Below are 455,779 nucleotides of genomic sequence, written 5' to 3' on the forward strand. Positions count from 1 at the left end.
GGATCTTCCCGGACCGGGGCACAAACACGTGTCCCCTGCATCGGCAGACTCGGACTCTCAACCACTGCGCCACCAGGGAAGCCCTATGACTGCGTATTAACCACAGTGTTTCAGAAACAAGTAGCACACAGGCAGATAATGAGCGCAAATCAGAGGATGGGTTAAAGAATGGGCAGAGCTAAAGAGAAAAGGAAAGGGGCTCAGGGTTGAGGACTTCCTACCAGTATGTCACAGGCTGAGGAAAGGGTTTGAAATACTAGCTTAAGGTAAGTACACACATTACAGCAAATACACAGGTTACCTGCAGGAAGAAGGGCAAGGCAAGAGGAGAAGGTGCAAAACCAAAAGAAGAAAAGACATTTTATACTTTTAACTAGCTGTTAGGTTTCGTTTTTTTAAGGCTCTGAGCATATGGCTCTTTCATAGGTAATCCAACCTATTTTAGCGCCAAATAAGATCACTTCTAGACATCCTCACACAAACAAAACATCTGTCTTATTTATGAAGGCCTGTAGAAGAGAAGACTCCACAAACTCATTCTTGTAGGCAACTTCCATCTCCATATCATGAATCTCCAATGATACAGATAAGGATTTCCAGACTTAGGTTAGTACAAAGGTAGCATTGAGACAGTATGTCAAAGACTACATATTTACCCAAATAAAAGGCAACCAGATTACAGTGATAAGGGCCAGATTTAGATTTAAATTTAAGATAGCCAAGTGAAAGAATCTTTTTGCCACTTCCTAGTCTCTACATCCAGTTTATTCTTTCATAAACTGAGTATCCCGCAGCTTAACCCAGCAGCCCAGTGCTCCTTCCTCTCCCTTTGTCTCATTTCCATTCCCAGGACATCTCTGGAATGCGCAGGGTTCTGCCTGCACAGGAGGTGGTAACACAGCACCATGTCTAGAAGAGACAACTGCTCCCATTGCCTTCTGTAATTCTACCTAATAGATAAGCTGGAGAAGGGAAAGGAAAAGGGGAAAAAAGGACACGTTCCAAACTTAACCGGGTACTGAAGGAGGGCTCTAACTTAACCACATTGTTATATTCTCAGTGAAGTAACCCAAGTTCTAAAGGTTACTAAACATAAGGGGATGCCAAATACTGAGTTTCAAAAATTAATGCCAAAAACATTAAACTGAAAGACAAATATATATATATATATATGAAATGTGTCACGTAAATGTCCAGGTATTCCACTCATTAAAGTAAAAGATTAAAAGGCTTATAAAGGCCATTGATCATAGTATGACCTGTGTTAAATCTCTCCTCTAGGCTTTCTTTACATTCTCTATTAAGAGTTAGACATGACTGTATAAGAATCTACTGTTTTGGCAAACTGATGACCCAGAACAAACTATTTCACTTTCCACAGCTGTCAATCACGAACCCAAGAATCATCTTTTAAAAGTTAAATATAAGCATTTCTAAATGAAGCTGCCAGGCTTCCCTGGTGGCACAGTGGTTAAGAATCTGCCAGCCAATGCAGGGGACATGGGTTCGAGCCCTGGTCCGGGACGATCCCACATGCCGCGGAGCAGCTAAGCCCGTGCGCCACAACTACTGAAGCCCGCGTGCCTAGAACCCATGCTCCACAACAAGAGAAGCCACTGCAACGAGAAGCCCGCACACCGCAACGAAGAGTAGCCCCCGCTCACTGCAACTAGAGAAAGCCCGCGCACAGCAACGAAGACCCAATGCAGCCAAAAATAAATAAATAAAATAATTTTTTAAAAAATAAAAAATAAATGAAGCTGCCTCCAGCACCTGCCACTCTGCTCCTCAGTCGCTGTGCCACATGTCCAGCCCTCAGGTCCTCCAACATACCCGGCCATTTCCAACTTCAAGACAACAGCCTCTTCTTTGACCCTTTTACTCTCTAATTCCTATTTGCTTTTCAGGGGTCAGATTAGACATCACTTCCTTAAAGCACCCTTCTCAGAAAGGCCCCCTTTCCTATGCATTCTTTCTCATAGTACCAGGTGTTTTTTCTCATCAGCATCTATTGAAACACGTTAAATAAATAAGTGCATGAGCAAGCAAGTAAATAAATATAGTTGTACTGTTTTCTCTTTGTAGAGGATTTTCTATTTATTTTATTTCATTTTTTTATTATTCACTGGCAAGCAGTATCACCGAACAGGGCAAGGATTCCGCCCAAAGTTAATGCATCTTCTTCCTTACTCTCACAATAAGGGCACACTTTGGAATAACCTTACTGTGACAGGGTCATTACCAGTAGAAAAGTGTGTGTGTGTGTGTGTGTGTGTACATGTGCGTGCATGTGTATGTATACACACACATGTGATTTTTTTTGAGAGCTTCTTAATTAAAAAAAAAACTCAGATAAGATTGCATTAAAAGCAGAGTATTACAAAACTCAAGTTGTTTATAAGGGATCATTTAAGGACTTAAAAAATATTAGATGCACTATATACTTTTACATGTAAAAAACAATACATGTTTTATAGGTCATCCCTGAAGAGGGGCACATGGCTGACTTCTGCAAAATGGCTTCTGCGTTCTCCTGTGGAACTGGGGGAAACAGATGCATTGCTGCGGAGGGTGGGGAGGGGAAACAGGATAACATGTGGCTGAAGCCTCTCGAGTTTCAGCTCCTGCCTTCCTTTCCCAGGTCTCCTGCCTGCCCTGGACCTCCAGGGAATTATTATAGCCAGAGAGGTAATATGCAAAAGGAAGATCCAGCCTCTCCAAAACAAAATGGAGGACAACCCCTCTATGAAGAGGCTCCAAATACTGAATAAAAAAGAAAGTACAGAACAGGGCAGGAAACCAGCTGAGTTTCTTTCAAGCAAACAAATGAAACACAGAACTACAATCTGTGATAAAATTATTCTTGCAGTCAAGGGACTGCAATTAATGTCACATAATTTTTCATAATTAAAAAAACTTAAACAAGACAGAGCATTTGCTTTCTCTATCCCTTCAATAACTCTGAGCAAGTATTAATTAAAGAGGTTAAACCTGTAGGTGCCCATATTCCAAAGGTCTTTTTACCGAAGTATACAACTGCATTAAAACAGAGTACTTATTCAGCTACCTATTTTTAAGTAACACCTGAAAAACGAACACCATCAAGCTTTCTAAAAATAGAGCAAATCAGCTTTGTTTCACTTGTGGGGGCATGCATCCACCCACTGCTTGCTTCTTTTTTTCTTACATCTTTATTGGAGTATAATTGCTTTACAATGCTGTGTTAGTTTCTGCTTTATAACAAAGTGAATCAGTTATACATATACATATGTCCCCATATCTCTTCCCTCTTGCATCTCCCTCCCTCCCACCCTCCCTATCCCACCTCCATAGGTGGTCACAAAGCACCGAGCTGATCTCCCTATGCTATGTGCCTGCTTCCCACTATCTATCTATTATACATTTGGTAGTGTATATATGTCCATGCCACTCTCTCACTTTGTCACAGCTTACCCTTCCCCCTTCCCATATCCTCAAGTCCATTCTCTAGTAGGTCTGTGTCTTTATTCCTGTCTTACCCCTAGGTTCTTCATGACATTTTTTTTCTTAGATTCCATATATATGTGTTAGCATACGGTATTTGTCTTTCTCTTTCTGACTTACTTCACTCTGTATGACAGACTCTAGGTCCATCCACCTCACTACAAATAACTCAATTTCGTTTCTTTTTATGGCTGAGTAATATTCTATTGTATATATGTACCACATCTTCTTTATCCATTCATCCGATGATGGACACTTAGGTTGCTTCCATCTCCTAGCTATTGTAAATAGAGCTGCAATGAACATTTTGGTACATGACTCTTTTTTTTTTTTTTCTTTTTTGCGGTACGCAGGCCTCTCACTGTTGTGGCCTCTTCCGTTGTGGAGCACAGGCTCCAGACGCGCAGGCCCAGCGGCCATGGCTCACGGGCCCAGCAGCTCCGCGACATGTGGGATCCTCCCGGACCGGGGCACAAACCCGTGTCCCCTACATCGGCAGGTGGACTCCCAACCACTGCACCACCAGGGAAGCCCTACATGACTCTTTTTGAATTATGGTTTTCCCAGGGTATATGCCCAGTAGTGGGACTGCTGGGTCATGTGGTAGTTCTATTTTTCGTCTTTTAAGGAACCTCCATACTGTTCTCCATAGTGGCTGTACCAATTCACATTCCCACCAGCATTGCAAGAGGGTTCCCTTTTCTCCACACCCTCTCCAGCACTTATTGTTTCTAGATTTTTTGATGATGGCCATTCTGACCAGTGTGAGATGATATCTCATTGTAGTTTTGATTTGCATTTCTCTAATGATTAATGATGTTGAGCATTCTTTCATATGTTTGTTGGCAGTCTGTATATCTTCTTTGGAGAAATGTCTATTTAGGTCTTCTACCCATTTTTGGATTGGGTTGTTTGTTTTTTTTGTCATTGAGCTGCATGAGCTGCTTGTAAATTTTGGAGATCAATCCTTTGTCAGTTGTTTCATTTGCAAATATTTTCTCCCATTCTGAGGGTTGTCTTTTGGTCTTGTTTATGGTTTCCTTTGCTGTGCAAAAGCTTTGAAGTTTCATTAGGTCCCATTTGTTTATTTTTGTTTTTATTTCCATTTCTCTAGAAGGTGGGTCAAAAAGGATCTTGCTGTGATTTATGTAATAGAGTGTTCTGCCTATGTTTTCCTCTAAGAGTTTGATAGTGTCTGGCCTTACATTTAGGTCTTTAATCCATTTTGAGCTTATTTTTGTGTATGGTGTTAGGGAGTGTTCTAATCTACAGATTCAATGCAATCCCTACCAGACTACCACTGGCATTTTTCACAGAACTAGAACAAAAAATTTCACAATTTGTATGGAAACACAAAAGACCCCAGATAGCCAAAGCAATCTTGAGAATGAAAAATGGAGCTGGAGGAATTAGGCTCCCTGACTTCAGACTATACTACAAAGCTACAATAATCAAGACAGTATGGTACTGGCACAAAAAGAGAAAGATAGATCAATGGAACAGGATAGAAAGCCCAGAGATAAACCCATGCACATATGGTCACCTTATCTTTGATAAAGGAGGCAGGAATGTACAGTGGAGAAAGGAAAGCCTCTTCAATAAGTGGTGCTGGGAAAACTGGACAGGTACATGTAAAAGTATGAGATTAGAACACTGCTTGCTTCTTTTATCTAACTGCTAGAGTGGTAGAGATGTAGAAATACACAGCGAAAACAGATAAACTTTGTCTCACATGCACAATATAAACAGCAATGGCTTCTACCCTGCTAATTAAGTAATTTTCCATTATCTGCTCTTGCCCATCATGTGCTAATATTTAAGAGAATGCAAGAAAAATATGGGGGCGTATGACCCATATTCCCAAGAAGCGTATCATCTAGTCGGAGAAATAAAGACTAATGGCTGTAGAACAAAAATCAAGGCACAAATAGCACTATGTAACTAAGGGCTAGGCGGTATTGTAATTTTTTTAAACCAAGACCATTGTGATTTTGAAATTTTAAAAAAAAAAAAAACCTTTTAAAAAGGCAGCACAATCTGAGCTGAATCTTGAAAATGGATAGGATTTAGACTGGCATAAAAGAGGAGATGCACAGTCCCTGTCTGAACGTAAAGAGGAGAAATATAAGCAAATAAAGAGTGGTTGGGTGAGATGCTGAGGGGTTCTCTGGCAGACATGAGGCTAATGAGGAGACCAGCCTGCCTAAATGAGAGGTTCAATTTGGAGCACAGTGGGAAACAATGGGGTAGAACTCGACTATGAAGAATCTGGAAATCCAGGCCATGTATTGCAAACAGCGTCAGTAGATTCCTCCACACAGAAAGCAGCAACATTAGGAAGGCAGCACTGGAAAGGAACTAGAGTAACAGGTACACATACTGCAAAGCACCATCTCAAGCATGCAGGAAATTGGAGTTTATTTCTGTATAGCTGAATTTCATTTCTGTTTGGGGGCTACCATTCCACTGAATGGTAAAAAACTGAATTTCAGTCAATTCAGGGTAATCTCAATCAATTTCTGGTTTCTCAAAGGTTATATCTAAATGCCAAAGGTTTACAATACGCTAGATTTGGGGGATCTGGGGACAGGATGGGTGAAGACCATCATTTGCCTTTATCCCTGCAAATACCTGAAGCTCTTCCACCAACAGGTCTATCCAGATCCTTCCCTCATCCTCCTCATCCCTCCCACAAGCCTTCTCCAAGTCTGGCTCTCTCCTGGCCACATTTATACCCCCCTGTGCACACACAGGCACCTCCTGTTGCCACCTAAATTATCCTGGCCATGGGAATTGGCATAGCTACCTCAGCTCCATCCACCATGCTGGGCATGGGGATCTCTGTGCCACCACGTCAAGCTCTACTTTTCTGAGGACAGGAAGAGCAGATTTGGAATCTTCCACACCAATTCCCTTTCTCCCTCGAACCTGACTTCTAAAATTGAAAAGCCAAAAACTTGACTTTTTTATACTACAGAATATGCTGTGTTTAATCTTTTCATTAAAAAATAAGTCAGAATGCCAAATGAAAAGAAGGGTAAGTATAAGAAAAATCATAGGGAGGGGATGGCCACTGGTTAATACTGCAAACATTATCACATCAAACTAAGCGGGAAATAAAGAGGACCTGAACCAGGGGATCTTTGGAAATGGACAGTAAATAGGTAAGGTGAGAGATATTAAAAGGAAAAATTGATGGGAATGTTTAACAGAAGTAAAGGATACTGAATAAGAGAGAAAATAAAATCATTCCATGGTTTTTCTAGCCTTTGAGATTAGGAAAATAATGGCATTATCAAAACAGACACCAGTTTAGAGTGAAAAGGTTCTGAATTTGGTTTTGAATTACATTCACATAGGTTTTTTCTGGTTCAAGATGATGACTTAAAATGCCAGCAGAAAAAGGATTCCAGACTTATTCTAGAAATTACTACTATTGAGTTGTTTCTCAGTAATACGTTCATTACTATGGTTTTCAAATACTATCAGACTTCAAATAGATACACAGTTTTATGAAAGAGACAGCACAACTGCTCTTTTAAAAAAGTTTTTAAAACCTTCAAACCCTAAAATCTGCCTTTCCATTCACACTTCTCTATTAAACAGTCTCTTCATTTATAGGAATAGGTACATAGGTTACTTATTCTTTGGAAAAAAAAATATTTAGCTGAAAAAGAAACCAAGAATAATGCTGTGCTACCTTCACACACACAGAGCTGGGCAGCTAAAACAGAACAGGCAACAATAGGCTGACAAAAACGAGCCTGGCCCAGCTCTCCACACCCCACCAAAGCCGGGAGGTGAATCCTGGAGAGCCCTGGAACTGACAGATGTTCCTACTGCTATCTCACTAACTAAATCTCTGAGCAGAGAACAACCTGAAGAAATATATAACTAGAGTCAATTATAGTGTTTGAGAGTAAAAAGCACTGAATGACTGAAGCACACAACGGGCATGCATGGCATGGACACAGACGGGGCAGAGAACAGAGAAGGACTTTCAAGTTATAAATTACTAGGTCAGCTCCAGTCAAATTAGCAAACTTTAGGGAGTGAAAATCAGGTAACAGAAAATAAATACCTAAGGGAAAACATTTTATGCCTGAGCATGAAAAACAGAACATCAAAAACTGAGGATTATGCCAGGACATGTGGTTTGATCTTGATTCCGAGATACAGTTCCTCAGTTCAGTAACACTGATTATCCTAAAGAGAAGTGACAAGAAGAAAAAGGGAGAATAAAAGATTGAAAGTATAGTAGGTAGACAAAGGAGATGCATCCTTTCTCCACTCACCTTTTTAAACCCTTCCTTGAACCTTAATATTTTAGCATGTAAATTAAGAATGAAGAATGGCATATTCAAGATAACATATTCCTAAACTCATATTTAAATCTATTCAGTAAAAAGGTATTTAATCAAAAATACCTAAAACTCCAATGATTACTGCCGTACACTGAAGACAAATATTAGAACAAGACACATTTCTATCTTTAAGGAGCAACTCCCAAGTCCATGAGAACAGAAAGGGGGCATTCAATGTCTTCTTTGCTTTGGAGCTTCTTCTCACTAAATTTTGATCTACAGACTTGAGGTTTGGGGGTTTATTCCTGTCCTTCTCTCCAGTCCCAAACGGACAGGACTAAACAACCAATTATTCCTGTAGGGTCCAGACACCAGGATCTGAATGCCCAACTCCTCATGGTCCTAAAAACCCATGAAAAGGTACAATCTCTTCAAATTACATATTTTTTTTAAATATAAGGTTTGGGGAATTCCCTGGAGTCCAGTGGTTAGGACTCTGGACGCTTTCACTGCTGGGGCCCGGGGTTCAATCCCTGGTTGGGGAACTAAGATCCAGAAAGCTGCGCAGCACGGCCAAAAAAAAAAAAGGTTTAAATTTATCCAAATTGAAAATATTAAGCTATATTTAGTCTCATTCACATATTTTCAAGTCACCTCCTTACTATTCTGTACTTTTTCTGTCTCCCAATGCACTTACCACCTCCTAATGTAGTATACATTATCCTTATTTTTCTTACTGTTTATTGTCTATTTCTCCTTGCAGTAAAATGGAGGCTCTGTGAGGGCAAGGATCTTCACATTTTTCATATCAGAGAATACTTGCTCAATAAATAGCTGTTGAGTGGATGCATGTGCATAGTCTGTGCAATTCCTGACACCCTATAAATTTGCCATTTTGAAGCAACAAAATCCATGTGACTGAAACATAAAGTATGGTTACAGGGCTGGACAGCTGTATCCTGGACACTTTGGACAGACTCCATGGCTGAATCTGTAAAAACTAGAGCTCCATGCTTTGGAGACATAATTCAAGGATAAATGGAACAGTTTCAGATATGCAGACCAGGATCTCACTGGCATAACTAAAATAAAGAGTTAAGTAGCCTTGGAGAACTAAAATATGGACACCTTTCATGAAGAATTAACACCTTCTTAAAGTAGAGTTGGGATAAGGCATAGATCACACTATAAATGAATGAGGAGTTGGAGTCAGTTACCTTCAAGTGATGCTAGGACCCAGATAAAGATGCAAGACACTGAGAAAGACATCACAGCCATGCTCTCCCTGGCTGTTTCCACTAGGAATGTGGATACCAATCCCCTCCATTTTTAATATCTCCTTTTCTTTCTGCTCTTAGCACTCACTCCCAGTCTCTCCCTCCCAGTGTTTTGCCCCTCTGCTGCTCTCTCACCCGGGCATATGCCCCGCCCAGCAGGAGCAGAACTTGTCATATGCACAGAGACCAGCAGGCCTCTCCTGCCCACCACCATGTGCCAAGCTCAGCAGTGGCCTGGCACACATAAATAAGTTCTGATCTGAATAGAGTGGAGCACGGACAGCCCCTAGAATTAAGTGTTCCATGCACACAGCCCTGGGCACGCACCCAGACGCTAAACACACTCAGTGCATCCAGGATAAATCCCCTTAAAACGGGAGAAAATGGTTGCCTCTGTCAACCGTTCAATGACACCAGGGCTCTGACAGAAGATTAAACAAAGAAATGCAGTAAAGACCCAACTCATTTCTTTAAGCTGATAGACCCGGTGCCACAACTGCTTGAAATTAAGAACAAGATGGGCCATCTTGATCTCTAAAGTTCTTCCACATCTAAAGGCCTATGGTTCAATCACCACCAACTTTTCAGCATCTATCATGTTATAAACAACTATTCTGAGCACTGTAAGGACTATTCAATAAAAATGTAAGAGACAATAGTGGTAGAAAATAATTAGGATAGTTAAGTACTGAGGTAGACCTTGAAGGATTTAGAACTTAGAGAAATAAAGAGGTTTTCAGAAAACAGCAATAGCGTGTGCAGAGATGCAGCAGTGGACGTGAACATGAAACATTCTTAAGACAGGGAAGACACTAGACTAGCTGGAAATAGTAGGGTTCATGTAGAAGAGCTATGGTTGATAATTGGGGCAGTAACCTTTCAGGGGACCTTGAATGCCAGGGTAAGAAGTGTGGCATTGCGGGCAATGCGGAAAACACGTGAATTAAAAGAGAGATGAAAATGAAGTGATGTTTCATAAAAATGCATTTGGTGGCCTCAGGTAGGTTGAATTGGAGTAGATAATGACTTGATAAAGATCAGTTGGAAAATAATGCAACAGTTCAGTTATTGGTGATGAGAATCACCACTAGTGTATTGGCAACTGAAATGAAGATGAAAGGGCAAAGAGGGAGACAGAGCAGGAAGGAAGAGCTGTCAGCCCTCACGAGAAGTCCCTTCCAGGATGTGGAATGGCACACTAATCCTAGCTGGTTGTGCAGAGTGGCACTGCGGTCCTATCCGAGGGATCCCACAATAGTTTAGCACATCTTTGTTACAGTACCTAACTCCCTTGCCCTTCTTCAGTACACAAACCAAATTCAGGTGACTGGCTCCCCAAAAGAGAGTTCTGTACATCTCTAATCAACGCTGTCTCCTTTCAATTCTCCTTCTCCTTTTCTCCGTTCCTGCCTTCCAAGCAGCTCAGTGTCAAAATTTTGGAGAGAGGTTTCCACCACAATCACCACTCCACAGAGCCCTTCTCCTCTCTTTCTTCTACAACCTTTCTTCTCTATTACCTTTTGAGTTCATCTCATTAAAAACATATTTGTCAAGATACCTAGTCACCATGGTGATAGGAAAGCAACATTACAGAGAAGAGAAAAAACTGCCCTTCTTCTTTTAGTAGCTTAAACACTTCTCGGTTTCCATCAGTTTACCTAAAAGATTAGGCCGTTAATCTCCAGTCTCTCAAAATAAGCCTGCAAACAGCTCAACCCTCTTTCCAAGACCAATATATAGTGCAAGCCTCAGCCTAATTGCTCTAATTACGTGAAGAACATAATGAGATACAGCAGCAGATGGCTACAGATTAAATTTGACAGAGAAGAAATTCTCCTCTCTCATCCTTTTATTGAAGAAACTTTGCCTTGAAAAAGAAAAATTAAACAAAAAAAAAATCAAAAAATCATTTTGTTCACAGAGTCAAATGTATATTTTTAAGTGCCATTCCACTTTTCTATTTTCTTCAGTAGTACCTGTCCTTAAAAAAATAATTCACTCATTTCATGTAGGTTTCTGTTACTTCATATAACAGATAAGTTTGTACCCCCAATGAACAAAAGTGCGCTCATAGAAAGTCTGTCCGAAGTTTATATAACAAATCGTATACTTCCACAAACCTGTTCTAAAATCTCAAAGATGTGCTCTATCAAATATAAAATTGGGGGACTGGGGTTATTTGAGCCTAACAACAGAAAGTCTCTATCTAAACCACTGTTAGCCCAGCTTTTCACAAGAGATGGAGTGTCAAACTTCCAACCACCATGTTAATACTCTTTAAACTCAATGTCCAAAAGTGAAGTCACCATCTTCTCCTTAAAAATAAGTTTGCTTTCCCAATTTTTTTTCTAGCTAACGGTAACAACCGGCTCTAACCTTGGAGCTATCTTTTCAAACTCCTTTCATGCTGTTGTCAATGCTATCAAATGGTATCTGATAAACTCATTCACTAATAAAATTATCAATTACCACTCCAGAACACAAGTTTAACAAGATACAAGTTTGAAGTTCAACAAGATACAAGAAGCTTTAAAACAAGTAGATTTCTATTATAGGATATGGGGCAAGAAAAAGAAGGGCAAAGAATTCTATCACCCAGTCATAAACTTACATTAAACCTCTTTCAAAAAGAAAAATTAATGTCCCTGTCTCAACCCTGTCTGTTTCCTTAAAAAAATCCCTTCCTCTCTCCTTAATATCTTCACTGAAAAGGCCTCTGCTAAAATTGACTTAACAGTTTCTTTCATTTGGTATTCAACTAGTCAACAATCATAACAGCCATATTACATTAATCCTCGTAGGCTACATTGTGCCTCAGTAACAAATTAACTCTGAAATCTCAGCAGCTTTAAACAAAGTTTATTTCTTGCTCACACAGTGTCCTCTAGGGATCCAGAAGCTCTCTACTAAATGGTGACTCAGGGACTCAGTCCAGTATGACCTTGCGAAACCATCATATGAAGGTCTCTACAATCCACATGAGGGTCTCTACAATCCATGTGGCAAAGTGCTTTGGCTCATAAATGACACCTGTCGCCTCCACTTATAATTTACTGTTTAGAATAAATACATGGTCCCAAGCTAACCCACGAGGAAGGAAAGAAAAAGCAGCCAGGACCTGGCTCTAAAGAGGAAAATAAAACAGGACTAGGTGATCACGTAGCATTGTCTCTATCACCATGAGGCACTTACTCTATGCCTGATGAACTACCGTGTGTCTGGAAGTCTTTATATGTGTTAACATCTTTAATATCCACAACTACCTCGAGATAGGTATTATTATTATTACCCCATTTTACAAACAAGGAAATTGAGGTCCAAAGAAAGTTAAGTAACTTACCCAAGCTAGTAAGAGGCCTAGCTGGGATTCAAATCCAAGCAACGGGCTCCAGGATACATTATGTCACACTGCTTCTCAAATACGCAAGACACAGCGCTAGGCACTGTTGAGGATATTGGTCTTCAAATATTTATAAGCCTATCATATGAAAGAAGTATTTAGATATATTCTATTAAGTCTTAAGAGGACAAAATAAGAAGCAGTACTGAGACAAAAAATTAAGTGAGAGAGTTATTTCTGAGTGCCTATTATAAGCCAGCCACCATTCTAGAGACTGTATGTACCTCTCATCTAAGCATCAAAACACTCCCACAAAGTGGGTATTATTATTCCAGTTACACAAATGAAAAACAAAAAACCAGACTCAGGGAGATTAAGTAACTTGACTAGGATATTATGCAGAGCTAAGATTTAAACCCAAATTAATCTGGCTTCCAAGCCTGTGCAATTTTCCACTACGTCTCACTGGTTTTCAATATAGAAATAACACAGACAAATCTCAGCCTACAAATCAGATGGGCAAGAAATGTAACTTCATTCTCTTCATTTCTTCAGTAACTAAGCTTAATTTTCATTGTGAGCCCCCACTGAGCTGAGAGGCAGAAACTTAATCTTTGCAGTTTTGCTGTGAGGTTTACGGAGAAGTTCACTCTCCTCTAGAATTCATCAAACCTTCCTAGAGGTTCTCTCAAGCACAAGGCCGATATCTGGGCTCTCTCAACTCCCTATCTGACTCTCCCTCAACTTGTCTACAACATCTTTTTTCCTGACTTTTCCAAATTTAGTTTTATAGTCAGACCCAGGCTTTGTAATTTCTGAAATTCAAAAACCAGACACTTGCCTCTTCTCTGCATTCTGCTGAGGTGTCTCTTCCCCCACTGCTAACCAGAAAAAGTAAAACTGACAGAGGGCAGCAGAAAATACCAGAAACAGAAAGTACATTGTTTAACATATCACAGTAGCACGTGTTTATATCATAAAGAAAGCCTTTTGACAACTGAAGCTGCTGAAAATGAAATAAGTCATACGAGACAGCAAACTTCCCAGTATAAGAAGTATTTAAGGCAAGCGTGGTTGGTCATGTCGCTAGAGCAATACAGAGGTTTAACAGGTATATTTGGAGCGTGGGTGTGGGAGAGGTGGCAATGATTGAACCTAGAATATTTGTCATCTCAATGGATAGTAGGAGAGAGAGAAAGAAAAATAAAAAACAGGCAAAGCTATAATTTTAAGGATGCCAGAAGAGCACGGCTGATTTTCTATGCATATTCAAGTGGAAGAAGATAGAAAAGGACAGGTTATCATAAACCTCAATACTGACAAGAGGAAAATTAAGGAAAACACGTATAGCCCACAAAGGAATAGAATGAGAACATCCAAGAATATGATTTCCTAAGGTCCGCTGAAATAAGAAAAAAAGAAGAGAGAATGGTAGGAGGAAAGGTGAGGATGTGGAAGATTATCCAAAAAATTCTGACCTGTAAGAACTCTGTCACTGAACGCTGCCACTCAGTGACAACTTGATGCTGATCTAAAACTGCAGAGCCCCCAGGAGACAGAAGCCAGGGTGTGCCGAGTGAGAAGACAAAAAGCCACTGTAGCTGAGACCTTACACTTATCTCTGTCACAGCCTAGGGAATACATCCTGATTGTTCTAATAATTTTCTCTCAACTTCTGTCTAAGAGCTAATGATAAAATAATAATAATAATAAATTACTAAGAAGCACTCCCAGAGGCATCAGAAGTTATGCTAAGCCCCATTAAAATGCAGCTTAGAGTTATGGAAAGTATCATATTAAAATTTAAGACCCTTCAAAATTCAACCTTATTTAATTTCAAAGCAGTATTTCAAACCAAAAGGCCCTATGGGGGTTGAGAGAGAAAGGGGAAATAGCAATATCCTATCTCTACTAAGGAGAGAACTGAGGTAGGAGGGGAGGGGGATCTATTGGACATTTTTAATGACAGCTTCATTTGTGATGTATTATAAATGTCTGTCCTTCTGTCACAGTGCAAGGACAAAGCGACCATTTTACTTATTGTTTCCTATGTCGTTATTATCGATCAAGGTGAAAAGCTACATTTCTGGCTCTGACCTCCCTTAAGCCCTAGACCCATGTATCAAATTGCTTCCTGGTTTTCCCTTCCCTTGGATCACATTCCACAAGCAGCACCCGTTCGATTTATCCGAAACTGAATTTATCATCTTCTTCCAAAACCTGACCTTCCTCCTCTATTATTCTCCATTCCTATGCAGCCAAGACAAGAACCTAGGAGATTCCCCCAGATGCTTTTTCATTCAAGATGAAGGAGTCGCAGATTCTTACCTCCTCAGTTACTCTCAGTTGGTGTCCTCCTCTTCATCCCTTCTGCCATCTTCATCTCTCCTCTGAACCCCTGCACCAGCCTCTTAGCATATGTCCCCCCTTCTCCTCACCTTGTCTCCCACCAACAGATTCCATGCCCTCGCACCAGATGGATGCTTCTAAAATGCAAATTTGATCATGCCACACCTCAGAAGAGAGCCTTGCGATGACGAGCCCGTTCTCCCCAAGAGACAAACCAAGTTTCTCAGCATGACAGAAAGGCCTTCCATGGGCCGGTCATCAGCAGCTCCACCGTCCAGCACTGGCCGTGTCACACATCGCTACAATGAAGCCAGCCTGAACGACTTGCGCTGCACGCCCCACGCTACTTTACACTTTTTGGTCTTTTGCGTGTAGTTCCCTCAGCCTGGAACCTCCTTCCTCTCTTCAACAAGCCACAGTTCAAAACCCCATTCCTCCAGGAACTCTCCCCTGACTTTCTGCCATCCCTTCTGCTCCTCTCGCCTTAGAAGCGAGTGGCCTGCTTCCACAGTTGCAGAGCACACCAGCCACACCGCCACAGCACCCATCACACCCTCTGCAAACACCGCTTGCTTCCCTGTATTACCCGTGAGACTGCCAACAGCTCAGGGAAGCTGTCTTCTCCTCCACTCACAGTGCCTGGTGCCCAAGAAACGTTCACTAAACTTTTTTCATTACGTGCCTCGATTTCTACTTGATGCCATTTGTAACATTTTCACTACAGGTACAAATGAGGGATTTATAGTAAGAAACATTGTGTATGCTCAAAGTAACAGGAAAATGGCAAGGATCCTTTATCACCCTTCCGTAGGTCAGCCGGGTACCACACCAGGTACACACCTTCACATGATGCTTAATGTTTAAAATAGTAGTGGCAGTATCTTGTTTTTACTAGGAAGGAAACTATAGCTCAGAGAGGATAATAAATTCTCCCAAGGCTAAACAACTGGAAAGCAGATGGGTCAACATTAAAATACAGGTTTTACATGAATTCGTTAGTGCCTCTCACATAAGAGAGAGAACACAGAAATTAAATGGAAAGAAAAGGCCACACAAAGAAGAAGAAAAGAAAATTTTCTAAGTTCTCCAGACTCACAGTCTCTTCTCCATATTTCTCAGCAGAATAGGTGACTCACGGTAATGGGATCATCCTAAAACCACGGCTGTTACTTAGAACACCACGTTAAGGAAAGTTAAGGCTAGTGGTGCAATAAACTTAATTAGTTTCATTCCACTAGATATCCATCTACTAAACTTCTAAACTTGTGAACCATTTCACAAACCCGTAGCCTAGGAAAACGTGTGTAGGGGCTCAGTTTTAATCCGTCACCACCACTGCAATACAACTCCAAGTACTAACCTTCCTCGTGGCGTCTGAGCACTTTGGTGTATAAAAGATCTTACAAAGAGGCTCAGGGCTCAGCTCTGCAAATGGAATGAGCAATGGAATACCTACCTAGAGAAGCGGGTGAGGACAAGCTACAGCTCACACCACAGCCCTGCACACCCCGGCATGGGGATATTCAGGGGCACGCTGTGGGGACTGAGGACTGTGGGCTCAGTGTACGGGTCACAGCTGCAAGTCTTGCCTGGTGATATCATAAAAACACGCTTGGTCTACTCGGTGGAGGTAATCCAGCCCCAATAAAGATTGCACCGGCTGCTCAACGATGTTTGGAGTTCACCACCCAGAGAATTAAAAGAGCTACAATTCAGGGACACCAGGCACAGAGCCCAACAACAGCAGCCTTGAAAAAGACAAGGAAGAAAAAATGTAGCAGCAACTCCCTGGGCATGTGACTTGAGACTCTTGGCAGGCTGCCCCACAGGGCTGGACAGTCTGTGGGCAGAGAACTCATATCTTTCTCTCAGCTGCCCGAGGCCAAGAAGGCCCAGACAGAGGACTACCAACTCAGATCCTCCATCAAGCTAATAATCAATGAGACCCTCCAGAGGAGAACAGTGAATGAATAACCACAACTCTCACCTGCTTTACACAGTCGTGGGACTGATCAGCATCTCTCCAACTGGGCTTCATGACGTCCACAACCTGAAACAGTTCTGTAATATATTAGTTGGATATCAAATATGCAACTGATGCAAGGTTTGTTCCCCGGTAGGCAGAGTGCTAAACAAAGCTCTGTAGCAAAAACAAAGGACAGAGTTCAGCTTAACAAGTCAACCAACATTAATAGGGCGAGAATGTCAATATAATATGGTAACTGCTGGCACACGATGTACATGACAGTATATGAAGATCACCAGCCAGAGTTAAATGACCAAAATCAAAGCAGGCAAACGTCGACTCCCACAGGGACCAAAGGGGAGAGTTAAAAAACAACCCTATAAATCATCTAGTCTGGATTTTCCAATGAGGACTCAAGTTATAAGGGGAGTATGACTTGCCCAGAGTCATGCAGTCAACTATCAGAAAAGCCTGGGCTGGAACTCAGATTTCCACTGCTTTCCACCATAGCAGAACACTGTTCCAAGATCACAGATATGGGACAAGTTCTAAGCTTCTGAAGCTGGATAACTACAACTTTCAAAAATGCAGATTCTAAACTGAGTAATGAACTGTGAATGGGGATGGAAGGAGGGGTGTGAGGGCTGGATGTCCCCAAGGGTGGGAGACCTGGCATCTGCGTGTAGTGTGTCAGTAAAACCAGAAAAATTAAAAGCATTTCATTTGTAACTGGCAACAAACATTCTCCTCAAAACAAGTATTTGCTAAAAAGTTGCTTCAGTGGTGTTACTAGTTCTCTGCTCCTCCCCTACAGCAGAGAGCTATTTTATCACTTGTGCTAAGAATGTGGACGTGTGTTGCATGCAAGATTTCTCAGAGACTACCGAAATTAGGCAGAGTACAACACAAGTGAATCTACTTCAGACTGAGTCAGCAAGCCCCTTCCCCAACAGTACTTCACTATGGCATCATGAAGTTCAAAGCAATACCCGTATGAACTAACACAAAGCTCTACCCATGTGACTTTGCGAACTGAAATGCAAGTCAGTTGTGATTATACGGTAATGAGACCACTGCTATACTTAAATCCTTCAATGAACATTCACTGATTAACTCTGTCACGTACTATTTTAAGACCTGGTTTTGGGGGGGAGGGGATGACCGGGGTGTCGGGGGGGAGATTAGGGGACAAAGGATGAGAAGCCAGATAAAGGAAAACACAAGATAAAAAAGACACAACCCCAGTCTAGTCAGGAAAGCAAATATGCATGCAAATAACTGTAAAACTGTTTGATAAATGTTATAAAACAGTGCTACTCAAACTGTGACCTGTGGACCAGTGACGACCTGTGAATTGTTTGCTGTTGGTCCATAAAAACATAGTTAAGTTCAAAACTGAGCATAAACATTTAGAAACCTAGTAATTTTAGGGCTGCTGAATCTAATAATTTTAAAATGAGGTTTCTATTTTCTATGTCTTCTTTACACCTCATTTTTCTATTTCATTTTTATTACATTTTACAAAAGTATTGGTACACAAAGCAATAAAGTGATATAACAGAAGTACTATATATAATACAATACTGTATGAGCACAGACGAAGACAAATGGCGTGTTCAGAGAGGCTCCAGAGAGGAGATAACCTTTGAGCTGCAAAGGATACATCAGACATAGTGAGACGTGAAAGGCATCTCAGGCAGAGGAAGAGCATCTGCAAAAGCCTGGGGGTCATAAAAGTAGATGGTATGTTTACAGCACAGACTTTGAGGCAAAGTAATAAACAGTAAAAGTGCAGAAAGTTAAGCTACAAAGATTCAAAGGAACTTGTATGACTTTATAGTTTAGGCTTTGGGCTCTACCCAAAACGCAAGAGGGAATCACTGACCATTTTTATAACCAGGAGAAGGACGTGTTTATATTTTCATAAAGGTATTCTTTCAGAAGTACAGTAGGCAGATTTGAAGGGAGAGAGAACAGGGAGAGATAGAGACCAGTTATGAACATACTGGAAAATAATCTAGGTGGAAAGTGAAGAAACCTGCATATGTCAAGGAAAACAGGCAAGAGAGAATGACTTAGAGAAATGTTTCATTTTTTTATTTTATTTTTTTTAAGAAGAGACAATATGGAGTTTTTATTCAGCATAATTCACCTAGAATATGTTGACCTGTTGCAATCAGAACAAACTATTTTCAAGAAAAAAAAATCACTTGTCTTATATCACAGATCCTACTCAAATGAATAAATAATTATCAACTATTACATATAAGTTTAGATCAGAATTAAAACAGAGAAATCAAGGAATTTAGAGTCACATCCTATTTCTCTGTGGGAAGAGTTGTTTTTAAGCCAAGTCTTCATCTGTTTGTGGGCTACCTAGAGAGATAATGTGGACAACCTAAAACTTATGAAAATTACATAACCTTGAGGTTCATAATTGTCATCCTGGAGCACACCTGTATCATTAGAGAAAATTTTTTAAAGGTATAATATGCATAATATTCCTTGCTTATCAATATGGGTCAGAATCTGTAATCAGACAGTTGTTCACTTAGTAAGTGATTAAACTAGGGAGAAATCAGTAAGTATAAGAATGAGGAGTGAGTGTGTTACTGAGAGACAGGAGAGATACTGGGATAAAATGGGAAATTCTGGAATGAAAATGTGAAAGTTCAGTAAACACAAGAACAGTGCGTGTGTTGCCAAGAAACAGGGGAGGTATCTGGGGTGAAATGTGAAATTCTAGAATGATATTGGGCTTAAATAATCTAAATAGATTCACATGTATCAGTGGAGAAGAAGTTGTAGCTGAGGCTTCCTTGGTGGTGCAGTGGTTGAGAATCTGCCTGCCAACGCAGGGGACACGGGTTCGAGCCCCGGTCTGGGAAGACCCCAAATGCCGCGGAGCGACTAGGCCCGTGGGCCACAACTACTGAGCCTGTGCGTCTGGAGCCTGTGCTACGCAACAAGAGAGGCCGCGATAGTGAGAGGGCCGCGATAGTGAGAGGGCCGCGATAGTGAGAGGCCCGCGCACCGCGATGAAGAGTGGCTCCCGCTCGCCGCAACTAGAGAAAGCCCTCGCGCAGAAACGAAGACCCAACACAGCCAAAAATAAAATAAAGAAAGAAAGAAGCTTTCATAAAAAAAAAAAAAAGAAGAGTTGTAGCCAACACATTTATTTTGCACATTCTATGAACAGAGCAGTATTGTAGATACTACAGGAGCTACAAAGGGGAATAAGAGGAGGTACCTCACTGTTAGTCCCAGGGCAATTCTAGGGTCTCCTGAGACTCCCCAGAAGTTAGTTCTGGACCACAGAAGGTCTGAGGTGCTTACCTCAGTAAGTAACAAACCAAGACTCACTTTCAATCAAGAGAATTCTATGGGTTCAAGGAATCTCTAAAGGGTATGGGGTGTGTGTGTGGTGGTAAGTGGGGAGGGAGGGTCCCTTGGCTGGAAGAAATTCGTATTTCCTGAAATGTCCCCAGGGCAAGTCTGAGTCCCTGAAATGAAAATTGTTGAGCCAGCCAGCTCCTCTGGAAGGACCCAGTCTTCAGGGAAAGTGCAGCCCTCCCACACACAGTGTAAACTCCACTGAGATCCAGAGCTAGGCTTTTTCTTAGAATAGAGGTCACAGGCTTAGTGAGTCCCTGAAACTCAGTGACTCCTGAGAGAAAGCAACAGGAGTGCGGAATGTAGAGCAAGCATATACCATTTTCATGAAATATTGTGAAAAAAAAATAAGCTTGTGTTAGATGTAGTCAAAAACAATTCAAATATTATTCTATCATGGATATTTATACCCCCAATGGCCATAACTAACACACACAGGGAACACTGCTTATCATAACAGTACTGTTGTGAAACAGGCTGAAGAGCCATGATATGGTGGTCTGACGGTGTCTGACCAGGCTCTCATAATAAGTGCCTGCTGTGTTTCAGGGCACATGATTTTACCAAAGTATATAATAGGCTTAGTTTTATAACAACTTTGACTGCCTTCTAGTCATGAACTGGAACAAATAACCACTGTTGTATCTCTACAGCTCTACCTATATAAATGAAATTCAGCAATTAACCTGTAAACTTAATCTAATTATTCAACAAGTATACAAGATTAAATATTAAAAAGTTTAATTTACCTAAAGAGTAATAAGCCTTGAATCTAACATCATCAACAGCCATTTCATTTTATTTTATTTTACAAAAACATAATATCGCCTATGCCTGTGTAAAATGACATTGGATCGAAGATAAATTGTTCATGTATAGGAGAAGAAAACAAAAAACTTTCTCCTAAGAGCATTAATTGCCATTCCGTTCTTAGAAAAAGAACAAGTTCTCAATCAGCGCCTGTCATCTGCAAGACACTATTGGGAATCAACGGAAAACAAAAAGATCTAATTATCCACAAGGTCTGGAAAAGATCAAGAACAGAATCCCTTAATACCGACAGTGTATGGAGGTAAGCAGAGGAGAAGCTCTCCATTCAAAGTCCCCAGGATCCTCAGCAAGGCCCGTATAATGCACCAGCACGGAAAGTGATGAATAAGCTTCATTGAGAATAGTGGCCACGTCATGGCTGGCTGAACATTCAGTCCACAAACAGAAGGCTTCTTGTATTTGCTCGAATCAACCACAGGAAAGTTTCAGCAAAAAGACTGTTATATTCAAATGGAAATCAGTACTTTCCAGCAAGAATGGACAATTAGCAATTTCTTAAACTGGCACTAAGAGGAAGAGCAGGGAATTGTACCAGAATCATCACAAACAACCCATATTTCAAAATGTCAAATAAAAAATAAAGACTACTAGGGTTATTCGCATGTTGAAAAATTTCACATAGCAGGCCTGAGTCTGGATGTTATGCGTCTCCCAGTGGTCAACCTACACTGGGAGGTTTCACCCAAATACTCCCCTTTTGTAAATCTCTTACTACATACGTACAAGTGTAAACCACAATCTAAGATTCCAGCACGTAGTTAACTTAGATGGTATTCCTCAAACATTTAGTAAAAGAGCGCAAAGCCTGTTTATACACTATTTGGATCTACATTTAAAAAGCTTTTATTCACCATTAACAGATTCTAGCAAATACCTCTTCCAGACTGGCAAGACAAACAGTTACCATCCTCACCACCACCTCCAAGCACGCATGCAATTTTGGCCTATCTGATTTATGCACCTGGCTTTGTGAAACTGATCCTGGGGCTGTAACAAGTCACAGGCTCTCAGATAAATGACAAGGATTCCATAGCCACTTTGGGATTGAAGAAAAAAGTTCAGTGGAAAAAGAGAAGTTGAAGAAATTGCACCAGAGTTAAGCCATGATTTCTTAGATATGTACTAAAAGCACAAGCAAAAAAGGGAAGACTTGCTAACTAAACTTGATCAAAATTTAAAATGTCTGTGCTTCAAATGACACCACCAATAAAGTGAAAAGGCAACCAACAGAAGGAGAGAAAATATTTATAAATCATATGTCTGATAAGGGACTTGCATCCAGCATCTACAAAGAAACTTAAAATTTAATAATAAAAAGACAAAAAAAAAAAAAACCCAATTAAAGAATGACAGGGCTTCCCTGGTGGCGCAGTGGTTGAGAGTGCACCTGCCAATGCAGAGGACACGGGTTCGTGCTCCGGTCCGGGAAGATCCCACATGCAGCGGAGCGGCTGGGCCCATGAGCCATGGCCGCTGAGCCTGCGCGTCCGGAGCCTGTGCTCCGCAACGGGAGAGACCACAACAGGGAGAGGCCCACGTACCACAAAAAAAAAAAAAAAAAAAAAAAAGAATGACAAAGGGTTTGAATAACACATTTCTCCAAAGAAAACATAGAAATGGCCAATAAGCACATGAAAATATTCCTAGCATTATTAGTTATTAGGAAAATGAGAAACCACTTCAAACCCACTAGAATGGCTACAATAAAAAGACAGTAACAAGTATTGGTGAGGAGGCGAAGCTAAAACCCTCACACACTGCTGGGGAGAACGTAAAATGGTGCAACCACTTTGGAAAATAGTTTGGCAGTTAAACAGAGACGTGCCACAAGGTCCAGCAATTTTTACTTCTGGGTATATATGCAAGAAAAATGAAAACGTTATGTCCACACAAAACCTGTCCATAAATTTTCACAGCAGTATTTTATGAAAGCCAAAAAGTAGAAACAATCCAAATGTCCACCAAATGATGAATGGATAAATAGAAATTTGTCCACCCACACATATAACATTATTCAGCATTAAACAAAAGGAATGAAGTACTGATACATGCTAAAACATGAATGAACCTCAAAAACACTATGCTAAGTGAAAGAATCTAGTCATAAAAGACCATATAGGCAACTCTACAAAGGCAGAAAATAGTCTACAGGGTGCCCAGTACTAGGAGGGGGTGGGAGAGAGCAGAGAGTGACCATTAATGCGCACAAGCTTTCCTTCTGGAGGGCTGAAAATGTTCTAAAATTACATTACAGTGATGGATGCACAAATCTGCATACTGAAAACTGCTGTATAGATGGGTGGGTGTTATGGTATGTAAATTATATCTCAATAAAGCTTTTTTTAAATTGTGCCAAACCGCACATCTTTATGCACTCCTAAAAGCCATCCTGCAAGCTACTTGATATCAGATGGGGCCAGACATATTTGAAGTAGAACAATTATTCTCATATCAACATGCATTCATATCCCAAGCATTGGTCTAGAATTGGACTGGCTCTGGGGGCACCAAAGGACGCAATATTTATATTCCAAACACCTTGAATCTCTAAGAATTAACAAAACCTAGCAGCACTTGCTGCCAATTTTGGCTCCATTTGCTTCAACAAACACTGACTGAAGTCCACCATAGGCCAGGACTAGGTTTACAACACACAGACAAAAGATACAGTGGGCCCAACGCCCAAGGAGTTCATGGCCTCTTAAGTCTAAGACAGACATGTAAGCACATGATTCAAGTTCAGTGCTCTGTATGCAAACTAGTATAAGTATGGGGGCAGGGAAATGGTACAGAGAAGAGAGTAATTAACTTTGTCTAGAGATGACCCACAAATGTCTCATAGGAATGACAACACCTGAGCAGGGCTTCAAAGAACTGGTAAAAGGGAATGGTGTGGCAAAGGGGATGGAGGAAGGGAAGCAAACCAGAATCAAGGCAAATAGGCTTGGGGGACTGAAAGAAACTGGGGAACAAATAAGGGTGAGACTAGAATGTTAGAAGATGAGTTGGGGAAATTAAGCCAGATCACGAAAGATCTTGTGGATATGCTACAAATTTTAAACCTCACCCTAAAGGTAATAGTGAGGCATTGAAAGGTTTTAAGCAGTGAATGAAACGATCGGATTCATTTTAGAAATATCATCCACGTAACTGTTTGCAGGATGAAGATTCACTAGGGAAAGAGGTTTTCCAGTTTTTATTGACCTATGTTATTTTTAATGCGTCTTCAAATGAAATTTTACACAGAAACCCAAGATGTAAAAAAAGCAAAGCTCGGGCTTCCCTGGTGGCGCAGTGGTTGAGAGTCCGCCTGCCGATGCAAGGGACACGGGTTCGTGCCCGGTCCGGGAGGATCCCACGTGCCGTGGAGCGGCTGGGCCCGTGAGCCATGGCCGCTGAGCCTGCGCGTCCGGAGCCTGTGCTCCGCAACGGGAGAAGCCATAACAGCCAGAGGCCCGCGTACCAAAAAAAAAAAAAAAAAAAAAAAAGCAAAGCTCTTCTGGTTGAAACAGTGGTGGAAGAGCCTGGACAATGTCCCTCTACCCCCCACCACAGAAGAGCCCTTTGTGCTCTGGCAGAAGAAGGTGTGGAAAACTTTGGACTGAAGAGAGGATAACAGGAGATGGAGATTATTAGGAAGCTAGCGCAATAGTCCAGGGGAAAATGACCAATGCTTAAAATAATCACTAATGATGGAGAAAGGGGAGAAAAGAGTCCAGAAAACTCTAAAGAAGTACAGAATTGACAAGAGTTCACGACTTACTGAATGTAGAGAGTGAGGAAAAAGAATCATGGATAACTTCTGGGCTTCTAGCCTGCATGAAGAGAATTAATGTCATTGATAAGAGGAAACGTACAAGAGACAGTTGACTCTCCTAAAGATACTTCAAGTCTAATAATTCTCAAAATTGAACTCTTGCTGCTGCTCCCCAACCTGTTCTCCAGTGTAGGGTTTCGTATCTCAGTATGTGGCACCAGGCTGATGCTACTGTTTGAGCCAGAAACCTGGGAATCACCTTTGACATGGGATCTCCAGAGCACGCCCCCACCATTCAGTCCATCACCAAGTGCCACTGATTCTAATTCCAAAATTTGGTTCATCTATCCACCACTTCTATCGCCACTGCCGCCACTCTGGTGCATGCCACCATGACCTCACTCCTCGATTTCTCCAATGGCCTCAATCACTCTCCTCACCACTCTCCTCGACTCACTCCAATCCAGTCTACAAACAAGGATAAACTTTTTTTTTTAATCTTTATTGGAGTATAATTGCCTTACAATGTTGTGTTAGTTTCTGTTGTACAATAAAGTGAATCAGCTATAAGTATACATATGTCCCCATATCTCTCCCACCCTCCCTATCCCACCCCTCTAGGTCATCACAAAGCATTGAGCTGATCTCCCTGTGCTATGTGGCTGCTTCCCACTAGCCATCCATTTTACATTTGGTAGTGTATATATGTCAATGCTACTCTCTCACTTCGTCCCAGCTTCCTCTCCCCCGCTGTGTCCTCCAGTCCGTTCTCTATGTCTGCATCTTTATTCCTGCTCTGCCACTAGGTTCGTCAGTACCATTCTTTTAGATTCCATATATGTGCATTAGCATCCGGTATTTTTCTCTTTCTGACTTACTTCACTCTGTATGACAGACTCTAGGTCCATTCACCACATTACAAATAACTCAATTTTGTTCCTTCTTGTGGCTGAGTAATATTCCATTGTATATATGTGCCACATCTTCTTTATCCATTCATCCGATGATGGACACTTAGGTTGCTTCCATGTCCTGGCAATTGTAAACAGTGCTGCAATGAACATTGTGGTACATGACTCTTTTTGAATTATGGCTTTCCCAGGGTATATGCCCAGTAGTGGGATTGCTGGGTCATATGGCAGTTCTATTTTTAGTTTTTTAAGGTGTTAAAAAAAAACTGTTTTTTGAAGTTTAGGCCTTCCATGAATTCCCATTGCACTTAATGTCCAAGACAGAGAACATGTCCGGTTTTATTCATCTTGGGATACTCAGTGCCTAGTACATTGAAAGAATGAAAGAGAGAGGATCAGGTCTGGGACAAGACGACGAATTCAGTTACAGGCCGGCTGGGTTTGAGGTGCCTATGGTACATCTAAGTAGAGTTACCCTACTGGCAACTGGCAGTATGGGCCTGGATCCCAATGACATTTGGCTTTACTGTTTCAGAACAGAAGTAGAGTTATCTATGGTAAACAGGACTAAGACTATTTTAGATAATCATGAACTAAGTTAATAAAGCTTGAAGCAAGCTCAGCTTCTTAGAAGAGATTAAAGTGTCTCTCTAATCTGAAATTCGGCAGCTCCAGGTCAGGTCTAGGTTAGCATTTCAAGGACAAGAGAAAACACTGAGATAGCACTAGATTTGTGGTGGGATCTTTACAAGGGGTGACTTGGTCGCAAAGCCTATGATTTGGGCACTTCCTTCAAACTGCTTTTGCAATACCTCTGTTATCTGATGTCCTCACCAATTTCCAAGTGCCTTCTCTATTAGTTAATCATAAATCATTCCTGACTCTCAGACAGTACATCTGGGGCCGTGCTTGGAAGTCCGCATCCTGACCACTACACCAGGCAATTTCTCAGTCTGGGCACGTGACTAAGTTAACAGTTTAGGCGACAGATACAAAAGTTATATCCCTTCCTCTCTCCCACTGACGCTAGAGAGCTGCCTTAGAATGTGCTGCTACAAGGATTTTTAGACAATAATAATTAAATTATGACTTACAGCGGGCTTCCTATAGTACTGTGCAAAGCATTTAATATAAAATACTGTACACGACAAATAAACATGAAGAGATTCCAGAGAGTTTCTTTAAGTAATGATTACTTTTCCAAACGCAGATGTAGGGGACACTGATTACAACCTCCTAATTCTTTTTCCTCCTTAACTTTCCTCAATATCAGTGTTTCTTAACTACTGAATACAAACCCTTCAAGTTCAATAAGATAATATTCAATTTTTAAGTCAATAATAAAATAATTATTCAAATATTTTAACTTTTAAAACAAAACTTTCGAGAACCTCTTTCTGCATATCCAGGGAACACGTATGACTACAGTGTAAGAGGGGTCGGCTTATGACCTAGTCAGCTGGTTAACTATTCAGGTGACCACAGACAGCAGCCTGGTGACTTTGCCAGTACTAAGGTTTTAAACTGATTTATATTTAGTCATATATCATTTATTTGATATCTATAAAGAACCATTGGTTAAATACAGAAAACATGAGAATTACTGAAATATAAGTCAATAAAATAACACAAATGTTAAATCCTGCAACTTCAACTCAAGATGATATTTACCAGCTGTGTATATCGCATTATCTAGTCAAATTTCTTATGCCTTGCAAAATGTCTCCAGTATTTCCAAATCCAATGGAAAAAAAGGAAAGATACAGAAAATATAACATCAAAAGTGGCTTTTCATCTATGGGGAATAAAGACTGCCCCCACAATGTGCTATCTGCCAGAAAAGTACTTACAAATAGCAGCTTGAAATATTTTGTCTATTATTGTATTCAAAAAGAAGCCTCAAAAATAGTTTTTAAAAAATAAGACAAAATACCAGACAGGATAACAAAGTAAGGTTTTTATTTATTTTCAATGCCTCAACACAACCTTAAATTTCAATCTGCACTTTCTATATTCATGTCCAAAAGCCTGTTGCCTTAAAATGTGACAGGTGATGCTTTCTTTGATGTGATTAATTTAAAGTAAATTCAGCAATCCTGTTACACATGCAAAATAATGTATATACAATATGTTTATTCACCTTAGCATTGTTTACAATAGTAAAAGTTTGGAAACTACCTAAATATTCATCAACAGGGAAGACAAGTTATGGTACACCAATACAATGAAATGTTGTGCAGATATTAAAAAAAGAATAAGGAAGCATACAGGTACAGTGTGCTACTACTTGTGTAGGAAAAAGGGGAGGGTTATACATGTATTTGAATATGCTTAAAATAACTCTAAAATGATATTTCTTAACAACAAAAAAAAAAACTAACAACATTGGTTGCCCTGTGAAGGAGACATATTGGAGGAATGTGGTCAAGGGAAACTTTTCAATGAAGTATTCTTTTATATATTTTTTGACGTTCGAGCCATGTGAATGTATAACCTTTTTCCAAGATAGAAATGTTTACAATAGATGACATTTTCAAAAAGTAAACCATGTCTAAGATTATTTTAAAAGAAATGAACACTTTCAAAAACATTGTATTCAATAACTAGGTTATATATAACCACAATGATAAAACCATTTTGTAAAAAAGGAACTATCACAATTATGTCTGTAATCTTAAAACTGCTCAATACACACCCGCTTGAATCACACAGAACACAGCAATCTTAGAGTTAATTTCATCCCAAATCCTTTCTATATTCCATCAATGGTTGAAATAGCACCTACAATGGGTTCCTTCATTTCATTACAACGGGTTTCCTTCAGGGCTACAAGGAAACGGCAGTAAAAACATGAGTTTCTTGAAAAATCCTCATAAGAAATGATTGAGCAAAAAAGTTTTGAAAATATTTGATTTTTCTAATCACACTGCACATCACTTATTAAGTAAAAAAGTCAAAATGTTTCTTCATTTATAATGCTAAATTAAAGCATATATTATATATAAACTTTATAGCAATAGTACTTAATAACAGAATGTCCATTTAAGGTCACTTTTATTTTAACCACATTAGCTAGTATTGCCCCAAAATGACAGAATGCTTTGTAAAAATTAATTCATAGGGAGGTTCTTGAGAAACAGGGTCTCAGGTCAAAAAAACAGTGAGAACAAAGCAAGCTGCCTACAGTACTAGTGACCAACTGACACCCAGAGTTGTTGGGGAACAAAAATCACAAATCTAAAAATATAAAACAAAATGAACAAAAAAGGTTGGCTTTTTGATTCACCATCCAACTTCCAACAGATATTCCCATTAATCATCTCTCACTGAGTTCACAGCAGACAGACTTTAAAAGCTCTTCCAAAGATGCATCTTTCTTAACTCCTTTTCCCATCCTACCCTTCCAACTCCTGGCAAACACCTCACTTTTCACCTTTTCTAGAAGAAATTCAAGGAATTCTCTCTACCACACTGTAGTGTCCATCTTTTTACCTATCCTTTTGCCCTTCTCTTCCATCCCACAGGAGGTAGGGTAGCTCCTTCCTTTACTTAAAGCATCTCTCAACCTCCAACAGGATCTTGTTTGTTTCATCACCCAACCACTTCACATTTCAGGTGCTCCCTTTTCTTTGGCCGCTTCCTTTGTGCCTTCAAAAAAGCAGAAAATTTTGTTATCTTGAAAATTTTCTTTTGACCCTGCTCTCTCCTCTAACTGTTGTCAAATTTCTCTCCTTCTTCTAGTCAAGCTGCCCAAATATAATCCACATTCGTTACCTCCTCCATTTTCCTTCCGGATGCTTCCGTTTCAAATCCTCTACTAAAATAGCCTTATCAAAGTTCCCTAATGTCCTCCTAATCACTGAGTCAAAACTGAAAGAGACCTTTAAGCTTATCTACTCCATTTAGCTCATTATATGGATAAGGAAGTTGACACTCATGAGGGATTAATTTGACCAACATTATACAGTGAATCACTGTGGGCTGGAATCTTGACAGCCTTCCATCCAGAAGAATACACATTTCTTGATTAAAAAAAAAAAAAGATAACTAACTAAAGCAAGATGACCCCTACTCAAGATTATTTCAGGTATCTCCACAAAAGAAAAAGGACAAGCCACATTTATAACCTGAAATGAAGGTCAATACAAATACAGCAACAGACAGTCCAAAGCTCATTTCAGTTGGCTTTGGAATGTGTCCTTGAACTTTATCAATTCCTAAACATCTAAACCAAATAGTAAAGTTCCACTGTGAAATCTTTTCAGGAAAGTCAACTTTCCTCCTCATTTTCTCTATCCCTCCCTCTGCCATGCACTTGTCTGCAATACACAGTCTAAATCTGAGTGTTGAAAGATCCTGCATAGAAACTGAAGTCAGAGAAGTAGAAAGAGAAACAGGGGAATAAGAAGCAAGGAGTTTCTAGGAGGAGGAAGCAGGCAGCAGTGCTGAATGCTAACTGTGCACATCTTCCCCTACAGACCTCTTTCAGATATTGTTGGTCATTTTAAGTAAGTCCCTGGAGTTTTCCTGAATTAGAGCTTAGCCTCTTTTACAAATAAACATGCCCATGAGCATGAAGAGCGTACATTCCTTAACCTACTTGTAATCTACTTGTGCTCAGTCTCTCAGACTGTAAATTCTAAAGACCAAGCTGTAATAGTGTTAGACTAAGATATTTGAAATTCTGCTACCAAAGCTTTCTCTCCATCCAACACCGTCTTCCATAACACACTCCTCGAGACATCCATAATACTACCAAAATAATAACCATCACAGTAACAATAATAACTTAGGACTTTAACAGAGAACTGATAGGACAGATAAAAAGATTATTTTGTTTACACTCAGCCTCTCCAGGTATTTCTATTCCCACATAATTGGGAGTTCATGGACTTTCTTGCTTCACTCTCTACTGTTCTGTCACACTATTTTCAGCTACCCTACAAATTGAGGAAGGGAAGGATCTATAAAATACCTAACATCTACCTTAAAACATACAATGCCTAAATTTCAAATGAAACAGACAATTTAAAAAGTAAGGTAATGGGGCTTCCCTGGTGGCGCAGTGGTTGAGAGTCCGCCTGCCGATGCGGGGGACACGGGTTCGTGCACCGGTCCGGGAGGATCCCACATGCCGCGGAGCGGCTGGGCCCGTGAGCCATGGCCGCTGAGCCTGCGTGTCCAGAGCCTGTACTCCTCAACGGGAGAGGCCACAACAGTGAGAGGCCCGCGTACCGCAAAAAAATAAATAAATAAATAAAATAAGGTAATGTTTTATTGGCTAGGAAACATAAGATACTATTTTGATATGATTTTGAATATTAATCTAATAATTTAATTAGCACAATGAGGGAAGGAGGGAGAATAGGAATGAGCAAACAAGGGGAAAGACAAAAATGGAGGAATCAGGGATGAAGGGAAAGTAGAGGACGTTAGGAAGAGAAGAGTCATCCCAGAGGCTGCCCTCTGGGGCTCTGTGTGTTGTCAGCTAGTTTTACCTCTCAGACCCCTGTTTCAGAGCCAGCTAGACTTAGAGTCAGGTGACATCACTGCACAGAGTGTACCAAGAATAGGGCTTCCTCTGGCGAAGCAGTATGCATGAGGTCACAGAGGTTCAACCGGGATTCCCAACAGCCTTGTTTAAAAGGAATAAAGATAATGAACACAACAAGAAAGGGAAAGGCAGGGAAAGGCAAGAAAGATGGGAGGAATTCCTACATTAGCAAACACCAAGATGCTTCTCTTAATACCTCAATACTCAAGAACAGTAGCAAAGAATAGGCCATCTGGTCACCTTAAGTAAATATAATTTTGAACTCGAGGAATGATACTAGTTAAAAATGAGCTAAGGAGCTTCCCTGGTGGTGCAGTGGTTAAGAATCTGCCTGCCAACGCAGGGGACACGGGTTTGAGCCCTAGTCCAGGAAGATCCCACATGCCACGGAGCAACTAAGCCCGTGCACTACAACTACTGAGCCTGCGCTCTAGAGCCCACAAGCCACAACTACTGAGCCCGTGTGCCACAACTACTGAAGCCTGCGCACCTAGAGCCCATGCTCCGCAACAAGAGAAGCCACCACAATGAGAAGCCCTTGCACCACAACAAAGAGCAGGCTCCGCTCGCCGCAACTAGAGAAAGCCTGTGCACAGCAAGGAAGACCCAACACAGCCAAAAATAAATAAATAAATAAATATGAACATCTACTCTCACCTAACCTTGAATTACAAAAAGTAATTCCAAACGGATCATAGACATTTATGTAAAAGCTAAAACTATAAATCTCACTGATGAAAACATAGGAGAAAATATCTGTAACTTTTGGTAGACATTTCTTATGACACTAAAAGCACAAAACATAAAAGAAAAAAATTATAATGGACTTTTCAAAATTAAAATCTTTTGCTCTTCAAAAGACACCACTAATAAAGTAAAAAGGCAACCCACAAAAAGGCAGAAAATATTTACAATACATATATTTGATGAAAAATGGTATCCAGAATATATAAATAACTCTTACAACTCAATAATAAGACAAACACCCCATTTTTAAAAAATTGGCAATAGAGTCTGAACAAACACTTCCCTAAAGAAATGATACAAATGGCCATTAAGCAAGTGAAGAGATGCTCAACATCACTAGTCATCATGGCAATACAGACTAAAACCACAAGAAACCACTACACATCCATTAGAATGGCCAGAATTTTAAAAGATTGACCACACCACGTCTTGGCAATGATGTGAAACAACTGAAACTTTTACACACTGGTAGTGGGGTAAAAAAAAACAAATGAGGTAACTGCTTTGGAAAACAGTTTGGCAAGTTTCCTTAGAAAGTTAAACATCAACCATTCCATGTAAAATTATTTACCCCAAAAGACTGAAAACGTGTTCACACAAAGACTCATACAAGATTAGTCCCCAAACTGGAAATAACTCAAATTTTCCTCAATAGGAGAATGGAAAAACAAGTTGTAGTATATCCATGCAAAAGGGTTCCATTCAACAATAAAAAAGCAACAAATCAATGCATACAACAACATGGCAAAATCTTCATGCTGAGTGAAAGAATCTAGACACAGAAGAGTACATACTGTTTGATTCCATTCACAAAAATTCCATAAAATGCAAACCTACACACAGTAGCAGCAAGGAGATCAGTGGTTTCCTGAGGCTAGAGGCAGAAGAAGGGAGGGAGGGATGCAAAATGAGACAGATAACCTTTAGGCAGTAAAAATGTTCCATACCTTGACAGCAGTGGTGGGTCCATGGATGTCTATACAACTGTCATCGAACTGTGTACTTTAAAATGGATGCAGAGTTTTGTACTCAAACTGTACCTTATCAAAGTGGATTTTTAAAAAAATCATCGATGCCCACTTCGGGGGCCTTTTTTCTGTAGTAAGACGAGTGACCTAGTCATAGGCAACTCACCATCTTACCACCTTCCATGAAATCATGGTTCAATAAAGGCTGTAATTACATCAACCAAACTAAAAAAATAAATCATGTTTCATTTCCATACCAAAAATACCCTAAGTAAAAGGGACGTAATTTTTTAAAAACCATTTCCCCGTGGGGTGTGGGAAGGAAGCTACAGTTAATAAGGGCTAACTTAGCTTAATGTACTTCTACTGGGGAGTCTAAGGTAAAGGGAAAGAGGAGGGAGAGGATGATGGGAGAGGATCCATTCCAGGAAGTGGAAGATGCAACTTAATTAGAATCTTTGAAAAGACCCTTGAGGCCAAGAGATTGTCAGAGATTCTTGGGGACCTCTGAGAAATACAGAGAACCTGGCAAACCATCAGTGGTTAGTGACTCAAGGCAAATTTGAGAAAAGAAAAACCACAAAGACCTCCCATTTTCAGGATTATTCATTATGACATTTCCCAAACCTTACGAAATTCCCAAATAAGGGCTACACTATGATTCTACATGCTTTATTTGATGTATTCACAATTGTATACCCCCTGTAAAAAAGTGGTTTGTTTTAGTTTGTGCTCAGATGGACACTGTTTTACTGAAACTGAATTTGTCTATCATGCTATCTAGACTTCTAAGGTCTGGCCTGGTCACCAACCACAGAACTAGAACATAGACACAAATGCCTAGATTTCAGGCTCAATACAACACTAATAACCTTTCAATTATTCACATTTATCCATATATTAATGAAACTCCCACAAACTTAACACTTTTTCCTTCTTACATTTCCCCCATTCTGAGAAGAAAATATTCTCTTTACAAGTCTTCACTTTGTGGGGAGGGAAGCTTTGAGTTTTTTTAAGATTTACTGAGAGTATGTCTCTCTTCTTGGACTTAATTTATCAACATTTATGATGAACCTCACATGATTTTGAGCTTCCACAACAGCCTCTTAGCTGACCTCGCCATCTCCCTCCTGGTCCACTTCCAATCCATCCTCCACTCTGCTGCTAAAGCCAAATTGCTAAAAGAGCAAAGCTGAGCAAGTTATTCCTCCTGAAAACCCTGGGATGGCTTCCCACTGTTCACCAGGTAGTCCAGATCCCTGTGCTGGCCTATCCTGCTGGCCCATCTCTGGCCTCTGCTCCCGGGGAACCCTACCCTCCAGGCATGCAGAACTACTCGTCGCTCTCAGACGACTTTATGCCTCTGTTACTCTGCTCATCTACTCTCTCTGCCAGAGGGCTGGCCCTCTCAGGCCCCCTCCCTTCAACATTTCCCCTTACTTCCTGAACTCCTACTCATCACCTAAGATGAAGCTTCTGGACTCATTTCTGACCTCATCTTGCAAACTTGATCATTCCACTTCCCTTGGTTGATGGACTTACAGGTTGTTGTCTGCTTTCCCGCCTGTAACTTTGGAATAAAGGAGATTCTATCGACATATTCATTTGCATAAAATGTGATTCCCCATACAACTCACATTCCAATGCAGGTGATGTGCATATTCACAAACCTCCTCACTTATTTGGATATTGCTTTTTATGTCCTTGGATGACTGTTATCTCCTCAACTTAACTATAAGACACAGGAGAGAAATATACATAGTTATTCTAATAGGGACAGGGTGGCTATAAAACACTTAGTTCTAAAACAATTTGCCCAATGAATTTTGTAAAACTGAAAATATAAGGCTGTATTGATGCTTTTGACAATGTTTATTAAACACCTGCTATGTGCCAGGCACTGAGCTAGATTTTAAGGCCACAACACTGCACAAAATAATTTATAGATACAGATAATTTTCAGAAACAAAGAACTTTACAACTGAACGGTACGTTAGAGACCACTGAGTCCAGTCCACCCATTTGATGGTAGAGTAAGTATCTTGTCCAGATTCACCCAGCTAGTTAGCTGCAAAGGTAAGATACAAGAAACTGCTCATCTAATGTCTCTTTCCTATCCTCTTCCACCAATTAGAAGGAACTTTGAGTAATAAGACAGATTAAACACTATTTTGGTTTAAGACACTATATAAATCGCACCAATGTTAAATAATATTAACCTATATGTGAAAAGAGGCGTAACACTACATTTTCAGAAAGGAAAGCAGTGACATAAAACAAATCTAAAGGGAAAGAAATAACAGAGACACAAAAGTGGGAGCTGAGATTCATCTAAGTCAGCAGATGACATCTATTTGCACTGGTTAGCACTGCCTGGCATGTGCTACACCACCCCCTGGGGTAATTTACATTTTTTTAAAGCATGTATTTCTAAATTTAGGAAGTTAGGATAATCAGGGTGGAAAAGCCCATCTGTTTGAGTTCACTCCAGCTGCTACAGATTCTGAAATGAAATTTGCGTATTTTCTTGTCTGTTTTGTCTTACCCAGTCTGGAATAGGAGGACATGACAGAAGCATAATTGTAGTAAGCGCAGGGTATCATATATATATATATATATATATATGCACACACACACACACACACATATATATACACATATATATATGTGTGTGTGTATATATATATATATATGTGCACACATCTCCACTGTGTTTAAATAATCCTACCACAATTATACAAACACATGCGCTATTTATACACACCTGTGTACACTCATGGTATATGTACAATTTTCTTGTATAATATTTTTTTTCTTTTTTTTTTTGGTATGTGGGCCTCTCACCGTTGTGGCCTCTCCCGCTGCGGAGCACAGGCTCCGGACGTGCAGACTCAGCGGCCATGGCTCACGGGCCCAGCCGCTCCGCGGCATGTGGGATCTTTCCGGACCGGGGCACGAACCCGTGTCCCCTGCATCGGCAGGCGGACTCTCAACCACTACGCCACCAGGGAAGCCCTCTTGTATAATATTTTGTTGAGGTGGTGGTGTGACAGAGACAGAAAGACCCTAGGAAGAGATGATGTTTGACCCTAAAGCGGTTAAAATTAATGTGAACAAGACAGAAAAAGTAACTGAAACATTGCTTAGCTGTATTATTTGCCTTTATTGGAAAGAGCATTAACCTGGATTCCGGTCCAAACTTTACCACTTAACATTTTACCTCTCTGGGTTTCTTATTATACAACCAGAATATGCCAGAATAGAGGCAAGAGGGGAAGGAAGAAAGAGGTCAGCAACGAAGAGAAACCAGAGACTAAAGGTGTTTTCCGGATATACAGTTCTGGAACTGTACGACAGCTGCAGAAATGTTCACAAAAAGCCACCGTAAGCGTAAGAAGTTTTCCCCTTCTAGTCTGAAATTTGCAACATTAAACCCAGAAGCAAATGGATCAATATTTATTTATATACCTTTTTATTACCCCTAAAACGTATGAGTATATACATTGGAAGTTAAACAAATATTTAGTAAGTACTAAAACAACCTAGAAGTATTTTTAAAATAAACACAATTCAAATGGGACAATTTTACATTTCTAAAGTACAAAAATAAGGTAAAAGGAAAATGAAAAACAAGCATTATCGAGGATGATGTTTATTACCGGTGATAAACATCAGATGCAATTCTTAATAAAGCCCTCAAAAAAGAAGTTTATTTCTCAGTTAGCGAAATAAACATTTCCTGGGTCCATAAACCTTTCCTGAACACCTTCCCACTGTAAGGTACTGTGGTATAAGTAATACTAAGCAATGACTGTCTCAGATGAAATTTTTAAAGTTTTTATTACTGTTCTTAGTAACAGGGAGTCACTTAATTAGAAATAAAAACCATACAACTAACGGGAGTCCGTTTCAAATTCTTGTGTAAGATCCAGCTTATCTAACACAACTAACCGCAAGTGTTACGGAGACAGAAACCCAGCACAGGTTGTAACTTCACTAAAGAAACTGATCTATCTGGAGAACATAAACATAAATCCAAAGGTTGTAAAAGCTTTAAAAAGCACTTTTACCATGACTTAAGGAAAATTAAGTTCTTAACATAATTTCTTTCTGTGTCAGTTACATGATTCTTAACCTACCACTACATTATAAGTGAACAAGCATTTCAAGACGACACAAGGACTTAGAGTTACAGACTCTTCCTATGTACCACATGTGTTAGGGCCATCTCTTCATCACTCAGTGGGGTAGGTGTCATGTGCCTCACTTTCCAATGAAGAAAAAGATTCAAAGCCTAAACAATACTCTGACCAAAGAAGAGGAGAAAACATGGAACCACCTGACCATCTAGTCTACCTAGATGGGCTGGGGTGCAGGTGCAAAATTCCTCCAAGAAGCAGGACATAAAAGACAACCAGGAAAAAAGGCTGAGCTGGGAAGGCTAGCAACAGGATGAGCAGCACACGGGAAGAACAGGTACAAACAGTGTAACCGGCTGGACCACAGAGCCAGGCAGGAGGCACAAAAGGTGTCCCGCTGGGCTGCTGGAGCCCGACAGGGAGGGTGGGAGGTGTAGGACCCTCAGGGGTGAGGGTGTAGGGGTCCTTGGAACCAGGGGAATCAGGGAAACCAGGGTGGTGTGCGTCATGTGTTCAAAGCTCTCAAAGTAAAAACAGTCTAGAAATATGTCAGTATAAGCAAATAATGGCGTGAATGTTAGTGACAAAGACGATGGTCATTTATGGTAAATCATTAGTCAAGCTGTCAAACCTAATTCTTTTTTAGAAATCTAAAGCGAAAAGCCAATTTTCACCAGAAGGAAGAGAACATTGTAAATATAGAATTATTGACTATGCAGGAAAATGCTTAGAATGCTGAAGCAAATAGTTCAATGTGTACAGATTACAAGCATAATAGAGCTTCAAATGAGTTGCCATAGCTACAAAAAGATAATTAATTTTGAGGAAACAAAAGAAAAGAGATATCATTGGGGCAGTTTTCAAAGAGCTGAAATAATAAACGTGGCATCCAAATTTAACTCACATTACTTCCTAACAGGAGCTAGCAATGCTCCTTTCCATGTGACCACTTCTGATGTTGTCGCCACACTCAGCCTCCCCCAGTCTGCTGTGTCTCGCCTCCCTAGTGCTCGGCTAAATCCTATTCAGATACTGCGAGACTCTGCTAGTTCCCTGCTGTTCCATAAAGTCTCTTTGAAGTCCAGTTGCTCTTACAGCTTGAGCTATGCAATTATCACTTATGATTTATGAAACAAATATCTATTAAGCACTGGCTGTGTACCAGGCACAGTGCCTAAAGGTAAGGAAGGAAGAGGGGGGTTAAACAAAGCAGAGTGTGTAGACTACAGAAAACAGGACGGGCTAACGTCTGAACAACGTTCTATGGAGATAGGGAGGGGAAAAGCCAACTCAGGGAGACCACATGGAAGGTGACATCCAACCTCGGTCTAGAAGCATAAGCCTTATTTTCCAGGCCCAGAAGAAAGAGGAAGAAAGGGGATTTCAAGTTGAAATGACAGTGCTTTCTTTCTCTCCTTTTCCTGAAGCAAGAAGAGGGTAGGTTTTGGATACCAAAAGGAACTAGAGGTGTGACCTTATTTAACTCTTCCTTGTTTATAAAATGGAAATAATGCAACGGTGTGATGAAGATTAATTACATAATGTACATTTGAAGGGCTAGTATCTAGTAGGCATTCAAAAAAATGCTTCCTCCCTTCCCTCCTTGAAAATTGTCAACTCAGTGAAGGCTGGAAAGGAGCTGTGCACTTCTATCCTACCACCTGCAGTGTCTAACACAAAGGCCAAGCACAATTTCTTCTTGGTATAATTATTTTTCAGTCATTCCCCTTTGAATGTGAGAACTTATAATTTACCATGCCAACTTATTTGAAATAAATGAAAACAAAGTTCTCAACTCTTTTATGGCTCATGCTGTATTATCCCACAGGCACACCAAACAAATACGTAAGGCACCAACAAGGCAGGAGGGAGAGAGAGGGTGTTTTAAGGTTGATATTTGATATTTCAGAACAAAGATTAAAGCAGTCCTCCTGAAGGAAAAATCACAACTGTGCTCGACTTGATGACTCTTGCTTTACAGTTTAGGATTTACTTTGAGCTTCACAGGAAGGGCACCGTAATCTTTGCACGCTTAGGGTTCTAAAGGTCTTTATAAGCCCTGCTCACGCAGCTCATATAAAAGTTCCCCAAATTCTTCTCCAGTTAGGCCCTAGAATGGGGACAAAATCACCAAAAAGTCAGAGCTTAAAACAGAGAATGTGGGCTTCCCTGGTGGCGCAGTGGTTGAGAGTCCGCCTGACGATGCAGGGAACACGGGTTCGTGCCCCGGTCCCGGAAGATCCCACATGCCGCGGAGCGGCTGGGCCCGTGAGCCATGGCCGCTGAGCCTGTGTATCCAGAGCCTGTGCTCCGCAACGGGAGAGGCCACAACAGTGAGAGGCCCGCGTATCGCAAAAAAATAAAAATAGAGAAAATGTAATCCAGTCACTGACTGTCTGAGCCTGACACAGCACTAGGCACTTTACATATTATCTTACTCTTCCAGGCACTTAACTCCAGGTACTGAAATTCACGCTACTCTCCAACCACACAGTCAACTTTCTCGCTTGGAAACAGGGCTAATATTCATCTAGCTCACAGGCTTGTCTTAAGGATCTTCAAGTAAATGTACCTAAAATGCCTGGGTGATGCATGGCACATGGTGGGTACCAAATAATGGCAGTTATGACCTTAATGGAAATTTGTCATCTAGACTGGAAACTTGGGACACTAAAAGCAGGAGAAATGTGTTGACTTAGAGAGGCATCTAGAAGCGGTGGAGCAGCAGAGCTGGAGCCTGTCAGAGCTGGCACTGGAGGCAGGACGGCTTGGCTTGCCAACCCTTTGGCACATGTGCCCAGAGTCTACTCAACTCCAGTGTTCCAAGCTGTTTAACCACATTCGGTTCGCTGTGGGCACCTCAGTATCGAAGAAGCCTGCCAGATCCAAGTATTTTTTAAAAGCACTCCAAGTGATCAAGCAAATAAAGAGGCTTTTCTGAAAAGATCATTTATTGAGATTCAATAAACCACTGTCATACGGTTCTTGCAACTGTTTACACATTTGCTGCCATGTTGGTACGTCAGCTTCAGTTAAAAACCAGGACAAAGCTCAAGGTGGGTGCATCTGGCTAGAGGAGGACCCTAGATTCTGTGGGATTGGCCATGCATCTAAACCACATGTTACCAAGAGGACAGCAATAAGTAAGTCTGCATTTCTTTGTTAATAAATAAGCATGTGCAAAGAAACAGTCTATTTTCTCTCAAACTGATAGGATCTTCTTACCACTTCTCACCTCCCAACAACCCACCCCAAAACCAGATGTGTAGTGGGGGGTGAGGGGGATAACTCAATTCAGCCCAATCTGGTCATCTAAGGCTGCTCCAATAATTTGAACACCTTCTTTAAGTAATCTCATAGATGTCTCTTTTGGATGGCTCAGATAAATGCTCCATCTTTCAGATTTCTTTCCCCTCGTCCTGCTTTTCTTCAAGATGGTATCTGACGGCATGAAGGACAGAGTCCTCAAACTACCCCAAGGCAGAGAAGAAAGCTGGCCCTCATATCCACACAAAGTCCTCCGGGTCTTTACTGGCCTCTGCTGTGGAGTATCTTAACTCGCTACTCCCAGACTAATAACCAGTAAGTTAAGACTGGTGCTCTGTGGGGATGTTCCTTCCAGTGGTGGTGGTGGTGTTGAATGGGGAACAGTGGTGGCTACGTGCTGGTTCCCATCCTTATTCAGGGGTCCCGGCCATTTGCCTCTGATCTTGAAATCCCTACACACATGGATTTCTTCATTCTAACCTCAGACCTCTATCACCCGGACACACAAGCACTACTAGGTCTCTTACACACTTCATGCAGGCCCTAGGGAACCGGGAGCGCTGCCTCAGACTCCACCTGCCTTCTGCCACTACCTCCACCACATCACTCCAGCACATGCTGAAAGTGACCAGCTGCAGAGCTGGAAGACCCCAAGAACCATACCACCTAGGGAAATGACATGGCTTGGTCAAAACAAGAATGAGGATTGAGCAGGAGACAACACTGCATTCATATCAGTGTGACAAATTAAATGATAATGAGCTGAACCATGTTTGTCTTTTAGACTAAACTCATGGAGTCCTGAAGACGGAATCCTACACTTATTCATCTTTCTATCCCCAAATGCCTGGAGCATAATAAGCCCTCCTTTTTTTTGTTTTATTTTTTCCTTAAAAACTGCTGAATAAAGAAAAAACAAAGGTGTTCTGCCTCATCAACTGGGATGAAGACCAGACAGGCAGTGCACAAGGCCATTAACTATCTGGCTCTACCTTCTTGCGCCTGACACTTCAACTACCACATATCTGCACTTCAACTTCCACACATGATTCTGACAACAAGGGTTCCACAATTACTCCTTTTCTGATTCACATAAATCTCCAAGTTGTAACTGCGCTTACAGTTTTACCTATAGTTACATGTGTGTTAAGTTCTTTAAGACCAGGTACCATACTGAATACTCTGTATGACCCACAATGCCTCGTACAGTGGTGTACATAGAGTAGGTTTCTCAACAGTTCATTGGAAAATGAAAAAATATACTTTTAAAAGTTGAAATGTTCTCACCAAGAAAAATACCAAATGTGTACAACACAAAAATTTCTGTGACATCTCTGAAAACCATTTTTGGACCATGGGTTAAAATTCCTGGTACAAAACAAATGTAAGGTGGTGGTGTTATGATGCGAGGTACTCAGCAATATAAAATACTATTATAAGACTAAAATTATTATTTTTAAAGGAGAGTACTATATAATGGTAAAATTAAGATCATGAGAGTCAGAATCTAACCTCAGTTCCAGACGATGAGGATGATATTAATGAAGGAGACGGAGACAATGATGGCAAAGATGGCAGTGGCAACAGAGGAGGAAGAGGGAGATAACGAAAAAGGAGAGAAGAGGGCTTCCCTGGTGGTGCAGTGGTTGAGAGTCCGCCTGCCGATGCAGGGGACACGGGTTCGTGTCCCGGTCCGGGAGGGTCCCACATGCCGTGGAGTGGCTGGGCCCGTGAGCCACGGCCGCTGAGCCTGCGTGTCCAGAGCCTGTGCTCCGCAACGGGAGAGGCCACAACAGTGAGAGGTCCGCGTACCGCAAAAAAAAAAAAAAAAGTGGTTACCTTTGGGGAGCAGGGAATGGTAGGATGATTGAGACGGTCTTTTGGGGCTATTGGGTGTGGGCAATGCATGCCACTGCATCTAGATGATGGTTACCTAAGTATATGACTTACGATAATTCACTAAGTAGTACTCAATATTTCTACACTATTTTTGTGTATATTACACTGTCCTGTCACTATTCTCTTTTCTAATAAGTTTAACAAGTTTGAAATATAATCCAAAAAATAACTCTGTATGTCATCGTTCTTCAGTGGACTGAACAACGTATAAATTCTAGAAAGGCAGCAGGAACATGTCAGAAGAAAGTGGGAAGCTACTGTAAACTTAGTTCCATAAAGGAAAAGGCTGAGTAACTACTAAAGATTTTCAGAGTCTGCGGTTGTTATTGCTGTTGATGGAAGGGAGAAATATAATGAAAACAGTGTTTGACAGAAAAGCAACCTGGCAGAGACAAAAGCATGGATCAAAGAGAAGAAAGGTGAAATAAAGACCCGCTAGAAAACTGTCAGAATACTGTAAACTTAAAATGATAAGGATCTAAATTAAGGAAGGTGGTGAGGAAAGAAAGGAGAGCAAGAAATTAAGAACGCTGAGAAGAAACAGTTTAGAGTCGGTGGTGTCAGATGGGATCATGCACTGGTACAGCATGACTGCCACAGTCTCCAAAGTCTGGACAACACCAGAAGCTTGGGCCACACATAAAATCAGTCTGCCTGAGGTTTAATTATAAATATATGCATGTGTATGTGTGTGTGTACACATATACACACACATCACACACGTATATATACAAACTGCCGCATATAAAATTAGATAACTATGTGTGTGTTTACATATTAGCAAGCATATATGAAGTAGAAAGGCAAGTAAAGGTTTTGTGAAGTTTAATCTGAATGTGGAAAAGCTGAAGAAGTGCACTCACTGTACCTGGGATAACTACACCACAAGGAGTTAGGGAAAGGGCTCCACTACCCTCTTTCTCAAGTCAAACAGAAAGCTGGCAGGCCAACTTCCACTAGGTCAAGAGAATCTGAGATGAGAATTCAAGAGGAAGTGCTCAAGATTGCAAATTATTTTCGTGTTCATGGTCATCATCATCAGTTTATAGAATATTCGTTAGACGTTGACGGAATAAGCAGATTTGATTTATTTCAATGCAGGCAGATGGCTTGGTGGTGGAAATTGTGAAGAGATTTACTGAGCGGCTTCATCAGATCAAGGACATTATGGAATTAAAGGGCTCTAAGAGACCTTACTGGTCCAGCTCCCAGTGGCTCACAACATTGCACTTTCTTATTAATGAGAAAGACAACTCAACCCCCTGGATTCGAAGTAACCAGGGAGGGAGGAGGGAAGAGCACAATTCATTTGTCCAAAGAAGTGCAAATGTTAACACTGAAACTGGAGATATCAAAGGGCAACTGAAACATGTCTTGCTCTGAGGACAGTGAAATCACGAATTAGGAAGAATTAAAAGTCACATTTTCAGGGGCTTCCCTGGTGGCGCAGTGGTTGAGAGTCCACCTGCCGATGCAGGGGACACGGGTTCGTGCCCCGGTCCGGGAAGATCCCACATGCCGTGGAGCGGCTGGGCCCGTGAGCCATGGCCGCTGAGCCTGCGCGTCCGGAGCCTGTGCTCCGCAACGGGAGAGGCCACAACAGTGAGAGGCCCACGTAAAAAAGTCACATTTTCAGAAAATATTTTCATGAAAATGAATCATATTTAAGTTTCTATAACTATTTTGGAGTACAAACCTCAAGAACCTTCTCTACTAGTGTGTTTTAGTTTCAGGAAAAATTTAATGATCTGAAGACAAACCATACTTACCAAGAAAACACAGTAGGCAGTGAGTTTATGAATCTCAGAATTCTCAATACTTGGAAGCCAAGTTAAAGAATCATGAGATCACAGAGCTGGAAAAGAAGAGATTACCCTACCTAATCCCTCATTTTGCAGATGAAAGCAGGCCTGTAGAGCTGTATCATGCGTCCCAGGTCACACCTCCATTGACAACCCTGGATAGAATTCTTGCCTCCTGACTCAAGTTGGGGCTTAGCAATACTTATAACAGTAACTATTACTAACCAAGCATTTTCTATATGCCAGGCACTATGCTAGGCAGTTGAGAGATGTGTCATTTCATTTAATTTAGTACTTCTCAACGCACTGATACAAGATAATCAGACTCAAGCTCAGGACATCATAACACTCCCAAAGTCATAGAACAAATAAATAAGTCAGGAACTCAAACCCAACCTGTCTGATTATACAAACCCATGAACTTTTACACAATGCTCGTCTCCCCCCAAATGCTAAATGTGTACATCCAAAAAATTCCATTTTGGGCAACCCAGACTACAAAAATACCTACACAAATTTATAGGTTATATGTACAAAGATGTTTACTACATCATTAATATCAAGAAATCAGAAACAACATAAATATCCAATAATGGGGAAACAGCTAAATAAATTACAGTATATACATGCTGTGAAATACTAAATGGTCACTAAAAAGAATGAGGTAGATCCATGTAACAGATGTGGTAAGATACCCATATTAAATTGTTATTTTTTTTTGTTTTTTTGTGTGTTTTTTTGCGGTACGCGGACCTCTCACTGTTGTGGCCTCTCCCGTTGTGGAGCACAGGCTCCGGACGCGCAGGCTCAGCGGCCATGGCTCATGGGCCCAGCCGCTCCGCCGCATGCGGGATCTTCCCGGACCGGGGCACGAACCCGTGTCCCCTGCATCGGCAGGCGGACTCTCAACCACTGCGCCACCAGGGAAGCCCTAAATTGTTACGTTTTAAAAATAAGTTGCAGAACAGTATTTATGGCATTATTTATTTTTTAAAAAAAATTACATGTGCATGCAGGCTTTGTTTGTGGTTACAGAAAGGTCCAGAACAATGCACAGTAAAAGCAGAGAATTCGGTGGGTGGAGATGGGTTTGAGTCAATTCTTAAACACTTCTGCATTGTCTGAATTTTTAGGATATGTTACTTTTATAATTTAAAAAATTATCATACAAAAATAAAGAATTTTAAATGTTTATTTTTTTTTTTAATGCATGCATTCTCCATTTAATGCCATCCCCCATAACATAGAATAATTGTGTGGCTATTTGTCTCTAAAACACTTTTTTAAAAAAAGAAACTAACATCCCATCACAGTACACCAGCATTTCAAGTCTAGTCCACAGACCCACGGGGGTCTCCCAGATCCTGACAGAAAGTCCATGAGGTAAAAGCTTTTTTCTTAATAATGGTAAAGTGTTATCTGCCTCTTTGCCTGAGTTAACATTTGCACGGATGGTGCAGAAGCAGTGGTGGGTAAAACTGCTGGTGCCTTGGCACAAGTCAAGCCACTGTCACGAAACCGTGGGAGAAGTTATTGTAGTCATCACCATCACGCACTCACAGTTAAGAAAGGAAAACCAGTTTTAAAAAAATGTCTTTGTGAAGCAACAACAGCAGTTTCATTACATCTTGACCTTTTCTAATATTCTGTGTGACCGAATGGGCAGAATGAAACATGAATCTCATATGTGGCTACCAGAGCCAAATGGTGTCCCAAGGAGAAGCGCTGGGGCAGCTGCTGGAGCTCAAGGCTAACTCAACTATTCGCTTTTTCCACGGATCAGGACTTGTACTTGAAAGAACAACTGACAGACTAATCATCCAGACTTAGGTACCTGGATGACATTTTCTCAAAATTGAACAAAGTAAGACTCTCACTTCAAGGGAAATAACTGATAACTGTTTGTTGCCAAAGATAAAATTTGAGTAAATAGTAAAATTTGGAAAGCTTGAATCTGCCATTGTGAGCTTAATGGCTTCCCAATACTTAAAGGCTGTTCTGGTGAGATCAATGGTGATATTAACATGTGATTATTTTTTTACATTTTATAAAATGTAATACATGTCAACATTTGTATGGTCTGCATAAGTGAACCAATATTTTCTGAATATTATTATTCAACCGAATAATTATTCAACTGAATAATCAATGAATAATGTTACCAAAAAATCACACATGAGTAAAAGATCCATTTAAAGTACAATATTTAATATTTATTAAAGTGGACTTTAATATAACGGAGTAAGAAATGTTTATTGATATGGTTTCTGATTCTTCATTGCAACCAGTCTTTAAGTTACTACCACTTAAAGTGTTTTGGCAGAATATCAAAGAAGAATAACCAAAATTATCTAAAAATGCTATCAAAATACTCCTTCCTTTTCCAAATACATAGTTGTGTGAGGCTAGATATTCTTCATATAGTTCAACCAAACGAAGACAACACTTCATAATAAACTGCATACAGAAGCAGATAGGAGAATCCAGCTGTCTTCTAATGAGCCAGACATTTAAGAGTTTTCCAAAAATGTAAAACAATGCCACTCTTCTTGCTCATATTTTTTGGTTTTGGAAAAATTCTTACTTGTCATAGAAATATACTATGTCAACATATAATGGATATATTATTGTTGTTTTTAAATTGATTAATACATATTTTTAAATTTTCTCATTTTTAGTTTCCAATATGGTAAATATTGATAGACATACCCACATAAACAAAAGCTCTTCTGGTCCTCTATAATCATTAAGGTCTCAATAATCTTTAACGCCAAAAAGTTTGAGAATCTTTGCAGTGTACTGTTAACACATTTTTCATGTGTTTTTCTTACTGCCTTAAGTCTTGGCCAACAAGTGCAAGTACAGCAATCTGTACTTATACGTGGGCAATACGCATAAGTGAAATGTACTACAAACTTTCTCAACCAATGAAAGCATAAAATGTTAGCCTGATTTGAATATGTTCTGCAACAAGCGATGTTCACTACACTTCAGCCTCTCTTTTTGCCATGTATTTTGTGTTCTGGCAAATGAACTTGACCAACAGGGGCTGTTAAAAGTTGTATAACTGATAGTGATGAGCATGGTCCAAAGAAACAAAGATTAGTATAATGATACTTACAATTGATGATACTTAAATGATGATGCGAAAGACCCCGAATAGCCAAAGCAATCTTGAGAAAGAAAAATGGAACTGCAGGAATCAGGCTCCTGGACTTGACTTCAGACTATACTACAAAGCTACAGTAATCAAGACAGTATGGTACTGGCACAAAAACAGAAACATAGATCAATGGAACAGGATAGAAAGCCCAGAGGAAAACCCACGCACATACGGCCATCTTATTTTTGATAAAGGAGGCAAGAATATACAATGGAGAAAAGAAAGCCTCTTCAATAAGTGGTGCTGGGAAAACTGGACAGCTACATGTAAAAGAATGAAATTAGAACACTCCCTAACACCATACACAAAAATAAACTCAAAACGGATTAAAGACCTTAATGTAAGGCCAAACATGATCTTAGGGGAAAACATAGGCAGAACACTCTATGACATAAATCACAGCAAGATCCTTTTTGACCCGTCTCCTAGAGAAATGGAAATAAAAACAAAAATAAACAAATAGGACCTAATGAAACTTCAAAGCTTTTGCACAGCAAAGGAAAATATAAACAAGACAAAAAGACAACTCTCAGAATGGGAGAAAATATTTGCAAATGAAGCAACTGACAAAGGATTAATCTCCAAAATTTACAAGCAGCTCATGCACCTCAATATCAAGAAAACAAACAACCCAATCCAAAAATGGGTAGAAGACCTAAATAGACATTTCTCCAAAGAAGATATATGATTGCCAACAAACACATGAAAGGATGCTCAACATCACTAATCATTAGAGAAATGCAAATCAAAACTACAATGAGGTTATCACCTCACACCAGTCAGAATGGCCATCATCCAAAAATCTACAAACAATAAATGCTGAAGAGGGTGTGGAGAAAAGGGAACCCTCTTGTACTGTTGGTGGGAATGTAAATTGATACAGCCACTATGGAGAACAGTATGGAGGTTCCTTAAAAAACTAAAAATAGAACTACCATACGACCCAGCAATCCCACTACTGGGCATATACCCTGAGAAAACCATCATTCAAAAAGAGTCATGTACCACAATGTTCATTGCAGCACTATTTACAATAGCCAGGACATGGAAGCAACCTAAGTGTCCAGCGACAGATGAATGGATAAAGAACATGTGGCACATATATACAATGGAATATTACTCAGCCATAAAAAGAAACGAAGTTGAGTTATTTTTAGTGAGGTGAGTGGACCTAGAGTCTGTCATACAGAGTGAAGTAAGTCAGAAAGAGAAAAACAAATACTGTATGCTAACACACATATATGGAATCTAAAAAAAAAAATGGTTCTGAAGAACCTAGGGGCAGGACAGGAGTAAAGACACAAGATGTAGAGAATGGACTTGAGGACACGGTGAGAGGGAAAGGTAAGCTGGGACGAAGTAAGAGAGTGGCATGGACATATATACACTACCAAATGTAAAACAGATAGCTAGTGGGAAGCAGCCGCATAGCACAGGGAGATCAGCTCGGTGCTTTGTGACCACCTAGAGGGGTGGGATAGGGAGGATGGGAGGGAGATGCAAGAGGGAGAAGACATGGGAATATATGTATATGTATAGCTGATTCACGTTGTTATAAAGCAGAAACTAATACACCATTGTAAAGCAATTATACCCCAATAAAGATGTTAAAAAAAGTAGAAATAAATGATGATGATACTTAAGGCATCTGCAAACACACTGTTGAGGATGCAGTTATGATTAGTAGAAGACTTTGGACATTTTGAGAGCTATAAAACATCACTGCAGACTGAGAGCATGGTCCATAAAGGAATGAATCACAGCTGGAAGAAACTATGGCTGGAAATACATAGCCTTCAAAGGACGGAAAGGGAATGGGCGGGGAAGACAACTAGCAATCTCCACCAGGAGGAGGTTATAACGCCTCCCACATGAGGCTGACTGAGTTAATGCTCCTTTTTCTAAAAAAAGCTTCTCTAGTACTTTATACACATGATGTGGGGAAGGGGAGAGAGGGCTTAGACCACATGAGGAGTAATTTTAATTAATTATCTCCATTCTTGGGAGACTAGTTCTAACACACAGGCCCTCAGGACAAAGAATACCAGTGACGTAAATGGGAAACTTCGAGGTTCTAAATGGATTCCTAAAAGTCTAACATCATTCTTCACTACGTGGAGCAAAACCTTCAGAAATTCCTTAAGAAAAAACTGTCTCAAATTGGACAACTTCAAAGTTTTAGGATTAAAGATAAGCTAAGAATCAATTTTAAAAGATATGTGAATACAGCATTTCTAAATAAACTTCTAAAATCATAGAATTTGAAAAGACTATGAAAATAGAACTCTAGCACCTCTATTCCACAAAACATACAGCAAGGTTTAAAGATTAGTTGAAGCTGATAGCCAAACCAAATCCTTAAGGAAAATTTTAATGAAATTCTCTTTTCCTTTAAAAGAAAAAGAAAGCATTCTTTTCAGGTACTCCAAGCACACGGGAGTACCACCTGCTTTTGTAACCACTCACTCATTCAGTCACAATTATCTACTGAGCATTTATTCTGTGCCAGGCATGGTACTGTCTTTTAGGGAAAATGTACACACATACATATATACACACCCATAATTATATCATAAAATTAACCTCATGGAACAAGGGAAAACTGTTAGCATAGAACTATGTCCACACTCTCATACACCCCCACCAATTCTAGCTTCTAAGGGGATTTCTGGTTCTGTCTGGTTGGCTGCAGGGTTTGTTTTTTTTAATGTCAATCCTGGAATAGGTAGAGCTGAATAACTGAAAGGAGCTATGACTGGCTAGATTTATTTACCTAGGAAGAATCTGATGCTACTAAAAGAACATAACATTCTCCAAAACGGAAGGGGAGGATGAGGAGAGAAAAGAATCAACATTAATGAGAAAACAGGAGTGAGAGAACAGATTTTACATGAGCTACTGCTGCGAACAGGGACACTTTGGGCAAAGGTGGATAAAGCTCAAACTCTACATTTGAACATTTCTTAAGTTTCCACTGGTGTGATCTTCAACAGACTTTGATGGAATTTTAAATTTCTTTTCATTTTTAAAAAAAATTTGGATTAATGAGTCTTTTAAGAATGGCCCAGAAGTAGGCCCATTACATTAGAGTGACATTCACAATGTCAAATTGTGTTATTACATAGTTGTGACCCTCCATGAAAAAACAATATTGAATTTCCAATCCCACAAACCTATTATACTTTAACCATCTATCCCAACCCTAAATCCTGATCCACTATCGTTATTAGCCATTAATGCTAACCTAATTCTCTGAAGATTCTTCCAAAAAATGTTCTGTGGTACAAGAATTTCCTGAACTCAGCGCTTCTGGGATCTCTTTACCCACAATGCTTTTCTAAATAAAAGTATGCATCTAACCTTGTCAGTTTGTTACCTCTCCCAAGATGAAAATGATAACTGAAGAGAAACCAGTAAGTAGACAACTTCTAAGAATTTTTTATTGAATAGACTACTTGTTCACATTGGCAAATTGCGTTGGTTTAATACTGTTCTATAAAAATAAAAAATTAATGATATTTATGAAAATGTGACCTTCCTATAACACGAGTGAGGCAGAGCCACACCATATAGCACCTATGTAGTACCCAATAACGGTAATGATGAACTGGTATCAGATCAATGACTGAGCCTATCATTTGTAAAATTAGGAAACACTGACTGACTTCACATTTCTGAAATTTTAAAACCATCACAGAGGCAAACTACCACTACAGTCTCTTTCTTACGTGGTAGGAAACCAGGTACAGAGGAAATCAATTACCCAAAGTTTAACAGGAAGAAATCCTTCCAGTTTAGTAAGATCAGCTTAATAAGTAAACTAATTAACTTTCCATTTTTAAGACCAAAATCAGCTCAAATCAGATGGCGTTTTGAATATCACCCAAGAACAGACAGCGTCTCTTAAACTAGCTTCTCTCAAAGTACGATCAAGGGAGGATTTCAGAGCCTCCAGATGGTCTAAGGCTGCCCTCAAAACACAGGGTTTAGATGTGTAAGTGCCAGGGAGTCCTCATCAAACAAAGGAGGAAGAAATTGAGGGGACAGGGTTCACTTGAGGTCATCAGACTACTAGAAAGTCAGCAATCCTACCTCAAACTGCCTAACATGTAAACTGGTACCACTGGTGTAGATAACAATAGATTCAGAATCCCTATTCTAAATAGTCCAGCTCTAGATGAGAAATTAGGGGAACGCCACAATTTTCCCAACTTTCAATCCCACACCAGTGTTCTGTATAACTCAGAGCAACTAAAGAATCTTGTGTACCAGCACGTCACCTTGTTTGACACTAAATCACATGGCTTAAGTATAAAGATTCAAATGAGAATTTTCAATATAAATGCTTCCACTATCGAAGTATGAAAACACATGTGAAAATGTGCCACATACTGTTACTGTGGGGAGAAGTCTTTACCCACTGCATCATTACCTTGGGTCTGACAACAGTTCTAAGCATAACATTTTTAAAGCGCTTGGTGATTTAATATTTAAATTGCTTCCTGAGTAGTCCATGTTGAATACTGAACTTAATTTCTCTAAAATTTTCATCCAGTGGCTGTCACCTTTCATGTAGGTCAAACTACAAATTTTTATAAGAAGTGACTCCTTCCAAAGCAGTTCCATAATTCAAGTTAGATGTAAGAAATGGGAGTTTACAATAAATTTTTCATAATGCTAACAATCGGAGCTCATAATTCTTTTCATTTTATGTCATCTTTTATATATTTTTCTCAGATTCTGGAAGGTTACCTGCTATTTCAAGGAATCAGAAGTAATACAAGAAATGCTTTAGATATATCTAACCCACTGGTAGAACTATACAGAAGTCAACTTTTCAATTCAAATTCCCCTTGAAGTTACTCCACAGAGATTTAAACAGAAATAAAAACAGAAATTTCTTGACAACCATTTTCTCAAAACTGTAAGAGCCTATTTCTACCTTTGGTGCATTCTCCCATTGTACTGGCCACTACTATAATGGTTATTTACCTAGCATCCATTTCCCTTTTCTCCCTTCATAATGGACCCAGCTTTGTTCCACCCGATATCCACTCTTCCCCTCATTCCACATTGCAAGTCCTAGGAATGGGCCTTAGTTCATTCACTCCAACTTTACCATTGACTGGTTCAAGAACTTAACACAGTCAGGACATGGTACCCTCCTGGAAACTGTTATGCTGGGCACTCAACAGCTGTTCATCCTCATCCCCTCCCCATCTTATGGAAACAGTGTCAGTGGCCTACCCATGGCCCACTGAATAAAGCCCAAAGTCAGTATTCAACGTTCTCTACCATCCTTTTACTACCTTTTTAGCCCTTTCTGCCTCGCATATACATCTCCTGCTCCAGCAGCTACAAGCCTGGCCTTTCCAGAATATGCCCCTGCACTTTCCACTTCATATCCTACAGCCAGGCTGTTCCTTTGGCTAGGAAAGCCAAACACTCTCATCTCAGCCAATTCAAATTCTACTCATTCAAAGTCCAGATCAAAAGGAAACTTTTCCACGAACTCTCCCTTGATACCACCAACAAAAAATGGCACTCATCATATACTCCTTGTATCATAAATCACTTGTGCATGCTTACAGTTTGTTTTAAAACTGCGAACTCCTTACAGGCTGTGGACAAACTCTCGTGCATCTTTGTCTTCCACCACCATCCTGCCCCACCAGACACCCAAGTGCCCAGAGTGGGAGCTCAGTAAACACTTGCTGAACAAATGAACACATTTTTTGAGGGTGAAAAGTGCCTCTACAGAATAGATTACCACGAAGGCTGAAATGTCCTTGGAAGTCTTTAAAAACATCCTAGTATGGTTTAGGAATAGTTCTGCTGAAGGAAAAGAAACACATCAGATGACCTTGTAAGGCTGATTCTGCAAATTTCATCAACTCTTTAAAAGTATTGCCTAACAATTCAAAAACAAACCATACACAAATGCTATTTACAAGAAGAGGGTGGCATTTATTGTAATATACAAAGGTTAACAACCCAATTTTTTACCAAAAATTTCAGTTGTTCTTATAGTAATATTTATAATAATTTCAGTTATGTCCAAGGGATTATTTAAAAGCCCATTTACTCTATCTTATTTCATACCTAAAGGAAGGACGGAGAAAAATGTTGGCCCTCTCAAAGCAGTAACCAGACAAAATTAATTTAGAAGCACAAGTTTACATAATGCACATACTGATGTCACTTTATTATCTACACATCATCACTAAATATATACCTAATGAAGTCCAGAGAAGTTATCTGTAATTTTGATTATTTCCTTCTATTACTCCTATGGATCCCTTAAATTGAATTTGTACAATTTAAGTCGGCTAAAATTAGGTTACTTCAAGATCTATGGGTACACTATCAGTGAAACTAAAATTATGGGAAACATACTGATCTCCAGAAAGAAACTGTATTAACCACAATACTCCATAAATCAGTTAACCTGTTTTTTAAATAAAAGCCTTCAGAATGAATCTCAGTAAATCTCAACAATCAATTAAATGGAACAGAAAACTTGATTCCATAGGACAGGACACACAAAAAGAAAGGGCAGTGTATAAAATGAAAATCAGGATCTAAATATGACGACTATTCATAGAAAATAAAATATAAGAAAGATTAAGTAGAAATTAGAAAATTAAACTTAAATAGATTTTTTTAAAGACAGTTAATAAGAAAATTAAACATGTTTATTTCTTTTGTTCTTATGTTGCTATGTTCTATGTATTTTTGTAAGTCGATTTAAATCCCTTGGGTAAGAAACTAGACTATTAAAAAAATAATAAATTCTTGTTTTCTAATCTAGTGTAGCACACCGTTGTTATTTTTTAAAATAAAGACCACATTTTCCGTCATAACCTACATATGCTCGTTAAAGATTTGGGGAAAGCTACAATTTAAAGTTTTCCAAATTATTTTAAAAGCATCTCCAGTTTTCCTGCAGCCGCCTGACATTGGAAACGATTCTAAATCCCGTTTCTCCCTGGACCCAGTAAGTAAGGGAGTTCGTTGTCTAAAAGGGGCAAAGAGCGGGGTCGGAGTCAGAGCCGTGTTCAGGACCGGCGGTAACCGGGTGGCGGGTGTAGTTACCTCTGGATCGGAACACCTGAGCAGTGCGGGGACCGCGGACCGAGGCAGGGGGCGCCGCCTGGGCAGCAGCCGCCGCGTGGGCGCGGGAGCCTCGGCCGACAGCAACGAATATGGCCCCCGAGAAAGTTGGGCTCCAAGACCGGCCCTGGCGAGAAAGCTGTCTGCGTCGCGGAAAGCCTCCCCCGGCCCACCGGCCCCGCCAGGCCCCACCGGGAGGGGAGGGGAGGGCTACTCACCGTGCAGAGAGAGGAGCAGCAAAGGCGCCAGAGGGGAGCCCCGACAAGTCATTCCGGGGCCGCGGGGAGCGCGCCCGCCGCCCGCCCGGCTCCTCGTCGCGGCAGCGGAGGAGCGGGCCGGGCTCTCTGAGCTCTCGGGGCAGTCCGGACCTCCCAGACCCGCCGCCCGGCCGCAGTCCGCCCGGCGGGGCTGGGACGGTGGGAGCCGCAAACGAGGCAAGTGCGGCACCCGCGCCCTCCGGCTCCGCGGAGGCTGAGCTGCGACCAGGTGCGTCCCGGGCTCGCCGGCCTTGCCCCGCGGCTCCACGGCCACCTCGCGCTGCCCCAGGACCCGCCGGCCCCTCGCGCCGCCCGGGGATCCACTCCCCGCAACTCTCGCCCGGCTACTTGGGCGGCAGCCCGGCTGCGGCTCGGCTCCGCGCCGCCCACTCGCCCCGCTTGGTCTCCCCGGCAACCGCGGCTCCAGCGCGACGCCTAGCGGCCCACCAGCTGAGCGAGCGCGGCGCGCAGCTGGCGCGGCCCTGGCCACCTGTGCGCGGGGCCGCCCGCTCCCAGCACACCTCCACGAGCGCTGGGAACCGAAGGCGGGCATCCTCCTCGTCCGCAGCCAGGGCCCTCCCCTGCCCTGAACCACTCCCCAGACCGGCGGTGACAGTCCTGAGCGCCAGAGATCTCCACAAGGCAGTTCACCACAGCTTGCGTCCGAACAGGCAAGATTCTTTTCTATCGCAGTTTTCAGATGATTTCTATTTGGCCGTTTCACTTTCTCTCAATCCTTTCTTCTGGACCCTAAGTAACCCAGAAGAACCTGACTCTAGCAAAATTGAGAATCGATGAGGTTTGTCCTATACCTTTTATTTTTCCGACTACCGTTTCTTCCTTGAAAAGAGCGTAGGGGCTGTAGCATGCCCCTAACTCCCAATTCCTATCAAAGACCACCCTCTCTTGCCCCTTTAGTAAAACTTACAACAACTTACAATATTTAAAATTTTTTCTTTTAAACCTTATCCCTTTCTTAAACTAATTTCAAGTATTTGTTAACTAGTAATGCTTTTATTTTAATGTTAACTAGAGATGCTTTTATTGTGGTGATTGATTACTTTGGTTGGGTTTCTATTTTTTGTTTCTTGCTTGTTTTGGTTGGATGGGAAGAGAGACCTTCATGGCATCTGAAATTATTTTACTTAAATACCTACCTACATCTTTCCTTATAAAACCTAATCTTCATTCCTTTTCCCATGAGGTTGCTGCTCCCTTTCTTTTTTTTTTTTTTTTTTTTTTTTTTGCGGTACACGGGCCTCTCACTGCCGTGGCCTCTCCCGTTGCGGAGCACAGGCTCCGGACGCGCAGGCTCAGCGGCCATGGCTCACGGGCCCAGCCGCTCCGCGGCATGTTGGATCCTCCCGGACCGGGGCACGAACCCGTGTCCGCTGCATCGGCAGGCGGACTCTCAACCACTGCACCACCAGGGAAGCCCCCTGCTCCCTTTCTTAAAGCCCATAGTCCCATTCTACTTCAGCCTCCCACCCAGTCCTTCTAGATTTGAGGACATATCTCCCCCGGTAATGTCAGACCATTCTGGTCAATTTCTACAGCAGCATAGATTAGAATTCTTGGAGCCATTCAGAAATTCTGAGCCCCCATCTGGCAGATACAATCCTCCCAGGGCAACTCAGAAATGAAAATGGCACGCACAGGAGAAAGACAAATATATAAAACATCTATACATTTGGACAAAGATTGGGAGACATAGGTAAAAATTAAATTAGTATCAGGATGATGGAATTATGGATGCACTTTTTCTTTTTTGAAAATGTTGCTGTTATAATTTGAAGTTAAAAAAGAAACCACATTAAGAAACATCAACCACCTTTAACAACAATACCCTGAAAAGATAGTTTGATTATGAATTTAAATGCTTCAACTTTGCTGACTACTTCCAATTTGCTAGAATCCCTTACCAGATCTCTAATGGCAAGAAAAGAGTGATATGACAGTATAGAATTTTTGATATTAACAAAAGTTTAATATTTCAAGTATTTCATCACTGGGATCATTCTCATTCTTTTAAATTCCAGAGTAAGGACTAAATATTCTTTTTCTCCAACCAATTCAGTTCCTTCCTTTGTCTTGTACATATTCCTGCTTTCTAACCCAGCCACAAGCAGGGTATAAAAGCAAGTAATATAAGGAGAAAAGCAAGGTGTTACTCCAAGCAGGACTTTGCTTCACTATAATCCCAGATTTAAATAGATAGAATATTGGTTCTATAATTAAATAAATAACCTAATAATCTAGGCTTAAAAGCCTTCATAAAGCAAGTTACCTGATATACTTCTTAGCAAATCAATTCAGCAAATATTTACTGAGTATCTACACTGTGTAAGGCACTGGGTTGAAGGTTAAACATAAAACATCAGTGTATGATCCTCACCCTTAAATAGCTTCCAATTACACTTGGGATATATCTACAATGTTATGAATCAGCAGAGAAAGAGAGCTGTCCTGCCTCTTTGTCACCATAGTGTACTTCTGCCTTGCCGGACAGGAGCTAGTGAGTTATTAAGAGGACAGAGTGCTCACAGTTTGGTGGAGCAGTCCTTCTAATTGAAAAAGAAGTGTGGCTTCTGAAGGGAGACTGGGGATGATCAGATTTCAGGAGGCAATCTGGCTGCCCAGAAGCATGCGGGCAGATGGTAGATGGCTGACTCAAAGGAAGCAGATCGGAGTACTGGAAACTCCAAGCGCTGTACACAGAGGCACCCAAAAGGACGCTCTCACAGGAAACAGAGAAAAACTGTGCTATTTAATTCACAGAGCTAATACCTCAGGCATGTACTCTGAGTACAATTTTTATTAGTAATGAGTTTTACCAACTCTTTTATCCTAATCTGCCTTCTGACCACAGTAGGCTTTCTTTAAATCTCAATTATTCTGAGTGCTAAAGCAACAGACAACATCTTTCATTTGTATAATACTTTATAAATGTCAAAGTGCTTTCACATATATTGTCTGATTTGATCTTCACAGCAACCCTAGGGGGTAAGTAAGGCAAATAGTATTACCCCCTCCTCACTCACTAAGACACTGAGTCTCAAAAAGATCAATGAACATCTCAGGGATTGCAAATACCCATGGGCAGAACTGGAACCAACCCAACAGTTTTTTCAACCACACCACAAAGTCTTTCTTTTATCTCTTTATAGACCAACATCTAAAGAAATTTATATCCACCATAGTGTCTTAAAGCTATCTGTGGGGAACACTGCAATTGCCTCCCCAACATTAATCCCACCTCCACCCCATCAGCATCCCACCACCACCACATCCCACCAGCACATGAGTAGCTGTAAAAAAATTTTTTTTTTAGAAGATGTTGGCGGTAGGAGTTTATTAATTAATTTATTTATTTTTGCTGTGTTGGGTCTTGTTTCTGTGCGAGGGCTTTCTCTAGTTGTGGCAAGCGGGGGCCACTCTTCATCGCGGTGCGTGAGCCTCTCACTATTACGGCCTCTCTTGTTGCGGAGCACAGGCTCCAGAAGTGCAGGCTTAGTAGTTGTGGCGCATGCCTAGTTGCTCCACGGCATGTGGGATCTTCCCAGACCAGGGCTCGAACCCGTGTCCACTGCATTAGCAGGCAGATTCTCAACCACTGCGCCACCAGGGAAGCCCGTAGCTGTATAATTTGAATGAGACGAGCCCCACTCTCGCCTCTGAGGAGGCTATAGTTGTCTTACCTGACCAAGGAAGAAATGGAGCGGGGAAGGACTGGGACAAGGGACTCTGTTATAGTGAATAATAATTTTGGATCAAAAACACTGATGACCTGACAATACAGTCAACTTCTCAATATTTAAATAGGAATTATCCAAATTCAAATTTTAGTCCTAGACCAGCTTCTCTCCTCCACCCATCAAAATGCTGGACCCATCTCTTTCCACAGTCAGTTACTCTGCATTCAAGAATGGAAAATTAAATTCATGATTAGCTCAGGAGAAACATAATTAGGAAAGAAAAACTGTGGATGGAATCATAAGGCTTTCCAAAGCTAAATATAAATTATTTTAATTAGCTATTTTAAATTATTAATACCACCTATCCCTCTCCATTCGTGTATATAATTAAAGGTTAATTTATGTTTTTGAGAATGTTTGTCTATGGAATGTTTTATAAGAACATCATTCATAAAGTTAGAAAATATCTTTTTGATCCTTGTTTGAGCCAGTAACTCATTCTGTAACTATTTTAACCTCGCTGCTTAGAACCATATATAGTCTAGAGCAGAGCCTGGTCCTTTTTCTTTTTGATTTAAAATAAAAATTTTACTGGAGTGTAGATGATTTACAATGTTGTGTTAGTTTCTGCTATATAGTAAAGTGAATCAGTTATACATATACATATATCCAGTCTTTTTAAAATTTTTTTCCCATATAGGCCATTACAGAGTACTGAGAAGAGTTCCTTGTGCTATACAGTAGGTCCTTATCTATTTTATATATAGTGGTGTGTATATGTCAGTTCCAATATCCCAATTTATCCCCCCCACCACTTTCCCCTCTGATAACCATAAGTTTGTTTCTACATCTGTGATTCTATTTCTGTTTTGTAAATAAGAAATAAATATTTATTTCTTTAATATGTAAATATTTGTACTCTTTTTTTAGATACCACATATAAGCAATATCATATGATATTTGTCTTTCTCTGACTTACTTCACTCAGTATGAGAATATCTAGATCAATCCATGTTGCTGCAAATGGCATTATTTTTTTTTTTTTTTTATGAGCCTGATCCTTTTAAAAGTAGAACTTGAGAGGAATTCTTCCCTCTTCCGCTTTGTGCAGAGGCAATAAGGTCTCTAAAATAATAATAAAGGAGTAGAAAAGATAATAGTGGAATCATTAGAATAAAGCAACAAGCAAACTAATAAGTGTATATTGTATGTTAAGACATAAATAGATCATTTAATATTTTAAAACATCCTTCTCAAATTTTGGATCAATTTGTAACCTAGATATATCGACAGCTTAGTCTTTCTTATATCTGTTTCTGCCTATTCCTCTGGTAACTCTTGCTAGACAAGATTTATGCAAAGGTAAACAGCATCTCCATCCCCTTCACCATAGCCCAGTCCCTGTCACCATTGTGAATATTGCTGAAGTGAAGTTTCACATCTTCATTCATTTGGGGAGAAGTTAGCTCTTTTCCTTGAAACCATGTCATTATGAACACATTTAGTTTTAGGCAAGGTTATTCTCTGAGCAGGGCCCAGTGTAACTAAGTGCTTTTGAATTTATTCTAATGGAAAATGTAAAATGGCACCCCTTTGTTTTTTAGGACTTGAAAAGAGCAACAGCATAAGAAGCATTTCATGTCACCTGAAATTTTTTTGTATTCTCTTTATTATAAGGAAAATAATTTTAAAGTATTCTTCAAAGTCTCTTTACCAGTTTTCACTAATCTAAATTAATCTGCTTCAAACTCTGTTACTTGATTCTATATATTGGGGTATTGGCAATCAATTATCTTATTTTTCTCAAATTTGATGAGCTTTTCATAGAAGTTTAAAGTATACATCAGACTTTTATTTCTGACAACAAAATAAATGAGAGACCTTGACTTACAAAAATTGTGAAATTATTTTTTCAATCTTAAATGAATTGATGAGCTCTCAACAAAATATGGAAAAGTCAAGCTAAAATCTAGAAGGAAGGAATCCTTCTTGTCTGTTCTATTCTCAACACAGCATCCAGAATGATCCTATTAGGTCAGATCAGGTCACTCCTCAGCCCAAGTCCTTACAATGGCTTCCCATCTCAGAGTGAAGTCCTTGCTATAAACTAAAGGGCTTGTATTAGATTCCGATTGCTGCTGTAACAAGTCACTACAAACGTAATGGCATAAAATGAAACAGATTTATTATCTTATAGCTCTGAGGTCAAAAGTCCAAAGTGTCATTAGGTAATCATCTCATCTCAAGAGGGCGACGGGGCTGTGTTCCTTTCCTTCTTAGCTTCTAGAGCCCACCTATTTTCCTTGGCTCACAGCCCCCTTCCTCCATCTTCAGAGCCATCAGCGTAGATCTTCTCCCACTGTCATCTCTCTGACTCTCTCTCCTGCCTCCTTCCACACTGAAGGACCCTTGTGATTACAGTGGGCCTGCTTGGATAATCCAGGATAATCTCCTCATCTCCAAGTCAGTTGAAGAATGACCTTAACCCCATCTGCAACCATAATTCCCCTTTGCCATGTAAGGTAACATATCCACGGGTTCTAGGGATTAGGAGGTGGCCATCTTTGGTGGAGGAGGGGGCGTTATTCTGTTTACCACAAGGCCCTACATGATCTAATCCCCCATTTTCTCTCTGATCGCTGCTTCTGTTTTCCCCTCACTCATTCTGCTCTCACTACAATGATCTCCTCCATGTTCACTGAATAAGCAGGAATGTGTTTACCTCAGGGCCACTGAAATTGTTCCTTCTCTAGGTTTTTGCATAGCTCCCCTTTCACTTCCTTTAAGTCTTACATGTCACCTAAAGTTAGGCCTTAGCTAACCCTTCTATATAAAATAAAAAGTTTAAACACATTTTAAAATACCTTTCCCTATTGTATTTTTTTTATTGATTGATTTATTGATTTATTTGGCTGCGTTGGGTCTTCGTTGCTGCACGCAGGCTTTCTCTAGTTGCAGCAAACGGGGGCTACTCTTGGTTGCAGTGCACGGGCTACTCATTGAGGTGGCTTCTCTTGTTGCAGAGCACGGGCTCTAGGCATGCGAGCTTCAGTAGTTATGGCACGTGGGCTTCAGTAGTTGTGGCTCTCGGGCTCTAGGGTGCAGGCTCAGTAGTTGTGGCGCATGGGCTTAGTTGCTCCGCAGCATGTGGGATCTTCCCGGACCAGGGCTCGAACCCACGTCCCCTGCATTGGCAGGCAGATTCTTAACCAATGCACCACCAGGGAAGTCCCGTCCCTATTGTATTTTTTCTTAGCACTCCATCACTAATACACTATATTTTACTTAATAATCATGTTTGTTTATTGTCTGCATCACCCAATAGAACTAATGAGGACAGGGATTTTGATCTGTTTTATTCATTGCTGAATTCTTGGTATCTTTAACAGTGCTTGGCACATAGTAGACACTGAATAAACATTTTGAATAGATGAATCAGTGACTGAAGCAAAATTTCACAGGATTGAAACCAATCGGAATGCACTCTCTGGCCACAATTATATTAAGCTAGATATCAATAACAAGATGAATTTACACACACACATTTGGGTGTTAAGAAAGGCACCACTAGGGGCTTCCCTGGTGGCGCAGTGGTTGAGAGTCCGCCTGCCGATGCAGGGGACACGGGTTCGTGCCCTGGTCTGGGAAGATCCCACATGCCGCGGAGCTCTAGGCCTGAGAGCCATGGCCGCTGAGCCTGCGCATCTGGAGCCTGTGCTCCGCAACGGGAGAGGCCCGCATACCAAAAAAAAAAAAAAAAAAAAAAAAAAGGAAAGGCACCACTAAATAATTCAAAACCTAAAATTAAATCATAAAGGAAGCTAAAAGTATTTAGAAGAAAACAATAATAAAAATATTTCATAGCAAAGCCTGTGAAATGCAACTAGAATATATACTTGGAAGGAAACTTAGAGCCTTAAATGTTTACATTAAAAAAGACGAAAGCCTAAAAACATTCTGAAATAAATCGTAGCAATATTTTCTTAGATCTGTCTCCCAAGGCAAAAGATATAAAAGCAAAAATAAGCAAATGGGACCTAATCAAACTTAAAAGCCTTTGCACAGCAAAGGAAACCATTAAAAAAATGAAAAAACAGCCTATGGATTGGGAGAAAATATTTGCAAATGATGCGCCCAACATGGGGTTAATTTCCAAAATATAGAAACAGCTCATACAACTCAATATCAAAAAACAAACATCCCAATCAAAAAATGCGCAGAAGACCTAAATAGACATTTCTCCAAAGAAAACATACAGTTGGCCAACAGGCACATGAAAAGATGCTCAACATCACTAAATATTAGAGAAATGCAAAGCAAAACTATAATGCACCACACACAGGTCAGAATGTCTATCGTCAAAAAGTCTACAAATAATAAACGCTAGAGAAAAGGGAACCCTCCTACACTGTTGGTGGGAATGTAAATTGGTACAGCCACTATGGAGAACAGTATGGAGGTTCCTAAAAAGACTAAAAATAGAGCTACCATATGATCCAGCAATCCCACTCCTGGGCATATATTCAGAAAAGACAAAAACTCTAAATCAAAAAGATACATGCACCCCAGTGTTTATAGCAGCACTATTTACAATAGCCAAGACATGGAAGCAACCTAAATGCCCATCAACAGGTAAATGGATAAAGAAGTGGTATATATACACAATGGACTATTACTCAGTCATTAAAAAAAAAGACATAATGCCATTTGCAGCAACATGCATGGACCTAGAGATTATCATACTAAGCAAAATAAGTTGGACAGAGAAAGACAAATATTGATATTATATGATATCACTTATATGTGGAAGCTAAAAAATAATACAAATGAATCTATTTACAGAACAGAAACAAACTCACAGACAGAAAACAAACTTAGGGTTACCAAAAGGGAAAGGGAGGGAGGGGTATAATTTGGGGGTATGGAATTAACAGGTACACACTACCATATATAAAATAAATAAACAACAAGGATTTACTATATAACACAGGGAATAGTATTCAATATCTTGTAATAACTTATAATAAAAAGTAATCTGAAAAAATAATATATGTAACAGAATCATTTTGCTCTACACCTGAAACTAACACAATATTGTAAATCAACTATACTTCAATTTTTTAAAAAAGATAAAAGCCTAAACACTAATTAATTAAGATATAGCTTAAGAAGTTTGGCAAAGAAAATAAAATAGGTCCAAAGAAAATAGAAGCAGGGGACTTCCCTGGCGGTCCAGTGGTTAAAACTGCATGCTTCCAATTCAGGGGGCGCGGGTTCTATCCCTGGTCGGAGAATTAAGATCCCACAAGCCAGGTGGCATGGCCAAAAAATAAAATAAAAAATAGAAGGGGAGCTACACATATTAAAAAAAGAAAAAGAAAGTAGAAGGAATAAGATAATAAAGAGGTAAAATTAATAAAATATTAAACGAACATGTAATAGAGAAGATAAACACAGCCAAAAGTTGGTACCTTGAAAAGCTTAATTAAATTAACTAAAATGATGAGACTAATCAAAAATTAAAATGAGGGAGGGAGAGCTCTCAAATACTATCAGAATAAAAAAGATGGGACATCACTATAGATGCTGCTAAAAAGATAAGGAGAATAATGAACAATTTTATGCCAATAAATTTGAAAACTTGGAAGACATGAACAAATTCCTAGAAAAATATAACTTATCAACACTTGCTCGAAAATAAACAGAAAACCTGAATAGTCTCATATGGATAAAGTAATTAAAGTAATAGTTTAAAATCTTCCTACAAATGAAACTTCAGATCCAGACAATTTTAACAGCAATTTTTACCAAATATTCAGGAAATTAAAAATTCCAGTCTTTTGCAAACTATCTGAGAATACAGAAAAAATAGCAAACACTCCTCAACTCATTTTATGATGCTAGTATTATATTGAATACCAAATATCAGCAAAAATAATGGGAGAAAGGGAAAGGGGCCAATTTTCATCATCTAGAGAGATGCAAATGAATATTAGCAAACCAAGTCCAGTGAAAAATGAAAAGGATAATGCATCACACCACTTGGATTTATTTCAGGAATGTAAGATCGGGTTAACATCTGAAAAATAATGCTATTCGCTACATTAAGAGATGAAAGGAGAAAAATCATATGATCATTTCATTAAGTGTCCATGAAAGCAAGGCTTTGAGAAATCTGGTTTCCGCTCTTGGAGAACAGAAAATCAGCATGAAGAACTGTGGGGTAGGTGACTACTTTTAATGGCACTAGACTGCTTCAAGAAAGAAGGTAACATGCTTAAATTCCTAAATTCTGGGCTCAAGGCCTGGAATGAAAGTCAGATGCTTTCTAAGAGTGTATGAAAATAATGTTTCCTCAAAGATTTAGGGTTGAAATAGATTCAGGGCCTCAGAATCAGTTTCAGAAATAAGGTCTGTAGCCTCTATAATCTCATTCCTTGCTGGGTCATTTATATATTTACAAGTTTAACTGGCTTTCTGTTTCTTTCCTTTTCCTTTACCCTGCTATTTTATTTAGGATGTAAAGGTAACTTTACAGTTAGTCCACAGACTGAATAATATCAAGACAGAAGAACAGCCCACTGGACTTAAATCTGGAAAATGTAACTAATATTAGACTTTGGGCTGTCTTCTAAAATGGAAGAATTGAGTGATTTTTCAGTCGTAAGAAAGATACATGCATTATGTATTTTTTTAAGCATAAATATAAGGAAAAATGTATTGGTGGATGTTGGATATCAGAAGGGCTGGACTCTGGGGAATTTTTTGATTGCTAAACATTTTTTTGACTGCTAAGCATCAAGACCCTCTTCCAGTGTTCAGAGAATTCCCCAAGGTTTGATTCTCAATGGGAAGCAGAGTATACTCTCCACTACAGAAGCCAAAAGTGCGTCCCCGCCTCCTAGCAACCAGAGTGCAGTCAGGGCAACCAGGTATGGTATCCAGTACGTGGTGCTGGCAGCGGCGGTGGTGCCAGGAGAACTCACTGGATTGTTCCTACACTGTCATTTTGGCTACCTAGCTTCCTTGGGTTGCTGCTTGTTTTCTGATCCTCTAGACTCCCCATCTTTTCTACGAGCTACCCAACATCCTAGACTTTTTCTTCTTTAATTAATCACCATCCATTTCTGTTGCTTGCCACAAAGAACACTGTCTTTAGGATTAAAGAGTTCTGAGGTTCTTTCTTTTCTAGAAGGAGGTTAGAGATACTCATTAACTCATACTTCAAATGGGGAAGGTCGTACTTGATGAGAGCCATCAGAGAAGATTTTTCTAGGCTAGTACTCAAAAGATATGAAGAAACAAGCCATGAAAAGAACCAGGAATTTCAAAAAGATGGCCTCTAGTCTGGTAACATCCACACATTGCTATCAGTGTGTGGATCAGAGCCAGTTGGTGTACATTTCAGATTTAAATTCAATCCATATTTATGGCATACTTACTATGTGCCAGGCACCATGCTATGTGTTTTAGTGTACATAGTCTCATATAAATCCTCACAAAACCCCTGTGAGATATGTGGTTTTATTCCATGTTTTCAACTGAAGAAAACTCAGATTCAGAGAAGCTTTGAAATGCTTGGTCAAGATCACTCAACTCTTTATGTAGTAAAACCCAATCTTTCTGACTCTAAGGCCAGTTTTCTTTCCACTAGACCCTGAAATCTCTATTTGAATTAGCAACCTGGTTAACATTCAGAACTGATAATACTTCGGCTACTTTTTAGTATTAAATGATTGTTGGTTTAGATGTTAGCCCATCTTCTGAATCTGTTCATGAATATTCTTCCTTAAAAGATATAGACTTACACAATTAAATGGATACCATCCCCCTTAAAAATTATTCTAAAATCTTATATTTAATGAGCTTGAAGGACTAAATAATACCTGGATTTTGTGTGCCATCAATAATAAAATCAGAAATAACCCATAAAAATGGAATTCAAATTAAAAAACAGTGAGCCAAACTAATGTTTCTATAGTAACACAATGAGGTAAAAGTTAGATGCCCTAAAAGATATTTTAATTCCAATAAATGGGTTTATAGATTTAATACCATTTTAGAAAAATCCATATGTATCTACTCATTATTACCAAAATCCACATATTAATACTCTGTAATCCTAAAGGAAGGGTACCACAGTATGAGACCCTTCTTGTACACTGTTTCAGACCTTCTCAGCCCTACCTCTTCTTCCATCCTTTGCTGCAGGCTTAGCTCATCTTCTCACTGTATAACCTGACAGTGACTTGCTTCATGGTGGCCTATACCAAGTACCTCTCCCTGCTCAGTAGCTTCTCTGACACAGCTGCCTGGGACACCAGCAGGAATCTGGTGGTAGTGACTTGTGCAACCTGGTAGCACAGGGATGTCAACACTTACAGGGCCACTCTTGACTAATGTGGGATGGGCACCAGTGGATAATCCTTCCCCTTGCATTCTCCAAGTAGACAGTTCTTAGTTCATCAAGCTCCTCAGAAGGTCCTGGCGTGATCAAGAGTAACCAACTGACAATGAGCACAGCCTTGACTGCTCTTCTGTCTTCCCTTTTCACTCCCCCATCAATCAACCCTCCCCTCTGAAATTACTTTTTTTTTTTTTTTTTGGTACGCGGCCTCTCACTGTTGTGGCCTCTCCCGTTGTGGAGCACAGGCTCCGGACGTGCAGGCTCAGTGGCCATGGCTCACGGGCCCAGCCACTGTGCAGCATGTGGGATCTTCCCGGACCGGGGCACGAATCCGCGTCCCCTGCATCGGCAGGCGGACTCTCAACCACTGCGCCGCCAGGGAAGCCCTGAAATTACTTTTTAAATAAACTAACTCTACATAAGCCTTTGACTTGACACAAGTTTTCAGGGGAACCCAGGTTAAGAGACCTACTCTTAAGTAAGTTTTATGTATCTGTTATACAGTTCTTACTAAGATTCTACTATAGTTTCTTTTTAATAGCCAGATCTTTTCATATTGCACATTAGATTTCTGGGAATAGTACATTTCTTCTTGTCCTATAGGTCTTGGCAGGTTTCTATCATGTGTCTTTCTTGATATTTAGAATCAGATAAGGCAAACACAAAATGTAGCTTTTGCATTTGAAGTTCTAAATGATGAAAGGTTTGCTCAGTTTCAACTCTGCTTTATTTTTTAATAACCTTTGGAAAGTCACTTAACCCTCTATGCCTCAACTATCTCCTTTATAAAAATTATTTTATTTCCTACTTCATGGTTGTTATAAGGATTCAATGAGGTAATATATGTGAAAATGCCTGTTACACGTCCTGGCAGATAATCAGCCTGGAAAGTAATGTTAGCTGTCTTTATTATTATCATTAGTGTAGATTATTGACTCTATTTGGAACTCTGCCATCATGGGGATAAAATATCCATTTTGTGGATTTGGTATTTTCACCAAAAACCCTTTATTAATTGTATTTTGCAGCCATAAGCAAATATTTGAATTCATTTAGTGTTTGGAATCAAGATATATCCATAGAATAAACTGAGCAAACCTGTGTCTGGATCTTTGAAATGAGAGACTTCAAGGCATTATTGCTTTAACAAATACCTTTGTCTCACAACCAGTCCTACCCTGTCGTTCCCCCATTACTGAAAGTTCACAGCTTCCATGCAGTCCCTCATCAATTTAACAGGTATAGAAAAACCCAGGTATGATTGTTGAGTGGAAAATAAACAGTTTTATCATGTAAAATGCACAGCCACAGTATTGTGAGGTTAAAAAAATAGCTGGGTTAATAAATTGGCTAGCTGGCCAGGAATTCCAGAGGTCCTGTTGCTGGATTCCTATCCTAGCTGTGGTTTAGCGCCACCTGGTGGCACCTCAAACTAAAGCTCAGCTATTGGGAATGTTTCTGGGTCCTGTATTGATTGGTACTTCCCACGGCAGCCTTGGTGATTCCAGGAACAGTGAGTTGGCACTTGTTTCATCAGTTTGATGCAAGAATGCTGGGCCATAACATATGGGGACACACCCTCTGCTTCCTAAGACAGAAGTACTTGCCATTTAACCTTCTAAACTCACTCACCCCACCAAATCCTCCCTTAGAAAGTAAACACTTTAGCCTCCACTCCCTTCATCCCCCGCCCCACGTGAAAAAAGGGCTGAACACAGAACAGGAATTGTAAATTGCATTATATACTAATTGTCATTATTGATGGGGCATATTATAATAGGGTTGGTTCTACAGTATTTGTTAAGAGTATACCGTCTCCCAGGCTCTGTCTCCATTTTAAGTGGAAAGGGCAGAAATTCATCACATAATCCTACAAATAAATGTGACAGTGATATGAAGGAGAGAAATTGGATGTTAAGTGGGATTGAAACAGAATTTAATGTAATTAAAGAGATCTGGGAAATTTCCCTAAAAATATGATTCCTTTACAAAGATTGAAAGGTTGACCAGGCAAAGGGGAAATTGGTAATTTGTGGCACAGGCAATAGAATGTGTAATGGGGTATTTTGAAACAATTAAAACTATGCATTTTAATTCCCCTTTGTAAATCATATTTTCCTGCAATCCCCCCTCTCCCAGGTTAAGCCATAAGTTTTGTTGTGCACAGAGAAGGACAGAAAAGGCCCCTAGGGGCAGAAAATGTCATTCTTCTGCTTTGAGAATGACAGTTACTTGTTTGAGTTTATGGCAGAGCTACTTTCTTGTAGCCAAGCTTCAAGATAGGGGAAATTTCTACCTACTTTTATTGTTGTTCTTGTCATTATTGTTTGTAGTTTTGTTTGTTTTTAATTCTAATAGCTCCTTTTTTAAGTATCAAGAGATAAGTCAGATGGATTCAAACAAAAAGATTTCACTGTTAAGTCACCCTTAAGACAGGTCAGAGGATATTATATAAGTGAGGTTCCAACCCTAGGAAAAAGGTAAGGGAAACTTTTCAAAGATGAACCAAGGGAGAGAGAGAGAGAGAGAAGGCCAGGAAGCCAAGTTGGAGTGTCCTCACTTTCCCTGTAGTGGTTAGCAGTTCAGGGAGGTACTACTGCAGCTAGGTAAGTGGATGGTGGAAGAACAATGGCTGTGGCAAAGTCTTGACACTTAGGCCAGAAGATGACCTCACAGAGCTGCACGCACTCCATTATGGTGGTGCCTAAGGACAGGTTAGGGTTCTCATGTTCTTGGTTCAGGGAAGGGAAGGGAGGGCACTCTGAGATGCCAAGAAAACTGGTGTGCCAGAGGGCCCTGCAGTTGGAATGAAATGACCACAGATGAAAGACTACACCAATGTCAGAAAGATGTTCTCCTACATTTTCTTCTAAAAGCTTCATTGTTTTACCTTTCACATTTATATCTGCAGTCCATATGGGTTTGATATTTGTGTATGGTGTGAAGTAGGGATAGCCAGTTAATCCAGTACCATTTACTCAAAGTAAGAAAAATCCTCTCCTTACTGAACTACAGTGTCGCCCGCATAAATGAGATAATCGAGTATGCGTGGGGTTTCTGCCTCTATTCTGTTCTTGTTGATCAATTTCTCTATCCTAGCTAAAATAATACACTGTCTTAATTACTATAGGTATATAATAGTCTTGATAGCTGATATCAGCTTTGTTCTCTTTCTTAAGAGCGCCTTGGCTACTCTTGGTGCTTTACATTTCCCTGTGAATTTTAGAATCACACCTCAATTTCCACAGTGAAATCTCCTGGAATTTTGATTGGGATTGTGTTGAAACTATAAATTAATTTAGGAAAAATATCTTTACTATTTTAGGTTTCCCAATCCAAGAACAGGTCACATCAATCAATGTATTTATGGTTCTTTCATTTCTCACAATAATATTTAGTAGCTTCTCGTCCATTTTTAGTTAAGTTTATTCCTAGGTATGTGATATTCTTTGATGCTGTTGTAAATGGTTTCATTTTTCAAATTTCATTTTTTATTTGGTTATTGCTAGTGTCTAGAAAAAATTAACTCTTGTACGTCTAACTTGTTTCTCACAATCTCATTAAATTCATTTACTGACTCCAATAGTTTATCTATAGATTCTTCTGAATTGTCTACATACACAATCATATCATCTGAAGATAAGTTTATTTCTTCCTTTTCAATTCTTATTTACTTATTTTTCTTACCTATTATACATCCTAAGACCTCCAAAATATGTTGAATGGAAGTGCTGGTAGCAGGCCTCCTTGTCTCTAGTCAATATCAGAGGAAAAAAATTTCAATATTTCATTGTTTATTGTGATGTCTCCTATAGATTTTTATCTACTGTTTTATCAAATTAAGAAAAATCCATTTTATTCCAAGCTTACCAAGATTTTTTAAAATCATTAATGTGTCTTAAATTTTCTCAAATGCTTTCTTTTTGTTGGTTGCAATGATCATGGATTTTCTCTTTTTTTTTCTTGGCCATGTGTAAATTACCTTAATTGATTTTTGAATACTTAACTACCATTTTGTCTGTGAAATAAATCCCAATAGTCATGATGTATTATCTTTTTTACATATAAATGGATTTTTTATGCTTTATTAAGAATTTTTGAATCTACTTTCAGGAGAGAAATTGATCTGTAATTTTATTTTCTTACAATTTCCTTGTCACGTTTTAAAGTCAAGGTTATGCTGATCTCATAAAAAGTAAGGAAGTATTCCTTTTTTTCTATTTTACAAAAGAATTTGTGAAAGATTTGTTTTATCTCACCATAAATGTTTGTAAGAATTCATTTTCTTTTCTTTTTTTTTTTTTTGCAGTATGCGGGCCTCTCACTGTTGTGGTCTCTCCCGTTGCGGAGCATAGGCTCCGGACGCGCAGGCTCAGCGGCCATGGCTCACGGGCCCAGCCGCTCCGCAGCATGTGGGATCTTCCCAGACTGGGGCACAAACCCGTGTCCCCTGCATTGGCAGGTGGACTCTCAACCACTGCGCCACCAGGGAAGCCCAGAATTCACTTATGTATCCATCAAACCTGGGATTTTCATTATGGAAAATTATTTTTAATGGACAACCTTTTTTTTTTTTTTTTTTTTTTTGCGGTATGTGGGCCTCTCACTGCTGTGGTCTCTCCCACTGTGGAGCACAGGACCAGCAGCTCTGCGGCATGTGGGATCCTCCCAGACCGGGGCACGAACCCACGTCCCCTGCATCAGCAGGCAGACTCCCAACCACTGAGCCACCAGGGAAGCCCTAATGGACAACCTTTTAAATAAATATAACACTATTCAGGTTTTCTATTTCTTCTTCTGTCAGCTTTGGTTACTTGTATTTTTCAAAAATTTATCCATTTCATCCAAATTTACTGGTATAAAATTGTTCATAATAGTCTCTTCGTGTATTTTTGATGTCTGTAAAATCCATGGTAATGTCACCTTTTTTATAACTTATGTAGGTAATTTGTATTTTTTTTTTACAATGGTGGGACAGGAATAGGATAAGAGAGTCCACCTGAATTAATCATCATTTCAAAATCCTAATTTAATTACATCTGCAAAGACCTTTTTTCCAAACAAGGTAACATTCACAGGTTCCATGGATTAGGGCGTGGACATGTCTTTTGGGGCATTACCATCCAGCCCTTTACACTTGGTTTGCAACAGTCTTACAATGATGTGCCCAGATGTAGTATTCTTTGTATTTATGATGCTTACAGTTGGCTGAGTTCTTTAATCTATGGCTTGATTTACTTTAAAAGTTTTGGAATATTCTCAGTTATACACTTTTCAAATGTTGCTTCTGCCCCATTCTCATCTCTCTCTTTCTCGGGTCTCTAACTAACATATTTAAGACCGTCTGCATATGATTCATATGAAGGGTGTGCTGGAGTCAGCTTGTACCAGTTGCCAGAGTGAATTGTTAAATATTCAGGAATTCTGTGAGGTATCTGTTAAATCATCAGTAGCTTGAAATCGCTATGGTAATAGTGTTTACACCATGGCAATCAGTTGTATCACTAAAAATCAAGACTTTCTTTTTCAGAGAACTAGATTTAGCTGGAAACTGTTACAAGATTGAGGTCTGGGTTGAGGCACCTGTGATTCTTATGGTTTTCCCTCATCTTTACAAGATAAATCACCCCTATCCATTATGTCTTTCATGTTTCATGGAGGAAAAAGGAACAAGTCCATACAACAGAAAAGGCATACCAGCCATGGATCACTCACTTTTTTTTTTTTTTTTTACGGTGTGCGGGCCTCTCACTGTTGTGACCTCTCCCGTTGCGGAGCACAGGCTCCGGACGCGCAGGCTCAGCGCCCATGGCTCACGGGCCAAGCCGCTCCGCGGCATGTGGGATCTTCCCGGACCGGGGCACGAACCCTTGTCCCCTGCATCGGCAGGCGGACTCTCAACCACTGCGCCACCAGGGAAGCCCGATCACTCACTTTTAAGTAGTCCCAGAAGTTCTAAATAACGTTCCATTTGTACATCATTGACCCAAACTGTATCACTTGTCCACAAGGGAGTCTGGAAAATGTAATATTTGTTAACCTGAATACAATGTTGCCCCTAAGAAAACTGGACTTCCCTTACTAAGGAAAAAGGAAAGAATGGATGTTGGGTGGGCAGCTAGCAATCTCTGCTACAGTTCCATTCTTAGCCCTTCTTTTATCTTCTTTCTTATCTAACTAATAAACTCTATAATTGGACAAGAGGAAACTTTTCTGTTCCAAATACCTTATCAAAAGCCCAAAGAGAGTCCTATAATTTCATCTTTGCATGGAAGAAGCATGACTTCCCTATCTGTAGTGATCTTTTACCAATGAGAAGGAAATAATTTTACTGGCAACATGTTTCTACCTCACTCAGTTCTTCCCTCAAATAAGAAATTTTCAGTAAATGACTTCTTTACTGATCTCTGAAGCCTGACCTCGGTCACAGATTTCTGCCAAACTGCTTTCAAGGAATCAGGCTTTCAGAGCAACTTTTTAAAAATATGTTTTAAGTGGAATATATTATTTTAAAATAGCTTTGTACTATGTAATGTAATAAAAGGACAACAGTTTATCTTAAAGAAGAGATTGTAATTGCAGTATTTCTTAATAGAGCATATAAAGATATGTTAGTGATGATGATCTATATCTACATCATTGGTAAGAGAGAGAAGAGGCTTAAGTTTTAGTAGGTTGGGTTCCTAATTAAGACTATAAAAGCTATGAGGGAGTGAAATATATTACCATGGAAATTAACTGAGTCAACTTTAGGCACGACAAATCAAAAAGGAGAAAAATTCCTCTTGGAAATGATCCTGTAGAGGGTAAAAGAAAGACTAGACGACCACTGTAACTTTTTGAGATTACAGAGTATAATTTAAATACATCTGAAAAAGGCAGATATTGATTTTGAAAAGGTCTAATTTCAGATAATAATAAAACCCCAGGTACCTTCCATGATATTCTGCAAGCAGCAGTTAGGAGGTAGGTGGTATAAATGTATTAGATATCATTGTTAACATTTACCTAGTAATCAGAAAATCAATCTCCAACCTCTCCTCTTGGTCCTTTCAGAGTAAACAAATAGGATTAGGGACACTAGTTAAATAAAGCAGAGGGAAAAGGGAAAGAAATCACATACTTGCCATCAATTAAAAAGGTGCTATACTTTGTTAACAGTTCCTCACTGCTTTGAGAGGAAATTTTTCACTTCTCTGATTCTGTTGTCATGGCAATGGAAATGGAGACCTCTATCTTTCCAGCTCTGAAATTCCATTTAGCAATGATTCACTAAAGTATGAGACAACTCTGGAAGAAAAGGCATTGGGTAGGAGGAGTAATGATTGTTGAGCCCCTGCTAGGTGCAGGGCACTTTGCATTATCTCATTTAACCATGACAGCAATACTGGGAAGTATCTTCAATTTACAAAGGAGGAAACTGAGGTCCATTAAAGCTCCTTAACCAAGAATACATACGTAAGCAGTGAAGTTGGAATTCAGATATTCTGACTTTAGAGCACATGCTATATCCCCTATATCACAGTTCTTCCAGACCAAAGAAGAAAATAGTATAGCTTTTCACCCCAGGTCCTCAGCAAGAGGATGTGCAGGATGGTTCTACACAATTTACTCCTCACCACAACTTAGGAAGAAGAATTATGTCCATTGTGCAAAGGTGAAGTAACATATACAAGGAAGGCAATTCCTACCTGTAGAAATAATGGGGAATTGATACAAGCCTATCTGACTATAAATTCAGTCCTCTTTCCACTCTCCCATTCTACCTATTATAACATGAAGTGGTTACAACATGTAGTCTGAAAGCAGCCTATTAAAAATAAACCATGCATACAACAGATGCAGAAGTACTGGCAGTACTGCCCTATATTTATCTACTGCATAAGTGTTTAATATCATCCGGAACCTGGCTCTCAGAGCTGCTAAGCAATTTTGTATATTCTGAGAGATTATGTGGGCTACAGAGATACTTCTGGCCCTGTCAAAGCAACTGGTGCCAATGCATTCTGTTCTCTATCACCAATGGAGCCAAGCAAAAGTACATAACTATAATAAGATCTGATCTACTTTAATCTAGTTAACATGATCCAGGGATATAAGGAAACTGATATCAAAATAAATGTCCAGGGCTTCCCTGGTGGCGCAGTGGTTGAGAGTCCGCCTGCCGATGCAGGGGACACGGGTTCGTGCCCCAGTCCAGGAAGATCCCACATGCCGCGGAGCGGCTGGGCCTGTGAGCCATGGCCACTGAGCCTGTGCGTCCGGAGCCTGTGCTCCGCAACGGGAGAGGCCACAACAGTGAGAGGCCCACATACTGCAAAAATAAAAAATAAAAAAAATAAATGTCCATACTTCTGAGAAAGGCTTAGTTTACATAATCAGAAGTCCCTGAGGTGACCACGCAGGAGCTGCTACCTGCTCATGGCTACTCTCTCGAAGGAAACACACAAGAAAACATGACTGATGTTCATGACCAGAACAATGCCCTAGTCAGACGAGAGATCTGGTTAAGACTTGAGGCCACAGACCAACGCTTATCTGAAAAATCACACTCATGCAGTAGAAGTTTTTTTAGAAATGAGTATCAAATTTAACTACGTAAACTCAATCGTTCACCCCCTATCAAAAGTTCAAAACTAAAAGTACAGAATTTGTAAACCACTTGCCATAGGCTAACTTGCCATAGATTTGGCTTGTCTGACCTTACTGGGCAACCGTGCCACAAAGAATTATATCTAATAATGGTGGTTTCAATCTGTCAAGAAGTGAAAGCTAAATTTAGGCACTTTTCTTGGTGCTTCTCATGTCTCATTGAATCCTCCCAATTTTGAGGTATATAGAATATTTTTGTATTGGCAAATAACCATCAGTTGCTCTCACATTCCATTTTTGAGAAGCTATGACCCAGTTTGGGAGACTTAGGTATTACATTAAATCCCTCCCTCATGTCCCCCAGTAAGCAAGCTAGAGTCACTACAAGTCAGAAGATATGATTTTTTTTAAAAAAAAAACAGCTTTATTGAGACATAATCCACCTATCACATAATTCACCCATTTAAAGTACACAACTCAATGGTATTTAGTATAGTCACAGAGTTGTACAACCATTGCCACAATAAATTTTCATCACCCCAAAAGAAAATCCATATTCATTAGCAGTCACTCCCCCTTTCCCATCCCCCAACGCCTTCCCATCCCTAGGCAACCACTTATCTACTTTCTGTCTCTATCTATTTTCCTACTCTGGACATTTCATATATATGGAATCATATAATCTGTGGTTTTCTGTGACAGTTTTCTTTCAGTTAATATAGTTTTTTTCAAGGTTCCTCCATATTGTAATATGTATCAGAACTTTATTCCTTTTATGAAATCATCGTATGGATATACCATATTTTGTTTATCCATTCCTCAATTGATGGGTATGTAAACTATTTCCTCTTCTGGCTATTACTAATAATGCTACTATGGCCATTCATGTACAAGTCTTTGTGTGAACATATATTGTCATTTCTTTTTGGTATATACCAAAGTACAGTTTGGTAGTAGAATTGCCAGGTCATATAGCAACTCTATGTTTAACTTTCTGAGGAACTGCCAGACTGCTTCTAAAGTGGCTATACCATTTTACATTCTCCCAACAGTGTCTCAAGTTTCCAGTTTCTCTACATCTTAACCAACATTTATGGTTTTCTCTTTTGAAGTGGTATTTCGTTGTGGTTTTGACATGCGTTTTCCTGATTCCTGATGATGCTGAGCATCTTTTCATGTGCTTATTGGTTATTTGTATATCTTCTTTGGAGAAATGTTTATTCAAGTCCTTTGCCTACTTTTAAATTGTGCTGTTTGTCTTTTTGAGACTTTTTCTCTTGCTGAGTTGCAGGGGTCCTTTGTATATTCCGGATATTAGACCCTTATCAGATGAATTATTTGCAAATATAGTCTCCCATTCTGTGGGTTGTGTTTTCACTCTTTTGATAGTATCCTTCGATGTACAAATATTTTTTTGTTTTGATGTAGTCCAGTTTATTTGCTTTTTCTTTTGTTGCCTGTGCTTTTGGAGTCATATTTAAGAAACCATTCCCTAATCCAAGGTTATGAAGATATAGACCTATTTTTCTTTCTGAGAGTTTTATAGTTTTAGCTTTAGGTCTTTGATCCATTTTGAGTTAATTTTTGTAAGTGTTGTAAGGTAAGGGTCCAACTTCATTCTTTGGCACATGAATATCCAGTTGCTCCAGTGTCCCTTATTGAGAAGACTATTCTTTTACCATTGAATGTTCTGGCATCTTTGTCAAAAATAAACTGACCTTATATGTATGGATTTATTTCTGGACTCTCAGTTATATTGCACTTAATATATAGGTCTATTTTCACACCAGAACCACACTGTCTTGATTCCTGTAGCTTTGTATTAAGTTTTGAAATCAGGAAGTTTAAGTCTTCCAACTTTATTTTCAAAATCATTCAAGCTATCCTGGGTCTCTGGGATTTCTATGTGAATTTTAGAATCAACTTGACAATTTATGCAAGAAAAGAAAAGAGCTGGAATTTTGATAGGTATTGTGTGAATCTCTAGATCAATTTAAGGATTCCTCCTGTGAGTCCTTGGATTTAACAATTTGCCAATGTACCTTTAAGAGTTAGGCCAAGGGCTTCCCTGGTGGCGCAGTGGTTGAGAGTCCGCCTGCCGATGCAGGGGACACAGGTTCGTGCCCCGGTCCGGGAAGATCCCACATGCTGCGGAGTGGCTGGGCCCGTGAGCCATGGCCGCAGGGCCTGCGCGTCTGGAGCCTGTGCTCCGCAACGGGAGAGGCCACAACAGTGAGAGGCCCACGTACCGCAAAAAATAAATAAATAGGCCAAATTGTAGACCTACTAAGTAACTTGTCAAATTGTACATCTGCCTTCTTGAGTAATTTTTCTTAAGTGGCATTTCTAATTTTACATTTGGCTGTTTAACTATACTTATTCTTGTCCTTAGCTGTAACCCCTAGAAGTTTCCTTTTTTATGATTTTTCTATATGCTTAGTGGTTGAAGCTTTGATTCTTCACACTCTGAGGATTATAGAAGAAATTGCTGCTTTATTCTTAAATACTATGCTTCTGTTAATATATACCAACATCATGTTGGCTTTTAATAATAGCATGATTCTATGGTACCTCTTACCTTGATCCAAAAAAATTATGGACATTTGCAAACCACAGCTTTATACCAATCAGTATGACAGTGTGGAAGAAAGTAAACACTATCCACACAATTTCAGCAGACAGATTTTCTTCTCTTCTTTCTTAATAACAGCGGGAAGTCTTCTCCAGTAACAAATAACACTGAAGAAACAAAGCCCAGAGAGGAGGGGCAGAAGCTGGAGATGGTGTATTTTTAGTCATTTTGATTCAATTATGGAGATGTGAAGTTGATAATTTATTGAAGGGGAACAGGCAAGTCTATGTAAATGTTTGCAGATGAATAATTAATGTGAATTTCCGACATCAGTAGGCCTTTAATTAAAGCCACAGTGAAATAAAGCAAGAACCAAAGAGCAGATAATTGTAACTTTCCTATCCTAAGTAACATTTGAGAGTCCATGCTTAATCTGCATCTTTAAAGGAAGATAGACCCTACCTAGGGTGACAGTTGTTTTTAATAGCCCAGTGTAACTACTTTCCTGCAGAGTAAAAATCTATTAATATATTAATGAATTTCCTCCTTCTAAAATTTTACCCAGAAAGTTTTGGGTTTTATTTGTTGGTTTTGCTTTTTTAAATGTTGAATTGGTTTTCATTTTCGGGCAATATATTGGTGCCTCTCAACAACTTAGAAAGTCAAATGAATACCCAGTTTCTTTTCATATTAAGCATTTAATGTGCTGTTCCATCTGCTATTTACAACATCTGGTTGAACATCTGACTGCCATGGGGGGCATTCCTCATCTCTTTTATGTCTTATTCTTTACTACGTCTTTCTTACTCACTTTTCATTCTCATAGTCCCAGTTTTTGGTCTGTTTTCATTTTGCTCATTTTTATTCTCCTTTTTCTGTCTCTTTCACTTCTATTTTTGTCTCTGTCTTTCCCACCTGCCTCTGCTTCTCCTCATAGTCTTTTTCTTTACTCCTTTTCCCTCTGCTGTTTATTGCTACTTGTTCTCACGTATTCTTTTTCCCAGTCTCTTTCAGGCTCTACTGGATCTCTATTCTCATTTTCATGACCGTAATACCTAGATGAATACTGAATCCACAAGTGCTGGGTGGTTCCCCTCCAGGTCCAAAGGTGACGCTTCTTCAGTAGAGTATTTTTATATGCTAAGTATATATTAAATATATATAAAGCACTATACCATGCCATACGGTTCTTTTAAAAATCTATTTTCTGACACATACACTGGGTTTTGAGTTAGGAATTCCAGTCCTGGTTTTTAACATTTATAAACTGTACACCCGTGGGCAAATCACTTTACATCAGGGAGCCTCAATTTCCTCATTTATAAAAGAAGAGTTGGGACTTCCCTGATGGCTCAGTGGTTAAGAATCGGCCTACCAATGCAGGGGACACGGGTTCGAACACGGGAATATCCCACATGCCACAGAGCAACTAAGTCCATGGGCCACAACTACTGAGCCTGCGCTCTAAAGCCCTCGAGCCACAACTACGGAGCCTGCATGCCACAACTACTGAAGCCCACACGCCTAGACCATGCTCCGCAACAAGAGAAGACACCACAATGAGAAGCCCATGCACCGCAACAAAGAGTAGCCCCCACTCGCCACAGCTAGAGAAGGCCCGCACACAGCAACGAAGACCCAACTCAGCCAAATATTAATTAATTAATTAATTTCAAAAAGAAGAGTTGTTTGGGCTCCCTAAAATTCTTTTCAGTTTCATAACACTGTTACTTACCCACACCTATTTGTGGAAGGAAGTATGAAGATCCAATTCCTAGTCCTTCCATAGGCATTTGCTGTTGTCCAAATAAATCTATGTCCAGTGGAATTTTAGGCAATAAGGAAGATATTTGGAGGCAAGAAATCTCCCCTTGTAATACACTTCTTGTATCTATACTGCTAAGGCAAGCACTGAACATGGAGATGAGGGGGGAAAAAAGGAGAGAGTTTGATGTCACAGTCCTTAGAACACCTGAGATGTGGGACGCTGCAACGAGAGAAATTGTTAAACCTGATTTCCTGTTTCCTCCTACATTATGCGTCCTGAGCTCGTCATATAGAACTCAGAGCAACTTCCTGCTTCATCCAGTTTGCCCATGTTCAGTACCAACCCAGCACAATTGAGTTTGACTATGTAAATACCTATCACCTGTAATTACTTACATGAGCTGCTCACTTTGTTTATTCAAACCTCTTAATTAAAATTTAGAGGCTCATCCAAAAATTAAAACAATGTAATAGGAACTTCCCTGGTGGCACAGTGGTTAAGAATCCGCCTGCCGATGCAGGGGACATGGGTTCGATCCCTGGTCCAGGAAGATCCCACATGCTGCAGAGCAACTAAGCCTGTGCACCACAGCTACTGAAACCCGTGTACCTAGAGCCCGTGCTCCACAAGAGAAGCCACCGCTATGAGAAGCCTGCACACTTCAGTGAAGACTAGCCCCCTCTCACCACAACTAAAGAAAGCCCACACAGCAACAAAGATCCAATGCAGCCAAATAAATAAATAAATAAAACAATATAATATGTTATAACAAAAATTAATAGGTAAGAAATAATGGCAGGGGGAGATCAGCTCAGTGCTTTGTGACCACCTGGAGGGGTGGGATAGGGAGGGTGGGAGGGAAGGAGATGCAAGAGGGAAGAGATATGGGAACATATGTATATGTGTAACTGATTCACTTTGTTATAAAGCAGAAACTAACACACCACTGTAAGGCAATTATACTCTAATAAAGACGTAAAAAAAAAAAAAAAAGAAAGAATGGCAGGGTGAAAGTAAGATGAAGTGTGAGGTTAGGACAGATAATGTATGCCATAATAGCCCCCAAACTTACTACGGGTCAGCCATAAATTTGACTCTGAGCTTCCTGGCAGGCAGTGCAAAGAGGAACATGATCAGTTATAAGGTACAGTGTCCTTAAAAAGTAAACAAAACAGTAGTTTAGGAGCAGCATAACTATTCCAGGTACCAAGAACAGAGAGAAATTTCTTCCAGGAGTACTAATACAGAAAATAGTGTATAATGTATTAAATCATAACCTCGACATCATCCTGACAGTTAATGCAATAATGTTTTATGGATTATGTCTGTACTGTCCTTAAACAGATAAATACTTTAATGCCAAATTTCAGTGCTTACCATGTGTCCTTAAATTTCATGAAGCACAGTAGTAATCATGCTAATCATTAAATATTTCAGATTAATTGATGTCATTTTAAGTTTCATTGATTACAACATAAAATTCTGTTCATCTATGTTTAGTCTTCAGAGTTTGTATGTTCAAATACTTATAACGATGAAAAACTAATTTTACTGAAATCCTAAGAGAAGGATCTGGAAGACATGATAAACTTTCTCTGAAAATGTCAACTTAGCATGCTTCTGTGACGAAAACTACAAAGCAAAGCAGGGTTCTCAAAGACAAACAACCAAAACTGTCCTTTCTCAAGGGGGTATAAAAAGAATAGTACCAGGTAAGATAATACAGCTTCAATATCAATTGTTAGGATTATGTTTTAAGATAAAACTATAGTTAAGAAGCCTAGGGACTTTCCCTGGTGGTGCAGTGGTTAAGAATCCGCCTGCCAGTGCAGGGGACATGGGTTTAAGCCCTGGTCCGGGAAGATCCCACACGCCGTGGAGCAACTAAGCCCGTGCACCACAACTACTGATGCCCGCGTGCCTAGAGCTGTGTTCTGCAGCAAGAGAAGCCACTGCAATGAGAAGCCCACGCACGGCAGTGAAGAGTAGCCCCTGCTCGCCGCAACTAGAGAAAGCCCAAGCAAAGCAACGAAGACCCAACGCAGCCAAAAATTATTTATTTATTTATTTATTTTAAACTATTTTTTAAAAAAAGAAGCCTAAATTGACAATTGAAATATAAATGTAGCACTATAAATTGTGGATTCTTTTACCAATTGCCCCCAGTTAGCTTCATGGACTATTTCTCTATCATATATTCCCAGTTCCTCTCCTAGCCTTCCTGGGAATAAGTGATCTAACTGATCTATAGGGCAAGCACCCTTACCACAAAGATTTTATATATATAGTCTTAGTCTGTTTGGGAGGCTGGGTGGATTATACAAACGCCATAGGCTGCGTGGCTTATACACAACAGAAATTTATTTCTCCCAGGTCTGGAGGCTGGGAAGTCTGAGGTCAAAGTGTCAGCAGATTCAGTGTCTGGTGAGAGCTCCCTTCCTCACAGACTGCCATCTCCTCACTGTGTGGCCTCACATGGTAGATGAGGCAAGGGGTCTTTTCTAGGGTCTCTCTTATAAGGGCACTAATCCCATTCACGAGGGCTTCACCTTCATTACCTTACTATCTCCCAAAGGTCACACCTCCTAATACCATCACCTTGGGGGTTAGGGTTTTAACATATGAATTTTGGAGGGACATAAACATTTAATCCATTTTATATATATATATATATATATGTATATATATATACATATATATATAATATCACAAAGATATAATAAAATGTAAATAATGAGGGGTGAAAATGCTGGATCATACAATCCACACACTAATTGTCTTAATGTTATGTAGGAAACTGAAGATTGATAAGCTACCTCTGCCTGCAAAGCTCATCTATTTCACCTTCAGTCATTAGTACTGCACTTTTTGGAATGCTTCCCAGGGATTCCACGGCATCAGCTCCATGTTAATGGAGTGAGCTCAGACAGACGCAAACACTGTGGATCGCTCCCTGCAGAAACTGTTGGCCATTCATGTATTTAGGCTTCTGCAGCCTTTTCTCACCAGACCGTTAAAAATTACTCTGGTTAACCCTACCTCTTAGGAAAGCTTGGGTCATTAAATGACATTATCCAACTAACAAACACCAGGAATTTTTAATATCAATACTCAGAGTCTTGTCCTCCACATCAATTTGAGGTTCAGTAACAGTTTGTTTCCTTCTACCTCCCAGAAATTTTACTAGTTATTTTTATAAGGCTTTAATAGTCAGAGTGTCCAAATTCCTTCTCCACATCAGAGGTTGTTCTTAGGGGTCTGACATCATCTGAGGTAAGGATAGATCCCTAATGCCAGCAAACAAATGTACCTGTGAGCCCCTTAAGTGTAGGGTCTATGGTTTATTCAACTCTGTGTCTCTGGTGCCTAGCTCATAGTGCCTGGTACAAACAATGGGACCAAAATAAGGGTTAACCTGAATTGAATATGTAAATAATTTATCAAGATAATAGAACAACCAAGGGTATTTATTCATCTCAGCTAATCAACAATATTTCTTCCAAGGGAGAAATGAAATTAAGGTCAGAAGATAGACTAGATACAATACGGAAAATGATCCTAAGACATTTTAAAGGGTACCTTCATAAAGCTGAAGTACCCTTGTAAAATGCCTCAGGTATATGCGTCAGGGTCAGCATTTGGCAGGTTTATAGTGGCTCAGCTAATACTATCAATAGTTATACTTGATAATAATTTTAACATGGATCCCAGGAAGAGGGGGCAGTGGCAGCATAATTTTTTCATTTTTTCAAATCCTCACATAAAAACAGGAAGGGCAACTAGATAGCAAAGTCAAAAACCCATGAACAACATTTATTTAAAAGGTGAATGACAAGATACGCTTACAAACCATGAAACACAAATGGGTGTGCAGGGAAACCATTAATAGCCACAAAACTTGTATTGTTTCGTAGGGAAAACAAAGCAGAAGTTAGGCATCTTCTGATGGATTTGACAACAGAACCCCTTTATCAGTTCAGGTCCCTCAGGAAATAGATGCTGATATAGAGTCAGGAGTGCTAGGAAAGGGCAGAACAATGAGGAGAAACAGATGTGAGTGCAATCAAAATTGAGCAGAATAGGGGAAAAGGAATAAGAATATCTGGATCAAAATAGTATCGGTGAACAAAGCCAGAAAGCCACCATATTTTTAACACCACACAAAAGACAAAGCTCTGTGAAATTAAACAGATGAACAAACAAACAACCTTTCCTGAAACCCACTTCATTCTAAAGGTTCAGGAAATTTTCACATTAAAATAAGCTAAGGAAAAGTATCAAAGTCAAAACCCAAACAAAATTATTATTTAAAAACAACAGTAGGAACTGAATCAATCCCTCTCTCTCTCTCTCTCTCTCTCTCTGTCTCTCTATCTCTCACCCCCCCCACACACACACACACTCACACACTTCAGATTATGGTTCAAGTCTAGGTTGGAGAATGTGTAATCTTTCTTTTTGTTGAAAGAACAAAGAACCATGAACTATTAAAGATCTATTGCAAAGAGAATATGCACATAATGTTTCCAAGAATAAAACCAATGAACCAAGTAGATCTATGTAGGTCGGAATTAATGAGAGCTAAAGCCTTCAGAGGGCAGCTTTGCCTGACTCAGTGTTATCTGACCTTCTTGTCAGCCTAGAAAATCCATATTCCTTCTTCAAGTCTCAGGTTACTTACCCAAGGCAGAGTACAGTCAGAAATTGTGAAGGACCTACTTATAAGGTAACAAGCTACCTTATTACTGTTTCATGGTGCTGGCAGAAGACTTGAGATTCCTAGATCAGAGACAAAGGACTTCATTATGACTAAAGTAGTAGCCAAAGCTTCATGTGTGTGCCAGTTCCTTGGGTCTTCCCAGTCTCACAGGGATGACACAGGTGGGTCTAGATAGTTGTCTACACATGCAGTGGCTTGCATCACAGGAGAGAAACACCACACTTGGAGATTCACCACTTTTACAGCGAGTAATACGCAATTCTTTGTCCCGGGGAGACATCACCTTACCCTCAAGATTGCTTGCTGCTGCCCAGCTCTGAGGAGTGGTCCAGGTAAAGGGAACTCAGGCCTGGCATTCTTGTAATTTCCAGCACACACAGGGGTGCTCAGGGCCCATGGAAGATTGCCTCATAAACATCTTCATTCTTTACTCATGTTGTGTTCTAACTACTCATTTACATGTCTTTTTTCCAAGTACACTTTGAGCTCCTTAAGGACAGGGACTATCTGTTTATATTTTTTATCTCTAGCAACTACCTTGTGCAATGTTTAGCACTTTATAGGGGGTCACCAAATAAGTAAGGGATGTATTGAATAAAATCTACCATGGTTATAGTGACATCTCCTAAGCACTCTTCTTGGTGGGAAAGCACCTCTTAGTGGGCATGCTTGTCCCCAACGCTTTCTTAACTGGCTACTCCTCACAGCCTAGACTCTTGGGCATACATGTGGAAGTAGGACAAATGGACATAGAGATGGCTTTCATTTTCTAAAAGGAAATGCAATCTTTATTGATTATAATAAAGTCCAGACACTCCAAGGACTCTTCAAATGGCGAAAGCAACTAGATTACAGTTCCTGACCCTATATGAAATTCTTCCTTCCCCTTGTCTCCTTGCAGATGACTAATGCCATAATCATTTTTGCCTCTAGGCTGGAAAGTTGCACTACTTTCCATTTAACTGTCTACCCCAAGCTGCGCAAATGTGTCTTTTCTTTATGTCGAGCAGCATAGATGGGAAAGACTAGACATTCATGCCTTTATTAAATGCTAAGGCATATCACAAGGGAAACAGAGAGAGTAACATCGACCTTGATTGGCTATAACTTTGTGTCATACAGGCCCCATTTCATCTCCTGGGGCCTTAGGTAGGCAGCCAGCCGTGGAGTTCCGGCTTTTAAATCCACTGAGCTTTACTCCTTCTGATCCATACTATACCCTCTTTGGGACCAGAAGTCCAACATTTATCAAATACTATTTTGTCACAAGGTCTGTTTTCTCACAATTTCGGGGCCCAGTCTTTATCACATTGCCATCTGTGTGACTCTTCCACCTTTAAGGGTGATTGTACCCACCTTGTCTTAGTCAGCTTGGGTTGCTATAACAAAATACCACAGGGAATTCCCTGGCGGTCCAGTGGTTAGTATTCTGCACTTCCACTTCAGAGAGCATGAACACACAGTTCAATCCCTGGTTGGGAAGCTAAGATCCTGCAAGCTGCGCAGCGCGGCCTGTGTGTGTGTGTGTGTGTGTGTGTATCCCCCACAGACTGTGTGACTCAAACAAAAGAAATTTATTTGCTCCCAGTTCTGGAGGCTGGAAGCCTAAAATCAGGTGCCTCGGGTGAGCTCCTGTGAGACTCTCTTCCTGGCTTACAGATGGCTGCCTTCGTTACGCTTTATGCTCACAGGGCCTTTCTTCCATGGGTGCTCATAGAGAGAGAGATTCCTCTTCTTCTTAAGGCATTAATCCCATCACGAGAGCCTCACCTTCATGGCCTAATCCAAAACCAATTACCTCCTAAAGGCCCCACTTCCAAATACCATCACGTTAGTGGTTAAAGCTTCAACATAGGAATTGTGGAGGAACATATTTAGTCTATTCCATACCCGGTTAATCCAGGATAATCTCTCATAGCAAACTTAATTCCATCTGCATCTTTATTCCCCTTTGACATGTCACCTAACATTCACAGGTTCGGGGATTGGGATGTAGACATGTTTGGGGGACCATTATTCTGTCTACCCCAACGGCTTTCTCAAAAATAGTAACTAGGGGGCTTCCCTGGTGGCGCAGTGGTTGGGAGTCTGTCTGCCAATGCGGGGGACGTGGGTTCATGCCCCGGTCCGGGAGGATTCCGCATCCCACATACCGCGGGGCGGCTGGGCCCGTGGGCCATGGCCGCTGGGTCTGTGCGTCCGGAGCCTGTGCTCTGCGGTGGGAGAGGCCGCAGCAGTGAGAGGCCCGCATACCGCAAAAAACAAAACAAAACAAAACAAAACAAATAGTAACTAGGAAGTAGCTGACAAGAGCTAGACAATGATAGGGAGGTATGCATCACCACTACTTCTGGTATTTACTTCCCAGAGAAACTCACTCACTGTAATTACTGGCTTCTCTCTGCTCCAAAAAGACGGAGAGATTTATCTGATAGGTAATTTGGGAAGAATAAATTAGGCATGCTTGGCTCAGAGCCTGCCTTCCTTTTGGGGGGTATGAGGTATTTATAGGGAGCACTCATTTCACTGCTCATCCAGGGACTCTGCCCCTGCTGGGAGTAAAAGGCTTACCTGAGCCTGGCTTCCCTTCATGAAGGGTGAAGGAGAAACCTGCTAATTCTGCAGCTCAGTATCAGCAAGCCCATTTGCATAATAGATCTAAAGCCAAATCCTCCAATTTGGCTTTTATCTGTAATAAAGGTGATATTTTGGCCCCATCTCCCAACTCTTTTTCTTATTCCTTAAACTGTTCAGAATCCAGGTGAGAAAGAGGAGTACATTTACTGACAGTCTATCATAGACCTCAAGAGGAAGCACTTAATTCATATGATGCTGTTTATTTCCCCAGGATGTCTCATTTCCGCATCAGTGATCATTTTCTGAGAACAGAGCTTATTGCGGGAAACACGATAGTAGCACAATGATAAAGAGTCCAGGTGTCATATTAATACTGCCTAAGTTCAAATGCTGTCTCCACCATTTAAATACCCTGTGATACTTACCAAGGTGCTTAACCTCTTTGTGCCTCCATTTACACCTGTACAACAGGAATACTAATGCCTAATACTTCTTAGAGTTGTGAGCAGTGACATAATAGAAGTAAAGCACATAGAATAGTGCCTCGCCCATTGTAAACATTCAATGCATTCTCTATATTATTATGTCGTACACATATTTGTATCCCCTATTGTATTTAGTATAGGACTACTAAAACAATTTTTAATAAAACAAGGTTCTCTGAAGCTAGGATATGTCTTATGCAACTTTATATTCCCAGGAAAAGCACAGTGCCTGCCACAGAACAGAGCTTAATACATGAATATGTGAAATGAGAAATGAAATTGAAAACTAAGGTGAGAAAATTGGTCTAACACAAAACGCAATTTGTCTACTAAACTTAACAGCTAATACTAGGGCTTAATTTCCACCTAGACAGAAAGTCAATTATGTTTTTTAAGTTAATGGCAAATGCATTTTGTCCAGTTTTGCATTGGAAACTATAATCCAAGGATAATCCCAAAGCATTTTACTACTGCCTGGTGCAATCATGAGTCACTGCTACCCTCTAGTGGAAGACACAGTGTAGTGCACATAAAGGTCATCCTTATCAGCTAAGCAACTCATCTTCTGAAGAAATAAAACAATTTTTCTACTCAAATATTTTTCCAAATACTCATATACATTTTTGAATGCTTACAATTTTGTATTAGTATCTCCAGTAACAAATTTATTTGTATTCATAACTTATTCCCTTTGGGAAGTCAGTCATATTAAGTGCAGTGTTTCACTTTTTAAAAATTTGCACCAATTGTAATAAATTGCAAAATAAATAGACATGCGAAAATTGCAACAAAATAGTCACAAGTGAAGAATGCCATTTAGAAATATAACAAGTCACTCGAGAGTACTTCTATTCTGTTATTACTTAAATATTCATGACTGATCCCTCCATTTTCTAACCTCAGTTTTCAAACCAGGTCCAGATCACTGAAGTTCTGCAGAGGAGACACAAAGAGCCCTCAATTCAATCCCAACTTTTTTTTCTGAGCATCTAGAATGTGCAAATTTGGGAAAGAGAAAAGGTTGATGGAGTATACCGAAATGAAAAAGATACAGTCTCTGCATGAAAAGAGAAAAGTACATGGACACATATACCACTAAAATGGAAAGTAAACTGTCAGAATACTATTCTATTAGTGGTACAAAGCCAAAGACATGCAAGTAAGGTAAATGTTTGCCCTAGGAAATCTTCCTAAAGTAGGTAGTAAATTAACAGGCTCTTGAAGGATGGATAAATTTTCAACAAAAATAAACAAGGGAAAAGTTACCTCAGATGAAAGAAAAAAGCGAACTAATAACGTTAGTGGAAAGATACAGACTGAATTTTGGAAAAGATGACTAGTCAAGTATCGCTGCAATGGCAGGTATATTCAGAAATGAAATCAGAAATAAGAGTTAGCTACAAATCATGGAAACCGTGAATGCCCTCCAAGAAATTTGTACTTTTATTTATCTGCCAAGAACAGTTAGTGAAAAGAGGTCACAATAAGACCCACATTTTTAGAAAGAAACATTTTACAGTAATCCAGAAGATTAATTTAAAAAGAGAAAGCCTAACACTAAGGAGATCAGTTTAAAGGCCACTGCTATAGTCCAGGCAAAAGAATCTGAACTCCAGCTGGAATAATGGCAAGAGACACTGACATAAGATGCTTCAGGAAAGAAGAGATCAAGATGGCAAGTACAAGGACATGGAGCTCACCTCCCCCAATGAACACATCAAAAATACATCTACATGTGGAACAATTCTCACTACAAACTAACTGGAAACTGTCAGAAGAACTCCTATACAACCAAGGCTGTAAGAAAGATACACATGTAATTGGGTCGGACAGGAATTAAAGCGATTGGGTCAGGACCTGTGCCCCTAGGAGGGGTCTCAGAGGAAAAGGGAGATTGGATGGGCAGACACTCACCCCGGGGAGTGAGTGGGTCAAGCCACAGACTGGGCATGCCAAGCCAAGGGTCCTATGTGAAGGAGACAAGCCCCCTTGGCTGGCCAGAGAACCACTGGGACAGAGAGAAAGGCTGGAGGAGCGTAGACGCTATGAGTGTGCACAGGCTGGCTTGGTGAGAAAGGTCTAGCAGTTGATGGGTCTCCCACCTCCGTCTCAAGCCCCAGCCTGAGCCGAATGAACGTTCCTGCCCTGCTCACTTCACATCACAGTGCAGCCCTGGATCTGAGGCAACAAGGACCAGGGAGAAAACTCAACCTTGGGACTCAGAGGCAACTCAGTTCTGGGGCGGACCCTGAGTGGGGCAGCAGTGGCCCCTGTTGGTGCTTACTCAAGCAGTGCCCCAGAAGCAGCCCAGACTTCTGACAGCAGCTGCTCTGCCACAGCTCACCCCCTAATACATGCAAAGAAACCACACAGACCTCGCCTGCCCTGTAGAGCAGTTCCATGACAGGTCAGGAATGGCAGAGGCTGGGAACAATGATCAGCTGTGAGACACAAAGGGGTCTTGCCCCCCAGGCAGGGCAGAGAGAGACCTGCCCTTGTGGCTGCTGAATTTCCTGCCCCAGCCCAAGCCCAGTGAACATTCCAGCCCTACGGCACTGGATCTGGGGCAGCCAGGACTGGGAAAGAGACTCCAAATAAGCTGTGTCTAAGTGGAACCCCAGGCAGTGCCATGGACCCCTGTATGCCCACAAGCCCCATTTGCTTTAGCACTCCCCTCCCTCCTCTGGGGCAAAGGCCCCAGTGCAGGGAGAGGGAAAAATACACACTTAAAGGGAATAGAGCTAGCTTAAACCTGACCCTCAGGGCTTCTGCTCCAGCAAATTGAGATCAGACCCTGTCCCTGACAGGGTGGTGGCAGCCACTGTGAAGGGAGGAAGTCCCGCCTCACATCCAGTGCCAGTTCTAGCCTCTCCATCTCCAACCCCACTTCCTACCAAGGTGATAGCTGCCAGCACACACTGAGGAAAGACATGACTGATGTCCACATCAAATCCAGCCCTCCCACTGAAGACACTGGGCACACAGTCTGTATAGCGCCACTCCCATATAAGAACACCTCTTTAAGACCACAATAGCTAACAGTTTCACCTATATTCATAGAAGCAGAGAAAGCTAAGTAAAATGAAAAGGCAGAGGAACTACTCTCAATTGAAAGAGCAAAATAAAATCCCTGAAAAGATAGATAATGAAACAGAAATAAACAATTTGCCAGATAAAGAATTCAAAACATTGGTAATAAAAATGTTAACTGATACAGGGAAAAGAATTGATCTAAACACTGATCATTTGAACAAGGATCTAGAAAATATAAAAATGACCCAATCAAAAATAAATGATTCAACATCAGAAATTTAAAAAAACACACTAGTAAGAATGAATAGCAGACTAAATAATACAGAAGAATGCATAAGTGATCTGGAAGACAGAATAATGGAAATCACCCAAACAGAAGAGCAAAAACGAAAAACTAATTAAGAAAAATGAAAGCAATTTAAAGATCTCTAGGATAACATCAAGTGTTCCAACATTCACTTTATAGGGGTTCCAGAAAGAGAAAACAGAGAAAAGGGAATTGAAAATTTGAAGAAATTATGGCCCAAAGCATCCCAAACCTGAAGAAAGAAACAGATATCCAGATACAGGAAGCACAGAGGATCCCAAGAAAGATGAACCCAAATAGACCCACATCAAGACATATAATTAAAATGGCAAAGTTAAAGAGAGAATTCTAAAGGCAGCAAGAGAAAAACAAAAAGTCATATACAAGGGAACCCCCATAAGGCTATCAGCTCATTTCTCTGCAGAAAACCTGCAGGCCAGAAGGGAGTAGCGTGATATATTCAAAGAGCTAAAAGGGAAAACCCTGCAACCTAGGATATTCTATCCAGCAAGATTATCATTTAGAATTGAAGGAGAGAGAAAGAACTTCTCAGGCAAGCAAAAACTAAAAGAGTTCATCAATATCAAACTGACTCTGAAAACTATAAGACATTGAGGAAAGAACTTGAAGACAACAGAAATGAATGGGAAGATATACAATGCTCATGGATTGGAAAAAATAATATTGCTAAAATGTCCATACTACCTAAAGTAATCCACAGATTAAGTGCAAACGCTATCAAAAACCAATGGCATTTTTCCACAGAACTGGAACAAATAATTCTAAAATTTGTATGGAAACACAAAGACCCCAAATTGCCAAAGCAATCTTAAGAAAGAAGAAAGTTGAAGGTATCATGCTTCCTGATTTCAAACTATACTACAAAGCTATAGGAGTCAAAATTGTACAGTACTGGCACAAAAACAGACACATAGATCAATGGAACTATGATGGAAAAAGAGAGTCAAGAAATAAACCCACACTTATATGGGAAATTAGTTTACAACAAAGGAGCCAAAAATAAACAGTGAGGAAAAGATAGTCTCTTCAATAAATTGGGTTGGGAAAACTATATCCAAAAGAATGAAACTGGGCCACTTTCTTACACTATATACAAAAATAGACTCAAAATGGATTAAAGACTTAAATGTAAGACCTGAAACCATAAAACTCCTAGAAGAAAACACGCAGTATGCTCTTTAACATCAGTCTTAGCAATGGATCTGTCCATTGGATCTGTCTCTTCAGGCAAGGGAAACAAAGCAAAAATAAGCAAACTGGACTATATCAAACTAAAAAGCTTTTGCACAGCAAAGAAAACCATTAACAATTAACATATCAACGCTATTATATATAAAATAGATAACCAACAAGGATCTACTGTGTAGCACAGGGAACTATACTCTATATTTTGTAATAAGCTATAAGGGAAAAGAATCTGAAAAAGAATATATACACTTAAAATATATATATTATATATATATATATATATGAACCACTGAATTACTGCACTGTACATCTGAAACTAACACAACATTGTAAGTCAACTATACTTCAATTAAATAAATAAATATATATATATATATATATATATATATATATATATATATATATGGGGTGTGGGGGCCACAAAAAAGAAAAAGAAAACCATCAACAAAACAAAAAACAAATTAATAAGAGAAGATATTTTCAAATGATATATCCAATAAGGAGTAAATAGCCAAAATATAAAAAGAACTCACACAACTCAACATCAAAAAACCAAACAGTCCAATTAAAAATTGGGCAGAGGACCTGAACAGGCATTTTCCAGAGAAGACATACATATAGCTAGCAGACACATGAAAAGATACTCAGCATCACTAATTATCAGGGAAATGCAAATCAAAACCACACTGAGTTATCGCCTCACACTTGTCAGAATGACTATTATCAAAAAGACAACAAAAAACAAGTGTTGGTTAGGATGTGAAGAAAAGGGAGCCCTTGTACACTGTTAGTGGGAATGTAAATTGGTGTAGCCACTATGGAAAGCAGTATGGAGGTTCCTCATAAAACTAAAAAATAGAACTACCATACAATCCAGCAATTCTACTTCTGGGTATTTATACAAAGAAAATGAAAATGCTAATTGGAAAAGACACATACACCCCAATGTTCATAGCAGTATTATTTACAATGGCCAAGATATGGAAGCAACCTAAATGTTCATTAATAAATGAATGGATAAAGAAGATGTGGTACATACACAATGGAATATAACCATTAAAAAAAGGATGAAATCTTGGCATTTGTGACATGGATGGACATAGAAGGTATTACTCTAAGAAAAATATGTTTGAGGAAGACAAATACTGTATGATTTCACTTATATATGGGATCTAAAAACCAAACCAAAACAAACAGATTCATAGAGAACCAACTTGTGGTTGCCAGAGGGGAAGGGGGTGAGGGGTTCGGCAAAATAGGTGATAGAGATTAAGAGGTACAAACTTGCAATTATAAAATAAGTAAGTCACAGGGATATAATGTACAGCATAGGGAATACAGTCAATAATATTGCAATATATTTGTATGGTGACAGGTAGTTATAGACTTACGGTGATCAAATTGTATAAAAATGTTGAATCACTATGTTGTACACCTGCACTAATACAATATTGTACGTCAACTGTACTACAGTAAAATAAAAAAAGAAAGATACAGGAAGAGAAGAGAGATCAAAAATATGTAAATTCATGCTCCAACTTATATAGATTTTTAACAAAAATCTAAGTCACATATTGCCTCTGTGCCTTAGGGTTTTCATTAGTAAAACAAAATGATAAGACCATGATAAATTTCAAAGGTCCATTTTAGATCTAAATTTTACGATTCTTTAGTACAAAAATTAGTTAAGGGTATGTATTTGAATTAACGTCTAGCTGGCGCCTGATGATCCAGGTAAGGTAGAGTTTGTAAAAGATATAAATGAGAGGTGTTTCACCTCTGAAGTGATGGAAAGGTAGAAAGGTGTGAAATAACTGAAGTGGTGGAAAGGTAGAAAGGTGTGAAATAACAGAATTCTACAGATAAAGGATGAAGCCTGTGCACAGATCTTTAGGGAATCTGAGTATCTCATCTTGTGGAATGACACACCTATCCAGTTACCCAAGCTAGTAGAAACCTAGGTGCCATCTTTGACCCCTTCTTCCTCCCTACCCATCATTCTAACTGATAATACCTCCAATCCATCTACTTCTCTCCATCCCCACTGCCATTTCGCTACCGTCCTCTCTTACATACGTGACTTAAATACCCTCTTTTTAAGAAAAATAAGTTATTTTTTAAAGTAATGTTACAAAATTCAAAAATTTCCAAAAGGTATACAATAAACATTTCCCTCCCACCCCAGTTCCCCAGGGACACAATTCCCTTAATAAGAGGAAACCAAGCTAACCAAAGTTTTGTGTTCCTTTCAGAGATATTTTATACATACACAAGCATGTATGTATATATGTTGGTTTTCTTTCCTGATTCTGTTCACTCTGTTCTGTATCTTGTCTTCCCCATTAATAATACATCTTGGAGATCATTGCATGTAAGTATACATAGAGCTCATTCTTTACAATAGCTGTACTCTACAGATATATGTTACATTTATACTATTCCCAATCGTTTGCTTTTTACAAATGATGTTGCAATGAATATCTCTTCACAAATTGTATTTTTCACATTCACAAGTATATCTGTGGGATAACTATAAACTTATATTAATCATTATTTTATTGGACAGTATCTATTACTCCATAATAAGAGCAACATTAAAATTATATATTTCTATTTCCTTTTCACTTTGCTCTTCACTCCAATAATGGCACATTCCCATTATCCCGAATAAGGAAATGTAGGGGGGTTTCCCCTTAGGGTATAGTGTCTTTTCTGGAAGACTTTTCTCTGCCAATTTTGCCTGAAATATGTAGATGCAACATCCTTCTGTATCTATTCATATTCTTATTTAACCACAGCTGCTCTCAGTAGCTTTTCCTCGTATATTATTGTTCAGGGCTATAGATTTCATCTAATTTTTTTTCAAAGATTGCATTTGCATTTCTGTCTTTTGTTCTTCTTACCTTGCACTGATTTCTGAGAGAAGAGTTTAGTGCCATCTTTACATGGCCATTTAAAAAACAGAAGCCTCTGTAACAGAATTTTATTAGTCTCCCTACCTCCAATCTTATCCTTCAATCCATTTTTTTCAGTTACAACAAGAACGACCTAAAATGCAAATCTGATCATGTCAGTACCCTGCAAGTAACCCTTTCATGACTCTGTACGCTCTTGAGATAAAGTCCAAACATCTCTGTCATCTGGCCCCTGCCCACCTCTCCTGCCTCATCTATTTTTCTGCAACCCCCTCATATACAGTACTGGAGCCTAATGAATTTCTTTATTCAAACTCTCCGTGATCCGTTCTTCTTCCAGGCATGCCATGTGCTCTTCTCTGTGCCTGCAATATTCTTCTCCTGACACCAACCACTCAGTTACTTCTTAACTCCTGATAACCCTTCAGCTCTCAGAATAATGATGAGTTACCATTTTTTTATTGTTTACCTAAATACTGTGCTAAGCAATTTATATGTATTGACTGCTTTATTTTCATAGAAAACCAATGAGATGACTACTGTTATTATCCCCATTTCAAGTATGAAGAAACTGGAGGCAGTAAAGATTAAGAAATGTGTCCAAGGTGACAAGCTAGTAGATGTTGGAGCTGCAGCTAGATTGCAGCTCTGCAAAGGTCCTACAACAACCAACTGGCTAGACGTTATGCCACTCTTAGTCACTGCTCCTCGCCCCTCAGCTTTGGGTTAATTGCCTCATCTCGATGCACCAACAGCTGCTTGTACTTCTCCCTTCATAGCTCTTAGCACAGTATTACAATTTGTTGTTTTCTTACCAGAGATGCCTTCTAGAATATGAGATTCTTGAGGTTAAAAACTGTATCTGTCTTGTTTCCTATTGTATCCACCTTCCCTGACACACAGCAAGTGCTCAATACATTTTTTTTGAAATGAAAATTTTTTCCCAGGATTGAAAAATGGGAGACTCTTTTTTAATATGTAGGAGAATGTGACAAGAGGTCAGAATCATAAAAAGCCCTTCCCTCAGCTAGGTCATCAGAGATAATAACTGCTAAGACTATTAAAACCTTATCAATGCCAAGTTACTCACCAGTACTAGAAAAGTAATCCCACCAGAGCAAAAGTCCCACCAGGGACATGTCCTCTTCTTACCTGAGAGAGGTGAGGAAAAGGAGAAAGGAAGATTAGAGTAAATAAATCTCATATCTTAAAATTGAAAAAGTAGTTACTTTTAGAAAGTCCTCTTTGGATACATGATTCCAGTACAAATATTAGGATGGGACCCACTCTATTAGACCACACAAACCTTTAAAAAAGAATGGATTACTTAAAGCTAACTCAATTTAGATTTGTATGGGATCATCTGTAGTTGTCCCAACATAAATCAGGGTAGTAGGATGGATGCTACTTCTCTGTCAAAGCTGCCACCATCCAGGAGCTCTGACCTTCCTCTGTCCTGTATCACTCCTTGTAGTAAGTCATCTACATGAATTTCAACAAGCTATCATCAGAACAGTAATATACTCATCCAATCTTCCTTAGTAAATTCTGGCTCCTCTGCATAATCAGAAAAGAGTTAAAGGTTACAAGTACTTTACAAGCAGATTAGGCAATCACAGGTACATTTAGTCTCTTCACTTGGAAGACAGCATTTACTGCTTTTCTTCAACAGGTCTAAATCTTTGTGATCTCGGATTAGATAGTGGTTTCTTAAATGTGACACCAAAAGCACAGGCTGCAAAAGAAAAAATACATTGGACTTCATTAAAATTTAAAACTTTTGTATTTCTTTTTTTTTTTTTTTTTGGGGGGCTGCATTGAGTCTTCGTTGCTGCGCACGGGCTTTCTCTGGTTGCAGCGAGCAGGGGCTACTCTTCATTGCGGTGCGTGGGCTTCTCATTGCGGTGGCTTCTCTTGTTGTGGAGCACAGGCTCTAGGCATGTGGGCTTCAGGAGTTGTGGCATGTGGGCTCAGTAGTCGTGGCTCGTGGGCTCTAGAGCGCAGGCTCAGTAGTTGTGGCGCACAGGCTTAGTTGCTCCGTGGCATGTGAGATCTTCCCAGACCAGGGCTCAAACCTGTGTCCCCTGCATTGGCAGGCGGATTCTTAACCACTGCACCACCAGGGAAGTCCAAAACTTTTGTATTTCAAAGGATACCATCAAGAAAGTGAAAAGGCAACACACAGCATGGGAGAAAATATTTGCAAATCATATATTTTATAAGGGATTTATATCTAGAATATATAAAGAATTCTTACAACTCAATAGTAAATGCAAGTAATTTTTAATTCTTTATTAAATTAAAAATGGGCAAAGTCTCTGAATAGACATTTCTCCAAAGAAGATATACAAATGGCCAATAAGCACATAAAAAGATGCTCAACATCATCAGCCATCAGGGAAATGCAAATCAAAACCACAAAGATATGCCACTTCACAGCTATTAATATGGCTAAAATAATAAAGACATAATAACAAGAGCTGACAAGGATGTGGATCAATTGGAACCCACATACACTACTAGTAGGAATGTGCAGCCATTTTGGAAAACAGTCTGATGGTTCCTCAAAATATTACAGAGAGGGCTTCCCTGGTGGCGCAGTGGTTGAGAGTCTGCCTGCCGATGCAGGGGACACGGGTTCGTGCCCCGGTCTGGGAGGATCCCACATGCCGCAGAGCGGTTGGGTCCGTGGGCCACGGCTGCTGGGCCTGCGCGTCCGGAGCCTGTGCTCCGCAGCGGGAGAGGCTGCAGCAGTGAGAGGCCTGCGTACCACAAAAAAAAAAAAAAAAAAAAATTACAGAGAGAGTTATCATATGATCCAGCAATTCCACTCCTAGGTATATACCAAAGAGAAATTAAAATATATATCCACACAAAAACTTATACACAGATGTTCATAATAGCATTATTCATAATAGCCAAAAAGTAGAAATAACTTAAATTCCATCAACTGACAAATGGATTAACAAAATGTGTTATATCCAAATAATGGAAATTATTTGGCACTAAAAAGAAAATGATGTATTGATATAGGCTACATTGTTGCTAAACCTTGAAAACATTATGCTAAGTGAAAGAATCCAGATATAGATCATATGATTCCACTCCTGTGAAATGTCCAGAATAGGCAAATCCATAGACCCAGAAAATAGATTAGTGGTTGCCTGGGGTTGGGATGAAGTGAGGGAGGAGCAGGGTAAGGAATGGGGAATGACTACTAATGTGTATGGAATTTCTTTTTAGAGTGTTAAAGATATTCTAAAATTAGATTGTGGTGACAGTTGCAAAACTCTGTGAATATATAAAAAGCACTGAATTCCACACATTAAATGAGTGAATTTTATGGTATGTGAAATATATATTAATAAAACTATTTTTAGAAATACATAATTATGTTAAAAACTCAGCCTCATGCTTAAAGAACAATAACTTCCCAGACACCAACCAAAAAGAACAAAACAAGCAAAACCAAGAGAAAACCGTCTTCCCTAGTCCAAACCACAGATTCTTAACTGGTTTTAGGGATAGGCAAGAATGACAGCTTGAACTAGGTTTAGAGTTGCTTTCACTTTCGTTTTCTCACAAAGTAATACATAAATAGGGTAAAGAATATAAATGAGAAAGGATGCAAGAGGGTCGACTTGGCTCCCTACTGACCCCTTTGTATGTCATGGAGGCACACCCAAAATTTAGTGGCCTTGGCAGTCCACACAGAGTTAGATATTACAAGTCAGAGGAGCACAAAACTGTACACTGTTTATTTTTTTACAGCCTTACCACCCCGAAACAACTCACAATAGAATAAACAAAAGAGGTGTTTCTCTTAAAAGGCTGTTTAAAGAAATATTGAAAAAAAATATTAGAGTATAACTGAGTAACCAAGAAAGAAAGAGGACTCAGTATTGGAAATTAAAAAGGAAATATAAGTGTATATAGAGAAGATTGAAATAATATTGTAAGAAAATACTTTATGCTCAATAAATCTTAAATTTGAGAGGAAATGAAATATTTTTCTAGTAAAGTCGAATTGTCAAAATTTTTTCAAGTAGAGGGAGAAAATCTAAGTAGACCAATAACCATAGAAAAAATTGGAAACTCTATAAAAGATGTCTACACACCACAACCATAACCCCTGCACCCTACTAGGACCAGACCATGAGATTTTATAGGTGAGTTTTAACAAAGCTTAAAGAACAGATAGTTCATATAAAAACTATTACAATGTACAGAAAAAGACAGTAAGTTTCTTAAATTATTTTATAAAGCTAGCCTAATCCTGACACCAAAACTTAACAAATATAAAACAAGAAAAGGTAACAATAGACCAATCTTACTGATTAATAAAGTACAAACACCTTAAATAAAATATTAGCAACTTACTCCAGAAGTGCATTTTAAAGGAAAATATAGGATGACCAAGTAAGGTTTATCCAGGAATGGATAACCGATTTAACATTTAAAAATCTCTTGATATAAACACATGAATAAATTAATGGAGAAAATCATATGATTATTTCAACAGATGCTACAAATTATTTGATAAACTTCAAAAGCCAATTAAAATCTCTTGTAAAATAGAAAGAAACATATATATATATATATATATATATATTCTTATAACTATCAGAAACCAAAATTAAGCTTTGCATTTCATGGGACATTCTCATTATATTCAGGAATAAAATGAAGACATCTATAATCTTCATAATTATTAAACATTGTTTGACAGTCTTATTCAATATTAGAAAAGAAACAAATGAGGTAAAAATATTATAAAGGAAGAGGAAAAGCTATCATTACCACTGTCTATTATGAAAAATCAAACTAATCTGAAAATCTGTTCAATCTAATAAGAAAATAAAAAAGATGACAGTATAAAAGAAACAGAAATTACCTTTCCTACATATTAGCCACTTGGAAAATATATTAGAAAAAAATCCAATTCACAGCAATAATAAAACTCATAAACTACATAAGAATAACTTTTTAAACAAATACAGTCAACATATAAGAAAAATAAAGTCCAAACATTACCAAAGAACATAAAAGATGGCCTTAAGAAATTTACATTAAAACACATAAATACTATTATTTACTTGCTGAATGTTAGGCACTGGCCTAAATTCTTTATCAATATTATGTCATTTACTCATCTCAACAATCCCATTGAGTAGTTGTGTTTATTTTCATTTTACAAGTGAAGATGCCACAGATCACAGAGGGCACACCACCTACCTAAGGACACACAGTACTTAAATGGTGAAGACAACATTCAAATCCAGTTTTGTCTGGCTCGAGGCCTGAGCTCTTAGTCACTATGTAATACTACAGAGATTGAAAATTAAAATGGATGGAGGAACAAATCAGGTAACTTAAATGATTAAGGGGCAGAACGGAAAGTGTGGGACAACTGAAGAATGTAGGTCCTCCCTGAACTGGTAAACTACTACTCACTAGGCAATTGTTGATATGTGGAACTGTGAGCCCAGTATTGGCAGATTTTCCCATTCTTAAAAAGAAACTGGAAATCTGATGTGAATATACAATGTTCCATTTTCAAACCTTTAAGCTGGGAGGGGTGGGGAGTGATGAAAATGGCAGAGTAGGTAGCTCTGGGGGCCTGTCCTTCCACTGAAACAATGAAAAAATAAGCAGAAACTGTCAGTCAACTTTGTCAGGACCCTAGAAAGGTTTTCAGCAACCTAATGAATGCTGAGTCAAGAAAGAGGCACTTAACAAAGAGTAGGAAAGTACTGCAGCATTTTTACTTGTCCTTGCTCCCAGCTTCTCAACTCGGCAACAGTTTTGAAGATAGCAGCCCATGTTCACAGTGTGGGACCATAGCCGCTGGTTCCAGAGGGAGCAGAACACACCTTGCTCTCAAAGAATTATGTTTGTCTTTTTTTTACTTGTCTGAGGGCTTTTACCTGAAGGACTGACACAAGATGCCTAATGGATAGAATATCAAGACAAAAGATCAGTATGAAAATACAGGACTTGAACAACACTATAAACCAACTAGACCTAACAGATATATAAAGAACATTCCTCCCAAAAGAGCAGATACACATTCTTCTCATGGAACATTCTCCAAGATAGACCCTATGTTAGGCCACAGGTCTTAATAAATTTAAAAGATTGAAATCCCAAAAAGTATTTTCTTTGATACACCCCATAGAATGAAGCTAGATATCAGAAAGAAGACTGGAAAATTCACAAATATTTGGAAATTAAACTACAGTTTTAAATAACCAATGGATGAATAAAAGTATTACAAGGGAAATGTATACCTTGAGATGGATGAAAATACCTTGAAATGGATGGAAATAAAAGCACAACATACCAAAACTTATGGGATACAGGGAACGCAAAACTCCAGAGGACATTCATAGCTGTAAATGCCTACCTTAAAAAAGGGGCTTCCCTGGTGGCGCAGTGGTTGAGAGTCCACCTGCCGATGCAGGGGACACGGGTTCGTGCCCCGGTCCGGGAGGATCCCACATGCCGCGGAGCAGCTGGGCCGGTGAGCCATGGCCACTGAGCCTGCACATCTGGAGCCTGTGCTCCACAACAGGAGAGGCCACAACAGTGAGAGGCCCGTGAACCGCAAAAAAAAAAAAAGAAGATCTCAACTGATAACCTAACGTTATACCGTAAAGAACTATAAGGAGAAGAGAAAACTAAACCCAAGCTAGAAGATGAAAAGAAATTCTATTCTAAAGAATTGATCAGAGATAAATGAAATAGAAAAACAGAATCAACAAAACAAAAAGTTGGTTTGTTGGTTGGTTCCTTGAAAAGATCAACAAAATTGACAAACCTTCAGCTAGACTTACAAAAAATAGAGAACTAGTAAATAACTTAAGTCATAAATGAAAGTGGGGACATTTCTACCAACTTTATGGAAGTAAAAAGGATTGTAAGAGAATACTATGAACAACTGTGTAGCAAAAAAATTAGATAACACAGATGAAATGGACAAATTCCTAGAAACACACATACTATCAAAACTGACTCAAAAAAAAAAAAAACATGGAAAATCTCTATTTTTTTATGTGACCTGTAACACATAAAGAGACTGAGTCGACAAAAGTAAAACCAACAACTGAACAAACCCAGAAATAGATTACTTCACTGATGAATTCTACCAATCATTTACAGAAAAATTAACACCAATCCTTCTCACACTCTTCCAAAGAATAAGAGAAGAGAACACTTTCTAACTCAGTCTATACACCAGCATTACCCTGATACCAAAGCCAGACAAAGACAAGAAAAAAAAAAAAACTACAGACTAATATCTCTTATGAATATAGATGCAAAAATCCTCAAGAAAATATTAGTAACTAAATCCAGAAGTATATTAAAAGCATCACACTCTACACCCTACTATATACAAAATGGATAAACAGCAATGAACTATAGCACACGGAACTATATTCAATATCTTGTAATAACCTATAATGGAAAAGAATCTGAAAAAGAATAGATAGATGTATATGTATACCTGAAACATTGTAAATCAGCTATACTTCAATTAAAAAATAAAAATAAAAGAAGCATCACAGTCCATGACCAAGTAGGATTTATCCCAGGATTGTTAGGGTGGTTCACCATATAAAACTTAATCAATGCTATGCACTACATTAATAGAATAAGAGAAAAAAACACATAATCATCTCAATTGCTGCATAAAAGGCAATTTTAAAAATCCAACACCCTTTCTTGATAAAAACAAGCATAATCTGATAAAGGTCTTTGATGAAAACCCCATATCATACTCAGTAATGAAAGCCTTCCCCTTATGATCAGGAATATGACAAGGATGTTCATTTTCACCACTTCTACTCACCATTGTCCTGGAAATTCTAGTAAGAGTATTAGGCAAGAAAAATAAAATGCATTCAAATTGGAAAAAAAGAATAAAACCATCCCTATTCACAGATGACATGATCTTATACATAGAAAATCCTTTAAAACTCACAAAAAACTATTAGAAATAATAAGCAAATTCAGCAAAGTTGCAAGATTCAAGATCAACCCACAAAAATCAGCTGTATTTCTATACACTACCAATGAACAACCCCAAAAATGAAATTTCATTTACAATATCATATGTATATAAAAAAATAAAATAGCTAGGAATAAATTAAACCAAGCAGAGGGTGAAAGACTTGTACACTGAAAACTACAAAAGATTGCTAAAAGAAATTAAAGAAGACATAAATAAATGGACAAACATCTCATGTTGATGTATTAGAAGACTTAGTATTCTTAAAACAGCAATACCAACCCAATGCAATCTACAAATTCAATGCATTCTCTATCAAAATTCCAATAAGCTCTTTGTAGAAAAGGAAAAGCCAATCTAAAAATTCATATACAACTTCAAGGGGCCCTAGCAATTCAAAACAATATTGAAAAAGAACAAAGTTGGATAACTCATACTTCCTGATTTCAGAATTTACTATAAAACAATAGGAATCAAAACAGTGTGTGACTGGCATAAGGACAGATAGATAGACTAATGGAATAGAATTGAGAATCTAGAAATAAGCCCTCACATCTATGACTGTAATGGACTAAATAATTATGTCCTCCTCAAATTCACATGTCAAGGCTCTAACAAATACACCCGAAGCCAACAGTAAGAGGCAAGATGTGGTGCAACTTGAATTCTTTTATATATAACTGGTGAGAGTGCAAATTGGTACTACCATTTTGGAAATCTGTCTGGCAGTATTTACTAAAGCCAAACATGAGCCTATCCTATGATCCAGGAATCCCACACTGGTCTATCCCAAGAGAAATGAGCACTTAGGTCCACCAAAAGACATGTACAAGAAAGTTCTAAATAGTTCCAAGCTACAAACAGTCCAGTGTCAATCAACATCAGAGTTGATAGTTTGTGGTATAATCATACAATGGAATATACCAGAGCAATGAAAAATAACTGTATACTGCTATGTGTAAGAATATGGTTTAATCTCAGACATAATGTAGACCAAAAGAGGCCAGAATAAGAATCATATTGTGTGATGTTCCAAAACCAGAAAAACTAAGCTATGGAAACAGAGATCAGGACAGCAATACTTAACTTTGGGAGGGGTAGTCACTAGGGAGGAACATGAGGGAACCTGCTGGAAAGTTGGAAATATTCTATATTTTGATGTGGGCAATGTGTACATAGATGTATATGTGTGTGTAAAGATTCATCAAGCTGCACACTTAACCTTGTGCACTTAACTCTATGTAAGAAAAAAAGAAATACACACATACTGAAAAGTACTGAAAGAAAATGTAAGTGGGGAATATTTGTATAATCATAAGTGATAACAAAGGTCTTCTTAAACATGACCCCAAAGAAAAAAACTAGAAAGGGAAAAATAAACTTAACTTCATAAGCCAAAAAATATAAAACTACATGGCAAACAAGCCAGAAAACTTTATTTGCAAAGTTTTATGTAGTCTTTATATAGCAAAGAATTAAGTATTTTAATATGTAAGAAGCTCTTACAAATCAATAAGGAAAAGACAAAGGCAAGACTAGGAAATTTACAAAAAAAGAAATCCGAAGTCATTAAACATATTTTAAAAAATACAAATTAAAACAAAATACTACTTTTCACTTATCAGATAGGCGACAATGAAAAATATATACAGAATTGGACTTGGTATAGGGAAATAGCATTCTCATATATTACTGGTGGAGCTAGAGATTGGCCCAACTTTTCTGGAAGGCATTTTTAAATATAGTACTTTCAAAACACCAAAATGAGCACACTTCCTTAACCAAGCAATTCCACAACAGAAAATTTATCTTAAGGAAAAAATATGACAAACTTATAAAATGTTTGTACAATGATGGTCAATGCAGCACTGTTAAAAGCAACAAAATAAATTCATATAATAAATTATATATTTTTTTAAATAGCTACTCTTTATGAAGCACATATGAGCTAATTATATTTGTTATCTCATTTAGTTTTCACAAGAATTCTGAGAACTATTATATTATTCCCATTTTCATCTGCAGATGAGAAAATTGAAGCTCAGAAAAATAATGAGATTTGCTCAAACTCAACAATCTAATAAGTGGCAGATACAGAATTAAAACAAATTGGTCTAACTCCAAAAGCCAATGCTCTTTAATTTAGATTACATTTCTTGACATGAAAGAACATTTAAACCATAGCATTAAATGAAAATGTAGTTTATAGAACAGTTACATGGTTTGATTCCATTTTGTAAAATATACACATACCTATAGATATTAGATGTATAGATTTGCATGGGAAAAATTTTAGAAGGGTATACATGAAAATGTTAATAAAGGTTATCCCTGGGGTGTTTGGGGGACTTTTTTCAAATTTATGCTTGTTTTTCTTACTTTTCTACAATAATTACATTTAATTTATAAATGGAAAAACAAATCTACAAAACCAATGCCCCTTTGAAGTTGCAAACCATAGACCTCACCTATTTTACTTCAAACGTAGCATCCATTTGCTTCACACATTTTTAGATAAATAAATAAGGCAAATCTTTAATATATTTATATCCGACAAACTCGTCTTGAGCACCAAATATGTTCTAGGTACTGTTAGGTAAATGATTTTATTTCAGTGCATCTAAAGTCTCCTTCCGCTCCTAAGTATGGCACCAAAGGTACGCACTCTCCCTCTCACTCCTTAATTACTACTATTTGCATTTGGATTTTAAGTCTTATCTCTAATTATTGAATGCAATTAAACCCATATTAAAAGAATATCTGGCATCACACTACCAAACCTTGGCCTGCCTCACCACCTCTGTACTACCCCGCTCCTGAGAGTAGAGGGCGTGCTGGCCTGAAGTGGATTCTTAAGGTTTATTTCAAAAAGGGAGGGGCAAATCTCAAAACATGTACCCCACTGGCCACCACCATCAAGTGCAAATTCCCCACCTGTTAAGTATTCCTTCTCCTATCTCTCCCCCACCTTCCTGACTCCTTTTCTTTCTGGAACTCTGGCTCCTAACCCTAACCCTCTCTTCTGCTATAAGACCATTGGATGGGGTGATTTTAGAACCCATTCTCACTGGATCTCCTCTCCTCTCTCCAGCCCTCCAACCATATATGACTAATTCAGCAAGAAAACACTTGGAGCTTGGGTTTACACCGTCAGGACAGCTCTTCCCAGAGAAGATGGAAAGCAGCTTCTCCCCTGTCCTGGAGACAGAGAAGAGGATGCTCCTGCAGCAATGAACTGCCAAGGGGTGTGTCGGGATGAGAGTGAGAAGGAAGTAAAAGCCTTCTCTCTACACTCTTACTATGAAGAAAGAAAGATACGTTTGACTCTGGTAATGTGAGTGTTAGAAGGACTAAAGCCTTCCTGGTACCACTGAAAACAGTACGGGCACTCTTTGGAAAGGCTGGCTTTTAAAAGTTTTTGTTTTGTTTTTTTAATTAAAAGAAAAACCACAGAATTTGGCCACATCACCCCAATACCGATAAGAGTCTAAAGAAAAATAACATTTAGCAGGACCATTTACTAGCACATGCCCAGCAGTAATCATACTCTGCAACACAACTGTGGTTATACAAAAGTCAGTAGCCAATGAAACGTGGAATTTGGTTGATGGCAACAGTAACCTCTGTTCAGGTCTGCCGCCCTCATGTGGTTGGACGCGTGTTCATAGCTAACATTTTGTTGGTTCGAGTGATAACCTGCTGGATCCTATTTCACACACACAGCTGTGGACCTCCGTAAGAAAACGGGGAGGGGACCGCTCTAAGGCACCGATTCACAGAGCCCTGAGGCCCGGTCACTGGGCGGTGGCGACGCCAGGCTGTGGGCATCACCATTTCTTGGGAGAGGGTGTCCGCCCCTGCACTCGCATCCTCGCTGGGCACCCGGAAGCATCCCTCCCCAGGCAGCGGCGGGGCTCTCCCGCTCACCTCCCGGCATCCACCGGCATCCGCCCGCGCGCCCGGAAGAGCTGGAGCTCGGCGGTCCAAACAAAGCCCGCGGGTATTGTTGTCTAGTGCGCTCCGAAGGTCGCCTAGACTACCCGGCCCGGCCCCACCCACAGCGTCTGGCAATCTAGACCAGTCCGGTACCAGGCAGAAAATGGAAAAGCCTCCAGAAGAGGCTCCGGCGGAATCATCGGAAAACCAAAGTACAGCCAAGTCCCCAAATGACAGCCACACAGACAGCCCGGAAGACAACAGACAGAACCAGGATGAAGTGGAAGCAGATGACCAGACTGATCACGGAGCAGCTGACCAGGCTGCCCAGATAGTGTCTGCCCTGGCTGAACCCAACGTAGTTAATCAAGCTGACCACAAAGCATGTGAATCCATGGGAGAAAGAACATCTGATCGGGCTGACCTCAGAGCATCCAACCATGCTCATCATGTTGCCGATCGTAGAGCATCTGATCAGGTTAACCGAAGCATGTCAGAACAGATGGACGACAAGGCATCTAGCCAAGCTGGTGGCGTGGAGGAGTCTGAACAGACTGACAGCCAGATGTCTGCTCTGCCTGAACGAGGTACTTCTGAACAGACTGAACAAAGGGCTTCTGAGCAGATTGATCACAGAATGTCCAGCCTAGCTGAGAGAAGAGCTTCTGAAGAGATTGACTGTAAACCATCTGTCCCATCTTTACAAAGAGCCTCTGAGCAGAGCGATCACAGAATGTCCCTCCCGGCTGACCAAAGAGCTTCTCAACAGATTGAAAGTAGATTGTCTGGCCTGGTTGAGCGAAAAACTTCTGAACAGATTGATCATAGATTGTCTGACCAAGTTGACCACCGAACATCTGTAAAGACGCACCACGAAGTGTATGACCAAGCTACTAAACCATCTGAACACCAGGCTGCTGACCCTGACAAGGCTGGCAGTGAATCTGACCAGGCTGACGATTTAGTGGAAGAAGAGGATGATTACACAGAAGACAACCTGTTTGACTATGGAGCATGTAGCCGGTCTGATGATAGATTATTCCACCAGCTTGGCTGCAGCAAGGAAGACAAAGAGGCTGACTTCAGAGTACAACCCTGCAAATTTGAGCCTGGCCAGACAGATGGCAGCATAACCAAGGCTTCCCTTGAAACTGAAACGGAAAGTGTAGCTGATCTGCAAGCATTCATCCCATTTGATCACGGATTGACCAGTACTTCCCAAACAAAAGACCAAGCCTACTCCCCAAGATTTCCCTCCATCTCATCCAAATTGGACTATATCATCAGTCAAGAAAAAACTCAACCCGTGGAAACCAAGCCTGTAGGTTAAAGGGGCATTTGATACCCACCTGGGAGGTTGGAGGTTAAGCCAGGGGTCTGGCAGAATGTAGGAAGAGGGCACATGTTGTGGTATGTGTGACCCATAGGATTCAGGAAGGGCAGGAGAAGGGTGGGAAATAAAAAGATGGATTGCCTTCTCTGCTACACTAAGTAAGGCCATTCAGGAAGGATCAACGTACCAGGATTCAAGAGACCTGGGTTTCAAGTCCTGGTTCTGCTGCTAACACTGGGACACTAAGTCATTCCCCCTCTGGGCTTCTACCAAAGGAAAGGAATTTGGAGTCAGTTGGAAATCTCTGTGAAGGGAAAAGTATTTGAAGTAGATTGGAGATGTCTAAGGTACCTCCCAGGACTCAAGGTGCATTACATTGCCTGGAGAATCAGCCAGATCTCTCATAATAATGTCTTTGCTCTTAATTCCTGGTGTTCAGATCCCATCAATACCAGATTCCACTGATAACAGCAGCAATAGCAACAAAACTTCCTGGGGATTTTCAATTCATTAAAGACTCTCTTGGGGGATATTTCCATTTTAGGTTGATATTTCAGAATACCAGGAAAGAAGGAGTTTTCAGGCATACAATCAACCTTATAAGAAGCAGTTACCTCCTATAGTACATGAAGATCCTTATCAAGTTTCACTTCGATACGTGGAGAAACACCACATTCTGCAAATATTCCAGGTAAACCGCTCAACCTCTTTTTTAATTGTGAGTTTTAAAGTAATTATAATGTAAACGACAAACTTTGACTTGGCTTATAAGAGGTACAAGAAAGGGCGTTTGCTATAAAAGGGATATAATCTTAATGAGAAGTCAGTAAGTGCATTAAGACGTATTAACCAAAAGTAGTAAATGATAAACACCAAATGAATGATTTTTATCATGATGTGAAGCCCTTCAGAGGAATTAGAGATCTGATAGGTTGGTTGCTAGGGAAAAAATTTGGCCCAGGGTTAAAGTTTGAGCCAGACTAGGAAGGAATGACAAAATAATGGCAATTGAAAAGGAGAGAAAAAGACTTTCCAGGCAGGAATATAATACTTTCAAAAGATGACCAACCTGTGACCATCTAAGAACCCACAGTCTTTAGGAGAAAAATGACATAGTTAAAAGTTGCTTCCAATTCTTGAAACTACAAATTTTATAGACCTCAGGATATGGGGCTGGAACCTTCTTTAAAGTATGACATTCCTTGGCCAATACAGAATTATAAAATGTTATCACATTTATAAAGTTTTTGCTGTTTTGTTGTTTTTGTTTCTGTTCTCCTGACATGTGTATTTTTATGTTAATATTATGATGCAGCAAGGTGTATATACATATATAATGACATATATACATGAAATAACTTTGTGGTTAGAAAGTTGTAAGTACGAGTGGCCCACCCCAAATGAAAGCATTTAAACTGGAAGAATTGAAGTTTAAAGAAGTAGGAAATAGAGGAAAGTGCACAAATTTTAAAATCTGTTAGCCCAGGGCTCCAAGCTAACTTTGTCCCTTCTCATCTTTGTGATTTGGAGGAAATTACCTAACTTCTGTGAATCTCAGTTTCCTCATATAAAATAGAGATAAGTGATGTTTGCTTTATTAACACTGCTGTATGCCTTTTCTTTCTTTAAAATGTCATTTTGTGGGAGAATGCTAATGGCTGGATTTTCTGGCTTTAACCAAAGAAATACTAATTATTAAACTCAAGGATGAAAGCCGTAGAAAGTAGAATTCTAATCGTTCTGTAAGTAATTTTCTTTATCTGTCAAGAAAAAACAATGCTTATGCATTGAACGTTGTTATCAGAAAAATTAGTTATAAATACGTGTTCAGTAGACACATATATGAAATAATTAATTAGCGTGGATGCATTAAACAGACCAGAATATTTTATACCAAAAAATTTGCCCTATTGTTATTCCCTGCAAGTGAGAATTTTGCTTGCTTTATTCTAATTTTTTGAGTTATTCAACAACAGTAAAACATATGGAAGGGGGTCTCTGAAGTTTTTTATGTTCTTCCTCATTTATTATTACAAACGCTGAACATCATTTTCACCTTTTAGAATCAAATGCCTTAGGAGGAAGTTTCTATGTAAAAATCATACAGTGTTTTAAAATTTTTATTCCAAACTTTTTCTTTGACTATTCTTCAAAGCAAATAATTTATTGATTTCTCAGTCTAGCAAAATCACTATTCTCAAAACCTTTCCCCAAAACTCTTTGATCTTAGAAACTAGAAAAATATACATTATTATTTATTCCTAAATTTTTAATCCCTCCACATTTTACCTTAATTTGCCCAAATTTATCAGCAGTAAGAAAGTAATTTGTCACTATGTAGAGATATACGAATTTCTTTAAAATGCTATGGTACATGTTAGGTTAATGTAAAAGATTGCTTCAGGTATAACCTGACCATAGAGCTTTAGCTCAGAACCATAATGTGATGCCTTTCTCTCTCTCTCCCTCAGCAGATCACTGAAAAGCTAGTCTATGAAAAGCCAGAAGACCCTGTGAGTTTTATGCTGTGCCAGGTATGGAATAGGAAAAAAAGAACAAGCTTGTTATTCTGTTCATTATAAAATATAGCACCCATACAAGTGTACAAAACATATACAACTCAGTGAATTATCATGAAGTGAGCACACCTGTAACTACCATTCAAGTTCAAAAAAAATTAAAACATTACCAGCATCCAAGAAGCCCCCTTTCTTTTCTTCATGGTTATCACTTCCCACAAAGGGACTATTATTCTGAATTTTACAATAATGACATTCTCACTTTTCTTTATAATTCTACCATGAAACATGAATCATGAAACACTTTGGTTTAGACTTGTCAGCCTTTTTTTTTAATTTATTTTTAAATTTCTTTTTTTTTTTTTTTTTTTTTTTGGTGGTTAAGAGCACAACTTCTAGAGCCAAAAGCTTTACCTTTGAGACTTTAAAAATGTTGTTTTAATTTTTCATGCAATTTTAAAAGGCTACTTTCCATCTACACTTATTACAAAATATTGGCTCTGCTTCCCATGTTGTATAATACATCCCTGAGCCTATCTTACACCCAGTAGTTTGCCCCCCACCACTGGTAACCACTAGCTTGTTCTCTATATCTGTGTAGGCTTGTCAACCTTTTAAACTTTATGTAAAGGGAACCATGTAGTAGGGACTCATTGGTTCATTCTTCTTCTCAAAATATGTCTGTGAGATTAATCCGTGCTGTTGTGTGTGGCTGTAGTTCATTCATTTTCATTGCTGTATAGTACTCATTGTATGAAATGCCACAATTTATACTTTCTGTGATAGATGTGGACCTTCAGGTTATTTCCAGCTTGGAGCTATTACAAAAAATTTTCCTAGGAACTTTCATGTGCGTGTCTCTTGGTTCACATATACACACATTTCTCTTGGGTGTATATCCACAAGAGAGAATGCTGGATTGTCAGGTATGTGTTCGATCAGCTCTAGTAGAGTATTTCAAACAATTTTCCAAAGCAATTGTACCAATTTACACTCCCAATAGCAGTGTATTTTAGAGATCCAGTTGTCTTACATCCTTATCACTTACACCCAACACTTAGTATTATCAGTATTTTCAGCATTAGCCTTTTTTTTTTTTTTTTTTTTTTTTTTTGGTTTGCAGGCCTCTCACTGTTGTGGCCTCTCCCATTGCAGAGCACAAGCTCTGGACGCGCAGGCTCAGCGGCCATGGCTCACGGGCCTAGCCGCTCCGCGGCATGTGGGATCTTCCCGGACCGGGGCACGAACCCATGTCCCCTGCATCGGCAGGCGGACTCTCAACCACTGTGCCACCAGGGAAGCCCCAAATAAATTTTTTTAAATAAAAAATAAGAGGCTTCCAAATCAGAAAGGAAGAAGTTAAAGTTATCTTTTCCATTTAAAATGTGTAGCATTCTCTTGGTTTTCTATAACTAGGATAATTTCAATTGTATCCTTAACATTGTGAATATTATGCTGTGTAGACTTGAGTTCTGTCATACTCCTGTGACAAGTGTTGTTTTTGTTTTAGCTGGCAGTTAACATGGTTAGATTTGAATTGTAAGCTCTCTCTCTTGCCTTCTGTGGTCATAGCTCAGGTCAGTTCCTTAAGCCTACTACTACTTTGAATCTGTCCTATGAATGCATGATTCAGAAGTCAACCTGAGGCTTGTGCAGAGTTCATGCACAGAATTAAGGAATCTCCTCCCCTCTTCTAGGATTTCCCCTCACTCTTCAGCATCTAGCCATATTTGACCAGTCTACTTCCTGTAATTCTTCCATCCAGAAAGACAGGGGGCTTTCTGTCACAGTTTGAGGCATTCTTGTGCAGCCATAGCTATGTCTGTGAGTCACGACTGTCATTGGGTCAAAATTACAAAAAATGAGAAATTCGCTCCATTTGGTCACTTGCTCTAAGTTTAGACTCCTCTCCAAAATCTGCCTGTCTTTGCTTAGTCACCGGAACCTTCAGGTAGCTGTGAGGTTTTTTGTTTTGTTTTGGTTTGTGGGGTTTTTCTTTTGTGGGCAGGGTTGTATTTTATCCATGAATACATAGCTGTATTTTATCCATGAATGTATAGCTGTTATCCATGAATACATAGCTGTTATTTGCATCGTGTGGAATGTGTAGCCAGTTGAACTGGTATTTAAAAGCAAAAAGCCTCAACGTGATCTACCTGGTATGAGAGTATCTGCCCAGCAATCATAACTGAGATGATCATCTGATTCTTATTTGCAGAATTCATTTTTTTTTATTGCTTACTCTTGCATATAGGAAGCAGATCTTCCTTTTTAATATATAATATATACATATGGGTTTTATCACATAAATTTAAGTGTGTGGTGTTTTTAGTTTATTTAGTTCAAAATAGTCTCTAATTTTCATTATGATTTCTTCTTCAACTTATGGATTTTTTGACATTAGATTATTTATATAAATTATCTAATATTAGATATCTAGTTGCCCTTTGGTTTATGATTTCTAAGTCAATTGCATTTTACTCAGAGATCAAGATTTCAAATCTTTGAAATGTGTTGACTTGCTTTATGATGCAGCATATGGCTAATTGCCGTGAATGAATTAATTGGAGTTGAAAAAATATTTATTCTGCAATTATTGGGAAGTGTCTAAATATATCCACTAGATCAGGTTTGCTAAACATGTTGTTCAAGTCGTCCAATATTATTGTGAATTTGCCTATCTCCTATAGTTCTGTCAATTTACGCTGTGTATATGTAATTGAGGCTATGTTATTCGGTGCATATGAATTTAGAGTTCTTATATTTTTCTGGTAAATTGAATTTTTATCATTAAGAGGTATAACATGAACTCTACTCCTTTCAATATTGTTATAGCTGTACCAGATTTATTTTAGTCAATATTTAAATGGTATATATTTATTATTTTTAACTTTACTCTGTCCTTGTCTTTTAGATATCTTTCTTATATATAGCATGTATTATAATTTTTATAATTATTCAAATCTGATAAGCTTTTAATTGGAGCATTTAGTCCCTTTATATTTGATGTTATTAAAGATACATTTGGGTTTAAATCTATTGTCCTACCATATGCTATTTGTCCTGCCTGTTTTGTTTCTTTTCCTCTACTTTTTATCTTCTTTTATTGTTCCATTTTTCTCTCTATTTAGAAGTTATACTCTCTTAATCTTTTTTTTTTTTTTGGTTTCACATTGGGGTGATTTTTAAAAATTAATATACTTTATTTTTTAGAATGGTTTTAGGCTTCCAGAAAATTTGAGCAGAAAGTACAGTGAGTTCCCATTTACTCCCTCTCCTTCCCCCATTTCCCCTATTATTAACATCTTGCATTAGTGTGGTAGATTTGTTGCAGTTGATCAGCTGGTTTGATATATTATTGTTAACTAAAGTCTATGGTTTACATAAAGTCTCTTTGTGTTGTACATTCTATAGGTTTTGACAAATGTATATGATATGTATCTATAATTACAGTATCATACAGAATAAGGTCACTGCCCTGATAACCTTCTTAATATTTTAAATGGTGTCCCTAGATACTACAACACGTATTCGTGACTTATCAAAGTCTAAATTATTTGTACCAAGTCAGTACAAGGACTTCTGTATTTTATTTTATTTTTATTTATTTATTATTTATTTATTTATTATTTATTTATTTTTTACATGACAATTTCTTGAGCATCTTTAACAGTCAGGAAACCTGCAAATTAAATTTACAGTAAGATAATATGTAAAACCACAAGATAGCAAAAATTTAAAAGGACTTCAGTATTTTAAATGTCTATATATTTTAACCCTACAAGATAAGGTAACTCAAAGTAGACCAAAACTGCAAGTGAAAAAAATTCTTTTTCATTCTCCTCAGGTACAGGAAATGATACAAAACAGAAAGAAAAGTGAAACCTACGAAGAATGAATCTCTCCTCAACATTGTTTACAGCCGTCAGTGTCAACACTATGTTCTGTTTCCCACTCTGAAAAATCATTTTTGAATGGTCATTTGTAGTGACTCTGCCTAAATGTGTTCTTATTTTTTAAGTAAAAATCTACTGGGTAGCTTCGTAAAATTCACATAACAGTTACAGATACCTCTGACTCATCATACAAAAAACATAGGCACATATACTTATCCATGCATTGATATTTCTGTACTCATTCCTCCAAAGCACTGAACAGAAACACGTTCACAAATCCCAGAGAGGATCAAGAAAAGAATATTAGCAATTTATACACATTCCCAAAAGCATACAAACCCATCATGTCTCGAAACTGTTTATAAAATTTTCAATCGGAAAATGTGCGGAAAATAATTCGTAACAGCACTTTTTTCTCTCTTAAGGGAAGGTAACTGTTGTAAGATCTCTTTTCTTGTTTCTTAATACCTCCAACAAATTTTTACTGTTTTCCTCTTTGACCCCGCCTGTTATATTCTGACATTAATGGAAGTGATTTAATCTATTCCAAGGGATAATCTTCTTCTGATTTTTAACCTAAAGCAAAACTCAGACATGTTATACTACTCTGTATACACCTATGGGAGAGGCAGAATGTCACTTATTACCTTTAACCTCTGAAGAGTGTCTGCATCGTGTGGAACGTGTAGCCAGTTGAACTGGTATTTAAAAGCAAAAAGCCTCAACGTGCTCTACCTGGTATGAGAGTATCTGCCCAGCAATCATAACTGAGATGATCATCTGATACTACTTTTGTGAGCTGAACCTTTCATTTAATTTCTGTTTGAACATTATAGCAGACTTGATTCTTCATATTGTTTCCCTGGCGATTTGGTATAATTATGTGGTGTATTGCAATGAATTAAGCCTCTGTTTGAACAATCATGCATAAATCCCCTTTTTTATACCTGAATTTCATGTCTAATAATTATAGTTTTTAAATCTCTACTTAAAACTTCAAAGCTTCTTTAGCTTTTTCTTCAATTGTCCACAAAATGTGCCAGTGCCCAGACTCCAGGCGGATAAGCAGCCTTTCTGTTGATTGTGGGCTGGCAAAACTAGGTAAAAGCTGATAAACTTACAGTGAACCTGTGAGAAAACTTTGAGTGACATGACTAAGGTTATAATTAATCAGTTGCTAGAACAAAATAACCCAAATATTGAAGGGTCCACAATATCATTAGTGATCAAAAACTTGGATGTTATCAATAACATCTGAAATTAAATACTGAATTTAGTTCACTGGTTTTCAGCCCTAACACTTTACTATGTTTCTTAAAGCAGAACACCTCAAACTAGTCCACCTCAGCCACTTCAGCCCTTCTCATTGACATTCTGTGATGCATTTCAGAGCTGTCATTTTGACCTTTCACAGTGAGGCAGTGGACCAGAGGGGATGGGCTCGGTATGGTCCAGTGATCCTGTCTGAACATGTTTGACTGAAAGGAGAAGGGAGAAAATGGAGATCAGGCCTCACTCTCAGTGACTCAGGCTCTCTACTAAAAGATCTGTATAGTGCACAAGATCAGTCAGCGAAAAGTATATTCAGTTCTTAGTCCCTAAGTGGTAGGAAGTAGTCCCAGACCAGGAGTAAAGGTGAGTCTCCAGGTGGAGCTGGCTGTCAACTAGAAGAGGAATAGGAGTCCCAGCCTTTTCAGAGTAAAACTGACAGAGGACATGGAATGACACATGGAATATAAAGGTAATGGGAATAAAAGTTTCAATGTCAGAACAAGCAGAGATCAGAAGATATGATCTCCCTTGAAGGAATCCCCCAAGGATGCTTCTAAAAAAAGGAGTTATTCCTATAGATATGAGGTGTGAGTGTCTCAAGTATTGATGTTAGATTTTACCTGAGCAATCCTAGTGACGCTCCCTCACTGCGTTCCCCAGCCACCCCAATCTCCTCACAGTAATAGAGAATGAAGCTACTAGAACAGTTTTCCTGGGCATATCCCTTCCTCTCTTCCATTTAAAGAATAAACATGACATCATTTGTCATTAGGGAAATGTAAACCAAAACCACAATGAGATGCTACTTCACATCCACTAGGATGGCTCTAATCAAAAAGACAGACACTAACAAGTGTTGACAAGGCTGTGGAGAAATTAGAATACTTATACTGGTAGTGGAAATGTAAAATAGTGCAGCTGTTTTGGAAAACAGTTTGGCAATTCTTCAAAAAGTTAAAATTATCATATCACTCAACAATTCCAAACCTAGGTATATACTTAAGACAACTGAAAATATATAGCCATATATAAACTTGTACAAGAGTGTTCATAGCAGTGTTCATAATAACCCCAAAGTGGAAACAACAAAAATGCCCATCAAGTGATGAATGGATTTTTTAAATGTGATGTTTGACAGATGAATGGATAAACAAAATGTGGTTTATATATACAATTGAATATTACTCAGCCTTAGAAAGGAATGAAATTCTGACACATGCTACACCATGGATGAACCTTGAGGACATTATGCTAAGTGAAATAAGCTAGTCACAAAAGGACAAATACTGTGTGATTCTACTTATATGAGGTGTCTAAAGTAGTCAAATTTAGGGACTTCCCTGGCAGTCCAGTGGTTAAGACTTTGCCTTCCAGTGCAGGGGGTGTAGGTTCGATCCCTGGTCGGGGAGCAAAGATCCCACATGCTTCGCGGCTAGAGTAGTCAAATGCATAGAGACAAAGTAGAATGGTGGTTATCGGACTGGGGGAAGGGGAAAATGGGGAGTTGTTTAATAGGTATAGAATTTCATCTCTGCAGAACGGAAAAGATCTGTTGCACGGCAATGCGAATGTACTTTACTGAACCATACACTTACAAATGGTTAAGATGGTAAATGGCATGTGTTTTCTACCACAATTTTAAAAAGTTAAAAATGAAAAAAGTTATATATCCATACAATGGAATATTGTTTGGTTATTAATAAAAAGGAATGAAGTACCAATATATGACTATGGCTTGGGTGACCTTAAAAGCATTCTGTGAAGTGAAAGAAGCCAGTCACCAAAGGCCACATAGTATATGATCCCATTTATGTGAAATATCCAGAAGAGGCAAACCCATAGAGACAGAGAGTAGATTAGTGGTTGCTAGGGGTAGGGGAGGGGGAGGAGTGGGGAGCGAATGCAATGAGAATGAGGTTTCTTTCGTGGGTGATGAAAATGTTCTAGAATTAGATAGTGGTAATGGTTGCACAACTCTGACTGTCCTAAAAGGCACTGAATTGTACATTTCAAAAGGGTGAAGTTTATGGTATATGAACTAGATATCAATAAAGCTGTTTTTAAAAGATTAATGTGGAGATAAATATTTTAAGTCCACTTTATGACAGAGGAAAGTGAAGGAGAATAGCTATGAAACTCAGAAACAATAGAAACAGGAATACCCCAGCCTTCCAGAATTATCCTTCTACTTCCCCCGTTCTTTACAAATCCCCTTGTTTTACTCTTCAGTCTCTTGCATACACTTTATTTTCTTTTAAATTGGCCTCCTGTTATTTCATGTTTGTGTGTATATGTATGTGAGTGTGTTTCCAGCTCACTGAGATATAATTGACATATAACATTGTGTGAGGTTAATGTGTACAATGTAGTGATTTGATATATGTATATATTGGGAGATGCTTTCCATGATAAAGCGTCCTATTATTTCTTGACCTACTTATTCTCAGTTTCACTCACCCTCTCTCCTCCACTTACCTTCTTTTGCTCTTATGTCATCAGCCTTTATGTCAACACTCTGCAAACCACCTATTCTCTTTTTCTTTTCTCTTTTTTTTTTTTTTGTCTGCACCACGTGGCATGCAGGATCTTAGTTCCCCGACCAGGGATCGAACCCATGCCCCCTGCATTGGGATCACAGAATCTTAACCACTGGACCACCAGGGAAGTCCCATGCAAACCGCCTATTCTTGTGAATAAGAAGTTGTGAGTATATAATTATAATTATGTCTGCTGGTGTTTTTGTACTCACATTTGTCCAGATATGTTTTTGTATAAGAGGGGTGTGGACAGGTATGGTTCCAGATGGCTGTGTACCTATGCTTGAATCTTTATGCCAATAATTTGATTGGAAACATTGTAAGGCTAAAACTCAGATAAAGAGAATTGTGTTGTTATGGCACACAAACAATGTTAGTGTGCCAATGCCTTATTAGGCTTTCAAAAGGCTATTTTTTTACCTGCAGTGTTGGCAGAATTTGCAACAAGTTGACACCAGATAGACAGTGGTAGTGTGGCTTATTCTTATGAACAGATAGGATTCCAATGGGTAGAGTTAAGTTGTCTGCCTAATTCTGTGTTTTAATTTTTTTAAGAAAGCCAAAGCAGTCCTCCTCAAACTCCATTAAAATTACAGTAAATATTTACAAAAAGAAGTAAATCCATTTTAATACTCAAAGCAAAAGGGAGAGAAGCCAGAGATTTCTATGATTTCTGTAAACGGAAAGCAGATGGGGCAACAATAATGGATAAATTAGGGCAGACAACCCACCTAAGAACCCACAGAAGCAGCTAAGTGCAGGATGTTTTCCAGGCAGACCTCAGACAGCTCCACAGTCAGCGTGGGCAGGTACAGGGGAGAGGAGTGAGCGGTGAGTAACAAAGGACTCCTCCTTTCTTACGACCTTTATACTCTATTTTAGTCATCCACCACTGGAGCCACACCTTGTCATCACCAAAACTGTCCCACAATGAAATCACGCATATAGTCAAATTAGGCTTCCAGAAATGACACTGAACCTGGAGAATTTTATAGAGAAGATTTGTTTCACATTTTTATAATGAGGGAAAAGTGGGGATAATTGTCCAACCTCAAAATTGACCAACCACAGATTGATCAAATAAATTGTGGCATATCCATGCAATGAAATTCTATTCATCCAATTAACGTTGCTGTAATTATTGTTTAATTATTTGGATGAGTATAGTTGGATCTACCCCGTATCATATAACAACATACACATACATACACAACAATATACATATTTACATATAAAGAGTTAAACAGAAAGAGACAGACAGACTGAAGAGAGAAAAGAATAGGAAAATATGAAATCTTGACGTGGTAAGCTCTTTTTAAATGTAATGCCAAAGGCAGAAATTATTAAGGACAATATTTATATAACTGACATGAAATATTTTTAAATGTATGAGAAAAAGTTAGCAAAAAGGCAAACGATTAATTGAGAGTAATAGATGCAATGAATATGTCAGGTCAATATCCTAAATATGTAACAAATTCCCAGAAATCAGTTTTTAAAACTGTAAATACCCCCAGTCAAAGAAGAGGGCCAAGAATATGAGTGGGAAACTTACTGAAGATAACATATAAATAGCCAAAGAAATATAAATTAAAACAAAAATTAGATACCAATTAAATATTTTTTATAAACAAACAAAAAAAAACTTTCATAGATGATACCTAATCTGGCTTAAAGTGCAGAGAAATGGGCACTTTCTTATACTCCTGTGGGGAGTATATATTTTACAACCTCTCTGGAATGCAGTTTGATCCCATGAATCCAAAAACTTTAAAATGAATATACCCTTTAGCCAGAAATTCTAATTCTAGGAATTTGTATGAAGAAAATAATGAAATGTGGTTAAAATTTTCCATAGCATTATTTATAATATTGAAAAATTGAAAATCTGAATTTTCAACCTGAGAGATTCAGTAAGTACATAATAGCATATTCATATGGTGAGATACAATACATCCACTAAAATTATGTTGTAGAATAAACTCATAGGGAAATGTCTGCACTGTATTGTAAGTAAAAATAACTGGTTTAGAAGACTGTAAATAAGTATGATCCCAATTATTTTGTGAGAAAATGTAAAGAAGAAAGGTTGAACGTGCCATGAAGGTAAATGCCATGGTTTATTCCAGCTAGTACTGTACCTGACACGTAATAGTACCTCAAATAGTTCCTAAATGGATGGTTCCACACCAAAATGTTCATCGTGTTTATCACTGAGTAAGGAAGTATAGTGATTTTTATTTTCTACAATGAACATTCATTCATTTTGTTATCAGAATAGAATAATGAATGTTGTTTTTAAAGCAGAGAATAATTTAGGGCAATACTTAAAGAAATGCAGATACCAAAAAAAAAAAAGAAATGTAGATACCTCCATATAATTGGCACTTTGGTCCTGTGCTTGTGGCTCTACTCAAACACTATTTAATAAAATGAATTTTTTTTCCCCAGGACTGAGTAGACCTAACTCACCCTAAACCTCCCAGATCAGAAATTCATTCATTCATTTGAAACTTACTCTAGTTTTGGTGAAGCAACAAGGGCAGAGGAAAAAAGACAACAAATAAATTAATAAGATAATAATCGACTGTGATTATTTTTTGAAGGAAAAAAAACATGATTATATGAGAAAAAGTCACTGGCATGGAGAAGGCAGGGTACTTTAGGTAGGGAGATAAGGAAAGGCTTCTCAGAGGAAGTGAGAGCTGAGCTGCATTTCAAGGTTGATAGGAACCACTGGGAGAAATGGATTTCCGCTAATGGGAATAGCAAGTGCAAAAACCCTGTGGCTGGAACATACATAGGGTGAAAGTAGTACCTAATGAAGCTGCAGAAGAGTACATGGGCAACTTGTAAGCCATGGTAAGGAGTTTGGATCTTATGCTGAGGGCAGAGAGAACTACTGGACTTTTTAAACAAAGGAATGACAAAATCTGATTTATTGTCTTAAAAGTTCTCAGAACCAGTTCTTCTGCCCCCAAAATCTAATAAAATAAACAAAAACTTTTAAAAATCAGAAGTATATATACTTAGTAAATACCAAATCGAGAGGCCACAACCTATTCACTGTTCTTCAAAAGCTGGTGGCCAGGGAAAGAAAAAGAAATTTCTGGGGGGAAAGCAGAGAAACACAGCTGTATTTGTAAGAAGACAAAGGTCTACAATTCTTACTCTTACCCTTACATCCAGACAGCGTTGCTTCATCTTTATTTGGACTTCTAACCAGGAAGTAGTGGGCATGAGTGAGGGGGCCGGCTGACTCCTGACGGAGGTGCCATTTCAGAGCTAGATTCCCAAATGAGACTTGGACCCAAGCCCTGGAGTCTTCTAACATAATTGGTCAGGCCAAGAAGGAGACAGCTATGGGGACTGAGAAGGAACAACCAGAGAGATGGAAGCACAAGGAGAATATGGTATGAGGAAGCCAGAAGAGAAAAGCAGTATGAGAAAGATGGTGTCATCAGCTGTACCATCAACTGCTGAGCGACTGAGTAAAATGAAGACAAACGAGAGTCCACTGTTGTTTATAAAACAGAAGCAGACTCACAGACATAGAAAACAAACTTATGGATACCAAAGAGGAAAGGGGGCTTAGGGGTAAATTGGAAATTTGGGTTCGCGGATTCACACTGCTATATATAAATAAACAACAAGGGCCTACTGTGTAGCACAGGGAACAATACTCAATATCTTGTAGTAACCTATAATGGAACAGAATCTGAAAAAGTATATGCATATAACTGCGTCACTTTGCTGTACACCTGAAACACTGTAAATAAACTGTATTTCAATAAAAATAAATAATAAATAAAAATAAATTTTATATGAAAAAAAAAAAGACGAGTCCTCTGAATTTGACAAAATAGAGGTTGTTCGGAACTTGCTAAGTAGTTTCAATGGCGTGGTAAGAACAGAGGCAAGATTGAATTTGGTTGAAGATTAACAGTGTCCAATAGGTCAAAACAAACCAATTGATTAGGAAAAGTATACTCATTCCACATACTGAGACCAGAGATAATGTTTTCCCTTGGGACCTCTCAGACCCAAGGTGTAAGACTGTACACAACATCCTCAATACCTCTGCAATAAACACAAGTTCCATAGACTTGCCTCCTAGTATCAGACATCAGAGATAATATAGAGGCTTTTCTTCATTGGGTAAAAATCTGGACTAACTGGTTATTTTATCGGAATATGATTATTCCATATAATTGTTCCTTATAATAACAATAAATGGTTATTGAAATGGGCTAAAGTCCCTTCCAGTTGTAAGAGTCTATTAATACTGGTATGTGCTTTTCCAGGGAAAGGGTTAGACTTGCTTTTCGAAGTCATTTTTTGGTGACCATCATCTGAAAAATATGAACAAAGTGAAGCGTTCATCGTCTATGGGCGCCGAAGAGAAAATGAGAACGTCAATTAACTTGAACAAAAGGGTTGCTGAGTTAGAGAGAGGACCCATGAGAGGTCAGAAAGCCTGAATTTAAATATTTCAGTAAAATTTGCAAAGACAGTCAAGACTTGCTGGAGAAAAAGCCATTTTTAGCAGCACTAGAGAATTGTGCAAACCTGGGCCCTGCGGCTCACTGTTCTAAGGTTTGGCTCAGTTGTTTTTTAATATAGAAGCGGAGCTTTAATAACATTTAAAAAGTTACACTGATTGTCTAACTACACTCAAACAGTATATCCTAGTAGTTAAGAGTACAGGCTGTGAGGACAGACCAACCAGAGTCTTTCCCTCTAAACAGCTCTGTAACCATGGGCAAGTTATTCTCCCCTAACCTCCAGCTCCCTCATCTTTAAAGCGGGGCTTAGTGATAGTATGTACTTCACAGTGAAGAGGAAATATGACAATGCCTGGGACTTTTAGTAAGTACTGAAAACATGGTAGACAGCATCATGGTTTGGAGAAGTCTTTCTTTCCCCTGAAATTGGTGATTAGAGCAAAAGGCTTTATATAACCCACATTCTTATTTCAAAGAACTTCCAGATATGGGGCCAGTCTCTTTCCCACCCAGTTTACACTACAGCTCCCTCCCTCCCCCATTAAAAGGTGGATTTTTGGCTTCCCTGGTGGCGCAGTGGTTGAGAGTCCGCCTGCTGATGCAGGGGACGCAGGTTCGTGCCCTGGTCCGGGAAGATCCCACATGCTGGCAGAGCGGCTGGGCCCGTGAGCCATGGCCACTGAGCCTGCACGTCCGGAGCCTGTGCTCCGCAACGGGAGAGGCCACAACAGTGAAAGACCCGCGTACCACAAAAAAAAAAAAAAAAAAAAAAAAGTGGATTTTAAGTGAGGGGTCTGTTTAAGGAGTGCAGTGTTTGTGAATAGAAACATTCCAAAGAATAGAACATTCTTTGTTCCAAAGATGAGAGAGAAGCCCCATGAGGGTTGGAAAATTTGAGGGTGTGTATAGGACCAACATCTGGTAGTCCAGTTAGAAATCACATTAGTCACCAGACTTGTTAAATTGCCTTGGAACTACCACAGAGAAGGAATAGCAATGCAGGGTGATGGGGCAGTGGTATGGCCAGGCAGAGACTGGGCACACATACCTCCCTTTAATTCCGGGTTACTGAGGTGCACTGAAGATGGATTCAGTTTGAGAACTGGGGTACTGGAGTGTGGGTGAGACTGGCAACTGGCTGCAAACCAGTGAAGGGGGCAGAGCATCCTCTGGTGCTTAGGGGAGCTGTTTAGGGTTGGGCGAGCGTCGTTATCAGCTAGACCTGTACAGCTCCCCCTGTCTACACTGTGGCTGCTGGCAGTGAGCCAGATGGTGGATGGTGGTAAGGACCAAGAGGAAGGGACCGCAGCCTCTCCCAGTCCAGTCACTTAAGACAACATCACTTCACTCTCAGAGGAGTGTATACGGGGAATCTGAAGGGGGATTACCTGGGAGATACCCCCCCATCTCCTCCCCATATCCTCCCAAACCACTGGAGTCTCAAGTCTAAATTGTAATGATAGGAAGAAAATATCTAAGTCTTTCTAACTGAACTGAGATTTTTAGTAATGAGAATTTACTGATGAGCTTTGGAATGGGGTTAAAAATAGTTAAGGGAGCCACCGAACCAGAGGGAAGGAGAGATTAGCAGAACAGTTAGAAAGCACTTACAGTATTGGAAAAATAAACCAGTCATACTTACACATTCAGGACCTGAAATGCCTCATCTAATCACTTACAGATATTGTCTGAAAATTAATCTTCCTTTTCCTAGCTAGTCTCTGGTTTCTTGTTATGGGTTTTGTGTTCACATTATCTATTTTGAAAAGATTCATGTTTATTTTCTCCCCACATAATCCTAGTAATAGAACATAAAATGCCTAAGATATGAATGGAAACATACATCCTTGTCTGCATCCTTGCTACTTTACCATAAAGATTTCCAAAAGAACATGTTTTTAATAATTTACCTATTTCTCTGTAACATAGATCGTTTGTAAACATATGAACTACAAAAAAGAGTCATCCACATCACATCATCCAGATATAACCCTGTTGATATTTAATTTCTTCCTAACTTTTTAATTCATATATACATATATACACTTTTTAAAAAAATAAAAGCGTGACAAATTGTACACACTATTTTGTAACCTGCTTTTTTCACTTGTAGCACTTAGAAGAGTGTCTGGAACATCATAAGTTCTAGATAAATAGTTATATAAATAAATACTGAAGGAGGGAGGGAGATGCAAGAGGGAAGGGGTATGGGAGCATATGTATATGTATAACTGATTCACTTTGTTATAAAGCAGAAACTAACACACCATTGTAAAGCAATTATACCCCAATAAAGATGTTAAAAATAAATAAATGAATAAATAAATACTGAATATAATAACTGAACATATTTCCATGTCATGAAGTATTTTTCTTTTTTCTAAACATTTTTATTGGAGTATAATTGCTTTACAGTGTTCTGTTAGTTTCTGTTGTACAACAAAGTGAATCAGCTATACATATACATATATCCCCATATCCCCTCCCTCTTGCGTCTCCCTCCCACCCTCCCTATCCCACCCCTCTAGGTGGTCACAAAGCACCGAGCTGATATCCCCAGGGGATGCAGCTGCTCATGAAGTATTTTTCTGTGGCTTCATTTTTTTCATCACAATTGCATAGGATTCCACTGTGTGAATCTTGCTATCTCTAACCATGCCCTGCAGAGCTGAGGAGGAATAAGGCATGTGATGGACTCAGAGATGCCCCGTGCAGGCCCCCTCAAGGGGGAACATGCTGCCCAGCTGCTGGGAGTACTGGCATCTCCAGCCTCCACTACCAGCCCCCTTCAGGGATTGCTTTAGCTACAAGCACCTTCCCAGGGCAACCCACATCTAAGGACTGATTATAGAGGGGCCCAAGGCAGAGCGACTGTGATAGGGCATCCTCCTCTAGAGTTTCCTGGGGCTGTCCACCCTGCATGGCAGCTCAACTTCTCTCTCTGCCCCGTCCTATTTCTTCCCTCTTCCTTCCATGGGTGTTTACTCGCTAATAAATACACTACACACTGTACTCTGTCTCAGAGTCGGTTCCTGAAAAACCTAACCTGACCCATGAGAACTCCCAAAGTCTATTGATTAAGGCACTCAGTAAATCCTGACATTACTGCCAGGACCCATGGCTCATGCCGGGCTAAATAAACTGTGATGCACGTATCCGTGATGTGTTATGCAGCCTTTGAAAGAAATGTTTGTTTTGTTTAGACGTTGTTAGTGCTGTTATGACACATGGCGGCTCCAGAGGGAAGAAGGAAAGAAAAAGGAAGGGAAGAGAGAGAGGGGAGAAATTAATTGAATAACATCAGATGAGTACTTGAGCCCTCTCTCTATCTCGCAATCTTTGTTTCCAGATCTCTTGCCCCTTATTAGGCTTTGGACCAACTCAGTGGGAGCATTTACTTGGGCAAGTACTATCCCCATAAATGTAGAGTCTGCAAGATATAGAAACTGAAATTAGACATGACCCTGGACACATAAATGTGTACCAGCCTGACTGTGAAGAATTGGGACAGTGGATAGGACTTTTAATGCATAAGAGCAGAATTAAGCATTAAATCACGCTAATAGAAACAAATCAAATCAAAATCAGAACAAAAGCCCTGAGTGTGTGTTCGAGGAAGCCCAGACCTCTGAGGAATCCAGAAGGTGCTTGCATCTGTCAGAGTCACACATTCCAAAGTAGCAGAAATCTACTGGCTGAAAGTTTCCTGTTACTTCCGGCCTCAGAGAGGCAGGCTCAGGCAGCATCGGGCTCAGCCCATGTGAGATGCCTTCTCCCAATCACAGACCACCCTCCCCTGGTCCCAGAGGTTCAAAGGATTGGTACAGGGTAGAAAAGCACCTCAGGCCAGAGCAGTGTGCACAGTGGGCCGGCACAGTACCAGGAGGTGGAAGAGGGGGAGAGGGCAGGTGAGTAGACCCATTCCACTGGGCAGGGAAGATAACTGCACTCTTAGGGGTTGGGGAAGAAGTTCATTTCCTGATGAACAGAGTCTATCATTTTTTGTAATTTAGGATATTGTGACTATTCTGTTCTCTTTAAACTGTACAAACTGCTTTCTTAACCCCTTTGATATTGTCCAGTGCTCAGAACTGAGATAAAGTTCTTCCAGGGGGTGTTATTCATCCATCCTGATTTCCATCTCACATTTCCACCTCTTTACAGAAAGACCAAGAAAAATCCAAGAACCCTGGGAAAACCTCTATCTCCTGATTAAATCTCAGATAGACAGACACTTTTGAGGACCTCCAGTTTCTATGTAGAGTTAAAAAAGCAAAAGGAAAATTAGCCTAGCAGAGAGAAAGTTTCCTAATCTTCTTGTCAGAAATCATTTGGTCCTGTCTACTCGTAATGGGATTTGTGAGGCAATTTACTCATGTTTCTTCTCGGCAAACAGTTCTGCTTAATAAATGTTGAAATAGGTCAACAAATTAGCTTTTATCTACACAATGTTATTTTTACATAACTTATTTTTACTCTTCACCAGTTGGTGTTTCCACCAGGATTTGCAGGTTGTATTTTTTTGTTCTAACAACATTTCTACACGTAATACAGATTAAGTTTCAAATAATAACAGTATCATTTTATGTTTATGAGCTTAAAACCCCACTTATAACTAGCTTTAAAGATATTTATGACATTTAGAATTTTTATGAATTTTAATGTCTTTTTTTAAACTAAAGATAATGTTTATTGATCACTTTTGCCTGAATAGAATCGCCAAGCATAAGAAGAACTCACTTAGATTTTATATATATATATATATATTTAAGTTATATATATAACTTGGGTCGTATCGTTTTCAAACCTCATAAAAAATGTTTGGCTTTTTTTTTTCTTTCGCAATGAGGAGAAAATTTCCTTATTTTTCTTTCTACTACAACAGACTATTTTTGCTTTCTGCAACAATGGGCTTATAAATCAACTCACCTATATATTTTTTAACTATCTGGAAAGAATCATAGACTTGTAAGTACACAGGGGATCTTAGGCATCATCTAGTCAAGAAAAACAAATGAACACTCGGAATTTCTTTTGACCTCTCCTGCTTACATTCTTACGAAGAGCAAACACTGATCAGCCCTAGAATATGCTTCCCCTTGACGCTGAAATCTGAGCCTCATGGCCATGAAGGCTACCCACACCCCTGGTGCGTCACTGTTCCCTAACCAGGGCAGAGACCAAATTCATGAGGAGGTGTCTTAATTTCACCTGCCCCAAGGAATCTCCATGGTACTCCTGCCCTGGGGCTGGGCATCCCACTGGCATTGCCCACACCCGAGGTCCTCACTTGGCTGAGAATGCCTGAGCCATTGCTTACATCTTACTCCATGACTTCAGGTGAGTGAGTGACTCAGCTCAGCACAGCAAGCATCAGGGACCTAAAGCAGTGCTGTCTCATAGAACTCTGCAAAGACGGAAATGTTCTACATTTGCCTATTGAGCACTTGAAATGTGGCTAGTGCAACTCAAGGATTGAATTTTTAATTTATTTAATTGAATTAATTTGAATTTAAATAGCTACAAGCCTCTACTAGTCACCACACTGGTCAGAGCAGGTTTAGAGCTAAAGCAAGAAAAACGAATGGATGCTGTGGGCCATGGGGGTCATGGCCATGGGAAAAAGCTCCTCCTTTCATCATTCCCACGACCTCGTCATACCCTAAGTGTAAGCAGACCAGCAATTGCCCTGATCTAATCTCCACAGCCATCTTTATCCCCATCTCTGAGTCATACAAGTGTCTAATCTTGTTCTGGGTTTCAGAATCTGGGCTAAGGCAATAGCCTATTATCTGTTTCATCCTCTCCTATTTCTCCTTTTTTTTCTTTTGTCAATCCAAATTTCACTAATAGGAGCTAAAGTGTGAGGTGTGGTTTGTGTGTTCTCTGGTCCAACAAACTTGGGTGAGGAAAAGAGGTAATGAGCTTGAAAAACTGATCTCATGCCTGATGGGTGAGTCTCACTTCTTTTTCCTCCTGCTTTGAAAATTGGTTTGTTTAGTAAGCAATGGCGTTTAGACCTAGTCAATGTGTCTGGAAACATCAACACTGTAGGGATGAATAATTTTTAGAAGAAAACAAACTGAATGAAGACACAAGAAAAATACATAAAGAAAACTCCAGCCTTTCAAAACTCTGTACTCCTCAGAGCAAAGGAGTTTCCTGGAGGTTGTGCAATTTGAATAAATCATCATGGTGCCAGGCCACTGGGCAGTCTTCCACAGGGTGGGGCTCACAGGGGCTATTCCTGTGTGTGGAAAAATTTTGAGGTGAACTGTGCACTTTCAGGCAGGGGCAATGTCGTCTCTGAAGGGGGACAGCTGCTATTCCATCCTCTGCCTGCTACCAACCCCATTTTTTAAAATTCACCCCATCCCATCCACTTCCTTACTAGCTCTCCCAAATAACAAAAAAAGAAAGAAAGAAAGAAAGAAAGAAATCAAATATATATGAAGGAAGCACTGCTTTGGAATAACACAGGAAAGTTTCAGTAAACCCCATATTTGAAAATTTCATCCATACTGGGAGCTAAAATGGAAGGGGGGAAGGGCAGATACACCATATTATCAGGAGTCAGTCTCTACTCACAGCCCGAAGCCCCCAAATCATGGGTTAGGAAGTTCATCTGTTCGTCTGTTCTCTCTCCTCAGGCCTCTTTCCCTGTCAGGGTGTCTTCCCTCTCCCTTTGGAAATACAAGAACGGTTTCTACTAAAATCATTCACAATGAGGCATTGACATCGATGGCTCATGAGGCTCACGGTGCCTCTTTTATATGTATTTGCATTTTAACCAGGAGCAAAGGAGTATTCTTGAGTTATGGGAATTTGGAAATTAGAGTGAAGAGTGAGGAACACTTTGAATGGAGGTTGAGGGTAGAAGGTTCTCACCTTGTCAACTTTGTTTATGTGACTCCCCTTCTGGCTAAACTTGTAAGGAAAAAGGGCAGGGGAGTATCTCTTAATTTTAAAGAAACATAAAGGGAGGTGGTATCTCCCTACGTTAAAAAGAAGAAAGATCAGCAACAAATTCAATACAAAGGCCTGGTTTAAGAGTCAGGAGATCAGGACTGAAATCTTGACCCTGAAAATGACACATCGTTGATCTTGAACAAGTCACTTTCCCTCCCAGAGCTTTGGTTTCCTTGTCTGCACCATGACGGAGCTGACTATGAAGCCTCTCGGTTTGCAGCCAGAGCTGATATTCAATCATGCTATGAAAGGGCACATGGTCAATAATGGCCCTGAGATAAATGACATCTTAATTTCTCCCTAATCACATACCTTCTCAGTAAGACGAAACTACTAGGAGTGTAGTCACTGACTTTAAAGTGTGTCACTCATCAAGTAATTTGAAGTGTATAATTTTTGTTTCTTTACTGCAATTATTTGTCAAATGAGTTTTTAAAATGTACAGCAATCTATTCCTTTGTGGGTTCAGAATTAACTTATTAACAAACTTGGGTAAAGAAAAGAAGTAACAAAAAAAGAAAGAAAAAGAAAAACGGTAATGAGGTGCCAGGTTAGATTGCCATAGCAGAGGCCAGTAGGGAAGAAAAGCCACACACGCACACACACACACACACACACACACACACACACACACACACACACATCCACCAAACAGGACCCAGTGTGGGCTCGCTTGGAGAGCTGTTTGCTTGGGGCAAGAGAGGTAGGTAGAGAAGGAAGGATAATTCTGGGCAAAGGTAGTTGGGGAAAGAAAACGTTTTCTAGCTGAGCTTCAGAAGGTGGTAGAGTTCAAGAAGAAGAAATGAGAGACCACTCAGAGGAGCGGAGGAAGGTAAGTAGCTGGCCTTTTGGAGCCTGGTTGGTACTGATTGAATATAAGCCGAGGAGTTTGTACTTTATCTCTTTGGTTGTCCAGCCTCCCCTCCATGGGCCAGAAAGAGAATAAAATGATTGGGTCTGGACAAATACTGTAGATACAGGGAAAGGGAAGTCATTAGTCTGTCTCTAAGAGCTAAAAAGCCAAAAAGTTCTCAAATTTAAGCGCAACAGAGTAGGAGAGGAGAAATTTGGATTTGGAGAGATTGGTTAGCAGGAGAGAATGGGTGGACAAAGCCATCTGGCACCAGGAAGCAAAAAGGAGCCTATGGCTGAGCCTGTGGTGGAGCAGGGGCTCTGGAGGGCTCTCCTTTGAACTGAGGCTGTAGGGAGCACCTGGGTCTTTGTTGTGGTGCACGGGCTTCTCATTGCGGTGGCTTCTCTTGTTGCGGAGCACAGGCTCTAGGCATGGCTTCAGTAGTTGTGGCGCGTGGGCTCATTAGTTGTGGCTCGCGGGCTCTAGAGCGCAGGCTCAGTAGTTGTGGCACACGGGCTTACTTGCTCCGCAGCATGTGGGATCTTCCTGAACCAGGGCTCGAACCCGTGTCGCCTGCATTGGCAGCGGATTCTTAACCACTGCACCACCAGGGAAGTCCCATCATACAGTATTTGTCTTTCTCTGTTTGACTTATTTCACTTAGCATAATACCCTCCAAGTCTACCCATGTCATTGCAAATGGCAAAATTCTATCCTTTTTTATGGCTGAGTAGTATTCTATTGTATATATATACCACATCTTTATCCGTTTATCTGTTGATGGACACTTAGGTTGCTTCCATATCTCGGCGATTGTAAATAATGCTGCTGTGAACAATGAGGTGCATTTACCCTTTTGAATTAGTGGGGCTTTTTTTTCAGATATATACCCAGGAGTGAAATTGCTGTGTCGTATGGTAGTTCTATTTTCAGTTTTTTGAGAAACCTTTCCACAGTGGCTGTACCAATTTACATTCCCTATGTGGCTCTGTTTTAAAACAAAATTAAATCACAAGTTTTAGATGCCTTCATCATTCACTGTTTGTTCTGGTCTGTCTGCTTCAAGAAACTGAGGCAAAGGTAAAGAAAATGAATATTGGTTGGGTAACTAATATTGTGTTAGAACTTCACACATATTCTCATGTAATTTTCATAGTACCCCTTTTAGTTAAGTATTATAATACCCATTTAGAGATAAAGCTCTACAAGATTAAGTAATTACCAAAGGCCACAAAACTTCTAAGTGGTGGAGCTAAGATTCAAAGCTAGATTTGTCCAAAGCCCATGCTCTTTCTACTTCATCATACTCTAACCTGTTCTGCAATAAAGTTCTAGGCAAATAATTCACTCATATATTCTTCTCACTCAAATATACATTTTTAAAATTTATTTCACCTGCCTTTTTACTGAGTAAAATAATTTATTGAGTGCCTACCACATGTAAAACGCTGTGCCGCTTTGGACTGAAAAAGACAAATAAAACAGGGTCCCAGGGCCTTCTGCTGCCTTGGAGACTCTTGCAGTAAAGTGCAGGAAGCCCTTCATAGGTTGATACCAGGAGGAAATAATGCACAAGGGGAGCAGAACAGAGTCCTCCCTGAGTAATTTCTGTGTCAGGGGGGAAGCAGCCCCAGTACAGAGGAGGAACCTCAAGGGTCATCGCTGCATCACCTCATAATCTGGACCAGAGGCTCCAGAGTTGGCCAAAGCCTAGGGATGAGGCCCAATGGCGGTGTTAACTGTTCAGGAATGCTGGTGCAATGTGCAGAGGGCCCCTGCCATAGGGACGTGCTGTTTAGTACCTGACTCTGGCCATACCCCAAGCACACCTGGGAAGCTTTTTTCCCTCTCCCAAAGAGCTTCCCCCCTCTCCCCTAGCCAATGAATCCTTCCATGGAAAATAAAAAGGGGCACAGATGGGAGATGGGTAAGGCTTTTAGCACCCTCCAACAGAGCAGCCCTTGAGTAGGGAACCGGAGGAAGGTGAAAGAGGCTGCTTCACCTCAACCTAGATGCCTTTGGCTGTGGTATCAGTAACCATTAAAACCTCCCTCCTAGGCCCCAGGGGTCACTGGTACATGAAGCAAAGCCACAGCCCAATAGCCTGCCCTTCCTAAATATTCCTCTAGTTATTATTCATACTTTCTCATGCTTGTAAATGATCTTGGTGTTTACCAATCACTTCGACATCTTTTATCTCAGTGATCACAACAATCCCATCAACAAGTTGTGTTTTACCCATTTTGTAAGTGAGGAAATAGACACTGAGTGGCATTACCCAAGGTTACACCGTAAGGACTGGGCAGGACTGCGTTTGAACCTTGGCTTTCTAACACCAAGTGCGGTGTGCTCACTGTTAGACCACAGCCAGTAGACCACCCTGCGAGCTGCCAGAAGCCTACACTTGGCTGTCTAACTGCCACCCCTCTTGACATTTGTGGCTGTTTGGGGGATGCAATAAATATTTTACGTCTTCTAGACAACAACCTAGTCAACTACAAGTGGCCGAGGAGAGGCTATGAAATGCTGGCTCTCACACTGACCTGCACATTTGTACCTCTTCTAAGCATTTTGTTCCCAAGGGGTGCATGAGAAAGGTGCAGGTCTGGAATACATCTAGACAGATTTTCTGGAACAACGTGTGGGTGCAGCTCTGGGTTTGGGACAAATGTGCAAATATGAGTGCAGTGTTGAGGGGCTAAGGAGGCAAGAACTTAGAAAAGTGAGCGAAGAGAGGCCCAGTGATTCTGACCTTTGCAAAGGCAGGATCACCTGATCAGGGAAAAGTGGTACCTACTCTCTCTGCTCCAGATTTGGCGAGGAAACAAGCCAGGTGTTTCTTCTTCTACTGAAAGTATTAGCCATATGGCAGGTCTTTACAAACTGCAGTGTTAACTTAAATGATCTGGGTTTGAGTCTCCGCTTTTGCATTTTCTAGCCACGTGCCTTGGGCAAAGCAATTAATCCCTTTAAGCCTCATTTTCTGCATCTGCAAAATGGCAAGAAAGCAGATTCTCCCCTAGATCCTCCAGTAGGAGGACAGCTCTGCTGACACCTGGATTTTAGCCCCATGGGACTCATTTCATGCTTCTGACCACCAGAACTGTAAGATAATTCCCTGTGTGTTGTTTGAAGTCACTAAGTTTGTGGTAATCTGTTATAACAGCAATAAGAAACCAGGAAAGATTTTGGTAAAAATACCCATCTCTCAGGTCTGTTGAGAGGATGAACACAGAGTGCCAGCATGTGCTGAGGACATTAAATGACAGCTTTCACCATCACTTTATTTTGTGCCATTATCTAAGTTATGACGCACAGCTGAAGGAGGAGAAGGAACGCGTAGCGGAAAGGGAGAACCATCTAGCGAGCAGCCACTTCAGCATTCTGTGCCCATCCACACAGTCCTGCCTTCCTAAATCACATGCCCCTCCCTGGCATCTCCTACCTCATGCTTGTCTAGATTTCTTCACTTTACTCTCCTTTTTCCTCACACCAAGTTCCCACCTGTCTCCTTCCTTCTTTTTTCCCACTCTGGTCTGCGTTTCCCCACCCTAATTCTGACTTGCAATTCTTCCACGGAGTATTCATAGGTCTCTTCCCCTTTTTAAAAACTCTTGTGTGGCAGAGTCATCTTTGGGAAAGTATGCATCGTTACAGGATATATTTGGGTCACTGGGGCCAGCTCTCTTGTTCAGCAGCTCCTCCTGGACCAATAAAGCCCTCTTTCTTAGGTGACCTACCTGTCTTCTTCCTTTTTCTCCGTAGTCCTACTTTCCTCCTTTATTCTACAGTGTACAGTCATTTTTGCTGTGCAGCCATGTTGCTACAATCACACTTTAAATTCCTTGAAAGAACAAATTGTCTTCCTTCTGTTCTTTAAGCCCAGCTGATGACCATAAATAGGCTGCTATCTGCAAATGGGTCCTAATTGGTACTGGGTGATAATGGGGCTGCTTTGGGCCTCTTTTGCCCTTTACTCTCTCTATGTACTTGTGTTGTCTGAACTTCTACCTTTCATGGTCTATTTATCTGTGTCTCTAGTTTCGACAGTAACCCAACTGGTCAGGAGCAATATCTGTGCATTCCAGTGAGGAACTTTATAATGTGGCTGATCCAGCTATGTGAGTAAGGCTCCCCTTTGGGGGAGGTTGTGCATTAACTCCTTCGCGGCGCTCAGGCTCCGCTCCGTCTAGTGTGCCACAATCTCGGGAAAGAATGAATGACATTTCTAAGCCTGAAATGACATTTCCAAGAGGAAAGAAATGAATGGCATTTCTTAGCGGAAGCTACGCAGAGGGATCTTGTAACTATGGCCCCATTTCTTCTATTCACTTGGCAAACACTGATGGAGTACACCATGTGCCCAGTTCCGGGCCAGAAAACACTCATAAATTTCAACTCCAGTTCCCACCACTGCCCAGGTGAACAGGTAAGGGAAAATATTTAGAGATGTTTAGGATTACTTGGAAGGTTGTGAATACTTACTTTAGAGTGTAACAATGAAGTTACAATTTAGCAAGGTCTGAGTCGAATAGAAGGCTTCCCTCCCACGCACGCCGGAACTTCAGCCAAACTGGCTAGTGTGTTATCTCCTGGGCTCCTTACTCTTCTAAGCCTCTACTCCCTGACCTTTCCTTTCCTTCTACCTGGAATGTCACCCCCATCTTCCTCCCACTCCCACCCACCTCTTCTTGACCCATCAAAACCATATATACTCTGCACGCCGTACCTCTTCCCTCCTCAGAACTCCCACGATACTTAAGGTCTTATTAGACACATTATAATGACTTGGGAACACAGCTTCCCTCCTAAAGCCTGAAATTCTGGAACACAACAATCTCTCTTACATATCTTTGTATCCCTCAAAATGCAAGTTGTGTCATATAACCCATTTTGATTTCGAGCCTGAGTGGATGAAGTGGATAGTTAATTTAATTAACAAAACACTGAGAGATGTGGATGGCTTATCTCAAGGTAATTCAAGTGCAGAGGCCAAAATAATTCACCCAAACACTTACCGTGTATTCCTTCCAGAGGATCCTCAGGGAGGGAGAGACCCGCTTTTTAAAGTGCCAGACACAGCACTAAGCCTTGTAGATAATTTCTGGGAGCCAGCATGGGCTGGGGAGAAGCGCTGGGGCTCTGGAGCCATGCAGACCAAGGCCTCCAGCCCAGCTCTTCCACTTACCGGTTGTATGACCCCAGGGAACTTAATTTACCAATTTAAGCTTTAGTTGCCTCATCTGCAAACTGGAGCCTCCCCACCCTTTTTCTTCTTCTACCTAATTAGGTTATGAGAATGACATGTGTGGATGTACATTACCTAGTAGAGTGGCATAGAGAAGGAACTAATGTTAGCCCCTCTTTCTCTCCTCGCCCTCCCTTATGTGACGGGGTATTTTTAATTTGCCAACTATATTTGAAGATAACAATACATTCTGAAAATGATGGGTTTTAACCGCTGCCCGGAGTCCGTATGGGAACCAGTCGCCCACCCTGCCCATAGGTTTATCCTTTGGGCTTCCGTTTGCCATGACCAAGGGCAGGAAGAGCCATACCAGGGACCTTCAGTTGTGCTTCATCACCACCTCCGGTCTGCCCTCGGTGACTATGGGGCCTCAGTTCATCACTCAGAAGGATGCAGTCTGTATGTTCCATACCCTAAAGAACTGCTGAAAGTTGGTGATGAGACTCAGGCTGGCTTTACTTTTTTTTTTCTCCTTTATAAAATTACTGTGATCACTGAACTGAATAACCAAACTTCTTCCATGGCTAAATGATCACATGGCTTGGTTTGGGTGCTCTGGAACACGAGAAGGCGGGGCACGGTGGTGTGACTTAGCTCTGCTGTGGAACTTGCAGCAGCAGTCTTCATCCCCTGCTCCTAACGAGTTGTGATGTTCTCAGGTGTGTCCTCAGCCTGTGGGAAACCGTGAAGATGGCCAAAGATGACTCCACTGTTCGTTGCTTCCAGGGCCTGCTGATTTTTGAAAATGTGATTATTGGTGTAAGTAATGAGTATTTTCCAGGAAATTCTGCTCTTCCTGTAACTATGATTTTAGATCAATCGAAAGTGAGAGTTTAAAGGGAAATAATGATATAATGACTGGTTCCCTACATCTTTTCTTCCTTTTAAGAAGTGTGTTAGTAAAACATGCTAACTAGAAGTTAACTATATAAATAATCCTATATAACTATGTAATATATCAAAAGACCATGTGGGAAAAAAAAGAGAGATTTCCCTCCCAACTTTACAACACAAGAATCTAAAAGCAACCACGCTAACCACAGTCAGTGTCCAAGCACTCTCAACACACACGCTTTGGTGTGTCTTTCCTACCCCTCCTTGGTTTGATTTCCACAGCCTCCACTGTTAAGGTTGTTGGGGACAAATGTTTGCATCTTCCTGTGCTGGTCACACGGGGCGGGGGCGGGTGGCAGTACTGGGATGTAAGAGTAACTCAGAGGCCAGGCTGCGTGGGCGCAGTGTGGTGAGAGCACTTAGGAGCCAGGATCACTGGCTCTGGGCCCAGCCCTGACTATGACTCTGCGTGACTCCGGACAGGTCATTGCCTTTCAGGGCCAAGATCCTTCATCTATGAAATCCAGGGGGCAGGAAAGATAACCACCAAGGTTCCTCCCAGCTCTAATGTTCCATGGCTCTCTGGCACAGAGAACATGACCAGGACCAGTTTAAATATTACAATCCAGGAATATGGACAGTGGGCAGTGGGAATGGGAGTGAGAGATTATCTTCGTACAAGAAGTCATTGTTTGAGCGGTTCATGCCCCAGGGGTTTTATAGATGGTCTGAAATTGTCTGGGTCTCCTGACAAAGAGCGAGAAGATAGAGCGAAACGTGGAAGGAGGCATGAAACCAATACGTAGGATGGAAGGAGCTGTTTGACTTCCTGGCAACGAGGAGTTTAAGTCAGTTGCTTAAAGCCTATGCAGGGGACAGAGTTAGTCTCTCTTAGCACCATGCCCCTACTCCTCTACCCCTTTCCCAGTGCCGCTCTCATGGCCGCCAGCCTGACAGAATCCCCTCTGCCCCCAGATGTGCGGCATCGCCCTGACTGCAGAGTGCATCTTCTTTGTGTCCGACCAACACAGCCTCTACCCGCTGCTTGAAGCCACTGACAATGATGACATCTATGGGGCAGCCTGGATTGGCATGTTTGTCGGCATCTGCTTCTTCTGCCTGTCTGTCCTGGGCATTGCAGGCATCATGAAGTCCAACAGGAAACTTCTTCTGGTGGTAAGACCTTAAAACTCTCTACATTTCTCTCCTGGACCAATTTAGATGGATTGTTTCTTCTTCCCTGAGCACAGTGCTTTGGTTTTCAGTGGGGTAGGAGGGAGCACAGAGTGCCAGGTGAGGAGGGAGTAGAGGGGAAGACCCTCCCTGCAGTGAAGATTATCCAAGTGGGGTCAAAGATGCTCTCCTCTATGGGAAGTCCAGAAGAGTCCAGCACAAGAGAAGCTGAAGGGGAGACACCTGGAGGTCACCTGTTGAGTATTTTCCAGATCTTCGCTTCTCTGACTGGTGTCTGCATGGGCCCAACAGATACAGCCAGGAGCTACACAGGCCAAAGGAGAGACAGTGAGAACTCGATAATTAGACTTTTTCTCTTGAGAGTAAGTAGTTTAAAATATTGTTTTAATAGTAATCAAGTGTTGATATAGTAGGATATAAATCACAAAATATGCACGAATTTTTAAGAGAAAGCATGAGCTTTTGTAGGCATTTTTGAGCTCAAGGCTGATGATGTTGTGGGATGGCCTACACTTCCCATTTCACGCATTCACTCTGCTTTTCAGGGACCCTAGAAACCCATGCTGGGTGACATGTAGAGAACAGCTGCTGCTCCCACCTGCCTGTGGAGGCTCTAACTCTGTGCACCCATAGGGAGGCTTCTGCCCCAAACCTCAGACAATAGGTTGTGCCCTGCCTTTGCAGATGGGAGCAAATTTGCAGCCAGCCGGGCTAAGAACCCTCGGTGTTGGGTCTAAACTTCTACTCCCTTCCCCCATGCTCAGGACAGCAGTTTCTTGCCCTGTGATGAGGCCCCATCCTCACTCCCTACCTGAAATAACTCTCCTAGCCAAAGGCTGCAGGACCTGAGTTCCACCTTCATGGAACGAGTCCAGCAAGCTAAGGTGCTTGTTGGTTGGAACGAGTTCAGCAAGCTAAGGTGCTTGTTGGTTGGCTTTTCCTGTGAACTAACATCATCCTGGTACCTAGGGAATGCAGAATGTTTACATTCTCTGGGTCTTTAGTGTGAGTTAGTTCCAGGGCAAAAGAACCCACTTTTTCAGGGTGGGGTTAAGGAATGCAGGGAAAGGTAAAGAAGGGGCAGGTGTCCTTAGAGACGAGCTTCAGCTGCATCCCAGCCTCACTCTGGGCCAGTCACGTGTGTCTCGCACAGCCGGGAACATCCTTCACCACGCCTGGCAAAGAGATGGAGCAGCGCGCCCTCCACACGGCTGGAGGAGAGAACACCTGCACCCTGTGCCTCCTTTCTGGAGCGTCTCTAAGGGGCTTCTGAGCCTCTTTAAAGGGAGCCAGCAAAGCTCTCAACAAAGAGCGATGCAGCCACTAATACAGAGGGAGGCAATGTTATGAGGCCTCTGAAGGGGTTCCTCCTGTTAACTGAGAGAGAGAGAGTTAACAGTAGCCAAAGCCTTTTTCTGGGCGGAATGGTTAGGGCAGCAGAGGGTGCCGCTCTGAGAACCGCCCCTGCCCAGGGAGGGAGAACCGTTTGCCCTGCGCTCCTCCGCTAACACTGTCACAGCGCCCCTTCTGAAGAAGAACCCAAGCACCATAAGCCTATGTGGAAGGCTGAGGACAGCAAAGACAGGACTCTTGCAAACATTCCCCGTCCCAGTTTCGGAGAACATTTGTCCTTCAGATATTTGCCAGACATAAACAGGGGCAGTGTGTTGTGGAGCCATCACATGTGCATGCGCACTCTACCACACACACACGCACACACACACAGCAACAAAACACACAATGCGCTGTTTCACTCAACTGACCTGATGCAACTGGAGTGGGAGTGAGTGAGAGAAGATGCTGGTGAAGAGCTGTGTACCTGGAAGCTGCCTGCTCCTCTCTCATAAGACTGGACGTTGCCAAGAGGGAAGATGGATATTAAACGCAGCCCTATTCATCTTTGACCTCGGTAATCCTCAATTCTCAGTAAACCATAAAGAAAGTGTCTCCCAATGAGAGGTGAGTTATGAGTCTCTACATAGTGTGTGATACGCTGATTCTCTTGCCAGCCATTGGACGAACACACACACACATACACACACACACCAGTTCATTCTCTTGTATGTTTTTCCCAGTTAAAATGGAAATGCAGGGTACTGAACTGAGAAAGCTTTGTATTCAATAGTTGTTTGTTCTCTGGGGAAAGGAGAAGAGTTGATCTGATTAGCACCTAGCACCAAGTCTGGCTCTAAGCAGCTGATCAACGAGGGTTTGTTGAATAATTATGTAAATGATCAGATAATTATATTTAGGTGAATGGGCTGCAGAAAACATAACAGTTATTTGTAAAAACAAAACAAAACAAAAAACTCTCTTCGGAGGTAGATGTAATTCTTGTATTCCATTTGTTTCCCTTCCAGTATTTCATTCTGATGTTTATTGTATATGGCTTTGAAGTGGCATCTTGTATCACAGCAGCAACACAACGAGACTTCGTGAGTACAACCTCAAAAGAAGAGCAGAAATGACCATATGAATCATCATTACCATCATAACACTACAATAACTGACACATATTAAGCCCTTACCCTATACCAGGCATTGTAATATGCACATTAATAATAAATATATAATTTTTCTCCTCATAGTAACCCTATGAACTAGGTATTCATTTTATAAATAAAAATAAAATGAGACTTAAAAAATAAAGTAACTTGTCCAAGGTTACTCAGCTGGTAAGTGAAAGTGGGATCCTGAATCCAGGCCGTGTGATTCCCGGGGCCCGAGCTTGCACCGCCGTGCTCTTCGCTACTCTGCCACAGTCACTGGCCTTCCACTGGGATGAGCAGTAATCCACCACATCTGAGACATCCTCCCATCCAGCACCCTGCTTTCTCTCCTTTTTTCCATTCCCTGGCCTAGGCCACCCCACAATGCCTGTCTACCCTTATCTCATTGGAATTTCTTTGGAGATGGGGGTCTTCTCCCTACAAGGGGGACTTCCGCCACCCGGAGCAGCCCTACTCCCACCCCCAGCCCTACTCAGTGACTCTGAGCTCAGTTTTACTCCAGGAGACAATGTTCAGGGACCCCAGCAACATGCCGAGCAAATCACTTCGCCTCCTTGAGGATTACTGTGCTAACTCTTCCTCTTGTGTTGCCTCCTCCCATAATAGTTCACACCCAACCTCTTCCTGAAGCAGATGCTGGAGAGGTACCAAAACAACAGTCCTCCAAACAATGACGACCAGTGGAAAAACAACGGAGTCACCAAGACCTGGGACAGGCTCATGCTCCAGGTAATGCCTGCAGCCCTGGGGAGATGCCATTTGGTACCTAAACCAGTATCCAAGGGCACATGGATGATTAGGAATGAAGTTAAAGTGTGGGGACCACTGCCTCCAATGGGGCTTCCTTCACAAAGAGACTTGACATAGGCAAGTTCCTCTATTCCTCTCATTTACTGGCAGGGACTAGGCGGTGTACACATGACTCAGTGGGACCCCTAGATCTATATTTTATTTTAAGCCATGATGTTGATTAGCTTCCATTCATAGGAGTAATGACATTGGTAAGAAATTTAGATTAATCACACACTCTGCCTCTTAGAACTCAAGCATCACTTACATTAAAAAAATGTTGCCTCCAGGCTTCCCTGGTGGCGCAGTGGTTGAGAGTCCGCCTGCCGATGCAGGGGACGCGGGTTTGTGCCCCGGTCCGGGAAGATCCCACATGCCGCGGAGCGGCTGGGCCCGTGAGCCATGGCCGCTGAGCCTGCGCGTCCGGAGCCTGTGCTCCGCAACGGGAGAGGCCACAGCAGTGAGAGGCCCGCGTACCACACACACACACACACACACACACACAAAAAAGTTGCCTCCACCCCACAATGAACTCAAGTGGCAACTATTGTCTGCTTTGCTTGTTTAGTACCTTTTCACACCTGTGGGCTAGTCCTGTTAGGAACCAGAGGCTATGATTTGATTTGATCACCTGTTTTCCTCTAACTGGCAATCGTAACCTTATATCCACATTTACCTCAAATACCATCAAAAGTACAAGTCTTTCAGAATACCCACTCTCACCCCTACGCTGCTGTATGTGAATTCTCATCCCTGCATAATGAGGGGACACAACTCATTGTGTCGTGTGACACAACTCTCCCATGGCTCCCCCCCCGACCCCCTCCCCACCCAACCACCTATGTTTCCCAGTCCATCATCAGCAAACCCCCTTATAGCCTCCACCCCTTCTTTGAACTCTCTCTTTACCCTCTATCTTCTAAAATTTCCTTCATTTAGTCTAATATTCCTGTTCTATAGTTTTTTTAGCCCATCAGGACCTCCAATCTGTTGGCCACTTTTTCACTTCCTATCACTCTTCTAAGTCAAGTTTTTTTTTCCCACTATGTTAGCAAAGAACTAAGCTTTTCAAATGAAAATGTGAATGCTCACATATGAAAATCCACTTACCAACCTTATAAAGCCCAGTCTGAAATAAGTCTGTTTCAAACTTAACCATTTGCCCCCAAAATGCTCAGGTCAAATTACAGAATGATTATTTTCTTTGGTGAGATATTTTCCATAATCCAGTGGCAAAACAGGACATGCTTTTAAGATAGTCACTTTATCACCAAGTTTGCTGAATATATTTATCTTAAAAGTTGAGAGATGCAGTAGTATTTATTTCTTCCCTTGAAACATTTTAGCAGAATTTATAAAATGGAAGGAAAGTGATGTGAATTGTGTTTTATCCCCTCTCCTCAATTCTATCTAGAGTAATATGAGCTATGTGTTAAGTGATCTTCCTTTCCTATGTAGAGGCAGAACCATGTGCCACTAGGTTTTGGTTATTTTTTCCACTTTATTTTCCCCCATTATAAAAATAATACACAATTGCTCCAGAAAATGTTAAAAATACAGAAAAGTAAAACAAGAAGAATTACTCACGATTTCTTCACCACAAAAATTTTAATTTTATGATTCTCAATTTGCTCATATGTAACATGAGAATAATTATAACTCTCTCACATTATTGTAGCAAGATATTCGTACTAATAATGATTAACATTTTTTAAGGGTTTACTATGGGCCAGGCATTGTGCTAAACGTGTTAAATGTATTGACTAATTTATTCCTCACACAGCTCTGTGAGGTAGGTACTATATTTGTCCCAATTCAGTTAAGGAAAACGAGGCTTAGAAAGTTTAACTCGTCAAAGGCTACAGAGCTCATTAATGGCTAGTAAGGTGATAAATGTAAAAGTATTTTGCAAGCTCTACAATGTAATACCTTAAAAACACCTTCAGCTCTCATTAGGGGATTTTTAGTAAATGTAAGATACAGTATAATTTCCATATCTTCTTTCTCCATAAAGTCTCAGTTGCCACCTTGGTGGCTCTAGCAAGGATTATGGAAGAGAATTTTGTTTCTCTCACGTGCTGACAGGACAATTGCTGTGGTGTAAATGGACCATCAGACTGGCAGAAATACACCTCTGCCTTCCGGACTGAGAACAACGATGCCGACTACCCCTGGCCTCGTCAGTGCTGTGTTATGAACAACCTTAAAGAACCTCTCAACCTGGAGGCCTGCAAACTAGGGGTACCTGGATACTATCACAATCAGGTGAGTCCTTGCTTCTCCCAAGACCTGCCAGGAGGTTTTTCTGCTGTTTATGAAGAAAATACTGGTTAACTGTAGGTAATAGTCTCTCACTAAGGAATTCTGCATCCTTTTTCCTAAACCTCATGTTAACTATTTCGTTCTCTGTTAATAAAATGTAAGTGCTAATCTAGGGCTGATCTGGGAAACTTTACATTTTAATAAATGAACAGAACGCGAGAATTGCAATAGCAGAATCCAATTTTGTTTAAATGAACACGATTTGTATAATGTATAGAATTAGTATTTTGAAAAGTATTTATATCAAAGATTTGCTCTATTTTTGCAAAATGTAAATTGAAAGGGATGATATACAAAAGGAATGTTTTGCCAGTTCCAAAACAAAGGCAATTGCTGAGGGTAGATGCAGTAATGGTACACCCACCTGCCTCATTCAGTGGTAATGTAGGATCGTCTTAATAAAATAATTAGATTGGTGATTTGGGTAGAAGCTAATTCACATACAAGTGGTTTTTGAAAAAGTGTTTCCAGCCTGATGAGAATGATATGATGATCATGAAAACAAACATCAATTGAGTACTTACCAAATGCCAGACACTGCTCCAAGTACAATACAGATATTAATTCATTTAAGGCTCCGTGGGTAGTGTCACTTTGATCCTTATTTTACAGAAAAGGAACTGAGATACAGAGATGCTAATAATTGCCTTGCCCAAGGTCATGCAGCTGGTAAATGGAAGAGTCAGGATTCAAATGCTAGCAGCCTGGCTCCAGAGCCCAGACTCTAAACCAAGAAAGAACTTGGTAATAATCCCAAAAAGCCCTGAAGAGAATCCTCATACACTTGAAGTCAGCCTCTGAGATGCTTACACTGCTGTGCATTACCACTTTGAGGAAAGCTAGTTGTGTGCCAGTACATTAAATAATTGAGAAATGCCAGACTCTTTGGTCTTGCAGGAAATAATACAAAATGCCTTTTCAGAATGAACGACATGGCACTGCTGGTCATCATGCCACCCCTGGAAGGGTGCCTGGACTAGGATTGGTTGCATTAATCTGGAAAATGACATGGGAGTGATAGAGATTATTTTGCAGAGTTGTTCAGAGCAACCCTCATTTAGCCTTTTAGCAACATTGTTTTGGTATCATTTTAATTAGTTATATTCAGACTGCTAAAAAAATTAAATTTATTGCCTATAATCACAATATGCAATATAACGATCACTCTGAGGAATAATAAACTGCTTTTAACATTTCAGCCTTGGAACTAGTCCATGCAGACATATCTTGATTGGATTGTAATTCCATACAAACTGTATCATATCTTTGAAAGAGACCAAAAAGGATTTTTGCCATCAGATGATTGGTTTATTTCACAGCCACACTATTTTCCCTCACACATAGAACATTCTAGTAATAAGGGACACTTTTGTCACACCCTCCCTAACAGTCCTTGGACTCACCACGTCCTCTACCCACTAGCTATACCACAACTACAAAGTCATGTCACTGAGCAGTACTCCCACACCAAATTCCTGCATCTTGAAATTCCTCTCTGTCCCTGACTCCCTGTGCTCCTACTTTCTCAATCTCACTCATTCTTCACCCCTGACATAATCTCTTATCTACTCATCCTTCCTGCTTCTCCCTACCCTGGTCTCCCAGATTCCCACATGCCACCATTCTCTCCGAGTTACAGGTCCTGCTAATTCTCCTATAACAATCCTTTTCCACAAAGCAAAGTACGCCACCTCAGTACCTCATATACTTTACTTCTATTATTGCAGTTGATACCTTGAAATATAATTATTTGTTTGCAAGCCTATTTTTTCTATGAGTCTCCTTGAGGACCATGCATCCTTCAATTCTGTATCTTCAGTACTCAGCATAATGCCTGGCACAGAGAAGGCATCAATAAATGTTTGGTGGGTGGGCAAATGAAGAGATGAATGACCCTTTTTCACATCCAAATTGTAGCTTTGCGAGATCTGCAATGCACAAAGAAAGGCTAACAAAACTAGGGAAGTTGTCACAAGTGTAGTAATAATAGAAACCCACCAAATGTCACATAGCATGTCAGACGCAAATATATATGTTCTTACATCATGGTTCATCTGCCCCCAAAATGCTGTGTGCAAATTCTAATCACTACACCTCAAGAGCATTATGATGGAACTAAAGAAGATCAAGGTAGGCGCCACTACAATGAGAAAAAAGCATCATGAAAGGCACTAAATGAGAAGAGGTGAAAAACTGGGGCTTCTGTCTGTGAGCTTCATGAGAGCAACACCCATTTCTGCCTTGTCACAGCTGAATGCCCAGTCCAGTGCCTGGCACCTGGCATAAGTGGGTTTTTATACATATTATTGGACAAATGACCACTTCCCAGGATTGTCAGGGGGATCAAATGAGTGATGGATATAGGAGTGTTTGTGAAACATCAAGTGTGTCACAAATAATATCCTTGTAATTATTACTTCTTAATTCCATTCATCCTAATCAGGGGCCTGCTTTGTGCCAGACACTTGTTCTAAGTTCTAGAGATTCAACAATGAACAAGATACAATCCCTGCCCTCGTAGAGCTTGCGCTGTAGTATGGGAGACAGACCACAAACAAGTTACCAAACCAATACACAGTAAATTCCAGGTAGTAATAAGTGCCATGAGCAGAAATAAAGCAGGATATAGAAAATGATGGGGGGAAAGGTATTTTTCTCTATGGTTGTCAGGAAAGGCTTTATTAAGATGATATTTGCACAGGGTTCTGAATTAAGTGAGGAAAGGAGACCCTCCCTTAAAAAAGATTGAAGAAGAGAGTTCTGTAAAAAGGAAGCAGCAAGTGCAAAGGCCCTGAGGTGGAGGCCCTTAGCTTTTTGGAGGAACATCCGTATGGCAAGGCTGGAACAAGTGAAGGAAGAGTAGGAGGCAAGCATGCATCTAGATTTTGTAGGGCCTGAAGCTTATCAGATTTGTGGGGAGGGGTTCTCCTCAGGAAAAACAGTTTAAACTACACATGCAAAACTAGGTACAGGACTTTGAAATGGTCTTGCGAGGAAGCAGCCCTGAGCCCAAGCTCATTAGCTTTGCAGTGAAACAACCTCCGCTGGTGGCAGCTGGGGTCACAGAGAGAGGCAGGGCCATATCATACAGCACCTCGTAGCCATTGTGAAGACTTAGAATTTCATATTAAGGGTGGTGGGAAACTTTCAGAGGGTCTTGAGAAGGAAGGTGAAGTGATCTGACATGTTTTACAAGGATCCCTCTGGCACTGTACAAAGACTAGTAGGGCACCGTGGGTGGACTCGGGCCTCAGGGAAACCAGCCAGGAGGTGATTGTAGGAATCCTGAAGTGAGGCCGTGGTGGACCAAGGTGGTAGCAGGAAGTAATAAGTGTTTGGATTTGAGATATATTTTAAACCCAAAAGTGTTTGCTTAAGAGAAAAACAGTTAAGGATAATTCCAAGATTTTTCATTTGAGCATCTAGGTGAGTGGGGGAGTCAGGTAGATGGAGAGGTGTAAATGGGGGAGAAATCAAGGCGTATATAGCAAAGGCAGGACATGCAAGTGGATGAACCAGGGACTGGGGCAGGGTTAGAAAGGATAGAACTTCAAGTGGCTACCTGGAGACCCTGGGCGGGGCCTAAACTTCAAGGTCAGCCTTTCTAAGACATTTCTCTCTGGATCTCAGTGTTCATAAAACCAGCCTGGTCATGGCATCTCCTAGGCATTCCTGTGATTCCAAGGGCTTTAGTGGAGGTCGCTCAGATGGCAGGTCTAGACCCATACGTGTGTATCACTCCAGTACTTTGCATAGAGACTAGAACAGAATGTGCTACATATAAAACTTACCAGATTATGGCATGCATGAATGAATGACTCGATGAATAAAGAATGATTCACTCTCTCGCACGCACCCCGTGGCTCTTCTACAATACTATAAAGATATGTTGAAATATGATGTCAAATGAGAATTTACGAAGCATGGTATAGGAGTTCCTTTAATGACTAAAAAATAAAGCCTCTAATTTTCACTAACTGGAAGAACTTTTATTGAAAAACAAATCAAAAAGTGACCCTGCCCTCAAACACCAAAATCACCAATAAAATCTTTGGGGAGAGGAAAAAACTCAAATTTTATTAAGAATACTTTACATTGCCACATATTCAATATGAGAAAAATGTTATGCTAAAATAGCAGCACCTCGGTTAGATTGAATGCAAAAACAAATAAATATGATATAGAATAGTTCTTCATAAGGATTATTCCTATAGATTATTCCTATTTCTTCAGTACAGCACAACAACCTAGTTGTCTACAGGAATGTAGAAATAGCCTGGTTATGTTAAACTGGATGTTGGGGTGACATTGATTCAAATCAGCTTCCCACCCATCTCTTACATCTCTTTTCTGGTCCCTTTCATGTGGATATGGAATCGCCCACTCCTCTAGGGCTGCTATGAACTGATCTCTGGACCAATGAACCGACACGCCTGGGGGGTTGCGTGGTTTGGATTTGCCATTCTCTGTTGGACTGTGAGTATTTCCCATCACATGTTTCATTTCTGGGAGGATAGTGATAAGGAGAGACCTTGAGATTGCCCCTGGTTAACCCAAGCACGCTAGACTGACTAGAAAAAAAGCTTAGACCTGAAGGCTAGTCAGGAAGCTGCTGGCACCAGGGCAAGGACAGTGGATTCCCTCGGGAGGTAGGGCGTGAACTTCCCCTACCAACCAGATCCTTCTCTGGCTGACTGGGATGCACTTGTGTGCTCCTCCATCTCTCCAGATCTCATAAATTCATTTCAAGTAGATATCAAAGACTGTCATCTCTCTAGATGCCTCCTCTAACCTGCCTCCCTCCTTCCAAAGAGCTGCCTTCACCAGTCTCACCTTGACCACTTTATGTGATGCACATGCAGCAAGAGGGTAGAATGGTAGGTCTCAGCCCTGAACGCACATTTAAACCTCATGGGGGATCTTGGGGGACAAAAGCATACCTGAACCCCAGCCTCTGAGATTCAGATTTCAGTTGATCTAGGTGCAGGACCCAGGTCTTTTTTTTTTTTTTAATTTTCCAGGTGATTGTAACTTGTTGTCAGGATTAAGAGCCATTGCATTCAGGAAGCAGTCCCAAACTTTTGGTTTCAGAACTCTTTTACACTCTCTCAAATATTACTGAGGACTCCCAAAAGCTTTTGTCTATGGAGGGCTGTATCTATTGATATTTACCCTGTTGGAAATTAACACAGAAATTTTTAAAAACACGTGTTAATTCATATAAAATAACAATAACAAACTAATTACGTTACTATTAACAATATATTTCTGTGGGAAAAAAGTGACTATTTTCCCAAACAAAAAGATATGAGAAAAGGGGCAGTATTTTTTTTTTTTTACATTTTTGAAAATCTCTTCAATGTCTGGCTTTAATAGAAGACAGCTGGTTTCTCATATTTCATCTTCATATAATCTGTTATAATATGTTGCTTACGTTGAAGGATTTGAAAGAAATCCATCCTACACGCTGATATGTAGTTGAGAAAACAAAAGTGTTTTGGTAGCCTTATCTAAAAATAATTGTGAATATTTTCCTTTGGTACTACACAAAACTTGCTAAGTAGTAGTTTCTTAAAGGTTAGTTGCAATATGAAATCTGAAACTTCATCAAAGAACTTTTAGGACTCTGTTACATTAAAATACATTACATTGGTTTGTCTTGCAGTTTGCATAAATATTTACCCATTCGTGATTCTAGAACATCATGCATTGGTCATTTGGGAAAATATTGGTTCACTGTGTGACAGGATGGACTCAGAGTCACCTCTGCCCCTGTGATGATGCTTAAGGCAAGATCATTCTTAAAAATCCAGTGTCACCTGAGCCTGAACGAACCTCATATCATTTTTCTGCAAGTACCAGATGTTTCTAAAACAATTCCTTATTTATTTTTCTTTTCCTTTGTATTCTAGTTTTGGGTTCTCCTGGGTACCATGTTCTACTGGAGCAGAATTGAATATTAAGAATAAGTGTAACCACCATACCACTCCCCACAGTGACTCGGGATTTGGTGCTGGAACTCCTAATATTCCACCTCTGTGCTCCCCGGGAAATTATGCATTCTTCCTCAAATTGCCAAGTCAGTTGGTGTGGAATTTCTTTAGGTTCTTTAGGCTCTCAGACTCCTGAAATTCCTACTACTAATGATTTCACCCTGATCTAGGATTCTGCAACATTGTTATAGACCATAGGAAAGGGAGAGTTTAGGATAGTAGATAATAACTATTGCCATCTCTGTTTATTTTTAATTTGGGGGCACAAAGACATTCACAGGAGCCTGTCTTATCACAGCAAGCCAAGTCTGTATTTGGACAGCAAATCTGCCTGTATTTCTCTCTGCTTTCTAAAAGAAACCTTCAAAGGCTTTCATTCATCTCAGTATTGTCCGCGTGAGAGAACTAAGGAAAAGACTCTGCTGAAATATATCTTTTGCCTTTGTTCTATGGTGGCTCCCATCTACAGAGACTCAAGTGATTCTCTTAATGCCACCTTGGGATCCTCTTATTCTCCAGGACAATGCCCGATCTTGAGCTAACAATGGTTGTAGTTTCCTCTCAGACATTGCAGAGTGATAGGTGTTAGTAACCTCAATTCTCCCGCTAATTAAAAGTATGTGGACTCTGGGGGACAAAGGAGGGACCTGTTATATATTTACCAATCTCATCCCATCCGAAAGCCCCTTTCAAATAAGGGAGAAGCAAGCCCGCTGTTAGATAGGTGATTTATGGTGATTTTTTTTTTACTGTCAAAATATTTCTCTTCTGATCTATGTTTCCTTTTGCAATCCTGAAGGAAGTTCTTATAACAACATTTGTCTAGTCTTATAAATAAAGAAGGCTTTTAAATATGTTCACTTTCTTTTCTTTTTACCAGTGTCATAATTGGTCATATATGAGGCTAGCAAAATGGGCCTTCCAACAGAAGAGCTTAGTAGGCTCACGGGAATTAAAATTTAGGAGATGGAAAATGCAGTCAGGTGTGGCTTCCCTCTGGATACCGGGTAACCCTGCTGTACAGTTGAATGATTGGAACTTCCACGTTTACTTTTTGCTCCTGCTGCCCTTTGCCCAGAAGCGGGGATGCAGTTGCTGCTCCTCAGATCCTTTCCCCCTGCATCTCTGACTCCAACTGCTCAACTGTGTCCCCTAGGAAGGAAATGTACCTGTCACTTCAGGGTCCCACTCGCAGCTGACTCAGTCACATGGAGTAGCCCACTCCCAGGCCTCCACCCAGGTTCCTGTGCCTCAGTCTGAGCCCCGGGGCAGGGAGGGACAAGGAGGGGGAGGGCGCTATAGCCTGCACCTGGGCGGTAAAGCTGGGGGCAGCAGCCGGATCGCTGATTCCCAGGACAGGGAGCCAAAGGCTCCTGCTCTGACACACGACCAGCTTGCCCCTCCCCTGCCTCGCTTGCCTCTCCAGGACAGGGTTTGGGGTGTCAAGATAAATGACACCTGCACTTGACTGAGGAGGTTCTCTCTGTGGTCTTTTTGAAGAGAGGAGAAGAAGGAAATTCGAGCTTACTCTGGGCAAAGCTTTGAAGCGCCTCTCTCCCTTCTCTCTGTCCATCCTCTCTCATGTGTTCTGGTGCCTTTTTCTTCTGCTGCTAACTGGATTTTCCAGTGCCCTCATGCGTGAGCAAATCCTGTCCCAGACCCACTTCTGCCTTCCCCCTCCAAGGCTTTGGAGCTTCAAAATTCTCTCCCTACAAGATTCCATTCTCCTTGTGACTTGATCTCAGCTAGGTTAAGGGAAAGCCTTTTTGCAAGCTAATTCGTACTAAAGGGTGAGTGACAGCTAGTCCCCACTCTCAATCTTCTCTGCAGATTTTTCCTTAATAACTGAAATTGATCTCAGTTGGCGGAATCCAGTGCAGCAGTGGGAGCAGGAAAAAGCTATTGTGGAGGAAGATGGCCCACCTGCTGCTCGTTAAATCTTACCACCTGCCTTCTCTACCAGAAGTAACTAGAAAGACAAGGGGCCTTCAATTGGTCATTACCGTCCGCCCCCTCTCCAGCTAGCTTCCTACAAAGTAAGACCCTGAACCCAGGTACTCACTGTCCAGCCCCCAGCAGTTGGGGAGGACACACCTTTCAGCTGAGACAGACCCGGGCCTGAGGACTTCCCTATGGAGAGTCCAGCCGTTCAGGACTCCTGCACTTCCTGCTACGGGGGTCTTCAGTTTAATCTCAGGGCAGCTCGTGCTCTGCCCAGTTTCTGCTCCACCCCCTCCACCTTCCCTGGAAGCCCAGCCTTGTCCCTCTTCCATCTGGCTTCTGGGACAGAAGTGGGGCTCACGGCAAGACCCAAGCCACACTGTTCAGGGTGAGGCCCTCACCAGCCCCACCAGGCCGGAGGGCAGCGGCGGGGCGGGGGTGAGAAGAGCAGTAGGACCTGGCTCTGGGTTGCTGGCAGGTTGCTGGGCTTGAGACACACCCAGAAAAACCATCTCGAGAAACCTCCCAATCCTGCAACAGGCCTGCTTATCAGGTGGGCAAAGAACAGTTACCACCTAACACCGAAAAATGGGTCAGGCTGACTCTGGGGTAGGTTTTACCTGATTGCAATACCAGACGGGTCATCACGCTCCTCGGTTGGCTTTTTCCTCCCCAGATTGTTACTCAGGTTCCTGGCAGGCTGTTCACCCTGAACGTTAGGAAGCCCTCTGCTCATTTTTTGGGGCCCTATAACTTTTTTCCCACATCAGCTGTAATAAACGGGAACTGCTCCCATTCTAAGCAGCAGACCAGGTAGTTTCTGACCACCCATGAAGGAAAGAAGGAATAGTGAGTCATGCGAGTTTGAAAATCGTATCTCCTCTAAAACCCCACCCCCATCCACGTGACTGACAAGCCGGGCTGTGGTTGAGGAACTGGAAACTAAGCTGCTTTCTCATTTCTTGTTGTTGTTGGGTTTTTTTAAAATAAATTTATTTATTTTTGGCTATGTTGGGTCTCTGTTGCTGTATGCAGGCTTTCTCTGGTTGCGGCGAGCGGGGGCTACTCTTCATTGCAGTGTGCGGGCTTCTCATTGCGGTGGCTTCTCGTTGAGGAGCACGGGCTCTAGGCACCTGGGCTTCAGTAGTTGTGGCTTGTGGGCTCAGTAGTTGTGGCTCGCGGGCTCTAGAGCACAGGCTCAGTAGTTGTGGCACACGGACTCAGTTGCTCCGTGGCATGTGGGATCTTCCCGGACTAGGGCCCGAACACACGTCTCCTGCACTGGCAGGCGGATTCTTAACCACTGCACCACCAGGGAAGCCCCTGCTTTCTCATTTCTATAGAATGAACAACCTCCTTTGTCCTGTGTCATTTCCCTTTCCTGTTTCACCTCACGCAGATCCTTATCATCTCCTATATGTGAGACTGAATCAAAGAAGAAACCCAGAGGAGACTAGTTGTAAGCTATTGAGTTTGCTTTCACACGTGACGTTTTTTATCACAAGGCTGGAATGGCCACATCCAACGAGGAGATCCAAAAACATCTTGGGAAAAGGCGCATTGCTGAGAAATGTATAGTTCCCAGACCCTTCTCTAACCCACCCTCCCCCTCGCTCCCAATCAACTCCCAAAGCGCACACACACACACACACACACACACACACACACATACACACACACACACCCCTCCTTTGAAAAAGACAGATAGCCAAATCCTGGAGTTAAGTGGTACCATCATGCCCTACTTTCTAGTGGCCTCCACCCTGAGTTCCTGAGCAGCCCCTGACATCCAGAAGCTAGCCTGGCACTCACAACTAAGCCATGCTATCCTCCTGCTAGACGTAAACAATTCATAGAACGCCAGCCTCAGGTAAGGTCACGTAAAATGAGGCAAAGTGAAGCCACTTCATAATTCTGTCCAAGCACAAAAGCAAGGTCACCGTGCCACCCTCTGAATACCAAACACACCCTTTTTTTTTTTTGCTAAAATAAGTGACTGCTACGTGCTCACAATTACAGCTCTGTTCTTCCTCTAGGACTCCCTGTGGGTAAATCAGAACTGTCTTGGCTTTCTGACAACGTCCAATACAGAACACATCCTGCTGGCTTAGAACCTCCCCAAATGACCCACCCCAAACCCAAATGCTCTCATAGACTTTGTCTGACTTCTTTTCCTGAGACACCTCGAGCTTCCCCATGGTGTGTTCTCAACAGCTTTTTTTTTTTTACATAAGAAGTGGATTTATTTAGAGAGAAACACACTCCACAGACAGCGTGGGCCGCTTTATTCGATACCATGAAGTTGTTAAGAACATGAGCTTTGGAGTCAAAAACCCGGCTCCAAATCCCAGCTCTTTGGCAAGTCAACCTCTTGGAGCCTGCTTCAGGAAGACAGATCTCACTGCGAGGATTCCGTAAGATATGTAAAGAGTGCATTAGAACAGCTAACAGCCTGTAAGAAATACCAACAGGAAGTTATACCATAAATCTGGTCGAAGATCTCTGCTCGGCCTGTATTCCTGGGAACATGCCAACTAATATCATGTTACTTCAATTTACTGCAACAAGCTTAATGACCAAATATACTGGTCCAAATTCACTGGCCCTCAAACAGTAGTTGAGTAATAGCAAAACTCCTATTCAATAGTGGAAGAATGTACTAGGGTATGAAGATAAGGCATTTTAATGGATATATCTCAAGTTCTGTACATTATTTCCAGAATCCTAGCTACAAATGAGATCTCTGCCCTTACTGCCTTCACAAAGAAATCTCATAATCTCCTGACAATGTGATATTCTGGGGGGAAAAAACAAGACACTAGAGTCAAGAGACTTGGGTTCAAATCTTATCTCTTCCTCTTACCAACTTTGGGAAGTTACTTAACTTGAATCTGTTTTTTCTTTGCAGTACTACATACACACTTACAGGAATATTGGAAAGTTAAAATTTAAAAAGCAAGGAAAATTCAAATACAGAGCAAGCATTCAATTAGTGTGCCTCACCCTTCACCAACCTCTCCACCAAGGCCCCAGATCTCACACACACACACACACACACACACACACACACACCCTCATACACATCACACACTCTCCTCTGTGAATATCTTTGAGAGACTGGTCTGGCCCTCTCAGCAGGTATAAGACGGTCTTCAGTGGACTTAAAACTAATGAAGGTGGCAATAGCTTAAACATTTAAAGTACTAAGGAATAGACTTAAAAAATTTTTTTGGGAAGTGATGGGCAAAAAAGAACCTATGAAATGTTCCTGAATATGCTCCATTTTGTGGGACATACTAATGGCTTTTGAGAGAGACTATATATGTATAGGACTTGGGGAAAGTGGAGGTTTTTAGTCCAGCAGAATATGTCTTTCCTCTCTCCCAAGAGTCCATTCACAGAGCAGTTGGGGCTCCAGGAAACCCCCAGGGGCTTGAGTGGAAGTGAGGGGGCAAAGGGCAGAAAAACCAGGGAGGGAGTCTGGAAAAAAGTTTAGAGACTAGATGAGAATGGAATGCACTTTTGGCTGCGTTGGGTTGCTGTATACGCGCTTTCTCTAGTTGCAATGAGCAGGGGCTACTCTTCGTTGCGGTGCGCAGGCTTCTCACTGCGGTGGCTTCTCTTGTTGCTGAGCATGGGCTCTAGGCGCGCGGGCTTCAGCAGTTGTGGCTCGCAGGCTCTAGAGCGCAGGCTCAGTAGTTGTGGTGCACGGGCTTAGTTGCTCCACAGCATGTAGGATCTTCCCGGACCAGGGATCAAACCCGTGTCCCTTACATTGGCAGGCGGATTCTTAACCACTGCACCACCAGGGAAGTCCCTAGAATGGAATGCACTTTCAAGTCCAGAATATACCAAACTTCTCTAGGAGCTAGGACAGGGATGTAGAGTCAGGAAACCTTCCTTAAAGAAAGTGAGAAGCCCAGGGAATTCCCTGGTGGTCCAGTGGTTAGGACTCGGCGCTTTCACTGCTGGAGCCAGGGTTCAATCCCTGGCTGGGGAACTGAGATCCCACAAGCCGCATAATACGGCCAAAAAAAAAGAGTGAGAGAAGCCCAGATGGAGGCAATATGGTGTAATGGAACCTCCACTTCCTCTTCTACCCTACTTAACTCTAATCAATAAAGTGTGTATAAAAATGTCATAAACCATAAAGCACTATAAAAAGGAGTGGTACTATAAGTGAGAAAAAGCCATAAAAACTTTTAAAGTAGTACACTCCTCATGTTAAGTATTTGTGGTGTTCAAACAGACCTGCGTCCATGTAATCCTCAGCAAGTATAGTAGGCTTATCTACAAAACTCAGAAAGCTTGGCCTCTTTGTGGCCAATGACAGCAAGAGACACACAGGGCGGGAAATTGGGAAAGCTCGGTTCCTCTGAGGCCAAACTGCCCAGCAGAGCAAGCAGGCAGCCATATGCCTCCTGCCAGTCAGGGGCTTCGAATCCCGTTGCAGGTACAGTGGCAGAGAAGGAAAATAAAGGTCTTAAAAAACTATCTTCCAGGGTTCCCTGGTGGCGCAGTGGTTGAGAGTCCACCTGCCTATGCAGGGGACGCGGGTTCGTGCCCGGGTCTGGGAAGATCCCACATGCCGCGGAGCGGCTGGGCCCATGAGCCATGGGCACTGAGCCTGCGCGTCCGGAGCCTGTGCTCCACAACGGGATAGGCCACAACAGTGAGAGGCCCGCGTACCGCAAAAAAAAAAAAAAACCATCTTCCACCTCCAGAAGTTTCATAGTGAGTCATTTAAATGACATATACTTTATCTTGGTTGAAAGAATTACCTGAAGAATATCAATAGGCAAAGGACAGTGGTTTTGAACATTTAAAAAAATGCAGATGCCTTGTTAATAGCTGAAAATACATAGGGAGTTCCCACATGGTACTAATTGTATTTTGTTTCCATTGAATGAGAAATTGTTCTCAGTATGGATCCTCAAATTCCTTGCACACACTATTCTCTTCCTTTACGCTCCCCAGCCATGACCAGGGACCCACAGCCTCCAAATTGGAGGCTCCTGGCACAGGCTGTTGGCAATTACAATAGTTCAGTCTGCATTAGATTATAATTAAGAAAATTGGGATCGTTAACAGATACAAACTACTATACATAAAATAGATAAACAAAGATTTACGGTATAACATAGGGAATTATACCCAATATCTTATAATAACCTATAATGAACATAATCTGCAAAAAAACCCTGACTCACTATGCTGTACACCTGAAACTAACACAATATTGTAAATCAACCATACCTCAGTTAAAACATTGGGATGGAAAGCTACAGGAAGATTCTGCAGAGGAGACAAGAGGGTGGGGGAAAAGGAAGAAAACCATTATTATTTCTTTTCTAAATAAAGAAAAAACACAGCATTTACTTGTCCCTACTGGGTTAAAGGTAAACCAGGCCAGCCCTAGGTAAACCTGTCACGTCCACAAAATGCACTTTTCTTTCTTCTCCTTCCCCACGTGGGTGGTGACTGCTGTCTTTTTGGAAGCCCCAAATCCTCCTATTCCCTCCCTCTCCCTGTTTGGGAAGGATATTATTTACACTAACTGGCTGGCAGGCACTCATGTTGAATTTTAAAAATTAAGTGTCACGTAATAATGATGGATTGAGAAACCCTGGGGCACAGTTGCATAATACACGCTCAAGAACATCCACATCTACATTATTTGTGTCCATTCCCCTAGGCGAACAAAATATTCTTATTTCTGCTCTGAGCCAGCATCCATCCCCGATTACCTTCCTTAGATTATCCTCCCACATTTCCCGCCCCTCTCCCAGGAAGCTCAGCAGTACCAAATCAGTGCCACGGCCCCGCCCTTCCTTCCAAATCAAAGGCCTCAGGAGCCCTGGCTCCACCCCTTCCTATCCTCTCACCAACGAGGTGTGCCCCTGAGGCAGCCCTGCTGCGCCCATTACTGATCAAAATCAAGCACAGGAGGATGAAGAGAACACAACGCGGCCCAGGAGCCGAGACTCAGAGGCACCTGCCACAGGCCTGGAGCTGTCTCACAAGCAGGCTGCGCAGAGAAGGATGAACACGGGAGAGCGGGGGAAGGCTTAGTCTCATCTGTTTTGTTTTTAAGCAGTAGGGTTACTGACATGAATACATCTGGAAGCTAGAACCGAGCAGGACCCTGCGGGGCCTTCCTGGAAAAGACCCACCCCCATGTCCTCCCCCATGTCTTGTTTGTAGAGAAACTTTAGCCTCCTAGGCCTTCCCTGAGTGCCAAAGAGTAAATTTAATCAGAGAAGTGAGAAAATGCAGAAAGAAAGGAAAACAGTCAAACAAGACAAAATAATAATAGTTTAGCCATTAGACAAAGTCAAGGACCTTTAGTTCCTTCTCAAGGGCTACAGATAATATTCTGAGCCACATCCTTTGAGCTGTCTGGCAGATACTGAAACCCCCATCAGGTGGAAGCAGTTAACTGTACGCTGCCCACAAGCAAGCAGACCCCAGACCAGTTGGAACCAGAAGGTTGATGATGTTGACTCCTGGTTACATCACCACTAGCCAATCAGAAGACTGTCCATGAGCTGATCACACATCCCACAAGCCCTCTTTCACCCTGTCTTTTAAAACTTTTCCCTGAAAGCCTTCAGGGAGTTTGGGCTTTTAAGCACTAGCTGCCCGGACTCCTTGCTTGGCACCTGCAGTAAACGCTGCACTTTCCTTCACCACAACCCAGTGTCTGCAGATTGGCTTCACTGCATGTGGGCAAGCGGACCCAAGTTTGGTTTGGTAACGAAACAATAGTAAAAAACAAGATTGACCACCCAAAGCTTTTTCATATTTTACTACAGAGGTACTTCTGATGTATTATTAATTAATAGGTAATTTGTAAACTGCTACTTCATATCCTACACGTACAAAATCATTTTACAAAAATGTTCTAAAAACTAGTAGATAAAATGTTACTGGAAGGCGTATCTGGGCAGGTGACACCTGCCACAGGGCAGCAGCCATAGCAACAGTACAACCACCGCAGCTGCTCTCCGCCTGATGCGGTCCTTCTGCCACCTCTTCGGTCCCAAGTTCGCGGCACCTTTATTCTTCACCTTTCTCCCCTCTTCTTCGGCCTTCATCTCACCGGGGACCCGCCTCTTCCCAGATGACCATGCAGGATAAATGAGTAACAGAAACATATCTTCAACCCTTTCCTGGTTCTCTGGGACATTCAGCAATCTTATCTCCTGTGGCATTTTTTATCCCAGAAAATATGTGTCACTTCAAACTTAAATAAATCTCCTTCAATCAGAGTTCTCAAATAGCCTTCATGGCATCTTCTGAGTGGTCCTTTTATACTTAGTCCTTCAAGTATCTACATTACAATATTTAACCCTCATGATCAAAACAATTGTTTTACATTCCATATCACCAGGAGTTCTGCTAAGAAAATATGAAAGAGGGAGAATCAGCTCAGTAATTGGCTGCAACAAGTTCTTAATGTGTGCTACTAGGGGAAGTCTCTAGGCCAAAATTATTGCAATCAAATATTCAGTTCCTCCAAATGTCAGCAGAAGAGCCAGGGTCATGGGCCAGACCAGAAATCCACGGTGATGTTGACATATAAAGGATTGTAATCCACAGAGAGTAATTTATAATCACAACTGCTCAACCCATCTGTTCTCCAGACACGTGACACCTGATGTAAGAGCTTCATCCTAAAGATAAAGAACAAATGTGAAAGATAAGAATTTAACATCTATTTCCACTGCTTTTTGCCTTGTCACAAAGTTTGGCAAACGCATCTTTGTAAATTATTGCACTTGTTGGGTTTCCTACTGCAAAAGAAGTTTATTTTCTCCATCTAAGGTAACAGATACTAACGACAGCCATGTGTTCATATGGCAAACCCCATGGAAGACCCTGAGGACCAATGATCAGAAGAGTCCTTCATGCAGTGAGCCCCCAGTCTGCAGGACAGAAGGATGTACAGTGATACAGCTCATCCACTGCTGACAGGTCCTTGGATAAGCTTCAGGGGATCTATGAATGCTCCAATGTTGCTGGGAGAACTCTGTGTCTGCAGGCAGGGCGGGGACTCATAGGAACCTCAAACCAAGCTAAACTGTATGCAGAGGAGGTTGAATGAAGTGGCACCTAACTTCATGAGGGTCACAGAGAAGGTAAATTTGACCAAGGTTTGAAAAAGAAGAAATTCACAGCAGAGAAGATGAGGGAAAGGACACCCCGGAAAAGAGACCACCCTGTGCAAGACACAGAGACGTGTCAAAGAGCAAGATGTGTTTGAAGAAGAGGAAGTAATTGTGTGGCCGGAGCTCGAGGATGCAGGGAGAGGGGTGGTGTTGAACCAAATTGGTCTCTAGGAGCTGAGCAGTGAAAAGCATGCATTTCGGTTACAGTAACAACGTGGATGGAGACTAGAAGCATAAAGTTGAGCTAAATAAAGTCAGAGAAAAATAATACAGCATGATTTCATTTATATAAAATTGAAAAGCATGCAAAACTAAACAATTTTTTGTATATGAATACAAACACATGGGAAAATAAGAAAACCAAGACACAGCAAAAATAACTTTAATTATCATCAAAATTCAGGAAAGTATTTCCTCTTGGGGTAGGGGGAAGATATGGGATAAGGAAGGGCCACACAGGGAAAGGGCGTAAACTGGCTAGAGGACACGACCAGTGGTCATGGTATCAAGAATCTTCAGATTTTTCATACAGTTGATAAGTATTCTTTTGTATCTATTCATTAATTATTATTATTTTAATTTACAGAGAAAAATGCACACCTATGGGCAAAGGCTCAAAAGACACATGGAAAATAGAAACAGCTGTTTTGTTAAAGTGGTAAGTTCTAACAAAAGGGCTAAAAGTCTTTTAATATTGTTTTAAAATGTAGACTCTAGCAAAAAGGCTAAAGGCCCTTTAATACAGTTTCAAACATTAGGGAAAAAACACCACCAGAACAAAGAAATGGAGATTTTTCAGACATAGCCCCCAAAAGAATGGGTTTATCTGCCAGGATTCCTTGGTGAAAGGGTTAATTCCTGGGGCAGGAGCACAAGATGAGCCTAGAACAGCTCATCACACCAGAGCAAAGGGAAAAATGCTCGCAAAACGACTGCAGTTATGTCAAAGGATTCGGGAGCCCACTGGAAAAAGATAACATTTGCCAAAGACAATCTGAGCATCGAAAAGAATATTAACTACATCCAGAAGGCTGTAGGAAGCATCAACTCATCACTTTGAAATAAAAAATCAATGCTGATTCTTTCCCTTTATCCTGCCTTTTCTATAAGAACCGTACCCCAGTGTACTCAGACAGCTGAAGAAGGCACATCATTCTTTGTAGAAAAATCTATCTAATAAATGCAGAAGGACTGACAGAATATCACAATTTTGCAATCCCTAATTGAATAATGAATTTAGGCAATGATCACCAATGGCTGCTAAAATAATTAGGTGAAGACTAATGGGGACCCTCACAATGACTGCATGAGGCTGACAACACGTGAACCCACAGAACAATCCTGACATCACCAAAACATGACCAGACATCATGTCCCCTTGCTGGGATACAAAAGGAGATACATGGCACTATAGAGGAAGTGTTCTTGCCCCCAAATAGTACCAGAATCTGTTTAAGCTTCCAGATCGAAGACCTAGCTTATAAGGAAATGCAGAGGCACAAATTAAGTTATAGCACAGGGATGTGACTGGCAAAACCCACAATGTAGGAAATTCCATCAGACAAATGACCTGGTTTGTTCAACAAATAAATTACAAGAGAAAAAAAAAAAAGGAGGGAAGGGGGAACCTACAGATTAAAAGGGATTTCAGAGAAATCATTCAAATGCAATGTGTGGACCTTGTCTACAATCTGAATCTGAGTAAACCAACTGTTTAAAAAAATTTATTAAAGCATTTATGAGATAATTGGGGAAATCTGAACACTGACTGGACCTTTGATGACAATAAGCAAGTATTGATAATTTTATATTAGGTATGATAATAGTATTGCAGTATTTTTTTTCTTAAATTAGGAAGTTGAATATTTTATTAGTAAACTGTTTCTTATTTTCCTGCAAGGCTGTTGCTTCACTGTATAAAAATAGCACCAGCAAACACAGTATATTGCAAAATTAAGAGAGTAACGTTCTTCACTGGACACTATACAACTAACAAACTTTTCTCCACTGCCATTTATTTCCAGTGGGAAGTTAATTGAGTATTTTGACCCAAATCCAGGGATGGCTGTAGGCAAGTTACAATATTATATACGGTTAAGATAATAATGTTATCCTTGAATTACATAACTTTCATAACTAGTTTTACCACAGATAATTTCAGGAATTCTGAATATTATAACTGGAGACTAGCCTAAAAATCACAGGCTGTTGTGAAAAAGATGCATAGCGTTTATCTGAAGTCATTAGGAAGTTAAGGGGTATTTTCTTCAGGCAACACCGTTGCAAGTAGTTTCTTTTGCTAAAAGTTGCTTTTTAAAAATCTATCCACCACTAATTTAAGACAACTATTCTAGATTAAGTTGTTTCAAACTAGTTTATTTAGGGGTTCCATTTTCACTCCTCAATAGATTTTATGTATTTCTCATATGCTTCTTCACTCATTAGTTCATCTAGTTCTGAAGGGTTACTGAGTGTCATCTTGATCAGCCAACCATCTTCATAACAAGATCTGTTGACAAGTCCTGGATTTTCTGCTAGAGCTTCATTAATTTCAGTTACTTCTCCTGATAGAGGAGAAGAGAGTTCACTAGCAGCTTTCCCACTTTCCAAAGCAACAAATTCCTCTTGTTTGTTCAATTTTGTCCCAACTTCAGGCAGACTACAGTAAACAACATCTCCCAAAGCTTCCTGTGCAAAATTGCTGATTCCCACTGTTCCAACACCGTTTTCTGTTGTTACCCATTCACGTTTGTCTGAATTTACGACCTGACAGCAGAGCGGGTCCGGTGTGCAGCGCCCGGACGGCGCCTGCCTGCAGTCCCCAGGGCAGCGGTGGGCAGGGCGCGCTGGGCGCAGAGATGGCCCGCACGCTCTGCGCCACTCGCAGCGTCGTGTTCACAGGGGTGCAGCGGGTCTCCGCGCAGCACCTCTGCAGTTCTTTTTCTAAGACTTCTTTTAAGGATACTATTGAAATATTTACACAGGAAATGCTGTGATATCTCATTTGCTTCTAAAGAATCCAGTGGGGGAGGAGAAGAAGGTGGGAGAAAGAAGAGAAGCCATGAGTTGTTAACTGCTGAAACTGGGAATGTGGTACATGTACATGTGAATTCAATAGATGTTCCCTCTGCTTTTGGGTCTGTCCGAAAATTACCTCAATAAAAAGCTTTGAACAAAATAAACTGGTTTATCTGATCAAATCTGGCATAGGACTAGTGACAGAAGAGACTACGCAGGTAGCCTGCCAGGCGCATGGATCCAGGACTTACCGTTCTATATTCACCTCATTGCCTTGGTCTCTCTTGTGGAAGATCATAGTATATTTACCCACTTCAGGCAGTGGCCGGGTTATTTTCATTCTATGAAGCTCAACCCTGCAAAAATAACAGAGGTGTTAAAAAAAAAATTCTATCCCAATTATCTACCACTAGGCACTTAAAAAAGAATCATTTGCAAAAATTTACATATATGTGCATACACATATCTTGATTATTTAGGTATTAAAAGAAAAAGAATTTTCTTATGTTGGGCCTCAGGCAATAAGTCCATAGAAGAATCACCCTTAACATTTACTACTGAGGTACAAAGAAGATGTGTCAATTTACACTTTGTCATTTTCCAGAAACAACTGAGAAAATACACCTTGAAAAAATCAAGTCTCTTAGGATCCCTAATTTACTTAGTGTTGCCTTCTTTTAACAGGGAAAATAATGACTGTTAAATGTCACAAACCTAGGTTCAAATCTAGACTTTGTTATTTACAACCTTGGTAAGTCAATTCATTATTCCAGGCCTGGGTTTCCCGAACCGTAAAATGGCAATGGTGTTACAGAGTTGATCTGACAGGCTCAAATGAGACCGTCCACATGGAACATTCTTTGCAAACTGTAATGTACTATATAAGCAGAAAGAGGGTGGTGCCTGTTGCACAGGTGAGTAAATAAGTATTTAGTAAAGAAATTTCAGCAAATGTTTATGCTCAAATCAGTTGGTTTATCCATAGCGTTAGTCAAGAACCACTCTGGAGGCCATGATGTTCTTACCAAATGAAAGCAAAACTTGGGGCTCCCCTTTACCTTGAAACCGAGGAGCAACAGGAAAAAAGAGAGTGAAGATACATCAGTGTAAAATTCTACTAGCCGTCCCATCTGGGCAGTGAAATGGATTTGGGGAACATGATGGATACGGTTGACTCCGAGCCCTTGCTATTCCTGCCCTGAAATCTAGCAGGTACCCTCTCTGTCCACTTCATAAGCCACGGCCACACAGGCTGCTGATGGGCTGGGCCATGAAGTGCCGCTGCCCATCACTACGGCCATTTCTATGCAGCCTTTGGTCAGGGAGATCCGTTCCCTCCTGCCAGAAACATTCCAGAGACTCTCAGCCTAGACCTGGAAATGAGACCAGCATGGAGCCCGGCTTCTTCATGCTGAAGCAATGGAAAACATCTGGCAGCCACACGTATATTAATTCAGAACGCCAGCTGAGAAATTTTCTTTCTAAGAGGCAACAACAGGAGGAAAGGGGGTCTCCTAATAGACCTTGTTACAAGTCTGAAGATACTGGCCCCAGGCTCTTGAATAATTACTTATTTCTGGGAGTTAGGGATACCCATAACTATCTGGCCATGAAACCCAAGTTCAGGGAAGGGGGCTGAGAGGGGAGACCAGGCATATCCCCTTTGAACCCCCCAGAGCAGAAAAGAATCCAAGAGAATCTGAGGGTCATGCCAGCAGCCCCGAGTCAGGCCAGGGAGTCAGGCCAGCAGCTGCTCCCACGGAGTGCGGGGCTGGCTCGTGTATAAGGAGAGAACATCTTGGCCTGCTTCGGGGTGTGCAACTCCTCACAGGCTGCTGGCACTCCCTGCTCTGCACGCTGGGAACCACCAGGGTTGCCTGGGGTCTGAGAGAACGCAGAGGCTTAGAACAGGCCTCTGGCCACTTTCCTCAGGTGGCAGTTTTGCAAACGCTGTGGTCTGGGACTTGCCATTCACGGGTGAGACTCTATCTCAGTAGGTAATACCTGCTGACAAGTCCACAGAGACCTCCACCAACACTCCCGGACCCCGGACACCCATTAGCCAGGACTAGACCACCCTCCATCATTTCTGAACTGCCAGTGGCAAAGAGCGATTTGGGCCGCCTTGCTCACCCCCCACCCCCTGCCACCCTTCAAGCCCAAGTCGGAGCCTCATGACCTGCTGGCCTGGCCTCCACAGGAACCACACACAACCACTGCTAGCAGAGCCCCGTGAAGGGGACCTGTCTCTGTTGTTCACCTGAGTCTGAGGTCATCGTCTTCGCCTCCCCATCCCCAGTAGTTGTTAGAGAATCCATTCACCTTGAAAAACTGCTCTCGGCTTAGGGCGGTAACACCCCCAAAATACCCGCTGTAACGTAACCTGGAGCGAAAGAGAGGAGAGAAATGGTTAGAACGTTAGTGCCAAGTCCTTTTGTTCTCCACAGATGCTTCAGAAGTCTCTGACTGCAGGGCGGGCATTCTAGGAACACTTTGAAGACCATGTACTTCCACCCACCCACTCCTGCTTGACATCCACCTCCCCACGTTCTTGGCCTTCCTTGTCTGGCCTTCTGTCCTCTGTCTAGACAAGCTCTCACATCTGCTCACTAAGCAAGGTGCCACCCACCTTTTATTGTTAGTGTTTGTGTGCAGAGGTCTACAGAGGTACCTGTCAATGTGCACTGTAACATCAGATCTGGATGAGAGATTTCACCTCGTGTGCCAATCCAATGAATAGTTGTGGCTGCCAAGGGCTGTGGGTTAAGAGCATTCTGAGGCTGCACCCAGGTTCAGCGTGAACGAGTGGCTTTTTTACTTTTACTTTCTTTTAGGGAGTGGGGTGGAGAGCAGGAGAGAGCTCCTATACACACTTTTTATGCAGACCTCCACTTATATGCATACAAATCTCCGTCTCAGAGTCTGTTTCCTGGAGAACCCAACATACCTTAATAACCCTGAGGTTTCCAGCTTGGGCAACTAGGTAGATGACAGTGCCTCTCACAAAAACAGGGTATACAAACTGATAATTAGGTTTTGAGAAGAAGACAAATTACGGTTTGGATAAACTGAATATGAGGTACCCTTGGGGCTTCTGCCAGTGGGAAAAAGGTTACAAGGTCCAAGTTCAGTACAGAGGAGTGGCTACAGAGATAGCTTTGGAAATAAGCTGTCAAGAGGTGGTACCTGAAGGCACAAGGGTAGGGAGAGCTGCCCGAAGACAATGTAGTAAGTGAAAAGAGGAGAGTAAAAAGGGTGGAGCTGTGGGTATACCAACAAGGAAAAGGGGAAAGAAAAGAGGTCAATCATTTAGGACTCATGGATTATTGGTAGGCAAATTAACAAATCTGAGAAATAAAGATGTCCCTTGAATAGAACACGGTAACAATTCAGAAATGCAAATGAAGGCAGCTTAATAACTTGGATGTTACTGAATAAGAGGATGTGAATATATATGGAGGATCTCTAACTTTAATTAATGTCAGTTCAAAGTATTCCAGGACCAATAAAATATGTCTGCTTTTCTAGATAATAAGAAAAACCAAAAGGAAAGATCAATAATCATGTAGACACTTGCCATCTAATAGGTGGAGTCCCCAAAGTTAATTTGTAGCTCAGCTGCTTGTTTCTATGTTCTGAGTACAGATGGGGAGGACCCTGCTTAACCCACAATGGAAATAGATTTACTTACATACCCCCAAGCTAAAATTCTGGAAAACAACCACCTAAAACAAACAAAAAGAACAAAGTGCTCAGAAGGCAGCTATTACTGACCAAGACACTGACTGCAGTGACTTGTTGCCATGGTTAATGGACTCTGTTTGGCTGGGAAGGGGTTCCTAAACTACCTGAAAACTAGCAGCTTCATCAGAACACTGAGTGGAACCACTGCCCAGGCATAACCTGCCACGCCCCAAAAAGGGGTCACCAGGAGGGACCCAGCACTGATGACTTGGTAGTGACCCATTAAGTAACGACTATCCACTGTGTGCAAAGCAGCTGGCTAAACGCTAGAATAAGTGGGCCCTGCGCTCACACACAGCTGATAGTCCAGCAAGAGAGGTGAACATTACCAGGGTTCTGAGGAAGGAGAAGCCACACATCAGGGCAGGTGGGCCTGGGAGGATTCAGACAGGTAGAAAACTGGGGGAACTCCTGGTGATCAGAACTCTGTGACGAAAGGCCGAGAGGGAGAAAAGTGCAGGCTGTGTGAGGAGCACCGGGAGACCAGTTTGGCTGCAGTGGGAGGTGCAGGAGGAGACCAGTTGGAAAGAAAGGTTAAAGAAGTATCAGTTCCTCAGTTGCCTCTTAGGTGCCAAATATCTACATGTTTATTGATCTTTCCTTCTGGTTTTTCTTCTTAGCTAGAAAAGCATAAATAGTTGATTGGCCCTGAAACAGTTTTACTTATTTTTAAAGGACTGTAAGGCCCAAGGGTGGGGAAAATGGAGTCATCAAATAAGAGTAAAGTCCTTGTAAAAGCAGGCAGGTACTAAAGGAATTCTTGGCAATAAAATTTCCCACAGGCTAGTACAGATGTTTATCACTGACCCATAATCACTGGGATAAACAAGATTTATTTCTGTCTTCATCAGAGTCTGAGATAGCTGAGACAAGTTGCTTTAACTTCTTCCCTCTGCATGTGTGTAAAGTGAAAACACTTCTTGCGCTTCCTTCATACTCATGGGGCAGTTGTGACAATGAATAGTGGGCTGATTTAAGCTCTGTGGCACAGGGACACACAGTTACCAGCAGAAGGCAGACACTTAGCCACCTGCAACTGCACCTGCCAGCAACTAGAGGGATTTTGCCCAAAGGAGGAAAGGCAATAACTAAGGAGGAGGAAGACAACTCCTACACTACCTATGCAAACCTCCCCCAAACCACAGAAAATGAGGCAGTTTACATGATACATACAGTAAAGTAGAAAAACATAAATGACAAACCAGGACGAGAGGAAAACTTCCCTCAGATAGAAGATTAGAATAGGAAATATATTAGAACTCTGATCTGCAAATAAGATTCTTTTCAGCTTCTAAAAGAAGGTCATGGATTTGACTCTGAGCTTCTTGCATCCAGATCAAAAGAGGAGAGAGACACATTCAATCACCTGGTTTACATTAGGAAAACTGTCAGTTACTCAAGGAAGACAAAGGCTTCCTGAGTTCTAGTTATAAAAGAAACTTCTGGCCAATTACAATAGCAAGTTAAACCAGCAACATTCGTACAGGGGCTGTTTTTAGAGTGAGTGGCATCTGATAAAACCCACGATCATCACACCAAAGTTTTACTCAAGATCAGTTCCCAGCAGGAATGCCCAAGAACTCATTTTCTTATGGTCCAGCTTAACGCAAAGATAAAATCTAGAATCCTAACAAAAGGCCTGTCCTTGATACAATCCTGTGTATCCATACTCCAAAAACAAACAAATGAGAAAACAATCCTGTGTGATTGTAATTTCTCACCACAGATGTCTAGAAAGACTGGGCAATGGGAAGTTATCACCCACGTCAAGGGTCTGAAGTACAGGTACTCTGTGTCGTAGAGAGTGACATCTTAATACCAATAAGTGAGCAGATGGCTAACATGCTTCTGAAAATACCAAGGTACCTGGCCATGATATGCTACTTTCTTCAGTGCAGAGGTGGCTCACAGACCAGAAAGCAAAATCTCCAGATAATGATCAAGTTCCCCAAAAGAAAAAGTCCTGGGATTCTCTTCCAGACCCTTCTCCTGCCCTCTGGCCCCACTGCCCCTGGAGCATGGAGGCAGGAGTGGGCATCTGCCCCTCATCTTCTCCCCTCCTGCCTTGCTCCATCCCATACACTAAAGGCCAGCTGAACTGACTTTTCTCCTGTCATTCCTGGCTGTAACCATGTGTCAGCAGCACTCTAATTCCTTCCACAGGCACTCCAAACTCCTTACCAGACTGAACAACACCTGCCTAACCTGGCCCCTGCCTATCCTCATCTCTAGTGTCTCCTCCCTCCACCATCCCAGACATTCATTCTCCAGCACTAATGAACTACCAGCCTTTCCTCAAAACCTGTGCCATGTTCTCTCTTGCTTCCACATCTTGGAACTCTGCTGGGAAGCTCCCACTGATTCCACAAGATGAAGATGCCACATTTCCTGGACAACACCTTTAAACCCTTCCCTAGGTGTTTCTTAAAGAGAGTGTGCTCTCACCCATTGTGGCTTATTCTAGGTATTTGTTTATATCCCACACTTTACACAGGGACTAGGTTTAAAGTCTACCTGAAGCAAAGATCGCCGCAGTCAGTGTTACTCTTGGAAATCTCTTGAACAGTCCGAAGTGAGAAACCTACACAGTAAGAGCAACATGGAAACCAAGAGCAAGGGAGGCATCAAGAGATTCATGGTTTGCAAAAACTTCTTGAGCACTATTCTGTACCCAGTTTTGTACAGATCACTGGGCTCTCTGCTTAAGACAGCACTAACCAACAAAACCTTGCTGTCATCTTCAACTTCTCCCTCTCTCCCAGCTCTCACTTCCTCCCAGCAACCAAGGCCTGCTGAGCCAACCTCCCAAAAGACTCCTAACTGATGTTACAGCTCTCCCCTCCATCCTCACCCTCGCTGTCCAATCCAGGCTCTCTTCCATGGATGGATCCGACCTGGGATCTCTGAAAGCCTTGGTAGTCGAGGTGTGATTCACAGATCAAACCCTGCTGCCAAAATATCACCTGGGAGCTGGTTAGATACACAGAATCTCACAACAGAATCTGCATTTCAACAGAATCCCCAGATGATTCATATGCACATTTGAATTCCAGACTCACTGGCTGAAAATGCAAATCTGATCCTGTCATCCCAGTTGACATGCTATTATAGGGACCAACAAATTATAGCCCGCAGGCCTCATCCGGCTTACCACCTGTTTTTGTATGGTTTGTGAAGTAAAGATGGTTTTTACTTTTCTAAATGACTGAGAAAAAATAAAAAGAAGAATATTTCACACACACACAAAAAGAGATTCATGGTTTGCATCTCATGATCACTTCCCAGAGTAGACACTAGTAGAACCTCCCATTTTATTTTATAGTGTTATAGCTCTCTCTCCCTCGGCCTCACCCCCACCCCAAACTCTCCCCCTTATTAGCACGTGCTCCTAGTTGAATTTGCAGAAGTGAAGTGCAAAGCTGACACAGCTCCACTGCAGCTGCCTGTCTCCCCACAGCAGTACACACCAGGGAGTGCTGTGGGGATGGGCACTCAGCCTCATTCAGATCAGTCTCAGGGTCCCTAGTGCAGTAGCACCCCACATGTGAGCACACACGAAGGGCAGGGCTTGGTGGAGGCTGACAGGTACGTGTGCACACATGTAAGTGAACATAGAGTTTCCCTTGTGGAGAACTTTCTTGGTTGCTATTTCCCCTCAGTTGTTTTCAAATAGGAACTGGTACAAAATAAGGTTGAAAAGCAGCTATGCCTCTCCGTGTGTGTGTGGGGGGGGGGGGGGGGGGGGGGGGGGGGGGGGGGGGGGGGCATGAAAGCAGAAATGACGATGCCTGGCTCTTCCCACAGTGACTTTGAGAGAAGGGACCTTGTCCTGTGTGTCCTGGCTCCTGAGCAGACCACTTGATGGACATGCCCCTTCCCAGTCTCCCTCCGGACTTGGTCTGGAAAGAGACATCACGGTCTCACAAAAGAGGCCTAGAAGCTGACCTGGAGGCACACTCTTGTTGCCTCTTAGAGGCAGAAGGCAGGGAGAGATAGCTAAGTTACTTGAGTTCTCCTCAGCGTGGGAGCCCTTGCAAAATTTCCAGCAGGCGGGCCCTGCAGGCGAGGCTGGCCGCCATGTGCAAAGCTTGGACTTCCCTCCCCTCTTCTCTCCCTTTTTATCTTTGTGATCCTCTGCCAAGGCTGCTGGCGGATGTTTTCCTAATAAGAAAAAAAATTGAATTTCTCTAATTCCTGTTGTGAACTTTAAGTGATATATCATGGACCATTTTTCCTATTTCTCATTTTCTGCAGACACCCTGGACACAGTGTCTGCACAGCCTTGATGATAACAGGCCAGGCTTCTGACCTAAGGCAGCTGTGAGCAGAGCCGCCTTACCTGTACCCAGTGCTGTTCCTGCCAACCACCAGATGCCTGGGCTGATCCTCACACTTGTAAAGGTTCAAATCGTTCTCGGGCACCAGGTCCACATCATGGAATATGAAGCAGTCCCAAATTTCATCCTTGAGAGCTTCTATATAGCCCACATTCAGGAGTTTGGCACGATTAAACTTGTTACTTCCAGCCTATAGATATGGAAATTAAAACTTGAAAAGCTCCTGAGACAAGATTTCACACTGTTCCCCTGTTCAGTTCACATGCAGGAGCTGGTATTATTCTTGCTAACGCACAAGAGTATACATATGACATGAAAATCTGACACAGTAGATGCAATAACAATAACAGGTCTTTTGTGTTTTTCTTTATGCTTCATACATACTTGTATTCCATAACTAAAAACACCTTGAAATGAGGAGCTGTTGTTTAATAGGTTTGGAGTTTCAGTTTTGCAAGATGAAAGATTAGTTGAGATTATTTACACAATAATGTGAACAAACTTAACCCTACTGAACTCTACAATAAAAATGGTTAAGATAGGGCTTCCCTGGTGGCGCAGTGGTTGAGAGTCCGCCTGCCGATGCAGGGGACACGGGTTCGTGTCCCGGTCCGGGAAGATCCCACATGCCGCGGAGCGGCTGGGCCCGTGAGCCATGGCCGCTGAGCCTGCGCGTCCGGAGCCTGTGCTCCGCAACGGGAGAGGCCGCAACAGTGGGAGGCCCGCGTACCGCAAAACCAAAACGAAAACCAAAAAAAAAAAAAAAATGGTTAAGATAGTAAATTTTATGTTATGTGTATTTTACAACAATTTTTTTAAAAACCATAGTTTTAAAATACTAATAAAGATAACTCTAAAAAAATTTTAAACATACCTTTATTTTTTCCATGTAAAACCACAAAACCTTTCTTACATACCAGTCATGCCAAGTAGAATCACTGCTTCGCTGTTCAGCTCTTAGCTAATCCCCATCTTACCCCATGTAACAAACTTACACTAAGCTCCCCAAAAAATATAGCTTGCCAGAAAGGATCAGGAAATCCTGACCTATAAACAGAGAAGGTTACTGCTCATATACCTAAGCTACTTAAAAGTCTCGTGGAATCACTGTAAGAGAACCCGGATTTAACACTTCATGGCAGACACTAATCCTCATAGTGGCCTTACAGAGGAGATTCGTTACTGGGTAAGGAAAGAACACAGTAAACCAGTAATATAATCAAAGCTACAATATGAAACATTTTTTTACAGTAGTAATTTTTTCATGGCTATTTGGATCAAATTCCTTAAGAATAAATTCCAGTTCAATCAACAGTTTATCATAACAAAAGTATAGGCAGTTCTCAAAACTCACCACAGTACTTTCCTGAAAAGAATAACATAAAGCAGACATATTTTTCTATTCATAAAATTATATACTGGGGGTTGCTGTCCTGAGTAAGTCCTCTGAATGACTAACAATGTTAAAAACAAAAATAATGATAAACCAATATAACAGTTAAATTTTGTTTCAAATCCTCACAAAATGGGGATAGATGTAATATATATATGCACATTAACTTTTAAGACCCCCAGTTTATTGTAAAGTATACATTGCAGAACAGCATCCTCTGATCTATCAAAAGTTTTCCCAAAACAAATATTACCAGTTATAACCAATATTAGGTATACAGTTAATGATTTTCCTTGCATTCGGAGCATTTGTAAGGATTTGAGGGGGAATTATTTGGATGGCCCAGGACAATTCTGAAAAGATAGCCATGTATAGTTGTTCATGTCTTATTTTTCTTTCAATAAATGTTAATACCAGATAGAGGCACCTTAAATCACCCACTCCACTTAGAGCTAAACTCTTCAAAGCAGGCTACACTAATACTTACCGTGTTCCTACTAAATCATGCTTTTGGAAGCCAAAAAAGTGAATCATAAAAGTGAAAACTAGGGGCGTCCCTGGTGGCACAGTGGTTAAGAATACGCCTGCCAATGCAGGGGACACGGGTTTGATCCCTGGTCCGGGAAGATCCCACATGCCGCGGAGCGGCTGGGCCCATGCGCCACAACTCCTGAGCCTGTGCTCTAGAGCCTGTGAGCCACAACTACTGAGCCCGCGTGCTGCAACTACTGAAGCCCTCACGCTTAGAGCCCGTGCTCCACAATGAGAAGCCACCGCAAAGAGAAGCCACCGCAACGAGAAGCCCGCGCACCGCAACGGAAGAGTAGCCCCCGCTCGCTGCAACCAGGGAAAGCCCGCGCACAGCAACGAAGACCCAACACAGCCAAAAATAAATAAATAAATAAAATTAATTTTTTTTTTTTAAAAAAGTGAAAAGTAAACATAATGTTCTCCATAATAGATAGTGGCAAACTTAAAGGCAGAAAGGTGGAGACAGTCATAGAATTCCATGGCGATTAACACACAGTAGTCAACTCCTCTATCTAGATCCCCATTGAATAGCCAGGCTCAATAATAAAGCACAGTTCCAACATCTCATTGTGTAGTGTATAGCAAATGCAGAAGGCAATGTAAGGTCAGTCCCAGGGAAATATCTTTGGGCTTCATTGTCTGCAATGGAAGGGCTCACAAAAGCAAACAGGCTTTCTCCAGAGGATCACTTAAGAGCCAGTAAAATTTCCCAGCACTTATCCCATTATTCCACACTCTGGGACACGAAGTGCCTTTACTACTTTCAAGGATAAATGAGATAAGAGACCTCACCTTTGATGATAGTTTGATGCCCTTTTACCCAAGACAGACGAAGCGCCTCACAGAGAGGAGCGTGTGGCGGGCAGAGGCCTGGTCTGCCCACACACTCACCTGGTGGATGACATAGATGCCATACTCCAGCTGCTGCCTCTGCAAGAAGGGGTGAAGGTGTTCTAGCAGGTACAGCAGGTGCTTCTCTCTGTGCCGGTGAGGGATGAGGATGGCGACGCGCTGCAAAGCCCTGCATTCCTCAGGGTGATACCGGCCTCTGTGCACCTTGGGGTTTTCTGCCTGTACTTCTTCCAGAGTGAGATCTGGTTTGAAAACGAGCTTGTTCTGGCCTTCTACAATAGAAACAGGACACAGGAACTAACATGAACGAGCTCATCAAAGGCTGACAGGCTTACAGGAGCTGGTACGTGTCACACACTTTGTGCTAGTTGTCTGGCACACAACAAGCACTACTGTAAAGCCTCATTTGGTCACAAACTATAACCACAGAATCTATGACTCAGGTTATTGGCTGCAAAAACAAGCAAATGACATATAAGACCATTCTCTTGTGCTGGGTTACCAGTCCTGGCTCTATGATTCATCCATAAGCAGAAAATACACTCTGTTCTGAGAACCCTGGTGAAGAGCAGAGGTCAGGGGTAGACTGAGCAACTTCAAATTTGCTCTAACCTCTCTTCCTTCTCAAAATTCCAAAGGGGGCAAAAAAAAAAAAAAACACGGAAGCCTCACCCAAGGAATGAATGAAGCAATCAATCCAACTTTCTTTGTTGTCATAAAAAAAAAAAATCCAAAGGAGGGTGAAGTTTCTTAAAGATCAAGAGCATTCCACGGAATCAAGCTCACAGACAAGGCCCTTTTCCCCAAGGTCCTTCCCTAAGCTCTTGAGAGCTATTCTAACTCCCTGAAACTAAAGCAGCGAAAGGAAATAGAAACTAGCCTCCCTCCCTAACTCAGCAGTAACAGGTATGGGCAACACCGCAAGAATCCTCCCATTGTTCCACGTGGCGAAATCCCCAATGGGGCATTGCTCAGTGAGTCTGGACACAGCCTGACTGGATGAAACGCAAGACCATCCATGGTAACCAATCTCGTGCAAGGCTTTAAAGATAAGGCTGAAGCCACTGACCCTCGCCTCAGACCCGAATGAACGGGGAATACTGACTGGTAGGAGAGGAGGCAGAGCTCTGGTTAGGGAACACACTTTTTACAGCTCGGGACCTCCCTGGCGTCCAGTGGTTAGGACTCCACGCTTCCACTGCAGCGGGCACGGGTTCCATCCCTGGTGGGGGAACGAAGACCCCACATGCCACGCAGCGTGGCCGGAAAAAAACCAAAACAAGAAAAACTCCACATATACTGTTCAAGGTACTTGCAACTGAGCTATCTTCTTCTGGAGCAAAGCAGTCACCCACCTTTCCGATGTATGTCCCTGTGCCTTGCTTCATGTGACCATCTCCTACCCTGGCCATGGCTGCTTAGACCAGGCTCTACTGTCCACAGCATGGCTGACAGACTCTGCCCAACAGCACCAAGAGCAAATAACTGACCTACAAGAGCCTTTCCACAAGGGTCTACACACAAGACATAGAGTCAGCAGGCAGTAATCCCTACAAACAAACAGTAAGGAAAGGAGTTACAAGGAAAGGCAAGCTACCAGAGCTGCTGGGAGATGATGGGATGGCTGTAGAGATGTCTTCCTGTGTAGCCTGTCCATAAACCCCATCATCTGAATTAACCTGACCGTGTCTCTGCTCTCGGCCCCGGAAAGAGCCCCATGCAACAGGTCTGATGTAAATCAGTCCCCCTGCTCACTCCCTCACTGTAGTAGCTTATTATGTGCCCAATCTTCGGGTGCCTGCTTCCACTCACTCTAGCAGTCTCCCTTACCGCCCCCGTCATATTTTCTCAAGTTTTATTCCTCCTTGGGTCACTAATGGCCCATCTTAATTTGTCACTACTTATGTCGCCCCCTGGATCCATAGTCAGTACCGTGTCACTGCCCATCTGTTTCCATGAATGCATCTGTTGCTTAAGTATGTTGAGAGAATTCTGAACAAGGGGGATGATACAGTCAGATCTGCATTTCAGTAACTCATTTTGCTATCTCAACTTGTGTAATCTGTGAGCAGAACGATTTCCCTTGAACAATCCGGAATAATGTTTTGGCTTTTCCGTGACTGAGTAAAGAGAAGCAGCATGCCAGTATGATCACACTACAAGTCTGTGATGTAATCAGGAAAAAGGATCTGCAGGTTTTGTGCCGCTAACAGCAAGAAGCCTCTGAAGAGCCCTAGACTGCCCCCCAGAGAGCTAATTAAGTGTATGCAGAGAGCCACCTCTGTAGGACCAGGGAGGAGCTCTGGACTTCATAGAGCTGGAAAGGATCACCGTGCCCTCATCCCGCCTGCATACTGTCTCCAGGGGAAGAAGAGCAAATGTGTAAACAATACACTGACCAGCACAACCACAGAAACAAAGGTGGAGGAGCACCCAGGGAGCCTAAGATTAACTCTGGGGCAGTCCCAGAAACCTTGCTGGGAGAGAAGTGATCTAAACTAGATTTCTGATGACTAGACAGGAATCCGCCAGACACACATGGGCTGAGGAAAGGTATTCTGGAAAGACACTCCAAGGATTATCTGGAGAACTCTAAGCACTTCGATGTTCTGGAGAATCAGAGGTCTGACAGAACCTTTGTGGGTTACATAGAATATCGCTGTGGAGTTTTTCCTAATTAACGTGCTCCCAAAGACCAACTTCTTATTCATTTAAATTGAAAGGCAAGATGTCAAAGGAGAATCAAAACATACAACATATTTAAGAAATAAACACAGAAATAAACTAAGACAACACTGAAAACATACTATCCTGTCCCTCGACTCCATACGGTGGGCCAGGGGGATGTTAATAGATATGACATGAATGGAAGCTTGGATGTGCTGTCATTTCCCTGCAGATGCCAGGAGAACATGCCCAGGTTAGCCCGCTGGTCCCAGGAGGATGAGAAACACTTGGAGCAGAGCCACCGGCCTGGGTCAATCGACCCCCAGCTCATCACACATGCCTACTGACATGCCTGCTGAGACTTCTGCAGCTGGAGGATCAAATTGGGCATGTTCACGTAATAAATACTACCTGTCAGCAATACAAATACAGCTCACAAACATAATGTTGAGCAACAGAAGCCAGACACAGTAGAGTACATAGTGTATGTTTCCAATTACGTACAGTTCAAAAAAATCTAATGGATGGAATATAAGCTTGGAGTAAGGGTCGTGACTCAAAGAAGCATCTCTGGGGTTCTGGGAAGATTCCATTTCTTAATTTACATACTGGTTCCACTGGTATGTTCATTTTGTGAAACTTAAGTGAGCTGCACACTTCTGATTTTTGTACTTTTCTGTACATTTGTTATATTCAAATAAAAAGTGTACGTACTACTTGTTAAAAAGAAAAAATAAATACTTACTGAGGTGTGGAGACACAGAAGAGCAGTTGTTAAGGTCTGCTTTTTTCACAGAGGCTTCCTCTGTCACAGTTCCTTTCTTCCCCAAAACTACACCCTTGTTCAAACTAGCCATGAGATCCTTTGCTTTAGAAATCTCTTGAATAGCACCCACAAAGTAGTTACTGGTGGCCCACCCAACCACCGTCAGGCATAAAGTAAAGAGCAACAGTAATCGGAATTTATAGGAAAGGTGGAGAGTCACGTTGAAGCTCATGTCTTTTATTATGCGAGCAGTAGGTCTCTCTCGGCCTCACTGCAGGCAGGAAGCTTCAAGTTCAGCTTTTCCAATCTGATTGCAAACCTGATGACAACTGACAGTGCAATGCCCGCTTCTGCTTGGTAGTTCCGCTCCAGCAATCCCTAAAATGCAATCACAAAGACATGCCGTTTCAGATGGAAATCCTATCCTGAAATTATTCACATCAGCACAAACTGAAAACCTATCCCCAACTGATTAACAGTAGTGGGAGTTCTCCAACAAGAGTTTAGAGATCAGAAAACCAGAGATTTTGGATGTAGAAGGATCCAACCATCTATATACCACAGGAGTTCTCTCTGGGTTCTCACCCCAGCTGTCATTCACCCCAGAGGAAAAGCCATTTCCAGATGCTGCACCGGTGGAGAAAGCAAAGAAGAGACGGTCAGTGCCTCCTCAGTTCTGAGCTGGCACAGCCCAAAATACAGCCCTAATGGTTCCCTTTCTTAGTTGCCCCTTCCTGGCACAGCTTTAAGAGAAGGTGAACTCTTGTTCTAGGGCATATTTTGATCCAAAGAGAAAATGAGGGAAAAGACAAAAGCTCTTCTCCCTCTGTAAGAGCTGGAAAAACATGTTCCTTGAAACAGAGGATGAAAAATCAAGGATTTTTCAGTTATCAATGTTATCGTCACAAAGAGACAATGGCACAGGGCACGTCCCAGGAGGTTGGGGAGACGGCAAGGAACACAAAAGGATGCCAACACAGGAGGCCAAATATCTGTAAGAATAACAGAACTACAGCACAGTGTTTAAGATCGGGGGTTTGGGTTTAGACAGAAACTATGAAACCTCGAGCCCATCACTTCACTGAGCCTTGGTCTCCTTACCTGTAAAATGGGGATAAAAATAGTACCTTCCTAGAGAAGTTATTGAGGGACTGGATGACCTAATACATTAATACATAAAGTGTTAGCCCACCTCCTGATGCACAGCAAGCACCCACTAAGTGGGGACCATCACTGTTGTGATCGTTATATTATTTTACTTTACATTAAATGACTCTAGACTAGGGATGACCTACAGGCAGACACACTGGTGGCTGCCGGAATCACCACTCTACTGTACTGTATTTCTGTCAGTTGATGGGTTGTTATTTTGACTTCATACTTCAATTGCATGTAGTAGGATAGTATGAATTCACCTGTGAGAGGTGGCTATGCTCTTAGTTCCTGAAAAATCCAGTTTCTGAGGCCACATAGCTGAGGGCCCTCCCTGGACCATGGTAAATGCACTAAGATGATGAAGGCTACTTCGCAAGGCCCCACATCCTCTCTGCATTACCAAAACCACGTCTCTCCTCAAATTCTAAACGTGTTATCAGAAGAGTGCGGAAAATGCTAAAGCCAGGACACAGAATCTCCGCAGCAAACGTATCCTCAATTAAATGGACAGAATGGAGACCAAAATACATTCTGTGCCAAAATAACACAAAACACGTATGACTAAATCTTAAGTAACAAAAAGAAAAACAGAAAATAAATTCTTGCATATGATTACCACTAAAATTAGAGAGTTAAGAAAACTCTAGAAAGAAATATTACCAAAAGCTAGCAATAATTCTGTTAGGAGTATGGGATTAGCCAGGGGTGCTTTTTACCCTTTTCTTTCATTTTTGTAAAAGTATGACACACTTTTGTCCTTTTGTAATGAAAACAAAGTTGATTTTTTACATGAGATGTGAGGGACTTCCCTGGTGGTCCAGTGGATAAGCCTCCGTGCTCCCATTGCAGGGGGCCCGGGTTCCATCCCTGGTCAGGGAACTAGATCCTGTATGCTGCAACTAAGGATCCCACAGGCTGCAACGAAGATCCCACGTGCCTCAACAAAGAGCCCGCACTGCATGCAGCAATAAGACCTGGCACAGCCAAATAAATAAATATTAAATAAATAAATGAGGCGTGGGGATGTGGCAATTTACTGTGAAAAACAAAACACTCGCACTTCCCTGGTGGCGCAGTGGTTAAGAATCCGCCTGCCAATACAGGGGACACAGGTTCAAGCCCTGGTCCGGGAAGATCCCACATGCCGTGGAGCAACTAAGCCCGTGAGCCACAACTACTGACCCCAGACGCCTAGAGCCCGTGCTCCACATCAAGAGAAGCCACCATAATGAGAAGCCCGCCACCACAACAATGAGTAGCCCCCCCCCTTCAAAGCCTGCGGCAGTGAAGACCCAACACAACCAAAAATTAATTAATTAATTAATTAATTTTTTTTAAACACCCTTAGCAACTCTCAAGATAGCCTCTTACTTACTTAAGGGTAGTATTCCAAAATTTTAGCTCTACATGAGTTTGAGGGAAACCTAGAACGTATTTCTCTCTAGACACCATGTTACAAACGTAGGTTAGGTTCCTGGATCAAACCACAAGAGAGAAGATTTGGCCCAGGAAGCAATTAAACAGTATGGCCTGTGTTTAGGGTCTTGTTTAGGGTCTTTAGGCCTTGCTTAGGGGCTTGCTGAAGGCAGTAATAACTAATTAGAAGATTAATCGCTAATAAGAAGAGTGATCCATTTGTGCATTTACTCTGTGCCATGCACTGGGGCTAAACCACTTGTATTAACTTACTTAATTCTCATCTCAACTTTGTGAGGTAAGAATTTTATAGAGGAGAAAATGAAGGTTGAGAGATTACGGAACTTGCCTGAGCTCACACAACTACTAAGTGGTAGAGCTGGGGTCTGAGCCCACGTGCTCAGCTCCAAAGCCTGGGCTTCTGCCACATCCTTCACATGGACGTTTCAGTCTCTTTCCTCCCCTTGGTACCTGGGTGTGCCCGGCACAAACCCTTGAAACATGCAGCCTTCTACCTGTCTCTTCCTGTCCCTTTCCTTGAGACTGTCTCTAAAATGGTTTCCTGGAGGTCTGTTTTCTTCCCTCCAGGTAACAGTAAGCCTGCAGTTTTCTGGAGCCAGACTACCTCTTGCAGACTTAATTGCAGGAGGCTTAAATGCTAGGATTGGCAACAGTTTTTGATAAAATCTCAGTCTTGGAAAAGTTAGACAGGGAACATTGTTTTTCTAAGAGCTGCTTATAGAGGGATAATGTTTCAAGAGAGATCTGCGCAGCCTGCTTATCAGATTGAAGGCAAACACTCTCCCCATGTTTCCATTTCCCCAGCTATAAAATGATTTTTAAAAATTAGCTTAATTTACAACATGGCTGTAAGAATTTAATGAGATGACACAGCAAACACACCTAGTACATTCCCAAGGATATAATAAATATCTGTTGACTCTGATTACCAATATGATTCATGCTCAAATTTTATCACCATGCTAACCAAGATGTTATCTCTGGAATTACATATTGAATAATTTTATTTTCTATTTCTCTGTAATTTCCTGTTTTTCTTTCAATGAGTATATACCACTCTTATAATTAAAAAAAAAATAAAGATTTTTTAAAGAGACCTCTTTTTAGGGCAGGTCACTCCTGGTTGGTGTTTGGGAAAACATCATCAGATTGGACTTCTTTGTAAAAACATTTAAATAAATGAGAGACCCTGAACTCTTCCTAAAAAGAATTTTCTCTTTCAGTCAAGGCTGTCTTAAGGTGACAGGGGAATCATGGTTATAGAGAACAAATTCAGGTAATATGAAAGAAGTTATTTTAGGGCAAGACTCACCACCCTTTTTCCTTTCTAGGTCTGCCCTAGGGTTAGTTCAAAATGATGATGTTCTCATAATTTTGTTTTTCCTCCTCTCAATTCAACCAGTCTTTTCTGAGCACCTGCTATTTTCAGGCATAGTGCTAGGCACCAAGGGAATTAAGGTATAGTCCTTGCACTCAGAGTTTATTTCAGTCCTTCCTTAGCTTGTAATGTCTGCAATTTGTTTTCAAATACGCCAGCTCCAACCCTGAAAATGGGGGAAATAGTTGAAATAAAATTGGCAAAATATTGAAAAGTACTGAGCAAGGTGATAGGTATCTGAGAGTTCATTTTCTTTTTCACTCTACTTTTTTGTATGCTTGAAATTTTCCATAAACAAAAATCTAGCACGGAAGACAAGTTATAACAAAGGGTATATCAGCATGAATGCCAAGTATCATTCTCATTCTCAGAGAATCTCTATATGCACACATTTTTACATGTGGAGGTCAGGGGAGGACACCAGATGTCACTCCATAAATATTCACTAAGCACCTAGTACCAAGGAGAAAGAATGTGGTCTTCATTCAGCAGCCAAGAGCACTAAAATCAGCATTTCAATGTCTCTAAATCCATCTGGTAATCCTGCAGACACTGGATGTCTCATAGTGGGCAAGATGTGGCCCCAGGCACACGGTCCTATTCCCTTGGGCCTCTCTGGGGTAGCACCAATAAAAAGGCTGATATTTTGCTACTCCTTTTACTCCTGCAGAGCTCCTGAGAGCTGACTATTTGCAAACACGTTGTCCTACCTTCCGTGGACCTCTGGTATTCATTCTCCCAATTATAGTTCCTTCACCTGGCTTCTGAGTGATCACTGCCCAGACCCTAAAGAAGCAATGGTTCTGTGAAAATTAATGAAGGGAAACCTCACTGAGGTGGAACTGGGAGGCCAGAAGGGGAGATACAGATCACATCAATATAGATCCCAATAGGAAGAGACCCACCTTGCATCTTTGGCAGGAAGTGACCCCACTTTACTACCACCAGCAGGAGGAAGAAGCTCTTCTCTTTGCCCGGCAACACCTCAGCCAATGACAGACTGTCACAACTCAGTCAATGAAAAGCCACTATATTTCGATCTCCTAGTTTCCTCCAATGGACTTTTTGTTTATGACAGAGCCTCCCAATTTCCCCTTCTCCTCTATAAAAAAGTTTCTTTTCCTTTGCTTTACTGGACTTGCAATGTGGTTTGCCATAGTTGCATGCCCCAAATTGCAATTCTTTGCTGCTCCAGAATAAACCCATTTTGCTTGTAAAATAACTGGCTGTTTTATTGTTTTAGGTTAACAGTTCCCTGGGCAGGGGGCAAGGGTGGGATAGAAATGATGACAGCCATTTACGTGTACAGGTCATTTAAACTCAGACTGAGTTCCTAATGACCAAAACTGGAAGCATTTGAGCAAGAAAATAATGATGGCATTGTATTTTAACCCACAGAATAAATAGCCATGAGTCCATACTGATATAAATGATCAAATAAATAAATGGCAAAGGGCAGCTCTTTCTTACACTAAACTTCCAACCAATAAGGAAGCAGGAAATGGGGGGTAAAATCACCATTAGGCAAACACCACTGTAAATAATTGTTGCAGACGAGATCCACCAATGGGTGCTAACATTAGTAGGTAAAAATCTGAGTTTAAACAGCTTGCATAGTCTCAAAGCATCTCCCCTCAAATAATTATTAGATACAAAGGGAAAGTCAGTAACTTTATAGTGAAGAAACCTAGCAGATATCACCTTAACCAAGTGATGAAGGTTAGTATCACCGGTGATGAGACCTATCAACCTCATGAATCAGTGATGTATTGCTCTCTACAAAATAACTAATCAGTACTTTTCTACAGAATAACTTCATTCTACAAAATAACTAACTGGGACTCTTCAAAAGGGTCAAAATAATGAAAAACAAGGCAAAACTGAGGAACTATCTCAGATTGGAGGAGACTAAGGAGAAATAACTAAATGCAAGGTAAGATCCTTGACAGCCAGTGGAAACAGAAAAAGATTCATTAGCAGGAAAGCTGATGAAATTCAAATAAAGTCTATAGTTTAGTTAATAGTATTGATAACTGAACAATGGTTATATAAGGGGCTAATATTAGGGGAAGTTGAGTGAATTCTCTGTACAATATTTGCAACTTTTCCCTAAGTCTAAAATTAATTAAAATTAAAAGTTAAGGGCTTCCCTGGTGGCGCAGTGGTTGAGAGTCTGCCTGCCGATGCGGGGGACACGGGTTCATGACCCGGTCCGGGAAGATCCCACATGCCGCGGAGCAGCTGGGCCCGTGAGCCATGGCCGCTGAGCCTGCGCGTCCGGAGGCTGTGCTCCGCAACGGGAGAGGCCACAACAGGGAGAGGCCACAACAGTGAGAGGCCCGCGTACCGCAAAAAAAAAAAATTAAAAGTTAAAAAAAAAAAGTCGAAGACTGTGTATAATCCAAGTCAACAAACAGCAGTAAAATTAACTTACTTCTCAAAGAGAATCACTGCTTTTTGTATTCCTAGTGCTTCAAGCTGACCTGACACATAGTAGGTGCTAAATTTGGTAAATAATGAATGACTTTCTAGGATATACTAGTTTAAACACACAAGGACACACAGTAATCCCAGGTTACTACTAAAATAAATGTGACATGGTATAAAAGGAGAAAAAATAAAGACTAATAAAGAAGGGGAAAAATTAACTGGTATAAAATTCCATTTGGGGAAGATTTTTAAAATTGAAAAAGGCTCATATACACTACCAAATGTAAAATCCGAGAGCTAGTGGGAAGCAGCCGCATAGCACAGGGAGATCAGCTGGTGCTTTGTGACCACCCAGAGGGGTGGGACAGGGAGGGTGGGAGGGAGAGGCAAGAGGGAGGAGATATGGGGATATATGTGTATGTATAGCTGATTCACTTTGTTATACAGCAGAAACTAACACACCATTGTAAAGCAATTATACTCCAATAAAGATGTTTAAAAAGAAAAAGCCTCACCCCCATGCTAGTTCCCTTCGGTACGCTCTCCTAAGGACACAGGGCCCCATCTCTAATAAATGGTCCTTTCCCTTAGTCATGCCCACCACCTTTTGCTTCTCTGTCATTGAGTTTCCAAAAGCAGTACTCCTCTCTTCTGACTCTGGGAGGAGTTGCTGTTTAGTCTGCCACTTCCTCCCTGAACCCACAGAGCACACCAGAGCAGTGTCCCTGCCTCTGGGCAAGAGCTGCCTGCAGGTCCTACATCAACTGTTTTACAACAAGGGCTGGCATGAAACAGTCAGGAAACATGAAATCAATTTAACAAGCAAGGGACTGAAATTGTTTTATTTAGTCTTTGTTATGCAGCATGAAAGAATTCCTAAGAATTTCCAATGGGGGATTTTAATGGAGGCTCCTTGTGTACTTATGTGCCATTCTCAGCTATCCCAGAGAATCCTGTAGTGGGGTCACTTGCAGTTCCCTTTCTGCAGTTATTAGAGGCACATCAATGAGAAGGCTTGAGAAGGTCTGAAGGTCTGAGGTAATGGAGAAAACAAGGGCTTTGAAGTCACAAAGAGCTGAGTACAAATCTGGTTACCAGATGCATGAACGGCTTTGGGGAAGTGACCTAAATTTGATTCCGTTTTGCCATTTATTTTAAAAACATTTTTCAAAGTGTGGTTCCAAGAGAGCCTATATCAAAGACAGAGGGAAATTTGTTAAAATTGTAGATTCCTGGGCCCTACTCCAGAGCTAATGGGTCAGAACAACTGGGCCTGGGACTCAGGAAAATGAATTTTTAACAAGCTCCCCAGTTGAGTCTTATACGCATTAAAGTTTGAGAACCACTGAAATAAGAGATCGGACCTGTAATGCAACAGATCCCTCAGAAACGTTCATTTTCCTTTGGGTGAGGAAAAGAAGTAAGAAGATATGTGAAAAGGAGATTTTAAAAATGCATTTGAATAGCTTTCAACTCCATCATTTAAAAACTTATTCTAAGAAATAATCAGAGAGGTAGACGACGATATTCAAACCAACATTACTAAAATAACCAAAAATTCAAAAGATTCAAAATGTTAACAATAGGGTACTGATTTAATTAATTACAATACCTACATATAATGGAGCACATGCTTTCCTTAAAAATGGTGCTTAAAAACTACATGGGGGGGGCTTCCCTGGTGGCACAGTGGTTGAGAGTCCACCTGCCAATGCAGGGGACACGGGTTTGTGCCCCGGTTGGGGAAGATCCCACATGCCGCAGATCGGCTGGGCCCGTGAGCCATGGCCGCTGAGCCTATGCGTCCGGAGCCTGTGCTCCACAATGGGAGAGGCCACAACAGTGAGAGGCCCGCGTACCGCAAAAAAAAAAAAAAAAAAAAGAGAAGAACACCACCACTAACTTGCTTTGAATGTTTCCACTTTGAATTAAAGATCTTCAAAGAAATGGTTAGTTCTCAAGTCTTGCAAGCATCTCTGGAAAAAACACACATTATTATTAGCTCATTTTAAAGTAGATACTAAATACTTATCCTATAAAGTGGCCCATAGAATATACTAAGTGGCCCATAAAATATACTAAGAGAGTTAGTTTTATTGCCCCCTCCAAGACCGTGTAGTCAAACAGTTCAGTACTTCTCTTTAACCGACATTTTTAATCAGATTAAAAATGCACACTGAAGGGAAGCAAAATATGCCACACCAAAATATGCCACTTTGGCATACTGATTACTTCGAATTAAAGTTACTTAAGAAACAGCCAGTGCAAGGACACTTTCACCCTCTTTTCTCCCCCTGAAAGCAGGAAATAAAGCTCCCATGTGAAAGGTACCTTTTCTATACCAGGAGGGAACCAGGATCAGGCATCCTTATTATCAGAGATAAGAATTCAAGGCAGAGGGACTTCCCTGGTGGCACAGTGATTAAGAATCCGCCTGCCAAGGCAGGGACATGGGTTGGATCCCTGGTCTGGGAAGATCCCACATGCCACGGAGCAACTAAGCCCGTGCACCACAACTACTGACCCCGTGTGCCACAACTACTGAAGCCCACATGCTTAGAGGTGGTGCTCCGCAACAAGAGAAGCCATCACAATGAGAAGCCTACGCACGGCAACGAAGAGTAGCCTCCGTGGGCCACAACTAAGAGAAAGCCTGCGCGCAGCGACGAAGACCCAATGCAGCCAAAATATAAATTAAAAAAAAAAGAATTCAAGGTGGAAAGCACTGTATCAACTAGAGAAAGCCCGCACACGGCAACGAAGTTGTCTTGCCAGTTCTTCACATATGTATTGTTTCTTTGTCTAAAAAATATAAAAGCTGCCTACTTTGGTTACTTCCTGAGCCTCATATTTTTATGGGATCCCAATGGTATGAAATTTAATGTTTCTCTCCTGTTAATCTGTTTTATGTCAATTCAATTTAATTATTAGACCAGCCAAGGAACCTAGAAGGGGCAAGAAGAAAAATTTTTCCCCCCTACAACACAAACAGGCACATGAACACTTTGCAATTTCATGGAGTTTAAAGGTCAACCCTGCTCTAGAAGATAAAATTCCAAAAAGATAAACTATGGTCCTATTAAGCATTATCTCCTCCCCCAGAGACACAGTAAAGCACTCTGGCCCACCAGCCCAGCCCAGGTGCCTAGGTTAGCCCTGGGCCCCTCTTTTTAAGCCCACTTTCTCAGCCTGGACCCTGAATCTTATTTATCTCTAACCAAGACTCCTTGACTTTCTTGAATCCTCAATGTTATTGTCCTTTCTTAACAGAAATTTAGAAATTATAAAAAAACAAACAAACAGCAGCCTCAACCCTCAAATTTCTGTCTTCTTCCTCCTCCCTTTCGTCACCAAACGGCTGGAGAGGTCTCCCTGTGCTCCGGCCGCCTCCACACCCTCATCCCTCACCCACTCTTGAACACTCTGCAACCCCGGCACACGCCCACCCTGTTGATAACTGCTCTCCTGCGCCTACCAACCCAAAGGCCTTTTCTCAGTCCCAATACTCATGGACTTTTCTGTTTTCTTCAGACCTAGAGTTAGCCCTTATCTAATGGAAGACCGAACACCAACAGATACGGATTGACAGGCACCGGATGGACGCAGAGCCAGACTAAGGGCAGGTATCTCAGGTACTTTAAAATCCTGTCGACCCTCACCACTCGTCGGCCCCTGAAGGTCCCAGGCGGAGATCAGCAATGGGTTTCCCAGTAGAAACGCTGGGGAAAGAGGGCTCCAAGGAGGAAGGGGCTTCTTCACGCTGATTCTCCCGGCAGGGAGAGGTGCTGGTGGCGACTTCAGAAACGCGACGCGGGGCCTCGGAGGCTGACCCCTGAATTCCCACCTGGCAGCATTTCGCCTGGGAGCGCCGCGGTGCCGCCCTCACCTGAGCCAGTGCCTCCCGCCGAGCTCGGCCTCCGCAGGCCCCCTGCCCGGCCCCGCCGCCTGGGCGGAGGCAGAACGGCCCTCCGAGGCCCGGCCCGCGCCCGGCTTCGGCGCGGGGGACTGACCCTGCCCGCCTCCCGGGGATGCCCACACGGCGTCCGCAGCCCTCCGCGCGGAATTGCGCTTCCCGGGCGCCGGCGGAGCGGAGGCCCCACTAACTCACCCCTCACGCGGCCTCGACGAGCACCTCCCGGAGAAAGGGAAGGCGGTGAGAAGCGGCCGCAGGGACCGCCCCCGCCGCCCGGGAGGAGGCTCCGGCGCGCCGGCTCCGCCCCCCCCCCCCCCCCCCCCCCCCCCGGGGTCGCTTCGGCCGGTCCTCCACTAGACCCGCCCGACGGATTCCCCGCTCCCCGCTCCGCCACCGCCCCCGCGCCCGGCCACCCTCCCCGGGCGATGGAAGGAGCACCTGGAGGGAGAAGGACAGCTTGTCCTTTGGGTGATCTTAATAAATCCTTGTGCCAATACTGCGCTAGGGTCTGGGCGCTTCCCAAATTCCATCCTCGTAAATACAAAGCTTTGGGAAGGAGATAGGAACTTTCCCATTTTACGGAGTAGGAAACGGAGGCTTTAGAAGTTAATAAATTTACCTTACATTACCCTGACAGCTTTCAACTTTGTCAGCTGCACAATGTACCGAATTAACTGACTCCCATTTCACAGGACTACTGAGAATATTAACTGAACCAGTTGTGAGATGAGACATCCAAATTTCTTCAAAGATATTATTACAGAAAGCCAAGCAGAATCATATTTATACTAAAGATTAGAGTGAAAAATCAGAGTGGGTTCTGCTTAGGCAGGCAGGATAGAAGACTAGATTCTCCAAGACACCCTTCCACTCAATGGGGAAGTAAGAGAGTCTCCAAGAACCATCCCTACCCCAAAAGGAACAAACCATGGGAAGAACCAGTGCTGGGATGCTTAGACTCTAAGCAGGAGACCTGGGCTGAGGGCATACGGAAAGTCTCCGCAGACACTGATTTGGGACCGACATGAGAAGAGCCAAACCTGCACCTTCCTCGTCAAGCCAAGGCTGAGGAAGAGCACTAAGGAGTTCCCAAGTCTCTTGTGCTCTGAGCAATGGAAACACACTTTAGAGGATGTATCCTCAATACACACTCCATAGGACTCAAACAAATTCAATTTTAAAAAACAATTTAAACAATTTTTTAAAAAATCACCAAGCACTGGAGGCCCACACGTAAGGACGGCCGGCAGAACTAATACCCAAGAGATTTAGACCCCCAAGGACATCAGATACTGGAATTGTCTGACACAGGATACAGGAAAGCTCTTTTTGAAATTTTTAAAGAAAAAACAATATCCTAGAGGTTACTTACCAGTTACAAAGAGGATATACTACGCATTGGAGAAATCTGGCAGATAACACCTTAACCAAGTACTCAAAGTTAATTTCACCAATAGTTCAAACTGACATCACACATGAGGTGATGCTCTGAGGACATAACATCACCATTCTTGTATTCCTGCCAAAAATACATGACTAGAATTTAATCATGAGGAAACAGTCAGACAAGCCCAAATTAAAGGATATTCTACAAAACAATTGACCTGTACACTTCAAAACTGTCAGTGTCATGAAAGACAAGGAAAGATGAGGAATGTTTCAGATTAAATGAGACTGAGGAGATTTGACATCAAAACTCCTGGACTGGGACTTCCCTGGTAGTCCAGTGGTAAAGAATCTGCCTTCCAATTTGGGGGATGCCGGTTCGATCCCTGGTCAGGCAACTAAGATCCCATGTGCTGTGGGGCAACTAAGCCTGCATGCCACAACTACTGAGCTTGTGTGCCTCAACTAGAGAGAAGCCCACGAGCCACAAACTACAGAGCCCACACGCCCTGGAGCCCGCGCCACAGCTAGAGAAGAGAAAACCTGCATGCCACAACTAGAAACAAGCCCACGCACCACAACGAAGAGCCCGCACCGCAACTAAGACCCGATGCAGCCAAAAATAAATAACATAAATAAATAAACAATAAATAAATCTTTTAAAGAAACAAACTCTTGGGGGCTTCCCTGGTGGTGCAGTGGTTGAGAGTCCACCTGCCGATGCAGCGGACACGGGTTCGTGCCCTGGTCTGGGAAGATCCCACATGCCGCGGACCGGCTGGGCCCGTGAGCCACGGCCGCTGAAAAACTCCTGGGTTGGAAAAACTTTTGTTACAAGATATATTATTGAGACAATTGGAAATGAGTATGTACAACATGGTAGATTTAAAAAAGGAGAGTGGAAGTGAAGCTATACCAGTTCTGAGCCCAGCCTTTTTTTTTTTTTTTGCGGTACGCGGGCCTCTCACCGTCGTGGCCTGCTCCCGTCGCAGAGCACAGGCTCTGGACGCGCAGGCCCAGCGGCCATGGCTCACGGGCCCAGCTGCTCCGCGGCACGTGGGATCTTCCCAGACCGGGGCACGAACCCGCGTCCCCTGCATCGGCAGGCGGACTCTCAACCACTGCCCCACCAGGGAAGCCCAAGCCCAGCCTTTTAAAGGCAGTTTCTGCTTCCACTTTCACTCTCTCCCATGTGACAAAGCAGTCATAGACAAGCCCAGATTTAAAGGGAGGGGCAATATAGCCTCATTTCTCAGTGAGAGGACTGTCAAAGAATTTGAGGCTATTTTTAATCTACCATGCTGTACATACTCATTTCCAATTGTCTCAATAATATACCTCAAAACAACTTTTTTCCAATCTAAGACCACATGTAAAGAAATCTCCTTAGTCTCTGTTATGGGCTGAATTGAATCTCCTCCAAATTCAGATGTTGAAGCCCTAACTCTCAGTACCTCAGAACATGACTATATTTGGAAATTTGGCCTTCAGAGAGGTCATTAAGTTAAAATAGGGTTTTTATGGTAGGCCATAATCCAACATGACCAGTGTCTTTATAAAGAAGAGGAGATTAGGACAGAGACAGCACAGACTGGGGATGACCATGGGAGAACACAGGAAGAAGGTGGCAACCCGCAAGCCAAAGAGAGAATCTTCAGAAGACACCAACCTGTCAACACCTTCATCTTAGACTTCCAGCCTCCAGAATTGTGAGAAAATACATTTCGGTTGTTTAATCCACCTAGTCTGTGGTATTTGTTATGGCAGCTCAAGCTAACTAAAACAGTCTCCATTAATCTGAAATAGTTTCTCATCTGTCCTTTTCTTTCATGACATTGACATTTTTGAAGTTTACAGAACAGTTGTTTTGTAGAATATTCCTTAATTTGGGCTTATCTGATTGTTTCCTCATGATTGGATTCAAATTGTGCATTTTGGGCAGAAATATGATAAAGATGATATTATATCCGCAAACATTGCCTTATGTGTGATACCTATTTTTATTATTGGTGATCTCTAGAATCACTTTTTATTGGAACCCTGAGCCACCATGTAAGTAGCCCAGCTACCCTGATGCGACCATGCTATGAGGCAGCCCACACTGGCCATGTGAAGAAGCCAACAACCACTCAGATCCACCTCCAGCTGAGGCTTAGACATCGTAAAGCAGAGATGAGCCCTCCCCACTGTGCCATATCTGAATTCCTGACCCACAGACTCATGAGATACAATAGTACTACATTGCTGTTTTCAGCCTCTAAATTTTGGGGTCATTTGTTACATAGCAATAGATAATCAAAGCTGACCATATATTATATGATAATATTCTATCAATGTTAAATTCCTTGCATGTGATCCTTGTATTGTGGTTATATAGGAGAGTGACTTTATTCTTTTTTAAATTTATTTTATTGAAGTATAGTCGATTTACAATGTTGTGTTAATTTCTGCTGTACAGCAAAGTGATTGTTATACATATATACATTCTTTTTCATATTCTTTCCATTATGGTTTATCACAGGATATTGAATATAGTTCCCTGTGCTACACAGTAGGACCTGTTGTTTATCAGTTCTATATATAATAGTTTGCATCTGCTAATCCTGAACTCCCAATCCATCACTCCCCTCCCCCCCTCCCCCTTGGTAACCACAAATCTGTTCTCTATGTCTGTGAGTCTGTTTCTGTTTCATAGGTAAGTTCATTTGTGTCATGTTTTTGATTCCACATATAAGTGATATCATATGGTATTTGTCCTTCTTTGAGATAAACAAAATGGATTAAGCTCTAGCTGGACTAGTCAGGAAAAAGAAAAAAGACTCAAATTCTCAATATCAGGAATTAGGGAGGTGACATCACCACGTATACTATAGGTATTAAAAGGATAAAAATAGATTTTTATGAATAACTTTATGCCAATAAATTTCACAACTTAAATAAAATGGACAAATCCCTTGAAAGACATAAATTACCACAGCTCCCACAGGAAGAAATAGATGAACTAAACACTTCTTTATCTGTTAAAGAAATTGAAACTGTACTTAAAAGCCTTCCCACATAGACATCTCAAGGCCCAGATAGCTAGTAAATTATAGAATTATAGAATTCACTAGCTAGAAGAAATAATATTAATTCTACACAAGATTAGAAATAATACACAAATTCTACACAAATTAGTATTTGTACTAATACCAATTTTACACAAAGAAGAAATGATACTAATTCTACACAAGATTGTCCAAAAATTTGAAGAGCAGGGAATACTTCTTAACTCATTTCATGAGGCCAACATTACCCTCATATCAAACCCAGACAAAAATATTACAACAAATGAAACAACAGATGAATATCTCAAATATACATAGAAGCAAAAATTCTAAACAAAATTTTAGCATATTGAATCCAACAGTATGAAAAGGATAATGCAACATGACCAAGAGGGGTGAGTTTATCCCAAGAATGCAGGATTGCTTTATGTTAAAAAATCAAACAGTAATTCACCATATTAGCAAACCAAAGGAGAAAAACCACATAATCATCTCAATAGATGCAAAAACTGCACTTGACAAAATCCCATAGCCATTACTGACAAAAAATTCTTAGCAAACTAGGAATATGAAGGAACATCCTCAACCTGATAAAAGACATTTACAAAAATCTATAGCTAGCAACATGTTCAATGATGAAAGACAATGCTTTCTCACTAAAATCAGGAAAAAGACAGGGATGTCTTCTGTCACTTCTTACATTCAACATTGTATGTAGATACAAAAACCCTAAACATAATTTTAACGATCAAATTCAACAACATATAGAAAGGATACTACATCATAACTGAATGGGATTCACAAATCAATCAACGTAATTCATTCAATCAATGTAATTCAAAAATCACTGTAATTCATCATATGAGCAAACTAAAAAGAAAAATCAGATGAAATAATATTTCTAAAAAAGTAATAAAATGAATCCAGATTGGAAAGAAGAAAAACACTGTCTTTTTCGTAGATGATATGATTGTTTCTATAAAAATTCCAATGGAACATACAAAAATGCTACAAAAACTAATGAGTTCAGTGAGTTTGCAAGAAAAAGATGAATATTCAAAAATGAATTTCTATATATTAGCAATGAACAATTGGAACTTGAAATATTAAAATACCACTTATAATAGCATAAAAATATGAAAAATTTAGGGGCTAAATGTGACAAAAGATGTAAAAGGTCTTATACTGAAAATAACAAAGTATTGTTGAGAGAAATTCAAGAGAACTAAATGAATAGAGATATATACTTTGCTTATGGGTCAGAAGACTCAATATTGTCAAGATGTCATTTCTCCCCAAATTGATCTGTACAGTCAATGCCTTTCCAATCAAAATCCCAGCAGATTGTTTTCCTTCAGGAGTTGAAAAGCTAATTCTAGAAATCATATGAAAATGCAAAGGACCTAGGACTCTGAAAAACAATTTTGAAAAAGAACAATTACAAACTCTAAGTAAAACCAAAAAAAGAAAGTTTTTAAAAATGGAGCATGGGGGACTTCCCTCATGGTCCAGTGGTTAAGAATCTACCTTCTAGTACAGGGGACGCGGGTTTGATCCCTGGTGGGGGAACTAAGATCCCACATGTCTCGGGGCAACTAAGCCCCCACGCTGTAGAGCCCGCCCACCACAACTAGAGAAAAGCCTGGTGCACAGCAATGAGGAGCCCACGCACCGCAACAAAGGGTCCAGCAAGCCGCAATTAAGATCCCACGGGCCGCAACTAAGAGCCGATGCAGCCAAGTCAATGAATAAATAAATGAATATTTTTAAAAAATAAAATTAAAAAATGGAGCATGAAATATGATACGAACTGAGCAAGTTATGTAGTATAAGAAAGAAGAATCTACTTGGCCTTGATGCTTGTTTCATTCTCCTTTGAATTGCTCAAATTTGGAGATATTGAATGTTAATCTTCTGAGCCAACCACTCAAAATTCTATAGTAAATTATATTTGCATAAGCACAAACTATGCTACAGAGTAACTTATTGATTTCAACTTTTAAGCTCAATCAACAGACAAAATACAGAAAAATTAATAATACTTATAGAACAAAATGCAAATGCTATAAACCCTAACATTTAAAATGTAAAGGTAGAGAAGACAGAAGTTGAGAGGTACAGAGATTGGGTGGAAGTGAGGGGAAGGGGAGAGGTGAAGAGTAATGTGAGGGGGCTATTTCTCTCTTATTACCTAGTAGGGAATCAAGAGTCACTACCTATTCTTGATGGAGCAAGAATTTAAAGGTTAAGCATGGTATTTAAATTCATAATGATAACCAAAAGATACATGGTAAATAATATCATTAACAGAGCGCATGAAGGGGAAAAGAAATGGAGAGATAGTTTCAATGAACTAGATTTATTATCATTCATAGCTTGGGGGTTAACAGACCTTGGATAAAGTATATAAATTAAGAAATAGTGATATAAGCATAGAGTTTATAATTATAGTGCTAACCATCAAATAATTAAAAACAAATTCTTCAAAGCGGTTACCTTTGGGTGGTGAGACATGGGGGTGGGGGAGAGGTTTAAGGAATGAAGCAAGAAGCATTTTTCTTTTTCCATTGAATACCATTCCATACCTTTTGAATTTTTTAACCAAGTGCATATATTACTTTTATCATAGACAGTTCTTATACAATTTTATCATTTTAGTTTTGTTTAATTTTAGGTTTAAGGCACATGAGGAAATTATAATGTACCTATTTTTAAAGTTTTATGGTCTGAACACTTACGTTTTCCAGATAAACCTAAGACACTTCACAGCCTGTCTCCTCATGGTCTGATTTTAAAAAAACAAAACAAAACAGAAAAACGCTAACCCAATCCAAAAATAACAGAAAGACAAGTTAAATCTTTACTACAGTGTCATGAAAACATCAAAGGGGGACTCCACTCACAATACATTATAAAACCTTTTCAAATCTTCTTTCCCTGCCCCTCTCTCAATGTCTCACATCATATGGTAACTGCTCCCAAATCTCTCTCCTCTTCAAACTTCAACAAAACACCTCCCACGCTGACTTTAGTCTCCTTTACTCCCCTTTCTTTCTGGGCCTATTCTAAGTCTCTACTCGTTCAAATAGAAATCAACGTTCCCCTGATGTTCATTTCATCTTTTACCACAAGGGTCCTTCTTCTTAGTCAGGAGAAACTGGCATTATTATGATGCTATTTCTAAAAGAAAACCAAATTCTAATTTCCCCAAAATCTACCCCAAACAAATATTTGAGACATATCCTGCTGGAATTTAGTTACAAGCTAGAAGTTTCTCTACTGTAAGCATCTTAAAGATAGAAGTGGAGTTTCATTCATCTTTGTATTTGAGGAGACAACAACATGCTTCACACAGAGTAATGCTTTACACCAAATGCACATTTTACTGTTGAATTATACTTTGGAATAGCTTTTATGGAAAGTATAGGGAAAAGAAGAGGAAGAAAGCTAATGTTTACTGAGTATCTACTATGAGGCAGGCACACTATACCTTTATGGTGGTGATATATATTTCTACTTTCTCTTCTGGATCAGTAATTCTCAAACAGAAGCAAGAAAAGCAGATGTGGAGGAGTGCATGTGGACTCTTGCTTTTTTTTTTTTTGAAGGTTTTTTTTTTTAATTGAAGTATACTTGGTTTACAATATTGTGTTAGTTTCAGGTATACAGCAAAGTGATTTGGTTATACATGTGTATATATGTATATACCTATATAAGTACATGTAATTTGAAATGAACCTCCATGTGAGACTATTATTCCCCACTGTGTGTGCAAGCACACACGTAATAAAACATTCTCGTAACCCTGATTCATATAAACGAAGACACTTTTACAAATACTGATGTGTCCGAAATACCTTTTGACCTTTAAGTGTCGAGGGGAGGGGAGGAAGATTATGAACCATGGATGGAAACTCTGTGTGTGTGTACGTGTGCTGTATGTGTATCTACAATGCATGCACACTCACAAATGCCCACTAGAGGGCAAACCCACATCTCAGACGTTAACGATTACTGGGATGCCCCTTGTGGGCATTTTAATAATTCAAGCCAAATTCCTCTAAGGACAAGGTATGATATACAGTTTAAGGCGTGTGCAAATTAACTTTGTGATGATGTTCTTACAAATAATTCCCAGGGAGAGAAGCTAAACTTACAGCTCCACAGTTTCTAGAATCTATTGTGACTTATTTTTCGTGCAAAATGTAGTATTAATACAGATAAATTCCCTTAATAGACCATCTGATTTCATATTTAGGCTTCAGAATGAACTAGTTGCAGGACTAAAGCAAGTGACAAGGCCAGGATTTGACCCCAAGTAGTTCAACTTCAGAAACTAGGCATCAACCAGGATGCATCTCCACCTCTCAGTAAGGTGAGAGAGTAGGCAAGGAGGGATGCTGGTGCCCTTCCCCCTGGTTTGCCGCCTCCCTCTGTCCCTGTCCTGACCCCCACATCTCTGCCAGGCTTGGCCGACATTGCCTTGCTCCAAGTTCTTTAATGAATTCCCACTGCAGGATCAACTCCGGACTGGCACAAGCCAGCCATACCACCAATCTCTCCCACACCCAACCACGCTGACGCTTTCCACTCCCTGCACAAGTCCTGGTCTCACACACATCTGTGTCCCTAGAAATGCTGTCCTTGTTTTTCTGAAAATCCTCTCCCCTATTATTTGCAGGAGAAATCGTCACACTTCAAGCCTCCACCAGAGTCACCTCCTCTAGGATATCCCCTCGACTCAGCCAGGCAATCAGTCACTCCGACTCCAGGGCTCCCATCTGTCTCCTGATATTGCAGTTGCCAGTGTGCTTGGCTCTCTTGCCACTAGGGTGAGGGCTCCCGAGGGCATGGATGGAGTCTTTTCTGCTTTGTGCCCTCAGCATCAAACCCGGTATCGGGCATGTAGAGAACGCTCAGGAAATTTGACTGGCTGAATAAATGAGTAAATGCTGAGTGTAAACAGACTTCGCAGACTCTTGAAAATTCCAGGCTTCAGGAAGGTAATTCCTTCCTGGATCCCTTGCAGAGGTGTGAGAAGGGACAGAAGAGCAAGTGGCCGGAGCCAGAGTGGCCCACGCAAGAGGCCACAGAGCCATCACACAGGCCCCGCAGAACTTCCTTTCTCTGGTACCCCAAACATGCTTCAAAACATTAAGGTATGTGGGAAGGAGCCCACCCCCCACCTCTGCCAATCTCCCTATCCCACGCATCCTGTACAATCAGGTGAAACCCTGTATACTTCTGTAACTCTTCTCCTTGACCTCCATTGGAGCTCCTTGCTGAAGTGAGCATTCTCTGTATAAAAGTGCTTAACTGTTAGCATCAGCTAAAGATACAGATATTTCCACCAAGAGACTTCTGAGTTTACTTAGACTCTTACCAATCTGATCATTAGAGTAACAGTTTCCAACGCGGGACTGGGGGCTAGCTCTGCTTCTTTACTATGCTAGCTACATTAGTTTACTAGAGCTGCTGTAACAAAGTACCACAAATTGGGTGGCTTCTACAACAGAAATTTACTATCTCACAGTCATGGAGGCTAGAAGTCAAGATCAAGGTGTTGGCAGGGTTGGTTTCTTCTAAGCGCTGTGAAGAAGAACCTGTTCCATGCCTCTCACCTAGCTTCTGGTGGTTTCCTGCCAATACTTGGCGTTCCTTGGCATGCAGAAGCATCACTCCAATCTCTGCCTTTATCTTGGCATTTGTCCTGTGTGCATGAATGTGTTCAAATTTCCCCCTTTTCTAAGAACACCTTTTGTATTGGGTGAGGAACCCATTCTACTCCAGTTTGATCACATCTTAATTCATTACATCACAACCACCCTCTTTCCAAAGGAAGTTCAGATTCTGAGGTACTGGAGTTAAAACTTCAACATGTGAATTTGGTGGGGGACACAATTCATCTTATAATATTGGTCGTATTTTCTAAAGCAAAAATCAGTACACATCCTTTGGCATGTGGTTTGACAATGGGGCAGAATATTTGAAATCAGGACTGTCTGGGAAATGTAGGGGTTTAGGTAGGATATTTTAGGAGTAAATCCAGGCATGTGCATGTTAATCTGAAAGGTTTTAACACACCACAAGGTAGATATCCAACTGAAGAGGTTCTTCTAAATAGAAGAATTAGAGAGGAAACCTGAAGCTGCTTTAAATAATCAGTTCCCACGAAATCTGTGAGGACTTCCCATGAAATTAAATTAATGTGTGATAAGCTGGTGTTAGATAGATATACACACACAATCTTACTTTGAAAAAGTGCACCAGTAAATGATATTTGTGTACATCTGACTAGGTTCTTTTAGGATCCGCATGGAGAATTAAATACTTGTGTACTGAGGATTGAAAAAAGCAGAATGTTCCCTGAAATAGATGTAAGATTTTTCAAGTATAATCCTTTTTACAAACTGGTACCATTTTCCCACCACTGCCAACCCCCATGACCTTGAAACATATCCAAAAGGTATAATGAAAAACAATAGGAATATATTGTCCAACTTCCAAATGTTTACAATTTGGGGGATATAATTATATATTGAGGTAACTTATATCTGTAACCTCTGATAATTCCTGTCCTCAAACTAATTTCTGCATATTGTGCTTTCAAGATAGGAGTAAAAACAGGTCTGGGGACACCAGAGATGTAAGAAAAGTGTGAGCCACAATCAGAACTGCTTCCCAAATTGCCCACAAAAGGCAACATATCTTCAGTGTTAGAAAACTGTTTAACAAGAAGCAATCTTACCTTTTCTGAAAATGTTTCCTGATTCTAAACAGTTAAATGTAAAGTAAATCCTCTCAAACCATGTTGGAACTGGTTGAGATATAAATAAATAAATGAAAATAAAATAAAGTCTTATAAATGTGTTTTATATGGGAAATGGGACCAGGATGGGGAAATGGGAAAAATAATCCCAAGGAACTGGATCATGATGGAGGAAACAGAAATATTGCTCAGTGAGAAGATAATAAAAATCATTCTCTACAATGGAATATTACTCAGCCGTTAAAAAGAATGAAATAATGCCATCTGTAGCAACATAGATGGACCTAGAGATTACCATACTAAGTGAAGTAAGCCAGACAGAGAAAGACAAATATCATATGATATCACTTATATGTGGAATCTAAAAAAAAAAAAAAAAAAGGTACAAATGAACTTATTTACAAAACAGAAAGGAGATTCACAGGCGTAAAAAACAAACTTATGGTTAACAAAGAGGCAAGCAGGGGAGGGATAAATTAGGACGTTGGGATTAACCTACACAGACTACTATATATAAAATAGATAACCAACAAGGACCTACTATATAACACAGGGAGCCACACTCGTTATTTTGTAATAACCTATATGGGAAAAGTATCTGAATCACTTTGCTGTATACCTGAAACTAGCACAACATTGTAAATCAACTATATTTCAATTAAAAAAAAAATCACTCTCCTTTGTGTACTGAGCACTGGCCTAAATACAGGCCAAGTGCTAGGCTATTTCCTTATCTTATTTAATCCTCACAACAACTCTACCAGGTAGTTATTATAACCTTGATTTATCAGGTGGAGGAACTAAGGCTCAAAGAGGTTAAGAAATTTGTTCAACCCAGGTCAGCCCCAGACCACAGCCCATGCACCCAGAGCTGGTGAGGGGCCTATGGGGGATCTGAAGCTTCTATCCTGTGCCTCTAGAACATCTTCATCCAGAGAGGACTGAGTAAGAACACCAGGCATGTTGAGGAAGGTTGGAATGTATGAGGAGGAGGGTGCAGAGGTAGATCATGGGGGGGGGGCATGGAGGCCTAAAAACAACTGTGTACTGGGAAAACAATTTTGTTCAAGAGGGCTATTTATAGGGATGTTTTTCCTCAGTACTCCCTTCCCCCATCTCCTCCCTTTTGTGTTAAAAGGCTCCTGGCAGATTGGTAAAGGGTTACAGGCAATGCACAGGAAACTCTGGAACACAATGAGCGGGGTGGAGACAGATCCCCACCCACCTAAGAAAATCACTTGTTTCAGTATTCGGAGACCCTGGGGGAGACAGATGGAGCTGGAACCACATCTCTGCTCCTTTTATTGGCTTTCTCCGAGCCAGAAAGAAGGCAACATTCCCAAAGGGATGCAGAACAGAGTAAAACGGGAAACAGAGGCAAAATAAGAGGCAACAAAACAAAACAAAACAAACAAGACACTAAGATAAATGGAATCAGCCAGATAGCTAAGTTATCCCCTCTCCCAGGGACTCCTGAATTCTATGAGGAATCTAGTTTTTTCTTCCCGGAGTCTCTGTTCAGATTAGGAACTCCCAAGATACAGAGCAGGGAGTGAGAGAAGTGATTCCAAGCCCAGCTGCTGAGAGGGACCCCAGAACCTATTGCTAGGTCCCCAGGACAGACCCAGCCAGGCCTCCGGGGGCTGCCGGTTCCAGCAACGCCCCACACCCCCCAACCCAGACATCTTTCCCTCTGGGCCACCGAACAGACACCTCCACCCAAAGGGATACAAATTCAGACTTAGAAACTAAGGCCACTACTATGTATAAAATAGATAATCAACAAGGACCTACTGTGTAGCACAGGGAACTCTACTCAATACTCTGTAGTAACCTAAATGGGACAAGAAGTTGAAAAAGAATACATGTAATATGTATAAACGAATCACTTTGCTATACACCTGAAACTAACACAACATTGCAAATCAACTCTCTATTCTCCAATATAAAATAAAATTTTAGGGCTTCCCTGGTGGCGCAGTGGTTAAGAGTCTGCCTGCCGATGCAGGGGACACGGGTTCGTGCCCCGGTCCGGGAGGATCCCACATGCCGCGGAGCAGCTGGACCCGTGAGCCATGGCCGCTGAGCCTGCGCGTCCGGAGCCTGTGCTCCGCAACGGGAGAGGCCACAACAGTGAGAGGCCCGTGTACCGCAAAAAAAAAAAAAAAAAAAAAAAAAATTTAAAAAGACCCTGCCCAGATTCCCATGTCGGTATAATAGTGATTCTACCCAGGGCACTTGGCTCTCCCCCCGGCCTTGTGAAGTCTCTTCTCTGCATGTGACTCTAGGAAGGAAGTTTCCCACTGCTGTTTGGCTGAGTCCAGCGCCCACGTGGAGTGGGACAAGAGGGTCTTGTGCTGCCTGGTTTGTTCATCGTTTCTGAAATACTGAAGATTCATTTAGTGCTACACTGTGCATTATGGGTCAAATGTGGCTACGGTTTTTAAAACACTCTGCAGGACACAAAAGATCTCTAAACCTCTTGTTTTTGAACAACATTCAATGCAAAGAAATTAGAATGTAACTTAAATATTGGAGGGGGAAAACTTATTTCTCAAATAATTTCAAATACTGTGTGCAGGTGTCTCATCTAATCTCTAGTCCTAACCTCTCAATTTCTACCCAGTCCTGCATTTTACACTATCAAAGGACTTTTCCTCCTGACAGCTCTGACATGGCCCTTGACAGGTATGTTTTATCCTTCTCCAAAAAATAGTATTTACCCTTACCAGCCCCCAATCCGATAAACTTGGGGTCATCTTGGACTCTACCCCCTCCTACATCTCGTCTTTTAAATAAAAGTCTGAGGTTCTGAATTAGTGGGTAGGGGCATTGATCGATGCAATTTTATTATAAAAAGTTAGTAAGACTTTCTTTTTTGAAACCAAGTCTTTTTCTTTCTCATTATTCCCTCACCTTCTGCCCTTTCTACTCCAAAATGCCTAGTTGATGGGGAAGAAACTGAATCACATTCTCAGCTAGGGAACTGAGGCTGTAAAGCTGTGTTTCCCAATGTGTTTTCATTTATTTATTTATTTTTTGTCCTGAGCAATACAGTTTTGCAACTCTAGGAACTGAAAAGGAACTTAAATACAGAATGCTTCAGAAACAAAGAGAGAGAAAGAGAGAGAGAGAGAGAGAGAATATCATTTATAATAATAATGTCTCTCTTTCACCTTTTAAGCTGGGAGTGGGACCATTTAAAGCCTTCCTCCTTCTTCGTTATCACCACACCTGCTTGCTCTTAGAACCCCATTTAGAAACAAAACTGGCTTTCATGGTTGCAGAGTTGGTGGAGCAATGGGAGGTTAGCTGCCATGTTTCAGGATGTACCACCTGCAGGCTAAAGGTTATTCCTGCTTCTAGGATGGGGAGACTGATTCTGGTTCTCGTTCCTTCTCTCCCGTTGAGTTGACCTCTCCTCCACTCTGTTCTGTTTGATTAGAGATTGGTAATGTGAACCTCCCTCAACCCCACTAAGGATGCTTATCCAATCTCATTTGGACACTTAGAAGCAACAGTTTGCATTATAACCTACACTGGGAACCCATAGCACAGGGTAATGCAATAATGAGTTTGGCATACATAACTTTCTAGAAGCCCTTTTGCTCTGGCCATCCTTATCTTCTACTGGCTTCAGACCCTCAGAGTAGTGGTGGCTGGGCTCAGAAGGGGCACAAGACCTCTCTCATGGAAGAACCTCACCCAATATATCAGTCTGCTAGGGCTGCCATAACAAAATAGCATAGAGAAGGTGGCTTAAATAACAGAAATTTATTTTCTCACAGCTCTGGAGGCTGGAAGTCCAAGACCAAGGTGTCGGCAGGTTTGATTTCTCCTGAGGCCTCTCTCCTTGCCTTGCAGATGGCCACCTTCTCACCATCTTCTCATAAGGCCATGTCCTCACATGGTTTCTTCTCTGTGGTACACATCCCTGGTGTCTCTCTGTGTCCTAATCTCTTCTTGCAAGGACACCAGTCAGATTGAATTATGGCCAAATCTAATAGCCTCATTTTAACTTAATCACGTCTTTAAAGGCCCTATCTCCAAATACAGTCAGACTCTGAGGGATTGGGGATTGGAGCTTCAACATATGAACATGGAGGGGGGCACAATTCAGCCCATCACACCCAACAATCAGTGACAACACTAGCATCTTTATTTTTTTTTAAACAGAGAACTATTGGTTTTTTTGTTTGTTTTTATTTTTATTTTTAATTTTGGCAGCATTGGGTCTTTGTTGCTGCATGCGGGCTTTCTCTAGTTGTGGCGAGTGGGGGCTACTCTTCATTGTGGTGTGCAAGCTTCTCATTGCGGTGACTTCTCTTGTTGCAGAGCATGGGCTCTAGCTGCGTGGGCTTCAGTAGTTGTGGCACGTAGGTTCAGTAGTCGTGGCACACGGGCTTAGTTGCTCTGCGGCATGAGGGATCCTCCTGGATCAGGGCTTGAACCCATGTCCCCTTCATTGGCAAGCAGATTCTTAACCACTGCGCCACCAGGGAAGTCCCAACACTAGCAACTTTAAACTGGAAAGGGGGAGAAGAAAGGGGGAGAGAAAATGTACGTAGCAGAAGGATGTACCCCAGAACAAAGAATTCAGAGCATATTAACCACAGTCCATGAACAAGGAGTTATATGAATACTTAATTGGCTGGGCATGAGGAGAGAAGGGAGAACTCTAAAACTGCTGATTTCTACTCTAGCTTTATGGGCCCATTGGGTAAAAGAAAAGGCTAAATCACAGGTGACATTAAAATCTCCCAACACTGAGTGGGGGGTGAGGGAGGGATGGATTGGGAGTTGGAGTTAGCAGATGCAAACTATTACATAAGACATGGATAAATAACAAGGTCCTGTATAACAACTGTATAGCACAGGGAACTATATTCAATATCCTATGAGAAGGATATTTTTATCCATAATAGAGAAGAATATAAAAAAGAATGTATATATATATATATATATATATATGTATATATATACACAAACTGAATCACTTTGCTGTACAGCAGAAATTAACACAACATCGTAAATCAACTATGCTTCAATTTAAAAAACAATCTCCCAGTATTCACTCTTGGTCTTCTGCATCTGTTTATTTACAGCAGAGAAGATTGCTACCAACGTTGGTGAGTGAAAGAAGCAGATGGCACATTTTGATAAGCACAAGTCTTAACCAATTGCAGATAAGATAAATCATAGGAAAGGACAGAACTCTTCTGTGGGAGTTCCATGTGAGCTAAGTGCTTTTTGCACCATGATAATCTGCTACAGGCATAATTTATATTATCACCAAATAGCTTAATTAGTCCTCCTGTTAACATTCCTACACTATTTCCATTTAACCTGCTTCCTGGGAAATCCTCAGCCCTGCGAAAAAACCCATCGGAACCCAAATCTGACTTCCTTCCACAGACCCAGAGAAAGGTACACATCTTAGAGTAAGCAAAGAGAAAAAGAAAAATGGGAAGAGAAAGAAAAATAGAAGGAGAGTGTCCAGAACAAGGGCTAGATTTATATTCGGCAATTATCACAGGGCTTACTCAGCAATGAGAGGGGGCGGGGAGCAAACCGGGAGAGGGCAACCTTCCAGCTCCCTGGGTCAGGCTGTCACCATGTAGCTTCATTATCCAGCCTGATAAATTGTGAGTTCTTCCCACCATAAGGTGTAGATAGTTGAGAGCTATCAGGTAGAGACAAAGAACCACCATGTACACATTTCAAATAAAGTTTGTTCAGTCGGTCCAGACGTAATGGACACCTTGTCCATTGTTCAGTATTACCTCAACCCTGAACCCTAAACAACCGGAAACCAGCTTATCACGAAGCAGGGGCTTAAAGGTCTCAGGCTGTTCCAGAATGAAAATTCTGTGATTGTGGGGTCCCTTTGGGGAATCCTCAGTAAAGCATAGAAGAATCTCTGGGCTGAGTCAGTCATTAGCTTTATGGTTCATCTAGGCAGCCCTGTTTTGTGACAACCTACACCTGCTGGGTTTGATGGTGCTTAAGGGGATCTCCTACATAGCTAATGTTATAAAGTGAAGTGTTTTGAGAATTACTTGTAAATTACTGTTTATTTAACTGGTGAACTTTATTGTCAGAAAGACCATATTTAATAAAAATTTTATATAATTAAAATTAATTAATACTTGAAAAAGGTCTGCTGATTAGTTAATATTATTGCATCAATATAAATTTCCTAACTTTGATAATTGTACTCTGGTTATATAAGACATTAATATTTGGGAAAGCTCGATGAAGGGTATATGGGAATTCTTTGACTATTGTAAAAATTTTTATAAGCTGAAATTACTTCAACATAAAAAGTTAGAAGAATGTTTTTAAAGCTTTAGAAAGGTGATTCACAGGGCTTGACAACTTATCCATAATTTGTGCTTAGGGGTCTGGACCCAGGAAAAGAGCAACCCTTTAGCCTCTCTCCTTTGCTACCAAAATGATGAAATGCACTGTAGCTCAAATATGAAAGTCTTTGGTACAGTAAATTCCTAAATAAATAGTAATAATTATTAAAAAATAGTAATAATTACAATCTCATGTGGAGATGCTTCTCTATAAATAAAGGAACAAGTCATTATACTAAATACCCTATCAAATATTCTCCAAGTAGCTTACAAGATGCTTAGAAATTGCTGTCGTGGGAGTAGGAAACAGGGAGTCATTGACAGGTTCTGAGCAAAGCAGGCAAACAACAACAGCAATACTTCAGAAGACTCAACAGGCCCTTAGTGCACAGGATGAAATGGGAAGAGACCGGACTCAGCAAACCCCACTAGGAGTTATTCTAATAATTTAGGAGTGAATGGTCCTCACTGAATGGGACTGCACGGAAGAAGCACAGAGGAGAGGCATTTTGAAGGACTCATCTGTCTGGGCGGGACTAGACTGGAGGTGGCGGCGGAGAGAAATGAGTCAGTGGTTACTTGAAGATGTCTTGCCAAGATGACTGGGGCAATGCTGGTGTCACTGAGAGACCGATGGAAAATAGAAGGAAGGAGAGACCATACACAGAGCTTGGGCCGCAAACTCCAGTGGGGAAGACGGGCACTGGGGGCTTCGAAACTGGAGGGCTCACTCTCTAAAGAAGGTGGTGCCGCCATGCGGGCTGCTACAACTTGGCATCAGCGGTCCTTGCCATAAGGAAATGCCCTTTCGGTGTGACCAGATCTTCCATTTTTGCAAGAGAAGCCAGAAATCCCGATCTCTTATGTGAAAAATGTTAACTCTTTAATGTTGGCAATTAATTTTAAAAAAATTTAAAGCATGGCATGTACTAAACCAAACACATCTGTGAGCCAGATTTGGCAGGCACGCTATCACTTGTAAGCTCTGACAAAGAGAGAAGGTCAAGGGTCAAAGTTCATAAACTGTCTTGGTGATACATAGGGAGATGAGAGACTGTAAAGGGATTCAGTGACTAAAATACTATACCTAAAGCTTTTTCCAGCATTCTGAGCTGTATGAATGTCCTTACCCTTCAAGCCTATACATGGATTTGAATTTACCCAGGAAGTTTAATCTAATCCTAAAATGGTTAAATAACAAGAATTTGAGTGCTTATTGTGTGCTGAGTACACAGAAGTCAAATTAACTGGAGAAGAAAAAACATGCCCTCCTGAACACTTGAGACAAATTATGAAATAACCTGGGAGGCTGCTTTCTCCACATTAGGTCAGAATATCAGAGTCACCTTAAATCTGAGACTTCCCCCCCAGATCACTTCCATTTAGCAAACTTTGCAATAACGTCTGTGTGTGCGTTTGTGTGTGTGTGTGTGTGTGTGTGTGTGTGTGTGTGTGTGCGCGCGCGCGCGCGCTTGAATCTCTAACCAGAAATCTAATTTCCTGAGCAGTGGTTACAAAGCGGCAGCCTCCATCTCTCCCTCAGCTTGGGAGGGGACCTGGCTGGGTTGGGGGTACCTGGGCGCCGGAAAGAAGGGTGGAAGGTTGGGAGTGGCCGGCTGAAAACCGCTCCCCGTCAGGTTTCTCCGCTGGAATCCCTGTTTTTGTTTCCGTCATTACTCTTTAAGTGTCTGTGTAGGAGCAGACAGGCACCGAAATAGAAAGTGTCAAAGAGATGATGACAATGACGATAAAAACAAGGCAGGCCACTTTTTTTCAGTCCCACCTAGCCCCCTCCATCCAGAAAGCCAGCGCGCCTCCTCCTGCTGTCTTCAAAGAGCCGTCGGTGGGGCAGGAAGCGGGCGGCTCGGGCTGCGGGTGCTCCTAGGAGAGCGGCGATTTCCTCCCGAGCTGCCCAGTTATCTCCAGAGTCGCAGAACAGCTCTCCGAAGAGCGCGTTCTCTCCCCCACCCCGTCCTCCTCAACCCACCCACCTACTTCCTCCGGCTCCATACACACACCAGCACGGAGCTGCCAAAAATTTCCACCCTCCACCCCCCTCCCTAGCTAACTTCCTTCCAGCATTTCCTGAGCTGGATGATCCTAGGATTTGTAAGACAGGAAAAAAAGGAAGGCGTGAGGGCGGGCGAGAGAGACAGGATGCTTGTTTTTCGTTCTACCAAAGCCGTCTGAAGGCAGGACAGCGCGCGCCGGGCAGAGGACCTACGGCAGCCCCCGGGCTGTCCCCGCGCCCCTGGCCGCCGCCGGCTTCCCCGCGCTCTCGGCCACTCCCGGGCTTCTAGAAGACGGACCGGAGAGCTCGCCCTCCCTCCGAACCGGAGGAGAACACCCGAAGACACCGCGGGAGCCCGTGAAAGTCCCTGGGACTCCAAGTGAGGAAGTGACACTCCCAGCGCGCCGGCCCGCCGCTGCCAGCTCCACACGGCCTGCGGTACCGCGGCCCTGGAGGAGAGCGCCGTGGATTTCAGGCTCCGCGCCCGCGCCGGGCTCCGCGCCCCGCGGGCTCCATGCGCGCTGCCCCGGGCCCAGGCTCTTCCCCACGCCCATGCGGCCCCCCAGCGCCGCGCCGCAACCACTGATCTAACCTCCCCCGGAGACCATCGCAGGCGCGGTGCCAAGCAGCGGGGAGGGGAAGACGGAGGGGCAACCTCTTTGGGACTAACTCATGAAGAACAAGGGTGCCAAGCAGAAGCTGAAACGAAAGGGAGCCGCCAGCGCCTTTGGCTGTGACCTGACGGAGTATCTGGAAAGCTCAGGACAGGATGGTAAAGTGCCTTCGCCTCCCCCCCCGCCCCACCACCAACGCCCCACCCCGCTTCTTTTTGTTTGAGAGAGAGAGAGAGAGGGACTCTCGTAGGGCGTGTTGCCTTCAATTCCCAAGTTAATGTGTTCCAGGCCTGAGCGCTCACTGTGCTTTTTTTTTTTTTAAACATACATGATTCTTAAGGTGCGTAACGCTGCCACCCCGACGTGCAGAGGTTGTGTCAGCCCTTCCGTTTGTGTCACCCAAGCCATTAATGGGCGGTGCGCCGGTGCTGCTACACGTTTAACCGGCCACCTCTGGGGCTTGGGGGTGGGGGGCTTGAGAGGTCCTGTTCCCAAACTTTGGATGTCGGAGGGAAGGGAGGAGGCCTCGATCTGTGGTGTGGTGTTCAGTGGGATTCTCTGGGTACGTAATTATGACCGCCTTAGGTGTCCCTCCCGGGCTCTCCGATTTCATCCGCTCACATCTTTTTTTATTAATGTGCTGGAAGGCGGGGGTGCGGTGGATCCTGGCCGGGGGAGTGGTTGCACAAACATTTTCTGAATTTCTGAACTGATGCCAAATATATAGTAGCTCCCTCCCTCCCCTTCCCAACCCCTCAGACCCTCTACCTCCTCTTGGTTTTCAGATTAGCGTTTGGTGTGTCTGACAAGAAGAGTGTTGTAAAAAGGTCAGAGGGCCTTGATTTTAAAATAGTTTAGGGTCTGTACATGAAAAGGAGAGCCTCTATGTTTTCAAGGTCGGATTGGGAAAAAAAAAGGGAATCCTCCAGGGTAGAGACAACTTATTAAACGTTTGTTAGCGGGGGGAGGGCGAAAGAAAACAATCTATAATACAGTACCAGCATTTGAAGTGAGAAGTTTTTAATCAAAGGAAAGTTGAGGAAATTGAGCATTAAATGACTGCTTTTGTTAAGGTTGACTGGCCCTGCACTTACCCGTGACAAAAAGGCCTTGTCTTCAGAAATTTCAGTGAGGGAGAAAAAAGTCCACTATATGGGCCTTGTGTTTATACATAGATAGATACAACAAAGGGGGGAAACTGAAGGGCTAACTGCAGAATAACTCTGCCTCCAGGAAAATAATCTCAAAAACTATTTAATTAGCTCATATCAAATGTGCATCTCAAAAACAGAGCAGTGCTTTTGTTTCTATTTCATTTTTTTAGGGACTTAGCACCACCTAGTAATTTGCAGTGGTGTGATATTCCTGTGGTGTCCTTGAGTTCAGGGGCTGCCATGTCATTAGGACAGATGGCTTAGTATTTTACAGCTTGGGGGACCACAGGTTTCAAAACTGCCTCTTTTGAAACTGGGACACAACTGAGTCAATTCATGTAATCCTCTCCAACAATCTGGAGAGGTAGATTTGAAATAACATCCTTAGGTTGAGTTTTTTTGAGTGTGAGAGAACTCCAACTATGCATCTTAATCACTACCCTCAGAAGTTCAGAATGAAATGGTTCTCCTCCACCTGTTTTTGCAGGGGGCCTTCAGGTTCATGTCCATGTTCACTTATGAATGCTCGTGGATACCACCTTTCACCAAGTGGGTGCTCTTCTGGGCCCTCACTCCAAAGCTGAGAGTTGCATGGAGGTGCTTATCAGTCCTGACCCATTCTTACAATGTCACAGATCCTAGGATGAGCAAGGAATCCTAGGGTTCTGTGAATACTCCTCAGAGGCAGCTTTAAACGGTTCCTCTTTCACCTGATTTATATTTTGGGTTTTTATATATGTTTCGTTCAGGAAAAAAAAGAAAAGGGGCTACTCTTAAAGAAAAAAAAAATTGAAACCAGTACCCCGTGCTCTTCCTGCCCTGGGGAGAGGGAGGGAAGCCGGGAGAGGTAAAGTGACCGGCCTAAGGTCATACAGTCAATCATGAGGGACGCAGAGGGCTCTGGCCCACTAGCCTCCTCTCCCCTCCCTGGCATCCTTGTCTAGGCCAACATTCTCCTCTAATGATTTTTTTTCCCGTTAATTGAAAGCAGACAGTCCTGCCCCAGAATCAGCAAACTTTCAAGACTGACATACCTGAATAAAGTTCCTTTGAAACAAGGAAATTGACCCACTTAATGATCCAGACACCATTATGGTGCCACGTAGGAATTAGGCAGGCATAATAAGCAGCTTATATAAATGAGAATAATTAGGATTTCTTTTTTCCCACATCTAAAACTAGTTAAGCAGTTGTCTCTTATTTTTCTTTTAGTGTAGCATCAATAAATAGAGTCAGTGCTAATGTTTTCTCTAAAACAATGTGTCCTCCTCATGGACTTTCTGAAACATGTATTGGTTAATAGACAAGGCCTGGACTCTGCCCCCAGGGAGGAAAAACTGACCTGGGTAGTGCCCCTTTGCTCACCACCTTGGAAGTTCAGCCCAGAATCCTGAGGGTGACAAGTCAGCATGGTAACTAGGATCTAGAAGGCTGGGGAGGGCCTCACAAGACTGACATCCCAGTTACTCAGCTTTGGAGGTCAAGGATAAAATGAGGCAGAAAAGTAGATTCAGGTCTGGGAACACAAGGGCAGAAGGAAAGAACAGAGGAATCCAAGAGAACCCATGTGTTTGGGGAGGGAGGGAAATCTCTGAGCTGGGGTACAAGGCAAAGCTGGTGACAATTAGCTGTGCTCAGACCACCTGAACATGAGGAATTTATACCCCCGGACTGAGCACAGAGGAAAAATGTCATCCACTTCTGCCAATTGCTGTAACCCAGTCCTGCTACCTTCAACTGGACAAATCTAATGAGGCAGGGTGACAAATAGGTGTTTAACTTAGCGCAGACGTTGCTCGGGGCCAGTGTTGTCCTTAATCTTTAGGAAGCTGATGAAAAGCAGAAACCTTTCCTTAGAAACACACACACACACAAATCGTGTATACAGTTTCTTCAGGCAGCCACACAGATGCCATGTTCAGGCTCTGCTGTTGGTCGTCCCAAGCTGCACATAGGATTGATACGAATGGCCAATTTCCCGCTTTTGCTTCTTTGGCCACTTTTCTCCAGGCTGGTGAGATCACCCAAGAATGGCATGAAGTTGCTCCTGGCCAACTTAGCCAGTGTTTCTTTCCCTTCCCCTCCAGCATGGTGGCTGCTGCCCCAACCCCTAGCTCTCCCCTGGGAACCAGAGAACTTTCTCTTCCTGTCTGGAATAGAGGGAGAAGATCATCACTTCCTCACTGCTGATGCTGAAAATAGTACAGCTTTCTTTTTCTTCTTTTTGACCCCTGAATACGAAGACCCTTGCTTGCAGCTGTGTGACGAAAACCACATCATTGTGTCACCTGCAGTTGGGAGGCTGTGGGTGAAGGCCCGTGAGGCCAGAGTGCATCCCAGAGCATTTCCTACCTCTCCCCTCTGAATCAAGTGCTCTGGGTCTTCCCACAGTGCTTGAAAATGCTGGGGCCAGGAGTCAAGGGACCAGTAAGAGAGCATTACAGGAAAGCTATCTTCTGCCTCCGTGCTTGTCCCACTCTAAGGGCTGAGGACTTCCTCACCCTTCCCAACAATCTCTGCCATTTGACTCACTCCCTGGTAAAAAGGGATAATTGTCCATGCAATGGTTTGCCATGATGGTAGCACGATAGAATCACTTGGGGAGCATGAAAAAAAAGTTCATGTCCAGGCCCCCTCTCAGAACAATTAAATCAGAATCTCTTGGTGCCCAGGCATGGGTATGTTTTAAAAGCTCCCTAGAGGGCTTCCCTGGTGGCGCAGTGGTTGAGAGTCCACCTGCCGATGCAGGGGATGCAGGTTCGTGCCCCGGTCCGGGAAGATCCCACATGCCGCGGAGCAGCTGGGCCCGTGAGCCATGGCCACTGAGCCTGCGTGTCCGGAGCCTGTGCTCCGCAACAGGAGAGGCCACAACAGTGAGAGGCCCGCATACCGCAAAAAAAAAAAAAAAAAAAAAAAAAAAAAAAAAAAAAAAAAAAAAAAGCTTCCTAGATGATTCTGGAATGCAGGAAGAGTTGAGAACCACTGCTTATAGTGCAGGGGTTTACAGATCATTTTCTCCCTGGATAAGCAGCCTTGACTATTCAGAATGTACCCTCTGAATGTTTGATAAGAACCTTATTCCTGAAGGTTTTTTTCTAGTTCTTATCAGGTTGAAAAGAAAAAATATATATGTATTTGAATCGAGGGATTACGAAAGGTTCATAACGAATAAACACCCATTACAAAATATAATTTTAAGCTTGATGAGAGTAAGATGGCCCCAGCATTTCAAAGAACAAGGATAGGGCAATGGGAACTTTGAGGCATAGTTATTCTACATTTCTGAAGCTAAGTCATTCTCTCACTTTGTTTATTCGCTTATTTAAGAAACCAGTATAAGGCGCTGTGGAGGTACAGTGGGAGAGAAAGAAACAGGCACTCCAGACTCAAGAAATTTACAGTCTAAGGGATGTGAACAAACTTTCAGAAACCAATGGCTCAATTAAGCTTTGAAGTTAGCTGTCATGACTGAAGGAGAAAATGCAAAAAAGCTTTTATCTTCAATTAAATAGACAAAAAATCCAGACATAAACAGGAGCAAACTGTTAGCAAGGAAGGTGAATATTTTTCTGTTCACGAGAAGATTTAACATTGAATGGCAGGGGCATCCTCTTTGGGTTAGTGGTCTCCTTCCCAGCGTCTTGCCTGGCATCGTTTGCACACCTTTCCTAGCTAATTCTTCATCCTTTGGGTCTCAGCTGCTTCTGGAAACCTTCCCTGATCCTCCCAAGTCAGGTGCCCCCTGCTGGGGGCTCCCGTTAAGAGTTGTGGAAGCCTACAGCCTGGGGTAGAATCCTCACTTTGCCTGTTCCCAGCTGAGTGACCCTGGAGCAAGTTACTTACCCCCTCTGGGTCTCACTTTCCTCATTTGTGAACTGAGGATAAGAGGACTGGTGTGAAGAGAAATGAGTTACTATGGGCAAAGCACTTAGCAGAGGGTATGCGTAAGGTAAACTCTAAATGTAGCTGTTGTTATCATAACACCCTGGACTTGCCCTAGCATAACCACACGCTATCCATGACTGAATGCATGAGGGCTCCGATGAAGCGAGTAAATGATATGGTCAGATGGGTTAATTAAGCACCAAGAGGGACAGGAAGCAGATTAGTTGTCCCGCTGAATGGAGAGTTCACGGAGGGATTTCCCAGAGCCTCTGGGGAGTGGACCATCCATATACAGTGGTGGGAGAGCAAAATGTCAACCTGAAACTCAAGGGCCCTCAGAAAGATCTGAGAAAGGTACCCAGCCACTCCCGGACCTTCAGGGAACTGAAAGAGAAGTCAGGTCCTGGAGGCGGAGTTTGTGCAGACAGAACAGCCACCTCATGGGCTTGAGTTCAGAGGGGCAGCCCCAGATCTGGGCTCCCACAGTGAAACAGGAAGAACTAAAAGAGGAGAATTAAGGCTTTTAAACCTGGAGCAAGCTGACTGATTGCATGAAGCCAAACTGTGACTGACTCTGCATGGTCTGGATATGGTAAACAACACACCCAGAGGATGGAAACAGCCATTCCGCCTACCCACATCCCTCCCTCCTGCCCAGTCTCCAGACCTCTGCCAGGAGCCCCTTGAGGACAGGCATAGCCTCGCCCTTCTTCCGCCCCTACCACCCCCACTGGCAGCTGCCCAGATGCCTTCCAGCCGCTGGAGGCCCAGGCCTTGGGACTGCTAAGGTAGCCCCAGACCTGCCCTAGAGCCCAGTGGACCATCTGCTGGGGCAGAGGGAAACAAGTTGGAACTGGGAACACATTTTCCCATAGATGATGCTGTACGTGGTGGATAAGCTCCCCAATGCCATCAGAGCTGTAGTTTTTGATACATTCTTTTTATTTCCCCCCTTAATCCATTAGGCATCTGTGGGCTAGCCTGGAAACCTTTTCCTGTGGGAGTGGGGATGAGGGGAGAACACGTTGTAAATTCCAGAAGCTGACTGACCAAGGCAGTTCTGAAGCACTTGCTAGGGACCGATTGTTCCTGGGGGTCACCTCCCTGCAGAAAGTTTCCTGGGATTCCGTGGCAGAGGGTGGGAGAGGGAGGACAGGGCTGAGAGGTCCAGGACTCAGTCTGGGGATAAGAAGTGCCCCCCAACTCCTCTTCCATTAGATATTGGAACAAAGTAGTGATAGACCCTCTGGTTGGGACCACCCAGTGCTTATTTCCTCCAGAACAGGCTAGTCAGTGTGAGCTGCCGGGCACCTCCCCCGCTCGCCCCCCACAACCCGCACCTTCTGGGTCTCAGGTCTCCACTTTCCTTGGTCTGGTTCCTTCACCCCAGTCTTGAGGCCCAGGAACATGGCGCTACTAGCTCTTTCGATTTTCTATTTTGTTTTCTTTTTCACTCATTGCTTGCCCTGTATTGAAGCCAAAGTGGCATTTACCCACTTGTCACGCTTCAGATTTAATTTTCTTTTTGCTTGCAGGTGCATTCCCACCTGATTTTCTGTTTCTCTCTATGCCCCAACACAAATGTCACCCTTCAGTTTACTAGGTTTTGGTGTTCCTCCCTCAGAGGACTGTCCTTGAGTCCTGATTGAGGTGGAGCCACAGCCTGATGGAACTTTAGGTGTCTAGATAGCAGCCCCCCACCGTCCCGCTAATCTTCCCCCCAGTATGCAATTTTAGGTAAGCCTTAAAATAAGGGACCCCTGAGAAAGCATGATGACTTCAAATCAGAAGAGACAGATACTGGTGCTAGATTTTTTTAAGAGCAGCTTTTGATAGAGAAAGCTGAGAACATTAGGCTGCTAAAGGAAGGGGGAGGAAGGGGGGGGGTGTCTTGGAAGGAGAGAAGGGACCCAGAAATGAAAGCTGAGCCCCAAACCACACCTGCTTGTTATTTTTAATTGTAGAGTTACAGTCTGCATCCATTGCTTACTATGTGCCAGTCACTTTATACGTACAAAGTAATTTTTTCGAAATCTGTAAGAATTGGGCATTTTTACCCTTTTTACAGAGGAGAAAACTGAGATCCAAGAGGTTAAATCACTTGCCAAGATTGTAGAGATAAGAGAGGCAAGATTTAAATCCAGATCTAGTGTGACTCCCAAAGCCAAGCCTGTCTTAGGCACAAACACAATCTCCCAAAATAGCATATTTCATAATTTGACATTTATGTTACAGTTTTGTCAAAAGAAAAAAGAACTAACCTGCAAAAAGCAGCCTTTTCTCCCTTGCGTTGTTCTTCCCCCAGCCTAGATGGAGAATAGTAATAATAACAGCTAACGTTTGCATAGCACTTCACCCTCTGTCAGGAGCTTTTCACACACACGTACTCTAACCCCACCTAGTAACTTTCAAGTCCCCTACCTTTTCCTCCCAGGCCCCTGCCTGCCTACTGCAGCCGCAATCCTCCTTCCCTCCTGGAACAGCACTTGCCTTAGAGTCAGAGGCACCCAGTTTGATCCTCATTCTACCTGATATTCTGTTTTCTCACTGGCTTTGTGTTTGCAAGTGGACGCTGAGCTCGGCTAAAGGCGGGTGGCCTTGGGCAGCTCATGCAGATTGGGTAGCTCGCTGGCCTCCCTGAGGCTAACACACAGCAGATGATTGATGGACCCTGTTTCCTCCTCAGGAAGCCAGAGTTAGAGCCCTTCTAGGAAGCTCAGGACCTGGGACATTGCTGATATGCTGGAACAGCAGGAATCCAAGATTGTTCAAGGTTCCCCACAAGGGCGCATAGCTACTCCCAGTTAGAAATGGACCCAGGCTTTGCACGGGGTGCCCCAGAAACACTGACTATCCCTAGTGCCTCACCACTCACTCCTTGGTATGAATCACATTCTTGGCGGGGCCCCAGAACCAACTGAGTTTCTGGGATCGAGTCTCAGGCACTCTTTGTTCTAGTTCAAGCCTGGCTCATGCATACCATGCCCTGGTGCCATGCCCATGGCCTGATGCTGACCCAGTATGCCTCTGGGGGCCCCCTCGCCGCCACCCCCCAGAGGGAGAGGGGTGAATGTCACCCTCCCCAAAAGCACCTTGTACCAGCTCTTGCTGTTACAGACAGCAGAAAACAGTCTGACATAAAAAGTAGGAGGCTGGCAAACTAAATAAATCTATAGCCTTCGTGAATTGAGCTAATTTGTGTAATTAGGCATATTTCTTTCTCTGGCTCTTTTCATGGTTTTATTCAGAAACCATCTTGTATGGGGCTTTCAATTCAATGCAACAAATATTTAATGGGACTCTAATATGCTGGACACTCTGGGGTTTACAAAGATGCTCTCAAGTTGCTCTTGGCCTAGTGGGTTGCGTAAGACTGGAAAATAACCAAAAGAGTACCAAGAATGAAATGAGGGTTCTACAGAAGGTGCGAGCGGGAGATGCTAACATTCAAGGCAACCGAGTGAAAGAGAACTATGAGTGGATTGTTTGTAAGGGGGGAATAAATCAATAAAACAATAAGCATCATCTGACCCGTGAGGAATGACGGAGATATAGAGTGGTTGGTTTCTACAGACAGGAAACCACATGGTTTTGCCTGATGCTTGTAATTGGTCACACCCTCCTGAGCCCCGGGGGAGAAGATGCTTAAACTGTGGGAAAGGTAGTTGACAGTGACTTGTAATGGCCAGGCTTGGAGGGAGGGGACCTCCAAGCCTGCAACCCTTTCGGCTGCACCCTTGGCCGGGGTGACAGAAGCTGTCTTCAGTGGCAGGAGAGTGATCCTACTGTCGGGAGAAGGCACTGTAGCTGATCACAAGTGTGGCAGTTGGTCTGGCTGTGTCTGCGCCTGGCCCAAGAGCAGGGGAACGGGAGATTCTGTTAAAACATAAAACTTTTAAAATGATGTCAACTGACCACCCTAAGTATGTTTCTTGATTAAATCGACATGTGCATAAATGTGCAGCCTCAATCTCTCCCCACTGCATGTGAAAAGTTCTCTTTTGCCCCCCCATTTTATTTTATTGTTATTTTTAATTTTATTTACTTTTGGCTGTACCACACAGCTTGCGGGATCTCAGTTCCCCAACCAGGGATTGAACCTGGGCCATGGCAGTGAAAGCTGGGAATCCTAACCACTAGGCCACCAGGGACCTTCCCCCTCCCCCATTTTATATATGAAAACCAACTCAGAGAGATTAAGCAACTTGCTTAACATCACCCAGCTAGGAACTGGGAGAACCAGAAGTCAAACCATGTCTGTCCGACATTAAATTCCGCTTTCCTAGCTTTGTCTCCTCTGGACCCAAACAGCTGCAGTCATGCCGGCAGTAAATCAGGGTCTGATATGCAGAGCTGCATTTACCCATGCATTGCCAAGGTGATAAGTTCAGCAGGATTTAGTTCAACTTTAATAAAACTGCTGGCAATGGAGTTCCCATCCCCAGTTTTTCAAAGTCAAACGTTGAGGTTCCAAATGGCAGGATTCTAAACAGAGAGCATGCCCTGTTACCATAAGTAGCCCCTTCCACCACTGCTTTCCCATCTGTTTCCTGCATGTTGAGTATTATTGGGAAACAATGATGTCAACTCTTCCATATAAATCTACACCTCCCTATTGCCCCTCCCCTACAATGCATATTTTTGTTCTTCTTTCTGGCTTTTGTCTTGCTGTTCTGTTCTTTAAGGACTCACGCTTTTTGGCGTCAGTTATTGGCTTTCTTTTTAATATGTTTTAGCTATTTAAGCTTCATTGTGGCCTTCAAAGTGCACATGCTTCTCGGGTCCATATTTGGAAAATCCTTTGTTTGGCTAATAGCTAGAGTATGGGCCTGGTGTTAGTGGAGAGAAGCCATTTTGCTTTCTGGAAAAGCAAAGCTGGGTGCAGGGCTCTGAATCCGGCTCAGAGCTGAGGGCACAAACCCCACTCGAGGGCTCCCAGGGGCTGCATTATAGCTGTTGGACCCTGGACACAGAGCCTGCAGCTGAAGGTCAGGAAAATATATCCATCCAGTAACCTGTTTTCCCTTACCCAAGCCTGACTCTCCAATGAGACTTGGTTTCCTCAGTTCCCCTTTTTTTACTGCTCCTAAAGTCAACTTGGTTTCAGAAAGGAAAGGGGGGAGGCTGTTCGGGGGGTGGGGGGGGGGGGAGAGTATGACTTCTGAATTATGGGTCCAAGAGTTCTGGGCCTCTCTTTTTAAGGCTCTGGCAATGATACTCAAACTTTACTGGGCATCAGGATGACTAAAACTGGAGTGTTTACTTTTAAAATTTCATTTCATTTAAAATTTAATTTCAGAATGTGAGAAATATTGGTTAAATTTTAGTACACTTTAAGGAGTATTAGAAATACTCCTTAAGTTCCCATTTGGACTCCTTGAAACAAAATGGACATCTAATAAAAGTTTCAAATGGGCATTTGCATAGGTCCAGTAGTATCTGGGTCTGTGGAGAACACATGATCCCACAGAATGAGTTCTACAGTTTTTAGGGCTGCAAGCTGTAACGTGCCATTGCAGGTCAGTATTTGAGGTCAGTCCCTCGGAGATTCTGCTCTTGGAGGTCTGAGATGGGGCCTAGGGATCTACATTTTGAAGATGAGCTCCAGGCGATTGTGATATCTTTGGCCTACTGATCTCACTTTGACTAGCTTGTAAAAAGAAGCAGCTAAGCGAAACCACATGATTTTTTTTTCGTTATAGTTTTTATATTGCCCCAAATTTCAACAGTGAACGTGTATTTTTACTACTTAAATTGAGGGGGAAAAATCTTTTTAAATTATTATGGGAATGTGGTATCTTGATTCATTGAATTTTTCATAAAGCCCTTTTGTTCCACTCCTTATTTAAAAACATACTCTTCATAAAGCCTGTTAGTTTGATGTCCTGCCTTAATAGATGCAGTTTAGTGAAATCAGTTAACCTCTCTGAGAAGCAGTGCCTGTGGCAAGGTGGCTAGTATGTGGCTTTTATGCTGATAGTCTGCCTTGGTTCAAATCTCAGCTCTACCCCATGCTAGCTGTGTGACCATGGACAAGCTACCAAACCTCTCTGTGCCTCCGTTTCCTCATCTATAAAGTGAGGATTGTGAGAATAATAGTGCCTATCACACAGTCATTATGAGGATTAAATAAACTAGTGCACTGCCTGGAATTCAGTTAACCTTCCATAAGTGTTAACTGTGGTTCTTATTTCCTTGGTGATTAGAAATCTTATCCTGTTTCAGCCTCATTACTCAGAATGTGGTTCCTGAATAATGCTACTGACAAGGAAGTTGAGAAGGAGATGAGAACAAATATTTCAAGTCTCCCATATATCCCTAGGGGTTTCCTTCTTTCTGTTTTTTCCTTTAATTCTCTTATATACACATAATTATTTATTTTCTTTGGTTGAATGCATAAAAATGCTGGTTTTAAGATTCATATCTGTTGATATAGATTTCTGGGGTGGGAATGTGGTAAACTTTCTAAATTGTACATTTCTGTAGTAATCAGAAAAAGAAAACAATTTAAAAGCAAAACTGGAAAGAAATAAAATGAGGGTTATGGGTTCTGGCGAAAGGCTATAATCATAGTGACTGCCATCCAACCTTCTACTTTCCATCTGTATTTCAGGAGAGTTATAAATCTGGAAAATGAGTCTGTTTCTGTCATTGATGGAACAGTGTAAAGCTGGGGTTTTAGCTGGCCTGTATGACATTTCACATGTGCCTATTTCTTTGCTCCACAATTACATTTTGACAGTTGACTGAATGAGGTGTATCTGGCTCAATTTTAGGCCGTATGAACAGCATCTTAGGCTGTAGAGGGTGTGGATCAAGGGATCCACACTGCACTCTTCACAGGTTGAATCAGATAGGGAGTCTGTGTTCATTTCTCAGTGCTCCATTTGAAGCTGGAAGCTTATACACAGGAGTGTATTGAGAAGGTGATCAGGATGGTGAAGTTTAGACCTTTATTACATCTCATCTCCAACGACTGTCATGGTTTCCTAAATTGTCTCCTTCCTTGAGTAGAAAGAAAATGAGCTCCTTGAAGACTGACCTTTCTCTGTTCACCTGTGTGTTAGGTGTCTACGGGGCTGGTTCCCTTCTGGAGGCTCTCAGGAAGAATCTTTGCTCCCTCTGGCCCGTCCTCATATGGCCTTCTGTCTGATCTCCTGCCTCTCTCTTATAAAGACCTTGTGACTACATGAGATAATTCAAAATAATGTCCTCATCTCAAGATCCTTAGTTTGATCACATCTGCAAAATCCCCTTTAGCTACATGAGGCAACATTTACAGATGCCAGGAATAAGGACCTGGACATTTTTGAGGCACCATTACTCAAGCTACCACAGTCTTGTTTCCCCCACAGCATATGGTTGGTTCCACAGATATTAATAATGTGAATGAAGGGAATAGGGTGGTGATTGTGAGAGTGGAGGAATAGATGGACATCAGCATTTACTAAGCAGTTTCCATGCACCAGGCACGGGGTCAGCTGGGACACAGGGATGAGCAGGCATTATCTGTCCCTGTAGGGGCTCACAATCCCACGCAGGGGATGGACACATCCTCTGCTGAGCCTCACACAAACCACAGGAGGAAGTGGATATCATCAGTTCTGACTCAGAGGAGCTAGATCTTCTACGATGAGTGGAATCTAAGTAGTCTCTGCCTGAAGGGGCGATATTGCAGACAGAGGGAACAATATAAGCAAAGGTGTCGAGGTGTAAAACAGTATGGCAGGATCAACATTCTGGAGAGAAGAACAAAGGGAACAAGGTTGAAGCCTGAGCCACCTACCTTCCTGGATGAGGTTTATAGTAAGTTCCAGATTGAGAAAGGAAGAAGAATCTCGAGCCACATTCAAAGCGTGTGTCCTTTTTGCTGTTTCTATTGTTGCTGTTGAGAAAAAATTGGACCCTAGTCTAGGAATAAACTTCCTTCAGGGGGAGGGAAAGTGAGGTGCCCCAAGCAGCTGTAACTCAGGCTTTCAGAGTTCATTTCATCTATTTATTTTCCATCTTAGGAAATTTAATTTCTCTCTGTCTTATGGATGATAACCAGAGTGATGTTTAACATTTCAAATCCACGTTTTATTTGAGGTGAAAATTTTTGTAACATTCGTTCCCACCTGCCTCCCGCTCACATTTCTACTCCATCCCATCTCTTTTTCCCTCCAGCTTTCTCTTCATCCTGTCATCCCCCAATTTAAGAAACCATAGAGCAGATATCAGACCTATTGTTCTTGCCAGTTCTACTCCCAGGTGCCCTTTTGAGCTTGGCCCCGTGTGCTCCCATTCCACTCTGGGCTGACTGTCCCCACCTCAGAGCGGTCTTCCCTCCCCACCGGCCTAGGTCCCATCTCAGAGGAGACCTCAGGGTCCCTTGGAGGTGGGACTCCCTGTCTTGTGCCCGCCTTGCCCTTGCCAAATTCCAGAACTCCAAGAACTAAAAATACTTCAGTTTTTGCTTCTCCTGCTGGCAGGCACTCAAACTGATTTTGTCCCTTGTGACTGAATAGCAGAGGCCCAGAAGGGAGTGAGACTGGCAGCATGGTCAGCCGCTGCCTGAGGGGGCAACAGGGGCTTGTGTTCACTGCGGACAACGGGCATCTCTCTTCCCCCTTCACTGGGGTAACTCCTCTAGCGGTGCTCTGCCATCCCTTGGCTCCTGAGTAGGAATGGCAGGGGTCATGAAAAAATGCAGGATGCAATTTTAATGAGCAATAAATACCTGCTACAGGTGTGAGCCATCCTCTACCCTTGTAAAATTATTAAAGTAATTGTTAAAAAGAAATCCAAACGATACAGAGATTTATAAAGTACAAAGTCCCTTCTCACATCCTTGCAGTCCCATTTGCCAGTTCACAGTCTGGGCTGGATTCATTGAGACCAGTTCTGTCACGAGAACTTTCCCACTGAGGGAAATATGCTCTATCTACACTATCCAATATGGCAGCCACTGCCGCCTCTGGCTGTTAGCACTGGAATGTGGCTAGTGCTACCGAGGAACTGAACTTTAACTTTTAATTAATTTAAATTTATGTAGCAACATGTGGCTCATGACTACTGCGTCAAACAACACAGAGACCTTTCTCTGTGTATGTACTAAAAAATACACATATTGAATGATTCTCTGTTTTTTTCCCCCACAAAGTTAAAGTTACAACATACATATGTTCTGAAGTACGCTGTTTGAAATAACAATAGATCTTGGAGAATGATCCATTTTTGTGAGTATAGTTCGATCTCACTCTTTTTAATTACTGCCTGAGATTCTGCTGAATGGATGGTTTTTAAAGTTAATTTTTTAAAAAAAATCAGGTATTACATTCCTGTGGTTCAAATTGTAAAAGAATTTAAAAGGTATAGCAAAAAATCTCCTTCCTATTCCTGTCCTCATCCTACCTGTTCCTCACCTGGGAAGGAACTAGTGTTAATTTTCTTGGAAATCTTTCATAGATATTCTGTGCATGTACAAGCAAATATATATATACTTTTTATAAAACACCATAATTTATTTTTTTAATTTATTTTTTTATTGTAGTTGATTTACAGTGTTGTGTTGATTACTGCTGTACAGCAAAGTGATTCAGTTATACATATATATATACATTCGTTTTTTATGTGTATGTGTGTGTATATATATTCTTTTTTTAAATAAATTTATTTATTTATGGCTGCGTTGGGTCTTCGTTGCTGCATGCAGGCTTTCTCTACTTGTAGCAAGCGAGGGCTACTCCTCGTTATGGTGCGCAGGCTTCCCATTGCAGCGGCTTCTCTTGTTGCAGAGCATGGGCTTTAGGCGTGCAGGCTCAGGAGTTGTGGCACACGGGCTTTGTTGCTCCACGGCATGTGGGATCTTCCCGGACCAGGGCTTGAACCCGTGTCCCCTGCATTGGCAGGCGGATTCTTAACCACTGCACCACCAGGGAGGTCCCTATACATTCTTTTTTTAATATTCTTTTCCATTACGGTTTATCATAGAATATAGTTCCCTGTGCTATACAATAGGACCTTGTTGCTTATCCATTCTATATATAAAAGGTTACATCTGTTCACCCCAACCTCCCACTCCATCCCTCCCTCAATCCCCTCCCCCTTGGCAACCACCAGTCTGTTCTCTGTCTATGATTCTGTTTCGGTTTCATAGACAGGTTCATTTGTGTCATATTTGGGATTCCACATATATGTGATATCATTAAAATACCATAGCTTATTTAACCATTTCTTTATATCGAAATCTTCCTCTTTTTTACAAGTTCCTATAAAGCTTCTCTTATTGTCTAAATACTGCTCAATTGATTTAGCATTTATTGAGTGTGTTGTATGGGCCATGCATCATTTTCGTTGACAACTTCTATTATCTGTAACTTATTGAATAGTAATACTGCTTCCCTTTGCTTATGATGAGGGTAGAATTTCCTAGCTCACTTACTTCTTATTATACCTTAAACTTGTTTTCCAGTCTTCCTGAGGGATGTTGGTTAGTCAGCCCATATTCTGTCCGTGTGGAGTCCAGGCCCCGGGTTAAGGCTGAGGCTGGGAGCAGGGAGCAGTAAGAAGCTATTTGCTGGCATATCCATGGCATCTTGATAACAGTGCTCTGGTCATCTGAGCCAACCTGGCCCAGACCACAGAGACCCGGGAAGAGCAGCAAAAGCAGGTGAAATGGAGGTGGCAGCCTAAACAGGAAAAGTATCCCAAAGTTGATCATACATATATTTTGCAGAAACTAAAGCCAGAGTGTATCTTAAAGTAGGATTGAAATTAGTTACGATCGTAGATTCTTACAGTGGCCAAAAGGAGAATGTCTTGATGAGAGGTTGTCACCAACGTCACTCACTAAACCCTTCAATGGCTTCCCAATGCCCTCGAGACAAACATCAACTCCATAAATACCAACAAGGTTTACCAGCCCATCACACTCAAACACCTGCATCCTCTGCGGCCTCAATGGACACCATCTCCCCACCTGAGCAGGTCCCCTGGCCACGTTGTACTTCTCGTGGTTCCTCGAAAGTGCCGTGCTCCCCTTGCCTCCCCGTGTTTGTACATGCTCCACCCTCCGTGTAGAACACTCTCCCTGTCTCTCTTTTTAGCTCCACCACCTCAGTCTTGCCAACTCCAACCCATCTTCTGGGTCTCTGCTTGGATGTCTCGTCCTCCAGGATGCCTTCCCTGATCCCTCTGAGGAGGGGTTAGGGGCCCTTCCTATGTGCTCCCATTGTACCCTGTACTGAATGTACCACTCTCAGCCCCACCCTATTCTTGCCTCATTCTAGACTCTAGCTGACCCTGGACCAACTCTGTGAGATCAGGAACCATGTCCCCTGGTTTATCAGTTTACCACTGGCGCCTAGCATAATGCTCACAAATATGTGTTGAAGGAGTGGATGGACCCAGGGAAGGGCAATGCTGTCTTGGGTGTGTGTGGTGGTGGGGTGGGGATGGAGGGTGTGTTCTGCAGGAGTATTTTGCACATGTGTGTGCATCTGTCATGTGTCTGTGTTTCAATGGGGAGACTGTGGAGGTGGAGGAGAAGCTGGGTGAGCTCTGGTGAAGCACTGGTGGAGCTTAGGGAGTCTTCATTTGGCAAATAATCATCATCTGGTTTTGGGCAAGTCATCCCACTCTCTGAATCTCAGTTTCCTCATCTAAAAGACAGGAATGAGAATTTGATGAGATAATATATGGAAGAGGGCTTTTAAAATGGAAAATAAATACTGTACTGATGCTACACTTTAGACACTAGTGCTCAGAAAGGGCTGAATGGCCCCAAAGGCTGTACTTACTGATACGCTGTGAATCTGATGCCTCTTTGTAGCTAACACTCACTGCCATACTGGAAGGAAATCAGGAGAGCTGTTTCCCTTATGTGACCCTCCCACACAGCCTTGTGCCTCCCCCAGACCTTCCAGCTTCAACCATCTGCTCCCAGCAGAGGATCTTCAGGGTCTTGAAGTAGGTCATGCAGGTGCACAGCTGGGGCTCCAGTGGCACCCCGTTCACTCAGTACCAGGATCCTCCTATACCAAGGCAAACAGAGAGATAAGTGAACCGGAAGCTAAATCATCATGTTCGAGCTGAAAGAATCTTAGGAAGTCTATCTATCCAAACCTCTCATTTAACACATGGAGAACCTGGGGCCCTGGAGAGTACAGTTGCTTGCCCGAAAAGATGCAGCTGGTCCAGTGAGGTTTTCTGGCTGCTCATTGGTGTTGGCCAGAAGTCATGGGTCAGCGTGTTTCTCAGAACCAACCAGCATCAGGGATCCCTGAGACAGGAGAAGAGGCTCAGATGATGATGCCTTTAGGAGAGAAGGAGGGTTCATAAGACTCCCTCACAGCTTGAGGAAAATATCCTTTATTATATAGCTGATTAAAAGGATGACATATATTTACCGGCATAGAAAAATGTCCAACGATATTTAAGTAAACGAGTTTACAAAACAACACCTAAAGTGTACGTAATTCCATTTTGGTAACAATACATGTAAGAAGAATTCTGGAGGAATATGCTCAAAACGTTAACAATGGCTCTCTTTGGATGGATCCTTTTCTCTTTCTTCTGTATACTTTGCTGTGTCGCTGTCTGAATTTTTTTTTTTAATGATGAACATGTATGTTTATACTTTGAAAAAACAATAAGGTATTTTCATTTTTGTAAAAGCATACATATTCTCTAAATTTCAACTTTCTTTACTCTGATTTTGTGTTCATCAGACACCTTTTGTCATCTGTAGCTTGCTCTCCTATGCAAGAGCTTCCATCTATATACAGCCTAGACCCAATTGTGAATTCCTATAAAAAATGATGACATTGCCGTTTGACTTTACAAAGTCATCCCCGCAGAACTTGGTTGCAGAGGACAGATCACTCTCAGATGAACCTGCCAAATTCAGGCTCTGATTCTGCCAAGAAGACAAAGACCCTCCTACCTGCGATGACTCCACGGAGGCCATGCACACACCTCTCGAGTCCCTCCCTGAACATCAGCTGGACCTACAGTCCTCATGGCCGCTGCTTGGGGTTCAGGGTAAAACGGTCTTGGAAACCTTTGGCATCGCATCCCTGAAGCCCCAACGTAGGGAGAGAGCTTTGGTTTGAGGTTGTGCAAAAGCATGGCTGGCTGGCTGGCTCCTCTGGCCACTAGCTGACACTCATAAGAGACTTGCATGATACCAACAGAGTGTGAGATACATTTTTGGGGGGTTTGTAAAAGTGAGGTCCATGCTACTAGAAGGACAGAGAACCTGCCAAGACTGCAGGGGACTGAGGGTTGGGGAGTGACAAACCCTTACATGGCACCTTACAGAGTGCTTGCACCAAATCATCTCTTTTGTGCTTCACAGTCCTGTGAGTTAGATGAAGCAGGTCATCATTACACCTGCTGCATAACGAGGACACTGCTGTTCCCAAAAGACACAAAACTAATCATGCCAAATCTGTGGCCTTTACTTACTACTCACTAGGATACAAGATTTATGTACATCGTGTACATGTTTAAAGCTCTGGATTGGGAATCAGAAGACCTAGGTATTTGCCATGTAACCTTGTGGGACTCCCTTCATCTTTCTGAACCTTAGCTTCCTCATCTGTAAAATGGGGTTAATACCTGTCTAGCTTGCCTCATGGGGTGGGGATCTGACAAGACAATGGACATGAAAATAGTGTGCTTTGAAAATAGTGAATTGCTAAAGGATTATAAAGTATGACTAATTTCCCAGTGTGGTACTGAGGGATATGTGTTTGAGTAACTTTTGCTAAAGAGAACTGTTATTTTAGGACTGGATAAACTTAATACAGTCCACAACAATCCAATAACCCCCAGCCAGCTCCCTAGGAACCCAAACCTTCTATTTTCACACCCCCTGTCCCGCTTCGGGTAGATTCTCTGCTTTGAAGATAAGTAATCAGGTTTCCAGGAAAAGAGAGGCATCCCTGACCAGCTGCTGCTTCTCTCCAAATCCCCTGGGTTGGAGTGGGCTTGAGTTAGGGCCTCTTCCTGAAATAGTTGCTTGGGGGACCATACTTTAATCCTAAGAGACTGAGCTTGCCTGCTTATTTTGAGGGCTATTTAAGTACAGATAACTTTAAATCTGTGCTATGGAATTGGGAGATGGGAATTGACATATATACACTATTGATAGTATGTATAAAATATATAACTAATGAGAACCTACCGTATAGCACAGGGCACTCTACTCAGTGGTGACCTAAATGGGAAGTAAATCCAAAAAAGAGAGGATATATGTATATGTATAGCTGATTCACCTTGCTGTACAGTAGAAACTAACACAACATTGTAAGCGACTATACCCCAATAAAAATTAATTATCTTTTAAAAAATCTGTGCTATGCTTTTCTTATAGCAGGGGCCACTAGAGAGGCCTGAAGGGAGGGCTCTGGGGTCCCCCCACCTTGCTTAAGCCAGAACACTCTGCTTTCTTCAGCGCTCTTTGTTTTATGCTTCAGGGTGAAATTTATCTGAACAAAGCACTTCATGCTTAGAAGAAAAGTCTGAAAACCATTACTACTTAAATCTGCAAATCAGCAAAACTTTTTTGTCTCATGGTCACCCACCCAGCCAGCTATTTATCTCCCATGGCCCCTCCTGACCTCACTAATACCTCCTCTATGAGATCTGCTGCCCTTAGGTTTGCCCTGGAACCTTTCCTCTGGGCAGTCCAGGTGTTATGTTGTGTCTTGTTTTGTTTGGAGATAAGACATCTCACAGAGCCTGCGGAATAGACATGCAAAGTCAGTTCTGGGGGTGAGGGAGGGGGGGAGACTGCCCTGATATGTAACACGCTGTTTTGTGTTTTACATGATGTGAGAAGGTTCCATTTTCAATGGAAACAGTAAAGAAATGAAGCAGAGCTGAAGGGCTGGCCTTAATGCCACTTCTCTAAATTTCTATGAATAGTTCCTGGCCTTTTCGCCATCGTGGATGTCAATGTGTCTATGTGAACAGTGGCAACAAAGAATAATTTCTGGCACTACAGATGCATCCCAATGAATGTTTAATGAAAGAGAAGAAAAGAGAGGAAAAAAGAAAGGAAGGGGGATAGGAAGGAAGAATGGAATTGGAAGTTGGTACAGAAAAGGAACTTTAGAAGTTTTGAAGCAGCCAACCTAGGTTGAAGTCCTGCCTTTGCTAATGATGTTTTGTGTGACGTGAGGTTAAGTACTGCATGTGACATGGAGTGACATATAATATATCTGCTTTATGAGGATAAAAATATTTGTTTCATAGACCTCACAGGGATGTTGTGAGGATCGGCTGGAACCGTGAATAGGAAGGGGACTTGCAGATTTCAGTTAAGAGGCCATTGTTGTTCCCCAGCTGAAGACCGTCATCATTTTTTTTTTTTTCACTGTTCTTTGAACAGATGGTTTCAAGGATTAGGGTCTTTCCCTCTTTCATTTTAATTTTGGAGCTTTGAAACTAAACCCAGCTGTGTCTACAGTTTTTCAAATGCTAGGTCTCAACGGTTTTTCACCAGGTAGAATTTAAAACTGATATAAACGACCTCCATTGGAACTCTTGAATAATAACTCTTGTGATAAGAATAATTTAAAGATAACACTATTGACAGAGGGGTTATACTCTAATCTTTTTAAAAAAATCATCTAATAATTTGAATTTTGCTTTGAATGTAACTTTTCCACTCTGCAAATGCAAGTATGCTTGGTTTTTCATGAACTTCACTCACATTATTTAGAAAAATGAGATATTTTTCTTACTGATCAACTAATTTAATTTAGCTTCACAGAGCCTAAAGAAATGACACTGTCCTTGTTTCTTGCCTAACGTAGCAAATTTCCAAATGATATAGATTATTTACATATTTTATTTAGACTTCCTAAGACAGCTAGGACTTTTTTACACTTGCGTACTCTTAATTGAATGCTGTGGAATCAGTCTCTCATTTATGATTTATTTTGAGTTAAACATTCAAATCTCTGTCTAAAAATTTAAAAACTAAGCTCAGCTAGTTTTGTGGAATGTAGTAATAATTCAATGAGCAAATATTTCTGGGAAAAAAATTTGAGAAGTAATGAAAACAAGCTAAACTACATTCCAGTATTGGATGGACATCCATCGTTTGGTCCAACGACATGCCCATTTTTGTTTTGTTTTGTTTTTTTTACGTACAGGTCACATTGCTCCCCAAAAAATGCCTTTCAAAGTAAGCGATGCTGCTGATCTAGTCTATCTTGGGATTCATTGTTAAAAAATTCTTCACTTCTGCTGCCTTCTTTTGGGCAATAGCAAACTAACATTAACAACTGTGGAGCAGATGTTCTAACTGAAGAAGATTCCAAAGCTGGGCTCAGACATATCCCCGACCAGAACAAGACACCAACCACAGAGATTAATCTTCTGGTATGGGTGTTATGAGATAAAAGCACCTTCTGGATTTCATCACATATTTTTATAAAACAGTCTAGAGGGTTTTTGTTTGTTTGTGTGTTTTAGGACAAGGTAAAAAAGTTCTTCCATTTTGTGAGCCCAAGTGTCATATAAATGCTTATGTTTGGTGTTTGGATTTTAGGCAAAGTAAACAGAAGTGCTTTCTGTTCCGCTATTATAATTTTTTAATAAGATGATTTCTCTACTGCTTTTTTTTTTTGATGGAAGATATTAAGAAATCACTGTACCTTGTAGCATAAGATTCTTTAAGATGCTAAATTTCACTGCATTCCATGAGTTGCAGGATATCAAACAAGACAGTTCCCACCTTCCATCTAGGTACCCATACAAAGTCATATGCAACCCAAACATCGTGCTCCCTATTTCTTCATTTAACCAACAAGTGTTTGTAGAAATCCTACCATTGTCCTAGTGCTGAAACATCCTATCTCCTGGCTCTAGTTAGCCTTTAACTGTGAAAGTTTGAAAAGAACCATAATTGGTTCTTCCTGCCCACTCTAAGCTATTCCAGTGAATGGAAATAGAGTGATAAAGTTGGGGAGGCTGGAGGGTGATGATGTAGGGGAGATTAGAGTGTTGTTAGGGGAAGACAGTGAATCCACGAAGGTCCAGATTCTAGCCCTCAACTGAGTGGGTCCTCCCACCTCATTAGGTGAGGGCGAGGGGGAGTGAGAAATAATCCACACATGTTGAGAACAGCAAGAGAGGTGAGATCCGCAAGGGATCTCCCCTGGTAGGGGAAGAATCAAGAGAGGGGAATTGGAATCACCCAAGACATCATTAAGCCCAAACAGAGAGCTTTCTGTGTATGGTTTGGTAAATTCCGTGTTCACCACCCAGGGAATCTTAGATTTCAATCCCAGAACAAGAGCTTTGCCTTCTACCTAACATAGTTTCAACATAATTTCAGCTCCATCGGTTGTTTTCATACAGTATCTAGTGTTAGATTATTTGCAGGATACTTCAGTTTTCTTCGTTCTACCAGATCCTCACACAAAACCAAAGGAAACCTGCTTTTATTAATTAGTGTATATTTTCACTGCTGCATAAGGATCTCAGGAACACACAGCATGTAGATATGAGGCTTTCTTGGTTTTCTCCCATTCCCCTCCCTGTGTAAAAGGAATGGGCTCCAAATAAGGGAGCCCATTTTGTTAAACCTTTGTTTAAGCATTTCTCAATCCATAATCATCTGCTTGAGCTGAGATACAAAATACTGCTATCAACAGTCTTGGACTAAACAGGAACATGTCGAGTTCATTTTGCACATCTAATCTCCATGATTAGAAAATATTCTCCTGATAAATACATTTATTATAAAAGAACTTTTATGGTGCCATTTTCAAGGTGCCAAACCTTACCGTTTACTCCCTTATCTCCTTTCCTAAGTAATTATGTTTATGAATGTATTCTTTCCTTTGCCATTAAGAGTTGTATTCCAATCTTGTTCCCTTCCGCCCATGAATCAGCATGTCCTTGCCAATCAGGAATCAGCTACGATCGCATCATTTCCTTTTTGTGTATTCTTATACTCAGATATTTGCCCCTCCTCTGGCCCATCGGAGGCATGTCCTTCCCTTTCATTAATGTATTGGATGCATAAAAATTGCCCATCCCCAAACCCTACCACACTGTTGGTGGGAATGTAAGTTGATGCAGCCACTATGGAAAACAGTGTGGAGTTCCTCAGAAAACTAAAAATAGAGTTACCATATGATTCAGCAACCCCACTCCTGGGCATATACCTGGACAAAACCATAATTCAAAAAGATACATGCACCCCTATGCTCACAGCAGCACTATTCACAATAGGCAAAACATGGAAACAACCGAAATGACCATTAACAGATGAATGGATAAATGAGATATGGTATATATAGACAGTGGAATACTCAGCCATAAAAAAGAACGAAATAATGCAATTTGCAGCAACATGGATGCAACTAGAGATCATCAACCAGAAAGAGAAAGACAAATACCATATGATATCATTTATATGTGGAATCTAAAATACGGCACAGATGAATCTATCTATTGGGTTGGCCAAAAAGTTCATTCGGGTTTTTCTGTAAGATGATATGGAAAAACCCGAACTTTTTGGCCAACCCAGTACAAAACAGAAACAGACTCACAGACATAGAGAACAGACTTGTGGTTGCCAAGGGGGAGGGGATGGGGAAGGGAAGGACTGGGAGTTTGGGATTAGCAGATGTAAACTATTCTATATAGGATGGATAAACAACAAGGTCCTACTGTCTAGCACAGGGAACTATATTCAATATCCTGTGATAAACCACAATGGAAAAGAATATGAAAAAAAGAACATCAATATGCGTCACTCTGCTGCACAGTAGAGATTGGCACAGCCTTGTAAATCAACTATGTTTCAATAAAAAAAATTTTTTTTAATTACGCATCCCCTTTAACTCCCACATACCCTTTAAATTGTGGAAAATCTTTCAGTTAATGGGAAAATTGCTCAAGTACCTCTTTTCTTCTTTCACCCAGGACTGCTGACTTCCTTTATATATATATACATATATATATATGTATATATATATATACACATACACACACACACACATATATGAATGAAATTGCTACTGAATATATATTTATATCTTTAAGAATATATATATCCATAAAACATACATTATATATGTAAAGTTTTTGAAATAAATATTTCAATATTTTAATTAATGATACATGCTTTTCCCCATTGTACAGAAATTAGAAAATACGTGTTTTAGAAAGAAAAAAGTACTTGGGTTAATCCTACCACAGAAAGATATAATTTATTTCCAGGATTTTTTTTTCTATGTATATTTTCCACATAATTGTGATTACATCGCATATATCTAATGTGTCTTACTTTTCTCCCTTAGCATTATAACCTAAGTCTTTATTCTGGTCATCAAACTGTACTTTTAGCATTATTTTAAGGCTCTGTAATATTTTATCATGTAAATGTACCAGTTTATTTACTCCTCCCCATCATTGGGCATTTAGATTATATATTTTTTAATATTATAAAGAAGGCGACAGTGACTATTTCGAGGCATATGGCTCTTTGTTTATGTTATAATATTTCTTTGGAAGAGATTCCTAGAAGTATAATTACTGGATTAAAAGGTGTATAACTTTTTTGGTTGGGAGCGAACAACTCAAACTACTAAGGAAAAAAGGGGCTGGTGGTTATTGATTCATATATGTAAACCTGAGCAAAAGCAAGGGTAGGGGCTGGGGGGGCTGGCTTCAGGAAGCTGGAGGCTGAGGCTGGAATTGTAGCTTTCTGATTTTTTCTTTGCCTCTGGAATGGCATAATAGCATTTAGCTTACAGAGATAAGTGAAAACAGATATAATGCAATTCAAGTTCCTAACCCACAGTGACAACCCTGCACCATCTTAACATCTCTTTTTTAGAGCCAAGATTTTATCAACTTGCCTTGCGTGGTGGTTTAGTTTCACCCATCACTCCTCCTGGCACCTTTTCTCCGTTTGGCCGGCTGTGTTCCTTGGACGTCTCCCGCGTGCCAGCCAGCTCTTGCACCTCACACCCCCATCTCTGTTTCCACTCGGACTGCCCTGCCCAACCATCTCCCACCCCAGCCTCCCACCCCAGGGCTGGGAGGCCAACGTGGAAAACAAAGGAATCTCTGATGGAGAACCGGCTGGTTTGGGAAGGACAGGCCAAGCAGAGGAGGTGCGCGGGGCGCTCTTTTTCAGCAGAGACCCTCATTTCACTCCATTTCCCTCTTTGCCTGCTCCTCTGTCGTTCGCTTGCTGACCTGGGTTTAGGTCAGACCCGCGCCGGGCTCCGTGTCAGGGATGGGACAGGGGACAGGGGCACCAGCCCAGCCCGGCGCAGGCTGCGGGGTCCTGCGACACCCCCTCCCCTGCCCCTTGCCACTCCCTTCCCCTCCTCCAATCCGCATCCCCAGCCCTGCCCCCCACCCCACTCCCCACCCCCGCCAGCTGGGGAGACGGAAACTCCTCCCTAAAGGCCCTTGGGACCCGGGGGCGCACAGCCGCGCTCTGTCCCTTCAGGCGGCCTCTTCAACTTTCCTAACGTCAAGGCCAGGTTCCCTCGGATCCCTCTCAAAAGAAACAATGACGCTGGCTTCTGCTCCCTGCGCCTCGGCTTCCTCTCCCGCCACTCCGCCCACGGGTTTCTGATCCCCTTTAGGCGTCCGGAGCCCGACCCCCTGCGGCTTCGGGGAAAGCCCTGCGCCCCCGCGCGCCTCCCGCCGCTTCCCGAAACCCCTCGGACCACACTGAGTCACTCGGCGCCCGGCGGACTCCTGGGCGCAGCCCGGCCACTAGCTCCCGCCGCCTTCCCGGGAGCCGGGGTCCCCGGCCACCGGAGGCCCCGACTGCGACCCGGCAACTCGCGTCGGTGCGGCCCCGGCAAAGGGTGGGGTCCTCACCCAGGGTCAGGGTGCAGACCCGCACCCAGAGCAAGAACAGAGGGAGGAGGGGTGCCCTGAACATCAAACACGGGTTTTGTTTGTTTGTTTTCTTAACCACATCCAGGAAGAAGGGAAACCTGTCAGATAACAGGAAAGGAAGAAAGAGAGAGGATACATCAGAACTTTAGGAAATTGTTTTAATTGCCTCATGTGACATACTATCAGTTGAGAGAGGGAAACCTGTGGAAACACCGGTGGGGGGCTGGCTCAAGGCCTGGTTAGGCCATCTGCGGCAGGGCGGGGTCCGGGGCTGGATCTCACCAGCTGGAGGGTGTCGGGCAGGTCCTCTGAGCTTCAGGGTCTCGGGCGAAACGGAGCGAACCTTTTATCACAAAATGTTTATATCACCTTTGCGGCTCATATCCTTTCAAAGGGAGGCATTAACTTCATTGTAAGGGAGGCATTAACTTCATTGTGAAAATCTTCAGCTATAGTGAGAGATTTCCTTTTGCTCTCCCCGCCTTGCAGATTAGTTACATTCTAATGTAGGTTTGGACTATTGATGCTGTTTCCATGTTTCCTCTCCTTCATCCTTGCCCTTCTGTCCAGGTGGGTCCCCCAAGGAGACAGAGAAGGTACACTCATGAGTGAAAAAGAAAAGTTGGCACCAGGGACCTTCTGCCACTGTAAGCATTCTTTCTTCAAGTATAATATTATGTGAGGTTCCTGCCATCCTTGCTTTTTAACCAAGGGATGAAGTTCCCTGCAGGAACAACGTGATAGGGATCTGTTATCTGTATCTGCAAGTAATCCAAGGCAAAATGATTGCTGTAGAGCTTTCCTCTCTTCTTTCTTTCCACCTTTTTAGAATATGCCACCTTCTTTAGCCCCCCCACCCATCTTCAGGACACTAAATATTTTGAATTCACTTCAAATCCTCCTAGCACAAATGCAGAGCCATAGGAAAAGTAGGGACCATGTAATGTGTTTATCTGTGGTATCATCGCAATTGCAAGACTTCAACTGTCCTCTCTTGTAAAGGACAGTCCTTTATTCTGAAATTATGTTCTTTATAACTTTATTTATTTTGACCTGTCCATTCTACTATGAAATAATAATGGTTCTTACTGGTTTTAGTTGATGTCCTCTCTCAGAAAAATTAAAAAATCAGTAAACCTATGTGAGTCCCCCGAAATCTTTTTAAATTGATTCATGAAAACCAGAAAGCCTGGGCACCATTGTTCTGTTCAACATCTGGTTCACACCGAGATGCTAGGGCCTTCTTGTTGCCCCTTCCCGAGGGCATTTGTATCTATTCAAAGAAACTGCCAGAATGAGAACCTCAAAGAATTTCTAAGGAGAGATGTGAGGAAAATATATGGTAAAGAGGCCTTTCTAGACTCTCTCAACAGCTAGTGCTTGGTCTAAAGGCAGTACAGTTGTATCTGTTCTTAACTTCTGGCATTTAGCAATTAGCATGACTTTCGGTGGACCATTCCTTTTAGTAAAACAGAGAACCTATTTTGAATGTGCTAGGGTCTCTTGGTCTTTCAGTCTGCACATCAGCAGAAAGGCTAATGAAGATGCTATGCTTTTCCTTAAAAGGTGAAAATTTGGTCATGTGGATAAGTGATAAGTAAGTACTCTTCACTTCCATAGTGGCGTACTGTGGTCTTAACATCGTACCATCTTAAATTAGGCCTCATTGGTTAATATTTATTGAACACTCACAGGGTGTTTGGTGCTAATCAAAATATCCTCAAGCCACAGAATCACTGCCTTCTGGTAAGTGATGGTGCAGCGAGGTCTGACCGTTAAATGGCGCTTACCCACGTCAGTACAGACACTGTACAGTCATAGCCATTCCTTTGGGATGTTAAAGATCAAATTTTGCTTAAAATTGTTTGCTTAGGTTTGAGAAGTAGGGGAAAGGCAGATTTTTAAGTTTGAAATGAACATCCTAGGACTCCTGGCCAGGAAGCCGTGCCAGCTTTCAGGCACATTAGTACTATTTTGCAAACGCTTTCACACACGACCTCTGTTGATCTTCCCCAAGACTGCGTGAGGCAGACTGGAGAGTACTGTTGTTCCCTCTTCACAGAGGAGGACTTTAAGCGGCTCGCCCAAGGCCACACTGCCGGCTGGGGAGTCTGCTCAGAGTCTGCTTCTCCCACTGCCCTCCTCTCCTTCAACTGTCATCTTCACTCTGTGCAGACCTCCGGGAGGGAGGGGACAAAGCGTAGAGGGGAAGCCACTTCCCCCTAAGAATCCACCTAAGGAAAAAAATAGCCATGCCCGAGGGCAGGGTGTTTGACAGCCAGGGAAAGACAGTGGGGAGAGGACTTGGAGGGAAATGAGAGCTACCAGTAATTCTCAAACTTTGCTGCATATTAGAATCACCTGGGAATTTCAAAAAACTCTCCTTGCCCAGCTCTGGCCGCATGCTGATTAAATCAGCATCTCTGAAGGTGGAAGTAGGCCTTGGTATTTTTAAAAGCTCCCCAGGGGTTTACAGTGTGCGGCCACATTTGAAGATGAGTGACTTAGATTCCTGAGACTTCATGTGCGCAGGAATCACCCGTGGGTCTTGTGAAGATGGGGGTTCTTATTCAGTAGGTGGAGGGTGAGGCCTGCTATCATTTAGCCATACAATCCAATGGCCCGGAAGAGCTCCATGGAGGAGGACAAGTTCGGGCTGGGCTTGGAAGGTTGTGTAAGATCTAGAGCAGAAGCATTCTGGCCTGTGTGGTGGACAGTCAGAAGCACGCAAGGGGTGCTTTGGGGGACGATGGCTGGTCCACTGTGACTAAAGAGGAGAAGTTTTTCAGTGAACTGATCTACACTATTTAGCCCTTGGCAGTTGACTGCCTATTGTCTCAGGTGCACGTGTGCTTTCCTCTTCAAGATCCTTGTGCAGAGACCTGTATTTTACTTCTTCTTGTCACATGTGATGCTAAGCCCACAGCAGGCGTCCAGAACCTGACTGAGGTTTGCATCTCCACTTGCTATTCCCTCTGCCTGGAGTGTTCTGATACTTACCCTGTTCACTCACTGACTTCCTTTGAGACTTTAAACTCAACTGTCACATTACAGAGTGGGGCTCCCACTATTTAAACAATATGTAAGTAGGGACTTGGCCACGCTATTTAAATGGAAACATCCTTTCTTTTGCCCACCCCTCCCATACACTTCTTCCTGCTTTATTCTTCTCTTTAGTACATCTAAAGAGAACCATCTAATGTATATTTCGTTTATCTTGTATATATTTACTTTTAAAAAAATCTTGCTTACTGTCTGTCTCATTCCGTTAAAAGGCAGCTCCACAGGAGCAGAGAATTTGTCTGTGTTATTCACTGCCTCTTCCCAGTGCCTAGGACAATATTAGACACTCCACAAATATTGACTGAGTGAAGGAATGAAGGAATGAACCGAATTGAATGCATATACAATGCTGTTGCCAACACAAATAACTTCAACATTCGAGGCAGAAGAAACCAAAAGAATTGATCTTGCTACTGTTCCATTTTAGAAGGGGAAGTGATGACAGTATTTGGTCACTAGGTAGGAAAATTTGGAATAATGTGTCCCTAAAGATAAGTTGCCCTCCCCGATGGACAAAAGATCTGCTTTAAATGTCCCGTATTATAAATCTAGGATTAAATGTTTGGCTGATCAAAAAGGTCAAGTATCTGGGGCTTCCCTGGTGGCGCAGTGGTTGAGAGTCCGCCTGCCGATGCAGGGGACACGGGTTCGTGCCCCGGTCTGGGAAGATCCCACATGCTGGGGAGCGGCTGGGCCCGTGAGCCATGGCCACTGAGCCTGCGCGTCCGGAGCCTGTGCTCCGCAACGGGAGAGGCCACGACAGTCAGAGGCCCGCATACCGCAAAAAAAAAAAAAAAAAAAAAAGATCACGTATCTGAAAAAAATATTTTTTTCAAGGATACCTCATAAAACCATCAATTATTAATTTCATATTGAAGTATTTAAAAAATAAAATTAATTCAAGTGACGGGAAAAAGTAAAGTCCACCAAGTATAACAGATTAAATGCAAATGAGCTGTTAGGAGGAAGAAATATAGGATCTGAGGGGATGTTTACGACGGTAAATGTACCGGTGAGTTGTGGGATTTAGGGGTTGGAAGTGACTTTAAAGGTCATGGATGATTGTTTTCTGCAGTGATGGTAAACTCACTGCCCCACAAAGCAGACACTTCTGTCAGTGAACAGCTCCACGTATTGGAAACCCTTCCTTCTGTTGAGCCGTTGGCAACGTTCTTACACTATGCAAGTATAAAGGACTAACTGCTCATTACCATTACACTGGAGAATTCGTCTTCTGGACGGCATTTCAAAGTTTGAAGATATCTACTGTATCCCTTCTCCTCCCCACCACCCCACTTCCTACATGTTGCCAGAAACTCCAGCTCTGTTCCGAGCCAAATAACCTCAGTTCCTCCATTTTTCTGCATAGGATATTGTTTAGGGTCCACTTGAACTTCAAGGTCAGACTCTTTTGAACCTGGCCCAGTTTTCCTGTGCCCTTCTTACACTGTGTTCCCCAAAAAGAGACCTGATGTGCTGGGTGTCAACTGAGGAGCCCAGAGTGGTGTTCTCCCTCTTTCTAGACACTGTGCTTTCTGCTAATGAAGCCCGAGAGATTTCATTGTCCTTGTCAGCCACATCTCACTTAGGAAGTCATGTGCTCTCTGACTGGTAGAAGCAGCAGGGCAGTGAGTTGTGCCCTCGGGGCTGAAAAAGTGACACTCAAAAGTGAATACACATTATATGGCAGTAAAAAAATTTATAAAAAGTTTTAAAATTGAATGTGGCATTTCCCTACTACTTTCTCGTCTATATTTATTATTATAAAGATACAAGCTTTGTACAACATTGTAAAGTGACTATACTCCAATAAAAATAAAAAAAAAAGATACAAGCTTTGGGGTCAGACAGAAAAGCTACCTCTGCCCTTTCCTCGTCATGCAGGCTTAACCTCTGAACCTCTGTGTTCTCATTTATTAAAGGGGATTATAATACCCACTTTTCAGGATTGTTGGGGAGAGGAAATGAAATCATGTATGTAGATGTCTGACATATAATAGCTGCTTGAAATGATAGCTCCTGGAAAAATAATAATAATTATTATTCCAAGAAATATCTATTGGACAATTAAATCACCCATGATGAGACTTCATGACATGATCACATACCTTGGAAGGCACCTAGAAAGCCTACGGCAAAGAAGCCTACGGCAAAGATGTCTGTCTGAGAATATGAGCTCAGGGTGCAGAGTCCCCAAAGGACACCCTGAGTTAGGAACTTTGGGGGTCCCTGCCACTTCTACTTTTGCCTTTTACATCGTGGTGGCAGATGGTCACCGAGCTCTTCTTTCTCTGCTGCTTACTCTCTGGAGCCACAGGTCAGCACAGCCTGCGTCGAGTCCCGTAAGGTTGCCTGACGGTGCCGCTGCAGGACCAGAACCATGTGCCCTGCAAACCCCACACGCTCCCTCCTACATAAAATCCTCGCAGCCTGTGTGAGCGGGAGCAGATAAGAGGAAACAAGAGGGGGTGAAGGGGAACTAGAGACCCGGAGAGCTTAATATGGTGGGTCTGTCCTGGCCGGGATCCTTTCTTTGTCGGCCTGCAGCAGTCCGTTCCCTCTTTCCCGTTCACTTCCCTCCTTCTTTGGCAGGCCCAGAACCCAGCTATCCACACCCTCCTTCTAAAGAGCCTCCAGTGACAAACAAAGACCCCTCACAGGGCCTTGCCACCCCCATCCAGCCGTATCCAAGGTTACGGTAGGGAACTTGGAAACCGGACTTGGCCGGGAGACAGAAGATGCCCTGCGTGCCCGCTAGCAGAGCCGCGCTCATTCCACAGCAGCCATGAAAGGACAGACTGTTCTGGGGCCGCGCCGCATCTGCAGTGTCCCCACCGCAGTGTCCCCAAGCCTTATTGTGTGGGTCCTCACTGGGGCCGAGAAACTGGTAAACGAAGACCTCAGATGGGTAAACAAACAGAGACACTGAGGGAGTCACCATGGAGAGGAGAATGAGGCTGTGTCCAAGGCGAGCGGCTTTTCCAGTCTCATCAGCGACTCCCCCAGTTGCTTCATAAACCCAACTGGTGTGGTAGACATTTCTATTCAGTTGACAGATGTCTGAACTGATCTAATCTCTCTGGTTAGTACTGTAGCCTGAGCCTTCAGGAAAGGCGCAAACCAGACTGAAAGCCAAGAGCGAAATGTAGGAGAAATTTCGCGTTGACGAAATGTAGGAGATGGGGTTTGTGTCTTTTCCCACTTGCCTCTTCAAATCCTTGGTGGATTGAAACAGCAATCACAGAGAACCCAGGGCTGCACCAGGGGTGGAGCGTGGCCTGGCTAGTTCTGCTCTTTGCAGGCAGGGTGATGCCAGCAGCTCAGCCTGCTAGCTTCGTAGGAATGACCCACCGTCTTGCATTGCACGTCAGCGGCATGACTGTTCTGTGACCCAGGGTGAGCACCCTGTGGTCTGTATTGCAGTGGCCAAAAAATGGGGCAGGGTGTGCCTACTTTGCTGGGATGAAAACCAGGGCTCCAGGCCCCCAGTGGCTTTGCCCATTTTTAGCATTGCTTTGTGGTTTACAGTGTGGATATTTTCTTTCCACCATCACGTAGTAAACTCTAGGTTTAGAATCAAGAAACCTGGGCCTAGGCTTAACTTCCTGACAACCCTATCACCTCCCCTCTTGGAATCCCCGTTTCCTCATCTGTTAAACGAGGAAGATGGAGATGGCGTGGAAGTAGCTGGCAGATAGGGCATTCTGTAGTACTTTGGGGAGAGACCTGGCCTTCTTTATCTCTTCGTCTTTCACCCCACAGCACTTAGGAGAAGCCGTTACTAAACGAGCTTTGAAATGCTTTTAAATAGACAGTCATGTATATATGCCGTGCATAGAAACAGACCCATGCCGTATATGTGCAAAACATTTATAAAGTGTGCGCCTTTGAAAGCATGAGAAATAATCTCTGCTGTCAAGCTCTCCCCTCACCAGGGCACTTTAAAGCTGCTCTGCTTATCAATGGCTCCTTCAGATCCACCACGCTGCACATTCCTCAGGAGGTGGCAGGACTGGTGGTGGGAGTGGGGCTGTTTATAATTTTTCAGATTAAAATGTCATTGGGTGCTCCTCTGAAACTGCTGACATATTTCAAACGTTCACTTCTGATGGTCTGCCCTTGCTCTGATGAGTTCAAGGGGTGCTTGGCTAGGACCTTAGGGTTCCCAGATCTCCTTTAGCCCCAGGGTCCCATGCTGAATAATTGAACATTGTGTGAGCAGTGAATCGTACTTCTGTAGCACTTCATGCTTGAGACGAGATAAAAAATGTCATTTACACAGTTGTATTTGGGGGAGAAAGAGGATCAAAACTGGCTCTTTAATCAGTTTCCTTCTACGTGTGTGTATAGTATTTCTGCACAAATATGTTCTGAACTTTAGAACGATTTGAGAGAAAAGAATAAAAATGGAAGGGCTTAAGGAAAGTGATATAAACTATTTTTAGATTTTAAATTTGAAAATAATTTAACTTTCGGGTAAAGCAGTAATAAATAGGACTCTGACTCCATGATGGATTTTGAGTGGGAAGGAGGAGTCAGGGAAGTTATGTATGTGAAGCTCCTGGCACTTTAGGAAGTATTCTGTAATTCCAGACTGGAACGGAAATCATCAAAAGTGTTCTGAATCTAATAACCAAAGGCAAACAACTTTAACATATTCACTGTCTCCTCTGGCTTTTAACATGTCTCAGGCATAATCACCTCGATCAACCATTTTTAAAAATTGGAGATTTATAAAATATGATTTAATACGGACCAAAAAATTATAACAGGATTGTAAGATCCAGGGCTCTGCTGAGGGCCTGTTGACTAAAAGGGACCTCACAGGGCAGCTAATCTCCGCCTAGCCCAGCGCGGGTATCCTGGACCCCAGGAGCTGCGGGAAGTGACGTTCCCCTAGGTGAAGAGCTCCCCATGATCCAGAGCCCCTCCTGCGTTTGAGCCACACAGTGCATCAGTCATTTCTACCTCTGGGTCGTGATTTGCTTTCCAGGGTCACGGAGAATATGTCTTCACCTACTCCTGCATGAAACCCTTCACTTATTTGGAAACAGTTCTCACTTTGTCCTAAGACTTCTCTTTTCTGGGTTCAACACCCCGCCCCCCCCCCCCCCCCCCCCCTCTTTCAACCACTCTTCAAATGAGGTGGTGTTCAGGTCCTCTGGACTCCTCTTCACCTTCCTCTGGATGCCCTGTATTTTAAGACGGGCCTCTGCAAGCTGCAGGTGGGTTAGCGTTTTTGGCAGCCTTGTCTCACCGCTCACCCATATTGACTAGAGGCAGGCAACTGCCATGGTCTTTGTCCCGGGCTTCCTGGCAGCGCAAGGCAGAGGTCAAGGTGCTCTCATAGGGACAGTGAGTCCCCTCCTCTGTGCCAGGTGCTATACCTGAAATGTGGTAGATGTTATTTAATTCAGTCCTCATAGCAACTCGATTAGTTGCTTCCATTTTCCAGATGAGAGCACCGAGGCTCAGTGAGGCTGAATGAATTGCCTGAAGTCATAGAGAAGCAGTCAGGGCCGGCTTGGTAAGGAGCCCAGGCTCGTCAGATTCCAGGCCCACACGTTTTCTATAACACTATGCTGCCTTGACCAAAGGTGCTGTTTGTTCCATCTGCTGAAATATTGGACCAGAACCGATCAACTCAGCATTCCGGTTTGAACCAGGAGTGTTTGTTGGAAAGAAAAGGTTGTCCTTCCTTCTTCAAAAGAGGACTCTGAATTTCCATTAGTATGAATATTCTAGTATGGGCCTATCATCCCTGTATCTATCCCAACTTTGGGGGAAGATATTTATGTTTTCTAACTGTTGTATGTTTCTAGAGGGAGGTGAGATTAGCAACTCCCACTAACATATTCAAGGAGCACGTAAAGGAGTATTTCTTTAGTATTTGAAGTTGTCCTGATTCTAGTATACTAGAATCTGTTCATTACATCTACCCCAGGTGTATTCTTTTTTTTTTTTTTTTTTGCGGTACGCGGGCCTCTCACTGTTGTGGCCTCTCCCGTTGCGGAGCACAGGCTCCGGACGCGCAGGCTCAGCGGCCATGGCTCACGGGCCCAGCCGCTCCACGGCATGTGGGATCTTCCCGGACCGGGGCACGAACCTGTGTCCCCTGCATCGGCAGGCGGACTCTCAACCACTGCACCACCAGGGAAGCCCAGGTGTATTCTTTTTTAAACATAATGTTATTTTTCTGAGCTTCTTAATACAGATGATAATTGTCTGTTTTAGAAGAGATTGCTACATTATTATTATATTGGAGCTATGTCTAGCTTGTATTTGTATAGCCCTCCACAATCTTTGTAATGCTTATGTACCCATACTCTCTGTTTACCTTCACAACAATTATTTCCTCATTGACAGCTGGGGAAAATGAGCCGAGGGAGGTGCAATGACTCATCTCAAGAATCAGATCACAAAGAAGCAGAACCAGGATAGAAGTTCTGACTCCCACCCCATTATTCCTTTCTTTCTAATCAAGCTTGCCTCTTAATTAGTAGGTCTTTTGATCATTACATCTCATTTATGAGACAGCCACTTCGTGAGAAGTCAGGACTTTGTGAGAAGTCAGTACTCAGGTAAAACTGAAATAAGCTGCCAGTTCTATTTATCGAACGTGGCAAATTGTCACGAGCAGATGGAGGAAACGTTGCCTTGGGAGCTTTAAATGGCACTGCCTCCATTATGTTTGGTCCTTGTTATCACTGGCAGTCTCAGAGTCACTGATCAACCCTGGCATATGTGCAGTGTCATGGAGGGTACAACCTGGATGTGCCCTAGGCAGTGCCTCAACCCCTTTAAAGATGAGGAAGGATGGAGCCAGATACCACGGGGGCCTGATGCCCAGGCACCCGCTCCATGCCCAGTGAGACCCGTCGCCCTTCCAGCACCTTGCTGACCTCCCTCACTGGTGTCCCTGACACTCTGTGTCCTGGCTCACCCTCACCTCCTGTTTGGCCTGCCGTCTCGGCCCCCTCTCCAACTCCCACCCTGCCCTTGTGGCCTGGCTCCTTGGCAGGAGTCCTGGCCGACCAGACACTTGCGTGACTGTTGGTTCCTTTGGCTGAGCTCCCTAATCCCTGCAAGCTCTCTTCCTGGCTTCAGACCCTCGACTCTGCTTCTGGAAACATCCCAACAGTAGCTCTCAGCTCCCTGGTGAGATGCTCTTGACAAAGGCCAGATTTTCCTGTAATTAGGGAGCTCCGGCCTTGGGGCCATGTGATTCCCCTGAAGTCACCATTCCTGGGCCCTGCCGGCCAGCCATCTGCAGGTAAGGTAACCATGTAATTTATCATCCATCCTGGAGCACCTTAAGAGTGGAAGGGGGCACTATTGCTAATTTCACCTGCACAACTGGATAAACAAGGGCCCTTCCTGGCCAGTGGGGGTACATTCCGGGTTGTAGTCACTCTGTAAAGCAACATTACACATTTACTGCCGATGGACTCAGTGCCAAGCACCACAGTGGGCACTCTACACACCCGCCTATTCAGGCAATATACATATGATAATCCTATATGTATAATGTTACCCCCATCTTACAGAGGAGGAAATTGAAGCTCAAAAAGATTAAATAATTTGCTTGAGGTGACATCTAATAAGTGGCGGGCCCAAGCCTGGCTCCAAAATCTTTGTTTTGAATCTTCCCTTTGGGTCCTGACCAGTGTAACAATGGAATCAATAAAAATGAAACTTTGGTGGAGACATGATAGAGTCAGCCCTTAAATTAAAAATGAGTTATGCTGCAGGGGAACACTTGTACATTGAATGCTTAGAATTTGAAATGCGTTTTCCCATGGAAAAAAAAAGGTCTAAAATGGTGGTTAGGCTCCAAGGCCAATCAACAAAAGTCTATGCAGACTATAATTTCATTGTGGTTTACTCCTCTATGTAATACCGAACTGGACTAGGAAGCAGAAGCCATAGGTTTCTATCATAGTTCCTTTACTTACTGGCTGTGTGATTTGGGGCAAGTTACTTAACCTCTCTGAGCCTCAGTTTTATCATCAAAATTGCAAAAATGTCTAGAAAATGTTCTAGAAGCTAGAAATAATGTCTAGCTTCTAAAAAGTGCAAGAATCACAGGAGACAGTGTACATGAATGTCTTTTAAAAATAGCACTTGTAGTACTATAAGAACTGACAACCACTTATGACATTGCCAGGAGGCAAGTGAGGTTTCCAAGAACCCTAACCCTGACCCTCAAAGTGGAGACAAAATCTCCTGTGGGCTGGGAGGGGTAGTGGGCAGGTCTGGGAGCCTCTGGGGAAATGTGTCCTCCCGAGGTGGAGCTGGTGGCATTGTGAGTGGGGGGGGGGGGGAGGGATACAGGAGGAGAAGGGTGTGGAGGGGGAGAACACATAGGCTCCCACGGGGTTTGGAGGCTCAGTCAGGAGAAGGGCCATATGTGGTAGCCATGCTGCCGTGGGGATCTGGACCCAGAGGAGCAGCGGCCTTGGGCCATGGCTGGGAGGTGGGATAACCGCGGGGCTAGTGTCTCCAAAGCCATGGGAACAGGGGCTCTTACTGCTTTTGGGTTTGGAAAGAGCAGCAGACATATCTATGGGTTTTTCACAGTTCATCAGTATAGGGTGCTCTGTGTTGATTATCTGTACAGGGAATCTAGATCCTGGGGTTGAGTTTGAAAACAGTGATTTCTGAACAAAAAGTCTATAGATGACTCACTTAACTATATAAAATTTTATTTTATTTTTAACAGACTCTTTTCAAGGCCCACCCATGTATCCTGTATTAGTACTTCATTCCTTTTTATTGTCGATTAACATTCCTTTGTGTGGACACGCCACCAGTTATTCATCTATCCATTAGTTAATGGACATTTGGGTTGTTTCCACTTTTTTGGCTTTCATGAATAATGCTGCTGTGAACATTCATGTATGAGGTTTTGAGCAGATGTATGTTGTATTTCTCTTGGGTAGATATACCTCGGAGTGGAACTGCTGGATCATGTGGTAAATCTATGTTTAATATTTTGAGGGACTGTGCGTTTTAGTAATATATGTGCAAACACATCTGGTATGTTGGTACATTTTTAATACTTGTCCTTTAATAAACATTGTATTCTACAAGGACGTTAGTCTGGAGACCTCCAACTTGTACAGCCATCCCCTAACGCATGTGGATTCGACTACAGGTGTTCATTTTAACAATCGGTTCATATTGGTTTGAATAGTTTGAGCTTGTTTCAGATGCAGCTTGTGTCTCCAACCCCGTGGTTCTACACATTCCTGCATTTAAACAGTAGGTGTCAAGTAAACAACAGTAACAGAGTGATTACAAATAGGGGGAAACAAAACTTAAGTCATTATATGAGAACTTGAGGTTTTTATTTACGGCCAAAATTTAAATTAGTGAAATAGAGTGTAAACTACAAGGTATAATATTTTTGTTTCATAAGTGCAAATTTTAGTTCATACATGAAACACTTTACTGAATATGAATATCTTTAAAATAGAATTCTATTTTTCCTTTTCAAGTAAATTGATTTAAAACAAAAGAACAAAATGAGGGCTTCCCTGGTGGCGCAGTGGTTGAGAGTCCGCCTGCCAATGCAGGGGACACGGGTTCGTGTCCTGGTCCGGGAAGATCCCACATGCCGCGGAGCGGCTAGGCCCATGAGCCATGGCCGCTGAGCCTGCGCGTCCGGAGCCTGTGCTCCGCAACAGGAGAGGCCACAACAGTGAGAGGCCCGCGTACCGCAAAAAAAAAAAAAAAGAAAAGAAAAGAAAATAACAATGAATAATTATTACTGTATTACTATTATATGCTTATTGCTGAAAATAATTCCTTTATATAAAGGAAGATGGCGTTAAAAAGGACCTGCTCTGGATGTTGGATATGCTGGGCGTGCTGCTGTGTATGAGCACGTACAAGATGACCGGGTTATTTAGGGAATGTTTCTTGCGTGGAGTAAGCTTGAATTGGTAGAAGAAAATGGAAACAGATTAGCTTTGCAGTGTGGAAGGAATTCCTGGCTAAGTTCTAGGAATAGGAAAAGGTCCAGAGTCATGAATTACCGGGTATCTCAAGAATGAATGAGAAGTGGAAGTTTGGGGAGTTTGCAGAGAGGGTAGACCTGAGCCTGGGTCTGGAGTAGAAAGCCATTTGAGACTCCCAGACAAGAACTTTGTGGAGGAGGGCTTGAGGTTCATTATTTTGGCAGCAATATACAAGATGAATGGGGACAACAGAAGAGCACAATCCAAAGGCGAGTTGTAAGTTAGGTAATTCAGACATGAACGAATGACACTCTCCTTTGGGTGGGAGTTACAGGAGTGGAGAAGGAACAAATCAAAAGGTTCTTACAAACTCAGTATAGGAAAGATGTCAATTTCTCCTTAAATTGACCTATAGGTTTAATGCCATTCCTATCAAAATCCCAGCAAGTTTTTTTGTAGACAAAGACAAGCTTATTCTCAAATTAATATGGAAAAACAAAGGCTCTAAAATAGTAGAGCAATCTTGAAAAAGAAGAAGAAAAAGGGAAGAATCGCTCTACCCAATATTAAGGCCTAGTACGTAGCTACAGTATAAAGGTAGTGTGGGATAGACACATAGACCAATGCAGCAGACTAGGGAACCCAGTAACAGCCCCACATGAGTACACCCAACGGATTTGACAAAGGTGCAAAGGCAATGCAATGGAGAAGGGATAGCCTTTACACCAGAACTGGTGCTGGAGCAATTGGATATCCACAGGCTGAAAAATGAACCTCCACCTAAACCTTACACAAAACTTAACTCAAAATGGATCATGGACTTACATATAAAATGCAAAACTATAAAACTTTTAGAAAAAAAATAAAATCCTTGGGGTCTGGGACTAGGCAAAGAGTTCTTAGACTTCACACCAAAAGCATGATCCATAAAAGAAAAAACTGATGAATTGGAGCTCATCAAAATTAAAAACTTTTGCTCTGCAAAAGATCCTGGTTAAGAGGTAAAAGACAAGCTACAGAGTGGGAGAAAATTTGCAAACCACATATCTGACAAAGGACTAGTATATAGAATATATAAAGAATTTTCAAACCTTGGCAATAAAAAAAAAAACCTGAACAATCCAATTAGAAAATAGACCAAAGATATGAGCAGACATTTCATTGAAGAGGATGGATGGATAAGCACATGAAAAGATGTTTACCATCATTAGCCACTATGGAAATGCAGATTAAAACCACAGTGAGATACTTGTCATGTAGTCATTTTTAATTTTGCTGAGCCATACATTTATGGCAGACATTGAGGGTCTGGTGTATAGAAATTAATAATTTAGCCAGCGAAAGAGCTTAGCTCACCCCTGTGGCCATCTCTTAAGGTGACTTGTTGTCTTTTCATTTTGTCGTTTAAATTCAGTGCTCTAGTGGTATCTCCAAATTTGGAGCGCCACAGAAGTCTCCAGAGGTATCTCTTCCAAATGCGGTATATAATTCCAGTACCATTTAGTGACTAATTAGATATAGGAGTAGCTCTAGTGTCTATGAAAATTGGTGCCATTTGACCCCATCAGCCGTCGAATAGCAATAGTTACGTGGGGTGGACAGAGCCTGGGCCACTTAGCAGTTGTGTGATGTGACAAGGGATGATGTGACAAGGGACCTCTTTCTTTGAGACTCAGTTTCCTCCTCTGGAAATGAGAATGATGATTCTTACCTTGCAGGGTGTTGGGAGGATCAGATCAAAACCCACAGATACGAGGTATCCAGCCTAGTTCTCAGTGTGAGTGTGGGTATTGTTTTCACACACAAGCTAAGGCTGCAGTCTCCAGGAGGAATTTAAGTGATGCTCTTTCTGGAACAGTTTAATTCTGTTGACCATATGGCCAAGAATATGAGACAATCCCATATTTATTATTCTGCCTTACTCTTCTCTGAAGTATGCTAATGCATGTCCAAGCACATATCTCGATTGAAAAGCCCATCGCTGATGTTATGTAAGAACCAGAAATCTGTGCAGAAGACATTCCTGCTACCTCTCAGGGGTCTCCCAGGTGTCCTCTCACTTTCTAACACAAGACTTAGAAGCTCTGGGCATTCCTGGAATGATGATCTAAACCATACCAGACTGCATAGCACAGCTCGTACCCAACCTGGTCCCCATCACTTTTTTCTTAAGATGATGATTGTTTTACTTCTTTATATTCATTGTCACGTTCCTCAAAGTAAAGTCCCTCTGTGTTTCACAGCCTGATGTCCTCTGACTCAGTGTGTGTATATTTGTATGTAACAGAATGTGTGCTATGACTGTATGTGCTTTGAAAAAGCAGTTCTGTCCTAGGTCAGCAGCTTCAAGGACTCTTTTCTGTTTAATAAGCCCTGCATCTTCATCCAGCTGTAGCAATGCTCTGCTAAAAACAAACTGAGGTCATTCATGTGTAAATGGAAACACACCAGGAAAAAAATTAATACCAAATGTACATCAAGATCAAAAGAAAAAATAAATTTCTCAATAGAATACTCAGAGCTATGCAGAGACTGTTGGTTACTGCTGGTTCACATAAAATTGAAGGTCAGAGCATGTGTCAGTAGAATTCTTAAAAAGGCTGTGACCAGCCAGAGGCTATGATTTGAGAATCCCACAAGGATGATTCCTCAAAAATCCAGCTGACTCCTGAATTACACAGGGCATATGTTTCCCCAAAACACTGTAATAAATGCAGACTATAACTAGGAGCATCAAGGTCTGTGGCACTCAGGACCCACAACCAGAACATTTCCATTTAAAAACAAATACACCCAATATTGTAATGAAATTAGTAGCCATGAAATATTTGATCACAAATTACACTTTGATGAATTTTCAAAATCAAAAATATGTAGACCCATCATGATAAGTCATTCTTTTGGTGATCGTTGGCTGGTGAGTCTGCAGAGGTTGAGTGTGGCTCCTTGAGTCTAGATACGTTCATTCATACATTCAATCAAGCATCCGTTCAAGAAATAGTGATTGAGCACCTAGTAGGTGCCAGGGTGTATTCTGGAAAAGGAGCAATAATAGGAAGCTAATTAAGAGAGGGATTCAGAGTCAGAAACTCAGCTTAAATACTGGCTCCACCATTTGCAAACCAAATGATGATCAGCAAGGCAGTAAACCTCTCTCAGCCCCTGATTTCTCACCTGTAAAATGAGGATAGTTATACTTGCCTTGCAGGGTTGTATGGACTGGATGATGTAATACATATGAGATACTTAGCCCAATGCCTGGTACACAATAAATGTTCTAAGGAAAAAGGAGGTGGTACTCCAAAAATTTATATTCCCTCAAGTCATAGATACCCTGGTATCTTGCTCCCACCTTTTCTAAAAGAGTGCTGCAAAAATATCCTCACCCATCCACCCACTCATACAGTCAAAAATATACTTTGTAGGCAAGGAGAAGGGCCACCAGGAGGTGGGGACATGCGGAGGCAGGCTTAGAAGACAAAGAAACCTATGAGAAGAGAAACCTGATCAGGTTGTCGAGACTGGCTTCATCCTTGTTCTCTCTCCCTTTTCTCCGAGAGACCAGGTGGGGAAATAGCCTCCCCTTATCTCTACTGGGAGGGGAGCCCACCGACACTTCTGGACATCCTGATGCCTCTGACCCAGTGAGGATTCTGGCTCCCTGACACATCCACACCTGGGGCTGCCCCACCCCTTTCTCAGTTCGTCATCTTGTTGCTCTTGTTGCGGGGAGCTAAATCATGAGAGGTATCCCATGGATAGGCCTAAGGTGGGTCAATAGGGTAAGTAGGAGTCAGGGAAGATTTATGGATGTGGCTTTGTGAGTGTGAGGCTTAAAGGGAACACTGCTTTGGGGAAGGGACAGCAAACAGTAGGAGATGGACTCAGAAATAAGGTTACCATATTTAGCAAATAAAAATACAAGACACTCAACTAAATTTGAGCTTCAGGTGAATTACAAATCATGTTTTAATATATATCCTATGCAATACTGGGAAAATACACTAAAAATTATTCATTGTGTATCTGAAATTCAGATTTAACTGGTGCTCTGTATTTTCTCTGGCAACCCTACTCAGAAAGGGAATTAGGAGAACATCCTCCATTCTCCTGTGATTCTGTCTGATACCAGATAGGAAGCAGCATTTCTGGACAGGCCACCAATCAGCTGTTCTGCAAGTGTACCCTTGTGTGGTTAAAGCCTGTGACACAATTCCTTTGGGAAGCCATGGAGTCAAAATCGCCATAGTGCAGGGCATGGTGCTGGGCGCTAGGGATCCAGAGAGGAGTAAAACAGTCCTGGATGTAAGGATCCACTCACTCCAGACGACCAAGTCCAGTGGGATGATAGTCACTATACAAGCAGCAATGGCAATTTTCAATATGTGTTGGAAGTTTATTGAGATATTGTTCCAAGCACTTTTCAGATTATTTTATTTAAATCTCATCCTATGAGGTAGACTTTATTATTAACTCCAGTTTACAAATAAGGAAACTGAACCTTATAAGCATATGATTCTTTACCCAAACTGGGAAACATTGTAAAGTGAAAGGCGTTACTATCTGTAATTACACAGAACGACAGGCAGGACCTGGCACCTAGCCGGCACACTAGGATTATGGCATCGACCTCTAGGAGATGTGCCCACATCTCACTGGCAGAAAGTGGCAGCGGGAGGATTTGAATCCAGGCATAATGGCTCCAGACCTCGTCCCCTTAACCGGGAGCAGTAGAGGAGGCGATTCATTTAGATGAATTCCCTCTTATAGACCCTAAGTTCCCTGAAGATGGGGCCTATTGTTTTGCTTTCCGTGGCATCTTTGACGACTAGCATGCGGCACCCAAAACATAGAGTGGCTGCCAGAACATACCTGATGGACAGATGAGTCTGGGAGGCCTTCATGGTGGAGGTGGGACATGAGCACAGCTTGAACAATGTAGAAGACTAGGGCAGGGACCTTCTTCTCTTCCCTGATCTGTCCCTCTTCCCAGATGCTTGAGAGAAGGTAAGTGAGAGAGGACTACTAAGTGAGCTAAGCAAGTGACGTCAAACCAAGATGTCGGGACACACACCGTGAAGCCTGCTCTCAAGACTGAGTCATGAAGGGCTCTGTCAGCCCTTGCCCACCTCTTTTAAGTGGACACCCAGGCACCCACTGCCTGTCCTCTCCAATCCCTCTGAGATCCCCTGGATTGAGAATCCGTCACCTGGCCTGGATCCTGAGCAGTCGACTGCCTCCCACTGGGTCCCCCACAGGATAGCAGAGCTGCTCTATCCTCCATATAGAGCTGATCCTCCTTGTAGGTTCCCCAGTCTCCTCAACCAGCTCAGGCCTGCTTTGCTCTGTGTCCCCAGGCCACACCTGCCACACTGCCGGGAGAGCGCCCTGAAAGGCTGCTATTCCGTCTCTTTCTCTTCAGGGAATTTAAGCCACTGCAAGGCCACACCCTCTTTAAACGGGAATCATGGAGTCTTCAAGACAATAAACAAATGCCTCCTCCTTGCTCAGGGTCAGCTACTCACTTTTTAAGAAGAGAAAGCACATTTTCAGAAGGGGTGAGACAAGCCTCTGGCAGCTGCCTCCTTTTCCTCTCTGTCCAGAAAGATATCATTAAACCCAGCTGACTCCTGCCTGACAGATGTAGAATGAACAAGAAAGAACTCTTCCTGACGTTTTTGTTCTACCCACAGTTTAACTGCATGTAATTGAACTCACTAGACTATAAGCTGAGGTCACGGGCAGCGTCTTATAAGACACTTCTTTGAATCCCCCAAATCTGGCACGGTGTTTCACACGTGAAGATCCAATAAACATACTTAATTTGGTTTGACCGCTAAGGGTGCGCCTCAGCTTAAATACCCTAAATTAGGTCTGACACCAAAGTGTTAGTCTGGACCGGAGAGAGGCCTTCCAGGCACTTAAACCCTAATCCTCAAAACTGGAAAGAAAGGAAATCCTAATGACTTTTCAACACTCCTGTACCCTTTTCTCAGTCTCCCTCTAACGCTAGGGCTTTACCACTGTCCAGCTGAGTGACCTTGGATAAGTCCCCAAACTTCCTGGAGCCTCAGTTTCCTGACACTGAATCAAGCAGGTTCAACCAGGTGATTTTAAGGTCCCTTCCAACTGTGGCAGTCCAAAATTCCAGGATTCTGGTTGACCAACCCCTAGAAAGCGGGAATGGAGTATGGAACAGATGCTTGCAGGTGGGGATGAGATGGCTGAGAGGGAGAAAATAAATACGGAGCTGGGAAGGAAAAAAAGCCCTGGAAACAAATGTGCACTTTGCATCTAATCTGGCCCTTGCTAGGACAATGTCATCTCGCCACGTCCTACGCAAGGTCCAGCTGATGCTCACGCGCCTGGCCCCGCCTTTCTTTTCATCATCCATCCGTGTGTGTACTTTGCCTTGTTCTCTGTGCTGCTTGAGCACTAGACTATGAGCTTAGATCATGGACGGTGGCTTATAGATTGAATAAGATAGACATAGCTCCTCATGGAGTTTACTGAAAAAAATGCAGGTGTTTAAAAACACAGAAACAAAACCTACTCAGTCAAGTATCAATTTTGTACAGGTTGCCCTAAGACTATATAACAGGTACTCAGTCCTTTTGGGGATCGGGGATGGCTTCCCCGAAGAGGTGACCTGGTGGTGAGTCACCCTGTGCCTAGATTCTCTCCCAGAAGGTTTCTCTGCTTCTAGGTTCCCCTCACTGTAATTGGTACTGACAGATCTTTTAAAACACCAATTTCTTGCCATTGTTTTCTTCCTGGAAGCTTTACAGTGGCCTCCTTGTGTGCAAGCTTGGGTAGAGACTCAGTCCCCATTTGGAGCCTCTTAGGCTATTACTCCCAGCACAGGCTGTTGCCCTCTGGTGCCAGAGAACCCGGGGTGGAATCCCTGACCCCTTCCCTGACCCCTTCTGGGTACCCAAGAAAAGGGATCAGAACCTGAGCCTTACCATTTAAAAACTGCCCATTCTTGGGCTACCGTAGGATCAGATCTGATCACTGACATTTTCTATAGCAGAAAACAAGCAGCAGGGCTTCCCTGGTGGCGCAGTGGTTGAGAGTCTGCCTGCCGATGCAGGGGACACGGGTTCGTGCCCCGGTCTGGGAAGATCCCACATGCCGCGGAGCCGCTGGGCGGGTGAACCATGGCCGCTAAGCCTGCGTGTCCGGAGCCTGTGCTCTGCAATGGGAGAGGCCACAACAGTAAGAGGCCCGCGTACCGCAAAAAAAAAAAAAAAAACAAGCAGCAGAAAATTCCAGTTTTGAAGCTGTTAAGGAAAAGGTGAGGAGAACAAACATTAGGAAAAAAAAAATTTTTTTTTTTGGCCACATTGCACGGCTTATGGGATCTTAGTTCCACCAGGGATCGAACCCAGGTCCACGGCAGTGAAAGTGCCGAGTCTTAACCACTGGACTGCCAGGGAATTCCCCAAAAGTTAGGAATTAAAAGCATAGAAAGCTGTTTGATACCTAGCTTCTCTAACTCTAGAAGTGTCTTTACGGTAAACTAGCATTTTCTTTATTAATTGTCTGTTCTTTAGGTATTATTTATGACTGCTCCTCTTCTGAGAGAGTGCCCAGAACTTTGACAGTAATCCTTCATGCCATCTTTATCATTTAGCCTTAGTCCTAAACAGATCTGGTGAGGATCTTGTCTAAAGACAGAGCTGAAAGGAGGGGTCTCAGAGTGGTAAGGGGAGGAGTGATCAGGCTCAGGGAATTATAGTATCTGGCTTCTGAATGAAGCTAGCTCTGCATAGGAAACGTTCAGAGAATACTAAGTAATTCATGAGTTGCAAAACCTCAGGATAAAAGCTTGAATATCATCATCCCTCGCTGTTTTAACAAACCGCAGGCCGCCATTAATTTTGCCTGATTTTACATAAAGAATAATGCACTCCCTGCAAAGGAAAAGGTGCAGTCTCTCGAGGAGCCTATCTTTTTGTTGTGATGTGTCAGCGATTCAGAGAGAAAGGTGGGGAAGGGAGGAGTGTTAGTCTCCAAGATACTCTACATCATATCCCTCAACTATGTTCCCAGAGGCCAAAAAACAGAAACTCAGAGAAATTAGACTATCTTGATTTGCACCATAAACTAGTGTCCAGAATTCTAGACTATACAGCAGAGCTTTGTGTCCAGTGTTTTGACGATTTACTCTATTTGAGTTTACAGGAAAGGCTCTAGAGTAGTGTTCTGAAGGACCACGGAGCATCTGCGTGGGGGGTACATCTCAGTCAGAAGAAGGAGAACGCAAGGGCATGAAGCATGGGCTTCAGGGACCCATGAGGGGTTTGCTGTGACTAGAGAGGGTAGTGTGGGCGAAGGGATCACAAAGAACCAAGCGTGCCCCGATGTGGCTCTTGGTCTTCGCTAGGGACAAACGCAATCAGATCTGTGGGGTTTTTAAATTAATTAATTTATTTATTTTTGGCTGCATTGGGTCTTCGTTGCTGTGCGCAGGCTTTCTCTAGTTGTGGCGAGCGGGGGCTGCTCTTTGTTGTGGTGCGGGGGCTTCACATTGCGGAGCATGGGCTCGAGGTACGGGGGCTTCAGTAGTTGTGGCTCGCGGGCTCTAGAGTGCAGGCTCAGTAGTTGTGGCGCAAGGGCTTAGTTGCTCCGCGGCATGTGGGATCTTCCCAGACCAGGGCTCGAACCCGTGTCCCCTGCATTGGCAGGCGGATTCTTAACCACTGTGCCACCAGGGAAGCCCTTAACAAAGTTTTTAAGAGGATCTCTTTCAGAATTTCTCCAAGAGTAGTCCTGAGAATTTGCAGGGGCATCTCTCTAGGAAGCTGCACTTTTCTTAAGCTGCTGAGAGCCTCTTTTGCACACCAATGTATGAGAACCTCCAGGAGGCTGGTTTCTAGGCAGGATTCCCTGCCTCCGTTTCAACCATTGGGAATGGTTGGCCCTGGGTCCAGCGTAAATTCTGTGTATGTTGATGAATAGTCATAAACCATGAACACTAAAGAGGTTTCAAGTTCTAATAGAAGAGGGTGAGATTTGGTGATTTTTTTTCTTTTGCTCATCTGTATTTACATTTTTTCCTACTTGCAGTACTTGTATACTAAGAAAAAAGAAAACGCTAAATAAGATAAATTTCATGAGCATCCAGTATTTGCAAGCACGGAACAAGCTCATGGAAGAAACGAGTTGCCCCAAAAGGGTTACATAGGCAGGGAAGTGCCGTTGTTTTCAGCAGGAAAGCGGGGCCTTGTAACAACAGGAAGCTCTGGGAGGCCGCAGTACCCAGGCTTTCAAGCAGAGCGGTTCTCGAAACAATGGCTGCCTGTGGCTCGGGAATATTGGGCAGGAAATGAAAGGATGCTGGGAGGGGGTGTGCCAGGGGAGCTGATAAGCGCTACCTGGCTGTTCTTCACTTAGGCCTAGCGGGCCAATGATGAAGTTGTTTTTCTAAACGCTCCCCATCTTTCATTAGCAAAGATGATTTTAGGAAAACACAGAAATGAAAAGAACCCATGGTGCCACAGGTCTGGAAACCATTAGGAAGCTAAGCCTCCCAGGAAACCAGAAGGTACAATAAGCAAGGGAAGGTATTTCTTGCTCTCAGGGCACGGTCCCTTCAGTTGGGGGGGACCTTCAGATGGACTCAGCACCATTTAAAGCCAAGTCCCTGGAGGACTCCAGCCTCCATAATAATCAAAATAGCACTGGGGGGCTTCCTGGTGGCACAGTGGTTGAGAGTCCGCCTGCCGATGCAGGGGACACAGGTTCGTGCCCCGGTCCGGGAAGATCCCACATGCCGCCTGCGCATCCAGAGCCTGTGCTCCGCAACGGGAGAGGCCACAACAGTGAGAGGTCCGCGTACCGCCAAAAAAAAATAAAAATAAAAATAGCACTGGGGTTAATAGGAGTCCAGCCATACCAAAGGAGACATATGTAAACCTCCTGAGATTGAAGTTTATATTTATTTAACACAAATTTCTGTTCTCATGGGTGAGACAAGTTGGGGAGTCAATTAACAATACAAAAACAAAACTAACAAAATAGAATGCTAGTGTTTTGCCCTAGAAGACCTAGATAAAAACCAGAACCAGTAGGAGTGAGGACCTGAACATTGCAGGTAGAAGTCAGATCTGCCTTCTTAATTTCTAGCCCAGCTTCTCCCCAGCTTCATCCAGGAGGTTCAGAGGTCATGGGATGTTAGACCTGGAAGGAACATTAGCAATCGTCTAGATCCAGAACTTGAACCTAGTGCAGATGAAAATCTGAGGCTGGGAGTAGGTATTTTTTTGGTCAAGGATATACAGCTGGTTCATGTTGCTTTAACTGATAGGTACCCAGCACCGAGTACCTGTGAGTCACCTGGGGGCAACTCAAAGAGGAACACAGTTACTCTCCTCAAAGGTCTGAAATCTAGTACCTGGAGGTCAGGACTAGAACCCAGGTTTCTTAACTCCTTGTTGTTAAGTCCTTCTCTGTCATCAAGTTGTTCTTAGAAATGAAATCAGCTCAGCTTTCTGTGGCTTTCTGGTCTTCCCCATGCCTGGTCTGTGCCTGGGTTTTCCTGGTGTGGAGGTTAGGTTTATACAATGTACTGGAAAGTGCATGAACTTGGAATTCAGACAGACTCGTAATTGCACCCCAGCTTTGCCACTAGCTGTTTGACCTTGGGCAAGCCATCCGACCACACCAAACCTTAGTTTTCCATCTATAAAATAGGAATAGTAATGTGTACACCTCAGAGTTGTGAGAATTAAATGCAATAATTATCGTTAAGCATGGGACCCCACCCACATAGCATTTGGTAAGTGCATCCCATGACCACCTACTAAGGCATGCAAAGAAAGAAAAAAAAATGGCCTGGACACACTCAGACGAGAGAAAAACTTACACTGTCCTCATTCTTCAGATGATTGGTGGTAGTGACCCATACAGTTCAAGAAGCTGGTTTATTTTCCCTGTTTTGTCTCATTAGCCTGCTCAGCTCCATCCCTTCTCCTTCTGGGACGCTCTCTGGAGGCAGACATGGCCATCCTCTTTATCCATCACTGCAGAAGAGCCTCCATCCGTGGCGTCTGAAGGAGCAGGTGGCAAGAAAGAGAGGGTCTGTTAGTCCAGGAAATAAGATCTTGATTGGGTGATCCAAGCTGACTGTGGTCTTGACACAGTTCGACTGAGGAGTTAAACGACTCGTTGGCAATGATAAGGGAATTGATGCTCACAGCTGGGCCTGTGAGTGTGCCGGGGCATGCCTGAAAGAGCTTTCTGGCATCCGCAAGCAGCCTTATGGAGTGAGTGATGTCTGCCCGACAACTCCCCTGAGAGCCAAGTCAGACAGTAGGAAGCACGAGCCAGAAAAGTTTTCATAAATTATACAAAGCCTGGCAGCCTCCATGTTCAGCAAGGGACAAAAGGGACATTCTCAGCAGAGGGACGTTTTCTGCACCATTCCCGTGTACCAGGTGAACAGGGCCAGCTCTAAGCCCAAGGCCGTGTGAGGGTTTCTCCAGGTTTGTTTGCTGTGTAGCCTCGTCACACCCCACCCGGTTTCCCTAGTCAGCTTTGCCCTCCCTCATGGTCACAACCCTCCCCTCCCCCAAACCCAAAAACACCCCGGAGGCCCCTTTCACAGTCCCTCCTAGGCTGTTTCCACTTGCTCATTAACTGATGATGTGTGGTCCCAGATATTTCACTGCCCTCAACCAGCCTTTTATCTTTGAGTCACAAAGGCACTTACCTTTCTTTTTATTTATTTATTTTTATTTTTATTTTTTTAATTTTTTTGCGGTACATGGGCCTCTCACTGTTGTGGCCTCTCCCGTTGCGGAGCACAGGCTCCGGACGCGCAGGCTCAGCGGCCATGGCTCACGGGCCCAGCCGCCCCGCGGCATGTGGGATCTTCCCGGACCGGGGCACAAACCCGTGTCCCCTGCATCGGCAGGCGGACTCTCAACCACTGCGCCACCAGGGAAGCCCAGGCACGTACCTTTCTTAAAGAAATTTTCAGAAGCAACTAGAAAAGAGTGAGGCTTCTCACCTCCCCTTTCATCCTCGGCAAAGCGTATGAGGTCCTCTGCACTGACCCTAAAGGGACGCCTTATTTTCCTTTGTTGGATCGATATGTTTGTGGCAAGTCTTTTCCTTCATATTATCCCCTCCTCCACCCACCTTTCTCAAAAGCCTGTTCCCTTGAAGGGAAGAATTCCAGGGTTACCCCTACTGAGGCAACTGCATGGATTGGACATTATTCTAAGGGCAATGGGAAGCCAGTGAATGTTTTGGAATAGGGGAGCTTTTCCATAGTGTTTTAGAAAGATTTGTTTGGCAGTGGAGCTCAAGATAGAATGCAGTCTTCCTAGCCTGTCAAAACTCCTCCAATTTACCTGAATTTACCTTCTCTTCCACCAGACTGGTCTAGTCAGCATTCCTGGAATTCACCACATTATTTCTTGTTTTCCCATCTTGTTTATACCATTCCCTGCTCTAGCTGCATCAGAAAGTGGGTGATGTTTACAAAGTGCTTATTATATGCCGGAGGCTTATTTAAGCTTTCTGCATGTATTACAGTATATAATTGCATCACATTGTATCTTATCACATCACAGCATCTCAAATCACCCCCTAGGAACCAGTGTCTGAGTTCTTATTGCATAGCCTTGTACGTCCTCCTTTATCCACTGATCAATCTCACAGCATCGTGCGGCCCTGGGGTGAGGGTCTTGCCTCAGCCCTCTGTAACAAGGTGCCTCTCATACTGTCAGCTCTCTATAATGTACACAATTTCCTGTTCTTGTTCAACACCTAAAAGCCCTGCCTGACTTCCCCCACCATTGTGTAATCTTTTAGAAGAACTTCTGTCACGTTTTTTGTGCCTCTCAAGGGCCCTTAACGTATTTTGCTTGATCGTTTCATACCGGCCAAGTTACTAAATATCTGTGAGCTTCAATTTCCTCATTTACAAAGCAAAGATAAATACCTTCCTCAGAAAGTGGTTGTGAGGACTGCGCTGGGTACAAATAATGCATGAAAGTGTAGTGCGCAGGGGTCAGCACCTAGTAGGTACACAGTAATTGTCCGTTCCCTCTTGGCTTCTTGAGGGCAAAGATCTTATTCACCTTTTTGTCCCTTGGGCCGGATAGCCCTGCAGTACATCTGCTTTGGTAGAAGGAGAATCGTTGTCATTGGGAGGAGTGGGTGTACAGATGACAGAGACCTGAGAGCTCAGCTGGGATGAGTCAGGGTGTGGAGCAGAGGGGGGGACCTGGACACTTCTGTGGGAAAGAGCTGACTTGATTTGGCGTCTGAAACCCTGGAAGTGAGGAGGGGAGGGGACTCCAGGATATAGTCTTCCATCAGGAGCCTCACCCAGCAGTGGAGCAGAGCTGGTTAGGCAAATACTTCTATTTAACAAGGAGTAATTACCTCACAGGGTGATTGGAAAGGACTTCAACAAACATGGAAATTGCCTCACTAACTTTAGAAAGCCCTTGGGCTTCTTTAATGAAACTTGGTTTTTTTTTGTTTTTGCGGTACGCGGGCCTCTCACTGTTGTGGCCTCTCCCGTTGCAGAGCACAGGCTCCGGACGCACAGGCTCAGCGGCCAGGGCTCACGGGCCCAGCCGCTCCGCAGCATGTGGGATCCTCCCGGACCGGGGCACGAACCCTTGTCCCCTGCATCGGCAGGCGGACTCTCAACCACTGCGCCACCAGGGAAGCCTGAAACTTGTTTTTTTAAAAACCAATTTTTTTCTTTAAAAAAATTATTTGTACCTCACCCTCATTATAGAAAATTCAGAAAAGCAAAATGAAGAATATAGAAAAGCAAAAACATACTATTAGCCTTTCAGTGTGTGTGTGTTTTATCATTTGAGAGATTGTGAAGGGTTGTGTAAACGGGACAGTCGCTCTTTGCTCTTTAAATTTGTGTATCTTTTTCATTTTTATTCTTCTCTTCCCCAGTGTTATTGCAATATAATTGATATACTCCAGTGTATAAGTTTAAGGTGTACAGCATAATGGTTTGACTTACATAAATATATTGTGAAATGATTACCGCAGTAAGTTTAGTTAGCACCCATCATCTCATATACATACAATAAGAAGAGAAAGAAAAGAAAGAAAAAAATGTTTCCTTGTGATGAGAGCACTTAGGATTTACTCTCCTAACAATTTTCGTGTATAATGTACGGCAATGCTAACAATAGTCATCACGCTGTACATTGCAGCTCTAGTAATCATTTATCTTGTAACTGGAAGTTGGTACCTTTTGACAACCTTCATCCAATTCCTGCTCCCCGCTTCCCCCACCCCCTCCTCTGGTAACCACAAATCTGATTTCTTTTTCTATGAGCTTCATGGTTTTTTTAGATTCCAGATATAAGTGAGATCATACAGTATTTGTCTTTCTCTGACTTATTTCACTTAGCATAATACCCTTAAGGTCCATCCGTGTTGTCACAAATGGCAGGATTTCCTTATTTTTATGCTGAATATTATTCTGTTGTATATATATGCCACAACTTCTTTCTTTTTTAAGATTTATTTGTTTATTTGGCTGCACTGGGTCTTTGTTGCTGTGTGCGGGCTTTCTCTAGCTGTGGTGAGCAGGGGCTCCTCTTCACTGCGGTGCACGGGCTTCTCACTGCGGTGGCTTCTTTTGTTGCAGAGCACGGGCTCCAGGCACACAGGCTCAGTAGTTGTGGCTCGCGGGCTCTAGAGCGCAGGCTCAGCAGTTGTGGTGCACGGGCTTATAGTCCCTCCAAGGCACGTGGGATCTTCCCAGAGAGGGATCAAGCCCGTGTCCCCTGCATTGGCAGGCGGACTCCCAACCACTGCGCCACCAGTAAAGTCCCTGCCACAGCTTCTTTATCCACTCATCTTTTGATGGACACATGTTTCCATGTCTTGACTATTGTAAATAATTCTGCTATGAACTGCGATGTGCAGATATCTTTCCAAGTTAGTGGTTTTGTTTCCTTTGGATATGTTCCCAGAAGTGTGATTGCTGGATCATATAGCAGTTTTACTTTTTAATTTTTTTGAGGATCCATACTGTTTTCCATAGTGGCTGTACCAGGTTATAATCTCACTAACGGTGAACAAGGGTTCCCTTTTCTCCATATCCTTGCCAGCATTTCTCTCTTGTCTTTTTTAAAATAAATTTATTTATTTATTTATTTTTGGCTGTGTTGGATCTTCGTTTCTGTGCGAGGGCTTTCTCTAGTTGTGGCAAGCGGGGGCCACTCTTCATTGCAGTGCGTGCGGCCTCTTCACTATCGCGGCCTCTCTTGTTGCGGAGCACAGGCTGCAGACGTGCAGGCTCAGTAGTTGTGGCTCACGGGCCCAGTTTCTCCACGGCATGTGGGATCTTCCCACACCAGGGCTCGAACCCGTGTCCCCTGCATTGGCAGGCAGATTCTCAACCACTGCGCCACCAGGGAAGCCCTCTCTCTTGTCTTTTTGATGATGGTCATTCTAACTTGAGGTGATATCTCATTGTGGGTTTGATTTGCATATTCCTAATGACTAGTGATGTTGAGCATCTTTTAATGTATCTGTTGGCCTTTTGTATATCTTCTTTGGAGAAGTGTCTATCTTTTGCCCATTTTTTATTTGGATTATTTGGTTTTTTGCTATCAAGTTGTTTGACTGCTTTATATCTTTTGTATATTAACCCCTTATCAGATACATGATTTACACATATTTTTCCTATTCCATAGGTTGTCTTTTCATGTTGCTGATTGTTTCTTTGGCTGTGCAGAAGCTTTTTAGTTTGATGTAGTCCTGCCTGTTTATTTTTGATTTTGTTGCTTGTGCTTTATGTGTTATAGCCAAAAAAATCATTGCCAAGACCCATGTCAAGGAGCTTTTTTCCCATGTCTTCTTCTAGGAATTCCGTGGTTTCATGTCTTACATATAAGTCTTTAATCCATTTCAAGTTAATGTTTGTGAGTGGTATAAGATACAGGTCTAGTTTCATTCTTTTACATGTGAATATCCAGTTTTCCCAGCACAAATTTTCCCAGACTGTCTTTTCTCCATTGAGTATTCTTGGCTTCCTTGTGAAATACAATTGACCATATATTCTTGGGTTTATATCTGGGATCTTGGTTTTTTCCCCTGATCTTCTTTTCTGTTTTTTTTTTTTTTTTTTTTTTTTTGCGGTATGCGGGCCTCTCGCTGTTGTGGCCTCTCCCATTGCGGAGCATAGGCTCCGGACGCGCAGGCTCAGCGGCCATGGCTCACAGGCCCAGCCGCTCCGCGGCATGTGGGATCTTCCCGGACCAGGGCACGAACCCGCGTCCCCTGCATCGGCAGGCGGACTCTCAACCACTGCGCCACCAGGGAAGCCCTCTTTTCTGTTTTTATGCTAGTACCATAACGTTTTGTTTACTATAGCTTTATAGTATGGCTTGAAGTCAGGAAGTGTTTTTCATTTTTTTATCAGTATATATTGCTTCTTTAACTTTTTCAAAAGGAACTTAAAAATAGATGTTAACCACTAGGTGTTGAACACCTAAAAGCCATCACCACAGTAAGGTAGGGTCTGCAGTGGTAGAGTTTCAGGCATATGGATAGTCAAGGGCAAGGAACCAAACAGCTCTCCTTAAATGGTGCTTCCATACCTGGCCACTAACTCATGGGATCTGCTCTCTTGATGGGGAGGGTTTGAGTCAGGTAGGTGTAGCTTGGGGCTTTTTCTAAACTTCCTCCTCAGTGTGGTACCATGAAAAAAGCATGAGCTTTGGAGTCAGACAAACCTAGGTTTGGATCCCAACTCTGACACTTAGGAATTGTGATGTTGGGCAACTTACCTAACCTCTCTGAGAATCAGCTTTCACATTTTCAAAATGGAGAATTTTATGTCTTTTGTGGATTGGCTATGATTATAGAATGGAGAATGCTGTTAAAAGAGAGAGAGAGAGAAAAAAAAAAAGCACCTCATGTAGTGCCTGGCACATTAAAAAGTGTTTTCTTCTTTGAAGGACCCAGATATCAATGGAGGACTGAAAACCCATCTGGAGAGTAATGACCAATCCCTTGTTTAGCAAAACATTTCAAGTGCTTGTGTTTTCAAGGCTATTCTAGATGAATGAGACAGAACTATCCTCATTGTCCCTAAAGAGCTCACAGCTTAGTGATGGAGATGACATAGGTTCAGGCAACACCTAGCACTTAGTGCTGGATGAGAGCAGGTTTGCAATAAGTATTTGCTGAATTGGATTTTTTAATGAAAAGTTTTGGGGAAAGGTAATATATTCTTATAGTTCAAAACTCAAAAGTATAAAAGAGTATACAATGAGGAGTCTCCCTCTTACTCATAGCCCTGGCCTCAGCTTCCCAGTTTTTTTTCCCATAGGCAACTGAAGTTATCACTTTATTATGCATCCTTCCATAGATATTTAATGCATATACAAAGGAATTGTAGAGCTGTTCTGTTATTCTCTCTTTTTAAAAAAACAAATGCTTGTATACCATTACACTGGTCTGTGCCTCATTCTTTCTGCTTAACAATATATCTTGGAGACTGCTGTGTATCAGTACATGAAAGTTTCCTCATTCTTTTTGATGACTATATAGTATTCCATTATATGGATATTCTATTATTTATATAAATAGCTTCCTATTGATGAACAATCTCATGCTATTACAAAAATTGCTGCAATGAATTACCTTGTAGATACAGAAATGTTCTAGAATTGGAATAATGAAAAGGTCTGAAATGTGATTGTTGCTTAACTGTCAATATAGTGTAAACCACTTAATTATGTGCTTTAAAAGGGTGAATTTTATGACATTTGATTTATATCTCAATTTTTTTTAAGTTTAGAGAACCAGAAAAAAGAAACTTTACTCCAAGGAGGACAGGCTAAATCCTGACATATTAAAAAAACAATTTTCCTTGGAAAATTGGAAAGCAGTTAATTTGCTTTTTTGTAAAGAACAGAGAACATTATACTTTAAAAAATAAACACCACGAGGGCTTCCCTGGTGGCGCAGTGGTTGGGAGTCCGCCTGCCGATGCAGGGGACCCGGGTTCGTGCCCCGGCCTGGGAAGATCCCACATGCCGTGGAGCGGCTGGGCCCGTGAGCCATGGCCGCTGAGCCTGCGCGTCCGGAGCCTGTGCTCCGCAACGGGAGAGGCCACAACAGCGAGAGGCCCGCATACCACAAAATAAATAAATAAATAAACACCACGAATTTTCAGACTTTTCTATAATTCTACATTAGGTCAGGAAGAAGAGAGAAGAGGTTAAAACAGGGAGGGGAAAGAAGAATCAAAGAGGGAGAGTTGCAGGAGGACAGCGACCCCTCAGGCAAGCCAAGGCCCACAGAGGCTGGGAGGAGCGTGCCACAGGAGACATGGAGGCTCAGGAGACATGGAGGCTCAGGAGACATGGAGACGCAGGAGAGATGGAGGCGCAGGAGACATGGAGGCGCAGGAAGGGACAGAAATACAGAGCAGGAGCTGGCAGAGGGAGAGGTACAGGAGCCACTGTGACGACTCTTAGATTCCTGCGGAATGGAAAGCTGGGAAGCTCTCTGCTGACAACCAGAAATAATAGAAAAGTGATTGAAATCTTTACTTCATCTCTTAAAAAATGCCGTAGTAGAGCAGGCTTATTCACAGCACAGCAGAGCTGTGCTCTCTCCCCCGTGCACAGCAGGAGATTCTTAAAGATTTCTTCCCTGTTCAGCGGCTTGTCTCTCTCTGACTCTCCCCCTGCAAGTGTCAATTCTTCATCCACCAGTGATCCTTGGTCCTTTCTATCACCTCAGTCAAGGTGATGAATATATCCATTATGCCCAAAAGTTTCTTCGGCCCCTCTGCAGCTCCTGCCTCCTGCCTCTTCCCTGCTTTCTCCCACTATAAATTAGTTTGCATTTTCTTGAGTTCTATGTGGATGGAATCATATAGCATGTACTCTTCTATAGAATGGCTTCTATCGCCCGTATGGTATATCATCCCTTGTTATTGCTGAGTAGTAGTCCATTGTATATATGTACCACTAAACTTTACTGTGATGGTTAGGGATGCAGGACCCAGAGAGGGAATGAAATATGACCAGTACAGGACCTTAACAAAAATCCAGAATGGGGCGGGAGGAGAGCCATATTTCCCTAAAACACAAATGCAATTTGCACTGTGAAAGAATGAGGCTGCCATGATCACATAACTGATCAAATAAAACTGTGTTTGTTCCAATATGCGTCTCCACATCTGATCAGATTCCAGCCATACAGGGAAGTGGGGCAGCTTAGCAGGCATTACCTCTGGGGGGATTCAGAGAAATGATTTAATTGCTGGCCTTTTCTGCCCTAAACCCTTGAGGAAGTTTGGAATTGAGGAAAGAAGTACCCCCACGTTATTTTTGAGTATAAAATAACTTTTAGTTGTAGCAAGTTGGACCAAATGAAACAAATGACTTTAAAATGTTTTGTAAATTGTAAAGCACAAATCAAAGGCAAAGCCTTCTTTTCCGTCAGGAACCACCTCAGGATTTATTTTGTGCTCCGATTAAAATTTAACGTTAAAGATCGCTGCTCCAGGAAAAACGAAACCAAACCAAACAAAAAAGGGACTTAGAGAACCATCAGTGCGATAATTCAAAGAAGTCATAATGTTATATCATAATCCGCAACTGTGTGTACCTCTGTAGGAGGAGACTTAATGTTCTTTGGGTCCATGATAGATCCCACAGAACTAGTTCTGTGGCTCCAACCTTCTATAGCAACCTAAACAGACAATGGAGGCTTTCTTTCCATCTATACCTACTCAGCCATTTTGTATCAAGCTTCTATCCTGTCCAGAATCCTAGGGTGTCCCCAGTTTGGTTGGGCCCCAGGAACAACAGCCTAAGGAATTCTGAGACTTTGAGACGATACTCTTGGCAGCCCCTGCAACACCACCGACCAGTATCACCTTTAGAGCCTTGCTCCTTGCTCCCCGAAGTATGGGCTGCAGATTGGCTGTATCTGAATCACCTGGTAATTTGCTAGAAATGCAAATTCTTGACTCCCTCCCTCCACCCTCCCATTGGAATCTGCATGTTAACAAGATCCCGGGGGTTTGTATCCACATTAAAATATGAGAAGCTCTGGTCTAGATCAACTTCAGCATGCATCAGAATCACCTGGGAAGCAACTGCTGCTGCTGGACTTATCTAGGGACCACAGTCTGAGAACCACTGCTCTGACTCTAGAGCTGGATGATTACAGAGATCAAGTGGATCCTTTCCCATTTACTGAGTATGATGGAGAATTCCTATGTCTTCCAACTCGGCCCAAGATGAGAATCCAAGAAAGCTAACACGCCTCAGGGACCAGGACCATGGCCTTTTCCCTTGGGTTGTTTTAATATTGCCTCCTGTTTAAACAGAGCTGTGGACTAGAGGTTCTGGGGCCTCTGTACCAAATTTATGGCAGAGGCTCCATCCGGGAATGTGTTTTCCTCGCCTTTAAAACAAACGGAGCCTGAGGTTATACAACTGAGAGCCATGCTACTGGGAGGTGGGTCTTTGAGAATGGAATAGGACAGAGTGGTGACCCTGCACTGCCCATCTGTGGAGTGTTCCTTATAGAAGCCCTTTGAGGCTGAGGCTTTTGTCTTTGAGTCCTGCTTGGGAATGCTCCGAGCTCTCAATCCACCTGTGCCGTGCAACAGCCATATACCTTGGTACAGACTCACATTGTGAAACACATCAAGGTCAAGCACAGTTCCAGGACTGCTGCCTTTGTATTATGAAGATACACCTCAATGCATAGAAAAGTGACCTCAACCAGAGAGAGACACAAAAGCCATTCTGAATAGGGAGGTGAGTGTTGACTTGTAAGAGGTTGGTCAGCTCTACCCCAACTGCCCATCAGATGGGAGGCAGCAAACTGTTTTCACCAAGACTGAATCTCACAAATGATAAATTTACATCGTATAGAAGCGTCAAATAGGAATAACTGTCATTGTAGAATGCTGCTTATATGCCAGGGTCTGTGCTAAGTATTTACAAGTATTACTTCAATCCTAGCTATGAGGTTAATATCACTGTTATCCTCATTTTACAGATGTGGAAACTAAGAAATGGAATTATTGCGTATTTTGTCCAAGGTTACAAAGGCAGTTTGGCATTCAAACCTGTGCTCTTGACCATGACCTTGCGTGGCAGGTTACAGAGCAACACCTTGTTGTGGGTGGGAAAGAGTCGACCTACTGTGCACAATAGGGATTTTTTTTTTTAAACAATACAACTTTTTTAAGCATGGGAACTCTGTTTGCTTATTTATTTATTTATAAAATTTATTTAGAGGCATGAGGCATAAATAGGGTTCTCACCAAGAACCCTATTTCATAAAATAGATCAAAGTATAGCTTTTCTAACTGAAGCCAGGCAGGGGCTCTGGACCCCTGCCCACACTCACAGCCCCTTCTCCACCACACCCACTCCTACCCTGTTTTCACTCACAGGGAATAGTTCCACCTCTGTGGTCTCTGACCTCAATATTTCCAATCCCAAGTTCACTTCCTGCCCTCTTTCCACCTTGGGTAACTAAGAAGTTTCTCACAAGTTGGTCATGAATGAAAGGGGCAAAACATGGATGTGTCCTGGAGAAGAAAGGCTCTGGGGATGCACAGCCTTTGAGAGGTGGGTGTAATACTTTAAGTATGATGAATTTTACTCAGCACCTAAAATGATAGTTAGTGGTTGAAGGAAATGATGGGGGAGTTGTTTAGAGAGTATTGTAATAGAGAATCCAGGAAGAATGTTGAGCCTGAACACCTAGTATCTACCCATGTAAAAGGTCCAGTCCAGCTTCGTATTGTGTGTGGGTATGATCATGTGCATTAAGCATTAATGGATTGGCTTTAGCCTAATCCAAGGCATTAATAGACTGAGTATGTCTTGGGGGAGTGAGCACAGTGCTAACCCAAGCCCTGGTTCATGGAGTTCCCATACCACCTCTGTGCCTGAGGACTTCAGCACCCAAGGCTTTGGTAGTTCCAGACCATCTACAACACTCTCACAGAGGGACCTCCGATGGATCTGCCCAAGGACCAAAGTGGCAAGTGACTTGCCACTCTCTCCATGCCATCCAGAAGGCCTGTGGCTGCCATTCCGGGTCACGGAGCTGGCTGGGCTGATCAGGTTCAGCCCTGAGGAGAGAATAGCATAGCCAGACCCTTCTACCCAGGCACTGGACTTCTAGAGTGGCAGGAATTTGAGGGGCCGTGTTGGTCCCTTATATGAGGTCCATTCTATCAATGACTGGTTTGACCCATTTGGTGGTGGTGCCGGCGGGGGGGGAGGGGGAGGTTCTCACCTTTAAAAAAAAACACTTAACACCTTTAAATCACCTTTAACATTTTGGCAGATATTCTTCCAGTCTTTTTTCCCTTTGCAGTTTTTTAAACATAGCTGAATTCACAGGGTATATTTGATTTTGTGCCTTGTTCTTGTTTTACCTACCTACATCATAAGCATTTTTCCATGTGTTAAATCACTTTTCATAAGCGACAAGTACTCCTGAGTGAGGTAAATAAATTTACCTGCCCTTTGTTTTCTTCGTGTGTAGACTAGGCAAGAGTTCTCTAATTTTATCACACAACAGTCACCTAGAAGGCTTTTTAAAACACAGATTGCTGGGCGCCACCTCCAGAATTTCTGATTCAGTGGGTGTGAGTGGGGCCTGGGAATTTGCATTCCCAACAGGTTCCCAGGAGATGCTGGTGCTACTGGTCAGGGGACCACACTGGGAGAACCAGTGACATGAGGAGATTGTGTTGGGGGATTTCCAAGGTCACTGCTGGTTTCAAAAATCTAAGTGTTAGCATATTTTACAAATTCTTAAAAAAAAAAAAAGACCTAACTTTTAAAACACATGGGTTTTCTAAACTTTAACAAAACCCTATTTTTTTTAAATATCAAAGAACATCATCTACCATTTACAAGTAATTGTTTCCACTTGTAGCTCATATGCATTCCATACTTACTTCTCTTTGAAGTTACCTCGATTTTTAAAAGGCTATCCTTAAAAGACAGTCAGACTTATACCTAATACTTTATTTTTTCTTTTCCTTTGCATAGTTCCATATGTATTGAAGAGCTGTGCAGAATTTATAGAGACTCACGGCATCGTGGATGGAATTTATCGGCTTTCAGGAGTCACCTCAAACATACAACGGCTAAGGTAAGCCAAAGAATAGCCCCCCAAAGGATTCTCCCATGATCCTTCCTCTGTCCATACCTCTATCTGCAGGTGTTGGGGGTATTAAAAACTGAAGGGATTGAGGGAAGGTTGTCAGGGCAGAAGATCAAGTGCTGATGTTTTCAGATGCCTAACTCTTCTTAATCTAATCAGGAAGCTCACCAATCTGATGTAATTCTTTCCAACAAAAACTCCTGAGGGCTTTTCATCTGTTCCTATGTCTTGCACCAGATTTATCCCTCTTAGGTAGATTCAATTGAACTCAAATGATTTAAATTGCAAGTTGGGAAAAAATGATTTATTATTACTCACTTGCCTACCCACAGCTCAGATCCCCATTACATGGTGTTCAGAACTTGCAGGTCATCGTGAGTTTTTCTCTTGGCACACACTCAACATTTGATATTTCATCTGGTCGAGAAATCAGAAGTCTGCATGATTGTGCATTTCTCTAATTGATGACTGTATTTTTAAAATTATTGATAGAGGAACTATTTCCAATTATATGGATTTATCCTAAACAATTCTAAAATGCATCCTAGAATTTTTTGGAAGAAATTTCTATCACAATGAATTAAGAGGACAGTAATCTTCTTTATATGTATTATATCTGTAAAATAAAGGGAGTGTATATAGTGTAAAATAAAGGGAGTGTATATAGTGTATATATAGAATATATACATTATATATAATATATGTACTGTTCCATGACTAAAAGAATAGGTTTATGTATTTTGAATATTGTTCTTTAATACAAAAAGAACATATTTTAATGTATTTATTATATATTCTTTAGTTACAAATGTAGACTTTTCAAATAAAACATTCTTGTTACAAGATTAATATGTGAAATTTACATGTGCAGGTAATTCATTTTTTTATCTTCTTCCTCCTATTTAGTTTTCTGCCCCTCGTCCTCAAATCTCAATTGTCATGAAACTATACCAAAGGAATAAAACATTCTTTTTACTCCCAGAGAAGTGATAGCTGTTAAAAAATAACTGGTTTATTGCAGCCAAAGTTTTTTAACAGATCTATGTGCTTACATCATTTCACTAATTTATTCACGTGACATTTTTCAGAGTTTCAACAGCAAGTATTTTTAACAGTTTACTCTTAGCTCTGAAACATACTAACAGTAGCTGGTATCGTGGAAGGACATTTGGACAATGGCCAGTTCTTTTTCACTTAAGGACTGACCTTAGCCTTGACAAGGGAAATTTCTGGCTAACTAAATAAGCTCTAGATTGTTTGTGTTCTGCCCTCGTAAGAAAAACACATGCCTATGAATTTGAGGCCATTGCATGGTTTGCTTTTCAAGGCCTCACTCAGTTCCTGTCAGGTTCTGACAGCATCGGGGATTTCCCTTCCCTTTATTAAAGGGGCAGAACCCGACTACAGGAGAATGGGCAGCACGCTGTTTCAAGATGCTGGTTCTGAGAGTCTGGTTGACTTTGTCACTACATGTTTGACCAAATGAATACTCTCAAGAAAGCTAACTTCTCTTCTGCATTAAAGCTCAGCTTTATCATCTTTTAAATATATATATATATTTTTAAAATAAATTTGTTTATTTATTTATTTATTATTTTTGGCTGCATTGGGGTCTTCGTTGCTGCACGAGGCTTTCTCTAGCTGCGGCGAGCGGGGGCCACTCCCCGTTGCGGTGCCCGGGCTTCTCTTGCTGCGAGGCTCAGGCTCTAGGGCGGCCCCAGTGGGTGTGGCTCGTGGGCTCCAGAGCGCAGGCTCAGCAGCTGTGGCGCATGGGCCTAGTTGCTCCGCGGCACGTGGGATCTTTCCGGACCAGGGCTCAAACCCGCGTACCCTGTATTGGCAGGCGGACTCCCAACCACCGAGCCACCAGGGAAGCCCTAAATAGATTTTTAACTTTTAAGTATATATTATTTGAGGCAGTATATTCATGTAACCTTGTTAGTGTTTTTTTAATTAGAAATGAGGCCTGGAATCTGACGACGCTCCCAAGCACCCCACTCTAGGTTGTTTAAGAAGATATTTGTAAGCTCATTTGTCCTGTGGGAGTCACTATCAAGCAGCCTAGAAGTTTCCATTCAGCATCAAAGGGAGAGTTGATTGAAGTTCTCAAACCTTGAGTTTGAGTCTCCAGATAAAACAAGTTTGCTGACATGAATATGTGGACGTGAATGATAACAATCTGACTCACCCTGGTTTTGGTCTCTCCTCCAAGAAAGAGAAGTTCATTTAAAACAATATTTTGGAAAAACTGAACTCTCAACAGGGTTTTTGGAAAATTGTTTTCGTATTTCCCCACTGTTCATAATGGAGACTACAGACATAATGCCATGAGAAATCCTTTTGTAAATGGGATTATGTCTTTCTAATTACAGCAGCTTCTGCAGGGAAGATCCAGACCTGAAGTGGAAATCTTTCCTGTAGCTTCCTTGTGCCTGAAATAGAAGGTCTTTTTGAGTCAAGGTCAAAAATATGGTCAGATCAGCAGTTTAGGGTCTTTTTACCCCCTAAGCAGCCAAGTAGCTGCTGACATAGAACACATGTTCCTGGGATTGTTATGTCTCTGTCTGTGTTGTTTCAGGCAAGAGTTTGGCTCAGATCAATGTCCAGATCTGACAAGGGAAGTGTACCTCCAGGACATCCACTGTGTGGGCTCCCTCTGCAAGCTCTACTTTAGGGAGCTGCCCAACCCCCTCCTGACTTATGAGCTCTATGAGAAATTCACGGTGAGTGTTTGGATTTCCGTTATGGTTACTGGGTGGGATGCATGGATGGGCCAAGGAAAGTTTCAGCACTAAAATTACAATAATAATACTCACCAGATGGTTGCCATTATCTTGGTGATGGAAGTAGGATGGTACAGTGAGGAAAGCAAGGTAGTGGGACTGTTTGCTAAATTTTTCCTTTCTTCAATTTTCAGAATCATGTTTGTTTGTGTGTAAGAACTGGGTTAAATCATCTCCACATTTATGTAACCAAATGCGTGTCATTATATAGGGAGGAAACTAAGAACCAGAGAATGAAGTGACTGGCCCAAGGTCACTCTGCCCCCTAGCAGGACAGGAACCTGAGGCTCCAGATGCTACCCCCCGTGGCTAATTCATTTCGGGCTATTCCTTCCGTGTTTCTTTTGGGGGTTGCACAAAGAGGTAGGGGGGTAGAGAAGGGAGAGAGAACAAACAGAAGTCAACAGAGAGGTCAGAAAGCTGGGAAGAGAAAAGATTCTGGGAAAAGCAGCCGAGAGGGAGTGCAGGTTAGGCCAGTGAGTTGGATTGGTGGAGGATGGATGGGCAAGAGCAGAACACATATATAGCAGCTGTATGGTCACCAAATAGGGTCCCCAAAGGAAAATGAGAGAGGAGAATAAATGCTTAGAGCATGTCTTTTTAAAAAAAAAAAAAATCTTTATTGGAGTATAATTGCTTTACAATGGTGTGTTAGTTTCTGCTTTATAACAAAATGAATCAGTTATACATATACATATGTCCCCGTATCTCTTCCCTCTTGTGTCTCCCTCCCTCCCACCCTTAGAGCATGTCTTTAAAGACAGCATTAAAAATAGGGCTTGGACATTTGGCTGCAGGTGGGGAGGTGCAGAGTAGGTGAAGAGCTGGGTTTAACCAAGGTTGAGGCTCAGCTAGAAAAAGAGGAGGAGGGATATGAGAGTGTGTGCAAGGGAGTGATTGAAATAATTGACCATAGAAATTTGTCTGGATAAGAAGGGAAATGAGGGCCTAAGGCAGGTAACAATGAAAAAGTAGATCAATAGGTCATTCATCCCAGTAAGGTCAGCAGACTGTTGGAGTAGGGTGGTCAGAGGGGATGTTTGAAATTAAGGTTATGAAGGAGTTGCAATTATTGGTAAGGACCAGATCTAGGCTCTAACCCTGGGAAGGAATCTTTCTTATGGCTCTTGTAATGAACTTATTTTGAGCATATAAATGTTCTTCAGTTTGAAATTATATAGGGATAAATGAATGGTTTTTAAAAATTGGGTGTGGACCATTAAAATAGATTTAGGAGTTTTCAGTGATACAGGGAAACACTCACTATGATAATTGGAAAAAGCAGGTACACAGTTGTATATTAAGACATGATTAAAAAGAAAGATGTTCACAAGATTAATAGCTATTTATTTCAATGATGGGATTATAGATAGTTTTCCCTGCTTCTTTATACTTTAACTTTCAAAATCTTATCCACTAAAAATACATTAACTTTTTAAAAATAAATTTATTTATTTATTTATTTATTTATTTTTTGCTGCATTGGGTCTTTGTTGCTGCGTGCGGGCTTTCCTTAGTTGTGGTGAGCAGGGGCTACTCTTCGTTGCGGTGCGTGGGCTTATTGCGGTGGCTTCTCTTGTTGCGGAGCACGGGCTCTAGAGCACAGGTTTAGTAGTTGAGGTGCACGGGCTTAGTTGCTCCACAGCATGTGGGATCATCCCGGACCAGGGCTTGAACCCATGTCCCCTGCATTGGCAGGCAGATTCTTAACCACTGTGCCACCAGGGAAGCCCCCCATTAATTTTTTAATTAAAAAAATATTAGGTCAAAACATACAAACAAACAAAAGTGGGCATAAATGTTGACCACTTGAAAAGCCAGCATAAACCAGCTGAGGGGACTCTTAAAGATCTAAGAGGACCTTGAGATCTAAGGCAGAAGGCAAATGAGCCTCCACTCTGCATGGCTAAGTCATTAATAATGGCAGCCTTTGACCCTCCAACTACAGAGGAGTCTTTCCTGGAACCAGGAGAAAAGGTTGTGGGTCTTGTGTGTCTGTCAGATTATCATCATCATCATGATATATAATACTCAATAAAAATAATCATCCTCAATAAAAGGCAATTTGGAAAATGGGGGAAAGTAGAAAGGAAACCTTGGTCTCTCTTCTTAAAGACCAGAGACAACTACGATTAACACAGGGTTATTTCCTTCATTCTTTTACTCTTTGCATAGTGTTTTTGTTGTGTTCTGTTTTTCTAAACCAAACTAAATTTTTATTGTAAAAATTAAAGCAATCCAGAAGAATATAAAGGAGAAAGTATAAATCACCTGAAATCTCATGTCCTAGGCATATTTTCTATTAACATTTCAGGAGACATCCTTACAGATCTCTTTGTCTTTCTCTCTCTGTCTCTCCCGTTCTTTCTCCCAACTTTTGTTCCTCGATACTACATATTGCTGTTTTGGAATGGTGCTAATTCAACAGTGTGACCATCTTTCCATGGTAACAAATACAAAGAGGCACTCTTTTTACAGTGTATTCTCTCATACACCCGATGATTTCTTAAACCAGTTTCCTACTGATGGACATTTAGACTTTTTGTTTCTTTCTTTCTTCTTCTTTTTTTTTTTTCTTTTGGGCCGCACCATGCAGCATGCGAGATTTTAGTTCCCCAACCAGGGATCAAACCCACGCCCCCTGCAGTGGAAGTCTTAACCACTGGACTGCCAGGGAAGTCCCAGGACTTTTTGTTTCTTAACATTTTGCTTTTTATAAACAACATTATAGTGATATAATGTTGTATATATAGTGATATAATGTTGTATATACTAAAATATAGTATATTTTTGTACATATATCTTTATACTTTTGTCTGTTTACATCCTTATGAAAAATATCACAGAAGAAGATTTACCGAGTAAAAAGTGCTTATTTAAAATTTTGTCACACGTTGCCAAATGGTTCTGTAGAGAGACAAGAATGTTCTTTTTCCTGCAGCCTTGCCAACACTGAGTATTTTCAATTTGTTAAACTGTTTGACAATCTCAGTCAACCAAAAATATATCTTACTGTTCTTTTAATTTGTGCGTAAGACTTTCTTGTTTGTTTTCTGCATAGTTTTAGTCTTCTTATCACTATACAGTTTCATCCTTGAATAAGACAACAATATCATCACGTTAACTAACTGAGTGAGTCTAATTTAACTAAATTTCATTCTATGATAGATGGGGGTAGATAGGAATTCTTGTCTAGAGACTTGAGAAATACAAGTTTCTTCTTAGATCTTGTTTAGAGGCTCAGAAGAAAACCCATGCTGATCTCTCCCCACTTGTGTTCCCTGACATTGCTAATCATTCTATCTCCCACAGCGACAAAAAATACCAAAGCAATGTTATTGTCCGCTGGTCGTCAAATCTCAAGAAAACTTAACATTGTATTTAAACATAGTTTAGTGACAGTAAGAAATAAAATAAAAATGTTTTGTTGTGACAACTGAGTTCTACATACGTAGGACCTAGTGATGTTAACTATGTAGAAAAATTTATCATTGAGTAGATTGCTTTGATCACAGTGACGAATTATGAAAATATAAGCAAACCTTCTACAGGGACATGGGAACAGCTCTATCACATTGTCACGCATTCTTACAATGATTTATTTAAACTCACTTGCACAGCTGAAGTAGAATAACATTTCAATGGAATATAACAGAATTAGAAAAATATTAATAGAATAATAATAATTATGATATCTGCCACTTATTGAGTGCTTACAATATGATAAGCTTATTACAAATATTATTTCATGCAATCCTCAAATAACTCTGTGAAGTAGGTTTTATTGCCTCTTTTATAGATGAGTAAATTGAGGCTCCGAGTGACTTTTGCCTCGGTTTGTACAGCTAGTAAATGGAAGTAAAGATTTAACATTCTGTCTCAGAACTACCACACTATTTTCAAAATAGATTTAACAGCTCTTAAATAGGCTCAGGTATTAAATTATTTAATATGAAATAAGGAAAACATCCCAAACTGGTGAAGGAAAAATTCAATAAACAATGTTAGGAAAATTGGCTAAGTGTTGGGAAAGGGGAGAAGTCAAGTTACATTCTTACCATTTAGCGAATTTCAGGGTGGAGAAGGGCTTTCTAAGAATAAAAGCAAAGGAAAAAAAAATCACCAAAGACAAATTTAACAAACTAAACTACATATAGATTATTGTTTTCTCTATTTAAAAATACATTAATAGGGCTTCCCTGGTGGTGCGGTGGTTAAGAATCCGCCTGCCAATGCGGGGGACACGGGTTCGAGTCCTGGTCCAGGAAGATCCCACATGCCGCCCACGTGCAGCAACCAAGACCCAACGCAGCCAAAAATAATAAAATAAATAAATTTAAAAATACATTAACAAAATTAAAAGACAAATGACTATGGAAAACATCTACAATAAAGATGGCAGGAGATTAATATTTTTAATTATCTAAAACTCCTACCTATCAATAAAAAATAAACAGATAACACCCTGAAAAACAAATGAGCAAAGAACCTCAACAGACAATTCCTAGAAGAAATATAATTATTTAAAAAGTATAAATGGGGGGCTTCCCTGGTGGCGCAGTGGTTGAGAGTCTGCCTGCCGATGCAGGGGACACGGGTTCGTGCCCCGGTGCGGGAAGATTCCACATGCCGCGGAGCGGCTGGGCCCGTGAGCCATGGCCGCTGAGCCTGCGCGTCCGGAGCCTGTGCTCTGCAACGGGAGAGGCCACAACAGTGAGAGGCCCGCGTACCGCAAAAATAAATAAATAAATAAATAAATAAATAATAAATAAATAAATAAAAAGTATAAATGGGGAATTCCCTGGCAGTCCAAGGGTTAGGACTCTGCTCTCTCAGTGCAGAGACCAGTTTCCCTGGTCGGGGAACTAAGATTCCACAAGCCTCGCAGCCAGTAAATTAATTAATTAATTAAAAAAAAAAAACAACTTAAAAAATATAAATGTATTAGAAAAATATATTTGCATATTAGAGAAACATTTTTTAAATGTTAGTATTTCATGCTGCCTAGCCTGTGGTGACACTGGCTCTTTCATAGTTTTCTACTGCAAGTGTAAATTGGCTGGACATTGCAGAAAGTCATTTGAAATTACTATCAAGAGTCCTAAAATGCTCATATTTTTTAATACAGTAACTCTGTTCTAGGACTCCATTCTAAGATAATAATCAGATGCGCACACAAATAATTGATTTACAAATATTTCACTGCCATATTACAATAACAAAACTGGGGAGTAGCTACACGTCTAACACTAAGGGATGGGTTAAATAAATGATAATAAATCTATTGTTTTCAATCCTGTGTAGCTGTGAAAAGTCATATTTCTGAAGACTATTTGCTGTCCATAATATAAAGTTAAATGGAAAAAAGCAGTATAGGCAACTAAATAGGAAATGATGCCAGTGTTCATGTTTGGTGCTGGGGAGCCCAGACCCATTGCTTCTTTTAATGCTTCACATGTGAGTAGGTTAATAGTAGTTATGTCTGGGTGGTGGGATAGCAGGTGCTTTTTATTTCCTTCCAGTACATGTATTAGTTTCATGAGGCTGCTGTAACAAATTACCACAGGCTTGGTGGCTTAAACAACAGAGAGTTATTCTCTCACAGTTCCAGAGTGCAGAAGTCTGAAATCAGTTTCACTGGGCTGAAGTCAAGGTGTCAGCAGGGCCATGGTCCTTACAGAGACTCGAGGGGGAAACCTGTTCCTTGCCTCCTCCAGCTTCTGGTGGCTGCCGGCATGCCTGGGCTTGTGGCTCCCTCCCATCTTTGCCTCCGTGGTCACACTGCCTTCTCCTGTCTGTGTCAAATCTCCTTCTGCTTCCCTCTTTAAAGGATACCTGTGACTGGATTTAGGGCCCACCTGGATAATCCGCGAGAATCTCCTGATCTCAAAAGCCTTCACTTAATCATACCTGCAAAGACTCTTTTTCCAAATAAGGTAACATTTACAGGTTCTAGAGATTAGGATCTGATATCTTTGGAAGCAACTCTTCAACCTACTACACTACATTTTATTTTTATCAGAAGAAAAGTTCATTTTAGGAAAAACTCAATTTGGGTCAGATTGATTTAGCTAAAATTGTTACACCCAAGATAGAGAAAAGTTGCTGCTTCAGGATTTTTAGAGAAGGCAGTTTAGAGAGGCATTAAATTTTATATTGAAATTACGTCTTTGTGTATCAGTCTCCTTCATTGAACTGTAAGCTTCCTGAGGACAGAAACTGTATTTATTTTATTCATTATTGTGCTTCCTTTCCCTGCTCTCCAGCTACCAGAGAATGTTGTGACTGTTACCTAGTAAGCATTTGCTGGCAGGTTGCTTGACCCACACATGTCATCTGAAGTGTCACTGGGGGTGGACCACTGGTGTGTGGCATCAGGCAGAGGCTGACTGGCTGTGAGCTCAAGATAGCTGCCAATGGGGCAGCAGCCAACTGTCCTGGGTTGCCAGGGACTCCCCTACTTTTAACTCTGAAAAGTCCTGTGTCCCAGGAAACTCCTCGATCTCAGGCAAACTCTGCTGATTGGTCACCCTGCCAGGAGCCAAAAGTTGAGGGGAATTGTCTCAGCAAACCTGGTGCTCCTCACTCGGGAGGTTTGGTTCTCGATGGTACTGTCCTGGAAGTGTGGCCAAAATGAGACTTTCTGGCATTTTCAAATGCAAAGCAAAAGACGGACTCATTCACTTATTTCATATAACAAATGTCTGTTGAACACCTGCTACGTATACCAGGCAGGCACAGTTCCAGGTGCTGGGGGTTTAATGGTAAGCAAGACAGATAAAATCCTTCCCCTCGTGAAACTTACATTTTAATGAAGGAGATAGATGATAGATGAATTTAAAGCATAGCTCTATAATCTGAACTGTTGATAAGCAATACGAAGCCAGCTAATGCAGAGTACAGGGCAGAGAAGGATGGGGACTGCTATTTTTGGTAGGATAATCAAAGGTCTGTCTATGAGGTGATATTTAAACAGAGACAAGGATGAAGTGAGGGAACAAATTGTGCAAATATCTGGTGGAAGAGGGTGCTGAGAAGAAACAGCAGGTGCAAAGGCCCTAGTCGAGGACATGCCGAGCTTGCTTGAGGGAATATATGGAGGCCAGCTTGGCCCATAGGGAGCAGGCAAGGAGAAAATGATGGGAGACCGGGAATTTGCAGATGGGCCAGGTCACGTAGTTATGCTTGCTGCCATGGGTGTGACAAAGACAGGTAGGTATAATGACTGTCTGGAAGAGAACAGTGGTTGTCTCTGGAGACTGAGGGTCTGCAGTTGGAAGTCAGACTAACTTTCTTCTGTGTATTCCTTTGAATGCTTTGCTTTTTTTTTTTTTTTTTTTTTTTTGCGGTACACGGGCCTCTCTTGCTGCGGAGCACAGGCTCCAGACACGCAGGCTCAGCGGCCATGGCTCACGGGCCCAGCCGCTCCGCGGCATGTGGGATCTTTCCAGACCGGGGCACGAACCCATGTCCCCTGCATCGGCAGGCAGACTCTCAACCACTGCGCCACCAGGGAAGCCCGCTTTGCATTTTTAAAATCATGTGCATGAATTACTTTTTAACCTAACAGCTTAAAATAATTAAAAATAATAAAGGTGGCTTTATAATAATTTTTAAATAATTAATACCAAATAAAGGGTAAAAACTGAGTTGCGGCTGGGCGCAGTTGGAAGGGACAGCCACGGGTTGTTTGTCCCCCCTGGTGATGGGCCTTCCCCGGGCGGCAGGGGTAGAGGTGGTATTCAGGTAAGCAGAAGAAAGTAGAGCCTGGGCCCCGCCAGAGGGGACTGGAGTCCAGCCTTCGCAAGAGTCCTCCAAGGGCAGGAAGCTGGTTTTAGGGATACTGACTGGAAGAGAACAAATAGTCACAGAGTCAGCCTAGATCTTTTAAGGTTTAGCTGTTAGCAAGATTGGCTTGGCTAATGTTGAGTGAAATTCTCTTCCAGGCAAAAAATTGGGGTGGGCAAAATTTCAACTCCTTTCTCTCAATTCCCCACTGATGGATTCTGCTCTCCTAATGGGTGAAGACAAAGAGATCGAAAAATAGCTTTGCAGTGAGCAGACCCTCTGGGAGAAAAACAAAGATCTAGAGAGATTCCAAATAGGATTGGGGTGTGATAGGGAGAGGCTATAAATAGTGAAATGAACACCAGTCCCAAATGGGACCTGCAGGCATCAGGGGTGAGCCCGCCCAGCCTCTCAGAACAAAGGTGACTAACATCTTCCTAAAGTATTAAAGGAACTTTCCATGAGGGCTGTTGAATTGACCTACACCTTTTTTTCCCCAGACACATTTTTAGAAAGTGGGGGGAAGAGGGGGAGGCTTGGGAAGGGTGTGTGTGTACAAAACTTTGCAAAGCTCATCCCAGCTTTGCTGAGAGAGGAAGAGAGGCCTACCTCTCCTCCCCATGTGCAGGATAGAATGTGGGAGGATCCACACCCACATTCCTCTGCCCCTCCTTCCCCTGAGCTCTCTCCCCTCACTTGCTTTATGAGATCCTCCCTGTCTTGGGAATCAGGGTCTTCTCCACAAATCTGTTTTCTAAATGACAGCTCCCAGGAAGAGGGCAGAGGCGTCAGGTGTTTACTCCAGGCCCCATGCTTGTCCTCACCCTCTACATCCTCCACGTCTCAAAAAGCAAGGATTGCCACAGAGATCATGCTTATGCCGGCTCCGTTCTCAGGCTTGCAAACCCACCAGAAGATTGAGACACCTGTGATTGTGACCCTCCCAGCCCCGCATTTCTCCCCATTTCTGATTAGGAAATGAAATCTAGTTTTCCCACATAGAAATTTTTGATTGCCTTTGAAAATTGTTAGCTTCTGTGAATGCTTTACTTCAATGAAGTAAAAAAGTCAAACAAAAACAACTTGGTGGTCAAAGCTCTGGCATGATGTCCCACTTAGGGAAATGGAGCACGGGTAGTCCAACAGATCGACAGGGAGCGCCTGCTGTGTGGCAGGCACGTCCTAGGCACTGGGACTCATCACATCCCTGCACTTACAGACCTTACATCTAGCAAGGAAGACAGACAACAAGCAATAAGCCTAATAAATAAGTACATTATACGTATGAGTAATGATGGCAAGTGCTGTGGGAAAAATGGAGACAAGCGAGGCGGGTTGGAAGGTCTGGGTTGGGGGAGCGTGTTGGAGTTCTCCTCCAAGTGAGACCAGAACAGACACAGCAAGTGTGGCCTAGGATAGGGTCCAGCAAACAGAAGGTGCCCCATAAAGTTCATTTCCTTCCACTTTTCTGTGCCCCCAAATTCTCATTACTGAGGGTTTGAACTTCAGCCTTTACATTCAAGAAAGAAATGACAGTGAATGACCGAACAGCATAAGAAAACCACACCACAGTTAGGATCTTCAAATTAGAGAATATATTTTCTGATTATACTTTTCATTACATATAAATGCAAAGCGAGTTTCCAGCACTGTGAGGAAATACAAAACTGTGTAAGTCACGTATGCCTGAATTCTCAGGATCCCAAGGATTGAAGTGAGCTTAGGAGCCTCTTTTCAAGTATCTCTTGACCTGAGTGGGATTACATAGTTATTATGCATATGAAAGGACTCAGGGAGCTGTAGCAGAAGATTTGTACATGTTTAATATATGTAAACTATACCTCGGTAAAAAAAAAAAAAAAAAAAAAAGATGTCATTACCACTGACCTTGAACTTAGGTATGGCTCCCATGCTGTCAGTCTTGAGCACTCAGCCACTGCACTGGGAGGGGCCCTTGAGCCTGAGCACAGGCAGGACAGAGTCTCAGGACGGGACACAGGGGACTCTGCCCAGGGACACCTGTGTTGTGCAGGAGCCCCAGGCAGGACTGTGACCACACTGCCTTTACTGAAACCCCAGCCTCTCCTTGAGGGCCTGGGCTGAGGGGGGAACCAAATACCCACACCGGAAACAACCAGAGAGCAAGTCCGGACAAGGCCACCAGGTCTCAGGGGCAAAGCTCTTATCCTGCTGAGAAGGCACGGCTTCACGTCGTTCCTGCTTCCTGGCATCAATGACAGGCAGCCGGGTCAAGGGTTAGTCTCAGGCTAGGTGGGGAGTGGCTGTTTGCACCCAAAAAGATAGCTGGCTGAGTAAACAGGGAGCCAACCTCTCATCTCCATCTCACTCTGTCTCCCTGTCTCTGTTTCTCTCTCCCAGTGTGAGTCTCTGTGACTCTCTCTGCCACACGGGACACACCCAAGATTCTACACCTTTTTTACCAGATACCTACCAAACATCTGAGGATGCACAGAGACCCTGTGTGCCCACATTGTTAGACACCTCCCATCATGAACACTCAGAGATTTTAGGTGGTTTGTTTTTTCTAGAAAAGCATGCCTCCTGGAAGGACAATCTCGAGGCATGGCTGGGAGGCTGGAGTACCAGAAGCCTAAGTAAAACCCGCAGACACAGGTGGGTGTCCCCCTTCTCGAGCACTCACTGGACTGCTTCATTTCCTCTCTGCAGGAGGCGGTGTCCCATTGCCCGGAAGAAGGCCAACTGGCCCGAATCCAGAATGTTATCCAGGAGCTCCCCCCATCCCATTACAGGTAAGAATCCTTGGTAAAAGCAATTCACAGCCTCTCGATGTGATGTAATACCATAGATGCAGGCTAGCATCATAAAAGGGAATAAATTCAGTGGACAGTAGCTCTCCCGGGGCAGGTTGAGGGGAGAGAGCAGGTCACTTTTATCAGAGTGAGTTGGTGCCTGACCAGAGACACTGGTGGGAAGGGACAGCCCATGTCTAAGTTACTTTCAGAGCACCCCTCAGAGTCCCACAAGAATCATTCTGATCACAGAAGCCAGCCTCACAGAGATAGTCTAGGTTCTTACTGAGGTTCATAGCACAACCAAATCTATGGAAACCAAGATGGTTCTTTTTTATTTTTCGCGGTACGCGGGCCTCTCACTGTTGTGGCCTCTCACGTTGCGGAGCACAGGCTCTGGACGCGCAGGCTCAGCGGCCATGGCTCATGGGCCCAGCCGCTCTGCGGCATGTGGGATCTTCCCGGACCGGGGCACGAACCCGTGTCCCCTGCATTGGCAGGCGGACTCTCAACCACTGCGCCACCAGGGAAGCCCCACCAAGATGGTTCTTAAACAGGGTTTGACTGTTGCTTTTGAGCATTTGGCTGACTGTTCTGTCTGTATGCTTATCAGTACCATCCCCTCCATCATTTCATCCTTTCATTTCATTCTCACAATTTAGCCCCTAATCCTACCACCTTTCCCATTGCTCCCTAAGCCTGCCCAGCTTTTACCAAGGGGGCAGGTTTTGATGTGGTATAAGGCTTCCCAGCAATAACAGATGTTATTCATCCATCAAATGAGCTCCCTAACAAGTGCCAGGTACCTGTAGTTGCGAGAATTACAATAAAAGCTGAGATGGGGCCCAGTTTCAAGACAGTATGAGGCAGTGCTGCCCTGGGTGAAAGGAGGCACAGGCTCCAAGTGATGTGAGTCCCCTATTCTGTCTCTGGCTGGTGCTCCAAGGGCCTCAGCTGACTTCTGTCAAACCCACCTCTTCCCCACCCACAGCCAGTATTCCTGAGGCTAAGAAAATTGCTTCCATCTATCTTGATATCTTCCTGATAGTCCTCCAAAATTCATGAGATAGAAATATTTTAGAGTCTTTTAAACTCAAACTTTAGAAATTATCTCCAGATTCAGGCTTCACACAGGCTCCAAAGTTTCTTACTTTGCTTTTTAAAAAATGAACCGTTACAGGACCTTGGAATACCTGATTCGACACCTGGCCCACATCGCCTCCTTCAGCAGCAAGACAAACATGCATGCCAGGAACCTGGCCCTGGTGTGGGCTCCAAACCTCCTCAGGTAACCACCACCCCTCACCTCACTACCCCAGTGAGCTCAAAGCAGCCCCCAATTCAAACAAAGACTGGACTCTTCAAAACCGAAGCCCCTTGTAGACAAACCTTTGGCTAAGTGGTTGTCGCACGTGGGAATTAAAGGTGATTTTTAAATTTTTTTAAAAATAAATTTATTTTATTTTTGGCCGCACTGGGTCTTCGTTGCTGCGCGTGGGCTTTCTCTAGTCGCAGCGAGCAGGGGCTACTCTTCGTTGCGGTGCACGGGCTTCTCACTGCGGTGTTTTCTCTTGTTGCAGAGCACGGGCTCTAGCTGCACGGATTTCAGTAGTTGTGGCATGCGGGCTCCGTAGTTGTGGCTCGCGGACTCTAGAGCGCAGGCTCAGTAGTTGTGGCGCACGGGATTAGTTGCTCTGTGGCATGTGGGATCTTCCTGGACCAGGGCTCGAACCCATGTCCGCTGCATTGGCAGGCAGATTCTTAACCACTGTGCCACCAGGGAAGCCCAAATGTGATTTTATTTTATTTTATTTTATTTTATTTTTATTTTTTGCTGTACGCGGGCCTCTCACTGTTGTGGCCTCTCCTGTTGTGGAGCACAGGCTCCGGATGCACAAGCTCAGCGGCCATGGCTCACGGGCCCAGCCGCTCCACGGCATGTGGGATCTTCCCAGACTGGGGCACAAACCCGTGTCCCCTGCATCGGCAGGCGGACTCTCAACCACTGCGCCACCAGGGAAGCCCCCAAATGTGATTTTTAATAGCCCTTTCCTGCTAACCATGGAAACTCTAGAACCCAGAGGTATCTTCTGGCTATTACCAGGATGTGGCCAATGTTATGGGTCTGTATGTTATAATTTCCTGAAAAGGCCTTTCTGGGTCTTTGGGGCTTCCTTTGCTTTTGTTGGTTTTGGTGGGGTCCTAGCTGTCTATAACCTGAATCAACTGCTTCATATGACTTCATAAATGATGACCTGCCCTTAGAACAATTGTGTGGAGGCGGAAGAAGATCCTATAAAGAAAACAACCAATTCCTATATATTCACTAATATAGTGTTTACAGTTTTGCAAGGTATAATACCTGGTAACTGTTTCGAATTTGTTCAGTTTGTTTGGAGAGTCCCTTTAATTGATCTTAAATAGTTAAAGTAATACAAATTAACAAACTATACATTTAGGAACTGGGGGCCTGTACAAAAGGCCCACTGGCTCCCCCTTATGCTTCATGGGGTAGGGCAGACTCATTCACTGAACGTGTTTCTTCCACGGTTCAGGTCCAAAGAAATTGAAGCCACTGGTTGCAATGGAGATGCAGCCTTCCTTGCAGTTCGGGTCCAGCAGGTGGTGATTGAATTCATACTGAATCATGTGGATCAAATCTTTAACAACGGTGCACCCGGGTCTCTGGAGAACGATGGTAATGGCTCCTTCTGGCATACACCCTACCAATCACCGTTCTTTGCCTTAGGCATGGGGCCCAAGAATAAGTTAGAGTGGGTTGATATCTAGCTCTCAGTGTCAACTGTGTGTGTGTGCTGACTACACTGCGTGTGTTTGGGGATCGTGCATACATACATGTGTGCCTGTGCAACAAAAGTGTGGTATGTATGCGTGTGGCTCTAGCATGTTTCTGATCAGTTGCATACATGGCCTATCCCATGAATGTGGTGTGGTGAACTGGAATACCTTCTGTTGCTTTTAGTGAGTTCTTAAACTCTTCCAGTTATTAGCTAGAGACACTGGCAATATTCTGCCGACTATTAGATTTCATCTTTACTTTCAGTATGATATTTCAGAAGTCCTAAGTGAATGAATTAAGAGGCATCCTATTCATAGTCACATATATATTCAGAATGCCTTCTCTTTGCAAGCATTATTTTTAAATAATTGAACTATAATCGATTTACAATATTGTGTTAGTTTCAGGTGTACAGCGAAGTGTGTGTGTTATGTATGTGTGTGTGTGTGTATATATATATATATATATATAAACCATTATAGTTTATTACAAGATATTGAATATAGTTCCCTGTGCCATACAGTAAATCCTTGTTTATTTTACATATGGTAGTGTGTATCTGTTAATCCCATACTCCCAATTTATCCCTCCTCTCCTTCCCCTTTGGTAACCATAAGTTTGTTTTCTATGTCTGTGAGTCTGTTTCTGTTTTGTAAATAAGTTCATTTGTACTATTTTTTAGATTCCACATATAAGTGGTATCGTATAATATCTGTCTTTTTCTCAAGCATTTCTTGAGTGCTTACTTTGTTCTGCCCTGCATAGGGCACTAGGCACACAGCAATGAGTGTGTGGGCGCATGTGTGCAGAGACTAGCTAGCATTGAAACCCACTATATACAAGAAAAATATAGCTATTTCACGCTGGATGTGATGAGATGCAAGATATGATGTTTCAGTCCTGTAGTCTCATAATAACATAATTAACCCTAGGAATGCACTGGGATTGGTTTATGCTGATTGAACTCATATGAGCCTAATTTGTAAAAATCAAAAATCCAGCTGATCAATAAGCCTGTTAACTACCATTTGTGTGAGGGTGATTTTCCAACGTTAGCATACGTCACATAACTGGGAGGGCTTATTGAAACACAGATTACTGGATCTCATCCCCAGAATTTCTGATTCAGCATGTCTGGAGTGCTGCCGAAAATCTGTGTTTCTAACAAGTTTCCAGGTGATGGAGCTGCTGCTGGTGGTCAGGGCCCACACTTGGAGAACCAGTGGTGTATGAGAGCTGTATCTGCAAAATATTTGTATTAGCTGATCAAAGCATTCTTTTCTACTTTGGCTAATATCCTTGGGAAAATCAAGTATAACCATCAAAGTAATCAATTGCAATTAATATCAAATTTTGATTTCTGGTGTAATGGTTCCCACCCCCATCCTGTCCTCCATGTGGTTTATGATCTTTCTTTTAAAATTCACATACCATAAAATTCACCACTTTAATCGTTTTAAAGTGTACAATTCAGTGGTTTTTAGTGTATTCACAGAATTGTGCAACCATCACCAGTATCTAATTCCAGAACATTTTCATCACTCCAAAAAGAAACCCCACACCCGTTAAGTAGTCACTCCACATTTTGTCTTCCCACCAGACTCTGGCAACCATTAATCTACTTTCTGTTTCTGTGGATTTTGCCTCTTCTGCGTATTTCATATAAGTGGAATCACACAATATGTGGTCTTCTGTGACTGATTTCTTTCACTTAGCATATGTTCTCATGTATCGGTATTTCTGTTTTTTATGGCCGAATGATATTCTGTTGTATGGCTATACCACGTCTTATTTATATATTCATCAGTTGATGGACATATGGGTTGTTTCTACTTTTTGGTTATTATGATGCTGCTGTGAGGTCATGTACAAGTTTTCGTGTGAACATATGTTTTCAATTCTCTTGGCTATATACTTAGGAATGGCTGACGTTTCTTTTATCTTTATTTTAACTCGCACATTATGGATGTATTTTTTATTGTAAGCTATATAAATCCTTTTTGAAAGTAAAGGAGAAATAATACACTTTCATTCATTCATCCTTTTGAGTCAACCAATTATTTATTGGGGACTTATTCTGTGCCGGGAACCATGGCAGGCGCTCCACATATATCATCTCATGGTCTTATCACAACAACCATCATAAAGTTATCAACCCTCTTTTATACATGAAGACCAGAGAACCAGAAAAGCTTAGTATCTGGTAGGACTGAACACTGAACCTAAATCTTCCAGTCTGTGCTCTTTCCTTACCTTGTGCTGACTCTGAGAGGAAAAAATAGTTAAACAGATAAATAAACCATTGCGGAGAATTAATGACTCTTGGGAGATGTTCTTCTTGACAGCAGATTCCATTCATGACTGTTAGTGTTAAGGATGTTCCTAATTCCAACCTGGAAATGCCTGTTCTTTTTATGACCATTGCCTTAATCAGCTTCTGTCCTGCATATTGAAATCCAATTTCCTCTTGAGGCTTTAACTCTTGATTGTCTCCAATAATTATTATTCAGTGCATTTCATTTAAATGTTCTCGTTATGAATTCTTATTGACTTCGGTACCATACTTAATATTTACACAAAATGGAATAAGTCATACGCTCTGGAATTTGAGATTTAGAAATAGGGATCTACTTCAAATTGGAAAGATTTTAGAAGTCATAGAATCCAACACCTTTAATTGATAGATGAGAGCAGTGAGGCCAGAGAGATTGTGATATGCCAAGGTTTATTAAAACATAAGTATGTAGCATTGGGCACCTCCAATGTGCCAGACACTGTTCCAGACACTGGGGACAGTATCCAAAACGGCAAAGCCGCTGCCCTGCATAGAGCTATAGTCTGGCTGCAAAGACAAACAATAAATAAGTTTACAGATAAATACATTATCACTTCAAAGACGATAAATGCCAGGAAGAAAGTACAGCAGGATACTGCGATGGTCAATGACTTGGGGGTATAATTTTGGTACAGAGTGGACATGGCCTCTGAGGAAGTGATCTTTGAACTGAGACTTGAATGACAAAAGAAACCAGTCATTTGAGGATCTGGGGGATGAATGTTCCAAACACAGAGAACAGGGAGTGTAAAAGCTCTGAGGTGGAAAGGAGCTCATCGCGTGGCAGAAAGTCAGCCCGTGTAGCTACAGAAATGCAGTCTCCAAAGTGGGGTGCCCCACCCAGGGGACGCCAAAGACCAAAGTATGGGTGTTGGAAGAAACTATTAGAATTCTTTTCCATTGATTTTATTGTATACTTTGTAATTTCTATGATGTTGTATGTTTTCTATTACACATAAAACAAATACAGTGGTATATATGTATAACTTACCACTATATATATGTGTATACAGTGGGAGTATACATTGAAAAAATTTTACTGTATATTTTTATAGACCACTGTGTCAGTGGGCAAAGAGGAGAGAGGGAAAGCAGATGGAGGGTCCTGGTCGGTCATGCTAAGAGTTTGGTTTGTCCCCTGTGCTGGGGAAAGCACTGGAGGTGTTTGAACAGGGCGTGCGGGATCTGAGCATCTGGGTCGCTATGTGGAGCAGAGACTGAAAGGCTAGAAGCAGGGAGACCAGTTAAGGAGCTATGGCAGAAGTCAGGAGGGAAATCATGGTGGACTGGACTACATCTTCCTCAACCTACGTCCCAATAAACATATCTTCAATAAGTTGAAGATATCGTTAAGTCGAAAATGCATTGAATACACCTACCCTACTGAACATCATAGCTTAGCCTAGCCTACCTTAAATATGCTCAGAACACTTGCGCCTGCCTACAGTTGGGCAAAATCATCTAACACAAAGCCTATTTTATAATAAAGTGTTGACGAGCTCATGTCATTTATTGAATACTGTACTGAAAGTGAAAAACAGAATGGTTATAAGTTTACTGCTTGTTTACCCTTGTGATTGCGTGATTGACTGGGAGCTGAGGCTCCCTGCCGCTGCCCAGCATCACAAGAGAGTATTGTACAGAATCAGTAGCCTGATAAAAGATCAAAATTCAAAGTATGGTTTCTACTGATCAAAATTCAAAGTACGGTTTCTACTGAATGCATATTGCTTTCACACCATCCTAAAGCCGAAAAATTGTAAGTTGAAACCACTGTTGAAGTTGGGGACTGTCTGTGCATGTTAGCAGTGGAAAGGAGGAAAGTGGCTGGATTCAGGATATATTTTGGAGGTGGAGTTTCAGGACTTGCTTATAGGCTGGATGTGGGGGAGAAGGGGTACATCAAAGACAGGAATCAATGAAAAATACCTACTCCAGGTTTGGCTTACACAACTGGGTGATCCATGGTGCTATTTACCGATTTGGAGAGGATGGGAGGAGGTACCAGTTTCGAGATAAGGAGCAAAAATCACAAGCTCTATTAGGAGATGTAAAGCTGGAGATGCCTATCGAACATCTAAGCAGAAATGATGAGTAGGCCTTAGTGTACTGGAGCCTGGAGCCATGGCAAGAGGTGGGTGCTAGGTTTCCTGATCCTGCACTTTATGTTTTTCTTGTTGTTCCAGTTGCTCCCAGAATGATTTAATGTTTTAAGTAAATAAAGAATTAAGTTTAAAAAAGTCATAAATAATCTAGGATCTATGAACAAATATTGAGTCAATTAAATTTAAATATTTTTAATCTCCTTTGGATTCAGTGGGAAAACTGGGTTAAAGTTGGAAACTTCACTGAAAAATCTTTAGGATCACAGATTTATCTAATTGTAGTCCTGCTGAATGACGGCCCCTCTCTCCTCGTTGGAAACGCCCCAGAGTCACATACAGTCCCATTGTCTGCAAGGCCTTTTGTCAGTGGTTTTATTTCACTCAGAGAGGGTCATGCTCTGCAAAGAGAAATAGTGCTATCGAGGTGCTTTCTGAAAATTAGCTGAGTCCTATACCAAAAGTGATTTCTTAGTGTCAATTGGTCCAAATTACCCTTGAGTCTCTTTACCCCTTCCAAAGTTACAGAAAACTGGCAAGGTTGCCAAAATACTAAGTAGAGGCAAACTTAGACCTCTTCGTTTTTACTTAGATCAGAGTTTCTCAGCCTTGGCCCTGTTGACATTTAGTGCTGGATAATTCTTGTCGAGGGGCTGTCCTGTGTATCGTAGGATGTTTAGCCGCATCCCTAGCCTCTACCTGTTAGGCGCCAGTAGCATTCCCCCACACACCTGTGACAACTAAAAATGTCTCCAGACATTGCCAAATGTCCCTGGCTGGAGACAGGGGGTACAAGATTGCCCCAGTTTGAAAAAAAAAAAATTGACTTGGAGAAAAGAGATAATCGTGGACACCATTGATCTGTCATCATCACTTCCATTCTTTAAAAAAACGTACAAGAATTGGCTTGCATACACTTGAAGATGATTAGGTAGTGAATAAAAAGCCACTTATCTCTTAGGGAATAGCATAGCCATAAAATGTCTTTCTACTGCAGAGATACAAGGCTAGGTAATTTCAGGAAAGTCGAGGCTCCAACCTTCAGTTCCCCTGGAGCCTGTGTTCTCCGGCTGCGGAGAGGAGGGGTAGTATCCTGCCCTACCCTAGATGAGTGAGGCTGCCTCTGTGGCTGAACACACATTCCCACCTGACCAAAGCATTAGGCAGTTCCCAGGGGCAAATACCCACTACTGTCACTCTGGCCCACAGTAAGTGCTCAATATATTTGTCGTGTGCATGAATGAATGAAGAGTCTGAAAAGTACAGGAATGCAGGCTGCCTTCTGAAGCCCCTGTGTGCCCCCTGGTTGGTCCGGCCAGGAGGGCTGTCAGATCCCCACGTGTAGTCTCTGCCCGATAGACCCCACCACTCCCAGGAGAAGCCCCTGTCAGGAGGTCAAGAGGGGCTGTGGATGCGGGCTCTGGCTGGAGCCAGTGCCCAGGCCTCCTCCCAGGAGGTCTATGAGCTCTTCTCTCCTCTTCACAGAAAACCGGCCGATCATGAAGAGCCTGACGTTGCCAGCCCTCTCCCTGCCCATGAAGTTGGTGAGTCTGGAGGAAGCTCAGGCCCGGAGCTTAGCTACTAATCACCCTGCCCGGAAGGAAAGGAGAGAGAATAGCCTGCCTGAGATTGTCCCTCCCATGGGCACCCTCTTCCACACTGTCCTTGAGTTACCAGACAACAAGTAAGTGTCCTTCTTCCAAGTTCTGGGAGATGTTTAGGTGGAGGGGGACGGAGGAGGAAGCCATAGAGTCTCAGGGCTGTGATGGCAGCATGGGCTGGGGGTGTGGTCTGGGTTGGGGGGTAAGGAAGCATTCCAGAAGAGAAGGGAGCTGCCTCCACGACATTCACCAGCGGCTGATGCCTTCACTCACTGCCCCAAAGTCATCAGGAACTTGAGATCCCTAGTACCATGGTGTGGGTGGGGCTCATAGGTGTCAAGAATCAGAACTAAAACCCTTTACTCCTTAGTTGAGACAAAATAAGCTTGACATTTTCAAAAGGAAGGTTGCAAAACACAAAAACTTGACCCCCTCCTCCCACCCTGCACCTCCCACGGAACCTATGGAAGGCGTAGGGATGAGCGGAGGGCAAGTTGACGGAGAGCACCGCTCTGGACTGAGACCTCTGGGAACATGGCACCTGGGGACGTGCATCCTGGCTTCTGTTCCTCCTCTCTTACCTGTTAGAGCCCTCCCTCCCCTCCAAAAACAAACACCATTCTCATTCATATCTTCCCTGCCCGCTCCTTCTCACTTATTCTGTGGTAACCCTGGTCTCCACACATCCCTCTCCCAGCCCCATGCCCCACTGTAAAAAGGAGGCAGTGACTGAAGCAGGGGTCCGAAATCCTAGGCAGACAGTAGGTAGAGGAGCCGAAAGGCAATCTTTTCACTGGAGAGTGTCCGCCTCACTGTTTCATCAGTGAAAGGAGGTATGAAAACAGACCTCTCAGACCTCTCATCAGTGTCCTCCTCACAATGACGAGGCTGTTTCCCCCTGGGGAGGGAGAAAGAGTGCTGCCACGTTGCACAGGGGTAGGGGGCGCCTGTCACACTGTGTGCTCTGGGAAGGGCACCTGGAACTCACCTGGCGAGAAACCCCTCTACTTCCTGAAGTGCAGGGATGGTTCTCTCTCTCTTTCTCTCTCTCTCTCTGTTTTGAAAGACTGATCCCCACTGCCCCTCCCCCCCTAAATCCCTGGAGAATAAGACTTCCACTCAGGGGTCAGGAAGACTTCCTCTGAAGGACAATCAAGTTCACTTTCTCTGTGCCTTCATACCATACCTCAAGGTATGCGATTATGTAAAACCCACCCCAAGGCCGAGTGCTTGAAAACATCAGGCCAGATCCAATAGAAACCACTAAGCACTGCAGATCTGTCTCTGATGGATTGTAGAATCATGCTGTGCTTGAGGCCTGGATGTTCTATGAGAACCTGCAGAGAAAAGGTCCTCTGTGGGGCCCACAGGTTGCAGGGTTTCATCCTGGAACTTTATGAAGTCTGATAGCAAGGCCGGCTAGAGCCAGGCAGGGCCTCTGTGATGAACCCTGGTGGCACCAGGCCCTCTGGCCCAGTCTAGCACTCAACTTGCCCTGCTTCGTCAGAGAAATGAGAGACAAAGCCAGAAACACAGTGACTACCCTCTGCCTTTCTCTGCAGTGACCGCTGACCACATCCAGCAGCCTGCAACTCTCCCAGGCCAGGCTCTCTTCTAAGTTGCTTTCTCATCCACCCCCTTTCCAGTCCACTAAAGTCTACCCCAGCGCCCTCCTCGCCTGTGGATGTCCCAGCAGTGTGGCTGCAGTGCAAGGAGCATAACAGGACTGAGGTCTCTGGCCTTTAGTGTTTACTCCTGTAAAAAAATAAGTATCTTTGATAACCCAGGACTGAACTGCTTACCAGAATTCCCAGAACCGTGGTTGCTTGTGACCTCTGAGTCTGCCACCAACCCCTGTCTCTGTTTGCCCCCTCCCCTGCCTGTAATAGCACATCTTTGTCCCTTCCTCTGGGGAATGTGGTCCTTCACTCTGACTCATGAAAACCTAGCTTGGTCATCATGGGCATCCCCAGACAGGGTGAGAGTCAGGCTCAACTTGGATTTTAGAGAGAAATTTCCTGATATGTCAGAGCTGTTCATAACTAAGAACATGTTTGGGGTATTCCTTCTTAGTTTAAAAGTCCCACTGAAATAGCTAGTTACCAAACTAACCCCCTGTGGCTTGGCTCCTTTAGAAGAAAGCTCTCCAGTAAATCAAAGAAGTGGAAATCAATATTTAACCTGGGACGTTCTGGATCAGACTCTAAATCAAAGCTGAGTAGAAATGGGAGTGTATTTGTGAGAGGACAGAGGCTCTCAGGTAAGAATCAATAGCAGTTATGTTTATAAGATATATATATATATTTTTCAGTTCTGTTTCTTAAGTCTTTGGTTTGATTATGTCAAATTCACTAACCCTGAAAGAGAAACTTATAAATTAACTGAAGAGTCTTTTTGGTTTTTTAAAATAATTTTAGATTTACAAGAAATTTGCAAAAATAGTACACAGAGAACCTGTAGACCCTTCACACAGCTCCCCCAAATGTTAACATGTTAGATAACTGTAATACAATGATCAAAACCAAAAAATTAATATCAATATAATACTATTAAATAATTTGCAGACGTTATTCATATTTGGCCAGTTGTCCCTCTGATGTCCTTTTTCTGGTCCAGGATCCAGTCCAGGAACCCGCATTGCATTTAGATGTCATGCCTCTTTAATCCTCCAACCTAGGACAGTCCCTCAGTCTTTCTGGCCTTGACACTCTGGAAGAGTTTTGGCCATTTATTTTGTAGAATATACCTCAGATTGGGATTGTCTGATGTTTTCTCATGGTTAGATTGAGGTTATGTCTCAATGTGTCATATCAGGGGGCACATGAAGTCAATATTTTATTGTTGGTGATGTCAGTTTTGAGCACTTGGTTAAAGTGCTATCTACAAGGTTTGTCCCTGTAAAGTTACTATTTTTTTCCTTTGCAATTAATAAGTATCTTGTGGGAGGTATTTTCAGACTATACAAATATCCTTTTTTCATCATACTTTCATCCATGCATTTTAACATCCATCAGTGGTCCTTGCCTGCAACAGTTATTACTGTGGTGTTTGCCAAATGGTTATTCTCCATTTCCATCATTCCTTCTACATTTATTGAACTCTACTGTAAGGAAGATCTGTCCCTTTTCCCCCAGGGTGAGGGTCATGATTTTTATTTTTTTAATTATGTAATTTATTTTTGGCTGCATTGGGTCTTTGTTGCTGTGTGCGGGCTTTCTCTAGTGGTGTTGAGCGGGGGCTACTCTTCGTTGCGGTGTGCAGGCTTCTCATTGAGGTGGCTTCTCTTGTTGCAGAGCACTGGCTCTAGGTGCGTGGGCTTCAGTAGTTGTGGTGCGTGGGCTCAGTAGTTGTGGTTCACGGGCTCTAGAGTGCAGGCTCAGTAGCTGTGGCACAAGGGCTCAGTAGTTGTGGCTCACAGGCTCTAGAGCGCAGGCTCAGTAGTTGTGGCACATGGGCTTAGTTGCTCCACGGCATGTGGGACTTTCCCGGACCAGGGCTCGAACCCGTGTTCCCTGCATTGGCAGGCGGGTTCTTAACCACTGCGCCAGCAGGGAAGCCCCAGGGTCATGATTTTTAAATAGGAATGCTGCCCTGTGGGAATTATATCTGAGTAGTGAATAGGAATTGATGCAGGAGGGAACTGAGGGAACCACTGTATAATGGGGAATATAACCAGTCCGGCTGAATATTGTGTCAGAAAGCAGAGGCCATAGAAATTTGCCACAAAGACATTTAGTGTTATAAATTGAAAGCATAATTGTTTAAAAATGAGGGCAATTGTTATGAAAGCAAGTAGTAAAAGGTAAATGTACAAATGTAATGAGCAAACTTGATTGAATCTAGTTTGAAAAAAAAAAGGACTACAAAAGATAATTTGGGGGACAAATAGATTGGATTTTAGATGATATTGAAGAATAGTACATTCTCATAGTGTGCTGCTGGTTCTTAGGAGACATATGCTAAAGTTGAAGTATTTAAGGATGAAGTGTCAAAATATTGAAACTCACTTTCAAATGATTCAGCAAAACATATGTATGTAGGTAGATAGATAGATAAAAAGAGGTAGATACAGCAGACATGTGGCAAAATGTCAGCCTAGGTTTAGAGGTCTTCAACTTTTCTGAATGTATGAAATTCTTTTTCTTTTTTTTTTTTTTTTGCGGTACGCGGGCCTCTCACTGCTGTGGCCTCTCCCGTTGCGGAGCACAGGCTCCGGACGCGCAGGCTCAGCGGCCATGGCTCACGGGCCCAGCCGCTCCGCGGCATGTGGGATCTTCCCAGACCGGGGCACACACCCGTGTCCCCTGCATCGGCAGGTGGACTCTCAACAACTGCGCCACCAGGGAAGCCCCTGAAATTCTTAATAATAAAGATTTGGGAGGAAAAACTAATGCCAATAGGAAAAAATGAGGTAATATTTTTAAGGACCTTCCTCAAGCCCAGTGATAATTGTACTCCAAGGATCATAAAGCACAGATGTTAGAAATTGTCACATTGACCTATTGGAGTAATGAGGGATGTCACAGGGTATAGCAAGTACAGTGGTTTAGGCTGTAAGTAATGACAAATCCAACTCAATTGGCTTCTGCCAGGAGGGAGTTTATTGGGACATCCAGATGTAGGGAAGGCTTCGGGGTGGTTTAGTACAGTGGCTCTGTCTCCATTTCTCCGCGTTTTCCTCAGCTATGCCCTCCTCTGTCGGTCAGCTTTATCCCCAGACTGGTTTCCTTTGCCTCCACAAAGTGGCTACAATAGTTCTAGGCTTTACCTTTGACTCTCACTATATCCAGAAAGAGAAAGAAGATCATTTCTGGTAGCTTGCTCCTAAGGGCAGGGACCCTTCTTTCCCGGAAACCCCAGTTAAGAGTCTGTCTGCCCCCCTCCCTCCGCCCCACAATAGTAGCCTTCACTGAGTCACATGGGTCAATCCCTATGGCTACGGGAGTGCCCTGTGCTGATTGGCTTAGGCCTGGATTCCTGAACCAATCACTGGCATGAAGAATGGCATTACACCCCTGTGTGAGGAATGAGATGCACCCAAGATGTACAGGGCTCTGTGAGAAGGGGAAAGGGAAATGGATTCTGGGTAGGCATCTACAATATTCATTATATAGGGAAAAACGTCTTTCACAAAATGGCAAGAGGGCCAGGTGAAGAGGGCAGGTTGCTATAGGTATGGTCAAGCAGATACAAATCAGAAATTAGGATTCTCAAAGGAGAATTTAAGGGGGAGTACCTGGCAGGAAACCCCTGATCTAATAACAGATCTGCTGAAGCACGTCAGAGAGCCCTTCAGTTACAGAATCAGTGACACAATGAAAAAGGTTCCCCGAGTAACAAAAAGTTAAAAAAAATAGAACAAAACAATCAAGTAAAAATAGATTCAATGATTTTCTTTGATCTTGACTTATGAAGATTTCTACCCCCTTGTGGTTTTCAAAAGGAAGCAGCCCCAGGTGCTGGATCAAACAGCGGTAAACTCACAGAATGCACAGGATGTCCCTGGCCAGCTTCTCAGCTCGGCCACACCTCAGAATCACCCATAGAGTATGGTCCACACCCACAGCAGCTCTGCCTCAGGAGTTCTGTGGTGAACTGAGTACTGGTAATGTCTAAAAAGCTCCCCAGGTGATTCTGATATGCAGCCGGTGTTGAAAACCACTGCTATCTCATGAATAAGCTAATCAGAGATAGTTCATCAAACTGGCTGAATTTTGATGAAATTCAGGGGTGAAATTTTGATGAATTTCAGGGGTGAAATTAAAGAACCATCAGCGTCAATATAAGTGGCTCTCTGTGACCTCGACTACTGCCCAAGTGGCTGCTTTTCACCAGAAGAGTGTTGCTGGATCCCTAGAAGCTAAAGACTGGGGGGTAGGGAGTGGGGAGCCTTCTGGTCATAACCCACCAGCATGGTCACCGTAAATGGCACGTGGGCTTGCTCTTCGTTGAAATATGCGTGTGAAAAAAGGAAATCAGTGGATTAACATATTTATTGATAAATAATTTTTAAAATCTTTTTTTAAAACTCCATATTTAAGAGCATTTAAAAAATTGATTCACCATGTATATAGTATTGGGGGTGTTTTTTGGTACGGGGGCAGGTGAAGGTATGTTTAATCATGTTTAGAAAATGGAACAGAAATAGGAAATACTAAAGGATAAGAAAAACTTGGGTATTGACTGAATGGAGATGCATAAACTTTGGAGTCTCCCAGACACTGGTGTACTGGAATTTGTATATTATCAAACAGGAAGATTCCAGGGAACCCTCCAGAGTGAACTCCTTTGAGTAGGGAAAGAAAGCCTTAGAGATAAACCAAGAGAGGGGAACCCAAGGACTCAAAGAAAACTGGTGGATGCATTTCCATGAGGCCAAGGTGCCAGACAGAAAAGTATAATCTAAATACAGTTAGCCCTCCATATCCGCAAATGCGGGACCTATGGATAGGGAAGGCCGACTGCAGTACACCATTCACATAAGGATCTTGAGCACAGATGGATTTTGGTATCCGTGGCGGTCCTGGAACCAGTCCCCCCAAAATACCAAGGACGATTGTGTAGTCATAGGCCAAGGATGTCTGAGTGCTTAGTTTCTATCCAGACAAGGAGCCAGGGAATTCTTGACTGTTCCCAAAAGCAGCTACTGTGGCCACCAGGACCAGAAGGAGCTGTGTTGTCAGAAAGAGGGTCCAGCAGGAAAGGTGAACACTGATGGCCCTGCAACCAGATCGCTTACCCATCCTCCGTGACACTCAGTGTCACCTGGTCACTACCCCTGAAGGGTGATACATGAAACCCAGAGGAAGGCCAAGAAATGCAGCTCTTGGAAAACAAAGGCAAAATCTTGTCTCAGGATACACGAACGGGGAGTTCCCTGGTGGTCTGGTGGTTAGGATTCGGCACTTTCACTGCCATGGCCTGGGTTCAGTCCCTGGTCAGGGAACTGAGATCCCGCAAGCCACATGGTGCGGCCAAAAAAAAAAAAGAATACACGAATGAAGGGAGGCTGGCCAGGCAGTTTTAGAAGTCATTTTGTAATAGATAGCTAGTGGGAAGCAGCCGCATAGCACAGGGAGATCAGCTGGGTGCTTTGTGACCACCTAGAGGGGTGGGATAGGGAGGGTGGGAGGGAGGGAGACGCAAGAGGGAAGAGATATGGGAACATATGTATATGTATAACTGATTCACTTTGTTATAAAGCAGAAACTAACACACCATTGTAAAGCAATTATACTCCAATAAAGATGTTAAAAAAAAAAAAGTCATTTTGTAAACTTGTGGGAAGAGTCAGTCTTCCAAGAATGAGAATTCTGGCTTACCTCTGGAAGTAAGGAGGTGGAAGGCAATCTTGGCGTCAGCAAGGCTTTGGGTAAACGTTGCTGTGTCCTTCCAGAGCCCAGTGGGACCCAGGCAGAGAGAAGCCCAGAGCCTGGGAGGCCAAGGGGCTAATTTAGAGCCTCTCAGAAGGAGCAGGGTTTGGAGCAAGAAGGAAAAAAGGATCTTTAAAAGAGGGACAAAGCAAGTGTGAGTTAGGGCACGATTTGGGTTAGGGCCAACACTGAGTGCTTCTTTTAGAACCGTCTCCTGAGTTTACCCTTGTTGCTGAGCCCTAGTTTATCTTGAATAACATCAACAACAATAAACAATAGTTACTTCTTCTTGAGCATTTATTCTAGGTTAATGCAACCTATTTTATATGCACTACTCATTTCATCCTCACAACAGCTCTACTGTTCCTCCTTTTCATGCCAAAAAACTGAAGTTTCAAAAAGGTAAGTTGCTTCTCTGAGGTCACACAGCCCAAAAGTGGGAGAATTGGGATTCAAAGCCAGATCTGCCTGGATCCAGAGTTACCTTAAAGCCACAAGTCCTGGGGCTCCTGGTCAGCTTCTAAATTGCCCTCTCTCCCCTCCTAGCAAGTTTGCCCTGGAAGCCTTCCTGAAAAGACATGATGATGTTTGTGAAAGTGCCTAAGCCTATGCCTGAAATAATAAGTTTTTATTTATTTAAACCATAATCTTCTGAAAACCTACTTGGGTGGCTTCACAAAGATGCACAGCATCCACCAGGCACACAGCAGGTGCTCAAAAAAGGTTCGTTTGGTTGGGATCTGCTCCAGGGTGAGGCTGGGGGGTGAGAGCACTGGGGGAGCAACCAGGCTGCAGACATCAAGGAGCAGAGCTGCACGTGGAGAAAGGTGACACATGGGAGAAAGGGAGAAGAGTACCCCTGGGCTCTCTCTCACCTGTTGTACCAAATTCCTGGGTGTTGAGCGATGTGGCTGCAGCCGAGAATTCTGCTCTCTGGCCTAGTCACATAGGAGGGGTTGCCTAGAGCCCCACGGATTCTACTCCATGGATGAATCTTTGAGCCTTTTCTGTACAATAAAATCGGGTTCAGGACTCCTCATTTGCTAATAGCTATGTGACAAAATTGTAACTTACCTTTATCTGTAAAATGTTAATAAACCTTTGATCTACAAATGCCCTATTTTTATAAGGTCAGTCCCACCAAGAAGGTAGGAACATCTAAGGTGGAGTGGGGAGTGTTTTCCAAAGGGGAAAATTATAAATACTTGAAAAACTTTCCTAAAGAAATTTCTTTGTTGTACTTACAGCCTGACCTATTGTTCTAAACACTTTCTCTGAACAAGCATTCATCAGGGATATTTCTTCTTTTGTCCTTAGTGGAAAAGGCTACTATCCGACCAGCTAAAAGCATGGACTCGCTGTGCTCAGTGCCCGTGGAAGGTGAGATTTTTCAGTTGGATTTGGAACTGGGGATTACGACTGGGAGATTGGCGCTCCCACACCAGACTTGCCTTCCTAAACCGCAGACCCTGCTCAGCTCCAGTCATGGCCACACACAATCCCCCAGGCCCAGATCCCTCCCTGACTTTCCGGAACTCAAGGGGCGCACACAGCCCTTGCAGTAACCTCCCCCACTCCACAGCTGGAGACAGCAGCCTCCTTGCATTCAATCCTGAGCCAGGTAAAGGGTCAACACCTGAAAACTAAGGCAGAAGAGGCTCCCCCTGGGGCATAAAGAAGAGTTTTGAATTTAGGTGCTTCCGTAGGCATTAGCTTCATTGTGTTTGTCAAGTCATGATTTTGAGTTGGTAGAGTCATTCATTCCTTCATTCATCAATAAACACTGACAGGCACCAGCCTGGCACGTAGCTGGTCATTGCTGGTTGGAGCAGATGTACATACAGTTGCATGCCAGGTTACACCCATCACCAAAGCGGCACCTCACCATGTTAGTTCTTACAGCTCCAGCCTTAAGGGCTGACTTGCCTGTAGCCCTTGCTTCTGTTTTTGTTAAGCAGCCAACAAGCACTGCTACAACTGGCAATACACAGGGCTTCCCTAGCAGCAGACTGTTTAAACTCCCCCATGATTATACCATGACTTTCGAATCCCTTTAATACAAGGTATGTTGCTCTTTGATAAATGAGGCAGCCTGAAACAAAACAAAATCTTTAGAACAACTTTCAAAAAATAATACTAAACTTGTAAAATATTCAATGACATCTTTTTAAGCTGCCTCAATCCTTTTAGCATTTTCTCACCTTTATATTCATCAATTTGCTTGGTTTTGAAACCTCTTGGGGGCAGTTCTTGCCCAGTTTGGCAGGATTTAATATTTCAAAAGCTAAAAAACAAAACAAAAAAGACACTAAAAGCTAGGTCACCACTTCCGTGGGCATTGGGCAGGTTATCTAACCTCTCAAGTCTCGGTTTCCTCATGTGTTAAGGGAGATAATTACACTTCTCCTACAGAGTGGTTCCTAAGAATTTTAAACCTAATGTTACCTAAGATGTAGCACTTAGTGCCTAGTTGGGAATTATTTTCCAGATCCCTGGCAATTCAGTTGTTGTCTCCCAGCTTATTTATTTCACACACAGATTTTTTTCTCTTCTTTGCCTTCACTTCTAAGTCAGTCAGGAACTCACTCCTCACAACTGTGCTTTCTAACATTTAGTTAATTTACATTTCTAGTTTCTCATCCTCTGAATCAGCAGGAGGAAGCCTGGGAAAAGGCAAAAAGGTCTAGCTGAGAACAGCATTTGTTTCCTTGCTGGGAAATCAAACCCCTGTTTGGGTCCATCTGCCAGAGAAGACTTAAAACAATAAGTTTTAAAGTTTTAAAATGAAACAAGATTCTGTTATTTTGGCCTTCTTATCTTCATTCTGAGCAAACATCATTCTGTCATCTCCCACCTTCTTTTATTTTTTCATGATCTACATTTAATGCTTGGTGGATGACTGCTCTGTTCAGCAATTTCAGCAGTGTCTGTCTTTTGGAAACTGCTCTACCTGCAAAGTTTAAAACAGATACATATGATACAACAAAATGGTTCTATCAGGGCATTATGACAAGATTCTGTGCACATAGGGAGATGTTTCCTCTTGTCAACCAAATGTTATGTACCTGTCTTTATTAGGATAGCTATGCCCTTATTATCATAATATGCCTTTCCAATATTCAAGTATTGCGTGCCTGCCCTTACTGGAAGGCTGCTCAGTGATGTGTGTGCTCAGGCTGCTGACCACATTTGTTTGCTTTTTCACTAGGGAAAGAAACCAAAGGAAATTTCAATCGAACAGTCACCACTGGTGGATTTTTCATTCCAGCAGCGAAAATGCACTCGACTAGCACTGGCAGCTCATGTGACCTCAGCAAGCAAGAGGGCGAATGGGGCCAGGAGGGGATGCCGGCGGGGGCCGAGGGGGGCTTTGACGTGAGCAGCGACCGAAGCCAGCTGCAGGGCGCTCAGGCCCGGGCCCCGCCTGAGCAGCTGAAGGTGTTCCGACCCATCGAGGATCCCGAGAGCGAGCAAACAGCCCCGAAGATGCTGGGTATGTTCTACACCTCAAACGACAGCCCCAGCAAATCGGTCTTTACCAGCAGCCTCTTCCAGATGGAGCCCTCTCCCCGTCACCAGCGCAAGGCCCTGAACATCTCCAAGCCCTTTGCTGTGTCCGTGCCACTCCGTGTGTCAGCCGTCATCAGCACCAACAGCACCCCATGCAGAACCCCCCCAAAGGAGCTACAGTCTCTTTCCAGCCTGGAAGAGTTTTCTCTCCAGGGCTCAGAGAGTGGAGATTGGCCTGAAGAGAAGCCACTGGGAGTTGAGACTTCTACAGGTAAAGTAAGGGAGAGGGTCTCTTTCCATTGCAAGAGAGGAAAAACCAGACTTAAACAGAGTTTGCAGGGCAATGTAGTGAAGTGGTTAAGACTGCGGGCTCTGGAGCCAGACTGCCTGGTACAAGTATAGGCTCAGCCATTTTGCTGTACAATCTTCAGCAAGTTAACACAACCACTCCATGCTTCAGCTTCTTGATCTGTACAATAGGGATAATGTTAGTATTAAGTTGTGAATATTAAATTAGTTAATAGATGTAAAGCTATCAGAACAGGGTCTAATACACAGCAAGTACTCAGTAAATGTAAGGCAGGAGGGAAAGCTCACAGAATGGAATGCAGAGCTGGAACTGGGGACTCAACTCTTCCAGACACAGTCCACCCATCCCACATTTCTACCTCACATCTGCAGAGAACACGGCTAGCGGCCCTAGCGGTGAGAAAGAGCATCCTCCTCCCAATTTCCTTTAAAAAAAAAAACACAGGGAGGACTCTGTGTTTGGGCCTGCTTGGGCCACATGCCCAGCCTTGGACCAGTCACTGTTGCCAGACTAATAGGATTCTAAGATTGGCCAAGCGAGAGTCCCTGGGCCATCTCTGGAGTGAGAACCAACAACCAACTGTGAGCCACACAAAAGGGAAGTAATGAGAACCTCAGAGGAAAGGATGGCTGAGAGACAAACCAATAAATGCTCATTGTGGTTTAAGAATATTTCTATTTCAATTAATATTAGCTAAACCCATGCACCTATAGTCACCTAATCTATGACAAAGGAGGCAAGAATATACAATGGAGAAAGACAGTCTCTTCAAGAAGTGGTGCTGGGAAAACTAGACAGCTACATGTAAAAAAGAATGAAATTAGAACACACCCCAACACCATACACAAAAATAAAAATTAATATAAGCTAGCTTTTTCTGATCACCTATCATGGTGTCAGGCACTGTCCTAAGTGTTCTACATGTATTATTGCATTTCTTCTCACCACAACTCCATGAGGTATAGGTAGTTACTATTATCCCCATTTGCTTAGAGAGGAATCTGTTAACTTGCCCGAGGACTCATGGCAAGGAAATGTAAACGCCAGGATTTTAATCCAGATTTTTAAAAATCCATGCTTTTAAGCATTCTGCCATGATACCTCGCGTGTTTGCTATGGGCTGTAGAGTTAAAATGATTGTTAAGATGCAATCCCTTCCCCCAGCAAGCTCCAAACTAGGAAGGGAAACTGAAACTCTGCACCCACCTGCAGCACAGGGTCAGCTTGTGGAAGTAGCCTAACACCCCCCTTGGACTTTTTTTTTTTTTTTAAAGTATAGTTGATTTACAATGTTGTGTTAATTTCTGCTGTACAGCAAAGTGATTCAGTTATACACATATATATACACACACACATTTTTTTTTATATTCTTTTCCATTTGGTTTATCATAGGAAATTGAATATAGTTCTCTGTGCTATACAGTAGGCCCTTGTTGTTATCCATCCTATATATCATAGCTTACATCTACTAAACCTAAGCTCCCGCTCCATCCCTCCCCCAACCCCTCCCCCTTGGCCACCCCAAGTCTCTTCTCTGTGTCTGTGAGTCTGTTTCTGTTTTTGTAGATTAAGTTCATTTGTGTCATATTTTAGATTCCACATATAAGTGATATCGTATGGTATTTGTCTTTCTCTTTCTGACTTCCTTCACTTAGTATGACAATCTCTAGTTGCATCCATGTTGCTGCAAATGGCATTATTTTGTGTGTTTTTTATGGCCGAGTAGTATTCCATTGTATATATGTACCACATCTTCTTTATCCATTCATCTGTCGATGGACATTTAGGTTGTTTCCATGTCTTGGCTATTGTAAATGGTGCTGCTATGGACGTAGGGGTGCGTGTATCTTTTTGAATTAGAGTTTTGTCTGAATATGTGCTCCTTTGGGCTTTTTGAATGAGGGAGAGTGTAAGTACCCAAAGTATCATGAAAGGGGTGTTCAGAAAGGAGTTCAGTGGCATCTAAAAGAAGCAGCCCTCTCAGGAGGATTCCAGGAACACTTCTCAGAAGTGGTGACATTTGGGCCTTCATAAATGGGTAGGACTTCCGAATGCAGAAAAGATGGAAAAGGGCATTATGGGCTGAGAGGTGCTGACTGTTGTGAGAAGTGTATAGATTTTGGACCCCAGCTGGGCAGATTCAGATCCGAGCTTCACCATTTTGGGGCAGTGTGACAGCTGGTTGATATCTCTGAGCCTGTTTCTCTTCTGCAAAGCAGGGATGGCTCCTATCTCAAGGGCTGGGATGAGGTCCGCATGGGAAAATATTCACGAAATGCCTGCTCAGGGTGTGGTCCTAAAAGATGCTCAGTGAACATCAGTCCCTTTCCCCTCCCCCTTCCCTTCAGGATGGGGCAAAAGAGGAGCAAAAACGTAGGGGAATTAAGTGATGCCCTGTCTGGAGAATGCTCCATGGGCTGCTGTGGGTGGAACAGAGTGAGGGTTAGAAGAGGCAGCACAGCCTTTGACGAAAAAGTGTTTCCAAAGGCTTTTATGTGATTGGCTGTCCTTTCCAAAAGAGAAGGTCCCCAAGCCCCAAGGGGTCTTTGGCAGACAGTCTGTTACTTTTTTTCCCTCTCTCCTTCCTTCTCTCGGTAATTCAGAATACCCAATCTGTATCAAATTGGTCTTGGAAAGACACTGATGGAGACTCCAGTCTGCTTCCCTGACTGTGATTAGTGGCAGCCAGGGCAGAACAAGGGACCCTGTAGGAGGCAGCCACGTGGATCTAGGACCAACGGCCAGAGGGAGATGCCAAAAGTTTCAGCGACAGCAGAGGGCCCCTCACCTTTCTCTCTGATGGAATTAGGTTCACGTAGGTTACTTATCTTCCTCCATAATTATTCCAAATGAAGAACTTCACCTTCCTTAATAAATTATTTTTTCTTTCTTTTGTACGGTAGCAATAGATAAAAGAAATAGAATTAAAGACAATTTTCCAGGTTACCTGATTTAAATTTTTAGTCACTCTGCTCAAACCCGTTCTTCTACTTTTGGCTAAACTAGGCAAAATTCCAGTGCAACCCAAAAAGTAAGAGATACCAAGTAAGTATTGCATTATAACTAAAGTGTTCAAAGTTAGATCATTGATCGCTTTGAATGAAAAAAAAAAAAGGATTATTCAATTAGTCATAGTAATTAATTGTCTGACTTCTGTGATTCAAGACTACGTCTTGGTAACCTCCATCCTTGGGTTGGGGGGTGTGGGGGGGAAAGGACCACAAACTGGATCCTTCTAAAAGGGCTGACTTACAAGCTACAACTAACGCTCTCTGGGTCCCCTTCTAGAAATGCTTATTAGAGGGAGCTCAGAGTAACCATATAAATTTAAGGAGGCCTGATCAATCAAACTCCAGAATTACCCTAAGAGATATTAGGAGTTGCCTCATTCTTCTTCTGAGGAATGTACAAAAGAATTCTTTTAAATAGTTATATTTTAGTGCATCTGAAACAGGAGTCTACCTACAAAAATATGTTTTGCCTATCTCGTAAACCCATGGTTCTGTTAGTTAAGGTACAGGCCAAGCTGCTGTCACATAGAGAACAAAACACAGTGGCTCAAACAAGATGGGAGTTGATTTCTATCTTGCATACCAGAGGTAGGTGGATGCGCTCGGGGAGATGCTCTGGGGTCCCAGGTCCCTTCAGTCGTCCCCAGGGGTGTTGTTCCTGCCTGTGTGGTCAAAGTGAGCGCAACAACCCCCCACCATCACATTCCTGCCTGTGGGAAGGGGGCCAGGGGAGGCGCCCAAGCAGCTTCCACTTAAGGGTGGACCCAGAGGTTGCACCCATCACTTCCACCTCCATCCCATCTGCCATAACTCACATGGCCATGCTGACCTTCAAGGGAGGCTGAGAAGCATCTCTGGCTGGATGGCCAGGTACCTAGCGAAACCTGAGCGGCAGGGAAGGGTCTATTTCAAAATGAGGAAGAGAATGGATACCAGGGGACGTTAGGAGTCTCTGTCTCCATGGTCACCCAGTTCATGCATAAAGCATCCCATGCTGGGAACCTGACAATGCCCTTCCCTTCTGAGCTACAGAGACTCTTTTATAGCTTACAAGTATCCAGCAACCATATATATTGGACTCCTAGGCCCTTAGAAGATAGTTTCTAGACATAGATGCTGCCTCTGTCCTGAGGAACTTAACCCAGGGATGGGCACCACATACAAGTGAAAAGAAAATGGTAACCTGATGGCTTGGCACCGCACGGGTTATTACAGTGAGTGCTGCAGGAAGTGGAGGGAAGGAGAGCGTGGTCTGGGGAGGCTCCAAAAGAGGTGTTATTAGGTTAGCGTCTTGAAGACTGGGTTAGAGTCGAGTCTCAGGGAGGACCAGAGCAGGGGAGTATAAGGCCTGTCAGGGGTAGCAGGTCTGCTCAGTGTCACGCAGGGGAGTGGAGAAGAGAGAATGTGTGGCTGAGCCAGAGTGAGGAGGGCTTTGAGCAGGACAGTGAGTGATCTGAACAAGCTCACATGTCATGCAGACCCTTCCTCCACTCCTCACTTTAAGAGTCCACAGTCAATGAATGGAAGACCCTGAGCTTTACAAAAAGAGACACTGGCAAACATCCAACTAAGAGTTCTTAGTAAAATGGGAAAAAAATATTAAAAAAAAAAATCACTGACGCATTACCCTTTTACCCAGAAGTTTCACTTCCAAGAATTTATTCTAAATAAATAGCTGCACAAGTACAAAATGTGTATGCACATCATGGCATTATTTGTAATAGCAAAAAACAGGAAACAATCCAAATGTCCACCTTTAGGAGATGGATTGAATAACTAAGGTGCATCACTCACAGTTGAGTCCCATGGAGTCCATAGTTTTGTGGGCCCGGCACCATTTCCTCAAACTCTTGTTCATCTGCGGGGGACAGTTTGCACACGGAAGGCACTGTATCTGAAGTGTCTGCCTTGTGTTTCTGGTTTTCTGCCTCGGGGCTATTTCTGAAGGGAGGAACTCACCCAGCCCTTGCTCAGGAAAGCCCAGAAGTATATGGAGAGTTAACTGAGGCAGCTCTCACCCAATAGGAGATGGCAGTCAGGGGATTAATGCCCCAGCCATACACCCTTCGGTGGAATAACTATGGGGCACATTCCTCGTGGTTCTTCAGAGGGTCACCAGGGACTGAGTTCTGGTTGCTCACTGTGGTAACCACTTATTGATTTTTCCTCCATCACTGTCTCACCTCCTCACTCCTGCTTCCTGGGACCACCTTTCAAATAAGCGACCTGCTGCCAGGACCTTGGCTCAGGCTCTACTTTGAGAGGAACTCAAACTAGCCCACATCCTAAAGAACGGTTAACCTACTTATATTACTAATATGGCATAGATTTCAAGATATGTTCTTAAGTGAAAAAAAATGCAAAACATGGAATAGTATAAATCACAGGCTATAATTTGTGTAATAAAGGTGGGGAATAAAAAATATATGGTACAAGTATCTGCTTATATATGCAAAAATGAACTATGGCAGAATAAACCAGAAACTGGTAAAAATGGTTGTCCACAGGAGACAGTGGGGGTGTGGAACAGAATGGAAGCAACAGGGATGAAAGCAAAACTTTTCTGAGACCACTTTTTAATATACTTTTAACTTTTCAACTCTGTAGTTGTTTTACATATTCAAAAATTAAGTTAAATTTCAAAAAACAAGCCTGCTAAGTGATGGGCAGAGGAAAATAGCACTTTGTCAGTTCTGAAGCATTATTAGTTCTGACATCAGGATGCTACTACTGGGTCTGATTTTAAAGCCAGCACTGTGGTCAGAGGCCTTAAGTCACCAGCATAACTAGAGGCAATGAGAAGAGTTCATTCTCAATCAGTAAACTTTTCTGAGCTTCTACTGTATGTCTGACACTGTACTAAGTGCTTTGCCTCTCTAATCTACTTTATCCTCACAACAGCCCTGTAATATATTATTATGCCATTGTATCAAGGTTACAAGATTCACTGAGAAACTAGCATTTGAACTCAGGTTTCGTTAATTCCAATGTAAACAATAATAATATCACTGAGGATCTGCTATGTAACAAGCACTGTGCTAAGTACTGAGTCTGTAATCCTACATTGTGGAAACAGCCTTATACAGTGAAATAGGACCTTCTTCAGGCAAGGCAGTAGGGGCCAAACATGAAGTCTGCCTCCCTCTCTAGTGTCTTGGTAGATGTTTAAGATCAGAGCTTAATCACTTTAGATATAAAGATATATCCAAACTGATGTGCAGATCACCCCTGGGAAGAGTCACACGGGAAGCTGCAATCATAATCATAATACATCTTTGTAGCTTGGTGTAAATCACAGGTTTCTGTGACCTTAGGCAACAGGCAAAAGATTGGATTAGCGCCAGCTTTCTCAACCTCAACACTATTGACATTTTGGACTGGGTAATCCTTGTGGGGGGCGGTCTTATGCTTTGTAGCATATTTAGAAGCATTCCTGGCTTCCACCCGCTAGATGCTCGTAGCCACTCCCCCCCACCCGGTTGTGAGAGCCAAAAGTGTCTCCAGACATTGCCAAATGTCCCCTGGAGAGGGGAGGGGCAAACGGTTGCCAATCGAAAACCACTGGACTAGATGATCTTCAAGGTCCCTCCCATCTCCAACAGTCTGAGACTCTGGGATCAGAGGACAGATCATTGGTAGGAGGAAAGGGTAAAGAATGTGAGGGGGCAGTGAGCTGGGAGAATTCCCTCCATCCATGTGACACAGAACTAGTCTGGGACAAAGACTGTGCGGGGAATGGCCTCTCTTGAAGGGAGTCTCCTTCCACTGATAACTCTCATCCTCATTGCAGCATCTGTACCTAAGAAGGCAGCGCTTGAGAATATTAAGCCAGGACCAGATGCAGTGAGAGCACTGGAATGCAGCAAAGGCCTTCCCCAGGAGCCAGGCGGCCAACCGGAGAAGAAAACCTCAGAACACTCCCTAGGCTCTCGACATTCAAGTGAATTAGAGAAGAAGTTGGATGCAGAGAAGGCGGTGGAGGAGGGTGGAGAGACTGGCCAGGTGGAATCCAGCGCTCTGCAGGAGAGCCCTGGGGCCAGAGGTGAAGCAGTGTTTCTCCATGAGATGGTAAGGTGGACTCACTGCCTGGTCCAGCTAAAGTTTTTTGTTGCTGTTGTTTGTTTGAAGAACCAGTTTCTGCCAAGGGGACTTTACGGCACAGCCTTCTAATCAGGTCTGGGATTTTTTTGCAGTGAACTTGTCAGGGATCCTATGGTGATACGAAGTAACCATCCAGCTCAGATTCCCTAGGACCGACTCAACTCTATAAATATTTCTGACCTGAAGTCACCATAAACCAGTAACATGTCCTGGGAATGTAATGACATTCAATCCCGGAAGCAGTGCAAAACCTGCTTCTCGTGTCCTGGTCCCAAACGTGATGACCATTCATGGGGGCCAGCTCTCTTCTTCCAGACATCCTGGATGGACAGTTGTCTATGTTTATTTGTAAAAATCTTCTGTAAGATTTTCAGGATCTACTCCTTCCTCCTATGGCTCTGGAGAACTTAAAACATGATGCCAGAGCGTACTAAACCTTTTCCACTTTTTAGGGGTGGGATTCTCCAAGGTCTTTTGCGGGGGGGATATCCTTGCTCAAGATGAAGTCATGAGGAGGTTTTCCAGGGACATCCAGGGAGGAGTCTTACATTTGATAAATAGCTCTGTGACCTGGAGGAGTGTGCCAAAGGGGAAAAGAAAACTTTGCCTTTTAACTTGCTTCCAGGAACTTGGTTTCTGGGACACGCACAAAAGGCTTGTGGACTGGGAGTTAGGGCAGTGCAGGCACACCACAGTGGCCTCCGGAGGGCTGAATAAGGGTTCCTGTAAGGTGTGTTTGTATTTATAGAAGGAGAAGGTTGCAAAGAGTATTATGGGGATTGAATCTGGGGAGGGATCAAGTATGAATGACATTGCTTTGAGAAGCAGATGAAGTTAATGCTAGAAGGAGAACCAGGCTGGATTCATGGAAACAAGTAAAAGCGGCAATTCATTCATTCATTTAAAAATGTGTTAAATGCCTATTTTGTGTCAGACACTCTGATGAGCACTGGGATCACTGCAGTGTGCAAGACGGTCACCATCACTGTCTTCTTGGAGCTGACAGCTTAGTAGGTGAAGGGTCATTAACCAAGTCTTTTCTAGGGTGATATGGAAGTATGAGTTCTGTGGGAGCATATAACAGGGGGATGCAACCTAGTCAGAGGGGGAGGGTCACAAGGGTCAGGGAAGGCTTCTCTGAAGAATAGATATTTAGATTGAGAACTTAGCTAGGAGAAAGGTGTAGGGAGCAGAGTAGGAAGGGAGAGACTCTCAGGCAGAAAGCGTAAGATGTGCCATGAATTTGAAATGGGAAAGAGCACGAAACATTCAAGGAATAAGAACAAGGCTGGAGAACGGGAACGTGGACTAGAGCAAGTGCGGCTCAGAGCAAAGCAGGAGCCACGTCAGGCAGGGTTGCTTGGAAGGGATTTGGAGCTTAACCTAAGGGCAAAGGAAACTCTTCTGATTTGCTCCGAATTTTATCTTTTAAAGGTCACTCTATTCTGTGAGGAGAATGGCTTGGAGAAGGGCAAGACAGGAGGCAGGGATGGCAATTAGAAGGCTAGTCTGTGGCAGACCAGGGGAGAAAAGATGGTGGCTTAGACTAGAGTGGGGGAACCGGGGATAGAAATGGAAGGCTTTCAGAGCTATTTGGAACGTCAAGTGAATAGGACTTGGTGAAGGATTGGATAAGGACTGAGGGAGAAGGAAGAATCAAGGACAACCCATGAGTTTCTCATCTGAGCGAAACATGCACTATGGTCCACTTAACTGAAGTGGCAGACTGGGGGTGGAGGGGAGTTTAGATGTTCATTTATTCATTTAAATGTATTGTTTCTTAGTAAGAGATCAATAATGTAGGAGCTGCAGAGAGTAAAGAGATGCCTCTGACCTGAAGGAGGGCACAGTCTAGTAGGCAAAATAGAAATGTACACAGATAAATGCAGTATAGTAGAATTAGATCTCAAAAATACCCCTGCCTTCTGACCAAGTAATCCTACTCCCGGACAGTTATCAGAAGGAAATAAAAGAAAACAATGAACCCACTCAAATTCACAGACCTCTTATTGAGCAGTTACTCACAGTATACCAGGCATCATTTGGCCTTGAGGAATCAAAGATGGATGAACACAGTTCCTGATGGAGGAACTCACAGTCCATTGGGAAAGATAAGACAAGCGTCCAATTAACTGTAATGTGAAATGACGTGTGATCAGAGCCAGGGGAGAAGTGATGTCAGGTGGGTAGCATGTCAGACTTCCCAGAAGGGCCATCCGCCCCTCAGGATAGAAATGCCTCCCCAAACTGCTTCTCCTCGGGACAGAATTAGGCCTTGAGATAAGAAGCAAAAGGAACTGAAACTTGCTTCCCTGGCCCTGACCAGGCCTCCCTTCATCCCTTTCCTTTCTGCAGCTGTGGGCTTTGTGTAGGGAAAGGGAGGAGCCGAGGAGGACAGAGAGAAGCTGGACTTGAGGGGAGACAAGGACAACAAATAAGATGGCGCAGGAAGCACCCATCTCAGTTAACAGTGGTTATCTGTGGGGAATTGGGGGTATATCATTTTGCTATTTTTCATCCTTCTTTCTTTTCATATGTATCAAATCTTTTTTTCCATGTGGAGTATGTATTTCTTTGGTAATAAGAGGGGAAAGCTATTTTTATTTATTTGGAAAGCAGGTGTCAGGACAAGAGTTACCATTTCATTCCACTGGGAGACTCTCATTCTTGTGAGCCATCGGGTCAACCTGAGGTTATATGAGATCAGGGGTTGGTTTTTTTTATTAGGGCAACAGTGCACAAGGATTAAGTGCTTATGTTCTGGGGCAGGCTGAGCTGGAATTCAGTCTTGGTCTGCTGCTGTGTGGCTCTGGTAAAATGTTTAATCTATTTGAACACAGTTCTCCTCATCTCTAAAATGGGAGTAATTACAGTAGTAGTTCTCTTTTACGGTTCTTGGGGAAATTAAGAAAATACAGTTAATGATGTCATGGCACACGGTAAGCATGAATAAACAGCCACAGTTATTACTAACACTGTATCCTTTGTGTGCTGAGGTTAGCGCCGCCAGGCACTGCTCCAGTCCCTAGACGCTCCCTGGGAAACAGTGCGGATGTCCGCGCCGAGAGAGTCTTTGGTTCTAAGTAATCAGTTTCTTGATGTTTTTCAGGATGAAGATGATCTGGCCAACGCCCTGATCTGGCCTGAGATTCAACAAGAGCTGAAAATTATTGAATCTGAGGAGGAACTCTCCTCCTTGCCCCCACCTGCTCTAAAGACCGGCGCGACTCAGCCTATTCTTGAGTCTAGTCCAGGGCCTTTTGCTTCCCCGGAGCCTCCTGGGAGCCTGCCTTGTGGCTCTGCCCCAGCTCCAGTTTCCGCCCCTCTGGAGGAGTGGACTAAGGATCCAACCAATCAGAGCACACAGGGCACTTCCGCAGCAGCCAGTAGAGAGAAGTCGGAGACAACCAGCATCCTCCATAGATCCGAGCCTGAAAAGGGCCAGCGCCCAGACCCTGCCAGCCTGACTCCTCTGGAAATGGTTCCATTTGAGAAGTCTCCTCCACAAGCAGCAGCGGAGGTGGGGGGCCCAGGGAATCTGTCTCCTCTGCTCCTGCCTGTTTCTCCTCCTCCTCCAACTCCTTTGGAGGAGGCGCCTCCAGTCCAGCTATTGAAGGGTGGCCCTGAGAGAGAAGACTCATCTGGGAATTTGAGAACAAACCCGTATATAGATCAGCTGAAGTCCAAAGGCAGCCCTGGGATTCCCAGTCTTTGTCAGGGAGAGGAGGCCTCTTCAGAACAAAGTGAAAAGCAAAATTCAAAGAATGCTGCTTCTGAGGGCAAAGGCTCTAGCTTTCCAAGCTCAACCAGGGAGGTTGAGATTTCTCCACAAGGAGAGGAGGATGCAGCCCACTTAGTACAGGAGCCCTCAGACTGTGATGAAGATGACACTGTGACAGACATTGCCCAGCATGGTCTGGAGATGGTGGAGCCCTGGGAGGAGCCCCAGTGGGTGACAAGTCCCCTGCACTCACCCACCCTTAAAGATGTACAAGAGGCCCAGATGCAGGGCCCCCAGGGCCACCGGTTGGAGAAGAGGCTTTCCCACAGGCCCAGCCTTCGCCAGAGCCATTCTCTAGATGGCAAAACCACGGTTAAGAGCCAGTGGACTCTTGAGGGTTCCTCCTCCAGCAGCTGTGCTAATCTTGAAGCAGAGAGGAATTCCAACCCTCTGCAGCCCTTGACACCCAGGAGCGAGATTACTGGATGGGATGAGAAAGCCATGAGGTCCTTTCAAGAGTTCTCTGGCCTGAAAAGGACAGAGGTTCCTCACAACCAGAAGGGACCAGGTGGTTTGCAGCCCAAATCAGCAGAATCCAGCCCTGTCAGTCTAGCAGAGGGAAAGGAACTGGGGACACACCTGGGGCCACACAACCCTCAAAATGAGCAAGGTAGTGATCCTGGGCCAGAAAACAGCAAGGAGAATTCACCGGGTGTGCAAGACAGCACCTCACCTGGAGAGCATCCCCCAAAGTTACAGCTGAAGAGCACTGAATGTGGGCCCCTAAAGGGGAAAAATAGGCCTTCTTCTCTCAACTTGGACTCTGCCATTCCCATCACTGACCTCTTCCGGTTTGAGAATGTGGCCTCATTTGGTTCACCTGGAATGCAGCTCTCTGAGCCAGGAGACCCAAAGATCACATGGATGACCTCATCTCACTGTAAAGTAGACCCCTGGAGGGTTTACTCCCAGGACTCTCAGGACCTGGACATTGTTGCTCATGCCCTGACGGGCCGCCGTAACTCAGCTCCTGTGAGTGTGTCAGCTGTGAGAACCTCCTTCATGGTCAAAATGTGCCAGGCCAGGGCAGTCCCAGTCATTCCACCCAAGATTCAGTACACCCAGATCCCACAGCCCCTGCCCTCTCAGAGCTCAGAGGAGAGTGGGGCTCAGCCCCTGGAGAGGAACCAAGAGGAACCCGGCTCAACTGGTGGAACCTCTCAGAAACTTGCCCAAGATGCTTCTCTCTCCTCCTTGGAAAGCCCAAAGGAAGAGAAACCAAAGCAAGATACAGGAGCCATTGAGTCCTTGCCAGTGGATGCCACTGCATCTCGCATGTGCGAGGGATCCACCCTTTCTCCAGAACCAGGATTAGTTAACCTGCTCTCCACTCAGGATGCAGTAGTGCAATGTAGAAAGCGCACATCAGAGACAGAGCCATCTGGGGACAACCTTCTTTCTTCAAAAATAGAGCGACCATCAGGGGGTTCTAAGCCTTTCCACAGGTCAAGACCAGGAAGACCTCAGAGCCTAATCTTATTCAGTCCTCCTTTTCCCATCATGGACCACCCGCCCCCCTCATCTACAGTGACAGATTCCAAGGTCCTGCTGTCCCCTATCAGAAGTCCCACCCAGACAATTTCCCCTGGCCTTCTTTGTGGGGAGTTGGCAGAAAACACATGGGTCACACCAGAAGGGGTTACACTTAGGAATAAAATGACCATCCCTAAGAATGGCCAGAGACTGGAGACCTCAACAAGCTGTTTTTACCAGCCCCAGCGGAGATCAGTGATTCTGGATGGCAGAAATGGGAGGCAAATAGAATGACATCAGTTCATCTGCTGGTGTCTGAGAAAATGTCATGATTCATCTGGAAGTTATTACAGCGGCAACTTGCCTTTATTCCAGGCAGAGGTTATCCAAGTTCGGGCTTATTTTGGCCTCTTCTCTTTCTTCAGCCTTTTGACCATTTATTAATTAGGCCATTTGCCAGGAGAGAGGTCAAGGGAAGGACCAAGAGATGACATTTAAATAAGCCTATTTGAGCAGGCAGGGAAAAGTCAGGTTAGGGGAAAGGATGAAATGCTGGCCTCCAGTGATATTTGGGGCTATAAGTTGCATCACTCCCCCATTGCCATTATCTAGTACTGTTGAGAGCTGGATGTGATGTCTTTTGAAAGAAAGAGAAATCCTTTGCCTGTGTTGGAAAATGTTGCTATTGAGGTTTGAAGGCCTCCTATTTACTTCATGCTTTTTAATGCTCTTTAAAGCATGTGTTCTTTTAGACCAGTTTTCTGATAAGCTTTGTAAAAGTGTACTATCCAGAGTAGAAGCAGGTTTGGAAATGCAAACTAACGTACACTTAGACATCCAGGTGGGTGAATATAGCCGTGCTTTCCCTGGAATCCCTGCAGATCTATCCCAGATGGCTCCATATACCAGCATAGAAAATCAGAATCTATACTCAAGAGCAAACTCTGAGACTGGCACAATCCAAGAAGACTTTCCGGCTCTGGCTTTTATTAATTTGGGACTCCAGCTGCCATGATCCTGCCCTGTGATTTATAAATCCAGTAGTCGGGCAGGGTGGGGGCTGAGCTGAGGGTTACCTCAGTGAAATGTGCTAAATCTTCATTTAGTATGAGATAGTGATCTGCTCTCCTTCCAATATCAGAGTTCACGAACAGATTGTCATCAAAGAGGAAAGCCTCACACATAGGCAGAACTACCCTCCAAACGTTAAGGGTTTAATAAATTGGTGGGACTTTCACAGAAAACACCTCTAGCTCAGTTTCACTCTCCTTCCACACTAGGCTGGGACCAGAGTACCAGAGAGGATAAGCGGGGAGCCCTAGGAGGAGCGGGAAGAACCCTTGCAGGGTGGCCATCACTCCCGCTTGGTGAGAGCTGCCCTTCTTGAAAATGTATTTCATTTTAGCCAGTGGGTACCTTCCTTCCTCCCTCCCCCTCCATTGGTCAAGAGCAGATTTGAGACACCCCTCCCCCTTCCATAATTCCCTTCATCCAGCACCCACCCCAGGCACTCAAATTTGCTCTTCTCCTGTCTATATGCAAGCAGAAGCAATAAACCAATCTGATTTTATTTCAGTTATTTGGAACTTCAAATGGTTCTTTCCTTTTCAGCTGGAGAGAGGAAGGAGAATTAACATAACCTGCTGGCAGATTTTTGGTGCTCTTCCAAAAAGGGCTTCACAGGAGCCCTTCTCAATGCAAAACCCATCATGGTATCAACACTTTCAAACCTTCTAAGACAACTATCTTGTTTGAGAAACAAAGAAAGATAGGACCTATTTTTAGCTCTATGCACCTCTTCTCAGGTTCAAGGCTGGCTGAACTCTGTCCAGAAGCTCAATCGCTGCAGACATTTCTCTAAGAGCTAGCAGTACCTCTGGGCAGACCTCACAACCAAGGCTGGCAATGGGCTGGGTAGGGGCTGAACTGAAGTTACCTCCTCCAGTGAGAAACTGGAAGCTGATGTCCTGCAACAGATACATATTCCTCTCTCCCTTCTCCCCTGAGAAGCCTTACAGAGAGTTTTGAAATCTTGTCCTATACCTTTTAAGCCAGTGTCTGTGACAGATAAATGGCAAGCCAGCTGACGAGTTCTGCTCTCAGAGGGCACTGAGTGAGCAAGGGGAGCAGTTAATAGGCCTTTGGTCAGTGGTTTTTGCATTGGGTGAGCAGACATTGGACCAACAGCCAAGGAGATGTAAACCCGTAAGAAAAGTCCTAAGGTATAGCATTTTTCCCCTAGGCAAGAAAGGTGAAGGAATATAGTGGTGCCAGATGAGGAAAGCCGTGTTTAGGAGATTTGAAAAGTACATTTCTGCCTTATCAGAAAATGTGGCAGACAGGCTTTATGTCAATATCAGTACACTGTGGTGTCTACATTTTGATAAAGACCATGTTCCAGTTAGGATGTGAGAGAGGGAGGGAACTGCACTTTGCTTCACCATCAGAACTCTGAGCCAAGTAATGAAATATTTAAACTATTTTATGATTATTTAAAATTTTTGTAACACTTAGAGGATATATTTTTATTTGAGGATAGACTGAGAAGCCACCATTTCCATAATAAGTGAGTTCAACTTGAGGCACCTATGTAGATTGATTAAATGACTGCCATGTTCCTTAGACTCTGACATCTTTCATTTGTAGCATCATCTTCAGAAGTGTGTGTGTGTGGATATCATCCACATGTCATCACACACACACAGTGTGTGTGACAACTGTCTGGAGATATTCCCTACTCTGAGCTTTCCCAATCAATCAATCCCGAAGGCCTTGGAAGCTGACTCACCTTCTTGGTCAGTGTCCTGCTGCTGAAGTATGGACCTCTCCATAATCATAAACTTCCTGTGAGCTGGGGCTAGCCTGGCACTGACGAAATTCCATTCCATGACAAGGAAAACTCATTACATTTTCCCCTTGAAATTGTTCCCCCCAAATCTCCTGAGATTACCTATTTGGTCATCCACTTGGGACTGAAAAATGAACCCCCTGAGAATGGCTGGATGAAAACCAGACTGCCTGCTTCCATCTAGGGGAAGGAGAGAAGAGGTGCTGCTATTTATAGGAGGATCTACATGGTGCCCTAGAAAGGGCTACAGAAACAAATTCTCAAAAGGCACCTTCAAATAAACTATGAGTCATCAAAACGGGGGGGGGGGCTGATTTTAAATCCTGAATTTAAAGTGAAATGCATGCATATTCTAATGTTTCCTTCAGTGTTAATGGTTGCCCAATAAGATAATAACCTATATTTATTGGCAAAATGGCCCTCCCAGGCCAACCTTTTTTTTTTTTTTTTTTGCCAAAATGTACCAGGTAGAGGGAATTTAGTTTTTATTCTCTGCTTCAAATGGAATATGAAGGGTCCTGATCAAAAACCCCATTAAGACACTGTTAGCCTAATCTAAGCCCTAAAATTCAAAATATTGGCCAAGGCAAAATTCTGAATTCTGGGGAGATTAAAAATGTAAACATCATCCTCCTCAACAGACAATATTTATCAAGAGCTTAGTAGTATTGCGCTGGGTACCTCAGAACTCTGAAATTCTTGAAGAGTCTAATGAAAAAGGGGAGAGGGATGGTAGCAAATGAAATAGCCTATAAGCAACCAGGAGCAAGATCTAGAACCATTAAGTTACCAAATGAAAGCAGCAGGGGAAAACAGGTAACAACTTAGCATCTTTTAATATGATTGCTAATAGTGTTCAAGTTACCTACTGACTTTAATCAAATTAAACACAATTACAAATCCAGTAGAAGGTACCAGGAAGACATTCAGGTGCTGAGAATTTTGCTTTGATCACTTAAAAACTTAGCAAGTGGTAACTAAGAATAAATAGTTCTGAGGTTTTGCATGGTCTTAATTAGTTTGGCTGTGAAGTCTTGTTGGATCTCGGCAAATGAGCCAGGTAACATCAGGGTTCCATACTCCCTGAGAGGGGGGGGTTTAGACACTTCCATCATCACAAAATGGGTTAACTCCTGTTGATGATGAACTCATAGGTCCAAGATAAATTGTTACTTTCATGTCTAATGTTTAGCACATGATAATCACATTTGCCTAAAGTTGGGTGGGTCAGTCGATTGTCTACACAGGTCTTGTGTTCTGCCTGAAGAGCTACTGGGAAACCTAAGATTCATTTGTCTGGGATTGGAATGGGAGAGGTTCAGGGTAGGTCCAATTCCCACCAGGATTGATTAGGACTACATTCTACCATGACCTGTCCTATCTGATGACAACATGAATCTTGGGGTTAAATGTTGCCAGGAGTATGATTTCAGGCATTTCCAGCAGGAAGGTCAGTTCAAAATGTGGAATGACAAAGCATGTGTCCTCCTTTGTCAACACCTTTCCTAGCAAAGTTAGACCAGAAGAGGGAGCAAGCACCTTGCCAAGCATGGAGAGGAATGGGAGATGGTAGAAGGGTGATTGCTTAAGATCAGGGTAAGTCCATATAGGATAAAATTGGGGCCACCACTGATCGACTGGCACACATTTAGTAGCGTTGAAGTTCATGAGCAATGCAGGGATCACTTCTATGAGGACGAAGGAGGATGTAGTTACATATACGAAACCTATGAAATTCAGAGCCATGTGTTTTACTGGATGAATCACAATGCTTTGCATTAACTTAATGCCATAGTACTTCCTGGCTTATAATTCTGTAAGGTAAAGCACTTTCTCAAAGGAATCTATTAGAAAGCCACGTGATTTCAGCTGTTTGTTGAGCTTGACAAATATGTTTCCAAAGATATAATCAAAATGTTTTTCTATTGATTAAAAAAGCATAAATATTAAACCTATCCTTAGAGACATTTAAGTGTAATTAAAAGATTGTTATCCTTTAAAAATGTACTCTAATAAATGATATAAAACATAATGCTCATGACGGCACTATGAACTAGAGGACATGGGATCAGCAAAATCAATAATAGGAAAAGTGGACTTTATGCATTCAGGCTCATTGTTCTACTTTGTTCTGTTTGATGTCATTTTTTATTACTTCAAGGTTTGGTCTCCTCACAGCACAAGTCCTGATCATTTGCTTCAGTAAAATTTTCTTGCTTTGTTATTTTACATCTTAATAATTGTCAAATATTTGCAACTTCACTCTCTTACTGTTGCAATCATACATGTCACCCAATATACCCAGTATAAATCAATGGATGTTGTCATGAAAAATGAGAAGGAAAAAAAGCTATTACTTCTCAAAACTCCACAGCTTAAGGAGTTATGTGGGTCTACCTGCAAAGATGTGAACTCAATTTTTCTATTTCTTGAATTAGTCAGGGAGGACTATTTTTTTCAGTGATTTTTGTTAATGGTGCTCTGAGGGAAAAAAAGCAAAAGTTTGCTATCGTGACATATATTATCACAGAAGGGGTCTGGGGGAGGGGAGAGAGGCACTCAATGAGCTGAAATGACAGGCCCTTAAAAAAACAATCATACAGCCTAGGCTCACAACTTGGTGATATTTGCAGTGAAAAATATTGTTGCCAAGGGTATTAAAATTCTAGCATTTCAGCAATATTCTATTTAGAACTTTACACCACTCAGGCCTGCTCTTGTTCCTTCATTGCTGCCATAAATGCCTTTTATCCTATATACTCCCAGATCCCCACACTTCTCTGTTTCTCTGAGTAAGCCTACCACTCTTCCCCCCTGCCAAACTGGCAACACACAGTTCCCCTCACTCCTAATCTTTCCTCCAGTTCCTCTAGAGTGCTTCTCTCCTTGAATCTCTTCACTGAATGTTGCCTCCACTTCTTAGAGTTCAGTAAAAGTTGACACTCACCTGAGGACGCTTCTTTCCCTGCCCATTTTTCCCACATTACACAGACTACAAAAAGCCCAGAAATTTTATCCAGTTTCCCACTCCTGCTTCTGCACCGTTTCTTCCCATCTCATGCAAAAATCTCATTACTGAAATTTATGGCATCCAGCGATTTTACCTTTTCTGTTCTTTGTGGCCATGATGTAGTCCGTGTGCCAGATTTCCCAGTTTTCGGCACCAGACTCTCTACCTCCTGTCCCATCGTCATCCTACATGACTTCAACGTTCCTGAGGAAAACTCATCCTACACCCTTGCCACAATTGCTTACGGCTTTACCTCTACTGAATTTTGACCATCTGCTTCCAGGGGTACACATCAGGCTGTTTCATAACCCAGAACTCTATGATCCTGAACTCCCATATTCTTCTCAGAACTCCTATCTTTGCTCCTTTATTCCTTCTACTTGCTCAAGATCACTAATGCCCGACCCAGCCCTGCTCTTTCTGATGGCCAGTACTCCACCAGACTTCATTCTTCTTCCCCAGCCTTTCCAGACCCCAAGGTGCATCATCTCAGCTATTCTCATAACTCCCTTGGCTACTAGTCCTTCAGCTATACCTGCTTGGCAAACCTCCAAACCAGGACCAGGACTCTTACCACCCATCTTACTACCCTTTTACTGTGTCTTTTGAGTTAGACTACAGAAAATCGTAAAACCATGAAGAAAGCCTTTGTAAATTTATGGTTTACCACCTCAGCAGTGGCCTCATTCCCAAAACTCATAAAGGCTATTCCCCCTCCCAGATGGACCACTCCTTTGAAAACATAATTACTTCTTACTTAACAAGTTTATGCTATCAGATACACTGCCACTTCCCTTATTCATACGTGTGTCCCTAAACTCCTTTCTAACTCAGGAGAAGCGCTATTCCTCTTCCAAACGGCTCCTTCTTCCCAATTCACTACTCTGAACCAACTGCCACCCGAGCTCCACCCTCACTGCTTCATTAAACTTATCTTACTAAAGTTACCAGTGGTCTCACAATCAAATCCAACAGTCAATTCTTAGTCTCCTGACTTACCTTTTATATTTGATACTGTAATCATTCCTTTCTTGAAACTCTAATTCACCTCATCTCTTGGACTTCCATTTCCTTAGTGTTGCTCATTTGAAAGCTTCCTCTTCCTCTGCCCTTAAATGTTGTTATTCATCAGAATTCTGTCCTTCCTTTTTCACTGTACATACTTTCCCTACATTATCTTATTCATGTCCGTGGCTTTTTCTATCACACAGTGGTGACATCCCACCCCAACTTTTCCCATTTTCTCTTATATGGACTTTTTAAATAGTTGGCTAATTGGTCTCCCTGCTTTAAGTCTCACATCCTCCCATTCTCCAAACCTATCCTACATATTGCTGCCAAAGTTATCTAATACAGGATAGTGGTTCTCATCAAAATCCCCTGGAGTGTGTGTTCAAACAGACCTAGGTATTCATCCAGAGTTTCTGACTGTTAGGTTTGGGTTAGGGCTTGAAAATTCCCATTTCTAACAAATTCCCAGTTAGGTGATGCCAATGCTGCTGGTCCAAAAATTACACTTCCAGAACCCTTGACCTGAAAACTCTTTGGGTCATCGTTAAGTCCTCAGCTTAAAATCTCTCATTAGATAGCTTCTGTCTACAAAAGTCCCCAGCCTTCTGTCCACTTAAGAATTACCTGAAGTACTTGTGAAAAGTATGTATTACTGGGCTTCACCCTCAAGATTCTGACTTAGTAGATCTGATGCGGTGCCCAAGGATCACTCCTTTGACAATCTGTGACCTACAAGATAATAAAAATCCAAACCACTTAATGTGGAACTCGAGTCCCTCTGTAATCTATTCCTTGCCTAGCTCTTTAGTGTTATTGAACTATTAGTTAAAAACTTAGTGCAAATCTATGCGAGTTTTTGCCTCTTCTGTTCCCACTGCATGAGCCCTCCCTCCCTCTCTCATCTCTGTGGTAAACTAGTGCTGCTTCAAAATGCATCATGTGTGTTACTGATGCAGTGAGGCATTCCCTGACACTGCAGCTCCAGCAAAGTTGATCATTTTCCTGCATTAATTCTGTCTCTTGCATATACTTCCTTGACTGAGCACATTTGTGTTACAATTATTTACTTTTTTGCCTTCTAGTAAATGCACTCTGAACATGAGTATCTCTGGCACTCAGCAGTATCTAGCACATAGTAATTGCTCAGTAAATAGAAATGAGAGGGGTGGTGTGGAGGTAATTGATAGGGAGGGGAGGGAAAGCAGCTTAGGGAATAAAACATGGAATCAGAGTAAACAGGATATTGAGGAACGTTTCCATCATGCTAATAATGCCTGTGAACTACCCTCCTCTACTCTGACACATTTACTCACCTTAAGCCACCCAGACAACTGGTCAAGCAACTTCTTTCCTTTTCCAGTATCCCAAGTTCACCTAACTGATCTTTTGCTATACCATTTTTTCCACATACCATTTGCCAATATTTAACAATTACCAAAAAAAGGCCATTCTTTAATGGGCATGCATCTCCCCCTATCACTAAACAAAGATGGTGTCCTTTATATCACATGATCCCTAAGTAATAGGATACACAGGTAACTAGTAATTCTTCTCTCCCCCATCTGAATGTGGCATCTACAAATGTCAGCTAAAATGAGTAGAAGCATGATGAACTGAAGGGTTTTATCTTCCTGATGCTGTCATATCTGGAAGGAGAAGGGGGGCATTTTGCAATTCCTTTAGTCAAAATTAATTTTTATTTATTATATTCACTCATTTGTTTGGCCAGGTTGGCATCTGGTCCTCCTGTGCTACTTCTTTAGAATATGGCCAAGACAGGTCAAACCAGAAGGGCGAATCATGTCAGCTTTCAAAACTAGTCTATTGGGTTTCCCTGGTGGTGCAGTGGTTGAGAGTCCGCCTGCTGATGTAGGGCACGCGGGTTCGTGCCCCGGTCCGGGAAGATCCCACATGCCGCGGAGCGGCTGGGCCTGTGAGCCATGGCCGCTGAGCCTGCGTGTAAAGACTAGTCTATTATCTCTAATAATAGACTAGTCTATTATTAGCCCAGTTATCTGGGCTACGAACCAATCTGGGGCCATCATGATGAGACATCTTTATGCCCAGGCCACCCATTTTGCTCTTAGCTGTCAAGTAATCTCACCAAAATATTAGTCAAAAGAAGCGTATCTTCAAGACCCTAAGGAAAGAATATTGAGATGGCAGCTTTCCCACCTTCCCCCACTCAAGAACCACCATATTTAGGCTGAACCACTTTACAAAAACAACCAACATACTGGTTATCTTGTTATTTTTCCAATGTACCAAAATTATTCCCACCTGAGGGCACTCACTTTGCTGTTACTGTAACATGGAATTCTCCTCAGTCTTGCTTCATCTGATCTTTGCTCAGAAATCATCTCCTCGAAGATGCCTTCTAGGGACTTCCCTGGTGGCACAGTGGTTAAGAATCCGCCTGCCAATGCAGGGGATACGGGTTCGAGCCCTGGTCCAGGAAGATCCCACATGCCGTGGAGCAATTAAGCCCATGCACCACACTGCTGAGCCTGCGCTCTAGAGCCCGCGAGCCACAACTACTGAAGCCTGCATGCCTAGAGCCTGTGCTCCGCAACAAGAGAAGCCACTGCAATGAGAAGCCCGCGCACCGCAGCGAAGAGTAGCCCCCACTCGCCGCAACTAGAGAAAACCCAGGCGCAGCAACGAAGACCCAGCGCAGCCAAAAATAAATAAATAAATAAATAAATTTATTTTAAAAAAAAAAGATGCCTTCTAGCAATGCCATTCCTAGCACTTTCTGTTTCCTTGATCTGTTTTTAATTTTCACTTTACCACACCTATTGCTACTACCAGGAGACATTAAATTATATGTTTGTTTACAGCATATTTTGCACCCCCCGCCCCCCACATGGTAAGCTCTTGAGGTAGGGCCTTTGCTTTTCTCACTCACTGCTATATCCCCAGTGCATAAAATAGTGCCTGGTGGCCAACACGTATTTGTTGAATGACTGAATACACTCATATTGACTACCAAATTATGTAACTTAAAAAAAAAAAAGTGTATCCATCAAAATATTTAAGGAAACAATGGTTACACATAGTAGTCACCCTGGGTAGCTGTACACACACCTACTCCTCACAATGCTGCCTTTGCTGAAAACCTGTTGGGAACTCTTCTGCAAGAACTGTTTTCAGAGCCAGTTTATGAATTACGTGATTTTTTTTTTTTTTTTTTTTACTTCATAAGCCATATTGTGTTTCAGTGTAAAAAAGCCAAAGTGAGCATAGAAAACACATGAGAATACATTTCAGGCTCTCAAGACAAGGCCTCAGAAATTCAGATGACTAGTGACATCAACTGACTAAGTATATCACCTCTCAAGAAAATGGACTGAAAGGGGTTAATGCTCACAGACATAAAGGTTCTGGAGTATGAAATTCAAAACACACACAGATCAAACTACCTGAGGACAAAAAAGTAAATTCTCATATTTCACTTCTGCTGGTAACTCTAAACATGCCTCTGTAGCAGAGTTGCTGCTAGACTGCATCCATTCCTCCAGTAACTTGGTGTCTTCAACCTGCCCAGACCCCAGCCCAGGGGATATGTGCTCATCTTCTCCCACTGATCTAGTCACACACCAGCTCCTTCATAAGTTTGGGCACTCTATTCTGTCCTAAAAAGTATTCTTTCAAAACAGCTAACAATAAAAGGAAAATCTTTACAAGCAAAAGAAGTGAAAGAACAGGGAAAATGAGAACAATATCCTGTTTCAGAGTAAAAGCTTACACAAAAGTATATTTAAATGTCATACAGCAGATAGAACGCTGAGTTCCTACCTTAGAAATGCTTCCTCCCAGTAGGCAGCAAAGAGAACCCCACCAGGACGAAAACCCACTTTTGCCCCATGCATTCCAATACTATCTGCCAATCAGAAAAAAAAGACAATGAGTGCTGTCAGGCAACTCCACTGATCTCTCTCTTTCTGTAGCAATAAGGCCAGCTAAGGACTAAAGATAATGAGAAAGACTAGAAGGAAAGTAGACACACAAAAGGTACTGTGTCAAGTGATATATGAGATGTGTTCATAAGTGAATAAGTTATTCCAGAGCCATACAAACAAATCAATCTCTTTACTGGAGAGGCACACCTCTCCTCTGTATATTATTCAGATATACTAACACATGAAAGATCACATCATCTTGTTTATGGATACATTTAATGTCCCTTGCCCTCCCCACCTTTCAAAACATAATAGTATACAAAATATAAAATATCTTAAATATTTATAAAAATCGCAAGAAAAAAATAGAACGTATGAAAATATTTTTATCTGAGTTCTCCCTCACTGTTGAGAGGCAGCTTAGTTTGCCTTGAGTTCATAATTATTGAGTGGATAGGAGTATGCCCTGCCTAATACTATTCTGTCCCGGAGGAGCTTAAATAAAACATAGTAGTTGCAGAAGAGGATGAGAGCCATGGAAAGTGTATGGTTCCACTTCTCCGACCGCAGCAAGGAATAGAGCTGGTAGAAGACAACACTGCCCTCAATAAGGATAAGCAGATTTAACAGCCTTAATGGACGATGAAACAGGAACTGTAAGGAAGTTAAAAAGCAAAATGTTATTTCATAGAAAAGACTGCAGTTATTCTCACATTTTTCTTCTAAAATCATTTCATATTTACAGGCTCCTATGTGCACTAACAAGCAGATCTGCTTATTGAGTATCAATCAGGCCATTTCTTGCTATAGAGACCCAAACCCTTTCTTTTTTGCTCAAGTAATAATGAAATACATTTTATTTCAACACCCCGAGACATGAAAAGGGATTATATCCAAAAGAACTCTGCCTCAAAAATTTTTCCTAGATTTTATCTTAGGTATATATTTTATTTCAGATAACCAAAAGTGTATTTATTTATCTAAGACAGGGGCTGGATAAAGGACCAAATGGGAAATATTTTAGACTCTCAAGTCAACAGACAAAAACTGAGGATATTATATGTAGGTAACTCATAACCACTTAAAATGTAACCGCTTAAAAATACAAAAATCATTGTTAGTTTGTAGGCTGGTCTAAGACATAAACACCTACACTAGACAAGTCTGCAGGGAGCAGTGGTAATATAAGTTGAAATATCAATACAGTAATTTCTTAATTTTTTTCTTAAACTGTTACCCACCATGCTGTCTGTTCTATTTTGTTCAGTTTTTCTGGGTATTGATAAGTAGGGTGAACAACGACAGAACAATGAGGAAGGAAGGAAAAATTAGTCAGAATTAGACTTTGGCTAAAAACAGACCTGTTTTCATTCCCACCAAATTCTTCAGTCTAAGAGGCTAAATCCTGGTTGACTAATAAAAATGTATTATGAATAGGAAGATAGAGGTCAAAGAATGCAAACTGTGATAATGGTAGTATATCAGATCTAAAAGAATAATTTAGACCTCAGGACTCGAATCTGAGAATAAAACCAAATCATCATGACAGCTCTGAAAGGTAACTGGTTCTCAGGATCCTTCTGCGGGAGGAAGAACATGTTTAACCTGGGTTTTATTACATGATCTCCAGTAATATCATGTATAAAATTGGCTCAGAATTAACATTCTAAAAAAAAAATTAGGCAATTTCAGATTCTGTGGCAATTATAACAATTATAATTAAATGTGCAGGTAAGCTATAAACCAAATGAGTAAAAATGTGAGGACAGCCAGAGCTACAGGTAATAGGCACATTTTAAGTGAGTGTTCTTAAACAGTGTGCCTAAGAATCATTTCCAAATATGCAAATGATGCAAATTCCTAGGATCCTTCAGAGATTCTGACTCTAAGTGACCCAACCACCACTTTGAGAAGCACCGATTTACTTTGGTCACACAAAATCAGTAACAAGTTAATTTCCTTAATCTTTCTTCTATGGATTCCACCTGATTCTTCAGCTGTCCAACACTAGCAAGGAAAATACTTATATTTCAAGCAGAAAATTTTAATAAACTATCTGGTTACTGTAGGTTTCCAGGGGACTGCAAGAGCCAACAGATGTCCTTAATGGCCTGTGGAACTCAGCTGGCTTAATTAAATATTCTGTGTAGAAACCAAATGCTTATGTAGTTGTAACCTAAGTCCGCTCCTCCATCTTAAGGCAATCCCACAGGAGTCTAGGAGATTACGGTAGTTCCCTCATTCAAAGGCCTTTCACCTTGCCCCACCCTCCCCTACCATATTATTTATAAGCATCCTGGCCTGATGCAAGTTTCCAGTAGAGTGATGGGAGGGAGAAAGGGATTCAAGCATCTAAAAAATAAATAAAATCTCCAATTCTTTTTCAGAATATGGTCTCCATTCAAAGGCAATGCACTGCACTATGTACATTTTTACTAAAAACAGTTCCCTGCATGTACCTTCTTTTCCCCTCTCCCATCAATCAGCTGGCCTTTCTCTTATAAGTAAATACTTTTGCCTCCTAGAGCCAGAATTTCTGGAAAAGTGAAAAATCAAATAGAACATAACCCAAGGTGTAAATTCAAATGGAACAGAAGCTGGATTTAGTGGGTGTCTACTGCTTTTTCCTTTTAAACTTTTAAGCCTTTTTTCCTTTTAATCCAAGAGAAGGTAAAAGGCCACAGATCATGGCATTTGCCTGAGTTTCAAAGGGGAAGTCAAAGTATTTTAAGGAGATGATACATATGACAAATACCAAAAAATAAAACCATCACATTATTACTATATTAAATATTGCTTAAGGATACACAGATATATTATAATAAGGACACCACTAAACCAAACTACTACAAATAAAAGTTGTAAGATGAAAAATGGAAGTCTTAAATAATTGTGTACTTGTTTCAAGTAATACTAGACTCAACAAATTCCAATGTAACTAGAGAAATCAGTCAAGCTATTAAAATTGAGAAATAGGTATTTTCACCTTCAATCTGCCTTTCAGAAGGTATTTCCAAAGGACAGAGGCCATTATAGTAGTAAAATAATTACCCTGTCTTAATTTCCTAGTATGTGCTACACACTGTGCTAGATGCTTACACACAGAGTAACCTCCTAACACTTACTCCTAAGCTTATGTTTGAAAAGAAATAAGCTGTACTTGCATAAAAGCGGGCATGGGATACGTCTGAAGGCACTGCCACGTTGTAAGGCCCCATGGCTCTATATAAGCACCTGCTGTGTCGCACCAGCACCCCTTGAGGCCATATTGTATTTTCTGACCAACTAAGGGAGAAAGAAATGCAATGTTAGCCTATTGGCAATTACAGATAAGACAGTGTCTGGCAAGGCCAGCTATACTTCTATGGAAAGGATTAAGTATTCAAGGCTTCATCTGCCTGAATTCTGAAAATACAGTAATTCCATGGTCAAACTGGAAGCAGTCAAAAAGGATTTATTATAACTTCATTGCTATATAGTAGAGAGAAACTGCAAAGTTAACTCAGTGTCAAAGGACTTAAGAGGCTTAGGAGAACAAGCAGAAACAAATGTGTAAGGAAGGCATCTATGAGCCAGAAAATCCAGTGTAAGCAGGTGGACTGTCACCTCAATCCCAAGTGAGCAGAGTCTATTGGTGGAAATGCTAGAGGGAACAAACAAGAAGAGAGAGTGGATGGTAGTAAGAGTAGTGGAGAAATTCACACATTATCAAACTAACATGACATTTACTACAGAATTACATCCCAAAAAGCTACAGAAAATCTATTCATTTATCACACACTTCAAATGCTTCATATATGTGAGAAGCTATATAGAAGAACACAGAGACACACAAGGTACCGACACACAGACTTTTCTTTTTACCACTTTCTTGGTTTTTTTTTATAGAGGTTTCTCTAGGAGAAAGAAGTTATGGAAGAAGCTTCATTCTTTCCAGCACCAACGTAATGGAGTTGGGGTGGGGATGGGGATCTTCAGGTTAAGCTTTTTAAAAATTCTAAGTTAATTCATCTCTTCCTGATTTTGGAAAGGTTAGTTTCCTAGGGTAAGAACTGGGACAGCATTTTAAATATGTTAAAGAAAAAAAAAATTCTAGCACCCTGAAGCTTTCCCAGTTCAGAAAATGTTCCGTCGGCCTTGCTCACACTTACCAGCATTAAAATGATGATACACCTCATGGCCATGTGCCATCAGGAGCCTGAAGATGTACAGTACTAGTACTGTGGATTGTATTTTCAATTTTTATTGAAATTTGTCCTTTGCCCACAGTCGGGTTTCTTTTCAGCCTGGCCCAATCTCTTTCAGTTCCTGGGCTTGAAGGCCTGTGCTAATCTGTATCAGACATCAAGGCAAATAATTGAAGGGAGCACTCTGAGGGGGAGGGGGAAGGGAATGTCACCTCAATCTGTCCCCCTTAATTAGGAAAGAATTTCTAGGTGATGAAATTTGTGAAATGTTCAAATTATAAAAGGAAGATGAAGATGGTCCAGGTCTGAGAGAGAGGCATGATGAAAGGCTCAGAAGCAACTGAATAAAAGGGTTCTAAAGTCAGTCATTCTGGACCACAGGGATCATGCAGAGAAATGACTAATAGGGGGACACAATGAGAGGAATACTCAGAAAGAACTCACTTAGGGACAGTTTTCATTCAAATTTAGGAAAAGCAGGGCAACATTCATTAGTGAGTTTAGGAAGAAAAGAAAAACACAATTAAAGATGCAGGCTAAAACAACAACAAAACCAACAAAAAACCCAAAAAGCAAAAATAAATAAATAAAATGCGGGCTAGGAAAATCACTAGTACAAATTTACATTTATTAGAAAGAAAAGATGAGAGAAGCAAATTTCAGCTGCCTAAGTATAAGACAATTATCTAGCAGCTATTCAGCTGTGGCAATGAAGATGAGAAGATGAATCTCACAGTCTTCTAAAGAAAATTAAAAATATGTCATGACTCTTTGAATTTGGGCAAAGGGTTAGGACTGAAAAGAAAACTCCAAGATTATAGCTTGGGAAATAAATTACACATTCTAGAGTGACTGGGTAGTTGAAAGGTAGGAGGCATTTAAGGAGGGACTGGGGATGGTGGTGGAAATGAGTTAATATCCCCTGCGTTCAGTTTAGAGGGATGATAAGCACCCACGTAGACAAAAACTAAAAATTAAGTGTTCAAAGCCAAGAACAAGAGTGACATACAAAGCAAATAAACATGATCAGCAGCATGTAAAAAGGTGTTAAATGGTTTTATCCTCTAACCTACTTACATGTGCTGTGGAGCATTGCTGTAGGACCCATGTTCAAGCTTCTGCCACTTGCCCAGGTGAGCAGCTGATTTATGTAGCAAATCACAGTATTTGGATGGCAGCAGTTGTGTGGTGAGCATGACAAAAGCATTGATCCACACCATAATGAGGTGCTCACATGACCAGCGCATGTCATAGTACTGGGTACTCTGGAAGAGATCAGAAGAGAGAGAAATGATCCATGTACTGGTGAGCAAGAAGGCAGGGATGGTGCGTGTACATACACCCTGCAGACAAATGCCACTCTGAGTCACCCATGCATTTGTTGTCCTCCTGTCTGTGCAGAAAGTTCAAGAGCAGAGTCCTCCAAAATCCTTCAACCTGACTTTCTGGCTGTATGAGTTAGGGTTGGGAGGGAGAGGCGATTATACTTTAAGTGCTTCCTTTCTAGAAGTGAATGCTCTCTGTGAATGACCACTCCAGCTGCAGATATGCTTCTCAATGGGTGAAGGAAGGGCACTGAAATGACCCAAAAGATTTTGGGCCCAAGTGACATCCAGACCATTTTTCTTTTCTACTAAAGTAAAGTTTAAAGGTTAGATTAAATTCAAGGAAACTCGTGATAACCATGATAAGATCAACCATGGTAGGCTGAATTTTACTGAAACCTCAGTCCTCTTAAGCTACCACATACGGATTCTAAGTACAAGTTTATCCTCCCCAGAAACTGGGTGGAAAAAAAAATCTTAAAAAAAAAGAAGAAAGAAAAGAAAAAAAGAGGGGACCACCACGGGTGCATCACAGATATGGAAATATCTATCCACCAACCAGGTATTAGTGCACTCCAGATGCAGCCGAACTCCACCATCCAGGCTGCCAAAGGGGAGACAGAGAAAAGGGGGATTAAATAAGAAATACCCAGTTTATGTCATTCACACACAAATCCAGGAAGCACATAAAAGCAAGTAACCACTTACCTTCACAAAACACAGGGGGAGAAATGCAACATAGTAGGCACTGAAGAGAGAGTTGAAGAGAACTTCCTTGATTCTGTGGTTGAAATCTGCTTTCAGACATTCTACTTCATTGCGAATGAGGTCTGGAGACAGGGGGCAGCTGTGGCTGGGGATGGGTGTGGCATTATTAAACTGTTCTTTTAGAGACTCCAGCAGTAAGGAGAGGAAGTCTTTGGACTTGGCCAAGCCACCCACAGTCGAGGCACTCTCCTCTACCGCCTGGTGCTGAACCATGTAGTTATAGTCTGCAAGAAGAAGATGAGCTCTACTATCTTGGTGGAAACAGCAGAGAGGAACATAAACACCAAACCTGTAGATAAAAGGGAGTATGAAAATGAGACCACAGAAGCCACCTAAGATCAGATCATATAACTGTGTTAGTAAAATAGTCATGATTCATCAGAGTGAACGTAATATAATAGGGACTTTGCTGACAGTAAATTCATTATCTGGGAAGCTCTTTAATTTCTTCCCACAAAGGCAATATATATTCACTGTAGAATAGGAAACTACAAAAAATCACAACAATAGAAACTACCCGGAAATAATCATTTTTATAATTTTTACAGTTGGGTGCACAGACTTTATACTTTTTCTTTTATATGTTTAGCCTCATACAGTATAAACTGTTTTGTATACTGCTGTTTTAACTTTGGGTGTGTGGTTATGTAGCATGTATATATTGAGCTTTTTCTTATGGCATTAAATATTTTTCAGCAACAATTCTAAAAGGTACTATAGTATTCTCATGTAGCTATACCATAACTTACCTATTTCTCTCTTGTTAGAACTCAGGCTGTTTCTTACTTTCCACTACTATAAATACCATTGGGATAAGTAACTTCCCACACAGATTTTTGTGTACACCTGGTATTTTTTGAATGGCTTGCCCTTCAAGTTTCCTCTTCTTAGTGAGGGGGCTCCCTCACCACATCACCCACCATACTTCTACAGGCACTCCTAGTTCCTCTTGCCTGGTTATTTTTCTCCACTGATCTTACCACTCCATATATTTTACATGTTTTTTATTTTGGGTTTTTTCCCTTTGGTCTATCCTCCCCTCACTACAATGTAAGCTCCAAGAACCAGAGATTTTAGTCTGCTTATTAGTTCACTGCTATATCCTTGACTCTTAGAATAGTGGCTGAAACATACTAGGCACTAAATAAACACTTGATGGATTAATGAAAACAATTGTAAAAGTACAATAAATAAATTTTTACAAGTAAAATTACTTGGCTAAAGGACTGAAAATTTGTGAGACTTTTCATAACTTCTTATAGTTGCTCCAACTTTGGTTCCTTAAAAAAATTTTAAACACTTTCCCAAGTCCTCATTAAGTAACTTCCACTTTGTAACATAGGTATGTATAGGTATATATTATATTGGGTTGGCCAGAAAGTTCGTTTGCATTTTTCTGTGCCATCTTGCGAAAAACCAGAATGAACTTTTTGGCCAACCCAATAAATAAAATGATCATTTCACTGACATAAATTTAGATATTAAAAATAGCAAATAAAAAGACATTTAGTTATAAATTTTATTTAAAAAAAATTAACAAACGTCACTTGTTCATAGTTCTCTATAGAGGGAGAAAGGATGAGCTTCTTGCTAAGTTAGGAAGATGGTTAGCAGCAGCTCTGGGATCCACTGTGAATGTGCCCTGGAGTAGTAGGATGGGAGGGGGTAAATGCAAAAGTATCATGCTAGGATCATAAGCTTGAAATGAGCTTGCCACTCTGTCAATTTCATGTGACCATGTCCAGGCTAGCCTGCCAGAGCATGAGAGACTCATGGAGCAGAGCTTAGCTGTCCTAGTTGCCTAAACTGACAGCTGGTCAATCCCACATATGTGACTGAACCCAGCTAAGATCAGGAGAGTCTCCTGACTTCCAGCTGATCCCAACACATACACAGTAAATACATAGTGTGGTATGCTGCCATGGCTCTGTGGATGTTCATTACAGCATCATATGTCAATAGATAACTGATACAGGGTAACATCAAAGGCTTAGAGCATGGAGAGCTTTGTAAGGTAAAGAAAATGATTCATGAATTTTAAAAAGGGTTAGTAAATATTTAGACATAAAACTTGTTTAAATTACATGATTATTTCATTGTTTTATAGGGATGTGGAGAGCCTCCAAGAATAAAGCTTATTTACATTATCTAAAAAAATGAAAATGTTTGCTGGCCATTTGATGATGGTAATCCTCTTCAGTCTGGCCAAAATATTCCTCGATATATCCATAATAAGCCTTTCAAGTTAGATAGGGTTAACCTTCTAAATGATTCAACCAGCTATTGTTGATAAATAGAATAACTAAATCATTTGTTTCCAACTCAAACAGCTGAAATATTAATCTAGAAATACAGAAACAATTGATGTAAAATATACACCTTATAAGAAATCTGAATCATGAAAAATAATGTTTATAACAATTCACTCTGTATGAATTGAGTTGATGAGTGCCTTAAGTAATCGTTTAAGGAATTTAATTAGAACCTAACAGAGTACAACCAATAGAAAGACTTCCTGCCATCTTGGCCACACAATCTCTGAGTATGCCTTTATTTTATACTGTCACTACCCATATAAATTCATGCTTACACTGCAGCACCATAAACAGTATAGAGCAATGATTCTCAAACTTGAGCTAGCATCAGAATCACCTAGCAGCCTTGTTAAAAGACAAATCCTGTGCCATACTTTCTAGAGTTTCTGCTTCAGTTTGGGGTAGATTCTGAGAATTTCTATTTCTAACAAATTTCCAGGTGATGCTGATGCTGCTGTTCTGGGAACCACATTTTGAGAACTACTGAATTTAGAGTAATGGTTAAGACAAGGGCTCTGAATCAAAAAGACCTGAGTCTTTCTCATTAACTGTCTAACCATAGGAAAATTTTTTAACCACTTAATCTGTCTTTACCTATGGCAAAGATTGCTAATTGTCTGCCAATAGCTACTGTTCTCCTGTTTCTTCCATAGCAACAGAATTTTTGTGTGTGTGTGAATAGCAGAAACATTTATTCCACCCAGCAAAGTCAAGAAAAGTGAAGTTCCAACACTATTCTTTTGTCTTCTCAGTTATAAATAAAAGAACAGGCATTTTATCAAAGACATACACCTGGCAAATGAACACAATAAAAATGTTCAACATTATGAATCATTAGGGAAATGCAATCAGACTATAGTGAGATACCTCTACACACTTTAAAACAGCCAATATTTTAACTACTGACCATACCAATCAAATACTGGTGAGGACTACAGGGGAACTGGAATGCTTCCATACTGTTGACAGGAATGCATAAGGGTACAGTTATTCATTTTAGAATATGAAACCATATATTCATATGAAGACTTTTATGCACATGTTCATAGTTAATCTGTGGTGGCCAAACTGGAAACAAACCACAAAACCCCTTCTGCTATTTTTCAGGAAGAAAATGAACTACTCATACCTGCAACTTAGATGATTCTCAAAATAATTATGCATCATGAAAGAAAAAGACAAATACAAAAGTAAACATTAAGATGCCAATGATATTAACAGTCTAGAAAACACTAATTGAGTGGGAAAAAAAGTAAATCAACTGTAGTTGCCTGGGAGTCCTGGGAGACATGTCAGAAGGTAGATATTGGTGTTGTATGTTTGTTATTATGATGATGGATCCGTGGCTTTACAAGTATTAAAACCTACCAAGCTGTACATTTTAGGTATGTTCATTTCAATGCATACCAACTATACAGCTCAATTAAGTTTTAATAGAAATTGGCTTCACATAAAAATCTGAATCTCCTTTTCAGTAGAACTCTGCCAACCACAGGTTAACTCCATCACCTCTCCTTGTACATGGGAGGGATTCTGTTGTAGTAGCAATGAAGACTAGTGAGCAATGAAAGGTGTTTCCACTTGAGTTATCCAGGAACTCTGCCTGGGTCCTAAAAATCACATGCTTGGACTACATGACTTCCACTCTCATGCAGCTCCAAAATCACTGGTGGTTCTCACAACTGTCCTCATCTCAGGGTAACCTCTGAACCCATCAAAAATTCTGACATCCAGGACTCAACATTAGTCCCACAGAGCCCTGCAGTCTACCCTGAGAGGCCTTGGACAACAATGCAAATTAGACCACAACTGGAGTGAACACTATTCTCTGCCATGATACTATCTCCACTGAGGTATACAAAGTTTGCAACACTCACAAAACCTGTTCCTCTTCATCCGGACAGTTCAACATGGCTTTCAACATCAGTCCAACAGTGAACAAAAACCAAGATGAAAGCAGGCTTAAATAATAGTCTTTATTATGGCATAGAGCAGAGCAAACTGAGACAGATAGTTTCCAAAAAGGGTGAGAAAAAAAGGTGGAGAAAAAAAGATTTTTCTATCTGGAGATAGAAAAATCCATCCTGAGCATGACATGAGACAATGCCACCAAAGAAGGTGCAAACCTCTGTGAGCCACCAGCAGAACCCAGCCTGGATCTCCATGGTCAAAGGTGGTTAGGTCCTGTCTTAGCCAGTTGATGGAAGAGAAGGACAACACCTAAGTGCTCAGCCTATTAATGCTTCACTCCAGGGGACAGGAGAGCACAAAGGTCTACCTACCCTGACCACAGTGAGGTGACTAATGCCCAGTATGGGGATCACAGCAACAGAATTTTTAGTTGAGATACAGCTGCCCTGCTAAAGACTTAATTTTCCAGCCTCCCTTACAATCTATCATGCTAGGCAGGGTGGAGCAAAAAGATAGCAGAAGCTTGAGTTCTGACACCATGGAGCTATCACAACTATCCGAGATAACTTAAATACACACTATACAGGAGAGAGGAATGAGCTTCTAACTTTTTAAAGCCACAAGCATTTTGGATCTGTTATAGCAGACTAAATATACTACCTCCTGGGTCATTGTGATGATTTCATGAGGTGATGTTTATAAGCACCACCTAGCCCGACACTTAACACTTAATAAGAGCTTAATAAATGATAGCTATCTGTTAACATCTAACAAAGAAGGTTTTAGCCAAATGTAAACAAGTTAAAACTATGCAAAATAGTTTAATAAGCTAATATGTACAATAATATACCACTACACAACCATCAGAACGGCTAAAATTTTTAAAATGGAAAACATCAAATGCTGGCAAAAATGTGTAGCAACCAGACTCTTATAGAATTGCTGAAAGAATAAAATGGTATCACTTCTTTGGGAAAAAGTCTGGTAGATTCTTATAAGACTAAACATACTCCTACCTTGTGGCCTAGCAGTGCCACTCCTACATATTTCTCCCAAGAGAATGAAAAGGTATCTTTGCAAAAAAAGACTTGTATTAAGAATGTACATAACAGTTTCTTTTTAATAGTAGTCAAAAACTGGAAACAACCCAGGTGCCCAACAATAGGAGAATAAACAAACTGTGGTATATTCATACAATGAAATATTACTGATACATGCAATCACACAGACAAATCTCAAAAACAACATGCTGAGTCAAAGACAGCTTGAAAGTGTACATACTGTACAATTCCATTTATATGAAATTCTAGAATTGGCAAACTAAACTATGGTGGAAAAAAAAATCAAAACACTGTTGCGGGCTTCCCTGGTGGTGCAGCGGTTGAGAGTCCGCCTGCCGATGCAGGGGATGCGGGTCCGTGCCCCGGTCCAGGAGGATCCCACGTGCCGCGAAGCGGCTGGGCCCGTGAGCCATGGCCGCTGGGCCTGTGCGTCCGGAGCCTGTGCTCCGCAACGGGAGAGGCCACAGCGGTGAGAGGCCCGCGTACCGCAAAAAAAAACAAAATAAAACAAAAAAACACTGTTGCCTCTGGGAGACAGGGGGATTGGGTTTGACTGGAAAGGGACATGAAAGAACTTCTGGAGTAATGGTGATGTTCCATACTGGAATAAGGTTTTGAGTTACACAGATATATGCATTTATCAAAACTCAGCATATGTACACAAGATTTGTGAATTTTATTGTATATGAATTTTATTTGGTGGACAGAGCTAATGAAAATATTCTTCATTGGTAGGAGAGCCATACCTCTTGGGGATAATCTTAGTTTATGTCTATTGTCCCAGCTGTATCCCAGTTTAGAAAATAAGTTATATGGTCACTTCAACCACTGATTTTTCCAATTTTCTGGACTCCTGCTTTATACTGAAGAATTTCATTTCCCTCCCTTTTATACTATCATTTGCATGACCCAAATAATTTCTTAAGACTTAATAATAAAATAGTAAAACTGGAGTACTCACGGGTAGCCAAGGAAAAGGAGATTGAGGACTGAATGGCTTCGGAAAAGATTGACCAGGGTCCAACAAAGTACCCATCCACACAAAGTAAGTAGCACCAAGCGAGCTGATATGAGAACCATGTAGTGAATCATTGATGCTGCACCCGCCTTAGTGGCCTGTAAGTTTGGAAGCACCAAAAAGAAAAGCTTATAAGTGACTTTATTCAAAAGCAATGTGACTCAAGTAAGGACTTAGTAGATTTAGTGGAAGGTAAACTGTGGGGAAAAAAAAAAGAAAAAAAAGGAAGGAACGAAGAAGAAGAACTGCCCATCCCACCTTATCTTCCTCATTCTTGAAGATTCGATCTCTCCAGAGACAGTTAGCTGTTTCCTCCTTGAATTCCCATAGTCCCTCACAAAGCCCTCCTTTAAGTTCTTATGATATTGTCTAATTTATTTACACTGGGGCTTCTCAAAGTATGTTCCATGAACCACACTCATCAGAATTACTGGGGCTGCTTACTGAACATGCAAATTCCTACTGACTTTCACCACCAGATATAGGGAACAAAAATCACAAGTCAAGGAACCTGTATTTTGACAAACCAACAAGTGATTTTTATATACATAAAGATAGTGAGCCACTAATTTATCTGACTCCGGACTAGACTGCCATGGCCTAAGCAGCAGCAACAGTGTTTCTATTTTTCCTTGAATCCTCCCCCCAATCTGTTTGCTGAATTAATGTTTAACAAATTACTGAAACTTCAAAAAATAATCAGATCTTCTTTGACAGATCCCTATATAAATGTTTCTTTTTTGATTTTTGCAAATATGAAAATAATGCATGATCATTACTTCTAGTTCTTTACATCACAGCTGTTCAAATATTCTTCTTTAATCCCAGGTCTTTAAAACTGATTAAATATAGTAAGAAAACATACTTGTCTAAACATGAAGCTCTGCAATGTCATTTTCTTTCAAACTGAACTAGGAAGGAATGAGTGAAATGCAGGGGAAAATGACAGATTCTTATAACCTCTAAAATAGCAGTGTCAGAACTCAGAAAAACAATTTTCTGGAGTCAACAGCGCATGGGAAAGGAGAAGGAGTTTTTCAGGTCCCTCCTGTATATCCATTTCTTAGTTCACCCAACATACTACATAGCATATATAATATATACACAATATATACTATTTGTGTAGTTACTTATAAATGCAAAGAAGCAGTTGAATTAATACTACGGCCTGGGCCTTGAACTGTAGAGTAGGCTCAAGCTGTTCTCAGCCCAGTAGGACAAAGAGTTGCATATCACTCCCCGATACATACCTCATGCCAATGTACCTCATGTGCCAAAGTCAAGGGAAGGCATCTAAGCCACTGGAATTACTCCACTGCCTCCATTCTCAAATGTTTAGGATTAGTAATAAATTTAAGTTTAATATTTGTCTTTCTTGGTTGGGCAGCCTCATAAAGACATCATAAGGACCTCAAAAAGAGGTCTTATTTGTCTTGGTTGCCACTGTATCCCCAGGACCTTGTGTAGTATCTGTCACATATAGGTAGCACAAGAGCTTGGGGTTTGGAATAAGGCAAAAATGAATACATTCAAGCTCTGCCGCCCTGGTGACACTGGGATGAGTGTGACGAGGAAAAGAGTATGTTGCTGTTGGAGAGTAAGTAACAGGAGATCCTAACCTAGGGAGGGTCAAGATTAGTCCTATGCAAGTGTGGATGCTGTCATTTTAAAATTCTAAGTTTTAGTAAACTCAAACAAATGTCTCTTGCTAGCAACTCCACAAATGGTATATAAATAATTTCAAGTGAATGTTACTTGAAACAATGTTTTAGATGCAACTCTTTATTTACATACATACAACTCTTCTTAACAATAGTTACCTAAAATCCATCCTATTTTTACTGCAACTATCAAAATTAGAAAGATTGTACTGGAGAACTCAGAAGCTAGAACTAAGCTCCTATTGGACAAATGAGATTTCTAACAGTTGAATTAGTATATCACACTTGAATTTTAAATATACTGTAAGAAAACCTTTTAAAAAGAACTAGCACAATTCATGTAAGAGTAAAGAAATTAATTTATAATTCCATTCAAATTATACTTGGACATTTCACATTTTCAACCTCTAACTAGCTCTAGCTACAAGTGATAGAATACAGTGAATGAGCTGTTACCTCTGAGATGAGGGCCCATACAAGCCTCCTCGCAAGCATCACTGTGATGAATGCTGCCAGGTGGTAATCAATGAGATGAAAATTCTGTAAGAGAAACAAATAACTGTATCAGAAAGAAATATGTGTATCCAGTTGGAACTACTACATGAAGAGGTTTGCCCCCTCAAAAGACTGTCCTATATCATCTTACACTTACAGACCACAGAAATTTGAGGGACCTTGAAGAGACTACCTACCTTCTACTTCTTTCATGACAAACTGCTTTAACTTTTCAAACACTATTTTAAACTATCTGGAATGTAACCTTCTCCTTTTTTGCAAGTTTACTGTATTAGAAGGAAAAGATTACAGTTTTGGGTTAACAAGTGATAACCTGCAGAATTATGGCAAGAATAATTATCTAAAATGCCATATTTATAATGAGTGTCAAATTTAAATTCCCAGGCTTCAAGAGTTACTGTTGTTGGTCTCTCTCTATGAAAGCTTATATTAATCCAATTGGGCATCTACTAATCTAAACTCCCTACTCACTGATACATCAATACATTCAGTCTTTTCCCCTTAGCTTGATTTAAAAACATCTCTTATATTTGATCTCTTCTTCCTATAAAATGATAGCATTACCTAGATGCTGTGTATGGTTCCTTTTAGTTCTAAGTCTGTATATATAACTGTGATAATAAACAAAATGAAAAATCAATAGCAAAAAGAAAGTTGCGATGTATTTTCATTTTGATGGTCAGAAGGTCTGTAAGTTTCCACAGTTCTCCTTCAAGAATTTCTCAACTTATTCAATAAATATGAACTAGACACCCACAGCGTGCCATGTAGTCTTCTAGATACTGAGGATACAATGCTGAAGAATGATAGACAAGATTCCTGCTCTCCTGGATCTTACTTTTTACTGCAGTGTGAGAGAGAAAGGGGATGGCAGAGATTACTAGTTGTTTCTTCTGCCATCACAAAATTTAACTGGACACTGACTCCTAGCTGACTAAAGGTTCATTTCTCAGCCTCCCTTGCAATAACTACTTGCAGCTAAGGGACACGAGGGAAAGTCATGTGTGTGACTTCCAAGCCATGCCCTTAAAGGAAAGAGCTGTCTCTTTCTCCTTTCCTCCTTCCTGCCAGCTGCATGTGATGACAGGAGTTGGAGCCTTTGGACCATGGTGTCTGAAAGAAGCACATTGCGGGTGGCAGAGCAACAGATATGAAGAGTTGCCACACTGGCCTTATATCACCTACCTACTTTTTATACAATAGGGAAATAAACATCTGTTCTGTTTTAGACACCCTGTTACAGCAGTTAAACCCACATCTTTAATAATAAGTTGCTTAAGGGGGGAGGGCAATGACAATAAACAAACTAACAAGCAAAAGCATTTCAAATAGTTATGCTGCTGGTAAGAAATAAAACAATAATGACTGGGAAGGGAAGTGCAGAACCAATTTAAATTGGTGCTTAGGGAGGATATCTCTGAGAAAGTGGCACTTGGGCTGACGGCTGAATGACAAAAAAGCACAAGCCATGACAAGATCTGGGGGCAGAGAACTCCAGGCAGAGGAAAAAGTAATCACACAGGCTCTAAGGCAGGGAAATATATGCCTGGTATGTCTGAAAATCAGCAAGAAGGCTGGAATGAGGTAATGAGCAATAAAAGATTGAGTTTATATATTTTTTCCTATGGGGAAGTCATAAGAGTGTTTTAGGCAAAGGGTGCCATGATTCTATTTGTATTTTAAAATTATCACGCTGATTGCTGTGTGGAAAATACACTGTATTGGGGAAAGATCAGTTAAGAAGCTATTGCTTTCAATTCAGATGAGAAAACATGATCGATTGAACAGGGTCAGTAGCGATGGAGTGGCCAGATTTGGGATACATTTTAAAGGTAAAGCAGTCAGATTATCAAAAGAGTGGCTTACCATTCCTCAGACCATTTCCTTTTCCCTGTCTCTCTTTAAGTGTTTGGATTCTAACAATTATTTATCCCCTCTTAGTTTTGAGACTCCTCCCTGCTCATCCTACTCCTTCAAAATAATGGAAACAAATACACTACAGCCCCTAGCTAATGTCTGGGGGTCTTATGTATCACCAATCCATCTAAGACATTTTTTATATCGAAAAATTTAAGTGCCTAACGTACCTCATTGTTAAGCAAATTTTGTTATATTCTAAATCATTGAAAACTAGTAATCTACTTACGATTAACTGTTTATAAACCAGAATATTTGATTAATCAAAGTGCTCCACTCCTGAATATTCTGAATAACTTACTACACCACTTTTAGCTTTTAGTTTCTTAGGGTTAAGACTCACTCAGCTAATTATGTGATAGCTAGAATGAAACTTTACATATTCAGGTGCCCACATTTCCTTTTTGATAATTATTAAGATCTTGAAAATGAAAACAAAAAACCATATATACAAATCTGACAAATTTCTGAGTCAGGCATGCCTAACAGAAGAAAACTTAAAAGAGACAAACCACTAGTTAAGACATAAGTCCCTTGGCGACCATCCCAGTCAAGCTGCCACCTGCCATGCTTGGATACCTTCAGTGGTGGGAAGCAATTAGGTCTGTAGCAGTCCATTCATCTTTAACAGCTCACTGATGCAGGCCCTCAGATTCATAGGCTAAAATCTTATTTGCTATTCCACATATGTTACTCTTAGCTCCACAATTCAATTTTAAGCTTTGTGTGATCAAGGATTATGTGTGGCAGATAAGTTAGCCAGTCCACATGGTAACCTCCTTTAAGTGTGCCTTCTTCTACTGTAGAGACTGGAAAGCTAAAAACTACATTTCCGAACTTTCCTGTAACTAAAGTTACTAGATTTGATTTAATGTCTGCCAATCACATAAACCGAGTAAAGTGGGGAGAGGGGCAGGGTAAAAGGCACCCATTTTTGGTGGTATGAGTCAGGCAAAGGAAGCATAATTCTGGAGTCAGCAGCCATAGCAGCACTGGCTCCCTCCATTTCAAGGCAACATTTATAAGGGACTTTCACAAGAACTCCTGTCAGAAATGGTTGACTGGGAAAAGAGCTCTTTGATTACCTTAAAATTCAGTTAGTGAGAAGTTTCCATGGGATGTCAAAGTGAAAACAGTATAACAGAACTAACCAATGGTACTCATGGAGTAAACACAGAATAAATACAGGAAGCATAGCAGATAGGTCTGAATTTGAGTGTTAACTTTGTCACATGTGATTTTAAGCCAGTTTCATAACTTCTAGGTCTTATATTTCTCACTTATAAAATGGGAGTCTTAGAGTAGTACCTACCTGTTTTTAGAAAGAATAAATGAGATAATACTTGCAAATAACATAGTAAATATTTTAGCAAGTATTTGCCAATGTCATTGTTAAGATACTGAGGTATTTACTTATAAAACTATACAGCTGATGGCCATCATCAAAAAATCTACAAACAATAAATGCTGGAGAGGGTGTGGAGAAAAGGGAACACTCTTGCACTGCTGGTGGGAATGTGAATTGGTACAGCCACTATGGAGAACAGTATGGAGGTTCCTTAAAAAACTACAAATAGAACTACCATATGACCCAGCAATCCCACTACTGGGCATATACCCTGAGAAAACCATAATTCAAAAAGAGTCATGTACCAAAATGTTCATTGCAGCTCTATTTACAATAGCCCGGAGATGGAAACAACCTAAGTGTCCATCATCGGATGAATGGATAAAGAAGATGTGGCACATATATACAATGGAATATTACTCAGCCATAAAAAGAAACGAAATTGAGTTATTTGTAGTGAGGTGGATGGACCCAGAGTCTGTCATACAGAGTGAAGTAAGTCAGGAAGAGAAGGACAAATACAGTATGCTAACACATATATATGGAATCAAAGGGAAAAAAAAATGTCATGAAGAACCTAGGGGTAAGATAGGAATAAAGACACAGACCTACTAGAGAATGGACTTGAGGATATGGGGAGGGGGAAGGGTAAGCTGTGACAAAGTGAGAGAGTGGCATGGACATATATACACTACCAAACGTAAAATAGATAGCTAGTGGGAAGCAGCCGCATAGCACAGGGAGATCAGCTCGGTGCTTTATGACCACCCAGAGAGGTGGGATAGGAAGGGTGGGAGGGAGGGAGACGCAAGAGGGAAGAGATATGGGAACATATGTATATGTATAACTGATTCACTTTGTTATAAAGCAGCAACTAACACACCATTGTAAAGCGATCATACTCCAATAAAGATGTAAAAAAAAAAAAAACTATACAGCTGGAAGAAGCCTTAAAGATATCTAATCCAACCTCATTTTACAATACCATGGCCAAGGAAGAATTTAAAATAAAAATGTTTATTCCCTTCTCATACTATCTTGAATATTTTGGTCCACATTTCCTTTCTATGTTCACCAGGCCAGGGAGGTTTTCTAATCATTTATAAGTGTCAGACACATACAATCTACCCAGGACAATAATATTCTTTCTCCTAGAGCATACCTCCACTATCCATCCAAATCTGCCATTGCTGACCACTTACCTACTAGGTCACCTGACTATCCTGAACTGTTATTTTATATACCTATCTGTGGAGAACCCTCTGTGCATCAAGATTACCACAGCACACTAAATAACTGGAAAGAGTTATAACTGCTGATGTACTTCAGCAGAGATGGCTAGTTCTTATCTCATTTTATTTTGGTAACAGAACCCAATTTTACTCGGGGTAACAATGAACCCAGCTAAGGTACTATATTGTCCAACCTCCCTTACAGTTAGGAGTGGGTACCTGTGAAAATGATGTGAGCCTGGCCTATGAGAAATTCTCCTTTATGCTTCCCTACGTTCTTTCCCCTTTCTGGAGAACAGGGACAGACCACAGCCACCTTGGAGGCCACATGCTAGAAGATGGCAGAGTCTCCATCGGCCTGGGTCCCCTGCCAATGGAAGTGTGCTACTCTTGCCAACCAGGACAACTGCCTCAGACTGTTACATGTTTGAGGCATTATACAATTTGCGGTTTATTTGTTACAGAAGCTATCACTATCCTCATATAGCCATCAAAAGGATAAAGTTCCTGGAATATAATCATACTTGCACCTTAAACTTTCAACAAATTTAACATGGTGTATAGAAAGCTAAATATTAAAACCCTTCTGTGATATGTTTATAATAAATTACTTAAATGTTTTCTGCATTTTCATTTATATTTTTACTACTTCTGGTTATGGACCAAAGCCAGATATTTAACAATCTTATGACATTATATTCTGAAGGTAATCTGTGCTTTAATATAAAAACATTTGATTCCAAGAAAAATAATTTCTAAACATAAGTTTTCCTACTAGTTTCTTGGCTAAGTAACATGAAGAACTTAAAGGCCTGTTAAGACTTACCAATGAAGTACAAGAGGCAGGATGATTATAAGGATACCACCACACTGTTTTATAGATGTTGATGTACTGAATGAACAGAGCAACCAGCAAGTAGATGAAAAAGAGAAATTCGAAGAGCAGGCTCCCATCCACAGGCAAATCAGGAATTTGGCAATGACGAACAGGACCTGGGGTGATTAAGGCTGTGATAGGTGGGACCGGAAGGCCAATAGCACTACCATTCCTAAAAAGAGAAAATTATGGTTAATTCAAATGGTGACATCTTTCAGTGTCAAAGAGCACAAAAGGGTTCTGCTTCCTTTTTCACCTACACTTTAACTGTTGGCCTTCCTCAAGACTCTATTCTGGGACCTTTTGCTCATCTCTTTCCCCTCTGTACACTCTCTCTCCATAATGTAATACATGGTCATGGCTTCCATTATCTCCTACATGCTGAAAACTAAAATTTCTCTCCAAAAAGCTCACCGCTGCATTTGAGATCCATGATATCAAGTTGTCTACTGGACATCTCTGTGGTTCTCCTCCTACAATCCTGACCCTAGTCCACGGCCCACCCAGTTAGCTGCCCAAATCAGAAACCTGGGAGTCATATTAGGAATTTTCTTCTCTAAATCATATATACTCCACTTTATAAATCTTTTTCCAAACTGCACTCTCCTCTCTAAACCCACTGCCTAAGTTCAAGGAGTTACCATTTTTCACTTGAACTACTGACGTAATCCCTCTAAATTCAACTCTACTTTGACCAAATCCTCCAACCTGCCTTCAAAGATCTTTCTAAAGTGAAACTGATAGTGGACTCTCTTGCCTAAAACTCTTTAGTGGCTCTCCACTAATAGCATAATATCCAAAAATGTTTAGTCTGTCCTATGAGGCCCTCTGCTTAACAGACTACTCTCATCTCTTATCACTCCTCCACATGCACCCTATATACTACCCATGCTATTTGCTATCTGTGAATATACATGCTATTCCTTTGTATACACCATTCTTTTTACCAGCAATGCCCTCCACAATCACCTTCCTTAAAGTTTCACATACACATTTACAGACAAAATCCTTCAAGACTTTTAAAATGATCAAACATATCCTCTAAAAGCTTACTCTTACTCACTCAATCAAAACTGATTCATCTCTCCTCTGTGCCACTATTATACCTAAACTCTGCCTTTATTGCACTTTTCATACTGTTATACAGTTTTTTTCATTATACTGTTGTATAATTTTTTTGCATACATCTTTTTGTCTATCAGATCATAATCTCAAGGACAGAGACAGTACTTTTCCTGGTTCAATGCAAATACATACCTTTAGGTTGAGGAGACAGCAGACCAATACAGTCATTAAAAAGAGGGAGATCTCTTAAAATACAAATTAAAATGTAGAGATTTTAATCCCTATCTTCTTCTTGTTCTTTCTTCTAAGTGCTTTTGTAAGTCACAAATAGCTGGGCTATCTAAAATGATAAGATGAGGGACTTCCCTGGTGGTCCAGTGATAAAGACTCCACACTCCCAATGCAGGGGGCCCAGGTTCAATACCTAGTCAGGGAACTAGAACCTGCATGATGCACCTAAAAGATCCTGCATGCTGCAACTAAAGATCCCACATGCAGCAACTGTGTGCCACAACTAAGACCTGGAGCAGCCAAATAAATAAATAAATAAAATGATAAGATGAGGGTAAGGAATAAAATTTCCCATTGTTTATATGCCTGTGAATAGAGCTCTAAGGGTCTACTATTGCTAATAGAATAAGGAAAAGAGGCTTGGTTTGGTTATTTCCAAAGAAGATTCTAGAGAAGGAACAATATTACTGTTACCATTCTATTCTAAAATTTTCAAATATAGAATTCTACCATTAATATGTGACATTTACAGTACTTTAAGTGACTCATGGGAACATGAACTCTGCTCATTCTGAACAGTTAAGAATACCATGGCAGAGGGCTTCCCTGGTGGCACAGTGGTTGAGTCTGCCTGCCAATGCAGGGGACACGGGTTCGTGCCCCGGTCTGGGAAGATCCCACATGCCGCAGAGCTGCTGGGCCCGTGAGCCATGGCCGCTGAGCCTGCATGTCCAGAGCCTGTGCTCCGCAACAGGAGAGGCCACAACAGTGAGAGGCCCGCGTACCGCAAAAAAAAAAAAAAAAAAAAAAGAATACCATGGCAGAAACTCAGAAGAACTAGAAGGGAAGAACAGGGATGGGGGGAGAGTCAGAAAAAATTATAAAAATTTCTTCCCCTCATTCTCAGGAGCACACTCCAATAGAACAAGCTTACCAAGGAGTAGGTTGTGATCTACCAGTAGGTCTCAAAACCTTACTTGCTCAATCATAAACCAATCATTAATACACCACTATCCTCTGATCTGTTCTGGGAGAAGGGCCGCAGCACTGCACAACTCCAGGAGGTATTTTTCACACAGAATACAACATGAAAGGTGCCCTCTGGAGTTGTTCAAGTTGGTGAACTTGGAGAGAATTAATGCCAGCAGCCATTCTATTCCCTCACTCCATTTAATCATAAAATATGGAAACAAAAAATTCTGATGAGGAGCCTCTAGAGCAAATAAAATTTCTTATTCCTCTTTAGTCAGAAGTACATGCTAAAATATCTGTTATGATTTGAAGGTTTTTATAGAATTTTCCTAAGTAAAGCAGACTAATTCTGCTGTTAACAAAGTTAATAACACTCTGGGCTTCAAGAAAAATATTAAAAACAAAATACAAAAGATCTATATTTGTGGAACTACCATATGATCCAGCAATCCCACTCCTGGGCATATATCCAGAGAAAACCATAATCCAAAAGGGTACCTGCATCCCAATGTTCACTGCAGCACTGTTTACAATAGCCAAGACATGGAAGCAACCTAAACGTCCATTGACAGATGAATGGATAGAAAAGATGTGGTACATATATACAATGAATATTACTCAGCCATAAAAAAGAATGAAATAATGCCATTTGCAGCAGCGTGGATGGACCTAGAGATTGTCATACTAAGTGAAGTAAGTCAGACTCAGAAAGACAAATATCATATGATATTGCTTATATGTGGAATCTAAAAAAAGGTACAAATGAACTTATTTACAAAAGAGAAATAGAGTCACAAATGTAGAAAACAAACTTATGGTTACCTGGGGAAAGGAGGTGGAGGGATAAATTGGGATTGGGATTGACATATACAAACCACTATATATAAAACAGATAACTAATAAGGACCTACTGTACAACGCAGGGAACTCTACTCAGTACTCTATAATGACCTATATGGGAAAAGAGTGGATATATGTGTATGTATAACTGACTCACTTTGCTGTGCAGCAGGAACTAACACTACATTGTAAATCAACTGTCCTCCAATAAAAATTAAAAAAAAAAAAAAAAAAGGATGCCCTCAATCCTCCTCCCCCATACTTGGAAAAGCGCTGCTCTTCTGTACGCCCATTAAATTCTGTCCCTAGTTCCCTTATCACACTTATCATTCATAACAGTATTGAAATATTCTCTCCCCTGGTAGACAGTAAACCACGTGTAATCAGAAATCAAGATGTTAGGGAACTACTGACCAAAACAACTCACCTTGGCCACACACAATAATAACTGCTTGCATGAGTTATCTCGTAACAGGAGATCCCAATAAGGAACATGGTGCTGCTGCTGAAAACTAACTGGGAGAATTTGGGAGCGGCCAAAAAGAGGGAGGAGATGCCAGCCCATAATATGTCCTGCCAACCTCCCAGAAACCCTCATGCTAGAATCCATCTTGGCTGAGAGATACGTGCGTCACCAGGAAGTACCGAGTCAGACCAAATATGGCACAAGCAAGATGACTGGCCAGAGACAACCCAGAAAGCTAACCCCATTACCATAAAACCTGAGACTGCGAGCCAAGTAGCAGAGCAGTTTTCCTGGGTTCCCTTACCCTGCTGCTCTCTGTCCGGGTGCCCCTTCCAAATAAAGTCTTTTGCTTTGTCAGTTAAAAAAAAAAAATCTGTTATTTGTGATAGCCTATACAGCCTTGGCTATTATACTTCAAGCCAAAAGACAAAGAGACAAACATCAAATATAGTGATCCAGAGAATCAGTTGGAAAGAGCAAAGTAATTCTATATGTTAAAAGTTTGAGAGGAGATATGATCAAAAATCTTATAACCAAAAAAAAAAAAAAAAAGAGCTAAAATAGACTTGGTCAGTACATCTCAGAAAATTAATTACGGAGGTATCATTTAAGAAAAATTAAAAGTATTGTTCCTAGGGCTTCCCTGGTGGCGCACTGGTTAAGAATTCGCTTGCCAATGCAGGAGACATGGGTTCGATCCCTGGGCCAGGAAGATCCCACATGCCGCGGAGCAACTAAGCCCTTGTGCCACAACTACTGAGTCTGTGCTCTAGAGCCTGCAAGCCACAACTACTGAGCCTACGTGCCACAACTACTGAAGCCCATGCACCTAGAGCCCATGCTCCACAACAAGAGAAGCCGCTGCGATGAGAAGCCTGCGCACCGCAACGAAGAGTAGTCCCTATTCGCCGCAACTAGAGAAAGCCCGCATGCAGCAACAAAGACCCAACACAAACAAAAATAAAATAAATTTTTTTAAAAAAGTATTGTTCCTCTGAAAGAATATAAAACAGATTCAAGAAGAGCAAAGTGACACAAATGTTTGAGATACAATGTGGGAGAGTTCCAGTCCCAGATATCCCACTAACCAGTTGTGGTTTTTGAGAAAGTAACTTTATATCCCTGAGCCTCAGTTTCTTCATCTATAATACAAGGGTTGGAAAAGATTCTCTTCAAAGAACTCTTCTCAATGCTATCACTGAATATTCTCTTTCAAACTGTGTTGCAGGTCCCCAAGACCATGCCTAAGCCTGATGATTCACTAGGAGGACTCACAGGACTGCGCATATAGTCATGTTCATGGCTTCGATGTATAACAGCAAAAGAATACAAATCAAAACTAGCAGATAGGGGCTTCTCTGGTGGCGCAGTGGTTGAGAGTCCGCCTGCCGATTTAGGGGACATGGGTTCGTGCCCCGGTCCAGGAAGATCCCACATGCCGCGGAGTGGCTAGGCCCGTGAGCCATGGCCGCTGAGCCTGCGCTTCCGGAGCCTGTGCTCTGCAACGGGAGAGGCCACAACAGTGAGATGCCCGCGTACCGCAAAAAAAAAAACCCAAAAAACTAGCAGATGGAAAAGGTACCAGGCAAAGTCCAGAGGAAACCAGGTGCAGACTTCCAAGAGTCCCTTCTCAGTGGAGTCATACAGGATGCACTTAACTCCTTCAGCAACTAGTTATGACAACATGTGTGAAGTGCTGTCTACCAGGGAGCTTCATTAGAGACTGAGCAGGCAAGGTTTTTTACTGGAGACTAGCCACGTAAATACTCTTTACCTAGCACTACCAAAATTCCAGACTCCCAAAAGAAAAGCAGATGATCAGCATAACAATCCTTAGAAAGGACTGCATAGGAGGCTGGCATCTGGGAACCTGACTGGTAAACAGTCCCCTCCACTGATACAAAAGCTTCCCTAAATAATAAGAGTGGCTCACTGCGCCTAAACTATTTGTGCAAACAATATGAATTATGGTGAACCCTGCTTTGTCCTTGTATGCAGGAAAGAGTTAACATAGCAGACCTAAGACTGGCTTTTACGGAGCTAGCAAGCAGCACATTTTAGGTAAGCAAACGGATAAAGCAAGAAAAATTTAAAGGAATAAAAAAGAACTAAAAGGGATAGAGAAAGCAGTGATCATTCGGACATGCTCAGGTGATATTATTAACTAAGCATACAAGAACAAAACAAAGAAAAAAATCACTCTTAGTCCTTCTCAAATAAGATTCTCCCTCAACTAAGAACTCTCTAAAAACTCAGCAGTTCACAGTATATCCTCCTTCTTTAGATGGCAATCATCTAAGCACATAGTCCCAAGAACAAATCCCTGCTCCCCACAGGTAGAAAGCAGGACAGGATGGATTTCAATTCTGATTGTGTCACCAAACTACCTCTTTGACATTCTCAAGTTTAACTTCAAACAGGTCACAAACACCTAACAAACAGGGGCAAATGCTCTCTTCTTCTGCTGATTTCTGTCTTGCAGAATCAAGTATAATATCCAAAATTACATCACACTTAAGCAATTGTCTATTTATCTCTTCAATACTCTACAGACACTCCAGAAATGAGTTCTCTGCATCTGGACATCGTCTTTCTTTATACACATCCTTCCTAAAATCATATTCTAGGCTATCTAACACTGGTTTTATCCACACTTTTTATACCCTTTCCCCAGGTCTTGTAAAACAACCTGTTCTAGGCTGCTTCTTTCCCATCAAGAAACAAATATAGGACTGTCTGTCTTCTTCCAAAATAACCCCTATAGGTAAAAATGTCACAAAATAATCCCTCATAATAGCTTTAGTGACTTTTCAAAACATGGGCAACTATTATTTTTCACTTTATTCTAATCTGTTGAAAAATAAGTCCTTCTCCCCACCAACACCATTAATTGCTAAAGAAATATATGTTAAGGGAGGAAAGTTGATGGAGAATGGTAGATCAAGGCAACCATAACTAGAACCTGGAAAGCCAGGATAGAAGAGCTACAAGGAAGACAGATCACATGCTCAGAGCTAAACTCATTTAAGAGCAGAGGTATTTTCTAAATGTTCTTAGTTCTTCCCAGTATTCTATCTGCAGACTTAAGTACATGCAGAACCATCTGAGAATGTGGTTTTCAGCTCTTTTTAAATAGCAGAACAGTTCATATTCCCTCCCCCAAAAGATATTTTACATGGTATCCTAATATTTAAAATACACAGGAGAAAAAGTTAGTCTCATTAAGAGAGGACTGGGAAACCTAAAGCCTAGACTACTAGGCCTGAATGACTTTTTCTCCCTTCTTTGTGCTCCTACAGCAGCCCAAAACACTGAGGACGGTTTCCATGGGACGGTATGAGAATCTAATCTAATCTAAGAATCTAGGGAAATCCTCAAAGTCAAAGTAAATGAACAAAGAACTACTGGAGGGCTTCCCTGGTGGTGCAGTGGTTGAGAGTCTGCCTGCCGATGCAGGGGACGCGCGGGTTCGTGCCCCGGTCCGGGAAGATCCCACATGCCGCGGAGCGGCTGGGCCCGTGAGCCATGGCCGCTGAGCCTGCGCGTCCGGAGCCTGTGCTCTGCAACGAGAGAGGCCACGGCAGTGAGAGGCCCGCATACCGCCAAAAAAAAAAGAACTACTGGAGTTAATACAGAGGCAGAGTTAGAATACTGTAGCTAGCTAGAATCTTAGCTAGGCACAGCTATGATTTTCTACTGCAATTTGAAAGTACTGAATCACTAAACTGATGGTCAGTATATATTAGTAAAATTAAAGCATGAACTTCAAATAGGAAACATCCTTCATCTCAGTATCTATGTTGGATAGTACCTTTCCTCAAGAGCTTTTTCACATAGTCTCAGTTTTTCACTTTTCTTTATTTAAAAAAATAAAACAACACATGCTATTTGTAGAAATTTTGGGAAATTCAGAGTAAAGTTTTTAAAAGTTACTGCAATTTACTACTTCATTTATTTCCAAGCAGAAAGTATTTATTTATGAAGCAGAAAGTATTACCGTTTTTAAAATGAGGAAATCCAAAGAACAGGAGAGTAAAAATATTACTCTAGGATAAATTATAAGTACTCTGTATACATATGTAAATATAAAATTTGGATTGAAAATTAGTATAATGAGAATCAGCCTGGAAAGTCCCTTCAAACTGGAATTTCAGGGAGAGCCCCACTGAAATGACAAGACCAGAAATGATTCTGAAGACAGAGTAGAGCTTGGGGTGGAAGGTCAGAAAGAAAGAAGGGCAGGCCAGAAAGAGAAAGTGCACAAATAACATCAGGAGGGCCTGAAAAGACAAGAGTAGTACTGACTGCTAGCTGTGAAAATTAGAATCCAGGCCAGAGAAAACTCTATTCAGGGAGGAAGCAGGAAAAAAAAATTATCTTGACCAAACAATCCAGTAAAACCCATCTCTTTCTACTGCTACATGATTGAACCTCCTGATGAAACGAGTTATCCTGGATAATTTTAGAAATAATTCATTCTAACTTTTGAAAATTAGGAATAGAGGTAAATTTCCATTAAGAAAATCAAATTCTTTATTCTCGTACAACATGACACAAATCTTAAGATGTTTAGGCTACAGCTGATAGTTTACTCATTTCATTCTGAACAAAATAATTTTTAAGACCCTTGACAGAATATGACAATTTTAGAATCACATGTTAACTGTCTATTTTAATTTACCCTCCCCAAAAAAGAATGCTAGTAAGTAGTTAAACCATCATATTCATCTTGAACTGTAATTTATTTCTCTCTTCTTTTAATAGCTGAAAAAAAAGGTGATGACTAGAATTTGGATTATCAGCCATAAGTATGAATCAGCCTGTTTTCACTTTGTGGGCATCACAACTTTCTATCTCCAAAGTATTCTGAAATACTTCGTTTTCAATCTTTAGGGTCAGGATTTCTACTTCAGTGTCAGAAGACAATCTTGATAAACAAATATCTGAATAGTCTGTATTAGTCTTCTGTATTAGCCTTACTGATCATAGGATATTACAAATTACGCAAAGTCTTATTCTTTACCTGTTTCTCAGGCCTGTTCCATTGCCACAGCCCCCACCAACCAAAGTCTGCAAAGAAGGTAAAGCTGAACGGCTTAGCTGCTGCCGACTAGGGCCCCTCCTTCCACCGGGCATGTCCAGGAACCAGTCTGCTTCCAGTGCCACCTGTAGCTGCAACCCAGGTTAACGGTTGTCAGCCTATTTCAACACTGAACAAAAAGAGACATTTAAATATCAGTTTACTATTTTTAAAGTAGGCAGTGTAACAAAACAACCAGAAAAACTGAGTGAGCAGACCTTGTAAAACCAGATTGTCAAACAAATGCTCCCAATGTCTATTACCTAGTTTATTCTAATGAAAGGACTACTCAGTCTCCAATGGGTCAGAAGCCTAAATTCTAATCTAAGCTCTGTTTGAAAGATATTACAATCAGGTAGAAATTTACAAGAAACATTGAATATATACATTTCCAGTTCAAAAGTAGTATTTCACAGAGGCTTCCCTGGTGGCGCAGTGGTTGAGAGTCTGCCTGCCGATGCAGGGGACGCGGGTTCGTGCCCCGGTCCGGGAAGATCCCACATGCCGCGGAGCGGCTGGGCCCGTGAGCCATGGCCGCTGAGCCTGCGCGTCCAGAGCCTGTGCTCCGCAACGAGAGAGGCCACGGCAGTGAGAGGCCCGCGTACCGCTAAAAAAAAAAAAAGTAGTATTTCACAATAAGTCACTTGAAATGCAGAAGAATCAGCACTGTCCAAAATGTTAGGTTTTGTTATCAAGGGAATCTAGATTCTGAGATCAATTCTTATTATGACTTCCTAATATCTGACTTCTTATTATCTGACTTGGAAGCATTTAACCTCTGAGTTTTTTCCTCATCAGAAAAAAAAAGCGTTCCTTGTCCTACAGAGGTGGTTGTCAGGACTGACAAAGATGCGTGAAAGTACATCAGAAGGTCTTTTAACGCTTTAAAAGTAAAACTGTTCAAGTGGTATTCCACATGTTAGAGTGAAAATACTGGAAAGAGCTCAAGTGGATGACTACTCCAGAAAAACTGATGTAAAATCATTTAGAAATCACTGAAACTGCAGGATTAAAAGACAAGTAATACATAAAGACCATCACTGAAAAGAAACTGTTTTTATCAATCTATGGCAAAATCACGGCTCCGCCAATATGGATACCAAAAATCTGTTTCCTAAACAATACAACTTAAAAACTGAAGAATGACACCGTGGAAAAACCCTGGTTTTCAAAACGTTACAGCAGATATCCTCTGTTCCCTATTCCTAACAGCTTTCGGCTTTAGATTTACAAACGCCAGGTGAGACAAAGCATTCAAACCGTTGAATGTAGAGGCAGCTGGTCCTTGCTCAATTAACCAGCAAAGGGAAAGAAAAGTGTGGAGCAAAAAAATTGGGACGGAAGAGGACGAGAGGATGGGGTGGGGAAAGGTGGGCGGCGAGAGGACCACAAACTTCAATAGACTGGCCCCTAAGAGGGGATGACAAAGCGGCCCCCGCCGCGCAACCTGGAGGGCCGAAGCAGGCCAGGGACAATCGGACAGCGCGGCAGCTCGGTAATACTCACGCATGGAGGAGGCCAGGCCAGTGGGGAAGGATCCCTGGGAGGAGGCGGCTTTACAGGCTGGACCCCAGGCAAGAGAACTCCCTGCCCAGGTTGAGGCGCTACAAACTAGTTGCTTGCCCGCGGGCCGTCCCCTCCCGGAGAGTCGAGAAAAAGTGTCCAGGCTTCGCGCTGCCAGACCCAGACACCGAGTCAGTGCCAGAGTCAGAGCCAGAGCTAAAGCTAGAGGCAGAGCCCGACCCCGTCAGCACTCATCCTCAGCCTCCATTACCACGGAGCTGAGCAGACGTGGCAGCGCACAGTGGTGACGTCAGCTCCGCGACGGCCTACCGCCCCAGCCGCGAACAGGCCCCGGAACTACGCGAGAGCCAGGGAGGGAGCACCGCACCGCGTCTTGCGTGCACCTGCGCAGTGGAACTCGCCTTCTCCGCTGGTGTCGCGGCCCCGCCTTCCCCGCTAGTACTAACCAACGTATTTCCTCCCAAGCTCCAACGACGTGCGGACAACCACGTTAGGGCTTATTCCTGTTATCTCATGGACTCCAAGTAACAACCGTGTTCAAGTTATCAACCCCCTTTTTACAGATGGGGGAGGTTGGGAGACATTACTTGAGCTCAAGTCACTGCTAGGTAAAGGAGATCGAGCCGCGAAGTCGTGCTTCAGCAACAAATCTTGCGCTTATTTTATGTTAAGAAAAGGACTAGGTAGATGGTGGAGTTACAAAAGTGAATATCCCAAAGAGCTCACAGTGTAGTAGAAGAAACAAGACACCAGGAAAACACAGTAATTACAATTTATTACAATAAGTATAACATTAAAAGTATGCCCAAGGGGACTTCCCTGGTGGCACAGTGGTTAAAGAATCCACCTGCCAATGCACAAGACAAGGGTTCGATCCCTGGTCCGGGAAGATCCCACATGCCGTGGAGCAACTAAGCCTGTGTGCCACAGCTACTGAGCCCGTGTGCCACAACTAATGAAGTCTGTGCACCTAGAGCCCATGCTCCGCAACAAGAGAAGCCACCCCAATGAGAAGCCTGCACACCCCAAGAAGAGTAGCCCCAGCTCGCGGCAACTAGAGGAAATCCGCGTGCAGCAACGAAGACGCAACGCAGCCAAAAATAAATAAATAAATTTATTTTTAAAAAAAAAAGTATGCCCAAAGTCCAGAGACAGCATGCAAGACACGGTACTAAGCTCTGTGGGTTGTGGTGTCAATCCCAAGAAAATCTTCACAGAGAGCTTGGGGTTTAAAGACAAGACTGCAAGAACGAATAAGCCGTTTCATTTACACTTTCCTTTATATAACATATATAGCTGTATACCTACACTGAACAGCAAAATGTTGACCACTGTTTTTTTCCCTGAGTCACCCCAACTGTTATAAACTGCTATTACAAAGAGATGTGTGCTATATACTATTTGCAACCCTTTGGGGTCTAACAGTACTGTACACATTCAGCAGCTCAACAAATCTATGCTATTTAGTAAGAAGCAGTTCGAGGTTGTGAAAGAACTTCTAGCCTAGCTTGTGCCGGTAACTGTGAATCTGTGGGCGAAAAACATATCCTCTCTGGCCTTCAGTTTTCTGGCTGCAGAGAATAAGATGTTTTCAAGATGTTATAGGAATGTAAGAGACAAATATTACACATATTTTTCCCTGGGGGTGCCATTTATTCATTCTCTCCTGGGATCCGATTTCACCTGAGAGCGCGCGCGAGACAGAGGGAGAGAGAGAGCTATATATGTGGATATGTGGATAGCTCGGCTCTAAACAAACGAGCAGGTCAGCTACAGCCACCCCGCACCGCACTGTGGTTAGCTGCGCCGTGGGTGCCCAGCTTCCCCGCGCCGCCTTCCCAGGGACACTTTGCGGCTGGCCGGGCTCGGGACCAGGATCCGGAGGCAGAGCTGAGCGCAGCAGTCTCACGGCGGGGCGGCCCTCCGCCCACGTGGTGCGGCTCCACGGCCATCTTTGTGCGGGGCTGCGCTTCCGCCCGCTCGCGCTGCAGCCTGGACCTGGCAGTGGGAGGGCTGGCGATGGAGCGGTGGGTGCGCTCCCAGCTTCGGTTGTGGCTGCTGTTGCTACTCCTGCCCCCGGTGCCGGGCTGCCAGAAGAAGTCAGGTGGGCTCCGGACAGGGCCGAGCCCACCGCTGGGGCTCGGAGTCTGGCCCGGTCCCGAGGCGCTCTCCCGCGCCCCTCGCTCCCCGTTGCGGCCGGCGCCACGCTCGTGCTGTGGCCGCTGCGGGGCAGAGCTGGGCAGGGGGCACGGGGGCACCTCGGAGCGGAGAGTGCGTTTAGGTGTCTGGTAGTGCTTCTCCTGCCTAGGACCCTGGAGAGTAACCCATCCTCCGGAATTGAGTGATAGAGGGGAGGGGACGGCCATGCCCCTGTTTACCCACAGCGGGTATGGCCCACGCTCGGCTACCCCGCACCTCCCTAACACACTGGGGGATAATTCGTGTGTGTGTGTGTGTGTGTGTGTGTGTGTGTGTGTGTGTGTGTGTGTGTGTGTGTGTAGTGTTCTTAGTCCATTGCCAGAAGAGATGAAGGGAAGGTTAATAATGCCTGGGGCTTTTAATCGATCCTCTTTGTGGAGCTCAGTTTGATTAGTAAAAGTTGAGAATCCGTGTCACCAGTTTATCCATAACCTTCTGAGTGTCAGGCATTAAGCGTGGAATTTTTCCCATTTCTTGGATACCTGGCAGCCCGAGTAAAGGGGCAGACTTGACCTGAGTGCAGGAGAATTGTAGAATGAATCCTTCCTGGAGGTTCATTTCCACCAGTGGGATGAGAAGAGGGTGTCTAAAAGTTTTGACCTTCTGTTGGTTCTGCCTGCTTGCTGCTAGTCAATAAGAGTGCTCAGGAGTATTTTGTTAACTTTGTTACTTCACTCTTTGAAGGTTCAAAATGGAAAGTATTTATTGACCAAATTAACAGGGCTTTGGAGATTTATGAACCATGTTCAAGTCAAAACTGCAGCTGCTACCATGGGTGAGTTCTTTTCTTTGACGTGTCTTTAAGAATTTAGATCTTGTCAGGAGGAAATTCCCTAAAATCCCCAAGAGACCTTGGTTGCAGTGGTCAGAGAGCCAAGCATGTTTTGAGAGCAGACAGGGTCCTTGTGGTGGTTTTCTTATATTTCTGGGGGATAAAAATACCCTGGGAGAGGAGAGGCCCAGGTGCCTGTTAACTCGTTGTGGGAATTAGTACATGTACTTGTCTGCTTTCTCCCCTGGACTGAAAGCTTCTTGAGGTCAAGACCTATGTCTTATATTCACTGTCATATCCCCGGTGCTGGCTCTCAGTAAGTACTCAATAAATACTGTTGAAGGAATGAACATATATTTAAATGAATCGAATCATAAGTTTCTTGTTGGTTATCTTTAATGTATGCAAATTAGGGCTGGAGTGTGTTATGGTAGAAAGATTACTTTGAAATCAGCCTTGGGTTCTAGTCCCAGATCCAAGTCCCAGATCCGAGACACTTCACTTCTCTAGATTTCAGATTCCTCATCAGCTAAATAACAGGGTCCTTTAACTCCACATTATGTTATTCTGTGATTCCTCAAAAAATTCACCTGATGTGTGTGATACTTACTGAAAACTTGCTATGTATTGAACTTTAAAAGGGATTCAAAATAGTGTAATTTCTGGTTACTCCTGTCAGTCATACATACTGCTAGAGTATGCAGGGTGGTAGGGGCCAAACAGACTAGAACATGGGACTCAAACAGTGTCAGGCTGTAAGGCATAAACCATACCTTCTGTGAGATTCAAAGAAGGGGAGGTCAGTGGGACTGCAGTGACTGGGAGGACGTGGGTGTGGCATGAGCAGTGAAGGAGGAATATGCATCAGGCCAAGGAGGGGCAATCCAGATGGAGGGAGGTAGAAGAGATATTGACTTGCTTTTTCTTTTTTGTGGTTTTGTTGTTGTTGATATTTTAGATCGCCTAAGGTGCTTCCAGGAAAGAGGTTGCTCATTCCTGCCCTCTATTCTTTCCCATAGCTTACATGTTCTCTAATACTAAGCCTAGACCCACAGATACGAAGTAGGTGGAATGGTATTATTCTCTTGGCCTGCCTTCTCTGATGATTCCCATTCTTTCCCAGTGTCATAGAAGAGGATCTGACCCCTTTCCGAGGAGGTATCTCCAGGAAGATGATGGCGGAGGTAGTGAGACGGAAGCTAGGGACCCACTATCAGATCATTAAGAACAGATTATACCGAGAAAATGACTGCATGTTCCCCTCAAGGTAAGAGCTATGAGGTACATATATCTTCTGATAAGTCCCAATGAAAGGGACTTACAGGTAAACCCTTCCTCACATTTCAGAAGGACTACAAAATAGTGACAAACTCTTCTGCTTGCCTGGGAATTTTTCTTGCCAACCTCTCTTCTCCTCTCTCCTATATCAAAGCCTGTCTCCTCTCTCTTTGTAAGGCTGAGGCACATCACTGATTGTACTGGCTGTGACTCTGCCCTTTCTCCTTCCCCAGATATAGTAGCTGCAGGACACAGGCTGATGAGACCTAGCATGAGTGAGCTGGGCTGAAGGAGGAGGAGAAGCGTTGACTGACTGTCAGGGGCCAACTACTATTCTAGATACCAAGTATTCAAAGGAAGGTGGTGGAAAAGCAAGAGAAATAACTGGTGCTGCAGATTACGCAGGCTCCACTGGCCAGGACTTCAGGTGTGAGAGCTGAAGTTACATATCAGTGGGCTGAGAGCTGGCGGGGAGCAGGGAGGGTCACAGACTAAGCCTGGAAGTTGGCGTTAGGCAGCATTATGTACAACAAGTGATAAACCTTCCTCTTAGGAGTCTTTTTTTTTTTTTTCCGGCCCTGCCACTCGGCTGACCAGGGATCAAACCCAGGGCCTCGGCAGTGAGAGCACAGAGTCCTAACCACTGGACCACCAGGGAATTCCCAGGAGTCTTTAAAAAAAACAAAACAAAACCTCTACTCTTTATAAAATTACAAAGTACAAAACCCAGAAGGCAGGATATTCCCTTACTAAGATCTTTTTTCTAAATGATGTTATGTCATTACAAGTAAAATAAATAAGCAGTATTGTAAAAAACATGCATCCATTTGGTCATAAGGATTTATATTATTTGTTCATAATAACAACTTTATTATGAATTAGTATACTTTCACTGTAATGTAAAATATGTAAAAACAAGGACAATAACAACAAAATAAAGATCATTTAATATCCCACACTCTGAGGTAATCATAATTTTGGTTATCAAGTGTCAGGGGCAAATAAGGTGGTAGTGGGGAAAATCACTGAGGTATTTTAAATAGACATTTGTTTCATTACTTGGAACAATAATAGAGACTTTAACTACAAATTATGAGCATAGAGGAATTTGTAATTTCTACAAATGAGAAAAAAAATGTGAATATAGACATTGTTGGACTTTGAAAGTCCATTGTTGGACTTTAATAGTTAGCTGAACAGTCTCCAGATCAAATTAAGTAGCACTCTCAAAGTTTCTGAAAGGCACATGGCTCTTATTCCAGACCCCAGAGCTTTTTGGTCAGAATCATGAGCTCTTAGAAATATTAAGAGAGCACAGGACCTTTCACTGACAATGAAAGGTCCTAATGTGTTGAAAGTTCCCTATTCCAACGATTAATACATATACAACTAAGGAAAATAGAGTTAAACAAAAGAGAAATAAAACGAAATATTCAGAACCAGTGTCCTTAATGAAATGGACACAGTTGTGTAATATCTCAGACTCTCATCTGGCCAAAAGAAGTATCTTTCTAGGTCTAGATACTTTTACTTCACCCAGGTTGAGAAACATCTATGACATTTAAAGTATTCAGTTCTGAACAAAAGAAAATGTAAACTCAGCCTTTCAAGGATGAGCTGAAAGATTTTGCTGAGGAACTGGAGCACCGTCTAATTAACACCGGAGGGAGTTCCCTGGTGGCCTAGTGGTTAGGATTCTGGGCTTTCACTGCCAGGGCCTGGGTTCAATTCCTGGTCGGGGAACTGAGATCCCGCCAGCCATGTGGCGTGGCAAAAAACCCCCCAAAAAACCAGAAATAAACAAAAAAAAATATGGGAGTCACATCATTTCAAAGGTAGAGAATAATAGTATTATTTAAATAATAGCTTTAGTGAAGTATGGTTGACATAAACTGCACATATTTAAAGTGTACAATTTGATAAGTATATATATAACCAAAATAACATATCTGTCACTACCAAAAGTTGCCTTGTGCCTCTTTGCAGTCCCTCTCTCCCCCTTTCCCCGCCATGCCTTCCTTCCACCCCCGTCCTCAAGCATCCACTGATCTGCTTTCTCTCATTATAGCTTATTTCCTAGAGTTTTATATAAATAGAATTGTACCGTATGTGAGAGAGTGCTATTTTAAAAGCTGAATGGGAAAGAAAATAAATGTTTCAGCTGTTACATGTAAATGTACTGCAGTAATACATTTTTTAAAAAACTTTTTAACGAGTAATTTTTTTCAGTATCAAAGGAGTGTCACATGGATAAACAACAAGGTCCTACTGTATAGCACAGGAAACTATATTCAACATCCTGTGATGAACCATAATGGAAATGAATATAAAAGAAGAGTTTATATATGTGTGTAACTGAGTCACTTTGCTGCTGCACAGTAGAGATTGGCGCAGCATTGTAAATCAACTATACTTCAGTAAAAAAATTAATATTGGGTCTTTGGATATATGAATAGGGTGTATCTTTCCATTTACTTACATCTTTAATTACTCTCTCCATTGTTTCATAGATTTTAGTATGTAGGTCTTGAATGTCTCTTGTCAAAATAATCACAGGGTATTACATATTTTTGATGTTATTGTAAATAGTACTTTATTAATTTCATTTTCTATGTGGCCATTGTTAGTATATAAAATATGCTACATTTCTAAATTCATTTACTAGCTGTAATAGGTTTTGGCTAGATTACTTAAAATTTTCTACATAGATGATCATGGATCTACAAATAAAGTCAGTTTAAAATTTTCTCTTCCTATTATATATCTTTAATATTCTTCTTGCTTTATTGCATCTGCTCGTATTTCCAGTAAAGTGTTCAAAAGAAAAGAGAAAAAAGGAGTGTTACATGCACATGGTAAAATATTTGGATAACTCAAAAGTATGTACAATGAAAAGGAAGTTTCTCTACCACCGTACACCCCCCTCCACCAGACCACTAGTCCCTGAGTCCTTCTCTCAAGAGACAACTACAATTACCAGTTTCTTTTACAGCCTGCCAGAAATAATCTCTGCATATACAATTATCTAGATTCATCAACAAACTAGAACATGCTATATCTTCTGTTCTGCAACTTACTTTTCCTTTCCTTGTAACGGTAGATTTTGAAATTTTTCCATAGGAGTACATAGAGAACTCTTTCATAGCTGCATAAAAACCCATTGTATGGATTTCTTTATTGAGTCCTCTATCAATGGACACTTAAATTTTTCCCCACCACTCCCCTTTAATTTTTTTTTTTTTTCTTTTGGCTGTGTTGGGTCTTCATTGATGTGCATGGACTTCTTCTAGTTGGAGTGAGCGGGGGCTACTTTTCATTGCAGTGCATGGGCTTCTCACTGCGGTGGCTTCTCTTGTTGCGGAACACAGGCTCTAGGTGCGCAGGCTTCAGTAGTTGCAGCACACAGGCTCAGTGGTTGCGACACGCGGGCCCTAGAGCACGTGAGCTTCAGTAGTTGTGGTGCTTGGGCTCGGTAGTTGAGGTGTGCAGGCTCAGTAGTTGTGGCTCATGGGCTCTAGAGCGCAGGCTCAGTAGTCATGGTGCATGGGCTTAGTTACTCCACGGGCATGTGGAATCTTCCCGGACCAGGGCTTGAACCGGTGTCCCCTGCATTGGCAGGTGGATTCTTAACTGCTGCACCACCAGGGAGGTCCTCCCCTTTCACTTTTGACTAATGTAAACAATGATGCAGTAAACATCCTTGAAATTAGACCTTTGAACACTCATGTGAATACATCTGCAGGCTAAACTCCTAAGAGTAAAATTAATTGGCCAATTAATGTGTTTTTAAAATCTTGATAAATAGAACCAAATATCCTCCAAAGAGGTTGTGCCTGTTTACACTTTCACCAGCCTTGTATCAGGTGCTCAGAATAGACCTCACACTCTCACTATGTATTATCAGACTCTTTGATCTTTGACAATCTGATTGATGAAAACTGGCATCTAGCTTCACTAGATTTTTTCTTTTGTCATGGTGATACTTAATTTTTTTATTGAAATATACTTGACATATAACATTGTGTAAATTTAAGATGTACAACATGTTAATCTGATACATTTATTTTCATATGATTGCTATTGTGATAATTAGCACCTCTATCCCGTTACATAATTATTCTCTTTTATAGTAGTGGGAATGATTAAGTTCTAGTCTCTTAGCAAGTTTGGTAATTATAATACCATTTTGTTGTCTATACTCAGTACACTGTGTATTAGATCTCTAGGGCTTATTTACTGCTTACTGTAAGTTTGTACCCTTAAACAACATCTGTCCTTTCCCCCTATTCCCCAGCCTCTGTTAAGCACTTTCTCTGTTTTTATAAGTTTGGCTTTGGGGGCATTTCCTTATAGTAGTACAGTTGACCATCTTTTCTTATGTTTATGAACTATTGATATTTTTTGTAGTTATCACCCTGTGTATAAATCAATATTTTAAATCAGTCATTTTCATGCTGCCAGAAAATTTTGGTTAGGCCTTGGAATGTTGCCCCCCCAGTATAGTGCTGGTCAGGACCTCAGAGGATGGGGAAGAAAAGTTAGCTGTCAGTGTATACTCACTTTTTTTCCAGAAATCCTCTGAGAATTCCCAGGAAGTCTATTCTGAAAGCAATATTACAGTCTTTGTGATTATATACATGGCACTCTTTCTGGCTTGCAAAACTGATTTTAATAGTGTTCTGTATTCAGGTTGAAGGTAATGAAAGGTTTCCTATCCTTCCTCATAAACTATGAGACTTAGTTATGGTGGAAATAAAAATAATGTCTTTGTGAGATGCAAAGCCCAAGGGACACAATTAGAAAATCAGCTTTTCCAGTTCCTATCAAAATTTGTATCTTGCTTACTAATTAAACTGTTCCGTGTAGGAGAAATAAAGAAATGCTGGGAATGAAAAGAGGAGAGGAAATGGTGGGAGTAGCAGTAACACTCCCTTCAAACTTAGGATGATCTAGTCGGAAAATTTTATTAAGTATTGTAAGCTGGAGCAGCTTAGCCAGAAAAGGTAACTGGCACCATATGGAAGAGTGGAGTAGTCCTTTCAGGAGCATTGCTCTCAGGACACTTTGCAGGAGGCTGATTATCTGAACACTGGCTTGTCTTACTTTGAAAGTGTAAGCGGGACCCTGCCTTGTCCGAGAGCAGGCACTGCTCTGGTGAAGTTGTGGTATTTCTGGTTGACAGGTGTAGTGGTGTTGAACACTTTATTTTGGAAGTTATTGGGCGCCTCCCTGACATGGAGATGGTGATCAATGTACGAGATTATCCTCAGGTTCCTAAATGGATGGAGCCTGCCATTCCAGTCTTCTCCTTCAGTAAGGTAAGTATAGGAAGAGCCATATGAGGGGATGGAGGGTGGTCCTCTAGCATATAAGCAGGAGATGACTGTGGCAGAGTCTGATGGGTGATGGTGAGGATGAGGCCTGAGGTCCAAAAGTGGGTCTGTGTCCCTGTTAGCTTCACAGTCATTGAACGATAAGACTGAGCAGATGGGGTTGAGGACCCATAAGTGATGTGAGTAAGGTTGCTTGTGTCTATAGGGCTAGGGATAGAGGGTAGGGAATGAGAGAGGCCTGAGGAACCTCTAGGACATTGGAGGTGGGATTCAGAGATCCTACAGAGCATGGGAGAGAGTGGCCCAAGAAAACTCATGGGCTTGAAGTTAGGGAAAGCCTGCATTCAAAGAAAAGATTTGCTGAGCTTCTACATTGCATGTATCAACCATAGTATTAGGTATCGTCTGTCCGGCCACTGTAGCCCAGGGTCCCAGCCTGGCTAACAGTGAGACTGAAGGTGCTAGATAACTTCACACAGTTTGCACCCCAGCAATGCAGTGAGGGGATATGCCGGCGATACCCGAGAGGGATATGTGAGGGGGTGATCTTTGGATCTAATCATGGAGAGATAGGAGTACTAGGACACACTTGTGGGCTTGAGGAACTTGGGACAGTGAATATCTTAGTGCTCAGGTTCTTGTAAATGGTGTATTAGCAGGAATGGGCCTTCATTCCCTAGAGACTAAATATGAAAGCATTTGGGGGCAGGGATGGGGGAGGCTAGAAGAGAGTGGATGGGAGATTCTATAGGAGAAGAGTGGGTTTAAGAAAACCCTCTGAACTTTGAGAAAATAACTCCATTTCTGATTTGGTGTCTCCAAAGCAGAGGAACTTTTTATCCCCACTTTTTCTTTATCACAGTTTACTTTCTCTCTAGACTTGTTTATTTCCTGTGTTGCAAGTGGGCTGAGGCCACATTTGTGTTGCATTTCCCATGGTTTAGCCTCATTTCTCAAAAGTGCTTGGTCCCGTTATTTCTCATGAAGCCCTCTCAGAAGAACAGATAGAGGCTCCCATGTAAGTCAGTAAGGACTTTGTGTTTATTACTTATCTGTTTTTTCTGTGGATAATAAGTATGACCATCAGTATACTAACTTTCGTTTCATCTTTAATCCCCTCCCTTTTTTTTCTGAACCAGTGACTCTTAGTTTGCGAGGGAGGGATTTTAGTCTGTCAGCTTTATAATAAATGTGCAGTTTCTTTTGAGCAGCTGTTATGCCTGAGGTGCTTGATAAATCACATACCATTTTTTAAATATTTGAAAGAAGACAAACAGCATATTGCATATGTAATTCCAATGGAAGAAACAGTAGAATTAGAGGCTTATCAGTGACCAGAATTTTAAGAGAAGTTACCATGTAAAGGGAACAAATGGCTTCAAACTCTTTTCAAAAGATGTGGGATAACACCCCTCCCCGCGCATTCTGCCCATCACTACTTTTGACCCTGATCAAAAAAGAAAAATAACCAAAAACTAACTCACAATTTATTGACCAACCAATGGGAGCTCAGCAGTGCCACAGTAATAGGTAATACTAACACTTACTGAGTGTTTACTTTGTGTCAGACACTAAGTTTTTTACATGTACTAACTCATTTAATATTCAAAACAAGCCTATTAGATAGGTAATATTATTGATATTATTATTTATCCAGTTATAAACGTAAGGAGACTGAAGCATAGAAAGATTAAGTAACTTGCCTAGAGTTGGAAAGAGGTGGAGTCAGATGATCTTTCTCAAGAGCCCACACTCTCAACTATTGCACTATGTTTCCTAATTCTTGCTCCGAAAAGACCTATCTAGGAAATAACTAAGAACTGGTAAGATAGTATACACTCCGAGTGTAATATCAGTTAAAAGATGAGACAGCTATGTGATCATTCAGAATTGGGTATATTATTTCCCTAAACTAAAAACTCCAACAGTGTATGTCCTCTAGAAAAACAGAACTTTGGGGAACTGGAAAAGTTGACCTTTAGTGTGATTTCGTATTCTGGGGTTCAGTCAGCCCACGAATTTTAACCCATGGTCATTTTTGCCTTTTAGCATCTAGAGTCTAGACTTTGAAGACTAGGGAAAATATATCTTTGACAATATAACACTGGGGCAAGGCCTTTTCCAGATCCCGTGGCATGAATGCAGTTTGCTGCTGCTTCTTCTGCTCTGAGACTGACTTAGAATAACCTCTCTGTTTCTGTTGAAGACATCAGAGTACCATGATATCATGTATCCTGCTTGGACATTTTGGGAAGGAGGACCCGCTGTTTGGCCAATATATCCTACCGGTCTTGGACGGTGGGACCTCTTCAGAGAAGACCTGGTAAGGTAGGTCCTTTAGAGAGGTTTTATTTATCCTTCTGTGGGTCGTCTTGAAGTAAACAGTAAAGTATAAACAATTAATTTTGTTTAAAAGGACTAACTTTTTTTTTTAAGGACTAACTTTTAAGCTAAAACTGAAAGACAAAAAACTATAGCATAAGCAATTTTGTATGTGTATAAAAATATTTACATATCCATAGAAAAAGAGCAAAAGAACTTACCCTAAAGTGTCAGCAATGCTTCTGTGGGAGGGATTCTAGAAGCCTCTTCTTCTTGAAAGTTTTCTGTACTGTTAAGTTTCTCTAAATAAGAGTGAGTTACTTTCATAAGTAGGAAAAAGTGAATGACCATACTGTGGGGAAGGATAGAAAATTACTTGGAAGCACATAAATGTACTTTGTAATTAAGAGCTAAGTCCTTCAGGCAGGGATGGTGTGGGTATAAATGTCCCATAGATATCTCAAGTACAAGCTTATTCCAAATACTCTCTAATTCACGATTGAAACCTGCCTTGGCCTGTTGACTGTACCCCGCCATTATTTCAGAATTTAGATTGTCCAGGTCATCAAGCTGTAGGTACTTCTTACCTAGCTACATTTTACATGAATCATTCCAACAACGTCGGTACCTAATGAGCAAACTTCTAAAAACACACCTTTCTAGGTATTCTCTCAGATGTAGGGAAAGCAGTAGTTTAATTCAGCTTCATTTCCACAGATATCTATCACCTGTACTAAGTGTGACTGGAGATTTAAATGAGATGAAGAGAAAGTCCCTTCTCTGGAGAAGCATATAAGGCCGCAGTCCTCAGTGGCAGCTAGAGCCACTGGGTAAAGAAACAAGTTTATTATTCAGTAGGTATAATTAGGAAGTTATTTTTTAAGATAACTTGGTCTCATACTTCATAGAACTGGACCTGGAAATTGTTCTTGTCCAACTGTTTATTTCAGGGATGAGGGAATTCAGGCTCAGAGAGGTTAAGTGACTTGGTCAAGGAACCAATTTAGGCCTGAAGTCTAGGTTTCCAAGTGCATTATTCTCTCCACTTGACTACTTAATATTTCCTATGTTCTCCAGACATTGAGACCATCATTTCTTACTTAGCATTTCATTATGAACATAATTTTGAGAGAGGGAAAAATAAAAATGTCTTAAACCTTTTTGTCTCCAAGTTATTCCTGACTTTAGTTTTCTAACCCTTTTTTTGTTTTTTCAGGTTCTTGCAAATACCCTTTTCACACTCTTCTTTTTGTAGCTCTTTTCCCACCTGCTGTACATCTATTTTGTTTTTAAAATCATTTTAAAAACAATTTTTTTCTGAATATGAAACCTTTACATGCTCATAAAAATTTATAAATGTGTCCAACTTAGGCAACTTTTTCCCCGCTTATTGGTGTCTTAGAAATCTTTCCATGTCAGTACATATGAAATGACCTCATTATTTTAAACAGTTGCATGGTATTCCATCGGATAATAATTTAATTTATTGTGTCCTTTGATGGACTTGTAGGCTGCATGTGTAATGTATGCATAATTTCTTGTTTTCTGGACTATTTGAGAATATGTTGCATACCTTATGACCCTGTACCCCTTAATACTTTCATGCATATTTCCTAAGAGCAAGAGTGTTCTCTTTTATAACCACATTGCAATTGTCAATTAGAGGAAACAATATTAATTTAATACTCAGTGGTCCCAATAATGTCCCATAAGGCACATTCCCCCTCCAGTACAGGAGCCAATCCAGCATCATGTGTTGTATTTAGTCCTCATGTCTCTTTAATCTTTAATCTGCAGTAGCTCTTCAGTCTGTCTTTCTCTTTCGTGACTCTGACATTTTGAAGAATACAGGCCACTGAACATTTTTGATACAATGACACTGAACATTTTTAATAGAATGCTCTTCAGGTTGGTTTTGTCTATTTCCTCATGATTAGATTCAGTTTATGCACTGCTGGCTCAGATACTTACATAAATGATTTTGTGTGTATCCACCTCTCGTTAGAGATGTTAATTTTGATCACCTGGTCAAGGTGTTATATCAGGTTCCTCTACTGTGTAGTTACCGCCCTTGTAAACTAATAAGCAATTTTTAGGGAGGTAGCATATGTTTTAAAATCTAATCTTAAGTGAATTTGTTTTTCTTTTGATACCTTCCCCTTTTATTCTTCAGTTGAATCTATTCATGATTATAGAATTGCAATTTTATTTTTCAGAGCCCTCCGTTCAGAATCTCTAGCCCCATGATTTCATTTCTCACCTTTAAACTTTAGTAATCTACTTGCTTATCTACACTGATGTCTGCCTGGCATTTTCCTATTTTTATAAACTTTGGGGAGTTTGTCCCCATTGACTTACTTTTCACTGTGTGGAAGAATTCAGTGTCCCTGTGCATTTAAAGAATTCACTCTATGGTCAGCGGAGGGGTGGGGTTATAAAAGAGGGCTGGGGAAGCACCAAGCTATGGTGGCCACTGTTAGTGCTTGCCGGGAGACATGGGTCATTTGAGGGGTGGGTAGGTGGGTAGGAAGAATGAGGGAGAGAGAAAACAGAGATGATACTTGGTTCAAGTCTGTGTCTGCGGCTTTCCCCAGGGACCAAGGAAGTTTATGCTCAAAATTTCAGTATAAATTGATGCATTTTTTGTTGGGTAGTTTGGCAGTATATATGAAAATGTAAAATGTTTATGTCCTTTGACCCAGCAATTTTACTTCAAGAATTTATCCTAAGAAGATAATTAGACAAGCATGCAAAGATGTGTGTACAAGGATATTCACTTCAGTGTTGTTTCTTAAAGAAAAAAGTTTAAAACTACCTGAAAGCCCACCAGTAAGGAATTAAGTGAATTACGACATGGTTATAAAATGGAATACTGTGCATGAATGGAAAGTAAAGGTAGCATAGGACTTAAAAACAGGGACTCTGGGTTCAAACCCTGGCTCTTATTAGCTGTGTGACTCTAGACAAATTGCTTAACCTCTCAAGGGCCTCAACTATAAAGTAGGGTTAATGAAACCTACCTTGTAAGGTCATGAGAATGAGTTTATATTTATATAGCACTTAGAACACTGCCTGGAACATGGTAAGTGCTATATAGGTGTTGGCTCTTATTATTATCTATAATATGTCCTAATAAGAATGTTAGCTAGCAACATGCATGGTATGATCTCTGTTATATAGAGCAAGGTTTTTCAGTCTTGGTACTCTTGATGTTTGGGGCTAGATCATTCTTTGTTGTAGGGGGCTGTCCTATGCGTTGTAGGTTTTTTAGCAGTATCCCTGGCCTTTGCTCACTAACGCCAGTAGCAATCCCCTAGTAGTGACAATCAAAAAATATCTTTATATACGGCCAAATGTCCCCTTGGGTAGAAGGGCAAAATCTCCCCCAACTGAGAACCACTGATGTGGAGAGACGATTGGAAGGAAATTCTTCACTGAAACATTAAATTGTTAAAAGTAGTTATCTGTAAGTGGGGAGATTCCAGATGAATTTTTTTTACTATTAGAATTTTATATAATGAGTATATACTATTTTTTCATTAAAAATAAAAAAACAAAAAAACCCATTGCTATAGTGTTTATATTTTGGTGGGAGGGAATATGAGACAGAGAAATAGTTGGACTGGAGAATCGGGTAAAGATGATCCAGCAAGAAAGGACTAGAAGATAAGCCAGGAAAATAGGAGCAGTGGTCTCACCTGAGAGAAAATGGGACACTATCTGAATCTGAGAAGTATCTCTACCTGAAAAGTTTATGTTCTAAATCTCTCCATTACAGCAAGTAGCTCACAAATCCCTCATTAACTCCAGTTCAGTCCAACCCCCTCCTTTTTCAGAGGAAGACTCTACACAAACTTCTGTGAAGGGTTCCTACAAAGTAAGTTAAGAATGATGCATCTGTGGACTAGCAGTTTCAGCAAGGAAGGCTGGCTGTGGTAATGGGTGCTGAGACCTGAGTTTCAGGGACTTCGTCTTTATGGAGCACTAAGTACAGTTCTGGGGATACCAGGTGCTTTGGAAAATCAGACTAAATCTGATGATAACTCCTATGCATCTAAAACATGAAGTCAGGAAGTGATTTGTTTCCTTGCCCTTAATTCAGTTTCTGATATTTTCTGCAGTTGTCTTTGCCTGTTAATTTTATCAATAGACTCTAATTAAAGTGGGGAAGAAATCCTCCTTGTACTGAATTAAATAGCCCTAAACATGTCACTTAGTTTTGGGAACTTTTCTTTCAATGTTGTTAACTTATTTTACCAAACTGTAGATTTGCAGATATTGCTTGCCAGCATCTCCATAGGAATGAAGTAATAACAAAAGGGAACATAATGTTATTTAGAGCTTTTTCTTTGGAGTAGCCTGGATCAGACTGATTTCACAATGTGAAGATCTCAACTAATCTTCAGAAATGGTTCAAAGTCATCCTTATATAGTTAAGGAAGAAACATAGAAACTAATGAAATCTATTTTTAGGTCAGCAGCACAGTGGCCATGGAAAAAGAAAAATTCCACAGCATATTTCCGAGGATCAAGGTGATTATACTTTCTGACATTTTACAAAAGTATTTTTCCAGTTAATGTGCAAAATATAAGTAATTTTGAGGGTGTGAGGAACCCTAGTTTAAAGAGAAAGCTAAGATAACTAAGAAATAAACATAGAATCACAGAATTTTAGACTAGAGAAGAACTCAAATTATTTGCCCAAATCACTCTAAGTTGAACTGAAATTCCAAGAAGTAAAGTTCATCTGTCCAGTCATTCAACAGATATTTACAAAGTGCCACGAGTGTGATGGGCTTTGACTATATATAATGCTGAACAGAGCAATGAGTTGTCCTCTTGCCTGAGAGATTACAGTTTCCTAGGAGTAGCTTATGATCGTGCCCACAGTCCCTCTGCCACTTAATGGCTGAGTGGGAACCATCACCAGCTCTTCTGACTGCCTTTTTCATCAGACCATGTGGCTGCCAAATAGTGGTGGAAGCGCAGACTGAGACTGGTGAAAATGGAGAGGGAAGCAGGGAAGGAAGGGAGGAAGAGGGAAAGAGAAAAGGTTGGGGAAGGACCCTGTCCATGTTGTTCAGCTCCATATCCCTGGTGCTAAGAACAGTACCCACCACATAGATGCAGAATGAGTACCTGTTAGATGAATACAAAAGAGAATGTTTAGGGAGAGAGTTTTGCAGTTTTCTCAGAGCATCCTTGTCCGAGGTCACAGCCTCTCTTCACTCGCAGTGGACTTCAGCCCAACAGCAACTGCTTACGCTTCCTTATCAACCTCTCTGGTTCTCAGATCTTCAGATCAGATTCTTAACTTGGGATCCATGTGTGGACTTCAGGAGTTTTAGGGATTCCTTGAAATTATATGGGGATATGTGCATTTTTCTAGAGAGGGGGTCCACAGTTCTCATCAGATTCTCAGGGGATCCATGACCCCTCAAATGTCAAGACCATCTGCTACTAGGACCATAACTAGGACTTTTTCTACATGCAGTTTTCAGGTGTTTGAGCCTTTCAGTTTTCTTTTTAATTTAAATATTATACTGGATTTTACAAAGCACACCCCACAAAGGTCACGTAGCTGTTTTGGTGAGTGGTGATTACCTAGTCACACAGCTATGAGTACCAGTGATTAGAGGTTACATGAATCTTCGAAAAGGGAAATAATTCCCTGGGATATGGCTATAGTGCCCAGAACAACATAATCCTAAAGACTAGAATGCAAGCAAAGAAGGGCCAAATACTCCCCTTCCCTGAAGGGTAAAGTGGAGAACAGCCCAGGACCTCCTAGTTGCTGTAGGATCTAGTATCCCCCTCCTTCTCTATTAAAGTAACCAATGAATTGTCCATCAGTGTGTACAGTCTTTTTCATTGGGTCCGATTACTGCTTCCCTTTCAGAGATTGAGAACAGTATTATGGTGTAGGACACATAGTTTTATGTCATGTGTTTCTTTTATAGGACAAGTCCAGAACGAGATCCTCTCATTCTTCTATCTCGGAAAAGTCCAAAACTTGTTGATGCAGAATACACCAAAAACCAGGCCTGGAAATCTATGAAAGTAATCACCAATCATCTGACTAGAACTACAGCAGTGAACATTCTCACTCAAAGAACGTTGCCACCTGGGTAGAATTTGAGATTAGGTTTCCTCTCAGTGTTGGGATGAATATAGAGAAAGTTCCATGGACTAAAATTAGCATATATGTAAATTATCCTTTTTCAAACTCACATTGCTTTTCTGGCCCATATTATGACTTGTATTTTATACAATTTTGAAGGTTTAAACAGAGGTCACAAACTTTTTGTGTAAAGGACCAGATGGTAAATGTTTTAGGCTTTGCAGATTCTAGAGTCTGGGTTGTAGTTACTCAGCTCTGCCATTGCAGTGTGAAATCAGCCGTAGACAATATGTAAATGAATGAGCATGGCTGTGTTCCAATGAAACTTTATTTATGGCACTGAAATTTGAATTTCATGTAATTTTCCTGTGTCATCAAATATTCTCTTTTGGATTTTTTTCCAGCCATTTGCAAGGTAAAAATAATCTTAGTTTATGTGTTGTGTACAAAAATAAGCAGTGGGCTGGATCTGGCCTGTGGTCTGTATGTTTGCCAACCCCTGGTTTAAACCAGTGGTTCTCAACCCCGACTATACAATCCAACTAGAGAACTTAAAAATGAATAGAATGAATCAGAATCTTTGGAAATGACATATAAGCATCTTCATTTGTTTAAAACTCCCTTTCGCCTTTCATTCTAAGGTGAAAGCAATGACTGGCTTCTTTGGTTTGAAGTCCATCTCTATCCTCTTAACTCTTTCTTGCCTTATTCAAAGAACCTTAAGCCCTAAATGTCCTCATCTGAAATTTCCATATACCATATGAGGATGATATGAGAAAAATGTTTAAACTTCTTGTCATAAAAACTAAGTAAAAACTAAGAAATACTAAGTAAAGCTGCATGTATTTATTATGTGACTGCTTAATTCAAACAGGAGCAAATGCAGTCTAAGAAACTTTGTTAAAAAATAAAAATATGAAAAATGTATCCATTCAGCCCAGCATCTACTATGGGAGGCTGCAAAAGCAAACAAGACTTGTTCCCCTCATTGAGTTTACCCTCTGCTAACGTGGCTGGAATACAGATGGGGCTCTCAAACTCCGATACCCCCAGGGGCTGCACTAGTGAGCAGAAGAGAGTGCTGAAGGTCCGGTCATGGCTGCCCAGGGGAATAGGAGCTCTCTTTGCCAAATCTTCCTTTTTTTTCCCCAAGAAAAGTTGGAAATCTGGGTTTTTGTAAGAAACACCCTACCACCTATAAATGTTGGCAGTGGTTAGAATATTTATTTTAAATACTTTGTGAGCTCAACAAAATTTGTGTGTGGGCTACACCTCTAAGCCCACCAGCCACCATTTGTAACCTCCTGTGCAGTATGATTTACACAGAGTGAAATGTGCTGCAGGCCATGACCTCTGAGTTCAGGGGATTCACATGGTTCCAAGGGAGCTTAAACTCTAAAATCAGACAGAACCAGGTTGAAACCCAAGCTCTTCTACTTAGGGCCATGCAACCCTGAGCAAGTCTCCCAACTTCTCAAAGCCTTGGCTGCTTCATCTATAAAGTGGGATAATCATGCCTCCTGAGTCTGTTTATTATAAGACTTAAATGAGGTCATGTTGATGAAATGTTTAGCAATGCTTACTGCACAGTGGTCTTCAATGCTCCTACTCCTAGTATTAATAACTTCCTTTTCACTGAAAGGATACCTTGGGAAAGCCAGCTGCTAAGGATGTCCATCTTGTGGATCACTGCAAATACAAGTAAGACTTCCAGAACTCCTGACTCTCCTAGTTTCCCTATTGCTTTTGGAGTAGCTTCACTTTGGGTGAGAGTTTTAATACTAGGGTCTAGCCGGGGTTTGTGAAAGTCACATTAATTCACTTAGCTATTATTTTCTCGGAGTCTGCTGTGCACAAGGCTCTGAACTAGGTTCTGTGGGAACTGTGGAGACATGAAATGTGGTCCCTGCTTCCAAAGAGCTTGCGTGCTTGTAATCAAAGGGATGGGATTCCTTCTCTCCACACCCCGCCCAGCCAAGAGCTGAAGTTAGATCAAGTATTTATTAGGTTATTAAAAACAATTTACGGTCCAACCTGAATAAAGCATATGTAACTATTATATTTAAATGCCAGGACTAAGGATTATATGCACATGTAAAACCAGGTCAGGAGGAGGGCAGTGGGGGGATTCAGAGAGATGAATGCTGATTATACTGCACAGTGGGAACTATAGGGTAGAAGCAGCTCTGGTTGGAGACAGGGGTACATGCATGGGAAATGCTGAAAAGAAAATGTTCTTTTCTAAGTTAGCTTTTTTCTGGGGGGCATTTCTTTGAAGATTGATTAGGTATGCCTGGTTGTCTTCTCCAGATTTCATAAGAGGGAATAGGGAACAGGGCATGCCTTTGACCAGGTAGGGTACCCTATGGGAAAACCAAGGCTTTGGGAGGCCATGATGAGTTCAAGACTTTAGGCCTAGAAAAACTTGTAGCAAAGGGTGAGGTGTTGCTTCCATCTGAGCCTTGTATCCGCTGTACCCAGCACCCAGCTGCTGGCCCTATCAGTCTCTCCCTGGAGAAAGTATCCCTTTTATCCCCTCACCCTGATATTCCCAGGAACAACCTCTAACTCCTGGAACAACAAGGAGTTTATAGAAACTTCACAGGGACATGCTGATGTGTCCTTGAAGACTGAAAATGGAAAAAGAAAGGAGAGGGGGTAATAAAAGGAAAGAAGGGTAAGAGGGAGTAAGAAAAAAAGGTCATATTTGTGGAAGTAGGCATATAGTTTCAAGTATATTTTGCTCTTTCTTTTCCAGGTATCTGTTTAATTTTCGGGGTGTAGCTGCAAGTTTCCGGTTAAAACACCTCTTTCTGTGTGGTTCACTTGTTTTCCATGTCGGTGACGAGTGGCTGGAATTCTTCTATCCACAGCTGAAGCCATGGGTTCACTATATCCCAGTCAAAACAGATCTCTCCAATGTTCAGTAAGCAGCTCTCCACCAAGCAGAGTTTCCGATGACTCCCGCAATCTGCCTCTAAGTCCCCAGCCATTTAAGACATTTACTCCTGATGACTTTTTCCATTGAAAGCTTTTTATTTTTCATATTTGGTTCTCAAAGATAGTATTGCATTATTATCCAACTAGGCTGAGTGGGATTTAATTTTTAAAAGTTCTCTAATGCTGATTTAAAATGTAACATTCAGACAGTATGCAGTGAAAAAGCTCTAATCTCTCAAAGACTAGAGATATGGGTATTCAGTTGTGTTACATTGTCAAAAGGACTTTCAGATACAGCATGAAAATTGACCTCAGTGAAACGGAGGCAAGTTTCCTCTCATGGAGGGAGGGGCTAGGATGAGGAATGGAGAAGGGCCAGAAATGTAAGCTCAGCGCCCTCTTCTGGGGGCCAGAGCAAGAAACAGGAGGGAAATTTTTTTCTTTACTATTGATTTTTGATGTGTATCATTGAACATTTCTCTATTTTTCCAAATATGTTCCGGAACTACAACATTGTCTTCTGCCTGTGTGTGAGATATTTGTTGTTGCTGTTGTTGTTATTATTTTGTTCCTGTGAGGACCTGTTATCTTTGCTGTAAAAAAGAAATAATTCACCATCCACATATCTAGAGATTAACTATGGACCTCACTCTGTGATCTCTCTGACTTAGTACTAATGAGCTTGGTCTGTATTTCAGAGCCTAATAATTCTTTCCATTTTAGGGAGCTGTTGCAGTTTGTAAAAGCAAATGATGATGTAGCTCAAGAAATTGCTGAAAGGTAAGTTCTGTTCATTTTTCTTTTTCCACTTTATCATCCCCATTTTGCCTGAGCTAATGTCATAAGAATGCTGTTACCATGGTGATACCTGAATTTCAGCCTCATTATACAGAGATGATCAGAATCAAAGCTGTCTTGGGGGAAAACACACATTCACATATGTCCCAAGCCCATACTTTGTAGAGTTAGACTGAAATCTTTGAAGTCATTCAAGTACTGTTTCTGAGGATTGGCTGTTTACATATTTGTTTTTAAGAAAAAAAAAAATCATGTCTATTTCCAAATGCATGTGTGTGGATATGATGGCTATAGAGTTGGTTCTGAAGATCAGAGTTAATTTATATAAAGTACTCTGAACAGTGCTCGGCACAGGTAAAAACGCTCAAGTGTAAGCTACTAGTATTATTCAATGGTGTGCTTTATTCTTGTTAATCTTGTCTCTAGGGGAAGCCAGTTTATTCTGAACCACTTGCAGATGGATGACATCACCTGTTACTGGGAGAACCTGTTGACTGAATACTCTAAATTCCTGTCCTATAATGTAACAAGAAGGAAAGGCTATGATCAGATTATTCCCAAAATTTTGAAAACTGAACTCTAGTAGTCATCATTGAGCCATAGTCCTCTCTATGGCAGCAGATCTCAGACATCCTGTGGTGAGAAGCTCACTGTGAGTGTGACACCTATACCTTGGATACTGTTACCAAGCCAAATACCTGGTTTTCCTTATCATGCTGCACCAAGAGCAACTTTCGAGAAAGATCCAAAATATGTTTAATACAGATATGAAGCAGCTCAACACTTTGGCTGAATAAGGACCAGAAATCATGAGATGTGGGTTTTGAACCCGACTCTGCCTTTCATTTTCTTAGGACCAATCACAGCTTGTGCCTCAGATCATCCACATGTGTATGTCCCTCACTTTGGAACTGACTGTGCCCATGGGATGATGCCCTTTGTCTCATTGTTTGGAGTAGAAAGTCAATCCTTTGGAACTAGTACAACTCATCACCACAGTTCTGCAGTTATTCTACTCTTGATTTCTGTCACTATATTTTAATGTAGAAAGCCCTTTAGGGTTTGTGAAAAATACTTGGGGATTATTTCCTAAAAGGTCTAAGGAAGCAGTAGTGTGCCATGCCATGATGTAGGAGATCTCTTTTGTCAAAGCCTAAACTCTTTGGTACTCAGGAGATTTCTATAAAGCCACGTAGAAGGGGGCCAATTGCATGAGCAATTTTTGCAATTGGATTTCAAGTTCCCTTTTTGTACCTTCACACCCTTCTTTATGTTCTCTTTCAAAAAGAAGAGATAAAAACCTCTTAATAAATTTAGGAGATGGTCCTTACTTTTTAGAGGAACTGTGCATAAAACAGCATCTCTTCCTCATTCTTCACACGCCCTTAATATTTTTCCTCCTTGAGTTGGCGGTAGTCCATGCTTGCAGGGATCTCAAGGAGTCTTCATGTGTGAAATGGTGTTAAGTTGGGAGTTTAGAACATTCAACTTTAGCACTTACTTATATAGGAGATGTTTGTTTTAGCGCAAATCCATGTTGGAGTGCTTCCTTTTCCCTTTTGAAAAAGACATTTGGATAGTAGTTTAATCTCAGGCTGTTCTCCCTAACATAGTTGAAAATGAAGAAAAAATTTTAGATTAAAACCCATATAGTCTGTCCCTGGTGGCACAGTGGTTAAGAATCCGCCTGACAATGCAGGGGACAGGGGTTCAAGCCCTGGTCCAGGAAGATCCCACATGCTGCGGAGTAACTAAGCCTGTGCGCCACAACTGCTGAGCCCGCGCTCTAGGGCCTGTGAGCCACAACTACTGAGCCTGTGTGCCACAGCTACTGAAGCCCACGCACCTAGAGCCTGTGCTCCGCAACAAGAGAAGCCACCACAATGAGAAGCCCACGCACCAGAACGAAGAGTAGCCTCCACTCGCCACAATAGAGGAAGCCCGTGCGCAGCAATGAAGACCCAGTGCAACCAAAAATAAATCAATAAAATAAATTTAGAAAACAAAAACAAACAAAAAAAACCCACATAGTCTCATGACACAGAACCAGCCTCGTCCCTTAGGCCCAAACTTTCCACAGAGAAATCAACTGTTTGCCTTTGCCTTTTTTTTTTTTTTTTTTTTTTTTTGCGGTATGCGGGCCTCTTGCTGTTGTGGCCTCTCCCGTTGTAAAGTACAGGCTCTAGACGCGCAGGCTCAGCGGTCATGGCTCACAGGCCCAGCCGCTCCGCGGCATGTGGGATCTTCCCAGACCGGGGCACGAACCCGTGTCCCCTGCATCGTCAGGCGGATTCTCAACCACTGCGCCACCAGGGAAGCCCTGCCTTTGCCTTTTAAGAACTGTTTGGTATTAACTGGTTTCAAAATTAGTAAATGTGAGATTCAGTTATATAAAATCAGGGACTTTATTCCACTTGTGAAACATGTGTTGGGCCTTTTAAACTCCCTTTCACAAAATTGTAAACCTACGGACCTTCTTAGAGGACCTGCTGGTAAGATCATTGCATAGAATAAGGCAGGTGTTTAAAATTGGATTTTTTTGAGTATTAAAAACTCATGGGAGGGGCTTCCCTGGTGGCGCAGTGGTTGGGAGTGCGCCTGCCGATGCAGGGAACGTGGGTTCGTGCCCCGGTCCAGGAAAATCCCAAGTGCCGCGGAGCGGCTGGGCCCGTGAGCCACGGCCAATGAGCCTGCGCGTCCGGAGCCTGTGCTCCGCAACGGGAGAGGCCACAGCAGTGAGAGGCCCGCGTACCGCAAAAAAAAAACCTCATGGGGACTGTGTTTTTAGGTGCTATAAGTCTGGCGTTAAGCAGTCCAGATTTCTGAGTTGTACTGTGGTTTTGCCTAATCAATAGGAGGCCCTGGTAGATATTATCATTCCATTTTAATTTTCTTCTCACTAAACTAGGAGCAAAATTTTCTGTCCTTTGGTTTAGGAGCTGAAGGTGCATTTCCCTGGGAGTGTTTCCTACTTTGCTTCAAGATCCAGCTCAAGCATCATCTTTCAGAATCCTTGTTTTCATTCCTCTAGGCAGTTAGAGGCTATCATAATACTTCGCTCATGCCTGTATTATATGATGTCACATTGCACTGTAGTTATTTGACTGTTTCTCCTACTGTTCTGTGAGCTTCTTCATGGGTGGGAATCATGTTTTACTTACCCTGATTTCTCCATTATCCAGCACAATGCCTCACACAGAAGGATGCACAGAAGAATGTTGGAAGGATGGATGGATGGATGGATGGATGGATGGATGGATGGATGGATGGGGACAGCAGGCTTAACTAAATCCTATTTACAGACTGCCCAGACGTTGACTTCAAGGGGGACTGGACAAGACTGTAAGAATTGGATCAATGCAAATTCTCACCTGCCTTTTGAAGAGTTAATAAGAACATCTTTGTATTTAAGTACAGCAAATGTTATTCAGATTTTACAGTTATTTGTTTACCTCTGCGTAGATGGTATGAGGATGGTGTGTAATGACATGTAAAATGTATGGTTTTGAAAATAATTTTTATCTCCATAACTTTTGAAGTTGTTGTTGTTGTTTGTTGTTAATAATATCTGGGTCTCAAACTTACCATTTCTTCCTCAGAGAGTTAGAAGCCACACTTTTCTTCAAGGAAAGAAAATAATTCAATTTATTTGAGTGAAGTGGGATACTTGGATAACACAAGTAATGATTTTCCTTTATTTGGGGAGTATCATCTGTGTGATGTTGTCAATGTGCCACCTTATTCTGCTGTTATATCAGGTTTTCCTAACGGAAAAGAAAAGAAACCACCTCTAGCTGGTTTAAGCAAAAGAACTTTTTAGAAGGATATGAGGGCGTCTCCGAGTAGTTGGAAGGGTAGAAAGCAGAGCAGTTTCAGGAATATCAACAAGGGTTTGGATAGTTTCTGGAGTGCTGCTCTGTGCAGTTCCAGAGACAGCCAGGCTCTGTCTCTCAGCCCAAAATTCCCAAGAGAAAAACATTCAATGGGCTCCTTTGGGTCAGTTCTGAAGAGGATAGTTCCCTACCCTTTACCCCTGCACTATGAACAAGAGCAACACAGTTACATTAAAAAACCATCTTCTCATGCATCTAAAGATGCTTTCACTTAACGTAATCCTACTGCATCCCGAGGTAAGATGTTGTGGGTGAAGCAAAGGGGTACAATTATAAATCACTCATTTAATATTTATCAGATACTTCTTGAGCATTTACTGTGTACAGCAGTGGGAGATAAGAAAATGTTTACAACAGGCTCCCTAGCATGAAGGAGCTCTCTAGGTGAGATGATAAAGTAAAAATAATATGAGAGGCTTCATAGGCAGATGGTAATTAAGGTGATATGAGGCCTTAATCATAAGGCCAATTATTCATAAATACAATGTGGAGCTGAAGTTTAGAGGGAGAAGAAATTTCTATCTGGTGCAGATGGAAACTTCCTGGAGGTAAAAACTGAGTTACACTTTGAGGGATGGTTAAATGAAGTGGTCCTTGGAGTTCTCAGAATTCATTCTCTTTACCTGTGGTAACAGTTTATGTCATATATAATATAATAAAATGTAATATATGTAGCAAGGGCAGTACCTGGTGAACCTAGCAGGGAAAGGGAACCTTCTGTCGCCTGGGAGAAAATTCATGATGGGGGGAGAAGCTACTGGGTTCTATGAGCAGAAATCAGCAAAAGGTCTGAGGGTAGAATAGTGGTGGTTCCAGGCACACTGTGCTGACCACACTGAAATTTTCCCTTGATGCCTCTACTGTGGTGGCAAATGCACATCCTGGGGAGGAGTCAGCTAAATGTGAAAGAGTGGTCTGAGTGAGCCACGTGACACCTTTTGGCTTAGTGTTGCTCCGAGACCCTTCAAAAGGCAGACCACAGAGCAGGGAGAGTACTTTCATAGTGGTAGAGGAAGGTAAGCCCCAGGGGCTTGGAGCAGCGGGAGAGTGGGAGGGTGACAGAGTAGTTGTCTGAGGAGCTGAGATGGAATAGCAGCAAAAGTGTGAGTGGGGCCTAGGGTCCGTGGACTTCTTGAGCGACCAGATGGCAAAGGGAACCTTACAAATGAAGCTTAGTTACCCAAATGAGAAACCAGCTATGGAGTTAGCAAAATTTGCCTGTTTACATAACCTCATCTGTATCTGTAAGGTAGTGGGGGGACATTTGAGTTGTATATAAATGATTTCAGTAATAACTGCCCAACACTCCCACCCTCCAATTCAAAGTTCTCATCGCAGAATGATTCTGGGGTCATCTTAAGCATTTAGATTTTCCACATGTACACTAGACAGACTGGACAGCCATTTCCTTGGGCTTTCAGGCCTTGGGACTTTATCCCGGTGCCCACCTCCACCTGTATGGGATAGGCAGCAACCTGCGGCCAGAGCCAAGAGTCAGAGGATCTGAATTCTTTATTGGACAACCTATGTGCCAGCCATGATAGGTACTGGGGATAGAGAGATGAATATAAACGGTCTCTGACCTCAAAGTTAGTCTACTGAGACACATAGCAAATAGGAAATCGTGATGCAACGTAGTAAACGTTATGTTGGGAACTGAATCTAATCCTGGCTCCCAGACACCAGAGATCTTCCTGGCGCCGTGACTGACTCAGCTAGTCACTCTTATCAGTTAACTTCCTGGGCCTTATCTATAGAATTCCAGCTATCAAGTTCCTGAACTCTATTTACTGTATCCTACTGAAGAGTGTAACGATTTGTAATTACACCTAGAAAGGAATCAAGGATGGGTAGGGATTGGCAAAGAGAACATGTGACTGTATTTGGCTGCTAGCAAAGATTAATTGAAATTACACAAACCAGTTTGAGAATATTTTAAATGCGTGCATTTTAATAAAAACTATACTTTGAAGCACATATTAGTGGAGACTGTAGTGACGGGAAATTATTGCTGGACTATCAAGCAAACGCCTGGTAGAAATTCCAGAAATTGTCCTGCCTTTCGAGAAACAGTAGGCATACGAACTAAGGGGAGTAAAACCCATCTTGTGAAGCCCAGGGCCGATTTCTTTAAAAAGTGTTCTGGAAATCTCGGGGAAACTGGCACCAAGACCCCTCTTCAACGCCTCGGTCCTTTCCGAAAACAAGAATGGACCCCACCCAGCCCGGTAGACCGTGACAGGGTAAGTTGGGCTTGTATTTGCGCAAATTGCCTTCCCCTTTCCGTACTCCACTTGTAGTGAACACTGCACTTTCTTCACCTACATGGGGTTTCTGCCGTTTTTAATACGCTAACCTACTTTAGCTTGAGAACACGTCTCGCCGCCTGCAAACTGCCCAACTCTCCCGTTTTCCGGGCGCCGGAAGACCAGGCACATGACGCCAGAGTGGGGTCCAGAGAGCGTTGAGCGTGTCTACTCTCCGCCACCTCACTTCCGGCGGGGCGACGCCGCACCGCAGAGGTCCTTCCCGCCTCCAACCGGAAGTGTGTTCGGATCCGGCTCCGCCTTTGCTCCTCTTTTGGCCTTTGCCCTCGTTGGGGCGGGACTTCCTGTCTCGAGTGTCCAAGGGCCTCCAAAGTGAGGCATGGCACTGAGGGCAAGTCTGTCAGGCGGTGTGGCAGCGGATACGGCCGCGAATTAGCTCGGGCGTAGTGTACGGGTACTCGTCCACGCCTTCTTGCAGTTATCCTCGCTCTTCTCCCACGGCGCCTCCGGGAGGCCTTGGCACCCTGAGCGCCCAAGCGAGTGTCTGTCGGCAGGTTCGTAGAGGGCCATGGAGGTGCCGCCGCCGGCGCCACGGAGCTTCCTCTGCAGGGCGCTGAGTCCTTTCCCTCGGGTCTTTGCTGCCGAAGCTGTGGCCGCCGATCCCAAGGCTCTTGTGAAAGACCAGAAGCTGCCTTCCTACGTCCCAGAACCCCAAAACCCGGAATCCGGATGGGACCGCCTCCGAGAGCTGTTTGTCAAAGAGTAAAAGTACCTACTGTCTGTGGGGAGGGGTTCGAAGGAGGTGACCTGCTGCCTGTGTCATCTAGGGCGAAGGACCCCAGAGTGGTGGGATTTATCTTTGTGGGATTTGGGGTTTTAATATTTGTATTCCAAATTTGTATCCTACCATTGCCGTTTGGTAGTTCTATTGGTTGACAGGCCGGTTTTCAGATGGTAAGGGTGAGATTAACTGAAAGTCAGAGCTTTTAGGGGTTTTAGGGACTGTAGTCTTAGTGTAATCCCCCGATTTTACAGATGAGAATAATTGAAGCAAGCTACTTAGTGATCTGCAGGACTCCACTCCAGTATTCTTTTTCACGTTTCACTTGATCCCAAATTTTCATGAACAGCAGCCCTCCTCCTCGCCATAAAAGTGGAGGTTGGAGAGATAACAGAGAGTTGTAAAGTTTTTATTCTGCCAAATAAGGAATATATAAAAAAATAGTAGCAACTGTTGTCTCATCAGTTTATAAAAGAAAAGATATTAGGTGGATTCACAAATAAGGATGTTTCACAATAAAGAATAAAATAAGCCTTTAAACTAACTTTAATGGAAACCTCAGGATAATTAGTTAATTTCATCATGTTTTAAAATTCATCACTTACTGGTGAAAAGTTAGCCCTCTTATGAAGTACTTTACCATACACTACACTGTGTTATCAAGTGGATAAATTAACATTTAAGTTTTAGTATGTTGCTGAGATAGGGCAGGGGAGCTGGTGGAATTGTATTTAATTACTTTATTTAGTTTCATCATCTCATTTTAAAGATACCGAGGCCGCCCTTCTCATTGGTCGTTCCAAAATTTGAGATATCTGTGAACGATCCTGTGTAGTATACAACAGAAAAGTGTTATTTTGATCAGCTTTATAAACAACAGAATGATGAGCTGAAAGAAATTTGGAAGATAATTTAGTGTGACTTTCATTCTCCCTTCCATGTCATGGGTGAGGAAACCTAGGTTCAGAGTGATTGTGTTCTGGCTGCAGGTCATTTAGCAGTGGATGACAGACCCAGAACCACAACCCCATTGCTGTTACTTATAGTCCAGGTCCTTTCCACCACTATGCCTTGTTTGTTCACCGTTCATTAGCTCTTAGGGCCAATCATGTAACTTCTTAGAGCCTCTATCTATAAAATGAAGAAAAATGTCACCTATGTCATGGAATTTTTCAGAGGATGAGAAAGAGGAAAGCATATTGCATTTCCTGGCTTGTTAAATCTTAAGCTCTTTTACATTTACTCTTTTCTGAATTCTGCCAGTTTTTATGTAGATGTTGTTTTTGGTCCTTATTCATTATAAAAGATAAAATAGAAAGTTCAGCTTATAGCAGTTTTTCCTCTTGATATAGGAATTAGTTTCCTAAGAGATTTTATTTAGGTTTCTCTCTTGTATATGCAGGAACTATAAAAACTTACTGATTCTGATTTCAGAAATGTAGTGGTTGTTATTGGCAATTAGAATTAAACACTTGTACAGCCTCTGAAGAAAGCAAGTTAGTAATGTAAAAAATTAACATTTAGTAGTTTACTTATGTAGGAGGGCCATTATTTATAGTAACTGAACACTTACAAACTTAGCTATTTCTTAGAGCAATTTCCAGAGGACGTCTTGGAAGCTCCAGTATGGGTTCTGGGTTCTGGTTTCTTATGCTTTTGAGAGTAATAGATTGGATTAAATGGTAGTTTTTCCCTGTTATTTTAGGTTTGTCTGTGTTGCCCACTGCATGGTGAGCTTTCTTAGTCAATGGTCTTTAATAATACAGGCCCATCTGAGCATGACATAAAAATTAAATAGAAAGATAAAGTTTTGATTTTTTTTTTTTACATCTAGGAATTCATTCTGGCATATGTTGTCCTAAAATCTTATAAGCTCGTGTAATTTCCAAAAGTTATCTAAAAATTCAGAAAGGGAAATATTGATCTGTACATCCAGTTCACAAATTCTTTCTGTTTACAGGGATATGGTAGAGCTGTAATAGTCATCAAATAAAATAACCTTAAAAAACAACCTTTTTATTGGAGTATAGTATGCACCTAGAAAAATGTACATAAGTATACCACTCAGTGACTTTTCACAAAGCAAACATAGCTGTGTATGCAGCCCCAAGACTGTTAACAGCATCCCAGAATCTCCCCCTGGTGCCCCTTCCTTGTCACTGCCTTCCCAAGACTAACCACTAGCTTAATTTCTGAAAGCATAGATTAGTTTTGGCTGAGATTTGAGCTACTTGTAATATAATCATTTAATTCATCAGAAGATTTAACTGGTTCTGCCCATCATGAAAAGTGTAGACCTTTTAGCATTTGAGATAATTCTGATCATACTGTCTTTTGGAGAGCAGTATGCATAAACTAATCCCAAACAACACTGTCTTTTTGATGTTTAGTGAACAGCAGAGAACGTCAAAAGAACTTCAGGATATTTACAAGGCGGCAATTTCAGCAGGCGTCATTGGCTGGGCATATGGGGGGATACCAGCTTTTATTCATGCTAAACAGCACTATATTGAGCAGAGCCAAGCAGAAATTTACCACAACCAGCTTGATGCAGTGGTATGTACTGGTGTTCTAATAGTATTTGGGGGCATGCCAATTTAGCTGTTCCTTTTACACTTAGTCATCTAGTTAGGTGGTAGGGTTGGGAAGGTTTAGGAAACAAAGTCTGTACTTGACAGCAATGCAAGTACTAATGCTAAAGTGCATACACGAGCCTCGTCAGACCACTTTTCTTATCTTCAGAATTGATCACCACTTATGGCTCTACTTTCTGAAATATATTTCTACACCCGTGCTAAATCGTCATGGCTCAGCTGTAGCATATTTATCCTATTCAAAATGCCTCCTGCAGTACACTAGCTCACACTAAAACAATAATTAATACTTAGAGCTTTATAGCTTGTAGAGTGCTAACTCATTTGTTATATCTTAGCTCTGCACATCAATTCTACTGTATTAGTGAGAAAGTTACAGCTCAGAAATTTTAGTTTTTTGAAGCTTTTTTTTGAAATTGTGTCAGACTTAAAAGTTGCAAAAGTAGTACCAGTGTCCCACAGTATCCAAGGGGGATTGGGATCCAAGGACTCCTGCGGATACCAAAACCCGAAAATGCTCAAGTCTTTTGTATAAAAAGGCACAGTACCATAGACCCCCCATATCCATGATTCCACATCCTCAGGTTCCAAATCTGAGGATAGAGAGGGCTGACTATACAAAGAATTCCTGTATACCTTTCAATCAGATTCTCCAAATGTTAAAATTTTACGACATTTGCTTTCTTATTCTCTCTCTATATAAGGCATACTATTATTTTTTTTGTGAACTGCTTGGGAGTAAGTTATAGACACATGAGTGCTTCAGCATGCATTTCCTAAAAACAAAGACATTTTCTTACATAACCACAATATTATTATGCAGAGCAAGACATTAACACTTACAGAGTACTGTTATCTTACCTATGGACTTTATGTAAATTTTGCTAGTTGTCCCACTAATATAATTTATTTTAAAAGTAAACAATTTAGGGGCTTCCCTGGTGGCGCAGTGGTTGAGAGTCCACCTGCCGATGCAGGGGACACGGGTTCATGCCCTGGTCCGGGAGGATCCCACATGCCGCGGAGCGGATGGGCCCGTGAGCCATGGCCGCTGAGCCTGCGCGTCTGGAGCCTGTGCTCCGCAACGGGAGAGGGCACAACAGTGAGAGGCCCATGTACCGCAAAAAAAAAAAAAAAAAAGTAAACAATTCATTAAAAAAATTTTATTCTGGTCCGGGATCTAATACTGGATCAGGTGTTGCATTTGCCGGTCATGCCTCTCTAGTCAGTCTCCTTTAATCTGGAACAATTTTTCTGTTGTTCTTTGACTTTCATGACTTTGATATTTTTTAAGACTATGGTCCATTTATTTTATAGAATGTCCGTCAACTTGGATGATTGATGTTTTCTTGTGATTAGATTTCACTTATGTGTTTTCACAGGAATACCCTAGAACTGATGTTGTATTCCTCAGTAGGTAAGGATAAGGAGCACAAGATATCTATTTGTCCCTCAACTGGTGATGCTTACTTTAGTCACTTAGTTAAGATGGTCCCTGCCAGGTTTATCCACTGTAAAATTACTATTTTTTTCTCTTTGTAATTAATAAGTGTCTTATGAATACTTTTTAGCTACTTTGAGACTATGCCAATATCCTATTTTTCATCAAATTTCTACCCTCTAGTTTTAGTATTCAATGCTAATTCTTGCCTAAAGCAGTTATTACTGTGGTGGTTGCCAAATGGCCATTTTCTAATTCCATCATTCCATTTATATTTATTGGTTAGTATTCTACTGTAAGGAAGAGCTTTCACTTTCCCTCTATTTATTTGTCCATTTATCTATTTATAATTTATTTATTCAATGTGGACTCATGGATTCTTATTTTATTCTGTAGTTTTATAATCCATTATTATCATCATTTATTTTGATACTCAAATTGGCCTGGATTTGGACAATTGGAGCCCCTTAAATCTAGCTCCTGTGTCCTTTTGATATGTCCCCGTTACTCTTTTTTTTTTTTGGCTGCGTTGGGTCTTCGTTGCTGCATGGGGGCTTTCTCTAGTTGCGGTGAGCAGAGCTTACTCTTCATTGCGGTGCGCAGGCTTCTCATTGCAGTGGCTTCTCTTGTTGCAGAGCATGGGCTCTAGGGCACGCAGGCTTCAGTAGTTGTGTTACACAGGCTCAGTTGTTGTGGCTTGCAGGCTCTAGAGCACAGGCTCCATAGTTTTGGCACATGGGCTTAGTCGCTCCGCAGCATGTGAGATCTTTGTGGACCAGGGCTCGAACCTGTGTCTCTCCTGCATTGGCAGGCAGATTCTTAACCACTGCGCCACAAGGGAATACCCCCATTACTCCTTGAGCACGCCTTTACTTTCTAAAAGGCACAGCAAGGTGTTTCTGGTACATCTTTTACTTTTTAAGCACCAGCCCTGGCATAAGCCCATTTCACCAAAGACCTGTAGTTTCTTTTAAAATGGTATTTAAAAGCCAAGTTCTAGTGCTAGGTATGCTCACTGCTACTGAGGTATCATGGCTTCTAGGCTCTAGGCAGATAGAGTTAGGAAATGTGTATGTGTATGTGTGTGTGTGTGTGACTTATGTGCACATTCATGCACATTTCTATATCTGTTTCTATATTTATCTACCCATTTTTTAAAAGCCATGAGTTCGCACTGATACCTTTCAGAGAGGTTTTGACTTGCCCAATATCATATAGTAGTTAAGACTACACTTAGGGTTTCTGTCACATTCTTTAAAAATCTTGGCTTTACCCTCACAGTATTATGCCAGACTTGCTTCATTGTGGTCTAGTGAAAATGAGTTGTGGAAACAGACAACCTAACTTCCAGTTCTGACTTTATTCCTTATTGGCTGAGAAAAACTTCCTCTCTATGTTTTAGTTAAAACTAAAACACCTGCTTGAAGAAAATGTTGTAAAGATTAAGTGAGGTAATATGTTAACAATGTTTACATAGAAGGTGGTCAGTAAAGATTGTGTTTTTTTCTTCCTTTCCTCCTTTCCTGCACATCTGTATAACTTTAATCCTTACCCTTTACAGTATACTCTGTGCTTCTTCTTTATTTTGTGTTTTTCTTTTCCCCACAATTTCTTGAAAGAAAGTATGTCTAATACTGATTTTATGTCTGTCATGGTGTTTGTCATATAGATTCTTAGTTGCTACTTAATTGATGGATTACTTGTGTGACACTTCATCTCTTAGTTCCTTTTACACCTCCTGATAGAATACGATGCACATGGCATTTTCACTTAAGTTTCAGTACTTAAAGAATGATATTTCTAGACATTTTCCTATTGTTTCTATGTGTTCAGGTGTCCCTACTTAATGCCTAGCTGACATTCCTCCACCACATTTTTAAAATAGGGAAAGTGTCAGGGTGTCTCAGAACCTCACAGCCTTTTTATTAACTTTAGCAATCTGCACATCGTGCTGCCACACGAGGCTTCATCCGGTACGGCTGGCGCTGGAGTTGGAGAACGGCCATGTTTGTGACTATATTCAAGTAAGTTCTCTGAATTGTGATGAACGGTCTTGGGTATTCTTTTAGGAGCACATTTTTTGAGCAGTGGAATTATGAAGTTTGAACGCCCATATAAAAGTGATTCATGATACCTTTTTCTTAAGAACTTTTATCTATTTACCTAAAAGATTGGTTCAGTTGTACTTTTGTATGCATGGATGAAGGTCTGCCAACTAATATCAAAATAGATAGAGGTTTGCTAAGTCAGAGGAACTCTGCAGAACTCTTCTTTACGTTCTGTTGCTTATTGGCATATTAGCAATCTGAAACACACTGAAGGAGCCTAGACTAGCACCAGGGATTGACATAGTAGGCTCTTCTAAACTAATACGTATCACTTTAGTGAAAGTTACAGTCAAGAAGGTAAATGAGATTTGCTTTAAATGATGTTTTCCTCCTCCTCCCTTCTTCTCAGTACAGTGAACACTGGTCTAAATGTGTACCGAAATAAAAATGCCCTAAGCCATTTTGTCATTGCAGGAGGTAAGACATTTTTGTTTTGTTTATATTTTTCAATCTCAAATATGGTTTAGGAAATATGTAAGGACTTATAAGTCATGGCTACTGAATTCTTTGGTTGGCTTCTCATCACACCTCATTCAACATTCATGCAAAATGTATGGAAAACGTTGTGCTTGGTCCTTGGTGTACTTGTTGAACAAAACAGATAAGGTCTTTGCCTTCATTGAGTTTTATCATCTAATGTGGATGGGAAAAAAACACGTTGCTATGATAGAAAGTAACAAATAGGTGGGGCAGTGGGACCTAATGTGGACAGGGTGATCGAGAAGACCTTGAGTATAATTGCTTTACAATGGTGTGTTAGTTTCTGCTGTATAACAAAGTAAATCAGCTATACATATACGTACATCCCCATATCTCCTCCCTCTTGCCTCTCCCTCCCACCCTCCCTATCCCATCCCTCTAGGTGGACGCAAAGTACCGAGCTGATCTCCCTGTGCTATGCGGCTGCTTCCCACTAGCTATCTGTTTTACATTTGGTAGTGTATATATGTCCATGCCACTCTCTAACTTCGTCCCAGCTTACCCTTCCCCCTCCCCGTGTCCTCAAGTCCATTCTCTATGTCTGTGTCTTTATTCCTGTCCTGCCCCTAGGTTCTTCAGAACCTTTTTTTTTTTTTTTAGATTCCATATATATGTGTTAGCATATGGTATTTGTTTTTCTCTTTCTGACTTACTTCACTCTGTATGACAGTTTCTAGGTCCATCCACCTCACAAAAAATAACTCAATTTCGTTTCTTTTTATGGCTGAGTAATATGTATTTGCCACATCTTCTTTATCCATTCATCTGTTGATGGACACTTAGGTTGCTTCCATGTCCTGGCTATTGTAAATAGAGCTGCAGCGAACATTGTGGTACATGACTCTTTTTGAATTATGGTTTTCTCAGGGTATATGCCCAGTAGTGGGATTGCTGGGTCGTATGGTAGTTCTATTTTTAGTTTTTTAAGGAACCTCCATACTGTTCTCCATAGTGGCTGTATCAATTTACATTCCCACCAACAGTGCAAGAGGGTTCCCTTTTCTCCACACCCTCTCCAGCATTTATTGTTTGTAGATTTTTTGATGATGGCCATTCTGACCGGTGTGAGGTGATACCTCATTATAGTTTTGATTTGCATTTCTCTAATGATTAGTGATGTTGAGCATTCTTTCATGTGTTTGTTGGCAGTCTGTATATCTTCTTTGGAGAGATGTCTATTTGGGTCTCTGCCCATTTTTGGATTGGGTTGTTTGTTTTTTTCATATTGAGCTGCATGAGCTGTTTATATATTTTGGAGATTAATCCTTAGTCCGTTGATTCATTTGCAAATATTTTCTCCCATTCTGAGGGTTGTCTTTTCGTCTTGTTTTTGGTTTCCTTTGCTGTGCAAAAACTTTTAAGTTTCATTAGGTCCTATTTGTTTATTTTTGTTTTTATTTCCATTTCTCTAGGAGGTGGGTCAAAAAGGATCTTGCTGTGATTTATGTCATGGAGTGTTCTGCCTATGTTTTCCCCAAAGAATTTTATAGTGTCTGGCCTTACATGTAGGTCTTTAACCCATTTTGAATTTATTTTTGTGTATGGTGTTAGGGAGTGTTCTAATTTCATTCTTTTACATGTAGGTGTCCAGTTTTCCCAGCACCGCTTATTGAAGAGGCTGTCTTTTCTCCATTGTATATTCTTACCTCCTTTATCAAAGATAAGGTGACCATATGTGTGTGAGTTTATCTCTGGGCTTTCTGTCCTGTTCCATTGATCTATATTTCTGTTTTTGTGCCAGTACCATACTGGAGAAGACCTTTCTAAGGAGGTGACATTTAAGCTGATACCTGAAGAATGGAAAGGAGCAAGGCTTGCAACGAAGTAGCCTAGGCAGGGAGAACGTCAAGGGTGAGGGCTCTAAGGTTTCTCAAATGCAGGATAATATGACTGGAACATAGTGAATAAGGGAAAGAATGGCTTGAGATGAGATTGGTAAGGTGAAGTAGAAAGGAGCCAGATTTTTCATGGTAAGAGATTGGATTTTATTTTAAAGCTCTCTGCCTCTGGTAGATAATGCCCTCTTTAAAATGAATGTTTAAAAAGAAAAAAAAAGTATTGAACATTTCATTACATTTCCAGTACAAATCCAGTACATTTCCAGAAATGTAAATGAAGTTAACTGCGTATACATGCAAACACTCACTAATTCATGTACATTCTCTCACATACAAAAACATACACATACTGCACATAACAGTTTTTTACTTTTTATTTGGAAATAACTTCAAGCTTATGGAAAGTTGCAAAAATAAAATACAAGGAACACCATGAGCAATACCCTTTAGTACTGATATTTGTTATTGTTAACATTTTTTTTTTTACTCCACCCCCACCCAGCTGCACAGCTTGCAGGATCTTAGTTCCCCGATCAGGGAATGAACCTGGACCCTCGGTAGTGAAAGCACAGAGTCCTAACCACTGGACCGCCAGGGAATTCCCAGTTATTATTAACATTTTAGCCCATTTGCTTTATCACTTATGCTCTCTTTTATTTTGGGTGCACTCTGTCTTTCTCTGTGTATACACACACAGGCAAACACACATATACGTAATTTGAGCTTAATGTTTTAATGAAAACATTTAAAAATATAAAACTAGAAATAGACATTAATAGCATTATAGCAGCTAGAACTTGCCTGGTTTTAACTTGTGAACATTTTTACATGGATATTCTGTAGGCTCAAGTGCCTGTATCCGAACCAAACTCTTGTCTTTCTGCCCCTACTTGCAGATTTACTCCTGTTATATGTTCTCTGTCATCTGTTAAATTCCAAAATTGGAAATCAGTTAATGATGTGGTTCTGCCCTTTATTTCCCCTTTCCAGACTTCTAGTTCTATCAATCTTTTTTTTATAAAAAATTTATTTATTTAATTTTGGCTGCGTTGGGTCTTCGTTGCTGTGCGCGGGCTTTCTCTAGTTGCAGTGAGCGGGCTTCATTGCGGTGGCTTCTCTTGTTGAGGAGCAGGGGTTCTAGGTGTGGGCGTCAGTAGTTGTGGCATGCGGGCTCAATAGTTGTGGCTCGCGGGCTCTAGAGCACAGGCTCAGTAGTTGTGGCACACGGGATTAGTTGCTCCGTGGCATGTGAGATCTTCCCGGACCAGGGATTGAACCTGTGTCCCCTGCATTGGCAGGCTGATTCTTAACCACTGTGCCACCAGGGAAGCCCTAGTTCCATCAGTCTTATTCCTTAAATATATATGGACTCTCTCACCTCCTCTTTGTTCCCACTGCTACTACAGGTCTTCCCTGTTTCTAATCTTGGTTTGCTTCACCTCTACTGTTATCTGACTTTTTTGAAATATGAGTAAGATTTTAATACTTCTCTGCTTCAGATTCTTCCATAGTTTCCCATCACTCTAATGTCGATTCTTGACCTGACCTCCATGCACCACTCTTGCCCAAAACTTATAATCTACTTGGATTTCTCAAACCCAGCATATTCTTGCTTTACAAGAATGCTTGCTTGAATCCACCTTCCAACTCCCACAACTAATTTCATTCAGCTCTATACTTAACCTGTCTTTCAAGTTTCACTTCATCTGTCAGCTTCAGCTTCCCTAGAGGGTTCTCCTAGCTCACATTTTCCTATCCTTAGGTACCTTTCCCCTGTGTTCTCATAGTTCACTGTAAACAGTTTTATCAAAGCATTTATAACACTGTGTTGTAGCTGTTTACTTGTTTTGCTTCCCTACTAGACGACTAACTTGAATTCAGAGAAAGTGTTAGCCTTTTATTTCACAATTGTTTAACATATGGCAGGGTAGAATAAAGGTTTCTTGATTGAATGTAAATATTAGTAAAATAAAAATAGAAAAATATATCTGATACAATATATATTTTTATCTCAAGCCAGCAACCAACATTAAAATTAATGGTATAACACTAATTTATCCTGAAGTCAGACTCAGGTAAGGATGTCTTCCCTCACCACTATTATTTGGCATTGGTCTGGACATTCATAAAAGTATATTCAGCATCTAGAATGCCTTAGTACGGAGCTTGGCAAATCCTCTCCCTCAAAAGTAATAATAAAGCTGGACAAAATTATCAAAAGCAACCATTTAAAGATTCTGAGAATTGACCGGAGGCACACAACAAATTGAGAAGCATTTATTCAAGAATTTCTACTGAATCTCAGTGAGAACAGTGGGAGTAGTCTGTAGTGTTTCAGCTTGGGGCTTCTTCCACCTCCTAACACCCAGCTGCATGGTGTTGAAGTTCCACAAGGACAGGGCAGGCTGGGAGGAACAATATTTCTGCTGTTTGAGGTGACTGACTTGATATGGAGCAGAGCACAGCAAATTCCATGCCTAAGGGTGTTGCTGAAAACAATAGCAAACAGTTAGGGAAGGACAGTATCACACAGATAACCTGAGGCTTTGATGTTGTTTGGGGCAAGCAATAGACTGGCAGATGAGGCAGAATCTTACCAGGGATGTCCAGGGAACAAGAAAGCCAAAGCGACTTCAGTAAGATCTTACTAATCCCCAGAACTCCAGAAAGTTACCTGTATGTGTAAGCACACTCAGGAGAGACTGGTAAGGGCCCTAGCAAGCTACTTATCTTTGGTTAATTGTGAGGCCTCATGAACATAGAAAGTAAAAGCCAGAAAGGATTTATAAACTGCCTAAACCTTGAGTGCGTTCTTCAAGCCACAGACAGATCCACTGACAAAAGGTAGCAGCCAGGCTTCCCTGGTGGCGCAGTGGTTGAGAGTCCGCCTGCTGATGCAGGGGACATGGGTTCGTGCCCCGGTCTGGGAAGATCCCACATGCCGCGGAGCGGCTGGGCCCATGAGCCATGGCCGCTGAGCCTGTGCGTCCGGAGCCTGTGCTCCGCAACAGGAGAGGCCACAGCAGTAAAAGGCCCCGAGTACTGCAAAAAAAAAAGGTAGCAGCCTTACTGGCTTAAGATGTGTAATCACAACCTCTGACAAATCATTGACTGACTACCAAGCTGGTATGATTCATAGGAAGCCAGGCATAAAAATAAAAACTGAGCAGAGACTTCTGTGGCTGCACTCTACAAAAACAACAACAGCAAAAAACAAAGACTCCATAGAATTGGTACAGGCAAATCACTACATAAGCAAAGAACCACAGCCATGTCCCTGGTAGGGAGATGTTCCAACTCCAGTGTTGCTATAATTTATTACCTAAAATGCCTGATTTTCAAAAACAGCAAAAATGTCACATGATATACAAAAACAGGAGACTTAAAAAAAAGCAGTCACTGGGTATGTCTCTGACAGAGGCCATCTATTGGACATAGCAAACAAAAGACTTCAAGCCATTTTAAAAGAAATAAAAGTGTGATGACATTTACTCACCATATAGAAAATATCAATAAAGATAGAAATTATTCAAAAAAGAATCAAACGAATATTCTAGAGTTGATAAATACAATAATGGAAATTAAAAATTCACTGGAGAGGAGGCGCTCAACAGCCGATTTGAGAGAGCATAAGAGAATCAGTGATCTTGAAGATAGATCAATATAGATTATCTTTTATCAAGGACAGAATTTTTAAAAATGAAGACAAATGAACAGAGCCTCAGAGATCTAGGGGACACAGTCAAGAATACTAACACATGGATAATGGAGAGGAAAGAAAGAAAAGGGAAGAAAAAGTATTTTAGGAAATTATGGCCACAGACTTCCCAAATTTGATGAAAAACATTAATCTATACATTCAAGAATCTCAACAAACTCCAAGAAGAATAAACATGAACAGATTCACACTTAGACACATAATAGTTACACTGTTGAAAGATAGAGAAAAATCATGAAAGCAACAAGATAAAAACAACTCATACTGGAATACCCAAAAAAATTAACAGCTGACTTCTCATCAGAACAGTGGAAGCCAGAAGGCAGTAGAATTACTAAGTGCTGAAAGGAATAAACTGTCAATTAGTAATTCTATATCTAGCAAACCATCCTACAAAAATTGAAGGCAAAAGATGTTGGCAGATGAACAAAGAGAGAATTCATTGCTAGCAGACCCACCTTACAAAAACATTAAAGGAAGTTCTTCAGGCTTAAAGGAAGTGATATCAGATGGTAACTTGATTCTACATGAAGAGCATTGATAAAGATAATTATATAAGTAATTCTTGAAGGCAGTATAAATATTTTCTTCTCTTAACTGATCTAAAAAAGTTACATAATAATAAAATTGAAGTGTTGGGCATACAACATTTAAAGCTATATATTATAGCACAAAAGAGGAGGAAGGAATGGACTTATTTTGGAGCAATGAAATGACACCAGATAGTTACTTGGCTCCACAGGAAGAAATGAAAATTACTAGAGATGGTAAATACATAGGTTAATATGAAAGAGTTTGTGAATCTATTGTTTCCACTTTCTTTTCTTAACTGTTTCTACCCTTAACGTCATTAAAATACATATGGTTGTGTAAAATAATAATAATAACATTGTATTGTTGTTTTTAAACATATATGCGTAACGTAAATGACAATAATAGCACAAAGAAGGGAGAGGAGTGGAGCTGTATTAGAACAATGTTTCTACATTTTACTGGAATTAGTACTGATCTGAAGTAGACTGTGATAAGATGCATAGTATAATCCCTAAAGCAAATAATAAAATAGTAACTTTAAAAAAGAGTAACAAGGTCAAAAAGGAATTAGATAATATAGAAAACAAATAGCAAAATGGCAGATCTAAATCTAACCATATCAATAAAAACATTAAAACATGAATGGATTAAACATTCCAATCAGTAGGGATTGTCCAACTGTATTTTAAAAAGGATCCAACTATATGCTGTCTGCAAGAGACATATTTTAGGTTTAAAGGAACAAATTAGTTGAACATAAAAAGACAGACAAAGATATACTGTGCAAACAGTAAGAAAAAGAGCTTGAGTGACTATACTAGTATCAGGCAAAATAGACTTTAAGAGAAAAGTCCTAGAAGACAAAGAAGGACATTTTATAATGTTAAAAGGGACAATCCACCAAGAAGATACAACATTTAGAAACATACGCATCTAACAACAGAGCTCCAAAATACATGAAGCAAACACTTTGAATTGAGAGGAGAAATAGACAACTCAATCAGTTGCTGGAGACTTTTACAGTAGCTGGAGACTTTAATGCTCCACTTTTAATAATGGATAGAACAACTAGAGGGAAAATCAACAAGGATATAGAAGATGTGAACACTTATCTATCTACATGACACAGTAACATCTCTAGAACACTCCACCCAGCAATAGCAGAATTTTCATTCTTTTCAAGTGCACAGGGGACATTCTCTAAGCTAGACCATATGCAAGGCTATAAAACAAGTCTCAATAAATTTAAAAGGATTGAAATCTCACAAAGTATGTTCTCTGTCCTCAGTGGAATTAAACTAAAAAGAAATTGGGGGAAAATCACAAATATTTGGAAATTAAATAACACATTCGTAAGTAAACCATAAACCAAAGAGTAATCAGAAGCTAAATTTAAAATATTTTGAGCTGAATGAAAATTAAAGCACATTATATTAAAATTTATGAGGTGCAGGGACTTCCTTGGTGGTCCAGTGGTTAAGACTCCACACATCCAATGCAGGGGGTGCAGGTTCGAACCCTGGTCAGGGAACTAAGATCTCGCATGCCACAGTGTGGGGAAAAAAAAAAAAAATTATGAGGTGTAGTCAAATTAAAATAAGAAAGATCTCATATGAATAAGCTTCCACCTTTAAAAACTAGAAAATGAAGAGCAAAATAAACCTAAAGTAAACAGGCAGAAGGAAATAATAGAATTAGAATGACACTCAATGAAATCAAGAGAAAAATCAATGAAACCAGAAGTTGGTTCTTTGAAAAGAGCAACAAAATAGACAATCCTTTAGCAAGACTGACCACGGGGGTGGGGGGTGGGGGTGATACAAATTACCAAAATTTGCTCAAGAAGAAATAGAAAATCCCTATAGCCCTATAACAAATTGATAAACTAAATATTTAATTAAAATCTTTTCACAACGAAAAGTCCAGGACCAGATGGCTTCCCTGGCTATTAATATTATCCTAATACCAAAGCCAGATGAAGTAGACAACTAAACTACAGATCACTATCCCTCAAGAGTATATACACAATTTTATCCTTAACAAAATATTAGTAACCAAATCCAGCAACGAATAAAGATTATACACCATGACCAAGTGGAACTTATTTAAGGAATTCAAGGTTAGTTTGAAAACACATTTGACAAAAGTCCAACATTCATGATAAAAACTCTAAACAAACTAGGATTAAAAGGGACTCTTTAACTTGATAAAGATTATCTATGAACAACAGCTAACATATTTAATGGTGAAAGACTGAATGATTTCCTTAAGTTTGAGAACAAGACAAGTAGATGAATACACTTGTATTTAGCATTATACTGGAGACTTTAGCCGGTGCATTCAGGCAAGAAAAAGAAATAAAAAACATCCAGATTGAAAAAGACTGTTCACAGAAATATGGTCCTGTGTAACAAAGAGTGTGACTCCATTTTTTATGTTTGGCTTCTAGCAGCTTCTAAACCCCACCACTCGTCCTCCACCACCTCCCTTTTTTAATAAATTTATTTATTTATTTTTGTCTGCGTTGAGTCTTCGTTGCTGCACGCAGGCTTTCTCTGGTTGTGGCAAGCAGGGGCTACTCTTCATTGCAGTGCGTGGGCTTCTCATTGTGGCTTCTCTTTTGCGGAGCATGGGCTCTTGGTGTCTGGGGTCAGTAGTTGTGGCTCACGGGCTCTAGAACGCAAGCTCAGTAGTTGTGGTGCACAGGCTTAGTTGCTCCGAGGCATGTAGGATCTTCTCAGACCAGAGCTCGAACCTGTGTCCCCTGCATTGGCAGGCAGATTCTCAACCACTGCGCCACAACGGAAGCCCCTGACTTCCTTTCTAATAAAGTTTTTTAGAGCAGTTTAGGTTCACAGCAAAATTGGGCAGAAGATAAAAGATTTGCCATATACTTCCTCCCTGCTGCATACACATAGTCTCTCTGGCTATTAACATCCCACACCAGAATGGTACATTTGCTACAATTGAAGAACCTAAATTGATACATCATCACCCAAAGTCCTGTTTACCTTAGGGTTCACACTTGGTGTTTTACATTCTGTGGGTTTGGGGAAATGTATAATGACATATGTCCACCATTATGGTATCATAAAAAGTATTTTCCCCTCTAAAAATCCGTGCTCTGCCTATTGATCCCCATGCTCCACCCTCAGCCCCTGGCAACCATTGATCTTTTTAACTATCTCCATAGTTTTGCCTTTTCCAAAATGTTGTATAGTTGGAATCATACAATATGTAGCTTTTTCGGATTGGCTTCTTTTATTTAATAATATGCATTTAAGATTCCTCCATGTCTTTTCATGAGTTGATAGCTCATTTCTATTTAGCGCTGAATAATGTTCTATTGTCTGGATGTACGACAGTTTATTTTTCCATCACCTGTTGAGGACATCTTGGTTGCTTCCATGTTTTGATGATTATGAACACAGTTGCTATAAACACCTGTGTGCAGGTATTTGTAGACAAAAGTTTTCAACTCTTGTGTCATTGCTGGATGGTATAGTAAGAGTATGTTAGTTTTATAAGAAACCACCAGTCTTACAAAGTAACATTACCATTCTGCATTCCCACCAGGAATGAATGCAAGTTTCTATTGCTTCATATCCTCACCAGCATTTGATGTTGTCAGTGTTCCAGAGTTTGGCTATTCTAATAGGTTTTTAAAAAATATTTTGTTTGGAAAAGAAGCCTAGAAAAAAAGACCAAATTTTTTGCTGTCTCTGGATAATGGAATTAAAGGTGATTTTTGTTCTTGTTAATTTAAAAATTTAGAAAAGACGGGGACTTCCCTGGCGGTCCAGTAGTTAAGACTCCGCACTTCCAATGTAGGGGGCGTGGGTTTTGATCCCTAGTCGGGGAACTATGATCCCACATGCTGCGCAGCACAGCCAAAATATTAAAAAAAAAAAAAAGTTAAAGAATTGGATAACTGGTATGCTGGATGCTCTAAATGCATAGTCTATAAAATAATAATAATAGGATATTACAAACAACTTCATATCATCACTTGAAAAATTTTTTTAATTTAGAAAAGTTAAAACAATGAATATTTAAATTAAATAAGTACTTAAATAAGAACTGTAAACCTCAAATGTTAATTTTAAAATTGTTACCACCTGAAGTGTCATTCGTTGTGTTGTACGTAGTGAAAGAGGAAAATGAATGGACATCTTGGGTGTACAGTCTTAGTGGGAAGGAAAGAGGACCTATGCCCCGGCCACCAGGTGGCGTTGTAGGCCAACTGCCCACTTGCAGGCCTGCTTGAGAGGTGTAGCGTAGCAGTACAGAAAGGTGAGGCTGGGGGAGGACATGAACTGCAGGCTCTAGTGAAGGTTTTGTTAATTATTTGGGGAAAACTTTCCTTAAAGAAGGAACAAATGAAAGACGTGGAAGTGAAGAAATAACAGATTTTTAAGGCGAGGTTGGCAAAAATGAAGCATAATGAGAAGAGGCTGGGTCCATAGAACCGACTGAGCAATTCTGTTTGTAAAAGGAACGTTTCTTCATTTGAACCTGCAGAGTGGATGAGAAGCTGGCTGTATTGGCATTTTAGATTCAGGAAATCTAGGTTGTGGTGGTATATTAATGTTGGGTTCAAAAAGTTTATTTGGAGATTTATGTCCTTCTTATGGAGGAACAATTTTAAATGGAACTCTGGTGTTTAAAGGTGATTTAATATTGCCCTTTGTTTGTTTCTTTTAAAATAGCTATCACTGGAAGTCTTTTTAGGATAAACTTAGGCCTGCATGGCTTGGTAGCTGGTGGCATAATTGGAGCCTTGCTGGGGTAAGTGTTAACATGGTTTGATTCTAAATTAATATAATTTAATGCCTTCTCTGTTAAAAATTGCAATCATTTCTAAAGAGCAAATTTAATACTTAGAGCCTATAAAAGGTCTCTAGTCTTGTATTAGCAGTAGCTTTGACTGTCCAATTCTGATTGTACCCCAGTTTTTGATTTTACTTCTAGTTTTCACCGGATAAAAACTGTTAAATATCTCTAACACCTGAAACTATTTGAGGTTTGAGCAAAGGTACTTATAAGTAGCAGGAAAAAGGAATAAGAAACAGTTAACAAGCACATTCTATAAAAAATTTGGGGTTAGATTTTGTTTGTATAGTTTAATAAACGTTAAGAATTTTCTTCTCCAACTTTTTACTTTGAAACATTTCAAACCTGTAGAAAACATGAGTGAATTGAACATTGAACACCCATATAACCCTTTACTCAGATTCACCAGTTGTTAACATTTTTCCATATTTGTTTTCTACCTCTCTGTTTATGTGTGGGACATGTGTATATTTCCTTTTCTATTTTTTTCTTTTGGTTAAACCATTTAAAGTATTTTAGACCTCATAATTCTTCAGCCCTAAATACATCAGCATGTATTTCCCAGGATGAAGAACATTCTCCAATGATATCACAGTACAGTTACCACAATAAATAATTTAGCATTGATTGACTGAATACTATTTAAGATAGGGTCCATATTCAAAATTCCTCAGTTATTACAATAATGTCATATATATATATAATTTTTTAAAATCCAGGATCTAATTGTTGCATTTCGTTGTTATGTCTCTTTAGATTCCTTTAAGCTAAAACAGTTCCACTGCCTTTTTTTGCCCAGAATATTTCTCAATTTTGTTTGATTATCCCCTCATGATTAGATTTAGGTTTAATGTTTTCACCAAGAATACAACATAGGTGAGGTTGTGTCCTTCTCAGTGTATCACATCAAGAGACATATTATGTCACCCATTGTAAGTGATGTTAACTTGGTGTATTAGTTTTCTGTTGCTGTGTAACAAATCACTACAAACTCAGAAGCTTTAAACACCACACGTTTATTATATGGGGTTGGTCAAAAAGTTTGTTCAGGTTTTTCCATAACATCTTACAGAAAAATGCAAACGAACTTTTTGGCCAACCCAGTATCACTTTTCTGTAGGTCAGAAGTCTGGGTAGGCACAGATGGGTTCTCTGCTTAGTATTTCAGAAGACCAAAATCAAAGTGTTGTCCAGGCAGGTTCTTACCTGGAGGCTCTGTGGGAAGAATGTGTTTCTATAAAATTCAGGTTGTTGACAGAACCCTGTGGCTGTAGGCCTGAAGTCCCCGTTTCCTGGCTGGCTGGCTGTCAGGCACCACCTTGTTCCTAGAGACATCCACATTCCTTCTAACGTGCCCCCTCCATGTTCAAACCAGCAACCAGCATGTTGAATCCTTCTCAGACTTTTAATCTCTCTGACTTCCATTCTGCCACCAACTGGAAAAAACTCTCTCCTTGCAGAGGGTTCACCCAGATAATCTCTTTTTTGATGAACTCAAATTCAACTGATCAGTAACCTTAATTACATCTGTAAAATCCATTTTGCCATGTAACAATTTAATCATGGGCATAATAGTTCATCATTTACTCATAGTTGAGAAATTAGGGCAGGAAATTTTGGGGGGCTATTTTAGACTTCTGCCTGCCACATTTGGTATCTACTAAATTTCTCCACTGCAAGGGTATCTTTTTGCCATTGTGCTTAATAAGGAATCTGTGGGGTGAGACTGTGTAAATAGCCCGTTCTCCAGATGTCTTTCTTCTAGTGGTTTCAATGATCCATTGATGATCCCTAATGTAATCAGTTATTGTAAAAGTTGCAAAATGTTGATTTGCTAGTTCTGTCATTTCTTCTGTTTTTATTAGTTGGCATTTATCTGAATAGAAGAGTTATTTCTCCCTTACCCTCCCTTTTTCTACCCCACTTTGGGGAGGAAACACTGTAACTTTATGGATTCTTTTTTTTTTAAATTAAAAAACTTTTAAAATTCAACATATTATAATCTATTGCTGATGTTTTTGTTGTATTGTTAATATACCAGCTTGGTTTGAAGGGAAAAATTGCTGAAATTAGCCGCAAAAATATTTTTTTGTTGAGGTAAAAAAAACACATAACATAAAAATTACCATCTTAACCACTTTAAAGTGTACAGTTCAGTAGTGTTACCTGTATTCACATTGTTGTGCAACAGATCTCTAGAACTTTTTCATCTTGCAAAACTGAAACTCTGTACCCATTAAACACTAATTCTCCCTTCTCCCACCCCAGAGCCTCTGGCAACCACCTTTCTACTTTCTGTTTCTGTGATTTTGACTACTCTAGGTGCTTCTTATTAGTGGAATCATACAATATTTTTCCTTTTGTAACTGGCCTGTTTCGCTTAGCATAATGTCCTGAAGGTTTATCCGTGTTGCAGCATGTGACAGGATCTTCCTTTTTGGACTGCATAATATTCCATTGTATATACAGTACCACATTTTCTTTATTCATTCATCATCAATGAACATTTCCACCTAGCAAAAATAATTTTTAAAATGTGGTTACAACTTAAGTTGTAATCAGAAGGAATTTAAGTTGTGTCAGAGTCAAAAACTCCTTCTCTTTGAAAACATGACCCAAACCCTCTTCATTACTGTAATAATTATTATCTAAATCAGTTTCTCAATGGGTAACTGTTGGCATTCTGGTGAGACAGTTGTGCCAGACTCTTGAATTTTAGGATGTTTTGGCAGCTTCAGCCCCAAAAGCCAGTAGCATCCTTCCCTCAATACCCTTCACATTTCTTGTCCCTTAAGGGGCTCTGGCACCATTCCTGGTATTAATTTCATTTCTGAGAAACCTTCAGTATAAAGCTATTTACTAGAACTTGTCATAAATGTATTTTTTCCCGGTTTATTTATCACTCATGATAAAAATCAGAGCCAATTTATAGACCTGTTGTTTTTATACCAGTTAAATTTAGGAAGTTGCAATGATTGTTTTTCCTATTGTTCAGACCAGGAAGGAAATTATCTTAATATTTTTTTATTTGACAAGGACACTTTAATTATCAAATGTTCCTGTACCTGTCAGTGAGCAAGTGGCTCGTTTGGTGCTGCTCGCGCCTTAGCAGAGACACTCATGTTTCACGTGGTTAACAGCTCTTTCTCCTAAGCATTCCCTCTGCCTCCCCCTTAGCACTCCTATAGGAAGCCTGTTGATGGCACTTCAGAAGTACTGTGGTGAGACAGTTCAGGAGAGAAAACAGAAGGATCGAAAAGCACTCCAGGAGCTGAAACTGGAAGAGCGGTAAGGAGCATGTTAAGACCAGGGGGGTGTCTGGCTTTCCTATCCGTGGACAGTGGTGCCCTCTGAAATAAGTACTCTAAATTGCCGCTCAATTCACAGAGTTTCTGTTTACTGAGTCCTTCACCTGGCATCTTACCTGGTCTTTTAATCTTTTTAATTAAGGAGAATGGAAAACAGAAAGACACTAATTGAGAATCTTTCCTTAGATACATTTTTTTTTAAGTTAAAATGTTGTAAATCTCATTTGGTTGCATATTTTTTCTTTTCCTGTGTTTTTGACTGCATAGGAAATTATCTAAAGGAAGTAAACAGCAATGAGTGAGCTTTATTTAAAAGATGATATCCTTGTTTACACACACATCTATGAACAATACAGAGCATGTTAGGCCTCCACATTCAAAGATTTTACTTCTTGCTGTGGACGCAATAGGCATTAGGTAGATATAGTGGCTGTTCATGGACTAGATGCCACTGAGAAGGATACAGACTGTCACCTGTTTATCTAGTCACTCCTTGGGGTCCAGCAATAGCAGACTTCATGCTAATTCTTTTTAAGATCATCATAATAGGCTGCCATCTAGCACTTTGGTACAAATGATTCTCATGGTTCTGCTTCCTGGCCACTTAAGATGACATCTGCTGCTGCTACTTTGGTGGTTTGGTAGATAAGCAGTCTTCTTTTTCCCATGTTTTTATTGGAAACTTCCATTTGTGCCCCCCACACACACACGGAAATTCTTAATATCTGTAGATCTGTTTTCCAAGAACAGGTGCTATAGGAGAAAAAGCATTGATTTTAGAGCCAATGAAACCTTGAAAACAAACCTTAAATCCCAGCTAGACTATTAATTAATTCTGTGACAGTAGATGTTTTCCTTAACTTCAAGCCCTCAGTTTTCTCAGCTGTTCTAAGGGAAGAATCACACCACAGTGTTCAACATATGTTTGTTTTGTTCTGTCTTCTTTCCATAGTAAGAAGGTGAGTGAGATATGCTGCTCTCTAGGTTCTAGGATAAAGTACTTAAAATTCTGAATGCCATCATATATATAATTTGATATTATGGAGAGCTAAAAGCATGAAAGCATTAGCTTATTTCTAGCCCTTTAGGTGTCCTAAGAGACTTCTTTTTAAAAAAGGAATCTTTGAGAAAGGAGTTGGAAAAGTAAGGAAAATATCTGGTTATTTGAATCTGATATAGGAAGTTATAGAAGAATTAACATTTGGAAAAATATGAACAAATAATAATTGTATTCCAATCAGAAAAAAAGGAAACCAGAAAAAAAAAACTAGAGAAGTTGGTCAGTTATTTAGAGATGGAAAACCTCAAGAATGGGTAAAAACAACAACTGGAATTATAGAAATGAAAGAATATTTTGGCAGAAGGAAATAGTGTCAGAAGTGTATAGGTTATTTATATATTTTTATATATATATATAATATATATGTGGTATTTCTGAGGACAGTTAATAAATAGTTAAGAACCTTTTATATGTCTGCTTCTTTGCTTGAAAATAACTACAGTATAGAGAAATCAACAAAGTGAGAATCTAGAAAATTGACATAGTGAGCAGAAAATACAGAACATTGGCTGTATTTTCCATAGAGCTATGAAAGAAGATATGGTCAAATCTGGTTATGAAGAGTTGAGAAGAAAGTCATAGGTGACCCTGATAATCACTTAAAGACAGGAAGACACTAATACTTGACTTGGAGAAAGAACTGATCTGTTATTTGGAAATTCGATTTTTTAACTCCTAGTAAATACACGTATGTAGTATTGCCCTATGTGACTTTTCCGTACTGAGATTACCAATGTTGTAACCTTTGTGCATGTCCCACAAGGTCTGTCAACAGAGTTTAACAGAGTGGCAGGGTGTTTCACATCCCCTCTGGGCCCTGAGGGCAAGAGGACAGATTGGTTTGAGGCTCACACCTTAGCTCAGGGTGCTTCATTCAGCAACTGCATGCCACCCCTTCGAGAACTCTGGAATATCTTAAGGATCAGAGCTACTGCTGGCAATGTCCACGATGGTAATGTGAGACTCCTAGCTGGCTTGTAAGTGGAACAGGTTAGGAGAGAGAAGAAAGTCATTGTATTTGAAGTGCAAGGAGCAATGTTTGCTCACAAGTTGTAAGGGAGTATAAGACAAACACTATCTTTCTAAAAAAAATTCTCTCTAAAAACCAAAGAAATAGAGCAGTACTTGATATATCCTTCTTGTTCTTTGATTACAGGAAAGCCAGACTACACTTTACTGAGCTCCTCCCTGAAGAAATTGAAAGTAATTTACAGAAAAATCGATCCAAGGCCGATGCTAAGAAGATTGAAGCACTGCTAAGTCTTCCTAGAAACCCTTCGTCAGCAGATAAACAAGACAAAGACTGAACATACTCTGGACTTAAAACTCGTTGGAGAGTTGAAAGCTGTGTTGCTATGTCCATTGAATGCCAGTTAGTTGGGCTGCTGACAGATGTAAGTATGGGCATCTGTAGTGGCAGTGACTTGCTCTTACTTTTTTTTTTAACCAAGAATTGGGCTACTGTACTCTTACTTTACTCATCCTTAAATTTAAGTACATACTTTTATCTACATTGATTGATCTATATATTTGACATTATATCTATATTGATTGATCAATATAGATTTCTTTTCCCTGGATTATACAATAGTAAATTAAGATTTCCCAAAATATTAAAGTTGAATTGTACAGGTTGTAAATTTATTCTTGTAGCCCTTTAAAAGAGTACTGTAGGGATCACTAGGAAGGAGAGGAAGGAACCAGGTAAGGCAAATGGTCTGTGAAACCCTTGCACCCTTGAGTCTTAGAAACAGTAAGGACCTAAATGTGTAGTCGTGTTTGGTTCTGTCTTAATAAAAATCAAAGATGGTTCCTGTGCCATTTGAAATAATATAAAACTTAACAAAAAGGAAGTAGGTAAGCATTATTAAAGAAACAACCGACCTTGTTTCCTATCTCAGTAATGCTGACAAGTATCTCTGCTATAGTATACAAGAGTTACTCAGAATAGATACACTGTCTCTACACTCCAGGAGCTTGCTGCCTGAGAAGGAGGCTGCCCTGCAGATTATAACTTTTACTCAGTGAGAGGTGAGAATGACTGAATTGAGTGTACTTAGAGGAAAAAACTGCTAGTGCTTTGTTTTGGGGTTAGACCTCTTGGTTCCTACTCTGAAAATACTGTTGTTCACATGAGCAGGGTTTGTGAAGCAGCCTAGAGTAGGGGCTAAAGCCGTGGGCTCTGGAGGCAGAACAACTGGCTTGGAATCTCAGCCCTGGAGCTTTGCAGCCATGTGACCTGCAGCCAAGCCATTTTACTTTAAGTCTCAAGTTTTCTCATCTGTCAAATGAAACAGTATCTACCTCAGAATGAGTATTAAATGAAACGATGTGTGTAAAACATAGCACAATGCAGTGGCACACAGGGCATTATCTAACAACAGGTATTAGAGGTTAAAAGGATACGCACCAGCACATTTTCACCACGATTTACATATTATTGCCACACTCCCAAAAGCATGTTTTTCTTAATTATCCCATTCATAAATTGCTGACAAATTGGTACTTAGTCAATCTGTTTATTGTTCTATTCACAACCACATTGAGATTAAATCCTTCAACTTATAAAATTAGATGGTTGGTTTTAAAATAATTTTATTCATATCACAAAAATATCAGAATAATAAAAGTAAAAAATACTACTTGAAAAAATAGTAGTAACACATTTATTAAATGTAATAAGCAATAATTTACTATAATTTATTTAAAGTACAAGTAAGCTGTCTCTTAGGTTTGTACTGTTTTGTGGTTACTTCTAGAGGTCTCCTTTTGATCATGTCCAAGGATTATGAATCTTAACTAATGTGGCAATTCCTGGTGTGTTTTTTTTTTTTTTTTGGTAGCTGTTTGTTTGTTTAAATTCTTGTAATTTTGTTCTGTGAGCAACCATTTAAAAGTGTACCTCTGTTCCATAGACTATATAGACTAATCTAGCCCCTTTACAGCTACCAAAATTAAACGTTTTAAATCCAGCCCCGTTTGAGAAACTTGATCAACTTGCTGTGCAACTCCAGATTTTCAAATGAGAATGTCTGATTGCCCCAGGTTAAATCACGTCCACTCCTGGTCCAATGAGCATGGAAGGCAATTTCAGAGAAAGAGGAGTCATGAGTTAAGTGATGTAGGAACAGCAGTTGGCCACTTCTTTCTTTTCAATTCTCTGCTGATGTCAGAGGGATCCAGAAATACCATGGAGGAAAAGCCACTTTAGGAATGTAAGGAAGCCCTATGGAATGCTATTTTCATTACTTCAATCAATTTCTGCTAAAGACAGCTTACTCTTTTGTACATACATAAAACCTATCTCATTTTAAATGAGAACCTTCTCATAAAGATTTTACAAATGAGATTAAACTAGCATAAAGCCATTTAAGGAGAGTATCAGTCCAATGTGAACTAAACAAATTATCACTCTCCAACCTTACTATTGCTTTGAGTTGTAAGTCCCCTACATACCAACATTCAAGTTGTGAACTATTTTTTTTTTTAATTTAACTAAAAATAAATTTTAATTCCTTTATATGTCTTTGAAGTAACAAAATAGATATGCCAATTTTTATTACAAAAATGAACTTATGAAGCTGTTTTCATTTGCAGTTACTTTCTAGAACAAGTTATTGATTAGTTCATAAATTTTAAATAGAAAAAAAAGTTTGTGTGTGGTTTGTACACATGCACAACTTTTGATAAATCTTTTCTTAGAGACGTTTGCATTTTCCTCCTTAACAGTTTATTGGTTGTGTCAGTCTTAACCACAGAGGTTAGCAGTGTGTATTAAGTATTTTGCTATGCCCTTGTTCTCTAATACAGTATTTACTTTGGCTTACCAACTTTTTTCCAAGGAATTATCAAGAAGCATTCATCTGGGCTTTTCATAGTATTGATTTATTTTTTAGTTGCTCCTTTTAAAAGAAAAAAAAACAGTTCAACAAAATCTATTCTTGTTTGACCTATGATCTGCTAAGTTTGATTTACTTTACAAAACAAAAAATAAAGTCATTCTGTTTGCATTTACTAACAAGTTGCAAACTTTTGAAGATGCGAACATGTGTTCGCACGTCCAATCACGTAAGTTAGTTCAAGTGTCTGGCATACGTTGTCACGTGCATGCACCATTATGCTTTTGTGTACTTTACAGTACTGTATAGAGTACAGTAGTAACAGTACATTTACTTCAAGCCCAGCATGTCCAGAAGCAAGCGTAAAATCAGCGGTATATAGCCACTGTGTTAGTCGGGTACCTAGGCTAACTTTGTTGAACTTACAAACAAATTGGACTTACGAACACGCTCTCAGAATGGAACTCATTCATATGTAGGGGACTTACTGTATAAGTCATTCATTCTACCTGTCAGAGGAAATTAGTTTTAGATGGGTCTACTTCCTCCTGAACCTAGTAGAGAAGTAGGAGAACAACAAAGGAGAACACAATGAAAATGTGCTGGCTAAACACCAATAATATTTCCATTAACCTCATCTAGGTGTACATACACCATACTTCCCACACATTAACATTAGATTGCTTTTAACAACATAACATCCTTCTCTATTCCTTCATCAGATCAAGTCTCTGAAATTGACCTGATTGATACTGGATAAATTCTGTTTCCAGAAGCACTTTGACTGATGTGTGTGTGTGTGTGTGTGTGTGTGTACACACATACCAGTTAATAGCACAAAGCTGGATTGATGAAGGAAAAGAGCACCAGTGCCAGGAAATCTGGGTTCTGGCCCTGGCCTTTACAATTCAAGTCACCTTCCAGGACTTCGATGTCCTTGTCATTAGTAAGAGTATTCACTAATGTCTCTTCCAGGCCTAAAGAATTCTGTGTTTCCAAATCGTTGGCCAGGGTCACCATAGCTACTTCTGTCCCCATCATACTCCTCTAGTCACTTTCAGCAAAGCCACTGGACTGAAGAGGCTCCTAGAGAACAGATACATGAAGGTTGAGGTGGGATAATCCTGGCCATTTGAGGAAGCTCCAAGAAGAGGTCGATCTCAGATGGATGTGGGACCTGAAGAAAACATTAAAAATGTTTATATTTTTTATCACAAGGGTATTCCCAGTTTGAGGTAACATTGTAGATATTAATTTTGATGGCTAAAGAACATAAAGGCAAGTCTAAATTATGAGAGAATTTAGGACAAGTCTGACAATTTTTACTACATGAAATATCAGGCAAATATTAAGCACCAGCTATCACGAACCAACCAAACATTAGAGATCAAGGCACTCACTCATGTATGTGTGGGGCAAACAAAGGTGTACCAGGCATGCTTGCTCTTCTCAGTAAGCCTACAATTTGGTAAAGGATATAAGGCACAGCACATGAAAATAAACCCAGGGTGCAGAGTGACGTGCTAGAGAGAGCACTGCTCTAGTGGTCGGGCAGAACTGCTTGAACTGGGCAAGATGGCTACAGAATACTTGTGAAGGAGACTGGGTTCCTGGCTTCATTATGAAGGATCAGCTGACTGAGCAGAAAACTTCTAAGATGGAAGGAAAGTCAGGGAAATGCTAGGTAACTGCAGAACTGAGGGGAACATCGTGGGAAGGGCATCCTGGAGAATGAGCAAGAAGTTGAAATGAAAAGAAAGCAGGATAGGAAGCTGAGAGACTGCTGTGCGGAAAATATGCATAGGCTGCTATGCTGCTGTGAAAGGAACCTGAGCTTGATGTCGAGTTTGGGTCCTGGTTTTCCTCCTTATTTGTCTGACTTCAGGCAGATCACTCTACCTCTGGCAGCCTTGGGTTTCTCTCCCATAAAACGGAGATAGAAAGATCGTGCTCACAGAGATTTTTATACGGCGAAATGAAATAATGCGTTTGTAAAACATAACCTGTTATGTAAGTCTCAGGTATTATAGTTCACTTACTTTCTTTTTAAAGGTAACTCTGCAGAATCTCATTTTTTAATGCCGCTGTTACCCTAACCTTCACAAGTCAAAACTAAACTGTTTATGGAGACTGATTTATAGTGGTTTACCCTGGTCCCGATGTCAGTCTTTTGGATCCTAATGTCTCAATGTTTCTCTTACCTGAAAAGACCTGGGGATTTTAGGATAGCACAAAATTGATATAAACTAATAGTGTGATTCATAAAAGCTGATGCTGTGTTTAGGCTTCCTTAACATCCTTGGACAAATAGTAACTACCCCATCATATGTAGAATCAGATCAAATCTAAGGTTTCGGACACCATTTATTGACATTTAGTGTGTTCACATGGAGCTTTTGGAAACTGCCGTGTGAAGAACAACAGAAACAACTGAAGATGTTTAGACCGAAGAGATCAGCTGGAATGTGGAAAGTAAAAAGTTCTGAAACTTTTCCTGTAGACCCTGGGGTCTCTTCTGAGTTTTTAAGTGAGAAAATGACACGGAGAGGTAATTCTTTATGAAATTCGGCTCCGTAATTGGGTCAGTGGGAGATGACTCTGTTAGTAAGAGGCAGACAGATCAATGAGATGTTACTGAATTAGTACAGAGTGACCCCAGTCTGTGTCCAACAGTACTGAGGGATACAGGGAAAAAGGAGTGATCAGAATAAGGAGATAGCCCAGGAATAGTACACGTGTTTGACAGATACTGAAAGACACTGAGTTGACTGACAAGAGGGGAACATTTCAAGATGACAGAATGGCACGGCAAAGGAAGAGGTTACAAGAAGCAAATTTTATGTGGGGAGAAAGGAGAGAGGTGCCAACCATCTGTTTAGAGTACATTGAATGTGGATTTTGAAAAGGTGGTGGTAGTAGTAAAAGATCTTAAATTTGGTACTGAGAGGAAGAAAACTCTGTGTTCACGAGCACAAGATCTCACATATCCCACACTGGTAGAGAAGATACCTCGAGGTGTTCTGGTCAGCCCAGTCCTTCCACAGATCCTATGTAGATGGGGAAATCCTTTCCATTTCCATGCTCTCCTTATTCCTCCTCCTCTCTCTCCATCTTGCAGCATGTCCTTGAAGACAAAGCACAAGCAATAAAAATCTAGGTAGGTAAGTTTCCCTTAAATCACGCCCATGTATTTCAGCAAACCTTCAACTGGCTTAGAACTAGAGGAGTGGTTCTCAACCAGGGGTGATTTCCACAGCCACCACCACCATCACCCCCCAGGGACATGTGCAATGTCTAGAGACATCTTTGGCTGTCACAACAGGGGCAAGAGGTGCTATTGGCATATGGTGAGTGGGGGCTAGGGATGCTGCTAAACATCCTACAATGCACAGATCAGCCCCCTAAAACAAAGAATTCTACAGCTCCCAAAGTCAATCGTACTAAGGATGAAAAACTCTGAACTAGAGAGGTTCACAGTCTGTATTAGAACATCCTTGAGCCCACCAGACCTCTTTATCCTACCCGTGGGGTAGGATGTTCATAGCAAAGAGTCTCTAGTCACTTCCTCGAGCCTTGACATTTTTTTGTGCTGAAAGTTGGGGAAATCAGCAGATGTTGGTCTTCCAATTTTCTTTGCTCAGTGTACAAGATTTCTACTCCAAGAAAGGTTGGTGTTCCTTCATGGTGACTATAGCCTTAGCACTGGCCTAGCAGTTCCTCTTCATTTAATTACAGATTGAGGGTAGCATATGTGTAAAGCCAAAAATTTAGATTCATAGGAAAAAAAATCCTAGATATCTCTTCTTTCCTCACTCCTGATCTTTCATCCAAAAATAAATTCTGAAGAATTGAGAATTGGTAAAATCACCTGTGGCCATATAGTTGCTCAACTACATCTCATTAGTGCATCTTACCCTCCTCTAAGAAAATGATTCTTACCCTTAAACCTTGTCATTCTGCCTTTCCTCCAATTCCAAATCAAAGATTAGACTATCACTTTGTATCAGATATGTTTTCAATTTAGTTAGCAAGCCTCAGTGTCTCCAAGAAAATATTATACATTTGGGGGAAAAATAAAAGGACTAAACTAGAATGTGTCTTGAGGGCAGTGATCTCTCATCTTTGTAACTCCGGTGCCTAGTAGAGTGCCAGGCACATAGCAGGTGTCCAAGAAATATCTGTCCAGTGAATGAACAGAACTTGCTGAGACAAGTAAAGGAGACACTAAAGTTTCCATAGATTTGGTCCAAAAGTGAGAGTAAAATAGGCTAAAACCTCGGAGAGGTGCTGACCCGTACTGGTAGAGTTTGGGTGTCCAGGAATTGAGATCGTTGTGATAGTACAATATTACTTACTGCAGGCCAGGCATGTTAGTGTTACTGCAATGATCACAGAAATCCCACATGCTGAGACTGCGATAATAATGGCCCAGAGCAGGAGCTGATTAGCAGAAGGGGCTGGTTTGGCTGCTGAAGGAAAAGAATAGTGTCAGCTCTAATGTGTTTCCAACTGCCTGATACCCATTCTGTGCCCCTTATATTGATACAACTGTAAAGCATTTTTCACTTTTTTGCCTGGTCAGCTCTCCAAAATGCAGCTTCCAGCATTTTTCTTGCATAACTCTTTCATCAGACACGTACTTGTGGGCAACTAATACCAGATGTCAGATATTAAATGTGAAAAAGAAAATTTGAACTTTTGCATTTGCTGAGTTAAGTTGGCATAAAAAAAGATTCTCAGGAACGCCTTTAAAAGCTATCTTGTCTTCCTATCTCATTTCTATAGCTGATATTACTATGTATTGCTACTAATAATTGATATTGTGTTCTAGAGATACCTTATTTTTCCTTCTCCAGCTCTGTCATGCCTTCTCCCTTTTAGGGTGTCCTCTTTAACACACACACACACAAACACACCCCTTACAGTAGCTGCCTAAAGCTACAGAAGCCACTTTGCATTCATTATCAGATACACATTTTTCATCATACAGCCTAGAGCTTCTGGAAGAATAGAAGAGACCCAGCAAAGAACCAAGCATGGATATGGCTTGGTAGTAGGTAGGATCATCCTGAAGGAGAGCTCTACAAACTGGCTATCAGCTGTAGAACACAGGGAACAGAGAAAAGACAGGGCACACTAGGAAGGATGCGGGTGGGAGTAGAAAGGTGTATGCGGTACTGCTGTCAGTCCCTCCCGCTCAGGAGCAGCAGCTACACCATTTATTTTCAACCCCTTTGAGGAATAGTTAGCAACGTCTGGAGAAGGGCAGGGACACAAAAGGAATATTAGCAGCTCATCCTCTTCTGGTTTCTCCAGAATGGCTTACAAATAAATATTGAGCATTTACTAAAGTACCGTTTCTCATTTTTCTGATTACAAGTCTTGGGGATAAATTTCGGTCTTTAGCTTATTGGACTTCTCATCAGCATTCGGCCCAGTTGACACTTTTCCTCCTGGGACGTCTATGACACCACATTCTTCAGTTTCTGTTTGTGACTCAGTTTTCTTTGTAGGCTCTTCTTCCTCTTCTTGTCCTTTAACTACCGTTGTTCCCCATGGCTCCATCTGTGATCCCATTCTCCTCTCACTGGCCCCGGTAATCATGGGGTGATCTCATCCACACCCAAGTTTAGAAACACCAGCTGATTTCTAAATCTGTATACCATATTTCTGATCTCATTTCTGAGCCCCAAATTTGTATTTCCAGCCGTTGACTAATGGTTGGATGCCAGCATCTCCACCTGACTAAAATTGAATTCAGTATCCATGTATTCTTTCCAAAGCATATCTACTACCCACATTCTCCCATTTCAGTGAATGGCAGCACCATCAGTGACCCAAATAAAAGGGGAGGCTTACCTTTGTGCTCACTGCCCAGTAGCTCCCACTGACTTTCTGTGCTGTATTGAGAAAATCCCTGCAACTGATTCCTTTTCTCCAAATCTCCTGCAGCAACCGCCTTCGTTCAGGTTTTTCTGATCTCCAACTTAGTCGCCTTTATATTGGTCTCTTTGCCTCTGGTTTTCTAGGCTTTAATAATTCCTACACATTCCGCCACAGTGATCATTATAAAATGCACATTTGACCATAGAGAACCTACTACTTAGAGACTAGGGAAAGTCGTTTTTTTATTATTCTCTAAAACACCAGATTGGGTGGAGACATCGAGTGATTAACAGAGTTGGCCTCTGCAGACCAGAATGACACCCCAAATAACAAAGAAGCTCTTGCTATTATCCTGGGAGTCTAGATGTTTCACAAATTCCAACTCACTCCTGGCTTCCTCTCAGAGGTCACTCCTCATCCATCCTCAAGCCTCACTCAGCCTGGAAAGAAGGTATGTGTTTAAAGAGACAGAAAGGGGAACCAGTAGCAGCAAATGTGCTCTGTCGTGATACCTATTAGGAACCTGGTAAGGCACCCCAGGGCAGACCCAAAATCCCAAGTGCATAGTTGTGTGACGACATCTGCACATATAGCTCATTAGACAGCCTGAGTGGGACTCTGATTGACCCCTTCCACACACACACATATATCTTCCAGTACATCAAGGGTTAACAAATTGGGCCGGCCCAGGCTAAAAGAGCCATAGACCCAATCTGTTTAATTAATAAATTTGGGGTAAAGAGTGGGTATTTAAATAGTAAAGGTTTATTCACATTGACATAACTATTCCTATCGACTATACACCTAATTTACGTTTGTTTATGCAGTCACCCCTTGACCTCCCCCACAAATGCATTATTTGCTTTTGACTCTAAATGATACTTGCCATCCAGTTCATGAGATCTGAAGTATTTAAAGCTCTCTGACCACAAAGACAGCACTGGTGCCTAGCAAGATGCTTGGTATGTGATAACTACTTAATAAAAACTGAACGAAAGAAAGAATGATTAAACACATACTGTTAATCATCTCTCCATTAGTCATTGTGAATGTGGACCAAATAGGACAAAGAACTAGTGTTTTCAATTATCGTGAAAAGGGATACTGCTCATCCTTAGCATGAAGGAAGAATTGAGAGAAGGCAAACTAGGGAAAAGATGATAAAGCTGGGCAGTCTAAATCATCTTTAAATAATAGCTCCATCCTTTTATATAAAGGACTACATTCTATTTCCTATAAGTTAACAAACTACCATGCACAGGCCAAACCTGGCTTACCACCTATTTATTTATTTATTTATTTAATTTTTTTTTTTTTTAATCTTTGTGGTACGCGGGCCTCTCACTGTTGTGGCCTCTCCCGTTGCGGAGCACAGGCTCCGGACGCGCAGGCTCAGCGGCCATGGCTCACGGGCCTAGCCGCTCCACGGCATGTGGGATCCTCCCAGACCGGGGCACGAACCCGTGTCCCCTGCATCGGCAGGCGGACTCTCAACCACTGTGCCACCAGGGAAGCCCCCCACCTATTTTTTTAAATAAAATTTTGTTAAAACACAGCTATGTCATTCATTTGTCTTTTCTATGGCAGCTTTCATGCTATAACAGCAGAACTGAGTTGTTGCCAGAGACCAAATGACCTGTAAAGAATAAATATTTACTATCTGGCCCTTTTCTGAAAATTTTTGTCAACCCTTGCCCTAGAGTATCATATGTACTCATATTCCAAATATAAATGATGTCCAAAATAAAATATAATTGAAGCTGCTGTTACTAATTTGTGTAATACTGTCTACCTTAGTCATGATAATCTAAAAGTGGTTAAATAATTATATATCAGTAAAGTGACAAGAATGCTGAATTAATAAATTTTTTACTATAGGATTCAAAATTCATTTTTATGTATTCTTTAGAATACATAAAAGATGATAGAGATGAGTTTGTACTATTAATAAAATCATGTCAAAATTTTATCTCATTACCTATTGAGGAAAATAAAGAATCCACTCAAGATAGAAAGATCTAGAGTAAATCATTCACTAAGATGAACTACTAGACCGTATAAAATATCTCCTCTACTACAAGCAAAAATAAGAGGAAGATGTAAGACATACTACACATAATAAATTATGCTCGATGTGTAATTTTTTACTATGCAGCCACAAAACATATTGTTATAAGTGGGGCTAGGGCTGAGAGAGGCCTGGTGGTGCTCCTTATAATCAGCCAAACAAGTTACAAATGTATTTCAAGTATTTGAGTTCTTCTGTAATAACCCATTATGGGTTTAATATGCATAAATTTATAAAAGCCCAACTTTTTCCATTTTATATTTCCAGATGATTTCACCTCTTGGGGAAAGAAACTTCTATAAGTTTACTACATGTAGGGTAAACTATTTGGTCATGGTTTTGGTTAAAAATGACCGACTTGGTTCTAAATGAACCAGTAGTTCTTAAAAGGTACATTCACCCTCAAAAGACAATGATTTGACATCATGGGACCATGGGGAAGGGGCCCCCAAAATGAAAGTGCCAAAGCCCAGAGAGCAAATCCAAAGGAGGACAATTCTTAGTGCTTTCAATCACAACAATATTGTTATAATAACTTCCCAATATGTTGACTTGATGGATAGAACTTACTTGGATGTCTAAATTTTAGAATGTTTATTAAAGAAAATAAGTCTAGTGACATTATAGTCAAACCTTGTACAGTGACCTTAATAAGTCATAGTAATACTGTCATTATCATTTTATTTGCATGTCTAAAAATACTGCAAAAAAAATACTATCAGAGTCAATATACATAATTCTGTGATGCATCTGGCTGAGTTATTTTCTTTTTAGACTCTACACAGCAGAAACTTCCCAGAACAATATCACTTACATTTTTGCCAGTTGAAGGTCTGTGACACTGTTAAGCCTCCATACTTGACAAGACACACGAAGCTGTGGTTGCTTGTCATATTGAAATCCAGTTCGCTGCTAATCGTGTAGAGCTCAGTTTCAGGATCCTGGGAAAGTGTTGTATTGGTAGAATTTAATTCTTCTCCATTTTCCAACCAGGAAAGGTGAGGCTTTGGAAAACCTCCAGAGGTTGAGCAAATTATCCTTCTGTTGTTAGGAGATGGATTTCCAAGATCAGTTATACTAGGGACAGGGAAGTCAGCTGAAGAAAGAACAAGGCCGTAAGTACATATCATTACATATTTGTGTGTGTGTTTATATTTTTAATAAATACCTATCTTTAATCAGAATAATAAAATATAATTTGCAACTTCCCATAAGTCATTAATATTTATGTATAATCCAAAGACTAATTTTGGTTTGAATTGGTTATATCAATTCTTCATAAGGAGGTAGGAGGGCACTTATTAAAGAAAGAAGTAGGTTCATGTGAATAAATACTGACATGGTATCAATACTTGCATTTGCAAGAGGTGAAGAAAAAAATAATAGACAACACGTTAATGTTTCTTAGGTCTGGACATTATCTCATTTCATCTTTACAACAACCCTAGGAGGTAGGTTGTAGAGCAAAAAAGGTCAAATATCAGTAATTTCATATGATTTAACCTAATACAATGTTTCACTTTATAAATAATCAAATTGAGGTCTAGAGAAATCACAACCAGTAAGTAGCAGAACTGGGATTTGAATTCAAGTTTTTCTGATACCAGACCTTTCCCTTCCCCTGACTTCTTTTCTTTTCTTTCCTTTTTTTTTAGAGCTTCAAACATTGCTGTTTTATTAAAACATTAAAAATAAGATTATATTGAAAAACATATTCTCAGAAAAATACTAATGCCATGGTATTAGAGATGTAAACAAGCAGATTAAAATATGTCTGCCTTCTTTTCTTTTCCTTTCCTTTCCTTCCTTTCTTTTACTTCTTTTTCTCCTCTTTCTTCCTAATTTTTGAGGTATACAAAGTAGCTCTCTTTTATGTATCTATTTATTAATTCATACTGTACTAAACACCTGAGAACCCACCATCCAAACTGAGAACCAGAATATTGACAGTAACTTGTGTAAATCTTGTATGGTCTTAACTTTGCTGTCTCCCTACTTCCCACACTACTGAGGTGGGAAGTAGGTAACACTACTCTAAAGTTTGTTTAGCATTACCTTACTTTTTCAAAAGTAGTCTTTAATCAGATAAACCTCTGTCCAAATTTTACACTATTGAGCCTGTAATCTCAACCACTGTACTTTACTGATTCCCTTACTGTTCTGACATGCCTTATGAGGACAGAGAGACCTTCCTAATATTCCTCCAAGATACTTGAGGCACTCTTTCATTTGTGTATTTGCCCCTTAATAAGATAGTAAAATAAAGCAAAGCATAGTGAAATGACTGCAGAGAACACAGGAAAAAACTCCCCTCACCTCTTCCTCACTTATTGTTAGGCTTAAAGAATTTATACTTCTTAGCATAATGTGGGGGACTAATCCCCCCATACTTCATCTTATATATTAGTTTTTTTTCAGAATTCAGAGTCTCACAGAGAGATGTAGTATAGCACAGTGGTCATCAAGACCAGGTTTTTTGTTTTGTTTTGTTTTTATTTGTTTATTTTTGGCTGCATTGGGTCTTCGTTGCTGCGCGTGGGCTTTCTCTAGTTGCGGTAAGCAGGGGCTACTCTTCGTTGCCGGGCACAGGCTTCTCATTGTGGTGGTTTCTCTTGTTGCAGAGCGTGGGCCCTAGGCACGCAGGCTTCAGTAGCTGTGGCATGCGGGCTCCAGAACGCAGGCTCAGTAGTTGTGGCGCACGGGCTTAGTTGCTCCACAGCATGTGGGATCTTCCCGGACCAGGGCTCGAACCCGTGTCCCCTACATTGGCAGGCAGATTCTTAACCACTGCACCACCAGGGAAGTCCCAAGACCAGGTTTTATAACCAGTTTTGCCTTTTAACACTGGGCCAATTACTTAACCACTTTTAGTCTTAGTTTGCTCATCTGTAATATGGGGATAATAATACCTGCCTCCCAGCATTGTAAGAATTAAATGACATCGTTAATATAAATCACATAGAACAGAGCCTGACACACAGGAAGTTAGTTAATAGACTAATGTGAGTCTTAAATTTGTCCTTTTTTTTTTTTTTTTTTGCGGTACGCGGGCCTCTCACTGTTGTGGTCTCTCCCATTGCGGAGCACAGGCTCCGGACGCGCAGGCTCAGCGGCCATGGCTCACAGGCCCAGCTGCTCCGCGGCATGTGGATCTTCCTGGACCGGGGCACGAACCCGCGTGCCCTGCATCTGCAGGCAGACTCTCAACCACTGCGCCACCAGGGAAGCCCTTAAATTTGTCCTCTTTTAAATGAGTTCCCTCATTTAAATCAAGTTGCCAGGTGAAAGCTTCCAGGACTGCCTGGTGGCACAAAGTTATGACAAGTGACTATAAATGCCAAGAAAAAGAAAAACTTGGATTTGGTTAGGGATAGAGTCACCTTTCTTTTTTGAATTAATCCTGTTCCTAAATTAAGTTTGACATTTTCTCGAGCCATTTTTGGTTGACATTATTATTTTTTACTCCTTTAATTTTTCCTATAAGATCAAATAATTACACTGGTAGCTAACAACAAGAATATTCTGTTTCTTTTTCATAACATCAGTATGTCATGTTATAACTTGGAATAACAAATCCAAGTAACTCATATCCTAATTATGATTCATGTTCATTTCTGCACTTTGCTTTTCTAAGAAACATTTAGCTGCAAGAATGCCACTAATACCAAGGATCATATTAAAAACCATCTTTTCAAGGTCTGGCTGGGCTTAGAACAGCCTAAGCTCTGTCTCCTATCCCTTCTATAAGGTGATCTGTTTAGAGTAACAGCTCCTAAGGCTTTGCAAGACTGTGAACCATCAAAGAATTATTCTTGTGTCTCTCATTTTAATCAATTAACCCAAATTGGTAGGGTAAGAATATCTTATTAGGAAAGGAAAAGGTGCATATGCTTTAGAAAGGTAAAAATCCATTAACCTAGTTAATATGTTAACTAGTATGGCGAGCTCCTCAAATGTGCTGCTTAATGAAGGCTTTCATCCATTGATATTATGCTGCTATTATATCATTTAGCAAATATAGAGAAAGCAACTTGTCCCAGTTAGCCTTTCTCAGTATTAGCACTGAAAATCTCATGTCCAAGGAAACCCCTCAGTCCTGGGCAGAATGGGACAGTTGGTCACCTTGGCCTTGCTTCTCAAACTGCGATCCTCAGCAGCAGCACAGGCCTCACCAGGGAGCTTGTTAGAAGTGCCAGACCTGCTGCCTTTGAATCTGCATTTTAACAACATCCCCAGGTCATAAGCACCTTATCATTTGGGAAGCACTGTTCTAACTGACTCGATTGGAAATACCAGAATTGGTTCTGTGTCTAATTAAGCAAGTAGACTTTCCATTTTCGTCTTCCCTTACCTGATTTTGGTGCTCCACTCTCCTTTTTGAGGCCCTCAGCGCTCCCATGCTACCGCTTTAGCTGTCCTTGGTCTCCTACGATAACCTGCTGCTAGGGTCTGCCCTCCCTGAAACTCTGCCTCTTCTCCTTGGATTTTCTTCTTTATCTTTCTATCAAAATGTACATGTTCTAGGGGCTTCCCTGGTGGCGCAGTGGTTGAGAGTCCGCCTGCCGATGCAGGGGACATGGGTTCGTGCCCCGGTCCAGGAGGGTCCCACATGCCGCGGAGCGGCTGGGCCGGTGAGCCATGGCCGCTGAGCCTGCGCGTCTGGAGCCTGTGCTCCGCAACGGGAGAGGCCACAACAGTGAGAGGCCCGCGTACCGCAAAAAAAAAAAAAAAAAAGTACATGTTCTAAGTCTACTTCTGTCTGGATATTCTGTTAGAGAACTAACTATGTATCTAATGTAATTAACTAACACAGGCTAATATGTCTGTGGTGCCATCTCCCCCAGGGAACACATTTTTATCTTTAACAGGGATCTTGTGGGGAAAAAAAGCTGAAATTAGCAGGAGAGGCTATAATAGTGGGAATTCCAGGAATCGACGCAGGTCTGAATTTTGGAGGAGGTGGGCTTCTCAGAACCCCTCATATCTCACCACCATATGATCATTCGCTCTCTCCATGGTTAGGGAATACATAGAGTGAAGTTCAAGATAATCCCATGTGAATTTGGCTTACCTCCTAAGCTTTAGGTATGATCTGGATGTTACAGCTAAAGATTCAATATAAATGAAGACCAAAAGCAGGGAAGAACAGTGAAGACTTCACTAAGGATCCACTTAAGTTAACTGATATCAAGGTTAATTATTATCTTTTATTAAAAGGTTTGAGCCTTTCCACTAAAGCCTCAAGTGCCCAGGAAGAAAAAGAAATGTGTTTGAATTTCAAGTATGAGGGAATGGCCCAGGGCTGCCACTTCTCAATGAGGGCTCAGAATATATTAGTATCCTCTAGCAGTATCACCTGTGGTTAAGTCACGGCTTCTTCCTACCCTGCCCTTCACAGTTCTCTAACATCTAATTTTGTAGGAATGACCGTTAGAGGAGAGCTTCAAATATACAATAAATATAATAGAACAATAGCCATAGTATTTATGCCTGCATTGCTCTTATACCTTTCAACATACTTTACAAGAATATATTACTGGATCAAATCCAGTTAATAGTATAGCTACATCAAATCAAATGTGTCCCTTTATCATTCAGAAGATCCTTCAGGTCATTATAGTGCTCCAGGGTGATTGTCATGAACTTAGATTGTCAAAGTGCAAGAAATGCAACTAATAGATATTTCCAGGACATCCTGAGAAAACCGTTAGGGTTCACTGTAAAACTAGAGACTCAACCCTAAGAAATGAAGTGAGATACACCCCTCTTTGGTAAAATTTCCACTTAAATCAATAGGAGTATGTCTTTAAGGGCATCAAGAGTCTGCCGGCTTACTGAAAATCAGAAAGTTCCACTGACCTCTGACCATTAACTTCACCGAAGTCCGGTGTTTCAGTTTGTAAGACCCTTTCTCAGGCTTCTGAATAACACAGGTGTAGGTGCCATTGTCTGACAGGCGCAGAGCCAGGATCACAATGCAGAGGTTACTGGTGACGTCAGTGATGGTGCGGTTCTCGTACCTGGGCCACACCGTCACTTTTCCAGACATGACAGCCAGCACCATTTCATTATCCTTTTGCCAGTAGATGCGAACTCTCTTCAGTTCTTCAGTGGATATGTTGTAATCACAGGATAGCATTGCTGCTTCTTTCACTGTTTTGGTCACCTGGATAATGCCTGTGGAGAGACAAACAGAACAAGATCATATACCTATTAAATATAGATGCCTGCACAAGCAAGAATTTGGAGTTGACGGTAACAGAATTGCGTGTTGTATCCAGTACCAAGCAGGATTGGAGTGTTCAGTTTGATTTTGGTTTCTTTGGTCCCCAGTGCTTTTTTTCTCCATTTAAAAAATAGTGATTAAAAAATAACATAGGGCTTCCCTGGTGGTGCAGTGGTTGAGAGTCCGCCTGCCGATGCAGGGGACGCAGGTTCGTGCCCCGGTCCTGGAAGATCCCACATGCCGCGGAGCAGCTGGGCCCGTGAGCCATGGCCGCTGAGCCTGCACATCTGGAGCCTGTGCTCCGCAACGGGAGAGGCCACAACAGTGAGAGGCCCGCGTACCGCAAAAATAAATAAATAAATAAAATAACATAAATTTAACCATCTTAACCATTTTTAAATGTGCAACTCAGTAGCATCAAGTGTATTCACATTGTTGTGAAACAGAACTTTTCCATCTTGCAAATCTGGAACTCTGTATGCGTTAAACCACTCCGCTTTCTCCCTCCCGCCAGTCCCTGGTAACCACCACTCAACTTTATGTTTCTATGAATTTTACTACTTTAGATATCTAAGTGGAATCATACAGTATTTGTCTTTTTGTGACTGATTTATTCCACTCAGCATAATGCCCTCAAGGTTCCTCCATGTTTTACATGTGTCAGAATTCCCTTCCTTTTTAAGAATATAATGATAATGACTAATATTCCGTTGTATGTATATATCACATTTTCTTTATCCATTTGTCTGTCCATGGACAATGAGAGAGAAGGCACACTAGTCCCAAAAGAAGAAGGACTTTAGGAGACCTAGCATGTGAGTGGCAACTACCAGTTAGACAATGTTATTCCCACAGGGATAGGGAAGTCATAGTTAAGGAATGTGAGATTTTGGAGGAATTTCCCTGATCATTTTGCTGGTCTTATTTTACAGATGAGGAAACTAAGCCCAGGAAAGGAAACTGCCCCAGTTTTGCAGAGAACTTTTTGGGCCACTCTCCTTGTTTACTGGTTTCCCCATTTGAGGCCCAGTTCTAGGATAAGTAAGCCAGCACTGCCCGCTCCCAGCTGGGCTCCATCACTGGGCTCTTTTGCTTTGAGAAACAGTCCTTTTCCTTCCAGGCCCGGCTTGACCCCATGACCTCATTCTGAAATGACTCTCCTCATCCCCACCTGACAAGGCCTCCATTACTCCTCTGGACAATTTCTGCCCTCTCCAGCTACCCTAAACAGATGGATATCTTGTCTTTATCTCCCTTGGCTATCTGCAATCCACACAACAGGTGCCCTACAACCTAGTTTTGCTAGAGGGTCCCCATTTAAAACATTTGCCCATTTCCCATCAGCATATCACAGAAATATCAATATTTCAGCATCCAAACTCCATCTTTTTGTTATTTCCTAAGCACTCATCAGTAGCACCAAAATCCCTGTCAGACTATATTTTCTGGTTTTTTGGTTTAGAAGGCATACTAACTTTTCCTATGCTGTGCTTGACCTAAAAGCAGAGTTCCTCTAAAGCCCTGGTGCTTTCACAACTGACCACCCCCCCGCAAACCCCCCAGTGCTACCATGTTGCATCTTCCCTCCGGTATCCTCCAGAGCCACACAGAACCCCTGGGCAGGCCCATGTCTCACTAGGATAGGGATCTCATTTCCAGGCCCACTCTCCTTGGGCAGTAGGATCATGGGACACTAGCACCTCTCCATCTCACCAGCTATTCTACCTGCCTCCATCAGACTGGATGTGGCCCTACCGCAGCATTTAGGAAGAGAGTATTGTGATGGTAGATATTTTCACAGCAGTGTGAAGTACCTCAGAATGATCGAAGGCCCTTCTTCCGACAATCGTGCTGAACATTGCCAGCCCTAGATTTAGGGAATATAACTGAAAAGGGGGAAATAAATGAAAAGGTCTACTTGAGGGGAGCAAAGAATAGCTAAATAACCCAAACTCTCTTTAAAAAGAGATACAACAAAAGCAAAATGATATGTAGAAGGTGCATGGACTATGGATTCCTGTTGATTTGGGGTCTAGTCTTAGCTCAGCCATTTTCTGATTAACCTGTTTCCTCATCTGTAAAAATGTTATGATGCCTACCTCTCAGGATCATTGTAAACTTAAATTCAAATAAAATGATATAAATGGAAAAGTCCCTAGTACATAGCAGGTCTTCCGTAAGAGTTTCCTTTCCTCTCTCTCCCTCCTCTCACCCACAACTTGTACCTTTTGGTCTCTTTCATCTCACTCAGGGGTTATGTCAGACGCATGGAACCCTGGTCTTGCTGTGGGCCAGAAAGACCCCATGATAGAAAGCAGCTCACTCCTCCGGGGTCCTAAATAACTGTGTCTTTCCTGTGCCCTGTTTATTCCCACCCAAAAAGAATCCAGGATTTCTAACTCATTTTGACATGTGGTGACATTAGCAAAAATAAATCTTAACTGAAAGTGAGCTAACTTCAATCATAGTTCTTAAGGAGTTTTTGTCCAGCCATCTGAGGAGAAGTGTGGGTGTTTGTCTAAAGGTCAACAGCAAACCATCAATGGGCTCTTCGATGTTCCTATGTGAGATCCCCTCACCAGACGCTGATGCTGAGGAAGAACCAGACTGAAAAGAGGAACCAAAAATCTTCTGGGCAATTCCCACCAGGACCTCGCTTCCATACTCAGGGACTGCTACATGCGTTTACAAGAAGACAGTCGAAAGATTTCTGAAGGGTTTTGTCCGCTTCAGTGGTTCTAGAGGGGAAAGTCAGGTCTCAGCATTACTGCCTCAATAGTTGGATTTTGAGCTTGCTTTGCCATTTTACAAACTGGCCTAGCAACACCTACCTAATAACATGAGTTGAGGTTTCTGTGAGGGAATGCAAGTAAAACCTTACATGGTGCAGGCACACGACCCGGACCATTGTCTTCTCCAGACATCCACACAGCCCCGTCCCTTGCTTCCTTCAGGGAAGGTGTCCCCTTGTGGTGAGGGGGACCCTCACCTAACCCCTGACCCCACCCATCCTGCCACTTGTTAGCCCCTTGCCCTCATTTATTTCTCTTTGAGCTTGTCTCCAGCTACTATATATCAGCTGGAGTTACTTTGGGGGCCATGAGAGCACGGGCTTTATCTGTTTTGCTTGTTGTCATATCTGCAGAACCTAGAACGGGGCCTGGCCCATAGTAGGTGCTCCATAAATATTTGCTAAATGCCTGGCTAGGCATTAGGAGATGAAATCTGGTTCCACCGCTGTGCATTAGAATCATAACCTGTAACAAATTGATTAAACTCCTTGGGCCAAGGTATAATTTCTGCAAAATGGGCATAATACTATCTCCCTGACTTACTTCACATAACTACCATGGGGGGTCATATGACACCCAGAGGTAAAGTGTTTTATTAACTGTAAAAGCTATACAGGGCTTCCCTGGTGGCGCAGTGGTTGAGAGTCCGCCTGCCGATTCACGGTACACGGGTTCGTGTCCCGGTCTGGGAGGATCCCACGTGCCGCGGAGCGGCTGGGCCCATGAGCCATGGCCGCTGGGCCTGCGCATCCGGAGCCTGTGCTCCGCAACGGGGGAGGCCACAGCGGTGAGAGGCCCGCGTACCGCAAAAAAAAAAAAAAAAGAAGAAAAAAAAAAGCTATACAGATTTTTTTCATGGGGCTATTTCTCTCAGACACAGCACCTCATGTGTTGAATCACACCCAGGATGTGGCCAGAATCACTGTGGTAACCGGCTGACACTTGCACTGAGTCAAGTCCCCAACCCCTGCCCTTCCTGACCACTTCAACTCTCCACCGATAAAGCCCCAAGAGAGGGAACTTTTTTCCAACAAGCATAGAGGTCACTAGTTTTAGACAAATAATGTACCTCTCAAAACTCAATCTACAGTGGAATATTATTCAACCAAAAAAGGCATGAAGTACTGATACTTACTACAACATAGATGAACCTTGAAAACATTATGCTCAGTGAAAGAAACCATACACAAAGGCCACATATAATATAACTCCATTTAGAAGAAATGTCAGAATAGGCAAATTCATGGAGACAGAAATTAGATTAGTGGCTACCAGGAGACAGGGCAGAGGGCATGGAGAGGGACAGCTAGTGGGTATGGAGTTTCTTTTTACAGTGATAGAAATGTTCTGAAATTAGGTAGTGGTGATGGTTTCACAACATTGTGATTATACTAAAAACCATGGAATCGTACACTTTAAAACAGTGAACTTTATGTCACTGCAGGGGGAAGAAAACCATACAGGACAATTGGGAGATACAATAATAAAATTTAATGTATAGCTTTAAAAAAATAAGAACCCAATCTAGGAAGCCATGAGTATCCCCTAGTCCCTCCAAACTAGAGCAAGGCAGTGTGGACACTGGGCTGGCCACAATGCCCCTTCCTCGGAGGTGAACCCCAGCAATGGTCAGCAGGGCTGCACCACCGCTTCTCCTAAAGGAGAAAGAATCAGGTGCGCACAGCAGCTTATATCACCGTGTACCGTAACGTATCTCACTGAGGACCTTCGTGTGTTTTTAAATAAAGGTTTTCCCTGACTCTAGAAGAAGCACACATTAAATTTGCAAAGAATGAAAAATACAGAAACGCATAAAAGTCACCTGTAATCCCACCACCTGGAGATTTACTGTTAATGGTCTGTGTGACCTTTAACACAAAGGAAGTGACCTTTTTGGGCCCTTCTAAGTGCTTTTGATTAAGTGAACCAGCATCCACGGGGCTTGTGTGGGCCCCAGGCTGGGTGCTGGGCACACAAGGAGGCTAAGAGGTATCTGCTCTCCAGCAGCTGACAGATTTAGACTTGTCACCTGATTTTTACATTGCTGCCAACTTTCTCTCCTCTATAGGCCCAGCCTACACACTCGTTATAAATCTGATCCTTACTTTTATGTGTCTCCCTAAACAGTATATGTCTAAAATGCTCGGGGACTTCAACAGCTGATATCACAGTAGTCATAGCAAGAAGCGTGGCTTTCAGGATGCCTTGGCCAGCAGCATGCAGACAGAACACGGTGGGAGGGAAGAAAGAGGCTTTGTTCACAGTGGCACTCTGAGGGCACTCTTTTCCTCTATCTCAGTGTTTCTCATGCCACAGAATTCCAGGCCAACACCTATCCTGCATCCCTGGCTACTCCTACCCAAGGCCTCTCCCCTCCCCTGAGAGCTGTGTCTCCCTGAGAGGACCCCCCTCTGAGGAAAAGCTGCCCATGTTAGACAACCACCAGTCTCTGGAGCACATGAGTCCAGTGTTTCTGCCTCCACAAACCAAACTAGAAGTGGAGAGGAGCCCTGCTGGTCCCACCCTGTGCAGGAAAGAGAGGTCCCCTGTCCTGGGCAGCAATGGATGGGGTGTCAGGGGGAAGTGCAGCTCTCCTACACAGGAGAGGAAAGGAGGGGCTCGTGTGCAAATCCCGTGCCCTGAACAAAGTCCTCCGTGATTGTACTCCACTCTCTTTGTCCAGTCTTGTCTCCCACAGGCCATGCCCAATCCACACCTGCACTTCAGTCTGGCAAATCCTCACCAGTTCTACATCATACACATTCTCCAATCCCTCCATCTCCCTCCAATCCCATTCTTTTCATCGACGCTATCATCAAGTACTATAAGCTACTAAATGGTTTTGGCAGTCCCTATGGCTGCCCTACAAGCCATTCTTTATGCTTCAGCAACACCATTTTAAAAATATATATATCATTTAGAGCTTTACTACTAAAGCTAAAGGTCTGTGGACCAGGGGTATCAGCATCATCTGGCTGCTTGTTAGAAATACAGAAATGCAGTCCCGTCCCCAGGCCCACCTAAGCAGAAACTACATTTTAAAAAATATATACAGACTTTACCTTTTAGAACAGTTTTAGGTTCGCAGCAAAATAAACGTAAAGTACAGAGAGTACCCGTATACCGCCGCCCCTGCATGGGCACAGCCTCCCCACCACCGATATCCCGCGCCAGAGTGGTACGTTTGTGACAGTCGATGAAGCTACACTGACACATCACTATCACCCAAAGTCCAGTTTACACCAGAGGTCAGTCTTGGCGCTGTACATCTTATGGGTTTTGACAAATGTGTAACGACATGTATCTACCATTACAGTATCATACTGAGTATTTTCGCTGCCCTAAAAATCCCCTGTGCTACATGGAACTCTGCTCAACATTCTGTAATAACCTAAATGGGAAAAGAACTTGAAAAAGCGTGGATATGTATAACTGAATCATTTTGATGTACATCTGAAACTAACACAACGTTGTTAAGCAACTATACTCCAATTAAAAAAAAAAATCCCCTGTGCTAGAAACTGCTTTTTAACAAGACCCCCAGGTGATTGGCATGTATAATTAAAGTGTCAGCAGCACTGATATAGACCGTGTCACTCCCCTGCTTCAAATCCTTCTATGGCTTCCCAGTGCCTCCAAATAACATTCAGATCCCTGGCCTTCAAGCCCTATGGAGCCTGGTCCCTGTCTCCCTGCTGCCCCAACACTGCCCACCTACACTTCCTTGCTCCTGTGTGTCCCTCACATGCTGCTCCTTCCACCTTCACCCAGATCACTCTCACCACTGTCCCCTCTGGCAGAGAAACAGAGAGTTTCTCGGTCATACATTCATTTGAATGATTGATTAATCTTCATCTTCTTCCTAATGACTGTAAATTCCATGAAGGCAAAAGCCAAGTCAATTTTGCTCACAACTTGTCCCCAGGACCAAGAAAAGTGTCTTGTACATAAGAGATGCTCGGTGTTTGTTGAATTCATAAATGATTAAACAAAAGAATAAACCTGACTCATCCTTACTCACCCCTGACTCATCCTTACCTTCGGCGTCCTTCGCCTTAAAGCCTGCCCCACTGCCGCAGCCCACCCTGGTCCCAGCTTTCCCAGGTCTGGGGCGCTTACAGTTGGGGCCAGTCACTTCACTGCTCTTCACTTGCTTGTGGGTTTGTTTTGCCTTCTCCAACTAACATACATCTCTTTGAGGGCAGGAATCCCAGGCTCAGTTTTTAAGGCCCACCTGATACACAGTAGGTGTTCAGACAAAAGAAACTCATGGATTCCTTTGTTGACTCAGTATAGCAACAATAAAATCTGAATGTAGCTGTAGAACAAGGTACTTTCCTAAATATCTTTCTTTAGCTCAAAGTTTATTTCCTTCCATTTGCCCCTAATTTTTCTGGTATAATTGTTATAGCCTTGGTTTTAATTTTCTTTTTATACTTTCTCTCTTTTTTATTGTTTCTTTCTCTCTCCTCACCCCCCTTTCATCTCTCTCTCTCTCTCTCTCACACACACACACACACACACACACACACACACAGACACGCTTGCACGCATGCATGCACACATACCACATTTCTAGGAAGCCTGTACATTTCCTTCTACATCTTTTAAAACTCATTAAGATTCCCCAGAAGACTCTAGATTGGGAGTGCTGCCCCCGACTACCCAGAAGAAAATTGTAACTGTTGGAAATAATACTGTCCGTAAGATATAAAAAATCTGATGTGAAACTTGACTCATGGTTCTCTTGGTTCAGCAGCAGTGTAAAATAGCAAGTTTTACAGCTCAGGACAGACAATGTACAAATACCAGAGTCACAGTAATCCCTTCCCTCCAGTGCCCTCCCTCACACCTTAGTCATTCTGGGTGATGGCTGCAGTTTTAAGTAACCAGCGCTTACCAAGGCAACCAAGACAAGGCCCTTTGATGTTCGGCTCTTTGCAGTTTAGGAAACGCTGCAGGAGGCAAAGGCTCCTCTTTGTTTTGATGAAACTAGGTAGTACGCTGCTCAGCACAAAGCAGATCTTTTTTTTTTTTTTTTTTTTGTGGTACTCAGGTCTCTCACTGTTGTGGCCTCTCCCATTGCGGAGCACAGGCTCTGGACGCACAGGCTCAGTGGCCATGGCTCACGGGCCCAGCTGCTCTGCGGCATGTGGGATCTTCCCGGACCGGGGCATGAACCCACGTCCCCTGCATCGGCAGGCGGACTCTCAACCACTGTGCCACTAGGGAAGCCCCCAAAGCAGATCTTTTATTTGTTCTGACTTTAAAAAAAAAGTCAGAGCCACCCTGTCAGCAGGACCAGCACCACCCTTCCCAGCAGCCCCCCAAGTCCAGCACCTGAGATGGAACAAAAGCCTCCAGAAATCAAAATATTCTTTGTAGGACACACCTGAAATACCTATATAGTAAGTTAAAAACAACTCAAAATATGATTTGTGCTAAATCTGATACTACTTAATGTCAGATGCCTGTGTTGACAAAGGGCATCAGCACCTAAAGCATAAAAATAAATATTGAGAAAATTTTAATATTAAGAAGATTGTATATTACAACTATCAATACTTTCTTTTCCCCCTTCAACTTGGAAAGAAGATCATCACTGTTTAGTTTTAGAAGCAGAAGACTTTAGCTGTGTTGTCTCATAGAAATGTAGTTTGGGAACCAGAGCCCAAGGCCAGTGCCTTAGCGTTTCACAAAATGTAAACAAGCACCTAGTGGAAGAGATCACAACTCGAAGCTGTCCTTCTGAATCAGCTTTTGGCTTTGTTAAAATAATGCCGCCCCACCTTTCCTTTAAGGTCTGTGTTCTTGAGCTAACTTGGCCACTGGCTTGCTGTGTGATCAAGGGCAGGTCCTTTAACCTCTCTGGACCTGTTTTCTCAGCCCTAAAATGAACTGAAATACCCTGAAGGTCCCTTCCGTCTCACAGAAGGAGGCAGCACAGAGAACACCATTTCCTCTCTCTAAACCCTGAAGCAGTGGACTCAGTCAAGTTCCTGGAGGTTGCTTACCTGAACAGAAGTAAAAAAGACCAGCCAGCACCAGGAGCTGAAAGAGCTTGAGGTATGGGCGCTTGGATGGGATTCCCCACTTCAGCGTGTGATCCATGGCTTCTGCTGATGAGGATGGAAGACAAAAGCAAACAATTTCAAGCCAGATGAGACTCGGGCACCTCACAGCTTACACCAGGCAAGGCAGAAGACAATTCAATTGCCCCACACAGAGGGTTCTCTCGCAGTGTTTGCAAAACACACTGAGGAGAGGCTGGATGCTGTACCTGGGTGTCCAAACTCCTAAATATAAAATATTATGGATTTATTTCCACAACCTGAAAAGGAAAAAATAAAAGTCACCCAGGAAGGAAGACTGGCCCACCATGGGTTGTAAAACCTGTTAGTTGGCCGCCTGAAATGAGTCAGGGATCGTCATCTGAGCAACCTCTAAGTCACGGCACAATCTCTAGGGAAAAGCAAAAATTGGCGGACCTCTGCGGAAGTGACCCTGCCTGTGCATGCATGTTCCAAGGACCAACCACCGCTCTCCCAATGCCAGAAGGGATGATGAAGACTGCTAGAAACACAGAGAACTAACTATAAGGGCCCTGGATATCAGCAAGCCCAGCCATGAAAGCTTGGACTCTCTTCAGAACATACCGAGAACACAGAGCACCAGGAAGGGCGTATTTTGTCCAAGGCAGTACTTAAGTCACGAAACTACTTCTTTCTTAATATATTAACAAAAAAAAAAAGTGTTTCCATTTTTGAATACTTCTACACAAAGAATATGTCTTAAAGGGGTAGAGGATCTCAATCAACGGAAAAGTGTCAGTAAAAAAGGAAGAGAAAAGACATGCTGAAAACATTACTTATTTATATTATGTACTATAATGTGAGGAAGCGGATTTGGTTTTTTTTAGTAAATATATTAAACTTTAGGAATAAAAATGAAAGCTGTGCTCCTATGTGATCCTCTCAGATTGCCACCAGAGACAGTTTAGTGCTACCAGGGAAATGTTTGGGACCCCTCGTTGAGCCAGTTTTTCAGCCAAACTGGATTGTTTTATCGGCCACACTCCATTTTTAGTCAGGATTAGCTTGGATTCACTTATTCATCAGAATTTTGCTGGTTGTGGAAAACTCAAATTCAGCCTACAAAATTAATATTTTCTACCACCTAGGAAACTTAAAATAATGGGCCATAACTCCAATGATGATTCTCCAAGTATGTTGGAATAAGAGACCCCCTGAAGGCCCTTTGGGGGGAAAGTATGCATCTTGGAGGTAAGAGTGACGGTATGTTTGTTTAAAAAGCAGTCAGGTTGTTGGTCACTAGGTCTACCAAGCTATCCCATATTAAGTTAATAGTAAATGTACTTACTTGCTGAAGAACAATTCCTCGTTTTCTCTTGTGTTGAAAATCGAAGGATGAGGCCCCACTTCTGTTCCTTTCTTGCTGTCTCCAAAATACTGGCAAGTCACTCAGTTGTCTTTGAGTGATATTTTACAGAGGTGGCATTTCCCCTCCCAACTTCCTTTTACTTGGTAGAGAACTCTGATGTTCAGAAACACTTAAGTCAAAAAAAAAAAAAAGAAACACAAGTCAAATCAGGGGATGAGCAGAGTGTTATTTATGTGCAATTTGAGGAAGCTCCCTCTGCTGTCCTACTGTTCCCTCCAGATGGTGTCACAAACCACACAGCAGCCCTCCCTCACCTAGTGCCAGCACTGCCTCAGTGTCAAGGAGAAAGGAAACTGCACTGGGCAGCCTGGGGGAGAGGGTAGAAAGGTGCCCCACAGTGGGAGGGGCTGACTCATCGACTCTGGTGGTAGATCGTCTACGAACCTCATGGGCTGGCTGTGTCTGTGCTGGTCTCAAGTTTTGTTTTAGCACCCAGAAGTACCCCTCCCTAGTCACAGTCATGCCACTGCAGCAGTGGACCACCCATCTCATGTGTAGTGGACACTTTGGGAGAGTGCTTAGCTTACAAGGCCACCCTTACCTACACTCCCACCCCTCTACCCCCACCGTCTTCACAGAGTGGGTGCCTGCTAGCCAAGTTGGACATTGTATCCCAGTCACCCCAGCCCCGGTAGAGTAACCCTCAGGTGAACACAGTGACAGAAACAAAGGGTCGGGTGAGGAAGCTTTTAGTCCTCCCCTGACAATTTCCAACCAGCCTGCTACCTCTGTGTAGAATTCTGGAGCATTCCATGGGTGAGCAGCCAACCCATGTTGGTCCAGTGGATCTCTTTTGCACCCGTGGAACCTGAGCACACCTTGTCTGAGCCTGCACCTTTCTCAGTCTGCTTCTGGCACTGGGGCTTCTCTGTTGCCTTGGCATGGGATCCCCTTGGAAATTCTGTACTAAGGCATGTGCAACTTGGAAATAGGAGGCACTTAAAATCCATGGAGCTACTCTTGACCAAAAGGGGCTGGAAGATGATGGATGACTACTTACCACTTTGGTCACCCAGATGGAGAGTTGAGAGACACATTTCATGAGGCTTTCCAGAAGGTCCCAGTGGGATAGAGTACCAGTTGCCTGCAGCAGAGGCCAACGTGGTAAGGCACAATTGTATTGGCTTTTCTTCCTTCCCTGTTTCAATTCCCCTGTCCTGCACCACTGGACTTACATTCCCAACAATTTAGGGCTTTGTAACTAACTTTGCTTTCTGGAGAATCTAAGCTAAGTCAGGAGGGATACTTATGTGGTAGAGATACAATGGTTTCCCATCTAAAATAAATGTGTAGAAGTAAAAAGGTGAGTCAATTTAGAGGAAAAAAAGAAAACGACAGGAGACATGATATATGAATATGGTAAATACAATACACTTGTTTTTGCCCCTGAACAGGGTGATCTTTGTAAAATGATGATTCAATCTTTCCTCTCTCAACCTTAGAGCTGTTTCACTCTCCTCAAGCTGATAAAAGCCAGGCTGAGCTAAAACTGTACCACAGGGCAGGGTCGGGCTGGAACCCAGGGCTACTGCAAATTTTTGCATGTTGAGTACTCAGGGTCCAAGGTGCTAGGACAGCTTAGGTGCTGAGAAAGCCCCTTCCCCACAGTGGACTCTCTGTTGCCAAAGAAACAAACCCATTTTTTGCGTTAACAAAACTTTTCAGGAAGTCATGTTTTTGGTTTTTCTAACAAGACTGGCTGCAACCCCAGCAGTGAAGAGTCACAAGAAGCTTTCTGACCTCTGTTTCAGGTCAGTTCCCCAGGGCACCCACCTGGCAACAAGCACCCTGATTTCTGCTACGGAGTGTTGTTGCAGTGACTTTCAGCCTGACAGTGGAGCCCCTGTGACTCCTTTCCCAGCTTCATTCAAACCCATCTATATAGCCTGCACCCAGAATGGGGTGGCCAGACCTTGGCTTTAAGACCACGGTGCTCCCGAGTGGGGCCGCAGTCTGCTAAAGCTGTGGGAAAAGCCACCAGTGTGAGAGCGGTCACCTCTTCTTTGTACGCTCTCACATTCTTTTTGGTTCTCTGAGATGGAAATCACCAGAATTCTTAAAACGAAAAGAGAAGTGGACATTCAGAGCTAACCCTGGTCTAAACAGAGGGCTTTTTCCCTATTGTCCACTGCCTCTCTCCCTCCTGCATTTGTCACTCTACTCTGTGCCTGAAAACCTTGACTCTACCATAATTCCTACACTGCCTTTCCCCATCCTCTCTGCCCATCCAAACATCTTCCTTCCATAAAGGAGCATTCCAAATGTCACTTCCTCAATAAGCTCTCTTTGACTCTTCTAATCCCCATCTGTTCCTCCCCTTCTCTGAGCTCCTAAAGTCTGTACCACTCCTTTGTCACATCTAGCCAATTCCCCCCAATTTACTGAGTGCCTACTGTGTGCCTAGAACTGTGTCAAGCACTGTGGATGCAAAGGTGAACAGAATGGGAGAGAGATAAGAGCAAGATGGACAGACCCTAAGAAAAAGAAACAAGCAATGGCAGGAAAAGACCAAGGCAACCAGCCAGATCTGAGGCTGCAGGGTGGTGAAAATGGCAACAAAATATTGGGAGGTATGAGTGGAAATAAGACATACCATGGCCAGGAATTATCTTTGTTATCTTTCAACATGAGCCCAGATCCTGATTGAAATATAACATTCAGTTTCAAACTAAATGTAGAAATGGATCCAGAAAAAAGTAACAAGCAATAATAAAACAGATGTTAAACTGGGTAATTCAGAGAAAAGAGCAATCAAAGGAGAGCTGAGATATTTTTAAGACTGGCCAAGGGGTTTTGAGGTTCTTGATAAGGATCTTTCACTGCCTTGAGGTGTTCCTGGTTATTTGCCTTGAGCTTTTAATGGATGTAAATGCCCTTCACTTCTGTGGATAACCAAACTAGAGAAAATAATCTTAAATTAAAGCCGGTGGTATTTTGGTTGTGTTTAAGGAAGTTTTATTTGCTTTTGTTTTTTTGTGATGAAACTGGAAAGTGCAAATTTCAGAGGAAGTTGCAGTGTTTTATTACTTGATCCTTTAAGAGAAGAGACAAACCCTGTATCCATCAGCGTTTGGGCTTCTCTGCCTGAGGGTAGGGGCCTGCCCTGGAATCCTGGCAGTTTGTGATTCTAGGATTCTGGGGATTGAGTTACCACAGACATTGGCTGCTATCCCCCTACCCACACTGTCCATTAGGGCTGCTGGCAAAGTTACAAAAGTCATACTTTTTTCAGTTTGTATTTCATTTTCCTTGTTCCTCAAGAAACAGTAAGGAGCCAACCATCTGGCAGTAGAAGGATACAGAGATGATTTTGGTGCTTTCATAATAGGACAGTGTAGCTGTCATGAAATCAAACCTGAATAAATGAAAGCTGAAGAGACAAGTGAACAGCCCATTAAAGATTGAACAGTAGGGTATTTACTGCTTAAACACACTAAACTATTTAACCACCCCTTAGACACAGTAACCACCTTCCTTTACTCTCCTCCTTCTTTCTTCTTCCCCTTCCTCCTCCCCTTCTCCTCCCTCTCCTTCTCTTTCTTCTTTCTTGCATATTTTCCTGAAAAGTGAAATAGATAGCTGCCCTTTGTTTCTTAGTGACAAAGTAATCTAGGGGAAAAACAATCTTTAACAAAAGGTTATGGTCTCCATATTTCAAAAAAAGGGGGTGGGGACTAGTCTAATTCCATGCATAAAATTAAAGAGAATTTGCATGGCTTTAGTGGAAAGGGGGAATTTATCTCTCATCAACTCTTCCCAGAAAGGGCAACATTTAAAGTATACCTTGCACAGACACATTTAGCTGCTATTTGAATACGAGAAGAAATCTGGCCATTTGCAGCCCAATTTATACAAGGACTGTCCCATGAAGAGCAGAATTTGATGGAGTGAAGGGCCTTAACAGCACCCTGGCACTGACTGCCTCCCGATCCTGGAACTGATTTTGCTGGTGTCCACAGGGGGAGGTTGAGGGACTCTCCAGTGGCTGTCACTACTAGGAAACCTGCCTAAACCGCCTTCCTCTGTGAAGTCTTGGTTTCACTCTCACTCTTTTTAGTTTCCCCACCCCAAACTTCAGTTCTCTCCAAAGAGCAGTTTTAGGAATGAACGACAGAGACCAAGGATGAGGGAACTGACACCTCATCAGAGGGAGGAGGAGAGGGCTAAAATCTGAGAGCACCTAAATGTCCCCTGACTAGGTTTTTCTTTACCCATAGTCCCAAGGATTCTTCTAGAAACAAAAATGAGAGTGGATTCAGGTAGGTTAGCCTAGGCTGACCCTGATGGAGGGGTTGTGGAGCAGAGGCTGGGGGTGGGGGGAGGGGTGGGGAGGGGTGAAGTGGGGGAGGGATGGGGAGGGTGGGGGAGGGTGGGGAGGGAGGGGTAGGGGGTAGGGGGTAGGGGGTAGGGGGCGGGTGGGCACAGGCAGGGAACTTTAGCAAGGCTCCCCAGGTTTCTAGTTTATGGAGTAGTTCCTTTCCAGTTCCTGGAAGCTGTATTTTCACCCACCGAGAGCCAGTCTTGCGGGCAGTGAAGTTCCTTTACGATGAGCCTGTGGCCAGGAGCACCAAAGGTCCATTGCAAAGCGGGGAAGGGGAGTGCTGACCAGCTGAGCTTCCCTCCCTGTGGGAAATCCCAGCAGGACTGGGAGAAGCAGAGCAGTGGAGGCCATCTGGTAGAAAATGTACCAAAGAAGGTTTTAAAATCTACCTGGGTCTCCAGATCAAAGGCTGGGAAAAAACAACTTACAGAAGCAAGCTAGAGCACTCGGGGACACGGGGGAAGAGGGGCAGGCAGGAACATGGACTTCCCCCAGTTCTCTTTCTGTTCTGCTTAGGATAGAAGCCACTGCCAGCTTTTAAAACACCAATTTGTATCCACTTATCTCTCCACTCAGTGTTCCCATCCACCCTCTGCCATATTTGATTACTGCCTGTTTATTAGAATTACAGCACATATCTTAGACCTTTCTTTAAATGCTGCTTTTACACTGTCATAAAGCAGAGGCCTCTTTTGGAAGGAGCATGAAATATTTTAAAAATCAGATTCAGGAGGTTCAGAGCGTTAATGAACTCAGGGTTTAGTCTATCGTATCATTTCAAAGCTTGTGTAAATGGCAGTACAGAGAATGGAAGAAGTCCTGGACTGAGAGTTCAGAGACAGTGGACTCCAGGCCTCCTTCCCTCTGCTTGTGTGACCCTAAGGAACTCTCTTCACTTCACTGGGGCTCAGTTTCCTCACTATATAGTAACAGGTTGTGCAAATATTCCTTCTGACGCTAACATGTTGTGATTTAAACTTTGCTCTTATGTACATATGGATTCTATTTTTAAAAAGTACTTTGGGACTAGTGTCCAGAGAGCCTGTTGATAAGCTGATCTTCAAGTTCTTTCCTAGCCTTCTTTAAAATCCTTCAAGTGGATACCTGATTTCCATCGTGCAAAGCTGGTGCTCAATCTTACGGAAGATGTGTTTGGAAATGATTCAGTAAGACGGAAAGGAGAAAGCTTAAGACCGTGACCGCTCTCATAACCCGGTGACAGGCCCGACTGGAAAATAACTCACGCCTCAGGACTGAGGTGGCACCGAGCAACCGTTCATCACTGGGGAGGAAACGTCAACCTAAACTTGAGTCTTTGCTTTTACTTCTACTATTTTTAAAAAATCTTTGCTTCTCTCGTGCCCTAGCTGCTCCGGTTATTTCTGGGCTTCTGGAAATTTTAGTTTGTCTTTTAATTGTTCTTTAAAAATTAGCCCAGACCTAATTTTCTCTAGATGCCTCTGTGAACGCTGTAAGCTGATAATGTCTCTCTCATATTTGCCCACCTTGCACCTTCACATTCTCCTTTGTCACAGTGCTCGTGGCCTAATGTCATTACACCCTATGAAGTCTCCTCTATTTGTGTGATTCTTGCCCTACCTCAGTAGCTGCATGGAGTGCCTAGCAAAGTGTCTAGCACATTTTATATGCCGTATTAGTCAGGGTTCTCTGGAGAAACAGGACCAATACATACATGGAAAGAGGGAAAGATTGATTTTAAAGAATTAGCTCATGAGATTGTGGAGGTTGGCAAGTCCAAAATCTGCAGGCTAGGCCCTCAGGCTGCAGACGCAGGTTAAGGGTTGAAGTAGCAGCTCCATCTGAAGACAGTCTGCTGGTAGAATTTCTTCTTCCTTGGGTGAGAGCAGTCTCTTTTCAATTAAGGCCTTCAACTGAATAGGTTAAGCGCCACTTACATGGAAGATAATCAGCTGGCTCCACGTCTACTGATTTTAATGTTAATCTCAGCTTAAAAATATCTTCACAGAAACATCTAGAAAATGTTTGACCAAATATCTGGGTACTATTTCCTAGCCAAGTTGATACATAAAATTAACCACCACAGATGCTCACTAAGTCTTCTGAAGTGAGTGCATGATACAGCATATGTATGTGAACAGCCGCTTTGGGCTTCCTATTTCTCCTGGACTAGCTTTCTTCTAAAAAGCCTCTACTTCATTTTTTCCCCACTTTAAATCATTTTAACAGGTATGTATTGTGGTCCTATTCTGTGGTCTGTTTTTCCTTTGAAACGTTTTGTTATTTTGTGTTTGCTGCAGAGTTCAAGGGGCCCTGTCTATTAACCATTTCCTGTTAGCTCTTTTTTTTTTTTTTAATTTTAGCTCTCATGACTTAATGAGGCATGGTGGCATGGTATTTACACATTCAGGCCCACGAAGTGGCAAAGATTTGTTTAATCTCCTGTTTTTCAGTTATCTATGCTTCTGTTTTCCTTCTGTTGAACTAGCCTTGGCCATGGTATGGGTTGGAGAGGAACTGAACATCAGAGCCTCATATTTCTTGGTATCAACATGAAAGGGAGTTTACCCTAGAGGCATTACCTTATCTGAACATTTGGATTCAATTATAGTAATGATACTATCACAAATGACACAGAGAAATGCTTACAATGTGAAATGAAGCTCAGTGGTTAAAAAAAAGGATATAAAATTGTATATACAAAATGATCCAATTTTTTTTAATGTGCATAAAATATTGTAAGTATTTAAAATCTGAGTGGTGGAATGTGTTTTTTTTTCCTGTGCTTTCTAAAATTTCTTTCTACATGTAAAAGAAAAATTCTTAATGTGAAAAATTTCCCCTTCTCTCTCTCCCTACTCCCAGCAAACCCTCCCATTAGCCTCCTGAGAGGTAATTATAATCGTTACTAACAATGTGACATGTATTCTTTCAGTCATTTTACACACACACACACACACACACACACAGAGCTCTTTTTTCTTCCATAAATAGACCATGTATATTACTCACTCGAAAACTTGATTTTTTTACTTAACAAAATGTCTCCAAGCTCTTTCCTTGTGAGCCTGATTATTTACCCAAAGTCTACTGATTTAAATGTCTACCTTTTTGGAAAGGTAATTAAAATAATTCATAATTATGAATAATTTATTCATAATTATGCCCTAATTTAGGAGAAGGAAACTCATTCTCCACTCTAAACAGAGATTGAGGTTATTTCCAATTTTCTGCTATGAGAAACAATTCTGCAAAGAAATCCAGAAACATTTATCTTTGTGAACACATGAGAGTTTTTATTTATTTAGTTAGTTAGTTAGTTAGTTTTGGCTGCGTTGGGTCTTTGTTGCTGCACGTGGGCTTTTCTCTAGTTGCGGCGAGCAGGGGCTACTCTTTGTTGTGGTGCGCGGGCTTCTCACTGTGGTGGCTTCTCTTGTGAAGCACGGGCTCTAGGCGCGTGGGCTTCAGTAGTTGCAGCACGCGGGCTCAGTAGTTAGTTGTGGCTCACGGGTGTAGTTGCTCCCTGGCGTGTGGGATCTTCCCGGACCAGGGCTCCAAGCCGTGTCCCCTGCATCGGCAGGTGGATTCTTAAGCACTGCACCATCAGGGAAGTCCCTGAGAGATGTGTTTTTTAAGAGAGATTTCTAAAAGTTTTCTCAACTTTTCTACTGGAAGTATGCATTATTTTTTTATCATAAAAAAGGAACATTTTATTAAAAAACAAACAAATCGACAGGCTAAGATGAGATCACTCAGCTGGGTGCAGTCCATGAGAGCAGGTCTGTGCCAGGACCTAGCAACCACCTGGTACACAGTAGGTGTTTAATGCCTGTGGTGAGAAAGATAAGCACAGCAAATCAAAATTCTTGAGAAGTATATAGAATACTTGCATATGGTGATTCTAGTATTTTTCAGATGATATTTATTCAGACAAAAATACTCTTAGTTTTTCTTTGCTTTTCTTTGCTATCAGGATGAAAAAATTCTATTCTGCAACCAAACAAATGACAAGAGTTAAAATTAATTAAATTCTAACAACCAACCTAAGAGGTAGGTACTATTATTGTCCCATTTTATGCGTGAGGGGCCCAGACCGTGACAAAGGCCGCGCACACACTAAACACCCTTTTCCGAGTCAGGGGCCACACGCTGTTCACTGCCCAGAGGAGCTGGACTGGAGGAAAGGCCGAGGCGTCAACCCGGGGTCACACGTGAGTCTCCAACAGTCTCTCAAAAGCGTGGGGTGGGGTGGGGTGGGGAGCGGAGCAGCGCCAATTCGCGGCGCCTGGTGCTCCCCGGCGCCCTCCGGAGCTGAGGGCGCCGGTGACGCGGGTCGCGCCACCTGGCTCCGGCGCAGAAGGCTCCGCGCCTCGCCCGAGCCGAGAGCTGCGCCCGGCACTCGTCCAGCTACGTTGAACCTGGGCGTGGTCCGCGGGCCCCGCGGCAGGGTCCGCCCTGGGCCTCCTCGCACCCAGACTTCCCCGCGCCCGGCCCCGCCCTGAGCCCGCGCGTCGTGCCCGCCTCGCGGCCACCAGGTACTCCTCCCCGCTGTCGGCTCCCACACCCGCGCTCCTATCCTGCTGGCGACCAGTGCCGCCCGCCCCTCCTCCCCACCCTCCTCGCCCGCGTCCCCCGCGCGCTCCTTCCCCGCGGTGCCCCGGGGGCCACCCCCCACCCCTTGTCGGGCCTGGACCTGTTCCCCACTCGCCTGCTCCCCACCGCCCCCCTCCCCCAAAATAGCAGAGGACTGCCGGGAAGCAGCTGCCCAGATCTCAGTTGTGAATTTATAGTTCGGGGATGAGCCTATAAACTGGAAAAGTTAGAGGAGTTTAGAGAATATCAGCGTTCTGAGAGCGGGAGGCCAGAGCAGTACGGTGTCAAAGCTAAAGGAAATTTCCCCACAGAACGAGGTGGTCATCGCCCCTAGCCTCACTCAAAACTCATAAAAACACATTCGGGTGGAGCCAGAGGAATTACAGAAAAGAAGCTGAGGACTTTGGAAGAGGGTATAGAGGGTTAAAGATTGATCTTCAGAAGCCAACTAAGCTTGGGCTCTGAAGCACTCAGCGCAGAGACAGGAGCCCAGGATGCCTCGCTAGCTCCCCTCCTGCCCCGCAATCCAATTTACCATGGGAAGGTTGAGATCCAGGATGGGTGGCTTGTCCACAATCACACACCTGATTCTGGGCAGAGCCAGGACTATCAGCCCAGAATGCCAGTTCCTAAGCATCATTTATAAACAATAAAATATGTAAGTAGGGCTTCCCTGGTGGCGCAGTGGTTGAGAGTCCGCCTGCCGATGCAGGGGACACGGGTTTGTGCCCCGATCCGGGAAGATCCCACAGGCCGCGGAGCGGCTGGGCCCGTGAGCCATGGCCGATGAGCCTGCGCGTCCCGAGCCTGTGCTCCGCAATGGGAGAGGTCACAGCAGTGAGAGGCCCGAGTACAGCAAAAAATAAATAAATAAAATAAAATGTAAGCAATGTTTTACAAATAGCCTTTGGGAACCAGTTAACTCAGCGTGATCAGTAACTCAGTAATGGTCTGCTCAGTCTGTCATCATTTTTCTCAGGTGCTTGCCAGTCTGTATTTCCTGGCCCACAGCAGTGCAGCTGGAGGAGGACTCTTGGAAGCCCAATGACTTGAACTTAACCCTGAGTAAATAGATTTTAGGGAAGAGGAGGAGAGGAAGGCATCTTGGATGGGGAAAGAACTTGAGCTGAGGGAGGATGAGCTGGCCCACCAGCGTTTGCAAGTGTTCTCCTGGTCAGGGCAAGTAGAGTGGCTGATAGAGTGGGAGCAGACAGTGGAGGGCTTTGGAGGTGAACGCTACAGGCTATAGGGCACAATGGGGAACTGGAAACGCACCGACAGGGAAACCAGCACTTTACTGGGGATTAGATTCATGGAGAGAGTGTTCGCTGAGACCCCAGGACTCTAGAACTCAATCATTTAGAAGGAAAACAAAATTTAAATATTGCTGTTGAAAGGAAGGTTGTGGGAGAAAGTACAGTCTTCTAGTTCAATTAATAGAAAAATCATTTTCCCTGGTTGTGTATGAATAATAAAAATACTGCTTACTATGTGCAAAGCACTGTTCTAGGTGCTTTATAAAAATTAATTCACTTATTCCTCATAACAAACCCACGAGGTTGTTGCTGTTTTTGCCACCACTTTACAGGTATGGAGGGTGAAGCACAAAGAGGTTGCTCAAGGTAAGTAGGTCTGTGCTGAGTCAAGGGCCCAGAATCAGAAGATTTGGGTCCCAGTGCCTCCATTTATTGCTTCTGTGAATTTACCCTCTCTGACCATGCTTTCTGGGTTTTTTTTTTGTAATTTTATTAATTTTTTTATACAGCAGGTTCTTATTAGTCATCAGTTTTATACACATCAGTGTATACATGTCAATCCCAATCGCCCAATTCATCACACCACCACCACCACCCCCCCGCTGCTTTCCCCACTTGGTGTCCATGCGTTTGTTCTCTACATCTGTGTCTCTATTTCTGCCCTGCAAACTGGTTCATCTGTATCATTTTTCTAGATTCCACATATATGCGTTAATATACGATATTTGTTTTTCTCTTTCTGACTTACTTCACTCTGTATGACAGTCTCTAGATCCATCCATCTCTCAACAAATGACCCAATTTCTTTCACTTTTATGGCTGAGTAATATTCCATTGTATATATGTACCACATCTTCTTTATCCATTTGTCTGTCGATGGGCATTTAGGTTGCTTCCATGACCTGGCTGTTGTAAATAGTGCTGCAATATCTGTGAAGTGCATACTGTAATCCAGGCCTACTTATGAGGCAGGATGTGTGGGTGCTTTGCAAACAGTGCATTGTGATACCAATGGAAAGTGTTAATATTTAAATAAAGGAGGGATGCATTCCAAGGCCAAATTCAAACCAAAAAGAGAAAATGACAAGCTTGGTTTGACTTGCAGAATTTAATGGGCTTGCCACCCAAGGAGAGGCAAAGATGGAATCGTAGTTAAATTGTGGGCTTTGGAGTCAGATGGATCTAAGTTGGAATGCCAGCCCTGCCATTAATTAGCTCTGTGACCTAAGTCACATAACATTTCTGATACTGCGTGGCTGATTTACTCATCTGTAAAATGGGCCTATTCCACTCCCCATAGAGCAGTTGTGAGGATTAAATGAGATATCCTTAATACTGTGCCTGCAAGGTGTGAGTGCTCAGTAAAATGTAGATAGGGCTATTATTTTTTCTGATTTTTTTTTTTTCTCCCCATCCTCTGTGTGTCTTTATATTCCCCCAGAGACAGCCTCACCATGAGCGGGGAATTGATCAAGAAGTATGTGGCAGCCATGGTGCTGAGTGCAGCTGGAGATGCCTTGGGGTACTTCAACGGGAAGTGGGAGTTCCTCCGGAATGGGGAAAAGATTCACAGGCAGCTGGCCCAGCTTGGCGGTTTGGATGCCATAGATGTGGAGAGGTGGAGAGTCAGTGATGACACGGTGATGCATCTGGCCACAGCAGACGCTCTCCTGGAAGCTGGCAAAGTCTCGGACTTGGCTCACCTGTATTCCATCCTTGCTAAGCATTACCAAAACTGCATGGGAGACATGAATGGCCGGGCACCAGGTGAGAGCAGCCAGTGGAGGTCCTGGGCAAGTGGAGAATAAACAGGCCCAAGGAAATCATTAAAAATATTGAATGAGATTTAAATTTCAAGGAGACATTAGTTTTTATAGTTGTTTCAGAAATAGAAACAACCTGAATGTTCTGTAATTTATTTAATTATGGTGACACATCTGCAGCCATTTAAATTATGCAGATAACTATTTACCAATATGGAAAGATATTGTATATTAAGTAAAAAAAATTAGGTTACAAAACACTATCTTATGAATCCATTTTCTTTCTTTTTTTTTTTAAAACATCTTTATTGGAGTATAATTGCTTTACAATGGTGTGTTAGTTTCTGCTTTATAACAAAGTGAATCAGCTATACATATACATATATCCTCATATCTCTTCCCTCTTGCGTCTCCCTCCCTCCCACCCTCCCTATCCCACCCCTCTAGGTGGTCACAAAGCACCAGCTGATCTCCCTGTGCTATGTGGCTGCTTCCCACTAGCTATCTGTTTTACATTTGGTAGTGTATATATGTCCATGCCACTCTCTCACTTTGTCCCAGCTTACCCTTCCCCCTCCCCATGTCCTCAAGTCCATTCTCTAGTAAGTCTGCGTCTTTATTCCCATCCTGCCCCTAGGTTCTTCATAACCTTTTTTTTTTTTTAGATTCCATATATATGTGTTAGCATACGGTATTTGTTTTTCTCTTTCTGACTTCATTTTGTATGACAGACTCTGGGTCCATCCATCTCACTATAAATAACTCAATTTCATTTCTGAACCCATTTTCATTAAAAGTATATATGTAAAAAAAAAGTATATATGTATATCTCTGTTGGGAGAGGTCTGGAAGAATATACACAAAGATGTTAATCATTGTATGTGGGTGATAGGGGTATTTATAGTTTCTTATTTTCGTTTTACTTATTTATAGCTTCTGAGTTTTCTTTAATAAAGAAAATTTTTTTTCTTTTTAAAGAAGACTGGAAAAGGTCATGTAGAGACCCCTTTTCTGGTTCCAGGTTGCTCACAAGTGGTTCCTGCTCACTTTGGGAACTTTTTACAGCCACTTGGGCCACCAGCTGATGTGAATCGCCTTTCCCCCAGCTCCTCCTGTATTAGTTAGCTTGACCTGCTGTAACAAAATAACCTCAGACCGGCTGGCTTAAACAACGGACATTTATTTTCTCACTGTTTTGGAAGCCAGAAGCCTGAGATCAAGGTGTCGGTTTCATTTCTTCTGGAGACCTTTCTCTTTGGCTTGCAGACAGTTTCCTTCTAGCTGTGCCCTCTCAAAGCACACATTCCTGGTGTCTCTTTGTGTCTCCAAATTTCCTCTGCTTATTAGGACACTGATCAGACTGAATTAGGGCCCACCCTAACATTCTCACTTTAACTTCATCATCTCTGCCCTATCTCCAAATACAGTCACATTCCAAAGTACTAGGGGTTAGGGCTTCAACATATGAATTTTGGGGAATACAATTCAGCCAATAACACCTCCTGATGAAAAGCTCCCCGCTCCATAAACCTAGGGGCGTCTAGTATAAGTACTCTGGTGTAAGTAAGGCACAATGTTGCTCTGGGATTTGGGGTTTGGAGTTTGGGGACATTCATCATCATACTTTTTCGCTTTCCCTTTCCATCAAGGAAAGCTGGAGATGGGGCTTGGTTCTCTCATCCTGCGGGGGCTTCGCTTTGGGGAACACTGACCCCATACCGGACTCTCCCCAGGGGGCGCCTCAATGCAGAACGCCATGCTGCTGGAGCCAGACAAAGCTGATGGCTGGAGGATTCCCTTTAACAGCCATGAGGGTGGCTGCGGGGCTGCCGTGCGGGCCATGTGCATCGGTCTCCGGTTCCCTCACCACAGCCAGCTGGACACCCTGATCCAGGTGAGCGTCGAGAGTGGCCGGATGACCCACCACCATCCCACAGGCTTCCTGGGAGCCCTCGTGTCTGCTCTTTTTACAGCCTATGCTGTGAACGGCAAGCCTCCCCAGCAGTGGGGAAAAGGACTGATGGAGGTGCTACCGGAAGCTAAAAAGTACATTGTCCAATCAGGCTACTTCGTGGAGCAGAATCTTCAACACTGGTAAGTTTGTAGCTGCACGCTCCTGCTAGAAGATTGTTGAACCTGTGTGTGCACATGCGTGCATGTGTATGCCTAAAGCTCATAGATCATAGCAACCATCCTGGTTCTCACCATCCAGTTCTGTCGTCCACCGCATCCCGCTGCCTCCCCACCCACCTGCTAAGGATTTCAAGTACAGTCCCAGTGGTGGTGGCCACCAGGTCGCCAAGTGAAGACCTCAGGGAGTAAGGCAGCTACACTGCTTCCCTCATGCGTAGAGATCCTGTTCTCTATAGTTTTTGTGGCTGTTCTTTTTTTTTTTCTGGCCACACCACATGGCATGCAGAATCTCAGTTCCCTGACCAGGGATCGAACCCATGCCCCCTGCAGTGGAAGCACAGAGTCTTAACCACTGGACCACCAGGGAAGTCCCTATGGCTATCCTTTACTGAGATGAACTTCCCTGCTTATTTCCTGGAACTTGTTTTTTCAGTGTTGTCTTGACACTCAATACTGTGAAATCCTTGGCTAAAATTATCTAGAGATAGGTTTTTCCACCAGCTAATTAATAAGTGGTAAGGCCACATCTTCCCCTTTTCTTGAATTCATTTCACGTTCCCTTTCTTAGAATAAAAAGGTCCAGGGCTTCCCTGGTGGTGCAGTGGTTGAGAGTCTGCCTGCTGATGCAGGGGACACGGGTTCCTGCCGCGGTCCAGGAAGATCCCACATGCCGTGGAGCGGCTGGGCCCGTGAGCCATGGCCGCTGAGCCTGTGCGTCCGGAGCCTGTGCTCCACAATGGGAGAGACCACAACAGTGAGTGGCCCGCTTACTGAGGCTTTCTAATGAAATCACCCATGGTCATGATGTTCCAAAGTTCTCTCTTAAAAAAAAATAGTAACCGTATAAGGAGATGATGTGTTAATTAGGTTGATGGTAGTGATCATTTCATTATGTATATGTATATCAAATCATCATGTCATACAGCCTTGAATATGTACAATTTTTGTTAAGAAAATAATATAAAGTAAATAATAAAATAAAATATATAATGACAGGCTAAATACATAAAGTTCACCCTTGAAAGTTGACACTTGCCATGATTCTCAACTCAGGAAAAACAAACCTTTATTTCTCACCTTTAACTTGCTGTATATCTTCTTTATGTAGCAACAGGTATCAATGCCTTATTGACATCATTCCTTAGCAAAAATTTATTGAATGAATGTCACTTAGAGCTCATTTTGATTTTTTTATATCATATGATTTTAGTACCAGAAGTTGAAGTCATCTTGGAGCTTTCCCTGCTCACACATCTATCTGGTACCTTTCCTAATGGCTTTTGACTTTATTTTTTCAATTGACTGTAGATTTTTTTCCTTCCTACAGGTCTTACTTCCAAGACCAATGGAAAAAGTACCTAAAACTCAGAGGGATTTGGGATGGCAGATCAGCCCCTACCTTCCCCAAGCCTTTTGATGTGAAGGAGAGGGATCAGTTCTACACCTCCGTGAGCTACTCTGGCTGGGGCGGCAGCAGTGGACATGATGCCCCCATGATTGCCTACGATGCCATCCTGGCTGCAGGAGACTCCTGGGAGGAGCTTGCCCACCGAGCCTTTTTCCACGGTGGAGACAGTGATTCTACAGCTGCCATTGCTGGCTGTTGGTGGGGAGCGATGTATGGTCTTAAAGGAGTGAGTCCCTTCAACTATGAGAAGCTAGAATACAGAAACCGGCTGGAAGAGATAGCTAGGGCTTTGTATTCTCTTAGGTCAAAGGAAGATACGTAACTCCCCTTTAGGGAGAAGTGACATTCATTTCTGGTGGTTTCTCCTCTTGTGTAGTCCCTTTTCTGCTCAGTTTCACTTTTTTCAAAGTCAAGAGTCTTAACCTTGTACTCAGGGAATTTTGAGATAACAGTCCCTTGGGTACCTGAAGGTCAGTCTTTCCAAACTTATTCTGTCCTCGCCCCCCACCCCAAATCTACCCCTCTTCCTATCCTGAAGAGTCTTTATCTCAGTTGATGGCATCAGCGTCTTCCAAATTAGAAATCTCATAGCCTCATATTGAGTCTTCATTTTTACCATCTGATCTTTCGCTAAGTTTTTTTCTGTTTGTTTTAGGGTGGGTTCCCCAAAGTGGACTCTGAGACAAGGATTTGAGTGCAAGTAGTTTATTTGGGGGGTGATTCCAGGAAGCACTGTTAGGAGAATGGGGAAGTGAGACTGGGAAGGTGGGGGAGCCAGGACAAGGTGCGTTAATGAGCATGTTACCAATGTGGGCAGTTGGGAATCGGTCCGTCTGGGTCCTCTGCGTAAGGCACTCAGAGTTGTCCCACCGACTTCTATCTGATGTTGGTGGAGGACCACTCCCAGGCGTGCTAACTCCCTGGTGCTTCCTGGCCTGCCTCTTGCGCTAGCCAAACACGAGTGTCCTCAGGTAAAGTCTCAGAGATGTTTGCAGTGGCAAGCTGTATGGCGCATGGGAACAGTGAGGGGTATATGTGGGGTCCCAATAGCATCTGCTGGTTGGTTCTACCTCCTAAATATCCTTCAAATCTGTTATTCTTTTACCTTTTTGCACCAAGTATGTTTCAGCTGGATTTCTGCAATCCAAGCTACTCAAGTCTGAGGAGAGGCTGCTCCTAGCTGCGCCCTCTCATTTCCTGGGCATGGCAGTTGACATGGTGCCAGTTTGTTGTTGCCTATTTGCTTGCCTTTATTCTCCTCTAGACAGAACCTAGCCTGGTGCCTGGGCACACAGGAGATACTTAATCAGTGTATATTAAATGAATGTTGTTTATTAGCCTCCTATCTGTGCCTCAAATTGCAGTACTGCCTTCCTCATCGCCCTCCAGAGTGATCTTTACAAAGAGCAAATTGATCATGCTGCACTTCTAATCATGTACAACGAATACTCACCCCCTTTCTTCATTCCTCAGTGCTCTTCCCTCTCCTCTTCCCCTTTCGAGCCCCAGCTCAGGTAGCATCTCCTAGATGAAACCTGCTCTGACCGTTCAGGCTCCTCACTACACCCACAGCCTTCTGTCTCTAGCCCTCTCACCACACTGATCCTGTTGTGTGGTGACTGTGTGTCTTCTGGGGACGATCTCAGGCTACTTGTGAGGGCTTGTGTCTTATTCTTTTTGTGGCCTCCCCGTCTGGCCCATTAGAGAGATTCAGTATTTACTTTGGAAGTTCATCAATTTGTGTTGATGTGAACGCTTTCAACACGCAGTGTCTCATCTGTTTCGGATGCCCTCTGCTTCATGATTGTCAGGAGTGACCTGTGCCGGCCTGAGAGAGATAGAGGTGTGATGCTTTAACCAGGCCTGTGTGCTGACTTAAATGAGAAAAAGCTCTCAACTCTGTATTTGAAGCAGGACTCCAGCAAAGGCATGAGGTTTATTATTCTTTTATACGCAAAGAGAGAGGAAAATTCCAAAGCTCTTTTTCTGGTTCAAAAAACTCTGATGTGAGCCGGGACGAAGTGAGAGAATGGCGTGGACATATATACACTACCAAACATAAGGTAGATAGCTAGTGGGAAGCAGCCGCATAGCACAGGGAGATCAGCTCTGTGCTTTGTGACCGCCTGGAGGGGTGGGATAAGGAAGGTGGGAGGGAGGGAGACGCAAGAGGGAAGAGATATAGGAACATATATATATGTATAACTGATTCATTTTGTTATAAAGCAGAAACTAACACACCATTGTAAAGCAATTATACCCCGATAAAGATGTTAAAAAAAAAAGCTCTGATGTGTATTTATATATTTCAGAAAACAGACGTGTTTTAAATATTACAACTAGGACAGCAGATTCTTCAGCAGGACAATCAGAATTGCAGACTTTAGGGGTGGGGATTTACAATTTACAGAATATGGTAATAACCTCTTAGATTCAGGTGTCTTAAATTCAGGTGTAAAAGAAGACTTCTTTGTAGAAATATTTTGAGGACAGTTTCAGAATAATAGAAAGCAGTCAGTACATACATTTTTACACAAGATTCTTTTTTTTTTTTTTTTTTTTGCGGTATGCGGGCCTCTCACTGTTGTGGCCTCTCCTGTTGCAGACCACAGGCTCCAGACGCGCTAGCTCAGTGGCCATGGCTCACAGGCCCAGCCGCTCCACGGCATGTGGGATCTTCCCGGACCGGGGCACGAACCTGTGTCCCCTGCATCGGCAGGTGAACTCTCAACCACTGCGCCACCAGGGAAGCCCTACACAAGATTCTTGAACAGAAGATTAAGATGGAGCCTCTCGTGACTGTAATTTCCCAGTTTTTGATAAAAACTGACATTATAGTGCAGAATAGTGTGTGCTTTTCTGCAGCTGTAGGAGAAGAGGAAACATCTTTTCCTGGTCTTTCTGGGGTTTCTTTTACCAATAATCAGGAGACCCTGAAGTTTTAAGGTGGAGAACTAGAATTCAGTTAGCACTGCCCAAACAGCAGAACTGAGATGCTTAAACGTTACAATATAGAAAAGGGAAGAAAAGTATTTTAACAAGTGGATTCTGAAGCATGATGTGTTTTACCTCTGTAACTGGTTTGGTGAATGGTCTGAATTTAGTGAGAAGCAAACATGGAATGATTTTCTTTTTCTCTAGCTACTGCCTTCATACGTACTGCATTGAAGCTGCTTTTCCTGCCCCTAGCATCAACTTTTTGGTCTTGGGATGGGGGTATGGTGGTGGGTATTAAAAACCCAATCCAGTCCATCCCAGTCTAGTTTTTTAAAATTTCAGCTTTACTGAGGTATAAATGACATGTAAAATTGTAAGATATTTAAAGTGTACATTTGTGGTGATTTAATATATACATTGTGAAAGGTTTCCCTTCATCTAGTTAATTAACATATCCATCACCTCACATGTTTGTCTTTTTTTGGTGAGAGCATTTAAGTTCTACTCTCTTAGCAAATTTCAATTACACAATAGAGTGTTATTAACTATAGTCACCATGGTTTACATCAGATCCTCAGGCCTTATTTAGCTTATAGCTGAAAGTTTGTACCCTTTTACCAACCTCTCCCTATTTCCCTCACTACCACTGCTTCCCCCAACCAGCCCCTGGCAACCAATTTTCTACTCTGTTTCTATGAGTTTGACTTTTTTTTTTTTTGCTTCCACATATAAGTGATGTCGTGTAATATCTGTCTTTCTCTGTGGCTTATTTCACTTAGCATAATGCCCTAAGGTCCACTGATGTTGTCACAAATGGCAGGATTTCTCATAGCTGAATAATATTCCATTGTATATATGTACTACATCTTCTTTATCCATTCATCAGTTGACAGCCCCTTGAGTTGTGTCCATATCTTGGCTATCATGAACAATGCTGCGATAAACATGGGACATAGATATCTCTTTGTTACCCTGTTTTCATTTCCTTTGGATATATACCCAGAAGTAGGAATCCCAGTCCAGTTTGATCAATTCTAACACTTTAATGTCATGTCCTCCATTCTCCCCACCATAGTCAGTCCCGGGCCCAGAGGACTTAGAGGAGAAATGGAGACATGGATGCCCCTTTCATTCCTTGCCTCCCTCTCTTGGGGTTCCCTGTCCCTCTCCAGTGTTGCCCTAGACCACCCTCACCAGTGGAGCCCTGATGGGAAAGGGTCAAGCCAGTTGTCTTCTGAGGGCTCTACTCAACCCAAGGGAAACTCATCCTTCCCGGTCACATCCAGCACTGAGAGTGCAGGCTGCCCCACCTGCTGCTGTCTACATTTCCCCCATCCATCTCAAATAGGACAGATCAGGAGGACGGATCAGGCTGCCTAGCAGACAGCCGACTTGTAGCAGATGCCACTGTCACCTTCATGTGGTCACCCTCACTCTCAGCTGGTAGCCCCCCTCATTTGACTTTGTTGTGAGGGTGAGGTAGAGCACCACCTTTCCTTCCCTCTCAGGAAGGGATGGGAAACCCCCCATAGAACTTAGGATTCTTGTGATTTTTCCTTCAAACGGCTGATTTTCGGCTAGGGGAGGTGGGGAAGGGAGGTCTCCTAGAGCAGTTCTGCTGCCTCCTAGTAAGTCCCACTGGGATTTGTCTTTCCAAGGCCTTCCAGTCTCTTTAGAATGTAGTGGTGGAGGTGTGTGCGTGGCGGTGAACGGGGTCCCGGCAGGGTAGGAGGGTGGAGACGTAGCATTTTTTGTTTGCTAGTAGGACTTCAGCTGCAATTGGAGACAAGAGATAGCGTCTTTTTAAGATCCTGTTCTATTTGCTATGCAAATTCTCACTCTTCACAGCAGTCACAATTCAGAAAGAGATCAGACTTTCAGACTCCTTTTTCTCAAACCTCAAAACCTCCTCTCCAAGCTTGACTCTCAATTGGCAACTTTGCTTCCTATTTCTCTGAGAAAATAGAAGCCATCGAAAGAGAACAACTGTCACACCCATCCTCACCTCTGTCTCCACCTACCCGCACCTGGGCTCCTGGGCTCTGCCTTCTCTCCTGACTGTGAGTGCTGGGGTGTGTGTGTGTGTGTGTGTGTGTGTGTGTGTGTGTGTGTGTGTGTG

General features: G+C 41.9%; 11 protein-coding genes and 1 pseudogene across 33 annotated transcripts in view; 7 read left to right on the plus strand and 5 right to left on the minus strand.

The window, feature by feature from the left end:
• The window catches only part of IGSF11 (immunoglobulin superfamily member 11), a 137,632-nt gene extending 82,781 nt beyond the window's left edge, over nucleotides 1–54,851 (minus strand). The window contains exons 1-2 of the mRNA XM_027105287.1: nucleotides 54,485–54,851; nucleotides 16,741–16,803 (exon numbers count right to left, since the gene is read on the minus strand). The gene's annotated coding sequence lies outside the window, so the exon portion shown is untranslated. The remainder of the gene's footprint in view (nucleotides 1–16,740; nucleotides 16,804–54,484) is intronic.
• Nucleotides 54,852–105,924: 51,073 nt separating this feature from the next.
• On the plus strand, nucleotides 105,925–116,568 carry TEX55 (testis expressed 55). 2 transcript variants are annotated; one of them, XM_027105298.1, is made up of 4 exons: nucleotides 105,925–108,071; nucleotides 108,628–108,774; nucleotides 110,555–110,617; nucleotides 114,450–116,568. In XM_027105298.1, the coding sequence occupies exons 1-4, from the start codon at nucleotides 106,914–106,916 to the stop codon at nucleotides 114,498–114,500; spliced, it is 1,419 nt and encodes a 472-aa protein (XP_026961099.1). In that variant the 5' UTR covers nucleotides 105,925–106,913; the 3' UTR covers nucleotides 114,501–116,568. The 2 variants fall into 2 exon arrangements, with proteins under 2 accessions (XP_026961099.1, XP_026961109.1); XM_027105308.1 differs by having other exon boundaries at nucleotides 110,558–110,617.
• Nucleotides 116,569–126,650: 10,082 nt separating this feature from the next.
• Nucleotides 126,651–150,382, plus strand: UPK1B (uroplakin 1B). Its single transcript, XM_027105725.1, has 8 exons — nucleotides 126,651–126,720; nucleotides 136,554–136,641; nucleotides 137,692–137,892; nucleotides 140,271–140,345; nucleotides 141,027–141,149; nucleotides 143,295–143,474; nucleotides 147,924–148,007; nucleotides 149,444–150,382. Exons 2-8 carry the CDS (start codon nucleotides 136,573–136,575, stop codon nucleotides 149,492–149,494), a joined length of 783 nt encoding a protein of 260 aa, XP_026961526.1. The 5' UTR covers nucleotides 126,651–126,720; nucleotides 136,554–136,572; the 3' UTR covers nucleotides 149,495–150,382.
• A 7,875-nt stretch (nucleotides 150,383–158,257) lies between these two features.
• Nucleotides 158,258–187,508, minus strand: B4GALT4 (beta-1,4-galactosyltransferase 4). 6 transcript variants are annotated; one of them, XR_003432571.1, is made up of 8 exons: nucleotides 187,004–187,435; nucleotides 185,248–185,320; nucleotides 176,924–177,322; nucleotides 173,551–173,783; nucleotides 170,738–170,925; nucleotides 164,977–165,037; nucleotides 162,906–163,010; nucleotides 158,258–159,141 (listed from the first exon to the last, which is right to left on the minus strand). XR_003432571.1 is itself a non-coding variant. In XM_027105335.1 (8 exons), the coding sequence occupies exons 3-8, from the start codon at nucleotides 177,174–177,176 to the stop codon at nucleotides 159,009–159,011; spliced, it is 1,035 nt and encodes a 344-aa protein (XP_026961136.1). In that variant the 5' UTR covers nucleotides 177,177–177,322; nucleotides 185,248–185,320; nucleotides 187,231–187,433; the 3' UTR covers nucleotides 158,258–159,008. The 6 variants fall into 6 exon arrangements, 5 of the variants coding, with proteins under 5 accessions (XP_026961136.1, XP_026961123.1, XP_026961142.1 ...); XM_027105335.1 differs by having other exon boundaries at nucleotides 164,915–165,037; nucleotides 187,231–187,433; XM_027105322.1 differs by having other exon boundaries at nucleotides 164,915–165,037; nucleotides 187,004–187,433.
• Nucleotides 161,992–162,893, minus strand: LOC113619886 (glycine cleavage system H protein, mitochondrial-like; annotated as a pseudogene).
• An 18,894-nt stretch (nucleotides 187,509–206,402) lies between the features above and the next one.
• On the plus strand, nucleotides 206,403–320,175 carry ARHGAP31 (Rho GTPase activating protein 31). The gene is made up of 12 exons (XM_027105378.1): nucleotides 206,403–207,604; nucleotides 269,442–269,544; nucleotides 272,135–272,279; nucleotides 282,816–282,898; nucleotides 284,079–284,186; nucleotides 285,454–285,596; nucleotides 291,621–291,819; nucleotides 293,872–293,996; nucleotides 300,427–300,489; nucleotides 302,318–302,890; nucleotides 309,731–310,008; nucleotides 313,151–320,175. Exons 1-12 carry the CDS (start codon nucleotides 207,505–207,507, stop codon nucleotides 315,587–315,589), a joined length of 4,359 nt encoding a protein of 1,452 aa, XP_026961179.1. The 5' UTR covers nucleotides 206,403–207,504; the 3' UTR covers nucleotides 315,590–320,175.
• Nucleotides 320,176–326,240: 6,065 nt separating this feature from the next.
• TMEM39A (transmembrane protein 39A) lies at nucleotides 326,241–356,644 on the minus strand. 3 transcript variants are annotated; one of them, XM_027105385.1, is made up of 9 exons: nucleotides 356,363–356,644; nucleotides 354,800–354,986; nucleotides 346,152–346,374; nucleotides 340,769–340,852; nucleotides 338,595–338,749; nucleotides 332,287–332,635; nucleotides 331,331–331,518; nucleotides 329,231–329,351; nucleotides 326,241–326,720 (listed from the first exon to the last, which is right to left on the minus strand). In XM_027105385.1, the coding sequence occupies exons 2-9, from the start codon at nucleotides 354,910–354,912 to the stop codon at nucleotides 326,487–326,489; spliced, it is 1,467 nt and encodes a 488-aa protein (XP_026961186.1). In that variant the 5' UTR covers nucleotides 354,913–354,986; nucleotides 356,363–356,644; the 3' UTR covers nucleotides 326,241–326,486. The 3 variants fall into 3 exon arrangements, with proteins under 3 accessions (XP_026961186.1, XP_026961199.1, XP_026961193.1); XM_027105398.1 differs by lacking the exon at nucleotides 329,231–329,351 and having other exon boundaries at nucleotides 326,578–326,720; XM_027105392.1 differs by lacking the exon at nucleotides 326,241–326,720 and having other exon boundaries at nucleotides 329,271–330,398.
• A 1,597-nt stretch (nucleotides 356,645–358,241) lies between these two features.
• Nucleotides 358,242–381,677, plus strand: POGLUT1 (protein O-glucosyltransferase 1). 6 transcript variants are annotated; one of them, XR_003432589.1, is made up of 13 exons: nucleotides 358,257–358,484; nucleotides 359,264–359,354; nucleotides 360,475–360,618; nucleotides 365,812–365,947; nucleotides 366,907–366,980; nucleotides 368,169–368,285; nucleotides 372,758–372,817; nucleotides 374,245–374,344; nucleotides 376,048–376,106; nucleotides 377,164–377,331; nucleotides 378,069–378,125; nucleotides 378,570–378,795; nucleotides 381,326–381,677. XR_003432589.1 is itself a non-coding variant. In XM_027105423.1 (12 exons), the coding sequence occupies exons 1-12, from the start codon at nucleotides 358,400–358,402 to the stop codon at nucleotides 381,426–381,428; spliced, it is 1,194 nt and encodes a 397-aa protein (XP_026961224.1). In that variant the 5' UTR covers nucleotides 358,242–358,399; the 3' UTR covers nucleotides 381,429–381,677. The 6 variants fall into 6 exon arrangements, 3 of the variants coding, with proteins under 3 accessions (XP_026961224.1, XP_026961215.1, XP_026961236.1); XM_027105423.1 differs by lacking the exon at nucleotides 378,570–378,795 and having other exon boundaries at nucleotides 358,242–358,484; XM_027105414.1 differs by lacking the exon at nucleotides 381,326–381,677 and having other exon boundaries at nucleotides 358,255–358,484; nucleotides 378,570–379,763.
• A 2,972-nt stretch (nucleotides 381,678–384,649) lies between these two features.
• Nucleotides 384,650–409,568, plus strand: TIMMDC1 (translocase of inner mitochondrial membrane domain containing 1). The gene is made up of 7 exons (XM_027105548.1): nucleotides 384,650–385,065; nucleotides 387,475–387,640; nucleotides 391,055–391,143; nucleotides 391,577–391,644; nucleotides 402,507–402,585; nucleotides 405,808–405,918; nucleotides 408,155–409,568. The coding sequence occupies exons 1-7, from the start codon at nucleotides 384,872–384,874 to the stop codon at nucleotides 408,303–408,305; spliced, it is 858 nt and encodes a 285-aa protein (XP_026961349.1). The 5' UTR covers nucleotides 384,650–384,871; the 3' UTR covers nucleotides 408,306–409,568.
• Nucleotides 409,569–409,820: 252 nt separating this feature from the next.
• On the minus strand, nucleotides 409,821–436,179 carry CD80 (CD80 molecule). Of its 3 annotated transcripts, none has more exons than XM_027105526.1 (7): nucleotides 435,190–436,179; nucleotides 433,824–433,925; nucleotides 424,651–424,968; nucleotides 419,606–419,887; nucleotides 415,193–415,306; nucleotides 413,847–413,961; nucleotides 409,821–412,014 (listed from the first exon to the last, which is right to left on the minus strand). In XM_027105526.1, exons 2-6 carry the CDS (start codon nucleotides 433,918–433,920, stop codon nucleotides 413,885–413,887), a joined length of 888 nt encoding a protein of 295 aa, XP_026961327.1. In that variant the 5' UTR covers nucleotides 433,921–433,925; nucleotides 435,190–436,179; the 3' UTR covers nucleotides 409,821–412,014; nucleotides 413,847–413,884. The 3 variants fall into 3 exon arrangements, with proteins under 3 accessions (XP_026961327.1, XP_026961319.1, XP_026961336.1); XM_027105518.1 differs by having other exon boundaries at nucleotides 433,824–433,928; XM_027105535.1 differs by lacking the exon at nucleotides 435,190–436,179 and having other exon boundaries at nucleotides 415,193–415,303; nucleotides 433,824–434,965.
• A 7,364-nt stretch (nucleotides 436,180–443,543) lies between these two features.
• Nucleotides 443,544–451,679, plus strand: ADPRH (ADP-ribosylarginine hydrolase). Of its 7 annotated transcripts, XM_027105473.1 has the most exons (6): nucleotides 443,544–443,620; nucleotides 443,710–443,781; nucleotides 445,752–445,785; nucleotides 446,861–447,186; nucleotides 448,916–449,276; nucleotides 450,643–451,679. In XM_027105473.1, exons 3-6 carry the CDS (start codon nucleotides 445,754–445,756, stop codon nucleotides 451,043–451,045), a joined length of 1,122 nt encoding a protein of 373 aa, XP_026961274.1. In that variant the 5' UTR covers nucleotides 443,544–443,620; nucleotides 443,710–443,781; nucleotides 445,752–445,753; the 3' UTR covers nucleotides 451,046–451,679. The 7 variants fall into 7 exon arrangements, with proteins under 7 accessions (XP_026961274.1, XP_026961254.1, XP_026961305.1 ...); XM_027105453.1 differs by lacking the exon at nucleotides 443,544–443,620 and having other exon boundaries at nucleotides 443,717–444,105; XM_027105504.1 differs by lacking the exons at nucleotides 443,544–443,620; nucleotides 445,752–445,785 and having other exon boundaries at nucleotides 443,723–443,781.
• Nucleotides 451,680–455,421: 3,742 nt separating this feature from the next.
• The window catches only part of PLA1A (phospholipase A1 member A), a 38,903-nt gene continuing 38,545 nt past the window's right edge, over nucleotides 455,422–455,779 (plus strand). For both annotated transcript variants that reach the window (XM_027105561.1, XM_027105597.1), the window contains exon 1: nucleotides 455,422–455,720. The gene's annotated coding sequence lies outside the window, so the exon portion shown is untranslated. The remainder of the gene's footprint in view (nucleotides 455,721–455,779) is intronic.

The sequence above is a fragment of the Aethalodelphis obliquidens genome, unplaced genomic scaffold (genome assembly GCF_003676395.1).
Source record: "Aethalodelphis obliquidens isolate GAN/ISIS:26980383/991018 unplaced genomic scaffold, ASM367639v1 scaffold1, whole genome shotgun sequence".
Classification (NCBI taxonomy): domain Eukaryota; kingdom Metazoa; phylum Chordata; class Mammalia; order Artiodactyla; family Delphinidae; genus Aethalodelphis; species Aethalodelphis obliquidens.

Excerpts from the sequence above, each read along its gene's own strand:
- B4GALT4 (XM_027105341.1), bottom strand. The coding sequence starts at position 177,176 with ATGAGCTTCAACGTGACTCTCCACCTTTCCTATAAATTCCGATTACTG. Across the intron at positions 170,926-173,550 it reads GCATCTATGTCATCCACCAG|GCTGGAAGTAACAAGTTTAA; the intron begins GTGAGTGTGTGG and ends CCATATCTATAG. Across the intron at positions 159,142-162,905 it reads AATGAGGTGAATATAGAACG|GATGAAGCTCTTACATCAGG; the intron begins GTAAGTCCTGGA and ends CTTTATCTTTAG.
- ARHGAP31 (XM_027105378.1), top strand. The coding sequence starts at position 207,505 with ATGAAGAACAAGGGTGCCAAGCAGAAGCTGAAACGAAAGGGAGCCGCC. Across the intron at positions 300,490-302,317 it reads GTGCTCAGTGCCCGTGGAAG|GGAAAGAAACCAAAGGAAAT; the intron begins GTGAGATTTTTC and ends CTTTTTCACTAG. Across the intron at positions 302,891-309,730 it reads GGGAGTTGAGACTTCTACAG|CATCTGTACCTAAGAAGGCA; the intron begins GTAAAGTAAGGG and ends TCCTCATTGCAG.
- CD80 (XM_027105526.1), bottom strand. The coding sequence starts at position 433,920 with ATGGATCACACGCTGAAGTGGGGAATCCCATCCAAGCGCCCATACCTC. Across the intron at positions 415,307-419,605 it reads GACCTTCAACTGGCAAAAAT|CAGCCAAACCAGCCCCTTCT; the intron begins GTAAGTGATATT and ends CTTTTCCTTCAG. Across the intron at positions 413,962-415,192 it reads ACTAACATGCCTGGCCTGCA|GACATGCTGCAAGATGGAGA; the intron begins GTAAGTAATATT and ends TTTGTCTTCAAG.
- TEX55 (XM_027105298.1), top strand. The coding sequence starts at position 106,914 with ATGGAAAAGCCTCCAGAAGAGGCTCCGGCGGAATCATCGGAAAACCAA. Across the intron at positions 108,072-108,627 it reads AACCCGTGGAAACCAAGCCT|GTTGATATTTCAGAATACCA; the intron begins GTAGGTTAAAGG and ends TTTCCATTTTAG. Across the intron at positions 110,618-114,449 it reads TGAGTTTTATGCTGTGCCAG|GTACAGGAAATGATACAAAA; the intron begins GTATGGAATAGG and ends CATTCTCCTCAG.
- POGLUT1 (XM_027105414.1), top strand. The coding sequence starts at position 358,400 with ATGGAGCGGTGGGTGCGCTCCCAGCTTCGGTTGTGGCTGCTGTTGCTA. Across the intron at positions 359,355-360,474 it reads AACTGCAGCTGCTACCATGG|TGTCATAGAAGAGGATCTGA; the intron begins GTGAGTTCTTTT and ends ATTCTTTCCCAG. Across the intron at positions 366,981-368,168 it reads GAACAGATAGAGGCTCCCAT|ACATCAGAGTACCATGATAT; the intron begins GTAAGTCAGTAA and ends TTTCTGTTGAAG.
- UPK1B (XM_027105725.1), top strand. The coding sequence starts at position 136,573 with ATGGCCAAAGATGACTCCACTGTTCGTTGCTTCCAGGGCCTGCTGATT. Across the intron at positions 141,150-143,294 it reads GGGACAGGCTCATGCTCCAG|GACAATTGCTGTGGTGTAAA; the intron begins GTAATGCCTGCA and ends ACGTGCTGACAG. Across the intron at positions 148,008-149,443 it reads TTGCCATTCTCTGTTGGACT|TTTTGGGTTCTCCTGGGTAC; the intron begins GTGAGTATTTCC and ends TTTGTATTCTAG.
- TMEM39A (XM_027105385.1), bottom strand. The coding sequence starts at position 354,912 with ATGCCCGGTGGAAGGAGGGGCCCTAGTCGGCAGCAGCTAAGCCGTTCA. Across the intron at positions 346,375-354,799 it reads GGAACAGGCCTGAGAAACAG|GAATGGTAGTGCTATTGGCC; the intron begins GTAAAGAATAAG and ends TTCTCTTTTTAG. Across the intron at positions 332,636-338,594 it reads CTCCTTTTCCTTGGCTACCC|GTTTGGTGTTTATGTTCCTC; the intron begins GTGAGTACTCCA and ends TTTTATCTACAG.
- TIMMDC1 (XM_027105548.1), top strand. The coding sequence starts at position 384,872 with ATGGAGGTGCCGCCGCCGGCGCCACGGAGCTTCCTCTGCAGGGCGCTG. Across the intron at positions 391,144-391,576 it reads ATGTTTGTGACTATATTCAA|TACAGTGAACACTGGTCTAA; the intron begins GTAAGTTCTCTG and ends CCTTCTTCTCAG. Across the intron at positions 402,586-405,807 it reads ATAATTGGAGCCTTGCTGGG|CACTCCTATAGGAAGCCTGT; the intron begins GTAAGTGTTAAC and ends CCTCCCCCTTAG.
- ADPRH (XM_027105473.1), top strand. The coding sequence starts at position 445,754 with ATGGAGGGTGAAGCACAAAGAGGTTGCTCAAG. Across the intron at positions 447,187-448,915 it reads CATGAATGGCCGGGCACCAG|GGGGCGCCTCAATGCAGAAC; the intron begins GTGAGAGCAGCC and ends GACTCTCCCCAG. Across the intron at positions 449,277-450,642 it reads GAGCAGAATCTTCAACACTG|GTCTTACTTCCAAGACCAAT; the intron begins GTAAGTTTGTAG and ends TCCTTCCTACAG.